Genomic DNA, 505,946 nt, shown 5'->3' on the forward strand with positions numbered 1-505,946 from the left:
TATAATTTGGGGGGTCAAAGAGTCTTTCAAGTCTATCTGAAAAGAAATTTTCCAAATTTTCCAATTTAGTGCCAAAAGTTGATTATTCAACTCTAACATTGGGTGTCTGGTTAATTCAGTTCCAGTGTGTCAAGATCTTACATAATAGAAAATGTTACAGTATCTATCTAAAATGAAGAAGAACTGAAATTATCTCAAAAAGTTAGTAGCCATGGAGGAATAGGAATCATTTAGGATCATGTAAGTGCATTCAGTTAAAAGTAAAAGAAGATGAATAAAACAGAAAAATATATTCTTGAATGCTAAAAGCATTTTCTTATAGTGAGAGCTCTATAATTTATTAATCTTATTTGTCTGTCTGTTTGTCCATCTAATCAGTTGGCAGTCACAGCTGTTAATCTATAAAACTGTCTTTCAGAGCAGAAGTGGGAGATGCTTCATGTTTTCCAGATATAAAAAAACTGGACAAAGCAACAGAGAATATATTAGGAACAATTTGGCACCAGGCTGGGAGGACAGAAAGAGAAAAAGTGATGGAGAAGGAAATCACAAGAAGGATTGTCTAGTCAATTTTATCAGGGGAGACAAGTGGATGGTGCAGATAAAACACTCCCCTGAAACTTTAATAGTTAACCAGTTCTATAGTTTTGTGAAAACAGGTTCTGTGGAGAAGAGAAGGCAGACCGGACAGGTCTCACTATTTGGTGAGCTCCTCTTTTCTGTTTATTGCATCCATCTGTAGTTTCTCACCATAGACATTGGACATAGTGTTTGGGTGCAGGACCTTGCTTGGAGTATGAGTTTGTGCAGAGTGGGAAAGAGTGAGTCAGAACCTCAAGGATGCTCCTAAACTACAAGTAAACAATACATCTTTCCCGTTTCCAGTTCCCACCATTCCCTCTGTTGCCCTGACAATGTGTGCACCTTCTAGTCCTCTGGCAGACAGGCTTGGGCTTGAGTGGAGATAGGGGACAGAAGCAATGGCGAAAGGAGAGAAATGGAGTATATTAAAAAAGAGGGTCCTCTCCTCTAGTCAGTTCTGCCATTATTATGACCTAAGCAGCTCATACTTTTGTGTGATATATTAAGTGGCAAGACAAGCAAAGTATGTGTTAATTTTATTTACTGTAGCACAGCAAGCATGTGCTTTCATGTGGACACACATGTGCTCATGTGTAACCCATACGTAAGGGCTGTCACCAGCGTGAATCGCATAGACACCAGGGCAGGAGCTCCTGCCACAGCAGGGGCAGGGGCTGAAGGGTTTGTTGCTCTCCTGCCCATGCCCCCAGAACATGAGGTCTCTGTTGAAACAACCCACAGTGAGACAGGCAGAAATGTGCACATGTTAATTGCCATATGTAGGCAATTAATCACCACTGACCTGAGTGTGAGAAATTGTGTAGTAGAGCTAGTGATTCTGCCAGCCTGCTGGCTTACAAAGTCACATCTGCTCTGAGTTATTTGGAAGGTAGAAATTTCATTTTATGTAAGTCGAGTTATTAAATTTGGGTTTTATCTCTGTGTACAAGAGTGGTTGTGGCACCTCTATGGACAGGTATCCAAACTCTCTGTGCCTCAGTTCTGGCGAAAAGGGAGGCTGGCAATCTTAGCCATCTTGGTAAAGCACTTTGAGCCCTTGTCAGCTGCATGTAAGTGCTGAGTACCACCACTCACGACAGTACTGCAAACCCAGGTCAGAGCGGAGGAGGGAGAACAAGTTCTCCCATGCTGTTCTCTGCCCTGTTTGTTTCTGCCAGCTGCAGGCTTGAGACACTGCTCTGGGAGATGGGACTAGGTGACATGTCAGGAGCTGGATGCCAAAGGCCCAAGACCCTGCAGAGGAAATGAAAAGCTTTTGTTATTCCCTGTGTTTCCTTCTCTGGTCAAAGAGGGCAGGAGCTGGGACTGGCAGGCAGCCAAATCTGTTTTCAGTAGTGAAATAATTACTAATAGTGACCTCCAGGCCTGGCAGTAGCTAAATGACTTTTCAGGATGGGTACCAACCCCGGTCTGGTTTACATAAGATAAACTCAGTCTTGTCAGAGGGAAAGGAAGAGGAGGAGGGCTCTGTGGTCTGAAGGGAAGCGATTTATAACAGTAGTTTCCCAACCTGCTCCCCATCACCTTACTGTGGCAGTGCGTGCTCAGGCAGCCTCCTCTCTGTCAGCGTGGGTGCCACTGTTTAGGGCTAGATTGTGATATCCTTGCGTTGGCTGTGGAGCAGTTTTGATGAGATAGTCCTGGTGCTGTCCCAGCCCTGTCCCCCGAGTGTGGTGCCCACGGTGCCAGTTGGGGCGGCAGCATCCCTGGGGCATAGCCAAGGGCAAGAGTGACTGAAGCTGCCACGTGGTGTCTTCAACCCATGGAGGAGCATGTTCCCTCTGAAGCAGCTGATCTGGCAAGATGTGAGAGCGCAATTTGGCCATCCTGATGGCCAAGTTTTAGAGTCGGGTAGAGGGGAACTGCATTACCATCCTGTCTCTCCAGCTATATCGCTGGTGAGTTTGGCAAGACCCAACACCACTGTGCAGTGATGTGCTTAAGTGAGAGTGCGTGGGAAAGGTTACTAGTAACAATCACTTCTGGCGGGCAGGGGAGGGAGGATGTATGCTTTTAGGGTGTACCCCTTTATTTCATAATGTCGATGAGACTGCCAGGTGTTTTGCACCTGGAGAATCAAGCCACTAGCTTATTAATGTGCGTAATGTGTTTCTGCCAGGTTGGATGAAAATGTAAGGTATTGTTACAGTATTCGCCTGTGCATTTAAAATATACATTGTTACTATTATTTTGAAATAGGAAACCTACTATTTCCAGATTAACTTACCTGCCCGTGCATGCAAAAACTTAACAATAAAACACTTCATTCTGGAAAATTGCAGATTTTTCAAGTATTGATATTTCCTTTGAGACTTCTGCCTGTCCATTCACCAGTCTGGTTCAGTTCATTGTAACAAATTATAGGTTTCACCTCCCCAGTGGATTGGCAAATGTTCCCTCTCTCCCTACTTTTCAGAAGCCAAGGCGAGAGAAGTGCCGTTTTTATTCTTCTCCATATTTTAAGTGAGTGATAAAGAATGACAATTCCATTTCATGCTCATCTTTCCATGTCTTGAATGAATGAATTGGCTGGCTTGGAGAAAGTTCCTTTTTGTGGCACTTGTAGGGTCTTTGTTAGTATCTGTCTCACTTGTGCATGAGATAATAATCTGGAGTTTTGTCCCTTTGGAAAGAACTCTTCCTGCTCTTGCCATATAAGACTTTGAAACTGCTAATTTTCAGCAAGGAATCATGTTGTGCCTGGAGTCCTGAAAATCAAGATAAGGATTTTCCTTAAATTTCTCAAGATTTTAAATGAATGCGTGTCAAGAAGGCAGAAAAGCCCCTAAGCCCATGGACTGTGCTGGAACACATGGCTCTATTACCATCCCACACAGCGGCAGGTGCTACAATCTCAAGACTGCATTTTCATGTCCTCTCTGTGCTGCTGATGTGGACTTTGCCAGCAGCATTAAAAGAAAAGTAGCTGTTCAAAATCAAAGGAAGAGACGTGAATGTTATACCTAACATACTCTTCCTTCATAGCTCTCCTACGAGTGCTATGGAGGAGATTTGTCTTGTGCCCCTGCATCCTTATGGAAGGCAACAGCAAGTGTGTGAGGGCTTTCCAAGCGTTATCTCCTTTGAGCTTCATTGAGGATTGTCTTGTATTGTTACAACTCATTTTTTCTTCTCTTAAAATAATTTTTTGGATTTCAGAGAAAGCGCATGCCAAAGCCGATTTAAAGGGTCTAGAGCAGTTCAGAAAAAGAGAGAGGTCCAAACCAAACCATCAGCTCTCACCTCCCCCTAACTTAGAGATGTTCAACAAACCCTTGATCATTGCAGGGAATCAAATTCTCAAGCTGACTTAATCCCAGCACAGCATTAAGGTCACACAATAGTTCATATAGACTCTCCCATACTTGTAAAATGCTCTTCAAAAAATGCAGGGAGAAAAGTTTCCTCTGTACGCTGAGAGCATTTCATTATTTTGTGCTGCAGCAGAGAGCAACACCCCTTCTGTTTACTCTTTCTTACAGCATCATAGCCAGGTTCAGCAGTGATGGGGCAGGCCTGTAAAAAAATTTGTTTTGATGACTTGCAGATGCAATGAGAGGTTCAAGAGCATTCAAGTAAATGGTCACCTATGATAGACAGTCAAATCTCCTAAGAATCAGAAGGTTGTGTGTATACTAAATTATTACTTCACCTTTTCCTCATCTGCCGTTTCAGACTGTGCGTGCCATTGGTATGTACATGTTTTTTCTCTACAAATGGTTGTAAAGAAAAACACCAACAATTGAAATAGGGATTGGGGGAGGACTGAGTTAGAATCTTTGCTCTTGATCCTTTGTTTGATAATGAGACAAATTTTCCCAATTACCCAGAAGGGGGAAAAGAAGGAGAATAAATCTGTGACATCATAGTACATCTTTGAGATATAAACTGTGATGTCATCAGCTTTTAAATGCACTTTTAAAATGCTCAAGTAGTGATCCCAAAATAATGACATCCCCATTAATACATTGGTAGAGGCCATTACTGTGTGATGCTGTAGTATTTAATTTTAATTAGGAGACTGAAAGTTATATATATAAATATATATATATGTACCATATTAATGTTATTTACTGTAAATGTGGCTCACCTATCAGAAATAGGTCTAGAGTCCTATATGAGAGTTAATCACCTTGAAGGAGAAGAAGGAGCAGGTAGAAAACCTTATTTGGCTTGCCAAAGGTGTGTCAGCATTCTTAAAAAAAAAAAAAGGGGGGGGGGAGGGCGGGCAAAACTTTGCCCCTTACAACATAGCCGCAATCATATTTGGAGCATGATTTATGGACACATGGAAGAGTAAATGACAAATAGAGTAATAGAGCAAAAGACAGGCAAGATCCTCAGCTGCTCTAAATCAACATTCCTCCATTGACTTTAATGGGGCCAAGAGGCTGGCCTGGTATCTTAAAGAGACCTAGAACTAAATAGTCTTGGTCTTTAGTCTTCATTCAAAAATTTCCGTTTCTTAATAGTCAATCACACCCAGCATATATAAGAAAATAGACATTTTTATCCCTGATCAGTCTGATCTGTTTACTCTCAGTTCTAGTTCAGTCTGACTCTGACAATACCACTGTCATAGCTTCAAAGGAAAGTGAGAAATCTCAGCAGAAGATAACTGTGGAGTAATCGGCAGCTAGATAATATTTCTCCCCAACTCCAAGGAGTTTGGACTTGGTTGATCAGCTTTCAGTAGATTGCCTTTCATTTTCTGCAAATAACTCCTTATTGTTATATTAGGAAATAAAAGGAACAGAAGTGCATGATCTTCCTCTTTTTTATCAGATTTTATTTTGCCAACTCTAACCTCCCCTCTCTTACCCCTTTCTAAACTGTGCCAGTCTTTTTGATCTGTCTATCTCCTCAAATGGAAATCTTTTTCCAGCCCCTATCATTTTTAGCATCTGTCCCTGGAATCAGTCCTCTTCAATTCTATTTGTTTTGAGACAGGATGAAGTAAAAGTTTTCATGGCCAGGACATGGCATAGGTTTACCCAATGGTATTTGAATCTTCTAAGCATTATTTTTCTCCCAACTGTGCTTCCTGACACAGTGTTTGCTTTTTAGCCACCCCTGAATGGGGCCATAGTCACTGCTGGGGTATTTTTCATCCCTGGTTACAGCTCATCTAGAGCCAACCTGTTTTACAATCCATGAAACCGCACAGCTTCTCCCTGGGCATAGCTGCCAGCACACTCGCACTCATTTCCCTGGTGCTGCAGCTGGGGAAGTGGTCAAGCTGACGGCGTATGAGAACACATCCAGCACGGCTACTCCCTGGAAGCCAAAGTGTTGCTTAGTAACCCACTCATGGAAGTACCAGAAGCATTTTTCAATCTGTCATGTTGGCGAAAAACACTGACTTCTTGATTTAGAGACATTCTGCTGTGCTTAGCAGAGCTGTGCTCCATTACCTTGCATCCGTTGCTATCTGCAAGTGAGGAAATGTACCTCCCGTTTTATGGAGGGGTTGGGGAGAAACGCTGCATAGAAAGTATTTGCCCACGATTGCAAGTGAAGCCTTTAGCCATTTCTTCTGACTTCTAGTCCTCACTGTAACTTTCTTCCCATGGGAGAGCTTCCCTCCTTATGAAGGTGCACTCCAAGGTCCTATAGCAATTGACCAAACAGGACCCTGCAGCACCTTCATCTATTATGAGACACTACTGCAATAAAACATGGCTGTGTCATACAGAAAGTGGATGAGGTATTGCAATATTTATGTTGTAAGCCTCAGTGTCATGGACAATTGCTACAGAATAATGCACATCTTTTTTAATGCAGTGGAGTCATAGCAGCTTCACAAGAGCACACAGAACACAAACCATCAGGAATTACATGGTTTCCTCAGTTATGTTCAAATTATTGTGTTACTGAGAGTTAAATGAAAAACATCCTCCCATTTAAAAATAGACTATAAAGGCTTTTCAGTTATTTCCCTTTCTCTTTTAAAAATAATTCAATTAGGGAGCAAAACATCCAAGAACTGCATTCTGACTTAAGAGGCTTGCTCCTTTATCTGGCACTGGTTTATCTTTAAAAACAGCTCTAAAAAGTGTCTTGTGGGTTTTTATTTGTGGTACATCATTGATTTTGCTATCAAACCTTCTCAGTTTGGAGGTGGAAGGGTATTCTAAGCAAGGTCTAGTTTTGAGCCCCGGGGTCCAGCTGGGCCCTTCTCATCCCTTCCCACCATCAGACAGAGCAGAGCCATAGGCTGTGTTAGGCCACAGTATCACCCATTACCATGGCTTGCCTTTCGTTGTCCGATTGTGTCCCTGGAAGCCCTCTGCAAGAAACTGAAGGGTTTCATAAGGGTTGTGGAAGGTCCGGAGTGATGTGAAGACAACGTCATTTGTTAGACAAATGTTCTTGAGAGTCTCTGCTGGTCTTCAGAGACGCTCTGACTTGTGACAATTCTCAATACTGCGGTGAGGAAGTTAGTAAGAAGGTTTGTTTCTTATGAAAATCTCTTTCAGTACAAGGTCAATAACACACATGACAACTGCAGGCTAAAAATTAGTGCATCATAAGGATGGAAAACCATCCCACAACATGAGAGGTTTTGGATTTGATTTCTGAGGGATTTCTGAGGAAGTGAGTACATTCCTGTATTCCTTTCTAGCCTAATAGATAAGATTGGGTACGGGATACACTGTCTTTCAATTTCAGTTTGCATGTAGTTTAAAAATTACAGAAAACGACCGAAAAATGTTCCTGATGGCTGCTGTGTGGCCGGTGTGAGAACAATTGATGATCCCCTTGTGGGGCCAAGAGTAGAAGTGTCTATCTCACACAGTTATTTAGAATGAACTGGCTTCTGTAGGGGGCAGGGATTATTTTTGGCAAGGGAGCCAAAAAGACTGTGGAGGCCTAATCTACATTTTTGTTCCTAGAACTGGCTGTGCCAGCTCAGGATTGATGGAAATCTTGTCCTTATGATGCTTTGCTCTGTGGAAAGAGGATTCAGAGAAGCATTAAATGTACAATACACTGTTTGTTTTAAAAGTAGCAGAATATCTATTTCCAGTCTTCTAATACTTTGACCCTGAAATTTGTTTGTAATTAAATAGTCTTGTGTTACCAGGTAGCCACTGAAGCAAAAGAACTGTTGTTATAAAGACAGTGGGGTAGGGAAAAACAGCCTGACCGGATACCTTCTGGCAATACCTGGAAAGCACATCTGTTCCATGAAGTCACAAGGGAAAAGCACCTCTTTCTTCTGCACATTCTGCAAGACAAAAATGAATTGAGCTGAGAGAGATTTCAGAGAAACTGAGGTAGCTACAAAGCAGGGGGTAGTTTCTAAATGTTCATTCTTGCTGTTAGTTTTTGATGTTTCTATCTGTTCACAGACTCACAGCCTTCTTTTCAATACTGGGGATGCTTCAGGTTATCTCTATCTCGTCCAGCTGGGATCTGCTTCCCATTATAGAAAGAATGAAATGGGGGTTGGAACCTTCCCCACTTCCTTGTTGTAGATAAACCCACCTACACATGATAGATGTGTATGTTAAGTGACTGCATTGCAGTGACTTGTAATGCATTAACTGTTGTGTCAAGATAAGATGGCTGGAGAAAACTAGGAATCCATAAAATGTAGTATCAACAGAAAATCAGTCACCAAAAAGGCAATACAGCTGAAGGTTTCTTACTCTTAGCAATCATCACGTTTTCTACAACATGCCAAACTCTGTATCCCCTAAAGAGCTTTTTATCCTCTTTGCAGCAGAAGAGAACTTGACTTTTGTGGCTTTATTCCAAAATGGAGCCATTGGTGTTCGGTCATTTCATAATGTGCTGATGAATTGAAAAGCCAGCCTTGACATGGGTGTGCCAACTGCCATAGCTTCCCACCAGAATAATCATGTATCAGTCAATGAATAGATGGGAGGAATTCTGGGCTGCTGGTGATTAGGCATGCCATTGAAATTTTGGTCTTCAAGGCAATAGATGTAAGGAGATTTTTGTACTGGGAGGAAAATCCTACAGTCTCAAATGAAACCAGTTGTCCTGTAAGTCACAAGGTAGGTACAGAATGCCGCCCAGAATGACTGTGTGACTGAAAAAATAAGGCTTCTGGCATAATACCCCAGACATCTCTCTTATGTCAGAGAAAAAAACCCTTCCATGATTGATCCAGGGGTCGCAGTGTAGATGGGCTCATGAGGCTGGAGAGACACGTCACTGAGCCCTTGGGGGCTCAACGCTTCAGATTTCTCCCCTTGTCACAGTGTTTCCAGTCATGTAAACATACCTGAATAGGAGAAAAATGTACTTTCAGATTCCTTTCCTTTTCAGCTGTATACACTACCTCCAGGTTGCCTGTTGCTACCCCATGTGAGGCCTAATTGAAGTTTACACTATGCTGCTTGGTATTCATTTACTTCTGGTGGCCACAGACTAAGATTACAGGTTTGGGAACCAGTGCATAATTGTATGGGCAGCTTCTTGTATTATTTTTCTCTACCTTCCTCTGTAAAGTGTGAACCTTTCTTTTGAACTCTGAAGTGATCGTATTGTTACAATGTGTGTATGTAGAGATTTGTTTTGATATGACTTGTGTGGACGACCTTTGCTCCTTTTATCTCACACTCAGTTTTCTTAAGTGCTTGATATCTTTGCCAGCCTTTTGTTGGGGAGAAGCGGTGGTAGGGTGGGTTCTTACACTTCAAAATTTGGCATTTTTGAGGGAAATATGCACAGCTTTAAGTAGAGCAGCATGAGAATTTAGGGTGCTTCCAACTGTTTTTTAGTCCTGATCTGATTTCTTCCAAGAGAATTAGATTGGTTTTGAAACCCTCAGAAAAAATGTTGCTTGAAGCTACAAGCCAGCACTGATCAAGAAGGCCCATCAGTTTGTCATGCATGGAAATGTGCATTATGTTTCTCCCCAGTTTGAAGGTATCTTAATACAGAGTGAATCACATCCTCTGCTCGTGAAAACTGACATTGCTTCATTGAAGCTAATGGAGCTACCACAGTCTGCACCAAACAAGGATCAGGCCTTCTATGTTTTGGTGGTCAGGAAAACCATGAGCGAAATCCTACAAGGGTTTGAGAGAAGAGGGCCATATGTGCTGAAACCTCTCAACTTTGCAGGATTTCTTTGGTATTCATACACATTTGCAAGAATGTATTCCAAGCATCTTGTACTGTTATTAGTAACTTGTACTGTAGTTTGTTAGCAGTGTTGACTACCTACGTAGCTAATATTCTGTTGCAACTTAGAAAAAAGTGTTAACAATTACAGAAAATGAGTTTAGAACTCGTATGTACTTTTTTTTATATATTAAAGCACTTCAATTAAAAATACAAGGAAAAATGTGCCTGTATCCTTTGTTGTATGTCTAAACATCTGTGTGGAAAGAGATGTAAGAGCTCTCTCCAGGAGTTTGCTTTGATACTACCAGAAAGAGATGGTCAAAATCTGGTGCAGGACTCTCGATGTTGAAGTTTATTCAACAAACAGAAGATGTCAGTAACCTACTCCAATACTCCAAGTAAAGCAACTAAAGCTTTCCTTGAGACTGAAGCTTAGGCCAGACAAACCCCGGGTGTTTGTGGGAACACTGAGCCATTGCTAAGTGATGATTCACGCAGACCTGAGATGTTACAGCAGAGGTGGTAACTGAGGAGGAGTTAATGAATGAATCTATCTCTGTGTTGGAGTTCCTTTATTTTTAATCACAAAATTCCTTAGAAGTCATTGGGAGTCTGTCGATGCAAAAGTGGAGGAAAAGCTTCCACATTCCAGAATTATTTCAAGACTACTGGAAATTTGTGGGTTTGGGTAATGGAAGAATGGCATTAGAAACTGCATGCTACAGACACAGGCAACACATGGCCCTTGCCACACATCTCAGGAACTGTTTTCCTTTCACTGGCCCATGCATGAAATGTGCATATCCAAACACTTTTCTGGATCACATCACTGTGGGATAAGAGCGCGTAAACAGACATCTCTAAAGCAGCTTGTGATTTGGTGATCTCAGCCCAGTTCTTAGTAGCCAGATGCCCATAATATGAAAACAACCATCAGAACTGTCTCTTTTGCTGGCACTGTTAAATCAAAGGGACAATGGGGGAGAATGGCAGTCTTATTTCTACAAAGAGCCCTTCAATGTCAAATTTGCCATACAGTAGAGTAGCATTCACCTCTGTGGTGCAGAGGTGGCACAGAGACCACAGCCACTCCAGAGAGGAACAAAAGCCCTCAGACAGCACACAATTAATCCAGCATCTATTAAACCAAGCACGGGTAATTTTGAAGGAACGTAACAGATTTCTGCTTTAAATTATTCTGAGCACTATTTTTTTAACTCTACACGGTATGCACAGCTCAAAGTGAAAAACAGAAACCTGTGTTTCTAGCAGCTGTTATCTTCCCGGTAGCTGCTTTGCCTCCCCAGCTTCTCATAATCCTGAGAGAAAAACCAAGTAAAGCTGAGCAGAGGAACGACACTAAACCATCACTGACTTTCCTACTGCCCACAGCCATGTTCAGGTGCCCCATGTAGGAGCAATTAGCTCCATGAACAAGGGACCTGGCTTCCTATGGATTTATGACAGTATGTTGCCTTGGTGCCAGAGACTTGGGGAGTTAGTCTCTCTTGAATCCAGATGAGGATTTTATCAGCAATAGACTCTAGAATGGCTTAACGAACTTTGAAGTTGCAATACAGAAAAAAGATGTATTGCACACTAAATACAGTGACCAAATGTAGTGGTGGGGGTGTAAAAGATAATATAGAAACAGATCATACACAGGTCCTTCCTTAGCAGTAAGGAATGTATCCAAAAATGGGATTGCTGCTGTTTTTATTTCCATAAGGTCTGTATACATGTAAAACTTTTTCTGGTACAACTGTATTGATTTGGAGTGTGATTGCAAATGTGGTGGTGCCAATAAAAGCGGTAGAGTAGTTGCAGCTGTATAGTGTAAAGGTATAAATAAATGGTATGTTTTCATAGAAGGGGAAAATTACCCAGAGATCTAAGCTGGACATGTGTTTTTTAACCTATTTACAAATGCTTTGGAAAAGAGGATGAAAAGTGAGGTGAAAAGTTTACTGAGACTGAAAAATTGTTCTGGGTAGTCAAACAAAAGTTGACTGTGAAGAGTTGCAGAAATTTCTCACGATAATAAGTGACTGGGTAGTAAAATGACACATGAAATTTACTGTAGATAAATGCAAAGTAATGCTTCTGGGGAAAAAAACCCTAATTATACATGCATAATGAGGGGCTCTAAATTAGCCATCACTGCACAGGAAAATGAGCTCAGCATTGTTGTTGCTAATTCTGAGGAAATGACAGGTCAAGGCTGAGCAGGTGTCAAAAAGGCAAGTAAAATGTTAGGAATTATTAGGAGGAGATAAAAAGAGGAGGAAACAGAAAACATCATTAGGCCCCTGCATAAATCTACTTTGTGTCTATCCTGTGCTGGATACAGCTTGCAGCACTGGCCTCTTCTCCAACTCCCATCTATCCCTGCACCTTCACCTCCACCCCAGCACACATCCAAAAGCATACAGGAGAGCTAGGAAAGGCACAAGAAGGAAAGACAGGGATCACCAGAGCTATTGGACCACTTCCATGTGAGGAGAGAATAAATACAGTAGGACTCTTTGGCTGGGAACAGAGATGGCAAAGGATGATTTGATGGAAGCCTAAAAAATCATGAATGACATAGGAGTTAGGGGGCACTAAATGAAATTATCTGGCAGTGAGCTTAAAGCGAAAATAACTATGCCCTTTTTCATATGATGTGTAATTACATTGTGGAGCTCTGCCCCAAGATGTTACAGGGACCAAGAGTACAAATGCGCTTGAAAAGACATTGACAAAAGCACTATAGACAGGTCTGCAGGTTTGTCAGGAACCAGCCACCCTACGAACTAGCTGCATCTCCAGCCCCAGAAGTCCCCAAGCATCAGGCTTCCAGTAGGTGAGCAGATGCAACTAAACTGGGGTGGGTGCTTGATACTTGCCCTAAGTTAATTTCCCAACCAGATGTCTGACCTGGCACCCTACAGCATCCTTTGGTTCTTACATTGGTAGAGCCTATTTCTATTTCTGGGTATGTTTTACTACCACTTGAGCTTATGCCCATACTGGGAGATGAAAATCTATTTGACACTTTAACTACACTCCTTCTTGATCAAGTTATGCTGTCCCCTCTTATTTAATTTTGCAGAGTTGATAAAATGTTATCCAACATCTTGTGGTGGAAGCTTTAGGTTTTTTTCTGGCCCCAAAATGGTATGAAACAATAAGACCAAACTCAGCAAGCCACAGCTAAATCCAGGGGGTGTAAACCTAGCACCACAAAAGCAAATGGCAAAACTCCCATCCACTTCTGTGGGTCTAGTATTTCATCCCTAAGTACACGAGCTTCCCGGGGAGCTGTGACAGTGATTCCAAAGATTGAAGGAAGCCTTTTGCAACAGTGGAAATTGATTTAATGGCATTTATCATGAGCTCCCAAAAGGGCCTAGTGCAAATGGCTGTTTTGATACCACACTAGCTCACTGCTTTGCAGTTTCTGTTTCAATTATTTTTTTAAATGACCACTTTTTTCCTGGGAAACGTGAATCTGTAGGAACTGAGAGAGCCTCCTCCCCAAGGCAGCCTGCCTGGTGCTGAAGGGAAGAAAGGGCTGTCAGTCTTGAAGAGAAGCTACAGAGAGCAAAAGTACCTCCCCGGCAGCCTGACCTTGGCAAGGAGACAGGAGACTCAACATTCACGACAGCGGCAGCTCCCTTTAATAAATATTTCACGGCAGAGAACCGCAGACTTGGGGAGAAGATGGAGGGCAGGGTTCAGCCTGTGACGCAAGGTGATGTGACCGGACCTTGTCTAGAGAGGCTGGAGGCCACCTAATTGGCATTCCCGCTCCATGCTTACGAAGAGCATTCTGCAGTCCTCTGGGAACAAAAAAATAATTAAAAGGCCCCTCAGCACACAGTGTTGCTAATGGGCTATTGCCTGAGATGTGATGTTTTTGTGCTCAATTAGAGCTAACCAACACAGCCTGCTAAAAATTCATGTCTCCCTCTGAGAGACACCTGGACGGACCAAACCTCCTCTTCTGCTGCATGATGGCCCTTGTCACACAGTGCCCTGCAGTGTTTGTGATAAGGAGATAAAGGCAGAGGCGATAGCTAAGCTTCATGCAGCAAAGTACACAGCACTTTATTTACTGTGTTGCACACTAAGCTCCAACGTTGTGAATGCCTGAGTGAGTGAGCCTGGTACAGGAGGCAAAGCTGTTCTGTTCAGAGAAGTAATCCTAGCACACCCGGACACCTCAGCGGTGACCTTGAGCTGCAGAATGACTGTGCATATGGTGTGAAGCAAAGGCCTTGGATCTCTTCCAGGCAAGAGCTTGTTCCCGCATTTCATGTCTGTGTGGACTTCTGGCTTCTCCTGGCATATCCAAAGCTTAGCTGGTGCCAGCTGCGGCTGCCTAGCATAAGAATTTCTCCAGTAACACCCCCCCCCTTATCTCCCTCTCACCCCCAACTTTACGCTCTGCACAGATCTTATGTGATGATGCTAAGGGACCTATCAACACCTTTTGCATTTTCTCAGGAGGGATTTGGCCACCTCAAGGCAATTTATTTCTGCAATTTCAGATTTGCCTTCTGTCCGGGCACCTCTTTTATTTAACAGCTCTGCTGTGGAGGGTCCCTTGCCAGGTTTGTGTGCCTAATGCCTTGTGTCTGATGCTCTCACAAGCCTCGATTCTCTTTGTGAGCCATCAGTGCTTCGTTTGGGCCAAAACAACAAATCGTCTCCACGGTATGGTCGGTTGAGTATTCATGGACTAAACTTTAGGTAATTAGCATTGTTAATGTTCTCTGTGTGATATTACAGCTGTGGGCCTCATTAAAATGTTCTCCTGGGAGAAGTCAGGCGAAGAGTCAGGTGTCAGCTTTGCTTCATGTGGAAAAGCCTGCCTGTTATTCTGAAAGAATTATTTGCTTAAATGCTGGGCTTCTTTATGATGGTTTATTTAATTCCTAATGCTTTTGACAGTCTGAGGTGTGGGCTGAGCTTCTGGGCAGCATCTGGCATGGCTTAGGTAGCCAGCCCCTAGCAGTGTCGTCTCCAAAAGGATACCTGGCTGGAAGGGAGGAATTCAGCAACAAGGATCTTCTGCCTAGCAAATCCCCTGGCCTGCGGGCTCCTCCCCAAAATGTGGGCCAGGGGTTGCAGGCCAGCCTTGCTCAGTGCCCCACTCTCTCACCCCCTGAGTGCATCAGAAAAATGCTCTGAGGCCCTACTTGCTGCCTGACCTGCTGCAGCAGCAGCTTCCCTGAGCAGCAGGGAGGCTAATGAGTGCTTTTAAAAGAAAGAAGAAAGAAAAAAGGCCACAGAGGAGATCAAGCTGGTCTGGACTGAGGGAAGTTGACTGGTGAGGAGAAAAGTAGATGCTGAATTTCATTTTTTGGCAGAGATTTTCTGTTCTTGCTACTGGGTTGCTCAGGCAGGGAGGAAAGAGAAGGGAGCAGTTCTTCCCACCGCAGACCAACCTCCCTCAGCGTCGGCTGCCGCACGAGCCACCCCTCATGGGCGTGCCAAGCTGTCCTGGTGCGTGTTTCTGGGGCTCCACTGCTGCTGCTCCCCGCAGAGAGGTAGGCATGGCCCAGGGCCATGCTAGGAGGCTCATCTCCTGTGCGGCAGAGCCCCGAGGCCACCTTCTTGTGCCACCACCTGCAATGCTGATTGTGCCACTCAAATGAGGAATAGGAGAGCTGAGCACATGGCTGCCCAGTTACCACCCTGGGCAGCTGGTTTTCCCCCCAGTAAGAGGCCTGGAGGGGTCCGTATGCCTCAGGTACTTGGCCAGACTCTGCAGGCGTCTCTCTATGTGCTCTGTTTGTGACCTTTCTCAGTCCTTTTCCCTGTGCCTGCCAACAGCTAATCAGGCAATTATTTATAAATGAGAGCTGAGATTCTTGAGCCAAAGGTAGTAGCCATGGAAAGATGTCAATGCAACACATGAGCATGTACGAGCTGCTTGCAGGCTCCGAGCACAGGCAGATAGAGGTGTATGTAAATAGAGATGGAGATTGAGAGATGCATATAGGCTCCATATCTAATCTGCCAGTAAACTGCATAGACTTTAAAGCATAAATGTTGGTGCTATTGTTATTTCTTAGAAAAATTTCACCCAACAAGTACTGCCTGGACCACTGTATCTTGACTGTGGTTGGAATTAGGGTGTTTTTTTGTAGTCCAGACTCCTAACTGTTCCTCAAATCTTTCTGCTATTGCCTTGACACTGCTTCCTTTCCCAGTCTGCTGCCAGTTCCTACTGCTTCCTGTTTCCTCAGGCTAGTGCACACACCATTTACTGTGGTGCCTTCAGGGAAGCGTGATGGCCTGCCTCAGTGTGCTGTGCTTGTGCCTGGGGACAGTAGCCTCTTCTGTGGCTAGCTGGAGTGCTCAGTCCTAGTCAAGGTCTTTTGTTTTGAGATGCCACATGTGATCGGCATCTTGGGCTGCTCAGTGGCTTCAGCTTCCAGGTGAGTTTCTCTGGCAACTGATTTACCTGCTTTTTCACTTGGGGTTTGTGGCAGGCTGCTTGGGTGGATAATGATTGTGGCTGAAAGTTTCCCTCCTCCTTTCTGTTTTAGCCAGTTAAGTGTCCTTCCTTCCCACAGATTTTCTTCTCTCTACAGGTGGGAGTGGTGGGTGACTGGAAGAACAAAGAAATGGAGAGATGCCATGGAGGCACCAGGTTCTTGGTGGGAAGAGAAGCTGAGGGATGGGTGGGAGTGAGGGATGGGAACAGAAGAGTAGGAGGAAGGCTAACAGGCTGGAAAATGGGAGAGATGGGACTGCATGATGGGGATAGGGAGGGAAGATTAACCGACTGCAGGGAAAGGGGGATGTATAGTGGGATGTTGCTTGCATCAATTATGCAAATCACATATATGCATTATGCAATGTTTTCTTGGTTTTGCTGTGTTGGTAGAGGAAGGCTGGCTGCTCCCCATGCTGCTCCTGCAGCCGCAGTTGGAGGAAACAATGCCTTTCCCTGGGCTCTGCTGACAGTGTCTGCTGCTGGCACCCAAACTCAGATGCAAATGAACAGAGCCATCTTGATGTTTGCTGAGTCAAAAACAAAAAGTGAAGGGGGAAGGGGAAATTAGGCTTTGTCAGATGAAGAATTCTAGTTCAAAATTTTTCCCCAGCAGCCCAGAGACTTGCCCTCCCTCATCATTTTCAGGTTGCTCTAGCAGGGCAGAGTAAAATGGAGGGTCCCTGTCTCTCTGGAAGCAAATGTGATGATGGGGGTGTTTATGACCATCTGCCTGTCTTATCGATATTATGTTAATAACTTCTGTTTTATTTTCTGTCTGTTTTTAGCCCAGCTTCTGAACGAAAGAACACTAGTGCAGTCGTGTTATCACCTGCCTCCAACTAATGCTCTCTAAGCTCCTTGGTCATTTCAGCCAAGTATGATAAAACCATATAGTTACTAGGTTTTTATAAACTCTATGAAAACATGCAGATGAGCATGCAGAAAAAGAGTGAGAAACATCTTTTTAGTCCCTCCTGAGGGACAAGACACAGCTTGATGTTACACCATATTAAACACTAGGGAATGTAAGAGAAAGACTATGAATGTCCCAGCTGAATGGAAATTTGCAATTGGCACCTGAAAGACACTGGAGAATCCCACTAAGTGAAACAAAGCTGTAGAAAATAATGGCTCGTTTCTTCTGCTGCTCATGGAACATCATCCCTCATATTATTATTGAAAGATAAAAATGGCTTTTGGAAATTTTCTGGAGGGCAGCATCAGGCCAAGAGCACAGGAGGGTATAAGTAATTGCCTTGGTCAGTTCTTCCATTAAGGTTCTCAGCTGGTTTATATTGGAGTACTGCCATTGACTCTGCGATGCTGTTTTACACCTGCCAAAAATCTGACCCATCAAATTTTGTGCTAAGAGAAATGCTTAGTTCATTTTTCACTGTTCCACTCTCCAAAGAGGGTGGGAGGCTGATTAGAGATTTCTTTTCCTGCTGAAGTGTTGTTACTAAAAGTATAATACATCAGTAAAATTACCTGTTATACCTGGTCCTACCTGTGCTTTTAGGAACGTTTCTCCAGAACTAAATCAGTTAACATCTCTGTTGTTCTGGACCTTCTCAGAGCTGGGAGGAGATGAGGGCAGGGGAATGACACTGAGTAAAGCTTAGCTGAATCCAGTTTTCTCTTGTGCCAGTACAAATACTCCTAGCTGCACAAACATCCATAGTCCACCCATGCCCAAACCTTCAGTGTTTCCAGAGGTGGTCTGCATTTCAGCAGCAGGACTTCTGAAAGAGGCGTTCCTCCTCAGGAAGAGACCAGCATACGTTGCTGCCTGCCCTTGTAGGTGCACACCTGGGTCTTGGAAAGTTTGACTCTTGCTATATCCATATCCAGAGAATGCAAAATCTGGGCCCATGTTTTGGTGGGTGCCTGACTCTTTATGAGTTGGGGGCAAATAACAGAATTCAGAGGCAGCACTTGCTGTAAAGTCAGTGTCATACCTCGACCTTCCTATACCTGGAGCAAAAACCATGGACAGAAACTCCAAGTAAGAACGAAAATCACATAAGAAAAACAATTTTGTTTCAGGAGGATTCAGAGCAGGTTTCTATATGATGGTAGAGGCTAGAACAGTGTGATATCGGCAGCTAACATCTTTACTAATAGCACTAACTTTGGAGAATCGCTGGGCACAGGGATTTTATCCAATTTAGATGTAGCTCTCCTGCGTTTCCTTTGCTGTGAACTTGTGTAGATGAAAGGAAGAATAATAACTATCTCACAGACAAGCAGTCCCATGTACCAGAGATTAGCACACGCACAGGCGACGTGCGCGGCTCCTGCCGGGCACTGACATTCCTGCGGTGCTACGCAGAGCCTGAATTCAAATTATCCTGAGGAAAACCAGCTTGTATAAAAGGGCAGCGCTACAAATGCGTCAGGGACCAGTCAAAGGGGTGCTTGTTACTCATGGCTCGCTGAGTGCAGTAGTGTCCTCATACTTATTATCTGCCCAATGGACTTGTGTGTGTATCCTTTCCTGATGGTATGGTCTGTGTGCTTAGACAGCATGTGTGTGTTTGTGTGTGGATCTATGTATCTGTTCCAGTGCTGACATGTTCATCTGATGATACATATTTAAATAATGTAAATAATTGACATGCAATAAAGAAATGTGCTTTATCAAACGAAGCGAGACCAGGCTAGGCCCAGCATCAATTCATATTCGTATGCTGTGCATCTCCTCCCTGTTTAATCTGTGTTTTAAAGGAACCTGTCCCTACTGGGAATTCCATTGCCAGCCCTCACCGGCCTCATTTTGTGCATTGTATGCCTTCAAAACTAATCCATCCTCAAAGCCAGAGGCTCATGTCAGCCTCATTTTAAGAGTGAGCATTTAATTTCTGCTTGCTCCCGTCCTTTAAAAAAACCCTAGTATTTAAGATAACAAAGGGGAAAGAGCAGAGAGGGAGTAAAGAAATAGAAACCTGACTCTCCATCCATCCATCACAGCTAAATCCAGCATTTTATTTTGAAGATGGATTTTTTTCCTTGCCCTCTTTCCACTCTACACTGACATTAGGACTTTGTGTAAGGCTCTTGAGACTTGTTTCTCCTGGGTTTAAATGCAAGTCCCATGCACTTCTTTCTCCTGCCTTTAAAAGTTTATTCTCCTCTCTGCTTATTTTATACTGGTAGCGTAATTTTTGAATGGCAGAACAAGGACTCAGATTTGTAGTGCCCAATGATCCTGACTGCAAGAGCCAAGTGACTGGTACAAATCTTCCCTAAATCCAGTTTGTGTTTGATCCAGACATGTGTGTACCCTTTTCAGGCTTTGTGCCTCTGAATGTTTGTGGCGTTAGTTCTTTGTTTTCAGGAATGCGTGGAGTGGTGCTTTTATTAATTGTGCTCTACAATCTGCGAACAAATTAGCATGTCTGCACAAAGGTGCTTTCCTGGCCACCCTGTCAGTGCAGCTACAGCTAATTGGTGTGAACATGGTGAGGGAGAAGCCATCAGACAGACGGGGCATTTAGCTGTGCTCTTTCTTCCCCTCTCACTCAGGAATTCATCTACATTATTTTTGAATTGGCGTCTCCAGGCTTCTTCCTTAATTTATGCTGCAACTTTCTTATTGTCCCCGGAAATGCAATTGGAAAGAAAAAATCCATGCAGCCGATCTTTAGGAGAGGGCTAGGAAAGCTGCCAGCTGTGATTAGCAATGAGAATGAAGAGCAGCTAGTGTCTCTGAACCAGCAAGTTATCATGAGAAATGGCAGCTTTGATCAGTCTCTGGTTTTATATGCCCCTATGTGAAGCTGTAACCCCTCTGAAGACAGGAAGAAGTCATATCAGACCCTTTAACTTCAAGTCCATCCGTTAAACTGAGACTACTGTTTCTTGAAAAAGGGGTATGCAGCAAAAAGTCTCTTCCCCTCCACCTCACCGTTTCAGGCATATAGAATTAGCACAGCATCTCTGAGCTTATGTCTGGTGATTTCATTGTTTCTTCACATCCTGCTGAGCCTGCGCTTTTGTCTCTGGGCTGTGTTGCTTTCCTGTGCTGCGTGCTGCTTTCTCTTACATACAGAATATGAAAAGTGTCCACATGTCTTCAGTGTATTTGGGGGAGGCTTATGAATGCAGTATTGGTCAGGCAATGCCTTGATGAAAACAGCTGGAGCAGGGCTTGCAACTTTTGGAAATATTGTGAGGGAGAGTTTTTGTGCTTTTGCCTTGGGTGTTTGCAAAGCTGGCACGACTGGAGAGAGAGCTTCTGCAGTCTCCAGCAAATGCCCCTGGTGCTTGCCTCCGGGCCTGCTGCCTGGCATGGGGAAGTCTGCAGCTCCCCCGCAGCCAGCGCAGCCCACCAAGGCTCCCCTGGCGTGTCCCACAGCTGGAAATCCTGCTACAGCAGCCAGTCTTGGCATTACACCCCCACAAGGGGCAGCTGGCGATAACAGCATCACCTTTTCCAAGGAGCACTGCTTTTATGGAGTTGATGGCCCAGCTGTATTAGATGATCCCTGAGGCTGCAGTGGAAAGAAGAAATTAGCATGTGTGTCCCCATGCCTCTTAGGCCCGCAGCATCCCAGTCTCCTCACTCTCCTTTTCTCTGAGCTGTCCTCATATCTCTATTGTTTCTCACCAGCTCTCATTATGTTGATTTAACATTTTCTGTGTTTCTGGGGCAGAAATAGCACTTGTCCTTTCCTCGCACCTTCAAGGCAGTGCTGTGCAGCTGTGGGAAGTCCTTGAGAGCACATTAGTACCAGCTCTGACCCACAACCATCTCGTGCTCCTCTGCTTCAGACAAGACACTGAACTCCGTAGTCCTACAGACTGCAATGAAAAGACGACAGGGCGATGAGGGTTGTGTTCTCGTGTTGCGTGGGTACAGCAGAGCTGGCACACTTGCCGCAGAGGCGGCGATTCAGCTCCCCCTTGCAGCTTGCTCTCAGGTATGCTGATGCCAATTGTGTGGCCTGTTTGTACCATGTATAAACGAGCACGATACTCCACTGGGCACAAAATCCCTGGGAGGTGCAAGGCTCTCCTCTCCTCCATGCCACCTGCTTTTGCAGTGCTGAGCATGTGCAAAACCGAGTGTATTCCCCAGGCCATTGGTGGAGAGAGAAACTGAGGCTTGCTATAGGTACAAGTATGGTGCAAGAACAGGACGTTTAGTTTGTGCTGAAATGATAGAAGCATACAAGTGTCCCAAGACTTTGATGTACTGCCACACACCGGGGCAGAGGATTCATTCAATGCAAGGCTTCGGTTCCCTTGAAATGCAGTGCTTATCTTGCTGAAGCAAACTGGTCCCAAAGTCACTCAGAGATATCGCTGGACTCAACAGCTCAGCACCTCCCCTAGTTTTGTTGCAGAAGTAACAACAAGCTCAACTGAAACATGGCCTGAGGCTTGCTTGAAAGGTAGCTCCCAGCTGAGAGTCTGCTTCACCCACCGAAACTTTGGCCCAGTGCCCACTGCAACCTGACTCTGCCTGAGCTGCCTTGCTTGAGGGGGCAGCCCCAGGCTCCCTGCAAACCCAGGACCCCTGTGAAACATTCATCAGCCCTAGAGAGTCTGCAGCTGAACCTGAGCTCAGCTTTGTGTCTTGCATGAACTGAAAAGCCAAATACACTTTCCTTGGTTTCACTGTGCCTCCTGTGCTAGTCCTTGGCTCTCATTTGCAACATCATTGCTATTTGTTTTCTCCTTGGGACAAGCCAGACAGACAATGCCATCTTGTCCTGCTGTTTCTGAACCCACAGAAGTTGTCAGTAGTCTCTTACAGAGATGGTTCCAGCTCCTCTAGTTTGCAATTTTGTGCATTAGCTTCCCATTCCCCCTCCCACCTCTTTCAGCTGCAGCAGTCGATTGCCCAGACGTCTGTTCCCACCATGACTGACTGACGCTGTGAACATGAGCTCTCTTCATGGTCCGGCTGCTATGCAAGCTGGGATTGAGACAATTTTATTTTTATATTTAATATATTTATATATTTTATAAAATAATTTCATTGTTTTATAAACAGGGCCACACAGCCAGAGAAGGCTGTAGCAGTAAGGCAGGTACCACAACTCTGATTCAGTGCAGCTCTCTCCAGGAGGCACTATTTCATGTTGGTATTTGGAAGTTGCTGGGAAACCCAGTGTACCTGCTGGAAGGTGGCTGTTTCCTGGGCTTTCCAAAACAGGCACCACTGGGAATTTTGTGAACAGGGAAGGTAAGCAGCCTGGGACTCTGGACTTAGAGAAGAGCTTCCCTATCTCCCTGCCAGGAGACCTCCTTCATCCCTCCCCATTTGGCCGCTGCCTGCTCAAGGAGGCAGGTGAGTCATGACCTAGGGAACTGGCATGAAGACAGAGCCGGGGGAGACTAAAAGGGCAGACAGATGACGATGGGAGGCATCATGGGAATATGTCAAAGGAAGGAGGAGAGGGTAAAGAGGGAGGAAAACTTGTATTTAGCCTTCTGCTGCAGTTTCCAGGAAAGGCAACCTTATTCTCAGCAGTGAAAAGGTTAATTCCCTTGACAAACTCTCCCCCTCCCTCCCAAAGTCTATCTCAGAAATAATCAAAGTATTTAATTAATATTGCACTAGTCCAAATAAGTACAATCATCTTCCAGAAGTATTTACATGTTGGGCTATAATTAGAAGCCTCCTTGGCACCAACCCACATAAGTTGACAGGTCACACTTTCCATTACATACTACATTTTTCCATATCATTGCTAAGTCATGAGTGACTATGAAATGAGTTAACTAAACTCAGCAGAGACAAGGGAGTGAGCAAGCCATGGTGGGGACTGGAAGAGGAGTAAGTAATTTTTCCTGTCAGAAACTTGCTGAGAATCGTCAACACCTTAGTTAAATGAATACTTCATAAACTTTTTTTTCCTTTTAAATATTTTCAAGTAACCTGAGAAGTGGAATTTCAAGATCTCTGTGTTTTCTAGTGATGATGAACCATCTCTTCCCTGGCTGAACTCCTTTCTCCTACTGAGGTGGAGGGTAGTGCTTTGGACAACCTACAGGACGATCTCTGTTGTTGCAGCAGAGGCAGGTAGGTGAAGGAGAGATGGCACTTTCAAAAAACAAAATGTTCTTAGAAAGAAGCCTTTTCCTCCTGGACCTCACTGTTACCTGCTCAGACATGATGGGCTGCGTAAGGAAGCACAAGGAGAGTGCTTCAGACCAGAAACGAGCTTCTCCTGCCTGTGGAGGACTGTTACCTCGTTGAGATCAGAGCTTTTGGGAGGCGTTTTGGACCCTGGTCCCCAAGCTTTTCCAGCGCTCGTAGCCAGCAGAGGAGCTGCAGACCCGCGCAGCGCCCCGAGCGAGCCGTGCCCTCGGAGCTGGGTGCACTGCCCTGCTGCCGGGGCTCCCCAGACGCCTGCCTGCTGCAGGCCGGCTCTGCGGTACCACCGGGCACCTGCTGCCACCCTGCTCAGGGATGGCAGAGCTGGCCAGGAGCCTGCAGCCGCCACGGAGCTGGTGAACCGGGGCCGCGTCTCGCAGAGCCGCCCTGGAGCACCATCTTCCACCTGTGCCCTTGATTCCCCAGTTCGATTCCCTCTGGGGGGCTTGAATACGTCCTCCTTTTTCATCCTCCTCATTATTTCACATTTATTTTTCTCAGAACCTGGTATCTATGCCCAGTGAATCCAACTTCTGCTGTAGAACCAGATTTTCTGATTTTCCCCTTTTTTCATTGATATATATATATATATATATATTTTTTTTTTTTTTTTTGAAAAATCTGCGTACTACCTTCTCAGCAAGATGTAGATCCAGGATGAAGCCACATGAACTTGCTGCTTTTCCTACTGTAAAGGTGGCTCTTACATTACCTCGTTGGGACTTCTCTGGTCATGCACAGCTGGCTGAGTTTCCACCTCAGAGAAAACATGTTTTCCACACACACTAGGCCAACAAGCATCCTCCCAGCTTGCCGTGGCCCATGCATTGCAGCCGTGGCCCATGCATTGCAGCCAGCCGATTGCTAGCTTATGCTACTGCTGCAGCTGAGAAGCAAAGCGCGGCTTAAGTACCAACATTCTCCTTCTTGGTTTGACCCCATAAAATGGCCCTTAATTAACATATATATTTTAGAACTGTAGTGGAGCCTAGCTTCTTTTTAATAATCCATTGCATTTTTTTGGTAATACTTCTATTTTTTTTTCTTATTTCAAGAAATGGTTTTTACAGGTAATCTATATACATGCAAAGAAGTAACAGCTTCTAGGGAATTGCCTAGTTACAAGTTAAAAAGTAGTGCAGACCTTTTTCATTAGAACAAATAAAGATAAAATTTTCAGTGAGCAAGAGAGATAATTGGACATTTTCATACAGGAAGGGAATTTTTCCACCAGAAAATGTTAACTCATCAAAACCAAAAATTTTCACAGAAAAAAATGACAATAAATTTGTTAACAAATTGTTGTGAAACAAACAAAAAAAACTGATGGGAAAAGTATTTCAAGTGGAAATGTTCCATTTTGATCATTTTTAGTGTCACATTTTAAATGACTTTCTTTTATTTATGTTAATTTAATGTAAAATAGTAATATAATAAAAAGCAAAGGTAGAATGAAAAAAAATTCCTCTTACCTAAGCCCAACATTTGGGTCAAAATGAATGTCAGTGTTTTTCCTAACTTGATACAGAATTACTTGACATTTTTTGTTTCATTCTATTCTAAAAGAAAAAAATGAAACTCCCTCCCTCAAGTGGAAAAAATCATTTGCTACACAGCTCTAGGGAGCTGCATTAGCACTGAAACTATGAGATCTTTGCCCTGTCCCTGGAGACACCCAATTGGCATTTGTTAGATTTGTGATGCTCCAGTAGAAGGTACAGGAAACCTGCTGAAGCCTGCAAGGTTTGACTCTGGAAAAACATAGAGTATAGAAACAGAGACTTTATTATATTACTTTTTTTCCTCCATAAGAAAGTTATTCATAAACATTCAAATTAGAAACATGCATAAAATCAGAAAAAAAATAGCAATGAGCAAATTCTTACCTGCTGCCTTTGCTAGTACAAAAATATTAGCATCCTTATTTTGTATGTGCCAAAGCCTGCACTCTGATATGCATGTTGCCTATTTGCAAGAGCAGCCAGGTGGGCAGAGACACAATGCAATGGGCACCTACACAGAAGACAGTCCTGCAGATTCCCTGGGTGCATTTTGACATTCTCGCTGGAAATCTGGCCCTAAATAATGTAAAACGAATGTGCAGAAATGATAGCTCTTGATTTGGGCCATGTTGCTGGTTTAGTTTGTTTTTTCCATCATTGCCTTTTGCCAGCATGTGAGAGGCCACTTTTTCCCCTTCTATCAAATTTCTGCCAATACAAATCTTCCCTCTGAAGTGCTGATGCCAAGCCAAAGGCCAAATTTGGGTTAGGAAGTCCGGGTGGTTGACACCTGGTTTCTCAACTAACGTGAATTGCTCCATTGTTGCCACCGTGAGTGACAGGTGAGTTAGACAAGACCTGACCTGGCTGCCTCTGAAAGGCTTCCTTTTCCCTGCTCAGTTTTGAAAGTGGGACCAATCTGTGTTTTCAAACTAAAGCTTTCACTTGGTACCAGCAGTAGGCCACCATACTAACCAGAAATGCTTTGCTAAGAAGGCACTGAAAAATGTCACAGGAGGTAAGCATGAAAAGTAGCATATGCCAAATTCACTCCTAGTGCAAACTGAATAACTTTGATGATGTCTACTACAAGAATAGATTTTGCTCTGTAAGTCTAGCTTTTTTAATCCAATGTGAAACCAGCAAGTCTACACAACTGAAGTGGATGAAGTGATCAGATTCATTTACTCTTGACATTACATCAATCTGGACCAAACCTCTGGAAAGAAAAATGATTAAACCTTTCTGGGAAGCTGTGTGAGAATAGGAAGGCCACAAAACTTTAACAGTGGTATTACTCAACAGCCTCTTGTTTTTCATGATATGAAGTGGATGTCCTTCAGTAAAGCCTGTGCAGACAGATCCCCAGCCATGCATTAGCCATGAGCTCAGTCAGGAGTTGCTGATCCAATACTGGCATTACGGAACCAACCGCTACAGGCTCTGCTACATTGAAGGAGAAGAAACATAGTCATAGTCCATAGTCCCCTCTGAAAAATCGGCCTCAGCAAAGTGATAGGACTTTTCCTCCACCCATATGACTGTACCATGTTGACTCCTCAGATTTAACTGGGTTTCTGCTTGGAAGGAGAGGACTGTAAATCCTCCTGACATGAGCCACAAAGATTCCTCCAGTGTATTTCTCCTCACCCATGCAGAAGAGGGTCCCTGCCACAATTTGGATGGTAATGCAGAAACAATATATCTCAAGAGAGAGGAGTGAAAAGGAGGAGGAAGCATTTGTGATGCATGCTGAATTCAAGCTGATGCCCTGCCTGACTCCGAAGAGCAGATAGGCACTTGACTACAGACCCTCATCTATGGGCTCTTTTGCAGCTGAAGTAGGACAAAGATGCTAATAACTAAAAGTGTCTCCTTAGGTGAGAGGAAGCCAGTGAAAACCAGCTTCTGTGACAGGTGAGGAGACATAAATGGAAGCTTTTTAAAATTAAGTTTTCCACTGAACCTCTCTCCTGGGCTGTGCGGTGCCCCCCGCCCGTGCTAAACACCTGGCAGTGGCCTGTCCCCACCTGCGCCCGTGGCAGGCTGTCACCTTGGCCACTCTGCGAGGCAGCGGGAGGGTTGCCCTTCACAGCCCACAGCGCCCCAGTCTCTATTATGCACTTGCATGTCTCCCTCAAAATTGGCACCATCTGGACCATCACCTGAATGTCATTTTTTTCCTGCACAGCTTCTCACATGATTTGCCAGCTTGTGTTTGTGATTTGGAGAGGGGGTGTGAAAGGTGATGAGATTTGGCACAATTTTTTGCATAAGCAGTGCCGCTGACAGGGCTTTTGTTTGGGCTTTAATTGATCTCTGCACCTCTTTGGAAATCTGCATCACTTATTCAGAGAAGCTCACTGAATCTGTGTCCCTCGAACTCCAATCACGTCAAAGTAAGAGGAGCTCTGTGGTCCCTCTAAAAGAATAACCACAGCAACGAGGCTAAAGACTACCTAAAAAAACAGTAAGCAGCATTTGCTACAGTGTTTCTACAGAGAAGAGTGTGTGTGTCAGGACAGGACCTGGAGAGTCTGGCCTCTCCTGGGCCACTGGCTATTCATATAGTTTAGGCACCCACCTACCATCCTCAGGGATTCGGTCTCGTTAGTAACCCGATTGTGCTCCATTATGCTAAGATAAAACAAATATTACTCCATCATCTATAATGGAATTAAAGCTCGATTTATACCAAAGTAGCCAAGATCACAGCCTTCCCTTTAGGAGCTTGCTGCATTCCAGGGCACAGGATGCGATTTTTTTTGCTGATTCATAAATCCGAGAAATCCAGGCTGTTTGCCTGTTACTGCAGGGTACATACTTGTATCAGTGAAACCCCTCCTACAAGCAAATTGCTATATAGATGGCACAGGAAAGTCATGCAGAGGCTGCTATTCATATAGGCCACACTCAGATGCTATCTACACATACTGTCTAGCTATACAAGAGCCAGTTACTACAAGCCAGCCAACCCATCCCACAGGCATGCAGCCTGGTGGCTGTCCTGCCAGTGGAAGCTTTGCTAGTTTACATCCAGCATATATATTTTATAGACAAAGACAAAGAACATATCCATTCTTAACCGCAGGGAGGAGACAGGGGTAAACTGGGCTGTTCACAGCTGACTACAGGTAATTGGAGTATGTCTGTAGGCATGCACTAACCAAAGGATTTGCCATGTCCTTCTGTGCACCAAGCAGGGCTAGGTTAGCCAGCAGAAGCTCTGCTGAGGAAGGGCCGCAGGTCTCAGCCTTCCTTTTGAAATTTAATCTCATCTCAATGTCAAGAACTCAGCTGCTGGTTCAGTACAACCCTAATTAAAACTGTATCTTGCAGCACTTTAATGAATGGTGTAACAAATGGGACGAGACACTGATCACATACCAAAAGCAAGTTCTTTCTGACTGCTCTGGTATAATGTGAGCAGTTCTTGCACACAGCTTCAAACAGACTCTTAGCCTGGCTCACAAATGGACTAAGACACAGACACAGAGGCTGCAAAGGACCTGAAGGAAAAAATGCTTTTGATCAAGACATTGGGAGAAGAGGCACTTTCTCTCCCAAGGTGCCCGTCCTAAGTTTGAGTGTAGAAGACGGATGGATGGAGTAAGACAAAAAAAAATCATTGAAATCACTGGCAGGTTGTTTGTTTGTTTGTTTGTTTTCAACAGAAGGAACTGTTTTTCAAAGATACTCAACCACATCTCCCATGAAGTTCAGGGGACCAACAATTGCTCTTTGCATCCTAAAAGCTGAGTCTTGGAGTGGTGCCAACTGTCAAAGAAATAAAATGCTAGCCAGTAGCAAGAAAATGTGGTTTGAGTTACTGTATACCTTTAAAGTGAGTGGTAGGCCTTTTCTATGTACATTAAGAACAGCAGCTTTTTAATTATGAATTGGTTATTTTCAGTAGCCTTGGGATACAATTATTTTCTGTCTGAGTGAAAAACCACCTGGGTGGTGAAGCTAGAATATAAGCTTGCTGGTTTTGCCCAGACAAAGAAATTCTAACAACTTTCATGGAGTTTTAGCTGCATAAATACTGTAGGCATGCACTCTGCAGCTGGATACAACCCTGTGTCCAGAGCATAGTGAATGACACTACAGTTCTGCTGCAAATAAAAAATACTGATTTAGCTTTGGCTGTGTTCAAATCCCTTTTCTTTCCAGGAATATTTTGAGTTTGAATTTGACTTAGAGGAATGTTTATGGACACAGTCAAATTAAAACAAATATTGGAAAACATTTGAGTAAACCCAACTGTAACAATTGTATCTGTCTTTTTGGGTGGCAGGGACAATACCAGGTGACTTGCATGTCCAAGCAAAACTAAACAAAGCACCTTGTATTTCAGCTCTCCGATGCCAGTAGCAACTGCTTTGTAAGTGAGCTGCGGATCAAGAATTTTTTCAGGAATAACTCTCTGGCAAGTAAATATTTGGTGAGTGCATTTCAAATAGTGAATAAATCTTGGAGAAACTGCAATCTATTTTCAGGCAATTTGTTAACAGAAGAAGAGATGGAATTCAGCAAAGACGTCTTTGCCCAGGAACGACAGTCTCATAGGCTAATAGAAATTAATTTTCTGTCTCTTGTACTGGGCACTACTTCTGCCTGGTATCACAGACCTTGACACCTTCCTGGCATGCAAGGTTAAAAACAAATGGTTGCAATCTGCGTTCACTTTTAAACTTTCAGCTTAACCAATGGGGTAGAAAAGGCTTCATGTATGGAGCGACTCGCCCCTCTGCTGGGCCCACACAGCCTGCACAACGCTTTGAAGCTCCCTGTAAAACCTCAAAGCAGCCTGGGTGTGAGGTGTGAGCAGTGTGCAGCCCCGGCCGGCCCTGCGGGGAGGTGAATCACCCCATATGTGACCGCTCCGGATGTGACATGGGGCTGGGTGCCTTCAGCATCTCTGAGTTAACACCTTGTGGTCTGCCTGCACATCTGAGTCCCCCATGCATTGATATTTTGTGGAGGTAAGAAGCCTAGTGTGGATGATGGCATCCCCCTCCATGACAGTCATAAATTGCAAGTGAAATGATCTTGTAATCCAGACTGTTACCCCAGTGCACAGAGAAGCAGGAGGTGATAGCCAAGGCTTACACGTCTCATGCTTGGCCGTAGCGCTAGTGGAGCACATATTATTTCTGGATAAGAGCACTGGAAGGGGCTTACTATAGAAAGTACCACCTGGTGTATTTGCCTTATTTTATGGGGAACCTGTAGCATATAAATCCCTACTCGGCTTTGGAAATATCTGCTTGAACATATGCACATATTGTCCAAGCATAATGGTAGGGCGTTGTATAAAGTTTTCACTAACATGCACTTGTGTATATTATGTGAGTCCTTTGGTGGAAAAACAATTCCAGGAATAATCTAGATAGTTTTAACACATTTTATTGGGACTGTTTTCAAAAAGCCCTTCACTCGTTGGAGCCAGGGGCATTGTTTTCCATAAGGACAAATGTACAGGGTGTTGAGGATGTCATGCAAGTCATATAAAAAAAAAATAATTTTTTCTGAGCCTACAGAGATTACAGTTTTAAAGTCTTTGACTCCCTGCTCTTCCTGGACTGGGCACAACTGCTGATTTCTCTTGCAGTGCTGGGCACGGCCTTTTTCTAATGGGAGTCAGCCCCCCTTTTCAGCTACTGTGACAGAATTGAAAACATGCCTGACAGGAAAGCTGGAGCTGGCTTGGCATTGACTCCGTCTCCCCTTGGCACTCTTGCTAGGGTAAATTTGCAACTTAAATTCCAAATTTGGCAAGGAAAGAAGGAACCATGTCCCTGGCAGCCTGCCATAGGTACTCAGGAGATTGGACTGGGGGAGGTAGCCCCAGAGCAGATGGTAATGTGGGATGAAGGTAGGTAAAGTGGTCAAAGATGCACAATAAATAGATTTGGCAAATGTGTTACACTACAACATGTGTGACATGCATGTAGTTTGCCGTGAAGAGCATGATGCCAGGGTGATACCTCTCTCAGCAAATGACTGGATACTTGTGCCGTATGGATTACCACAGTCCTTCTGTCCTCACGTTATTATATTTTTCTTGAGTGATCATTAAAGAAAGAGAAAACCAGCAAATTTGACAGCAGTCTTCGAGAAACTGGCATATGAAGGGACTATGCTTTAAACCAGCTTTCATAGTTTGGGGAGGAGAGAGATAGAAAAGAGACATGATGGTCCACAAATTTCTAGACTGTGTCATGATAGAGGGTGGGAGGAGATGTTCATGCAAAGTGCAATAAGCTCAAGACAGTCCATGAAAATGCATTAAGGGACTAGTTGGAGGGAAAAAAAAATCTAATGTGCTGAACACTTTTACAACTCTGTTGCCTACAGATGGCTCTCACTGTGTTTAAACTTACTCAGAGATGGTTCTTTATGTTTTACATCAGAGGTTTGTTTTTTTTTCCTTGCAGTAGGAATGCTTCAAGTATGGAAAAATGTGTTCTGAGGGCACCTGCTAAAGCTCCATTCCTGGAGGTTTTCAGAGGCACGCTAGGTAAAGCAACCTTGGTGAATATTCAGCAGGGAGAATCTTGATGATTACAAGGAGCCATGCAAGATGAGCTGTCAGGTCTTTTATTATCTATGACTCTGTGACTATTGGGAATGAAGGGAGTTCTTGCACAACAGCCTTTACTGGCTCTATTTATGCCAAGGCTGCTTCCAGGAAGGGGAAATCCATCATGTCAGGGATGAATGCAGACATGGAGCTCACTTGCTCTCACCCTCTCTTTCCTTTTGGATTGTCCTTTCTTCTGAGGTGGAGACTGTGGTGCTCTGCCTATACTCTGCAACTTGATTTGCTTAAGATTCCCCAGAAACAAAGAAACGCCGAGGGCAGGATCACCTTAATATAGTAACACAGCTGCTTTCTGGGAACTCTTTGCCTGGTCAGAAGAGCACGTGGGGGAGGGAAGGGTAAGTCACACAAGAGTGGGCTGTGGCAATGCTCTGGCTGACAGTCTGGCAGGAATCCATGAAAAAGACATTAATCCAGTTCCCTCTACCTGGAGCCAGGATGCACCATTTCTATGACCCATAAGAGACCGCAAAGCCCTGGCAGGGGAGTCAAAAGGTCATTCCCAAACCACTTTCACACTCATGCAAAATTCTCTGCCCTGTATTCATTAGCTGCATAATACGAATGGTGAGAAAGAAAAACCCATGCAAGCAATTTCATTTCCTATTTGATGTCGGTAGCTCTAGCACTGCTCATGCTGTCACTTCCATATATGAGTCATTCAGTCAGCAGCCTGTGGTTTGCTGTGCTGCTTTTCATAGACTGTGTTAACTCTCTGAGTTAAAGGATGACAGAAGGCTGTGAGGCTCTGCCCGGCTTGGCCAGAAGGGCTGCTCTGCGGAGGACTTCATGGCAGAGTGGTTATATGTCCAGAGGCAGGTCAGCACAGGACAGGCATTTTGGGTAGGGTAGCTCAGCTGCTGCAAGGAAAGGGACATGGGGAAGGTCAGGAGTTTGGGCACAGAAAAGGGTTTGCGGTTTGCAGATGGCCTGCAGCAGATGATCTATCACACTGTGCACAGGAAGAGTTTTTCTTTTGTGTTAGACGTGTGTGTACAAGCAGGGCTGGCTGAGGGGCCTTTCTGGTGCTGGCAGGACAAGCTTTGTCTAGACTGCAGAAAGCTCTAGTTTGAATTGGACAGACCATGCCCCAAACCAGTCTGTGCTCCAGCATGGAGGATCTAACATCTGATATCAGACACCAGCTGCTCCTGGAAGACTGAGGGAAGGACTGGATGCCTTCCCTGCTGTTGTATGTATAAACAAATATGCAGCTGTACGGACAAACACCCATATAGAAAATCAGTGATGTCGGCTGTCCCAAAGATGACAGAATGGCAGACCTGAATAGAGCATGTAGGCAAATGCTGCAAACATGGTTTTGCCAAGGTGCTATCACTGTCTGAGCTCAGGATGTGCCAGTCCTGCTAGCAGGCTGAACCGTGCTGTGCTTTTGATGTTCAGAAAAAGAGAGCTGAGTCCAAACCCCCATCTGCATCCCCCTCCTGTGGTTCTTAATTGCAGAGCAGCTGTAGACCTCAGTAGCCCTTTACATGGCAGCACCTGAGGAGCAATTCTTTTGGTGCAGATTCTTCATCCAGCTTCAGCAAGCCAATCATCTCAGTTTCCCTTTACGAGCTGCACAGAGCAGCCTGACTAAGAGAAGGTTGGAAGAAGCAAAAATGAAGGGTGAGGAGGGGAAAAGGCAGCTGAGACTCTCAGGAGCGGAGGCAGTGAGATGTGGAAGAGAACTGCTGCTGAAGATGAGGCAGTGGGCTGAGAGCATGACACACAGGGCGGCATCTGGGCTTTGATGAAGAAATCTGCAGGATTGCTTGAAGGTAAATAAACTAAGCAATTAAGTTGGTCCTGCAGGATAAAGAACTCGCACAGCAACTCTGCTCAGTTTGATTCCCAAGATATTAAAAGTGGACTCAGGTGTGAGCTAAGCAGGAGGTCTGGTTGATGAGGGTATTTTCTGGCTTTTTCTGGTCCCTTGTTTCAAGATCAGCAAAAGTTATGAGTCCTACAGAGACGCCAGCAGGCAGAAAAGAGAGAGACGCTCTGAAGGACAAAAGCAACGACTCCAGTCTAGTGACCCCGAGTTGCAGCTGCTGGGCATGGCGGGAGGATCAGAGGCGGATCCGGGAGGTGGCACAACGCTCGGAGCGGGATCTCTGCCTGTCACGGCTCATAGTTCTGTGAGTTCATTTGCACACGTGTCCACAGGATAATCGTGCAAACAAGGAAACATTAGAACACAGATGCCTCTCAGCTCTGGGACCTTTCAAACCAGGGAACTGTGGTTACCAGAGGTCTGGCTCTTTGGCGAGGTGGCTCATCCCAGCTTGCTCATGGGCCACTTCCCAGTTCGTTAGGGAGAGCAGAGCCTTTTGCAGGGCACTGGAGTGGGAGGAAGGGATGAGGGTTTAAGAGAAGAGTGTAGCTGACAGCAGCATGGACATGTGCTGAGGGGAACCAGGTGGATTCAACCCCCTCCCCCCTTCCTCCCTCGCCCACATTTAACAGAGCTTTCAGGCTCGGAGCAAAGCCTTTGTCTTCTGTGCTTGCAAAAGCTAGAAGTCGCCTCAGGAAGGGTTAAACAACCTCGCAGACGTGGGGAGGCCTGAGCTGTGCTATCACAGTGCATGCTCTGTGCTCCCCGCAGCCTGAGCAGCCAGCACGACCCGGGCACTCCTAGCAGCAGGCGCAGCTGCACTCTGGCACGGTCCAGCTGGCTTCCAGCCCTGCCGAGAAATGTTCAAAGTCTAAATCCTGAGCAGGACTCCGTGCCTGTTTAAGGCCAAAAATACTCAGTGGCAGTGACACATTCCCACTGTGCTGGAGGGCCAGGCAACAGCAAGTTCATGCAAGGTTTTTCCCACTTCCCCTGCCCTGGCTGTTTTACCAGTACACTGCAGGGCACTAGAGAATGATGCTTCATGTTCCCATCACAGCGATTCATGGACCCCATCTACCCTTTGGGATCTAACCTCCCCCCTGCTTCTTGAGCCGAGTGCAAGAGCCGCCACAGCTCCCCACTGCACACCTCTCCCCAGGGCTTGCCCTCTGCCGGTGCACCAAACTGGAGAGGACCTCCTCAGGATGGGGGTCCTGGCACTGAAGGGAAGGGGTGAGGCGCTGATGTTGAGCAAGTCCCTGAGGCCCCATCACTGCACTGGAAAGGAGCCGCAGGTGCTGCGCGGACCACCAACTAGCCTGGAAATTGCTGCATGGGCCTGGCTGCCTTCAATCACCTTTGGGGAGTGGGAGGCCTTTCAGCAGATTTCTTTTGCCTTTAGAGAAAAATCCCACAGTGCCACATTTTTCCATGCGTGGCCCCAAGTGACCTCAGAACAGCACAGGGAGGTGTTTCAGAATCGCAGTCACTTCCAAGGGAAATGATGTGTTGTATAAAGCATTGTTTGAATTTTTTTATCTGGCATGCCTTAATCTGTGTGGCATCAGATTCATGCTGAATTATGACAGGAATCAGATACCAACAGTGCAGGGCCTATGAAACTATATGTCATGTAAGAATAACCTGCCTGCAGAAGGTTGTGAGAAATCTTGACAAGGATCCAAAAGGGAATGATCATTCCTGAAATCCCAATAAGGATTTCCTAGTCCAGCCATAAAAGGTGCTGATCAGGCCTGCCCCCCACTGTTTATGGAAAGCATAAAGTTGTTTGAGTCCCCAAAGATGAGAGATGAAAGCTCAGTTTAACATCTGTACTGAAGGATAGCAACTTTCAGGGATCAATGTGATTGCCCACAGAAAGTTGTCCTGTGCTACTTGAGATGCTCCAGGATATCTTTCCGAGCCTCCAGATGGGAATGCACTGATAAATCCAGTCATCACTGTCAACCTTGTGTGAATGACCTAGGCACTTTTGACCATGTCAAATGCCATTTGACTCCTATGTGTACAGCTCAATTTTACTCAATTGCCTGCAAATTGCTCCCTTAAATTCTGCCCACCAACATCCTGCCTCTGCGTGGGGTGAATCCTCAGTTTTCTATTACAAAGGCAAGAGGGCAACTGCACTCACACTTATGGCAATAGCCATAAATTCATGTTAAAAGCATCCAAGTAATAGGATCATTGTGTAAAGACTGCCTTTTGAAAAGCTTGTTTTCAAACACTTAGCAGCAGGATTAGAGGGTTGCTGGCTCTTAGCTGTGAGCTTTGCAGATGTTAGAGGTTGGCAAAGCAAAATCTATATCACATGAAAAAGTTGATCGGGTTTGACTCTCTCCTGCTGTGAGATTACTTTTCTCACTACAAAGCATTTCTCCTCACCAGTAAGTTCAAAGTACGTATGGGCATGAAGATAGTGTATTGTTCAACAACTCACTGTTCTGCTGAGCAGCCTCCTTGACTTGTTCTCTGTCTCAGGTTATAAATAGTGTTGAGAAGCTGCAAAATAGCTCACAGCTTAAACTACAAAATCATGATAACTTAGCCTATCTTACCTTACTGTGAGCTCTACTTTAATAATCCTGCTTAATAATTAAACCACAATAAGAGCAAGCCAAGGAGTCTGAGGACAGAGCCAAGCCAAGGCATATCGGAGCCCTGCTCAAAACCTGAACGGAGCATAGTCAGCTATTGATAGAGGAAGCTCTATCCCATAAAGTGATAGGAAAGCTGTTAAGCCGAGAGTCAGAAAGATGGGGCAGAACATTAATATCTGAAGGGACTGGTTCATGGAGCCAGAACCAGCTGTGATCTGCTCCTGTTATTCAGGAGTTTGCAGTGGTGCCCTATTTACATCCTTCTCCCAGGACACCATCTTGTTATCTAATATACACACTCTGTACAAGCCTTGCTGTTGACATGGATGCTTTGACTAAACCATTATGTCTGATTAATATTGAACATAGTGGCTGTAGTTTTACTGAAGGGTACAAAGACAGCAAATGGACACTGCTATTCTTTGCCCACCGTGCTATATGTTGTCTTAGGGCAAACCAATTTCTTCTAAGGACATTTCATACAAAGGTGATATTAAATTAAAAAAAAAAAAAGAAAAGGGGGAACAGTAGGAAAGGAGATAAGATAAAGAAATCAGACTTGAAAGGACACACTGCCTCTGTCACTCAGTTGGAGACATCTGAAACAGGTCCCTGTTTTAGGCCAGACTTTGCCCTTGGATGTGTAGGGGACCTGCATGGATTCCAGTGGGATTATTCATGTCCGTATGTGTGCATGACAGAGAGAAAAGATTTGGTCCTTATTGCTTTGACTTTTCCAGGATGCTCAATTTATTTGTGCATTTCAGGAAACAGACCAGTACAGTCAGAGGTTCTGTGTCTGGGTTCCCCTTCCCCCACCCCAAAACATAAATAGTTGTAGCCTAAAAGCACTACCCATGCCGGAAGATGATAAAGCCGAATCCTTTCCAAGGCAAAGGTCCCACTGAAATTAATGGGGTTTTACCTGAGTAAGGACTAACTGAAGAACTTCATCATAGTCTGTAACAATTTGGCTGAATAGTCAATGAGCCAATTTCTTATTTTCAGAACAAAGCAGTGGATGGGATGGTGGAATGTTCTTGCCTCAGCTTCCTCAAAAACAGAGAGTGATAGGATTAGTATTGCAGAGATCATTATAAAATTTTTGGTTACTATGCAGAAAACTGACTTTTTTCGTGGTCCAAAGTGGAGCATATTTTGTCTTCATTGTCTCACTTCAATATCTTGTAGGATTTGACTGCAGCATTGAAGCATCCTGATATAACTTTACAGTGCATTATCTTGTTGTTACTGTAGTAACTTATTACAAGAACACCTTGTGTTATCTTTATTGCTGCAGTACCCGGTACAAATGTACCACAGTTTGTCCGTGCACACAGTTATTACTGCCTCGTTCCCCAAACTAGTTTACTGCAGCATCCTGTTGTGTCTTATTGCTGCATTATCAAAATGCTACTTTACTGCAGTGGCCTGTGTTACCTTATTGCTACATTTATCCTGGTATTATTATGTCAGCTTACTGTGACTTTTTATGGCTGCCCTGGTACCACTTTATTACAGTACTCTATGGGATCTTAGCACTGAGTTATACTGAGAGTATATTAATCCATTTGCCTTAGCCTAATGCTGGCTGCACTGACCTGTGTAATGTTTCTAGTGGTGTGTCTTGGTGCTACTTCACCACAACAGCCACGAAAGCCTTGGGTGTGCTATTATCCAGATAACAGTGTACAGCCATATTTCACAGCCATAGCCCTGTACGTGTGGGAAGCTCTATAGCTAGCTTTTGCAGCATGGTGTTTGTAAAAGCTTTCCAGTCTGCCTTTCCTTGAAACAATGCCATTTAGAACATGAATTGAGGTGGAAAGCTGATTTCCTAACTCATCTTCAGGATGATGAGGTAGTTGGAAGACATGGGACTCTTATAAAGCAGCAAATTACTGCCTGCAACACTCAATGGGATACTGGTGAGTATACAAAAGTAGCATCACTTGGAATGAGCAATGTCATTAAAAAGCAATAATTCAAGGATGCAGTTCATGTGGAAGTAGTTACGTGTAAGTATCCTTATATATAAAGTAAGAGAGACATGAGGAGCACTTCATATGTGTTCCCAGAAGGAGGCCTTGTCTGCTCTCATGATGTTTATTTTTAGAGAAATTTTGTCAGGAAACTAGGAGCAGAGCTCTCTTATCTCCAGAGAGTATGCAGCTCTGTGCGCTCAGCTAGCCGTTACTGAGCAGATTAGCTTGCACGTGTGTGCATTTAAATGGCAAGCTGTTCAACATCCAGGCCCCCTGATGCATGCCCATATGCATGCTCTCTGTGAGTGTAAAAATCCCCTCCCACACACACTTCGACTGTTCAAATACAGCACATTCCCTACAGGAAAAACATTGTGGCAGGTTATATGAATGTCCTGCAGAAAAGGAGCGGGTCAGGCAGCGCAGGGCGTTCCATCCACAGGGCATCTGCACATCTCCAAGTAAAATACTGACACTAAAGCTCCCTGCTCAGACCATGATCCAGTTTCTGCCTGTCCTGCACGTCTGCCAGCATCCAATGCTGTAAAGAATGTGGGCAGCAAACCTGGGGCCATCAGTCCTTCCTGCATATGCCCAGGTGCTGGAGGAAACTGAGGAACACCTCCGCTAAGCTAGACCTCCTTTTCCTGAACCTCCCCAGCTTCTGAGAGGGCCTGTCCAGTGTCGGAAATTCTCTGTAAAGCAGAGCCCCAGTAACACAGCTTACCTTCTCTGCCCTGGGCTACACACCACTGAGCTTAATGCTTTATGTGCGCATCCTACTTTCCCTGCATCCTACTTGGGAATGCTCTGCAGACCAATTTGAGGGGGTCATTAAGACAGACCTCCCATGCTAGTGCAAGGAAATGGGGGAAATGTCTCAGCCCAGGGACTGTGCAGTGCTGGCATGAAGACTAGTTTGGGATGTAAGCAGTTGTTGGTTTACAGACTTCCAGTGACACATGGCAATGATGGTTTTGGCACAGCTAAGAAAACTGTAAATAAGGCTCTGAGAAGAGCAGCCTTTCCATTTTCCTAGGGGTGACAGAAAGGGCCATGTATGAAGGTGCATGATTGGACAACTGGGCCTTTCTGCAAAGACCCACTATTACCAGAGGGAACCCTTTGGCTGGGTGGGCAACAGAGAAGAGAGATGAGCCCAGCAAAGACAGCTATGTGACAATTTGGAGGTGTCCAAATGTCCCTTTCAGAGGCAGCACAACACCCAAATGTATGTGCACATCTGTGATGTCTTGGAACTTGCTTGTTTTTCATGTACATGTAGGAAGAATTTGGTCTGAAGACCTCAGATAGTCTTTTTTATGGGAACTAGGCAAGTGTAAAGAACAAATATCAGTCTCAAAATTCTACTGCGTATTCATGCAGGTGTAGTGAGTCCTACAGACCTCCTCACTTAGGCAAAATCAGGATAACAGGAGTTTTCTGGGCAAAAAATAAGATTTCAAAGTGAGAAATTTCATGGATAAAGAGGGAAGATCCTTCTTCTGTCAGAAACTATGCTGGCCTGATTTTATGCATACAAAGGTCTCAAATATTAGGATAATATTTGCCTCCAAAGTGAATATTGTGGATAGCCAGCTGTCTACTTAGCTAGATAGTTTTGCCTAGGTAGGAATGTAGACTTGCAGCCATATAGCAATTTCTACCACCTGCACAAAAAGCCAGCTTGCCTTGGCATGAGTGAAGGAGATTAGCAAGTGTCTATTTTCATGGATGTTTCAGATCTACATTGCTGCAAAATATATAGGTACTCATTAGGAGGTTTTGTGGCAGTAAGTCAACTGAATCTTGGAATTTTTTTATATAGACAATATACTATATGTGAATGCAGTCCATTTTCCGTATCTGCAGCTAGTATATGCAGTTTTTTATCATTAAACAAGTTATTTGAGTTCTTTCCTCATCCTGAAACTCCACAGCCCCAACATTTTAAAACAACCTATTGGGTCACTCCTGCAGTTGTATTCACAGGTAAATGTCAAATGAGGTTTTAGTGAAAGCTCTTTTCCTCAAATGGTACAATTTAATTTTTACAAATGGTGTTTCTCAACTGAGTCAGGTGTCTGAGCATTATATTAAAGGCCTGTTTGGATGTGCTATTGTTCAGAAAGGGTTATCTGGTACTCAAAACCCTGCCTATGCACAAACTGCTTCCACCAATCTCATCTCCATGAATTCACTCCTCACTGTAGACTGAATTTTGCTCTTGGTTATACCTGTCCACATCCTGAGTAATCAAACAGGATCATCAGAGTTAGCTTTTCCTCCATAAAACACAAGCAGATTTTGGCCCTCTGTGATTGCAGGGACTTAGAGTTTCCTCTAAGTAGTTCAGTTCTATCTACTTGGAGTAAAACTTGAACATCCATCATTGAATAAATATGTAAAATTTTAAATAAATAGAAAACCAAGTACAATATAAAACATCTCACTTTTAAATACTGTGTGTGTGTGTGTGTGTGTGTGCGCGCATATTTGCATTATACATCTAAAACATTACTTATTGAGCATCAAGCAGAGTCTGATCACATTTGCACTAAATGTACATGCAGAGTAATTCCACCAACACCAGAGGATTTACACCAAGATCAGAGTCTGACTCAATGAGACAGATCCTCAGGTGATGTAAACCACTCATGCTCTGCTGACTTCAGCTGAGGATCTGGCTGTCTTTGGACATGCTACATGCTGTTGGAAGGACAGCAAATGAAGAACTTAAATAGTGCCTTTTTTCTTTTTCTAACCATTATTTTAAAGGAGGAGAGACAGAGGAAAGAAAAATGAAGCAGAAGTCAATGAATCTGCAGGAGAAATGAATTTGCTATTTTGTGAAAAGGAGAAGCAGCTTCCAGTAGATATTTTATTGGATTCAGATGGCCCCAAGAAAGGGAGCAAATGGGATTGTGGTGGCATCTATTACAGCCATGTTTGCACCAGGGAGAGAAGAGATGAAGGAATAATACTGATCTCTCTCAGCTCTTCTTTCTCTAAGTTGTGGTTGGGTCTGTTTCCTTAAATAATAAGATACCAAGCCCTTGCCTTGGTGACCTTCTGTATGCAGTGAAGTGTGCTCCTCCAAAACCAAGTAGGAAACAAAGTACCTTTACAGAACTCAGTGTCCTTACAAAGCTGTACAAGTAAGGAAGTGTTGATGTAAACTACGAAGAGAGGCGTCTCCGGTGCGTCGCTCTCCCCTTGCTCTCACTCCCTCTCTCTCACAGTGACCCATTCTCCCCAAAACGAAACGTCCTCCGCGGAGGTCCCGCGCGGCTCTTCCCTGGCGCTGTTGGCAGCGGCTCGCTCAGCTGAAGCTGTCAGGAGGACTGCATCAGGCCTGTGAGGCGCTTGCCCGCCAGAGACTTTCCCTAGAGGGACGAACAAACAGAGAGAAGAAGAGAGCCGAACACGTGAGCCAGGCTGCCATGCAGGACCTGGGCACTGTGCCCCGCCAGCTGCCGGCGGGAGTGGGCTCGCTGAGCCAGTGCGGCGCAGAGCAGCCCCAGAGCCCGCAGACCCGTCTGGCTGCCAGGGCCGCGCACCTTCCCCCACGGCAGCGGAGGGAGCCCGTGGCTGCCCACCCCAGCCCTGCTGACAGGGGTGGGAAACATGACATCAGCCTGCTCTCGGCCTTGCGGACACCTGCGTTTTTGCCCCAGGTGCATGGTTTTGCAAAGGAGGCTCCACCTATGATGTCCAGGGAGCTACTTCTCAAAATGGTCAGATGTGTCCCTGGACATGGTCTTGTGAAGATGCTGTCACGTGGGAATCAGTCAAAGCAACATCCTATCCTATGCTCACTGCTTGCACTGACCAAAGCAGTCCTGCTGATAACAGGACCACTGCTCGTGTGCAAAGTGCTACTCCAGGCCTACAAAATTGAGGATATAATGGAACTTCTGATGTCTTTCCCACAGTGCCTGAATTTTAAATCAATATCATCTGTGCATATCCATCAGAACCAGAAAATGATTTTAGAGATAGCCTAGTCTGCCTCTGGACTGCTGCCACACCACATTGCGCACTCCTCCGTCATCCGCCTCCTTGCTCCTGGCTGCCCACTTGGGTCGGGCTCCCTGCCTTCCCCTTGCTCTCCTCCAAAAGCCAACAGAGACACATGGCCATGGAAGGCTTGTTCATGCTGCTGGCATCCACAAGAACTTTCCCACTGACTCCAGGGAGTGAGGGACCAAGGGCCAGGTGCAGAGAGAAGGTCACCTGCATATTTGAATCCCTTCATTGGCTTATTCCATCCAGCCACTGCTTTCACTCAGGTAAAAGGGAGGTTCTACAGCAGGTCTTCTCCATTCACACACAGTAGGAGGGGATGCAATACCTTTGCAATTGCAGTAATAACAATGTAAATTTGTTTAATGCACAGCATCAGTTGCTGAGTTTCTTTGGGCAGCTTTCTTCTTGAAAAATTATTTTTTTTCTTAAGAAAAAGTCTTGGCTGAAATAAACATCCAGGGAATATTAGAGAATACTGGAATACTTAGTAGATCTTAAACAACCTCCTTCACCTTCAGCCAAAAAAATCCTTCCTAATAGAAAGTCTTACTCATTGCTGTTTGAAAGGAAGAGCCACACTAAGAGAAACAGATTATACAGTGAAACTGAGTATACACAAAATGTAGGAAAATTTGAAATGTAAAACTTAGCAGATTGTCTGAAATAAGCCTTGTTTAACAAGCTAACACCTTAAGAAAAAATGAAGCTCTTTTCTTTGATTTCTCATCTCTTCCTGTTGAGGGATACACCAGGAGGTTATAACAGTTCTACCCAGAAGCCTAATTTCTTTACTCAGATGTGTGGATTTTACCACATAATTTGCTTGTCTGCACACACAAACTCAGCCTAATTTTACCACTTTTGGTATATTGGCAGACTGCTGTTAAAAACACTTGTCATTTGAAATGTACTGCCTAGGAAGAGAGAGCCGTTGTCAAAGCGCTGTAGTTCTTTCAGTCTTCATCAATTTAGAAGAGAGTTCCCAACAAATGCCACATCGCATGAAGGACCACCTTGCCCAGATTTCAGCTCACAGCAGATACTTCAGCAACACTGCTGTTTAAAGCAAACTTTCCTTTTTCCACTGTAAATCAAATTCTTGATTATTATTACTATTATTTCTGAATGCACATCCGGGAAGCTTGGCCCGGTGCAACCCCAGAAGGCAAAAAAGGTGCTCTGAAGGGCAGTGTGGCAGTGCTTCCAGCACTGCCTCTGCGACTGCCACTGCTTGCCATTGAGGAATACCAGAGAAAGACTGCTAAGGAATTATTAGTTCTTAAATTCAATTTAAAGAAAAAACAAAGCAAACCATTGTGCACAGAATGTGCGCATGTGGGTGTTAATTGCTGGAAGAATAGCATGGTTAGTTTTAGAAAAAAATGTTAGTTTCAATCTATATTTGGATAGTTCCTTAGAAAAACCTCAAATAAGCCTTGGGTATAATAACTATTCAGTCAGACTTTAAATAACCTGAGACAGGCATCTTCTCGTGTTATCTTCTTACAGGCAGATGGCTTGGGGGAATGTCAACTCCCCATATCAGGGTCCAGTTCAGATGGATGAGTAAATGCTGTTCCACATCAAATTCTGATTTTAACATGCACATGCTCAAACCGGGAAGAGGAAATGCGAGTCAGTGCCATGCTGGGCAGAGGGCAGGAGGCAGCTGACATCAGATCCAGGGCAGGAAGGCTGCCCTTGGGGAAGGTGGATCTGAAAATGGGGCTGCCGTTAGATCAGAGTGGCAAAGTGCCCACAGGCAGGGCAGATACTGGGGGGAAGTTGGTGGGCTGCATGGAAGTCACGCCACGGGAAATCGCTCCGGACATCTTGCATCTTTCCCATCATTGGTTCCAGTGGCAACTGTTACCCTTCATGGTCAAAGGCAGTGGGCCCCATCTGCAGCTCTCCTGATCTCGGGGTAAAGGTGTTAGCCTGGGAACCTCTATCCAGTTTCTGGCTCTGCAGCAAACTTCCTGCGTGCAAGCTCAGATGAGTCACCTAATATGTAACCAAGGTTGCTGGGAAGATAAGTGCATCAATAAAATGTGAGGTGCTGAACAGCATTGTGTTCAGGGACATGCAAGCAGATGGATGCAAGTTCTGCTTCAAGCCAATAAGAAACAGCCAGAGATGTTGTCTAATCGCCTGTCGTATCTACCTCTTTGATATGACAGATGGTGAAAGAGTCCCTGGAATTATGTACATAGATTAATACTGTGAATTTTTTAGCTACAAATAAGAGCATGGGGACTGTAAGTGTAATGGTCAGCTTGGATACCAAAGTGGCCTCCAACTAAAGGCATATTTAAGTATGGGATTTTGTTTCAACCCAATGCAGAGAGTATTGGTTTGAATTATATGAACATCTGCAGTCAGGAGGTTGTTAAGATACAGGTGTTTGGTTTGAGCTTCTCTCATCTTAGACATCGTCATTAAAAAAAGAAAAAAATAAGGAATGGAAAAAACTGCACTTCTTTAGGAAAACTGGTCTCAGTTTCCTGTTATTAAAATGAACAATGGGGAATAAAATATGTCACAGGGGAAAATACTGGATGGGATCCACTTGCTGAGGTAAACTGACATAAGTCAGTTGTTTTCAGAGAATTGCTGCTGATTTACAGCAGTTGAAGGGCTTGTCTGTGATATTTACGTTTCCTTTTTTAGCCCTTCACTGCTTCATGGGCTCGAAGTCCACCAGCAGACAAAAAAGTGCAAACATACAAAACATTCCTTAGTGCCTCATTTTGCATTTAGTTAGCTGGCAGATATAAAATAAAGCATAGATCATGCGACGGCTCCTTTGTGACAGTGCACCCGGTCATTCCCCAGCCAGCAAGCTCTCTCTTCGTTATGCCCAAGCTTTCCTGTCAAACCCACCCTCCTCTGCTTGTGGGAGAGGGTTGATGGCCAAATGGTGTAACACAGCATCAGTGTGCCTTAGTGTAACCACTTTTGTGTGGCTGTAAGAGAAACGTGCACCCCTCAAAGGCAGCAGGAGTGCCGCAGAACGGGTGAGGGTAGGCTGTGTCCCCGGAGGTGTGACCTGCTCCTCTTTTTGCAAAGGATGGCGCCCACCTTTAAGGATCAGCTTCAAAACATTGCTCCGAGGTGCTGCCAACCTGGCCCGGCTGAGGTTTATTTGCAGCCCTGGCTGCCCATGCAGGTCATGGTGCTGCGTGTGCAGCGTGGTTGTGCTGCAGCATTACATGCGCAGAGCTAGCGAGGAGGTGTCCGTGTCCACCGCCTGCACCAAGGACTGGCTCTGACACCGTCACCCGGCCCTGAGCACAGACGCAGGAGTCAGTTGGGTGAAAGGCTGCTGTGAGAAGCTGGAAGCAATTGCAGCAGTTCATAGCCAGGTGCAATACATGCCAAAAAAGTTTAGGCCCAAGAGGTCATGTTGGGCCTGACCCCAGGCTTAGTCGGCATTCCCTCAGTGATGTCTTTGACAGAATGAGGAATGTTTCGGATTATTATGATGTGAAAGCTTGGAACAAAAAGCTCGTAATTTCTTAATAAAGTTTCAACCAAAATACATGATTTTTTTCCTTCCAGATGTCTTTGTTTAGCATGAAATCAGCCCCTTCCCCTAGTTTTCTACCTTTCCTTTTCCCACTGAAAGAAAATGTCAGCAATTCATGCCTTATTTCCAGGAGAAATTTCACCAAAGCTGTGCTGGCAAGGGATTTGGAAAGCATATGATTTTAAGTTCAGCACACTACAGAGCTTCTTATCCTCTGTCATACACATAAATTGAATAATTTAAGGCAAGGTTAGAGTGGACATAAGGAGTAAACTTTTTATATCTAATTTTCCAGTTGCAAAATATTTGTCACTGGTAATTAGGGTTACAACAACTAAAAATCCAGATTGCTGTCGTTCAAACAGCATAGCGCAAGCAGTAGGGCATATGTTGTGTGTCCTGTTGAACTGAGGAACATTTTCTTTTCTGTTGTTCCCTGCAAACAGCTGAGCTGTAATACAGCTTTCAGGCAAGATCACATGTAGATTCATTGCGACTAGGTAAAGGTAACTTCCAGTTCTGTCTGTGCAGCTGAATGAATCTGCTGCCCCCTGAACACTGCCATGACAGCAGTCCCCATTTTAAAGGCAGTGGAAAGTCTGAATTTGGAATAACCAAAGAAAATTTCAGGGAATTCTTAATAAATCTTCTGCAATTTCCCATCAGAATTAGACTTCCACATATGCAGCCCATCCTATTGCTTGGCTAACTGTAGGTCAGTGGCCCAGATCTTGCCATTTGCTGACCGTCAGGGGTCTCACTGTGGCATGGGGAAGTGAAGATTAACATGTAGGTCACAGGAGGTACTTAGCATCTATGATACCTGAGCATTTGCTGAGTGGCTACTAAATTAAAATGTAAAATGCAGTTAACTATTATTTTAATGAAGCAAAATGCAGCAACTAAACATAGGCAAGAAGTCAAACGAGAAAAAAATAATGTTCCACACAAAAAGGAGGCAGCACTCCAGCTAGAAGTCCTGAATGAGCCACTAGAGTTTCCATCTTGTTCTTTGCTAACTGTTCAGCTAACAAAGCCAGCACTTTGCACAGGTGGGAGAGAAGGCAAAGGCTGTGAACTACTCTTTTTAAAACTTTTAAATAGAAAATTTCGTTTTGTCCTGTACCTGTGGTTTCGCAAACTGTTAATGTGCTCTGCCCAGCACAGAGTGCGGTTCATTTATCTAACATGCAGACGTTAACCACCACCAGCATGCACTAGTCAGCACTCACCATGCACTTTGGCAGCGACTTACCTGAACGCCCAGGCAGTAGCTCTCCCATAGGGAGGTTTGTGGCTGCAGGAACGGGGGAGAAAGCATGTGGGAAGCTTCTGGTATTTCAGCGCAGGCTCCTTTTTCCCCATATCAACACAGACCAAAGCGCTCTCATGCTGACTGTTTCCCTCCATGCTCTCCACCCACCAGCTTTGTATTTTGCCTGCTATAGCTGACTCCACTTCTTGTTTTTCACCCCTCCTTACTGCCGAGGTGCTGCCCTTTTCCCAGCCCAATGCCCAGTCTGCTCTGGTCAGAGCACCACCTTCCCAGAGGAGAAGCCATCTCCTCTGGAGCAGCCTTGCCCCTTCCCTTCGTTCCTCCTCCAGCAGAGGATAGCTGGTCTGCATCTCTGCCGCAGACAAACAAATTTCACTTCCATCAGTGTGAATTTGAGTTTTTTCACATGGTGACAGACATGGCTGGTACTTTGTACCTGTTAGCTAATGCACTACAAGCAGTGGGGCAAGCAAGTGGGGCCAGGTCCTGCCACCAAATTTTCCTCCTAAAGAAAGAGATTTCCAGGCTCCTAGCCCTTCCATCACTGTTTTTTTCAATGTTACATTACACTGCAGATACTAGGGAGGTTTTATTTCTGTGCCATTTTAAAATATTTTTTTATTAGATTTTTTTTCTTGAAAGATACATTGCAAACAAAGGATAAGTAACATAAATTAATGAAGTTAAATATGAAACAGATAAAAACATAAACAATAAAGAAAAATAACTTAGTTCAACACAAAATAAACACAGACACAGAAATTAATAACTGACTTAAATTTCACTTAAATTAGCACACAAAATGCAGTGGAGAATACCATCAATTCCATGCTGACACAGACTGAAAACCAGAGGTACAACTGGCTGTTGTGGTAACTATGCAGACGGCTACTCACTTGCAGCAGAGTGCTCACCCACTCTAACCAGCACAGCCTCAAGAGTTACCTCCAAAATACTGCACAGTGGGCCCCACTCCTCTTGTAAGGCTTGACTAGCAAGTCAAACTCAGCTACTGCCCGTTACTGCTGATCACAGTTAAGCAGGCTGTTTAAACCATGGATTAGGTTTCTACATTTGCTATTCCTTCTCTTTTTCTCTTTCAAGTTATATCACTATGGGAACAGATTAGAGCTGTAGCCCAATTAAAATCAACATTATCTGTACCCACTTTATTTTCTGAGAATTTCCTATGCTTCCTAAGTAAGGCATTGTGTTTTACTATGAGAAATACTAGTGCAATAGCGACTGCATGTGAACCAAGGAACTTCATGGAGCTCAGCACTCACCTACTCCTAGAGCACCTTCATCAGTGTTGGAGCTCTCTGCTACCATCCCACCAGTAATGAGAGAAAGGTCCTCTTCTGGTGTGGAGCAGTCTGGGCCCCTTGAAACTGAGAATGTGTTCGAGCCAACTTTGGCATTAGTTAAAGCAGCCTGGGAACTGCTTAAACTTATCACACTGAAGGACGGTCCTGAGAAACCATAGAGTAGTAGAGGTTAGTCCTTACCACAGTGCTGGGTTAGGGCAGATAGTCCAGAATCCGTCTCATCAGAGAGCTTCCCCAGCAAGAGTAGCTTAGTTTGAAAGTTAAATGATGTTTGCAACTATGGTTTGCAATGTGTACCATCTCTAGTTATTTTATTGGGGCCCTTCTAAATGTTAACTCCTCCCTTCTGCAACCCACTTGGTCATGCCAGCTTGGAAAGACACTGTCTGTTAATGCACGTGTCCTGTAGGGGAAGGCAGGTTTCAGAAGAGAGCTCTTCTGAGAAAGACACTGAAGCCAATATGTAAAATATCTCGCAGGAACTGCTATTCCAGAACAGCCAGAAGCTCAGGGCCTCTGCAGGGATACTAATCTGTCCGTTCAGCTCAAATCTGTCAGGTGACTCCTACAATATATTCACAGGTCACTTAACTGTTGTGAAGGTCTTGCACACAGGTGCACGCTGCAATGTGCCGGTGCGGCTGGACTTCAGCCCCACCAGATGGACTGCCTTGGGCTAAGAATCAAGGGTCTCTCCCTCTCTCTGACAAAAAAACAGGACCAGGGAGGTGTAGAGAGCTCTGGCTCTATTCCCAGCTTTGGTCTTGGTTCCTTGATGGGGAGGCTGCGGCCCCGGGGAAGAAAAACACAAGCCCTGTTTCTCCGGGTCTCCATGTGAAGCCCCAGGCCCCAGCTTTCAGTGTATCCTTTTATCCTCTCTCCTTATTCCCAGCACTGAATAGCCACAATGCTGGGGACGCCTGGGCATCCAAACTTTAGGGTCAGCAGCCCAGGTCTTGGAAGAGGCAGACTCCCTGCTGCTACTTAGTCACAAGCAGCTGTGAAGCTGAGAAGAATTATAACAATTTCACTTAGCAACTGCCAAGTCCCAGCAGCACGCTCGATCTCAGAAACATGATATGTCAATGTTTCTAAAATAGTTTTTGGAATTTTCATTCATGGAAAAAAACCTGGAAAATGGTAAATTTTCACATAAAGCAGAAATTCCTTATATCCCTCCCTGTTCCAAGTAATCAGCTGTTAAATCACTGTAACCAGTGTGCACCAGTGTAGTAAAGGTTTTTTTCATGCCACTTTGAAAAATGCCCTTACTGTATGTTGCCAGTTTAGCTCTCAGGCAGAGTGGGCTTCTGTTGTTCTCTTTGTGTGCAATGAACTCAATGAACTTTGTTTAACTTCCTTCAGTGGTACTGGGAACCAGATGTGTAAATACCTTTTGCAGGCAGAGGAAAGGAGAAACACCACTGAAATATCATACCCCTCTGGAATATTAGAATCAGCTTGGCTGAAATCACAGTAGGGTCTAAACAACCCCACTGAACACCCTGCTAGAGCAGCGGATTCTGCATCTGAATTTGGCAGCTACAACTCTCTGTAGTGGGAAGGTACAAAGCTTTATCTTTCAGAGTTTGGAATAAAAGACAGTAAATGAATGGTAAGTATATCCTGAACTTCATATAGCGCCTTTCATCCAGAAGGATCCCAAAGCACTTTACAAACTTTATATATAGGGGTCACTCACCCACCGCTGGAATGTAGCGACCTCTGGGGCGTAATGCAGCTGCCATTCTGCGCCAGCAACACTACACAACAGTGTTTTTAGGAAGGGAAGTGAAGAATAACTTATCCACCAGTAACGATGAATACGTATCTTTTAAAGGAGCCCCTGTATATAGAATAGACTATGCAGCATACATGCAGTACATGCAACCCACCATTTACTGAGCAGAACAGCATGCAGTGTAAACCCACACATCACAGACTTTTACAGATAAGGTACTATGCAGATACCAGGAAGAGATGCTGTGTGTTCAAGCATGCAGTGAATAGTCAATACATGCACTGTACACACCGTGCACATGGTCCTCCACAGTGTTATGTACTGACTAATTATCATGTACAAGAGAATGAATAGACGAGAAGTTGTGAATGTTGACTGGATCCCCTCATGCTTTGGGTGCATTCTGATGCTTTCCACCATCTACATAATACAAGTACCTTTGCCCAGGCAAAAGCCAGTATTTGTTAATGACTAAAGTACTGAGCAAGCAAATTTTCTTTTTAAGTAAAATATCTTTCAAAGAACAATACAGATAGCTTTCCTTGGGGCAGATTCTAAGGAACTTTGTTATCCGTTCCTAAATCCTTTCTTTCTAGTTTTCTGTTCTTGATACCCACTTCATCAGAATCTCAGTGTATCACTTTTTTATACTTGCCACAGTTTATATACCTTTATTCTCTTGTCATAATGGCTTAAACTTTTGGCTTTATTATATCACAGGTCATGAATAGTTTCCATGCCCTCATAGGCTGTTACCTATTTATGCAGTCGTGTAGAGTTGGGAAAGTGATGGGTAAGTACAGGTGTACTGCCAGCTTTAAGAAATTGCCAAGGAACCAGTTAAAAAGAGAATCCTGATGACACAAGGTATCGATTCCTTCTGCAGTCTGATGCCTTCTGCACTGTGTTTATGGTTAGTATTTGTAATACATCACAGTGACAGTTGTGCAAAATATCACAAAATTCACCTGAGAAAGGTAAGATCCCATCAATACTTTTCACATGTGTGACACCATACTCATGAATTAAGAATAGGAACAGGACTAGTAGAGCATGCCTTGGACTTTGATCCAATGGCAGACAAAAAGAGAGGACATAACCAGAACAGCATGAGGCAGTAGCAGTAGCCAAGAATTAGGGATGAAGTTGAGGCTCAGGAAGATGGGAAAGAGGTAGCAGGGAAGAATAAGGATAACAACATGGAGTGGGAACAGAAGACTGCTGAGAGCAGCTAGGACAGGACAGCCATGCAGGTAGGATAGAGACTAAGGTTATCGGAGCTGTATAATGTAAACGTAGAGAGCCACAGGTAAACATGGGACTGAATCATCTTTGGGTTTCACTGACTCCTGTGGGTTCAATATGTTGCATCTTCATGCACGTACAGCCACAGAGTTCAGCTCCATCTACTCAGTGGCGATGCTCTCAGGGGAGCAGTGCTCCTCCTCTTTGGAAGAGACATTCTATCCTTGCTTCTCTGCTGGCCACCAAAACCTGACTCCAGGTTTGCCTTACACACAAAATTTGACTACTTAGTTTTAGCTGGCCTCTGCTATCACCTGGGAAGTCCAGCAGCCTAAGTGTTCAGTGAGTGTAATACAAAATACTATAGGCAGTTAGTATATAAAGACAGCTCAGAAGATACAAATCATTAATGCAAATATGTATATCAGCTTTCATTGTCTTTTTCACCAGTGGGATTTTAGATTATTTGATAATCTTAAAATGGCATCCCACAGTTTTTGATCAAAGTATGTCTCACATAAAGACACACACAAAAGCTCTTTGTCAATCAATTTTGGTGGCAAGTCCAGTTCTGGGAGTAAGTTACAGCAGTTTCAGAGCCATTCAAAATTGTTCCCAGTAGCCAGATTTAAGCAGAGTTGAGCAACGTGCTGGCTATTTCTTCAATCTCTGTTTGCACTGATAGCAGTGAGGCTTAGGGTCAAGATGACACAGACATCAGCGTGGGGACCTCTCAAAGGAGAAGCTGCATCACAGACTTTAGGGATGCTTTTCATTGCCACCCTATGTTAAAGATACAGGTGTCTATCCCTACCCTGGTCGCTATGTTTCTGTTCTGCAGAAACTTAGAACCAACTCAAAAATAAAAATCCTAGAGGGTTCTTGAGATTTTTCCTTAGAGGCATTAGACTTACTCCAACCTAGCCTACACTTTGTTAGAACTGCAGTTCAGACTTGTGGACTGAAGGACAAAAAGCCAGTTTCCTCCTCCTGCCTCAGATATGCACTAATTCTAGTATTTAACGACCTTCCTGAGTCAAGGACAGTTCAATATGAAACAGCTGGAAGATACCGCAAAACTAAAGCAGATGAAGTACTACCATGAAAATTCCAGTTACCGTTACTGCAAGGAAGAGAGCATTTTAGATTCCAAACAGAAAGCATGCTGGCCACGGATCATGAACTATATCCAATACAACATCTTAAATCATATCTTTGTTCCTGGAAAAGCCATCCCTGCATGAGAAACCAAGGTGGGACACTGACTCCACAGCTGTTGAGATGTATGTCTGGGACTTTGCCCACAATGCTCCTGCATGGATGGGAATAGAAAATGGCCCAGCTGCTATTAATGCAAGGACTACAGACATTCCTGCTTACCAGTTTTTGCATTCTCACTGTTGCAGTTCTGTCTCTTATGGTCAATGAAACTGCACCAGTCTGTCGATTCAGTTATTCTCTTCTACCTAGGAACAATCTTCAGTCTTCATTGACTTGCTGCCCCATACAAAATGCTTTGTCCATAATGCCCAAGATTCTTTAAAGGAAAGTCCATTAAAGAACTTTTATTCTCCTGTTCTTAATCTACAATGTACTTCCTATGCAGCTCAAACAGTGCCCACCTTCCCCTTCACCTTATTCTCCTTCTCTATCAAGTTGAATTTTCTGTCTGGAAAAGCTCCCTGCTTCTTCATACCTGATTTCTTGATTCAGTCCACACACATCTCTTTTCTGTATCTATCTGGTGTCTTCTACCATTCTAGCTTTAAAATAAATGTCCTGAGTCTTTCAGTCTCACTGTATACTCACATTTCCCCTGGGACTTAACAGGAGAGCTCCTTTTCCTGTTAAGTATTGCACACTTTACAGACTATAATGATGGAAGATAAAATGCAACCTGTAGTTCACCTGTAAGCAGCTATGATAGGCCTGTACAAATCAAACATAAGCATATACTGCACTGGACTACCGTTGCCTGAGGAAGGAGGTAGGGAGAAGAAAATGCGAATGAAGGGATTTCCCATAGACTCCAATACTTTTCCCCTTTACTCATCCTAGACAAAAGTCTGGCATTTGCAACCTCAGACACCCACAATATGCAGCCAGTTATTACATTACTTTACAGCACTTTCTGGCTGAGGTTGTTGGTTTGGTATGGGAATTGACAGGCCCTGCCATTGCTTTGGTTGAGTTTCATAAGTGGACTCTGCCATCAAACACCTCTAACTTCTCCAAGGTTGCGCAGCTCTCATTCCCATAGTCAATCAAAGGAAGAGACACAGGAGCTTTTTTACTTTATTCAGGTAAAGGGCTTATTCAGTTCAGGAGCATAATGCCTAACAGTGTGTAATGACAATCAGTTCAGAAAAAGTTGTAAAAATTCCAAATAAAGACTATACCACTGATCTGGTGACTCTCTTGTTCTTTAAGGCTTGGAGACTGAGAACCCTGGTCTTAGAAGCTTTAAGTGTATGTGCTTTTTGTTCACAAATAAATGTCAATGGGGAATAAGATGCAGGGGTTTTCTTCTCGGTACTGGTTCACTGTCTCAATATTGAGTCAGAAACTTTAACATCAGTCTTCTTATGAAGGAAATGCCTTCCTTGGAATACAGCAATTTTAGGAAAGTTTGAATCAAAGTCTTAACGTCATGGTCCAGGTTTATCTCTTGAAGTCACCTGCTGAGGCTGCTATCCATAGGTTTAATCCCTGTTATTGCTGGGGTAACTATCGCTGCTTTTAGACATAATACTCAGGATGCTGCAAGATGCAACAATGGAACTCCCAGCTGTTTCCCTTTTTATTAAATGTAAATGGCCACCAGCACAAGTTAGACAGAGACTTGGTGGCTTCCTTTGCAACATAAAAGCAGCAGTGGTTTCTCTAAACGTACTCATTAAAATATATTTTCCTTCTGCTCTTGGCCCTGAAGGATCATCTCAGCTTATGAGAACTAAGCTTCTGTCTATCTGATTATTAAATCATTTCTAAAGCAGATGGGAAACTACAGTGGTTTAAACAGCTAGGCTGAGACTGCATGGCTAAAAATAATATAGCAGGCTCCTTTTAATTAGTAAGATGATCAAATACGACAGAAGAGAGAGATGTAGATATATGGGTTGGTGTGTATGTGTGTCTTTAAAATTAAGTTATTACCTCAATACCAGGTATTATTTATAACATATATGATACATGATGTCTGATTTTTATGATGCCATTTATCTTCACTTGGGAGGCAAGACAAGCTAACTCTGCTTTCATAATGTCAAGCCTTGCTATATTCAAAAGGAAAACTGTAATAAGATAAACCTGCCACCATGTGCAGTGCCATCATTTTTTAAATGAGGTGGATTAGTAAGTGCTCTGATGCAATAGACCTGTCAGATCTGCAGGGTGCTGCTCGCAGCCAGTGCAACGCCTGAAGATCGACCTTTCCCCGGGGCCCCCTTAGAAAGCACCGAAGAGCCAATCTAGTTTTATACCTGCAAATTCAAAGCATGGGAGTCAGGCACAGGGCTGATGGGGTCAGGAACTGAGATGTCTGCCACTCCACAGTGCTGTTCACGTATTTTTGACGACTCTTTAAGCAACCAAACAGATAAGAAGAGACATTTGCCACATCTCTCTGCTCCTGTGGTGCTGGGTGATGTGTACTACACAGAGATCTGCTCTGTGGCCCTTTGGTGTTCAGCAGACGACGGAGGACGGTGACGTCTGGTGGCAGGACTGCACAGCCAACACCCTGGTTGTGGTGCAGTTGGGGAGCAGGGAGCTGGCTGGGGGCTGCGCTGCTCGTGTGGGGGTCGCCACCAGCTACGCCAGTGCTGCAGTTGCCCATATGTTATTTCCTGGCTGCCTGCGGGAGGACTGAGGCTCAGAGGCAGGGTGGGAAACAACAACAAAAATGTGAGCTACAGACGTGGTAGCAGATAAGTGGAGGAGCCTGAGGATGTTGGTGCATTGTATGCTGGGTCGGACAGACCCCCCCTTGCCTCCTGGGGAAACATGACAGGGGGAGGTCGCAGGATATCCCCGTCGCTAGAGGAGGGACTGGCTCAGGACGGACGTATCTCCCCTCCCTGGCCACTGCACACAGGTCTGAGCTGATCCTCTGAAAGGATCTGGAAGCAAAAGGCGAGCCACCACCACGGTGAAAATCCTCCTGACACAAACTTGCTGTCCTGTTCAATGCGGACCAGATAGTATCTGGCTTCCAGGAAGATCTGGTGCACTTCACAAAGGCAAAAACTTGGTGCATTCATTAGTTGTGAGCTGCCTTCTCCTGGCCAAAAGTACCAAAAAAAGGAAGATGAGGAATTCTAATTCTGGTAGGAATTAGGCAATAATATGAAAAAAAATCTATAAAACCCTGTTCTTTCTTATTCCCCTTTGATCCCCTTGAAAGTGTGAAGCCTCTGGCTGGCTAGCATGGCTCCACAGCACCTTTCTAAAGGACGTCAAAAAGTATGGGGTTAAACACTGTCTCCTGGGTTGTGACTCAGAGATGAGCAAGAGTTGGACAGGATCACTGCCATTTGCTCCGAGTCTGTGCTCTCAAAGTTGAGCTACAAAGCTTTCCACCCAACAGGGACAGCAATCTCGAAGTATCAAATGATTCACCTGAGGAGGGGTTTACCCAAAATGAGAAATGAAAAGCCTGCAACATTGTCTGCAGTTTGAAGCACACTTGCTTAAGTGCTGAGCAACGCGAGCTACGTGGTCTACAGCATGTACTAGTGTGATAAGATGACCCCAATTCAGTCATCTCCCAAACTGTTGGGTCACAGGCCACAGACAATTTTGAAAATTTCTCAGGGGTTTATTATGTTCTCTTGTCACCAGCCAGAGCACAGCAAGGAGGTGGCTCACTCCTACAGACAATTTATAGTACAGCCAATCTGGGAGCCACTCCATCTCTTGATGTCTTGAGACAAATAAACTTCCAGTCCTAACTATTTTGGATGGTCCTCATATACCTGTTATTGGAAAGCTGACCTCTTATTTTTCTATTTGAGAAACAGGCTTAGGGCTCCCCTCCAAAGAGAGCTGAGCACGCTGGCTCTCATCCAGCAAAGCCTATAAGCATATGCTTAACTTCAGTGTGCCTACGCAGGGTCAGCTTGAATATGTGAGCCTTTAAAGAGCAATCACTAAAGTGTAGTGGAGCTCTGGGAATGAGGGCCACTGAATTTCTTCACTCCTACACACTCAGGGAACTACAGCACATTTTGGAGAACTACAGCATGTAGAATTAACTTTGTCTTCATTGAGTCCCCTGAGTACGACATAAGGTTATTGCTTTGGTAGCTTTGCCCTTTGAGGATATTATGACATGCCAACATAGTGACTTTTTTCTTAACTGATGGTAGTGACAAACTGCCGTAATGTGAAGTATAAAAAATCTAGACCCTTCTTAGTTCTTGTGGCTACCATGCCATCATAGGATGATATTTCATATCTGTATTAAGGAAGTGAAAGAAAATGTTTACAGTATGCTAGCTGATACGACAGAAATGAATTAAAGTGCAGACCAATCTATAATGATTATCTTTACAGGCACTTAGGTTGTAATTCCACCTTCCCAAATTGAACTTGTCATGTTACCCTTCAAATCAAATGTAAGAGAAAAATCTGTTCTCAGCTGTGTTACTATAAACCTACCCAGTCTAATAAGGTGAGAGTTACTCTTCTATATATTTGGTGAATCTGGATGTAGAATTTACCACTCAGTGTAAATATTTCTGTATAATATTTATAAAAAAAATTCTTGCCTTTTTCTCTTTCTGGCAGACTCTTAGAAAGTAGCAAATATGCAGATGGGCATAGCACTACATTTGGTAGCAACATATTTTAAATGTGTGTATATGCATTAGCTATTTAAATACATTCCCCAGGAAGTGTGCCAGTGGATGTATTATGAAGCTCTGGATGCTACATTCAGGTTTGCTTGTGTAGTTAGCATGACAGCATCAGAAAGAACCCCCCCTAGGCTTATTTGTTATACGATAGCTCACACTTACCTGTGCAGTCTCCCCTTTTCTATCTGTATGTACAAATATTTTATATTTATATGCTGTGTGTACATATATAGTGTATATATAAATATACATACATACATACACACACACAAATGCAAGCATATGTACTGTATATACACATAGTCCAATAACTTTGTTTTAAAGCTGTTATAAAGCCATAACAACGTTCATGAACTTTCTTTGAAATCTTTTCCTGTACAGTAGCTTCTGTGGGCACCACCCGCTTGACGGCCATCTCTGCTCTCCTGGTATCACCCTACAGCTAATGATGGGCGATACACAAAGACCGTAGCAGCATGTGGAAATCGTAGATTTGCATGAAGTCAAAATGTGCTTGACCCTGAGCAATACCTGCATAACTCCCTGCTGATGCTGTGCCGCTGGTGCTGGTCAGATGCTGGCCCAGGGTCACCCCACAGCACAGACCGGTGCCACCCTGTGCCGCCCCAGGACCCCGCACCTTGGCTCCCCCTTCCTGCGCCCGCAGCGCCTGGCCCTGGCCCTGCGCCCGCTCCCTGCCTCCCACCCCACTTCCCAATAAGTCAGCTGCGGATATGTATGTGTATATACATACGGTATCAGCACCATGCATGGAGGTCAATATGGATACTGTATACTGCCACGGCACTGCTAGAACCATGCTCTTCTACGTCATTGTGCAAGGAAAAGCCACAAAAATACTGTAGTGGGAACACAGCAAAAAGACAACCTTCCACTGAATACTGAACAAAAATCAATTTCCTTATGCAGTGATTATTAGCTAGAATGAGCATTATGGAATTCTGCTTTTTTTCCCCCTTTTTTAGAGTTACTATTTAGATGAGCTACAGTATTAAAAGAGAAGCTGCAAAGATGCTATCTGCAAAAATAAAAGATGAAATAAAAAGTTAAGCATCCACATTGCCCCCAACTGAAAATAAAATTCTGAGGAAAGGGAGGAGGGAAAAAAAAGGAACTTACCACACTGCGAGTGAACTTTTCTAGAGAAGTTCTACGACCTTGCTCATTCTCTGGCTTAACAGGGAAAAAAAGTGGGGAGAAAAAAATACAGAAAAAAACCCTTCAGCTTAAATGCAGTTTTTCAAACCAGCAGCAAAATATAAGGAAGCAGCAAGAGAAAAAAATTGTAAAAAAATGTAAAAAGCAGAAATCAATGTTTGCAACAGCAAACATAAGAAACCAAAACCCCTTAAAGAATGAGATACATCGCTACTTTTACTCTTGGAGAATGTCATCTTTTCTCCTGCAAGTTTTTTGAACGGTTCAAACAGGGTCTGTGCATTGTTGTGTCTCACAGCTATTGGTATTGATTTCTTGTTCATTGAATTTTTCTTCTGTAGCTGTTTGAGCTGAGACCTCTGATTCTGGTTAACATCTGCCAAACAGCTGATTGGAGGTTCCCATCTACTTTCTTAGAAAGATGAAAAAAACACAATAACTTTTACAATATTAAAAAAAAAAAGTGTGTGAGTGAACACAGTGCTGGAGAAAAAAACCACTACTGAACTGATTGCCAGGAAACCTGCACTCCTCTATTTATCCAGAGGGTAGAAGCAGATCTCCAATAAGCTTGGCTCAATCAGGACATAAGACAGAGTATGTGTATCTGTGCAAGGCCATGGAAGATACAGGCAGATATGGGGCACTGATATTTTTGTATCCAGTGTACAGGGCTATTCATATATGAGAAGTTCAACTTCACTATGAGAAGATAAGCATGTGCATCATGGCTTTATTAACATATCCGTGAGAAGATTGCTCGCTGCAGCACTTCATTCATTCGGCGCAAGAGAGGCCTAATTGTCACTTACAAGGAATAACTAAATAATTTATTGGCATGTTTGTCAGAACATCTAATGGAAAAAAAATGTTATGGAGAATACAAGAAACTCAATAATATGAAGGAAAGCTCATTGCAGTTGGAAATCTGTGAGCATTGTTGGTTTCCTGGAGAGAAACTTGTGGTGAGCCAGGGAAATGGAGATGATAAGATGAAAGTAAAAATGCAGTGAAGGGGCTAAGGAGCTACATATAAGGGAAAGCCACAGTGCGAATTGTGCATGAGGGTGCTCTGGAACTCAGCATCACACGGGAATTCCTTATCGGTCAGTGGTGCCTGCTTGCTATCCCTAGCTGCCACAAATTCAGCTGCAATAACAACCCCCAGGAGAAAGCACAAGTGCAAAAACAGGTAGAGAAGATGTAAGGAACCAAAGCATGTCAGATAAACTGGATGAAAACTTGTGTAAATGAATCTAGGCAAAGCCTTTTGATTTTTCTTCAAGTTGATTACGGCTGTCATAAACTGCAGCACTCTGATGTCTGAGATTAATCTGAAGTGTCCCAGCCAGAGACTGAGCTGATTCTCCTTGATGAGTCACCTGAGATAGGACCAGAACATAGGGCTATTTTAAGACAAGCAACACTCTTTGTCCAGAAGAAAGAGTCAAGCAACCTCCCCACTTAACACCATTTGAGAAAGCCACACCGCCAGCTCTGATGTGCCCGAAGTGGCATCAAACGTGAAAGCTAGAGGCACCAAGAGGAAAGAATTTTAGAGCTGTTCAGTAACTTGATGAGATTGCTTAAAGTATGCTGAGTTGAATAATATTTTTAATGTTTAGGACAACATTTCTGCAAGGAGAGAAATGATCTGAGCTTCTGAAGAGATGAGACTGTTTTCAATACCAAAGTTTGTATGTGTGGCTTGCAGCACCACTTCCAGAAATATATTTAAAACCCATCACACTGAGGGCTTGCAACGAGGAAGGTGCATTTTAATACACCTGAACAACAGCTGTTGTTTCAAAGGAGGGGGTGCTGCTCATTGCAGCCTCTCTCTGAGTAGCAAACTAGCTGTGTAAGGGACAAGTGGGAAGCAAGTAAAAAGGGAATGACTACCTTGGAGCAAAACAGGGGAATGGGTAACAGGGCCCTGCCCCAGGCTTAGGGTGTGCGTTTCTATTTGATCATACACACTGCCCAACAGCCAGTGAAACTCAACTGAACTAAAGCAGAACAAGGCAATGAAATTCACCTGGGAAAAGCCCCATGCAGAGAGAAGACCTCTGCAAGGGAGCTAAAGGAAACACTGAGAGAAATTACTTTTAACACCGCTGTTGTGATAAAGCCCAGCTTGTCTGGTGAATGCTCCTGTGCTGCTGAATTCCTCCAAGCTCTCCCTTTACCCCCTCGCAAGTGCTCGGAGCGCAGCACAGGGATCCCTTCCTTGAAGGAAGTTGCAGAGGTGCCCCCACAGCCCGGGAAAGCAGAGGTGATGGCACGGTCCTGCCACCTTGGCTGGGCGCTTAGTGAGGAGCGGGCTTGAAAAGAGAAGTTAACACCTGAGCACCAGGCCTCTCGCTCTCCTCTTGGGGCAGCAAGGCCCCCCAACAGGCAGGGTACAAAGGCACAATTTCACCCAGGAAAAGAAATCCCTAGGCCAAGAGCCAGAGTACTTTGCTAGGCCTCCCTAATGGAGCAAGGCACTTGGAGTCTCCAGCATCACATTGTTGCAGGCTGGAAAACCAGTGTCTGGCCCAAACACATTTTAAAATGGAGCGTCAGAATGCACTGGGGCAAAGAAGGGCTGATGAACACAGTCCACACTATGTCCCTGCACTTGCTGTCAAAATTCAATGCTTTGCTTTTGCTACAAGCAAGGTGATGCAGCTCCCTACCCAGCAGGAAAGCAGGACAGTGGCATCCAAAGATGATGAGAGCCTCGCTGGGTGTGGAGAGCTTGCCCAGCACAGGTGGCCACGTACAAGGCTGTTTCCCTACCATAGCTGAAGATGTGCACAGGAATGCAGGCACGGAGGGCCCCGAAGTGCTGAGGTGTCCTGTGGAAACGCCCTGCAAGCACAGGCTGCAGGAGCCCTGCACGTTTGGCACGGGGCTGGCAAGCTGAGACCAGCTGAACACGCAGAAAGCCGATCCCCATAGCATCCAGCTCTGAGTCAAAGCATGACATTTTCCAGGAAAATAAAAAGCAGCTGAGGCAGGCTGGCTGCAGAGTGATGAGCTGGCACAAGCAGTTTTAAGGGCAGTGTGTGTGGGTGCCAGGCGCGTGGCTCCCCAGCTTTTCCTGCCTGCGTGCCGGCAGAGTGTGTGCCTGGCGGCCCGCTGCCGAGCTAACCGCTCGCCCGCATCCCTCCACCTCAGTGTGGAGGTGCTGGGGCTGCCTCACAGAGCAGAGGAAGGAAATTTAAAAATAACAAAGTTAAAAAGAAAAAAAAAAGAGAGGCCTAATCAGACCTTTCTGAGTTCTGCGAACATCTCTCAGGTCCAGCGCAGGAAGTGTCTGACCAGACTGCGGACCCCTGAGCTGTGCATGTTGCAGCACGACAACCACAGTTGTACAAGCCACACGCTGCATTTGCAAAGTGTGCATGCAGAGAAACACACTCACAGGCCAGGTCAAGCAGTCCTCCTGGGTGCAAAAGGGAAATGGGCCTTCTTTGCCAGTAAACACACCAACAGACTGTACCAGCTAATGGCAAAGGACATGTTAATTTAGATAAAATATGAAACAACCACCCCCACTGTAAATGAAAACACCTCAGCCCAGGTAGGTGCAGAAAACTAAATCTCATCACTTTGGAGCAGTCTACTAATCACTGACTGTCTCCTCCAAGCCTTCCTTTTCCTCCTGAATATTATTTACCCAGATATCCCAATTTTAAGTTCCTTTGTGTAAATTATACTGGCACCAGGCAGTGTAAGTAGAAAAACTTAAGAAAAACAGCTGACAGATTATTAACAACAATAGTGAGAAAACTGATGAGCATCCTTCAACACTCAAGTCAAGTCCTACCACCGAAATGAACCAGTCACGTTTCTGCTGATGGGACTGAGAAGGGGGCAGAATATGCAGTAGCTGGCTTACTGGACAGTACAGAGCACTAGGGGCAGAGGGTATGAATAAAAGCAATGCTTCAAAAAGTGTGTGTTGAAAATGGAGCCTGCCTGACATGGACATAAACCTCCTAGCTGTTACCTTGTTAACATTTTCTGCTAGTGATTTGAAAAGAGGTAAGAAAATATTCCAAAAGCTTGGTCTTCTGAACCACTGCTCTACAAAATCCTTCTCTCCCAGGATTCATTTTGTTGGCTGTTGGATCCTTCTTCTGGTGTGAAGTTGTTTTTTTTTTTAAACTTTGGTTGGATGAAAACCATGCGTTTCAGAGGGAATGATACTGCACTAGGATAAAGGCAAACCACTTCCCTGACACTGGCTCAGGAAAAGGCCAAGAGCAGGTCCTCAGCTTCCCAGACAGCCATTTACACCTGTCCCAAGTTAGAAAGCAGAGGGCACATACAATGGCTGGAATAGTGTTTTGCAGCTGCTCTGCATTAATTTGTGCAGGGCCACAGAGAACTCGCCCTTTTCTGAGCCAGCTGAAGAGAAAAACAGTGCTCTCCTCCTCCTAAACCATGCAAATACTGATCTGCTCTTCCTCCAGTGTGATAGGGCTCGCTGCTGTGGCGTCGCAGCCCTTCTCCACTGCAGCTCTGGTTGCCCTGCCTCAGCTGCTCTGTGGGCATGGCTGGATGGTGGAAAGCCACCCCTGCGCCAGGCTAACATGAGCACTGGAGCTGTGAGAGCACACTGAGCTAGCAATCTCCTAACACAGAGATGCCCACCAATGTCACAGTTACACCTTCCTTTTACAGACAGCAATGGAAAGCGCCTCGAGGGCTTTTCTGCTCCTCTCTCTCCCTTCTCCTCAAAAATAAATACCAGAGCATTTGTCTAACTGGTCCTGTGCCATTAATGTAGCTTCCTGTGATGCCCTCCCCTCCACAGTGTTCTAAGTAATATAGTCTGTTCTTTCCCCAGGGAACAAATCCCTGCTCTGCAGCCAAATCACCCAGCCAAATTTCCTACTTGCCTTGAGTAGGTTTGTCAAGGCACTCATTCTTACATAAAGCTCACTGCCATCTAAGGACATCCAGCCACCTTTTTGGCTATGGTGGAGTACGGCTGGGGGATGGTGGTTGTTACTTGCTGTAAAGTAGTCTGAAGTAATGTGTGTATCAGCAGAAATATGTGCAGGTTGATGCTTGACTCTGCACAGCACAAGTGGGGCGTGTTGCACAGATACACAAATAAAAAGCGATGAGTTGGCCGGGGATCTCAGCACCATCCAGCCCTTCGTCGCTGAGCCTGCTGCTCTCAGCAGCCCAGTGACTTCCACCTAGCTGCAGGGGTAAGGCCAGACAGGAAAGCTCAGAGCTAAAATCAGGCCAGGCTTACAGCCATTTCTCCTGAGGACGGAGCTCTGCCCTCGTCCTTCCTCTACTTCAGCCCGGCAGGGGAGGAAGACTTCTGTGTGAACAACACAGAGAATTACACCCAGCTTTTCTCTTCTCTAGAACATTGCTTCCAATCACACCCATGCTGGAGGCCAACCTCATGTTCCCTGCTGAGCACCATGAATCTGCAGGATCGAGGCCAATAATACTGTGGTTATTTGTAATAACGACACTGTGAGGAAAGGAGAAAAAAATCTAAAATGGATTAACACAGTATGTATGCGTGGTCTGTACACAGCCTATGTCCACTGTCTTGCATCAGTTAGTGGTGTGAACAATACATTCCTTTTATCTTCCCTGGTCTTTCTCGTAAGTCCGTCATCGTATGTCAGGCCTGACCCATAACTTTCCCTCCCTCCCCTTCAGTGCTCCACTCCCAGAGCAGGGAGTGGAAGCTCGCACATGTGCGGTCATTGTACAATGTAGAAGAAAAGTAACTCTTTAAACTTACGGTGTTTTCGGAATTCCAGATCTCAAAAATGTCAAGCATGTTTGAGGCACTAATCATGCCTTGCAATATCTCCACTAAGCAGGTAACTATTATTATTCCCATTTGACAGAGAAGAGAATATGAGCCAGAGCAAATTTGAACTTTTTTTTCCGCCAAGATCACACAAGAAAACAAGTGGTGGAACCAGGGGAAGAGCAAGGACTTTGTGGCTCCCAGTCCTGTGCTTTAGCCACACAACCAATCTTCTCCCTCTCTCTGCTCTCTCGGCCTGCCACAGCTCAGCACTGGAGGGAGTGCAGGGCAAAGGACACTGACAGACATAAACTTACGAAATATTAACATACGAATCTCAAGTCACAGAAATGCTCATTTGTTCTGTGTAAACAACTCATTTATACCAAATCCATTATGTTGTTCTTCTGATATTACTTATTTTAAATAATAAAAGTAAGGCTATGTCATATTGGCATTGTATACAGGCAATGTTAAGATAATGTCTTTGGGGCAAGACACCCTCATGCCCCAAAGAGACATACTCATCAAGCCTTAAACAACTGGACTGAATATCCACTCACATCAGTGAATCCAGGATTTTGCCTGTAGGCTCTAAACCAAGTCCTCCATCCGTGCAGTCTCTGATATTCCACTGTTTCCCTTTTCCTTCCCTCTGCTTTCCAGCTATCTGAAGGAATATTAAAGGGATGCCTCTCAAAGTTGCGCCAACGTTACTGAAGATCTTACCACGCAGCTCAGCGTACAGGAACTTCATGTTCTTCCTGTCAGCATACCTACACTGCTTCAAAAGTGCTCACTTGCCCAGCACAACGTGATTGCAAAGAGCTTTACAGATCCTGGAGTAGCATTAATTCCCCTGCTGCACCATGTGAAGCTGGTGAACCACTCATCTACACAGCTCTACTACTGCCTTTCTGTGCCTAACTATGTTTATTCAAGCACCCACACCTCTTTCTAAAAGAAACTTGATTCTTACTTTCACGGCTGTGTTAACATGACACTAAAACCTGCTCTGCAGGCAGTCTGTGGGGGGATGAGGACGTCATGCTGACAGGTCCAGGGCTTGATCTGACAGCAAACAATGAGTGCAAAAAAATCTCTGTTTTGAACAGGCTCAGCTGGGAAAAATCTCCTGGGCTGAAGCACACGAGTCCTCATGTGTTCAAGGGAGACTTTGTGGGGGGGCAACGCACAGCAGGCTGATAGGGGTTGGAAGATGGCAAAAGGTTTTAACTTCCATATCATCAGAAGGTTTTTCCTTGCACCTCCTTCTTTCCCTTTGAACTCTGAGTCATGTCCAACCTTTTCAAGTGCAAGCAACACCATCATATTTTCTCTTCCGGTCTATGCTGTCTCAAACTAGAAGTTTTGAAACATAGGGTCAATTTATGCCCTCTATTACCTTCCTCTAATCCACCTGCCAGTTGTTCCAGGCATAGCAGACAGAGGGGTTTGTCTCCTTCTGTCACCATATGCAGGCTTTTAGGACACACAATGACAATCAGGACAAAAATACCACTGGGATTTCATTGTGTTGTGCCAATGCAAAGTAATCTGGCAGCACACAGAGAATGCAGCAGAAAAACAGCAGGGAACATGGTGATGCGAAACCACATGCTCAGGCAGCAGCAGTCAGTAGTCATTTTATCTGCTGTCCTGGAAGTCAAACGTAAGGGGAACACACACGTGTGTACACGCATGCATATGCACACACACGGACACACAGACTTACGGGAATAAGTCAAGATGTGCAGAAAGCATGTGAACACAGCCACAAATGCAGAGATAAGTAGCTTACCTCCCAGCCCCCTCAGAATGAGCGACCTGAGCCAGTTGGATAGGAGCTGCCTTAATTCTACGTAACCGTTCCTTTGCTACCCTGAATTGGGGATTCCTGGCAGAAATATAGTGTTGGCAGAGGACATACGGACACCAAAAAGGCTGAAAAGAGCTCAAACCCAGTTCTCCTGTGAAAGATGTGGCTGAAATTCTTGATTACTGTATGGGTTGCATGGGTTGCAATTATTTCTTTCCTCAAAGGAAAAAAAAAAACCATCTCTGGGGAGCCAAGAGCAAGGGAAAGAGGGAGAAAAGCAGAACAGAAATCACCAAAGGGAGGCTTATAGGTACGGCATCCAAAGGTAAGATCACATGGTGAGACTAAGGAGGCAAAAACCAGAATGGGTGAAATTTGCACCAGCAACAAATAGATTGATGGGTTCTACTTCTCATACCAGATATCATCTTTGTCATGCGGAAGAGGCAATGCATTTTTAACTGTCTGCACTGAGTTTGGAAGACAGTTGTGCAAGACAAACATTTTTCCATACTTTGTACCTTGGGTTGCTAACTATTCCATGTTTTGCCCAAAACATATGTTGAGGCTGTGCATACGGATGCTGTACCCTGTGCCCTTCATGAAGAAAACAAAAGTTCTCATTCCTCTCTTAAAAAAAAAATTAAAAAAAGGAAACAATATTCTCATTTTCACACTAGCGGCAAGCAGCAGGCGAGAATCAAGAGGTGCTAAAAGATGCAAGCATGTCCTTTCCAACAGATACCTTCTTCTTCGCCAGCAATAAGTCCTGGTAAGCATTAGATCGGAGGAAGCGCGCATAGCTGTCACTCTTCATCAGCTTGTAAATGTGCTCCTGTGGGATGGGAGGAAATGAGAGACAGAATTCTTATCAAAACTCATTTAGACATCACAGGGATTTAAAACACAGGCAATTAGAGGGAGAGAGACTGATCAAAGTTCTAATTAAGTCTGCTATTATTGATTATCTGTACTGTGGTAGTGTGCAGAAGGTCCATCTGGGGGCAGGACCCCGCTGTGCTAGGGGCTGTATAAACACAAAACAAAAAGACGGCTCTCATCCCAAAGGTGGGCATGCATTATTCTGTGGTCAGTGTTATTCTGCAAAGACTGTAAGTCTCAGAAATCCCCAGATCATAAGCAGGTGTCAAGCCAGGCTGAAACTAGTGGTATGTCACAAGAATGAAGAAATAAATGCCAGAATTTGTACCTATGATTAGGTTTCATTTTGGATACTTGCATCTTGGTTACTTGAACTGTCACCCAGCACTCCCCTTACAGTTCATGGAAGGGAAATGATGCTAGGACACATTTCATCTCCACTTAAGACAGAAACTTAAAATAAGCCAAACTGATCACGTCCTGCAAAAGCCTGTATCTCTGGCTGACTGACTATACAGGGAGTTCATACAACTAGCTCAGATGTGGATGTCTATATCATACATACAAAGCTATGTCAATGAGTCCCTCCCATAGGGTCTTTTTTTTTCCTTGAGTCAAACAACCATTACGAATTTGCTCTGAGAATACAGCACTTCCTATGTGAATTTTCAGACTCACAAAGTGGTATTTCATTGCAATGGAACTTCTTGCCTACCCTTTCTCCAATTTGCTGGCTCAGTTTTATTTTCCTGCTGAAAATCCCTTAATACAGTCAGTGCTTCTTCTCCTAATTCCTCCTGAATTTGTAATAAATATTTTCCCGAACACCAAGAAAATAAAATCAAAATACTTTGGACAAATAAGGACTGAGAATACACTAAAGGAACTCAAGGGGAAAAAGAGGCACCCTGGACATTTCTCAGACTTTGCCCAAGGACGCACTTTTATAGAGTTAATGAGGAATTTTATCTACACTGATTTATACAATGTGAAATATTTTCTCCTGCCCTACAGCCATGGTGCATGAAACTTCAGAAGAGCCAAAATAGACTTAAGTTGCATAGCTTATTTTACAGTGTTAACAAGCCAAGCAGAATTCCCTTACCTTCACCATTATGGGTAATCTCTGATGACTTGTTTATGCACAGAAGAACTGCTTAATTCAGCTTTCTTGCACTATTTGGTGTATAGTCCTACCATGGGCATAACTGCCACTGGTTTTACTAGGACACAGTATAAAACGTATCCCTTGAGATATAACCTGGTGTGGAACAATTTTTATCGGTTAATTTCCATATTTGCTTTTAGACATGACAAATCCTCATGTCTGTAGCATTATGTATCCAAAGGACAGCACAAGAGTTTACAATAGAAATGTCTGTACAGAGTCATTTAGTGAATGTGAGACCCTTTCCCACTGTCGAAAAACACAAGTGAGGACACAGCTTCATGTTATCACCTACAGCACTGCCACGAGATTTCACATCCAGCAGTGGGATATTGTTTATATTCATTCACGACAGAATGAGTCAAGCATGCACAGAAGCAAGAACAGGGAAAATAATGCATATATCATGGATATGGTCATCAAAATATTTATATTTCTCTGGTTGAATAAGGATTTTCATCATCAGCTCTCTCTCTCTCAAATACTTCAACTAGCAGGAATTTGGGATTCAGTTGACTTAAACTTGAACTATTGCAACTGGCTCAGCTGTATTTTTAACCTCTCAAACTGTGTCCTCTTACAGAGTGTTTCATACCCAACTGGTACAAAAGCTAGCTGCATACCTGCAAGTCTTTTTCCTTCCTCCTCCAGGACCATGAAGAGGCTGATCATCCCAGAAAAAGTGGGATGGTTTGAGGACCCTATGAAAATTACCTTTATGGTCCCTAAAGACAGTCCATCTACAGTGTCTCAATCTGTAGATGAGGCAGAGCTGCACATTCAGAGAGGGTGAATAACTGGGGCAGCTGCCTTGCAGCCCATCAACCCTAAAGTGCTGGAGGGGTCTCTGGAGCCTTCCCCCTCGTAGGGATCCTCCCCCACAGCACCACCCCAGGAGTGCAGGGTGCTGGTGACCATGCTGGGATGGGTACCTCAGCTGAGGTGAGGTCATGGGCGACAAGGGATCTTTTGTTTTACATTTTGATAGCTAGGTGATCAAATATTTTGACTGCCTGCGGATCCCAAACGGTTTCTTTATCTGTTGTCAGATAACTGGGCCTTCTGTGAAAGGTGATGATAATAATTTTGGAAAATAACATTCAGTTTTTGTTGCTGCATAGACAGACCGCACTAGCTGTTTGCACATAAAAAGGAACACACCAGAGCAGAGACTGGCTGGCCATGCAACCCGCCCGCCTGCCAGTAAGAACAATCATTCTTGCTCATGTCAAGATGACTTCATGTATTTGACCTTAAAAACAGTGTAAACTCAAGATCTGACTGTGCGAAGCACGAAAAACTACTTCGATCTTGAGATGAAATAAACCACAAACCAACCTCTTAACTGAATCCATTACATGAAAAACATGACTATTTCACACCCCCAGCCCAACTGCCGCCATAGCTGGGTTGTCGGTATTTGCTCTGGTTTTCACATCTCGGAATCACTGAACAGCACCACTGCTACCTTTCAACTGTTCGCCAATGACATACTCAAATTATGAAAACTATTCCTCGGCTTTGACTGTTAATGAAGAAAGAAGGCTGGGCATAAGGAAAGGGAGGGACATGCACAGCTCCAGTCTAATTGCAAAAATTCAAAGGGCTTTCTTTGAGAAGCTCTGGACCGGAGGCCCAAATGATGCACCAATCGTTTATTTTACAGCACTGCATTTCTGAAGCACCTGCTGGAAATCTAAGCCAGCTGTTCAGCAAAGATTGTCTTCCAATTTACAACACTACAGGACAGCTTACATTGCTGCAGCCAAAATCCTCGCTGAGACTGCACCATGAGGGCTCCTGCTAAAATTGTGGCTGCAATATGTGCTCAGCTCAGTTACACAACAAATCTAGTTGCAGGACAGGAAACGCTGGTGACTGGGACATTTCTTTTGATCTTCAGCCTGCCTATTCCTTGCCACCAAGCTATTTTCTGTTATAATTTCAAGAATCTGCAACTTCCTAGGGAGAATTTATAGCTACCACTTAGCAGCTCCCTGCTTCTTAAATGCATTAAAAAGGTACTGGAGCTCCAACAATTGAGCACATTCTTCCAATAAAGCTTGAGCAATGGGCATATTAGCAGAGGTGTGTGCATGTCCCAATGCATCACAGACTCTTAACTCACTGTGGATTATCATGGCAATCCATTGGTCTCTCGCTTCCTAATTTACCGAGCAGCTGCTTTTGTTTCTCTTTATCCCATGATTGAGAAGAAGCAAAACCTCACAAAAGACTGCAATCGCCAACTACAGTCAGCACCTCTAGTGGTACAATTTATACACTTGCAGGCTCCATGACATACCTGAGACTGCTGACAAGAAATCTAAGCCTTCCCATTCCTCTTCTGAGAGAACTCTGCATTTTATAAACCTACTTATTTTAACGGAATGAGCTCATTATTATTGGCTCCCTGAATAGGCAAAGCAAATTCACCATTTATGCAATTTTTCAGCAACTCGGTTGCAGCTCTGGGCATTGCAGACTGTTGCACTGAGAGCAGCCTGCCCCGAATTATCACTGCAACATTTCTTTGCAAGTGCCATGGAAAGTTCCTGGGCCACATGTGCACAACAGCAGAAGAAACATTTCCTCTAGGAAGGCAGTTTCTTCTAGCCATTGCTGGTTACTGCTCCCCAGCTAGGGCTCAGAGTCCCAGCTCTCTGCTCTATTCGTAAGACAGTACTCCTTTAGGGAGTCACATTGCCAAAAACCAACCAAGTAACCAGCCAAACTAATGAAAGTTTCCCAAGTGATCTATTAAATCATTACCCAAGGTAGCAGCCTGCTTTTAAAAACAGAGAAAAAGTGGGACAAATATGTCCCTGGCACAGCATGCTGCTGAGGAGTGCTGGCTGTATCGATGCTGCCCTGCAAGGGTGGATTCATTTGGATACACGTGTCTAACGCGGAGGTTGACATAATAACCTGCTTACGCACTTATGGGGCTCTACTGGTAGTATTGGTGTGTCTTTCAAATGTCAAAAGAGCCACACAGGGCTTCTCCTCCCTCTTTTGCATCTGTAGGAGTAAATTTGACAATTTAAATGGACACATTTGACACGTTAAATACATGTAGCTCTGGAGAGCTAACGGAGAGAGACACACCACCTCCTTCTGAACATGGCAAGCTCTGTGGCCACGTGCGTCCCTGCAAGCAGCACACACGCCTCGATAGGCAAGTGACTGGCAACACCCTCTTGTTCCCTCTGGTGAGCTCCTGAGAATCCACCTTTTCATCGCTCTTTGGCCATGCAGCTGTTGCAGGACATCAGGGTTGGGGACAAGAAGTCACCTCTTGCTAGCAGCGCAGGCCAATTTCAAAGCAAAGACCTTGCACTAGACTCTGTGTTTACCAGAAGGCTCATCAGAAGGTGCAACACAGGAGCAACAAGCTCACAGCAACCTGAATTACAGTTTCTTTATGGCATATTCCTTGCATCGTAACTATAGCCAGGGATGAATGGCATATCCAATTAATAATTTGTTTTGAATAATAACCAAAGGAAAAACACTCGATTTGATATGATCTTCTGGGACCTTTTGCCCCCCTGAATTTGTGGGCTGGAGATGGTGGGTTTCCTCTCCAATAAATGAACAATTCTCTTAAAAGTTTCCTAAAAGTAGAGCAGATTTGCTATTACACACCTTCCAAAATGTTGTTCCCCAGATACTGAACTGAGGCACCGGGGAGCAATGGGGTCTGCAAGCACCTCATCTTTAGAAAAAGGTATATCCCTTTTGTGTTTAGTGCACCTGAACCACATCTCTTCTGTGGTGGGAAGAACAACGCACTGCGCCTGAGGGCTACAGGAGCTATACTAAGCATGTTCTCTATGCTTAGGTTTCTATAATGAGAGTTACACTTCAGAAATGGCCGGTTGCCATTCCATGATATACAGGAGAACAAACAGTAAATTTTAAAGGGGAAAATGTTGTCACTTCAGTGAACTAAAACACAAAGGAATCAGCCAGGTAAATCACAGAAAATTTCTTTTCTACAGTTATGTGAAACCAAGAGGAAATCCCGCCCAGCTACAGCTGACAGCTGAAGTGCAGGGAAAAAAACCCTGATAAGATTCAGCATCTCTCTGCTTTTTCCTTTCACATGCCCTATCTTTGGAAGGAGATTAAGGACAAGCTCTGCAAATTTTCTTGACAGGAGGGGAAAGGGAAAAAAAATCAAAGTTTGCAATCCAGATGGGAATGTGGGAGGTGGATGAGACAGCAGAAAATGTCTCAAAGTTGCACCTGCTTCAAATCAATGTGCTGCAATGCGATCTCAGGTCTCTCTCCCCCTCAGCAGTCAAAGCGCAGTGACCCTGAGGAGGGCAGGGGGTGGCAGCCAAGCCAGCCAAGCAGGGCCTTGGAAACACCTGACACATATGTGGGAAAAAACTGAACGATTAAAAAAATAAGAACAAAAACCAACTTGCACAAAGCACCTGGTAGACCTCAGGAAATGTGTTGCCTATTAAGAACATTTCTTTTTGGCAGAAAATCTTGGCTCTTTCCTCTGAAATGTGCATATGAGACAAGAGCAGTGCTAAACAAATCCGTTTCTAAACCCACCTGTACCTTACCCACTGTGACATTTTGCGACAGGCCTGAGACATTTGGGGGTTTGTGAAGACCAAGCGCAATGGTCTCGTGACCATTGAACATCTGTAGGTTTCTAGCAAGCCCTTAAATTTTAACTTGCTGATAGAAAGTTTCCCCTCTTTGTATCTAAACACAGTTGTAAGCTGTAGCTGTTGGGGGGGAATAGGGGAAAATCTCAGATTCTTTGCTTGTTTCAATTAAAGGTTTTCCCATTTAGCACATTTTTCAGCCTATTACAGGGGGGTTACAGAAAGACTAAGATACCTGTTAAGATTCACTTCAGCTCCAAGGTCCCACTTTGCCCTGCCTAAACTGATCACAAACCTCCTCACTGTAGCTATCCCACTCCTGCCTTTTAGATTGTTTTGGGGCCTCCCTTGACCCTGTCACTGAGACTTGGCATAAAACTAGTAAGAATGTATTTGGAGATCCCTCTGTATTGCAAGCATGTGAGCCCTAGCAGCTACCCTTCTAGCCAACTGAAAGGGAGATTTGCAGAATGTCAGACAAAACCATTAGAAGAGAAGGCCACAAGCAATATAAAGCAGTAGATTAAATAACTAAATAAATAATGGCAAACCACAATGAATGCTAATGTTTGTTCTACCTGCATGCTGGGCACTGGGGATGAATATACCGCACATTTCAGTGCTTCAGTGAATGCCTTGTGGCCTTCACTATTAGGATGAGAACTGATGCCAGCTGGGGACCTGCCTGAGGTTGGCTTTTCAAAGGGCTGTCTCCACTGAAAAAAGAGGGGATAGGAAGGAGGGAGATGCTTTTCTGAGCACCCAGCGTGGGACTGCTGCACCTTCCCAAGAGACTTGGCTGCTGCCTAATGCCCCTCTGCCAGGGCCTCTGCTCTGCACAGACACCTCTGCGGCAGAGGAGGCAAGATTAATCCGTGAGCCCCAGTGCCAGAAAGCACATGTACTGCAGGCAACAAAAAGCGCCACCCAGGGGCTATTCTCAATGTATCATATTGGCTCCACTGTACTTCTCCCAGCCCATCCGCAGGTATCCCGCCTGACCAGCAGAACACTGTAGCACACCACCACCAGGATCTTCCTAAAGGTCTATGCCAAAGAAAAGAAAGCAAACCTATTCCTCAGGAACAGAGGTAGTCACCTGTGCCACTACTGAGTACAATGGTCTTTAGGAGCACTAATTATCAATTGCCATTCAGTCTAACTGACTGTGCTGAAATGTGCTCCAGACAAGACAGGAAAAATGCCACGTTGGCCCTGGAAGCAGAAATAGCCGGTAGCAGATACAGTCAAGACAACGCATGCAGTACACAGTAGAAGAAAAGACCTTCAAACTTGTCCCGACTGAATCTAACAGGGAGGGTGTGTGCATGTGTGTGTGTGTGTGTGTGTGTGAACTGTGGGGGTTTTATTCCAATCCCCCTTAATGTCTCCAAATCCTCACTAAGAACTCTGCATCTGCTTATTCTAGTCTCTGCATTTAGCATTTTACTCTTCTCAGCAATGCTGTATTGCCGTTTTTGAGCTGTCCGAATGCATTAACCTGTAAGGGATCCTGTTTATCAAGCCTCACTGGTGCCTAGCAGTACTGCCACCTAGCATGGCTAGCAGTAAATGAGTGCTCTTGTTGCTGCCGGAGTGTAAGACTTCCTGTGATTTATATTTTAGAAAAGAAATGTTTCAGGTTGGTAAATGACACATAAGGGTCTTGGCCTGAGTGTGAATTGCTCTGGAAAATTTGAGCTATATCTTTCTGGCCACAGGTTATTTAAGTGACACAATAATTTACACCCACAGTTTTAGCTGGTGCATTTTCTTCACACTCAACCAAGTTGTTTTTATTACCAAGAAAAAAAAAGATGAATAATTATACCGTAATATAGACCAACCTCCTTGGTAAACTAAAAAGCATAAAACCTCTTTTCAGACCACAAATGAAATTACACTGGGCTGAAGGCACAGTAATGTAAGAAGGAGCTTTAGCAGAAGAAATAACTGTAAGCAACGAGAGCTCATTTTGAGTAATACACAGAAATCCTTTGTTTAGCCCTGTAGATACATAGTTGGAAACACAATGTAAATCTTTTGCGTGAAAGTGCATTGATAAAAGTAACACATAAATTTAGCTTTGGCTCCCCTGTAAATCGATGAGATAACTGGTTTACTTCATACCTTCAACCATACAAATGTGCACGCAGAGCTGCCGGGGAGCCGGGGGCAGACGCAATGCGGAAGCCAACAGAGACGAAGAGCTCTGGCAAGCAGCACAGTTAAGGGGTCAGCTTGGTACTGCAGGAGGATTTAGTCCTAAATATAGCAAGAGCTATCCTGGGAGACAGGAGTGGGCTGTCGGGAGTCCAGCATCATATGAGCAGCTTTAGGTTTTGAGAACAATGATCGTGGCTAAGAGGCTGATTCTCTCAATATGGGCCAAATCCTCACTGATGGCAAAAAGCCCAAGTGAACAGGTTTTGCCTGGGAGGAAGAGAGAAACTTGTATAGGATTTGGGATCCTGGAATCCCTTTTCCAAACAGGATACAATATCTAGGAGATGCAGCAATGAAGATGGCTCTCTGCGCTCCTATACATGCTGTGGTATAGCCATGGGATGGAAACTATTCAACTCTTTGGCCAAAACCATTTGCAAGGCCATCTGCAGCTTCCTCCTTCCATTTCCTGTGGCGAAAACCCTGCCAAAAAGCTGGGCTCTGCCATGGATGGGAAGAGGCAGAAACCCCCACATAGCAGAAATGAAATTCTGTAGCACTGGGGCATTCTCTGTCCCACGGGAGATGGTGACAGATCAGGATTCAGCCTTATAGAAGCAACCTACAATAGAAAGCAACATATGGCTTCTCAGTGATGGAGGCTATGCTGAGATAGGTATGATCAGCCCTTCTTGGATGCCTACATGGAGAATATATGTTGGATATATAAACAGATCTGCAGCCTTCCAAATTTCATAAACGTTTTGGCTGTAGCATATCTATTGGCATATCATCTTGTACGTGCCTTTAGGTGACTGAGCTCAAGTCTTGGAGTTCACACCACACCACACCACAAATGCATGCCAAAATCTTAGATCTGCTTGCAAATGAACCCATCGAGACAGCAAGTGACATTCACACCGTAAGTGGACTCATCAAGTTCTGGCTTCTCAGGTGCAAAGGGGCTTATTTGCAAGCACTTTCTCTTGCTGCTTGGGAGAAACAGGATAGTGTCAGCTACTACCTGACTCTCACATGAACAAGAAATACTCTTGCTCAGGATTTGAGATACAGCTACTTTTTGCATCCAAGTAGCACAACGCACAGTACCAGCACAAAAGTCCCAGAACCTGAGAGCTGAATTCAATTTTTAAGCAAGCCAGAGACTTTTTGGAGTTTGGAAGTGTTTGGCACATGAAACACTGCTACTGTTCATGCATGGTCCTAGTCAGCCTGGCATGATCTATATACCAATGAACAGGTAGACTATTCTGCTGTGCGAATATGTTGACCGTTCTTTTCACATCACTCTCATGATCCTTCATCTGGAGAGATCTTCTGTCACTGTATGTGCAAGGTGAGAGCTCAGTCGTGGCTCTTTCCTAGCCCTTTCTCTGCCTGTGTAGTACAGAGAGGAGTTAGTGTAGAGAGTAGTTCAATCCCTGATGCCTTAACAGACAGAAAAGCAACAGCTAGACAAAAGCTGGATGTTAGATATTTGTCATAAAACATAACCACCACAAATTAAAACGAAAGGCACTGGACAAAAGTAGTACTTTACGATTTGTGGTGTGTATAAACCTTTAAAAAAAAATCTCAGGAAAGAAGCAACACTAAATATCTGTTATGATGTAGACCTCTGCTTCAAGGCTTTCACTTTCTGCTTTTGTGCAGTAACAAGCATGCTAGCATAACCCTTTGTATGTTCACTTTCCTATTTTTGTTCCATCCACCTAATTGCTCTGCTGGGTATACTTAGGGGCTCTAGTATTTAGATTCTGTTTGGTTGAAGGTTGCTTTGTGAAATCCAGAAGGGAAGGAAATTGCTTCTTTTTTTTTTTTTATATATGTCTAACAGATAAACAGGAACAGTGATGCTTCTGGTGAAGGCTGCTTCTACAGTCACAAAAACCCACATATAGGGAAGGCAACTAGAGTGCAGTGTAAGGAAAGATCTTCCCTTCCAGCCCCACAGTGTCAAAGCCAAAGGAGGAGAAGAGAATAATGTCCAAGTCCTTCTGTAGTCACTGACCCCCATAAGAAGGTTCAGGCTGTCAAAAGACTTCAGGCGGTCCCATCACCATTTGTGTATACATACATCTACAGAGGCTCTGACTTTTAAACACACAAGAAGAGGGGTGGAACTAGGCTATATATTGCCTGTTATTTAGAGCTCTCTGTGCACTTGCAGCGAGTCCAACTTAATGTGAATTGCAGGTCTAATGCCCCTGGGTGCAACCTAAAGCACACTGTCTGCGGGGGCCTCATCCAAACCAAGCACCAATGGCCTGGGCACTGGAACAGCACAGAGGAGGGAAAAGGACAAATTGAGGCAACAAAGTGGTCTGCTGTGAAGATTAGAGGACTAGTGCACAGTAACACAACCCAAATGAGACGCACGTTAGTGGGATATACGAGTCAGCACAGTGCAAAGATACTAGATCAAAGGTGGACATACTGCAGCCAGCTGGCCCACTGTCAGGATGCAACTTGGTGAAGAGCTTTGGGCTGACTCAGCTACAACATTTTCAAAACCATGTAATGCAAGCGCTAGGCCTCTGAGCAGTGCTGGCTCAGGTGGAGGCGAGCAGCCCTTCGAGGAACTCCTGGGTCTGTTTCATGCTTTCTTACTGACTGTCTGTCCCACCAAAGAGAACTGTTATGTGCTGCCTCAGTTTCCCCATCCTTATTCACCTTCCTTTATAGATGCGTGTGTAAGTGGTGTGACTGGCTGAAGGGGAGTAAAAAGATTTAAGAAAGTAGCAACAAAGTTTCTTTAGTTTCTTACATAAAAGGTGATACAGGCCCACAATGAATGATTATTTTCACGTTTTTCTTTTATGCTGGGATTTTGCTCCAGACCTACAAAAGGAGTTCTGTATGCTCACTCAATAGCTACCATGCATACACAGCTCTATAGGCTTGCTTTCACATCCTGTGCCTGCTTGAAAAAACAAAGTCAGTGGGAAAAAGGGTATCCCTTCTTTTCCTTTCTTGGTAGAAAACATTCCACTTCCAGGAGATCTTAGCTCACACCTGCAGATAGCTTTTCAATTCAATAGGATCCTGTCACAATTGTGTCAACACTCACAGCTCCTTTATGGGACCAGAATGAAAACTGAACAAACCAAACCGAGACTTGGGGCAGCTGAGAGTGTGACTTGGGCCCAAATCTGGGCCAGGTGTATTTCTAGTTTGATCAGCTCCAAGTTTGGCATTACGATCTAAATCTGCTCTGGAGTTAGCCAAGAATATGCACAGTATTGTTAAAATCCCTAACTGAGCTGGGATTAGAACTGAATTCCCCTGAATCATCTTCACAGAAAACAATAGCTGATTCGTTCAGACAAGGGAAAGTCAATCTAAAATTCTGTTTTACTCGTTAAAGAAGAAAAATAAACAAAGCAACAATAAAAAACTCCACTAAGCAAACAGAAAAGTAATTGAAAGAACAACTATGTGGCTCATCTTATTCTAGTAATTCCTGGCTCTGAACCCTGGCAGTAAATGCCCCTACAACCAAACATTAATATCAGGAAACACGACGCATTCTTGTGATAGCTGCTTACAATGCCAAGGCCTATGGGACTGAGAGAGGGATTAAAGACTTTCCGAAAGCAGAAAAACATTACAGGGGAGGGAAGGAGGTACCTGAAGGTGGGAAAAAAGTGTTAAAAACCTCATAAAGTGTTGTACACATAAACCATAATTTTCATATTCACAACTTGGTTACCTATTAAAGATGGGGTTCCCCTATTAAAGATGAATTGCTCTGGCTGTCAGCAGCTTCATTAGCCAAAAGAGGCCATTTGGATGGACTGGAACATATTTACTTTCTAGAGCTGGCCGTGGCTGCTTCATATTGTGGGGCCTCACACTGGTTGATCAATGATGCTAATAACTCCTATGGAAATTTAGATCCTGCAAAATAGTTCAACTGAACTGATTGACTGAGCTGACCTTTCCCCATGGTGACCCTGTCTTCAAAGCTGCTTTGGTCCCCAGTGAAAATGGTTTGATAACTATTTTGTTTAGTGGACAGTTGTTTAAGAGAAGAAAATAACCAGTTAAACTGTTAGGCTCCCCTCTGGAGGGGCCCAGCTCTAAAATAACAAAATGTACTGTGGGTCAGGATAGCTGGCAATACTGCTGGAAGATGAGGACAGAGCTAGCAGCAGGAGTTGTCCTGGTCGAGGATGAAGTATGGGGCAAAGCGGGGGGCGAGGGGCGCAGGACCAGCCCCACACACTGCTCCCCACCAAAGAGCGCAGGCGGGGCAACCAGCACAAGCAGGAGCGCCAGCACATGGGGCGAATCTCACAGGCTCACATGGGGAAATGGCAAAACATGGGCTTCTCCAATGCAGGAAACCAGCTCAGCGAGAGCATTGTCTGAAACAATAAGTGCACCCCCAAATCAGGTTTGGATTAGGAGCTCCTGTAGGGTGCTAAGATTTTCAGTGTCACTTTTCCTAGATATAGGGGCCATTTGTCTTCAGACCATGAGTGGCCTCAAGAGCCAAAGGTGTTAACTGAGAGGTACATTTGTCAGGAGCCGCTTTTCTCCCTGTGTTCTTCTATGCCCATTTTCTCACCAAAACTCCCTCCACTGCCTCCTTCAGTTGGCCTTCATGGCCGTACAGAGTCTGTGAGTGCTGTGTGGGGCTGGGAGCCAAGACAGCGCACAGAAGCACGTCCATTTAGTGTTAAATACCTGAAAACAGCTTTGGTTATAGCACATTCACTAGCCTGAAGTGTGCTTTGCTGTGCTCCACCTTCCCCTTCCCAAGTGTAGTGACTGAGTTCATTTCCAATGCTTTTTACACAGAATTGGCATTTTGTGGGTCTCCCAGGTCAGCATAAGGGCTACAGTGCCACATCACCTTCTTCTATTTTCCCACTGCAGGAGCAGCATTTTTTTCCTTCTCCTCTGTTCAGCCAACCCTTTTCTCTCCTCTTAGTCTTAGTGTCTCTGAGTTGCAGGCATTCAAAGAATGTACTGTTCTGTAAACTAATTTTTTTTCTTGTTCTTTATTCACAAGGACATTTAAGTTGTTTTCTTCTTTGTGCTAAAGCTACACAGGACGGGACAACACTCATATTTTCCCTCCCACGGTGGGGTGTTTTGACTGGTTGTGTCTGGTTTAATCCATAGGAATGTGGGATGTGTGGGAGCTCCCCTGGGCCCCCGGTGCCAGTGTGCCACGATAACAGAGCTGGGCCTAAACCTGCCACAGCTTTATGAGACAACAGAGCCGGCGAGGAGGGCAGTGCTGACCTGGAGAGGACATGGGAAGGGCCCGCGTGAGGCTCAGAGTGCCCTGGGGAAACCTGCGTTGGTTCCTGGGAAGAGCAGACGTGCAAACAGAAACGGCCCTTCTCCAGGAGGAATCAGTAACCAGCCGGCATTGCGTTAGCTCCCGCTAGGGCGTGAGGCGTTTTGGTTACGTCCTGTTTCTGTCTGCTTTTGTTAGGCAGCCTTGGTAGCTATCTGGTGAAGCAGTCAGAAACAGCTTGCTTAGCTTTTGGAGAACTACCAGAAGTCCTCTGCGATGTGCAAGAAGGCAAGCTGGCTTCACCTTCCACATCGCCGCATCCTCTCTTGGCACAGACTCAGTCTCCAAGAGGATTATAGCTGGGCCTGAAGCTCTGCTTTTGCCTCATACTTCTATTTCAGTGAATCAAAACAGATGAGCTGAGGACATCAGTCAGTATAAAAATCCTCTGAAACAAAATTAACCTAAGGAGCTAAAATTGCAGTCTAACTTAAGAGATCCAGCTTGATTTCATCAACCCCCCTTTGAATTGCAATTACATTTTTGAACCGATCAGTTCAAGCCTAGATTTCCATTGTCTTCCTCTGATTAAATACTCATTGTCAAAACATCCATCTTAATCTCAGTACTTCAACTTATCAATTTAATCACTCTCTTCTTAATTCATCTATCTGCTTTAGCCTGCATTTTGCCATTATTTTTTTTTCAGGTAATGCAAATTTACAGAAGTTCTTGCTCACTACAGCTGCAAAACAAAAAACACACCATAGCCAGAACATCTTCACACTCCTGTGTTCCTCAGCTTTAAAAAGAACATTTAAAGTGTTTGACATTCACAGGGGACTGGCTTGAAACTTTGTGTACATCCCTTCTATGCTGGCACCAAGGAGCAGGACTGCATTCAGGAAAATACAATATTTGATGCAAGTTTGAAAAATCCATTGCCTAACCTTGTATAAGTGGTCCACAACCACCTCCCCTGAGACAGCAGTATTTTGTTACTGGAGTATTTTGAAGAACTGCCTTTGAACGTCAATTTAAAGAAAAAATAAGAACAAGGATTCTTTTCATTTGCTGTAGGTTTTACTTCATGCTTTTGATAAAAAATGATTATGAGAATATCTTTTAATTGTGTCCCTGACAATATTTGCCAAATGATCCCTTCTTCCTTTTTCTTTCTTAGCCTTTATATAATGACATTTCCACTTTTTCAGAAGGTTATGCAGTCTTAATTCTTCCTTGTAGCAGTTTTTCATAGATTATCTGTATTCCTAAAGGCATTTTCTGTGTACAATTTATCTGTAAAATTTCTTTGATAAATCTGGGGCCCTTAGGAGGGAAGGATTAAGCACACTGCATTGCATCTGTCCTATCATTATTCGAAGGTATTGTCTGGTAGACAAATTTCTAGTTGTGTTGGAGGGAGTTGCTGCATTCGGACTTTTTTGGGGTGTGTGTGTGGGGATTTAATTAGTTAAAATAAATAAATGATAAAAGAAGTTATCAACCAGAATTTAGATATGCTATCAGCCGCCCTGTAAACATGACAGACTTTAGTGACAGGGAATACAGAAAGCCAAACTGAACTTTACAGTATTCTTTCATCTTTGCTTTCTTTGAGACATTGCTCCAGCTCACTGCACCTTGCAGACTTGTAAATTTTGGAACATTTGTTCCCAGAGGAGCATTAGCCTACTATAACTGATAGATTCAAAGAAAATATCATTTGCCCAGCTTGAGTAGATATCCTCAAAGTCACTTCCAACTGTGCCTCTCCTTTTTCTTACAGGTGAACAGTAACAATGTGATAGGGGAATATTGCGGTAAAACAGAGAGCTGTATTAGCAGTAGTTCCATAAAATCAAAAACAAACCTGTGCATCTTCATATGTGTATCTCCCTGGGTCTTTGACATTTTGGCTTGTTTTCTCATAGCTGTGGGAATCCAGGTTGATAGCACTTTGGGCCCCAGGGGCTAGAAACTCTTGCCAGATTTCCTCCGCTCTTGTGGTTACGTCCTGTAAAGGTTGTTTTTTGAGATCTTGGACGGCTAGCCAAAACCTAATAGTGGGGAAAAATGAAAAGGGGAGGGAAAGAAGGAAGAGAGAGGAGGACAGAGACATTCAGATACGACTTTGTGGAGAAGCCTGGGTAGAGCACCAAACCACAGCTGTAGACTCTAATCCTATATTTAGCTGAATTAATGGAAGACTCTCCATGTAGCATGATTGCAGGGGAAGGTGTGATATACTTTACACTAAACCACTGCAATGTGGCCAAGATCAGAAAAGTGACTTAAAAAAGTGATACATTCTTATTCAAACCATACCATTCCTATTCAAACTATCTCTGCAGAAGTGTGGCATTAGATATGCAAACAGGAAACTTCCAGAGTCAATGCAGCTGGAGGAGGGGGAGCGGATTCTGCTTCCTACAGCCCTGGTGGAATTTGCTTATAATTTCTGCCTGCAGGATCTGTTGCTGGAAGGTGATGCAAAATGCAGAACAAACTTAATATTCATATCATTTCCAGGGTGAAGCTGTAGCACTAGCACTTAGAGAAACCTTTTTTTTTTTGACTTGTAAACTGACCGGCATTCAGATGGATGCCACAGAAAGATGAATACAGAGCCCTGTTATGCCTATACACCCCTTTTACAGGGATATTTTCTTGACTAGATCCACACTGAGGGACTAAAATAAGTCCATGAACATGGAGGACATGATTCCTTTGAGGGGTAAAGGCATAATCCACATCTTGATCTGTGAAACGAAAGGCCATAGAATATTTCTGAAAGAGTGAGAAACACTGGCTTTTGACTGAGAAATAAAAGGTATTTTGTTGGTGGTGCTGGTTTATTTACTTTTGCTTGAAATGTGCGCTTTCAGGTGACAGCCCAGAAGAAGGTTGGCCCCTTGTGGCCTTTTGCTTTGTTCAGCTCTACCTTTGGGTAAGAACATATTCCTGGGCCTCTCCCCTGGTACCCAGTCCTGCGACCCAGCAGAACAGGTACGATTCTCCTCTGCAGGCACGGCAAAGGGTTACATTGCAAATAGGGTTAGAAGGGACCTGAGGAGCCCTCTACAATAACCAGTTCTTTGCCACCCCATGGCAAAGGAGCACAGATGCCCTGACCGCTTGGAGAGGACAAGGGCAGGGCTTGCCTTGTGGTCCCTTGGCAGCCTGGTGGCGAAGGCCCTGCAGAGCTCGCATGCACCCACATCTGCTCCCCAGACCATGCTGTGGGGACAAGATTTGTCTGGGTCACTAGCTGTTCAGGGCATCGGAAAGAGCTGCTCAACTTAGAAAACCCATTTCTCTCTCCTCACCTTGTCATTATGGGAGACTACTAAGTAAAGCAGCTGAACTTCACCTGAAAGTCTAATTTCCCATCCCAAATTACTCAATGATGCCTGCTTGCTACCAGTTAGGCAAACACTCCTCCATGGTGGAAGAAGAAAGATACAGTCTCTTCTAAAGGAAAAACCCCTTTGATAGAGGGACAGATGGAGGAGCCAGACCCTGGTAATTAATGTTCTGCTTCAGACCTCCACCTCCTACTAGCTCTAGTCAGGATTTCCTGGCGCAATATGTAAATGTCACAAAAACACTGGGGTTACCATAATCAAATGAGGCTGCTAATCCATCTAGCCTGGTCCCCTACCTGTAATAGAGGGAAACTGCCAGTTTGAAAGACAGTCATCTGTTTTGCGTGCAAGGGCAGGATAAATCATCCTTGTGCATCCCCCACTCCCCTTCCTGCCAGCCGGTATCTCTGGGAGAGGACACTCCTGCACCCGCGCCTCGCACGTGCGATGGCTGTTTGCAAGTATGCAGCATTTTGTCTCTTGCTCCAGGCACTGCCGCCAGACCAGCCTCATCTTGTGCTCTTTCCTGTTGTTACAGTCTCTCTTGCTGTCACCCGAATATGGTACTTAACCCGTCTGCGAAGTCTGCGAGAGCTAGCAGTGGGCTGCACTACTCTGACCTTTAAAAGCCTCCTGCAGCTTGACTGACTGGCGTTCGTTCTCTCCTCCGCTTGAGCCCTCGCAATGGTGAGCAGGAGGAGGACCTGCGCGCCACGGGGCACGCGTTGCGCTGCAGGGCTCGACGCAGCCCAGCCCATGCCACCGTGAACCGCCTGCCCCCGGCGCTGCCCCCAGCCTGTCCCAGCCCCGGGGCGAGCTGCAGCGCCCTGTCGCCAAACCTGGGGTCCCATCCCCATCGCACGTGGCAGCGCAGACATCGTATGAGGCAGGTGGTTTGAAGAGTGTCCCTTGAAAACTGCGCTGCCCGGCCTCTCTGAAGTCCTGCCTGCCTGGCGCGGTGTGTACGAAGCCTTGGGGAAGGGCGGCTGGCGGCGGGGCTGCTGCGCGAGGGGCCACGGCAAGGCCAAGCCATCTCTGGAGCGGGGATATAACTGGGGCGAGGAGAGAAGGAATGTGTCTTCCCCAAAGCGGCGCTTTTGCCACGGGCCTGGGGGAGCAGCCCCCGCTGATGGAGGAAGGGCACCAGGGAGGGGAGGATGGAGGACGCAGCCAGCCAGGAGACACATGTATGGATCGGCACGGCACATGAGAGACGGACAAAAGGAGCAAACCAACAGCAGTGCCAGCCTCCTTGTCCTGCTTGCCGTCCTGGCGGCTCCGGGGGGTTGGTGTCCTGCCCCAGCACGACTTATTGCCCAAGACTGCTGGTAATTCATGTGAAGTGACTGTCTGCCCTTCGTGGCTCTGCTCCAGCATTTGCAGAACCGCTGTATGCATGCGGCTAATGCTGCAGCCCTGACTCCCCCCAGGTCGTCTGAACACTCTCCTTCATGTTTATCCCTCCAGCATGCATTCGGTGAAACAAACCCGGGACAGTGCTTAGACCACTACATCAGTACCTTCAGGGTCAGATACTGGCAATGAAGTTTAGCTTTATAAACTGAAATAAAGTATTTCGGGCTGGGGGAAGTGTGTGTGCATGTGTGCGTGTGTGTGTGATTGGCCTTTTTCAGTCTTCAAGATGTTATGCTAAGGTTGTCTGATGTCCTGCCTTGTTATATCTTATTATTTGAATAAGTGACACCCCCATTTATCCCATGTACACAGAGAAGAGGGTGGCACTCACAGTGATACACTCTGATGCCAAACATTACTTTCTTCACATAGAAATTATTTTATCATTACATTTCAGATGTGAGCTTAATATGTAAATACAAAAAAGGTGGAAAGAGAAAAGATGCTCATCATTCCAGAGTAGCTGGGACACTAAAGACAAACACATGGCTAGATAGGGAATTTTCTGCTGGCTTATCTACTGGTGGGCTGGGAAAGCATGGTTGTGGGGAGAACTGGGAACATTATAAAGTGACATCTTGCCATCCATTTTAATAACCATTTGGCTTAATCTGAAAATCAACCAACCAAACCAACCTGACGCTAACAAGCTCTTTTTACCGCAAGTGATTGCAAATTCATGCCCAAGGCTGGATGTCCTCTTCAAGGCAAAATGGAGTTTTGTCTTGGTAAAAATTTCAAAGCTATTCACTATGACTGGTATTTGAAAATCATGAAACATCAAAGAGGGATTCCCAGCCCTGCAGCCTTGACTTCCAGGCAAATTCTCTGCCAAGAGGAAGCCACTGGAAGCATCTCAGGACGCACCTCAGTATCCAGTGCATAAGCAGGGTTCACATGGGATCCCTACAGCACTCACCCGAGCAAGGCAGGTATTTCTGCCCAGGAACGGAGCAGGCACAGGAGGGCTGCATGGGAATTTGTGCTCAATTATAAAGTGCAAATGCGCTCTCTGACTCAGTCCTGCAATTTCTGAACTGGAAATCAAGCCCCATCCTAACAAGGGACCAGGTGGAGACTCTGCATTGCCTCCCAGCACTTCTGTGGGAGGTGCTGGGAGCAGCTCTTGCACAGGGCAGGGGAGGAGCGAGGCATCAGTCTGTTCCCACTCTGTGGGCGCCCTAAGGAGAACAGGACAGCCATGGGACCAAGGCTGTCTGCATGGAGGAAAAAGCAGCATTGATTACGGGTTCTTTGTCCTTTATAAAATAGCACGTTGATCTGGAGAAGACTGATAAGATAGACACCAGTGTCCTAAAATGTTGTTAGAGGGATAAACCACTCCATCCTCACGCAGTGTGTAACTAAGCTGCTGTCACTTGCAGGAGCCATCTCATAATGTTGCTAGTCCCACACAGACCCCCTCAAGGCACAGGGCGCCTCCTGGGCGTCCGTGTATCTGCTCTGCCTCTCTGCAAGGCTACCATGGAGGCTCCCAGACGCTGCGGGCTGTTTGCAGCTGCCCCTCAGTGAAAAGACAGCTGAGAAAGCACAGGGAATTTTTAAGTTGCTTCTGAGGTACACTGTAAAACAAAGCTGGATTTTTAAACCTGATCAAAGGCAAAATATGGATGGCTCCAGAGACTGAGAAGAGACTGTCCACAGAGAATAGTATTATATCCCCATCCCGGAGGAGGACATGACACCCCTGGCTTGGCAGTGAAATCACCGAATGGCTATCAGAGTTTGAAATATGCTCCATACTTCTCTCTTTCCTCAGGTGCGCCACCTTACTAGCCTGTTACACCTCCCATCTCACATCTCTCACCGTTCACAATCTTGCTCTCACTTCCTGTCACCGAGAAAGAGAGAGAAAAAAGAAACATTTTAACATCAGAGTCAAGAGGGGAAATGAATGAAAGTAATAGGTACAACTCAACACGAGGTTCAGCCATCATTGCACAATGTGACGGCCAGATCCTTGCGGTGGTCAGCCTGGTGTGGCCGAGAGCAGCAGAAACCCGTCCCAGGTGGCGCGCGTAGGGGCAGATAGCTGCAGGGAGGAGGTGTGCCAAGGGCACGGCAGAGCGCTGGTCCTTCACTAACGCGGCATTTCCACGGAGACCGCGGCACTCGGTGCGATCGGGAGCGTGCTTCACACTGCTCCCCCTCGCCTCCCCCCGCAACCAGCCTTCCTCCTCTCTCCTTCCCCAGACTATGCACCCAGCTTTTAAACCGAAAGTTCCTCTTTCTTCTGCCTCTTAGTTTTCTGGGGCAGGAAACGGCTGAGGGCGATTAGGCAGCACCCAGCGCGCTTCGGGACATCCGCCAAATAAAGCCACCAGCGCACAGGACCCAGGGACGACGCGAGCCGGCACGGGCGACGCGGGCCGCTCACTCGGGTCTCCCCAAGGGCGACCCGCAGTTTCCCGGCCGGGCGAGGGCAGCGCAGCCCCGCTCCGCGCAGCCCCGCTCCGCGCCGCCGCGGGCGCCGCCGTGGAGCTGCCCTGCCGCCTGCCGGCCGACCGCCGCGCCGCGCCGCGCAGGAGCCGCGCAGGAGCCGCGCAGGAGCCGCGCAACCCCCCCGCGGCGGCCGCCACGGCGCCCTTTCGGCAAAGGCTACGACCACCCCGGCAGCGAACCTTGCACAGCAACAGCTAAGAAACGAGTGCAGCCCCGTGTAAATGTACAACACAGTAATTGCGTTTTAACGGCCTTTAGACTATATCTGGTTAGAAGCTTTCTATGGAAATGTTTTTATTTAGAAAAGTAGAGGCTTGCAGAGGTGGGGGAGTTGCTTAATATGCCTGCTCTCCTCAACATCTGTAAACTCTATTTTCTGATGAAAATTAAAGAAAAAGTAAAGAAAAATAATTTTGGCAGCAGATTTCAGCCATTAGGGGTCATATAAGATATAAATGCTTTCTGCAGATAAAATTCTTTCCCAGATAACTCAGGTTTTCCAAATACATTCACAGTAACACACAAAATGCTTCCATTAGTGTATTGCAAGCTTCACAGTACACTCCTGCAAAGCATCATGTGTTCTCTATTTAGGTCTATAAACAGGTGTGCAGTCTCCTTTCCCTTTGGGTGAAATTAGTGTGTCCCATATTCCCACTTAGTAGTTTCTCTTTCCAGCTGACACACTTTGAAGCTGGGAAAAATCAATCCACCAGTTAGATGAACATCTCAGCAATCTTAAGATGTCTCAAGAGATTTCCAGGTCTTAAAAAATTTATACAGCTCTCTGTTGGCCTTTTTTTTTAATTGAAGCTTGGCATTTTGTCTGCTGTATTTTTGCGCACTTCAAAAATCAACAGAGGCAAAACAAATTGTAGATGAAAGATAGTGACAGGGGAAAGAAAAGAGAGCAAGAAAAAGAGTTAAAATAAAAATAGAAAAAAAACCCCAACTGACTGGCTTTCCTGCTCTCACATAAATAATGGACAGCCAGCAAATAAATAAGCCACAGGGCTCAGCCAAACCCAGGAGACCAGTGGACATGATCCTGCAAGTTTATTAGCACATGGGAACACACTGGAAAGAGACCTGGGAGGTCAGCGAGGCTTGGCTGCTGCTGTCTCGGGCAGTGCCTCACAGGCCACCCCCACCAGGACCAATTTGCTCAGCTAGAAAGATACAGAAATATCCCACTGCAATCAACCCAATGATCTGGGATTTGCACTGCTGGGCGTAAAAGCAGAACTGGTCCACTTGTTACACCATTGAATTACTTACTTTCATTTCAAGCCACTCACAATTGCACACTTCATGAAATCTCTTTGCTAGCACCACCAGGAATTGCTAGGCTTTCCAGCACTCTCTTTCTTGGCTCTGCCTTGAGGACAGCACAGTGGTGTACAGGACTCCTGCCAGCATTAATGAGGATCCCACTGACACTCCCAAGAGAGGCTGTGTCCCCACTGTGACAGTTCCCATGTCTTTGCATAGCTACTGTGAGAAGAGTCCTTACAAGATACCTGCAAATGTAATTTTTCTAACAAGATGCTAGATGCTGTGCCCTCAGAAAGTTCCTCACAGCTTCCCAGGCCTTGGGTGGGATGCATCTCACTTAACTGTAGACATCTACAGTGCAGACACTGTCATTTGAATTAGTCTCTCCAGGCTTATAGATGCTGGAGAGAGATAGGCACTTTACAGTGTAATTTCCCTGCTTTTAGATGTTCACTTAAGGCTGAAAGAAATCCTCCCCTAGCGCAGGGTGATTCACTGACTCCTCTTCAGCTTCTGTTCTCTGACTGTAAAGGGAGCCTTGATACTGGTATTTTCAAGCCGTCTACTTAGCTGAGGCAGATCCCAACCTTGCTGTTAGGTGTAACTTAAATTTTGCTTGCTTGTTTAAGCATCCAGCAGTTGCCTTCCTTTCTACCACACATTCTTAAATGAGAATTCAAGAGCTTTCTCTGCCACACCTGAACCCTAGAAAGCCACCTGCTGCTTCGCAGCACTGTTAACAGTCCATCCTGTTCTAGCTCTCCTTATGAATACTTCTGCCTTTATGTCCTGTTAAGTGTTATTTATAGCCCTAAGCAGGTTTGCTAATATTGATCCAATATCAGGTAATAATCATACCACATTTGCCAATTCCATGATAATGATACTGTAAGAATGACAATAATGGTACCATATTAACTAATAATGATACCACAGTCTTCCAAAAAGGACGTGGGATTTAACCTCTCCTACCACAGTCCCCTGGTCTGCAGCCTCCTTTTAGTACAACCTATTTCAAAATTGAAGGCACATCAGCAGGAGGAGCAGCTGGGACTGACCGAGAAAAATAAATACTTGCTTTCTAACAATGAAACTTCCTCTATTTGTTTGAGTAGGATGAGTGTGGGGACACCCACTAGTGTAAAACCTGCTGGGTTTCAATAGTGCAACCCCAGGTTATTTCAGAAAAGCCATTTGAGGAGTATTTCAATACAGATTATTAATCCTGTGCATCATCACTACATTTTAATTGCTAATGGGCGCCACTGTGCATAACTGCAGTAAACATATACAAGTTCAATAACTGTTCAGCAATACAATGCCAAGTTCATATGTAATTTAACAACATCCCTTTTTTATCTTACAAGTAACTTCCAGATTTTTAAAAATGAGAAACATGAAAGCACATTGATTTTTCACCGTTTTGCTGCTGGCATGCTTTCTCTATTTGTTGCTGGGCAAGGAAATGCAATAACCAGTTCCCATGTAGTTTAAAGTCACTTTCCAGGGAATCTCACTTTCAGATCTCACAGGCTAGCAGATTGCAATGAAGTGGCAATTGTCCTCGTACTTTATTAATGCATTTGATTCTCTAAGTAAAAAAATAAAGAAAACACAAACTTAAAGCCAGTGCAACCAAGTTCCTAGCTGGTGTAAACTGAGAACAACATCATACTCACTCACTACCAGCAAAGGCACAAAACCAAAGACACAGCCAAATTACATTGCTGCTGGATCCTTCTGTGTCTCCAGGACTAGGTGGGGGGAAGGGGCAGGTGAAGACCATCGCAGATGCCTGTGAAGTGCCTGTAACCTCCTGGACTTCAGTCAAGGAGCAAGGGTAAGGATCCTACATGCAAGAGTCTTGGAGCCCAGGAGCCACCCTTGCTGGTCAGCCCCTGTACACTGGCACCCTAACACAGACCCAGGCCCTCACCTCCAGCACAGACTGGGGACTGCAGCTTGCCCTGGCACTAATCACAAGTCATGTGCCCTGATGCTAACAACCGTCTTCCTACTTCTGCAGAAATGGTTGAACATAGCAGTAAATCTAGCTCTTTGTCACAAGAAGGTGAGAATCTGAACCATAACCTCAGTCAGGGATTATCAACCTCTACCTGTCCCAGGCTGCCTCTCTGGTTGGCACGAGCCCTCTCCCATCTTCTTTGGACTTTGCAGAACAGAGCAACAAAGCTAGCATTTAAAAGCCTGCAATTCTGAATGCTAGTCCTAATGTTAGCCCCAGCCCTGTTTCAAGCATAATCCTGCAAACCCTAACTTCTCAGAGCTCACACCAGTATATTTGCTTCTGTTGTTACCCATCCTATTTTAATTTTGCAGGATACCTGTTTTCCTGTACCTGCAGGATACAGCAATAAACTAGCTCTTCTACTGACCTCACTCTCTCCACAGCAGGGGAGATCTTTCCCCTAAGTTGAAGTTAGGGTTCAGGTTGGAGTTAGAGACAACGGATGATGAAACTGCAGATGAGTCTGCAGTGGGACTATATCTTAGGACAATGTGTTAAGGTTAGAAATTGGGTTTACATTAGCGCTACAGAAAAGCATGGAGGGGTTGGATCTTACAGCAATCATTTTCATGTTGGTTCTCGAAAAAAGGCAACTTACTGCTGCTACCCATTACTGTTATAGCTGAAGTAGCAGAATTGTGCACAGTGGCTTTAGAGACTTTAAACCTGATGTAGAATCATGTGAGTGTCTACATTGTGTTTCATAATGGAAGTTTTGTTTTCTTCAGAATATAAGGATATTAGTTACCCAGAATACCTGCATAAAAAGACTACTATTATGGTGGGAAGGCCAAACTCTCAAATAGTCAGGAGGTGTCAGAATTTAAAGAAGCTGGTGCAAATCTAATTTGCTGAGTACCAGTACTACAACAGTCTTTGGGCACATGATCACCAAACCATGTTTCACTCACAGGACCCCTGCTACAAACACACGCACAAATCTTATATATTTATATTGTGTATAAGCATACGTTAGAGGACTTAGGAGCTATATGCCACGTTTCACCACACACACAAACACATTGGCACACATTTGCAGACTTTTGCATGTGACACTTGACAACACTGGCACTGCTAAACCCTGTTCCTGTGATTACTTACATTATTCTAGTATAGACATCTGTAGCAGTACTATGGGCCACATCCAGCAGTTTTCAACTTGGTGTTTTTAGCAGTTCATCAGAGACCAAGTACTGCATTTCACCTATGCATGAGAGTATGATTAGCCCCATTTATCTAGTTCAAGTCGAAAAAGATTTTACCTGAGGTTTTCTGAGCTGAATTCTGATTCCAGGAAACGAAGGAACTGGTCTCGTCCTACTGGGTCCTTCAGCACTTCATCCATAGAGAAACCCCATCTTTTCACACGCTGCTGGCTAGGTTCTTTGCTGTTTAGAGAGAGAAGACAAAAACAGATGGAATGTGCATTTCTGCCTGCTGTCCGAGCAGCTGCCACTGCTGCTACTACGCAGCAAAGGGAGGAAGATTATCAGAGCAGGAGATGCTGTCTTCTCAAGATTTTGCAGAAATACAAGCTAGCAAATAACATACAAAAAGAAGCTATGAAGACCAGTGTCACTGTTAATGCAATCGTATTATCTGGGTGCTGCTTATATAGCGAGATGAGAGAGACAGCACATGATATGATTTTCAAAGAGTAATTTCTTGTGCGTTTCATGTTAAGAACAACATACTTTATGTTCCTGAATGATTATTCATTATGCATTTCTTATGCAGCTTCTTGAATGCACCTTGGTAATTTCTTACATGCCAAGGCAGAGATTTGTCAGCAACATTCGTTGGGCCCCTGGTGAGCTCCAAAGCATCTTTCTCGCATCTTAGATGGCGCTGGCTGGTCACTTGGAGCTGACTTTGGATTTTCAGTTGCAGATTTGCACTAAAAAGGGAGCTTCATGAAGAAGCAGTGAGGCCAAGACTTCTAAAAATGATTACTGGTTTGTGGGCTTTTATTTTTCAGTGCCTCTGATTTTTGGATGTCTAACTCTTGGACGATTAGCAAGCACTCCCTGAGCCATGATAATCGGGCTCTCATTTTGTGTCTCAGCTGGGAAACTGAGATGCAGAGGCATCCAAAATCACTAATGACCTCGCTCCTAAATCATTTCTTAATAAAGCCCTGCTTACATAAGCTATTGTTTAAATTGCCAGACATGTTGCAGAGATGCCTACAGGGAGAGGCAGTGCCTGGGAATCACAGTGAAGAGTCTTCAAGACAGTCTCTGCATCAGAACATAAGCTGGGCGCACAGAGCGTTTGAAAGCTTCTGGTGTGGTGGCGTCATACTATGAGACAACCATTAAAATACTGCTCAGCTGCTCACATTTGTGACAGTACAGCCATTGTTAACAGTGCATATCTATTAAACTGCATGTCTCATCACGTCCACAGTGATTCCTAATCCTAGAGCCTTAAGGGGCAGTGGCGATCTGTGCTGAAGACAAACCAGCTGAAGGGGTAAATAAAATGCCTACTTTGATCTCCCCTTGGTGTAAAGACAAAGCAAAACTGATGGGCATGTCCTTACTCGAAGTGCAGAGAGCTCAGGCGGGCTCCTCCTGCGTCTGCCCGGGAACCGCAGCGCTGAGGGCAGCAGTGCTGAGGTACCTGCCTCGTCGTTAAGCGAGCCAGCCCAGACACAGGGACAGCAGAGCCCTGCTCATGCAGTGCTATACACGAGCTAGGTTCAGGGAATTTCCTGTCTAATTCAGAGATCAGTGGCTGTTCTACTGCACAGGGTGCACTGCCATTGTGTAACGTTCTCGCGTGAACTGAAAAGGCCAAAGTGCTGTCCAAAATGGAAGGTTTTTAGTGGCAGTTCCCAAGTCCTGAAGTGCCATGAAGGATTAACTGCAGTGGCACAGTGCTTTCCATACTCAGATAGATAGGATTTTACCAGTAGAAGTGTAAGCAGCTTGCTTTTCCTGAATGAGGGCTCTGCTTTCCTAACTGAGAAACAGCTTTGCAGGCAACACAAGGGGCTACTGCAGCTCTTGGGGAACATTTAATTATTCATGCAAGTTGCAACTAGATGCAGATGCAGTGAGTTCTCCTATAAGAGAGAATAAAATGGAAATACAGAGCTGTCTTTTCTTCTGTCTCTCAACAATACTGCTTTCTCTTTTTCATCAGCAAGAAAATCACCTTCCTTAACTTAACGCAGAGATCATAGCAAGAGCCAAGCATTTATTTTAAATTTATATAAAAGCCATGACATCTGGTTAAATTGTATTGCTAAGGGACACGGAAATCTTTTTTGGGATTTCCAGCTACCTCAGCAGATGCAGAATTAATGGATGCCTGGATACCCTGTGGATGGGGGCTCATCCAGAGAAGTATTCTGCAGAGGTTGCAGGGAGGGAGGGAGGGAGAAGATGAGAGAAACTGACTAAAAAGAAACCTGAAATATCCAAATTATGTGAAGAGGGGCAAAGATTAAGTAACAGATTTACAGATTTCTATGACTTCCAGAGATGCTGATGAAAAATACCTTTCATGTCCCAGATCACATTGGTTTTAAACAGGGAAATAATTTGCTCTTTTCCTGGGACACTGTTTTCTATGGACTGGCTTTCTTGGGCTGACAGCATCTTAGACTTTACATTATTATGTAAATACAGATACGATTAGCTTTGGCACGCTCTTCTCAAAGATTTGCTTAAGTGAACTCCCAGTTCAGATTTGATGCTGAAGAACAACAACAGCTAAACGGAAGAAGCTGCTGAGCACTAGCAGTAGTTGGCCAATGGATGTGTGCGAGTGAGTTGTGAAGGTCATACATTGCACAGTGAAACACAGCATCTTGCTACAAATCCAGAGCTCAAGTCTTGCTCTGGACTTACACTAAAGGCTAACCAAGCTATAAACGAGCCCTCAGTCTCACAGGCTGGGAAGCAAAGGAAACCACTTGTGTGCCACTGGGCATTGAAGCAGCTACACCTTAACCATGCTAGCTCAGTGGATTAATTAGACTTAGGCAAACCCTATATTTCATTCAAACCTTCTCCTATAGCTGTTAGACCTATAGGCAGGCAGGATAATGCTAGTCCTGCTACTAGGCCTGCTGATAGCCTGTGACTGCAACAGATGAAGATACTGGCCAGACTTCCCTTGCAACTGCCTCTTAATGGGCTGTTCACACTCATGTCCCATGGGCAAAAGACAGTCTAAACTGCAGCATGATACACATTTTTTGGAGGAGCTCTCTGAGGTGTAAGGCACTGGAGGTCCTGCACTCCTTCCTCTCCCTTTTCATCTCTTTATTACACACCATCACAGAGACAAGCCAGCTTGTTCACTAATAGGTGAGGCCCAGACTCACTTTGTCCATCTACCATACTTCAGACTTGCCAGGTGTCACACATGGCATGTGAACTACACTCAGCTGGCCCCATGCCATAGCACACCTCTGCTACACAGTGACTCTGCAGGCAGGTACGGCTGGCACCAGCGTCTGCCCAGTTGTGGCCAGCTGCGCCTTGCACAGGGATCCCAGTACAGGGATCCCAGGACAGTTAGCAGGCTCTCAAGGGCCAAAGGAGGTGTGCTGCAACAAATGTCCCTTAGCAGCATCCAGCATTTGTGAACTCTTAGACCTGACTCTGCATGTGCTTGACGAGACCTGACTTACAGAGCACCAGACATCAAGAGATACAGATGTGGAAGGGCTGTATAACTCACAGAAGAAGAAATAAAACATCAGCTCCTTTTTTAACTTGTAGCTATGTGTTTGTATCTTGTAAATTTACAGACATCCAACTTCCTATCCAAGCAGGGAGGTGGGAGGAGCATACAGACAAAATAGCAAGACTACCCTAAGATTACTTAAATTTACCAAGTAAAAGCCGCTTCTTACCTCATTTCTATGTCCCACAAAGCCACATCATCACTTATCCAGGGATTGGAAGGCTCAGCAGAAGTTATAAAGGGGTCATATTCCATGTATTGCTCCGAGTAGGCTATTAAACTATGACAGATAAAAATGAACATAGAAAAAAGAAAAAGAATCAGGACCTGAATGCTTGGTTGCATATCAGAAGCTATAGCTTTCAGCAATTCTTTTTCTTTTTTGTGTGTTGCTTTTTTCTTTACATACAGAAGGGTCAATTCCTCAGTGACCATAGGAGTTCCTTTCCCCAGGGAGTCTGCATGGAAGGATTTCTCTGCAAACACCCACCAACTCACCGCAATATTTTCCTCAAGTTTGGCTCTGTCAGGATGCCTACAAAAAGCCTGAAGAGGCAGCAGCTGGACTGATATGGTAGGACTTCTCCCAGAGAGCAATGGGATGACTATGAACCTTGTGTTCCCTTCTTCATTCGTTCCATGCTGCTGTAGCCTCTTGTTCTCTGCACCCATTTAACTTCACGCATTTTGAGTAACTCATCTAAGGAGGGTCATGCACTGTAACTAAGCATATGCTTAAATCTTCGCAGTATCACAGCTCTGAGTGTCAGATCGTCAGACTATGGATCATGTTTTTGTTATATCGGTACACTGCCTAGAACAATGTCAGTATCCTGATACATTTTAACAGTAGTTTATAATAATTAACTTAAAATAGAATAAATGACATGCATGTTGGAAAACCGTGTGGCATTTATGCCAGTTTGTTTCATGACTAGTCAGCTAAGACCACATACAGCAGTCTCTAATCCTTACTAGGAGGAGTTTCAGAGCACTCCCTGGGGAAATAACTGTCTGTTTGCAGAAACAGTTCAGGAATTCCTCAATTGGGGCAGGGGTTAGGGGGGACATTTTTACAAAAGGGAGACAGCATATATGAAAAGAAATCAAAAGAAATTTGTCTTAGTTTATACATTAAACACTCTAAGGTACACTTTACATTTTTTGCCTAGCTCTGTCAACTAATTAAATAAGTTAATTGAGTCTCATCATACTGAACAACTAATTTACTTTCACTCTGCCTGCCCATGCTAAACTTTATCTCGGTCTTCCACCCCTCAACAAGGCAGGAGAATTAAAAGATCCTGTGAAATAAAGGGTCACAAAAGGCAAAAAGTTTCCCTGACCTGCTCTACAGTAATTATTCTTTTTGTTTGTCCTAGCTCTTATCATGAGGCATTAAAATCATACACTTCTGTAACCACAGCAGGTTCCCATTGCCCCTCGGGGCACTCAGGCCTGTCTCGTCTCATTTCATTAATTACATTTCATGACTGCTGTGGGTCAAGGGTTGGAGGAGGGAGCAGCATCCAATTTCAGAGAGCAGCAGCAACCCCTGAGATATCAATGAGAGAGAGGGTTGATCAAAACACATCCAACAAAAAAGAATCAATCAGAAGTTATCTGCTGTGAAACACAAATTGCTTCTAACAAAATAATAAGGCATCAGAGGTGCCACAAGTACTAGCAACCCCCCCCCCCAATTAAATGAAACAAGGGGAGATTTGCTAAATGCATCTTGCTGATTCAGCATAATTACAGCAGCTGAATCACTGCCTGATTGTAAACCAGAGGTTATAGGCAGGATGCACCCTATGGGAAAGCATTTCTGTCCAAATGCAAACCTGGACTTTTGGCCTCTCAGGTGATGCAATGTAATTCTGGTAGGAGAGGCAGTGGTAATGGTTCACTGAAGGGTGCAGAGCTCAAATTGAGCACCTGCCTGTCTTGCATTCAGGAGGCCTGCTGAGCCTTCACAATAACTTTGAGAAACTGAAAGGCTAACACAGATTTGTTACAGATTTTCATCTAGCGAGCTGAGATTGCTGCTGGTAGGAAGACACTCAGGTTTTCCTCAGCCTTTTCTATAATGCCACGTATGATGGGCTTGCGTCAGTACTGAACGATGCAATCAGGGAAAGCAGGAGGTAGAATTTACCGACAGTTTTGTTCAACAGTTCTCAAATCTCCGTGACAAATCCTAAAGCCAACAGTGTGCAGGTCCCAAATGGGGAGAAAGGATGTGGAAGAAAGAAGGGGAAAACAGTCTCCAAGGTGCATGCAGCAGCTGAGGGATGTCTGCTCCCTCAATTGGTGCAGAAAGGTGCAGAAATTAGTGCAAAAAAGAATTGGTGCAGATCTGCTCCCAGAAGAGGAACAGGAAGGATGGGGAGGAAAACCTTCAGTAGTGAGCATTTATTTAACAGGAGCTGAGGATAACTTTTTGAATGCCTTTCTGTTCCTCTTCTACAGTTGGACAAGGACTATCCAATAGAATATCACACATTTATGGAAAATTATGCACTCGGTCAATCACTATTAAAGTAATTTCTATTATATCCCTTATTTACTTTCTTAACTGTCTGAAAATTGAGACATTTAATGACTAACTGTTTTGTGCAGTGACAAATCCACTCCCAGCACTTGCTGTGGGTTTGTTTTACCTCTGGCTCAAACTCCGGAGTGGAGCAACAGGCCCGTAACTCCCACCGCCGTCAGCAGGAACCACAAGACCCTGATCTCTTTCTATTAACTGTTATCCCCCTAACTCAGTTCGGACTGGGGTGCTCAGCTTGGAAGTGGCTGACTGCTGGCTTTCCCCCTGCAGCCCCGGTGACGTTACCTTAGAAGGCACAGGGGACGTGAGTAGCTGGACTATGTTCTGGTCTGTATTTTCTCATAAAGACAGCAGCTTGCTTCCCTCACCACTCCCTACCTTATTTCTTTCTCGTGATTTCCCTCATCCTGTCCCGAAGTGCCTTCTCGCTGCACTGAAGACACGCCAGGAGGCGTTGGTGTGGTGGTCCGGCTGGGGAAAGCAGGGCGCCGAGACGCCGCCCCTGCTGTGCTCCAGCGGCCCCATGCTGCGCTGGCACTTCAGTTAATCCCAGCAGTGCAGGGCCAGCCTGAGGAGTGACTTGCTCATAGTGGCACCTCCTTACTCAACAGATTTGCTCCTGGTATGTGCGTGTGTGTTCAGCGTTTTACATGCTGCTTCCAGGCCATACAGGTTTTATTTTAAGCAACAGTTCAGTTTAGGTCATCTAAATTCATTCGCCCTCACCCATCCCTCCTCTCAAGCCACTTGACTTATCAAGCTCTTCATTTCTCTTCCTGCAGTTGCCTTTGGCAGTGCTGTTTAGAGCCCTCCACATTTGGGCAACTTTTGCTGCTGCTCTTGACCCCGAGCCCCACAACAGAAGAGCCCGTGACCCTTCCACAAGGCAAGTGCATCATGTAACTGCACCCTTCTTCACAAGCAGAAAATTACTCAGAGAGGAAGGGGGGAAGCATGGGCACAGGTTGTGGAATCTCCAAATTTGGGGATTTTCAAAACTTGCTGGACAAAGTGCTTATCAGCCTCATCTAACTTTGAAGTTGGCCTTGCTTTGAGCAGGGGTTTGGACCAGGTGGCAGGAAAAGGCCCCTTTTGCCTTGAATTTTTCCATGACTCTCACATGTAACCTTTTCTTTCCAGCTAGCCTTCTTGTCATGCCATGCTTCTACTTATGCTAAATAATAATATATACACTGACATAAAATCAGATGAGAGGGCTTTTCCCTTCAGAACAAGAGCTTTAGCTATCTACTTGTCTGCAAGTAATCAGGAAACTTTGTGCTATCGCATCATTAGGCCAAAATCTTCAAAAGCAGGTAATGACTTTGACGACCTGGCCTGAGGCACCATAAAGGAGCTGATTTTTCAAAACATGCTCTTTAGCACCTCCTGGAAATCAAACCCACAGAAGACATCACAGCTGCAGATTCAACAACAGAGGCTCCCCAGCCCAGAGCTGGTGAGGAATTTTCCAGATAAACTTTTTCCTGTTGGAACAGGAGAGCTAAAAAAATTGCAGTAAAAGATGGGTTCTGATAAATATCCCAATTACATTTTTTTTTATTTCAAATTTGTCAGTTAGCCTCTGTACATTTTCAAAATTACAAACTTCCGTTTGTTGCTTTAAAAATTTCTTCCTCCCACATCTTAGTGAATTTAAACTAAAATATATCTATATTAAAGAAATTTAAAATCAGAATGAATCTTTTCAAAACAAGTGAAAAGTTTTTGATTGTCCTGATCTAATTTACTTTTCTCCAGATTACCAGTTTGCCTAAGTTTTGATAGCTATTTTCTCCCCCAGTTTGGGACCAATTGAAAAAAAATGCCAAAGTCCTTCCAGATCAGGAAAATTGTTTCCTACCTAGCTGTGCCCAAAACTAATAGATCAGTGTTTTCAAACTTGGGCATTGACGGTATGTATTTACACTATCAGTAGCTCCTTATGAACTTGAACAACAGGGTGTTATGTGGATAGGAACAAACGTCCACAGTGGATGATTTTTAATGAGTCCATCTTATTGAATAAATACAAATCTAGCAAAAATTCAAGAAAGACAGATCTGCTTGCCTGTAAATTACCAGCCTGAAAATGATTACTGCCTTAGGATATGAAAGTCATTGTAAGTAATCTCAGTACAAAATAACACTTTTTTTTGTAAAGCACAACCTTTTCTTCTTAATAAAAAAGAACAGAACCAGAAAGCCCAAAACATAAATATGGATGTGGTAATTTCACAGCACAAAATAGCACATGCAGGATTTCAGGAATCCTCTGAATATTTTCTTTTTAATTAGATAAATTTTCATTTAAATTTTACTTAAGTTTTCATTAAACTTTATGAGCTGATAGGAACTCAATTTTGAGCTCTTGTCATGTAAATTGCCTAGTTTATTATACACATGCTAATTAGCAGAGCAGGCACTGCAAAGCACAAAATTTCAGAGAGTAATATTTTTAAATTTGTTTAAATAAAAATTCCTTTATTATTTGTCTACAAGGCACCTGCCCTTATAAAGTACATCATGTTCAACAGAGTTTTGCTCTAAAAGGTGATGTTGCAGAAGAGTGTGCTGATCCCTACGTTTGTCTGAGCGATTTCATTGCAAATGTCCATAATTTAGAAGTATGAGTAAAGGAGTTGTCATTCACAAGAAGTTAAACCTGAGTTTGTTCTTTTCTTGTTCATACTTTCCTACCAGGAATAAATATTCTGCAAGTCAAATTGTGCCTTGACTTGCCTCTGTGAGACATTCATCTCTTAAAACACTGCTTTGGGTAGCACAGACACAAACCTAGTACTTCCCACAGGGTTCTATATATGTAAGTGGGAGCAGAAACTTGCCCTAAAACCCAAATATGAACATGGATGTGATCAACACATGCAGCAAGAAGCAAACACAACTCCCTCCCCAGAGCTATGCTAGCTGTGCCAGACTAACAGGAGAGATGAGCACTCTGAGAGTTCACCCACAAAAGTAAAATGGTTATTTTTAAACTGAAACATGAATACCTTTTCTGTAAATAAACTCTAGGCTTGTGAAGGAGAGGGAAACAGAACCCCTGAAAGGATTCGTCCTTTTGTGAATCACATTTCTTCTACTTTTACAATACAGTGACATCCTCATCTTTTACCTACTTTTTCTCAGTGGCAGAAGAGCGAGTGCAGAAGTGTCAGTGGTGAGCAGACAGGCAGCACAGCCAGTCAAGGAGGGAGAAGGATCCGCTGCACAGAAACGGCACCAGCCTTTGTGTGCTGCTGTGCGCTCTCCGTTTCTGGAAACACCGCATTTGAGATGAGGAAATATGGGAAGCCATGCAGATGGAGACACTCACCTTTCTGCTACCTTGGACATCTTTAAACAATGTCTGTCTATCTGCATGTTCAGAAAATTTATCTGAGGAGAGAGATGACAAGGACATTAGCAATCCAGGAGCTCTTGAGCATGCACTGATCATATCCCAGCATACCATTGATTTCTTATTCCAAACAGCGTGCAAGTAACTCAGAAGGAAATGGGACCCTTCCCTAGGTATTAGAAGAAGCTTATTAATTGCTTCCAACAGGAGTTTCCATTTCATTTGGCAAAGCCCTGGAGGAAGCTTCAGAAGAAATAATTAAAAGTAGAAAAGGAAACACGCATGTATTGGGGGCTGAGGTTCCTAGACTACTCAGGGCACAATGTGATCTCCTTTTTGCTCCATGCTCCCCTCCTCCATTTCTGACTGTAACTCTGACTGCCATCACAAGATGAATAATGGCTTTAGAGCCCATTTATACTGTGCTATGGTAGTTCTCAACAGTACTCTGCAGCCTGTGTTGCCTACGATGGAAAAAGCTCAAGAAATTCAGTGTTCAGAATTAGTTCAAAAGTTCACCCTAAAACTGGCTGCCTAAGAAACAGGTGCAAAAGCTGCCTTTACTTAAATGCTAACCTAGTGATTCCTTCCTGCACTTCGCTGTGTGCTGCTTGTTGCAGGAAACATAATTGGGAGCCAGAGACCCCTGGGCTGAAGCAAGGATGTGTGAGTTGGTGGCCATTCCTTGAAAGTACTGTGCAAATGATTTTTTCCCAGTTCCCTGAAAGCCCACGCCCTGGTATGCTGCCTATTTCCCTAGCCTTTGTCAATGTCCACTTTTGAGACATCCTGGAAAATAATCTGTCTACCAGCCCACAGGCAGAGTAATACTAGATTAGAAGGTCAGTATTACCAGTAATACATATCGCTGCACAGCTCAATTAATATTTATCTGTAAATACTGACTACTTTACAAAAAGCATGCAAGGATCAAGCACAGCTAAAGCATACAATTGGTTTTGCTGATAACTCAATAACTTTATATGCTTTTTTTTTCAGATAACAATAGTCTGACTTTTACAGATGGACTTAGTTCTCAGAAAAGATGCTGTATAGCTGTCTACTTACTTGTTTTCGGAAATCCTCTTTTGTAGTTTTGCGTACAGGTTGGGAGGGCACGTGTACAGGGCTTTGGGGCTGAGACTCCTCAGTAACCCCATATACTGACTGTAATGAACCAATACACAAATAGAAGGGATTACTATCTTTTTCTCTGTTATGCAATGAGGAAAAGTGCAATACATAAAACAGTAAGGTAACAAGTCAGCAATTTCCTACTGTTTCTTTCCAAGCATGTGAATAATTATTTAGCCTGGAGCAAAATTTACAAATCAGACTGCATTTGCAAATGCCTGGACTTGGAAAGTCTGCAGACATGTTAACCAAAACCTGGGGGTTTCAAGCATGACCTTGCTTCCAATAAAACTCTCATACCTGAAACTTCCCCATTAGATATGAGGTGACCACTCTGTGCTGCTGCAACCTACAGGCTTGTTTCACAGTAAGTAAAAAGGGGGGTTGTTTTGAATGTTAGAATGCAGCTGATAATTCTCAGGAGCTCTGAGCACTGTGGGTGTTGATGTTTGCAGGATGAGCACTGGGAAAGGTCACTGTGGTGAACCAAGCAGAGAGAGAAAAAAAAGACAGGAGTCTAACCCTATGTCATTTTCTTCCACTGAGTTAAATTTCTTGTCATAAAACTACACATTAAGGAACAAGCTTAACCAGGTGTCAGTGGGTCAAGTTCACACAAAGCTCTCTAAATGAAAACCTGCAGATTGACTTGCAGTCATTTATTTTCAGGACACAGACCTGCACTGAAAGTAATATCAGTTATCCTTTCCTTTAGTATATTTGCTTTTTATTTAATATTTGTAAGGGACATGTGTATGGCTCTGCTGCAATTAACTGCTGATGGAAATTAGGAGTCTACTGCAACCTCCAAAACTGACATATACACATAGGAGCTAAAACTTGCTGGAAGTCAAAGGCACCCAAGTTGCTAATGACCCAGCCTCTGAAATGATTAAGTCGGGTAAATAGCTTTGAAAAATCTGTCCCCCCAAAATTTCCGAAAATGGGACCTAGCTACTTTTGCCAATCGATTTTAATTTTAGGAGTGCTTAGCCAGCAGATGTCTGGGGCACTGAGCTCCCTAATGTTGTTCTCAGGTCTACCAGTGACTCAGTCTGGTCCCTGTCCACCTGGAAAATGGGCATAGTAAATTTACTGATTAGAACAAAGTTGAACTGCTATTTGTAAAACCTTTTTTTTGATCCCTATAGGGAAAGTCTGATATATTGTAGGTGTCAAGTGTGATTCATATTAAAAAACAAAACAAAAACAGACCTTTTTGACCTTCTGTGGGTTTTTCATACGACGACACTTTCTAATGTCCATTTCTGTGGTGTTCACACAGCCTGGCTGAAAAGAGATAGCAATAATATTAATCTTTTCTGTTTACAATCTACATGCTACCTTACCTTTCTAAAATACATAATTAGAACTTCTTCAGAATTCTTTCCTTAAGTTTGCATCCCATAAATTATGCTTACTAAACAAGAGAGTGCATATAGCTAAAGCTGGCATCTCAGCATCAAGTCTATTTACTTATAACTTTGGCATCAAAAGGAAATGTCTCAGCTAAGAAGAAAGTCTTTTTTTTAGAAAGTCTGAGTCAAACTAGTTGAACTGTTTTTCTTTATACATACAACAAAAAATCCCCCAGATTTCACATTTATGCTATACTTTCAAGCAGTAGTTCCATGCATGCACAGATCTAGAATGTCTAAAATAGTCTTGTAGAAACGTGACTTTTTTGAAACACAGGGAAAATGCACATGGTGACTTTAAAAGCAATGTCTTTATGCAGCTCACGGCACAGTGTTTACTAGCATTAAAACCTTGTCAGAACATGGACAGTCTCATCTTTTAAAAATAACTTTACCACAGGCCTGTGCACGTCCCAGAATGCTCTTTCCTGGCTGTCCAAAATTTTTCTTTCTGTTTTATCCTTTTTCCTGTCAATTCTGAAAACAGAAGCATAAATATATGAGTCAGCATACAACTAATGCTTTCATCTTTGCTACAGTTCCTCACTGGGGTTTTTAACCCCATGACAAAAATGTTCAGCATATTAACCCATTTTTCAAACAGAGATGTCACACTCCTGCTTGCAAGGCCATGAACAAAGTATCACTGACGTTTATCCCAAAATGTGTCAAAAGGGATTTTCCTGTTCCCAGACCTTGATTTGGCAGAATGGCGAAGTTCATGTTTGGCTTTGGCTATGTCAGGGGACCCACCAGGGATGTGTTTGCTTCAAGTTAAGCTCATGGCCTGCGCTGGCTGGAGGTCCAAGCTGGGCAGCTCCCAACTCCACCCGTGTGCCCCAGCAGTGCCGGCGCTGTGACTGCAATTTCCCCAGGTACAGCTGCCCGAGGAATTACTGGCTGCAACAGCAAGGGCGGCATTTGCAGCCACCCTCCTTAAGCACTGCAAGGACAAGGTCTGGCTATACGGTGTCAGCATGGAGTTAGCAGAGTGAGGAGGCAGCGCAAGCACCGGCCCATGGAGCAAGACTCGAGCTCGCTGTCCCAGCCGCGTGCAAGCCAGCACTCATCCGAAAAACACCTGACTCCCTTGGCACAGCTGCAGCTCAATAAATTCAGCCTTGATACAGCTGTAAATCAGCTCTCTCGAAACATACACATCGAAGGCCACTGGAGGTTGTTCAAAGCAACTGTTCCCCTACCTCTTGGCAGCATCCAGCAATTCATGTCTGGTGCCTCAGCGGTGTGCTCAGCTCAATACATGAGCACAGCAAAAGGACCATCAGCTTGCAGGATCTGCCTACAGAGAGACCAGATGAGGCGAGGAGGAGGAGGAACCACCTTCGCCTCCAGAGCAGGCTTGAAAAGCTGACAGTCTCTCTGAATTTTTTAGCATTTGATGCTAAAAGTGCAAATTCTTTCTAGTGATACAGAATACTGGTATTCTTACGCATCATCTTTGCCAGCTTTCAATTTTTATAGGTGACAATTAGATCCATTAAATGGACATGTAGGCTTTTAAGTACACTAGTCTACAAACACTGGACCATACCTATTTTGCAGCAATAATGACAACATGCTCAATACACTAAGAAGGGGCTTCAAACTGCTTTCACAGAGAAAGAAGTGAAAAATTGTAGATTTCAATTGCAAGCAGAAGACAGGAAAAAAACAAATATTAAGTTTGGGTAAGTTTCATGTAAGTGGCACCCAGTTCTCCACACTAATTTAGCAGCACAAACAGGACTGCAGAGAGTTCAGGTACAACTGAGTTGACTGGGAATTGGTAAATGCCACCATTCTAGGTACTCTGAAATGACAATATTTTTAATCTTTGAAATATTTTACAAACATAGAGTAACACACACAGAGGACAAAGCTTTTTTCTTTCCACCTATACGAAACAAATACTATACAAAGGCAGAAGCAGAATGGGCAAGTGAATTGCCCAAGCTCACATGATGAATCAATATGATATTAAGAAATCAAGCTCAGGAATTCCTGACTCACCAAGTTATGTACAGATAATTAAACCCATCTTTCAGTCTCTGCCGCAAACCTTGAGAATTAGCTCTCTATTGTTACTAGCCTGCCAGTGACTAAAACCTACCAATACCTTCTGAGTTTAGTTGCAGTAAAGACCTTGACAGAGAAATTTTATCTTCAGAGAATCCCCTTTCCTGCACAGCTTTAAATATTGGTGCAGTTCAGTGCTCTAGGACTACTTACTTCACTTGGGCCTCAGCTTGCATGAAGATAAATTCCCACTTTCTTGCAAATGCCCTCTGAAGTCTTGCTAAGTTTTCCTGACAAGAGATGAAAACAGTGAGAACAATTACTCCTGGCAATTACAATGAGAGCTTAGGAACACAGTTACCATGTGGGGTGTCTATTTTATTCCCCCTTTTTTTTTTAACCTAGAAAACTCAAGACATGGAGGTTAGTGTTGGTTTCAGTGAATTCCCCTGTCCGCAAAGCAAGGTTGTGACACGTCCTCTCAGGCCCCCCCCCCATAGCTGCAGCCAAGAGGACCCTGTCAGGGAGAAGTAATGGAGTGAGATGAAGACAGCCAGAGCTCTAGCAATAAAATAGTGATGGACTTGTTCCCAAAAGATAATACTGAGCAGCTTTGTGAAACTGATGACTTTCATTTCTGCTAGCAGATGGCTGTCACCTGCACGTTTCCTGCTCTCCCCCCCACTTTCCCTTCCTCCCCCGCCCCAGCTCTCTCCTCTCTGGGCTTTTGCTAAGGTGTAAGGCCTGAGCATCCCTCGCCGTGGGCAGGGCTGCTTGCCACCGAGAGCATCGCCCAGCTGCACAGCACTCACCTCTGGGAACGGCCGGGATGATTCACAAAAGGAAACAGCTTATTTGTCTGAACAATGGAAATAACCAACTGCAACGACTAGGTCCAGATGCAGCCTTGCTCTAAACCTGAGGTAAGAGCTCTTGCCCAGATCCACTACAGAGAGTGTTGTGATCTGGACATTTGGAGGTGGATCTGACTTCTTCATAGCTCAAGGCTGAACTCGTGGCATGGCCTGAATTTCAGGCTCAAGGCCATCTTCAGACTTAACTCCTAGATGGCACCCCGAAGTCACATATGCACGCACACTCTGATAAGAGGCATTTGAAACTATTAACTTGATTCTCTTGCCCATTATAGCTGGCTCAAGTGTTGCAAGTTTTTTTAAGGGATAAGACACTATTAGTTCTACTGCCATTCCTTTTATACTTACTCCCTTCATTTCAAGAAAGTGCTTAAGCACATGCATTTCAAGACCAGAAGCAATCTTTGTATTATTTACTCTGACCTCTTGTAAAACACAAGGCTTAAAGCTTGAGCCTGTTACCACCAAGTCCACATGGGATTTTCAGTCCATATACATGAAGAAAAACAGTTAAGCAAATGATTTATAGCTCTCCTGAACAGCGATGATTTCCTTAACTGTAGCCACAGGGAAAAACTACTTGCAATATCTGCAAAAGCAATTTTCTGCGGGTTTGATTTTTTTATTTTAAATTATGTTCACATGTGCCCTCTAGAGTAAATATGCTGAAACCGATGAAACATCACCAACTGAAGCAGTATTGGAATCAGGCTTATGTTTGGCCAATAAGAAACAAAATTAAATGCAATCATACAAGCTCAATCATATAACCAAGACTACTGTTTTACCAGGAGATACCTAGCAGGTCTATGAATGACACAAGCAGAATCTAAAATGAGAAGATGTGCCCTGTGCTGTTTTGTACAGATCCTTTTGGGAAAGTCCAGGTCAGTGCTGGTACTTGGGGAGAAGCATCCTCATGCTACGTCCGCAAAAACGTGTACTAAATGTATGGGACTCCTTCCTACTCATGTAAGCCTGTTTCTCTTACTTGTGCTCGGCTTACATCTCCATTGCTGTGCCCACTTCAGCTCTCATAACGAGTAGGAAGAGTCGGTGCCATTCTTATCTCATTGTCTCTAATTAAGAGAGCAAAATTTGAATGCAGAAGCCATCTCTAGCTGTGCAATGTAATCTTCACAAGAAAAATGGGAGACTGCCAAGATCTAATTATTGCCATCACTGGAGCATTGCTACTCTCAGTAGACAACGATGCGCAAAAGTACTTAGCCATAGCCTCATTGCATGTGTGTGGGTGTTTGTGTGCTGCTGAACAGCCTTTTGTTGCTTTCTGATAGATCTTTAGAGTACTTACAGTTAATTGGTTTGCTGTGAGCAATTTTAATTGTTTTAATAATGAAATAAAAAATATGCAGAAGGAACAACTCAGCAAAAGAATGTATAAATGCATGAGGGTTTTTATATTCCTTACTTTATGTCTGTATACTTCAAGACTGGAAGTCTTGGGAACCATGCATACATTTCAAGGATGGACTAGATAAGTGGCAATTTTTGCATGCTCTTCACTGAAAGCACCAAAAGATGTATATTTGTCCATGTGTCCAAAAGCCCCAAAATGTAGAAGATAAGAAAAAAGGAAAAAAGTTCATTCTTGGAAAGACCCATAAAATATATGCAATATAAAAGTTTTCATCATAATAAACATGAACACACACGGACACTAGAACCAGCTTCATAAACTAACACTCCACTGAAAAACTCTGCATTTGAAATTCAGCTGTTAGGCTATTGAGCTAGTAAACAAGACATAGACAATATGAAAGAAACAGAAGTTCAGCTGGACAGTCTGTTACGCTGCCTGAATTTAAAGAAACTCACACCAACCTTGCCTCTCCTACTTCCATCTTCCCATCCCTCTCCACCTGAACTCTGTGCAACTTAAGTCGAGGCTGGGGATAGTTTTAAGAGCAATAACTTCGTAACAGAAAACTCTCCCTGAATAAGCCTAATGAATAACTTTTATATGGTATATTGAAAGCATAGGCCAAGTTTAATTTCTGAAAACTTTCCTTCTAAGGTCTGAAGCGATAAGTCACGGGTCATCAGGATTTAATTGTTCAATAATGCACTGAAAATCCATCATCTCAGTGTGTTAGTATTGGCTATAAAACAGGAACTGTTAACTGGAAACAGGAAACCGATGTAAACTTCTATGTAATTTGCCTGTCTTGGTGGGCTATATGGCAGATACTCTGAGACACTGCAAAGTCTATGCTAGGGACATTCCCCCTTCATGTACCTGACTTTCTCTCCAGATCAACTTTCACACAATTCTGACAACTAAAGAAGAAACAGTAAAAGCTGACCCCAAAGCACAAGGTGGCAGCATCCCGTCAGTGAACAAAGCATTCTTGCCCCCCTTGAAACTCGAGCAGCAGTGTACCTACGGCTTCATAATCCGCCAGCTCCAGCCTAGCTTTGTTCTGCATGGTCCGTTTGCAAAGATAGATGGCTAAAAGGAGAAACAGAAAGGAAAACAATTACAGAACAGATTATTAGTACAAGATCTTAAGAAAAGAATGGTGCATGCACTGTTCATCTTCATCAGAAAGCAACATGAGCCAAGGAATGAAAGGGCTGAATACCCACCTGACATTGCATGCTAGCATTCTCAGAGGCCTTAAACTTCTGGGACACCTCATTTAAAAGTGCTGAGAGTAGCTGTGAGGACCTAACGAGGAGTCTCAGAAATGCACAGTTGCATCTGGGGTTGGTAGAAGATTTAGCATGAGCAACCTGTTCCCCTCAGCACTTTGGGAATATGCCTGCTGATGTGAGCAGCTCTCCATATCTCTGTATTTCTTCTCCCCTTTTATTAAAAAATAATTTCAGGATATTGAAATGAAAGCAGAAATACAGGCCAGATCTTAAAGGTTTGATACCAGCATTCCTTCATATGCTCCACTCATTTATTCTATACATTTTAAATGGTTAAAAAAAGCCCTCGCATGTATCACCGTAGCTAGATATTGGAGAAACTGATGTGCTTTTGGATTCTGAGGGTCCAGATGAGCCCAGCTCAGGACGGCACATCAGGCAGTGTTCTGGGAAAGCCTCTACTGAACTGCTAGCTCACCCCATTTCTGTTATGTGCTGAAACACAAGGATCCCTAGCACACTCTGGGTACAGATTCAGATCGGAACTACATAGTAGAGATCATTTTGGGATGAATCTGGGTGTGAATTTTAAAAACTCCTTGTCTTTTGCCCTTTCTCTTGTGCTGCAGGGCCAGGTATAATTTGTCCAACCATGTAAAATATTGGAGCTAGGCAGAAAGCAGAGTATCATCTACAGAAAACTTCTTCTATTACAAACCTTTTTCAGAAAATTTCAGCTTTTCTCTGCAAACCATGGGGTTTCAGTTTGGTGGCAAATGCAATTTGTTGACCCTTTCATGAACATTTTTCATTGGAAACCTAGCCTTCTATTTAAAATATCTGAAAAAAACAGTGTTGTATAAAACATTCATATAATGAGCCAACATAATGCATGGTGACCAGGGTTGATCAGTTCACGTATTTCCTTTGCGTTTATACTTTTCAAGAGCAGTTTCATCTGTAAGCCATTTACAACACCAAATTAAGTGATAGTCAGTCATCTCACAGTATTTCTTCATACTAGGCAGTAACCTGTCATTAGCAAGTCAGTTCCTGTCCTGTAAATGGATCCATGCAAATAAAAAAAGTATGAAAAGCTGCTAGGATTTCAGTTTTATTCGGGTCTACTGCTAGTTTGGGATTAATTCCTGGGAAGAGCCCGTCTTCACAGACCCAGCTGATATACAAACACTGATTATAAACATATGTTAGAGATTTCTAGGATAGGTGAAAATCTGTCACTACATGGCTCAGAGCGAATGCAGCTGCAGCTCTTTCAGCTGTGGGTCAGTTCATATAGGGCTTTATTTTGAGGTGTGCTGTTCCACTCACTGCCTTTGGAGCACAACAACCTAACTGTGAAACTCAGTTATTTACCAAACACTACAGGAAACAACAGAACTTCCATCTTCAGATCGCTATTCTTCTGGCATGGTTCAGACTGTATGGTTATATATGGGGGCTGTTTGTAAAATCTCTGGAAATTATTTTCCATATAATGAATATTTCCATGTTTTCTCCTAGTCTCCCAGTCCCTCATTGGGATGAACATGTAAGACTGCACTAGCTTCCACTGCAGATGAGGACTGTGAATGAACTATCACATGACAGACACCATTGTGAGCAGCTCCTCCACCCCAGCAAATAATTTCCAAAATCCATAATGACAAGTAATTATTGTCTGGGAAAGAAAAAAAAAAGATATTTGGGGAGGGGTTATAAACTGATCTTAGATTGTGAGATATTTTAAAGGAAGCACTTCCAAAAGTTCCTGTTTTATGAGCAAACACATGGATTCACTTCCTCTTCCAGTGCCGCACCAGGATAAAACAATTGATTTTATCATTTAACTAAGAAAGAAGGGTAGTTCTGGAAGAAACAGCAATACCGCACGGAGACAGCTAAAGATAACACCACTGACATATTTTCTTTATGTATTATCACTGTCTGCAGCCACTCAGATGTTTAATACAGCATGTTGCAGTTTATTAATTCAGGAACCACGCTCAGTCTTCTCTTTTTACCAATTTTTAGCTGGCAATCTTAAAAAATGGGAAAAATATGCCTGATATCATATATCAGAGAAGCTTAACTATGGGTTGCCATCAGTTAGATACTGGTTTATTGATCAGCCTGATGAGTGCCCAGATAACTTCTTATAGATGAACACATCAAATTCAGCTACAGATCAGAGTATGTTCCCCCACAGAAGCAATATCGGTATTATTTAAAATTCCCAAGGAGCAATATTCTGCTTCCCATAAATCCTGCTGTCCGAGAACTCAGGTAACAGTACGTAAAATCCTGGCCCCATTGAACTCAATGGCTTAAACTCCACAGGCTTCAGTGAATCTGGGATTTCATTTCTTGTAAGTGAGGCTAGCACAAATCTGCCCCTGAGGTTGCAGTCTTACAAGAAACAAGAGCTGCTGAAGGGTTTAGATGACCAATAAATAATTATTTCAAGGACAACATTTTCCATCACACACTTTCTGCACTAACTTTCTACAATGAAATAATTATATTCTCACCATAATCTGTGTTTTCTGGTTCCCAGCAGTTTGAAGGCCAGAAGTATGGTGCCTGAAGAAACAGCACATGTATTTTAATATAATAATTTGAGAAAGGAAAAGCAATTCAGATGCAGAATAACACTACAAGTACAAAAAGAAGAATCACAAAGTCTAAGGCCAAGTCTCTGCCCAGATATTGCTACAGATTTCAATAAAAATGAGGATGGCTTCCCAAGAAGGTATCATTTTTAGCATTCACCATTGCAGGTAAATAGAGATACTGAAGCACAGATTCAGGATATACAGTATCCTGATGATATTTTAGGTACTGTTGCCACCTCATCTGAATATAGGCTGCTTATCTTCTATCCCCAGAACCTCCTCTTTCCCCAGGAATTCACACGCACTCTGAATCTTTTTTTAGGAGCATGAGAACAAGCCTTGTGGCCTTTTGTACACACTACATACCATTTGGTTTTTTGGAGCAACTACCAGTGTGGTTGGCAGCCTACAAAACAATTTACTTCTTAAATAAACCAGATGGCAGAGTTCAGAACTCAGCTGATTAGAGTTGTTTTGAAAGCAGAAGTCCTGCTAAGCTTACTGTTTTTGTTTTTTATCCAGGTCTGCATATTGTGGTTGCCACAATTAATTATAAGATGTTATTACATGGCGGCTGTATTTCAGCTTTAACATGAATGAAAAATAATGTCCTTGTGATTACACAAATTGCAGAACACTGTTTTGCATTAGTGATGTAATGCCACAAATGGGCATACGACATTACACACATATACAAAGACCATTTCTTGCACCAAAGTACAGTGAGAAAAAATGGAAAGATCAAATAATATGTGGTTCAATGCTTCTCACTGATATGTATCTCACGAACTTCAGGAGACGATGAGCTACTGTTAAAGGAGGGATGGATGTCGAGGTAGAAAGTGGAAAGAACAGGGTAACGGAATAGAAAAATGATTTTATCAGGTTGCTTTTGTACATAATGCCTGAGGAGAATTGTTGCAGGAAGCGACAGTAGGCAAGGAGTAAGCAAAAGTTGTAGGAAACGATAAGAGGAGGAAAAAGAAAGTCAATGAGCAGTCAAGACAATTGGATGATGTGGTTTACATGGGCTTAAAATTAGAAAAAAGAATTCAATTATACCATACATTTGAAATAGGGCTTCTAAGAGCTGCAGAGGACAACTTGATGATGATCCTTCCTATGGGGTCTTTCTTTTAAAATGGAGAAGAATACAGCTAGATAGGCAATTGGTATTACCCCTGCTTCTGCTGAGTCCTGCATGAAAGGAGAAGGGCTTTCTGAAAAGCAGGGGATCTGTCATGAAAAATCTTAGTTTGAGGGATGGCAGGTAACCAGAGGGTGAGGAGAGATAAGGGGAGCTCTGTGATCTTCTCTTTTTTCCCCACTGTGTCACAGGTCTCATATGGTAACAATACCATATTAGCAGCAAGACAGTGGGTGTGAGTGGCAGCAACATCAGATGCAAAGATGTCAAGATAAAAACAGGCTTTTCAAATAAAAACTAAAAAAGAGAAAAACAAAGAAAAAGGAGGAATGGGAGAGTGAACAGAAGAAAGGTCACAAGAAAGATAAGGGAGCTCACATGGATCATGTAAGAGGAAAACACAAATTCAGCTAGGAACATTATGCAATAGGACTCTAGGTTTGAAGTTACTGCTGCTTTTAAAGTTAAACAATCTATCTAATATGAGTTGTTGCAGCACAAGCACTCAGTTAGCTAGGAACACCATAGCAGCAGATTTTGGAAAGGGCATGGAACCCAAGCAGAGGATGCTTTAAAAATTCAACACATTTGGGAACACAAGGACACTGAGGCATAGCGGTGTCCCAGTTTAGACGACTTTGCCAAGGCTACACACCCTCAGTAGAAGAGCCAAAGCTAGTAACTTGTGCCTTCCCAAACGAATCTGCAGCCAAGAGAGGATAAAAATGTGAATTTTTCTGTTGTGCCAGAGTTTCAATGCTCAATTCCAAAGTTTGTCCTGGTCCATTTTGCACAGGAAAATGGCCACTCAATTCTCTACCAGGGTTAGAAGCTGAAAACCATTTTCTTCAAGATACAGGATGATGTTCCACTACTGGTTTAGTTTGACTTTGAACGCAACAGGCTTGAAATCACACATCAAAAATAATCACAGGACATATTTGTTCATTTATGTAAGAACTGTGGGCCTGAAAGCAGAAGAGGGTGCTTTGGGATTCTAAAGCAGACCTTTTTGACGGGACTTCAGAACTTCCTGAGACCTCTACCAAGACAGCTGAAATCCCTAAAAAAAATCTGCTGGCTTTATGAACCTAACCACTGCTTAGGAATAAAGATTGTGTGGATTTCAGCAGTATTACTGCAGGAATAGTAAAAGGGGCCACATGGAGGGCAAAGGACTCACCAACCTGAAAACGATAGAATGTCCCATCATCTTTCAGGGTAAGGACATGGTCTGAGATCGGAAAGATATAGCCCTGTGCAGCGATAAGACTTCCCAAGTGTATTGCTTCCACTGTGAAAGAGTGAGGAAAAAACGAAAACAGCAGGGATGCGTCAGAAATATGTGCGTTACGCACTCCTCTGCTTTCAGCTGCAGGTCTGGTGACAACTCACAGTGAGACCTAGCACGTACACGCCGCTTTGTAACCACACTGCATCTTTGTACCTTCCAGCCAAATCATGCAAAACAGGAGAGCAGAAATCAGCCTTACAATATAGATGCAACACAGCACAAATGCTTAACCTGATGCTTTTATGTTTACAGAATGTCCCACACCTATTCAGCTCTAGAGTCTGAAATTCAATTCAAAGCACATTATCTGCCACAGGTGACAGCTGACATGAAGCCTGTTCCATCAGTGAACCCCACTTTCCCCCTCCAAATTAGACATACATCTGCAACACCAGGTCATTAGCAGCATCTTTATTCATAAAGACACTGAAGAATTGCCAGTTATTAAAATAAAAAGACACTGAGGTAAGTGGGAGTGCATATTCTAGCACAGCCAGGACAACCTTGCCTCTTTCCTTTCACCACACCAGAGGGACATCTGCACAGATTTTCATCTGATGTCAACTGTCAAAGCTGCTTCGACTTTCTCAGAGTTGTGCAATGCACATTAGCTGATCGTGTGCCCCCAGGCTAACAATACAGCTATTGTCTGCAGCTGAAATTCAGGCTTGGGGCTTGCCTGGACTCATGTGAAGGGATGTGTGTATAGGGATGTTCTGGGTGAGACCATGCTGCCTCTCTCTCCACTTTTAAGTGGTGAAAGACACACTGGGAGCAGCAAAAGGCTTTATAGGCCTGAATTTAGGTAGAACTTGCCAGTTTTATCTGGATGAAGAGAGACATAACCTGGCAGATTGTCACAGCCTTGACAAATGCTTTGTGCAGCCACGTGGTATGGATCATGCCTTGTGGGATCCGGTGTGATCAAATAGTCACAGGCCAATTCTTAGATGTTAGAGATCTGATAGGAGGTTAGTGAGCCTTCAGAAATGGTCAAAGGCCAGCGTGCATCAGGAAAACACTTGGAAGTAAGATGTTGGGCTTTCTCCCTTTCTAGGAAGGGAAAAGAAATTTCTGGACCTGCAAAAACATCTTTTCTTCCTCTTTTCTCAACAGTTCTTAACTGTGCCAAAGTGATTTTTGTGGCTCTGAATACTGAAAAGCTTGGTGATGGACTGTGCCCAGTCCATCACAGTTTATTATCTATGTATCTATCTGCCATGATAAATTAGCAGCCATCATCTGATCCTGTGTCTATGTCATCTTTGACCAGTATGTCTTGTCAGTCATGGCTACCTTTCTCCACACTATGAACCCTGTCACTTTCCCTACTTAACCATGCACCTTGGTTTCTAAGTCCATGAACAGCCTTAAAATAAACCAGGCTTTCTTAGGCAGCAACGATTTCACAGACAGGCTAGGATTCCTACAAAGGGCTTTTTATGTGTTGTAGTGCAAGGTATTAGACTTAACTAAGATGCTGATTCTTATCTCTTTCCCTCCTCCTTCCTGCCAAATGCTTAAAACAACCTTGCTGTTTTACGGGTGTTTTAGATTCTGCAGCAAAATAGTATCTACTGTCTAATGGCACACAGAATACAGATGGAGTATCTTTTCCTCCCAAGCCATGGTCACCTTACCTGGATCCTCAATGCTGAGGTTCTTCATCAGCCACTGTACAATGTCAGCACCTGCAATAAAAATGGAAAAAACATTAAACATTGAAGATCACAGAGTGTCTGAAAGCCCTGGGGAGACATCACATTGAAATGAGATACAAAAGAAATGACATGAATTTTAATTCATTTTCTTTTTTTATCTCCACTGGAGGAGATGTTCAAAATGTTTTTCCTTCTTGTGCCACACTGTAATTATATACTTAGTTATAGGTACTAAGTCCCAAGAAGTATTCTGTGTGATAGGAGACTTGATATACTTTAAGTCAAATATTATCCTAATGGTTCCATGTAAGCTGTTCTCTCCCAGTTGTTCTTCTCTCAAATCAGTATACAGGGAGTTACGTTTCTGAAAGCACTATCTACCAAAGAGACAAAGGAGCCCTTTACTGGCATCTTTCACCTTTAAAGTCAGAGGCAATAATTTAAAAGTGCAGAATAGAGTTATCAGTCAAAAAAAGACAGAGAAAAGCCTATGCCAATGACACAAGCAATGTCTTGGGGAAGAAAGTGGGATTAAGTGTGCCTGAAACCAACCCATTGTTGAGCTGTCATTTGCTAGTGATCTCATCAGCAATATGGTGGCCAGGAGCAGAAAAGTGGATTGTTAGGGCCCATCAGGTAATTTTTATAGCTTTTCAGGCCCCATCAGGTAGTTCAAAGGCTGTCACTATCTTTTAAACAGTGTAAAGATCTCTAGGCTTGATCCTCTGCATGTGTACAACCTCTCTGTTGCTTGCATGAAACTCATTGAAGTAGAAAACTTGTTCATTAGAAGCTATAGCTTTTTAGCAAAATACAACATGATGGGGACAACAAAATTTGGTTAAGCCTCATACTCAGAAAGTTAAGCTTAAAATCAAACATAATGGTGACTGAGCATCCAGTGTGTAAAAGCCAGTCAGCATGACTTGCCCAGCGTCAAACAGTCAGAGGCAATTCAGCAAGTAAGTGTCTAAGTTACAGTAGCTTGCGGCACAACGTAACGATGCTATGTCTGGATGCAGACCTAACACCAAGCCCTTCTCAGCATACCTTCATTTGTTGAGAAGTAGTTGCATTCACTCACAGGAGGCTACTAGCCTCAACAATATTTAGCGCGGTGTTTTGTGATGTATCAGTTGAAGATAGCATATGACAGGAAGTGATCACCACATGGCTGGGTCTGACTAAACGAACCCTGGAGGATTATATTTGCATGGAGCACTTCTGAGTTCGGACATGGAAGGTACTTCAAGAAACAGTATAACCAACATGATTGTTTATTCCAGAAACGTCTAAAGAACGCTTTGCTCCATATGCCCCCACTTACCACAGGCCCAGAACATTCCCATCCCTTCAGCAAACTTTCAATACAACAAAGGCCAAAAGTCACAATTACGATGTGCCACAGAGAGAGATACCGGCACTGCCAGGGTCCTAGCTCCCTGCAATATCTGCAGGTCTGGGTGACTCTCCCATAGAGGTGAAATTCCCACTGGAAAAGCAGGCCATACCCTATACAGAAGTGAAAGGCAGCCCTCGCTCCCCACCTGACAATCTAAGCTGTCCCCCGGCTCCACGAGGAGCACCAGTAAACCCCACCCAACACTCTCTCTTCTCACTGTCAGCCTTCAGAGGCAAGGGGGAATATGGACCCCCATCCCCACAAGACAAGTCAAACAACTTTCCTGTGCCCCTGAAGATCAGGGTGCCATCTGCTTTAGCTTAGATAATGGACAAACAGACAAGACCAAGAAGCAGCAGCTGGACTTCGTCTCAATCTGCCTAGTAGGTATCAGCAAATCAGAGCCTAAGGGGCCTATCTCACAAGCCTGTATTCTCAGCTAGGATCACTCTGATCCTCTCATACAATCCTTTTTACAAACTCCACTTACAGGCAATTTTAATTGCCACTATCCTATCTGGAAGGTTATTCCAGAACGTTGTTTTTGGTTTTTTTGGATAGACCTCTTCTTGCAATTTCTAGTCTAATATGCATTTTATAATTAATGAATATAAATAATGCATTTGATATCATACCCATTTTATCATTTAACATAAAGAATTATCTTTCTTCCTTGATCATTGCTCCTGAATATTTCTAGAAAGGTTGACACATTGCCTCCCTACCTCCCTTTCATTAAACAAACCAAACTCTTCTCATCTCTGTGTAAGATGGACTCTCCATTTACTTTACCATCCTTCTCAGTGCCTTTTCAAATTTAAGTCACATTTCTTTGAACTGCAGTCACCAGAACTGCACACGCTACCCTGTAGAAGGTCTAATCAATGCCTCTGGCAATGATACTAACACTTTCCTGTCTCTACTGAAAAACAGCTTGCCAGGCACATCCTAAAATCACCTTAGTTTTTTCATAGCTGAGTAACATTAATGGTTCATAGTTATCCTATCATTGACCAATATGCACAGTCCTCTTTGCTCTTGCCTCCAACTGAAGATTATTTGCTTTATGAAAAGTTTTTTGATAATGGTCCCTAAGGGTTTACTTTTCATATGGGCTGTTAAATTTCTCCCTAGTTCTATTTCTCCAGTTAACAAATTTTATCTCGCTATTCCTATATGACGATCTACCCTCCTTGGGATTGATGAGGCAGGGAGGAGTCCAAGAGAAGACAAGCTCAGGGTTGGTGAAAGTAAGTCTTAATTTGGAGCTAGGGTGTGGATTGTGTATGCACAATGCTGTACACACTCTCTATGTGAACACACAGTGCTTAGCACACTGAGTGTGGATACGAAAGCTACGATCAAGAGCCACATGACAAAAACCACGTACTTTGGAAAACAGGAGTTCTGAGATTAGTCCATAGGTGGGAGTGGATGCATTGCTCCATAGTTAGGCTGGGGGTACATCTCTCTCTCCGTGACCCCTTCCAGTCCCGGCAGGAGAGCATGTTTGAATTGCTTTAGAGCTATACATGTCTCAAGAGTCCTAGCTGACAACTGCTTTAGCGTATTTTCTCATACCCTGCACAAGCCACAACTGCACAAACAATACGTAGCCAAGAAATCAGATGTCTTTCCATTAAAATAATATTACTTTACACAGTTGAGCTACAGACTCTACTGGTTCTCACCATAAATTGTGGCACTTTGCTATCTAGTGCAATAAGCCAAATTTTTAGTGTCTTGACTTATTGATGCCCAGCATTCTGTGCTTTCAATATATGGGATATCTTCTTGATATTATTTTGGCAGACACAAGCTTGTTTAGTCATGCTTTGAGCCAGCCAGATATGAACCACCTCTGCCCCAGAAGAGATGTACTCTAGAGCTGAAGCCAGGCCCAGGACTAGGCAGGTTGGAGCACAGGTTCAGAGAGCTTATGTCTACCTCTGAAACACCATGTAGACATACCATTACACTGGCTACGTAGCTAAGATTCGAGTAGAGCTAAGCAAAACATTTGGAGTTAGAAAACCATTTCAAGAAGATTCAAATTAAAGTGCTTCTGTGCTGTTATACATAAAACAAAAACAAAATGCTCTTTTGGTTCAGGCTAAACCAGAATCTTTCTTGTGTTTTCTGTTCATCTTCCAAACTGAAAAATCCACTATTTGTCCAGATTTTGATCTCAGATTACAGTCCTTGGGCTTGCAGTTATCTTTTAGTCATCTTATTGGTAAGTGGCATGGCAGCTCAGCTCTGACAGTCTTCTAGAACAGGAGCTCCTTGCCCCGCTCAAGAGTAAGGCGGGGAAGTGCATTCCAAACGATCCCTTTCCAAAGACACACAAATACTCACTGTAGGATTAAGTCTCACTCCATTTTTACAAAGAACAGTCATGTCCCCAACTCCACTCTCCTTTTGAGGAATCTATTCAATTTTCATCAAACTACAATGAAAAATTCAAGTAATGCTGAAAGCTGATTCAGCGGTCTTTTTTCCCCATGTTATTAAGATTAAAAAAAGAGAGGTTTAAAGCAGCAAGTAAACTGAAAACGTTGACTCAACCAGAAATACTGTGATCAGTCACTCCAAAGTATAAGGAACACTTGAGATCGTGGATTTTAATTTGTCTCTGTTAAAAATATGAAGTCATTCCTGAATGTTGCCACGAGCCTGGAAGATTTTATAGCTGCTCTCCAGTTGTCCTGAGGCAGGCAGATCATCTTTCTGCTGAGTTTGCTGAACCATTATTTATCACCTGCCAAGACTGACTACTCACCCTCGGGACAATGACAAGGCTTTCCTTCCCCTGTTAATTACTGTCATCATTAATAGCCATGTCACTAATTAATATTCAATCATAATGAAAACTCCTCACTGCCATCTACCATAACACCTTCAATTTTTAGGGTTACCCTCATGCTGGCTTTGCCTTTGCTTGCGGCTGTTTCTCTCACTGCAACCTACTTTTGCCCACCTACAAAACACTGTGTAAGCCCTTTCTTAAATCAGCAAATTCAGATTTATCCTTATATCAAACAGCAAAGATGTGAGTGAATCCTTTACAAGAGCATCTTTTGTCAGACCAAGATACAGATTCCTTTATCTATAAGTTTTTCAGAAAATCTCATCTTAATCCTCTCGTGTAGGCCAGGCACTACTGATGGTCCCCACATAATTCACCTTCCTCAAAAGATCTTTTCTGATGTTTCACAAGCTCTTTCAGAGGACAACAGAGGGAAACCCTTGAACCTGCCACATTCTTACTAAACATTAAGGGGGCATTTGATATCTTCCAAAAACAAATAGTTGGATGTGTTTTCATGACATTGGGTATTGCTGGATCTAGGTAGAGGAATGGCTCCCTTCTCCTCTATACTCGTCTCGATACATCTACATTTCCTCTAAGTATGTTCAGTTCAAGGATAGTCAACAGCCTGTGAACACCTATTTCCTCCTCAGCTATAATGAAATATATCTTGTTGCTTTAGGCTGTTCTTTGAAGCTGCAGTTGATGAACTTGCTTAATACCAACAAAATAGTTATATCTTTATGCTCAGATGGAATCACAATTGACCATTTTATCTACCTACCTGGTTTAGAGACAGACTAGCAGTTTTCTGTTTCTTGTCATTTTCTCCATTTTCCGTTAGGCCTCAGTGATCTGATAATAGTACCTTGTGTTTTCAAAAGGCCAGTGCCTGTCAACATGACAAATGACCAGCCAGCCATGAAAAGATAAATTAAGAAAAAAAGTTCATATGGTGTGAGGCCACAGGCAAGATACATTTAATGAGGTGAGTCACTACCACTGTACCTGATACTTTTTTTACCCAACCTAAGTTGTTCTTCCTCTTCCAGAAAAACAGGAACTTGGAAAATCTAGGGCTACCTGTAATGGGATTCACCCATCTTCTACCCACTATGTGAAATGGCAAAGGAACATAGGATGGTGCACCTTTCTCCAGCAAATTCTAAAGATTTACTACCTGGAGTAGAGAATATTCTGAGAATATGCTGAATAGAAAATATGCTGCTGATTCTGGGCAGTGGAATTGGGACCACTGGGGTCTGCTTATTAATCAGTGGACTAGGTCCATCCCTAACAAGTTATCTAGCTATCTATATGTATATGTGTGTGTGTGTGTGTGTGTGTGTGTGTGTAAACATACGTATATACATATATATAAAAAAACCAAGAGTATGTCTAAGACATCAGCACACACACGTGCCTCTTTGCATTTCTTTTTAAGCCTGATAGAAAAACTGCCTTTATTTATAAGAATATTTATAAGAATATAAGAAATTTAAATGGAGAGACTAGCAAGAGCCTGAAAAGACAGGCAAGGACTTAAAACCTTTATTTTTGCTGAGTGTCCTGAGTTGGGAGAGCTGGTAAACACTGCGGAGAGTAGCTCCATGGTGATTTGATACGTAACGCCTCATATTACTCAGATGCGGCGTCAGTGATGAAGGACTAAAGTTTGCCCTTTCTCACGGGAGCTGCTGAGCTGAGCCTGGTTCACTGGATGCCATCCAGCCACTGTAGCTGATGAGGTGAGACGCTCTGGATCCCAGACTGCTACACAGCCTCACTTCACACTGACCAATATTAACACTGAGCAAAGCAGGGTCTTAAGAAAAAGTGCTGTCTGGTCATGTTATGAAAGAATTTGTCTTATGCACATATCTACAGGAACAGATGTAAAACGTTACGGTTATTTCCTGGCTTTTACCAGTGTAACCTTAATATTCTCCAAACATACTTTAATGACATTTTAAAGTGTTTTTTTTCATAGACTTTTCAAAAGAAATATGAAAAATCTGAAATGTTCAGTTTTTTCCTGGGCAGTATCCACATACTCTATGACACACTATATGAACAAACAAGCTACATACCTAGCCTCTGTGGTCAGTCATCTCCAAACTCAAGGTTCAGTCAATATTTTTGATGCAAAGGTGAAAACGTGTTCTCCTTCCTGTCACTTCATTCTTGAAAACAGATGAACCCATTTTAGCACCAGATTTTCCAAACAATTTGCTCCTGAACTCGGACCAATCTTAAAATACTTATATCAGAAAAGCAAGACTGAAAAAAATCACAAGCAGTCAAAATGACTTATAAGAATATGCACACATGTGCATAAGCAGCCACTCAGGCTGCTTCTCTCTGCCAATCAGGGCAATCACACTAATATATGGAAATAAAGTTTTTTGGTTTTTTTTTTCCAGACAGCATTGGGTCCTTGGTAAATCTAGGAACAACAGGCTAATTACCTACCAATGCTGTTACCACCAGACTTGCAAATATAAACAAATGAACATCACCCATGATAAAGGGGAAAACTATTTCATATAAAATTTCTCAAGGCCTTTAGCATTCCCTGCTGCTATTTTTCTTACTCAGAGCCCACACTGACTCCCACAGTGACTTCATCTAGGATGGAAGTGTAGAATCATGCTCACAGTAGGGATTTAATGTAAAGCTCCAATTTTTATGGTAGGGGAAAAAAAGAAATAAAAAGAGATCTCTAGGTTTCTCACTACTGTTGTGTTACAAATATAGGGAAGCACTTTACAGAATTTGCCTACAATAAGCACATAAATAAATGCCAATGCCAACTAAAAAATTCTCAGCAGTTGACTCTGAAAATGTGGTAATTGTAGCTCTCCTCCATCAGCATGTGGTAATTGCACCACTCAGCGTCAGCAAGGAGCATCATCAAAGCTGCAACAGCTTAGAGCTTCTAGCAGTACCAGTATTCCTTTACATAACATTCACTTTAAATCTTGTTCATGAATTATTAACGATTGTTAGCAGCAGAACTGTTACCCCTTTCTGATCAAAGCAAACAAAGTTTCTTTCTAAGGAGTCTTCATTTTTGTTCCTCATAATTTTTCAGTACTTGAATGTACTTTTCTTGTAATAAAAAATGTGAAAATGTGAAGCAAGAGAACAGCTTGTTTACAAGATGGAAAGCAGCACATGGAGCTGTTCCAGGATGGTAAAACAACAAAATGGACAGGTGATTTGTAAACTCCCTGGGACAAAAGCAGCCAGACCTGCTGCATTTTCTGGACATCAGTGTGGGTTATTTATCACAGAGTTTGGACTGATATGCCATTCCAATAACTTATTTGTCCCTCCTCTGCCTTCTTATACTCTTTGTTGTCTACAGAAAACTGTTCAGTATCCCTGTCCACTTATACCAAACATCAGTATGTCAGAGAGGAGTCCCCTACCAAATGCTAATCATAGGTTTTCCTGTGATGCTTTTGAACTTAGGCAGCATACTATCTCTGTTGCATGAGTGCCCATATCTGTATAAGCAAAATGATATGCCAATCAGACCACAGATCTATCGAAAGCCTATTAAAATGAGTAACTCTGACTTTTGACTCTCTCCTGCTTGTTCTTGTCCCTGACACCAGGCCCTGGAGCAAAATTAACAGCATGTCTATTAATGTAGGAAAAATTCTCTCACAAAAAGGGGGTGATAGCCCAGACCTCTGCTGTACTGCAAGGTGTTGATGGACATTTGTGTTGTAGGAAAAGCAACAGGAGATAACCTTCCAAGGAGAAAGAAAATGCCACAGACTCCTGTAATCATGTGGGGGAAAAGAAGATGAGCGGCTGAATTAGCTCAGCGAATGAGACCAGGTGAAGGTCAACACCCTGGAGTCACAGAGCTGCCTGTGTGCTATAACTAGGAATTGAACAGTAATTTCAAGCAACCCAACGCTGACATATTTTCAAATAGCCTATGAAGTAACAGGTTGCAACTTTACAATTTAAACCATCAACACTGCAGTGTAACTTTGATCTTCCTTTCCAACATGTAGTTTACATATAAGAAACACATAATCTCTCCTGAATGCGTTTTAAACATAGATCAACAACACAGGGGCCCCAAATCCAAATTCTTGGTTTACTTTCCCCCAATTAATATCTCCTTCTTCTGAACTGCTGTTTGGAGGGACTTGTACCTTCTCGCCAAAGGGGTGAGACTACTAAAGTGCATGTACTCTCTATGATGCTGACCAGCAGAGACAGATTTTAGCTAGTCGGGAATCAATAAACGACCTAGAGATGATAGCGCAGAATTCTGCATGGGCTAGTTTACCCAGTTAACAGTGATAAATTAGAGCATAAGATCTCGGTGGTTACAATCCTGCCTCTTCCAAAACAGGTCACATAGCTTTATGACACAAGAATGTGAGCAGCGTAAGACATATCAAAAGACAGACTTCTTGCTTTCAATACCGTCACACCAACAACACTTAAAAGCAGACAACAAGCAGTGAAGAACAGAAAGATGCCACTAGCTGAGAGCAACGGACTTAAAACGACTGCCACTACAGCTGTATAAGCAAGGCTGTGGTAGCAACTCTCTTAATGGACACACAGTTAATCCTAGTGAAAGAGGGCTGCCAGCACAGCTTTAACCAGTGGTACCAACAAAACATCTTTTTCCAGTTGAACTGCACCGACAGAAAGCGCCAATGTCAGGCTCGTTCTCCCTCCCCTTCGACACAGCGTGGGGTGGGTGCAGGGCCAGCCCTTGCGCCCCGCTCGGTACCCCTGACTGTGCCGACGCTGGCCTTCACCCACGCAAAGGGACGCCAAGCACTGGCCTTAACACTGGTGCAATTACGCTGGGCTGTGCGAAGCTCTCCTGCCCTACCTTGGAGAACTGAGTTGCTGCCAGGTCAGTGGTCTGGCAGAATAAACATGCTGATAAACCCAGACATACATAGATGCACCGCAGAATGTAACGAAAGCCCGGTGCAAACCTCCCTGCCCTTGCATCGCTTGACTACTGTTTGAACTCTCTCTAAACTAGGGATGTATTTTGTGACCTATGCCCAAATCTTGTTCTTTCCTCAAATGCAACAGTGAACAAACTGCTGCATTACTATAGGAGGAAATCGGAAAACAAAAAAATTCCATACTTTGTATCACACAGACATCTACCCGTTCCCTGCTATAAAACCCACAGAAGACAAGCACACAGCCTGAAAGCCATTGTAAGTACACAAGAGGCAGGAACTCTGTATTCATGATCTCCCAACAGCAATAGTTGCAACATTTAATAGTAATATCAGAAGTTACCTCCATCTACAAATTGTTAAGAATTACAGATGTCTCAAGACATACCTTCGCACCTACAATTTATAATAAATTTACAGTTGTTTTTCAGGCTGTTCTGCCATTACATTACACAAACTACTGGAAGTGGCTTGTATAATTTAACAGTCTGGCCTTTTGCCATACAGTACTGTTTAGACACTGTTTCTCATGCTGTCAGAATAATTCAGTGACAAAACAGCAAGGCAAACAACTACCTCTGCTGCGGGAATCAGGGGGTTGAAGATTCCAGTGTCAGATCTTGTTAGGGCTGAGACATTTTTACTGCCATGCATTTCATGCACACAGTCATTAAATAAAAGGCCATTTTTTTGTCATTTCAATCATATGTTAATATTTTTTAATAGGACATTTTCTTCTCAAGGAAATGGGAAGATCAATAAAGTATAGAACTTACTGGTATTCTTCAGCATGCAATTATTAGGTTCTTTTTTCCTGTGCCCTCATTTACAAAGTGGTTTTCAAACACTATCAAATCAAGATACTCCTTGCCCTCACCAGTGCTGCACAGTTTCTTTGCAAAGGTGTAAATGACACGGACCGGTGCAAGATAGTAAAGCCCTCCAAGAGCTACAGCATTTTAATGATTTTGGTATTAAATTTATTTAGTAGGAGATCTGACCCTGCAGTCTTCTCATAAGCCAGATACTTATTGATTTCAACAGGAATTCTGTTTGCAGAAGCACTCAATTTTTAAACCTCCTAAGGAGCTCTGGCCGTGACAGATCTCTCTTTCATAAGATCACATACTTTCATGTTAACTGCAACAACATTATTGTCTGTTCTCTCTATTTCTGATAAAGATGAATAGCATCATCAAATTCTCTAAGAAACCTACTTCATCCTGACATTTCGCTACACTTTTCCCTCTGGTTCTTTGGGAAAGGTTGAGAACCACATGCGGTGTTTGCAGTGATGCAGTATCAGTTACGTTGCCCGGAAAATGAAATAACCTAACATCTCTAGTTTTCTTCCCTCCAGGATTTTGTTGTCTTGAAATGAAACAACCAATATTGTATAGCTTTTTTTCCCTGTTCCCTCCTAGGCCTTTTAATCATATACAAAGCAAGGGGCACTGGAGTCCAGTTAGCCTCACTGGATCTCTACACTGGTGCAGCAGTCCATCAGAGGGACAATTCTCCAGCAGGGCTGAGGTTGCACACATAATTTCTTTTAGCCAAGGGTAACTCCATATGAATTATGATCATTTAGCAAGTGCTGACAATTTACTTCACGCCGTGCTAAACAAAGAGGAAATTGGCACTAACATTAAAGGCCATATTTTAAACAGCATTCCTAAAATGGTGAGTTAGAAGTGTTTATACTGGCAAGAAGCAGCTAGTTTATTTTGCTGGCAACAGCTGAGTTCCTGCATTTCAAATTTGGGCAGAGAGCTATATCAGTGTGAGTTTTAAATATGCAAGACAACTTAATGATAACACTGAAACAATCAACAAGCACAAATCTGTTAGTATTCATAAACAAGTAACAAATTCAAAGCAGGTAAATTATTTGTTCCTTCTTATGTCTGATGGATTTCACAAGACCTCATAAAAATAAAAGCAGTAAAAACAACAATCAGCTTTTCTTAAATACTTACGTAGTAAAATTGCTTTTCCTGCCTGATAACCCCCCAAGTTTATTTTACTGAGTAACCTCTGAAGTTAAGAAGTATTTGAAAAAACTGAAAGCGAATACTTTTCAGTTAAGTAATTGAATCTAGCATCAAAACATTATGCAGCTTAGAACTTCAGAATATCTGTACCTATATGTCTTTTAAAAGACATTTTTGTTTCCATACTAAGACAGAGTGAATCTAACTAGTAAAATATATTCCTTTTTTTTGTTTTTCTTTTTTCTCTCTGAAAAGTTTAAGAACTGCATTTTATCAAGTCCCTTTCCAGGTAAATATGGATTTGGACTTGGAAAAGCTTATTGGCTGCTCAAAGCAAACACTGAAGATTTCCTACAGTACCAGTCCCTGAATCTGGGATGGGCTCAGCAAGAGACAGGGATTTGTATCAGGAACCTAATGTCCTTGCTCTCTCTTTGGTAGCACACGAGCACAGAGCAGAGCCTTCACAAAGCTGTTCGTTATGCAGTAAAGTATCAGTCTAGTTCAAAATAGATCCTCAGAGAGCTTTGTGGTGAAACATCCAACAATATTTTAGCAACCTAGACTATATTGCCACTTTCCTACTCCATCCAACAAAGCCTCGGTTCAAGGTCCAGCAGCTTCACCCAGTGCTTTCTCGATATCTCATGAGGATAAGTCATCGGCTGTCACCGTTGATTGTCTGCTGACAAAACGCAGCTTGCTAGTGCTCTCTGAAAATAGTGATGCCAGGCACATCGGCAGCTTTGTACTCTGTGAACTCATCTGTGTCCTGGCTAGCAAGGCAGCAACAGGCTCCAACCTGACGGCGTTTCTCAGCAGACACCGTATGCCTGCACAAATTTGCACAAAATATCCTTTTAATGGAACAGAACACATTCTGTCATTCTTAGTTTTCAGTTATGTGAAAAATCAAAATCCTCTTTATCTAAAGCAAAGGTTTTTTGAAGCCAGCAATACTGTTTTTTAGAATGTTTTGGAAATTATTTCTACTCATCAGAAGTTTTGACATTTTAAGGGAGAGAAGTGTTAAAAGACCTTCAGTGGACAAAGCTTTGCAGATGATTGGAGAAACTAGAACTGGGTAAATACTTTAACAAAAACCTTCCTGTAAATATTAAAATGAAAAAAAAAAGCAAATACTTCTCACCTGTGCTCACATCACTTTTGTGATGTTTTGTTTTCTGCTAATAACAACCATTTCATATTTGTATTGTAATATCCCCAAGATCCCTCCAGTAAGCACTGTGCAAATACAAACAGAGTTAATCCTGTCTCTGAATTTCATTACAGCAGTAAGTTGGCTGACAGGAACGTCAGAGCAACAGTTAAATTTCCATGAGCAGTGACGGAAAGCAAACGGTTTTGTAAACAAGAGCTGGAAAACCACCTTTAAAAGTTACGCGCTGACCACAGAATAGAGAAAATGCCACGCGAACTTTATGGCAAATCAATGCTTATTAAAATGAAAACAAACGCGCGGCTTGCTGCACAGAGCACCAGCTTCCACAGGAACTCGGACGCAGAGCACCGCAGCCAGGGCCACGCCGGCGCCCCGGGCGAGGCCTCCGGGGCCCCCGCGCCGCCCCCCGCGGGCCCCGCGCCGCGCTCAGCGCCGGCCGGGCCGGGCCGGGCCCCCGCGCCACCGCTCGCGGCCGCCAGGTGGCGGCGTTGAGCCGCGCACAGAGGCGCGGACGGTCCCGAGAGCCCGACAGGGAGAATTACAGCGGCACCGCAAAACACAACAGGTCGCGCCATCAGGTCTGAGAGCAGGCATGGAAATGAGGAGTGAGGAAGGGCCTTGTTTGTCCCCTGTTTGTTTTCACTTGCACCTCAGGCTCACACATCCGCAAGGCACACGCTTAGATGTGGGATGCTCCTGTTTTTTCTGAATGAGTCATCAGGCGCTTGTGCGAGAAGTGCCCCGGAAAGCTGGTGACACGGCGGATGCTGGCGAGAGTGGCAAAGCGCGGTCTGCCAGGGCCCTGCCCTGCTCAGCGCAGGCAGCTCGCAGGCTTGCCTATTCTCAGAATAAAGTTAGGCACACATATAAATATTTGTAAGGTCTAGCGGGGATGCCAAGGTTTTTATGATGATACAGATTCCCTTTTTTTAAAAAGTATCCACTTACATCTTATTGGAGGAGGTAAAGGAAATTTTTTGTTTCTGTGGATCTCAGAGATGCAAAAGTCCAGACTCAAGAGGAAGACTCATATAGCTGAAGTTTTGAAACCTGAATTTCTTCCACCCTCCCAGAGGAAAACAACCCCCCTCCCAGCACAGAAGGGGTTAAAGTAGTGACCTTACAAATGAAACTGAATCATGTAGGAGAGGGGAAATGAAAGCAGTGAAAGATACAAAATGTACTGAGATGAATGAAAGTTTTAAAGAAAAAATATTTTGAAAACACTACAGTAAATTTATCTGAAGAACAGACTAATAGAAACAAGTAAAGAAGTCAGTTCCAAAAGAAAACATTAAATCCAGGACAGAGGGGAAAAAAATGAGACTAAAGTCACTTCTGTCTTACAAAATGTTCTCTCACACAGACAGAAAGGCAGGCAATAAAAATGAGATGAAAATACAGAAATCTATGGCTATGTTTCTTTATACCCATACAATCCTGCCTGAGGAGCACAGGTCAGTGAGTAATTTGCAGGATTCCTCACCGTACGGGCTCTGCTGCAAGAACAAGCACCAACTTAATGTGTGGGAGAAATGGGACCAGAAATCCTGCTGTACAAATGCAAGGTAACTCGGTAACAGTTAATGATGAAAGATGATTAAGCATAACAACAGTGAATAGATGTATTGATGTTATAAATATTATATAGATCTCCATATAAAATATGCTTCCAAAGGCAATATAAAAATCACAAATCCAATCAACTCTGATATAGCAAAGGCCTCCCAAGTGGCCTTGCATGTTCTATAAAAAGGTACAATTACCGAGTCCCAAAACAGCAGTCATATTGGAAAAGAACTGTCTTCTGTGTGCTGTTGGGAAGCCTTTACTGGATCTCTTCTCTCAGTACTGCCAGGCTAGAAATCTAGAAATGTCAAAATGTCAAAACTAAGCATAAGCAAGGAAAAATGCAGGCTTTTATGCTACTTGTGAAACTCAGCTAGCATTGGCTGTTCTTCCTTTGCTGTCCTTCCCATCAGCTGCATATTTTATTATCAGCATTTATCAACAAAAAAGGGTAAGAGAGACAGAACTTCTATGCTCCAACTAGAATCAAAGTACAGATAGCAAGTTGTAAGCTTCTCCCACACTATCCCTATGCCAAAACTGCCCTGGAGGGACCATGTGGAGATTGGGAGGGAATTCAGTTTTCCAGGTCACTTATTCTTCCCCTTGTTCACTTGGCTTTACCAAAGAGGGTGCCAACAACAATTGTGATTTCTTGTGATGTAAAAGTTTCTCCACACGGAGTCAAACTGCAATCCACAGATCATCACACACAGGCAATCGTCATCATCATGAAATGCTTTTGAGAGAAAATATTCTAGAAAGGCCAGTTTCTTTCATTCTTTTTTCTTCCTCCCTCCCCCCAGTGATTTACGTAGACTAACCATATTTATGGTTAGTTACGTAGAATAACCAGAGGCTGTACCTCATATTCCTCGGCCAAAAATTGCAAACAAAGTTTCTTCAGCCAAATGCAAATACAATCCAGCCAGTGCTGGCTGTGCCTTCTCCTCCCTTGCTATGGCCAGCATTCTGTATTTTGTATCAACTGCACTGCTCCTGTCACTGTCACTAGTCTCCTGAAGCCAGTCTAAAGTGTGACTGCTCAGTATTTAGGACTGCAGGATCTCACAAGCTGAGCAGATTCTGTGCAACATAGTGATTTATTCCAAAATAACCTTTTTAGCCAGTTCACTCTCTGATCAGCAGTAGCTTAAGTTGCATGCATTGAGGCAAGTGTAGCTGTCCTGGAAAGCATAGGGCTGCAGCCCCTCAATTAGGAAGCGTATGATTCACAGCTGCACACTGTCCACAGTCAGTTCAGGTTTCTTCCTCCCTTGCAGTAAGAAGAGAAAGAGAGTAGTAGCAAATGGAGAAGGAGCAGAAGGAGTGAGAGGACATGCATGTAAAAACCAGTCCCAAGGAACAAGAACATGGATGTCAAAAGCAATGACATGTATAGCTTTGTTGGTCTCAGCTCAAACAGCTCATCTCTGCTGCTGATCCTATGTCATTATTAAAAGTTAGTTCTTTCATCAACCCTGTTATTTTAGTAGCATCAGCCTGGAAAGTACGCATATGTTCTTTCTCCTCTGGACCAGACTTCTGCCAAGCCTTTTGTGTCATACAAGGAGAATCCTGCAATTTGTAGCCTTCGTCTTAATTCCAGGGATGCACTCTCAAATGTTGCTTAGATATGCAAAAATGAATTACATTTTTAAAACCTAAAGGGTCTAAATGCTACTCTGGAATATGTGAACACACCTTCCCCGAAGTCTAGGAGAGTCCACCGCATACAGTCTCAGTTTAAAAATGCATGAACTTCATTTTCTCTGCTTTTGTGATCAGCAAGGTATGTAGAACTACCCCAAATGAATCTATGCTAATAGACTAATCACTGGGCTCATTATTGATTCATTATTGGGGTTAGTGATACATTGCTTGGCCTTCAGTCTCCTGAATCATGTGTCACACTGCTTACTTGTGTAACAAAAACTTTTCCACAGTAAGCCCTGGTGTTGGTGATACCTCCGTAAGACACCTATTTTAGCCACCTACTTTGAATAAACTTCTACAGAAGCCTCTTTCCTTCCCTCTATTATACAGGAACTCTGAGGAGTCCACAGTTACGCGGTGCATCCATTACACAGGACTCACTCTGACAGCCTGGTTCCCAGCCACCTGCAGGCATTCCCATTTAAGGCTAATGTTTTCAAGGCAAATTTTCTCAGAGCAAAGCCCTGAAAATGAGAGTCAGAAATATCCAAGATGAGCAAGGCCTGTTCTGCTACTGATTGTATCTAGACTTTTTCATCTAGCACACTGCAGTTTGGCATCATGGACTTCCAAGTTTGACCAGCTCTTGACTTCTAATATGTTGCTGCACAGCTTTGAAAGATCATATAATGTACCTGAAGGTCAGTTCTCTGGCTGAAAAAATGTAATAACGATATTCAGGTGTTTCTCAGCAGGGTTGTAAAGATTAATGAAGTTTACATAGCACTTCGAAAACATAACACACCATACAACTCATTAATACTAATTCCTGCCAAAGGAATTCCCCAGTTCTACTCTCTCTTGTGAAGAATTTCTCCTTTGTAAATGTTCATTTTTGGTTTTATTTCCACCAACTGAAACCTGTCAGCGCTCTGCAAATAATGCTTGCATTGTGCCAAGAGCAAACCACAGGAGGTCTTGAGGCAGGTAACATAGAATATTGCTTCCAGGCTGCAAAAACTAATTTAAAAGACTGTAATTAGGTTCTCTTGCCAACTTACTCATAAACAGCCCTATGCAAATAAGACCAGTCTAAGACAAGACCCAGCAAATTTGAAACCCAGATCCCAATCAAGTAACTTCGAAATGACAAGGTATTATTCTGCATTTGTTGTGTACTGCCTTGTACTGAGCAAGTCTCTTTTGTAGGACCCACAGATACTAAGCTTACTCAGCCAAAGCTCATGTCCTCTGTTTGACCCATTCTCCTCATAACATTATAATGCTTCAAGGCTGCAGTCTGAGGTAATTAGCTAACACAGCTTCACTCTATCACTGTCATTACCTGTGTTGCAAACTGGAGGCAAAGGCTGCTAGATCATGGCTAAACCAGAAAGGTGCTGCCAGGAGCTGGTCTTGTAAGAAGAGAAGAGATTAAAACAAGAGTTTGTATTTGCTTCTGAGAGTCATGTATGTGGAGGTGATATCTTTATGATAAATCAGTACAGCATAACAAACTACTGACCCACTTCTTAAAAAACATTTCTCATACCAATAACATCTCATCTTCTTTCAGCACATCTTTCTGGTATCTAACATTGCAAGCCACAATCAGCATTTCACACTGTCTCTCTCTGTTGCATTGAAAATAAAAACCTTTCTACAAATTATACCTACTAAACCCCAGAATGCTGTTCTAGCCAGATGACTGTTTCTGTGCACAGTTGCTTTTGATATGGTGACTTTTACTCTCTTTATCTGTTTTACCTATTATTTTGCAGAGGTAGAAACAGACAGCTAAAGCCATTGGAAGGAAAGATTCTTACCTTTATAACAGAGGATAGTCATTCCTCTTATTTTTGGGAGTCCTTAACACAGTAAACCTAGGAATCAGAATTTCTTCATATACAGAAAATCTATCTTTTGATTATTATTAAATGCATTACAAACATGGGGTTTGGGGGGGGGTGGTATCTAGTCCCTTGGCTCTTGTACACGTGACTGTTCGGTAAAAGAGGATGATGCTTTGGCAGGGAGAGAAATACAAAATTGTAACAGTGTACAAAGTGTATTTTGGATGAGCTGGGCAGTGGTGTGATATAAAGCTTTTATCAGAACTCCTTTGGGATGACATGCGCAACTCACAACTTCGCCACTCAGGAGCATGTTTTCCATCCCAAACTTGTGCTGATAAAGCCTTTGAAGCATGTCATTGCATGTCCCACGTGCGTGGTCCAAGCAAACAGAGCTTGCCTGTACTTGGAAAGCTCCCAGGTGCTTTTATAGTGCACACTCATTTGTACTTTTATACATTTTTAGAGTATTCTGAAGATGGAGAGTAGTAAGGAACAAGCAATCAAAAGATTACAAACAGATTACTTACAAAAATGGATGTCATTGTAGCTTATCACTTTCACAGCTTCATCATCCATAGGAAGGGGCTGTTACACATGATCTCAGGAAGAAAGAGACCATTGATGTTTAAGATGGTGAGGGTACTCTCCCTTCGCTGGTGAAATAGCTTGTGTGGGATGGTCAATGGAAAATATACTAGTGCTCCATGGATTTACATCAAGAATGAATTTGGCCATTTTGTTGATTTTTACTTTTCTAGTGAAGCCAGCTATAGCTGCAACTTGTAGCACAGCAAAGCAGCAGAAAAATTAGGAAGAGTTTTAGAAGGAAAAAAATCAGGTTGAAAGAGATCAATGATTCTTACAAATGGTCTGTTTGCATCAACCCTCCTGTAACCCACAATCAGCAATGACTTTATTTCTTGCTCTGTTGCATCAAGTTTCATCAGCACCTAGAGCTGCCTGAGGACAAAGGCAATGTAAAGTCTTTGCCTGCCTGAATGAACATTTCGTTTTGAACTTTAAATATAAACCCTACAAAAATCTCAATTCTGTGCCTCTTTTTCGAAACCTTACAGGCTCTAACAGACATGGCTGCCCAGGTAGATCTAGACCTCACAAATACCTGGCTTCACAGAAGCAGCTGGTCTTGTGAGGATCCCATGAGGACATCGGTTCCTGGTAAAGAACAAATGCTTAGATATATCAATCAAGATGGATAGCATAGAAGCCTACAAAAAAATACAAAAAATGCCTACAGACTTGAGGCCTCTCTCTAGTGACTGTGCATTTCATGAGCAGGCCATAAACAGATCAAAATAGCAAAAACACAATTTAAAAAATACAATATATTTATTTTAACACAGTTAAACTGTTTTCTTGCTCTTCCTCCAGTGCAGAACTTTCCCCCCCAATCTACATAGGTATGTCAAGGAAGAACAGATTTTTCCACTGTTTGAAACATAAACACAAAATGGTAAAGCCAACATATTTATTTCATTATCATTTGAAATCTAAATTTGCAGAAAACTGGCTGGTTTTAGTATACGCAATCAAGTCCAGGAAGCAGAGCAGTGACATCAAAGCATAAAGACACATGGCATACCCCTGAAGCACTACTGCAGTGATGACCAGCTTACAGCTTTTGGGCCACATGGTATTCATGAGCGGTTCAAGTGAGGTTCGCATCCCGGGAGACTCATGCTTCATGACTACCTGTGCTTGCATGGGGGCTTCTAGGTAATCTAAATCCCTGACTGCAGGAGAGGGGGTGCATGTGTTGCTGGATTACCATCGGAGCTGGCTGCAAGCCATTCTGCACGAGGGAGGTGAGTACCATGGGGAGCCATATGCACCTCCACTTGCAAATTGTTCTTCCAGTTTTCACATTTCTGAGGCTTATAAAGTGTGGCTTCAGAGGTGAGAAAGTTGGACTCTAGTCTTTTGGCACGATCCTATTATCCACTCCATAGCACAAGTTACCTAATTAGCCCAGCGAACATTCTGACCCATCACCATATCAAGTTGTTCTGGCTGGGCAATAGCTGGTTGGGTTAAGTTCTGGTACTAGGGAAGAATATAACCACCTGTAAAGCAGACCAGTTTGACCACTATTGAATTCCTCCCCGAGGAGCCTGACACTACATACAAATCCACAACACCTCCTGCCAAAGTACATGCTAATGAAAGCAGCCACATTGTTGATGGGACTTAATTGCTTCATTAGTATTAAAAGGATGTAAGAAAAGTTGATCTACAGCAGCAGCAAATAGGGGCTTTTATCATCTTGCTTTTATCCTTTCTGCAGGAGGAATAATCAGTGGCTATCAGGAAAGGAGATGAAAAGATCTCTGTAATTTTATCATCTAGCATTAAGTGCACATTTTTGTCTTAAACCTATTTCAGAGTGATTATATGGTTTATGCTGGTTTAGATTGCTCCCTTTTATGAAACTCAGTTTTTGGGTATTTGTATGTTGTCTGTAATTTGGCTAAAGTAATAATTCTGAGAGTGAAACAATGTACCTCGTTGCCTGCTTCTCCTCTCCTTCTCCATAGTTGTTTGTGCCCCTCTGCTTCCCTCAACACACACAAAGACATGGACATTTTCCTTTGACTGTTACTGGGCTATGGCAGAGTGACAGCTGTTCATGCTTTTGAAAATTTCTCCTAGACGGATTTGCTACATTGTTTGACTGTAAAGCACGTCAACAGCTGACAAAATATCAGTGCAATGAAAAGGTGTACTATAGAGAGCCTTTCCATATTCTTAAAAGAAGATGCTGGATACAACTTTCAAAAATGCCAAAATGATGTAGGATCCTTTGTTCCATTTTCAAAACTGAAAGGCCCTTAGGAGTCTGCATCCTATTGGCTTTCAACAAAGATGTATGGACATTTTCTAACGTCAGATTTACCTTTTCAAAGGTACTTCAAATGTTTCTGCACCTAGCCATGTAGATACTCTAGAGGAGCTTACCCTTGGTAACAAGCATTCAGCTTTCTTGAGTTGGCATGTAGTCTCAAATTAAGTTTCATAATTCATTGGGTTATTTCTTTTCCCTTTGCGATTCAGCAGCCAGCATTTTGTAAAACAGATGAAGATTTCTGGGAAAACCAGAACAATTTTTTCTCCAGTCATACTTTCACTGGTAATTATACATTAAAAAAAACCACCCAAAATATGTGCATATTTTAGCTCACATACAGCAAAACAAACAGCATTGTAATTCACATCAGCCTTCCAGTACTGCAAAAATTTCTTCTAGAATAACCAATGATATGTATCTAAATTGTTCGTTAATGGTAACTGGATAATTTCTTGCATGAATGTACTCACCGTGCAACATTAAAGGGGCAAAGCACTCCACAGTTCACATATTTGACTAACGTTAAGCTATATATTTTAGAACCTGGAAGGCATTTGTGTTTTTTTGTACATTTCAGGTATATCTATAAATCCATATTTAAATCTAAAAACCAAATTAACAAGCATTGTATCAAAATGCTACCATTCAGCATGATCCCAATCAAGCATAAGGGGGTCAAACTGTTTGCATGACACAAGCACAGCCCAGAGATGAGAAGAGCAAGCAGGGGTGGACAGCCAGTCACAAACAAGGTAGCCATAGCAGAACAGGTCAAGTGGGTCCAGATGGGACGTGTTGGAACAGGAAAGGGAAAACACTTCCTTAAATTACAGGAAAAGATGAAACCTTAGTGTACATTTACACACCGAGGGTTAGATGTTCTGACTGTTCAGCATAATAAGCCCAGAATCTTCCAGCACGGAGCAGGTCGTACTCCACGGCACTGGCGTTACCTCCAGGTATAAAAACACTTTCTCAGCCAGCCTCTTCATCTTCAAACACATGACTGAGTTGGTTACCTGACCATCACTTATTATATTAGTCAGGTTGTTGGTGAGGCTAAAAACAAGGGGCTATTTTGAATACCTACATGTTAATCTGAATATCCTTTGGATCAAACACTTGAATCCAGCTCTATGAGAGTCGACTTTTGTATATGTCATATATACAAAGTAGAATGAATATTAGGTGTACATTTATAAAATGTACATTTCACATATGCCAATGTAAAATGCTGCAAAAATGGTAATCATATTCCAAACTATTTCCTAGAAGGCTTTTTATCTTTACTGTGAAGTAAAAACATTTGTTCTGCATATCTGAAAACGAATATATAATCAAATTTAAACACAGAGACAAAAAAATTTGACTGTGCCCCCACCAAAACCCTCAGCAGCAAACTGGTGGAGGCTGGAGAATATATCAGCACAACATTGCTATATGTTGCTGCTTTTCTTATATGCTACCCCAGGTATCCACTACCAGTCACTGTTAGAGAGAAGGTAGGTGGGCACTGGTTTGGCTCAGAATGGCCATTCTTCTGTATGTCCTTTAGAGCTTACCTTTTGCAGATAATACTTGCTAACTTGCTCCACACTAGTTAGAGTTTCACCTCAAAGAAATCTTCTGTATGCTCATTTATCATTAAGTGAGATCAGGCCCTTCAGGATCTGTAGATTATGAGGAAGCAGGCAGAAGCAGGAGAGGAGGGACACAGTTGAAAAGGATATGTTTTATCTTCTGCCCCATCCAAGGCCTACAGGGAGCTTGCAAAGGTATCATCTTCACCATAATTCTTCAAAGGGCAGCTATATGCATGGATATCCACAGCAGCCTGGCTTCATTTGAAGCTGCCCTTTGAGAAAACTAGTGTCCCAAAGTCAGCAGAGGTCCTGGATAGTCTCTCTCCTGCAACCCTCCTGCAGAAACCCACCTCAGAACATTTACAGGGATTTCCCTAGACAAATGTGGTAAAGCCTCTCTAGACTCCAAACCTTCTTCAGCAAGTTCTTCGCAAAAATATGGTATTGCACATTATCATCACTAATACAGCCCCACCCCTCAGTTTTAATTATTTGCAGAGAGTAGGTTGTATATTATCCTGTGCCCCCATAACATACCATGAAATTGCCTTCTTCAACACTGTATACATGAAACTTAACAGCAAAAAAGATAAGTTTATATGACCAAACAAAATGCAGCTGTCCTTCATGCTAACCTGCAAGTCTATATAGATTTTCATTAGTGTTTTAGAGAGATAGGACAGTGGAATTCAGTAATACCTTTAAAGAAATCAAATTCGCTTTACTTTGGGACAAAACAAGATGGACTTTGCTGGTGACTCCCTCTGTTGGCAAAGAGAGACAGAACTGAGCTCAGACTCACTCAAGCTGATTAGGCACTGCTGAACCGCCAAGCAACGCAGCTAAAGAGCAGATGCTACTTTCCTCTAATTTAGCAATGCCAGCAAGGTGGCTCAACAGACCAATGCAGACATGACACAGAGCCAACTGTGTGTTTCAGCTCATGCTGTGGCAGCATATTAACATACCTCTCTCAGTAACACCTGCTAAGGAAGCCCCTTCTCCGATCTGCAGTGCAAACCTCCTGGTCCATATTAATAATCACTGTTACACAGGGGTAGCCCAAAATGAGAATATGTAACCACAGGTGACCATAACAGTCAAGATGTGATTGCTTTTCAAACTCTCCTCACATGCCCTTCAAGTTCCCATTCCTATGTGCATCTTGCCACATGTATCTGCCCTGGGACCACCCTGACAAATGCGGACTACTTTAATCGGTCTCTGCCCAGGATCCTGCTTGCCATGTTTCCATCTTTCCATACCTCTAGGATTGAGTTCAGAAGTGTCCTCTAATAACTTCTTTACTGTGAGGGTGACAGAGCACTGGAACAGGTTGCCCAGAGAGCTTGTGGAGTCTCCTTCTCTGGAGATATTCAAAACCTGCCTGGATGCGATCCTGTGCAACGTGCTCTAGGTGACCCTGCTTGAGCAGGGGGGTTGGACTAGATGATCTCCAGAGGTCCCTTCCAACCTCAACCATTCTGTGATAAGTCTGTTACAGTGAACCTCCTGCCGCTGGTTTAGTTCAGCAGGTATAGCCTACCACACCCCACTGGAGACCCAGTTTGTATCAACAAGCTTTCTAAGCACAAGTTTAATTCTAATCATACATGCACTTTGATGAACTAGTTAAGGTAATGCACAGATTGGAAGAGAAGCCAGCAGTAAGCCACTGGGTTTATGTGAAATCTATCATTCCTCCTTCTCTTCAGCCCCATGCAGTAGTGGTAATGGAGATTATGACTACCTCCATGCAGATAGCAGGGAGGAGTGAGAAGCTATAGCAAGGAAAGAACAGTTTTGTGTCTAAGTCTCCATGTTCGCTTGCACTGCAGCCTTCTTGTCTAACACTAAGTCACTTTTTCATTAGCTTCACCATCTGTGTGAACAGATACAATAAAACCTTAGAAGGGCACAGTCAACCTGCACAGTTTAGCAGCTTATATAGACAGAAAAGCCCATATGAAACCACAGACAAGGAGCTCAGCTGTTGATGTCTGACCTGTCTTAACTTCTTCACTGGTAAGTTAGGATGGTCAATGTAGGATTTCATCTCTGGATAACGGGCCCTAAAGACACGTAAAGGCTTTTTGAAAGCACCATTTTCCATATTCCTCTAAGCTTGTAAGTAAAGCACAACCTACAATGAGTTTTCTTTAAAGGTATGTCAGCAGCGTCTTCAACCCTGATACCTATATTATGGCTCTCATGTACATTTTGCACCATGAATATAAGTACACTGTAACATCACACATCAGAAGAGAAGGCCCCCATCCTGCTGAGACTTTAGCATGTAACCCAGACAAAGTGTTAGAAGTGGAGATCTCACTGGTGCGTTTGGCACAGGAAAAGGTTCACAGAAAGAGGTTTGAAGAGAGATGCAAAAGGGGAGGCATCAAGGTGCCCGGCATTCAAGTTCTGAGAGGCTGCTCCAACCATAACAAGTGGCATTGAAGAAAGCGTGAATCTGGGAGGAGAAAGAGGACACCAAACAGGGACGGAGATTAATTTTAACGAGTGCTGGGGCAGTGCAGAATGAAATGAATGAAGGGCTGTGGGCTCGTAGTGAACTGCCGTGGAAGAGACTGTGCTGAATGTTCACGACCGGCGGGAGGAACTTTGCATGAGTGCAGAAACAGTAGAGAGGGACTGAAGAGCTAATCAGGAGGAGAAGCAGTATTTCTTCATTTTAAAAAGAAGTGCTCTTTAAAGGTGCTAGTAAGGCATCTACTGTGGTACAGATGCAAATCTCTAACATACTCTGTCCCTAGAAAGTTTTAACCATGAAAAGACTAGCCCAGGAATCCCAGGGAAGAGGAGTGGGTGGTCACAAAAACCGAAGGCTATTTTCAGATAATCTCTTTCAACAGCATGGGCACAAGCAGAATGAACCCTACTTTAATAACAATAGTCACAAACTGACAAACTCTCAGCCTGACACAGCACATTCAAAGCTCTTTTTTTGTTTTGTTTTGTTTTAGTCTAGTACTCTACACGTTAGCCTGACTTCTCCAGAGCTAAGGCAGTTTGCTTTTATAGTGTTGGTACTATTTTGATTTGCATACCATACATCTCTGTTTTTGGAAAATGCTTCATGGCCTGAGACTATTTTGAGGGAAATCCATGCAAACCATTCCTGAATCTATCCCAAGGGTTAACAACTTCTGACTGCTGAAAAGAGGTTATGAAAGGGAACTTAATTTTAGCACTTCTGGATTAAACAGTTGAAAGGCAAAGATGAGAGGAATCAGCACTGCAAAGGACAGCTGTTTCCAGAGCTGTGGCTGAGCTGATAGGGAGTCTAGACATTATAAATGAGAGCTCAGTAGCGCTAAAGAAGCTTTTCATGACAGAGGTGGGAATCCAACTTTTAATATTTCAATTAAAGAATGCAATGGCTGGTGGAAAATACTGTGCTATTTCTATCTCCTTGTCCCTACAAATGCCCTCACACTGCTGTGGGTGTAATTACATAAGACACAGCATCCTTTAATGGAAGGGTGGAATTATTTAAAGAAAACAGCTGGCAAATTTAGAGCTAAGTAGGAGCACAGAAACGTCAGTGCCGAACTGAGACCGTGTCAAACATGACCCAGATACCTAATTAGAAGTTATACTCAAATCTAACTTGCACACGGCTCAGGAAACAGGCTGATTTGATACAGCAAAGAGACTGCAAGAGATACATTCTAGCGCTTTATTGCCCTGATTATATTAGATAGTTTTCTGATCTCCTCCCCAGCTTTAATTACATAATGCTAACAAGCTTGCCAGGAAAGGGGAGGGGAGAATGGCATTACAGTATAATTATGTAAATAGCCTCATCTGTGAACTTTGAGGGAATGTCAAAGCAGCCACAAAGCTCCCCTATACATTAGAAAGGTGAGAGTTCAGGCTGTGCCTTGGGTTCAAGTCTGTCCCCTGCTGACCTGCTTTCAGCGAGTACTCAGTCATTCGGACTAAGCAGCCAGGAGGAGGTTGCTCTTATGTGTGTTGTTGGCTATGGTAACCCTTCTGCCTTGATCGTACATGCCTAACAGGCCATCTCATTTCCAAAAAGTACCTGAGGAAAGAAAAACGGAAAATGTGGAGAAATGTACAAAATCTGAATGTCACTCTGTCTTGAGTTTATTTATGCTCACACACAGAAAAAGCTACTGTAGCTGAGTCCCAAGCTAGCAAAGAGATTAATAATAGAAATGCATATAACACATTAATTAAGAATGACTCTGTCAAAGCTAACTATAATCAGTAAAAATATTACTTTCTATTAAGAACAGAGGTTTTAGAAAAAAACAAAATATAGCACTTTCTAAGAGCAAAGCTCTGGCTGCATTTAACTTCTCCTTATGCTGTTCTCCACAGGGGCAGACTGTATTCAGCAGAGAAGTAAGTTCCTTTGTCTTTTTAAATAAAAGCACCCAAATACAGGGGGATACACTCACAGAGGTCCGCTTAGCTGATCCTGTACAAAAATCAGGTGTACCCACAAACAGGTCTTCAGTCATCCGAGAATGAGTGAGATGGTCCCCATGGGAAAGCCCATACAAGTTAAGAACAGGGAAGAATGGTCTGCAAAGAAAGATTATAACATGCTGACATGTTGTCTTCTTGAAGCCAAGATATGAAATAATGCTCAAAGACTGGATACATTTCTGAACTTGATGCTCAAGGGCCATTGCTGACAACAAAAGCAAAGAGCTGAATAGTGAACAAGCAAACAGTAAGTCATTGACACAAATGGTGCTGAAATATGCTGACATACTACATGAAAAGTGGAAATTCATTCATTTGTACATCATGGATAAGAACAAAGGTAACAGAATGCTTTCAGACCCCTTCTTGATAGACCTCTTCCTATTCTTGTGAATTTTCACCCAGTAAGCAAGTGGTAACATGAGCTGTCAGTGTGGTGTGCCACCTTTAAGGGCGAATGTGGTTGTGGAGCAGGATCAGGGAGGGAGGTTATATTACTGCTGCACTTGGCTCTAATGCAGCAGTTAATGGAATACTTTAGCCAGTTCTGGTGCTTGCTATTCAAAAAGGTTGTTACAAAATTGGAATGGTTCTAGAGGAGAAACACAACAGGAATCAAAGGCCTGGAACCAGCAGTGAGGAACTTCTTTTGGGCTATTACCTTTTTTTTTTTTTTTTTTTTTTAAGGGTGACAGTAACTTCTTTAAAGGTTACTGAAGATTCTTCACCCCAGCCATTTTTAAAATTGGATACCTTCCTAGAAGATCTAAAGATTTAAAGAGGACTTGAGGCAGGGAGGCTGTATGCAAGGCAGATCAAACTGATGGATCACCACAACCTCTTCTAGCCTTACTCTCTAAGATACCGTGTGGATCAGCATGATGGGCAACGATCTCTGTCCCTCCTCCGCCTATCCACCATCAGCATTCTCCTCCAATACGAATGTGCACCATGCTTACAAAATTTTAAGGACGTGCAACTAGAACTGTGAGCCTTTTCATCTGTATTATTTATTACCAGGCACATCAATGCACTGTCCAACCTGACCACTCTCAGCTCCCACTGGGCACAACACAGTGTCCAGGCACACCAAACTGTTGTGGCAAAATGAATTTCCGAAATCAGTAAACAAAGGCCATACTGACAAATTAATTTTGAAACTATTTACAGGTTCAAGTTTTTGGACCTTTTCAACTTCCACGCATGTGACTTCTCCGAGTGCATCTTACAGCAATCCAAGAAAGCAAGGTACCAGCTTGTGTCGAGCACCTGATACTCTTTGGGGGTCTAAAGTCAAATCAACTCTTCCTGCTTAAAGAAAAAGATCCCTAAGGTAAGATTCATGTAGAAATGAAGTAAATAATAAGTGATGCTCCAATGCAAAACTATATAAATCACATTTTAAAAGATCTAGTTTCTTGACTATATTGTTGCTATTTGACAGAAGAAATAAACTTTGATTAATGTGCTACTGTCCAATTCATTCATTTCAGCAACTGCAGTCTTAAATAGCCTTGTGATTGAAATTTTATCGGAACACAATAACCTTTATATTTCTTTCACAGCTACTACTGTTCCCTTAGAAAGCTCACCCTTCACAGTCTCTCTGCTGGGAGGAAAATGTAGAGAGTGTTCAACAAAATAACACTGGACTTTTTTTTGTATGGCCAAATAGCTTATTTGCTAAAAAGTGTGGTTTTCAGTTAATCTAATGCATTCAGAAAGTCGTGATGAAATTTACTGAATACTTTGGACAAAATTAAAGCAACAAAAAAGAAAAACCCTTCATAAATTATTCACTTAGTTGAATTTGCAAATGATTTTGGCATCATCCAGAAAACAGTCAAGATTTTCAGAAAAGAAATATGTGAAGCAATCCTGTCCACAATAAAAACAGGAGCAAAAATATCTGAATAAGGCTTTCCATGAAACATAAAGCAAAAAAACATAAAAACCTAGAATAATTGGATATAAGGCTTTCCACTGTCATGCTACTTCTCTTGTGAGTCCATGTATACTATGTTTATTTTTTTAAGTGACTTTAATTAGGATTTTACAAAAACAATCTTTTCAAAGTTGCTTACATGTTTTTCTTCTTCTTTCTGGTTAAGAGTTAACCCAGTGTGATCATGGCCATATTGTGGAGGGATCTGCATGGAAAAATTTCGTATTTTGGAACAGACCTAGTAACAGAATAGAATCCTCAGATTCTCTTCTAGCAATGCAAGCAGCCAGCAAATAGGAATTAACTGAATGAAGACCTAATTACTTACTTTTATTTCTCTGCAGGACAAAAATATAATTTTCCTCCCTGCATGTGGTAGTGAATCATACATCAAAAATATCCAAGCTCATCAATTCACACCACACTCATAACAAATCCAGGGGAAACCAGCACAGTTTTGAGAGATTTATCTGCACAGGAAAAGTTAAAGAAAAAATGTAGATGTGTAAAAAAAAAGAAAAAATATAGATGTGTAAAAAAAAGAAAAAAAAGGCTGGTTATTTATAATGATGCATATATAGAAAGCCTGAAAGGGGTTTTTTTGTTTGTTTGTTTGCCATTTATATTGGAAGATTCTATGCCCAAATCTATAGAATTCTCAGATGTTATGCAAATAAATAACAGAGTTATTTATTGAGTATTTCTATTTGAACAGGCAGGATGAAACAAGTTACTCACCAACCATTCAGTGTATCCACATAAACTAAGTAATGCAGCGTGTCCACACTAGCACTATTCTAACCCCCTTCAGCTATGACATTTTCTGGAGACATATTCTAACTGTTCCCAGTACAGCTTTTAGCAACAGTGATTTCTGGCTGATTTGAAAAAAGCTTGTGCACTATGTAATTCTTTGTACTTTTTAAAGAAAAAAAAACAAAAACAACCTTTCCTTTTCACTTTATGCCCAAGAGTTACATTAATGACAACTTCATTGCTGTAAATGAGGCATATCATACATAGAAGAATCACTCATCTATCAAAACTAATGTATATAAAAAAGAATGGAAAATATGATTCATGAGACTAGATTTAGAGGTACTGAGGTTAACTTTAAGTTTCCTGACTTTAATCAATGTGTTGTTCTAATGAAATGCAAAAATCCAGAAAGAACTATTGTGTTTTGCAATTCAAGCCCTTTAATTAAAAAGCAAGTAAGAGCCTGCTCAATAAATACCCTGAAAATTACTTTGACTAAAGCAGCCAAAGAATGGTAGATAAGAATGAGCAGAATATAGGCATGGAATATTGAGGGAGATGTATTCATGGGAATGAGTGGTTTATTTTTTAAATGGCTAGAATGCCATCAAATTACAGCAATAGATTCAAAGTAATGATTGTCAAACTACACTCATTAAAGGTTTGCTCATTCAAATTGCTATTGACTACCACCGGGCACTTAGATACCATTGCTTTTGCAGTATCTCAAGTTAAAAGTGGTTTGTCTAAGGGTCAGCTCTCCACATACGCCTCGGTGGGTATGCAGCTTCTCAGGCACAGCTGGAGCAACGTTGCTCTGTTGTATATTTGATGCTTGGCAGCCCAGAGCAGTGGTGGAGGCAGGGCAGAAACAAAGCAAGAGGTGTGAAAAAACAAAACTCTCTTGGCGCATCCTTCACCACACAACTCCCAGGTTGCTGTGAAGTGAAGACAGGAGAGATGAAGTATTACAGCTTGAGTTCAATCTGCTCAACAGTCACATACAAAAATCAAAGCTGCACAGTACTCATAATTAATCTCTGCTCTTTTGCTGTGTCATTCAGATCTGGAAACAAACTTTTGTAATAACGCTGTGCTTTTGAAGATAGCAGGATGAATGTAGAAAAGCATTAATCATTCATTCCTATGAATTTCTACAGGCATTGAAATACTGTTGACTTTCCTTTTTAATGCTTTATTCATTAGCCACAATATTCCATCAGCTAAATGCTGTGTGTTTCAGAATAAAACTGCAGTCAGCAACAAGAACACTCTTAATATGTAACATTCTTTGTTATTATGGTTGAATTACCAATTCATCTAAACACTGGAGTTCTGCAGGTAATTTATTATCAAGTCTGTCTCACTCTAGACCAGCTTTTAGTCTGTACCTAAACACTGAAAGGCCTAAAAGCAATTCTTGAAAAAAAGCTAAACCATTTTTAATAGACTTGCTTTTTCCATGCTCATAGTTCTCATTAATGCCTTCCAGCCCACTAATTTTTATGCTGATATTCTTCGGCAAGAGACATTATATTTTTGTGGTGTTCTGCCTCGGTGGCTTGAAGGGTTTTTTGTTTCTATTTTCCCTTCTGACAATATCTCTGGTGACTAGAAAGAGCAGACAAGTCATTGCAGAAAGCTAAAGCTGTGCTGACTGGTGATTTTTCATTGTATTTTTACTGCTCACAGGAATTTCCATGTAGCATGATCATTTAAGCTTCCGGTTTGTCATATCTTAACTTGAGGGAAGCAAAGGCTCAGATCCAGCAAGGACAGGTTCAGGCCTTTGGAATTCTAATGAAAACAAATTAAGTGATCCATAATATTCAGTATCAGGGTCTTTTGGATAACACTTTAGATGCCTGTTTACTGAGCAAATACTAAAATCTAAGGATGTGGTACATAAGCTTTCTGCAGTGGCCTTAAGCCAAATTTTAATGCCTCTACTGTTGTATGACGTGCTTTTCCTCCAGTGTTGTGTTCTGCACCTCAGGTATGATTACTTTCAAGTGCTATCATATGAAAGTGCATGGCTAAGTAAAATATTTAATTTTGCTATTTTAAAAAGTGATACTTAATTTTATTAAATTATTTAGGATTAAACCCATAATCTATGCACACATTTTCAAGGGATGTGTAAGCTTCACGTGACTCACAAGCAAGCTTTGTGTGGAGCTGAACAATCCGGAAGGCAAGGGAGAACTACGAAGGAGACACTGAGAAGTGGCATCAATAGCCAGCTATGGAAACAATCTGTCCTCTCAAAGCTCGGAGTGGCTGTCGAGTCATGCATACTGCAGTCTTTGGGCTGGCTTTGTGCCATGCAGCTAAGGAGAACCACTACCATGGAAAGAGCTACACCCAAATACACCAAAGAAATCCTGCTTGAGCTAGGAAAGCACAACAGGAGAAACTGTGGGGCTTGTGATAAAGGTGAAGCTGCATGAACTGGAATCCGGGATGTGCAGCTGGGTTGCAGCAGAGGGCAGTGGTACACAAACACTCATCTTTCCGTACAGCACCTACGACTAATGCAAAAGCTTGTCCTTATTTATTTCTAGCACACAACACTATTACTACTCCTATGTTTATTTTCATGCAAAATCACATGTTCTTTATGTGTATGTAAGTGCACACACACACTAATGTGTGTGTATACACTTATTCACAGACAGATGCATTGAATATTCACTTTTTTAACGGTAATTCTGAAGGTTTGATTGCTTTCTCTTATTTCTTTGACAATCATATCCCATTCAATTAATTTACAATCCCCCTTGTCCTCTGAAAATCAAATCCTTTCAACTTTTACAAGGCATTGACTTAAATGTTAACAATAGGCAAAGAATTACTGTATTCCACAGAACTGATTTCAGTCTTTCCCTCCCCCATTTCTTTCCCCCATTGAAAGCTAGGAAGCTTGGAGGCACTTGAAGAGAAAAAGGGAGGGTGGAGGGAGCTGTAGATGAAGTCAGCATAACTCTTCTGCTCCTTAACTGGGTTAATTTGTCTCCTGGCATGGGAACAGAGAGCTTAAGAGAAAGCTACAGAAAAAAAATGTAAGGCATGTGCTACTTGTGTAGTAACTGACTTGTCTAATGATATGTGATTCACAACAGCTTTGAAATATGAGATTAAAAGGCATAACATCCTTCTCATTGAGGGAAGGATGGATTGCATTTCCACTGGGTCCAATCTGCAGAAGAGATGCATAAGGGAAGAAAATATAAGTTGTGACGAAGAAACCCAGTCTTGGGTTGAATTAGTTTAAACATAACCTGCTCAGAGCAATTGATTACCAGTGAGAAGCAAATGGATTTGTATGCTCGACCAGTCCTTGCAAGTCAGTTTTCATCAGGCTATTGCACAGCACTGTTGAATTTAGTGTAGCATCTGTTGCACATAAACGTGGAAAATCTTCAGAAATGATGTAGTATTATATATACATGTAGAAATATGTCAATTTTAATCCAAGAGTATGTTTTTTGCATTATTTATAAACAAGTGACACCCCAAAATTACTTTAGACATTGATTTAAGTTTTGGCAAAGGTTTTTCTTGTTTTTTGCTTGTTTGATTGTTTGTTAACTAAATGGGCTCATTCATGTTTACCAAAGGATCATACTTGGTTCAGATTTGGGGCTATACCCCAAGTTAAAGAGCAGTAGGAGAGCAATTGTACCTATTACCTACACCTTACACATGAGCATCACGGCAAACCACTCAGCCTTTCAGGCTGCTTTATTGGCCTACTAAGTGAGGGGCTGCGGCATCTTGTCAGCATTGCCAATCCTGGTCCTGCTTCCCTCGCCACCTAGCTCTTTCTTTGAACAGTTCCTCCGAACAAAGGCCTTTCAGTCCCTGGAGAGGAGGACCCTGCTCTTCCCCACTTACCCCTCTGGCAGCTACATTGGGATGAGAGCTACGATTGTGCTCCTCTGAAGAGAAAAGCCTATGAGTGCACCCAGGTCTGTGTCTCAGGAGCTCGCAATGGGTGTATGTAGTCCTCCTGCAGAACTTGCCTGTCCTGAACTACACCAGCAGGGAACACTATCAATAATAATCCTCTCTTTCACAACACTATGGGACTTCCATACTCCAGCCAAATGCAGTTTCTTTGAGCGAGTGACATTGTGATGTGTTCCGGGACAAACCCGCATGCACTTGTCAAGATACATGCTGGCGTGTTCAGACAAAGACACACGGCAGTTTAAACTTGGTTTACATCACAAGTCTCAAGCGAATGTTTGTGCACATCAAGGAAACAACAGGCTATCTGGCACATTTCAGTAATATTGGCGCTTTCTGCTCAGAGAGGCCCAGGACTTAAAAAAAAGAGATACCACAGGTCAAGGATGAAATGCATTGGCAGGGCTGTGTGCATGCAGCTTGTATAGCATCTGCCTGGGGCTTAGCCCCCTCCTGAATAGCAAAATGGCAGAGAAGAGCTGAAGGTCAGGGTGGCAACATCCGACCTGCAAGGTGGGGTTGGAGGTCAAGCTGGAGGGGAATTTGCAGGACCAGAATCAGTCCCGCAGGGCATCACCATTCAGCGCCACATAGGCAGATCTGGGAGCACAGCAAGGGAGACAAGGCCAGCGTTAGGGTGAGGGTCAGGAGTAGAGTGCAAGTGAAGTGCCAGCTAGGGGACAGCTGCTTGGAGAAAGAGTATCACTGAAAATGGGGCTGTGTGGAAAAGATTGCTTGAAGTTGGTGGGTTATGGGCCAGGATGATGTCGTATCAAAACTTTTTGGGAGGACAACAGAATAGTCAATTGGAGAAATCTGGAATAACCTGGGGTGGAAGACTGAGAAGCATGAAGGTTTTTTCACTGGAAAGCTCAGCTGTTGTAGGTCAGCACTGACTTACTCTGACTTGTTTTGACAATATTGTATTTGGCCAAGTCTGAATCGGTGGGAGAAGAAAGTATATGCATTTGGTCCTTCTACCAAACAGAAGGTTAGTTTTAAGATTCAACTGTACAGAAATCAGAAAGAAGATTGGAAAAAAGTTTTGGTTCTGGTTAGTATAACGAGATGCACTATCCCATTCTGATGACTGGGATAGTAGAGAATTGCAGGTTTATTTACTGAAACAAATCATTACTGAGGAACTTCCCTCCCCCCCCCCCCCCACACACACACTGAAAGAGAAATGTGTAAGTTCTTTATTGCAGCAACTGCCATTGCGGGCATTGGCTGAGAAGCCAGTCCTGTCCTGGGTCACAGCATGACATTTGATACCTGCCCTCGGTCAATGGACGAATGAAAGGAAAAACTATGTCAGTGCTCCACTCTAAGCTTTCCGTCCAGCAATCTCTGTCTATCAGATACATGCACACAACTGCCTCCTCTCTCCACACAGAGTGATTTCATGCTACTCACATTCTCTACAGTTTGCCCGTAAAACTGAAGACTAAACCAAGAAGGTAATGGTGTCATGTGTCCTCCTTTGACTGACCTACTTCAAGACAGAGCCAGGGAAGAGGATACACAAATCTCCTTCTCACGCAGATTAAAAACGTGCCTTTGACACTGCCTCCCCACACAGACTCATCATACATTCAAAAGAGTTTTTTCGTCCTTTTCCAGATTCCCCTGGTCTAGAGAGGACCACTAATGATAACTCTCTGAAGCTCCTATCCCTTGTGTTACACAAGGCCTCATTCACAACTTAGACATCAGGACAGATGAAAGCAAAACAGAGATGAGTGGTTCTTTCCCTGTATTCAAATTTCAAATCAAACACCCACTTTGCTGTACTGTAAACAGAGCTGCATGTTTAGAGCATCAAGGCACTGCTGTAATGTGTTTCTTTAAGATTTTACATTTCTCCTGTGAGAAGCAATTACAATAAAAGTGTCAAGCAAAAGTAAATCCCTGTTAATCACTAAGTCTGCCAGTAAGTCACATCTCAGTGCTGCTGTTACATTTTTCAGGTATAAATAAAAAGCGTGTGAGAATGCCAGACTAAAAATTAAGATATTCCCAAGAGGAGGGCTATAAAGTTTTTGAAAATATAAGTTCTTCTCTAATGTTCACGACATTGAATGGAATTAGAAAACTACCAAAACTGAGTATATTTACATAGAATAATTCAAGTTGGGAGGATTCTCTGGAGGTCATCAAGTCCAACCTTATTCAAAGCAAGGCCAAATGCAAACTTAGGTCAGATTGCTCGGTTCAGTTGTGCTCATTTTTGAATACCTCCAAAATGAAGGTATCACAACCACTCCCAGTGACCTGTTTAGTGCTCAGCCACTCTAACAGCAAAGTACTTTGTTCTTATATCTGGTTGGAATTTCCTTTGCTGCAACTTGTGCATGTTGTCTTTTGTGCTTCTGCCACGCGCTTCTGAGAAGGGTCTCCATCTTCTCTATAACCCCTCATTGCCTTTAACCTTCCCTTCCCCAGCTTGAACAAACCCAGCATACTCAGCATGTATGTGCTCCAGCTCCTTCTCATACGTCATGTGCTCTAGCTCTAACCATCTATCACAAATACTGAAAGATTTCTTTTGTTTTTGGTCTATACGTAGACAGGTATATGCACCCACAAGGGGAAAGGAGACATGGAGAAAACTTTGGGTTCTCAGCTGAGCCATTATTTCCCTGTACTTTTCAAACTCAGAGGCTTCATGCACTACCCACTTCCTTCAAATCAGCTGAAGGGAATGCTGCTGAGCGGTTTGTTCCCTTCTAAATTTGACAAGTTTCTGTGAGCTTTGGAGGGAGGTTTTCTTCTTATTCTATGTTCATCTTTTCACTCCAGCCTGGACACTATTGCCCCGCTGTGAAAAAGAGCCAAGTCAGGGTGATGCAGTTGCAGCTGCTGTTCCAGAGTAACAGCATGCAAAGGGGCAGTTTCCATTGTGCCAGGAAGCTGCCAGTCAGGCTGGTATTTAAAGATAAGTATACTCAGCTTAGAGATGCTGTGATGTCTTCCGTTTCCTTTTTCCTTCTAAGTAGCAGTGACAGCTTCACAACTAGATCAATTGCTTAATCAATGCTATGAATATTAACAAGAATATCAGCAACCTCTTTTAGTTGAGTATATCTTTGTGTATGCTGGACTAGAACTTATGAAATGTTCAAACTAGATAAATGGTTATTTTCCCCACCAGGAACTTGTTTTAGACATATAAGCTGCAATTTAATAACACAATTTCCACATTTCATTCTAGATTCATGTTTCTTTTCCACAGTAAAGCCCTGACCCTGCAAATGGCTAGTTACACTGAGTCATCATCCTGAAACCAATTGCAGACAGAACAGACTGTTGCTCAGTAAAAAAGGATTTACTGGACTGAGCATTTTTTAAGTAACAACATCATTCCAATTTCCATATTCCCTCCCTATTACCCAAAGTCCTGCAGATTTGTATTCCATTCCTGTAGCTTAAGTCGAACATTTTTTCTGATACAAGGATATCAAATCACACTCCTTATCCCTCTGAATAAATCAACATAAACTCAAACTCTGCTCAACCCAACCATTTTGAAAGTAAAGATATTTTCAAAAGGCTTCAGCTCAGATAAGCTGTAGCACAGGGAATCACCTTCACAAAGTTTTGACACCACCAGCTGTATTTGTCACTATCCTTGTTAACTACAGATATTTCCCCCTTATTTTACAACAATATAAAGTTTCTAAGAGCAAGAACTGCCACTCTTCTCTCAGTTATTGGTGTGCTGCCTATATGCAACAACATGACAATAAGACTTTTGCATTTTTTGTGATCATTTGGATTTCATTGCAGTGAAGATGCCACAGTAACAGCTACAGAGAGTAAAAAGCCCTTCACTCTTCAGGAGAAAGAAGGGGAAGTTTCCCTGAACAGACCTGTCAATATGTGTACCTGGTCTGATTTGCGAAGAGACTCTCTGAGGACTGAAAAAAATGTATTTTCTTCACAGAGCTAAACAAAGTCATAAATTTTAAGTCACAGGATTAGTTGGATATCACCTACTGGACAACAGTCTAGTGGGGGACTAAGGTGAAACAGTAGTTCTATGCCGCTATAAGCAAGTACCATAGTGTTGGTGAAAGCAGGTACCAGAAACACAACCACAACTCCTCAATGCCATTTACATCATGCTGAGTAAACTTCTCATACAATAACGGCAAAGGTCTTTGTGGCACTGAAAAATATCCTGTCTGGAAGTATGGAAAGGAATGGCTTTGTATGCTGATACCCTGTTTCTGCACCATCCAGCATCACGCTTTTATACATATAATTTTAGTAAGATGGAACAGCGGCACAACAGATATTGCACATTCCTCTACCTGTGACAGAAGTCTGATAAAAGTTTTTGGGTAAGAGAGAGAAAACAATATTTCACCCCATAAGGAAAAGATGTGCAGAACATAAGCAGAATTTAGGAAGTTTTTCTTTTCATTCTCCCTTTCTCATGGCTTTAGCAATGTATTGCCTCAGACACAGCTAGTACCAGTTCACATTCTCTTCAGTTCTAACCAAGGTCCTTACCTGTGACGACACTGGGGATTTTAGACAGAAAGCTCTTCACAGTTCGGATGGGAACTCCACCTGTTTTGTCATCTTGCATTCTTGTAATGATGTCTTCAATCTGTCAAAAGGAAGGAAAGACTTAGTGGTTTATGCAAAATGGTGACTATTTATATAACTTGAGTGCTTTGGAGCCCTGCAGACAGAATAGGACTCAGGTGTACTGCGTGTGTCACTGCACTAACACAGACCTAGAAAAATGGCTATCACCTCCCAAACTTAAACCATGAGACCGTATAGACCAGCTGGAAGAATGGTGGTCTGACTATACTGGCAATCCTATCGTAATCGTCTGTTTTGCTGATCAGTGGAGACAGAGACAGAAACATGTTGCTAGGTTAGTGTGTGAATTAGGTTAGATTCTGTACTGCAACCAGCTTAAGGAGCTTTAAATACCAGGGAAGCTTATAGCAGGAAAAGAGAGAAGATTCCTCTGTCAGAACGTGGAACGTCATGTGCAGCAAATAATTCAGTAGAAAGGTATTTTTTTCCTGTAAGAATATAAGAAGAGCCATATTGGTTAACCAAAGAGCCCTCAGACCACAGGACCAACATCTGATAGTGACCATACCCATCAGAAGCAGTGACTATGCTCTGGCTATGGTCAGTGCTTCCCCTTTTTGTTTTCTTTTTGGTTTTGAATCATGACCTTCCCTTCCAGTCCAGTTTCCCACTTTTTCCTACATTCATTTGAATCCTTAATACTATGTCCTTGGGAAGGCTCTCATTTTCCAGAAGATCCCAGTAAGGATAGATGTCACTACCTATGGCTTGAGAGGACAAACACAGGGTGATTTTTTTCCCAGTCTAACACTGTAAACTGGGATGGTATGTGGCCATGGTCACCATATGAAGCAAAGAACCAAAAGTAAAATGATCGTATAGGAAAAACTGTTTGGACTTTCATAACAAAGTTAACTTACACTTCACAGGCACATACGTAATCAATCATATACAACCATCTTCAAAAGCTATGGCAATCAGAGAATCTGATTACTGGGGAAAGCTCTTCCCATTTACTCTAAAATAGGAAGGGATTTTTGCTTGTTTTGGGGATATTTCCTGCCTTTATTTGAAGGCAGCAATAGGGAGAACAGAATACTAAACACAAGCACAATGCAGAAATCTGGTATCTTCAAGCACTCCCTTCTTTCAAGTTAAAAAGGTCTCAGAAGCCCAATAAAGACAGAAGCCCAGGGCTCCCCTCCTGGTAGCTAAGGTGGTTCAAAGCAGAGTCATCGTGGCCCTGCAGCAACAAGAGTTCCCATCCATTTGGAGTAAAGGTCTGGGAGCAGCAAGCCAGAGAGAAATCCCTTCCCAAGGATCATTGTTCTGCATTTTTTCTGAAGCTTGCCTCTTCCCAGATGATATGAAATGTAACCTCAGCAGGGAGACCCTCTCCATGAGAACGAGACACGGCGGGAGCACAGCAGCTCTCTCACCTAAATGCAAGCAGTCTGAGAGCTTGAACAGGTCTCTAACTCTAAAAAGTATGTTTGATTTAGATGTGAAAGTAAATTTGATTGACATACTTAACACCTACATTTCAAAATACGTTTAATTTCAAGTCTTCCTGCAGCACTAAGACAATCTCCCTGCCAAATTCAGACACTGAATTTTATCACTGTGTTTGCAACCTCAGGCCATCACATAACTGAACTGTTCACACCTTGTTTAGATATTATTTTTAAATTAACACATGCACTGAACAGACTCTCAGCAGAAACCAAGTCACAAAGATGAAAATATCACCAGAGATTCACTAGATTGCTGGAGGGTCAGTTATCTAAAGTTAATTTGTAATTCAGTAATGCTACTTTTCTCCCAATCCAAACACTAGGAAAATAAGTACAATCATTTCCCCTTTACCTGAACTTTATGCAAAGTTACTTGTTGATCAAAATAATTTCTTCCACTCCAGGAGTAACTGGAGGAGTAAGTGCTCCTCTCAGACTTGACAATAAGCATTTCACAAGTGCTCCACGATCTTGAGAAAGGCTTAACAGCATAGCAAACCTGAGAAGTGCTTTCAGAATTGCTTGTAACAAGCAAGAAGGCTTGTATGAGGCTACAACGCTCCTTCTGAGCTCGCTGACAGGAGACCCCTTGTGTGCACGCTGGCCAGGAGGATGTGCCATCTCAGTGTCCCATTAAGGACGGGCCGAGAGGGTCAGACAGACTGAGAGCCGCTCAGATGGCAACCTAGCAATGAACAAGCCTCTCTGTGTCCAGCTGGTTACATGCCTTCTTCCTGATGCACTTGGAACTGGAATCAGAGATAGATTTTCTATGTATATTAGAAGAGGAAAACAATCTGAAACACATTAGGGTTCCATCTTTCCAGGAGCACTTAAGAACTTTGAAAATACAAGCATAATTTTGCTAAAAATGTTGCTTTTTTTGAAATAAAAGAGTTTAGAATGAAAAAATGTGAGCTAAAATAATTGTTTCAATGCAGAAAAGAAACTTCTTACTCTTTTGCTCACTGTAAAACAAAAAAAACCCAAACATGGTTTATATAATTACCAATAAAACCACCCAATAAAAAAAATCAATTCCAAGCAAAATAAAACTTATATTAAAAGCAAAATACACTGTTTTTTCCCCAAACCATCCTCATTCAAAACAATCAAGTTTTCACTGATGTTTTGTGTTTCAATTGCACTTATAAAGCTCTATTGCAATTATAAATCAAAATGAACAAGATTGCTCTAGACATCATTCCTTCCCGAAAGACTCCAAACAATTCTTCTTCCTCTTGTCTTCCAGCTGGACTACTGGCAGTTTTTGCTCTCCTTATTACCCAGCACTGGACATTATGTCTCTCCTTCCCTTTCTGCTCAGATCTCCCACATCTCCTTTCTTCCCTTCCTCTCATCTGATCCAGAGACTACTATAGCATCTTCCTACAATACGCCAGCACTTGCAATCTGGTGCCTGAAAGCACATAGTGTTACAGCCTCTGATTGTATGTAATCTTTCTATTCACAACATGCTTTCTTGTGCTCTCCAGCAGTTTTCCAAGCTATTTATGGCTTAGCAATCTAAGTCAAGTTTTTGTTTGATCTGTTACAAAGAGAGGATCTATATGCAACATTTTGACCTGTACCTGGCTTTGTATTTTGAGTCCATCTGAAGTTTGCAGAAATTATCACTTCGGGTCCAAAATCCTGATTAGGTATAGAAATGCTTCATGAAGTAAGTGACACGGTGGTAAGAAAAAGTAGTGGTTGTTGCAGCTTCAAGTGTGGAGAAAAGTAGAAAGGGATCATCAAGTGTGAAGGTCACTTTTGTTGAAGCATTTTGTCTTAACTTTTAAAATAGTTACTTAGTCACATCACTGCTAATGATCCTCCCTTCAGTTGCCCATTTCGTTGAAGTTCCCCTTATGCTTCTTTATCTGGCAGACAGCGAATATGAGTCCTTGAATAGTTCATTTCAGCAGGCAAGAATCCAGACATTAAGAAGTGTTCCTCATATTTCTCACTCCTAAATGAGTGATCTGCAGTGAACTAACTTCTGCCCAACGAAAGTCATGGTAAAAACAGGCAATATTTATCTTCTGTTATGGGGGTCACTGCTATTTCAAGCTGGTCTTATTTTGCATCAGTAAAGGGAATTGTTACTCTTCTATCTGAGTGGATCCTGGATCAATATCTCCCTGAGAAAGCCAGAGCAATTTATTTAACTGCTGTCGCTGCTAGGTACACACTGTAATGTATTCATAATATTAGACCTGCCTTTCCTAGTGAAGAGATGCTAACCACTCCACTGCCCCTTCCTTTGTCCACAGTGATTTCATTTCACTTCACCTCAGTTTCACTGTATTTATAAAGGACTTTTGGTTTCAGGAGCACGTTATCAGCAGGGACAGGATTCTACAGTGGTAGCTGGAAGGAGTTTACCAACCTATTTTCTGCACTAAATCCCCCAAACGTACTATATGTGTGGGAACTTCCCGGTCTTTATTAGACCTTCTTTTCCACTGTCAGCACTTTTATTGGCCTAAGACAGGGAGGGGGAGACCACCTTGAGTTTCTGTCCCAGCTGAGATGTCTATCACTTGAGGATGGAAAGTTCCCTTTCTGAAGCAGGGGAAACCACAATATTACATTTGTTGATGTGTTATAATAAATAAATCATAATTATAACACAACAACAAATGTAATACTATTGTGGTTTCATTTATTTCGGAAAAGGTTTACTGAGGATGAAAAGCAGTTCCCCTGAACATTAGCGTGCCAATACACAGAAATGATAAGCTATTTCTGTATTTCTTGCTCATGTGTGAAACACATTTCTGTACTAAAAGGAATCCCATGTTTTTGATAAACAGACCAACTGAAGAAGAATGAAGCCAGAGCTATTTAAGAAATAATAATACTGGGGATTATTGTGGATTTTTTTAAAGATCTTTCAGGAGCTTCCAGAATGCAAGAATGGCTTCTGTATTGACAAACTCAGATCACTGATCATAACCAGGTAATTTTGGCGCAGTGCCGCACAACATTCCTAGTATTACCATTATAAGGGGGAAAATGATTCTTGACTTTGCAGTAACTTTTCTTTCTCCCAACACCAAATTAAAGCAGGCACCAGAAGGCAGAGTGTCAGCATGCACAGTCTTGCTGAGCTGTGGAAGCACCCTGCTCAGCGTCAAGACTGGCCTTGTAGGTGACAAGCTGAGGGAATGGCAAGTAAGGCAGAAAAAAAGACCCTATAGCTGGATACCAGTAACAGCCTACCAAGGCTACCTTCCTGAGCATTTTTACTGTTACCAAGTGATTAGCACCTACTGATGTCAGTGATCCCCACAGTCCAATTTTGCCAGCTCATTTTTGTAAGCTAATAATGGAAACAGTGCCCTTTTTGTAGTCTAGCCTGTGAGTCAGCCCCACACACTCCCTGGGAACTTGCAGAAAAGGATAGCTGCCCATTTCTGAATATTTCAGCGTGCCCCATATTCCCGTCCGACTACCTGGAACAGGCACCCTGCTCATGGGAATTCCCATCACTAGCTAACCGGTGACAGAATGGTCTGCGAGCATCACTCATCAGCACTAACACTAAGCTTACTGGGTTGGACAGACAGCTCTGTACACCCATGAATATTGGTGGAGCTGGATGATATATGGAGGACAGGATCAATCTCTTGTGAGCTAGCATGATGATAACAGAATTATAAATATATTTGGTCTTTTTTTCTTGACTGAAGTATAAATTTAAAATAAATAGACAGCGTTTCTCACATTGCCAATCCCTACTTGTCCCATAAGCATCTCTGACCGGCCATCTGACAATACATGTTCCCATGCCTTTTACACCTGCTGATTCCTGCCATGCAGCCCCATGCCTGCACGGACAAGAAAAGTTAATTTGACAAGATTTCTGAAACCTACTTGTTTCACCAGTCTAGACAATTTCACTCTCCTCAAACACAGGAAGAGAAGGCTGAAAAAAGTGGTGAAATACCTCCCTTTGGCACCCTCCAGGGAGAAAGGACAACCTTGCCTTCAAAACATGGTGTTGGGAAGCAGCAGAGCAGCACTGCCAGAGAATTGCTTTGTGATCTTCAGCAAACAGCTTCATCTGTCTTTGTCTTAAGTCTCTCCTTCTGTACAATGGAGATAATACTGAATCACAAAGGGGCAGTGAAACTTAATTCAGAAGATGCCAGCAAAGGACTGGGAGTTCCTCAGATAGTGAATGCTACATGACTATGAAAGATGCAATCCCCACCTCTGACAACCTTTAAAAATCCTGACAACTGAAACAAGAAAGAAAATGCGGCGAGGTGCTGACGTGTCAGCTGGCGGGACCCTTTGCCTGTAACCCACGAGACCAATTTCCAACGACTGCTGAGGGCAGCGGCACTGATGGAACTTGTCCTGTTCCTGACGGAACTATTACCTCTGCTTCTTTCCAAATTTCAGGGCTAATTTTCAGATAAAGGCAGAGTGTTACATATAGCACTTTCCCCATGCTTAAGTCTGTTTCAGGAAGGACAGAAAAGAACAACTCTGTTCTTCAGACATCTATTGGAAGGATGAAAAAAAGCTAATAATGTCACCTTGAGACTGGTAACATGATTTAGAATTTACATATATCTATTCTGATAGAATGACAGGGTGCTGGTGAAGGAATATTTACAAAAGCACTTGTCATTATTATTTGTCTAGTGCTGCTAATATACCTATAGCTTCACAAAGCATATTTACTCACCAAATCATCACATGAAGGGACAGCTGTTACCATATCAATAGAACTGTCTAAAATGATACCTGAGAAATATCTAAAAGAAACCAACTGTTCTAATAGTTTTTTTCTCTTCCTTTTTTTTTTTTTTTGGTGAGGATGCTTTTGTCTATTTAGTACTTGGAAAAACAGGAAGAGTGGGATAGAGATAGGAAAATTAAGAGCTAGTCCCAGTTCCACACTGAACTTTCAGGTGACTCTAGTCAAGTCTCCTGCAATGTTCATGCCTCTCTTTTCCCATTCCTATGAAATACTAGGCAACTGTAATCTTTTTACTCAGCTGCTGAGGTGCAACAAGGGAGTCCAGGGAATACCCCGACAACAACTTTTTGATCAGACTACATCTCTCGTAATAAAGCCTGCTACATAAGCTGCATACTGCACCACCAGCTTGATTCTTGGTTGCATTATTAAAGTCACAGAAGGTGGGAGCTGGAGCAATTTCCATCAGGTAGTGTATGCTCAGTGAGGAAATATGATTTAACAGGTGAATAAAACCAAAGGATAGCAGATTAATTCAGCAAACTGAAATTTTCTAATTGAGTTAAATTAATGTAATTTTCTCCCCTCTGCCCTGAAAATTAAGATTTTCACCCCATCAATATTAACACTTCCATGCAAAAGACATCAATTTTATGGAAACTCCATTTTCCATTAAAAACATTTTGACAGAAAACACCTGATGAGCTCAAACTCTACATGAGCTATAATCATCTGAAAGACAGAAGGTTATTTTTGTCATGTTAGAAAACTGTGTAAAAATACTAAAAGTAGACTCTCGTTTACTGACTATACAACTTATTTTAATTATGGTAGAAAACATTTGGTTCTCCTTCTGTTGCATTTTACAGTGTAATGCAAGTTTCTTGTGAAGACAGTGGTGCATTCTCTTTTTTACATGCTTTCCACAGTTACAGTAGAGATGTCATAGACATGCACATAATCAGCTTGGAAGATCTTACACCATTTGGAGCATGGCTGCTCTGATCAGAAAACTTTTCAGTTTTTCTGCAGAGTAAACAAAATACGTATTTTGCTATGGAAGCAGAAGTGTTAAGCTTTTTATGACTGTAGGAAAGTATCATATATATCCATGGAAGATGTCATGCATTTAAATAAAGCACTCCAATGAAAGCCACATGGTTGTAGAATTATCACTGAGGTGTGATGCAAGTCACATTTCAGTGAGATAAATTTATAGCATGGTTACTGCCATACAGTATGCATTGAATAGGGGTGGCTTTTGTGTAACTTGTGAACTACGTACATGCATATGTGGACCTATGTGTACACATGCATAAATGCACAGAATTTTTCAGCCAGGAAAACTGTAATGTGCAACACTGCACTGTATTATTCCAGCTTGGACTTCAGTGGGAATATGTGTATTTTGTTATTGTCATTGCTGATACTATTTTTCTCCAGTTCACTTTTTTCTTATTTTTATGTTAGTCTCCCCCCACCCCTTTTTTTAAGTATAAACTCAGAGAAAGACACTAGAATTAAGAGTCCTCCCTCCATGCAGTGATCAGCTACAAACCGTTTCTCAGTGTACCTCAGTCTGAACTGAAGGAAGCCTTGGGAAAAACAGAAGAAATTCAGTCTCCCTGATCCCTAAAAGAGTGCTGCTAACGAAGCCTTATCTGGGCTCCTGGTATCTGTCAGCTAGTAATAGCATTAAGCCTCCCAGACCATTTTACACAGGCCACAGTCACCTAATACTACCTACTTTTGACCTCTCCATCCTCAACTAGATTTGAATGGATAATCCTGAAAGACTCCTCAACAACTTTCTGCAGATGGAGAATTGAAGAACTGAAACAAAGCAACAGAACGGGCTGAAATACGAAGGAAAAAGAAGTTTGAGCTGGAAGTCCATAGCTGTGCTTACGTCGATATAGTCACCACAGGTCCCGTATGCCAGTAATCCAAGGGGCTGCAGGAGGGAGGTGGGGGTGGAGGCTGAGAGAGATGAGTGTGCACACTTTCTTTTGATGAGCTTTTGATCAAGTAAACTACGGCAGGGATCGGCAGCAGCCTGCTGCCTCACTACAGAAACGGTTGGATGCAGAAGTTGCTTTGAAAATGGTAGAGATTTTCTTTTCTGTCACATCATTGTGCCTAATGTAAAAGCATGTAGGTCTCCAGACAGCTTGTGCAGAGACGAGCCACATGCCCTGCAGACCCCACCGTCGCTGCCTGCGAGGCCAGGCGCTGGTGTGACTCCCATTAACCTGGCGCTCAGGGGCGTGAGGAGTGGAGCTGCAACCCCGGGAAGCAGCTCTGTGCCACTCTGCCATTTAAAACGACGCTGCACAAACCCCTTCACCTGGTAAACATCAGAAGCAAGACACAGCAGAGCGGTTTCAGTTCACCAGCTTTGTTTGTGAGGGTTTAGCTCCCACACCTGGGATCTCACTTGGAGTTCTGCCCATCAACTAATAACTTTAACTATAACTAACTAACAACATGAACTTCACAATGCAAATAGAAATTATGCTAAAACCTGGTTTTGTGCTGGAACTGTTGAGAAAGCTCCAGGAATCTTAAATCCTCCAAGAGCACTGGGCTGAATCTCAGATTTGTAACATGACTCGGGGCCTGTTTTTCATGCCTTTTTTGGAAGACATAAGACTAAGTTTTAGTGTCACACTAGGTTACATGAAATAATGAATGGATAAGTGAGCACAGTAGCCAAACAGCTACAGGTAGATGCCAGTTCCTGGATTCATTGTCAAGACTCACTTTGGATCAAAGAAACCATCTCCTTCCCTACCTCCGTTAACAGGCAACAGCAAACAAGTTGCATTAACGAACTCTGCAGAACTTGAGATGAGACTGTTAAGAGAATAAATCTGATAAATTTTCACCCAGCAAAGACTACTCACTTCCAGTCAGCCCCAGACTACAGATAAAATTGCACTAGGCCTTCTACTGCCACTACATCTTTGATATTATTCTAGTCACTGGTGTCTCGCACATGTGCATTTGTGTGTTTTTGTTTGTTTGTTTTTTTTAATCTGAGTCTGTGCATGTCCTGGGTGAGAGCACAGTGTCTCTCTCTCTCTCTCTCCCATGATGTTGAACTATAGTTTGATAAACACAGTACATGTAGAGGAAGTTCACTTTTCTCTGGAGCACCAAATATAAGGCATTTCAGGACAGAAACATGCTGGACTTTGATGGGTCACTGATCTGCTCTGGTAGAGGAATTTGTAACTCCCGAATCTTGAGAAAAATGAAGAGTCGATTATGAACTGCACCCAAAACATTTTAAACCAAACCCACAAACCCAGACAGACTTCTACTCACATCTTCCCAAAGCCAAGAGGTCAAGCAATGCTCTAAAGGCCTCTGCCCATCATCTCTCTCCAGGGCTGGAAATACGGAATTGCCACACTTCCCTTGGCCTGCCTTGAGCGAGAGGCTGGCAGGAAAAGGGATTTCCAGCCATCGCCTTTACAGCTCCAGTATCATGTGAAAATGAGCCTTCTCACAGAATAGGTTAGAAGAGGCCATTTCCAGGTCTGGCAGAAAATAAATGATTTCAAACAATAATGAGCAGGTGTAAAAATGCAAGTTGTCCCTCATGTGTCACTGCTTTCCTCCTTGCTAGAAAATGCAGCAATTGCTAACCAGTTTACACAAAGTAAATGAATTTAAAATACCTTAATTTTTTTGTTAACAAAAAATACAAGTAAACAATACATAACCATTAGGCAGAGAAGGAGGGGGGACAGAGTTGGTGGATGCCTGATCAGCCTTTTGTCATTCCTACTGTTGTCTTTAAAAACCCGAGTAAATATAAACAGGAAATTTTATTGTATAACCTGAAACACCCCCTGAAAACCACGTCATTCTCCAATTATCACTTTTTTTTAAAAGACACAGATTTTTTTACCCTACTGATAGATCTTTAACAGAGAGCAAACCCTGCAGTCAGGTCAGAAAATCTGCTGTATTCAGGAGCAATTTCTGAACACAGACAGAGAAAACTGAAAGGAAGTAGCTCTCATTTAAAAGTGACTATTTTCTACTTTCAAATCTGTAAGGCCTATATTTGCACTTTGATTTAGGCTCCATGCCTGAGGGGAGATTTGGGCCCATACCTTCACAGAAGGACCGATCTGTGGTGAAATCAAGGACACTATGAAGACAGGACTCTTTACGTGGCAGATTTTTTGTTTTGATCTGAGTGTTGACAAAGCATTATGAAATGCAGGCAAAATTTCATGAAATGGTATAGTAAGAGCTTGAAAACATTACGACTAAATAAGAAAAGCAGTATACAATCATTTTCTATTTAAATGGAAAATAGTTCATATTCCGTTTCCAGTATGAAATGCAAAACTTGGTTATGTTGTTCCTTAAAGGAATGTCTTATCAAAGACATACAATCTCCACTGTTAGCTTCCCTAAAAAAAGTGATGTAGAAACTATCCACAATATCTCCTCTTTCTCTTTTGGTGGTTGTTGGGCTCTTGCTGCTTAGCTAAAATATATTATGCAGAAATATATATATATATAATATATATATGTATGTATGCATGTATATAAACCAAATGTTTTTCTTCAAAACAAAAAACATGGGGCTTAGGGAATTGTTTTTTTTTTCCTTTTTGTTTTTTTTAAGCATTCCTCGGTGTGCGTAATACTGTGGCACATAACACAGTGTGACAGGACATTTTATGCATCATTTAACTCTTTGCCTTGCAAAGTGCTGTACCACAGTAAAGATTAGATTCCTTTCCCTCCCCAAATGCTGTGAAGTAGATGCAAAGCAAAGCAGTTTATAAATTACAGGAAAAAGAGGCAACCCCATTTACCACTGTCAAGAAGTCATATTTTCAGTCTCTCTCCCTCTCTACTGTGTCATGTGTCTCCTTATAATTTTTATGCACAAAACTAGGAGATGACTTTTCAAAAAATAAAAATAAAATAAAGGCAGACATACACACAGAAAAACAAATCTGACATCCAGTATCTAAAGGTAACCACTGCAAAAGGAAATGTTATTTTCATTTGAATTTCAGAACAGAGGGAAGAAAGATGCTTTGTGAAGATTTCAGTTTGTTGGAGAGTGTGAAATCATGTGGATTTGGATATCTTTTCTCCATATATCTGTATCTTTTTTCCATATTGCTTTTTTAGTACATTGAAAAATAGATATCAAAAAGACTTGACAATTTTATGACCACAAAAATATGCAAGATTAACAGTCTTGGAAAAGGAAAGCCTTAGTTTAGTCCCTGAAGAGGTTCAGCCAAAGTATTAAGCTCTCAAAGCCCTTCTGCACTAGCAGCAGGAGAGACTTTTGGGCAGAAGGCAGGGGCAGGGCTGGCCTGTGGGGCAGCGTTTAGAAACTCAATCCACATCTCTAGAGGAGAAAAGCTAATAGAACAATTACTAAATGCTTAGTACTCACCATAAAAAGTAGTCAGTAACTTGGTAATCTTTCGGCTGTTCTAGAGCATTTGTAGTTTCACTCCAATAGTTTCTTACACAGCTATGTGCAAAGCTAGTCTAGAAAACTAGACTAAAACCAAAACACCATATCTAAACACTCTGCAAAGTACAGATGCCATTTCTACAGTAAGGTAATAAGGTTTGGCATCCAGCAAGGATTAAAAAAATGCTTTAAAAATGCTCTGCTTCAGTCTCCTTTGTTGTAATGTAATCCGAGGTACTGATATGCTAGTGAGCATTAGTAGAAATGAAGAGTCATAACTATGGAAGTATTAAGAGAGAAGCTTTAAAATAAACCTGAGCATTAGCAAAACCAGATCTGACTGTGTCTGACCATCATTATCTTAATTTAGGAATTAAATCATTAAAGTATGGCCACTCAATTGCTCTGGCCCTTGGCTTTGACAGTACCTATAGTTAGAATGAAACCCCCCTCCCAACCCCAAATCCCCCAAACCTCATAGATCACTAAATGGAAGACACAAGACACAAGAATAAAAAATTCTCATGACATGATCATCTTGATTGGATTCATCAACATTTTAATGTGCTGCTACCATCATTTATTATTCTAAAAGTGATTGGTGCTCTCCCTTTGGCAAAAAATGTTCCAGGTAAAGCAGTAGTTACCATTTCTGCCGCCCCTCAATTACATCACCATGGGTAAAGTTATTTACTTCACCACTGATTTTATGATTTATTCAGTGGTTCTGCTACTGTTAGCTCAGTCCTTTGGTAGCAATTATACTGTCAAGTTGCTAAGAGGAATACTTAAACAAAACAATTTATAAAACTACTTTGGAAAAAGGATAATTTTCAGTGTTCATGTAGAAAAAACGGTAGATTCTCTTCCCTAACATAATTATCTTTCTGTTGCTTATAATGAATCAAAGAACACATCACTTTAGGCAAACTTGTGGCAACTACAGAAGATGATGCCACACCTGCTTTTGCTTCAGATCTCAGAGTCAAACTGCTATTTGAATTAAATACTGGCTTTTCTCCTTTTTTTTTTTTTTTTTAGAAAGGAAGTATGAACTAAACACCAATGTATTCTGTCATCTTATTTTTGTATCTAAAAAGCTTTTCCAGAAGACAAGCACATTATTGAGAAAAACTAGAGAAGGTCTCTTTTCCAGAAGCACTACTTGTAATACTGGCATTAAATGCCTCTAATCCCTCACTCAGGCAGGGTCTGCTATCCTTTTTAACCCTACATATTATAAAATACCTAGAAACCTGTCTAGAAAGAGTTAGAGGTACCTCAGCTTCCCAGAACTCACATGTGTACATCAGTCAGGCAGAAAAGTTTACAGCTTCCATGAATCTGGCCAGAAATACCAATTTTAAAGACTTCCACCTCTTGGCATCTGATACTTTTCTTATTCAAGGAAAAGGAGTCAGTCTATAGAACAAAAGTTAGAAATCCTGAAGAGAAAGGTATCTTTTACTTTTGGCAACTTAGTGCTGTCTTTGCCCCATTTTACACCCTAACACATCTCTCGATAAGGGCACACATGACAAACAACTGAACACATCCTCCACAGCAAGGAATTACCCAGCAACATGAGGCACACTCTTCAGCTTCCGCTACCAGTAGACAACATAAAAGACTATTTCTGGGCTCTATAACGCTTACTTGCTGTTTTATTCACAGAGAAAGAACAGAATGGAATAAAAGGAACAGATTCTGTGTCCCCTGTGGCTACAACATGATGGCTGTTTTGACATGAATATACCAAAGGAGAGCAAGCTACCTCCAGAGCACAAAATATCCACTGTTATAAGTTTTTATATCACTATCATGAGATTGATATATGTATATTTTTTTTCTTTTAAATGCAAAAAAAATTAGCTCCAAAACATGAATGGTACATAATCCTTTCGCATGACACAGGTAATTTTTCCTGTGGATTTTGTGTTCAATTAACTAGGTTTTCATGGTGTGGCAAGAGACTATCCAGTATGGAGAACACCACCATAAACTTATTAAATCTTATTAAATGTAAACAACTGGTTCTACAATATGGTCTTCACTTCTATTATACCCTACTTAGCATAGCAATGATTCCACTGTAGTATACTTCTGCTTGTAGAATATTGTTTGATACATACATGCATATATATGATTTAAATGCCCGTACCTCTTACTTGTGCAAGTCTACAAGAATGGTTAGTCAAAACATCTATTCCACCACATTTTTTATTACTCGATGCTAAAAGATGGAATTGTTAAGTACACAACTATGTTGCAAGAGTGTGTTTTCTAATCATTAAGTGTCAGGTATGAGACTGATGGGGGTATTTGATAATAGGCCATACCTAAAGTACTAAAACCCATTAACACACTAAATAAGATACATAAATGACATGAGTTTTAAACACAGAAGTTGTAATAACTATATATATATATATATATCACAAACCATGTTAAAATGATTTACCTTATTCCTTCCAAGACATAACTGAAGTAGCTCTACACATGGATGGGGGATACATTTTATGGTGGTAGAAGTACACTGGGATCACTGTTTATGATGTTTTAAATTGTTTTCCTGTTCCAACTTTTTATAATGACACTTATGACCTCCAGAAATACAGTTTTGACTTTAAGATACAAAGGAGTTACATATTAGCAAGCCTAACATACCTCTATGCTGTCACATCCTATCAGTGTTCAAATCTGACATCAGTACTTAATAGTGAATTATTATCAAAAGACTATAAGGGGTTTTCACTTTGTAATAAAATTATCTTCTATCAAGTACTATAAGTCATTACTGAAGTCACTGAAGTATTGAAATATTCACTACTGAGGCAGATTAAAAATCCTCCGGTTCCACTATTTTCTTGTTCTAAGAAATTATCTTCTAAGTTTCTTTTCTATCTTGCTGCAAAGCAATATAACCACCTTCAAAACAGAATTAAAAGGGATCCAACACACATTCTGGCAACTCATATTTCAGTGAACTAATTTGTGGAAGCAAATAAGCATGTAGCATGCAACATGTGGTTCACACATCGTTCTTTTGTCATATATCACTTTCCTCCCACTGGTAAGCTACGCAGGACTGGTAATTAAAGGTAGCCTCAAAGTGAAACCTGGGCATTGTCAGCAACTCTTGTATTGCATTATTTAGATAAAGGTAGGAGGAAAAAAGAAAACATGGGATCACAGTAATCTGTTTAATAATCCTCAAGTTCTTTTTAACAGAAATATCCTTCTCAATCACATTTAAGAGATGAAAAAAAGCAAGCTATAGGCCAATCTATAAATGGACAGAAACAAAGTACAATAGCCTGTTGGTAAGAACCAACCTTGCACAAAGCAAAAAAAAAAAAAAAAAAAAAAAAAAAAAAAATTCCGTAGAGTTTCCTTGCTTCACCAAGAATAATGTATTTTTACCCATAAATTCAATCTTAAAACAAAGCCGTGTGATTCTGCAGCAGTAGGATTTTACCGGTGTAGGAAGGAGGAACTGACTGCAGAGTCCCTTGCCCTGCGGCCTCCCCTTTCCCAGCAGTTCCCTCTGCTTCCTCCACTCCAGTCACCAGTTCCCGGCCTCCGAGTCCTCACTCCCTGCTCTGTGCAGGTTATCTGAAGACTTGGGCACGACTGCTACATGCACTGAAACATGGTGCCCCATTTAAGCCTTACTGTCTTCATCTTTTTGTGCATCAGAATCAGGCAAGTGGCTTAATCTTTGATCTGAAACCTTTCCTAGAGGAGTGGAGTGAGTTAACCATAAGCCCTTTCAGATCAAAATCCAAACACAGCAGCTTACATCAGTCCCCAAATTCATCCACAATTTACGGTTGCTTTCTCTTAGATTGCTAATGCTCAGGTTGAGGATGGCGCTTTGCCAGTAAATGGCAGCTGACATGTTCCTGCAGAACCCGAACACGGCAAGAGCACAGGCTCAGGCTGCCGGAGTCCAAGACCGTATAGTTGAGATAAAGAAATGGTCAGGCTCTGAGCCCTGAGCTTGCTGTTGTACAAAGGCTCATCATTGATGTTTGGGGAGCTTATGATGATATTAGTCTTTGCATGGTATTACTATTATCCCTACTCTGCATTAGCAGAGTAGATTGGCACAGATAAATAATCACATCAACTTCTCTGAGGGTTTGTCCCCTACACTACTTGAACTTCATAAATAGACATTTAGTGTTAACTAATGCTAATGATAAACTTCTTTAGCATTTTGTTTTTTTAACCTACTGGCAGAGAACAGATAAAGATGCTTAAGCTAAAACCTAGATTTGATAAACATTTTTCATTGTGACCAGGTCCTGAGTCTATAAATGTATTCATATTTGTCAGAGAGTCTGGATAAGAAGCTTTGCAGCACACCAGTTATTCAGTAACTCTTTTCTTCTCCCACTTGCTTTCTACAATCTAAGAGTGGTCACCTATGCAATACAATATGTTTCTTGCTTTCTGATGCAATACCACTTTTTCTATAGGACACCGAAACATCAGATATGAATCCTTTTATTAATACATGAATACTGCAACTTGCAAGAAGCTATAAATATTCATTTGAAGCAAAATTTTTCTCTAAACATAGATGCAGCTAACTCATCTGTGTGAACATTCTGAACTAACAAAAAACTGTATGTATCTGTGCGCATGCACACACAGAGAATCAAACTAGACAACAACTTCCAATATGAATGAATGTGGGTGAATTAAAATTTTCAAAGACTCAGTCATCTCTGAATGCTGTGTCTATCCACATACATATTTCCATGAACATGATTAGATGTAAAGGGCATACAGTGAGCTTCCACTTCCCCTCTTCAGAATATTTTATCTGAAGTGTTCCTTTAAAAGTCATGTTTTATGGCCTGTATAAATGTGCCTAAATCAGAAACCTAAGAAATCTCTAAAGTAAGCATCACTGACAGATTTTTCTCCTATTTGACTTCCTTGAATCCACAGTTGCACTTAACTAAATGAGACTATTTTTCTGGGTAAAATGAGCAGGATTTGGTGAAACCAAACTGCTGATACTTCAGCAGTTACTGCTAACTTCAACAAAATACAACATCTGTGTGAAAAATCAACAGAAGTTAGACTCTTAAACCACTATCTACACATATCTTATTATGCCAGTTGTCTGAAGGGCAAAGGCAGGAAATAAAACTGTGTAAAACTGTTACTTTAACTGGAGGGAAAAACACCTTTTACTTGCAGTCAACCCAGCTAGATACAGCTCTGCATTCCTTACCAAGGAGACTAGGAAGATAATAAAAAGAAAAAAAAAAGAAGAAGAAAAAAACCCTACTGACTAACTGGATAGAGAAGAAAAAAAAACTCCGTAATTCCTTCCTCATTTTCTGTACTAGTATCATGTGGTCCCTATTAGCGCTAGGAAGCAGGCATGAAAAGAAACAAGGCCTGACAGGCTGGAGATCAGCAGCCCAGCTCCATGCTGATCCCTGCAGCTGCTTCTGCACAGCGGTGCACAAGGGCCAGGCAGGAACCAGTGGGCAGGGGATGGTGAAAGGCCATCAATAATAAATGTGTGAGCAGGCAGAGGGAAAAAGAAGGGAACGGCATGCTGCATGCAGATTTCAAAGCTGGTGCTCTTGAGAGCATTCAAGGTTAATCTCTGCAACTGTGGCCACCCTGTATTTATTGGACTTCTCCAGTCTGTATACAGGCCGCTGGAGGAGGCTTACTGAAAGCTGTGCCATGGACCTCAGTAGCTCTTCAACACGCTTGCAGAAAGATGGAACAGTGTTTACTAGAAATTCAACATCAGTTTCCATGTTTCAGGACTCAAATTCAGCCACAAGGAGAGCTGAACACTTTCTCACATGTAACATGGCTGTCAGAATTTGGCTGCTGAAACATACCTTAGTAACAGGTTTGCAGAACAAGCGGGATCTTTCCAAACTAAAACCTCAACCAAACCTCTAAACAAGCCAAACAATCAGTGGGTCTCTCTCTTCTCTGTCACTCACAATCCTTATTCAGATAAAAGCTTCACCACCAGCTTTCACATAGCATTTTCCTGGCCATTTCTGTGGCCATTCTGCATCCTGATTCATTGCTCCCTGGGGTTAGTGACAGCCTTTTCTTTGATTTTCCTGGGACTAAGAACTAACACACTTCGTACCTGAGCAAAAAAACAGAGTTTTGTAGTACACAATAACAGTATCGCCAATCTCTGAAGTCCAAATTATCCTGAGGGGTTTAACGCTTGTTTTTCTAGTATTTGTATTTGCTGTCATTTGGACTGTTCAATGAAAATTTGGCAATGAAGCTTTTCTGTATAAAACCCTAAAAACCTATTTTAAGAGATGCTTCCTCTATATAGTTTTCAACTTCTCATTTTTCTGCTACTTTAAGCAAATTTTTAACTAGATTGATGACAGCCTCAAATTTTCCATATATTTTATATTAATAGCTGCAAAAAATATTTTTTGATCATTTTTCTTGAGAAATTTCTGTTAAAGTTTGTGAACATTTTTATTACAGCGTAAACATTCATACCACTGAAGTTGCATGTAGGGAGTTTGTTAGTTCCTTCTAGCTCTGTCCCAAAAGAGCCTATCATACTTTGATCTGTGTATAATTGATTATGCATATACTTTGATTATGCATATAATAAAAACTGCAGAACATTTTCATATAGCTGACCCTACTAGAGCAGGGCAGTTGGACTTGACAATCTCCAGAGGTCCCTTCCAAACAACTGCTTTGTGATTCTTCTTGATAACATAGCAACAAACTAGAAAGTAAATATTTAGAGCATGTTGAGTATTGCCCAGCTGAATGTAACAGTTTAAAGGGTCTTTGAGGAGTACTAAGCAGGGATACATTCATGCAAAAAGCCAAACTAGATTGGTTGCCACTGCTGATAGCGACAGTTTGACTGATGAAAGTCTTCGAACCATCAACTAATGCTATACACCCTGCATATGAAAATACAGAAATGGAATTATCTACAATTAGTATCAATTTGAATTGCTTTTGGCTTTTTGTTTACTACAGCTTTCCTCAGTTCTCGTGAGTTATTTAAACCTATTTTAATGACTTTTTACTCGCTTAAAAATGTTATGTGTAACCTGGTGCGTTTGCCTCATCTGAATGGTGCTAAAGGCAAATCTTGGCATGCCCTAGTTGCTGAGCTCAAAACAAATGAGTCTTTTAGTGATGTGCGCATGGAGGCTCATTGCCATATAGCTCTGTCCAAAGCCTAAGTGGCAATATTAAAAAATAAAAATCCCAGAACAAAAATCTGCCTTTTCAGACTGAGCCCTCTGTTTTTCCTCTAGGAACTCTAAATTAAACTAGCATAAAATATTGCTCTCTCCCCTCATTTGAGGTTACAGCAAGACACCTGCACACTGGCTGCAGATGTATGCATAGATGAGCCTGCTGCCTCAGGGGAATGCTGCCTGTGCTTCAGAGAAATCCGGGCCAATATTTTTACAAGCCTGCACTTAGTCTCCGATATCTGTATTCCTACCCTTGTTGTTGTTGTTGTTGCTCTGTTTATTAATTCTTTAACAGAATTCCCTTCTGTGCAGAGCAAAATGAGAAATCTCTCTATTTCCTGCAGTTTATTCAGTCAACCAGCCACACTGGCTGAGGTCAAGCAGGGAGGGAGCCGCAGCTCCTCCATCAGCCCTCTCTCCCTGTGGCCTCCTTTGCCCTCTGAAGCAGGGCAAAGGGGCTGCCCAAGCAACATCTGGACTTGTGATGCTGCGTGCCGTGCAGAATCAATCTTATGCTCTGTTTTTCTGCACAGGGTCAGGTCACAGTCTGATCTTTTAAGCCAGCAGCAGCCCTTCTAAGGGTGTTTTTTGTTTGTTTGTTTATTTGTTCATTTGTTGAGATGAGGATCTCAAAGAATTGTAAAAAAAAAAAAAGTGACTTTTAAATCTGAAGAGAAAATATTAACTGTTCCTTTTTTTTTTTTTTTTTAAAGAAAAACCTCAGTCTGGACAATTTTTAAAATAACTTTGAATCACAAGTTACAGGATGATGTTTTGTACAAACATCTGCTGCCTGCATTGCACTAAATTGCATTTATGAAAAGACTCTATCATCACTTGAAGGCCTAAGCTATAAATACAAAGGCAACAGCTATTAGTATTATCTCTGAGGGTCCAAAACTTAGTTCAGCAATATTTTAAATTGCACCTAACCTTGGATTTGTGCTCTTAATTAATCAAATGTAAAATGAGTCTAAAATTGTACTCTAGGAGAGAAGATTTGCCATATAAACCTGTTGCCAGCTGGATAAGAAATTGTCAATGACTTTTTCACAACTGGTTGATCAATCATGGAAAAGCAAACCCTAATTATTTGCTCCAAATCACAGATGGCATCAGAGATGAAGAAGGGAATTGCTTGTTTATCCTCCCTTGGATTTTAAAGGCACATTACATAACTTAAAACACAATAAATTTAATGCCCTAACATCACTAAAGTGAATATTAAAAAAAAAAAAAAAAAGAAGAAAGAAGTAGAACTCAGTACCAGATAATTAGGCAAGTCAAATTATCTTCATGTTTAAGGACTCTGAAGTAAGCTAAAACATTCGTGTAGTCAAAGCTATACCAAAGCCATTTAGAAAGCTTCAGGTGTGTCCTGGCAATGCACAGTCAGATTGCAATTCTTATTTAACAAGACAAAACATCCCACGTTCAGATATGCAAGCCAAGGGATGATCATGACATACTATGATCGCATCCTAGTCTTGAAGCAAGAACCATCAGGTAAAAAAAAGTAGCCTTGAACCCCTAGTGGATATTGCACACCCACCCCTTAAAGCTCAGGGCTGCAGTGGCTCCCGTTGAGGCTGCTCGTGGGCCGGTGCAGCCCCACGGGGCCGCACCATCCCCTCTCCCATGGCCCAACCTGCCTCCCGCTCTGGATGCTGGGAGCAGGACTGGCTGCTGCCATTCCAGTGCCTCCCTTCTCCTGGCCACGCTTCCAGGGAGCACTTCCATCCTCCTTACGCTAACAAAGAAATACAAAGATGTTGCTGGGTGATGGTAAGGCAGCTGCCCATTCTAACCCAACACAGCCTGGAAATCTAACCAACGGGTCATGACTCCTCTCTGCTCCTCTCCCCCGTTCAAACCGGGTGAATCAGGTCTATGGGGTAACACAGAAAAATGCAAAGACTCATATCATCATGTGGGACAGCTAATAAAAAAGGACACTGCTTCATGCATGGAAATACAAAGGAAAATGATTCTTACCTCGTCAAGCAAGGTATCTTTAATTAGAAACAGACCTTCATTAGTGTCTTTAAAAGAAGAATTCAATTTGCACCTAACCTGAAGGCTTTTTACACTTCTTAATTAGTAGCAACTATCCTGGCTAATGAAACCTAAATACTTCCTTCACGTGCTCTTGCTTGGGAGGTCATGATGTGCAGCTGCCAAGGAAACATAATAAGGCTTTCACAAGACTACTCTTGAGACAGAAATAGAGAGGAAACCTAGAGTTTACAGAAGGCTAATGGTATGACTGTGGCAGTTTTTTGCAGGATGCCGAACCAAGCTCTGTCCAGCTCCTCTCTTTGGAGGATTAAGCTCTCTGAAGCTCCAAGCAGACTCTTTCAAGAAAGGAAGAAATGGGATTTCTTTTGTGAGAAATGTCCCAGCTGAAGGAGAAGGGTGGCAGGCTGCCCTAAGCAGAACCTCGTGCTGCATGAATGGGAAGCTGTCCTGTTCCCTTGCCCCGTCTCCATCCTGCCATTAATTGGGTAGCAGTGAGATATTTCCAAGCTCCTGCTCTTTACTGAGCGCAGGAGAATATTCACAGATAGCACAAGGTTGCCACTATAGTCACTGTGGCCTCGCACTTGAAAAGTCACACTCGTTTCTAGTAGTTGTAACTCCCTTTAGAAATGCTGATGGGCACAATGTCATGTTTCAAGGATTGTAAATTCACAGGAAGATTTATACAGGCTGGCTGCTGTAAACACAGAGTGCTTTGACTCACACATGAACTGCTGCAGCAGCTTTAGGATATTACTGCCTCCACCTGTGTGAATGATGGGAGTTGCAAGCTCCCCCAAGCAAAGCCCGCAGAAGCAAATCTGTACTTACATTGCAGTTCGCACTCTGGTGTCTTAATGAAAACTTCATTTCTCAGTGTTTTTAAGCCAATATGCTGGCCTGAAGGGGAGGAGCTAAGGCTTACAGCATATATTCTTTGCCCTAATATCTTAAGCCACTCTAGCAAAGTTCCACTTGAACTCATCTGTAGCACCCTCCCTTGCCACAGTTTGCAGTGAGCCCTTGTGAGCACAGGCATTTTCATTTATTTATCTTCTATTCCTCCTCCAAACCTGACCTGCAAGGATGCACTGATAAGTGCTTCTGAAGGGAGTATCAGTTTACCAGCTAAACCATTAGCTCTTATCTTTTCAGGCTGTTAACTACATGCAATCAGATGGTAACAGGTATCGCTGTCAGTATTTCTCATTGTACAGAAATGAGAAACGCCAGTCTGTATGCAGTGAGTCACTGGCAGTCAGTTAACTTTAGCTCCCAAGTGGCGTAATCCCCAAATTTAGTAACTCAACAGCCTCAGAAGGCTGGGTAGATCAACACCAAGCAAATTTGTCTGCAGCATGGGACCTTTCACCACCTCTCTTCTCCCTCAGGAAAAAGCTCACCAGCTGAGAGCAGAATCACACCAAGGGCTAAAGAAATCATACTGAAAGCCCTGGCTCTTCCTCCTTTTCTAAAATATCTTTCCAGTCTGCTTTGTTTTTCTGTTTGCATGTTGTTTCTTACATGCTCTTGCTGTTGCTAACCTGAAGTAATGTGAAGTTGTTAGCCAGTCCCCAGCACCATGAAAAATGATTACAAATGATTGACTTAAAAGTGATCCAAAAATTTTTCTTAAATACACCATGGATGCATCTGTTGCCCGTAAAGAAACACATAACTACGAAAGCAGTTATATGCGGTGCTTTATTCAGGGCCTGGGGTCTCAGGGACTCATGTCCAAAGCTGAGAATCCCAACCCCCGTTTACCTTGGTTACATATTTATAGTGTTTGGTTATATAACTTCATTTCCATACAATCAACAGAGTTGCTATAGTATTTTGGTTATATAACTTCATTTCCATACAATCAACAGAGTTGCTAAGTTACATGTTTGTTTCCCATTTACGGTTTCTTCAGTTACTGTTGCCAAGATTCGTTTATCATTTACCTAGTTCATCAGACCATACAGTTACCCACCACCTGTGATTATACTTTAATGCGAGAATACCAAGTATAGCCTATTTTAATCAATATAATGTAACAATTCCCCCCTTTGAAAATACTTCAAGTCTTCCAGACTGCAAGGATTTTCATCTTCGGTTCCCCACGTTTCTTCGTTCCAGGGGCGATTATCTTGAGCTGGTGATTATAACTGGTTCAAGATCTTCATATCGCGGCCTGGCTCTGTTTCTTTTCTGCATAGGCTCTGATTTTGCAGTAACCTCTAATGCCCTTTTTCCATAATCAAAACTCTCTTTAATCCAAACAATACAGGTGTAGTTTCCTACATCTGTCTTACTTGCATTTCGCAATGATAAAATCATAGTACCCCTTCGTGTATCACTATCCCATCGAATTGTAAACCCAGTTGACAATTTGGACTCATTCTTCTGCCAATAGCAACTAACGTCTTGGATTGAACTTCCCGTATCCCCAATAAAATCACAAGTCAAATTTACATCCATTCGTTCTTCTATATGTTCAGTAGCATATGTATGTACTATTTGAGTGAAACCATTACTTAATCCTACCCAGCATAGTATTACCAAGATGTAAATCTCAGTTTTGTAGGAGTGATCATTTTTACCCCCCATTGTGATGGTACCTTCTTCACTCTGGTATAATGAATCCAATTATCAATTCCTGCTACTTTCACAGCGGTAAATGTTATCAATAGTACCAAATAAGGTCCATGCCACTGTTCCTTTAAAGGCTCCGTTTGCCAATTTCGAACATACACTTGGTCTCCTGGTTGAATATCATGCACCGGATTCTCCAATGGCAAAGGGCGATTCCAGATGATTGCGGCACGTAAGGCTGTGAGTAATCTGCTTAAAGAAATTATATAACTATAAACATCTTGATCTCCTTGGAGGTGTAAATCTGCACTTCCCATTCCCTTCGTTGGTGCAGTATATGGCTTACCATACAGAATTTCATATGGACTTACGGACAACCCTTCCCTAGGTTTTATGCGAATTCTCAATAAAGCAAGAGGCAATGCCTGTGGCCATTGGATTTTAGCTTCCTGGCATATCTTTTTAATTTGCCCTTTTAATGTTTGATTCATCCTTTCTACCTTTCCACTAGACTGTGGCCTCCACGGTGTATGTAAATCCCAGCTAATTCCAAGCATTTTACTAATTTCCTGTACTATTTTAGCTACAAAATGTGGGCCTCGATCTGAAGAAATTCCTAAAGGTACCCCAAATCTAGGTATGATCTCTTTTAATAAAGTTTTTACTACTTCTCTAGCTTGATTCGTTAAAATGCTTCTGGTCATCCTGAAAAGGTACATACATATACCAGTAAATACTTAAACCCTTTTGATTTAGGTAACTCTGCAAAATCCACTTGCCAATAGTCACCTGGTTCTATTCCCACTTTCAAAGTTCCCATTTGAATTTGTTTTCGTATTACCGGATTATTCTTTAAACATACTGAACACTTCGCATTAACCCCTTTTGCTATTGTTAACATTTGTGCAGATATAATGCTCCGCTTTAAAAACTGCACCAATGCTTCTGCTCCCCAATGGCATTTATTATTTTCAGCTTGTATTATTCTTTTCATAATTGTAGCAGGCACTACTACTTGTCCATTACCTGTTACATACCATCCATGTGAATTCTTCTGTGCCTTTACCAAATCGGCTAATTTTTCATCTTCTCGGGTATAAAAGGGATTTACAGAGAGATGAGCAGTAATCGGGCTTACCTTAGTAGGTATTAGAGCTAATTCAGTCCATACTTGCCGTGCAGCAATTTTGGCTGCTTGGTCTGCCTTCATGTTTCCTTGTGCCACATCGCTGTCATCCCTCTGATGTCCTCGACAATGCATTACGGCCACTTGTTGAGGTAGTAACACAGCCTCTAATAACTGTAAGATCTCGGTTCGATATTTAATAATACTACCTTGAGCCGTCAACAATCCTCTTTCCTTCCACAAAGCTCCATGTATATGTATTATTCCAAAAGCATATTTAGAATCTGTCCAAATATTCACTCTCTTATCCGTACTCAGTATTAAAGCCCGAATTAGAGCAACCAGTTCTGCTTTTTGCGCTGACGTCCCTGGCATTAATGCCTTTGCTTCAATTACTTCAAGCTTAGTAACCACAGCATATCCAGAATATCGCGTTCCATTCTCAACAAAGCTGCTACCGTCAGTGAATAATGTCCAATCAGGATTTACAAGGGGTGTATCCTTCAGGTCTACTCTACTGGCATAAGTCTGTTCAATCACCTCGATACAATCATGTTCCAGTTCACCTTCCTCTATTTTGCTACCTAAAAATTCAGCGGGATTCAAACATGTTGTTATCTTTAAAAATATATCATCCTGTTCTCTCAATATTGCTTGATATTTCAACATTCTACTGGATGACAACCAATGATCCCCCTTTTGTTCCAAAACTGCAATCACCATGTGGGGCACAAATACTTCCATTTTTGTTCCCAATGTCAATTTTCTAGCTTCTTGGACTAACATTACAGTAGCAGCCACTGCTCGGAGGCAAGAAGGCCATCCGGCACTTACCATATCCAACTGCTTGGAAAAATAGCCCACCGGTCTCTTCCATGATCCAATTCGTTGAGTTAAAACTCCAAGCGCTAGTCGTTGCCGCTCATGTACAAAGAGTTGAAATGTTTTTGTCAAATCAGGCAATCCTAATGCTGGGGCTTCTTGCAGAGCCTGTTTTAAGTCTTGAAAAGCCCTTTTACACTCTAAACTCCAAACTAATTGTGGCTCTTTTAAAGCTTCATAGTGGTTTGGCTAACAGTCCATAATTCAAAATCCAGAGTCTGCACCACCCTGTCATTCCTAGAAAAGTTCGTAACTCGTGCAAATTTCTAGGTTCAAGGGTGGCACAAATCGCTTGTATTCTGTTCACCCCCAACCGTCTTTGTCCTTGGGAAATTTCACATCCCAGATATATTACTTTTTCCTGGGCAATTTGGGCTTTTTCCTTAGAAACTCGATAACCGTTCTGGCCCAGTAAATTTAATAGCGCGACTGTAACAGTAATGCAGTTTTCATACCTTTCTGTCGCCACGAAAATGTCATATGCTTCTGATGGTAATTGAAAATATCCTTGCTCCTTCCAATTCTCCAATTCTCGTGCCAGTTGATTCCCAAATATCGTAGGACTATTTTTGAAGCCTTGTGGTAACCTGGTCCAGGTCAGCTGTCGTTTTCTTCCTGTATCCGGATTTTCCCATTCAAACGCAAATAATTTCCTACTTTGTAATGCCAATGGGATGCAGAAGAAAGCATCTTTTAAATCAATTACAGAAAAGTATCTAAATTGTTCTGCCACAGATGTTAACAATGTATAAGGATTTGCTACTACTGGATGTATATCTTTAACTATTTCATTTACAGCTCTTAAATCTTTAACTAACCTATAATCTCTGTTAGGTTTTCTTATAGGAAATATTGGTGTATTATATTCAGATTCACATTCTTCTAACACATTGTGCATCAAAAATTTTGCAATTAATGGTGCTACCCCTTTCCTAGCTTTTAACTGTATAGGATATTGTCTAACTCTTACCGGTTGGACACCTTCTTTCAATTCTGACAGGTTTTGCTGCTTTCGCTAATCCCGGTATTTGTGTCTCCCATACCCATGGTACTACAGCGTTTTCTACCTCTATTGGTATTGTTGTATTAGCTATTTCTTTTACTATAAATATTCTAGCTATTTCTTCCTCAGGTATCTGCAACTTAGCTTTTCCATTTTCAAATATTATTTTAGCATTAAATCTTGACAATAAATCTCGTCCTAACAAAGATGTAGGACAATCCGGTACATAGAGAAATTCATGATCTAATTCTTTACCCCTAAAATTTAGATGCAATGGCCGCAGAAAGGGCCGTTGCTCTGTTTTTCCTGTAGCTCCTACCACAGTTATCATCGTATCTCCTATCTTTCCTAAACAAGTATTTAAAACAGAATAAGTTGCCCCAGTATCTACCAATAATTGTTTCTCTTCCCCATCAATTTCTATTGTCACTTTTAATCCATCACTTAGTCAGCTACTATGTTGCCCCAAATGTCCTAACATCATTGTTTCTGCCATTGGTGTTCCTCCTACTGAAGTCTGCTGGGCCAAATTCATTTTCACTGGGCACTCATTTTTCCAATGTCCCTGTTGTCTGCAAAACGCACGCTGATTTATCCCTAGCTGATTTTGAGGTATTCCCCGCACGCCTCCTACCCTGTATCCTCCTCGACCTCGTCCTCTACTTCTGCCTCTTATTCCTTGATTTACTCGTTGTAACATTGCTAATAATCCTGCCTGATTTCTCTTTGTGGTTTCTTTTTTTCCCTATTATTGTACACTTTCCAGCTGATTGCTTCCAAATTACTAAATCTCCTGGGGAAAAAGGAACTTTCACATATACTTTATCAGTCCCCGAAATTGCCTCTCGTAAAGGGGCTAATAATACTTTACTGTTTTGCTCTTGTTCCTTCCTCCCTTGTCTTGTTCTCTGTGCAATTGGGGTTCGTTGCGCTTGTCTTGGGCATGATGAATGCCCTGGCGAACCCTTCGGTGTTAACTTAATTTGGATCGCTCTAGTATTAATTGATTCTGACGGTTTTGCCGCCTTAATACTATCAGTATCACTATCATCCCCTGCATCTGTATCAGACATCACAGGGGCCGTTGGTGATACTAAAAATGATACATCCTCTGGCTCTCTTATTGAATTCCGTATTGCCAAACAAGTCATACATTTCTTATTACCTACACACCCTTCACATTTTGTTTTACCTTCTTCAGGATGTACCAACAACATTCCACATTCTCTCTGCATATCTGGATGATTACTTAAATCATAAAACAAATCAACATACGGTACTTCATCCCATTTTTTCAAGTTCTTGACAATATCTCATTAATGGACCTATAACACCCGGATCTAAACTTCCGTGTTCAGGCCACCGGGGTCCATCATACTCATATTGTGGCCACCAATTCGTACAATAATCTATAAATCGACTTTTACTCATACTCTGAAAATATCCCGCACTTTTCCAATGCTTTAATAAACATCCTAACAGAGAATTATCCGGTATTACCATGGTCTTACACATTCACTCCACACACACACACTAAATCTACGGGGTAGAAAACGGAAAGATAGCCTCTGCTGGGAAATAAAAGACCAAACCGAACTCACGAGACAGCCACGTATGTCCGTGAGTGCTGGACCTGCGGGGCTTTCGCTCCGTCTGACGGCCAGCGCCTAGGCTTCAACAGACCAGACCTCGAGCTCGTTAGCCCAACCTTGCGTGAATCGCCGTCACGTCTTATTAGGCAGGCACCCAACCAAAATATTACAATAAAGCACCTTCGGGCTTACCACTTTGGGACGTCAGGAGCAGCGCAGAGCGGACGCAGCCGATGGCTCCCCGAGAATTCCTCGGTGCCGGCACGGAGCAAAATCAGGAAGCGAACCGTCAACACTACTCCCGATGTCCCATCTGGGTCGCCAGAAAACTGCTGCCCGTAAAGAAACACATAACTACGAAAGCAGTTATATGCGGTGCTTTATTCAGGGCCCGGGGTCTCAGGGACTCATGTCCAAAGCTGAGAATCCCAACCCCCGTTTACCTTGGTTACATATTTATAGTGTTTGGTTATATAACTTCATTTCCATACAATCAACAGAGTTGCTATAGTATTTTGGTTATATAACTTCATTTCCATACAATCAACAGAGTTGCTAAGTTACATGTTTGTTTCCCATTTACGGTTTCTTCAGTTACTGTTGCCAAGATTCGTTTATCATTTACCTAGTTCATCAGACCATACAGTTACCCACCACCTGTGATTATATTTTAATGCGAGAATACCAAGTATAGCCTATTTTAATCAATATAATGTAACACATCCAGTTTGTATGACAACAGGGTGAACTCAGACACTTCTTCACAATCACAAAACCTGGAAATTTACTTTCCTCTCTCACTGGAAGCTGAGATATTTTCACTGAATGATTTGTCTCTGATAGCTGGAGATTCAAGATGAATATCAAATTTCATGGGACTTGCGATAAAACAGAGAGATGCAAACAGTTATCTTCACCCAGGGAAGAAGAGGAGCAAAAGGCTAGAAGGTCAAAGCTTCTAATATGCAAATACTTTGTGCTGCCACATAGGCCTTTGTGCACTTTTTTAACCCCAAACCATGGCATGTGTCTAGGACCTTGTTGTCTCATACATGTCACATCCTTTCTGCACAGTGATCTGTGAAAAAAATGCCTCACTGCTCTCAGTGCCTCAGCCTGCTTTAGAGCTTTCAGGCACTTGAACTTCCTTTTATTTACTCAGCTTCGGTAATCTTCTTTGAGTACAAGTCTTTTATTGACAGATAATACTTCCAGTTTATCAAAAAAATCCATACTGGCAAAAATCAAGCATTTCACTTAGAGACCCCATTTTAAAGGATTTACTAGTATTCTTTAGCTGTACATCTTCCTTGGCCTATGGCAGATGTACTTATCAGCTACAGCAAAGGCTTAGCAGTGCTGGAGAATCTTTGACAGTGTTTCGAGAAGTGACTGATTAACTGATTACAAGAAAACTGCAATGTGCTGGTCACATCACTTCCCTGACAGCCCAGATAATGAAAAGACACTATATTTGTTTCTGCTACATTTTGTTTTCCCCTTGTTTTACCTTCATTGCGATTACTCCACACCCATCAGATTCTTCCCACTCAAAACAGATCTTTACTTTAAGTACCCATTTACCACAGTGAGAATATAGGATGCAATTAATATGCATATGTATTACATTACTGTGAACACTTTTCATCTATTCAACACCTAGATAACAGGCATTTCCTCATTGGAAGCAGTGTCTGAAAAACCATATATTTATTTTAAATGAGACCTCAAACCACTTAAATATACTACAGAACATCAAAGACTACTATCAAACTATGTTTCACCTGAATATAGCATGTGTTTAAGCTATTTAAAAGCCTGATGTAAAATTGTATAGGTAAAAAAGTACCTAAGTGCAACATACATTTCTATAAAATTTAACAATTAAAAAATCTTACCTTCCTGTGGCAACAATGACCTAAGCAAGTATGTTCATTAGGTCTGTTATTACTGACAATTTTCACTATATCAGAGCAGAGCAAAGAAAATCAAAATCTTGCCCTCCACTGGAACTTCACCCAGCATTGCTCAGTGAGACTTGGAAAGCGCAAAACAAGCCAAGGCTTTTGCTGGCTGGCGAAAACCAGCTTGGTCTACCAGGATTGCTCCTGCTCTACAGTCACAGCAACTGAACTGTGAGGACATAACAGTAATTTCTCAAAGATTCAGAGTGCAAGACAAAAATCAACCCAAATTTACTCTAGACTTAAATGGTGCCTTTTCCTTCCTGGGGGTTATTTTCCCTGTAAATGGTCAATATTTTACCCATATCCATTTTCAGTGCCACAGCCACTGCTCATAAATAACACAAAAAACATGTGAGTACACAGTTCGAGGGGTGTTACATTGCTCCATTTTGTTATTAGCATACTGCAGCATAAAGCACTGCATTTCTCCTGGACACCTCTGTTATCACAAGGACACTGCCCTGACATTCCTGGTTGTAATTCTACAACAACATTAAAAGATATATGTACGTTTAAGCTAATCAGCTAATAAGACTTGGCTATATCCCTTTCTCCCCTCCACATTAATCTACATTGCATCCTCTGCCACAGTACTGCAGAACCAGACGTCAGCAGACTGATTTATGACCAACGATAAGCTGTGCTGCAGATCAGATCTGAGTTATGTTGGCAGATAAGTTTGGGAGCCTGGACTGCCATGAAAGTGTGGCAGAAGGACTGAGGCACACTGCCAGAGCTGGGCTGTGCATGTGTGTATTTACGTGCCTGGTGATGGTCGTGGTGGGAAGGAGGTCCACGACTGAAATAGCACTGGGAATAGCTAAAAATCAGGATTAAGATGCACTGGCAGAGCTGTGAAGGAAACTTTGCACATTGGCTGCCTACACTAGGTCTGACTCAGAGCTCTTAGTCACATTTGTATGAAAAACATAATTCATCACAAACTCAAATGCAACTGTTCGGGGAACAATATCTGTGTGACTAGACCAACTGAAACAATGCAAATGACTCTCCTCTCTCCACGTAATTTCAGGATGAATGTACTGTTTGCAAAAACTGCAATGTTCTAGAATTTCTGATATTACAGGAGACACCCAGAGAGGTATTAGAAAATCCATTATTATGGTTCTTTTTATTCTGTAACTGTTGTACCTAAATAAAAGTGAAACAACAGAGGGAAGTACAGTGAGTGCTGCAGCGTAAGCCCAAGCTGTTCTGCACAGCATGCTTCTCCCTGATCTGTTATTCTCCGCGATCACTCTGAGCACCTTTTCTACTGATCAGTAAAATTTACATTTAATTGTCAGCCCTAGACACACATCAGCAGCAAGCAGAAAAAAGACACCCCTGGGAGTGGCCAAATTAAAAGGGAATGGGGAGAGGAAGGCACATACCGGTAATGGCAAGGACGATAAAGGCTATCCCTGCAAGCGCAGCTACACACACCATCACCCCTCCGCTGCAGACAAGGCCACAGTCAGCTAGAAAGCAGTTGTGCAGGTTTTTCTGAAAATCCTGGTTTTGGACACAATCTCCGTGAACACACCCTGGTGAGCTTCTGAAGCCTGCAGGTAAACCTTGGATGTGAGATAACGGATCAGGTATCCAGCTCATCCACGAAGTCCTGGACAGACAGCTCACTTTGGGGTTGGCGCCTGCCCGGCCTTTCGTGATCCTCGCCCCAGTGTCTCCAATGCTTTGTGAGAAGATAAATAACTCAAATTCATACCAAAGGGACTGCTCTGAGACTTCTTTCGTTCCCACATGGCCCTTCAGAGGAAAAGCTCTCCGTAAATGCAAAGACTTAAATTTTTTGACTGGGGATCCATCCCTTCAGGCAAATACTGCTCAGCCCTGGTGATTTATCATGTGCTACCTCTTCTACCTTAGCTCCTCCAAATTTCTACCTCTGACAAAATCTTACCTTCTTTACTCTGAAAGGTAACTTTATGGCAGGAAACTCTTCATCACCTTTAAAATAAATAGCTTGTCAAATCACTGAGTCCTGCAATTACTCTGTGTGCTATGAATCTTTACAGCTTTACTCTGCTCCATGTGTGAATATGAATAACTGACACAGGATTTTGTATAATTTTGAACCACAGAACAAGATTCAGATTGGCTATACAAGATTTTAGAAGGAGGATAACAGGAGGACAAGCAAATGTCTGAAAACTTATACTTGCATTCTTTTAGTTATGACAGCAGTCATCCACGCAGGCTCTTTAAATAATAACAACTAAGATATTTCATAGCTACTGTACGAGATGACTCCACGGGATATGGCTACTACAGAGCAACCAAACCGATGGGATTATAAGTAGTCAGCTGAGCCTAATGCCTTAACATCCTAGAATTATTTATTATCTTACGATAACCATATTTTCTCTAATGTATTATTACTTACATGTTAATGGAACCCTTATAGCATTTAAAAGCCTGTCAAGCCCAGCACCACACTGCAGTTTATTTCCTGTCTATATACCACTTGCTGTCATCAATGTCTTTCTCAAGCCTTGTGGGGGGATGCTCCCAGCTTCCACCCCCCCCCACACACACATTTGGTGCCAGTTACAAGTAGCCTGAATTCCTGTGTTTTACACTCCAAAGGGGAGGATGTCAAGACTTTGAGATAAGGCCTGCTTGGGCCCCAGGACCTTGAGAAACAAAAGCCTCCTCTCATTGCTGGGGCAGTGTTAATTGCGGCCTGGACTATCTCCACCTGGACCTTGAGAAACAGAAGCCTCCTCTCACCGCTGGGGCAGTGTTAATTGCTGTGGTCAGGACTGTCTCCTCCTCATCAGGACCCTGAGAGATAACACCTGCTTCCACTGCTGGGGCCACATTGTGGACTGGAATTAACTCCTTCTTAGCCCAGCTGTGGGATCTCTTCTTGGGACCCCCACTGCAAGAGTCAAGCAGTCGTTCGCAGTCACTCAAACGCCTTTCTTCAGCGCTGAAGAGTGCGTGAGGCAGCTAGCCTGCCCTTGAGGGTGTTCGGCCACCCCCCACCCCATGACCGTGGGTGCGATGGTCATAACAAGGATGGAGGAGAGTTGAACCCTGCAGCAGCCAAGAGCCAGGAACTGCGCCCGCATGAAGGGAACTGCAACTGGCCTAGCGACTCCACCTCCACCTTCCCCTGAAGGGTATAAATAGGTTGGCCTCAGAGCTGTCTTTGGCTCTTTGCAGGTGACAGCGGGTCTGCCAGCTTGCAGAGCCCCTTGGGATGGGGATGCCCTCCCGCACTTACTTCCCTGGGATTGAGTGTATGTTGGCTGCTGAGGCAACGTGTGGGTAAGATTGATCAGAATTGGTTTGCCTAGTTCATTCATTTGGGTATTTACAGTTAGTATAAATTAGCTATCCTTTTCTGTTTACTAAGTAGTTACTGTTAGCATAACTTTTAGTGTAATTAGAAATAACTGTTCTAGTTGAGCTGAGTTTCTGTTAACAAGAATTCTTGCTTTGTACCACTGCAGCTTCTGTAGTAAATTTTGGTCTTTGAAACAAGTTGTGGAGTCATGCAGTAAATCTCCTCTCCCCTTCCTCCCCTCCCTTGCGCCACATGAAACCCACACGGTCTGGGACTGTAAGATAGTTGGTCATCCCACGACAAGCCTTTTTAGCTGTTGACCCAATTTAATGCCTTGCTGAAGATTGTCTTCCTAGCTGTAATTAAAGTAAAAAAGGACTTTACAAAAAATGTATTCCTCCAAAGCCCATAGCATCTGTTAATTCTTCTCTCAGTGTATGTGCTTGCCTGCTAGACACATTCCAAGAAGATATATATTTGATAGCATAAATTCCATATCTTCCCAGTAAAAATCACCTCAGAACAAACACAAAGATTCTCATAATGAAAACCCGGCTTTAGCTGACGTTCTGCAGTGCAATACATGCTTAGAAAAGAATTTGGACCTTACAGCAATTTGCAGCATGTTACCCATAATACTTTGCAATCCAATTTTACCTCAGTGGCAATTGTAGCATGACAGCAGCCAGTCACTTTAACCTAATTTGGCTGCTCTCTCTCTCCGAGAGGCTGACATTTAATATTTGAGACTGAAACAATCCCTATCTGCAATATGAGAATTAATAACACACACCAAAATAAAACAGTTCCTATGCTACACTCATCATCAGCAATCTCTGAGATGACTTGAGCTGAATGACCTTCAGGTATAAGCCTTTTCTAACTATAAAAAGTAATAGATGTGGGTCTGGGGGTTTTTTGGAATCACCTGGTTGAATCTTTCAGTGATTTCCCAGGGTTCTTCCCCTTTGGCAACTCAGATTTACATTAGAGATAGATAATAGTGCTGAGAATTTGCTGGATGATCTTGATAAGTGATAACTGATAGCATTAGATCAGGCATCCCCAAGTATTCAAAATCAAATAAACAGACCATTACTCCCACTTCAGTAATGTCCACCACTCCCTACAGAAGAAACAAGTATTGAGAGGAAAGGAAACTGCATGAGTAGCACTCATGAATCCTCTCTTCCTGCATCCTGTTCAGATACAGGAGGGACACCATCTGCTCTTTGCCCCCCTTCAAGAAAAAGGGTTTCACTGTCCATACCAACCTCCTAGATCTTAGAAAACCCACAATTTGCCATCACAGTCAGCCTGAGGATTTCAAAAGCCAGGCACAGTGCTGATGGGGACTCTGCTGTCCCCAGCAGGTAACTGACACCAGTTTTGAACACGCTGTGAGCATGTCCAGCCAGGCTCGCTCATCACACACACGACGCAGATACATTTCATGCCTGAGCAGGCAACTGATAGACACGTGTGGAAATCCCAATACTAGATGAAAGGGTTTTCCTTTTCTCCCTTATTCTTCCATACAAAGAGACCTGGGATAGAAGGATACAAAGCTTCCTATGTGCTGGATAATCAGATCTGGGTATGTAACACTCCAGGGAAGTCTGGTGCTTCACAACTTGAGAGAGATGGAGGAAAGGAAAGAGGAAGCAGGGCTGGATGCTAGGAGGGAGGGAAGAAAACAAATCAGCCATGTCACTCCCTGCAATAAGTATGATGCTAGAGATCAAAGTTTAGCCTGAAGTATCCTCTGCAGTTTATTAACTAACACTTTTTTTTAGGACAGGAATCCAAAGTGATGAAACACTATCAGATGAGCATTGTTATAAAATATAAATCACAGTTTCTTGAAGCTGGTGAATTCAATATAGCAGGTTGTTCCTGAATCTGTTTGTTACATCTGGAAATGTAATAATTCTAAACGACAGAGATGAGCAATCATAGTGTCTCTCAAAGTCTACACATTTGGCAGGTGATCCTCTCTGTTTATGTCACGCTGTCATGCTATGAAGGTTCGATAGCAACGACTGAGACAGTAATGTAATAATAATAAAAAAGATGTTTATTTCCTCACACAAGTTCTTGGATTAGTAACATCCATTAGAATAATGTGATTACTAATTTAGGAAGGATAACACAAAACCATCAGTTACTAATTTAGAAAGGATAACCTGAAACCATCGATTACTGCGTTATTAATTGGAAGGACTGCTTATCCCTACTTGAAAGCTAGCTTGTTCACTCTCCTAGCGAGAGGGCTCTCAACCTCGAGGAGTTACCTTAACCCAGCGTCCCAGGAAAAGGGGAGGGGGGGGATACTCACGGTCCAGCCGGAGAGGATGATCAGGTCACGTTCCCGTCCCTGCCCAAACTCTCCTAGCTCCCAAGTCTCTTTTTATACGGCTGGGGCTCTGGGCAAACACTGCTTTTGCTGACTTTTGCGAGTTTCACAATCCCAGGACTGTCTGTTTGTCTGCTTGGGGGGACCCTGCTAGCGAGGCAAGACCACAACACCTCCGTATTGCTTCTTCCCTCCCCGGGGGTCCGTGCAGATTCCAGGTGGCAGACTTCTCCAGTCTTGTTAATCATTCCGCAGCCTTGCGCATATCGGTTGGTAGACTTCTTTAGTCCTGTTAAGTCCTCTGTTCAGCAGCTTTGTGCACGTCAGCTCTTGTGCTATCAGTTCTTCTGCATATCAATTGACAAACTTCAGTCCTGTTAACTCTTCACTCGCCCGTCAGTTTAAATGTTAGACATAATACAAAGAGGACTGATCGAAAGAGCACTCTGTGGTAAATTCAAGACTGCACGGGAAGCACCTTCTTAGACAAGAGCTACAAGGATCCCTGTTGCTCCTCCAGAAGAAGTAAAGACATGAGAGGGAAGAGGGAACGAGAGGAGAAACCCTTCAGTATTCAGGAAAGGACAGGTAGAAACCAGAGACAATCTCCACTCAGTAGCTTGTGGAAACAGGGAGAAGAGGTGTGTTGTGATCCCTCTTTGCCATGCAGTATCACAAAGAAGTCACAGCTTTGTCTTGCTCTGTGACTCAAGTCCTGCTGCGCATTGTCAAAACATGGTGGCCGCATGTCACAACAATTCAATGTCACAGTACATCGTGACACCAGGACGTAGCAATTCTCCAAATCACTAGTTAGAGCTACTAAGCTGCTTTCAAGCACTGCAGAAAGTAAGTACCACTGTTTAATAAAATTCACATCTATGCAATCTCAGACAATGGGAGAGGTAATCAAATCCCATGCTTCAAGTCATAAGATGATTACCTACAGGATGAACAAAGCACTTTTTACTCATTGTAGTATTTTATAAACAGTTGTTCTTGCACTTCTCCAAAATAGGAGAAAGTTATGCATTACAAATTTGGGCAAATATTATGAATTATGACAAATCATATTTAGGAGACTAATTTGCACATAAGAATTGTCAGAATCTTTTTTTTCTATCATTTCTTCTTGCTTCTTCTTTAGTAACAAGAGAGAGTTGGGAGAGACTGAAGTTCCACCAATTATTAACAGAAAATTAGTAGAAAAATGTGATAGTCAGTCTGTGCCTTCTCTATTTTTAACATATCCTTAAACTTAGTTTGTCTCTAGCCTGCTGATTGAAACTATTTATATGCAGTTTTTGTTTTATCTCACATTAAAAAAAGATTATTTGTAGTTACAACACAGCTATAAAATATCCTTCTCTGGTAAATGAATAACCATGAAATAAACCCCTTTAAAATCAAGTGATTTCTTGAACTGAGGCAATATAAGCTAACTTTCATCTATGATTTTTTCCCCTACTGTTTGGGCTAGAAATTTTCTTCTCTCTTAATCTATACTTTCTGCAATAGGCCTGGGTGGCCTTCCTTTTAGGTATGTCACATGCAGAGGGTGAAAAAAGTTAAAGTAACATTCAGGTTGTAAAGCCAACCTCTTGGAAATTAAGAAATCCCAGAAAACAAGGAACATACAATTAATAACTTTGTTTCATGCAATTTGCTCACTACCATGCAGGAATTATGTGCAGGGACAGAAACCAATTATGTAGGCTATCATTCAGCTGCTGTCACCTTGAAGCTGTGTCCCCTCTTTCTGCAGTTAACCTCATCTACTACACATCTTCTGCCTTCTGCAACAGAGACAGGGTCTTACAGATTCAGGCTTTCTTTCCTCTGTAATTCCAAATTATTCACAGAGGCACTGGCCATCATATATCCTAAATGAGCAGGAATACTGTGAGAAGTGCTATGTGATGAAAGTGAAGGTGACTGAGCACTGGAACAGGTTGCCCAGACAGGCTACGGAGTCTCCATCCTTGGAGATATCCAAAAGCCATCTGGACAGGGTCCTGTGCAACATCCTCTAGGTGACCCTGCTTGAGCAGGGAAATTGGACTAGATGATCTCCAGAGGTGCCTTCCAACCTCAACTGTTCTGTGATTCTGTGAAAGTCTGTATCTTAATGCATATGCTCAAGTAAGACAGTGTTGGAAGGTGAATTGGAGGTACCTGGCATGTATTGGTTTCCTTTGCCTCTGTAACCCTGGACTGGAGTAGGCTTAATATAAAAAATGAATTTCAGAAAACAGGGCTAGCAGATGCTAAAGAGTTTTTAGCTGAGTGTATGTGGGCTGAGATTTCTTTTGTCTGATGTTTCAAAATTGACAAAATGTGTACAGATTCTGTGAAAACAGAGTAAGATGTGCCAGGCCTGAGTATATCCCGCCTACAAGGTCAAGATAAGTCTTCAAAACAGGACTTTAGAGCTTCTTAACAAACTGGTTTCTAGTACGTTTTAATGCGGATAGAATAACATCTTTCCCTCTTTCCTTGTTCTTGGAAATAATGCTTCTGCTTAAATTCGTCAGAAACCGAACCTCCCTCCTAGAAGTTCAGCTGTCTGTGCCAAGGCCCAGCGCCAACAAGACCCAGCTGCGTAACCCTGGCTCAAACTTCGGAGGAAACCACTAAGTTGTGAGAAAATCCACAGATGGGACAAGAAGATAAGAAAGGCGTAACTGCAAGCAGAGGTGAGATTGTGGAGACGGGGATATTTGACATCCAAGGATACAGGAGGAAGAGCACTAAGATGAAAAGATATAAAGTCCTTAAGGAAAAAACAAAGCCAGAAGACAGCACCTCAGCAACACCGAGGATCAGCCCCTTCCAGGAAGCTGAGGAGCCCAGCTCTTGCCCGCTGTGCCCACTGTGCACGGCCTGGCCAGCAAACCTGCCTCATGTGCCTTACTGGGGTGGTGAGCATACCACCGCCTCGCCTGGGAGCTTCTTAGTCCTACCTATCTACCATATGTATTGACCAATAAATAACTATTCTGTGCCTCCAAGTTGTGAATATCCTGCTTGCAGAGTTTTTTGTGTATGGCTAGAGGTGCCCAAACAAACTGACCCAGAGAGGGACAGTTACAAAACTGCAATAAAAAATTTATGGAAGAAAAGTTTGGCAGTGCTATAAATAATAACACATATGATATTATAGCAGGAACTGCTCCCACAATAGTATCTCCATGTGCAACAATATGTGACTAAGTATCTATTTTTTCCAAATCTATTTGTAGAGGATGGAGAGGAAGAATGTAAATTAACAAGGAACCTGAAGATTTACCCAATTTCCTTAATGGTTAAAAACTTAAATCCATATGGAGAACATCTCCTGAAGAATTAATTTTACCTTTCAAACATAATATGAATAATATATGACAAGAAAATGGGGCAGAAAAATATACCCTTTTTTCATTTATGGCAATATCACTACACATACTACAGGTGGCTACAGGAGCTACTGCAGGAGCTCTTATTAAGCACAGTAATGATATTTGATCATTTGCACAAATTGTAAGAGCAAATTTTTAATGTTGACTTTGTGTAATGACAGAGCTATTGCATAAATTGCCAACCAAACTGTAAAGTGATTATTTTAGTCTTGCAGAAAAAAACGGACACAGTAGAGAATAGATACTGGATAGAGTTGTTCCAGGCTGTTTACCAGCACCACACATCATACAAACCATCTAAAGGTTTGCATGGGTACCTCAAAGTAGTAACTAGTGATGACATTCCTAAAATAACCACGAACAACTTGCCAAATTAGCTTTGAGGAATTTCATGGTAAGATGCTACAGCAGGATTACAATCCTCTCCAGGTTTAGAGACAGTTTCTTCAAGCTGGTATCTGACAAGTGAGTGACTTAAATTAGAAAACTTGAAAAATAGTTCTTATGAATACCCGACTTTTGTTCATATCCTGACCAAAACTGGAAAAAAGGTCCTTTGCTAGATACAAGGAGCTGATGTAATGCAAGCTAACAAGATATTTTGCGACTCAAAATTTTGTAGGAAATTCCTCTGGTTATGATAAATAAAAAAATTTCAATTTTTTACAACTGGAAGACTTAATTATTCTGCTGGGTAAATTCAAAATACATATTGGTTCTGCTCCTGCATAATCCCTTCAAAGAAAGAACTCCATAAAATATTTTGTAGTCCTTCAAAATAAGGAAGAAATTTTGAAATGTCAAGTTTAATTTGGCATGAGAATAAAATTAAGAAATTGCCTTTTATTTTCATAAAATTATTGTAGCAAGGATGCACATTCCAAGTATTTTTCCCTACACAGCAGCAACAACAAAAGCAGTGCAAAAGTAACTGGCAATTTTTTCCTTCTGTGTAACTGTAGCCACCCAGCTAATAATTCTCTGGTGGGCAAGTACTCCGTTCATACCATTTTCTTCCCATTAGTCCTGGTTTAAGCTTGGAGAAAGTCATGGAGAAATGCAAGGTTTTTGCACTCTGTGTCTCTCCAGGGAGAACAGATTTCAAAACTAAGTATTTCATCTCTGAATTGTCTGCTATTCACATTCATCAGTTATTTGGTAGTGTAAATGAAATAACTGCATAGTTTCTGCTCCAGCTTTACGGGGATAGGAAGAGGAATAAATTAGAGCATTAGGATAGAGGACTGACTTTACAGTAAGAGGTGGATGTATCTATAGGCTATATGAATTCAGAGACTTTCCAATGGAACTATGATCCCCACTGTATCTTGCACATGGTGGGCTGAGCTGTGGAAAATGTCTACTGCTATGCCATGAGAAATTAACACAGTTATTTTTATTTGAGTTGTGACATTTGCCAGCACTTAACTGAAGAGCAGGAACCTTTCGATCGCGCTGGTGCCTGTTTTAGGAGAGTGCAGCAAAGCAGGGCTTGGAAGTGATGTCAGCCTGTTCCAGGTGCACTCTAAAAAAGAACTGGAAGTTTTCAAAACTGGAGCTCAGGCCATAAATATACCTCCACGTTATTCAGCCTAACTATTTTAGAACAAAAGCAAGTGACAGCTGAAACCAGATTACACTGTCCACCTCACAGTTTCCTGTGGAGAAGGACAGAGAAGCGAGCACAGAGACCAGAGGCGAGACTGACTGGATTAAACGCTGCTGTGCAACCTAAGGCTGTGGAAGCTCTCACTTGCCTCCCTTGAAAGGAGGTGAATTAAGAACAAAGTTTGTATCTGATTGTGAGCTGAATGTAGGTTGTATGATTTTAAAACTTTCCTTGCATGACAAGGAAAGGAGGGTCTCTCTCCTTAAGTGTATTTCCCCAGCTGAGTTGAAGCAGGAATGCCCTGAGCAGCTGCTGCCCCTTCCCTGTCTCAGCTAATCAGAAGCTTCTCCGACTACCGCCGTATCCCATGTCAGACAGAAAAGAAAGTAACTTGGGAAGGTAATTGCAAAAAATGCTTCCTTGCCTTCTGGGAGAGGGGTGCACTCAGGGATGAGAGAGGAATTCAGTCAACTTCACCTGAGCCACTGGGGAGGTGGAAAGGAACTGGATCGGCTTAGTCTGAACCCAAAGGAATGCACAGGGACAGATGCTTCCCTCTCCCAGCAGCTGCCCCTACGCAGAGCAGAGGAAAGGTACAGGGGGACAAGCTAACACCCACAGCCATGTCCAGCTCCTTGATTCTGTGCCCCAGCTCCCAGCACATTAAAGCAGCCAGGGAGCTAATATCAGCATGACCTGCATCATGTAGGGCAGTGTGAGCGAGCGCTGCCTCCTTGCTCCCAGGGAGGGCAGAGGACAGGGAGGTACAGGATACAGCCACACTGCCATAGCCCCACCAGGTTTTCTTCGTTTCAGACTAATGTGAAGAAGGGGGACTCATGGATGACTTCTCTTCCTTTTGAAGCAATATAACACAAAATGCAAGACCACAACAGTGGCAGTCAGACCAAAAATCTATCTAGCCCAGTATCCTGTCTACAACAGTGGTTGACAGCATGTGTCTTAGAAAAGAGCATGAGGACTAGGCAATTACACAGAATCACAGAACAGCTGAGATTGGAAGGGACCTCTGGAGATCATCTAGTCCAACCTCCCTGCTCATGCAGGGTCACCTAGAACATGTTGCACAGGACTCTATTCAGACGGTTTTTGGGTATCTCCAAGGATGGAGACTCTGTAGCCTCTCTGGGCAACCTGTTCCAGTGCTCTGTCACCCTCACAGTAAAAAAAGTTTTTTCTTATGTTCAGATGGGACTTTCTGTGTTTCAGTTTGTGCTCATTGCCACTTGTCTTGTCACTGGGCATCACTGAAAAGAGTCTGGTCATATCCTCTTTACATCCTCACTTCAGATATTTAAATGCATTTATAAGATCCCCCCTCAGTCTTCTCTCCTCCAGGCTGAACAGGCCCAGCTGTCTCAGTCTTTCCTCATATGACAGATCCGCTAGTCCCTTAATCATCTTAGTAGCCCTTTGCTGGACTAGCTCCAGTAGCGCTGTATCTCTTCTATTGGGGAGCTCAGAACTGGATAGAGTACTCCAGGTGACACTTGTACTGATACTTCCTCCGAATCTGCTCCTGTGTTCTGATTGTGCCTCCAGGACATTTTTTTTGGTTCTCAGTTTGGAAGAAAAAGGTGTGTGTGTGTGGGGGGGACCTTCATTCCACTGATTGTGGAAGAACATCTTTACAAGTATGTATTTGATGGAGCAAGTACCATCCTTGTTCCAACTGCCCCTTATAATGCAATAATGCTACAGCTGATAATTTCATGCCACTTCAAAATTAATGTATGCCTTCCAGCACACTGATGAGTCCATAAAGCTACTTTGACAGATGAAAAAAACAAGCTGAGAGTGAATTGTTTGCCCACAGCTATCAGAAAAGTTAGAAAGTTAAAAGCAAGCCCATGGCTTCCAAGTTTTCATTCTGCTTTATAACTACAGTCTATCCTTACTCCCCCTTCGCTACTGAATGACAAAGCCTTTAAAGAAAGTCAGAGAAACTAAAGACTGCTATTACCTTAATATTATGCATGAAAGTCATCTGCATGGTTGTAGAGACAATGACATTACAGGTGGTGACAAGAATTAAGATTATGGTTTGTAAAGTATTGTAAGGACAGCCTATTTAACTGTCCATTGAAAAAGTTATCATTAAGGTCTTCATTCAAAACAGCATGTAAGCATATGCTCAAACCATTCCTATTAGGTAGAGTATTTAAGCATATATTTAAGCACATGCTTAAATTCTGAATTACTTAGTTGGGAATCAGGCATTTATTTAATTGCTCCTTCAAACAGGGATGGTTCCCTGATGTGCTAACTACAAACAATCGCAAAATGTAACCGCAAAGAATATAATTCAGGGTCTTTGTGAAATAGTATCATCACATCATACAAGCTAACCAGGCAGGGCCTTAAGCTGAGCCAGTAGAGCGAACCCAAATGCTTCATGCTTAGGCTGCACCCAGTAGAAGAAATGTTATTTATATGCAAAAACAGTGGTTAGAACTCCCTGCTTTTAACTTTCAGTGCCATCCATTAAGACTACAGCATGCTTACTTCTGCTAGAACAAACTAAAAGATATACCATGAATTCTTAGTTGTATCATGATCTGTCTACCCACGATATAAGGCCATCTCAATCTACATATATTTCTTAAATTCCTCTTTTAAAGCTTAATCTACCTGATTTTTATTTTCTGTTTTTACTAAATCATTCACATTATGTCTCTGTTCTATTACTCCACATAATCTAATGCTGACAGTATGTAAAATGATGAAGCAGAACTGACACAAAAGAAGGCATGCAAGGACCAAGTCCGCAAGTGTGTGGTCTTAACAAATTCTATATATGTCCGTGTGTGTATGTGCATATACACACACAACCACACATATACATACATACATATATATACACACACACACACACACACACACACACACACAAACAGTATTCCTTCCCAATATCAGGGACCAGTAACTATCCCCATAGTATTTGGGAAGACTTATGGTCAATGAATATAGCTGTTTGTTAACACATTTGTACTGTTTTTGCACTATTCATACATATACTTTTTTTTTTTCCTGCCAATGAAACAAGTTTTTCTGGCACAAAAAGTTACAAGCAGTACTTTTTCCCTCACTGCCTCAGAATTTCTTCTGCTTAACTGTGATGTTTTGGAAAAGCTACAGTGGGTTTCCCATGAGTTTTCTGGCAGTCTGCATGAATCCCTTTTCAGCATCTTGAACTGAATTTGCATATGAAAACAGATTACTCTCAGACAACTTCAATGTCAACTGATTGAGAATCTATTCCACTATGTAGGGTTGTGGAATTTATTTAAGGAGAACAAAGAGAACTTTATGGACAAATGAATGCATCTGAAAGACTTTAGAAAGCTTGCAGATTATATATTCTTTTCTTGTATCATCACACTCTGTCAGAGAGCTATCCATAAGTTAAATTCACTCTACCACATTACAAAAAACACTCTCTGTTTTCTTTTGGACTGTCCACACTAAAGTTTCACACCCACTCTCAATAAGAGTGCACCTGCATCAGTTCCTCCAAGGATGCAAGCACTTGATAGATGCTCAATAGAAACTTGATAGATACTCCACAGAGTGATAAAACCAGCAGAGCCATGTGAAAACAGTATAAGAACTTACAGGAATACTCTTTTGGGTCAGACCAATGGTCAGACCTTTGTACGTTCTCAGACTCCACCACGTCATTCTTGAGATGCAGACACCAGACACACATGCTGTACTCAATGTGTGTCTATACCAAGGTTTTGCATAGCAACAAAATACTATCATCTGTCTTTGTTCCTAGTATCTTTCCTGACGATACCCTTTCTCTTTACAAAAGCTATGATGACTATTTCTCAACAGAAGATGTTCATTCATGTGCTCAGCAGGATCAATGGTCTGTACTTCCCAAACGGTAGACCACCTCTAGAGCCCTTTCTGTAGATGAGTTACAGAGGCAAATCACCTCTCTGTCAATGTTACTACTTCATCTTTTGCTAGCCTTAGCTTATCTGAGTTGCATTAATAATGAGAAATGCATTTTCTTGCTTAGGTAATGCCTATAAAGAATATGCAAAAGAAAGTCTTTACTGCCTAGTTTGTGTAAGTCAAATATTACTAGAAACATATATTGTTTCCAAAGCCACACTGAAAGTGACAATTGGTCTGTAAGGAAAAAGGAGAAACTGCACAGGAAAGTGTGTGGCCTGCTTTGAGGCAGGAGGGGTCTGCCTCTGATACCAGTCATTATCTTGAGAGAGCTTTTCCTCGCAGGCTGGGCCAGGACAGAAAGCTACCATCTTAAATACAAGCCTTTGTCAGTGCTAATTCTCTTTTCTTGTGCAGGGGAGAATTACTAACAATCCTTTGCTCAGGGCCTGGTTCCGATTAACATCTCTCCCTCCCCATAAACGCACTGTGTAGAGCAATGCCTACAGGTTTATGTGCTACGTTACTCTGTAGTCACAGGGTATGTCCTAATGAGACGCACTGGGGGTCTTGCCTTCCCCGCTTAACTAGCTCTAGTCTGAAGGAAACGGGAATACACAACACTAGCTTATCAGCTTAGATTTCACATGCATGGCAAAAATATTTGCTGGATTCCCTGATGCCCTCTCTGTCAGGAAACTGTAATTCCCCTTAGTCTTGTTTGCTCTACGAAGATAATCTGCTGCTGAAAACAAGCGTCAGCAGTGACTGTAACTAAAAAGGTGGTGAACATGATTTAGTGAAAACGCTCTCCAGGACAAACTGTACAGCTTGATTTCAGAAACTGCACATAGGTTATATCCTCCCAAACTGCCAGAAAAATAAAAGAAAAAGTAAAAAAAAAAAAAAAAAGTTTTTTGCATAGACGCAAAACTAGTAAATTCGTCACAGACATTCACCCAACTTCCTGGTTTGTCTAGCAAGAGGGGAGGAATGCAACGGGTTGGGGATTGTAAAATGGGAAGATCATCCTGCTAGTGTTTACACAGGCAAAAAAATTACAACCCTCTTGTATTTTTAGATCAGAAACATAAGACCATAATTCATTATGTCAAGAACTCATGTAGGTTTGGGGAGAGAAAAAAGTATGTTCTGGCTTAATTTGGAAGTACATCCGACGAGTCCAAAAGCAGGTCTGTGCTTCTGTGATTTATAATAGGATATCGTAATAGCCAGATAGAAGCAGATTTATATGGCCTGTATGTAATTTAGATCCAAAATGAGAGGCAGTGTCACTTATAATGAGCCTTAGCTGTGAGGTATGTCCCCCATTCTCTTGCTTGTCAGGCATTTCAATTATCTCTCTTGCACTTCGTTATAAATAAAGCTGCAAGGAGATGTTCTAATCCAGGCTCTCTGAAAAAGCCAAGGGCTCGAAGGAGCCAAGTTTCACTTGTATAATAACTGTTCTTAAACTCAGGACTGCTAAAATCAGTGATGACGTCCATATGCAGAGGAAACCAGAGTGTTTTAGTACCACAAAAGTTCAGATGTATTTATCCAGACCACGATACTTAACACTCACTATCAGATCTTCGTCTGAAAGGCAAAAATTCTACATGTGCAATGCATAATTCTGAAATCTCCAACTTTTAGTAGCTGGTTTTCTGGCTGAAGAAGGTTCAGCATTACCCTCAAAAGCATCTAATTTCACATACTGACCATGGTGCTACTTTCTCAATTATTGCACAGTGGTACTAAGATTGACTAACTTGGTTCTACAACCTTTCTCTCTTCCTTCCCTTCATAGTTCATCCTGCACTTTGTCACACATGACATCCCTCTTATTCCATTATTATATGAGGAAAAAAATTTATAGCTTTAGTTCACAATGTAGCTTATATTTATTTTATATTTCAAATAATATTGTACACATATATGATAGTAGCACTTGTATATTGCCAAATTAAATGGATTGTAATTTGCTGCTTTGCTAATGTATTTCCTGGCATGGACTTTTTACTGAAGAGATGACTTTCTTGAATATTAAATTCAACTTAAACTAAAGTGAACATTCTCCAGTCCTTTCTCATGCACTTACTTAGGGCAGCCTTTGCTCAGGCATCTGTTTAGGTTGGATCAGCTATGACTTTAAAATACTAGCTTCAGTTATAAAAGATTGAATGTTGACTCTTGAAATGAGAAGATTATATTATCCTCTCACCAGCATATCCGTCCCAGCCTCTTAGATTTTAGGAAAACCAAACCAGAGCAATAACTTGTTCACAGAGCATACCAAAGAAAGGTAAGGGAAATCAGCAGATGGTGTTAAGCACCCAAACTAAACCACTCCCAGTCTAATTTATGTGCATTGATTTCATCCGAGCAATTGATTTCCATTCACTTTCTAGAGATAATGTGTCTGTAAGTAGCCAACCAAGAACCATGAAGTACAGATAATTTTAGCCTGGGCAGAGAGCCACCTCTGCTTTTAAAATGTCTAAACTGAAATATTAAAATGTACTATATAATTTTACATTATCTGAGGACACCTACTGTTTTCACTTTTTAAAATTCAAAGTGCTACTTATCAATGTTTTGTTTTTCCATAACTGGAAAGTAGGTTATTTAACTTAATTCTTCTGCACAGAAGGTGACTCAGCATTTAAAGTTAACAGTACCAGCATTTTCTTACTCTTAGTCCCTCAGACTTCTGGATTTACAATTTATTGGTAGTATGAAGTACTAGCCACCTTATTATCAATGTGTTACAAATTTAAAGTAGGTATTAAATCCCTCATAGTAACCTTGAACCTCATGTAGAATCTTACTAAATATTTATCTTCCCAACAAGGAGAATGTACTTGGATTTGCGGGAGAGTTTTCATCTACCATTAAATTGTATTTACAAAATTTAATTATTGCTCTGTGACAATCTGGGAACTGCTGTTTAATAACCTATACCACTCTAGTATAAGGCCTTTACGATTACTGTAATGGTTTGGTCAGTTACTGTATTTTTTCCACCATCAGGGTGGGTAAGCCCTGGAAGAGGTTGCTGAGGGAGGTCGTGTAGTCTCTGTCCTTGGTGCTACTCCAAGCTCTCCCAAGCAAGGCCCTGCCGGGGTGGGGGGTATTGGCTTAGACAACCTCTCGTCCCTTCCTCATAGAACTATTCTTTGATTCTATAATTACAAGTTACCATAATTTCCTGGGAAACCTGTATTGTTTCAGTTTATACTGGGGGAAAAGGAATGGTTTTAGGTACATATCTGTAAGGCCAGACTTAACTGAAAAGGTGGGAATCAAAGGGACTTTTTGGATAGGAAAATCTAGGCACATACCTGAAAGACAACAAGGGGGACTATTTGCTCTGTAACACCAGCAAATTGCTAGCCTTGGTTCTTTCTGGCAAAGCTGCGAATGATCTGGGCAAAGGCTGTCCTGAACTGGCAAGCAGCCAAGGTAAGGCCAAGACAGGCTTGGCATAGGGACTTTTTGGAAAACTGACTCTTTAGAACCACTATGCAAAAGTCAGTAGATATCTCATAAAAAGGGTGTAATCTGTTTTATCATTGTAAAAATATTTTTCAAGAGTATTATTGTTCTCAGAAATTGTACTTTGCTTTAAAAGGCTATTTAATCATTTTTTATTATTAGCACTTGATAAATAATATAAATAATAACTACAGTGGAGTGGACCCAAACTTCCCAGTTCATTAGTTAGGCTGGTAACCTGTCTCCTGAACTGGTTGCTAAGAGAGAAAATGTAACTTCAGTCCATTATAGTATTTACGCATGTACATAATGTTGCTAACTGTGTGATTACACTGCTAGAAAAGAGAAGAAAATGGAGCTCCCTTGCAATTTTTGAGCGCTCTGTCTTTGGAGTTGTACTGAATTATGAGACAATAGGGACAATGAAGGAATATAATTACACCTTCTCCAAGTGGTTACACTTGAAAGGAATCCCCTCAAATTTATCATTTCCTTCCCAATGTAGCAGGGAGATTAGCCAGCTTCTGTGACTAAGATATATACATGTACACACGTACACCCCTCTCCTGCCAAAGGGATATATATACAGTTGATGAAGAGGAAGGGGTGTTCCCCTTTAACCAACACTTTGCAAAGAGGGCAGGAAGGAAAGAGGTTTTGCTATTATTCTCTTCTAAAGCGTCTGCCTAAAATCATTTTAACTGTTCACCAGCTACAAATAAATACATTGCAAACCGACATAAATACAGATTCATTTAGAGGCGATTGGTGTGATTACTTTCATTAAGTGATGAAAATTACTATCTAAGCCACAGTCATAAACTGAATGAAATGTAGTAAGTTAGCGAAAAAAATGTAATAAAATGATTAACTCTCAAACCACCATCCAAGCATTAAAATCTCTGAATTGCTAGTTAAATACTGAGGTAGACTGAATATTTCTTCCTTCTGTTGATACTTAAACATAGGAATTCTCTGTGGAAACTGTTAACACTGCAAGTTTATATCAACATAATTAATAATGAAAACAACAGCAAAGACAACTGCTAATGATTATGTTATAAATTTAATTAACAGCAATGAGAAAAAGTGACATTGTAATTGACTTGAGTGTCACTTGAAAGCACTGCAGATGCAAGTAGCCACAGCAGTCTCTGCCATTGGGAATCCCATTCCAGTAAACACTACTCTAAAAAGCTGTTGCTCCCAACAAAACCTTTTGTTGGTGTTCGGATTAGTTCAACTTTATAATCTTTGGAGGTGAGGAGAGATCTTTTTTAATGCTTACTGAAGACCTCACCTGCAAAGACATAAATGCATTTTAAGTTTTGGAACTTTGAGAATGTGTGCTCCCACAAGTAGTCATTCTGGCGCACACGATAAACTGCAGGAGAAGAAGGTCACCGGTACCGTTTCAGATGCAGAAGAGACATGCAAGGTAACAGAAGACAGTCATACTATCACAGGACTGTCTTAGTCCCTACGATAATAGAAAACACGAGTGGGAAGGCATATTTTGTGCAAAACACTTAAATATCAAGTACGTTATCTATATTGTTACTATTTTTTGCATGGTTACAGTGAAGAGCTGAAGGCAAATTAAAGATTGATTAGGTGCTGGGGAAACTTATATACAGTAAAGGAAGTTAGTGCTACTAAAATTGCATTTATGTATTTTAAAAGGTTTAGAAAATTAGCCCAGAAGAAATACAGGTGTGAGTGGGGAAAGGGAAATTTCTATCTTTAATAAAGGTCAGGAGGAAAAAGCAGCCCTGGAGTAGAGAGCAGGAGTTTGCCAATCTCCAGCCAACTTAGCTAGGGGAGAATGTCTTTCAGACATCTCCTTTCATTGTTTTAGATTTCCCTTTTGTAGCACTGACTATAGCTCTGCACTCAAGAATAGAAAATGCTTTGCTAGATTTAATCTCTTTTTCTTTAAGCTTTGTTTGATGATATTGTTGCTCTCAGGTAACTTACAATACTCTGGGAGTAACGTATCTCCATAATAAAGGCTAAAGAATTCCCCGTGATGTCGTATGCTGCAGTTTGATTTTACATAGCACTTTACCATGGTATGGAATTGCTGATGTCATTTTACAAGTGTTCTTTACATAAAGTAAACTTTAAAATGGTGTAGTATATTGCCATGCTTCATGGTTTGCGTGGAGCTGAGAGGGATCCTTTTCCTAGATGCACCAAACTGGAGGGGTAGGCTCAAGCTTGTACTCACTGGGAGTACAATCCCAAAAGTACTTCCTAGCACCTGGAACCACAGAGAGCCCCCCCTCCACTCCAGCTACCTTGCAGAGAGGCAGGAAAAACTCCCAGACCCTTTGGGTTGCCTAACACATCCGCAAAGCACCCTGCAGCCGGTGCTGCCTCCTTCTCATCACAACTCCACTGTTGTGCAAACACTGCGCCCTCAGTTTTCTGGTTTCGCCTACTTTCACCTTTCTTTTTAAGACTTGCCAAGCTTCACAGCAGAACAACGCAGAGACTAATTCAGATCAGATTTCTAGATATGAGTTTGAAAAAACAAGTTATGAGGAAAAAATACAAAATACAAGCCTAGCATCCACTTGGCAAGAGGTCACCTGCCCAGCTGATTTTGCCACCTATTACCAGGAACTCTTTCTGTACATCCAAGCTTCACAAACCTGCATTTGGAGAGCAACCTCACCTTTCACAAATTTTGCCTGCACCTCTGCCTCGCTTTATTCCTTTGGAGTCAAGATTTGGATACAAACACTAGTGCCCATAACTGCTCTGTCTGCAACTTCACAGCCTGGGTATTTATCTGTAATTTCCCCTCTCTGCACTGAACTAGCCAGGGACACACACACTGTGTAACGGCCAGGGATAACCACTTACCCTCGGTCCTTGCTCAGGTGGCTGGCAGCCTGCTTTTTCACTGAATGTGAAGTGTTCATTTTGTTGAGGACTATTAATACATTTATAGTAAATACTGTACAACACTTGGATATGCAAACATTTTGTGAAATTCATGATTTAGGATTTGTTACCAGATTTCTGGAGTGCTTGTGTACTGATGAAGGGCTTGTTAAAAAGTCACTCCAGATGGAAAGGCTTTAAGAGGAAAGTCCTGCTTTCTTCTGCTTTGTCACTCTAATTTTTGCTTAGGTTCCTCTGTCATGAACATCATCTGGGTTTCTATTTTGTTAATCTTAAACTGGTTAATTAAAAGGAAGCTGGTAATTATAGAATTGAAGCTTTGAATTATTTCTTGACAGTAGTTTATTTATGTATTTTAATGAGGTACCTGGTATGTGCCTTCCAGCTATCAAGTATAAAGGTGTGGATGAATATAAAAACAATCTTGTATTGCGGTGCTTAAGAAAGGGACCCTTTTTGAATTTTCTGCTCTGTGATATTTTAAATCAGTGTGACACCAATTTTTGACTAACACATAGCTATTTACCTCCTTGACACAAAACTGAGACTATTAGTATGTCTGTATGAAGCAGACTCTGATAAGAGGCTTTCTCTGGGTTCCCTTTCTCTAGTGACTGACACCTTACAAAAAACATCCTATACCCACAATAATCTGTTACACAGAGTTAAGTGAGCTGCTATGAACACTGAACAAGGATTTGTCAATTTTATACTTCCAGGATTAGGAAAAGTAAATTCTGATATTTTGATACAAAGAACCGGTGTGTGACTGAAAAATAACCAATCTCCCAACAGTTTAACTTCTTATACACTCTTAGTTGCTAAAATATTATAGCTTTTGACACAATATTACATTTTAGTGTATTTGGTTGAAGATCACGCTACTTCACTGAATGCAGGCAGTTCATCAGAGAGAGAAGTTATTAGACCTTCATTTACATCTCTTAATGCAACTATGGACACCAAGACACTTGAGGCAAAATCCTAAGGGGGCAAAGAAATCTCAAAACAAAAATGACTGAAGCATAACTAGGTATATATAACACAGAGAAAATATTCTCATTTTAAAATTATATGCGTGGATGTTTGGTGCTTTCTTGTGTAGGTTTACTTGAACAATTTGTGTGATCTTTGTAAGGATGCAAGCTGAGCATCCTTAAATGAAGATGAGCAAGCTCCTCAGATACAGTTTCTGTGTTATAACTTAATAATTTTAGTGTGAAGCCACTTAAAAAAAATAACATAAATAAAAAAATGAAATGTTGTTCCCAGCCATTTCTTAAGTTAGTGTTTCCCAAATATAAGATAGAGTTAGTGGGGACAGCTTTATAGTCCTGTTATTTAGAATTTCACAGGACTCAGTGAACTTGCTTCCACAAGATTTGTATAAACACTTCCCAGTACTCTCCTCAGCTTTGCTCTGTATTCCTCATTTCCTTTCATCCACATTTTCTTTGAATCTTGGGATTAAAAAAATTCCAAATCTGAACACAACACTCTGTCATTGACTTGGTCATTGTCAGTCATTTCTCAATGCCATTAACTGATCACACCAATGCTTCGCGAGTTTGGTGCAAAACAAGACAAGTCCAGATAGTTTTAAAGAGGTTCACTGTATAGATGTCCACTTTGGGTGGAGAAGGTCTGAGTTAAGAAGTCCATGATGTCCCCAGCTTGATAACTAGATAATGAGTGGTCATGATGACATGGCCCTCCAACCCTCAAACCCTGAAAAAATTCAGTTGCTTTCAGGTTTCAGTTCAAACGTCTAAATTTGTACATTCCACCCGACTGTGACTCAGCTTCCTTACATAAAGATAAATGAGAATTCAAAATATAGATATATATATCAAACTCCAGACCTCAGGACCTGGATTCTGTATGTACTTTTAAAAGCAGTAAGTGAGAGAGAGACAATATCAATCAATGTGGCTTCCTTCAGTATGCAGGAAATTTGTTTAATGAGGAATAAATCTGCTTTTCAAACAAAATGATTTAGTTGATGCACCCTTCTGACCCAGTCTGAGTAAAGAAACTGGCGTATAGATTAGAGGCTCATCCATAATAACAGACCTGCACATTGGCTTTGCAGGTGTTCTGGTACCTATCCCACCAGGCACAGCAGCTATTTTTCTTTGGCCAGCATGCTCATATATATAATTTATTCCTATATGTTTACATGTATATCTACATGTATGTGGACAAAAACATGACTGTGTGCTTGTGAGACAGAAATAGTGAGAAGAGTTCAAGTATGTTGTAGGAACACTAACAGTAATAATACTAATCACCCATAACACCATCCTGGCTCAAGTCAGCACCCCTCCTCTTGCTCCCCCAGACTGAACATAAACCACTGCCATATTCTGCACTCTTTGCAACAGCAGATTGTATGCAGGTGGCACCACCTGCTGTAAGAGGTTTATTTTTTGTCAACCTACCCCTGCAGATCTTGGACTTTGTATTTTAGAAGGCTGTTCTGAGCAAGAAGGAACAAGGGACAGTGGTTGGGGTTTTGAGAGGTTTTGTTACAACCAACCTCAGAAAAAGAGTGTGAACATGCCAAGCAGCTGAATACAGACTTGCCACTGTGGGCTTTGTGCCTGTTATTTCTGTTATGGTGATCTCCTATGAGAAGGTAGGGGAAATACTTTGAAGTAGTTCACTTCCTCCCATGTTGCTGGGGTATTTCTGTTGCTTAGACAGTAAGAAAACAGGTAGTAGCAGCTCAGAGTCAAGCACTAATCACCTATCACTCCCATGTGGGACTCCCTAGGACTAAAGGCCCAGGCAGCATGAGGCTGGCATAGCACCCTTTGTTTTCCTGTACTACCAGTATTACCACTTATTTTTGGTGATCAGATGTGGCGCATGAACTTGGAAGACCCAAAGAGATGGTGAGCTCCAGTGCTTGAGGCATTTGCGAACGGCCAGGCAGAGCCCAGCAGCTGGGCTGGAGTGCACTGCACGCCAGCAGTCCCAGAGCTGGAGCTGCCCTGGTGTTAGCCAGAGTCTTACCTGCTGCCAGCTGGCAGGGAGACTGAGAAAGGGAATTTGGGTTAAAAACATCCTGCCAGCTTCATCTGCATCAACTGTTGCCTCAGTATGGCTGAGGCTCTGACTCTCCTCCTTTTGCATGTCTGTAAGAGGACAGTGCTCATGTTCATGCCAGTAAGAAACAATTACAGCTGCTTACTTCTGGCCACCATCATGCTCTACTATTTTTTACTAAAAATAATAACATACCTGGAAAATACAGAGGCTCCTGCTCTTCCTACCTGCAATGTAAAGATATATATCAGGCCTTATCTTGGTAGCACTGCCACACACAGATTGATGGAGAGATCCCAAAGAGCGGCTGACAACCCGCCTTATGGTGTGAGTGCTTCCTGTCCTTTGGTCTCTCTGCAATAACTGCAGATGGGCTGATTCAGCCAGCTAAAAGAATGTTCAAGAGCATGACTCCTAAGCTCATAGCCATCACCGGCCCTTCCTCAGGAAAAGTTTGATGGGCAACATCTCAAGGATATTCTTATGAACAGAGCAAACTGAAGTGACTGGTGGCGCACACGCATGCATGGAGACTCCCCTCCCACTCTAAACTCTAGAGCAAGAAGAGCTACCCAAATCACTTCCTACTGTTGGCTGCATTATGAAATCGGCCTTTTAATTGCATCTGTGCCTTTGGCACAGGATGGAAAAATAAAAAGAGCTTCTGCTTACAAAGTGAACAATGTCTCCAGAGTAACAGGAGCTGGCTTGCACTAATTTGGATTACCTTATTTCCCAAACCGAGGTCTGACACCACCAAAGGATGCGGTCAGATCTCAGTTCAAAAGCACCTGCTCTCAGTGAGTACTCTCAAGTGATTCAATCCAGTCAGATTTACTCTACAACTGATCATAAAAGAAGCCTTCTATACAACAGGAATATCACCACTCTGAGTAGTACTGTTTGTTTTCAGCAAGTCCCTTCTTATTGATCTTAGTTTGCAATTAAAGCAAATACGGCAAATACTTCTTGCTTTAAGAATGTGCTGCCCTGACTGAGCTTTCCTTTCATTCCAGTGAGCGGGCTGGGTATTCCCTTCAAGTAAGTAAGAGCATTATGGTTTGATACACAACACAAGGATGTCTGAATAGAATTTTTCAAAAATCACCATTGCTCAAGCTTTCTGCTAGCTTGGGCCTGTCCCCCACCTGCATCCCTCTTTTCTATGCCACCCGCCATGGGAACCAGAAAAAGCAGCAGAAACTTCCATACCATCCTGAAAAAATGAGCCCTACCTACACTGACAGCACAGTCCTAACACAGTAATTAGCATAACGTTTTTCTAGCCAAAAGCAAACCTTACGGCCAGCAGCAGTTTCCGGAGTTGGCAGCTCAGGAAAAAAACCATCACAATACCCCATCTCCCCTTCGGAGCTAGGGAAAAATACACATTATTTAGAAAAATGTACATGGAAATAGTTGGGAAACAACCTACTAAACTATTCTAGCTCTCCTGCCTTCTTTTTCTCAAAAATAAACCATACTACACACATATATTTATTGGTCAGGTGTGGGTTTGGAAGACTCAAGGAGAAAGGTTACAGAATATCTGTGGACATGAACCTATATCACAAAAGAACATACTCAGTGGAATTTGCTTACAATTAATGTCACTTACTACTTACAGCAACAATTCAACTTACACACCAAAAATTCAACTCTAGAGGTTATATCTGAGCTGCAGTTACAACCTCAATTGAAAGCTCAGAGCTTTGCCTAGCAGATAACCAGAGGCAAGGGGTCCAACAAATCCATGTAACTTGTGTACTGTCAAAATGTGAGACATGATATTTTATTTCTGTTCATACTTCTTATTTAGGGCTTTGGTTTTTCTATAGCTCTAGAATCAGTGATTTTTTAGACATAACAATTCAGATGAGATTTTTCTAAGTTGACCCTTATAACAGAAGTTTAGCAAGACTTTTATTATTTTAAATGTTGTTCTTTAAATGTGGCTTTCAGGGAGCATCTGCCCTCCAAAAGGTTTTGTAGATAACAAGCTATAGGAAATGTTATCTCTCATTCAGTTTCTTCTTTGATATATTAAAATAAAAAACCAAAAACTACGTGTAAAGATAAAGAAGCAAATTTAAAGCATGGGAAGAATTTAAATAAACTCATTACACACAAATCATTGTATTAGGCTTACAGAGGCCAATCTTTTGTTTAAAAGAAAGGAGATTTATATTTAGCTAATGGTGAAGATTGGGAAGCGGAAGATTTGCCTGTTACGCACAACATACAGAGTTATTAGACAAATCGTAACTGTGCAAAAAGCTACAATTAAAGCCCTCAGCTTTCAACTCCAGAGATACAGGAACGCAACACTAGCTAAAAACTTCTGCAACCATAAGCAATAGAAATTCCCTCATTCTCTCTGTGGCCTCTCTTTAGCTGGGGAGGCACCTTCCACATAAAGCTGATCCTCAGTGTATTTCCCAGGGAAGCCAGTGATTCTCTCCAGCACCTGAAGGGACAAGGAAGACAACTGCTGAATCGATTTCTCTCCTTTCTGCCCTCTCATTTACATGCCAACATTTGCCTGCTCACACACAGCCAGCTATATGCACATGGACGCAATGGCAACTAGCACTTTTACTGTGAAAGCCAACTTTAGGCTCCTAGGGTAATCAGGCTGAATTTATGAACCAATAGCTGAAATAGGGACACAAGGTTTCTATGAACTGGGGTAAATAACAATAGTATTTTTATTCATGTACATCTAAAAGTTATCATTAACATGGGATTCTGAGAACTGTTAGATGTCAGACTTTCCCACAGATGGACCTTTCCCTCTTCCCTCCTCCAGTGTCACAAGAACAAGGGAGAGAAAGCACCCACACACCAAACCCTCTGAATTTGACAGTCGGCTCAGCACTGTGTCTTCAAGCTTATAATTTCTTGCAATCTCCTGCAACCAAATGTTCTTATTTATAGCACACTTTAATTATTGTTTCCTTATAGTCAGGGTTACATATAATCTGATTTATGTGTCTGTAAGCTTCATGTTGGTATTTTTTTCTTCATTTGATACTGACTAATTTAAAATGTTTCATTAAGCCTCACATAAAAGAACTGAGGAAGGAGGTTAAAACATCACCGTGGGATTCCATTGTTCTTTGACTGCACTGGAGTTTAAAGAGGACAGAAAATTCTTTGGATGCTATATATTTAATCAGAAAGCCCACCCTCTCCCTCCACACTGAATTTACAAATCCTAATTCTAGCCTTTAGAGCTTGACATCTCTGTAATCCTTTTGAGTACTGGAATCATCATGTATGGCTCAGGTCACACTCTTTAAAAGCAAGTCATATATTCCCATTCAGTCTAACAGAATATATTACATTATCTACTGTCTGAGAAGGGTCACACAGTGGCTTTAGAGGCAGACTGCTCTCTCCATTAAAACCAAAACTGAAGTGAGATAGAATTTGTCTACAAGGAACAGTAGGACTTATGCCTCTTATACCCTTCAAGAAACTACATGATTTCATAGGCACCATCTCCCAGGCACCCTTGAGCCATGGCTCTTAAGCTGCCAATCCGAGCTGCTTCAACTTCATTCTCTACTAGGAAGAATTGTTCTATAGCTTTAATTTTATACATTTTATTTCATATATACATTTTATTTTGCAAAACCGCATCTTCTGTACAAGGGAATTTTTGTCTAGGAGCACGGAAAGACAGCAGGAGATCCTCTCTATCTGTTGCTGAATGACCTGTTGTTTACTGAGCAAACTTCGCTTTTTGGGTAGGAGGAAGGGGACAAGGAAAGTGGGAGACAGACCACTCTCTCCTCATTATCATTTTGTTTCTGGGGTATGGCTAGGGAAAGGTTTGACCTGATAAAGTCCTGTCTGCTGCTTGTTAGAGTGCTAAAGACATGACCTGAAACCACACAGTCTTTTTAAAAAGTCCTTGTGTGAGTCTTTTACAGTGGTATCTGGCACCTACTGCAGGCTGTCAAAAGAGTATCTCCCATGGCATTATTGCAATGACTGGTGCTGTGGGCCCAGCACAGAGTGCACAACTGAGGGCACAATTAGCTATGTGTGGAAATGCACTAGTTTGAGTGTCTTTGTATTTGCTGTGGCACTGGTCATTTCTTTCTCTCTCTTTTATTTTTAAGGTAATATCTCTTCTCTCCTCCTAGAATAGGTGTCAACTTCTACAGCTGTGCATGTGGAATGTGAATATTTAATGAAACTTAATGAAAAATTCCTGCTCTAAAAAGCATTTCCAAACCCAACAAACTATCAAACAATAATTTTCAGTTCAGGAATATGTCCAAGTAATCAGTCAAGGTGTACAGTATTCATATTACAGTGGTATAAAATGTTGATATCAAATGAGTCACAATTGCTTTTCATCTACAATGAGCTCTACAAGTTATATGCTTTCTTTAACTTATCTAGTTAAAGCAGTGAAATGCAACCAGATCTAGCAGATCAGAATCTGTTTGTAAATTCAGTATTGGCATTAGAATTTCAGATTAATCTGTCAATAGCACACTTGCCCTGTAAAGATGAGTTTTTTCCCATCTCCAGATAGATTCCTAGCTAGGGGGAAACACTTAGATATCTCAAAGGCCTACAGCTTCTTAGATGCAGACAATGTACTACTCTTTGAAAAGAAAGAGGGACTATAAATGTATACGTATTGGTATCTTCTACCTAAATGCACATTTAAATTCAAAAAAACCTGTAACTAACACAAATCCTGACTATAATAGAACCACCTATTGAAAGTGGTTAGGATCTTCCTGTTGTCTTCTTTTGCCTGTTTCTGCTCTACTTAAAAGTCAACAAAATAACCATATTACAACAGTGTGATTTGTAACTTTCTAATTAAAAAAAGATTAAAATCTGAAGAATAACTGTAGATGTTCTTTTCTGAAATTGGCTGCCACGCTTATGTTCCACTATCAGCACAATTATTCGTCAATACCTTCCCTAGCTCATCAGAACAATAATAGAAAAAAAGGTTTATAATTAGGTAGGCACAGTGTTAGAACAAGATTTGTCTGCCTTTACTAACATTAATATGCCTTTTTCCTAGGCTCTGCATAAGATCTTCCATGGAGCTGGAGCCTTCACCGATTGAATGACAGAGGTTGAGTTGGTGGGGCCAGGTGAACACAAGTTATAAATGCAACCTGGGGTTGGCTTGTTAGTCGCAAAAGCATCTCTATACACCTACTTCTTGGGTTTCCAGGTGACACCTCAGCAAAGAGAGCAACAAGAGGTCAAAGTCAATGAAGATCTCAGGAAGTAAGTACCTTCCCTTTCCCTTCCCTCTGCAGATGGGAGGGATGGGATGAGAGATGAAACTTCCACAGGAGAATGCTCCTAGAGATTTCTTCCAAGACAAAGGACTGCTTGGATTCAAGACATTGTATTTAAGTGTGGTTACACAGCATACATTTGACACTGATGTGCTCTCCTTTCCAGCCTTCTTTCATAAAATACAATAAAACAGAAACAACAAAAGAATAAAATATTTATAAAACAGTGTTGAATTAGTGATTCTTCAAAGGAAACAAAGTAAAAATTCTTGTGCTAAATTAGCATTTTGTTGGCTTGCTCACAACATTGAACTTGATCTCACTTACAGATGTTTTACACCCTGGTTAATACCTGTTTTAATTAGAGTAACTGCTGATTTGTACCAGTAGGACAGTGGAACCAGTTCAAAGACCTTGATCTGTTACTGACCTTGACTCTTGAGCTTGGAGAGGTGCATTGCAGCTGAGGAAATCAAAGTGCTTCATTTATCTTCCGCCCCAGTCAATTTTAAGAGAACAGAGGAAAAGAATTTATGATTCTGCTACAGGCCAAGCGATGCAGTTCTACCAGTGTCAGGGTTATTTTTTATTAATCAGATTCCAATATATTTTCTACCTAACAAGAAATTGAATATTCAGAATTTAATAACTGGAAGTTGAAGAAAGGAGAGTGCATGCTCTGAAAGCCTTCCAAGGAAGCCTTTTATAACTCATTGAAACCAGTTTCCCTAAAAAATACTTCCTTGCTATGCCTAGAATTGGTATGCCATGATAACTGCAATTGGATCCATGTTTCTACAGGGCTGCTATGTCCCTCACCTCTACATGATGCTTCTTTCTTACCCAGAAGTAAGATTTACTGTGCAGCCATGAATTCCCTGTACAATATTGCTTGCAGGTGACTGAAGAAAACTCTGGTAGGCCTTATAAGGTACAAGATTTATTTAAAGATGAAAGTCTTTCACTCAATTGGAGAGGAAAGCATGTTAATAACAAGCTCTTCTAAGTCAGGTTATCAAGCACATCAGTATGTTTTCTCTTAGGAAGCCAAGGACATAGGTTTTCATTCCAAAATGACTTTTGTCTCAAATTGAATCTGCTGTTGTCTGTAATTTGTGTATGGAGATAAACACAAAGCCTGGCCCAGAGAGGAGCTAGTGCTTCAATTCTTTTCTTCTGGACTCCAAACTGGTTGCTCATATACAAATCTTCCCACTTTTTCTTAGCTTAAGTGGGAGATCCCTGAGTGCCAGGCACAGACAAACACACTGGCTCATGCGAGGGATGTGGCATAACCTGTCTATTGGGAAAAACAAATCAAAGTAGGACTTCTCTGAGAGCCCAGATCTACCAGGAAGTGCACCTGCTGCTCCTCTCCTCCCTTCACCTCTGTTCCAGCACAGCACTGTGAAGCACCTTGTGATGACACCCACCAAATGCACCATCTGCATATCACGCATCAGGTCAACCAGTTTGCATCTCCTTTTGTTTGGCCCATGGCCCGAGTACCTGTCACGACTCTGCCTTGAGAACACATGACAGAGGCAGAATTTCAAGGAAGCAGAACGGGGGCTTCGAATGTGCAAGCCTCATGCTAATGATGAGATCTGGCAAGTATGCACACAGCCAGAGTGCCCACAAGTACAAGCTCTCACCTCCCACTGGCTTAAAGCTCACACTGCCTAGTGGTTCAACAATTCCCTAATTCATGATACCCATATGCAAGTTATTGTAGCCAGAAATGCATCTGCTCACCTTGAAGAAAAATGTGACCAACACAACACAATCCCAAACATGCCTAGCACCACAGATTAATAAAAGCTTTGCCGTCTGCTGTGGTAAATGAAAACCAGTTAAAGACCTGGAACTGGCACAAATTTTCTCTGCCATCAGTCTCTCTCCCATAGAGCTAAGTCCTTGCAAAGCAACACGCCCTCCTAATGAATGGCAGAAGGGGAGGCAATGGCAGACAAAACAGTCTCAGGCAGGCCCCTGTGGGATTTGCTCTTAGGATCTGTACGCATGACTGGGGACTTTTCCATTCTCAGGACAAAATGTAAAAGTCATTTCTTTGAGTTACCTACATCTGAAGTCACAGTTTAACACACATGCAAAGTCATAGAAACACACACCATTAAGGATTTTTTTTCCACCTAAAGCAGAGAAAAACAAAGATTGAAGTCTACAGATAATGTTATGACTAGCAAGAGCAATATCATAGTAATAATGTGTGTAGTCTCCACTCCTCCCTTTTTTCTGTCTTTAGAAGAAAGAACATGAAGATTAACAGCTGCTTTTTAAGTATTTGGGAGATAATTCAGCCACTATCATGGTAAATGTCGTATGTAGAGACACAGTTGTTTGCATCCCTGCAGTCCCTGCATTTTACTATCAGAGTGGGGCACAAGGGGTTAAGCGGTTTGCCCAGAATTTCAAAGGAATTCAATGTCACAGGTAAGAGTAAAGAATAAGGAATCCTGGCCTGTACTTATTAGCACTGACAGTATTTCCATTTCTTCATTCCCTGCATCTCCAATGTCCTTTAATCTCTAACACTTCAGAAGTCCTTTCATTTCATCACTAACAGCTACCTCTACTGACAGTGGCACCTCTTACATCAATAGCAAATGATTAAAAAATATCCTCACTGACTCATTTTCCTTAATGAGATATTCAGTTTTATTCAGAGCAGTATGCTGGAGTTAAATAAACACAGTTATTGACTGCAACCAAATCACAGCACACATTGTAAACAGATTTATTTTCTTCCAGATTCTTCTTATAAGCAAGCAGTTGTTACTTTTCTTGATAATGCATAACTGTCTCTGTCACTGCATTATGCTGCATGACGTGCACAGAGATATTGTTTTCATTGCCCTCATTAAAATGCTTGCAGGTAAGCCTGGTTGGTAATCCCATCAGCCATTATTGAGACTGCAGGGCAAAACAGGCTGTTGTGAGCAGCTTTTCAACATTCTGGAAAGGTTTCTTAATCTATGTGACCCACTACACAATGGAAACTGCAATTATGCAGAACAAAAATATTACTCTCCATCTTGAGAAGCAATTTCATGACAGCAAAGAGACAGTCCTTAGAGAGCAGAAAATTCATTAAGTAGCTCAGATTCAAAAAAAAGATTAGAACTCATCATGGCAAGTTTTCTTGGGGGTGATGTCCTCTGACAGGGAAGAGAGAAGGAGCTGGGAGGTCACATAAGACAATATATTGTTGGCTAAAGCAAGGAACACAATCTACTGGATGACCTATTATCCCTGTTCAGATTAACACTAATTAGACACAGTATCATACTGTGATACTACAGTGTCATAGGGGTTATGAGGGGAAAAAAATAGTTGTCACAACAGATAAAAGGCAAATGGGAAAAATGGAAAATAAAGTAACAGTGACTTGAGAAAGAGACTGCATGCAGATAGAAAACATAGCTGTAAACGTACTTTGATCTTTCTTCCATTGCAGGATCATTCTTTGCAGTTCATTTAGTTCATTTTTTGATTCAGTTTAGATGAAAGTGTCCAAGCAACAAACCTTTTTTCCCCAGTGTAACAGGAGCATATGGACAGAAGTGTTTTTCTCTTTTAATTCCCCAGCATTTCATTTCAGCACATCTTTCCCTAACAAGTGTTTCTCCTCTTTAGATACCTCTGTGTCTTCATACCTGCAGGACTGTTCTGCCCCTCATATTTTTAGATAAATGTAAATTAAGTCTAACTGATACTTCATGCTCTGAGGTAGATAGCACACGAGCAGTAGCTGCATATTAAATAAAGCCAGCACTGTCAATGAACTATAGTCCTATGGGCCAATTTATTCAAGTTTATGAAGGCTTCCATAGAGAAAAGGGAAGGAACAGCACACAGTGAATAAAGAGGCAAGACCATAGCCAGTCACATATTAAAGTCACTGAAAAGACTACCATCAACTCTGAGAGGAGTGGGATCAGGTCTCCAAATGGGACCTTTCCTGAGAGTGTACGAGCAGGACAGAACAATTCTGTTTTCTACCTTCTTCATTAATCTTTCAATAGGTGTTACTATGACAGCTCGTCAGCTTATCTCCAAATGTAGTAGGTGTGCAGGGAAATGGAGTAAAACTCTTATCTAATAGAGTCTGTGGTTTTCTGTCTATCTAGAGGTAGGCCAAATAATAGGGGAGCCACCTTCTATCTGAGCCCTGTAATAAGACAGGAAAGACGACCCTGGATGGAGGCATTCGTGAGTCAGCACCTTCGTAAGGGCTGATTACAGCCTGCTCTGAGCAAATTTGCTACACAGGAATCAGGAAATGACAATGAATTTTTTTTTAAAGGAAAGAGCATGAGGGAAATATGAAATCTGCTTCGCAAATTAAGCACCTACCCTGATATATCTGGGTTCAATAGACTCAATTAAGAACATAAGCTATTTTGAGCAGTACCCTTTTATAACCTTTGATAATGATAAAGTTTGTCCAGCAAAATAAAGCGGCTAGATGAGAGAGATATGTTTAAGTTTCATCCTGATGACAATTCTGAGAGCCAAGATAGATAACAAAATAAGTGCTAGTGTACTTGCAGACAATACAAAAAAGATAAATATAGCCCTTGGAGTTCAGAAACTGGAGTGCATGTGAACTGAGAGAATGGATATCACTGTGTTGTGATCTTTGGTGCCATGAACAGTTAGACTGAAGTAACTCACAGAGCTAAAGATGATTTATGCTCGCGCTTCTTTTGGTAGGAAGCATTTGTTTAACGTCAGGCTGACCAGCTTGTTCTGCAAGCTGCACCATGAAAGAGGAAATTCTTGACTAACTGATTATCAGTTTTTCACTGCCTGAATACAGGCTTTCTTCGTTACGATGAAGGTTCTGAATTCCTGCTACAGATAGGGAAAAGCTGTATGATCCATTCTGCTTTCAGTGAGCCAAGTATATCAAATTGCCTAATTTAATTAGTACTAACAATACAGTAACACTTTCCACTTCCAGATCACCTTACTGCTGCAGAAATCAAAACACTTCACAAAGATGCAGGTTATAAAATTCCTAGCACTGTATAACTCTGGGAATAAATTAGCATATTTCTGATCAAACGCTCTTGTATTTTTAGGCTGACTTCCATGTGTCAGCACAATTTGAAAGACTGCAGCTCACAGCTGCAACTTCTATGAGAACACCTTATTTTTGCTTTCCTGACCTCTGGGTAAAAGAGGTCTTCGTTTCTTTGTTTTATAGATCATTTTATTTCACTAATGGGAATGCAGCATGCAAGTAGTGTATTAGTGGAGCATGATTTACCTAATGATCTCTTGGTGCGATAATTAACTCCGTAACCTCTGATGTCCCTAGTGTTGCTTCTTAGCAACATGCTGAGTTATTCCCAAACTGCTGTCACAAGAAAGACACGTTGGCTCATCAGAAGGAGGAGAAGAGTGGCAAGAACAACACTGAAGGTATGGATTACGTGTTTTGAAGGTTTTAAAGGACAATTTAGACAAGTTTCTGTCAAAATTTGTTGAGCTGATTTAATTTTGGAGTTTGGTATGTCTTGGCAGCCTTCCTCTTCCTCAATTTCATAAACTTCAGGAAAAAGAGAAGTGAAGCACTGCAGCAGTAACAAAAAGGTGTAAAAAGGGAGATGCTCCTGCAACAACTAACAGGCGGAGAACAGCATCAATGGTCAAATTTCTCTTCCTTGCTGCTTGGGTCAAGGACTATCTTTTGCTCCATGCTTGGCTGCGCTTAGCACACTGGGCTCCTAGTTCACTACCACACTCCTCAGGGGTACAAGGATTCCAAATTCAAGCAGAGAACACACTGTTCTGATTTTCCCTTTTCTCTGCTCCCACAGCCTCTACCTCTATCTCCTTCTCTGACACATAACAGAGCTGTCCTGCTACCTTACCACATTTATTTGTTTGTGTGCAGTATCCATGTCCCCCAACCCTTCAGATGTTTGTACCTTTGAATCATAAAGTCTTCAACTCATGGACTTGTGCAAAGTTCTCAGTACAGTCAAGCCACAGTTTCAATTAATTTTTTTAAAGGCTGCCATAACAAATTTTTTACCCTTATTATTACTGCTAAAATTAAATTTAATGGATTCTTTTCTCAATTGTCCCACTGACAAATCATTTAATTACATGTACATTGCTTCTGCCAATTATAAAATAAGGAAAATAATTCTGCCTTATCATTATAAAGCACTTCTTTTATATCAAAATCTCAGTAGTGGAAAATAGTTGGTTTACAACTCAGTAGTACTTCTTTCCAAAAAAGAATAAGGACTATGAAGAGAAAAGAAAACTGTTCTCCCTCATTGGACACTACAAGATAATGTTTCAAGATCCGGTCTTAAGAGTGTGCCTGCAAAACATGTGCATGCTTGAACAAAGAAGTTACCTGCACAAAGAGTTACTTAAATAGGGGCTCTTCAAAATCCCCCATTCTTTACACATACCTATGGTAAAAATAAAATTATGATGCTGATAGTTTTGAGTGATGATGACAAGCACAACAGAATACTAATTGTATAAGGAAATTTAAAAGTTGCCAATTACGGTATACTGGAACTTCACCTTTAAAAACCAAAACGCACTGAATGCGTAGCATCCATAATTTGAGCTGGTTCCTCCCCAGCGTATTTTAAACAAGGGACTCGGTTGGTAGATCAGCAAGTCCTGCAGTTATGTTTTGAAATGAGCAGGCAGTGTTCACTTCAGAGAAGGAGCATAACAGCTAGGGAGACTGTGCAGTTTTCAGAAGGTATTGTCGCAAGAGCTCTAATGCCCAGACCCACGAGGCTCTGCCGCGCCGTCCCAAGGGGAACAGCAGAAGCCCATCATTTGATGCGTTTAGGATGAGACTACGGAAAATACAGGGAAACAGGACTTCAGGGAACAAAACACATGGGCTTGAGGAGACTTGATAAGACGGCTTAGTGGATTTTTCTCGTTTCTAATTTCTGGAATTCAGAGCTATTGAGTGACTGTACAGAGAAGCATTTCTTTTTCCTTCGTGTCCTGAAGCACTGTGTACGATACATAAAATCATAGCACGGCTGATTAGAGTGGCTCATGGCTTACATTAATAATTCCAAGGCAGACCAATATTTCTTTTCACATCTACCTATCACCATAAAAGTGATCTGGGAAAGATCTGGAACAGTCTGAAGGACTGCTGAGCAGTTTTTATTCTAGGCAAATGGAGGATGTTAAAACAATAGCAATATAATTTTAAAGAGAGACAGGGAACACAGAATACACAAATAAAAGGTCATTCACTTGGCAGATGGTAGTAATGAACAGTGAGGCACTGGATTTTATAATTTCCCTTTCAAACAGAAAAAGAAAAATATGCCATCATAAGCAGCTCTGTGTTCCCACCTCCATTTCCAGTGGCTTGGGTTGTAGGATGTTCAATTGAACAACCTAACATCTCTATATAAATAAAGTATCTGGATGCATAGTCAGGGGATGGCTTTGCATTGTGTAAAACAAAAACCTACCTTCCTCCTCAGGGCTGCCTTTGACAGTCAGAAGGCCTGAGTACGGACAACTATCACAGTGTTCTTCCCTCTGACTGGGTGCATATTTTTGAAGAGTCATACCGATTATCTTTGATATTTTTTGATATTTTTATATTTCCCACTGTTTATTAATTTAAAAGTTACTTCTGAAACAGTAACTATTTCTGCTGTGGCCTCCACCAAGCTTGGATCCATAGCAATAATAAAGATTCCTTCGCCTTACCAAAAAAAATGAGGAAAAAGATTCAAAAATAACAATGGAACTAAGATTCTTAACTCATACCAGAAAGAAACTGAAGATACATTAATCTAAGAGCATGAAGAAAGAGGCAACCAGTTAAGTAAGTTACTCCATTCATTTCACATTCACATCACTCTATTTTTCACTTTCACAGTTTAAAAAAACAAATAGATCTAGAACGGTGTAGCAGACCCTACAGCGGACTGACTGCTTTTGCCTGACACATTCTTGTGAAACAAAGAATATACAGTACCACCCAGAACTGATGTCATGTTTAGCTTCCTTTCTCTGACTCTCTAAAACTCTATTTTTTCCGCTGTTTTTACTAAGCATGGTCATTTTTTTTAATATATAAAAGGCTGAAAAATAAAGGCATTGGGCCTAATTCATCTTTCTACTGCACCGGTTCCAGCAGTGTGATTGCACTGATTTTGAACAGACATCCCACCTTACCAATACAGTCGTTAAATCAAATCCATAAGTTCTGCTGTTATCTTACTGTTACATAAAGTTATTTGATTCAAAACAGGGAATTGGTATGAGCAGTACTGCAGACAGAATAGAATGGAGCACAGAAGAGCGATAGTAATAGACAGTAATAGTTTAGGCATTTCTAACATTAACAGCAGCCAACTAATGCGCAAGAGTAAGTGTGATAAAAGTCTGTTTGATTTATGTTCTGCTGTTAGGAAGCAATGAATGAGAAGTTCCTGCAGAACAGTGAGCTTGTAACTCCTGTTGCTGAGGTCAAATTTCCAATCTAGAACTTGTTTAAAAATGTGTACACACACATACACACACACACACAGAGAAACTGATAATTTTCATTCTTTCTTTCTACATTTCCAGTTATTTTAGAATATCTCTTCTGCTGTGTTTGCTTATGGAGCAGTGACAAAAATACTGTATTTCTACTCCACACATTTCTCCTCCACTCTGTTTCTCCAAGTGATAGCTATTACTTAAGTAACATAGTTTTTACTTTTATCACCCCAGGGAATCCCAAGGGTTCAGTTGTTGGCTTGTTGTATAAAGCACCAATCATTTGCAACTTGGGCAAGTGAGATATCTTGTTTCCAAATCCTGAACATACAGGGAGTCCCAGAACACTTAACATTTTGCATAAAGAACAGGATGAGCCCACGGTAGCTTCATTTTCAACATTTGAAGAAACAAGTGGTACTTGGATTAAGTGAGCACTCCTAGTCCTGTATACGAGTGATGCTGATGGCCAGTGGCCATGAAAATCCATGAGCACTGCATCATTTGTAAGTAAGGCCATAAATATTATGGAATTAATTTTATTACTGTCAATAATATGAGCATTAAAAAAACCCCTCAGTTTCATTTCTGGATCCCAGGCTGAACATGCAAATTTGACAAGTAAAAACATTATCCGGTGGTTGGGCATACTGATAATAAAATATTGAGAAAGAACAAAGATAAAATTATGCTGTGTCATTTTTAATGTTCAGTTCAACATATTGAAGGAACACATCTGAAGGCGCTTATGCAAAATGTTGCTTAAGGAAAATATACAGGCTACAAGATCTACCCCCACTCCCCAACTTGAGAATAAACATAATCGAGGGTTTGCCCCTTGCGCTAGAACTTCCTTTGCCTTCATTAATACTGCATTGTGCTGCCTCTCAGCTAAAAGAGACTCCAGGCCAAACGTTTCGATCTGCTGCTTAACCAAGCTATACACGCGTCCTTGTTTTCTTGGGATTGCTCCTTGGTCTCCCATAGGGCTGCTGGCTGGGATGCTTTGTGCCTCTCCGCAGCCCCTGCTAGTAAGCGACCAGCTGAGATAAGGGGTTTCTGCCAGCCAGGCTCGGAAGGACGAGCTACTGCAGTGCCTCCCTGAGGCACAGTTGAGGCGTACGCCTGGCACGGTGGAGAGCAGCAAACAAAAGATGCGGGGTCGGGACAAATACCTCTTGGCTTTGCCACGGCAGCCTGCACACGAGCCCCTGCCCATGACACATAAAAGGGACACCAAGAGACAGGCCAGCTGGCACCCGGTCAAAAGCAGTGACACGAGACTACACTGCTGGATAATAACATGGCATCGGTAATTCAGCACTAACCAAAACACGGCAAAGGCATGCATGCCAATGTACACAATTTAAGAGGTATGTATTTAATGAAACCAGAAGGAATCCTTGATCTTACTTTTGAAGCCCTGCTACCTCTCTCTCTGTCTAGTCCCTGTCCTTTATCTGGTGTTTTGTCTAAATACTGCAATAAGCATGGGATTTACCTGTGGGGAGACCATGGTAGGAACAGAATCTTAATTTGAAATATGCTGTCTTTCCATTGGATCTGCAGACTTCTTTGGAATAATTTTCAAGACACGAAGGGTTAAAATAGGCCCTTAATATTTTGATATTTAGTATCTTTCCATCTACTGGCAAAGTGACAGCTACCTGCATGATTCTGGATCAATAGCAATGGTTCACCTCCAATCCCACATCTCCGGTGGAGGTAAGCAATTGTGCTCGTTCTTTCCCCATTCATTCAGAAGAAAACCTCAGGGAAATGGGAAGATGTGTCACTGCCATTTTTATTTGAATCTCAGAATCAAGAACTAGTACATGGAGCAATACTGGATGTGTCTTGTTCTATGGTCTGGATTAGAGAACATTGGATTTAAGGTGAGATATAGCTGTTCTATTCTTGGAAAAAGGGGTTATCAGCTCTTCCAATGACTGCTGGTGCCATTAAGAGGAAAAACTTTGCTGCTTACTAACTGCCAGGTAGCTGTATAGACTAAATAAACATTGACACTACTACAGAATTCCCTGAGTAACACTGACAAATGCATGAATTGACATCCATATTTAAACCTGAGTGCAAACTGAAACCTGCTATTACCAGGGAAATAAAAAGCCCAAATGTGATAATAATACCCTACACTTGGCAAACAGAAACAGTGGCAGATGGATTTGTCTATTTACTTGGCAAGTGGACATTATACTTTTTGACACTGGCTGTAAACCAAGTGGAAAAAATAATAATTGGATAAGTAGTTATATTAGGCAAGACTGCTGCATTAAAGGACACATGCTGAGCAAGTGATGGATTTCATTGCTAAAAAGATTGGAGGCTCTTAATGGATTGTTAAAATGCTATTACGAAAATGGCTTAGAGGCCCACCCTCTAGAGAGATGTAAGGGCATTACTTTCTACACACCAATTTGATCCTCAAGAGTATACACACACGTGTATATAGTACTTCTCTATGGCAGCAATTTGCTGTGATGAGCACAGAGTGTGCATCCATTAAAAAGCAAAACCTGCCTGTTCAGTGGCTCGTGTGAAATGAGTTGATACTCTCAGACCTCTTTATAATTGTTATGTCTACTCGGATATGACTTTAAATAATTGAGTTTTCGCTCAGTGTTGGAATGGGATCCCACACCACAAAACTACATCCAAACCTGGTATCCTGCTTTGCACAAAGCCATGAGGCGTTTTAATATTAACAATCCACTTTCTTTTCCATTTTTCATCTCTGCAGTAAAGTACTGACAAGCTTTGCTGATGGACCTTGCTGATGAAACAGAAAAAATTAAATAGACGTATAAAATTTAAAGATAAGAAGCCTCTAAAAAAAAAAAAAAATCAGCCTGCATCACAGTTGCAAAACCTGAAGTCCACAGCTGGGAAACTGTACTATCTGCAAGTGCACTGGCTCATTTGAGAAATGGATCAGCCACACATATTTACTATCTGCGTGACTGGGAGAAGTTGCCACTAAGCGTCAGGCACCTGGCTTTAGTGGCTGGCCCACCAGTCCTGCAGGGCTAAATGGCAAGTGCCAGGTTCAAAACGTCGTTAACCTTCTTCTGGAGGTATGTAATCTGAGAGTACACAATTTCTGGAAAGAGTTATTTTCAGACCTAATTCTTTCTGAGGAAGCAAGGCTCATGCAATAGTACGGCCTGTGCATAAACCTGTCTGTCTGTCTGTCTGTCTGTCTATCTTCCAGGCCTCCTACTCTTCAACCAATTGGCCAATTTCAACCAAATTAAGCAGATGGGTAAGGATCTGAAAGTACTAAGTTTATAGATGTGCTCTGAAAACACAAGTGAGCAGGTACAGGAGCTTGGAACCCCCCTTAGCGCCCCACTGAGGAAAAAGCAGTGAGAGGAATGCAAAGCTTAGCAGCATCAGACAATTATCACCAAAAAGAATGCACAGGAGAGCAAGAGGAATCCAGGTGCTGTCGGCTTTGTCACACACAACTATTTCTTATTTGTTCTCTTTAAAGAAGGCTCTTAACTTCAGACACCGCAGCATTACACAGGACAAGCTGGCAGAATCCAACCACAGGTGTCCTAAGAATCTCGATGGACAAGAATATTTTACACTACAGTTATTCAACCCAAATAATAAGCAACTGTTGCCTCTTTCTCCCACCGCAGCAAGGTGATGTTTCCCTACTGCTCGCACAGCATTCCACCTCCTTCTCAGTCTCAACAGCTCCATCTCACCAATGACACAGGAATTAAATCCGTATAAGAATAAAACTAGATCATACCTGTTCAACATAAGACATACGAAAACCAACATTTTGGGGTGGGAAAAAAATCAGGAAAATATTCTAGCAACAGAAACTTGTAATATCAGTGACGACACGAGTAAACCATGCTGTGTTTATTTTTTCCTCTGTCCGAAAGGTGGAAGGTAAAAAAAAAACTAGTGTCATCTGCCAAAGCTACTCTTAACTTTCCAAGGCCACCTAAGGATTACTGATGTGGTCACTAGCTTGTCAGCAAACAGTAAGCAAGCAAATTATTTGCAACAACAATCAGTATCAGGAGGCTCTCCATGGGGCAAAACATATTACCGAGGCAAAGACCAGCAGTGGTAGCTGTCTGCAGACAGGGATTACAGGAAGCATAGATTGCTCTGCCTGCTTGGCAGCTTTACATAACACTTTCTGACAACAGATTTATTCCTCTGCCAAGATCTGCAGAAATAGGATAGCAGGAGTTTGCAAAGCAAGGTTACAAAATAAAAGTGCAAAACAAAAACACCCGTCTTCAGTTGCTGCTCTGGTTCTTTGTGGTTTCGGCCTCCCACGACATTGTTTCGGCAAGTCTCCATCTCCAACAACATAAACTTCAAAACAACTATTTAAAGTGCAACCTTTTTTATTAATATAGCAATTATAATTATACTCGATTTAAAGATCACAAATTCAAAATTCAAAGGAATGTAGACACCTAACTTCTTTATACAATAGGGCGTTATCACAAGCTGGGAATACTAAGTTGCTGTTCAAGAGCCAAACTTAAAATTTCATGGAACAGTTTTCTTTCAAAAAACGCCCGTCAAAATAAAAAGGGGTTGCCAAAAACATAGTTAATTCAATGAAACTGGCAGATACAATTTCAAACTAAATGAAAGAGCATTTTTTTCCTATTTTATCATTTTTCTTCATCTCTCAGTTCTAATTTTTGTAGCAGTTTAGTTTTGCACTTGTTTGAAATTTATTATAAGTGTTTCAAAACCTGTTTTGCAGCAGATATTTCATACAGCAATAGCAGACATTAGGAGAGACAAGCTCTTCCCTTCTCCGAGATGTACAAAAACATAATAAATTAGCTCCATTAGTTTCTTTCTGATATTTTACTAAACTGCATCACTATGCTGAGAATACAGTTTAACCTCTGGCACTGGCATAATATAATAGGCCAAATCAAAAGAGTTTATGTATTTACATGCAAAATGACTTTAACAATGACATGTAGAATGACTCTACCAGTTAAAAATGAATGCTAATGATTTAGATAGCTGAAGTACCCACATGATATGTGATTTTTCTGGACTGCAACTGGAAGTTACAAATTCTTACTAGTACCTTGCATATTTTTATATTTCTCATATTTCTTGCAGGTAATTTCTCAGCAAGTATCCATCACTCAAAGCCTCTTCAATTTTTATTTGATTTCAAAAAAAATCTGTTTCTCTGACAAAAGTTAATTTTAGATAACTCAGAAAAAATTTTACTACACAAGGACAGGTTACCTGAAATGATTTGTAAAATGATGATGTTAAATTTAAGCTCCTAAACTGAGCTCCAAAATTTCATTTTAAGCCAGTGTGGTAGCCTAATTCTCAAAGGTATGTGCAGCTCTTACAGACATCAGTCGGATTTGCACCAATTAATGTTACTTGAAAGCTCGCTACTTTTATTTAAGAACCTCTTTGAAGAGCAGGCATCATAATCAATACTCACTAAGTAGAACTATTTTTTTCTCCTACAGATGTTTAAAAACAGCTTTGACAAAATTGCTTGAGACATGCTGGATCAAATTCTCCATGTGCATTAAACGTGTGCCAATCCAAAGTGCAAAGATCCCTCACTACAGAAATGTCCTTTCAAAATGGAAGTGCTCATCTGATCTTACTCTTGCCTCCCACGTATGGGTTTGTAGAAAACATAATCTGTATCCAAATCTCTTTTGTTTGCAAAGTTGATACCACTCGTTCTTATCTGCATTCTGATACCGTACACCTACACCTCACTGAGCTGTCTGAGCACTTTCAAAGGAGAAAAATGATGGATTTTGGTCGTTTTCTTACTAGTGAGTATGATTATATTTTCCACAGAGTAAGCATGCAAGATTTTGACTTGCTTCAGAATGAAAAGGGATCTGGAAGTTAAAAACTTAAAAAAAATTCCCCCTATTCTAACTCTAATTCAAGGCAAGTAAACACAGTAACCTGGACCTAACACTCCAATTCTCTGGCTTTCATGTATTGATTTTGCATTACTGACCTGCATATTCATTTTGCATTGCAGGGCATGAATTTTGCAAGTGGCATGTGCTCTTTCTTTTTTCCTTCCCACACTTAGAATTTTCTTCTTTACTTAATGGCAAGGCATTTATTTATTCTGAGAGAGCAGCTTGCAAAGTCCCATGTTCCATCTTAGTTTGATCTTGTATAACAAAATAGGAAATGTATCTGAACCAGCCATCTCATATTTTAAGGAGCATTTATTATGCACTGTGTCTGCCTATTTTGGTTAACATCTGAGAGTATTAAAATTTAAATGTTTAAAGTAAATTAAAAATACTCACTAGCTTAGTGTGTGCAAGCCCATAACAGCATAAGCATTCTGCAAAGAACAAGCTTAAAGAGTATACTTGCGCACTTGAAAAGATGAATTTCTGAGAACAGAAGCATGTAAATTGAGCACAGGAGATGAACACATGTATGGTGTCGTCTTTACACAGATCATGGATTTGGGAATGAGTGGCTTGTGACAGTGACCTGGGATGAAATTGTAGCTACAATTAGTGGGAGATTTACTGCTGAATTTTAGGGGCTAATGTTAGTCCCTGCAGTATGAGAAATATTTCAGAGAAACACGAAAAATAGCGCTGCAGGCATAGAAAATAGCCAATGAGGAGCAGAACGCATGCTGAAAAAATAGAGCTGATCTCATGTTGAAAAGTGGGATCCCCTTTGGGGACTTGTGGTGGTTGGCAAAGATTACAGTCATGCTTAGGACACCTTTATTAGGAGTAATTTTGATAAACTGGCAGCGTTCTTGGTGTATGAGGCAACGAAACATGAAAAAATAAAAAGTGGGCACAAAATTCCCACAAGGATCTAGTCTAACATCAAATGCACAGTATTACCTCTAAACTACCTTGCTTTCATGGGTTTTAGTCCAGCTACCAATATAAATGTAATATCATTTTGTGGGTTTAATTTAAGGAAAATATTTTGTACGTTTCAATGCACTGTCGACATACTGAATTTTAGTTCTACATTATACAATATTTCTATGTCTTTTTTTTTCTCCAAACAAATACATGACTCATTTTATATTCCATGGACACACAAATGGAAATGCATTCTCTCATAACAGCTAGTAGACTTTTGTAAAGGAAATAATAGAACATGTTTTCAAATGACTGCATCCACAGGATGTATCCTTCCCACTCCAGCCACGCTCTTACATTAGCTCCTTGATAATGCTCCGTGTTCAGATCTGTTTAAGTTCTTCAGAAATACCTGTTAGAAATACATGTGTTCAGATGGGCACAGAACACGTGCTCAGAAATACATCCAAAGCTGAGGTGGGAATGGCATGGGGGGGAAAGGGGTGTCTCCCGCTCCCTTCTCCTGTTAACTGTCGTGCTCCTAGTGCTGGAAATGCACGTGTTCCCAGTGAAGCACCTCACTGGGCACCCCGTGGGCCAGGGCGCATGCCGGAGGGAGTCCGGGGTGTCGTGCCCGGAGGTGGGCAGGAGCGTGACTTGTGCTCCCCCCTCCAGGCCAACCCAGGGCCGGGCACAAGTACAGCCCCAGCACTGCAACTGCTCCCAAACACTGCCCAAATGCTGGTCTAATTCCGAAACAAGGCACCTAACAATCGTATATTGGGTGACACCAACACTTTCTCTTGCCCATTAAAGCTTTCTGACTCTGGTCATCACCAAATACTTTGGCAGAAAGAGCTAAACTCCCCCAAATGGAAGTTTTACCTAGAAGTTTAAAACAAACAGGGCAGGAAGTTTCACTGCATGTTTAGTAAAGAGCTTAGCCTCGGAAATAAGAAACAGACCTTCCTCTTTCTAGCCAGATTTCTTCTACTGTATAGCACAGCACAATGGCCACCAAGACTACTCTAAAAAAATTTCTAACTGAAGTTTTAAATGTAAACTCCATCACTCTCTGCTATCACCTCAAATAAATTTCACTTTATGTATCTTCAGATGAGCATGCATATGTATACATATGAATATTATGTATGCACTTGTATGTGTATACATGTATATATAAAAACACAGACAGACACATGCAAAGGTTTTAATCAGAGTTAGGTTTGGAATATTGTTTTAAAGTATTTTATGCCAGAAAAGTCTCTGGATGCTTATCATCCATAACGTGTGAGTGTTTTGGTCAGTCACAACAGTTAGCAGGATTAAAAGAATCATCTGATCAGGCCAATTTTGTTGACAGGCAAGTGAATTTCCCCAGCTATTTGTGCAGTTAAATTTATGTCATGCCTTACATCTACTGGCAAAAGAGAATACTTAAAGCAAAGATCCTGGGCAGGATTTGAAATTGTCCCAGGATGCAAAAGCCTTCTACAGCACAACTGTGCGTTTAATTGCCAGGAGCTTTTCTCAGATAGTCACTTGTTAGCACTTCTTTGAGAAACATTTTGCTGATATGCACTTAAAGCATATAGGGAAAGAGAGCCCCATAAGGATTCACACAGCTTCCCAAAGGGATCATAATGATGAAATGGAAATCTGTACTTATCCACAGGTAGAAGAGAGGATAAACGCTTTGTGAGACATTACAGAAAGTGGTAAGGCTTCATTTTTAAGCTGGGCGAAAATGGATAGCAGTGATTTCATTAATGTCTTATTCATGCAAAGCTTCTTATAGCATATACAGGACACCGTATGTAGTATTGGCTTCATTTTGAGACCTATGTTACACAAGATTATCTCCTCATGTCCCTTCACTGTGATATGAACTGTCTGCAAACTTGCAATGAACTTTTGCTGGTATCTCAAAATAAGCCAGAGTCTCTCTTCTTTTATCTCTTAAAACACATTTTGGTTTACTAATTGCTTTTCAAAAGGCCAGTTTGCTCCTGAATGAAGTTGCTAGTGGAAGAGAACATAATCCTGAACTAGTACCATCACAATCATCTCATTTTTATCAGGTGCCACAAATATGAAACACAAGAGTTTTATGTATGTATGCAAGCTGCACTTAAAACACCATCTAAATTTGATTTTGTGTAAAAAAAGTGCCAGTCTGACTCCATGATCAAAAATTTATATTTTGGAGATTTCTAAGCTGCCTTGTTCAGTTTTATCACTTGCTTTTATAAAGGGCAGCTGCTTCATGTACAAGCTTTGAGCTTTCAGTGATTTCAAGATAATTCTGAAAGAACAAAAATTATTAAAAGCACAAGAGGGATCAGCTGGCAAGGACAGATTAACAAGTAACACAGAAAGTTTGAACGAACACGTCTCTGAAAACAAGGGTCACATAATAAACTATTTACCTGATTCCAGAGAATACACAGCACTGAGGATGAAGACAAATGATTTATAAATGCTGAACTAAAAACAAAGAACTAGAATTGAAGAAATGAAAGAATTAGCCAGGACAATTTAGAAAATCTTCCTAATGGTGGAATCCGTAAGCCCCCAAAGCTGTGAGGGTGACAGAGCACTGGAACAGGTTGCCCAGAGAGGTTGTGGAGTCTCCTTCTCTGGAGATATTCAAAACGCGCCTGGATGCGATCCTGTGCAACGTGCTCTAGGTGACCCTGCTTGAGCAGGGGGGTTGGACTAGATGATCTCCAGAGGTCCCTTCCAACCTCAACCATTCTGTGATTCTGTGAAAGCTGTTCCAACTGTGTGCTGTTTGTAGGTAGCAAGGACATGAACTACATGCTTTTTCCCCTTAGTCTGTTTTAAACACAAAACCCCAAGCCCACCTTCACTCAAAATGCTTTCCTGGAAATCCTCACTACAGGATTAACTCCAGCTACTACATAGTAACTTCCCTTGCTTGGCTTTCGGAAGTCACCACAGACCAAATCTCCACATCCTGCCAACTAGACAGTATAAATCAGGAGAGTTTTGAACGTGTAAACTACTCCAACTGTTAAAAACCAATACTAAGCTCTCCTCCTCCTTTCATGTTGAGTACTATGCTGTTCCACAAACCAGCTCACTGGTTTGCGCAGGGATGATACAAAGCGAATTGCTATTCATATAACTGGAGATCACTTTTGCAAGTGCTCATGTCTATAGCATATTTGGAAACCTTGGAACTGGAATTACAGGATATGAAAGTCACTTTGTTAAGCTCATTTTGAATGCAGTTGCAATACAATTTTACTGAAGCTGCACTGTGTTTTGTGCCATTGTGTGAGTTACTGAGAAAGTTTGTTGTTTGTAAACATTAAGTGCATATACATCTTCCCAAATCACCACTCTTATTTTGTTCTAATTTAATTTGGAGAATTTAATAAGATTACAGGAAATTCAGGTTGGAAGGGACATCAGGTCTCCAGTGCAGCCTCTTGCTCAAACCAGGGTGAGCTGTGAGGTCAGACGAGGTTGCTCCGGGCTTTATCCAGTGGGGTCTTGGAAACCTCCAGAGATGGAGAGATTGCACAGCCTCGCTAGGCAACCTGCTCCACTGCCTTGCTGTGCTCAAGGGCAAAATGTTTACAGCAAAACCTCTGAGAGATACCATTTCCTGCATATGACTTGTATCGTAAGGCTTTTGTGGAGGTTTGTTTCTTGATAATGGGTTTCTCTTCATTTATTTACCAGTTAGCTGCTCTCCACAGTGCAGTTTTACTGCTAAGTAGATCTGCCAGGTTAAAATGAGGTCTGGCTCTGCTGACGAACACATGGCTGAAATGGTCCTGCATTCCAGCCAGAAATAGGTCATCTCAGCACACCTCCTCATTTTTAGCTCAGCTAAAACGAAACAACAGTTTTTCCATGTTTCAAAGGATGAATTTTACTTAGCACACTGTAAAAAACAGTAATGTAAGTTGGCAGAGCAGGGCAGGAAAGAGGCAGTTACATGAAAATTGAGCCAAGCTTTTCCCAGTGAAAGGTGGGCTTGTGCTGGCCTTGAAATCTGTCTTCTTCCTAGAAGCAGAGAAATGGGAACCCAGTGGATCAGGAGTACCTACATGTTCAATCACCAAACAAAAGCTTAACGCCACACAGTTGTTTTATGTTCGCATGTTATAATGACTGTAGTTCATTGCTGTTTTTCTTTTTTTTTCCACCCAGCAGATATTAGAGCATAGACCCTGTGCCAAGAGGACTGAATGTTTTGCAGTGAACAGAGCTACTGAAAAGCCTAACTGATGACAATGACTTCAGTCATTTCTACTATGATGGGCTTAACATTCCCATTCTGTCCCCCTTCCTGGACAACCCAGAATAGGAGAACTTTACCCCAAATACTTGATGAGTACAGTTGCTAATTTCATACTCTGCAGTTTATGCAAATGTTATCCTACTTGCAATCCAGAATGATATAACCTGGCATTGTTCTTTTAATGTATTTTCATAAAAACATGGCTAAAAAATATCTGGACTTAAGCTGGGTGCATTGCTGAAAACCTCAACATTCAAAAGATTCAACAGTTCAAAGAAAGGCCTTTTTCAGCAATGAATATTATCCTTGACTATTATGAGTATCAGCATATCCTCTCAAACATCAGACTGGCACCAACTATGTTGTCTGCTGAAATATTTCCACACTAGGGCATCACTATCACTCAACCATACAATATAAAGCCTTAGGTAACCAGGTTTCTGGTCTTCATGCAGGTACTTGTTTAGAAGCAAAAGGTGCCCAGAACAGCACCTGCTATTTGTTGCCTCTCATCCTGGCTATGGTTAGGGGAAAGTGTTTCACTGGAAAAAACAAAAGGAAATGAATGAGCCTTTAGATTGTCCCCTCTGTAACCACTTATATCATGGATACTGGGGATTTATCAGAGACAAAAGCCTGGGTCCAGCCAACATCTCTTTCTTCCCCCGAGAGAGCATGCATTTTCATCTACAGCATATACAACTTTGGCAGGTCGCGGTGTGGATAAGCCAAGGCTTCCCCCCAAAAGAAAAGGCGGCAGGAATTTGTTGCGGGAGTTACTTGCTGCGCTACTGGTACCAAGCATTTGCCCCACGAATAACTAAAAAGGGGACTAGGAGGGAACTGAACAGATGCCTTACAGCACATTAAAAAAAGCAGAGAGCAATGTTTCATTAATAACATCTTAGGTAAAATACATCCATTACTCTGGTTCTTGCTACTGACACCGTACTTACGCATGCAGCAAACTCAAAGTCCACAGATTCAGAGATGTGTAACCTGCCCATAAAAATAGGCTTCCAGCCTCTGTTTTTGCAGATAGGCCATTAACTTGATAACAATTTAAAACATTTTTCTTTTTAAATTTGATCATGTTTTGGCAAAATGTACTAATATCATGGGCTCTTTTGTTCTGCACAACATAAAAGCATATATAAAAGCCTTTTTTTAAGCCTATAATCAACTTTTGTCAGCCATTATTCTGTAATGCAGTGAGCACTTTTTGTGGGGGGATTGGGATTCTTTTCAGGGCCTGTAGCGAAAATTCCTGCCATCTACTCCAAAGCTTCTAGTTTTCTTTGTTGTGTCTCTCAGAAATCATTTTATACTTTAGAAAAGCAGAGAGAACTGGAACACACAGAGCTTACACTTAGGCAGAGTGGAGGTAAAGGAGAAATAAGCACACTTTGAATAAATGCAGATCATAGTTTTCAGATTTGTTGCTGTTGTTGTGTTCTGGTTTTATTTTTAATTGTTTTACTCTTTCCTTTATATCTGGTAGATTATTCATGTCCTTTAAACTACTTTTTCCCCTACAATATTATAAACTTATGTACTACTTATATGTGTCAAAAGTGAATTGCATACTATGCCTTTGGCACGGAACTTAGTCATTTTTCTCAATAAATGAGAGATAAAACATTGCTGTTACTGAATAATATAAAAATGCGGCCTTGCTGCCTACAATTATTCCTGTTATTATTGTAATGGTAATCCACAGACCTATGCTGCTAGGTATAGGCCATATCACTGGTCTACTAATAAACCAAATTATACAAGAAAGTACACACTTAATTGTGACTTCACACTTTGATCTAAGCTGGCCATGGATGCAAAGTTCAGACCATGCAAGAGGAGACGTTTTTGAGGACAGAAGCTATTTGAATGGATCCAGACACCAAAAAATAAATGCACAGAAGGAAACATCAGGGATAGTGGAAACACTGTCATACCACAACATTCTCCTCTTCACATTTCATCTCTAATAGTATTAAAATAATAACTTCCCATTTCAAATGCTTAACCCTTTCTCATATATAAGTTTTCTTCTGTGTAGATATATGTGCATACATAAATGTGGGAGGATGGATGGGGGGTTCATTCATCTTCATTTCCCCCATCTAGTCTAACACAACTGCAAAAAATAGAGCCATTGTCTTGGCTCTTACATTCCTGCACAGACATTTTCAAAGAGATCTGCAGATGTTAAATGGTAACTTCCATTAGACTGGTATGACATTTGGTTGCTTGGCACAAGACTTATTTCTTTCAAAACTCCAGCTCTTCTGACCAAGAGGAGACATCTCAAACGGAGCAGAAAGGGCCAAGACCGCTGCTCTGTTCAGTGGCTACATCAGTCAGCAGAACAGGTCCACCAATGGAAAACATCACAAACTTGCGGTATGTTCATGACTGTACTTACAGCCTCCCTTGTGGCTTTGGAAGACAAAGGGATATAGTTTATTTTGAAGTTAAACAGGCAAAATTCCCAAAGGTCCTGCAGCACAAAAGGACACTATTTTTTCTTCTCTTTTATGCTTGCAACTCTGTGCATCAGCATCTAATCTGCTGCTGACGAGAATGTCAGTCGAATTCAACTTGGAATTCACCTTTACCAAAACGCTCCTCTCCTCTCATTATTATAATTCCCCCTCAGATTTCAGTCTGCTGTATGCATACACAGCTATTACTTTCATTCTTTCTTTTGCACAGAAGCAGAACCATGTTACACAATTCCCAAACAACTTCCATGTCAAGCACTGATTTCAAGCTATAGTTTATGACAATTTGTACATTCAGCATCTCCAGTGTCTCTGCTCTCCATTTTGATGCAACATTTGCTCCTAGTTGGCCCATTCAATTAATCCTGTTGCTGTTAAATACAGCAGCCTTTTTATTTGCAAATCCTGCCATCTAGAACAGTCTTTACTTATGTTTCATCAAATCACTTGCCTTTAAAAACCTGGATGTCTATCTTGCCTCTTCTTGCTAGAAACTAAATTTCTTTTTCTGTCAACGACCACAGTAGCTAGGAATGTTTGCCCCTCGCACCCAAATGAACTCCTGAACCGCCATCATGGACCAAACCCCCTCTTCAGGATTACAGACATTTAGAGGAAGACCCAGATCTTTCAGACTGGGTTCACCTCTTCTTTTAACAGACCATATGACAAAACCATGAGGCATCTGGGGATACAGTTTGCCTGAAAGCTTTTACACAAAATAAAGCTGTCTTACTGTCTTAACTGGCCGGTATGGTGTGTTCTTGGAATTACTTGTGATGAAACAAGCAGCCTCCAAATAAACAGCAAAAGTCAGTTATTTGTGTTGTCTACCCTGAAAACATTTGCTTGAAACAGAGCAATTAGTAATTTGTCAAACAAATGGTGACAGCTGATAACTGCTGCTGATATACTGCCTGGCATTACTCTCACATTTTAGAATCAAAAAACAGACAGTAACATACATATATTTCAACACTTTGTTCATTACCAGCTATCTCTTTCAAGACTCTGTATGCCTTCAGAATTTTAACTGAACAGTCCTCAATTTTTTATGTCATCACTGTATAAACATCCTATTACAACAATTCAGAACATATTGTTAACATTGACTGTTGAATAGTTAACCGCATAACCTCAGCATTGCAGTGAAAGATATAGACAAAAGTGTATGGTCAAGACACTCAAATGGAGGAGTCTGTGTGCATTGGGTCAAGGATTTTTACTCAGAGTCATAAGCTGAAGAGCTAATTTCAAAGAGGGAGTATCAGCTGCCCTGCCAAGTTAGGAATTGAGAGCTATGAAACAGGTTTGATACCAGCTGTTAAAGAAAAAACAGAGCAGCTTTAAGCATCTGATGGAAAAGTGAGGCGTACCAAGCCCTTCTGTTAGCCCACAGAGAAAGCACTTAGATCGCATGCAGCTGTTCTCCACTTGAGCTGCCTTTGAACTGGGGTATGATTTCAAATCAGTGTCATGGAGATAGGTCCATGCGTGTGTCATCACACTGCATAGTTCCTAGTAGGGCAAAAAGAAACAACTGTAATAGGAAAAACTCATTCTAACATCTCCTGGCCGAGCTGCAGGGGTGCACAACACAGTCAAACTTTTTATGCTCCACCCTGGCTGGCCTTACTTGGTCACCTCATCAAGGGAGAGCTCCTTAAACAAGTGTGTTTGGCTCTGTCTGAGATTTGATCCAGAAGGACTTCAGAAGCCTTCCAGCTCTTTGCACAGGGTCCTTTGGGCAGGCTGAGCATGTTTTTATCTTCCGCACTTTTAAAAGCTGCATTCTTTTTATGAAGTTAAAATAATAATTCTGTTTCCCTTACAGTTATTAGAATGACCGTGGCTAAGACACCATGTTAAGAGATGCCCAGCTTTAAAGATCTGATACATTTTCTACTTTATTTCTGCATATTTTTAGTTTATCTCTGTAAATCAGAATACTTTTGAATGACTTGGCAGAATATGACAACCTTCAGTAGGTAGTCAGCAGCACAGCAACTAGGAGCTGGAAAAAAGTGTGACATTAAAACTCAAAGTTTCTTTGGTGCTAAAGGTATGAGAATAACTTAGGAGAATGCCAATGGAATAAAGCTACTGCTTTTACCCTCCAAGGCACACAAAATCCATCATTAAAACTCACAGTTAGAGAAGGGACCTGAAAGGAACATAAGTTTTAAGATGGAAAACTCCACATGGGACAAACATAGAAAAAATATATACAGCATCAGTTTAAAGCTAATTATAGCTTGCGATATGGAAATAACCCTGACAGAGAGAGAACAATACACAGGAGGGCAGGCAAAGTAGACATAGAGGCATGGTAAATTACAGAAAAACACAATAAGTTTTATTAACATCTGACTTTGAGCACTCGCTATGGGATATGTGAACATCTATACTGCAGTGGATATGTTTTGCCTAGGCACTTAACTCTTAGTGAAATGACCTTTGAAAATCTCAGCCTGTAATAGGTACAAAATGCAAACATTAAAGTTTTTTTATTACATCATCACAAACAGTTTTTGCAAACAGTATTATACATATATTGCATTGACTCTAAATTTCTTTGACATCACAAGAAGATCCGTTCCCATAAGGATCTGGGGATTATACCTGTATGTTTGCTAAGCTTGTAGTTTTTAAAATTACCCTGAAAAATAGATGCAATGTCCTTTTCCTCTGTACCAAAAAAAGTAACTTTTATACTGCTGTTTACAGATAACATCATGCCACTAGCCAAGACTCAGAAATGTAATACCAACTTTCACCTGCTTGCAAGTACTATCTTGACCCATTACAAGGCTATTCTTCATAAGGAAGGAAATACCAGCTCTTCAGCCTCCACCTCTCCATTGGAAGAGGTAGTCCATAATTAGAAATGGGCAAAGAAATGAATGAATAATGTCACTAGAACTGCACAGAACAAAATAAATGAATTAACATGATGTGTACTTGCTGCACTCAAGGAAGATAATTGCAGACTGCCTGAATACAAATAGAGACAAAGTATTACAAGAGATGGCTGATTGAATGTTCTTGACTGCCAAAGAGCTGTTCAGAATGCACTGGGAGAAAATTCCTACACCCAGAAAAAAAGACTTCTGATGCTGATAAGAATAGATAAAAGGAACCGCTCCCTAGTGATTCTTAAAATTCTCAGAAGATTCTGATGTTAAAAACGAAGAAGAAATCACACTGAACCTGATGAAAGACAGATTAAATTAGTCAGTTGTGTATATTTATTAATGAAACAGATGCTGTTTGGTGACTTGGGAATTACTTTAAAATGTGTATTTTGAAATACTTAGTTGGACTTTCTGGTATTCTTGCTTATGGATCTTCCCAAAGAGCAGATGAATGTAGCCTATGTTTGGTTCTTGTCCATGTGCTGCATATAAAAAGTTATTCTAATAACCTCATTGAAAAGAACTAGCAGCCTTTCTGTTAGGAACACATCTGAGAAAGAAATATTTTTTTATTTTAGCCAAAGATCATGTTTTAAGTCATTCTCTCTTTATATATTTAAAAAGAAAAATTAACTTTACTGAGATCTTCTGAGAGCTGTTTTACATACATCTGTAGTGCAATATTAGAAGCTGCCTGATGGTGGCTCTACACTGGATTTTGGAAACCTACGAAGGGAAGGAGACAAGAAGAAAATGGGAAGAATACTGCCTCCCCAGAAACAGCTAGAAACTCTGGGCTTAAACTTTGCATCCGTTTCTACCAGAGACTGAAAAAAAAACATAAATACCTACTTTAAGACTCATTATTTGCAGGCTTCTTTGTACAAAGTGAAGTGGAAATATTTAAACAATTATATAACTTTATGACACCAACATACCTTATGCAGTGCACTGCCACTGCATAAAGCATGCACTTGGCAAGTTCAGCAGTGATGGTATACTTAGCAATTAAATTCAGTTGGCCAGTGGTATTCCAACCAGTGCCAACCCACTTGGGCTAAGTGCAGCATGATGGTACCCTGAGACTTCGTTATTCCAGGCAGAGCAGTGAACTCAGCCTTGCAACAATCTGATTCTGACAAACAATTTCTTTAAAGCATATAAATAAACTGTGCTAATAATAATACATGTATTTATAATGCATCCTTCCTCCAGGAATCAAAAAGCACTTTATGAATATTAATGCAGTCTCTCAAAAACACTTCTAGTTCAGCTATCGCAGGGCTTAGATCCTAGTACAATCAGTAAACAACATTTCACTCAAATAAGAGGTACTTTAGTGGCATCACCAGTTACCAGCTTAACAAAACTGCTCTGTCCTCCTTCAAACTAGGATTTAGATATGATCCCTGTGTTTCTTTAAAGTCCAAACCAGCATAGGTCTCATCTCTGGCTTAAAGGCTGCTGGCTGGGTTGAATAAAAAGGCTATTTCACTGGAATTCAAAACAACAGTTGGGAATAAGAGTTGTCTTACAGTAACATTTGGGAATACATGAATAGCTTGGATTTCATTCTGTTCTTTCAACACCAGAATTCAACTGAAGCTACAAGGGTATAAAAACAAGTAAGATAATCAGACTGTATTTCCAAACATGCTTATTCTCATAAGGCTACCTAAGCTTTAAGTCTAAAAGGACATTTGCTTCATGATTTCCAGAAAGCATACTTTATTTCAGTGCAGTGATTAAGACTCCAGAAACTATCTGGACACTAGCTTTGTTGCTACTGCCCATTTTTATATCCAGAAGATTCAATTTGTCCTCAATTATTTTTCCTTGTGTCCAAAGAGCATATGACCTCATCAAAGGATTTTTTTCCCATCATCTTATAGACTACTATGTTTTCTAGTCAGCCACAGGCACAGAAATCAGCATTTTCTTGATGACCTTGAAAAAAACTGCAACGGCCTGGGGGAAGTTAGGGGAGATCCAAGAAACAATTTAAGTTTGTATTTATCTGAGTGCCATCCTATGTCAGGCACTGTCAGGAGTGATTATACAAGAGCTGAATCTTAGTGTTATACTCAGTAAGCTCAGAAACGGACCTGCGGAGTCCAGCAAGCAAAAAGTATTACATTTTACTGTCTGAGTGCTATTATCTATGTTGGTAAATTGCCAGAAATCCCTGGAGTATAATAATTGTATTTTGTACATCTAGATAATTTTCCATCCACAACCTCAAATGATCTAAAGACATTATATCAATACATATTTGAGATAGGAAAGGGCTGTGTAGGTACCACTGCACCTATCAATAAAATTAAATTACTTTGAGGTGAAACTACATGCAGTGTTGCTATGCAACAGATTAGCTTAAGATTTGGTGAACACCTTTAACTCATTTAAAGTGCCAGAAGATTTTAGAAAAGTAAGGTGAAACTGAAGTCAGGGACATCTGTAGATTTAAAACCTATTTATTTACAAAGCTTCTTTAATGAGAGCTGGCATCAAAGACCTCACCTTTATGTTTCAGGCAGGAGATGCTGTCTTTTGCAACAAAATTCTCTTAAAATTATGATGCTGGGAAACTGGTCAGTAGAGAATGCAAAGATAAGTGATCTTCCTACAAATCACCAAATACACTTTTTACAACGCCCCAGTTTCCCTTTCAGCCCCACTTGCTTGAAAGAGATACCACCAACCTGTGACATGACAGAAACATCACTATAAAATGATTTTGAATTTTTGTGTTGGAAATCAAAGTGTGACTGTGTGCTGTGGCATGTTCTGTTGTAAAGAGTGTGGAGCACTCTGTGTACCATATGATGAGTACGTGGTACAAGCAAGAGGTTTTGAAAATCCATAGTGAGGGAGAGCTGTGGGCAGCAGCAGTGAGAAGCAGGACCCGTGAAACCAGCACGCTGCGTATTACAGGGCAGGGGAGAAGGGAAAGTGCTGTTCTGCAGCCCAAGCCTATGCAGAAATAGCAGGGCCACTTAGTACATCAGGTTTGCTGCAGCCATGGCTGCTTATAATTATACTGTTGCACATTAAAGTGGCACGATTTGGGGGTCTCATAACACCTTGTCTGCAGTCCTGTACTCAATTCTGGTCAGTTACATTCAAGAAAGATGAATGCAAAGTGGAGAAGAGGCGTAGAGGGGAACACAAGACAAGGAAAGGGGTCTGGCCTGTGCAAAGAAGAGAAGAGAACCCAGCCTAATCAAAGAAAGTTGAGGGGAAATTGCATTGCTGTCCCTAAATGCACTGTAGGAATAAATATAAGACAACAACAAGCTATTTAAAACTGAAGGACAATGGTTAGGACTTGAACAAAGGCCAGGAGAAAAGCTAGATAGAAAATTCAAAGGTGAGCTCTACCAATTAGCAAGGAAGTGTCTGGAAGAGCCTTTCTTTCAGAGGCTGGAAGCCACCCTCGCCGCAATGCTGGGACGCAACGTGGCCAGTCGGTAAAAAGAATTGAACGACAGGACTGTCTGCAACAGTAATAGCCTGGACTCAGCAGTCCTAGAGGCCCTCGACAACCCGTGGTCCCATCTTCTTTCTAAATACAGATGTTTCTGACAAGAGCCGATTAAATATGCCCAGAAGCTGATTTCAACGTTCAGTGAAATGTCCAAGGGCTGTGGCCCAGCCAGGCTACTCTGTGGATAGATGAGGAAAGGGAAGCCACTGCAAATTCATGCAACTCAACAGTGGTCCCTTTAGAAAGCTAGAAATAATGAATAAATATCCAGCATTCATATCTCCCAGGAGATTTTACAAAGTTTGTCTTCTTCCACCTCCTCACACAGAAGGACAACAGACAAGAACCAAGGCAAAAAGAAGGGAGCTGGGGAGGAACACTGGGATGTAACTCAGTGTTACCTGGGTCCTCTAATAGAAAATAACTAAAATCCTTGAGCAGGGATCAGAAAATCCAGTAAGTAGTGTGCATTCACCAGTGCAGGGGCAGAAAGAAGAACTTTGCTTAGTGCAACCATTTCTTGTAGCAGTAGAGCAGTGTTTCAGAAGTATATCTGGAAAGGTTCCCAGTTCGTACATTTGATCCTTTAATTTAAACCTCAGAGAGTGGGGTTGGCCACAGAAGCGATGAGAAAGATTAAAGGACTAGTTTCTCTCTCTCTCTCTCGTACAGTCAGAACAGGGTGAGTCACTTAAATCTCTTCTTAATCACTCATCTACAATCCCCCTCCTCCTTTTCCTTCTCCCACTTCCCAAGGCCTCCCCTCCCAAATCTGTCTGCTCTTAGCTGGCAAATACAAGATGAATCACTCCCATAATAGATGTATATAGCTGTTAGCACACAGCAGTAAACTAAGCTACAGTTTCCATTTTTCATGACTGATCCTAGGGCTCTTTCTGTGCTAGAAAGTAACACAATTCAATACCCTTTCTGGAAAGGAAATTAATTCACCCAATTAAAACAAGAGGTGAACCAACAATGCCATCAGCACAACTGAAATGTGGCCAAGATACTGAAATGAACACCCTTAATGTCACACAGAAGGAATGACTATGCTAGTCATGTTCAGGCCAGAGAGGGAGGCATTCACAACGGCAAGCTTCGGTTAATTTGGCTGCTCGCTCTCTTGTCAGTGGAGAGAGAAGCTGCTCCAAGGGGAAATTCAGAACAATGACAGTTCATCTCCAGCTCTGAATTACCCTTTTCAGGAACCCTATGTATGCTTGCTGATGGGTCAAGATCCGTCTCCCCAGGTTCAAGTTTTCCCTTGTAAATATTCCTTGGAGAAAGACCATAGTTGTATTTGCCACATTTGTGATTGTCCACATAACTTACAGAGGGGCTTGCTTTGCCCTGTTTCAGACCTCTCAAAATATTAAAGGGACTAATTTTAACCCTTGGAATCTTGGAAATTATTCCAAAATATTCTGCAGATCCGCCTGACATTTTTTAGGAGTAAAAACATCAAAAAGACTACTGTAGCTAAAAAATTATAGTGTTATAAAATAATCAAGCCTTGGAAAAAGGAATGCATAAGACAGGTTAAAAAGTTCCCAGTCAAACTTTCTTTACAAAAGTAAGCGTATCTTGTATCTAATATAGGTGATATGGTTGTTTAGAAGGTGACTTTCTGGGGTCACTAGGAGTAGAATGCACCTTCTCCAGCCCCCAAAGCTTCTTCCTACTAAAATGAAACCAGTGATCCCATTATCAGACGAGATAAGTGGTTTGGTACATGCCATCTAGCAGAAGGCAGGTTATATGCGTCATAAGAGCTTATTAAAGTTACTTGAAGATGTTCTGATGTCTCCGTAAACAAGTGTCCCAGCACAACAGCGGCACATTTCCTAATGCACCGGACGCACAGCACAGATGTACAGAACCTCCAAGCAAGATTATCCTGATGTATTTAGAACAGGCCCACATACAGATATGTCAGCAAATCTGGACTCCTTAGCCTCCTCATTTTCAGCACCATGTCAACTTTAAATGATTCTGGCTGAGTGAGATGGCAGGTTGCTGAAAACACTGTCAGCAACTGGCAGGCTGACTCCATTAAAGTGCTCGATATTGCTAACATGGGTTCAACAGGACTTAAAAATGCCTCCCTCGTGAAACCAAATTCATAAAGTTCTCCCTCACACTGCCTACAGTGTGAATAGCTCACAGATTTCAGTCCACAAGAGTGTAGCACATATGTGCTCCACTGGCCAAGGGTCATTTTGCATTCTGGCTTCAAACAAAAATAAAATTACAATCAGAAGAATGACTGGAACTGCAGAGGATATCGTTTTGATGATTAGTCAAAAATCTGATTAAGTTTCTACAGAACATGAACTCCATTGCATTTTTTCACAAGGTGATTCAAATACTGAGTTTGCAATGATACCCACAGCAAAGCAGCAAGTGGGGAGGGTGGAAAGGAGGGTCCTAGTTTTTAATGGTCTTTGGTTTAAAGGTCTTTGCTGAGCTATGGCAATATCAGAATTTCTTGCATAAAAAGCAGTTTTAATGCTCAGAACTGTGCTGCCAGTTCCACAGACTGCTGAAGGAGATTATGCTACACAGAGACAGAGGTCTGTGTTCAAATGCATTTAATCACTGAATTTCATTTGGCTTCAAAGTACAAAAACATTTTCCTGATGCTGGTTAAAAAAACCACTATATTTTGTAAAAACAGTAATTCTTAATTTAACAGCTCCAAGCATTCAAGAACATCTTGTCCCATCTCCAAAGCAAGAAGAGCTACACTCTATGTGGCCTTGTAAGAGTATATGAAAGTGCAAAAGTGGACCACTGAACTGCTCCTGCCTCAATCTCTATTTCATAATTCTTTCCAAGACCAAATAAATCCCCAAATCCTCTACTCAGTTCCACTATATGAAGCTTTATGGCCTGTGACATGTATAAATTGGAATAGACAATGTTAACAGCCCGTTCTTTAAATCTACTTACTTGAGCTTGAAAACTGCAAGCATCTCCCATCATGTCATAGGGAGTGGGACTACAATGCCTAATTTTATCTATCATTAGATTAATAACGATGGCAATCTGCTTCAAACAAGCCTGACTGCAGCTTGGTAAGAGTTCAAGCTTACATTACCTTTCTTCTTCCAAAACATTTTGCATTCTACTGGCGTTTAGGCTAGACTAAAATACTTAGCTATTCATTTGTATTGCTCAATTTCTGCATGATAAGAGCTCCACGAAGAAGGAAAGCAATTAACCTCCATGGAATCCATGGAACATATAAATCTCCCACAACTTTCTTTTGAATTTATATACAAGTTGTAAATGGCCAAGTCACAATAAGAACCTAATGAAGAAGGTGACATTATTAATCTTTTTTTTTTTTCAAGTTAACCTGTTGAACATTTATGTGAATGTCTGAGCAGGCTCGCATCAGACAGCAAAGAGAACAAACATGGTATACATCATTTAGTATCAATAGATTCTACGGATACAGAATAAAATTAGCCTACCAAATGAGGATTGCACAGTGCAGAACCATGCACATAGTACCTCACCTGAAAAATTTCTTGCTTTAGGAGGTTGGAACTTTTTTCCCTCCCTTACTTTTTAAAGATTTTCATGGCATGGCCACTTCCGCAGTGAATGAACTGTTCTGTACACATTCCATGCTAATTTGCTTGCTGAAGGATGGATCCAGTTGTGCAAAAAGTAATCCCATTCTCTTGGTAATCTATTTTTTTGAGCAAGTATTCAAGGAAGGTTGGTGAGGACTTCACAAAATGCAACCAAAAAAGTTTGGTTTGTAATTTTTGTGCAAAAGTAATTTTGGTTTGTAATTTTTCCTCTTTCTGTAAATATTTTATATCCTTTTAGGCAGAATCACATTGACACTACAAGACGTATAGATTGGCTGGTTTAAGTCAAGCCTTATCTGAAATACTAATAAAAACAAGCTGTACAGCAGCTTCCTACTACATCCCCAGCCACTTTAATGATGGTGACCAAGCAAATCTGGGCTGGAAGTGCCTGGGTAAGCACGAAGGGTGTGAGACCAGGCTTCCAACATTGCAGGACATCAGTGTTTCATTTCCTTTTCCCTTGTTAAAAACAATTCAGCTAAATAAGCTAATGTCTTGAAAAAGTATCTATTCTCATCTTTGGAACTGAGGTGCCTTTTATCCAATAATTCTTATTTAAATTAGTAAACACAAGTCCAAGCTCCACATTAAAAGGTGGTAAATAACTCAAAATCATGCAAATTTGAAATTTAGACTTAAACATTTGACACTAATCTTTCAAATATCACATATGTGAGCATCCACTCAGCAGTAAGTCGGCTAATGATTGTTATCGTCAAGTTTTCTTCATAACAGAGTCAGAAACAGATTTTTAACTAGAGTCATAGGTCTATCTGGTTCCCAGGTCTACAAGAGAAGTGTAATTTGAGATACCAAATTATAATAGACATTGTAAAATAGTAGGGTTCTCTCTTCAACAGCTGACAACTTTGATCAGAAATGCAACACCTACCTCATTGGGCCTCCTGGATAGTTAAGTCTGTACACTTGTTTGCACTAAAACTTCAGTAAGTTACTCTTTTCTACAGGGGAAATTGAAAAATTAGCTGTAGCCCAAAACAAGTATCACAGTATATGACAGGCACTGTTGACCAGTCATGCCAGCAGGGATTTAAAAAAAAAAAAAATTCTCATCTTCTGCTCCGAGAAGAGTTGTCACAATGCGAACAGCTTGAAACCAAATACTCAGAGGAGTTGCAGTATTTTAACCGACCCAATTCTCTAATGTCCCATACTTTCTCCATTTTGTAAGATGTGACCTGCATATCTGTGCATTTGGAATGTGAAATGCTACTCACTTCCTCACATATAAATAATTTTTCTTGGGCAATACAGCAGTAGAGGTTTGGATGCAGAACGTTTACCATGCAAGGAAAAGTAATTCTACCAAATACCTCCTCCTAATGTTTGTAGACATTTTTCGTAGCTATAGTCAGCACTGCTAAACATCAGGCAAAAATTTCAGATAATAATTGAGTTTAGGGCTCCAGTTTCACATCAACATACATTCAGTTGTTGATCATTGTCTTCCCAGAGCAACCAATCAATCACATGATGCTCTCATCAGGAGAAGCTGGTTCAACAACTTGAAGTCTTAGTGAAGAGAAATTTTCCTGACCATCAGTAAGTGCTGTCATTTTCCATACGTTGCGCTGCTCCACTCTTATTATGGTCCTGTTGTGCAACAGACCTGGCTGAATTCTTTGGAACAGACAAAAACAAAAAATCAAGCAAGCAGTGTTTACTAATATTTACCCAGAGTTAACTATAAATTCTCTTCAGTAGCATTCACTTTCCAGCAAGCACATTTTGCACATAGCAATTTCAGAACTAAACTTGCAGAAACACTCTTCCAAATGCAAGCAAATCAGATCGATCAGAATCCGACTGCGTGACACACAGCTAGAATCCCACAGGCGTATTTTGTACCACCAACCCCAAGCCCTGCCCATTTCACAAGGCAGAATGCCTTTTATCTCACTGGAGTGAGAAATAAAAAGAACATACAATACGTTCCAAAATCTTTCACCAGTGCCAGCGTGTTGAAGCTGCTGCACCAGCCAGACAAGGATCAGATAGCTTGTTCCCAGGTTACTGTGGTGAGCTAAGTTTATATGTCAGAAAAAGATCTTACACTGTAAACGGCCCGTTTTCAGTTTGTACTCTTTTATTTTTCTGTGTTTATGTTTTTTAGATCCAGATTTTCTGTCATAGCTTTAATTAGGTCAGTGGACCTGCCCCAGCTTTAAACTAAGCATGTACTTAGCATGTCTTCGGCAGGAACTTCCAAAAGCTTCCCTGCTATCACATCAGTACTTATTTAGTACCTTGACCAAAGGCTATACTATTCATCTCAACTATTACTCAGAATCAGCGAAATTTTTCTATTTGAGATTCAAACACAATTTTACCAGGGATAACCTGTAATTTTTACAGCAAAGTAATCGGGTATGCAAGTTGCAGGGTCTTTGCCATCATCCTCCTGACTTGTTTGGGCTGCATTTCGCATGGTCACCTCACAGCCGTGCTGCCTGCTGCGCACATGCAACAACAGAAGCTGGCGACCAGGAGTCTGCAGGTGGCCTTTCTTGTGAAGGACGAATGCTTCAAGGCTCATTTGCTTTCTCTGTATGAACAATTCACAAAACAGAGACAGCTAAACAGCCATGTTTTTCTTGCAGAAATTCGTACCCAGTCTCAATGCTTAGTTCTCAGGGAGCAATCTTACTTTACCAGTTGAATCTATCTACAGACCATGGCTGGCCCCAAGCCTTCCCCCAAATCCGCTTGTCACAAGGTGCACATTTTAAGTAGCAACAAGTTAAGACTGCTTTTCCCAAACCGCAACTTCCTCCAAGCTCAGGAGGAGAATTTGTCACGCCACACTGGTACAGCTGGGTGATTCTTCCCCTCGCAGCCCCAAATGCCCCAGAGCGGGTTCAGTACTGGCAGACGCATGCAGAAGGCCGCCTGCGTCCACGAATTCACATTCCCAAATCCAAATGAGTGTGAGAGTCCAGAGAATGGAAGGAACCAGATTAACAAGACATCTGGGTCTTGACACCAAAGTTTCTAACCTAACGAAAGGGACAAAGCAAGATAAAACGAAGAGCCTAGACAGCCCTTGATTAATTTTTAGACACTCTTTTGACTCGCATCTGTTTATCAGGCTTCTTCTAGGGCTGTAGCTTTTTTTCTTTAAAAGAAAATGGAATGATCCGATCCCAAGCTGCCAATCTAATACATTCAATAATCTAAAACTGATTAATGGTATGAACTGCTTTTCATCTGAACATCTCAAAAACTTTTCAAAACAGGGCAAGGTAAGTAATATCATTGCTACTTTATAAACGGGAAACAGATACAGGAACCATGGGAGCCAAGATGGGGAGAGCACTGTTTGCACCGTTTAAGTCTCCATTTCTAAGCAGTAGATAACAATGCATAATATACAAGGGCTTTTCACCTTCCTCTAGATAATGAGCTTCCAACAGCATTCCAAGCACAAGCTAAAATTTGTCCCAAATAAGTTTTTAAATAAAATTTAGAGACAAAGGCAATGAAATGAATCTGCAAAGGAAGCTTGTTTGCTAACTATTCTAAAATAAAAAACAGAACCTGTCTCCTATTACACCAAGTCTGACATTTCACAAACCTCCAACAATGTTTGATGGAGCACCTGGTAAAGCATCATTTATTTACTGTGGTAGGGAGGCATAAACAGACTCTGACTGTAAATTGTTTTCAGCAAATGACGTGTTCTGTTGTAAAATGTGGAGCTTGATTCCCTGCGGCCTTGTATCTTCTGCAGCCATTTACGTCAGCATGAAGCATATCAATGGTATAAAGAACCACTACTTTGATGTGGCAGCATTTTACCTATATGACACATTCATTTTGTACTGCTGTAAATGCCTCAAAAGTTGCAAGCCTCCTGTATCTTGGAAGAAACAGTACAGTCAATCTGCTGAGACACTGCATAGGCATACATTTTTTAAAAATCAAAAAAAACCCATTTACACTAAAAATCTGCCTTATACTAAAAAGGATGGGAAGAAGACAGCTAGAGTGTACAGAGTCAGGCTTTATATACAACAGATATATAGATTTATATTTTTAAACAAAGTTCATGAATCTATATTACACATGGAAAAACTACTAAAAGAACCTTTTATGACCATGCAATTTTCATGCTAAGAGATCCTAGAATTAAGGTTCCTTCAGCAGCCTTAAATGAGGTATCAAGCATACTTTGAAATACAAACTTCAAATGATCATATGATTGTTTTCTACATGGTCTTTCCCTCAATCGGTGCATAGAAACTATAGTTTCTATAGTTACTAGACAGCTATTAAAAACTACTGCTTTTTCATATTCTACGTTTAGCCTCAGGTCTTAAATACTGCACACTACTCAAATTCTGCTCAGAAACCAGAAGTATTAATTTCCTCCCAACTCTGTCTGCATCACCATTACAATGGCACCCAACTGATTCAGAAATATTAATTATTTTTCACACTGTAAAACATCATCCATGTTTTACATATTTGTAACTGATGTACAGAGACATCAAAGTCAAAAATATATCTACTGAATTTCAGGAACTCCAGTTGAGAAGCATATGACGTGATCTTTCAAAGGACTCCCTGGTTTATATATTGACTTTATTTGCAGTTGCAGTACTTGATCTTTTTGCAAATCAGGGCCCAGAGTCTCATCCAGTAAAACAGGACCTTGTAATTAGTGACTTGTGAGAAGTCTGGCTTAAGTAGCTTCAGAAAAATGACACAACAGGCAGAAATATAAACCATTTCTCCAGAGCTCTCACCTGCCTTAACCACATCATTTCTTCCTGCAATCTTTTGCTTCAATCACTGCTTCAGCTGCTGCAGCAAATAAGGCTGCAGCAAGGTCTCTCTCCTTACTTACACAGCTCTGATTTGTCTCCAGGCTGGACCAGTCTGTGCAATAAATGAGACTGAAGTATTGTGGAAAACAGAATGTAATCACCCAGCCAGAAAGACTATATCAGTTTAGAAACAAGAGGGGAAATTAGGTCATGGAGATACCCTTCATTCTGTCATTTCATAGTCTTTTGAGTACTGGCCTTTACAGCATTAATAATATTCTTTGGAGCTGTATTGTTCCGCACATAACAATCTAAGAAGTTCTATGTTTTTGTTAACACGTCAATTTAACAAAACCCAAAGATTCCATCATGTGGCATAAAATCAATACCCAATTCTGTTTTAAATCCTGTAGCATGTGCATCGGAGTTCGAGAGTCTTTTCCTAGAGGCTACCTAGGATCGCAGAGAGCTTAGCAGTGAAGCCAACTTCATTCTCAGTGCTGGATTTAGAGCTAGACTCAGCAGAGCAGCCCAGGGCGGCAGACGTAGGGACAGTAATGCTCAGTCTTGTGAAATCTTAGCTTGTAAATTCAAACAATTTAAAGCATATTTGGTGGATTTCCACCTGGATGACACAGAGAGGCACTAAGACAGAACTAAAAGTCATGTTCTTGCCCCAAAGCATAGGATTGCTAGAGCTTTTTAAAGGAAAGGTCCTGAAAATATTTGCATGGGAGAGAAAAGATACTCTCTAGTTCAGTGCTCAGAAATGAGCAATCCATTCGGACCCATAGCTAGCATGGAAAACTTCAGCTTAAACAGTTAAAGTGTGGAAAAAATTACGAGCACCTCAAAACAGGTCTTAATAATTAGGTAACACAGATAGGTAGTATATTAATGTTGTTCAGACCATAATGTATTTATATACAGACTTTTTTTTCTGTCTTGTCTGAAATATCTGATCTAACTAGAAAATTAGTCCTGATTTGAGTAGGAAATTGGTCTAGATGACCTCTGGATGTCCCTTCCAACATAAATCATTCTGTGATTTTATGAAATACAGCCTGCTGATTGACACAAGAAGAGTAGTACATCTCTCTGACCTCTTTTACGTCACACTAGACACTAATCCAACCCTGACTCCACAATGAGAGTTCCCTACACATAGCTCTTTTCAAGTACAGACCAATCCTGTTTTTTTCTTATGAGATCAAACATCAGCACAACTTGAAGTATTACAGACATGACTCCAAATCTCAGCATAGGAAATCACCAAAAATGTTAACACACTTGGGTTCATCGATGGCATCATTTTCCCAAAACTCGCTTTGTCATTGTGTGCAATTCTTAGACAGGGAACTGTGTGCTTATTCTTCAGTATTACCTTGCTAGCCAGTATCTATAGATAAAAGTAATTGATTAAGCTTTTATGTTCATTCTGTGCCCTAAATTACTGAGGAAAACAGAACTGTCCAGGAACTCAATCAGCTTACCAAAATGAAAAAACAATCCAGAAGATACCAGATTTACAATGTCAGTGCTGTTTCCCTAAATCCACTTCAGCTGCAATGAGGTTTTACAATTTGGCATTTGGTTCCCTGTGTATCTGGGAGCAAAGTGCACTTGTTCTGTATGTAACTGCATCCTTGAGCTTGACTGAAATGTGTTTTTCATCAAACATCCTGCAGAGAATTTAGACTTAGCTGCTTTCATTAATACAAGCATCTATGCAGCTAGAATTTCAGATCAAGCCCTCAAGGCAATGGGAATCATTATTATTTCCTCAGGTTTGCTATAAAAAAGCAGATCAAGAGGAGAAGGAGGGGGGAAGGGAGAGAGAAGAAAAAGGAGGGGAGGAAGAGGTCATTTAGATAAGCATTCCTCCTATAAAAAGGTCTTTCTGAGCTTCAAAGTTTGTTGCCAGATCTAGAGTTGACCTACACTGTGAGCTGGATTCTTAAAGTTACTTGCAGGAGATTAAATATATTAAAAGCTCCCAACCTTTAGCTTTGAGTATACAATACATTCGCTGTAAGTCAATAAGATAGCAGAATGAGGGAGGCAGTGCTCTTCCAATTGACAATAACACTCTTCAGGCAGAAGATGTATTGATGAGGGGAACTTAGTCCTAAATTTTGGTAACTGCTCCAATTCATATGAAAGAAACAGGAAGCATTTAGGGTGATAAGTGAGACAATGCTATAGGAAAAACTTTCTTAAAATGGAAAACAAAGGGAAAAGTCAGGAGCCTTTAATGATATCTGTAAAATTGTCTCGGATAAAAAACAAAAGGAGGCAACAATAAAATGGCAAAAAGTTTACATTTGGGTTTCTATTGAAGAAAAAAAAATCTGTGCCTGGTCAGAAACAAACACATATATCTTGCCATTCTGAGACAGCAGTCATAGTCTTTAGGATGTTTTTGTCTAGACTATCTTTCAACAAATTTTAGTTTCCACACTCTTAAGTTAACTTGCCAGTAGTTATGATTTGTATCCTGGATATTTCATCAGATAATTGCAGCACATTTTCATCGGATTTTGCAGCACATTGATGTTGGCATCCATTCCTTCAGATGTGAACAATGGTTAGGAGAAACCCACGGTCACAGGATTGGGGAGGTGGAGCACAGGATAGGAAGGCATGGTGGAAGTATAAAGACAGGATGATAGTGAAGAACAAGATGCGTTTTGAAACAGGAGTATTGCTCACCTCTCTCACCTCACATTACCACCAGGATCTTAAACTTTGCCCCATTACTGTAGTTCTGTTTTCTTAATTTTTCTACATACTGGCAACAAGCGAAATGGACTGCAGTTCTAATATTCAGAATACCATGACATAGACCCTTCTCCAATAGTATAAACTTTTTCCAAACAGAGAGATATGTTGGTAGAGCAACACAAGTGAGAAGATAGGAGAGAGAAGAGAATACCCCTTAAAGAAAAATCTGAGGATGATGCATGAAGAGGAAAATGACACTGAGGAATTTCTGAAGAAAGGATGGACATACCAAGGGCAGAATGTTCTTAAGAGAAGTTCAAATGAAGAAAATAGATCTGAAATGAGGGACTGAGAAGCATGATGGGATATGAAAGCAATACTGCTTACCACAAAAATGATGGGTCCTGATCACCATTACTCATTATGTGTAACTGTAGAAGAAGGAAACCATAGTCACTGCAAGACAAAGGAGAAGTGGCGAAGGAAAGGTGAAGGATGGTTTGACAGATATACCACCAAGAGGGTGGAGGATGGTGACATGCTAAACAGCAGCCCTTAGTAATCTAGCTTGGCTTTTTCAGGGTTGGGTAAGAAGAGGAAAAATGAACATCCTGAAATTACATGTATTTCAAAACAAAAGAGCAGAGAAGCCATGCAGAAACAGGAGTGGGAAAAATTCCACCCCTAATCTCTACCGGGAAGCAGAGAGAGGATCTTGCCTTAGGAATAACGCTCTTGGCCTTATTATAATGAATTTCTCATTGGAAGCATTGGAAGCAAGCTTGTCTTTCTGTGATTCTTTACCACTGTTGCATGACTAATGCTTTCGAGCACTGTTAAAGAGAGTTACAGGGTATGCAGCATATGATCCTTTCCACTGCTTCTTCATATTCATCATGTAACATGTACTGCTCTCATTGGGAGCTCAGGTTTCCAGAAGACATTTTAACTGATGCTAAGTGTCCAGTGTGCAGTATATGCAGTATGCAGGATTCACACAAAACATCTACATCATGATGTTTCTCTGTTTGCACAACAGAAATGCCAACTACTGTTCTCCTCCATCACTTCCTTTACTTATTCTTAATTCTTCTTTACTATACTTATAATTCTACATCTTCTCTTTGCCTCATACCAGCTGCACAGAAAGTATCATTACAATAAATAATTTCCAACTAGAAAGTAACAAATAAACTAGAAAGAAAAGAAAAACACAGTTCTCAAGAATGGATGCAGCCATAGTAAATGCCATGTACCACATACAGCCTTACTGTATTAACTGCTTTAATTACTACATTTTTGTTAATAGATACATAAAAACCACTGTATTCAGTGTCCCACCACTTGTCAAACACTGTTATACAGCAAGGTCTCTAACTGTGGTCTCTGCAGATCTATCAAATCCCATACATCTGACATCAGACTCAGACAGTTGGCTCCCCTCACACCTGTCTGCAGCTTGGCCTGGACCTCGTGCAGTTACATCCTCTCTCCTGTTCCAAAGCCCCATGCCACAGTCAAACACCCAGGCTCATGGGTCAATGCATTACTGTGGAAGAAAGGTAACAGGTTCTCATTTGCACAGCACCTTATACAATGGCCTTCTGGGCCAGGACTAGGGAAGGCTCCCAAGGATGAAAAAACAATCAGACATTAGCATTTGAGGGAGATGTTCCTGCAGTTCCAGTTCAGAGGGAGCGCTGACATGGGCACCGCTCTGCGCTGTCACTGGTGCTTCCAGCACCAGGGAAAGTCAGGGAAGGTAAGAAAGCAAAATTGCTGCAGCTGCTGCATGCCAGCGTCCACTCTGTCCCTTCTTCCAGCAAGCCCCTTCCAGCAAATACCTACCAGAAATGGCAATGATGGGAAAGCTAACAGAAGAAGGCTTGTTTTAGACATGGTGCTCAAGTTTTTGCACCGCTAGCTCAACAGATTTCCAACTGTGACTTTGTTTCTCTCTAAGCAAGATTCACACAGCTGATCACTTGAAAGCAATTAACCAGTGTCCTAAATTCCACCCACCAATGAGCCCTTGCACATAATTTTCTTAAGAGAAAAAATTAAACTTTTTAATTAAGTTTTTTCATCAAAAACCTAGTCCTGCTGATAATGGTCAGGAAGGTATGCAAAAGTAATTACTCACACAATCTGTTTTTCACACACTTGTCACTCTCTTCTGGGGCATCTAGTCTTTCTCTTCCAATTCATTAGCACCCCTGCCCTTCCCACAGTGCCTCAGGAACAGTGTGTCACTGTTTTCCTGCTCTCAGATTAAATGCTTCAGTACTTTCACAGGTCAGGAATTTGGATGTCTTCCCCCTTGCCACAACTGCATAAATGCATCTACATTTGTTGCCTGTTTGCAGGAGTCTGAGACCAGAGGAGGAATCCAAGCCATGCACTTCCCCAGTGAGCTTAATTAGCATGTCAGACAAAAACCAAGGGGAAGAAATTTTATTAAGAAGCGATTTTCAAAATTGCAGCCACCTGCTAGACAGTGAAACTCTTTAACCTTTCTTAAAACTTGGAAGGACTGCAAGGCTCAGACAGACGTTCACCTTGCTACTTCTGTCAATGGTACAGCACCAGTCAGTTAGCACTAACTCAAGTTTGAGTTTTTGTGACTTAAGGGAGGAAAAAAAACAAAAAAAATCAAACCCAATGTGACTTCCTACATCAAAGCCACAGCTACACTAGACTCTTCAGCGGAGACAAGAAAGATCAATAACAACCCTCACATTTTTATGATGACCATTTAACTTTCAATATTTCCTACAGCAGATGACAGGCATCTTAGTTTATTGTCAGAAGATGCGATACTGTATGCTTTACTGTATAACTTGTGTTGGTCACCACTGTCAAGACGAAAGCAAGTTAAATCAACAGGGCAGGTTATTTTCATCTCAGCTGGTTTGATTTCATTGTTTGTTATGAAACCACTTCCCCATCAGAGAAATGGTAAGCATGGTGTTCAATAGCTCACAATACTGCTCAGTATGGAGATTTTTACAAGGAGAGGTGATATTGCTTCAGCCCATTTGTGGAATGAAAAACTATTCCCCTCTCTTGGAAGGAGGGGCCACTGTAGATCTTACTTATCAGTCACTTGGCCAATCTCTGTTCTCTTTTATATGGAAAAGACTGTGTCAAGTGGGAAAAAAAAATCATTCTCCAAGTAAGAGCTGCAGTTACACAGCAGGGTATGAATTCTCACTAATAAATCAAAGTTGTACTAATGCTTTGGTTATCAATACCTGAACTGAAGCAATCCTTCACCAACTGAAGACTATCAGCTGAAGAGCCCCATCTGTCAGTCTGAATTTGCTTCTCTTTCTTAGTCCACAGATAACCCACAGGATCAGACTTTTGTTACTGCCAGCTTGCTTCTGCACATAGCTGTCATGCAAAGTAATTCAGAGAACAGCAGCAGATACTGCTTATGAGATTGCAGCTGAAGATCTCCAACAACATTCCTACCCAGTTCCTTAAAAAAAAAAAAAAAAACAGTCAGAAAGAGCAATATTTTCACATAAGGAAACAAATCCCCAATCCTAGAATATTTCAAAAGAGAGATTGCAAAGTGACTTTGGACCTCTTAAATGTGTAAGGAAATATGCAAGTTATAATAAGAGGGATGGGAGCCAATTCTATTCTTTCCTAAAATCCTTCCTGTCCCTTCCTGAACAATATCTAAACACTGCTTCACTGGACCTATACAAAGCACCTGCCAAAAGCCCAGAAATCCTGCCACCATGTGTTTAGCACTGAGCTTGCAAGAAAGCTTCTGGACAGAGACATGCCAAAAGCCTTCATTCTGGACATGCCAAAAGCCTCCATTCCCCCAGCTTTTGCATCTCCTCTAAATTGCCCAGCTGATGTTTTTGCTGACAAATCAGGCTGGCCAATGGAAATGGGACAGGGACGAAGCATCATACTCAGAGGCGCTGTTTGCAGAAATTTACCTTAAAAGCCAGGAAATTGGCCAAAATTGTGATAGCTGGTCCTGTGTTACACCTCAGCAGTGTAAGAGGAGGCAACAGGAGGCAATGTAACCTACTAACATCCAGAGTAGACTCCATAAATCCTCCTGTTTTCAGAGTCTGGAATCTAGATTCCTGCAATGAAACCCATTTCTTGAAACCTACACAAGTGGTCCCATCTGAGGGGAAAAACAAGTGTTTCCTCTTTCTCAACAGTCCAAAGCCAAGAACAGTAGCAAGTCTTAAAATATCTCTAAGAAAGTCAGGCTACTAATTCAATGGTCTGATTTTAAGCACTTACATTTGAAAGTTTGGTTTTAGCTATTATACAATATGATCTTTATAGTCAAGATAAAAAAAAAAACATGATAAAGCAGCTAGAATCAGGGTTGCCAACCCTCAGTTTCCACCCCCCCCCCCCCAGTTGTCTATCTTTCATGCAGTGAAAACATTCTGTCTTTTACTTTAATCCCATTTTCAGAAATCCTGTTTAAGACAGTTTGGGAGTGTGGTATTCCTTGCTTGTTTTGTTTAATTTTTCAGACTTGTTGTGGAGGATAATCTGCAAACTTGAGGGCCATGAGGTGGCAATTAATATATTATTAATGCTGAGTTCAGGACATCTGATGATCTCAAACCCAAAGTGTTCTGTTTCTCTGTTGTATGAGTGGGGAATGGTCAAGATGGACAATGTTGCACCAGAGAAGCAACTGCTGCATATATTTCCCAAATCACAAAGACTGAGATTAAGTGATGACTGTGCAAGTGCTACAGTTTCTTATGTAAAATATTCTCAAGATTATGGGTCTGTACGCATTGATAGATTTGAAATAAGATTAATCTGCTTAGAGTAAAAGTAAAGGAGGGATGAGAATCTCCCTCCTACTTTTTTCCTTCTAAACTTGAAAGCAGTATTTTTACAGTACTCTTATGTTCTTCCTCTTCCCAAAATACACAGCAAATATTCTATCCTTGACAGTGTCACCTAATTTTTAAAAATACAGCAGACTTTGCGCTTTTGGCAAGAGTTACTTTCAGGAAAGTCTGGTTTACTGATTCTGATTATTTTTATAGACTCCTGCTATGCTCCCTGACCCTTTAAGCCCCTAACATCTTAATGGCTCTCCAAGGAGGCTTATTCCACAATCACAGAAACTGATCCACACACAGACAGTTTCAGTGTCATCTACTGTTTGGCTTCTGCCATGTCATTTTCTACTTTCTGTGTAATTCGAATTAAACAGTTTCCTAAACGTTTCTCTTTTGCATGGCTTCACCATTGTTTGCTACCTGTTACTTTCTCTATGTTGATAAAGTCTTCTTATCTAAACTTTCAGAAGCAGTTTATCCAAGATCGTAATAAGTTTTCAAATTCCCAGTTTAAACAATTAAGGATACCTAAAAGCTCGGCAGTCTCCTAAGCACAATTCTGCCACAAGCTGTTGCGATTTAATGAACTGCTGATTACACAGAGTGCTCGTTCCCTCTGCCTCTCTCTTTAATAGTTCCTGGATGGCCTTTACGTACAATTTCTCTTCCAGTAATTCAAAGCAGATGGTCAGCCGCCACTACACTGTGAGTGTGTGTGTGTGTGCGCACGTGTGTGGGCACACATGTACTCGTGTGGAGAGAGATCAGAGACAAACGTAAATAAAAATTAATGTAGATCAAAGATAGGAAATACAAGCCTATACAGGCCATTAATGAAGCAAGCTGATTGTTTGTATCTATTGCTGGATCCATAGAGCAAAAAATGAATGAAAGCACTGTTGGACATGAGAAATAGCATCTTAGGGCTGTATCATCTGTTCATAGTAAAAGATACTCTATATTGATCATCAGTGCTTTAGTTTTCCCCAGATGTAAGCTCCATCTCTGAAAATGAGCAGTTAAACACAATAACATCACTTGAGAGGGAGAACCACCAGCACCACGTCACCAGTCCATGTCAGGATCACTATTATTATTATATATTACAATTTCTTACACCTTTAGGCATTTCTTATCAATTACAGTGGGGCTCTCCCACCCAGCAGGCATTTCTGCAGGAGGCTGGGGTCCCTGCGAGCGAGGGCGGGCGCGTGGCTACGCCACAGCTGCTCATTTAGGCCCCTCCGTGGGGAAGGGAAATGGGGTCAGGTGGAGCATTCCTTAAACGGCTCCATTTCTCTCCACTGACTATACAGGAATGTAAGATGAACATAATAAAATTATTAAATAAAGTGTGAATGTTCAAACACTTGCCATGTAGATGCTTTAAAAGTCAGACGAAATGAATTTGCCCTGTGTGTCTGGGTTCCCTCTCTCTGTAAAACAGCCCTTATTTGTACATTAGGGAAATCTGACAGGTCCTTTGAAGTCCTCTGCTGAGTCGTTGCGCTGCAAAACAGCTTGTTTAGGGCATCAACTTTTCTGCTGCATGCTGTGTAGTGGGTGTTGCATTAAAGCCATTTGCCTTCAATCTTTCCTAGGAACGGGATAATCATGACATCTCAACTAAATATGTGCAATTCTGGACCTACTTCTGCACCACTTCCAGTAAGTGCCTGTCCAGATAACCAGCCCTGTTTGCATTCCCCAGTCACCTGAATCATTTTATGACCAGGCTGGATGTATACAATTTGCTTTATTTTACAGACATATAAAAACTTGTACTTTTATTCAAGACCTTTCATCTGCCAAACTCAAGAATGTTTAATTAGTGTCTCCAGTGGATGAGGGAAACAGGAGTAGAAAATTTAAAACACTAAGTGTAAATAAAGACTTTCATCTTTGCCATTCACTAGGAAAACAGAATTCTCTTGTTGTGACCTGCTTCAAGGGATTAAATTCATTAGGAAATATTTTATCTCCTCCACAGAACAGCAGGAGCCTGAGTGACAGCTCTGTGCAGTTGTGCAGACATTATACCCACCCACTCTACCTGCTGGCAAATGCAAGCCTGCTTTCTTAGGCAAGGATATTTCTCATCAAGTGGTAAATAAAATACTAACTCTACAGAGAACTGTAAAATGAGGTCACCGACAAAACTGAAAGGCAGCAACTTTGAAAACAGATAAAACATGATACTTGTTAGGAGAGCAGACAGTTAACCAGGGGAATTCACTGCCAGAGGAAATCGCTCAGGCAAATAGATTAGAGGTATTAAAACGGTTTGAACAGTTATATGAACAAGACTAATATTTGCATTTGAATTACAGTGGACTCCATTTAAAAGAATCAACTTTCAAATCAGTGAAACTTTAAATTGTATCCACAGTTGCTTTATTCAAAAGTTGAAAATGACTGGGAAAGCACAGTAAGCAACCATGGGGAAAGGACTGACTTCACGGAACACGAGAAAAAGCCCAGCACAATCACTGGGCTACGCGGTGAGGTTCCCTCATGCCAAAACAGCAGGCATTTAGCTACTGTGCTGGCAGCAAAATAGTAAAGATGTAAACACCATTAGATATACTACAGTCTGCTCCAGTACTGCAAAACATATAGAGTATTTCTGTTTCAAAAACTTAATTGTTTTTATTAATTAGCCTAATAAGTGTGCTATGTATGCTTATTGCACATTCAGCCTCACAGTTTTGAGAACACGCAAAATAGGAATTCAGAATAGAAGTTGTTTTTATTTTTGATTTCCCCATCTGTATAGTACAGAGAGCAATCTCCTGTCCAATGGCATATTATGTGGACTTATTAATATTTATAAATTGGTTTAAGAATTCATCTGTGAAAGAGAAGGAGGTGAGAGGGCATTCAACTCCTCTGAGCAAAACAAGAATGAGAAGGTTTAAAATTTGCAAAAATAACTCACACAGAGAAACCAATTGTAGCAATATCGTACACCCTGATGACCCCTCAGGAGAAACCAAAGCTACAAGCAGGGAACTGAAACGACTGGCACCTCCTAACAACAGCTCTGAAGACAGCTTGGAGAAACTGCGCAAGGACTGCATTCTCATGCTGCAGAGCACCAATATGCAAGTTGGTTCAACAAGAAAGGAGCATTGAACTTTTTAAGATTATTGATATTAATCATAGGTTTTAGAGAGTTTTATGAAAGCGGAGAGATTTAATTGAGCATATTTTTGCAGTATTTAGCAGCTGTACCTGAAACCATTGTGAGTATCCTTCTAGTCACAAAAAATATTCACAAAGTCAGAATTCACTGTTGAGGAGCACAGATATTAAGAGTGGCACTACTGTGCTGCTGTATTGTAATAATGCAGAGCAACAGCAGACCTACAGGTCATCATTAGTACTGCCATTTAGGACCTCTTATTCTGGTCAGCTGTTTGGCTGTCCCACTGCCAGAAATATCCACTCATGATGAACCTGTGCAGACGAATGATACTCTTTGAATCCTTCACAACACCAAGTGCTGTGAAACCATTAATTTATTCTGAGAGTGAAGGAACTAGCACTACATAACATAACTACGTGCTATTTACTTTAACCTGTAGCTTAGCGACCTCAGCATAGCTCTTCTATAAACCTCTGATTATGCAAAATTCTTTTGTACCCATATAGTAAGAACAACTGTGGAAAGAGGCTCTTTCTTGCTGGTTTAACTGCAATTATTGTTCTGCCTGTGTGAACTCGTATGTGACTTAAGAGTACACAGAAGAGACAGAACAAATATTAGAACTAGCAAGCCTATGTAGAGAGCTTTTCTTTGATTGTTTTTTCCTTTATAAAAAAGAAATGCACATTTATGCATACAGTTTCTTTTTATAGGCCTGAATGATTAAGAGACTAACACTGGGAAAACAGACAAACCAGACCAGCACAGGGAATTCGGAAGTGATCTTTGGCACAGAAGTTTCAACCGGCAAGTAGAAATCTTGTATGCCTGGGAGCGGCATTTCTTAAACAGAAGTTATAATGTCCCAGGGGCTAACTCCCTTTTTGAGCTCCCATCCCAGGCAGCAGGGGTCAAGGTCCCGAGCACATCACGGCGCAGTCACATGCTGCAGTGGAAGCTGCGCTACCTCGATGGCACCAGTGTGAAGCCAGAGCTTCACTGCTACGTACAAGATATCAAGTTAGACACATGGCTACCTACAGCTTAACCAGCTTGAAACAGACACTGCAAAACCATTTCAACAAGTGACAACAAGCTCATGAAATTTAGAAAGGATCTAGTCAATTAGCTAGAATGATTTGGGATGATCCAGGTGTCCCAGAGTCCGTCAGTGCCAAACCCTTCCACTTCCTCCTCTACTGTGTAAGCATAAAAAGAGATTGAAGTGCAGCGTTCTTGTTTCTGTATGGAAGTCTGACACAAGCAATAGAAGAAACAAATCAGAATACAAAGAGAAACTGATCAAACATTAAACAATTTAGAAACAACCTAAATATGCTTCCTTTAATCCTTTACAGTGGTCCTAGAGTTAGCTTCAATAATGTAATTTAGAAAAATTTCAGGTGAAATTTAAAAATGACGGTATCATTTTATTAGAATTTATTTTTATTGCCCTTATTTATTCTCCTCTTATCTTTTTTTTTTTTCCTTTTTCAAAGCAAGCCTGAAAGTCCCTCAGGTACAAAGATAGGTTAGATCTTTCTTTTTTTGACCCAGATATTCATCAAAATTATGAGTTTTTTCTTTATAAAAAAAAGTATGCTTTCTTGCTAATCAGTGGGAATTGAATTTTCTTCCTTCTTTTAAAGTTCTAAGCAAAAAATAAGTCAGTGTAACACTGTAAAAGTTTGCTTAAAGCTGAGAGCAGCTTTATAATAGGAAAGTCTTTTAAGGCTCAGCAGGAAAGCAAATATATATTGATCTGAAAATCATCCCCTCAGCACAATGATATATACATATCATTAAGAAGTGAAATCATATTCCCCCTATCCATATTCAAGCCAGTCATAATAATTTGCCTAAAATTCAGAAACACAAAATATAAACAACTAAAATTAAATCTCAGGAAATCTCTTGATCAGCCAGCATCTTTTCAGTGGGTGAGAGGAAAGTTTATATAACAACACTGGAATACAGGAGTGGTCATACAAGGTCAAAGCAAAAGTCTGAGGAGCCCAATATTGATTCTCAGGCACAAGCCAAGAGTAGATGCCTGAGGAAGAGTAAAAAGGCCAGGACTAGCATACCAGCACACTTTGCCAAAACACTTCCCCAGTCTCAAAGAATTTGCTGTTAAATTTGCTTTATGTTTGACTGGGGTGGAAATAAAACGAGATCAGGATTCATAGAAAATATCTCTTTCAATAATGGGGTAATTGGGGAGGCGCGGGGGCAGGGGGACGGACAGATGTGTTTTCTAAGAAAATACATTTCCTAAATCAGAACAACTAAGAGGCAGCACAAGTCATAAAACACCTAGAGTAGTGCCCCTAGGTGAGAGAATAGCATGTGTGCGCTTTTTGGATTAGTATAGGAACTATACGTAGAAAGGAGTGGGATTATTAAGATACAGTAACACTAAGAGATATTACAGCCAAAAAATGGACCCCTTCTCCCAAATAATACAACTGAATAGGTGTCAATTATAATTGTGTCTGAATGCTGAGTAGCCACTGATGTAATGTTATTATGATATATTGCTAGATGGAAGAAAGAGGAGAAAGAACAAAAAAATTTGACTCCTAAGATCAAAGTGCTCAGATCAGGCTATAAAAACTGTGCCATTGGCACTGGATTGTTAAAGAAAGATGCTATGGCATTTCCTTACACAATGTACAGAAGAAAAACTTCCTTGGCAGGCAGAATTTCCCTATCTTCCCCCTATCAAAAAAAACCAAACACCTGCAAATGCTGATAGGTGTTACGCAAGAGGATTTCATTTAAACTGTCATACCACTAAAACAAAACCTTTCTGAAAGTATACTGTCTTGGGAAGAGCTACCCAACATCAGTGAAAACATGATGTGGTTCACATCAAGTACCTCAGAGGGACTACTCCTTGAGGATATCTGCAGTTCACTCCTCTACTACGGATAAAAATAAAGCGTTCCAGAGCACAGTGCCTGCTGCAGCTGAAGGTGGAAATGGAGTGAAACTAACCCCAAACTTCGACACTGTGACTGCCAAAAAGAGGCAACAGAAGAAATTCATTAAACCCGCTTACAATTGCATGGACGCAGTGGACTATCCCGTCACGGCGACTTGTCAACTTCAGACGCGCCCCACCTGGCTAGAAAAGCAGCCACCTCACAGGGCCTGGCAAGAGTGCGCTAAAGGTGGAAGCAAAATGCTTTATTTAAAGTACCAGTATATACCCATACTTTCAAGTGCATGAAAACAGTACTGCTCAATTTTAATTACTTAAATATTTCTATTTATAATGAGAAAGTATTTTTCCACCGCCCATTTAAGCCAGAAGATACAAGAATAAACAGTTACCAGAAGAGATAATACACACTAATCATTGCAAACCTGTATTTAAAAAATCAAACACAAAGAAATTAACATGCAATTTAGTTTCAGATACCAGAAAGGTATAATTAACCCAGAAAGACTTGTGCATGATAGTAAAATTAACCACACAAATACTTTTGAGAAGTGCAAGATGCGTCCTACTAGACAGAACAGCTTCTGCTGTACCGAATACAGCGCAGCCACTACTCCCTTCTAGGAATTTCAATGGCCTGCCGGCAGATCACGTTCACAGCAACGGATGTAAAAAACTCCAGAGCCAGGCAGCCTCAGAGTGATAAAAGCTTCACTGCTGACAGATGTGCAAATGCCCAAGACAGGGAATGTCCCATCCCCCATTCTCAGTTCTGAATTTGAATTCTTACTGATGTGATAGAAACCACAAATGCCACTGTAATGCTCTTTCTTTTGTTTGCCTGGGGGAGAAGCAGAGAAGAAGACAAAGAAACAAAGCACTTTTATGAACTGCTAAGTTGACCTTGATTCAAATATTCCTTTCTGGTTATGCAGGCTAAGTCTGTCTTGCGACCCCCTTCTCACGGTACGTATCTACATACCGTCTGCATCAAGGCTGAAATGCAGAGAAGACTGATACAGCCTGAATCAAAACAAAATCTCCGAAACATGAGGAATGTAGTAAAGCACATCAGAAAAATCTTGCGAGAACTCTTAAGAGAATGCGGTTTGGAAGTGAAAGCTGTTGTGAAAAATGTTACTTTTCAAACAGACAAAAGAAGTCCTGGCAATGTTAAAATGTTCAGTGTCCGTATAGCATTAACCATGCCTCAAGAATTATTCCTAAATAAAATAGCATCATTTTTAAGTTCAAATACGTGATCATTTTAAAGATTTTTAATTTTTTTCTTGGAAACATTGTGACTTCCAAAATACAGCTAAAATATGAAAAAATAAAGAAACAAAGAGTAAAGGCTGTTATCTCTTTCACTGTCATTAGTATTCCCCTAGAGAAACTTCTCAAAAGATAAAAATAATCGCTAGGATTATTTTTCAAGAGATGTGAACTGCAATCTTCACTGTATTTCTTAATGTTAGGAGACAAGAAGCAACAGAAGCATACATGAGATACCTCATCTCTGTACGATGACCATGCTGAATTCCACCTCAGGTATTACTGAGACACTTTTGTAAAAAAGCAATGTGAGAAAAAAAAAGCAATTTCTTCCTGCACTGCCTTTCTATTTTCACTAGAGGTTTGCATGCATGAAAACACATTTATAATTGTAAACATAATCTTGTATTCTCACATTTCATTCTAATATACAGCAATATAACACAAAACTTTGCACCTTTATTGAGTGAGAGTGAAGATAAGAACCACCTGGATTAAAAAAAAATCATTTTTTATGACACTGTAAAAATTACTTGCCAGGGTAAACTTTAAATATCATACTATAGTGCTTCTTTTGCTGTTCTAACCTTCCTGCTCACAAACGGAAAATATTTTTCTGTTGTATAAATTGTAGCAGAGACAGATATCTGATTTGTTATTTTATTTGATTTACCAAAACTGAGCATTATTTATTCAGGCCATATAATTAACTCCCAGCAGAGACACTATTCTAGATGCAGGGAGAATCTGCCTGGGGCAACCAAATGGAGTCGAGCAATTCCACATGAGAGACTTATAAAATACTTCAAGCTGGGGGTGGATGTAAGAAAGCATACGTGATGCAGAAGCCTTCTTTCATTACAGTATCTTGCCTTGTTGGTGCTCAGGACCCTCCACTGTTTTATCTCATCTCCTGCCCGCCCTCATCTTATTTCCGCTTACTCTGCACTTGGCAGACATCCTCCTCCGTTGCTCCCCTCCCTTCGTGCCTGCTTCCATGCGGCCCCTGATGCTTTGGGCTCTGTCCACAGCTGCATCCTGCACGGCCCTGGAGCCGGGCGGAGGGAGCAGGCTCGCAGCAAGGCACCTGAGCCCCGCAGCCCTGCTCCCGACACAGCGCCGATGCAACACCCAGGAGGGGCGAGCGTGCAGAAGGGCACTAACGGGCCTGTGTGAGCGCAAGGAAACCAACAGCTACTTTCACCAGCTTCTTCCCTTTGCTTTTGGGTCAGGCGGGCACCTTAGGGCCAGGGTCCTGTTCATCTCCTTTCGTTGCAAAGTGCTTATCACACCACCAATCCCGTACGTGCTATAAATAAAAGACAGCAAAGTGTTATACTGTTAAAATGCACGCTTTGGGGCGGGGATAAAGATGGCCTTACATTTTTGGGGACAGGAATGAAAGCTGCTCTTTCCTGACCTCCTGGGTCTCCATATTCCTGTCACAGCTAATTCAACAGGATGCCCAGACTCTTCCCAATTTCCTCACGTGGCATTGCTGACTTCTAAGCAGAACACCAAAACGAATGAAAAACCTGACCTTAAAACCTCCAAACAAGAACAGATGCTGTTCAGGCAGAAGTGGGTGAGAGGCGCCCTGTGTGGGCACACACAAGCTCGGCCTCCCTCCCTGTCCTTCAGCAGTCCCAGCTGGAACAGTCCCCCCAAGCCGTCTGCCTTCCTGCACCTGCCTGCTGGCCCCCTAGGCAGGAAACAGGAGTGAAGGGCTTTGCGAAGGTCCCTCTGACTCCTCTGGCCAGTAGGAAAAGCCTTCTTCCTCTCCAGCTCCTAGACTCTGCAAGGCACAAGAAAGCTGCAGGTGCCCGGTGCAGCAGCAAGAGCAATTCCAGTATAAACAGTTCCACACACAATGAGTTCCAGAAAAAGAGTAACTGCATCTTGAAAGCTTCCCCCATCTAGCATGCTCCAGAAAGCCACGAATGATGCTTAGATCTACTCAGCTGAAACAGTAACCTATTTTGGGTCCATGGTTTTCTTGCCAGACAGGAAAACGAGCTCCCCTTTCTGACAACCTTGCAAAGGAGCTCTTCAGGTTGTGAGCAAGCTTCATATTCTCCGTCTTCCTCCATTTCATATTCCCAACATCATGTAAGTCACCAAAACTTCTACGCCTTTATGGCTAGAAGTTATGCTACCTCGTATGTGCTTCACGTACAAACAAGGAATAAGCTATTTTTAACTGCCTTGTGGGCTGCTAGTATAGGCATTACTTTAAAAGTCAGAAATTTTAAATTTTATTATTGAGGTCAGTGGCAAAGTCAGTATTAGCAAATGTCTTTGCACCTTTCATCGCAGTCATCCATCTGCACAGTATCAACAGTGATACTTTTCAATACTTATAAACCATTCTCTCATCTTTTATGAAAAGAGCCACTTCGCAATTGGGATGATTATGTAAGAGGTCTGCTGGCATCATCTGTCATCAGCACTGTGAAGAAACCCATCCTTTCTCATTGCAACTGCAGAAGGGATTTCTCCAGACCACCCTTTAAGCCCTTCACCTCACCCGCAAGCAAGTAATGCAAAAAAGGTGCAAAGATTCCAGTTTGTTGCTTTAGGCTGATACTAGTTTCACAATTACTTAATTTAATCTGAAGCCTGTTCAGATCACTGGATAAACCAAGATCACAGTAAGCTTTCAAAGAGATAAGGAAGGAATTCAAACTATCATTTGAGCATACGTATAACGTAGCATATCTACACATGTACTTCATCTAAGGTATCACTGCTTGCCCAAATATAGGCCAGCTGTCTCACTCAGCATGTTTAGCAAGTCCTTGGCATTATTTCATTAGACCACTTTCCATGCAGCTTTTGGAGAGTTTCAGACAGTATGTACAATTGAAACTACTAAACTGAGGATCTCCATATCTTGCATTTACTGGTGCAGACAGAAATGATAGCATGAACAGAAAAAATATGAGTGGTTTCAGAAATAAATCAATCTTTAATGTTTTGCCTAGAAAATTGTCACTTATCAGTCATGTTTCCTGATGTTATTTACCCATCTGCTCTGAGACTTTGCACTCTTGTGCAAAGGCTTAGATAAAAATCTGCAGTCTCTCAATAAAACAGAAAAACATCTCTATATCTGTATTTACATGGAAACACGGTCTGAGGCCAAGACAACAATGTTTCCAGGACAGCCTACATGAATGAGGAGCACAACTGCCATTTTTTAGAAAAGATTATAAATCTCTGAGACTTTGGCTCCTAACAATGTAAACCCCTTGAGAAGTGGGGACTTCTAAATCCCTTTGCTGATTTAGAAGAGTTTATTAAAGAAAATAATTTAATGACCCCCAAAAACCTCACATATAGTATATGATTATGACCTCTTAATAATTTGTTAGTTTAATTTAAAATTTGAACAAAAAAGTCTGACATTGTATTACAAAGTTCTTGTCATTATATTTGAAGAAATATTTATTATATTGCTACCTTAGAGAAAACACAATCTGCATGTATGCATACAAGGATGAATGGGAAACAGGAAAATTAAATCATGAGGCTGGCTGACTCTGCTCTTCCCTCCACTATCTTATTTAGGTCCTATATGGTGAAGTGTATCCACAAATCCTTTTGAGTCTAGCTATGCTTTATTTTTCCTGACTTAAACAGGTAATCTTTCTTCTGCAATCTGAATTAAGAGCAGTAAAAGCTCACTTTGCAACAGTGAAGAGTGACACTGAATTTGGAAGTTTGCAGAATGCCTAATGCCTTTGGCTGAACTTTTTTAAAGATTCTGTGAACAGCCATTAAGTTTCATCATGTATTCGAGAAATACTATCCCTTAATCTGGAGATAAGCAAACTGAAGGATATAGCAGAAACAACTTTTCCAAAGTTAGTACCCATGGTAGTAAAAATTCAGGAATACTCACTTCCATTTCCAATCTCTAGCCCACTTGTAGCTATCTTATGTTATCTTCAAGGAACGAAGGCAGCTGTGATTTTATTCATGTTTTTTAAAATTTACCAATCCTTGATTTAAATCCACTGGTTGAAGATGCCTTTGTCTATCGTGACATTCACTTTTCTCACTTGTCCTGTGAGCATATTCTGCAAGTACATCTGTATTAATGATGCAGAGCACACATACACTAAGTCTTAAAAAAAGCTAAAACACAGGATTAGAGAATTTTGAATATATACAGATGAAGAGATGGTAAAGCATAGAGGATTTATGCAATTCATCGTATGGATCAGGTTCAAATTCAGATGTAGGTCACAACTGAAAATAAATGTGAATAACAATATTGTGAGCTCAGTCTATGTGGCACTAAGATGAGAAAATCAATTCGGCACAATAGGTCATCTCTTAGTGGACTGAAATAACAACTTATGTTACAGTTCACCACAGAAACAAGCTACAGGGTGGAGGCTCAGACAGATTCTGCTAGTAGATAGCTTGCATGCACTGGGCAATAAAAAAAAACTTCTCACTTTCAACACAGCAACACAGTTTATTCACAAAAGCTTTTGAGGAACATATGCAGCCACACAGTGAATCCAGCCATCTCACGTCTGCAGAAACTATGCTAAGGAGGCTGCTCTGTGCTTCACCTGCCATTTCCACACACAACCAAGGCAGTGTATGTGTAAAGTAAGTGATGCAGAAGAATAAGAGGCTTTTGGGGTGTAAAAAGGAGAAAAGTACAGTAGCAGCAAGCTACAGAACAGATCCCATGAAGAATATTATCTTTGCTGTTCAGGAAAATCAGGGAACACCTCATAATCTCCTGCTGTCTTATCTCATTTCCCTTCTGCTGTTGATCCTTTCTAAAGCAGTTGCCAAACTGCTGGTGTAATTCACTAGCCTGTGTCAACAATACCTTCAATGAGCTTTACTTGAATATAATTATTTCAGTATTAATAGTGAGCAAGCATGACACTCTTCTGTACTCTCAGCCAGAGTGATGCCAGCATGGAAAAGCTCGCTCTTTAGCACCTGGACAGACAGAAAAACCTCCTCTGATGTTTTTCTTTGATGTCAAGGCAGACTCAGCTAGCTTTCAGTAGCATTAGGAGCGACTTGCTCATGTTGGGGGCCAACTAGGGCTTCTCTCATGCTTTTATTTTTTAATCTATATGCTGTCAGGGGAGAGACAGGTCTTCTGCTAACTACTCTAGAAGTAATGAATATTATCTTAAGGACTCCACATCCATCTCACACTTGCTGATCCTTCTTAGAACAGGTTAAAGAATTCCCTTGTACGTGGATGTCAGATTGCACTCTGCTAAGTCCGAACACAGAGCGATCAGAATATTTGCAGAAGTCAGTCTCTAACAGCATGAAAAGAGGTCACCAAACTGCAGGGCACCTCCAAATACCTTTTGGTTAAGGAGGCTGGTTAAGGGTTAACCCTTCCCTTTGTTTAATAAATGCCTGGTTAAACAGCACCTCCAAAAACTCCATGCTTTGGCAGTCCACTTCAGAAATCCAAACAGTAAAAGAAGGAGGCAGGTGCAAAGAAATGTCACCAGAGAAGTTCTATATTTCACAGGCCAAATTTTATCTATACCTGCTATTCTGGTACAGGTAAAGAGGGATTTAAGTTCATATATCACTGTCTGGTTAGCAGGTTCAAAGATGACTCAGCATTTTTTCAGGGGTGACCACCCATATGACATGTGCAGGTGTCAAGTCAACGTTTGCACATATCAAGTTAAAACACCACCAGTTATCAAGACTAATGTTTTTGTAAGAAAACTGATCACTGCAGAGGTTAAAAAAAAAAAATCCCTCCGATCCAAACAGGTATACACTCACACATACACACAGATGCACTGTACTATACAAATAGAGCCATTAACGGTGTTGGTGCAGGCTTAAACGGTGGGCAAGGGGAAATGGCTGCTCCTTGAAGCAGATGGCCAAGGGGTCCCATCCAGAGCGAAGCCTCCGACCTGATCGTTGCAGTAATTGCTGTGTTCAGCTTCCCCTGAAAAATTCGTTCAAAGACTGGCATTTCTTCAGCTGCAGAAGAACTGAAAACCCCTGCCTCTCTTTTATTCTCACAATAGCTGATAATGAACTAGATTAGAGAACAGCAATAATCCCAGGAAACATAGGATTTCTCACCCATGAAGGGCAAGTATTATGGCTTCTTTCATAAAGCACTTATGAGCCACTGTAGCAAATGCCTCCTGAACAAAATAATTGTCTCTCTACAATGAAGAAATATTATTACCCTTTCTGGGTGAGATATTTTTTCCTGCTCCATGGAATTAATTTCAATTTATTTCAAATGAAGATTCCTAACTTTAAACATTGCTGGCACTTGCAGAAAATGAAACATGGTGGAAAAGTTTATTGATTTTCCTAGTAAAGAAGGAGGACATTCCAAACCACTGCTTTGCTCTTGACTTTTTTTTTTTTTTTTTTTTTAAACTTATTAACATTTGGGTCTGCGGGGCTGTTTTTGGGTGGCAAGTTGTGGGGGAGTTTTGTTAGGTTGCTTGGATTTTACTTGAAAAGAAAGATCCAACAGTACAGCTCATTGAACTTAAAGAAACAACAAACAAGACTTCCACAGTACCAATCTACAAATGTACTTGCTTTGCAACTTGCACTTCCGAGCCTGTCCTAATGGAAGATGTTAGCTATGCCACAAGTTCTACTTTTTTTTGTCAGGTGAGTATATAAGGTCAGTTCCTCTCCTGGCATACACTTCCACATGCTTTACTGATGTCAGAAGAGTTGCATATTGTGTAATAACATTGTGTGATGCTGATAAGTGCCAAGTAAATAGCAGAAGACCAGGCCCAACTCATTTTATTTGTAGTCAAGGAAAAAGTTGGAAGCTTAGACCTTTACCAGTCACATGGCATGACATTAAATTTAAAAGAAAGAAACATCAGTATAAATATATCACTGTAAATATATCTCTGGATTCTAAAATAAGTAGGCAAACAACAGGGCCAAAATATTGAGTCTAACTTATTCACATCCTTTAATAAAAGCTGAGGATGATCTAATTAGAGATGTCACTCAAACAAGAAATACAGCTTCAGAGACTATAGAAAAGTATATGCAGAGCTGTACAGCATTTGCATGTACAATGAATGCAAAGAAAGAACTGATAAGTGCCCCCACTGGGTAGAAATCGGAGAAAATAAAACATACTGGGCAGACTTCTCCACAATGCCTAAAAATAACCCACACAGACAGCACATTAGAACAACCATCTCGCCTGTGTAGAATGGTGATATTTAAACCCTGAGAGAATTTGGTTTTCACCGTTCAAGATAAAAGACATTCACAAAACAGCCATCTCCAGTAAGCACCTTGTTTATTCTTTGCACACCTGAAAATCAAAGTGCTCCTGACATAGAACTGGTTTGTGCAGTACCTCCAAGGCAGGCACAGGGTTTAGTCGCTCACTGATCGTACATGCCTGAGGAATCACTGCTGCTGTTAAATCCTGCAGAACAAGCAGCAGATGGGATGGTAAGAAAGACCATCCATGAGGGGAGAGGAAAGTCCAGTTTTCAGTTTCTGAGCCACAGTAACTTTAGGGTCTGGCAGCAAGGTTTGACTCTTACAAGCAGCCACTTCTACTTCAGCAGCACTGTATTACCAAGCTGCTCTTTTCGGCAAGCCTAGGTAATGACTCATACAGTTGGTAGGAAATCAGCACTGGACAGAACACTAATTACAGACATTTCTCAAGAGACAAAAATATATTCTTCCATCTTGCATACAGTTCAGAGACCAGCTCCAAACAGTACCTTTTAGAGTACAACATCTGAAAGGCTTCCAAATGTCAATGAGAAGAATGGTAGACACTCAGGACCTAACTTCTAGGGAGCTCTGGATTCCTTTGTTTCAGAATTAAATAGCACACATATCTCATGTCAACTTGGATGTACCCTGAACCACAGAGCTACAAGGGCTTTCAGAGGAAAGAACCTCACACGATCATCTACGGTCATCCAAAACCTACCATTTTCCTCCTCTCCCCTCTCATGATAATAGGAAATACAGTTGCAAGTGTAGTTTAGGACAAACCACTGGAGAACTTGGTGTACGGAAGAGCGAGGTCTAGGGCCATGAGCTGCCCAGAGCAGAACGTGCATTTGGACAGGAATCTACCACATCCTGGCAGACTCCTAATTATCAGGTTATTCTGCAATTAAAGTATTTTTACAGAAGGTCACAGGTTTGTCCCTACTCTGTGCCCAATCAGATATTTCATTCTGGTCCTCAAAACCCTAAGCAAAAAACTGTCAGAAGTAATGTATTGTCACGAAAAGTCTCAGTTTGGATGAACTAGCATTTTCAACAAAACTCTTCCCCCACCTGTAAATTAGACCTTTGTATAAATGCTCATGATTTCTGGCAGACCTCAGATCCTTTACTGTATAAGCCAGATTCAGAATTCATCACTAAATCATTTGCTTAAGTTGGTAAAACGTTTTTTGACTGCAGTGGAACAGGATCTTTGCAAACAATGAAAATCATACTGCTAATAGAGAGGAAGAAGCAACAATGTATTATATTTAGCTTCTTAGTTGATCCTTAATAATAAAATGAAACAAAGATTGCCCTGGAAGTAATACATACATAGAGAGAGGGAGGGAGGGAGGCAAAAGAAAAATGTGGACACACACGTGCAATTAAATGATCGCTAGTGCAATTAGCCATAAGATTGCTGGCAAGACAATGTTGTTCTTGTCTCCTGCTAAATGTAGTTTTATTTTAACTACTGACTGCAAGTTTCAGAGGAGTGCTGAAGTCAAAGTTTTGTTTGTTCCCTTGATAAACACAATATGTCTGACAAAAGCCTTCATGAAAAATTTCCCTCATCTTGTTCAAGTGTATATACATTCAACTGCAGCTGAATTCTCTTTCTACTTCTGGAGGGGAGGGGGGGGGAGAAAAACCAACTATAATTATAAATACTCAGGCCAGAAGTTGTAACTTTATATCCTTGGCCTCTCTTCCTCTGTTTTTTTTTTTTTCAGAGTTGCTTCCCACCAAAGGCAGGGCAGGAATTATTTTACTGAATATATGCTGGAGTTCAAGAGGGGAGATGTAGGGCTTTCCTACTTTCTTTCAAATTTCTAGCCCAAATTTACTCATGCCCATCTGTTTCCAGATAGTTCTTGAGCTGAGCTACACTTTCCTCCAGATTGGAAAATTCTTCTCTCTGTGTTAACCAGCTCTTGTCAGATGTCCAGTTCTCTGATCTCCGAAATAGCCTTTCCTGTGAGCCCTCTTCTGCAACCCAGCTTTAGTGCATTTTTCTTGAAAAGCATAAGCAAAAGTGTATGACATATTAAAGATGAGGCCTTAATGGAGAACTATGTCCAGGGGCAGCAATCTTCTCTTACATCTTCAGTCCCTTAACTAGAACACTGTATGGTGTGTTATCTGTTTCATTTAGTCATATTGCTCATTCATGGCTCCTCTTACGGAGCCTCCTCTTGTATTAATATGCACTCGGATCCTTTTCAAAGGATGTGCTTACAGATGAAGGAAGAAATTCATCTTTTTTCTTCAAAATGTACAGGCTTGCACCCTGGACTAGTCTGTTCCATAACAATTTTACTACTCTAATCCTCCAGCTCACCCAGTTGTTTCTAGAGCATATGTCAGTCCTTTCCTATACTGATTATAACTGCTAATATTGCATCAGTAGCAAATACCAGCATTTTGTACCCAGGTCATCAGTGAAAACATTGAACAAAACTTATTCTTTAGAAAGTCTACCTATAGCCTTTTACTTAGCAACTCACTTCCCCCCCCCCCCCAATTTATCTACTTGCTAACAATATTGTATTTGGGAAGTAGTGTACCCAAAGGAAAAAGTATGCAGTTCTGCAGTCATACCCAAAACAGAACAGTGTCAGACTACTAATACTTAGGGAGTTCTTTCCTGGACCAGACTTGCAGAGACACAGAACAGAGGATAACAAGAAGGGGAAAGACAGGCTGGAGTGCACAGATTTCATCTTTAAGCTAAAAAAGCAGCTGGAAGTATAAATTAACTTTCACTGATCAATATTTATTATTGTTTTATCTGCCTTGAAACAGGAACTGCAGGGATTTAGATAAAGAGATTGAAAGGTCATCTAGTTTCACTGCAATTTCTGTAAGTACTCTCAGTAAGCTCTCCTGGGAATGCTATTTTGAAACTCCATATAATAATTGCAACAGATTTATCTCCCTATTTAGTCTATATCAGAATTTGCTCTGCAAGGTCCTGCCATGAAATGTAAAATGCATGCCTTTAATTTCCAAAATGTACTCCATGATCTCTCAAGCTTTTGTTTCATTTTAATGCACAATGTGATGACCAAGAGCAAACTGAGGTAGCAAAAGAGACCAAAGCAATTCCTTAACTTTATATAATCAGGCAAGAGAAAGTAGCTGGATCCAGGAATGGAAATGAGGAGTTGTGATTCTAAGTATTACAGTGTGCGTGATATTAATTGCTAATATGTTACTAATAATGTTGCAGGCCTCAAGGGAGTTTCTACTACAGATAATGCAGTTTTGGTAAAGCAAATTTACTACTGATTTGTCAGACCTGGAACATACTGGTCTACAGCAAAAGTTTCAAGGCAGATTGGTCATGCAGCATTCTCTATGTGTGGCTCTCACTCCTGAAAATAAAATCCTTTTCTAGTCTAGAATAGGTTATTTATTAACTTTCAGAAGATGCTATAAGATATTTTTGTGGATTGCTGCTGCAGTTGGGTAGTGATAAGAGTCTGTAGGAGAAAGAAAAAGTATTTACAGATTTTAGGGGGATTCCTGTGTATGCTGCTGGGGATTTTTTTGGTAACATCCAACCTACTGGTCCAACTGTTTTTAATAATGGTGAAGAAGTCCAAAATAAAATGTTGTCTTCCAATATCACAGTGTGTTTTATATGTTCTGCCCAACAGCCTCACTACATCTACTGATGATTTCATCAGGTCAAACCTGGTCATCCAAGTGGATGAAGAGCTAAACACACTTGGACAATCACGTGCATCACACCACTATATTTTGGTGTAGAGATCCTGGTTGGAGGACTGAACATCAGGACTTGCAGGTTCTTTTCTAACTCTGCCACTGTCAGGCTACTTGACCACTGGTCAGTCACTTTTCCAAGGTTTCATCACTTTACAGAGTGCTTCTTCGGAGCACTGCACATTGCTTAACATTTCTTAACCAGAGTATGGATACACAAACAAGTTGTGGTGAGACATAAAGCAAGTGTATTTACTTTCTGTTATTTTATGCATGAAGTAACACTGTGGAGGACCTTACCCTTCTATAAACGCAAAGCAGTCAAAGTGTTATGAGCTACCTCGTATTTGCCATGCAATGAGTGTATACAGGTAGCAATTGTGGTGCATGCAATCAATGAGCTGTGAATCTATGTCCTAGCTTGCTTATCAGTTGTTTGTAAAGCCATACTTCAGGCAACATCCCATGCCTAGAATATTATTTTAAATAACTAATACTATTCTAAATAGTGGCAGATACACTGTTTCTTTTGTCTGAGGAGTTTGCCATCTAACCAAGTCTAGCAATGAGCATGAACAGAATCATACGAATGTCAACTAATAAAGTTTGGTCTTTGGTTTCAAAGACCAAACCAGCACAAAAGCATTAAACGTGGCAAACAGTAGAGTGGCAAACAATGAGTTAGAAGCAAGAAACAAAGTCTTCAAAACAGGCATTGTTCCTCTTATATGTACCTTTTTCTTATAGTGGAATCACAAACAGGGTGAAAAGAACCCTGCAGGATTCAAGTCATGGGGAGCTTGCAAATTGCACCCTAAGGATTCAGCCTGCAAAGTCTGTAGAAGAAAGGTTCCTTGGAAGCTCAGTTCTGTACTCCTATACTCATACAAACTTATTGCCTCCCGTGACAGATCCCCAACTTGGCCAGAGCTCTGAGGTGGAAATGTTTAGACCTTCTCCAGCATGAACTTTCCACAGGAGGCCAGAACTTGAAATGAGAACATTTAGGTTTTAATATGATTAAAATCTGGAAACATAACTTTTAAGTCAACTGAATGCAACTGAGGAAAATGGATAAGAAATGCAAATGTTTGCATAAAACTTCTCTCTAGACCACAGTACCCTGGAAGACAAGTTTTTGCTTCTACATTTAGCTGCAGTTAACTCAGCGACAGTTGATATAAATTCTGTGTAGTCAAACTAAGCATTTGTCTTTTTGAAAACAAAAAGATGATGTTTATGCCTTTTTCTTTATTCACTGTTACTTATTCTTAGCAATACAGTACTCATCCTGTTCTTACACATCCTTGAGAAAGCACAAGTATGAAGTGATTTGAACATATGCTGGAGTTCAAGAGAGGAGATGTAGGGCTTTCCTTCTTTCCTGGTCTAGTTTTCTACTGCAACTCCCACTGTAGAAAATTATGCTTTCCCTACAACCCTACCTTGTGGCCTTTGAATAAGCATACATCCTGCTCTCAGATTTGACAACTCAGGGAAGCACAAGTGTGACAGCAGTGTTTGTACAGTCCTACAAACTGTTCCACAGCTTCAAAAACTAGCACTGGTTAGAGTGGCAGAATAAAAACCAACTGTTACTAGACAATAGAGGAACATATTTCTCAAACTGGAAACAAACAAAAATGTTAGAATAAAATTCACCACACAACAAATGACCCAGAGCACAAAGTAGAGGTCATTCTGCCTCCAAACCATCCTAAAAATAAGAAAACACTGCAGAATTAGGAAGCTCTAAAAGGATTAAATAAAAGACCTCTGTGAAACTTCCTTTGAAAGGCAAACGCAACAACTCTCCCACAGAAGCAATGAACCTCTGCATAAAATCTCAGTAAAAACAGGAAACGGACATTAGAAAATAATGGAAACAAAGGTACCAGAGTGCACAAACTGGTGTGATCAGGATGAACAAACACACACCAGCTACAGACCAAAGCCTGATATCCTCTGCCACATGACAACTGCGATAGCTGCTGGGAGCTCATTACCTTCCAATAATAGTGAGTTCATGCCCACAGTGGAAGGAAATGAGCTTTAAAATGAAAAATGAAATGTTTCAGAGCAGATCTGTCATTCCATAGCAAACTATTCCCTGCCTAAAGTCGCAAGCCCACATTCATTTTACAGCGCAGTTAAGAAAAGGTGTCTGGATTGACTGCAAGTGCTTCACAGGAACACAGGCAGATCCTTTGAGGAAGCCACAGTGCAGATCCTACAGTTTTCATCAGCATGGCATAACTGTAAGTGGATGTTTCAATCCACCCTTACGCTTCTGTAATAACAACCTTGACTTTCCACAGAGATGTTAAACTTGAATGCCCATATTTTTAAAGCTTTCCAAGCACATAAAATACAAAGAGACATCCCTCAAGAAGGTTTTAAAAATGCTAGAGAGGACAGACACTAATTCCCCCAAAGAAACAGATGCTTAACTGACTTACAGGTTTAGGAATACCTCCGCATATGTATCTCATCTTCAGGTTTCTAAGTTATTCTTAAAATCTAGCCCCAACATGCAAATCTCTTGATTTTTTTTTTTTTTTTAATGCACTGGTATGCTTGATTTTGTAAGGCCAGAACTACTCAAGGCTTATCTACACTTGAAAGTTATTTTGGGTTATTTTTCCATTTAAATAATTAAGAACAACTGTTGCAAAAGCAGTGCATCTGGTCTACATCGCTAGTGCCAGATAAACCACTGGCTTATGATGCATCCACACAGTGTTGCACTGGTCTCAAATAAGCCTACACCACTCCAGGCCAAAATCTGGCAGTGATGTGTCCCCCCCGCTACACTTTGTGTGTCCTAGCATTTTCTTCTGCTGAGCACTGGAAGCCCTGGACAGAGAGCACTGGAATTCCTTCATAAAACATACGTTGCTAAAGGTTCTCCCCCGGGGATCTAGCAAGTCCTGTAAGCATTGCAAAGTATCGCCATTTCAAAGTCACCTCAAGGAAGATGAAGGAGATGCTGCCAATCGCTGCAACTGCAGTAGTCACAAATGCAAACAGGCACCGGTGCTGGCAGTGGTTCAAAGATGGCCAGGGTGATGGAAAGAGGAAGATGTCACTTCTGCATGGACTTTTCTTAGAGTAGTGTCATTGAAGGAGCTGTCAATCCCAGATTCAGCCAAATGGCACTGATGGGAAGCACTGCAGATCTAGCAAGATCAGAGCTGGCAGATAAGCTATGTTCCTGGACATTTTTGTGTTCAGAAGGAGCTGCTGAGACAGCTCCGGTTTTATCAATCTATAGGCAGTATCAGAATGCCAGAGCTCCTCCAGAAATATCTCCTTTCAATGTGATGTGATTTTGCTGCTGTTCTATGAATGAATTATCTGAGCAACTTGGAGATAATAAATTCACAGTGACAATTTTAGATTTCTTAATAAAACCCTTTCAAGGTTTCATAAATAGCCTAATTAACAGGTGGGAAGAAATGATTACCTAAGAAATGTTATCCTCCAAAACACTATTTGAAGAGGCTCATTTATTAATGAGATCTAGGCGGTATCATTTCTCCTGTCCTGTTCCTGTGCTTAATCTCCCAAGGATGGAATGATTTAGTCTAATTTAGGGATTAATATAAGAAAGTATTTTCATAAAATGCATTTGCCTGTCATACACAGGAGGTCAGATCAGCTGACCACACAGCCCTTTCTAGCCTTAAGTCTATGAAATTATCTATTTACTGAAATTGCCATTAAAAATATGCTGAATTTTGGAACAAGTGATAGCAGGTGGCAAAAAACAGAGAAAGTCTCAAGGGACACAGTTATTTTCTGCTCAACACACTTTGTTCTTTTGAGGATTTTCCACTTGGCATCACAATATTTAAAAATACAGTGTGTAATCTACTGTAAAATGTAAGCCATTTAAAGCTATTTTACATAACATCGGTATAGTTTTAGGGATAACCTTAAATTTAACACAGGAGGTCAATCTCCTCCTTGGTTAGGGCACAAGGGATGGGTATACTCTTATTCTGCATAGGAAAAGATCTCACTTTTCAGGCAACTCTACAATACTAATTATTTGCCTATGTCTTGGTAGAAATTTTATTCTAACTGAGCTACTAGTGTAAAAAGGGAGGATGAAGTTTTACTTTAAGGAGATAAAACTGGGCAAAAGCCTTCTCAGTGGCCTAGCAGGTTTCATTCCACTAAGTCACATTAAAAAAAAAAGAAAAAAAAAGAAAAAGCTGCTAAGCAACCCTACGGAGTGCTTGGGGTTGGGTAGGGATAAAATGTCAGAAAGGAAAGAGAAGCCCCTGCAACTGTCTGAATGGTTCTTATCTGGTGCTATTATTCAATACAAAGAAAAAGTACCCAGCATTTAATAAAGAGCATTACAAGCTTCCAAATAGCTTTGGGATATCCAAGACTGAGATGAAGTAGCTACAAGTCTGCTTAATTCAGAAAAGCTCATCAGGGCCCAAAAGTAGGCACCAGTTTGTGAAGCTGCTGAAATTCCACTAAAAGCCCTAGGAAGGAAAATGAAGCCCACAAGAAGTGGAATGAATGAAAGCATTATGCAAAAGTCCCCAGTAGACAAAACTTCAAAACAGGGAATTCTGGAACCTCTGTTAAAAAAATAAAAGGGGGGGGGAATCAAAAGCCCCCAAACCTGGGGGGGTGGGGGGGAGGAAGGGGTGGGTTTTTTTGTTTTACCTCTTAGGATGAGAAGAGAACCTAAAAAAATAGTTTTTTAATACCAATCTATTCTATAGATAGTGTCTGCATACTTTAACAGGAAGATTAATTTGTTTCCATATACCTTGGGTAAATTGGAATCAGTTAATGACCAGTTCTATCCTTTAATGCTCCTTGATCCAAGATATTTGCTATTTTGATACAAACTACGGTACCATCTAAGTAGGTAATTACACATTTCTCGCTCCTTACAAAAAAAGTGAAGTTGCAGGGCTGAATTCTTAAATAGCTACTGCTCTGGGTAATGAAGACCTCTCATCCCACTTGCTGCATCAATCCATCTCTAACTATTCTCCAGTATTTGGAACAGCTACCGGATGCCTGTTTCATTTATCAGAGCAAGAGCATGATAAATGGAGATGTATATGACTGGATGGTGAGAAGGGTTTGTCCAGGTCAGTTGAAATGCAGTTTTAATTAAAAAAAAGGTATCATTTTTTTAAAACTGGGTGAAGCATAATGAATTGCTGTTTTTACAAGTGAAAATGCTTTTAAAATAAATTACAAGAGTAGCAAGGCTACTCGGGTAGTCTAGTTAAAAAATGTCTTAGTTTAAGTTGTATGCCCACTTGTAACTTCCCCCTTTTTAGTGTCATACTATACCTAATCATTTGGTCATATGCTGTATCTGAAATAGTACCACACATCCACTCCTTTTTGCCAGTTATCTTTGATAAGTATACCATACTGTTAGTACTGTGAGCATGGAACTGTGTAAAACATTGCAGAAGTTTTAAAGTGGGGGAGTTGGGCATTTTCCTAGTTTTACTAGGAAATTTAATGATTAATTTGATGTACTGTATCATATTAAGAATTAATATTAAGCATTTTTCCCAGCTTAAGAATCAGTTTCACATTCAAGCAAAGATCAAAACTTAAAAGATTCAACCTAAAAGTTTTTGAAATTTTAAATGTACGTTTGATTAATAATCCCTAACGTTTGCCCTCATAGTAGTACTCAAAGCAAATGCCAAAAAACAGCAACACAAGCCCTTGAAAAGAGAAAGAAAAAAAAAAGTTGTTAAGCTTTACCTTTTTTCCCCTTTCCATAATAATGTTTACAGAGCTGGAATACAACCCTAACCAACAGGTTTTGTAGTTATGAAGTGTCTTAGCTTCACTGTACCATTTAATCACCTGCAAACATCATTTATTGCCTCACATACTCCTCCACTGTGAACATTATCCTATAATTAAGCAAGATGAAAGTCACAAAAACTTTAATCTTCTTTTATGGAGTACAATCTTAAAAAGAAATTAAAAAACAAAACACATCATCCCACACATTCAAAGATGGCAATAGGACCAAGTGAGGTATTCAGAGACAAGATTGGGCATTTTCACCTTTTTTTTCCCCTTCAGCTTAAAAAGATATATATATATATATATATATATATATATATATATATATATATATAAAAATAAAATGCCAACACCACCAAACTGAGAATATTCAAACCACAAGTTGGATTACAGGCTTAAAACAAACAAACAAAAAAAACCCCCAACCAGATTATCTAATATATATCTGATATAGGCATAGCTACAGGTCTCTCCAAACCAAACCAATGCAATAATCTTCCCCGTATAATTATTTGGGTTAAAGATGCAGAAAGGCAATGCTCAATCTTTGTTCACTTTGAATTCTGAGTCTGCCATTACTTATTTATTAATCCTCTATGTTGCTTTTATGAAGTGCTTTTGTTAATGATTCTTTGCTATATTAGGTATGAGAGTGCACAGGAAAAGCCAAATAAGACATAAAAGTGTACTAATGGAAGTCAAAATTTTTCAGAGGAAAGTATCTGCCTGTTTATAGACCTTCACAAAGGAACTTAAAGGCAATTGTATAGAGCTATAAATATACCCAGTAGCTCTCAGCGTATAATATGAACATATATTTTTCCATCAGAGGTTTCATTATCTGAAGCAATAGAGTGACTTGGACTGCTTCTCTCAAGGACTCTGTGTATTTAATAATTCTAATATTTGACTTTCAAATCTACAGTTGATGATATATTTGTTAAGAGCAGCACACCAAAAATACATGAGAAACAACTAGGTGACTAGCTGATCATAAAGATGACCACTAGCTAACCTTATGACCAGCTAGCCACCTTGATTGTTCCTCTGCAGTTTTGGCACAGAGGAATTGACAGTCAATTCCATAACTTAGATTCCGCAGGCCGAGCAGTCATTTCTGCATCTTTAACCCATGCAATAGCACAGAGCGGATAATGCGCTTGTTAAATGTGAAAAGAACACACACTGTGTCTATAACCTGATGGGATCTTCCGATGTACCAAAAACACTTTAACATACAGGACTTTGGTGAGGCCCCATCTGAAATACTTTGTAATTCAGGTCACTCATGTTCAGGAAAGATGTATCCAAACTGGAACAGATGCAAAGAGGGGATTTGAGGATAATCAGGGAAGTGAAGAGAACATTTTTCCTAGAGATTACAAGCTTGACCTGTTTAGTCCTGCACAGTGAAAGCTGAGAAAAGCTAGGATTGCTCTTCCAACATAACCACCAGGGAGGGAGGAAGCACGATTAAGTCAAAGAACAATGACAGCAGTGGAGCAAATGGGTATAAACTTGCCCTTTAAGAAGCTTAGCCTGGAAATGTGAAGAGGATTTCTAAACAGGCTTAAACTTGAGATTGATTACTTTATGAAAGGAATTATATGAGACTGCAATAGCAGGGACTGGAGTCAGAAGCCCTCTCACATTCTCATATTCTGCAGATTTTAAGCAGTTCAAATTAGAACTTCTTCCTCTCTTGCCACTTGGGCACGAAAGGGGCAAATGGGCATCCTCTGGGCTCCTGTTTCCTCTAGGCTGTTTCAGCTCATCCTGCAGTCCTGGCTGCTCATGGGCCCTGGCTGCTATCTGAATTCCAGTTTCCTGACTTGTGCCTTCTGCCCAGTTCCTTATGAAGCATGAGTGGAGCCTGTGCTACAATCCAATTAGAGACCCCTAAGAAGAAAAGGGCAGAGCAAGCAGCAGCTGAAGATAAGTAAGCATGTGCACGCGAGAGAGGGAGCGGACGTGTGCACCCCGGCAAGACTTCTGAGTTCCACAGTACCTTGGAGAAATGCTCAATATCTGTGCAGCATGTCTACAAAGTCTAGAGCAAAACTGGAGAAGCTTACACTTTTATACTTTGCTTCAGTCTTCTTGCAGACTGAATGTGCCACAGCATTTTCCAGACTGCTCATGTTTTCAAGGTTTTCCTTCAAGAGCATAAGGAACAATTGAAAAACGTCTGAAAATTCAGAGCACAATTCTGCAACAGGATATAAATTTTGCATCGCAGAAGTCAGTCCTAGAACACAGGATGAATTGGATCCTGCTTCCTCCTTCATGTAAAAATCACATGGCTTGGGTAATGCAACTTCATTAATTGGGAAGCTACGCAAAAACAGGCAATCTTTGTCGTCTTTCTACATCAGAGACCGCCAAGGAAATAGCACCAGGTGCTGTGATCAGAATGTTATTTCACTGTGGCTGTTTTTAATCTTCCAAGAGGGAATAAAAGTTGATCTCATTAACAAACAAACAGGACTATTTGACTACTTGAGCTAAAGAAAGAAAAATTAAAGAAAATGAAGACCACAAATGTTTCTGGTAAAACATCCCTGCTCTTCACAGTCAGAACTTGTGCACTGGACACTGTTCAAACAAATTTAATTTAATGTATAACAACCTAATGTCTTCACTTGTTTGTTCAGACCCAAGGGAGCTGGGATTGCTAAGTAATGTAGCTAAGTCACTCTTGCTGCTTGTTAGCAAGCAGCTTAATAAACTCCAAAAGGAGAGTCAGTTTTCTGGTCACAAGGAGGAATTTCACAGGTGCTTCATGAGAGTCAGCTGTGCCAGCAGCATTGCAGGCAGACCTGGGGCAACAGTCTCTCTCTGTCCTCATTTCAGCTGCTACAGATAAAATACGAAACTGTGGACTAGCACATTAGTAAAGGCAGGGACAGCATCACAAGAGAGGTGGAGAGGGGTAAGAGTCTAGCCCAAGATCTTCATACATCCTTAGCACAAATAAATGCAAGTCCTGGGCTATGGCCAGTCCAGGAGCTGCTCCCCATCCGTCACACTGGAACAATATTGTTGCTTGGTCCTGAGAAGTCAAAGTTATCATTAATGAAGCTCACTTGAGAGATTTTGCACTGCACAGTACTAAGCTCAAATTTCTGAGCTGAGAAGCCTATCAATTCTAACACTGTAACCTTCCTCAGCCCTTTACCCAAGCCCAAAACCAATGAACCACATTGAACCACCTTTCTCTAGAAGCTGATCTACTGCCTATAATTCTCAAAGAGCTACTCAGGAAAGTACACTCAAACAAGGGATCCAGCTGGCTGGAGATCTGCACTGTGGATGCTCTGTAATGAAGGCAGTTTGTCACTGTGTGACAGTGAGAGAACAACTGTGACTCATTTCATAGTCTACTGAACATGAAATGAGTTTGTTTCCATCTGTGATGAACTGTGCCGCCTCTTGCGATACATATTAGGAATTGCTGCTATCCTATCTTCTATTACAATGGTAAAAATTAAAGACTAAGCAGCACTGAGTTCTTACATTTCTACTGCGTGAGACAATCACTGCCAAAGTTTTGGATCCCACTGAACTGACTTTTAGATCTGAAGATCAACCCTGTGAAAACAAGAGATAGAAAGTGTTGGTCCACTGCCAAAATGCCACATTCATGTTGACTCTGAAGTTTTGTTCACCGCTCACTAAGAATCCCCAGCAAAGACACAGAGGGCTGCATACTTCCAATGATTAGGAAAAAAAAAAAATAGAAGAAAAAAATATCGTAACGGTTTCTTATAACCTGCATTGTCATCATTGTTCTAGCACCCAGTCATCAGCCACCTTAGCTTTCCAGACCACAGATATCTAATACGGTGGTATTATCCATACCCAGCCTTCTTTCCAAGAAGGACTTTTGAAGAGACTAGTAAATCCTTCAGTCCCTGCAGCGGAAATACAAGAATCCCAAGAGCATTTCAAAGTCAAATGCAGCTCTCTTGGTATACCTCACTGCTCACTCCATCACAGGGGGAGAATGATATGTCATTACAAGAGGTTGAAGTTCTTTTAACCATCCTTCCACAATACAAACCCAGGGCAGCAACTGGAAACATGCAGATGAAAGCTGCCTGAACCTGCATTAGTGTTAAATGGCTGGTGACCAAAGAGACCATTATATATTCATCTGGTTAAAATTTTCCAAAGGCTTTGATCTGCCATTTGAAAGTGAAAATGGAATGACATTTAAAAGTCTAATGAAAACACATGGATTTCAACAAATATTTAACATATATCATTCAAGTTAAGCATGGATTGATATAATGAAACTCAATATTTTATTTTCACACAGTCAAACAGTTGGTTTCATTACCACTGTCATCTTTCTTGCAACATATTCAATTATTATGTCATTTCACGCCATGACAGTCAAAATATGTTTGTGTGTTAGGGCACAAAAAGATGGCAGAGGCTAAAGAAAGCATTCCAGTCTCACTATTCAAGAAAATTAGAAATTTCAGCTTTACAGAAGTGAAAAAGCCCTCACTTTTCCCAAGACAGAATTTCAGAACAGTGTTCTACGAAAATGTCAGTATTCTGATTTTCTTTCCAATTCTGAATGAAAAATCAGAAATATTGCTATTTCTAGTACAGTGCAAATTTCAGTTTCTGACTAACTCAGATTATCAAACCTTAGCAGATCAGTACATTCTCTGCAACAGGTATTTTGTTAGCAGTAAGTATATATGTTCTAATGAAGAGGTAAAGCTTCAACAGAAATACTCAGCAAAGTTTTAGAGTTGTGTGAATTTGTGCTACTGTCATCACTAGCATCATGCCATTAGCGTACTTCGTAAAATAAGATGTTTCACTTACATTGCGATAGAAGGGGATCAAAATCAAAGAAAGAAAAAAAAATTACAACTGGAAAACTTTTCCAGATCAGTACATTTAATGAGCACCACCGAAAAATGGGACCCTTTTTGTCCCCTCACTCTTTCATCGAATGCAAAAGATGTGACAGTTGCAGTCTAGCCGTAGGAGTTCCCAAACTGGCATGTGACTATTAATGATACAGTTGTACCACGATCTACCTCCGAGTGGTATCCAAAGACTGCCTGAACAGCCCAACATCTATTCCTGAGTGCAAGCATGGCTAGGCACAGAGCCAGGAACTGCTGTTGCTGACAACAGTAGTATCTTTGTAAATTTAATTCAGGAAAACTAATTTTTCTTGTGTAGGATTGGAACTCACAGGATTCTGAAGTTTAATCGCAGTCTAAAAACGATTCCCTGAGCATCTTGGCTACATTGCTTTCCTTCACCTGTCTCATTCACTCCCTTACTTTTCTCACAATTTCATTTTAATGCTATTTACAGCTATCTGTAAAATCAAATTTCATATAATAAAATCCAAACATCCTGACAATAAAGAGCATTGTGCCCCACAGGCCTTTTTAAAAAGGTGAACTGACATTAGATCAAGCATGTGTCCTGTTTTTGTATTATACCACACTAGTTTCAAAAGAATCGGAAGGCTGAATTTCAAGGAGTGCTGGTAAAAGTCTTTTAAAACTAAAAACAAACTACAGGGGTCAAATCTTGTGGAAGTTTACAGACGTTTAAGAAGAAAACTGACACTCTTTGGGGGCAGAACAAAAAAGCAAGGTGCTGCCCAAACACAAAACCAGAGCCCCCTGAAAGTATGACACTTCCGCCTGGGCACAGTCCCACGCCAGAGGCCGAGGCCAAAGGAGAGCTCGCAGAGCACACAAACGAAAGCCTGGGGAACCCGTCGGTCTGTTTTCTCGCTGAAACAGGCTAAAGCCTAACAACCAGGGACAGAATGATGAAGGGACACCTTGAACTTGGTGGCACTTTACTAGGAACTTTTTTTCCTCTGAAACCTTAGATATGTAGGCAAATAACGAGCATTCAGGCTTGGGTAATTTGAAGTGGGGGTGCAGATTCTGCGCTGAGGAAGAGCACCGTCCCTCAGGGACACTGTGGTGCAACTCTCTATTTCAGAAGCCAGACATCTTCTCTGGAGAAATTATTTTTATGAGCGCCCGATAATTCATTCTTGGCAGAGTGATTTAACTCCAGTCAGCAAAGCTGAACTCCAGCAAGAGGAGGAACAGTGCCCTGGTCTTTCTGTCATTTTAATGGGAGAACTGAATAGCTTCTTGTTAGCAACTCCACTCCAGAGCATCATTGGATTCAAGGAATGTTACAAATACGATTTACCAAGGACACACCAACACTGGCAGCAAGAAGCTCATTAAGGGGAGTAGCTATCTTCATTAGACAGGTAGTCCTACCTCTAGGATTTTTTGAGGCACAAAGCTCCTGCTAGTTCAGCTCACTCTCCAAGGGTATAATTACCTCCTGAAAACTAAATGTGATTGTGTAGGGGAAACTTCATGGAAACGCTCAGTTTCATACAAATCAGTTAAATGCTGAAGGTTTTACCTACGTAAAAAGGCTTTTAAAGACCATGTTATTTTGTCAGTGGGCTGTTTAGCAGCGAATGTCTGCTGTGTAAGAATCATCATCTGATTCAGTCTTTTATTGGCCTGCTGGTACTTTGTCACTACTCCAGAGAAGTGAGATGAAATGAAGTAATACCACCATATTTGACATTTTGCAAATGTACAATATATCACTGAAATTAACAAACAATGTTTCAGAAGACTAGGTCTACCCTGATTCTGGCAAAAAACATTAGAACAGAAGAAATCCAAGGGAATGTAATCACACAATTTTTCTTCAAATAAAATTATTTAAATATAGAAAAGATCCTTTGCTGAGAAGAACTAGCAGCACTAAAGACAGCCTGTCAAAAATAATGACTTGCACAGCTAATCCCTGTGTATCACACTGCATGTTTACCCCTTGATATAATAAGATTTGCATTTCTCTAAATAAGAATTCATCAACACTAATATCTTTGGCAGAAAGAGAATAGAGAATATGAATTCTGTAAAGAAGGTTTTTAAGTAATGTCAAGGTTATGGTTCATTTTTTCTTCCATCTAGCTTCCATTCCAAAATATATCGACCACAATTCAAGACTACCATAATGCTAGCAATCTGCAACACTGGAAAAATTTAAAAACACCACATCCAACTAGAAAATCGATGCTTGAGGGAGTACATTCATCACAGCAACATCCTTCTTAATCTCAGAATCTTCTGAGGATCCTTAATATCACCAGGCGAGGCATGGGAAAACTTTTCCTTCTCAAAGGCCACACAGGACTTCCAATTTTCTTTGGTGGGCACGCAGTTAGGGTGAGTTTACAGAGATCCTGATCTGCAGCTTCCAGATCCAAGCTGGTGTAGTGGTGGTCCAGAGGAGGTGTGCATTCATGTCGGCACACACTACCACATAGCCTGCCTCCCAGATAAATCACTCTCAACACTTCATTCTTCCTAGCACATTCCCCTGCTACAATCCGGTTGCAGGGGATGAGCCAGAAGACTCCCCCCCAAATGAGGAATTAACCTCAAATGTTCGGTAGTGAAAACAGGACCTATAACTTACTTCCTCCTTCCCAGTCATCTTTGGTTGGGCTTGCAAAACCCTCTCTTCTCCTGAGGGGAGGGGAGGATGACATCCCTACCAAAGTCCTTCTAGCATGGTGGCATCCACACCTGCTGTCCTGAGGGACAAGGCCACATCTGCGCACATGCCTGAGGAGCACCTTGCATGGCGAGTCCAACACAGCCCACATGCATCAGTGTCCATGTGCCCTCCAGCCACCCATGCAGCATCCAGGGCGAATACCTGGCCTGTGCATTCACGCAGCTTCACTGCACTGGACAGGTGGACAGAGACTCCAGACAAAGTTCTGAAACTCTCAAATTCTACCTGAACTTCTGGTCCAAGAAAGAGAACGCTTTTGGGGAAACCTGGACATACATTATTCTCCCTAGCCTTTTTCTATCTCTGTGGGCAGAGATGAAGGACTGTGTGAATTAAGGAGGAGCAGCAGGGACACTGGAGAACGTCACTCTGCAGAAAACATATTGGCACATGCCAGAGTTATCAGGTAGCAGCAGTGCGATGCGGACTGAACATAAGGTTTGCCTTCCCTGTAGAGGCTGCAGAAGAACTGCCTGTCAGACAGACCTCAGCGGCAACACAGGGGTTATGTTGAAACTCCTACATAAAACAGAGCAGAAGACAGTTCTTGACCTGGGGGCCAAGTGGCATCTATCTGCTGCGTTCACACTGGATAGCGCTTGGCCCAAGCACTGCTATGGAGCTAACGTACAATCATACATTTGTGTGCATTTTTTAATCTCAGAGTGTTGGAAGTAATACAGAGCTGTGTTGCAGCCCATCAGAGTGGTGTTTTCATAACACGAAATTGGGGTTGTCTGACATGCCTCAGGATGACAAGCCATATTATTTGCAAGTGCATTGCCTGTATGAGGACTGTGCACAGTGGAAGGCACCAGATTCATTGCAGCCCTCCTCACACAACTCTTGAGAACGGCCCCCTGTAAGTTCTGTTCCCAAAACAGTTGCCCTGGAGAATGCTAACGGCACGGCCCAAAAACGAGTTCCAGAGCATGCTAATAATTAAACAACACTGACAGTGGTCATTCATGTTTACTTCCTGGCTTTGTTTTTAGAAGCTTAGATGTAACCAGACTACATAAAAAGAGGAAAGGGCTTTCAGAAAGGCCTGACAGGTTTCTGTCAGAAGTTCCTTGTCCTGGCTCTAGAGCTTTATGTTACAGCACTGTACTTCCATGCACTGCAAGAATTGCAACACATTTATTTTTTTTCCTAATGAAAGTTACAGGCCTGTTCCATCAATAACGGGAAAGAAAATGTTTGCTGAGTTTCACATGGTGCAGCAGTCAGGGGAGCAGTGCAGAACCCCATCATTTAGAGTAATTTGAAGTAAACTGAAAAAGTTTCAAGTATAACATAAACACAAGGTTATTATCAGAGCAGCACAAATCTTAGAAATCGTGCCTCACAGACTATCACTGATGAGCGAGTGAAGAGTTAACAGGACTGAAAAAGTCTGCCAACTGATATGCACAAGAGCTGATACGTTCAAGGCTGCAGACTAGAAGAGCTAACAGGACTAAAGAACTCTGCCACCTGACAAGGCTGAGGAATCCGCATGGACCCGCAGGGAGGGGAGAAGCGATACGGAGGTGTTGTGGTCTTGCCTCGCTAGCAGGGTCCTTCCAAGCAGACAAACAGTCCTGTGATTGTGAAACTCAGAGGTCAGCAAAAGCAGTGTTTGCCCAGAGCCCCAGCCGTATAAAAAGAGACTTGGCAGCTAAGAGAGTTTGAGCAGGGACAGGAACGTGACCTGACCATCCTCTCCGGCTGGACCGTGAGTATCCCCCCCCTCCCCTTTTCCTGGGATGCTGGGTTAAGGTAACTCCTCGAGGTTGAGAGTCCTCTCACTAGGAGAGTGAACAAGAAAGCTTTCAAGCAGGGATAAGCAGTGCTTCCAATTACTAGCGCAGTAATCGATGATTTCGGGTTATCCTTTCTAAATTAGTAATCAATGATTTCAGGTTATCCTTTCTAAATTAGTAATCGCATTATTTTAATGGATGTTACTAATCCAAGAGCTTGTGTGAGGAAGTAAACATAATTTTTTTTTATTACTTACTGTCTCAGTTGTTACTATCAAACCTTCATAGCGTGACAATCACATAAGCCCATTCTACAGTTTCATTTAATGTGGTTATGCAATTCCTTAAACCCAGACTAATTCAAAATTATCTAATTTTGTAAGCCTTCTGGAAAACAGAAAAGATGCATTTTGAAACAGCAAGAAAATCCAAACCAAGTGACTTGTAGATATATTTCTCTGTGATTCATTATGATTTTGTCTAACTCAGCTTTCATTTCATTTTTTAATCATTTTAAATTAAGGACTGTACCTCTTCTGAAAATCTACCTGGTGGGTCTCTTATAAAATATTAGTATACTAACTTTACAGGAAAGGTGGGGATTTTTAACCCATTATATGTTCCACAGAAATTGTATTGCCAATTTATAGTCTAATTCCTTTGCTTCAGCACCACCTCGTAAGAGGAACAGCTACCCGATCACTTTGTCATACCATGGACCAGTGAATGGAAACTACAACAAGGGATCCATGATCACCTCAGTGCAACCACTATCGAGTCAAGAACTGCTCTGCCAGTTTAAAGTCCCAAAGGATCTGGTCCCAAACACATGATAAGTAGTTAAAAGACACCATAAACCCAAAATTTAGAAGTGGTGAATACTATATGAAGCTCATGTAGTTGTCCCAGTTTAAAAAAAATGGGGGGGGGGAAGGAAGGGAATAGTGTTCTTCTTGGTATAAATTATCAGAGAACTGGTATATCCTGGTAAAACATCTTTCAATATAAACTGAATTGAAACTATTGTATTTTCAGAAGTAGACTGTTCCACATCCTGCCCCAAAACAAATAGAAACATCAGAAGAAACGTACCAGACTTACTAAATTTAAGAAGTTAAATATCTCCGTATTTCCCTTGAGCTTTTACTTATAACTTTTATTTCTATTTTAAGAGCCATTGCAAAAAGAGCATTAAAACATGACCTTTAAGTTGCATTTCATTATGGTTTGGTTTTTGCTAGGAACAGAATTACTACTTCCACTATATCCAGAACTCAATTGTTCACAACTTCTTTTCAACATGCTCTCAGATTTACTGCTAATGCTGACATAGTAGGTGAGACTCAGCTTCTAAACACTGGCTAAATAATCAGCAGCACAGCTTCATTCAAAACATCAGACCCTGGTCACTGCATAAATTGAAACAGCAACCAAAAAATAAAATAAAATAAAAACCTCACTCCTTCCTCAAGTTTCTTCCCACCCTTGCTGCATTCAGCACAGCAAATAACAGCACATTAAAGCCTCTGTGAAATCATCCTTCAGGACAGTAACAGACAAAGCTATTATGCATTCTAAATATAGCCTTCTATATATTAAAAAAATAAACAAGTTATAATAGAATTATTATTAGCATGCACGTTCTTACAAATCGATATTTACTTTTAACCAGAAAAACATTGTAAAATTACATAGTTAATGAGAGAACTTCTGGTAAGTGGATATATTTTATACATGTCAGGACAGCTGGAAAAAATACCTTTTGCAAGGTGAGATAGCTCACAATAATGAAACAGAGCTGACCTGCTCACATTTAGAAGACCTGCTGAAAGAATAAACACTTGTCATTTATTAGCCCACACTTACCACACATCCCTTCTACTCTACAGCTAAATTGAAACCACATTGTTATTATGCAACAGCTATTATTGTCTACATTTCAAATTAGATTTAAAAGGTAATTACAGTATAGAGGTTATCCAACAATCCTGGGCAAATACTAAGCTATGGACCAGCAAGTGACTTGGACTTCTTCATAATTATTTCCTGTAAATAAAGGTTGCTCAAATGAACAAACTACCAAGAATCCACCAAAGCCATCAGAGGCCTTAGGGTGAACTGCAAGATGGATCTTTACCTTCAAGAAAAGAGGAATGATGGGATTTTCTTCCTAGCTACTTCACTATTTACATAGCATTGCATGTCCCTCAATTTAACTAAATGAATAATAGGGTTTTAACACGCGTATGGGAGAACTGAACGCTTTTAGGTTGGCACTGGTTGACTAAAGATATTCACACAGAGTTATGTTTCTGTGATAACAACCTGTTTACTGTAACCCTGATGGAGGAACATGGGGCAAGTGAAGACAGAGAAAAATGCCCTCTTGCTGACTGAGCCTTAAACTGGGCTACAGTGCAGTGACCCTGTGAATCAGCCACGCTCCTGCAGGTAGCCCTGCTCCTGGAGCCCCAGCAGTCACCAGTCTTTGTGACCAGAAAGGTCACCAAGGGGCTCCCTGCCCCATATGGCACTAAATGGTTCCTTCATTCTTCATGTTGAGGAAGGGGGGATAGGGAGGCAAGGGAAACACAGAAACCCCGATCCACTGCCAGGACCACCCCTTTCTGAACAGTATTGGTGGTAAGTGCTAGCAGTGACAGGCATCTAGACAGCCATGTGTGAAACTTGGTTTTGAGCTGGCCAGTGGCAAAGTCTGCCAAACCAAGTCTGGCCCAGTATGTATGAAACGGAAAAGTCTGAGGATTTTTCTTTCTAGCTGCCTGCCCCAGGCTGCCTCCTTGACTACTTTTGGCTGAATCAGCTAAGAGAAAGCTCTGAAAACCCCTGTTCTAGCTTCTAGTCCAACAGAGATTTGGCCACCTGTGAACAGCACATACCTACTGGTTCAGCAACAGCAGGCTAAAAATAAACAAATAAATAAAGGCTTTTAACTGAGTCTGCACCAAACCTTTTCAAGAAGCTTCTTTCATGAAGGGTTTAAAATCAATAGAGCAGAGCTCTTGCTGTAATTACTCACTGATAGCACAAGACAGAAGTATGGACTGCAATAGGAAGAGAGGCAGAAGGCCAAACTCATTCCTGATGCAAGCAAAGAGGCTGCACAGAGGACAGCAAGAACCACAGCCTCTCTTTACATGTCTGAATTTGATCCACAGAGCTCGAAGATCATTGTTGTTGATCACTCAGATGAGACAGGAATCTAAATTAACCAATAAAGATGAAGAAAACCTGAAATGTACCATTTATTCATTTTGCAGTTCCTTTTTTTTAAAGAAGAGTTTCAGCCTTAATGGGATATTTTCAATTAATCCAAATGGTTTCTGAAGTGATTGCACATGCTCAATTTTTCTGAAAGAACCGATTTACAACTGAAGGAAGTCTCCACTTACAAGGCTACACCTCTCCTCTTCGTTACAGTTAATAGCAATTCCTACAGTCGACATTCAAGCTGTCAGACAGACATTTACTATAAACATCTTCATTTTCTTTTATTTCTGCAGACACCTTTAAACAGCACTGCCTCTCAATTCATAAGCCATATTAGTGCTTTTCTTGGTGTAACATGCTCTACGTAGTCTGGCACAAAATTAAATGCCTGTTCCGCAGTTTGCAAACCTTATAGCACTTAGTCTAATTTTCCGCTTTATTATAACATAGCAAGCAAGAACTGCAGAATATTGCAGCATCAGTCTTCAGTTTAACATGGCTTCACTATCAACAGTGGCATAAAATTAAATGACTATCTGAAAGATGAAGCAGAACTCAAATTTATCTGCCACTTTTGTGAAGCTACTAGACAGATAACTGCTGTGTTCACAGTTTTCTAAAATCAGGACAGCTCAACTTGCCAGGGGTTAACCTGTTCATGCACCAGCGCCCAAGCCTTTCTCTTGCTTAAGGACTGCTTAATTATGTATACCAAGCTGACTAGCTCCAGCAGGAAAGATTAAAACAGACTCTTACAGCCTAAAGGCAAGGGCATTTAACCAGGATGTAGTGAGGCTACGGACCAATGTCTCCTACATTCAGGTGGATATCGTAAGAATTGGGGTAGGAATTTCACTCCCTTAGAAAATCAAAAGACTCTGCGGGGTCACAGTTATGCACCAAAGCGGGATTTGAAAACAGCTTTCAAATGAAACAGAATTATCTGTTCCCGAATGTCTTATGCTGTGCTTAAAAAGTGCTCAGATGCTTTTCTAGTACCAAAGATAGCATGTGGCATGCACACAGAGTGGTATTTTTCACTCACAGGGAAAAAATAAGGCCCCTTAACTTAGCATTGATTTTCATGGGGAACAAAAGCTCTCAGAGCCTATAGTTTAGGGTGTTTCATACCACTGCTCATCATTTACTCTCTCAGCTGTTTCTCCTCAATACATAATGATTGAGAATACTTTTTGAAACACCCTCAACATATCCTCAATGATAGTGGATATCCTTATATTACCTATTTTTATTTCTACTATATAATCTCCATTTATCACGTTCCTCTGACCAAACCATCTGAATCCTGTCCACTTTTTCCAGGCCAACAAGGCTGGTCTCAACAGTCAAAGTTTTTGAGCAGTTTAATAGCTACTATTTATGGAAGTGAGGAGAAAAGCCCTCCACACACAATAATAACAAAACCCAAACCCACCACCTTCTGTAAGAAAATGTAAACGCCTCTCCTCAGCCCCAAATTGTATTGTTTCAAGTTTCAGAACCAACTGTAACACTTTCAGCAGAAAACCAAAACCACTTTGTTCCTTTCAGTAAATACACAGATATACTACAGGGGAAATTCCAGTCAAGCTGCGAAAAAATGAAAGCGATTCATAAATGCACGAACACACACGCATTTACGCATCAGATCCTTTACTTAGAAAGGGACTCGAGAGATTCTGCAGAAATTTGCTGACGCAAAAGGCACTTGTTAGATCCAGTGAAGACTTTGCCAGGTCTAAAGGAGAATGTAAGAAAGCTGCAGGCTTGAAGGCAGCCTATGGAAGGAGCCCTCTCCCTCGCCCTTCCCGCAGGGGACCGAGGCCGTGTGGGGCCGTTGGAGAGCTCTGGAGGACAACCCCAGGGTGCTGGCGTGCTGGCCGGCCGCACCGACAGCCATGGGGAAGCTGTGACCCCAGGACAGCAGAGGTGCGCCACGGCACAGTGCTACCACAACATCCATTCTGGTGCGTGCTGCAAAGCCCGGAAGATGCAGGGAAAACAGCAATAATGTGGCACAGCTTCTCACTTTCGCTGCTCTTTCTGAATCTGACCACGACAGCATTTTCTTTTACAAGTACTATAGCAACACATTTATGCTAAAGCTGAAACAGTCGCACATCTGAATGTATGGTTCTCTGCAAAACGTACCAAAATGATCTCTGGACTGCTTTCAGACAAAATTTTGTTAAATCAGAAACTGAAAATTTTCTATAAATGAATGGAAAGCAGAGCAAATGATATGGTGGTGCATACTGATAAAAGGGAAAAGAAGCCCCAAACTATGGCAAACCAAAATAGGTGTCTAGAAAAAGTCATTCCTCCTGTGTCACTTTTGCCACCTACACTTGTAGAAAAGTCTATCAGCCCTAGATAAAGGCTTCTTTTTCCACACTTTCTACCCATCGCATTAAATTTCATAGGGAGATGAAGCTTCTACAATTTTATTTTACAAGCCCTCTGGAAAAATAAGATAGATTTCTCCAGCAATAGAAACTCTGCGAGTGTCTTTCATATCTTTTCTCTCTCAAATATATGCCTTCAGGGAGTTCCCCTCCCTTCCCCCTGCCCCTTCAAAATCCAAGTTCTGGTTTAAAATCAGGAACAGGGTTGACAAGCAGCAGATTCCCAGAAGCACAGGGTTTAACGTGAAATTCTCCAGTAAGGTCTTAGAACTTTCTAGTGTTTTCATTTTCTGTAATTTATGATAAAATAATTCCAGCTCAAACACATTCATTAAGTGGACAGCACCATGCATTCTGTGCTTAGCACAGCCTCCTGCTAGACTTTATTAAGTCGGCATCAAGAGCTTCATTTTCCAAACTCTGTTCACTATGGGGTTTCTACTAAAAATTAAAAACTCCAAAATATCAAAGGCTGCACAAAACTAGTATAAAAAATCATGGTAATGGAGCAAGTATACATTTAGTGCAACTTTTTGATTAATAGATTAACTAAACTCTAAAAAGAAAACTATTAGCAAAGCTGCAAAACAGAGCCATGACTCTCTCCATACTGCATTACACTTTTTACTCCTCTCTGGTCTGTTCTTTTTAGAAGCCTGTTTTAAGGGGTGCCCCTTCTAATGGCAACATGGAGCTGATCAGCCACTTCAGACATGCATCCATTTTGGCTGCACAAACTGTTTTCTACTTCTGAACATTCAAGTAACGTAGGTTGCTGGCATGTATATTCAGAGAAAGCAAAAGTCAGAGCTATCTACATGAAGAGTTATTGAAATTACAGTTGAGCTACATTCGTGGCTACCCCTAGAATGGAAATAATGTCACTGGATCCCACTGGCCCATCCCAACTAGGCATTCGATCCCATCTCTCTGTCTACTAAAAAAAACCCTGACTGCTATGTGCATGCAGTGAGCCCATACAGTAGAATATATTCACATCAGTGAATGTGATATCACTGTGAACTGCTTGCTGATCCCTAGCTAGCAAATATTCAGAGCGCTTTGGGGAACCAAGTTTTCTGTCAAGCAATTATCGCCTGCAGAAATGAGGTACTGCAGAGAAACACCTGCCAAGCTTAGCCGGTGTCGCTGCTTCTCTCAGAGGTATACCTCACTTGAGAGGTTCAGATGTGCTAACTTCTGCCACCCAAAAAATAACAGTCATCTGTTCTGAGTATAGTACACTTCTGAACATATTATTACATGCTAGCAAGTTTCCTTTTCATCTGATACATAAGTATCCAACTGGATTGTCAAAAATGCAGGTTTGTATTGTTTCATAAGAACATAACTATGTTTCTTACAACATAAATCCCTTTCTACACTTGCTTCATCTTTTTGTGCTTAGATAGGTATTTGAATTCAATATACCAGCTCTGAAAAGCACTGATGAACTGTTATCCATCCTTATTCCTATTCATATTGTAGCATGCCTAAGCGTCCCCTTCTAAGGGCCTGGCTCTCACAGTGATGAACGCTGTGGCAATTCAGTAAAAGAGCAAATGGGAAGATGAATAATACATAAAAGCAGTTCTCAGTAGTGAGTATCTCATTGAATTTTACACTTACTCTATGGGTTGCAGAAGCAGAGAGAAAACAGGCGAAGTAACTCTCTGCAGATGTCTCAGCTGGTCAGTGGCAGGGCCAGGAATAATAAAATTTAATTCTGCTGACTCTCCTTCCAGTATTCATTTCAAGCAACCATGTTTGTGCATAAAAAGCATGACTCTGAGCTCTCTCTTCTTTATCCCTTTCTTCACAGCCATCAGTAAACCAAACCAACCTGAAAAGCTCAGGTTAAAGGATAACAGTAAGTCAAGAGTAAAGTGCATTTGTACAGGAGAAAGATTCTTTTTTTCCAATACAGAGGAGCACTTAACTTCATCAGCTCATAAAAGATTTCTCCAAGAGCAAGTACTTCACAACTTCCGTAAGAGATGTGAACACAGTGAACACAAGAAGGAAAAGAGATGGAAAACTGAAAGGTTTTGACTAGCATCTTGAGGGGGGTTTTTTGTTTTTGTTTTTTTAAGAGAGATCTTTCTCTTTGCAAGAGCCCTTCAAAGTGAGAAAGCTCCAACAGTCTCATGTCTTTTCTCTGCATTGGCTTACAGGACAAAACATTTAAACTGTGAAAAATGTATTTTTGTAACCTTGAGTTGGTGTCAGTTGTTTCCATCAGTTGCATCCATGTCACTTCCGTAAATCCTTCTCACCTAACTCTATCCACCATATGAGCTCCAAAGAATTTCAGCTCATCGCAGCAAGGACGCTTCCAATATACAAGCGGGCCCTGCTGCAGTTTTCTGACTTAGCTCTCCTGATGAGGAGCAACAGTCCAGACAAAAGGATCTTAAAGGATACTAAGTAGAGACTAATCAGTCCCGTTCTCATAGATGTTCACCATTTCTAGACAAGGACTAAGCATAGAGAAGACAAATTAAATGTAGGCTAGCAGATTAGCAGATTCTGCAGAGTCACAGACACTTTCTTCCACTTAAAAAAAATTTTTTTCATCACCAAAGGATGACTAGCAGGCCATATTAAACACTGAGGAAAGCATAAAAGGCATCTCACCTTAAAATTTGCAATTATTGCATTCTTATTAGGACATGAGTGCTCTTAACATGTTGTATGGAAGGCTGAAGATAAGCATAATTATGCTGAAGTTTGGTGTAATGCACTGCTATTATTACAAAAGCATTCACTTTCCCAGACAAGTAACAGAAAAAAATGGGGAGGTTTTTAGCTAAATTTTGGAACTCAAATATTGAATTAGAGACAGTGAACATGCCCAAATGCTTGCCTGCTTTTTCAGTGATTTGCGGTCTGCAAGAGCTGTTTTGTTTACTCAGTTACAATATACACTAGGAAGGCACATTGAAAAGACTGACTCCAATGTGACTGAGCTGTAGCAATTCTTCCATCAATATGGATAGGACTAAACCAAATATTATCTGTTCAGGGCTTCATGCATCAGGAAGTGCTCTTCACTCCTTTTATTTGCTCTTATTTAGCACCAGATGTGTTTATCTTAGTGTGGAATTTTCCCCACTGATGGAAGCACTTTGTCACGCGCACCATTTTATTTCCTTTAACATAACTTCTGAATTTGCATCCAAACTTGTGGAGTAATAACAACAGATGGAATGAAAATTTAATCTTGGCACTATGATGAAATCTTAGCTCTCTTGACTTCTGTTCACCCTTAGCTTCTATATCTGAGGGCACTTCCACGTAGATGTGCCATGAATTGAATGAAGATCATTTTATACTTGTGGTTACACTTATGAATCCTAGCATTCCCCCACAAAGAAAGGAAAGGATGTAGCCTTGTTACAACACAAAAATAACAATCTATTTTCTATCTGGTCAAATCAGAGACTGGACACAGACACTGCCTGTAAAGGACAGGGTCATAATTTCAGCATATATTGACCTGACTCCTGCTTTTGTCACAACATTGAGCTATCAAATGCAGAACTGAATTTCAAATTTTTTTTTTTCTGCATTCATGGCTATGAAGATGACTTGGAAAACATGAAGCATGCATGAAGCTAAAGTAGTGTCATGCTTAACAACAGTCCCAAGTCAAACCTGTGACAAGTATGAATGATGCAATTCATGCTGACAAAGCACTGAAACCTAAAGATAATTTAAAATTTCCTAGCACTTTATTGCTGTTTTACTGAACTTTTAGCAGGCACATCAGGCAGTACATTTATCGAGTCATCCTCACAGACCAGCTGACCCTTAGGTGTATTCTCCAAGCCAGAAGCAACAGTGCCCCTATATCAGGGGAAATCCAACTTCCCTTTGAGGCAAGTTTAAATTGTAAACACAATAAATTGCAGCTGACAACAAGTAAGAATATGAAAAGAGCACAGTATAAAGTTTTGCACTCAGCAGCATGAGGGGGGGATTGTCCCGACTAATCATTTTGATATTCATTTCATTACAGATTTCCAGTATACCAGTAACAGAACTTCCGATTTGCTGCACCTGAGTGCTACTGCATCTAGCTCCCATTTGATGCATAATAAAGAAGGGCTTTGTTTGCAGCTAGAATCAATCAAACCACAGCATTTTAGATGCATATACCTTAACCCTGTGAAAGCCTATTTGAAGCTTTCAACATAGATCCATTACTAATTAAAATACACTACAGTTCATTTTATTTTTCATTTCTGAATACAATTTTAGGCTATAAACACATTTTTATTCATATTCATCATTCATCAACCGTAACACGAATTGTTACTGCAACTTAAAAGAACTATTAAGTCAGACCTTAAAACATAAAACCACCAGATGGCCAAAATGTGAAATTAAACATCTTAGTGTTGTTAAACATTTCAACATTATTAAAAGATGACATTTGGGTAGACTAAAGCAACACTTTCTGGAGAACCAATGTGAAAGAAAAAAAAAACCCAAACCTTTCCTTTTTTATGTGAAACATCATCATCATTCTCCAGCCTTCATGGCTGGCCACCAACATGTGTCTCCACAGAGTAAAAAAGATACTTGTACCATCTATGAACACAGAAGCAATGTAGTAGCATAGCTCTGCACAAAGGAGTTTATTATGTCCTACATTCAACTTCAGCACAGTCTTGCAAGATTCTGGCTATTTTGCTTCTGAAATGTAACAGCACTGTCCTAGGTCATCTAGATAGATCATCTTGGTCATAACCTGAACATCTCTGTAGCTCACTGAGTGCCTTTCATCAATCTGTTGATTGTGCAAGTCCTACTGGGCCCACGAGAAAGTACAGTCACATAACATCACAAACAGCTTGCACACATCTCCATGATTCATACAGAAGCCTGTGAACAACAGGGTTTTTTCATAAAACTTCCTTTCATCTTTTCAATATAATGATCAGGAAATAAAGATAACCATAAAGATCAGTTATTTCTAATGAATAAGTACTCCAAATCTATAAAGCATAGGAATTTATATTGTTCAAAATAACTGAAATCTTTAAAAGCCTCATGCAAACAATAGCTGGAAAGGGAAGCTTTCAGAAACAGTATTTCAGGCAAAACATTCCTGGATGCCTTGAAGTTGAGGTGTTCTGTACCCAGTCAATTAAACACAGCATCAAAGCGAATAAGAACAAAGAATAAGTTGGACCAAATGGTTCAAAGGTGGTTGATCGAATCTGTAGTTGATGAAATTTTCCTTTAAAGAAAGTTCCCCAAGTTTAAGAAACTGCATTCAGAGGCAAATTAGGATTCATAAAAGTATTTGAGCACCCAATTGACATCAATAGCTTCATCAACAACTTTGAATGATGTAATTGCTGTAAACAGAGCACTTCACTGATCTGTTCTTGAGAAATGCTTCTCATTTTGTAGGCACTTCTTAAATAATCTTTTTTGGCCTTGGTCTCATCCAAAAAAAAAAAAAGTGACTGACCTTCAGCCAACTTGAAAAAAATAAAAATAAACTTTAAAAAAGACTTCAACTAACTCTAATAGGTGAGTGGCTTAGATAAACTCAGGCTCAGTGCAGAAGGTAACTGAAAAACAACTTCGTCCAGTATATAACAGAAATACGAGAGCTTTCAAATCTTCACATTGAAGAGAGTGGGAAGGGCTACAGGTAAGCAGGGTGATAGCAGCTGGCTCACCTCTGCCACATGGGACAACACTGCACTCCATACGGCGCTCCATACTGCTTGGAGAGCTACGCTCTGCTCAACAGAAATAAAAAGTGCAAAAAAATGATTAAGCAGAATGAGGAAGGAAAAAACCCCCACCCCTGTGGGCCGACAGTAACTGATCAGAGTCAATGGTTCTGACCTCTAGGAGAGAGCAGAGCAATGCCTGCCACGCGCCTTCCTTTCCGAGTGATGCACTTGCACCTGATGGGGCGTGAACACCCCGGGGGGCCACTGAACAGCCAGCTGAGGAGGGACTTTACAGCTCGCTGCCTTTTCTTCATTGATCCCCAAGGATACTCCCATAGCCCATGCTTTCAAAGCGAGGTGAATTACCATGTTTATAAAGGCTCTTCTAGGTCGTGCATGGAAAGTTAGCTAATATTTTGTAAAATCACAATTTATGACAGCACATTGGGCATTAACTTCCCTGGGTAGACAAGCCCAAAGAACTGAAATCAAAAACAACACACATCACAGCATACAGGAGAGGAGGAGCTTTTAAATTGGAGTGCGTCATCTTTTCTTCTAGAAGCTTATGTGCATGATAAGGTCATTCTTGTGTCAGCTGTCATATGAAAATGTAGATTCAGATCAGCCGGATACAAGTGCCACCACCCAGAAACAGCCCCTCTGACTTTCACCCTAACTAACTCAGCTCCAGAGTAAGCAGAGATTCAAAAAGCTTCCAGAAGACCTGGGCAGTCAGTGGTGATAAAACATGATACTTCCCAGGCACTCAGTTTCAGGCGTTTTGGTAGTCTCCAGTGTAAGGAGGAGGGAGCAACATGGGACCAGTATTTTTTTTTTCCCCTCCACTTCAAAAGGAATGAAAAGTTCTTCACAGTGATCTCAGCAGATCTCTGGTGTTAACAGTGAGCAACAGTTCATAGTCACAGAGCGACCATAAGATATTAGTATGCAATATACAATACTTCTGGATTATACTATCACTAAAATAGGAAAACCTTCACAGTTCTCAATGATCTCTTTAAAACAAAACAAAAGCAATAATAATCATAGGACAAGGCCAACTCCTTTAGGTCAGAGTAAAAATCAGTGCACTTAGCTGTGTAGGAAGTGATGCCTCTTACAGCCATTCCTCTGGCCAGGGCAACGAAGGAGAGAGTGCAATGATTACCGTCTGCCCAACCAACCCACAAATGTGATCTATGAGGAAGTGCCACAATGACAGACAAAACAGCTACAAACATCTTTTCAAGAAACCGTGGATAACCCCTGCAGTGGTCAATAAACACAAGCCACATAAACAAACTGCATCTCATATATGCACATAAGCCTGATTGTATTTAGGGACACATACACGTTAGTACTTAGTCAGACCAAAGACAAAACTGTTTCCATTCTTGCTAGGCTCACCCATAGGCATACGCTGGGGAAAGGGAGGAAAGGAAATGTAAGATAGTTAGGCTTCTCCATTGGCTAGATTTCATCTCTACAAAACATTCTTCAAAAAGCCACTGAATAACAACACAAAAACACTGCCAAATAAAATAAGAAGCATTAACACTGCTCAACAGCCAAAAAGCATCCAAACCTGAATCTTGCTTACAGATTTCACAGGGAAATTACCCTACATTTGAAGCATAAGTAATAAGGTAAATCTTTCAGCTAACTAAGCATGACTGCCCCGTCCTCAGGAGGTTATACAGAGGTCAATGGACACAGACAAAGCAACTCCGTTTGAGTTTGAAGAAAATCATCAGTCACTTCTCTCTGAATGAACAGCAGCTTCTCAGCAGTCCTCAGTCACCAAAGAAGTCACCCGTGAGGCTCGGCTGTCCATAGGCAGAGCCCAGCACTTGATGAATGCAGTGCCAGATAAACTCGAGTACCACATCTGACAGGGAAGGTCAGATTTCTACAGTCAGTCTCCTCGTATCATTTGGGAAAGCACCCCATCCCCAGACTGTTTTCTGGAAAAATACACACTTCTGGTAAACATACCAATGTCCATAATATAACAGACAACATCCAAGGTTGTTAGGATAGCAACACACAAAAGAAAATACTAACACACAATTGCTGAAGTAAAAATAGATAGGTAAGATAGGTCTTGTCCCAAAACACAATCTGAAATATGTCATTTTTATTTTGGTAAAAGCAATTAAGATGCCCCTCAAGACAAGTATACTGACACAACACAAGATGAACAAAGCCACTGGCAATGATGAACAGACCGCTGTTTGCTGGATAGTCAGGCTTAGTTTCTTGGATGCTTCCACTGAAAATTAATGTCTGCTGAGCACTAATGGCTCCACTTGGTCATTTCCATATGTCTACTGAGGTCAGAAGAGGAGAACCATGAGCAACACATCGGAGGTGGACAGAAGAACTTAATCATAGCCTTTTGTTAGAAAACTGCATCTCAAAAGCTAAAAATCTTATTTCTGTGGTTAATATAATTTCTAACCCAAGATAAAAAGAAGCTTGCTCTTCTAACCTATTAAGTCACACAAACCAATAAATGCATTTTCTCCTCAGTTCAGTCAAAGAACATCAGTTTATTCCAATGAACAAAACTGTGCAAATGTAAAAAATATTTGCAGCTTCACAGAATTTCATCTATGGAAAATTCATACTTTGAGATTATTATGTTTCTGTTTCCATATATCATACATGCATTTTGCATGTAGTAGAAACAAGGTTTCAAGAAGAGTCTAAGAACTTATCTACCTAGGAAAAATTCAAAAAAGAAAAGAAGAAAAAAAAAAAGCTTTTCAAACAGCCATCCTTTTCCATATTGGCACTCTTGTTCTACACTCCTTTGCCTAAGGTAGGTTTATCCAATTTTCAATTGGATTATGTGAAAATTACACAAAGGGAGCATGATATCCAGGTTGGGAATAACTGCAAAATAGCTACTGCACTTTAAATTCTCAATACTGATATTTCTTAATATCTTTGCTACACCTTCACTGTGAAGACAAGTCTTTAGATTTGCCTATGAGGTCCTCTGGTTTTAGCAGTCTTGCTATTGTGAAAAATGAAAAGATTTTCTTTGGAATCATTTTATTGCAGTTGAGAGAAAACTAATAGGAGCAATTTTTGTAACGATAATGAGTTGCAAAACATTCTCTGGAAATATACAGGGAGAGTGATAAACCTACACTTGCCCTAACATCAGCTTTTACACACACACACACGCACAGAGCAAACTAGACAGAATGAGAACAGGGATGCTTCTGATTTTGTTCTAACTGAACTTTAGAAAGGCTGGGGTCATGCAGAATTTGTTGTGTGGGGCTCTCTAACTGGTATGCCTGCTTTACATAGTTTTACCATCCTGAAAATCACGAGTACAACAATATACATCCCTACCGCCACGCTGTTCAAAGTGGCAAGTAGTGATCAGATTCCTTACTGAGAGTATCCACATTTTAGATAATCACTCAACTAGCAGCATCTTGCTAATGCAACGCAAGGCACCTGAACAAATATTTTAGGTCCCAAGACACACATTCATTTATGGTGCCACTTTCTAAGGGCACCACCAACAAGGAAACAAGCATAAAGGAAGAGGAAGTTCACAAATGAACAAACAGCATAGGTTAAAATTAACATTAGACATCGTACTGAGCCATGACCCTGAATCTTTTTCAGATTCTCCATGTTCATGCTGTATTTCCACTATAAGGGCTTTAATTATTATAAGTTAATCACATCCCCGAGGCATTAAAAGGCAGCAGGCAATGGCGGATATCTCTAATCCCTCTGGGGTATAATTATTTCATAACCACTACACTTTAGGGTTACCTGATTGCCGTTATGGAAAATTTTATTCTCTCTCTCTTTTCCAACCAAAGCCTTTTAAAATTAAATACATCTCTGACCTACTTTATACAATCCCAATTCTTTGCCTTAAAGTGTAGTGTCAGACTGTTCTTTTCTTTAGACAGTAGAGGAAGGCTAATCTCTGTTACTGCATGGCATACCCAGTACAGCAGAGATTACCCGGAGGCAGTATTTTCAAAGGTGACAGATTGGATTTGAACAGAGATTCATTCATTGCTTGATTTAGGAAGGATTGGCTTCACAATGAGAAGTTTATAAAAGACCTGTTGTTGTATGAACCTGGAGTTAAATATACACAAACTCATTTTCAACTGCGGTTTACCACCTTTCCGGGGGAATGGATTTTTGACATGATGACATTCCTCTCAAGTTGATTCCATGTGATAAGATAAAACAGGAGGCAAACCAACTTTTTTTTTTTTTTTTTTTTTTTTTAAATGAAGCCCTCTGTTTTTTCCATCTGCAGTCTCAAAATCCTGAGAGAAGTCACCAAAAGAAACATGAACAAAACAAATCTCTCTTGGGGAACAGATCCTCCTATTTTTAGAAACTTCTAGTGGCAGACTAAAATGCCATTTTCCTCACCATGAAAGACCAGGGTGGGTATAAGGAATTTAGAGAATACAAGGGAAATGAATCCTCCTTTCCTCACCCAACCCTTTGACAGAGTACTGAAACAGCTCCCCAGATTATACCCAGGACTCTGTATGGGAACAACCAGGTCAAATGCAGGGCATTTATAGCACAGTGCCTTGCTGCCTCCTGTTCCAGATCCTGTGAGTATCCCTCTGTGCAGCCGTGGCAACATCTGCAAGCCAAAAATCCCAGCTACACAGTTCCCACACTGACACGCTTGAGCAATAACTGGGAGCGTTCTCGTGGCCTTGTACTTAGCGGGCTTGACATCAGACGTTTAGACGCCAACAAAGAACGAACTAGACTGCCTTTCCTCTGATGATGGAAATCTTGGAACATGCTAAAAATATCATTCTTCCTCTTAAAGTTTAGAGAGTCCAAAAACTGCTATTAGTTCAGACTTGTGAAGCAGTTAAATATATTTCCCTCCCTGTTTAACACATTTGAGGTACTTATGCATTTCTTCTTTGCTGGGTTCCCACAGGAGAGAAGGGCAATGAATTAGTAATGAAAACAAGAGGGTAAAATAAAAGAGAAAAGAAAAGTCTGAATTTCTAAGTGAATCTGCTTGGTCAGCAAGAACCCTTGGCAAGACCATTGCTGTTCTTTGGCAGAGGCAATCAAATAATCAATATGATTTTAAGATATCATTCGTTGTCAAGTATCTCAGCCAAATCCTATGGTATTCATCATCAGATCTTGCAGCCTGACATTTCTGTCTCTTTCAGAGTGCATCTCCAAGCAGATCCTCGCGCTCTGTTCAGCAATGCTGTGTGCACACCAGCAGGGCTGCGTGCACACACAGGAGCCCAAACAGCTGACAGCAACTGCCTCCTGCTAGCGCTGCACCTAGTCAGCATGGTAGCGCCAGCATATTTTATTTATGCAATATGCCAACTGGATGTTACAAATATTGCCTTCATTTGAATTTTCTGATTTTCAGTTATTTATTCAGACACTAAGGAACTCTAAATATTTAGGACTATAAGAGCTCTAATTTTCAAAAATGACATTTAAGAGTTTATCTTTTAAACTCATTGAGGGCTCCAAGGCATCAGATCTTTTGAATACCTGGATATCTAACTGTAAACTTAGGGGCCTAGATTTTAAGAGTAGTGTTTTAAAATTCTGGCTACAGGATGACCTTTCTGAAAGTCCAGAAGGTCTCCGATTCTCCACCGCTGCTTTATGTTGCCACACGAAGCATCTAGAGTAAGCACTGCAGTTCGAATGCCAAGTTCTCTTCTGAAGAGAACCGAAGCAAGATGACAGGGAAACTGTTGCCAGGAAGTTAATTTGCCTGCATTGATTCTCAGGGGGGCAAACTCAAAATCATTAGGTAGAAACAAACAAACAAACAAAAAATACTGTGTGCAGTTCATTTCTGTAAGATTTTAATTAATAAGTCTCCTATAGATAGCCTAGAATTGGATTTCAGATAAAATAGGACCAAAGAAGGCAAAGACTTTATTATTCCAAAAAGAACGATTGTATCTAAGTAATGCAGACTATGAAGCAGGAATCTTTAGTAAGCTGCGGTAAAGTTTGAAAAGTGATCTATCAACTCCTTCTAAAAATCCTTCAGTTTTCTGTTTCTCCAGTGATTTCTCAATGCATTTCTAAACACTAAAATGAAACAGTCATCTTATGAGAATGGAAACATTTTAAGATTAATAACCAAATCACAGGGAAGTGCTGGAGTTCACTGACTCATAAGTCCACACCAAAGTAATGATAATGTTGTTCTCAGTTTATCGACTAAAATACTTTCAGCTACCTAAATATACACCAATTCAGTATTCCAGGAAAACAGCAGCAGTGATAGTCTTCCAAATCATGAAAACTGGAAGCTCTCTCTTTCAAATGGCTTCAGCTCACACAGACTTCTGAACACCTCCCTACAAGTTTGAAAATAGCACTTCCTCACATATTTTCCTTGTCTGATTTAGTTATACTCTGTTTCCCTCTCCATCAAATGAAGACAGACAATTTGGACAGAAACAACTCAACACACTGGTAAAACTAAACAACTCAACACACAACTGTACTTATATATACAGCCCTCAACCTCCATATGGTTGCTTTGAATCTTGCACTGAGAGGATGGATAACAAAGTGTTTGACTCACATTAAGCAAGTGCTAATCTGAACAGCCTGATTTGGTGGGGCTCTCATCCTGTAAGAGAGAGTCATAACACAGTACCCATCATCAGAACTGGTGTTTTACTGTCAGCCTTGGGGAGAGCCATGGACTGGAAGGAAATGGAGATTTTAACCATCTGCCTTAAACTACATACATGCAAACCTGGAGGGAAGCTTGCAAAAATTTACTTTGTGGATTCTTGCAGGACTTTGAACTCAAACACTGTCATAGTTGAAACTTCCACCAATACTTTGTTAAAAAAAAAAAAAAAGTAAGAAGCTGTTGGTGTTGTTTTCTTCTTCCATTCAGGTCCAGCCGCATGGGAAACATTTATTGATTTCTGCTGGAGCACAAGCACTAGTTTAGGAATACAAAGAGTTGCTCATTTCATACTATTTCCCAGTGAAGAACAAGGACTCAGCACTTAAGGACATTTAAGACTTGGTGGAGGATATCACACCTGCTACAACTAAGCACTAGGGAGTGTGATAAAGAGGAGATAACTGGTAGAGGTCAGCTCCCCAAGCCAAAAGACTGGTTCAAAAATACAGTTAATCAATCTCAGTAAGCTGCAAGCATTTGTTCCACTGGCTTTAAACCGCAATTCTATAAGCTTTAGTGTATTCAAACCACAAAGTCACTTAAATATTCAGATTTATGTCTGCACTACAAAGCAGATAGGCAGGCAAATTAGCTATGTTTTAAGTTTGTGTAGCAGAAAGAAGCAGCTTTTTCAATTAATCAGGAGCTCAGTTACACTTTCATATGATTTCTAGTTTTAAAAGAATGAAAGAACATTTTGTTTTGCTTTAAAATCATATCTGCATGATGATCCATATTTGCATCTCAAGAAATCCAAAATATTACCATCCATCAGGAGAAGAGCACCACTACGATTTTACAAGACAGCACTGTAATTAAAATGTTAGAAGCATTTCCCCTTGGAATGGGGCTCCTTCTCTGCCCAATTTGGAACCGACCGGAGCTTGGGTTACGGGCCCTGGTTCCATTAGGCTAAGTGCTGTGCGTGCAGAGAGAAAAAGCACTGCTCCTCTTCTAAAGAGTAAGTAGAAAACACACACACACACACAGACTGCTAGAGGGGATGCAGTAATGCTAATAGTTTATTGCAGAGCTTTTTTTGCTTTGTTTCAATGCTTTAGAAGTTAAGGCTTTTAGCCTAAGCCAGGGTAAAAAAAACTACATGGGAAGGAGAATAAAGGGACGTGATCAGAGACAACAGGCTGTGGAAGGAGAAAGCTGCTGGTGTGCACAGCAGGAACTGACCCTAGAACAAGATCAGACTAGTTCAGCTAACCACAGAGTGAAACATTAAGTTAAAGGTTAGATGCTGTCTCCCTAAAAACAGGAGGATAAAGTCACCCACTTACCATATTTTTATTAATACAGATTTATCCTAGTGGTTAAAGTATAAAGACAGAGGCGGAGTTCCTCCAGTACTGAGCTCATGTTCCTGCTGAGGTTCCTACCTGCAGTGGCAGTGGACCAGTGGTGGAAACATAGTGCAAGATTTAGCCGTAACAGGATAGTCATCTACTAAGGTCTTTGATACCTTAAAGTTTATTAGAATTTTAGTATTAAGATTAAGTTCTTAAGTTTATAAAATAATACTAAGTGCAGTGCTGCTTTCATGCAATATTATTATGACTCTATTTTAATTCTAGGATAGGGACTTTAGAGTATCACCTTCATTTCATTTTGTTATTTTTATGTCTTGGTTTTACTTGGCATCAGAATGGAAAGAAATGTCAAAGCCCTCTAAAAACAAAACAAAACAAAATGGAATTGTTTTCTTCCAGCAAACTGTCCTAGCAAGAAAGAGCCACTGACAGAGAAAGGGAACAATACAGGGGGGAAAAAAAGTGCTCTTGACATTTTGCACTGAAGGGACTAAGGCAGAGTGAAGTCAACAGAATTGTTCAAAGTTATACAAGTGTGTAAGAAAGCAAAAACCTGAATCCCAGATCTGTGAAATTTTACTCCAGTACCTACATCATAGGATAATCCCCCCCCTTTCCAAATGAGAAACCCTACACGCATGCACATGTAATATCCATATATCTATGCAAAAACCAAACACATACACATGCGTATGTATGCACACACCTTTATGTTATACATTCAGAAACATGAATATTGTACATATATACACATATACTTCTAGAATGACGCCCAGAATGATACCAGCAGCTGTCAGCCCCTTCCCACAAGCCCAGATAGGGCAGGCAAAAGGGAGTTTTACATATATTCAGAAGTGCTAGAGGCTTTATTTTCACCAGTCTCACATCCATGTTCAGAACTGCACCGACAGCCTCAGAGATGCAGTGCTCAGGAGGCAGCGTGGGAGTCGTTTCGACCCGAACAGGACTACTATAGAACAGCCTGAAAACTGCCATCAAGAGTGGCTCCAGGCCCTCCGGGCAACCCGTTCAGTGCAGCCTTACCCTCCCAGTGACATTTTTTCTCCCTAACATCCAATCCAAACTTCCCAAGTCATAATTCGCAGCCAGTACCCTTTGTCATATCAGCTGGCACTGCTCAAAAGTGTTTGGCTCCATCAGCTTTGCAATTACTCTTCAAACCTCTACAGGCTGTTATTAGGTTTCCTCTTGGCCTCCTCTTTGCCAGACGGAGCGAGCCCAGCTCCCTCAGCCTGCCTTCACAAGACACATGCTCCAGGGCACCAATCAGCTTGGTAATCCGCGCTGTCTGGGCTTGAAGCTCTCCCCTCTACGGGCTTTGCCTTTCCCTCCACCTAGAGAAGCGCTGCCAGATCTAAGGTTTTATCAATCATATTGCCCTAACTTTAACAATAAAGAAAAATATTCTGGCTCTTACAGAAGACAGCTGACAATCAAGGATAAACATAGCTAAGCAAAATAAAAAAAAAACCGTGTATTTCACAAGCACATATATACACACACACATAAACTATTTTTTTTCCCCCTCTGTTTACAAGAAAATCTAGTTAGGGCAAAATCCATCAAGTCCTTTCATTTGTACTAGCACAAGTCCTAATCAAAAGCTTTCTAAACGCAAGGGGAGCATATCCACTGATTTCAATGGGCTTTGGATTAAGCCAACAACCTTTTGGACAGCCAAATCTGAACTAGCATTTTTGCAAGGAATAGACTAACTGGTAGCTGGGAGAACTCCACAGCAAATAAAGTGTGCTTCAGAAGTTGTGCTGGTAATACACTGGGTAAGATCAAATCCTTTGCTCAGTGTGGCAGTACGGCTGCTTTCAGACTTTAAAGTCAGCTACTGACTGAATACTCATTTTTGTTAACAATAGTAAGAGGTATCAGTCCCAGCATCCAGACCAAATTCCCACTGGAGTTATTACGTTTGGATCCAGCCAAGTGTTTCTATAGCATCTTCTCACATAGAAGAAGCTTTTCAGCTCTCATATAATTACCGAGCAGCTTTCAGCTCTGAACTCTCTGCTTATTTAACCAGGAAGTGGCTGCATTTCAGTAATCTATGAAATTATGTATAGTAAGATTGCTAGAAACATTATGGGTATTTATTTCATTTTAATTTGAACCCATTAGTTAGAAAGAAGCCCCATTCTACAGAACCATATCCAATTCAACAAATTTAGCTTTGATTTTTTTAACATTATTACCACTAAATTACTTTCTTCCAGTACGCTGAAGCAAGATATTAATTTTGTCTGGGACTAAACTACATATTGAAAGCTACTGGTTACTTTAATTAGTTCAGTGCTCCGAAAATCATTAAAGTGAAAAGGTAGAGAGAACTAAGTATAAGTTACATACTAAGCAATTATTTTATTTCCTGTGTAATTTTATATTGCAAGTTTTGTTAGTAGCTTTAGTTCAATCAGCAGGAATAAGGTATCCAAACATGCTGCTTTTGCACAAATGGACAATCTGAAACCTTGAATAAAGATACAGCAACTTAAAGGCCAGGTAACAGAACAAAGAAAGTAATGTGGCCTATAGAAAGAAAAAGTACAGACAATATGGAAGGCAGCAGAACAATTTACTCTGCGCAGCTCAAAATATCAGACCTCCCTCCCCATTTCCAACCCTACTCACCTCCTCCATCTTATTTTCTCTGCAGCTGTTACCAGTATTACAAAGCCACTATTTGGCCCCAACATCACTGTGATGTCAACCGCCTCAACTGACCTCCAAAGCTTTCCCAATCAGAGATTGTAATGCAAGCCTTTTACATGTATTTATTTGAAATTTTGCTCTGAAAGGCTCTGTTGATACAGCCAGACAGACTACCTGGACCACTGATGCTATTAGTATTATTGATGCTTCAGTTGCCTTGAACACAAATAAGTAGTGTCAGCTTCTTCTTCCTGAGGACAGCTTAACTTTGGACATTTTCACTGGTAGATAGGCACGGAGCAAACTTCTGTATTGGCTAAAAGTCCTGTTAGCTTTAAAATCAGACCCCAGCTTCCCCGCACAGCACCCAGTAACAGAGGCAGGCACTGAGGTAGGCAACCAATGCTCAGATGTAGCCTCCTGGATCCTCGGATACTTGCTTGTTATGCCACATTACTTAGGAACTTTCTTGTACAGATGAGCTGGAGGAGGCAGGGACAGCATGTGCATGCACAAAGGTGACACTCCCTACACCATCTTGGAGCAGGAAAGGCTACCAACCTTAGTTTCCCCCCAAGCGTTACATAAGGTGTCAAGATGACAACTTCGAAGGCCCAGCTGGGAACAGCAACACAAGCTCCAGCTTGTGTGTCATACACACCTCCTTCAGCTGCCAGCCTTGGGAGAGCACTTGCTACTGCATTTTAGCACAGGGGTAACCTGAGAAGCGAAGCAAGCTGCCCTTCCATACCTCCTGCAGTCCTTCTTAATGTGCTTCCCTCCTTCTCTTTCCCTCCACCGATGCCCTTTCTGTTCATCTACAAAGAGTGTTGCACTGTGATTTCTCAGGCTGCAGAGCACTGTGACCCACAGGAAGGGGGATGGCTCTGTTCTCACATGCTCATACGCTGCCTTATAGCATATGCACACTTTGTATATCATCACTCAACTACATGAGCCACTGGCTGTAAATTTATGGTCTTTACTTCATACCTCCATCCTGCAGCATGGAGCTCAGTACATGGGATCTGACAAACAGATATGAACTATTCCAAGATGTAAATATCTATTTTTTTTCTTCACCTATTTAAATCTGTATTGGCCTCTCAAAGAGAAGAAATAATTACATTACACAATGTTCAGATGCCATAAACTTAGGACAGCTTCTCCTTCAGTTATTCCACTCAAAGGAGGCAGTAAGGTAGCTGACTCAAAGAGCTGCTAAACAACCAAGAAACTGAGAAGTGACAAGCACAACACATTACTGGTAAACTCTGGAAAACCAAACAGAAATACTGAAAAACAACTTAGGAACAAGAAGCTGAACTGACTAGCTCTACAGCAGCACCAGAGAATTGCATCAATTCACCGCTGTCACTCCAACACAGCCAACAAAGAATGAAAATATTCTGACCCACTTTATTGGAGAGCCCCTCCTTTACATAATAGATTTGATGCTGGTAACTACTTTCCCTTTATGAACAAGCAACTCTAGGATGCTGTTAATCAGGCCACCATCTATCCTGTGCATTCCCAAATGGAGCAAAACTAGTAAATTAGTCTTTTCTCTGCATTTGAAAGGCAGAGAAAAAGAACACAAATGAAATTACTACAAAAAGCAACTAAAGTAAAAGAGAGAACTTATTTTGTCATCAACTTCTTTGCACGTAAGACATAGACCTTGGACAACAGTACAACTGCAGTATCCATTTGGGATTTCTAATGCCTTTGAGAACCTTAGATTTAACAATTTGAGTTGTATTTTAGCAACCACATCAACAACAAAACCCCTAAAATATTAGATGCATAAATTGAGGTCACTGTATCCCAAATGATTAAACCAGAGTGATCTAATATTCATACTTTCCCTGGAGTATGTTTCTTTGTTTTAGAGTGCCGTCTTGAGACTCCTTGGCAGAGAGGAAGACTACGAAGTACAGCTGAGCAGTTCTCTCGCCTGAACTACTCTCAAGACAGCACTTTGATACAGGAAGAGACAGGACTCAGGAGAACATATAAATATCTTATAAGGTGCTGGAACACTCAGTAATTAATTTTTCAGCAAGAAGAAGCTTTTATTTCAACAATGTGTAAAAAATAAATTTTGCATTTCATATCCACTGCCTTGCTACCCATGCTCTGACCCCAAAGTAATAGCAGAAATGGAAGAACTGCAATTGAGGAACCTATAGAAAACAGGCCTAGAAGCCACTGCTTTTAGTTAACCTGATTTCCACAGCACGAGAGCTATATTTCAACTACAGAACTAGGCAGAAGGTTCCGTTTTCTTTCTGTATGAAAGAAAGATAAAGAGCACTCTGGCTTCAATTAGGACAATAGAGGGGAAAAGATCCTGAAAGCTTTACCTACTTCAGTGCAGAAATGTTTTTATCACTCTGGATAGTGATAGGTAGGTTGCACAAAGCACAAAAGCATTAGCCACACTAAATGGGTGAGACCAATCTATATGGGAAGTGCTATCATAAAAGTTACAGATTCAATACATGATCTGAGGGGGCAAGAGTGCTGCTGTTCCACCCTTCCTCTCCTTCCTGAGCACCAGTTCTGCCAGGGGTGCTTCCTGCATGATTTTAACCCCAATCACTCCTCAGTATATTGCTTTTTCACCATGTGGGACCATTTGTCCTGCTTCAAGCTGTTCTCTGCCATCCTCAGCGTAAACAATTAGCGACACACTTGATTAGCTCCCTGATAAAGGATCTGTGATGTTTGCCAAGATCCAGTGGACAGCTTCAGACATACACCTAAATGGTTTGTTACACATTTCCATTTTCAGACAGGAAGCCACAGAGAAGAGAATCTGTTTCTTGTGATGTTTCTGGAAAGTTTTCCTAAATCAAGAAGTGAGACCAGAATATGAATTCTAAAAACACTGAAGCTCCCCAGTCCTTTAATCTAATGTAGGTTAGGAAGAAATTAAGTCTCTACACCACTGTTGCAGCCCATTGTTGATGCAATGGCCTGCAGAACCCTACACCCCACAGCAAGGATGGTAAGCTAGATTGTCATCCCCCCCCCCAAAAAAAAGTAAAGGTTTGATCAGTTCTTTTCATTCCAAAAAACAAAAAAAAAGCATTTGAAAAATAAAAAGTGTCATAGGAAGAAGGAGAAAAAAAGCCAACAAAGTAGTTGGGACTCCAGCTCTGACAGCATTCACCTAGAGATGTCCTTCCTAGGTTTGGACTCAAATACCTGTCCTCAGTGAGGTAAAGAACTTAAACCAGGGAATTTAAATGGGTGAGTGTATTGCAGTACTTGAGCTACTCTAGGTCTCCTTCTCTGGTTTTGATGAAAAACACCAGGAACCCAATAAAAGTCCATAGTGAAAACTTGACAAAAAAGTTTCATGAAAGTTTATTTAAATAAAATTTCTCATCCAGATATCCCCAAACAAATGTATCACACAGCAAGTAGCTCCTCTGAACTATAGAGCCATTTTGTAACAATCTAATTCTGTTTACCTGTTTGCAAACTTTCTGAAACAACAGTAGACAACTCCTCTTATTAAATATTTCAGCCATTTCTTTCAAAGACCTCATCCTGAGGAATCCAGGAAGACAGTATTTATTGATTTCCATTTGGTAAGCATTTTGTCAGCAGTAATTCAAGTTCTGTACATTAAGCATTGCATAGAGACAAAGGGACATTTCTTGGATCAGATTCCAGCATTAGTAAAGAATGCTTAAAATCTAAGGCAGAGATGTTTAAGGAAAAAAACAAACAAAAAAACCCCATAACATAAGGACTCAGACAATAAGGTTGTTGGCTTACCAAAGGCAGATTAAAAAAAAAAAAAAAGTATTCAGTGCTCCAGGTAAGAGTGACCATTGATACTTTGAGTATCAGCTTACTTGTTGGTCTTTGCAGTTACAAACCATTTGCCATTGGCAAAGAAGTCCTTTTTCAGCAGTCACCAACCACTTAACCCAGGCACTTGTTACTCACCACCAGCTTGACTTTTTCTAGCCTACTCAGCTCTGTAATGATCAAATCCTCAAAAAGGGCATTCAACACACTGTCGAGGGAGAGGGTTCTTTCCCAATTGATCAAATATCAACCAGATGCAAATGCATTTTAAAAATATTACTCCCAAAAGATGATTCAGATACACTCCTGAGGCAGCTTGGGAGTATCACAATGCCATCTATTGCCTCCATAACATCAAGGTGACTCCGTACAAAAATAATTCTCATTGCTCAAACTGTTATGCCTCAAACAGTGAAGGAAAATGGTGGTGCCTTGCGTGGCCTGAAGATGTTCAAAGGAGGTAAACACTGGAAGATAACTCAGATCTGGGCATGATTTTTATCCAGACCGTTGAGCACTAGGGGGAAATTTCCTGAGACCTCCTCCTTCAGGACAAACCCTGGTTCTAGAGGTGGTGAAGAACCAGGGAGGGATGGTCGCTTTTTGCAGGGGTGGATGAAGCTACTGCCTTCCACTTCCATTCTAAGCTGATAATTTCCCCCAGGATAAAGCTATCAGGTCCTATGGCTACAAAATCCACAACTGTCAGAACCAAGACAGATGCACTGATATTTCTTGGATGTCTCAATTCATACTACTGCAGTGACTTAGCTCTCTTGTTTCAAAGTTACAAAGAAAAAGAAAGTACCAAAATAAAACTGTGCAATAGCTCACTGCTAAAACCAGTTATATATATAAAACAAAACACCGCACTCACACTTAAATTTAAGTATTTACCAGGCATTTTTTTCCTGAGGAGTTCTCTAGAGGTTCTCTAAAAAGCCAGCTGAAACATTCCTGGGTCCCTGACCTCTCCTTCTTAACAGTGCTGACCAGGATCATTGCTTTTGGAAGGGGTATCTGTCCCCTACAAAATTACCTGGCACAAAACTATTTCCAACAGCACCGCAAACAGATGATGAATTGTAATCACAGAATCACAGAATCACAGAATCACTGAGGTTGGAAGGGACCTCTGGAGATCATCTAGTCCAACCCCCCTGCTCCACCAGGGTCACCTAGAGCACATTGCACAGGATTGCATCCAGGCGGCTTTTGAATATCTCCAGAGAAGGAGACTCCACCACCTCTCTGGGCAACCTGTTCCAGCGCTCTGTCACCCTCACAGTGAAAAAGTTTTTCCTCATGTTAAGATGGAAGTGTCTGTGTTTCAGTTTGTGCCCATTGCCTCGCGTCCTGTCGCTCGGCACCACTGAAAAGAGTCTGGCCCCATCCTCTCGACACCCTCCCTTCAGATACTTATACACATTGATAAGATCTCCTCTCAGCCTTCTCTTCTCCAAGCTAAACAGGCCAAGCTCTCTCAGCCTTTCCTCATAAGAGAGATGCTCCAGTCCCCTAATCATCTTTGTGGCCCTTCGCTGGACTTGCTCCAGTAGTGCCACATCCCTCTTGTACTGGGGAGCCCAGAACTGGACGCAGTACTCCAGATGTGGCCTCACCAGGGCTGAGTAGAGGGGGAGAATCACTTCCCTCGACCTGCTGGCAACACTCTTTCTGATGCAGCCCAGGATACCATTGGCCTTCTTGGCCACAAGTGCACATTGCTGCCTCATACTTAACTTGGTGTCCACCAGCACTCCCAGGTCCTTCTCAGCAGAGCTGCTTTCCAGCAGGTCAACCCCCAACCTGTACTGCTGCATGGGGTTATTCCTCCCCAGGTGCAGGACCCTGCACTTCCCTTTGTTGAATTTCATGAGGTTCCTCTCTGCCCACCTCTCCAGCCTGTCCAAGTCTCTTTGAATGGCAGCACAGCCCTCTGGCGTATCGGCCACTCCTCCCAGTTTTGTATCGTCAGCAAACTTGCTGAGGGTGCACTCTGTGCCTTCATCCAGGTCATTGATGAAGAAGTTGAACAAGACTGGACCCAGTACTGACCCCTGGGGGACACCGCTAGCTACAGGCCTCCAACTAGACTCTGTACCACTGATCACAACTCTCTGAGCTCTGCCATTCAGCCAGGTCTCAATCCACCTCACTGTCCACTCATCTAACCCACACTTCCTGAGCTTGTCTATGAGGATGCTATGGGAGACAGTGTCAAAAGCCTTGCTGAAGTCTAGGTAGACAACATCCACTGCTCTCCCCTCATCTACCCAGCCAGTCATTCCATCATAGAAGGCTATCAGATTGGTTAGGCATGATTTCCCCTTGGTGAAGCCATGCTGACTACTCCTGATCACCTTCTTTTCCTCCACATGCATGGAGATGGCTTCCAGGATGAGCTGCTCCATCACCTTTCCAGGGATGGAGGTGAGGCTGACTGGCCTGTAGTTCCCTGGGTCCTCCTTCTTGCCCTTTTTAAAGACTGGGGTGACATTGGCTTTCTTCCAGTCCTCGGGCACCTCTCCTGTTCTCCATGACCTTTCAAAGATGATGGAGAGTGGCTTAGCAATAACATCCGCCAGCTCCCTCAGCACTCGTGGGTGCATCCCATCAGGGCCCATGGATTTGTGGGTGTCAAGTTTGCTTAAATGATCTCTAACCCACTCCTCCTCGACCAAGGGAAAGTCTTCCTTTCTCCAGACTTTCTCTCTTGCCTCCAGGGTCTGGGGCTCCTGAGGGCTGGCCTGACCAGTAAAGACTGAAGCAAAGAAGGCATTCAGTAACTCTGCCTTCTCTGCATCCTTCGTCACCAGGGCACCCACTCCATTCAGCAAAGGGCCCACATTTTCCCTAGTCTTCCTCTTGCTGCTGATGTATTTGAAGAAGCCCTTCTTGTTGTCCTTGACATCTCTAGCCAGATTTAATTCCAAACGGGCCTTAGCCTTCCTCGTCGCATCCCTGCATACTCTGACAACATTCCTATATTCCTCCCAAGTGGCCTGTCCCCCTTTCCACTTTCTGTATACTTCCTTCTTCTGGTTGAGTTTTGCCAGGAGCTCCTTGCTCATCCAATCTTTTTCTTACATTTTGGATTCAAGTTTGGGTGTGAGATGTAAGCCTAGAAGTTGAAACAACCTCTTTCTCTCTCTTTACAATTTCCCTGCGTTAACCAGTTTTCCCAGTCTAAGGGCTTTGCTTGCCCTGTCCCTTGACTGCCACAGAGAAAGCTGGTCAACTGCCATAATAAGCATGCAAAAGACCAGAAAAAATTTAAGACATTAGGGAGAAAACAATTAAAATAAGAGAAACAATTTATCCATTCCTGCACATTGTTGTAATTCATTTAGAATGAAGCATCTCAGTTGCTTGTCCTTAAACACCCCTGGGGAAATCTCAGCAGCCTGACATATTTAAATGTTTTTTTCTGGTCATTGAGTCTTTTTTTCAGTACTTTAACTGAATGCATCCAAATCAGTGAAGTAAAGCAGTGTCCACCGGAGACTATATCCCCCAGCATATGACTGCATCTCCCTTTCCTTTCTTTCCCTCAGTTTAGCAGCTGAACCCAGTGCTATTGAAACAGCAGCGACATAAATGGCACCCAGCCTTCATTTAATCTCCACCAACTTAGAACAGTCACATTGTGAGAACTGTCAAGTGAAATGTTTGGTGTGTGTGTGGGGGGGGGGGAGATCAAGAAGCTTCAAAATTGATCATCATCAGCACACAGCTTCAGTTTGCCTGCTTTTGCAACTAAGTGGTGATTCAGCGCTTCATTCTATGGCCAAATGTTTCTCAAATAAATCAAGGTTATGCAATTAAAAAAAGATGACAGCAGCAGACTAGAATTAGAGTTTGCATGCAGCCCATCAGTGGAGTCAGATACTTTTAGACTGCTGAAGAATTATTTTAAGTACTTCTAAATATCTCCTTGCAATTCTCTATCAGCAAATGCTGGTTTTAAAGTCATACCGAGTATTAACCCTGCCCCCAAAACGCATCACTCTTCCACTACATTTATCAACTATCTGCAACTATCAGTCTTTCCACCTACTTTTGGTGCATCTCCTTCAATCCTCTATTTTCTTTCAAACACTATTACCTGTGAACATTAGACACACACACACACACACACCTGAAATGATCAGTTTAGCAAAGACAGAACCAGAACACTGGCCACAGCCACAAAATTTTTAGTCTCTCATAACTTCATGCAAATTTGAGTCGAGGTCTTTTTTTTTTTAATGTCTCAAACATGTTTTAAGTGGTAGGAAGAGATCACGGTCTTAAAGACAAGATCAACAATTTGAACATCCTATTTATTGTTGAAAAAGAAAAAGGGAGGTCTCTTTCATAAAGAAAGAAAGGAAACATTTTTTAAACTCAATGTGTTAAGTCTTTCCAAGCAAAAATAGCTTTTTAAAAAAATCACTACTAAAGTAGGTCATCTTTCCTTGTGACAGGACAGAGGAAAAAGCACTTAGGCTTCTTGTTTCCGAATAACAGAAGCTTTTACATTATAAAAAAAGTGCAGGTTTAGCCACAGCTTTTGCACTGATAACCTTCCAGATACAAGCTCATTGCTGGACTATCTTCAGTCCACAAGCAGACAACAGTAGTGCCATTACTTTAGCATGAAAAAAATATAATTAGCACAGCTCCAGTTAATTTTACTATTAAGAGCCCAGGGGGGAACAGTAAAAAAGACAAGAATCCACTGCTGCCAAGTTATAGGTGACATTTTGGGAGAGTTACTGAATGAGCCAATTTGTACATTGCTACAAGCCCGTGTTCAACAAAATTCTGTGGCTTTAGTGATGGGGAAAGGTGGTGGATAAGCCTCCATTGCCCTATAGCTCCAGGTCTTCTTGCTAAAATGGCCAATTAATGCAAGACATAATGGAAAAATGTGCAAAATGGTAACAGAACCAGAGAGCAGAATTCTTAATATGCAATGGCCACAATACCACCCATATTTATCAAATTGGAAAAAAAAAATCTAACTGAACAGCTTGGACAGCAGAAGAATAAAAGTGGTATCTGCAGCACTATACACTCAGAAGACTGGTAAACAAAACCATTTCCATCAAGAGTTTAAAAACATAACCCATTTCTATTTGACTTCAATCTCACAGAGCCCTACTTTACAAAATCTAAATGTGAAAAAAAATAGGAGTTGATCTGCTTTCTCTCTCATCCAGGGAACAGGTCTGAGGACTTTATTAATGCGTTTCTTAATGAAATTCTTCTTCCTGCCTTTTCCATCCATTCTACTCTCACTTAAAACATTAGAAACATATGTAAATATTTTATCATTTCTTCCTGTGTTTATCACAGATATGTATAACTTGACAGTCAGAGGCACTGAATTATTGATCCAAAATATAATTTCTAGACACTTCATTGCAAGGCAATATTAATGAGCTCTGCTAATGCCAAAGAAGAGAAAAGTAGGGAGACATCTTATTTAAATGAATAGCTTTGCACAGATTTTATTGCTTCAATGATATGTGGAGCCTTTGAGTTAAAATAGCCAAAATATTCAAGAATGAGAATATGATTCTTTGTAAAGCAGACCCATGCACTTCAGCATCTGGTTAACTGTTTAATTTTCATTTCCTTCAGTTCACTTAACTTTGGAAAGAGAGAGACAAGGAGAAAAGAGATACATGACAACAACAGCAGCAATAAAGCAAAAAAATAAAGTAACTGCTTCTCTTTGAACATGGTATGACAGCTTCTCATGAAAAAAGCAAGAGTGCTTCAAAATGTCTTGGGATGCAAAACATGAGTTTTTAAATGGCACTTCATTTGCATATTTTCATGGTCCCGCACATGTAATTCTATTTATTGAAATCAATCCTCCCACTCAAACTTTATCTCAGAGCCTTATGAAAGAAGTTCATAATCCTCTGAAGAGATATTTTATTAATCGGGAATGAAGAAGGGTTTAGCTGAAGTTATATTACAAAAAATTAGTGGTTTTGCGTGCATTTCATCCACTCTCATTTAAAATTCTTTTCTCTTCCATCTTAATATTATGGTTCAAGACTGCCTGTGAAATCAGCAGAAGCTGCCTGCCGCAACGAGTCGGGCTGGCAGCTCTCCCTAGCCGGATACGGCCCGAGAAGGAACAGCAGGGCGTTTTGCAAGCGGCAGGTGACAGCATCACCAGCAAAGGATGAGTCCACAGCGGGAGAGTGCTGGGATTCCTGCAGCTGAATAAAACGCTGCACCGAGCCCCAGCACAGGTTACTGCTTCCCCGACTATGATGGTATCACATGTCACAGCTTTCCTCCCAGAGTCCAGTTCTCCAGATGCATTGAAATATTCTGCATTGACCTGATCTGAGCAGATTAATTCATGACCTTAAGACTACAATCAGATTTCATCACTGACGTTTCTCTGATCCTTTCCAGCATTTAATCAGATGCTGCAAGCATTTATTTCAGGTTAGTTACCCTATAAGAAATAATCACTTAATAATGCAACATGCAGTTGGCCAGCAGAAACATCATTTTAAACCCTATAGCAAGCACCAGCATTTCTCACAGAGAAGAAAGTACTACCAGTTTTTTTGCATTCTAGAAAAGAATGACTCTGTCTCTGCAGTGACAAGAATAAAACAACATAAAGGACAATGATGGTTAAGTATTCTCAGAAAAAGCAATTATTTATTTTTTTGTACGTTTTCAACTTTTAACTGCATATGCTATGCACCTACAGTTCATACCTGTTGCAACGTAGAAAGGGTAGATGCTGGAGATGGAAAAAGACTGACTTCCACCCTGTTCTGTTATTTAATTTGGAAGTAGTCTAAGTTTTTTTTCATGTATTTCTTACTATGTTGAGAAAAGAGATATTAACAGAGAAAAGTACTGGCAATTGAAGCCATTCAGAACAACATGTGAAATAAACAGCGGTATTTAAGAACAATACTGCTTTGTTTGGAGGTGCAGGATTCTGCCTTCCTGTTTCCAAAATTCTGTGGGAACATTTGCTTGAAATTTGCCTTCAAACTGTAATATAATAATAATATATAAATAATACATATATATTGTATTTACATATATATACATGCATGTATATATGTTCGTATTTTACAAACAGCTGTGGAAGTCTCCTGCTGCGCTAGTTTTCCCTTTTAGACACATGCCATAAAACTGATAATATAGTTGCTTCCTGAACTATTATTTCATATTTAATTTTTCTACAGAGATCATTCAAAATAATTGACAAGAATTCAGTTACAATTTACACTGCAGCAAATTAACAGAAACTATTTTGCATTCTATCACACTTTCCAGTGCTCAGCATAGCAAAGAAGAAATGCTTTTCAGAGGGATTAATAGGTCAAGTCTGCAAGGAAGAGAAAAGCTGTCAACTAACTCCTAAAAACAGCTGAAATTGTTCAATGCAATACACATCCTTCCGTTCCTACCCTGTCCCAGCAGGTTAGGGCAAAGCTCAGCGCCGGTGACGCCCCAGAGCCAACAGCGGCAGCTGGTGCAGCGACCCACCTTGGAGCGCGCCCGCGACCCAGCGGGGGCTTTCCGGGGGCGCACAGGTGCAGGTGGCAGCGCAGGTGCCCGTGCGGCTGGGGTATTCGGCGAGCATGCAAGTGGGGAGCCCGTGCCCTGGGAGAGGCGGCTGTGTCTGTCACCCACACAGCCCGGGGCACCAACTGCACATAACTGTCTATGTTATCGCAGGTTTTTGGGATTAGTTACAAAAGCGTACTTATAAAATTGTATTTGTATACTAACATTCTGTTAGTGTCTAGTAGTGCGTGTTTTATCCATTGTATTGCTCATATTGATCCTGCTTATATAGTTCACTGATTGCTGGTTAATTATGTGCCATTAATAAACCAATAAACCACTTCAATCCTGATTTGATTCAAAGTATGTGAACTGAGAAGTTTTTCCCTGCAAGAATAGCAATGGAAGAAGTAAGGACTTAGAATGACACAGGAGAAGGGGAAACGGAAAGAATGAACTGTGGGTAGAAAAGAGGAATAAGAGACTTGAGAGACTGAGAAAACTGGAAAAGGAAAAAAAACAAGGTAGATATGTGCCTACCTGGCATAGTTACAACCATCATAACCTGGAACGTTCAGGCTGCAGCACGTCACTAGCACAACCATCGCCTTGACCTATTGGTTAACCCATGCTCCATCCAGCACTGCGAAAAATCTAAGCAGTTGCTCCAAACCATGGCACACAGCACTGTCAGGTACGTACAGGGTACTTTAAGATATCACCTGATACAAAAACTTGGAATCGAGAAGGAAGATGGGCTAAATTAGTTATAAAAGTACAGGTACGTAGTCCCACCACAACAAATTTAAAAAGAGGTTTCAGATTTGGTGACCACCTGACAGCCATTCTCAAACAGCCTTGCTGTTGCAGATCTCAAATACGCCCATCCTACACCAGCAGGAAAACGTAGTGTTGAACATGTGCACATGCCATACATGTCATGGGAGCCACCCATTTTGCATCCTGGTCACAAACAAGACAACAATCTAGTCTACTGCAGACCTACTTTCATTTCTAGAAACTGCTGCTGCAAAACAGGAGACAGTAACAAGCTTTAACTCTGCCTTTTGAACTCTATGGTTTCTCCAATGCTATTTTCTCTAGGGCTTTTTTTTTTTTTTCTTTAACTGAACAATCCCATGGTTAAAAACGCTTTAGGCAGAAAGAGAGCACTCATATTTAATGTTTGGTCCAAAATAACATGCAAGAGTAAGTCAACAAACACACTGAAAATACTCCAAGACCATAACTTGAAATGCTGATAACAACAAATACACAAAGAATGACATGAGAAAGACATAGGGGTGGGAGGGGACTTTTTAATCAAAATGTGAGATGCTATATAAGTGCTACTGCTAGAAGAGCATAATCTTACCCTCTAGCTGAACTCTCCCTTTTTATCTCTCTGTTCTAAAATTGCACTGGCTGCTTTGCTAAAAATATACTTTGAAGTCGTCATAGTTGTTGGTCCTGGCTCGTCTTTTTTCTGCCTCTGAGAACAGCTACAGGAATGGATCACTGCAATTAGACTCTGGTGGCTCCATAAGACAGTTTATTCTTTTAGTTGCAGAAAGGAATGTACAAAAAATGAGCCAGAGAGGAAAGAAAACAAAACAGGACAACTGACTCTGAATATGGAGAAAACTACAAAAAAAACATAAAAAGATGGCTATAGGCTCACTGCTGAAATCTCTAACTACAAAGAGGTGCAATACACTGGAGCTAAGATCAGTTTTTCCAAGAACAGAAAGAGATTTCTGTGTGCAAAATGCAAGCAAGAATTATGCTTTGCATGCACTATTTGAATGGGAAGATTTAAGGCAGGCAATATCCTGTATTAAACCAACCAATACAGCTAGGAAAAACACAGAGTATTATTTGTTCATCCTAGTTATCTCAAAGGCATGTATATATTAGAGAAACAAACAAACAGTTATTTGAGGGTCTACCTACCATGTTATACACATTTCCCTATTTGTAACCTTGTATACCACCTACTAAGCTGAATCTTTAACCTCAGCTGAAGTCTTAACTTTTACTAGAAGACAAATATTGAAAAGAAACAACAAACTACAAAGTGTCCAAGAGCCCTCCCTGCAGGTGAATCACCTCCACCTGATTCTGAAAACAGGTTTCTGCCACTTGTATCTCAGCTTTACTCATGTGCAGAGTGTGACAGAAATCAACCTGGGAAGTCCTCTGAGCATTAACTTTATGAGATTTTACACAAATGTCCTAGATCATTAATCATTCATATACATCTAACAGCTGCAGAAGTTGAACTCACAGTCCTCAGCTTTACCCCAAAATTCACTTAACAACTACAGCAAAGGTCAGTGGTACTAGCTCTGCTTAAGAGCACCTATGTACGTCACACTTCAGCAGTGCAACTTGCATGCTATTGCATGAAAAGGTGTTTGCAGGTATTTTAGACAGTACCCATTCAAGGGAACCTGACAAAAGTACAAACATAAAACTAGGAAGACCTCCTGGCTCACTGCATCTAGCTTCTACTTTTGCAAGAAGTATGTCATACAGTACTGTTCAGAAACTTACCTACATCTATCCTAAAACCAGTCAGTTTTCTTGGCAATACTACTCGATTCTCCCATTTCTCCCTCCATCACCAACTTGGACCCATTTTCACAGCAACACTCTAGGTATCTGCTAGGAGTGGAAGCCTGTGGAGTTTTGCCTAGAGCAAAAGCTCCTAATGTAAGGTTTGGGGCTTTTTAATGATTCTAATGATGGCCATAAGCCAGTAGCATTTAAAAAGAGAACAAGGCTGCTAAACACCGGAGCTAGCAGACAATTCAAATTTTTCTGAAAGCATCTTGTGGCAGCTGCAGGTTCATATTATATTTACTTACAACAGTAATTGACTTTTGAAATTAGATTTTCTTGCTTGCTTATAGGATTTATGATGAATAACCATAAAAATTCAGAATTTAACTAACTGCTGACCAAAATAGCAGATCAGGCTGGTAAAATTAAGCTGCAGCGATGAAAAGGTACCATCAGGTAATCCAGGTCATTTCCTTGACAATACGGGACTGCTGCCTGAGGAACAGCCCTCAGAGTATGGCTCAGACTGGTTCTAAACACCTCAAACAGTAAAGTTTGTCAACTCTTCTCCATCCTAAGAGATCTCCCTCAGGAACAAACATTTCTTGTTCTTCAGTCTAGATTCTCACCTTTGTGTTTTCATACTAAAACTCCTTGTTATAGTCCCCAGATACTCCTAAACAATTCTTCCTTATTGGTATTTTCAGCCTTTATTTAGTCAAACCCTAAAATATTAGCTTTTTTTTCCATTTCAATGACATGACAGTTTTCCACAGTCTTCTCTGCAGGAAGATTTGATTTGCCAGTTTGTTTTGGTAATAAGTCACATAAGTTTGTATTACTTTCTGGTGCCAGAAGGTATCAACAAACAGTTCCTCTTTTGATACAGCCTGCAGAAGGTGAACTTTCAGGCCCTGGATTATCAGGACAATGAGCCAAAGGGCCCCTGGGACACAGTAAACAGCACATGGAAGCTAGAAAGGCAATCAACAGTGGCTGGATTTCAAGGGAAAGTGACAGGCATTTAAAATCAATTGATATTTTCTGTTACTGTTTGCTTGGAATGCATTTTTCTCCTCTCGCTGTCACTTTTTTTTTGCATTTTTTTTCCCTCATGCTGCAGCACCCCCACAATGCTCACAGACAGAAGGGAGGACTGGGATGCTGCTCACTTCCGCAGCAGCCCCTGTGTATTGATAACATCTGCCCCCATGAAAAGGGGGCTAGGGGATCCAACTGCATTGCAAACAGTCTTGTAAGTATTCTGCATACCACTCTACCAGCAATAATCCCAACAAAAACAAAACCAGCATCTTCCCCACATGTGCCCAGACCAATTAAAGAAAACAAGGTTCCTACTTACTACTCACAGTGTGGTACTTGAATGGCAATGCATTTTCCAGAGTGTGATTAAATTTTTCATTGGATATCAATATGCCACGCAACAAGGTAAGTGGCAGCAGGCCCTTACTGCAGTGCTGCCCGTAACCGTCTCACCAGCTTAGAACTCAGCGCTACATACAGAGACATATGCAGAGATGAAAGAAAGCACAAACACTCCGAGTGCGATGCAGCTTACTTAATAATAGGTTTCCACCATAGGATGTGACTACCTGATAGCTAGATGTCAAGGGATCCATTACAGTCAATGGAAGCCTTAGTCAATATAGTTCATGTAGATTAGGGCACAACGCACCTGACCAAGTGCAAGGTTAGGCAAATCACACCCTTAACACTACGGACCCTAATGAGTGCATCTGCACTAACTAATTCACATATAGACACCTGAAGTCAGGTGACTCCAATCATGTCTTAGCAAACAAAAATCTTTTCTGTTTGACTGAAATTGCTTTTCCAAATGGGTAATCAAAGCCACCTTATCTAGTCAAAAATGTGTTTTTAAGCTGTTTGTCTTCCAGAACAGTAGGGCAATATTGGACCCCAAAATAACATGCCTCACAATTTGATAAATGCCCCCAAATGGTTAACCCTGCAGGTAGAAGAACCTAAGGCATGTCTCATTGAGACCATCTGGTGTAACAGTCAAAGCAATTAGGATAAGTTAGCTTGCAGGAGTCCACAGAGAACATCACAAACTAATTGGAGTCAAAGTAAATTAATGTATTTTGTCCTGCATGGCCAAAATTCATTCCACGTAACTGTAAGTACCCAAGTTAAGAGACTAGCCCCTTGTAGGCTTTTCTCCATAAACAATGGAGAAAGGCAGCTCCAAAAGGAGATTTGGCCCCACCTAAGATTTCATTTGTTCTTTAGATGTGCCTGCCTCTCACCAGAGATTATAAAGAAAACCAAGGTACCACAACTACCTTCTTGGCTCACAAACTTCAGTTAGACCTCAATAAGTCTCAGTGAACAAAGTATGCACAATTTGAGGTTGTATTTATAGAGCCTTCCCCTGCCACCCTCCACCACAACCCCCCCCCCACACACACAGAACACCCACAAACATGACAGCTATGAAACAACAGAATGGTTGACACTTATAGCAGGAGTTACTGTGGTTCTGCTATTGAAGCTGGTCCATTTTTTTTTCCTACCTTGGGGACCAAGAATTGCATCTCACAGTTTTTACTGTAAAGACTGAGAAACCAACCTTTTCTTTTACTATGAAACAGCTAACACCAACTAAAACCGTATGATATGCTGGCAGATTGTGTGTTTTGTATTTCAGGGAGTCCAGTGCAGCATTTTCCTCATTCGTTACTGGTAATCAAGCCATTTGAAAGAAAATGAGAGGAGATGCAGAGCTAAATACTGATTTGGAGAGAAGACATGCAATCAAAAGAATAAAATTCTTGTCTCAGATTTTACATACAATTTCTCAGCTCTGAGGAACATCATAATTGATGCATAATACATATAACTAATATTAAACGGTAAAGGAGGCTCAGAAAGTCAATCACTAACGGAAATAAACTGACAGAAGAAGAGCTAATATTAAGCCTTCATTAAAGCAACAAAAACACTCAACAACAACTGACAGACATGCATTAACTTAATACGTAAATTCCAGTATCACTGAACGATGCATTGGGCATGCTATTCTAAAAGGTAACTGTATTCTTACAGATGACTATATTATTAAGGACTGATAATACTGACATTTGAGGAAAACCAGTAAGGAGAGATGAATCAAATGGCTTGAGTATGTTCCCCATTAATCCTGCAAAACTCCCAAGGCTTATTCTAAAGTGATAATAACGAAACAGCAACAGGCAAAGTAATGAAAAAATCCTTAAGTACAAATGCCATGAGATGAACAAAAAACAAGGCATATTCAAATAAGGTTTTAAATTCTAGATGGCGCAACCAGAATTTTAGGTCCCAAATCAGCTTCAATCTGCTGGTATTGTACCTGTCAGTGCACAGGGTCTAAAAAGCTAAGTCTGACTAACCTACTACTAAATTAGCAGCCAAAGTGTGTTCATAACACATTCAAAACAAACAAGCCTACACATTACCCAGAAAGTTTTATCATGTTAACAATTCCAGGTTCTAAATCAAATATGCAACAACTAAACTGAAATCACATTATCAAAAAGTAACACTTTAAGGAACTCATGCTCTATATGACACCTAAATTATTTTCTCAGCATATGAAAGTCATCAGGATTGCAATCATGCAAGCAGAAAATGGTATCATGTTTTACATTTTAACACATTTTAGTTATTTATAGCTATTTTGTAAGGTTTAAAAATGACTAAAAATATAAATTTTAGCCAGGATTTTACTACATAAGGAAACCTGATTTGAGCTAGCATTATATTTGTCATAGAAGAGTTAAAAGAATGGTAGCTTATTTGAGCTATGCAAAAAATTTTTTTTCTTGTCAGAGCTATACAGCACTTTTGCATCCTACATAAGAAATGTTTCACCGGACAAGTAAAAAATATTCACATGATTTTATTAAACTACAAAGAGACCCAATTTCATAGATAACAGAATTACCTACCACAGAGTAAAACAATGCCTTAGCAAATGGGTTAAAAGATTCCAATACTACTGCCAAAGTACTTTAGAATGAGACTTTTTATCATGGTGTAAGGTTCTGTTAATTAATTAGAACAATACAATGGCAAATAATAACAACTACCTGCAAAAAAACAATGCTTTACGCTTAGTGTGATAAAGCCTGGAAAGTATGTACAATTATTTTAGTCAGTCTTAGTAAACTTGAAAGGTAACTAAGAAAAAGTTGCATTACAACTGTCCGCAATAATTTATAAATTTCAAGTTATACCATTCTTAGTCTGACATCAAATATTTTATATTAACAGGCTTAAATGCTTCCACTGAACAGAAAAATACTTGCAAACCCTCAAATGTTACAGAGTAAAATTTCTACTTTCCTGAAAAATATTTTAACTGCACATTCAAGCAGACTAAAAGATACCTTTGACTTCCACAGGGGCAAGGGATCCTTTTACAAGCTGAAGACAAAATAACAGATCTTCATAAACAGATCCAAATCCTTACCTTTCTGTAGACAATCATATTTGGAGAACTCTCCTCTGGGTCAGCAGTTTCCACGTTACTTTGATCACCAGATGCCTGGGCCATGTTCACCTCTTGCTGCTCAGCCTGCAAGGATGGGAGTAGAAATCAGTGTCACTCCAGGCTGCAGAGGAGTGTGGCAAGGCACAACTAATGCAGACAAACAGAAGAGGAAGATACGGAGGAAACCACACTCTGGACTTTATCTGATGCGGGATTTTATTACATACATTCAAAGGATACCTCAATTTTTGTCTGACAGTAAAATACTTTGATCTTACTTGTCTAAAGTATGATGCCCAAAGAGTGAGAAACACTTAGTTGCACATGACTGTGGTTTGTGTACACACACACACACACATTTCTCCTCCCCTTTTAAATGAAAGGCAGATTAATACTTTGCACACTTTCTTTCCTCATTATAAGGCACAAATGGCTCAGGCCTTTATGGAAGCTTTTTATGTGCTAGACACAGATCAGAAGCTAAACAGAAGCAAAAGCTTGCTTTAATACTGAGTTAAATCTCAATGAAACCAGTAGGTGCAACAGGTTGTCATGCACATTGCTATTGGCACCAAACGTATATGGAAGCCTACTCTGAATTATGAACGTGGATGCAGGTTCACACTGGGCACCGTTTTGAACACAGGGTAAGCTGAGACTATCTGAGGGAGGAGGAGATGAGCAGAGAGCAAGACAGGTGAGGAAGGTCCACGAACAGTCAGGGAAGAAGGAATTTGGGAGGGAGATTTTCGGGGTCCTGAAGGCCAGTGCAGAGCTGGCACAGCTGCTTCTTACAGCTGCTTCTCCATAGCTGCTGGCACAGGGTAGAGGATGGGAACAGGCTTTGCCCTTGCCTCCCCCAGCAGCAGCCCAGTCCCGGGAGAACTGGGGTCACCTGCTGACACTTGGAGCAGCCTCCCGGCTCTCTCTAACCTCTGGGGCACAGTTGGGAACCAGGAGGCATAACTCATCGCTGGTTCTCCTCTGCTCTTAATTAGGTGCTTTCACTAAGCAAGTGAAAGAGTCTAGTGAGCACCTTTCCTGCCATCCCTCAGACCTCTGTAATCCAGCGGGGAAAAAAGCAGACAGAGGAAGCAGCACTGCTCACCTCTTCTCATGATGCAGCCAGGAGGAAACAGCCAAGCAACTGTTCATAATACTCCTTAACCTAAACTGTCTTCTGAAGGCATGGGAGAAGTAGTGCCTTATAGTAGTGGGTCACACCACTGGGTGGGCCAGGCACAGGAGAAGTAGTGCCCTAGTAGCAGGTCATGCCAGGTTTGAGTCCAAAGCATTAGTTAAAAAAAAAATAATAATAATAATAATAATAATGTCATGTCTCAGTGAGGACACTTTAAATTCTAAGTCAAGTGCTACTTTGTAAAATTGTCTGCCCAGGGCATATGTTTAACAAGTTATACCTCAGATTAGATGTTGTGGAGTCATGTCATAACCTTTAATAGCCTAAGAAGTGACATTGACTCTTACAGACCCTAGTATTAGAGCTATTTGAGAAGCAGAATTTCTTCTACATTGAAAGTATTACAAATTCCCATCTCAAAATATTTTATTAAAATTTGGGACCAAAAAAAAAAAAAGTCAAAATATGTTCACACATAGAGATGCATTATCTACAGATATGTTCCTAAAAACCAGTTGACCTCCAACCACCTCCCTTATTCAAGGAAGAAAGAAGAGGCTTTTCTTTTCCTTTCTGCATTCACTTTTCACATTCTTGCAGGAGACCAAGTGACCTAGTGTAATATACATATATTGTTTATATATATAATATAGCCCCTAATCATTCTAGCTGTCAGTTATCATCTCCCAAGGACCAGAAAAGAACCAGAACCAGACAAGGGTATCACATCCCAGCTCTGTCTTCTCCCAACAGTGAAAACGCCACTGTGACATTGCATCCTCCAAAGAGGCCAGAAGCAGCTGAGATACCTCTTTATGCAAAATCAAAACGTAACAAAGGGACCAAGGATGAATAACTGATGTCAATCCAGATTCCTCCATTTCTCTTTTATAAAGCACATATGCACACACATGAATATGTGCACAAATACATACACACACAGATTTTGTAATTCAATAATACAACTCCAGCTCAAATCTAACATTACCTAGACCATCTTTCAAAGGGATGTTCAGACCAATTTAGACACAAGATTTTATATTGAAAGGTCATCAACTAATTTTAATTTCAATTAAAGTTCTTCTAAATTGTTCTCTACTCCCATGTCTTTCTGGAAGCCCAAACATTGCACTGTTGTGCAAAGTCATGAGCTAAAAAGGAAATGGACTAATTTCTTTAAGCAAAAGGATTAGACACAAAAATTTTAAATAGCACAAATGGTGAAGGGTAAAGCACTTTACAGTTATAGAATCTTGAATGATTTAAGCTAATGTGCATTTTCACAGCACTTCTGAGTATAACTTTCTGAAGTCAATACAAGTCAAAGCAGAGCTGAGAGTGTATTTCAAGTCACCTGACTTTCAGCTTTACCTGTAGTATATAAGATCATGTTTAGCCCTAACATATTACATCTCAGATTTTGTTTTCCTTCAACATATACATACATAGTTAACGTTTAATTGAGCAATGGCCCTTTAAAGAAGAAATTTCCAATTTCTAGTCAAAAAGCCTTCTGCAGCATTGCTCAGCTGTGCTTCACACTCATTTCATTATTTGCTTTGAATGTTCATATTTACAACTTGTTCTGTTGTTGTTACGCTCTGTAAACTCACTTGATCTTTCCTGATACTTCAGGATTTCTTCCATAGCATATCCTGAAGCTTTTCATCTACTCCAGTGTGTCAAGAAAAAAACATCTTGTACCATATACAAGAGCAGTTTTCACACAGCTTACAGTGACATCAGGGGAACCACAGACTACCTCCAAAGATTTACAAAAAGTAATTAATAAAAATGAACCTGTTGTCAGAAGACAGAAATTTGGGAAAGCACCTTCAGCCCGGGCTGGAGACAAGGCCTGGGCATAGGCCCAAGGTCCACCCAGGAGAAGGGCTGGGCACAGACCTCCCTGGGCAGAGCTGGGCTTTAGTGGGGCCTGGGTGACCCTCAGGGAATTGTCAGGGCTCTGACAGTTTCCAAAGTTGCTTTCATTTCTTCTAGACTGCTTGTTTTATGCACAAAATCCTTTATTAGATTTTTTTTTTCCTGCTAGAATATGAAAAAGACCACACGAGAAAATGAGAGCAAAAACCTGGGCATGCTCTTGGTTCTTCAAGATGAAAAGCACAGCAATGCTGGGTCTGTGTGAAGTCCCATTACATCTGTGCTTTTTAGCATACTCAGAAACTGCAAATTGAATGAAGCTAGGCGCCCGGTGATGCTGGATTGTCTCTCTGCACTCCTGCTGTGCTAAAGACTGGGTTCAAGCCAATTCTCAGATATTCTCACTACTAGCCTGAGGACTGCAGCATTGACTTAACACTCAATGAATGCAGACTAAATGCCATTCAGGCAGCAGCAACGCTTCTAATTTAACAGCAATATCAACATACTCTCAAGGAAGTATCACTTCATCTTTGACTGGGAGACAGATCATCAGGGAAAGGAAAGGAGAGCACAGACCCCAGGTGGCAAAGATACAGGCTACCCGGTGTGAATAGAAAAACAAGACTGCTCACACATAAATCTTTCACCATATTACATTAATGTCCTGCACTTGCAACTATGCAGGTCAGATGGGGACTTTCAGATACTGCTTTATTAGTTAAAGGATTCCGATATTATTTTGTGGCCAACATAGAACTGACAACAAAAAGTGGGGGGTATCTCCAAGTAAATTCATACTTTTCATTTTACGTCACAGTGTTATTCAATTATTTCTTTCAGGACAATTAGCATCCTCCTTCCCTCATGCTAGCAACACAGTTTGAACAAAGAAATCTGTTCTTTTGTATGATGTTCTGTTCAGTTCTTCCTATGTAACCCAAACATAACTTCTGTGAACGCATCTGAAAAATTACAGGGTGTGCTTTCTAGGTTGTCATGCCCACTTGAGTAGCAACTATGATGTTATTACAGAAGATCTCAACTGACTTGCAGACTGGAATGGTTGATATACAACTGCTTTATTCAAAAGAACTCTAAACTTATTTACGTATAAGATACAGAAGCCCAACTGATAGTAATTTGGGGGGCATCATAAAGCCCATGCTTCATAATTCACCATGTTTTGACAAAGTACACTGCCAAATAAACAAATAACACACTTGGATATTATATGTGACCATTTTCAATATCTACCAACTGCAGTGGTTGTGTTCTTTAAACACAACTGTTTTCCTTGTCTTCTGTGCAACGAGAAAAAAAATCTGATGTTCAAATGCCCAGTGCTCAAGTGGTAGCAGAATACAGTGATATATCTGACATCCAGGTTCAATAAAGATCAGGCGTTAATTAATTACACCAAGTACTGGAGAGGCAACAACAGGAAAGGAAATAAAGCCTTGGCAAATATCGAACTTGGCATTCGTTGTACTGTTTTGGTGGATAGAGTGTTTATTTTTCCCATCCATATATTTTCCCATCCCCTACTATATATTTTAAAAGAGCAAAATTAAAGACAGGATGACCAAAGGAACAGATAACAGCACATGAGCTGTTCACTTCTACCTTGCCTGTCTTCCTCCAGCCAACATAGGTGATGACTCTACCAGAAATATCTTAAGCCATATGATGGTTTATGAGTAGCCAGTTAGTGGTTTCATTAGAGTCCCAAGTGAACATCTATCCTTAATTCAAATACCAACATCAAATCTGGCAACCTTCTAGACAGTCTGTTCAAGAGAGTCCCTATAGACTAAATCAGCCAGGAAGAACAGAACACTTGCTCAGGCTTAACAACTAGCCCAGTCACAGTAAGAATCCACTCCCCTTTCTTCCAGGCAGAATTTTAAAATATTATTTGGTCTACTACATAGTGAAAGTGTAGGGGAAACAAACAAACAAAAAACCCCAAAGCCCCACACCACACACTGCACTGCTAAGGGCAATTTTACAATATCACTCCAAAAAAAAAAAAAAAAGTAGCCTGGCATTTAAGAATCCCATAATTAATTGTTTTGAGGAATCCTATTGAAATCTATTCTTTCTATACATTTTTTTTCCCCTCACTGTCAGACCCATTTACTCAAGATGCAAGCAGAAAGTCAACCTTGGACATCACTGCACAGGTAAAAAAAGTCTCTGCCCTTTGATCCTTTCTAAATAAACATCTTGTGACACATTGACCAGAAAAGAACCCAGCTCATTTGTACGCAGCCTCTTCAGTTCTGGGGGCTGAGAAGGGTGAAAACAAACATTTTATTTAGACTTTAAACTTTTAAAATTTTAAAGTATTCATGCACAGGCTCCAGTTAAGAGCCTGACTAATTATTACCTAAACAGTCCTGTCAGCTCCTTACTCTTACAGGCAGTTTACCACATTATCAGTGGCTAACACAAACCAGCATGCATCCACACATCAGCAATCAAAATACAAATGTATAACTTTAAAAAATAAATGAAACAAATGGTCCTTGAATTCCACTCTTAGGTTAAAAAGATGCTGTTTTCCCATGGCTACTTTTCTGACAACAGCCATGCTTGCAGTAAATCAAACCCCTCTGCAGCAAAAACGATAAAAATTTAAAACTACTTGCTCTAACTGTTCTCTCTTACTCTCTGTCACACACATGGAGCAAAGCATCAGTCTTCAACATTTTATGGATAAGACAGCCTATGAAGCCTTAAACTAAAACCTCCAGAAAATTACTGAGACACAGATGCTAAAAAGAGAGGGTACATTTGACACTTGCTTACAAGTCATTCCACTCTTTCCTGAGAAATATATTCACACTAGACTAGATAGGCAGCAGTTGACAAAACACACTGAATCATAGCAAGTTTTATTTCCCGCCAGTCTGATCAGGGCTCCTCAAACTCCTCCCCCCAAAAAAAGAAGCTGCAAAGAGATAAAGCTCCCAAATGTTACAAAAGGATCAGTAAACTCCTTTAAACTGGAATGGCCAGTTCACTCACAGTTCACCTCTTTATAATTCCTCATACTGGAGTTTAATAACAAAAGTTCAAAGACAACATCCTTGACATTATCTCGCATAAATACTTATGCATTTTCATGCATAAATACATATTTATGTATATGCAAATTCAGTCATAACAGCTAAGCAGTATATTAATAGCGTTCCACTAATGTTCTAAAACACCTTGACTACTGTAAGAAAAGCCTACTGTAAGCAAGACTACTGCAAGAAAGCTATTTCAAAGGCACAAAACTCCATGTGCTTCATCGAAATCATCTTACCTAAGACTCCCTAGGCTTTGCAGGTAATAGACTAGGAAAAAAAATGCAAAGTTAGGAAAAATTCTGCAAAACAAACTTTTTTTTTTTGAAAATACCACTTAGGTTTAACAAATGAATGCAGGGTAATATTTGGATTCTTATCTTGCATTTTAATAAGTAATTTGTAAAATTAATACACAAAATTGAAAGCACTGAGCATTTTTAGCATGTTTGAGTTAAAAGGAGAAAGTTTGCCCGAGTAATAAGCACAAATTTAAACCCAGAAAACAAAATCTACTCCACGAATCCCCACGTAAGCATCAGTCGGCATTGCTCAGTTGAAATACAATTTGGGGTGCCAATAAATGGAAGTGACCTTTGTCCTATATAATTAATATATTTCAAGAATAGCTTAGCATTGACATGTAGCACCAAGGTCAAAACACAGGAGACTTAGAGCCTTAGCACACAACCTTAGAGTGAAAAAATAGTTTAATGGCATTAATATCTAGCTAGCTTCATTCTAATTAGTAAAACACATCTAGACTACATGACTTTTCACATGCCTGAGAAATCACAGAACTGCATGCCTTGCTGAACTGATAATTTTCTAGTAGGAAAAATCCCTACCTCATTTGCTAGAATATTTAGATCCCATATATCATGTTATTAAAGTGACAGGTGGGAAGAGACAGGAAGAAATAATCAGTTAAGTTTAATTCAATTAGTCTCTACTAATATTAAATTGATAGTTCACACACCCACTACCAAACTTTCTCTAGAATTGCAGTGGGAAGAAAGAAACTTATACCTTTCCACATTCTTCTTCTGGGTAACTATTACGTTATTAAACTAGGACCTAGGCATGCCAAGCAAGATGTGTATCCTAGAGTTCAACATACAGCATATTGTAACAATCATCCCTTGTACCAAAGCAAATATGTCAATCAGAGGATGCTCAGGCCCGACCTGGGCTACACAGTCTGGTTTTCACTGGTGTGACTTAGACAGAACATTGCGGAATTCCCCTCTACTCTGCTTTCAAAAGCAATTCTCTAAACCCATATGACTACTGAAAAGACTTCCCAAACAGGAACCAAATATGAATGATACAACATCTGCCTGAATCAGACAGGAGCCTGAAACACTGGCGCGGAGGTAGGAACTCAGACATCTCATCCAGTACCCTCACGGGCAAGGAAAGGAAAATGCTGGGTATTACATCCTGCACTGCCGACCACCGCACTCTGCAAAACAGGATCCTGCAAGAGCATTCCCCTCCTGAAACATATAAAAGCATATAAAAAGCACATAAAAGCATATGAAGCATATAAAAATCCTTCCAATGACTATTTTGGTCATCAAGTTACAACTGAAGGAAGTTACTCTGAAAATATTTTCCCAGTGGAAAATTATCCCTGGACCTTCTGCCCCTCCTTGCAAGTTGCATGTGCTGAACATTGCTGTACTATCAACATACTCAGTCTGCTGCTGTTTATAAGGAATAAAGTATAAACATTTCCCGCAAGTGCACTTAATATTAGATTTTTTGCCAAATGACTTCCCCTTTGTTTATGAGAAAGCAGTTTCATTTTATACTAGGAAAATTCATTGATTCTCAAGGAATCCATTCCTTCTCTTTCTGATGTACCAGCTCACAGGGAGGTCCGTGATAAAGTACTGGCAGTTCACCGCTTTTCTAACTGTGCAATGGGGCAGGAAGAAAGAAGAGTGCACATCTAGGCACAGAAATGGCAGAGACTCTTTTGCATCATCATGCCAGAGTGGGAAGAAAGGACTCAGTTCTGGGCCACTCCCTTTTTGGTCTCTTTTAAGGATATTGAGATCCTGATGGAGCGTGGCATGTTCAATTTCCACTACCCTTACACACTTCTCTTCAAGGCACAGTTTCCTTACATACATGTAACTTTTATGTGCTTCCTGTGAAAAGCTTGCCTCAAGACATCTTGCTGTGTTCCTAAGGGTATGTCCACATTTCCATGCAGCATTGGGCAGGGGGCAAGCTCTGAGCTCCTGATCGTCCACACTGCTTAGTTGTTAGCTGACTCCCTGGCTCTCCTCTGGAGAGCTCCAGCTGTCCGTCTCCAAACAGGTATCTGGGCAAAGGTCTGGTGACACAGTTCTATCCTACAATTACTCCCAAGAGTCAGTATGAATAAGCTTACACAAGATTTGGCTCCCTGTATCTTATCCATTTGTCCAATAGTCTCCCAATAGGTTCTGCAACCTCAAACAGCCTCACACTGTGTCCCAGGTCATGCAATGCATAACCTCACCATTTGGGTGGGTTGCAAGACAATCTCACATTTTTTAAACACTGTAATTGGAAAAACATGCCTAATGATCATTATATCTCCAGGCCACAGAGATACCACGTGGTACCCAGAGGAAATCCCCAGTCAAGTATATGCAGCGTGGACACAGACATCTATTTCAGATGGAGCAAGAGGATTAGAAATCTCATGTCCCTCATGTCCCTCTCTGGGACATGAGACCATCCAGGTCACACGACCACATGACCTCCCACATATAGACATAGCCTGTAAGTTTAAATCCAGTCCTCTGTGTAATGTAATGTGCACAGCAGGTTTCTAAACATTCTCTTCTCCAAACACCAGCTGTTCCCAATTACGTATGTGCTTCATTAAAAGAAGGAAACATTCAATGTGTGGTGGTCTAAACAGAACATTGCTAACCATAAAGCCCCAAGGCCTCATACCACCTCCAAAAGGGATCCGCTCTGTAGTCTAGAGCTCTTTTCTCTACATCTGTGATAAATGCAGTGGTACTCACCTTGTCACACAACTGTATAATGAATGACACTAGCAGTAGGTTTTGAGGATGTCAGAACTGGAAAAACAGTTCCAGTAATGTTATCCACAGGTGACCTGTCTCAGTTACCTGTGAGAAGATCATGCTGCTCCTTGATTAGTCACCGGAGATGATGGACTTTCCCCAGGAAGCTACACCCAATTTGATTCTACATCTATACAGCATTTTGAAATCTACAATTATTTTTCAGAATGCTAAAAACACTCTCTACAGCCAAATATTACATTCAATAAATCAAGGGGTTGAAAACAAGTTAAAGGAACTTTCCCAGCATCTTACACTGACGAGATCCCAAGACCCCTGACAACTAATTAGTATGTCTTACATTCAAAAAAAAAAAAAAAAATTTCTTTCTCTGCCAAATTTTTTTTTGAATGTAAGAGAAGTATGCACTACCTGCTTTCTCTTCTGTCCACCCAAGGTGTGCTAAAAGTATTGCTGACTTAAAAAGAAGACTTTCCCCATTTTCAGAGTTTTCAATCTATTATTTGACAGCAGGTAAACAAGGACAGCAAGCCAACCAAAAGAAAAAAGGAATGGGGATGGATGGTAGTGAATATTGATACATGAATTGCTTATTAACAAAGCAGATTTTTCCCTTTACGAAGTCAATTTTTAGAATGGGCATTTATGTACCAAATTTACTTTTGGTGTAATGGGCCAGAATGATGGTATACCAAGGAAGAAATTGGCTGTAACATATCCAGCCATCTTCCCAAGAATTCAGAACAAACAGCAAGAACACTCAGCAAGACTCTGTGCCAACAGACTATTACCAGGAATAACTAAAGAGAAAGTAATAGCAATGATATGCTGAATTTTTGACTGAAATAAATGTCAGTACTACATGAATTTAGAAATGCAAAGAGACAGATATAACCCTACCTTAAACTTCATCTGAACTGATAATCCCAAATTATTGCTGCATTTGTGAAGTGCTATCTGCCTGCAAGGAGCAGCTGCAAAGGAGAGAGCTGAAGTTGTATTTTATTGTTTTGCAACAATGCCAACTTACTGGCCAAAATCATTCCCTGTGGAAATGAGATGAGTAACTGCGCTGATGATATACAGCCTGAGGGTTGATTTCTAATCCTTTCTCAAATATAAAACCCTCTTTGAAAAGCCATCTTCCCTGGATCAGTCAAGGTATTCTAAGAGCATCCTGCTCAGGAAGTTGTCCATCAAATATATTGATAAAAAAAAAAAAAAAACAGATTTCCTTATCTGTGAGTGTGCCTTGTACTTTGTGCACCATAAAAAATATTAATTGCAAATGTAGCAAGCTACTTTTGATGGATGGACTACATTTTCTATTTTACACTATAACTAGTACCTTAAGAACAGCTGAAGAAAATTGATTAAAAAAAAAAAAACTGAATGAGAAAAGGCACAAACTAATGGATGCTCTATATGAGCTGAGAAGATCAAAATATTAAAATAAGAAAATATAGGTCCCAGTACCTGTTAGTTTCAAAATTTAGAATTACTCTGCATAAAATCTCTGTGGCAAACGGAGCTTACTAAATTTCCTTCAGGTAGTCTAATACAAGTTGATATAACAACCAACCCACCACTGCATTGATCAGTGACTGCACAGTCACATTTAAAACACCCCAAAGCGCTTAGAGTTCTTGCTGCTTGTTCATTCTCAAAAGGATGGAGAACTGCAAGTACCTTGCAATCAAATAAAATGAGAAATTTACTACCCAAAAGCACAGATGCTTTTGAAGATTTGGGACCATGCAATACCCCTGGTACAAATGAACACAACTGGTAGCATTCCACCTACTTCAAGGACATCATACAATAAACTATGATTTTACTGACCTCCTGTTTATTTCGGCAACTTAAAGCCTTTACAGATGTAAATTAAGGGCAAATCACTCCAGTGATTACAATTTAAAAAGGAACTAAGCCACTTCTGAATTAGCTAGCTCAAGTTCACGCACACGCACAGTTCAGCACACTCCACAAAACCCACTGCAGTGGTTAGGCTATCCTGAACTCTACAACACCATAGCTGGACTACTTTAAATAGCAATATATACTATGCACATTATAAATACTACTTTATTTTACTACTACTGTTATTATACTAGAAATACTCCTATAAAGACAAGTCCTTTATTCAAGCTAATATGTGTCTATGCCAGACTGTGGTTACACTAGTGAAGGCATAATCTATAACTAGTTGCTCATCTGTGGCGGAGGCAAATATTATTTTCTTTTACAAAACATTAAACTAAATCACAAGGAAATTAAGTGACTTCCCCACACTTACATAATGGATGACAGAACAATAAATTGAATGTATAAAGCCTGACTGTCAAACCATTAGTTACTATTTGCTCAACACACGTATCCCCATAGCATAGTAAGTCTGTATTAATCAATCTGAGGAGCTTTTAACTACCCTGTGAACCTCTCATCACTGATGCCAGGCTCTTAATAAATAATCCTTGCCAGGATTATTTCAGTTCCGAAAACTAGATGGACTGTTTGTACTCCAGAACAGTCCAGAGCTGCTCAGTGAAGTGGATCTGTTTGTTCACTTGATTCCCCCCCTCCTCAAAGTCTAGATATGTTTGCAGAAATGCAACTGAAGAGTCTTGGGTGATGAGCACACAGAATCAGATCACTGATCGCTCAGGAGAAACTGCATATTTGTAACATCGGGCATGGGAGGAACAGCTCACCTCACTCTGCTGCCACTGACAGCTCACTGGTCTGTAAGTGCTATTTTTGTTGCATATACAAGTGTAGGGTTTGATGTTGATTTCTGAGTTTAGCTATCAAGGCTGTCCCAAGACAGAGCCTCCAGGTTAGTTAGCCCTCATTCCTGAAAAGCCAGAGACTCACATTGTTACACATTGTATCAGGGACAGCAAAAAAAAAAAAAAAAAAAGTGATATTACACCTTTGTACGCCATTATGAAGACCGAGCCATGACACTGCAAGATTCAGAAGTTTCACCGCAGACGAACACTGCATCCTTACATACAGTGTTGGGATGACACACTGCAGCTATTTTGCCTTCTTGCTACTCCATTTACAGCAGCATCTTTTCTTTCTCTGCCATCTGCTAGCTTGCTGCATCCTGCTAGGACAGTACTGCCCTCTCCTTTTCTCCCCTTCTTGGCTGCTGGAAGGGATAGTGACAGATCCTGGCATTTCCAACCCATTCACTCAGTTTTCCTCCCAGCTGCCTCACAAACATTAAGCAGTGCAGAGAGTTACTCCTGGGAATGAACAGTACTCTGCTCACCTTTGTCGTACCTGTGGGATCCACCAGAAATATAGGCTAGAAGCATCTTGTAAGGAACTAGCAAGAAGATAATTGCTGCTTTAGGAGGACATACATTTTCCCCCTTTCCTCAGGTGTTACTTTGATTAAAGCAGATATCTGCACTACCACCATCACAGGAATGATCAGACAGAAACTAAGAACAAGCAGTGTCAACAATGATTATAGGCAACTTCTTATTATGCCTCTTATGGTAGTAAGAGGAAGCCAGAAAAATTTGTCAGGTGGGCTAAACAGCTCCTATTTAAGCTCCTATTATTGATAGATCTCAGTGTGAGATGTGTAGCAAATAACTGTTTCTTTCAGTTGTTTCTGACCACCAGTACAGTTCAAAATGGAAAAACAAGGACTATTTAAATTCCACCATGCTTGTAGCCAGTAAGGAAAGAAACTGGAATGTTTGCCGTTAATTATTCTATTAGTCAGGTCATCAGAAAAAACAACAGCTCATCTAAAAATAAAGTCAATATTGGCAGAGTCTAAATAGTTTCTTCAACATTTAACACAGACATTCAAGCAATGAACACTATTATTCTGTGCTTGTAACCATATGCCCCCGAGTCAATAACTGCTCTTCAACATCTGACCTCTTTTTAAAGCAGATTTACAAGGAAGTATAGTGAAAGTGTTCAGTCTGCTGGTGAGAAAGTATCATGAATCATAGCTACACAGCAAATAATTGCTAGTTCTTTAGATCTGCAAGATTAGGATAAATCTGACATCCAATAAAAATATGAAAGAAATGGATGAAGGAAAATATACACAGCCTTTCGCTTCAAAATGAAACCAAACCAACCTTAGAGAATATTTAAGATGGTATCAGATGCATTAAACCTCCAAAGCTTTGAATTACCTCTTTTGCTCTGTTGTTTAATGAGCGATCACAAATAACACTCTACTTTTGCAAAGTGCTTTTCACACTCACAGCTCCCAAAGCACTCCCCACAGAAGCACACAAACAAGCAAAACGCAGCTTCTTTTGGGGTGGTAAGCCACCAATACATATCATAACCTGCCACCACGAAGGGGAATTTTACAATACGGTTTTATTTACAAAAGACAGATTTCCCTGCTCTCTCATCCCTACACACTGGCAGCTAGCATAATAAATAAAAGCAACCAAGAGCAATTATGCATATCCATAACCTTTAATTTCAGGAAAGCATTGGGAAATGTTACACAGCTCTGTAGTATGTGGGCTGTAAGTGGGACGCAACTCTGGCAAGCCCCTTTGGGCTCACATCATGCAAGCCCTGACTTACCAGGCTGTTCTGGTCCCAGTGGCCCTCAGCAAGCGCTGCTTCGAGTGGGGAGATCAGCACCTGTGCTGAGACCGGCAAGCTCAGAGCCACACACCATACTGAGCTCTTTGGAGCAGCAGCCCTGACTACTACTGTGTCGGCACAGCACGAGAAGCAGCATATTAGCTATATGAAGTTCTGCATTTTCCTCAGAGAAAATACTTGAAGCTTTTTGCTGGCCCTGCAACCTATTCCTCTATTTATGCTATCACAATGAGTTACTAAGGTGATGCTTTTAGTGTCACAGGAGATTAAGGCTCTGGGAGGAAAGTGCCTAGCAGCTTCCCTCTTAAACACTGATCTGTCTTCACACAAATGCACTTTGTAGGAGAATGAGTGTATTATTTGCCATATGCTACCTGAGCAAAACAGTTTCCAAGAAGTTTTCCCACAAGACAGCAGCTCCCTTTCCAAAACCTTACCCCAGTGCTTGTTCCCAACTCCCCGGGCACCCCCGGCCCTCCTCAGAAAGGCCTGGCCCCAAGAGCTCTGCACTTGGCCGACGTGACACCTTGCACCGGCTCCCCAGGCACCCCGCTTTCTACACACCGCAGCCACAGGATCCCTGCACCAGGCCCCCGGAGCAGAGGGCATCCCACCCCGCGGGGCCTTGCCAGAGCCCGGGCACCTCCGCGCCCCCCCGCCTCGGCTCCCCCTCGCCCCGGGACCACTCGGCCCCTTGCAAGAAAGCAAAGTCCAGCCGCGCTGCAAGGCAAGGGCAGCGCCCCGCCACACAACTCCACACACGCACACCCCGCCTGCACCTGTGGGCCGCCTGCACCTCGCAGCAAACTCCTCCTCAGGGCCCCGCAGCGAACCCCCGCCCGGGCCGGGGCGCAGCCCGCCGCCGCCGCCGGGGCCGCCGCTGCCGCCGGGCGCAGCGCGCCGCCCTCCGCCGCCGCCGCCGCTGCGCGGGGCTCCGCGCGCGCCACCGCCGCGGGGCAGCGGGCCGGGGCCAGGGCAGCGGCCCCTGCGGGCCCCGGGCGGCCCCCGCGGGGTGCTGGGCGCCGCCCCGCCCGTGCGGCAGAGCCGAGCGGCGGGGCTCGCGGCAACCGCTTCACAGTAGAAAATAAAATAAATGGGGGGGGGGGGGGAGAAAAAAAAAGGCGATTTAAAACAACACCTGCCCGTGAGCTCCCCGAAAAACCTGCGTGCAGCCAACTCCAATTACCTTAGCAACCACAGGACTGCTGAATCCCCCCTCCTGCCTCTTAATTTCTCCTAAAGCCAGGGAAGAGCCTGGATCATGGTACAGCGGGAGGGGGGAAACGCGTGCGAGGGACTCGCAGTTTCCTGAGGGCTCTTCCTCCGCGCCGCTTCCGAAATTTCTTGTTCTCCTCAGAGTCCCCCAGGCTGCAGCAGGGACGGAGGCGCAGTCAGGGAAGACGGAAAGGACGAAGCCGCTGCCAGAGAGCCGCGGGCAACATCGCTCTCCCTCCTCGCTCTCCTTTCCCCCTCGCTCCCCGCCCGCTCCCCGCCCGGACGGGGGAGCCCCGCGGCGGCCGGGCGGAGCCGGGGCGGAGCGGGGCGGGCGGTGGCTCCGGCCCGGCGAGCGTGCCTCGCCTTCCCCCCGACCCCGGGGAAGGCGCTTCATCCCGGTCGCTGAAGCCTCCCAGATTAGCCCTTGCCGCTTATACGGGGAAATGCCCTTCCCCCGGCAGCTGCGGGGTCTCCGGGCAATTTCGTGCACCTCTAAGGAGAGGCAAGGAGCCTCACTGGCCTGCCGTGGGCCAAATATTGGAAGAAACATCTCGAGTGCCGTGTAGCTTTACGTAGATCAAGCGAAAATAACTGATTTTCTCTAGTTATTTTGGGTAATCTAAGGCAGAATGTGTTAAGGCAATAAAAGAGAAGCTCTGTACCCAGTTTTGCCCCTCTGCTTTGAACCTGCTCACCCATAGACACCCAAGCCCCAGTGAAATTCAGTCACCGATGTAAATTAGGGAAGATTGCTACCTAATAGGTAATCTTTGTGTTGGTGTGTCTCTAATATGATCTTTACTCTTGATTGTACGTGCCTACTTGATTGGAAGTATCTATCTTCTTTTATGTTTATTTTTATTTTCCTGCTGTATTAGCACAACCATTCTTTGCTACCTTCCATGACACCATAGTGTATGATTTTGCCTTATCATATCTATCTTGGACTATTATTTATTTACATGTTGTATTGCATGTTTAAAATATTAGATAAAATTCATCCACCAGTAACCATCAAAGCCTTATCTGTCTGGGTCATGTTCCTTGAACCCTCACAATTTCCCAGCTAAAGCCCAGGGTCCAGGAGACCAGGATTCTGCACACCATTATCAGTCACAGTGGGCAGAACAGCTTAAACAAAAGCACTTAGAGATGCACCTCTCTTAAGTGCATCTGCCACATGGGCAAAAGGCATTGCTGTTGGCTAGAATGAGTTTCCATACATTAAGTGTGCAAAATAGATACATCTTACCGATTTTCTCCAGCAATTTCTCTATTAGATAGGATAGGTTTTTATTCCCTTCCTTTTCTTCTAGAAGGAAAGTCAAACCCACCTAGCTCAAAATGACCCTAGTGTCTGTGAAAATTCCAGATACCTATACTGGAAAGCACTGGACATGAAGTCCCTTGGCAGCATGACTCTATGCCAGTCCCTGCACCAAAAGTTGCTGAGTTTCCGAGGTTGGGTTTCCACACATTGGACTTATTTCACAGTTGAAACTCTTCACAGTAAGGCTGTTCCTCAGCTCCACAGAGGAAAAGCTACATATCTAGTACATCTTAAAAGGCCTTGTGTGGTATCTTTCCTCCTTTCCTAACATCCTGGAGACTCGCTTCATTTTGATGTTGTTGAAAACAGACTTATATCTGATGAGCCTGCGGATTGCCATGAAAAGTCATCTTGTGCAGGGACTGTCCTATTATCTTATGGTTGCGGTGTGCCTAGCACATTGACTTTCTGATGATGACTGGTACCTGAAAGAGCTGCAATAATTCAAATGATAAATTCTGAAGAAAAATATTGATTTGGAGGGGCAACTCTGCATCATTTCCACTTCTACTGAACCTACATCTTCATCTTTTCCTGCCTTGGCCACTCCTTCCATAGTCTTCCTTAATTCCAGGTTCCAGCAAGCACGGTTTGTCCATGCTTACACAAAGGTTCCTCATCTTCAGAGTCTTCACGTTCATTTCACTGTCGTAGTCAAAACTGAATCTTAGTGGCAAAATTCTGCAGCTGTGCCTCTCATGAGCTCATTGACCCTTGTAGGACTTCACAGGGTGTTGATTCAATTGAGATTTCAGCCTTGGGCATTTAAAATCTTCTGTGGCAGGCTAAAAACTTACAGTCTTGGTAGACCCTCTCTGTTTTCAAACTCTTCGCATTCATCAACCAGGTCTTTTTTAAAGAAACTTTGAATTGGAAAGATAGAGTTTTCTTCTATTTGACTCCTGCTTATGGGACAGTTTTTCAATATGTGCTCTTCAGTCCTCAAAAACTCAGCACAAGCCTCTTTTTTTCCTCTTTTCCATCCTATCATCATTTGATACTGCCTTTTAATGCAGCAATTGTTACTTAAATCTGTGAACAGTTAGCTAATTCAGTCTTTACTATGCTATGTAAAAAAGGCTAATGGGCAGTATTTCTTTTAGTTGTTCACATATATATTTGTTCACATATTTAAAGAGATTGCACTTCTGAAACATCACAGAATTTTTTACTTTTTTGGAATAGAATGCATCTAAAAATACTTCCATATATATTTCCAAACTACACTGATTTTAAATATTTCCTTCAAATAAACTGGAGCGTGACACATTACTTGCCATATGAGGTTTTCTGGCGAAGGGGGGAAGGAGAGGGTGGTTAACTATGAAATACAGATTTTTTTTTCCCTGAAATTTTCTCAGGAAAGTATTTCAAATCACTAGTTAAACTGAGTTATTCTGGGGCATGGGACATAACTTCATGAAACATCAAGGATTTCAGTGTCTTATGTCATCTCTATTCAGCTTGTATTCTATTTCACCTCTGTTCTACATTTTCTTTATTTTCCCGGTTTTCTTGAAGAAGTACACGTGCAGTACTTAACAGGTCTAAGTACTTAAATTTATCAAATTAACTCAGACCAAAATGTAAATTCTGTAGAAATACCATTTTCAAAATACAATATTTATGGGAAAAAATCACCTGTGTCTTAAAATTTCAATTCAAAGAAATTATAAACACATTTCTTGGCAGTGTTTCCAGTCCTAGTATTACCATATTATGATAACATGACAAAGAGAAATGAAGCTGACTGGAAACATTAAAGCAAAAGTGACCAGTGTGCTTTTTAAATCATGCTCAATAGAGAAACAGTAACCAAAGATGACAAATTATACAAGGAAAGGCAAGTGGTAAATAAAAAATTAGTTTGAACAGTGTTTCAGTTTTGGATAGTATTTCTTGTTTTATTGAACATTTTATGCCATAATCAAATGAATCCTTGTCTTGTGGGTCCTCTTGTGTAACAACTATTCTTTGGTCCCTCAAAGTAAGTAACTGCTATAAATAAAAACTGCATAACAACATTTTAAAATCTCATGCATTAACTACTAAAATAAATGATATATTATTAAAGCCAAAAGAAACCAAACTTTATTTTCATTTTCCTCAATCTTTATGCTGCAAGCAATTTAGTCAGTTTTCCTTCATCACTGAGATTATTTCTCAGGTTAACCTCTTTCCCAGTGGGAGAGTCCAGGAGTTTGATGACTATGGTTAGAAATTTTAGGAATAGTTCCATTTAAATCAGTGGGAAATCTCTAACTGATATAGAATTAAGCACATACGGAAATATTTGCAGGAAAAGACTTTCCATCCGAAATGCAGTGAGTACTGAGAAAGAGTGAACAGCATGGGACTAGTATGCACTTTTCTGGCCTGGAGGCCAGAGTTTTGCAGTCCCCTCTCCATTATACTTTATGGTGTGATCTTAAAGCCAGAAGAGACCACTGTGGTCAACACTAGATATCGAACTTCACCTGTCAATAATGATAAATTATTAAACCAAAAGCAACTGAACTAGATTTTCCTTTACTCTAATGTTTAACCTGAAAAAAATTTAGTCAATTTTGCTTTATCATAGAGACGGGTCCCAATGATCAAAACATACATTTTATAAAGTTATGCTTTCTTTCACTGAAGACTGCAGCAGAAGAAAACTTTCCCCACACCTAGGCACACTCTTCTAAAGATTTATTATTCTCAGTGCTGTTAAAGGGTCATTTTATTACTACTTTGAAGGGCACAACTTTCAGCCACTGGCTACAGTGGATCTGCGACTAGAGTTACATATAGTCACAGGGCCTGCACTAGCTGTTTTAGCCTCAACTCAGCCATGGGAGTCACCAGGGTTTTTTAGAGCTTCTTCACAAGGTGGAGAGAGACACAGTGCAGCATGTTCTCCTGTGTTTGTCTGAAAAACAGGAGGAATAGATATGGCATGCTACCTCTGCTGGTAGCATCCCCCTTTCCTGGTGTAAGCCTTGCTCTCGCTTGAAGAGAACACAGAAATGCAAGATCCAGCATGGCTGTTGTGATTTAAAAGCCCTGAGCAGGGCCAATGCCTTCCTTTCAGTTTCCTTCAGACCAAGAGGAATGTTCATCTGACAGCTAAGTGTTATCCTATGGTACATACTTACTTCATAAATATTCAATAGTCATTAATTACGAGAATGAATGGAGCTGCTGGCTTAGGGAAGGGTGCTGAAACTTCCCTGAACTGGTGCTTTTCCCCATGAACATGGTTAAGCGGAGCAAGTGCCTCTTTCTGGCTCAGTGCATGCAAAAAGCAAAGAGGTTTTCTGAGTTGTTCAAGGTAGGTTCTGTTTTTCATGAAATGTTTAATTTAACAGTGGCCTAGTTTTACAACAGCTTTCAGTGTCTTGGCTTTTCTTATCTCCTGTGTCTTAGCATACATCATTAGAACAACAGAGCAATAGGCTTTATAGACATTGCTAAAGCAAACTAAATAAGGCCTTAGCTGGTGGATTAATTCTTCTCTCCTGTTTTTTTTTCAGGCAGTCTCTAAGGAGTGGTTTCTTTGTACTTTTATGGAGTTTTTAGCACATCTTTTATGTTGCATTTTGTAGATTTTTTTTAAATGTCAGCTCAAAGCCCTTTGCTTATTTCGCAGTGCATTTCTGAATATCAGACTGTAGCAGCAGTCTTGAATTCCTCAGCCTTTTTGCAGAAGGATCCTTTGCTTTGTAAACATTCAATTAACCTTCTGAAATCAGTGGCTAGATTGACTAGCACGTCCAAAAGTTTACAAGCAGTACAAACTCACACTGGTATTCAGCAGGAGCAGATATGGGGTACAGTTGATTTTGTCTACGTTACTTCAACTGCCTGGAGTTTCAGAAGGAAGAAACGTATTCTACGTCTTGTCATTGCATCCGATAACATGCTGGTCAAGTGATGTTCACTCTTTTATTTGCTGTGTGCTCCATATGGTATCTTCAACTACTGTTTCATGGTACCCCTCTGCAAAATTTATGTTGTCTTTACAGAGTGGACATTAAATATTCTTAATACTCCATTGTTGTGTGTGCTGAGTTCTGTATGAGTTCAGGAGCAGGAGGTAGCAATTAGATAAATGATTGATTTCAGCAATTCAGCCTCCTCCCTCCCCCACCCCCCCCCAAAAAAAAAAAAGATCTGCAGAAAGACAGCTCTTCCTTACACGTCCAACACAGGTAATCTCAGGAATTTTTATCAGCATAGGGAGCTTCCCTCCACTGAGTCCTTCCTACATACCCTGCTATAGGGGGAAAGCCAGTATAGGAGATACTGCCACATCAGCCAAACTTATGAGAGTGGGAATGGTTTCTCTACAGGGAGAATCCTCCCGTGGGGCTCTCTGTCCACTAGAGCTTGGCTTTGATCCACGTTAATGACTTCTGCAGAAACTGAACACGGCAGACTGGAAAATCCAGCTCACAGTGTATACAGACAGTTTCTGAGCCATGAGTTAACAGCACCAAGCCAAATGTATACTTCCAAATCCACAAGGATCACACAAGCTAGAAGAGCAAAGAAAACTTAATAGGAACCATTCTGAGCCAAGCAGAGTCAGCATTTGCCAGCCTTGTTGTTGAGCTTCATTGAACTCCTTTGCGCAAAGCGTTTTCAGCCATCTTCGCAAACCTGATGTTTGTGTCAGCTTTAATGCCTCTTAAATTTTGGATGACTTTTGAAAAACTTCTCAGGGACCTGTTATAATCAGGAAAAAAAAATGGTGGTGAATTTCAAGCATGGAAGAACTGATGCCTTAAATCAGGGGAAATCATGAAATCAAAATTATTAAGAGCAAACTTTTTGTACAAAACTAAAAGTATCAGAACACCATTAGTAATGGTCCCTCTGTTCATGTAGGTATTTTTTATCAATGAAGAACACTGGAAAAGCAAAACAGGTTCAGTCTTTGCAAATACACCTGGGACAGTCCAGAAGACTTTGTCTGCTGGAAGTATTAAATACAGGTTTGTGTAAGAAGCCTTGTCTCCTACTGCCTTACCTGGAGTCCCAAATTGGGCTAAGAGCAATACAGCTAATCGGAAGGGAAGAGATTCAGTTTCCTCAGCATTCTAGCTCGTTCTCTGGCATAATAGAGGCATCCTTTTCTCTCCTGCCTTGGAAACCACACATCTGAACAAATCAGAGTACTGGCTGAATGAGAAGGTGCTGTCCAGAGGAGGATTCGCATAGTCTCATTCTTCTCTGTGCTAAAGGCAAGTATTTAGAGGGAATTCTAGGTTTTTCTACTTTTAACAGCTAGGAATCTGCTAAGATCTCTCCATCAGTTCTTCCTGATCACCAGGAGATCACTTCCTTGATGTCTAACAATGTTTCTTCTCTTCTATAAAAACATACTTTTGCCCAGATTCCATCAATCTGAACTGAACTGGGAAATTTTTAGAGGACCAGGTAAAGCCTCCAGTTCTGTCCTATTAAGTGTCAAAGTATTATGAAAGCTCACTGTGCTAAATGGCAAAAATGGGTGAATTCCCATAGAATTTAGGCTTTCTCCAATCAGTCTGTACCAGTGGACAGGAAAATGATGCACAAGGATTGCTTTGAATGGATCACAAAATCCACAAATGTGTTTGCTATTCAGCATCATCCTGGAATTTCTTCTTTCACTGTTTTCTTCTGCAATACTGCAAAAGTTTCCTGTATACTTTTTCTATTTGAAATAGGTTTTTTGATGATTAATTACATAAGCTGTGATGGGAGCTGGTGCGCAGTTGGAAAGAGGAGCCTGAAGTGTGGAGGAAGGCATGAAAAGTGTTTAAAAAAACCCTTGAAAATAGCAAGTTACAGTATGTGCCTTTCATAGCCCTGATCATGCTGTTTGTATGCTGTATCCCTTTCTCACCACTATTTATCTGTGTCTTAATAAACTGTGCGTTTCTCTCAGCAGAAACTATATCATCTCCTGCTTTTGGAAAAGCATTTAACATATGGAAGAAATTGCAGGCATCACCATAAAACAAGTTGCTTTTCTGTACTTGGATGATTTATAGTCCCCACCAGCACAGCTCAAGTGTTCAAATGCCTGTCTGTGTGTTTGTGTATCTATATATATTCACTTTGTGTACTCACACATATTTTTTATATATAAAATCTATGCACTAATAGTTATATAAATTTACAGTGTGTTGATGATTTATCTTAATCACATGGTGCCACCTCTCCCTCTTTGGATAATTTATGTAGCTGAACATCATCACAGTGCGTTTTCTGATCTTGGCAAGGGAATTTAACGTTTGACATTTGCTTTTGGTGAACATTCAGCTACTTAATTTTGTTTCTGTTTCTTTCTATTGACAGCTGTAAAGTCTGAGCTGTCAAACATTTCTACAATTTGAATAAGAAAAACTCATAAAACTCACTTTCAAATTCAAGTGAACATTAATGGACTACTTTTCAATTATTGTTCCAGCCTGTCTTGCTGCTGCAAAAGAACTGCACATGGAAGTGATCTGGCTGAGTAGGGGGTCAGCTGTGCAGCTCTCACTAAAAAAAGTGAGAAGTGGGAGGCAGAGGGACTCAAAAAAACAGATATTAGGATGACAGGTTTCTCTAGGCTCCGGCTAGAGTCAGTGGGCAGAGACAGCTGAGATTCAAAGCAGAGGGTAACCTCAGACGCTCAGAGCTTCCCTAGAAAGAACCTCTCTTTCCCTCCTTTGAGTGCAGGAAGACTGCAAGGAGTTTAGCCTAACTGGACTAAAGTTAACCTTTGCTAGCTTTTTGAATCCTCCTTGCCTGCACATCCAGGTATCCAGATGCCTCAGGCAGTTTGCAAATCTCAGCAGTCTCTTCCGGGAGCGTGAGATGTGAGCTGGATCACTGGGCTCAGTTCTAGTCTTGTCCACCTCTCTGACCAGACAAACTCTACTAGAAGTGCTCTCTTTGAAACACATCCCTTACTTCAATACTCGGCCTGCAAAGCTATGACAGTAAGGAGACTGATAGACTTTGATTCAATTAAAACGTATTTCGAACCGTTCTGCTCTGTTAAACTGGAACGTGAGAACAACACACTTGCACAATGCATACTTCAAAACAATGCAGAGAGCCTATTTTTAAAAACATGGGTTTGATTATTTTTTCTAATTATCAAAGAAACTACTTCAAATTTTCATCACCATTAACAACTTCACAAACCTTTAAAGATATAATACATTTCATGTCAGGATTTCAAAAAGCATTACAAATGCTCATGAAATGGTAAGTCCTCAAACCCACGTGAAGGTAAATAACTGTGGTAGGCATGGTTGAAAATAGTGCCATTAGCTGAAGTTCTATTTTGCTTTTGATGTACCAGACCCTGTGTTCAGATTGTTGATACCCTTATCAAACTTCAACCGTTTGGGATTAAATTTTCCATTTTACAGATCAGCACAAGGCTAGCTTTTTCTTTGCTATCTTTTTTTAGTGTTTCAGCAAAAACATCTCAACTCTCTCCGAGATTTGGTTAAAAAAAGGCTTTCACCCATGTTAAATATATTCTTGTAGCTAAATATTTCCATGCTTTGAAGCTTTCTTTAAAAATGCATTGGGCAGGTGGGCCTTGGTGACAAGGACAGGGCTTTGTGATTTCTGTGAAAATCTGCCCAAATTTGGACAAGCTACAAATTCTGAATCTTTCTTGTTCCTACTCCTGTTTTCTTGACTTGTTCCTGCTCTGTTTCTTAGAGTTTGAAGGCTAAATTTCTCACAAGCTGATTTCAGTGGTGCATGTTCAGAACAGGTTAGTTAATTTTATCTAAGCATGTAAATTACCCAGTTATTGGGTTTTTTTTTCCTTCTTCCTCATTATCAAATTGTTGCATGGAAGGGGATTGAAAATTATTTAGTCTATCCCACTGCCTAATGTAGGATCAACTATGTCTATGTTACTCCCAGGAAGTCCTTAAAGACAATTAGTGCTGAAGATGCCATAGCCAGACCAGGAAATCTATTCTTATTTGTACAAAGTTTCATCCTAATTTTGAAGGTGAATCTTACTTGTTACAATTTAAGTCCACTATTTCTTGCCCTTCATCTTGCATACAGAAAGCAGATTATCCCTCTTCCCTATGGAGGAGACTTTCACATTTTTAAAGACTTTTACACACGCGTATACCAATTTTTCTCCTTCAGATTAGACAATGCCAGTTCTCTTTCCTTACAGTTTATGTTTTTTCAATGCCTTACCATTCTGATTGCCCTCCTCTGGACTATCTCCAGCTGGTTCACATTTTTCTTGTAGTTCAGTGTCCAAAACTGGACACTGTGCTCTAGCTGAGGCCTTACCAGAGCTGAACAGAGCAGAAAGATCACTTAGATCACTGTATCCTGAGGCCTCTATGCCTGTGCAGACAGCCCAGGAAGCCATTCCTATTTTTGCACTAGCCCAGCATTATCGACGCACGTTCAGTTTGTGATCTGTGATGCTGCTATATCTTTTTCTGCAGGATTGCTATCAAGACAGTTCTTTGCTGTCCTGCATTTCTGCAGTTCCTCGTTCCTGTCTAAATGTAGCTCTTATTCATATTGAATGCTACCACATTTTTTAGATCATATCTGCAATTTATCAAGATCATTGAATTTTAATCCTGACTTCTAACATACTTGCAGTCTCTTGGTGCTTGAAATTATCTGAAAATTTAATAAGGATTCTCTTTGTGTCATCATCCAGCTCATTAATGAATTTAATGAATACTACCCGACCTAGAACAATCCTCTGTGGATCTTCATGCAACTCATCCTTACATTTTGACAATGAAATATCAATAACTACTGTCTGAGTAGATTCTCTTAATGCAACTCAGCATCAGGTTTCCAGTACAAATATTTGCAAGTTCACAGTCTGCCTTGTGCAAAGTAGTTGCTTAAAACTCATTCTTTCTGTCCATTTTTATCCAGGGAATTCTTTTACTAAAATATTAATGGGACTCAGACGTCAAAGGGGATTGAGCAGAGGTGAAGCAAATTCAATCTTTCATTCAAATATTAATTGTGGGTAATATCCTGAGGTGCAGTATTATTATCATCCATAAAAGGTAGTCACTCTTTTAAAATATGACTGTCTCTCTTTCCTTCCTTCTTAAAAGGTTTCTCAGGTTTTAGCTCAGCAGCTGATGGCAACAACACACAGAAAAGCAGGAATATTGAAACATGGAGAAAGAAAGTCTTTAACACTGCAATAGTCCATTGGACCACCTCACTCCAAGTAAAATTTCTGTATCTGCAGTAATTTAGAGACCTTATGCTGACAGTGAAAATGGAGACTTTGGGGGAGATGGGATATTTGGGCTCTTCTCATGAATCCTTTAGACTTTAGAATCCTTTAGATCAGGGGAATCCAATTTTCTCTCCTTGATATTCTCTCCAAGATTTTCATCGATTCTACTTCTAAAATCCAATTTTCTTTTAAATTTCTTTGCTACATTTTTCCTCCTTTGAACCCCATATTGTGCAAAGGAATAATACCCTCCCTGATAGTTGCACTGTATTTAGAAAAGGCCCACAACTCAGCTCATGTGGCTGTGACATATAACCTACCCACACATGCTAAAAAAATGGAGCTCTTTTCCCTGTGTTATAATCAGCTGATCCTCCTCGTCCCTTTGGAATATGAAAGAAATTCTCTTTTCCTAGATGCACAACTATTTAGTTTTTGGAATGATCAGGTGAGCACAAAAGTAATTCCAATGTCTCTCCCTCTCAAACAGGCTAAGTCTTCTTTGCTTCTGTGTATGTTTGACATGTGGGCTTTCCAAATTGAATAGTTCTAAGTAAAACATCAATAATCGAAAGTATATTTCAGAGCAACCAACTTTCCAGATTTAGCCTAGCCAGGAACTGAAATGTGACCCTGAAATGACAGCCAAGCTTCTGTTCTCTATTAGATCTCACGCTTTTGTTTTGCTTTATAGCTCTAAAAGCTCTGAAGAAGATGAAACTGTTACTGCCCTGTCCACATGTCCAGGGGCTGCATGTTCATCCAGGGCCACCACCATGGAGGTACTCTCCAGGCCCACCAGACCAGCACATTGGTCCCCTGGGCTCCTAGAGGAGTACAATTTCAGGATACAATTGATCTGACAGGTATCTGCTACCAAAGCCCCTCTCTCCCCACCCAGGCCTTGGCCACACATTCCCTCCACTTCCATCACCTGGATCTAGTGGCCATGTGGCCACAGGACAAGTTGATTCAGCTGGCAGAACTGGTGGAAAACAAAGCCTACAACAAATAAAGACCACTCTGCAGCTGAAACAGCCAGCTGAATCAAGGCCCCTTGCAGCTGAACATCTCTACAGCTGACACAAGGAGAAAGTAGGACCATGCAGGTGGATGGCAAGGGAAGGAGGGGTGCAAAGACTGCTTTTTTCAAAGGCAACTAGGTTTTAGCTCATTTTAGATGTAAGGCAAAGCATTTCATCTGCCTACTCTCTGCATGTTTATCTCCTTCCCTACCCTCCGGCCTCCACAGATCGGCCCATGCCCACATGTTTTTAGTCCTCTGTTTTTAATTATTTTAAACAGTTTTTATTTTTAATCTGCAGTTTCAAATCCTGTGCTCCATGACAAAAGAGCCTTGGTTCTTCCCTTACTTTCTTTTTAAAAACAAATGCAGTGGTTTGGACTTTATTAGGCCAGTTTGTACATTAACCTGCCAGTCAATTTCATGGTAATTTAGATCATCAGAAATGAATTCCACACAAAGCTAAAAATACTCCATTCATTCTCCAGCTCAGCCTCTAAGGACTATGTTATCTGATGGGGATGGTGCACAGATCCAAGTGATAGGAATGCTCTCCTACACTAAATGGCCAATTCATTTTCCTGAATGAACTCTGCCAGGCTAAAAACTAGGTCCTCATCTAAGACAATGTCCTAGGCTTCCTCTGTAGTCACTGAAGGGCTAATTAATTCACTTAGTTTAGATACTGATTTGACAATGGAATATGTTGCCTTCTGGAGATGACACCATCTCTTCCTTCTTTTGGGGAAAGCCTGGACAACCAGCTCAGACTAGCTGTTAAAGGTCTGAACTTGGAGGAGAAGAAACTCAGCTAAAGGATTTTAATCAGAAGGGACTTGGTTCTACAAAGCTCTCTGAACTCTCAGAGAAGTTTTGGACAAACCGTTAGCCTGCAGGATTGTTTCCTGAACCTGAGGAGGAAGCAAGAATAAAAAGAGCAAGCTGGACCATGACACAATTCTTGGGGCTTAATACTTCCTCTCGACATTGAATGGCCAATCCTGTTACATATTTTTAAAGGAAAGTGGCAAAAATGGCAAAGGAAAATGCAAAAATATCCTAGTATTTCAACATCATGCCAGATATCATTTACGAGTTCCCAGGAAATCCAAGGTTCCTAGCTTTGCAGTCACCATTAAAAGGAGAGCGTGAGACCAGCAGTCCAATGAGTACCAGTTTTCATACACAACAATGTGAATTACTACACTAGGAAAAAACAGTATCAGCTTCATAGAAACTTTTTACACAAGGCATTGGCTGCAGGGATAGTGAGCACAGTCCATCAGTAATATCAAACAATTTTTCTCTGTGAGTGATCAGGTAGATAAAAATTTTCAGTGCCCATGTACTGTGTTTCCAGCCACAACAGCTGGACTTTCAGGAAAAACTCCTAAGAAGGAAAGTGACAACACTGAAAAAAAATGAGAGATGAAAGAAGAAATGAGACTAATCAAAACCCCAGTTTTTATATTCCTGTCCCCTTCACTTGCTGCCCTAGGTCATCCTATCGTGATCATGATACAACCCGCTGCAGGGAGACATGTTCTCAGTTTTCAGCTGATGGTCTTAAAGCTGTTCTTTCCACCCAGACATTAAAGTACTACAACAGTGGATACGTACCAGCATTTAAAAAAAAAGTTTCCTATGAAGCTACTCAAGTTTTAGCCATTGCAGTTTAAGAAGAATCGCTTTGGCAAAAATTTGAGACTGTCTCATCAGGGAGTTTCAAGTAACTGGAAATTATCTGTTTGTAATATGACAGCTAGACCCATTTCCACATTTTAAGCATTTTTGGTCCAAGCCAGATTAAAGTTCTAAGTAGTTTTTCCGTAAGTTTTTTCCCTGAGGCAGGGAAAAATACCCTTTGTGGGTTTATAGGCCATGGGAATGTCCTTTAGTTTTAAACTGCTCATTGTCTATCCCACAGCTTTATTTACACAGGGAACACTTATATGGCAACTGGTGTAAAATGCCCAGAGGGAGCAAAAAAGAATGGAGAGTAAAATCTTCTTGTGCCATCTGGCTGTTACTATACATGTAAATACTATCCCTCTACAAAAGTCCCTAGCACATCACCAATTTTGCTCAGTCTCTTCATTCATTCTTCTTTTAATGCTACTGCCTTGGTTTAGTAGGTACTGTAGTAGGATCTGAGAATATAAATATGTAGGCTGTCAGTACCTTGCATTTTGTCCAACCTCATTACTGAAAAGAAAACTTCAATGTGCCCTTAGTAAGAAATGTACTTCTCTACTTAAACTTGTGCTTCCACAGACTTAGGACATTGCATGTGGGCTGCTGTTTACTTCAATTAAATAAACAGTGTAGGGAAATAAAGGCCATGACTAATTTGGGGTTCCAACAGGATTCCTACTTCTCATTCTCTATTTGGGAAGCAGAGGAAATGCAGTTTGCAATACATTTTTCCTACCCTTTATTTTTGGAAAACAGGAATGTTTGTACTTGATTTATTTTCTTAGTTAAAGCCCAGTCTCAAGGGCACCATTGATTCATTCTCTGCTGCTATGATATTCTTGCTGTCCTCAGATGTTACTTGTCCGCCTGTCCCCTCTCCATTATTCTGCATCTCCGAGCGCTGATGCTGACCCTTCATACCTGTATAAAGGCATCACCTCCCATCTTGTTGCCTACATGGCATGTCAGGACTTCAGATACTCCCCAGGAGGGTGGCCCAGCCCTGCCCTGCCCTTCACTTTCTCTTCATCACAGAACACAGTGAATCTGGAAAAGTTAAGATAAAAAGGGAATCCTAAACACTTTTGTTGTTTTCAATCAGCTGTCTTACTTGCCATGGCTATGGAGGGGCACCCTTGTCCTCCAAGCTATTTCTTCCATGACATCAACATGGAATTACGCATTTCTCTTAAAAAAAAAAAATGGTGAGACTTGCATCACATTTACAGAAAAACTGCTAACTCTCCTGATGCTGCAGTAACAGAACAGCCCATGTCTCAAGTCTGGCTTACACATTCATTTATTTTACAACACAGAAGTTATGATAGTGTTTCTAAATATGGACATGTGTCTAGCTTTACAGAACTTCCCTCCACCACACTATTACCTTTTGTTCGCAATGTTCAGTTGTACAGAACAATCCTCGTTATTCTTGCCATTGCATCGGTGCCATCATTTCCTCAGGATGCTGAGAACATAAAATAATACTAGGATGTATAAGGGACAAAAAATGGAGAGTTAGAAGCTCTCATTAAACATTTATGTTATTGGGCATAGGCCATGACCAGGAACGGTTATGACAGGCATTTTATAAACGAAGGTGAACAGCTCTCGCTCCAGATGGGTTACAGTCTGTGTCCTAAGACAGGCTCTCCGTATCTCCCAGGTGCAAAAGTCTTGACTGTACCTGGTACAACCAATCTGTGTACCCCAAGCAGTGAGGGTAAACATGGGCTAAACACCAAGCACTTACCCGGCTCTTTAGACAAACTTTGTAACTCACATTGAACTCTTTGGTGTTCTGGCTACGCTGCTACAAACAGTGAGATGAATGAACAGGACAACATAAGCATTTCCAGAACGTATACAGATAAATCTAAAATTCTTACCTTACCAGAATATCAGTTAAACCCTTACAGCCTATATATCCCTCTTTAGGATATAAACAAGTCCATATATCATCTCCTACCACCAGCTCCTCTGGTTTGTGACAGAAAAATCTGTATTGTAAATTGAGATGGCATGTTGTTACATAGGAGGGTTATGAGGGAATTCAGCCAAAAAATAAAGTCAAAAACTCCATTCCTGTATTAAGAATGGAAGAAAAGGGGTAGTAACATCCAAACGTGTCCCTTTTCTCATCCTCTCCCCTCCCATATGCTGGAAATGGGCTTCTGTCTGTCAGTAGACCAGAAATGGGTATGAGAGAAAACTCTATACCCTGTGATGCAGGAAGGCTTTCTGTGAACCACGGTGAATTTTATACTCTGTAGCATAGAGTAAAAGTCAGCAAAAAGTACCTAAAATTCTCTAGACTACAAACATGGAGTTTGGACACCTCCAGTTTGGCTCAGTTCAATGACACTTCTGGTCCAGAGTCCCTTGTTACGTATGGCAGGTTGTTGATGGGATAGTCACTGAGAATTGTCAAGGTGATAAAATGTCAGGTGCAAATCTTCCCCTGGAGAGCTGCAGCCGCTCAGCTTCTTTGGAAGGCAAGTACAGCCATGGGCAGCATCTGCCGAGCTGTTCCTCCTTTTCTTTCCTTGTCTGTCACCAAGCCACTCCCCAAAGTAGAAAATCACTAATTAAAAAAAAAAAAAACAAAAAAACTCCTGTGCATTGCTACAGCTAAGATGGAACTAGGACTTGTCCTAGCCACTCAAATCCTTGACATCCTGTGAATAACAAGACAAGGGAAAATCTTTCAGCAGCCCTTGTATCACCCAGCACACTGTTTAGTAACACTTCCCAAGGCTTTCAAGAAAGCAGGGGGTCCCTGATACAACCTCACTTGCCACCCAGCATCGTTTGTGGTTATATAGTTAATTACCCTGAGGATAGCAACTGACTGTGTAAGTGACTGCTGGTCTTGAATTCCATAAACTTTTTAACCTCAAAAACATCTCATTACAAGAATTTCCACAGGATAATTATGAAATGGACAAAAATACTCCTTTTACCTTTTTTTTTTTTTCATTTGTTGTCCTCCATTTTCTTTCAGCACTCCCATGTTACTGTACTCAGAAAGCCTGCAAAGGACTCAAATGTGCTTTTACTTTATTAATTAGTATTTTGTAAAAAATATACACTGTAACTCATCTCCTCAGTTAAATATGCAGACTTCACCTTTTCCATCTGTTCTCATGAGGAAATCTTGCTATTCTCCAAATTATTTTATTACCTGTTTCCAGGCCCATTCTACGTTTGCATGGATTTTTTCTGATGACTAGCCAGAACTGACGGCTGTATCCTGGAAGAAGAAGAAATATTTTTTCAGAGGCAGCTGTACTTGCTACTCTTCGCTCTCCCAGGATGAGCGGCTGTATATTTGCTGCCAGTGCATATTCCACAACTCTTTCAGAACATGATTTTCTCTCTGGTTCTTAACTCTAGCTTCTCAGTGTCAGCGGGAGCTTTCTCTACCACATAAGGGAAGGAGCCCAGGAGCAGCTAAGATGGGGGCACCGGAGAGAGGGACCTCAGAGCTGGGAGCAGCACTGCCACGTCACGGCCAAGCTGCGCTGCAGCTCCTCCAGCGGTGCCACAACCCTGGGACATTGGCCAAAACAGCACTTACCTTGCAGGGACTGGCAAACCCCACACATTTCCTGACCTAATAGGGAACATCAGCAGCTGCACCTGCCAAAATGCAAACGTGTGTTTTTGTGGCTGGTGTTACCAGCTTGCATCACCGAGGAAGGTGAATCTGTAGAGCCCAAACACAGTCATTGCACGGTTCTTGCCATCTACAGGGCTTCTGAAGGGTTTTGAATGATTGTCTCTGCTAATCGCAGAAATACGCTGATTGTCTCCCCAGTAACCTTTCTGGGGATGGGAGAATGCAGTCACTCCCAGAAAAAAAATTATAGTTAACTATTTCTGAGACTGATTCCCTGCTTTGTATTTCAATAGAAAAAGAAGTCTTCTATCCTTGATACGATTTTGCGAGCATCCAGTTTGTAATGTCACGGAAAGATGTGTCTTAGGATAAAACTTATTGCCCAGGCTGTGCCTGAGGATTTCATAGGCTTGTGGGGGAATAAATTTTTAAAAGAACTCTTCACACTTACTTCCAATTGCCCCGTAACGGATGGAAATATTTCTTTAGTACTTCAGCGACTGGTGAGGAAAAACTCCTCTATCCCTCTTTTCCTCCCAACACCTCCCCAAAATCTCCCCAGATAAGGATAAATATAAAGCCATCAGAAATGATACATTTTCTAACATCCTTATATTACTTACGTAGACAGACTCAGTTCACTTTCCTTTGGACATATTTGAAGATTAATTAAACATAACCTCCATTAGACATGATAATGAGTCATGTCTCTGAGGGTCTTTCCCTTCATTCTTTGAGAAGGGCTAAAAATAGGTTAGACAATGCACGTATTATTGTTCCACTCTTTCTATGACAACATATCATAAAATATGGTCTCAGTGAAGTCAGTAGGACCTGAAGGACTGGACAATCTTTCTCCAAAGATCAGGTTTCTTGCAGGAGCTTGCAAAAGCTCTTCTGTCTTGCTCCTACCTACCTTGCAGACAGGCTGGGAATCTGTCATCAGTCTTACTCTTTCAGCAATGATCTAGACTCAGCACCTCTTTGACATTTTGCAAAAGTCTGAGTTGCAATAAACTAAAACTGCATTTTTGCTTGCTAAAGGAGACGTACTAGGAGTACATTGTCATAGTAAACTAGTGATAAGAAAGGGCTGTATTCTTTTTACTTTGCAGACATTATTCATCCATTCATATTTTCTATCTTCCTAAAGTGCAAGGATGCTTTAAAACACAGGCCAAGAGACAAAAGTAAACAACCAGAAGCACCATAAAATGATTAAGAAATTAGAGTCTTAACACAGCTTCAGTCAAAGCAGAGATCAGCCCCATGGTCCTAAGAAATGCAGTATCAGCTGAGAGGCAATTGTGGCACTTGGATGAAGCAGCCTGTGACTGCTGGATGAGGAAATAAAAGTTGATGACTTTCCTAGTATGCTCCACCTTACCCAAGTAAATTACTAATTAACCTCAACGGGAGACAACTGCATCTTTTTAATTTACTCAACATGAGCTTGTCAGATGTATGTTTGGGGGGGGGGGAGGGGGTGTTTGTTTTTTACCGAGTTGTCAAGGAAGACACAAGTTGAGGCTGTTGTTATGGTTGGTAACTACTCATTTTAATTTGTGCAAAGATGTAAAAATTTGTACGCTAGAGAAATGTCCCTGCCCTTACTGGTTCCTAGTGATTAGATGTGGCAGCCAAGCCTCAGCTCAGGAGCTGCAGGTCTCTCTTCAGCCGATTAGCCTGATTCTGGACCCCTGAAAACCATGGTCAGAGCACCAAGGCTCAGGTCACTGGGCACTGCATGGGCTCAGCAATTACACCTCATGCAATAGGTTTCCAAAGCCTGTGTCTGTTCTTCCTGACGTGTATGTATATATATACATATATATACACACACACACATGCTCTCTATTCACACTCTGTTTGCTGTATTGTCCTATTCAAAATTTAAATTCTTTGTGGCAGGGGCTGTGTCTTACTCTGCTTTGTGATGTATCAGCCATGATGAGTATGCTCAGTAAATAATAATAGTAATAAAACTCCTTTATCAGGAGAAATACTGAACCACAAGTCCGAACCTGAACTGTAGAGACAAGAGCAGCACAAGTATCACTGACCAAAGGGTTCTGCACCCTGGTGACATGGATTCACAAGGAATGTGGTGGGCAACTTTTTAAATGTCAGCCTTCTTGCCATTATAGCTATGCAATGTGTTTGGTGTCAAACAGTGCTGTGTGTAGAAGGGAGCACCAAGATCACAAATGTTTTGGACCATCCCTGTTAAAAGCAGAACAGAGCTGGTAAGTTAGAAGTGGACTTACTTCTCCTCTGATTTTGTTATCAACTGAAAAAAAAAATTGAGAAAGATCATCATGAAACACAAAAGATCCCATACTAGATTAATCTCTCTTTTGAAGAGAGAGTATGTGTCCTTAGGTATACAGGTCAGCACCAGACCAAATATATCCTGAAAAGAAAACAGAAATTGAATATAAGGGTCAGGGCATTCCTACCCTTATGTGTGTGGAAAAGTAAAGAAAAAAGTCCTGTATTTCTTCCCAGCTTAGTTTTAAAAGCTGAAACCTTTCAGAACATAATTAATGTTTATATATCCACTTATGAGAGCAAATTAGTCAATTCATCAGGAAGACCATTAACTTGATTTTTTTTGCCTCTGTGCACTGTAAGCAAAATATGAATGCAATATTTGCAGCTATTAGATTCCCCTAGAATCTAGCTGCCAAGGGGTGAATTGTAATTTAATAAACAAATAACAAAAGATGGACCAATTAATTCAAATAGAACAAGAAATGACCCAATTCTTTGCTGAATGTTTTAAAATAACCCAAATAGAAGTTTAAAAAGAAGACTGAGTCCGTCTCTTTTTTAAATAGTTTCACCCCATTCAGTCTAACTTGATACACCCACCCTTTTCCCTGGAAAAATCTCCCTGACTCCTAAGGGCAGATGGTTTGTGTTTTTAACTGTACCCTGCACACGTCAGACTTTAAAGATGGCTTAAATAAGGGCAGCTCTGGCTCTCTGCTTGGGGTTCTTGTTGTTTCCAGGAACAGAAATTACTAATAGTATTGTAAAGTAAATTGAAGCATTGACTCTCCCACCTGGATCACAAAGCATGTGCAGGAAATATCATCAAATCTTGGAGTGTCTGTCCTGAATAAGAGATGGGTATGTGCATAAGAACAAGAAGAATGTGCATGGAGCTATCTTTTTTTTTTTTTTAACTGAAGTTGCTATCTACATCGTGTGATTTTAGAAAATGCTCTACCTCTGCTAATATTTGTTTCTGTGTTAAGATTCCATGGTAATATATGATAACAGCAACACTACAGGCCAGATCCTCTGTTCCTATATACTAGCTTTATATATATATGTATGTATGTATGTATGTATGTATACACTTAACTTTGCAATGAGTCTATGCCTGCTTCCCTGTTCGGAATCATGCTTCACGTTTTTATGAAGCAACTGCCAATAGAAGTAATATGGTATAAATTGTGTTTTTGTGGGATATAGCTGACTCTGGTCAGTGCTTATTGGAGACAGTTCTGTTTGCTTACCAAGGTGCATTCTTTGCTTTTTTCCATAATATCATTTGACAGCTCAGTATTGTTTCCAGTTGTTTTCACTGTGCTGAACATAAGGAATTCTGGATGATTTCAAGTCTTCTGTTCCTGGTCACAATGAATAGTCTCCTCCAGAAGCTGCAGAACATGGATATGTAGGGATAGGTTTTGACAGTTTGGACAGATGTTTATAAAAGTTTGTGCCATGAACCTGACTCATTTTCCTTACACATTTTTCTGCAGGTGTCTTTTTGTATTTCTTTTTCCCAGGTCACTTATGATGGCCATTTAAAAGCAAATCATGAGTAAGATATTTGATGGTGAGGGGAAAAGTGTATCCACTCCATCTGTCTCACAGTCCTGGAGAGCCAGAAATTGGCTGGACTAGTGGTGGGACCAAATGGGACCAGGGTACCCATGACTGCAATGGGCCAATTCTAAAAGGTCACTATAAAAGTGATATCATGATGTTTCAAGATCAGAGTCCCCATGGTGCCATATCCCATTTGCATGGTACCATGAGATTCTTTCTCTCTGCAATATTCCAGATCCATGCATCAAAGCTGTTTATTCTCTTTACCTCACAACCCCTCTAAATTAATAAAGAAGGAGGAGAGGAGAAGGGAGGGGAGGGGAGGAGAGGAGAGGAGAGGGGAGGGGAGGGGAGGAGAGGAGAGGAGAGGGGAGGAGAGGGGAGGAGAGGGGAGGAGAGGGGAGGAGAGGGGAGGAGAGGGGAGGAGAGGGGAGGAGAGGGGAGGAGAGGGGAGGAGAGGGGAGGGGAGGGGAGGAGAGGGGAGGAGAGGGGAGGGGAGGGGAGGGGAGGAGAAGGGAGGAGAAGGGAGGAGAAGGGAGGAGAAGGGAGGAGAAGGGAGGAGAAGGGAGGAGAAGGGAGGAGAAGGGAGGAGAAGGGAGGAGAAGGGAGGAGAAGGGAGAGGAGGGGAGGAGAGGGGAGGGGAGGGGAGGGGAGGAAGGTTCCCCCATATCTGCCCCACCTCACTGTCTCCTTTGGGACTTGAAGCTTTTCAGCACTTCAGATGGTCATGAACACCCTGAGGATTGTTTTCAGCCACCTTTCACATCCTGCACCTGGCATGGTGCACGCTGCCATGAGTGCAGTACCCCACATAACCATTTAATATGGCCAGGACAGACTGTGGCCAGTGTCTGGGGGGCCACAGACACTGGGCGTGCACCTGCTGCTGGCTGAGGACATCAGGCCTGTTGGCTCCCTTCCCTAGAGCCTGGGAGTCTCTCCCGAGGGTGTCTCCATTTTGGGTGCTCAGCTGTTCCCCCTCCTCTGCCTCAAACTGATGCTGCTTTATCAAGAAGTGAGGGCGACCAATGGTTACGCTTTTGGACTCCTCTGTAGTTTCAAACACAACTGTCTAATTTGTTGCACTGTAATAAAAAACTAAATTCTTTTCCTATAAAAAATGAGCCAGAGAGTGGGAGGTGGGGGCTTGGAGAGAGAAGGAGAGTGGGAGAGAGATTAAACAGCCTCTGGTGTTCAATGCCTGCAGATGACAGTTTCAAAAATATTTCTGGGGATATACTTGGCAGGCATTGCCTACAATTTCCTTCTAGACACGTATAAACAGCAAAAGCACACAAATGGCCACTTACCAAAAGAGATATAATTATGTTAATTTTATACATACACAACAATGGTTCAAAAACTGGCTAAGGCACCTTCCCATCACCACCCCCTTCTTCACCCCAGCACAACCTGCCATTTCAGCAGCTTGTACTCACCAAGTGGAAATGCAGGACTTGAACCCAGGCCTTCAGTACGGCAAAAGAAAGTGTTTGGTGATCCCCTGGTCCTTTCACAGTGCCTTCAGCTGGGGGGTCTCAGGCAGATCCTGGAGTCCCAGGAGGTTTAGAGACTGAGTTCCCAGTGAGAGCCTTACACTCACATCACAGGCCTGCAAAGAAACATCTACCAAGTGACAATTGCCTCTAATGTCCAGAGACAGTTTATCTCTGGGATAGAAGACATTCCCTAGAAGCAAAATATTAGGGTATAAAGAAGAGGATACATAGATGAACAGAAGACTGGGAAGTGGGAAGAGAAAATGAGAGAAAAGGATGGAAAGAACAGAAACAGGGAGACAAGGAGGAATTAGGGGGAGATGTAAAGAAAAAGGGGCTGAGTAGGAATACAATTTGGAAAGGAGTCATTCACTGTCTTTCTGTTGGTTTCTACTCAGCTTCTACACCTTTTTCTCTCTCTTCCCCCCCGCCCCCAAAATTAGTAAAACAAATGTAGAAGCTGAGGGAGGTGGAAGGGAGAGGTCTGAGGCAGACCTGGTGCAACCTACTTCTGCCATCTCTATGAGCCCATGCAAGTTGTGCAGGAATTGTGCAATGTTCACCCCTTCCTTCCCGATTTGTGCTTGACACCGAGAATAAGCTCAGGATGCTGAGGGAAGCAGAAAGTCATGTCTCAAGAAGGGTAAGGAAAGAGAAAGAGGAGAAATAAAGAACGGGTAGGTAGAAAGGGGAGAGCGAAGTGTGCAAGGCTTTGGAAGGAGGTCCTGGGATGGAGGGAGGTAGTCAGGCAGATGGAAATTTCACATGGAGGAAGAGACCTGTTGGCCTGGCCGCAGGCTGGCTAAGGAAGCACTTCAGCAACTATGCCAGATGGACACTGCTGGCCGAACTGCTGCTGCTGCTGCCTGCCAGCAACTCTGTCTGGGGCTAAAGAACAAAGGCAGGAGAGAAGGGGAAGGAAGGAAGCAGGGAGCTGCCTCCTGCCACCTTATAGCATCAAAGGACCACAGGACTTCAACCTGAGACCCTTTGAAGTGTTACTGATCCTTGTAAGCCACTGAAGTGGGGGAAAAAAAATATTTAAAAGAAAAAAGTTAATCAAACTAATGGTGCCATTGGGTATGCAAAGTCATAATTCCTGAGTGGAATCCAAGGCCTGCTGAATCTGGCAGTAGGACACCCACGGCTTCATGGAAGGGCCGGGAAGGAGGAAAACTTCACCCTTCATGACTTTTCTCCTGATCCCAAGGATTTGCCATGCTTTGCAAGCCTTGCCAGTCGTTTGAACTGCAGACAGCTCTAGATCTCCTCTAAGATAGTGCACTTAAAAGGCTAGTAAAAACAAAAGTCAACCCCACTACTCCTCTTAAACTCTGTGGAATACAGCAGGGTGGGGATTTTCTGTAGGACTTGTAGGTGTGCATCATTAGTGTTGATATTGATTTAACTTTTTGAATTTACCTGACATACTACTGCCATGCAAACAAACATCATACACTTGTAAACACGCTGGGAACTCAATCATAAGCTTAGAAAAACATAAATGACTGTCACACAGTAAACCCTTTGATATACATGCAAAGTATCATCACAATTACAATGTGAGATAGTAACTCAGAGAGTAGACTGATAATAAGTAATTCATTCATTGAATTAACTAACCTCCCAGCTACATGAATGAATGGTAATTACAGGTATCATGAAACATAGTCGCACTGTGTAACTGCACTGTAATTATATTTGCTGTGTTAAAGTGTGATCCTGGTATTACAATGAGAAATGAGATGAAAAGCAGGAGAAAGTAATCCCAGCTCAGAATTCAGGCAGGTGAAACAAAGTCACAATGATATGCATTTTACTGACTTACCATCTCCATGCCACAGATATGTTCCACAAATGTCTCTGGAGTGGCAGTACTAAGGGATATATTTGTATGGGCATTACACACACATCGCTCCAGCTTAAAGTATTATTTCTCAAATCGCTGCTCTGTGCCATTACCAATGACAGACAAACTCCCTAACAGGAGTAAACTGTCGGTCGCACAGATTCTGCATTTTCCCTGCAGTCTATTTGGTTTTGGCAAGCTTATAGTTAAATGCACATATACTGTGCTGCTGCCAATGCACTCTCCTCCTCTTAGTCCTTTCTGCCTAAAGCTAAAGAATTGGAAGGAGGAGACACTGTTTCTGGTGGGGTTTGTTGGTTTTTTATATATTGCTTTTTTGAGAGGCAAAGCTTGCTGATTAGCTCAGTGACCTCTCCAGTGCTGAGTCAACTCAGAAGAGGCCTGGGAAACACTGTAGTACACACCAAAAGAAACAGAGAGCTGGGGGGCTCTCTGGGGGGCTCCAGAAAGCATGGAAAAGCAGGCAGAGAAAAGACAGAAGAGACAGAATGGGAGGAGGAAACGAAGTGAATCTGGTCAGAAGAGGGACCGGTACATTACAATGCTGCTTACAAATGCCCTCTCTGAAAAGTACACAATTGCATTCACACGCGTGATATGTTTTACCATTATTCCCAAACCTGGAAGAAAGAAAACCTGATTGAACTTATGTAACACTGCCATCCAGTGCTGCGTGTGTGTCCCAGGCTGCAGCCTCACATCCACATCCCGACTCAGAGCAAGGGACGCTGGAAGCATCATGGCAGCTGCACCCAGCAGGTCCTCCTTTCCCTTCCTCAGACACTTTCTGCCCTAGTTAACATTTATCCCAGTGCTGAGTGATAATAGCTCCTGCATGAAGGGCAGGCCTCACACCCATATTCCAGCCACAAGGAATTGAGGCTAACGGACTAAAGGAACTATTTCAAGAATTGGCCAATATAGTTGCCCTCCTCCTTAGGGTAATCTCCCTTACTGCAGTCCGCATGGAAGCTAAGAGCACTATAACCTACAGGGTGGGAGAAGGCTGGAAGACAGCTGTCCTCTGTCACTGTGACCCCTGAAGCATTGTCTATCACATCATCGAACCCACCTGCCAAGCCACTAGACTAACCTCCCACCTCTCTAATGACTTTGTGCCTTCCTTTCAAACCAAGATGCTAAAATCACCTATGTTAGATCAGATCAAAAGTCTGGAGATTTAAGACTCCACTAACTGTGTTGGCAGGAGAAGTCAGGAAGAGCAGTTTGTCACTCTACTCTTCTTTGGCATCAGATCACCCAACAGAGTAAGAACAGGAAATTGTCCATCCCATCCCACACTCGTAACTGAAGAGGGAGAGTTTTTCAGCACTTAACTGGATTAGGACTTACTCTTTACAGAGTCGGCAGCCAGTCCAACTCTTATCTGGGTGTCCTGCTAAGGATCTGCCTAGAACCTCAACAGAAAAGCATCTGCCAGGCCCACACTGCATCCTGTAGGCATTAGCCACACCAGCACTGTTTGGTTCTTAGAAGGTGAACCCACCCACATATTTCCTTCCCTGTTCTTCAGTTCTTTAACAGCTTTAGAAGGAAGATCTCTCACATGCCAAATACACTGGCAACTACTTACAAGCCCCTTGGCTTGAGAAGTGATGCTGTGGTGTTGCCAGGGATAGCTGGTGTTGTTGTTCCTGGAAGTGGGACACTGGTGTTCAGCCCACAGCGGGCATGGAGTCACAGACTGGTCAGGAGGATGCCGGCTGGATTTGGCTCTGGCAGTCACCACAGTTAAATTCGATGAGAAGCAAATGTCCTATATTTTAGAAAAAAGAAACCTTTCATCTCTTGCAAGCAACCAGAAAGGGTATTCTTAGACATTTTTCACTCTTTCCCTGATTTTTTTCTTTGAGCTGACTTTTTAAACAGCAGACCAGTGTTTTGAGACTTTTTATTTCAAGACCTCTCTCCTGTTCAATATGATAGGGTGATTAATGCAGTCCTAGAAAACTTACATACAAAAGCCTCAACATATGCAAAAGACAGTCTTTGTCTTTCTCTTGTTCCAAAGTAGAGCTTTTTCTTTTGTCATGCTAGTTCAGCATTCTGTTCAAGCCTTCCCTGTGTCAGCTCAGTCTCTTTTATAGAGGAACAGTTTTCTTCGGGATCTATTTATCACCCTTCATCAGAGAGATGCCTGGAACTTTTTCACTACTAACTAAATTGATAAATTTGTTACTGAATAATTACAAAAATAGCTTCCTCCAACTGAGCAGCAGTGGAATGGACCGCAATGATTCACAAAAATAGATCTGTTGGCTTTTGAACATGCTTTAGCAGGAAAAGTGCAGTTGAATTTGATAAAATACAGGCACTTTCTCTGCTTACTTGCATAGTCAGGAGAAACTGCCTTTCAAAGCAGGTGAATTTGAAAGGAAATCTTTGATGTAACACAGAATAATTCCTGCATAGCTGAGGGAGTATAAACAAATGAATGTTTCTTCTTTATTTTACTGTGGCTATATTTAGTTAGTATTGAATGGATGGTTTGAAAATTTAATGCAAGGATTGATAGTGGGGATTGTATTTTTATTCTTGACTTGCAGAGATACATCATTATTAATTAAAGCAGATAGTGTACCTGCTGAAGCCAAGTAGACAGCACAACGTGTTTTCCAGTTCTTTATGCTTAAAGTTTCCAAATTAAATTTCTGAAATATGCACAGTAATAACATGGCTTTTGCAAAAATGTATTTAACTATTAATTGACATGGATGGAAAAATACAATAGTTCTTTCTCCTAGAAAGCAAACACCAAAGTGTTGGTCTTTGTTGTATCCTGGTTTGGAGCATGATTTTTGGCTTACTCCTTGAAAGGGTGCTAAACTCCAGAATTCTAATAGGTGATCTTTCCATTAAAAAACAAACTCTATCAATCAATCAGGAAGGGATCCTCCAGTTCAGTTTTCAGTCTTCCCTCAGCCTCCAGGTTTATCCTGATCTACTCATCTTGCTTCCATTTGCTCTGATGATCCTCAGCCATCATTTCACAGTTCTGGTAGTTAGATGCACCTCCTCTGGTGTTCATTAACAAGGGAGCACAGCACTGATCATCACCTGTGTTGTCAGTTCAGCACCAGCCTTCATCTTGAACACATGGACTAAGCTTTCAGTGCTTCACTAACCTTAGCTACTTTCAGGTGAGAATAATAAATACCAGATTCAAAAGGCTGTTACGAGAATCATGTGTATTCCACTAGCAAAACCATTATGTTTTTCAAATGTAATTCATTACTAGCAGAGGGTCATTATCCTAGTTTTCCAACTTGGAAAAACATTTCTTCTTGGCCAGCACAGCTGCATAACATTGAGGAATGACCAGCCAGGTAGAGTGACCACCAACACTTCATAATTAAAAAAAAGCATGAAACAACTGCAGATCTTCAACACAAATGTGAATCGTGCTAAATACAGTAATGACAAGATGAAAAGCCTCCCTCACAGAGAGCTCACCTTGAAGGACTAAAAAGGAATCTCTGTGCATTTGTATAAGACAGGATTGCTGGTCCCTGTTAATATCAGCCTATCATGGCACTGCTGTCAGTGTGGGCAGTGAAACTTGCTGGCTAGATTTCTGTCATCACTAGCTTCTTTATCCCTGCTGGGAAAGCTGCAGGAGAAATATTCTGTTTTTAGGTTCTCAACATTAGCACCTTGGCAGGACGTGCTTAACAGAAGCAGTATTTCTCCGGAAATCTGATGCATGAAACACATCTCGGCTGAGCAACAAGCAGTGAAAGAGCTCAGCAACTGATCTTAGATAAAGGTCAAGCCAGGTATTTGCCTAGGGTGATGCTGATGGGGAAGGGAAGAGACACAGCTCAGCTGAGAGCAGCCTCAATGCTCTGGTCCAGTGGCAGGACCGCTTCCCCAGGCACCAGGACACCAAGACCAAACAAGCTCCCTGGCCCCAGCAGACAGAAGCCTTGACCTCTCTGACTGCTCATCCTGCTGTGCCCCTCTTCACCCCTCTGCCGGGTAGGTCAACCTGCTACCACAGCAAAGCTGAGCTCTGTCTGAATCACCAAGAAACACTGAACCAGCCCTAGGTACATCTAATAGTACTAATAGGTATTTTACCTGCTTTAGCCCCATTTTGATGCAAATTTTCCTAAAATCAAAATTTTGGACCTCAGCTAACTAGAAGTCCTTCTAAATGTAGGGCTCACCTTTATCCAGACCCAGGTCAGGATAGAAAAGACCTACTCATTTCCATCAGTCAGTTTTTGAGGCCCAGGGCAGGACTGCTACCCACGGTGTGTCTTTGAGGCCTTTGTCCCATGCATTTCTAAATTAAACAATCTTCAACTATCCAACAAGAACAACACAGACAGAAGATGAGGACTGAGGGGAACTTTAGCCTTCATTTTGCTCAGCCAATTAATATCATACAGGGCTAGCTCTCCACTGTCTCCCATCCTGTGTAGTTACACAGGCTAGGTCTACAGAGAGGTTTTTCCTTCATTCAGAATGAAAATCCTCAGAGCCTTTTCTCAGCTGTTGCCTAACGTTGGAGCTGTCTAAATGCCCATGACACCTAAGATCCCATTAGTAAAGCTCTCTGGTTGCTTATGTTTCTGCCTCTGGGCCTGCACAAATATATCCAAGTCCTGGCAGCATTGAATAACTCAATATTTCAGTCCTATTGGGATTCACATATAAGGTGTTCTTCTAGCTGCTGTATCTGCTAAGTTGGATCTGGCAGGAATTTCTACAATCCAGAGCTAGCACAGACCATAGCTGAGGGAAGGGGATAGCGGTGTGATATATATATACACTGCCACTGCTACAATAGGGAAGAGAGGCAAACTGTTTCAGAGGATCTGGTCATGGTGTGTTTAATGTCACTCCTGGAGGTACTGGCAGTTCAAAATCCTAGGCTAAATTTTGCAGGAGGAGGATATCACTTACTAAGAGAATGTTATGGATATGAGCGGGACAAGCCGCTTAGCTACTTAATGCCTTAGATGAGCAGCTTGAGTGAAAGGAAGTCTCCCCATCACTCAAAATTAAGCACATGGCCCCTGCTCCTCTCTTAGCATTTGCTGCTGTCTGTCTTAGAGAGTCTCTGACTCTGCATGGCAGCTTTTATAGTTCTTATTAGGCACCTAAATGTCCACATACCCAGGCTGTTGATTTCACTGGGCATCAAGGTACCTAAGAATTAAGTACTGAAACCTCCAAATTAAGTTCCCTGCATAACTTAGCCTCTACTTTGCAAGTGAGTTGCCTGAGAATCACGTTTTATTCCCCAGATGATAATAAGCTTGCAAAGCAGCAAATCAGCTCTCGGGATTTAGTTATGAATAAGCATTAGTAATGGGATTAATTGCACTATCTCAGTCACATTGTGCAGAGTATTTACCTGAAACCAAGCTGAAGCAATAACATTGGCAGCTACAGGAAGACAGATAAGATAAGAGGACATGTGTTTCAATGAGGCTACAATGTTATCATCTCACCTACTCTGGTAATTACTGGCCATAATTCACACAGTGCAAATCACAATTCTCTCCATCACTCACTTCTAAGGAAGGGTTACGATTAGATCTTAGATCGTCATCCCCTTGCAAAAGGTCCGCTTGTCAGAAAGCTAAAGAGCTGCCACAGGATGAAGCTTCTCTCCTTGCTGTATGTTCACGAAGAAGTGCCTCAAAAAATTACCTAACACCTTCCCTGAAGGGCTGCCTATAGAATAGAGACATGCACTGGATACTTGCTGTGGTACCTGGAGACAGCTTAGGCCTTGTTTCTGCGCTCGTAGTCCTGGGCTGCTGTTCAAAAGGTAAAACAAATGTACAGGGGAAAAAAATCTTTCTCAGCCACCAAGGAGTCCCAGAACACAACCCTCATCCTGCATTAAGCCCAGGAACGTGTTAATGGGAGCAATACAGAGTCCTGGATGTCTGCTCAGGTCAGGCCTTCTCCTCACTCAACAAATTACATAAATTGAACTAAACATGGAAAACAAACCAGAAGTGTTCTCCGCAGGCATTGTGCAATGTTATGAAATGGTTTTGTTCAGTACTGGACATGTTTTGTGTGTGTGACTAGCACAGGCTTAGGAAAGGAAGCTCACTTAGTCTTAACTTGTGGAGAATAATTTTTGCTTTCCTTGGAAATCTGGCAATCATGGTTCTAGTTGAGGCCTCTCAGAGATTTTAGCTGAACAGTTTGACCATTTAATGCCCAGATGGTTCTGAGTTAGGCTGGCAATTTTCCTCAAATGTAGGACTATTATCTTCAAGGTTCCCTAGAATCTGCTGTTCTCAGATTGCACCTGGTATTCAAGGAGCACAAGGCAGCCCTCCTGTAATGTATAGTTTTCTTACTGGGGTAAATACCTGCTGACACAAAGCCCTCTCTGTTGAATGCAGTCCCCCAAAGATTTATGCCTTGCCTGATTTGCCAGCAAAGTCTTCTGATATTTAGTGGTCAACACTCAGCAGAACCATGGTGATTCAGAAAAACACTTGCCTCCCACTTTTTTCTGCTTTCTGAAGGCCTGTAGGTGTTTTCATCTTCCTTTGACACCATGCCAGTTTTAATTCCATGATCCCAGCAGTAGCCCTGGAGCTCTCCAAATGCACCCACTGTTCTCCAAGCTTACCCTCCTCTATCTATAATTTTACTATTCGCAACTCAGAAAATAGTAAATAATAGAAATTTGGCACAGCTATCCCGTCATTTGCCTTCACCAGATAGGGTCAGTTTTAAAGATCCAAAAGAAATTACTAAAGAAACATTTTTTTCAGATGATACAAAAAATAAACATTGAGAGAGGGATGTGTAGTGGCATGTGGGAAAGAAATAAGCAGACCCTATGCACCTGAAATGATGCTGTCACTGTCAGCAAGAGGTTTTATTTAAAATTATAAGCAAAATAGCAAAATTTTAGGAGTTGAATTTCATGCACTATTGACAACATAGGACAGAAATCCTTGGATAGGTATGCCAACATGATACAAAGTTAGCCATTTTTCAAAAAAGGAAAGTGCGGTTTTGGAGTGTGTATGGCTATCTGGAAGAGGCACCAACCCTTTTGGCAAAAATGGCATTGCTGCCACAAAGTATAGCTAGGTCTTACTGAGATGCAGTACTGATGATAAGGAATGACTGATCCATGAAGCTGAAAGCACGTGGGGAAAATTGTGTCTATTGGAACGACAGTAAGAAAATCACATGCCTCAGCTGCATTTTGTTGTGTATGGGAGCAGAGTAATAAATAGACCAGACAGAAGCTGTTTACTGCAAAAAGTTTGTTACTATCTGATTCTCCATCATTTTTCATGTTATGCTGACATTTGTCTCAGCAAGCAGTGCTCAAAACAAATGCATAACACTATCTCCAGCCTAAGTCAGTGGAAAACTGAATAGCTATGTGCTTAAAAGCTATTCTCCATAGGTGTAAATAAATACAGAAATTACAAGAAAAAGAAAATTCAAGTCACTCTTGTTTGGAGTTCAAGTGAGTGACACCAATCCAAGAACAAAGAAAGATCAAAGTGCCGCTCTGCATACACACATGCTAACAATGAAAAACGTGACATTTATATACAACAAATCTTATAGTGCTGTGTATGTCAAGTAAAGTGGTACATTACTGAATAAAAGATGCTCCTGTCACTTTTTCCATCTATTAGTCCTGTAAATCCAGACAGTCACGGGATGGTTCATCTGTATCATTAACTTAAACCCCTTTGGCCAAGATGCTGGAACTTACCAAGGACATTTTGGAAGAATGCAAAATCTATTTTCCATTTACCTAAAACACATTCTTATAGCCATAATCATGGAACGAGATAACATTGTTTGGCAAACAAATTTACACTACCATGAAGACATCTGCATTTCATTCGTTAAAAATGCACAATATTGATAATATATAACAAAGTGTTCCTTGATCATTTACATGCAATAGGAATGCCTAATGGCTAAGGTGGCACAGAGGTTTTATCATTCCAAAATTTGGAAGTGTACTCTGCAGAGATGTGGCAAAACCATCAGGTTGCATGCTCTGAGCAAGTATTGATGAAATCTTTGTACGCAGTGCAGTGCACAGTGTTATTTTACAGAGTCCACTGCAGGAAAACAATTTTAGAGAGTTTGTAAATGTTTTCATGCTCTTTTTTTTTTTTCTTCACAGAAAGGCAAGTGATTTCATCAACTTTATTACAATAATGTACATAAGATTTTTTAAGGCTTCTTCAAAATGTCCTTTAAAACACTCACTTTGCTACAAAATTGAAGTCCGATATCTTGATGTCTTCAGAAACTAGAAGCAAGTGCTGAGTCTCAGTAAGAAACCAGTTATATTTTTCTTTTCAGAAGCATAAATCTCTTATTCTTAGTCCTACAGAGTCAGCAACTTTGAAACCTATAATTTAGCCATTCTTTAGACCCTGAAAAGCTGTTAGTTGTATAGGATTACCTCCAATCTATTGTGCTACCAAACTAAGTCAAGCCTCAATATGCCTCTAAGGAGTGAGAAGTGGCAGAAAATTCAGGGTTAAATAATCATGTTTGCAGAAAATGAACATTTCTTTGCTGAAACGAACAGCACCTTTGTTGCTGTTCAGAGTGGCAGAATGCAAGAATAACCCTCAGAGAGCTGGCTTAAAAGGCAGAACACAGATAAAAGTGTTAAAGAAAGATGTGTGTTCTCACAGTTTGTCACACAGGTCATCCATACATAAAAAACAGGCAAGTTTGTGCTTTTGCACATGCACTGCTGAACACAGACATCACTGTGTACAGCATATTGCATTGCAAGAAACGACTTATTGCACAGACAGTTGAATATACAGAGAGTTCTTCGGATACTCATAGTGAAGTTAAATAAACATTAGCCACTCTTCTCACAGCATTTGTGTATGTGTAGAGCACCTTTCCCTCTGCATTCCCAGAAGGCAGGTTGGGCCCTCCAGCCATGGATAAGCTATATGCAGCTTGTCCTCAAACTGAGACAGTTGCATGATACATCCAGACATTGTTCCAGCTTTTTGCATGGAAACTCCCGAGGTCAACCCCAGCCACAGCAAATGAATCAGAAGTTTTCAAAAACTCTTTTTGCAAAGGATGGTATTTATGTTTCACTGAAGAAAAGAAAGATTCTTCTGTCTCTGACAACTAACTTTTTTTCCAGATATAATTTCTATAAGACATAATCTTTACTTTATTACAGCTCCTTGTTGACTGAGTACAAACATGATCCATATACAGAGGACTAGTACAAGGCACATGTTATTTTGAAGCCATATTTTCAGATATTATGCAGAACTCAGTATAAAAACTTTGCTCTAACCCTCTGAATTTCATCCTCTAAGCAGGTTTGTCTGTGAGCAGAATATGTCCCTAAGTCTTACTCATTGGTGAGTGGCACTGGTGAGACTAGAGACCAGACTGCACAGCGCGGGCAACATACCAAAGCCATGGTGTAAGCTGGTGGATTGTAGGATCCTGTGCCATCTTTCTCTTACCCTCAGGTTTGGAAATAATTTCTGGGCTTTAAGGCAGAGACCAAAAATTCTTGCACAGCCAAAGATCTAAATAATGGGAGGGACTTACAGCACAGTTAATTAAAGCATTGAGGTCATTATCTGCCAGTGTCAGACAATCATCCTTAAATAGCCTTCTTTAAGGTCCCAAATTATATATAATGAAAGGACATTCATTCCTCCTCCTTCCTTCTCCCATCTTCTACCTTTTTCTGCAAAGATTTGTCTTTCCTCTGAGAAAAACAACATATATTTTACCATCCACTTTTAAATATTTATTGGCAAGTTTAGTGTTCTTCAGTATTCTTTAATGTTGAGGCTTCCCACATCACTTTACTACTACACATTAATCCTGATTGGTGGAGACTGGCAAATTGTTTTGGTTTTTTTCACACTTGCTTAAATCAGTGTGATATAGACAGAGTTTGTAGCCAGTGAAGCCTATGGTTCTTCATTAGCACAAGGAACAAACACAGCCAGGACTTGTGACTTGAATTCTGTGAAGTTCCAGATGAAACAGTGTGGAATTTTTGCTACTGCCCTTGACAGTGGTCCTTAGAGAGGGTAAATACATATATATATATACACAAATATATACATATATATATATATACACACATATACATACACACACACACACACACACACACACAGAGTAAAAGAAGGAGAGAGAGAGAGAGAGAGAGAGAGAGAGAGAGAGAGAGAGAGACACAAATCTGTAACAGGATGGCTCTCCTTTCAGAGAACTATCTGAGTAGCAAAAACACGATGTGTTGGGCTAACTCTGTCCATCCCTATAGATCAATGCTGGAGCACTGCCTCCTCTGCACTGTCTGTCTGTTTCTACTATCTTTACACCAAAAAAACTTGGAGTAGTTTTGGTCCTAGAAAGAATCTACATCATCTTCTGTCTCAGGAAAGGCCGTCAGAGGGTTGATGACAGAAGGATAGGAAGGAATCCATTACGGATTCAGCTTCCTTTCATCTGTGGTTTAACATGCAGAATAATGATGAGTATTCAGCTTTCAGTCTCTTCACTGAGTTTGCATTAATCCATGTATCTATCTCCAGTGCATTACCTAAGCGTAAGCTAAGTGTACCACCAGAAGTATATTTAGATAGGATAGAAAAGAACTAGTGAGCTTTAATTAAATGGTGACTCAGCCTGTGAATGGTCACTTTTAAAAAAACATTTAGCTCCTGTCACAAAAATTAATGATAGTGGTTGTCACTACTTTAGATGCCTAGGCAGATTTTGAAGGTGAGGACCTCAGGAGGGAAAGAAATGGCTCATGATGGGAGTCTATGGGGTCTCAGGTTTTCTTTCTCCTTCACTGTGCTACTGCACTAAATTGTGCACTCACTAGGAGTGTCAGAAACAATTAAATGGGTGTCAGTGGCACAGAGACTTATTTAAATTTCTTGCTGCTAGAAGAGTTCTGCCAAGGACTGGGTGAGTCAGGGGAATAGGAAGGAAAACTAGATCAGGACAAGAAGCAATACTGTTCTTACAATCATTTTAACTAATTCTTAATTTCTGCAAAAATAGTCCCAATTCATAAGAAAGGCTATTTTCATGACTTGCCAAACAGACACCAAGGTATCTCTGGTGTTATCCTTTCTCACTCTGCTGTTTTTAAATATACCTGTAGAGAGAAAAATTACATGTGTTTGAAGAGAATGAAGGTTTGGGTTTTTTTTTTTTACCCCAGTCTTCTTTGTTCGTGTGACTCCTATTAAATTGGTGGCTCATTCTAATGGGAACCCAAGTCATTTTTCAAGTGGTAAGCCATTAGCTGCACTTCCTCAGCATGTTGTCTACTCAAGTCCTATAACATGGTGAGATTATACCTCAAGCATGGACCAGGTTGCTAAGAAACTGACAGTCTCCTTTCAAGAGCTTGGAGCTTTCTGGTTTTTGTTTTAAAAAAGAAGTTGTTATTTTCTCTGGGCCAATTTGTCCTTCACTGTGTCGATAGCACAAAAGACAAGCATCTCAGAAAGTCTGCCTGTGAACTTACTGTTGAAGAAAACCATAAAGATTGTTAGAAACTTCAGAGAAGTAAAAATTAATGCTCTAAAATCATAGAAATTATAGAAGGAAGGTAGCCAGTAGCATGTCCTCCTATTCCTCAAAATGATTAACAATATTCAAGATGTTTTTAATAATTTTTATCTAAGTTCTTTATGTCCTCACAGACATTCAGTGAGAGGCATGCCATAAGCTCCCTTGGCAACAGACTCCAACAGCATATCACTAGGTACGTTCTTCTGTTTTGTGAAAGAGTAACTTTTTCCTGTGTGTTTTAGACCCTTGTTATACTAATTTAATTTAGATCATAACATGTGCAAGGATTGCTTTACAAAACCAGGGCAGATGATATCTGCTTCCACTACCTTGACACAGAAGAATATTTGGTGGGTTTTACATCATTTGTTATTAACAACTTCATCTTAACTTTTTCTCATTTCCTTGTCTTTGTCTAGGTGCTTACAAGCAGTTTGTTTTGTTACTTGTTTACTGAATATACTGAAAACTCTAGGACAAACTTTGCTATTATAGTGGAAGCAAACTGGTCTGAACGTACAGTGGTGGAAAAAAGAACAACTACTGATCAGGATCCTAAGAAATGTGTTACCTGGTGGAGATTTTCTGAGAAGGAAGGAGGGAAAAACAGGACTGTAGTGTGAGAGAGAGAGAAGCTATAAAGAAAGAAAGATTTCAGTGATGTGATAGAGGAATGGTCCAGATCCAAGTGGCAGAGGTGGAAAATAAATGAAAAAAAATAAAAGAATTTTTCTGTATCTGTATGAAATGTTTAGTAGGCTGCACATGGCGGGTATGCCTACTTCCATCTATTAAATGTTACGTTGTGAACTCTCAGGAGTCTTTGTTCCCTGACAAGTGTTAGCAGCCAACAGTGCCACAAGTGCTCCTTGTGCCTCCAGGAAGAAAAGTTCTCCTCAGGTTGCCCCTGTAGCTGCATCTGGGTATGCATTTCCCCAGAGCTTCATGTTGACATCTGTGACTAACAAAAGAAGATTTAATAGCTGACATCATTTCAGAATGGCTAGGAAAAACTGTGACATTTGGGATAAAAGAAAGAAAATGAAGGCTGTGAAGCACGTATAGGACAGAGTCTGTGACAGATAGGTATGACCAAGGAGTAATCATCACAGGAATTAATGTTTATTTCCATTTATTATTGGGACTAATACATCATTGCATTTCTGTCCTTCATGCTTGCTGGAGGCTTACTGCAAGACTAATGTTTACTCTTGATTATACTTTTATAAGAAGCAGCTCTTCTTGTGTAACCCCTAAGTTAATTCATGTAGTTCCTCCCAAGTGGAAGCTCATGACAGTCTGGGTCTGACCTGCCTGAAGGTAGTGATGATTAAAGGAAAAGTCAAGTGTCAATCACTCAACAGGGTGAGTATTGCTATAGACCATGTCATAAAAATCAACAAATCTCAGGGAATAGATCATCATTGTCACAGCAACCTGAGTTTCTCAGTTTTTTATTTGTCTCTATTAGCAATGGACCTTCACTGTAAGTAGCACAGAAGTACACTTGTGCTTATCAGCTGCTTAAATTCATACATGTGGATAGGGTTACAGACCCATGTATCTCTTGCACCTGTAAACCATCACTAGATCACAAAAGTAGCACGTAGGTCTTGTTTTGATCCTTTCTCCACCTCTTACATACGTAAATATAATATATAATACAATCACAAATATGACCTCCGATCAAAAGCTGCCCCAAAGCTATCAGTTGCCCTGGTCAGATTTCCATTGTTCATTTGCATCAGATTTCAGGTATCTATATAAGAATCACAGAATCACAGGCATATTGACTGGAAGAGACCTCTGGAGACTGTCTAGTCCAAGCTCCCGCTTGGAGCAGGACTGTTGCCAGCACTGCATTAGGTCAGCCATGGCTTTGCCGAAGCAAATCCACAGCTTTTCTGGGTAACGAGCCCCAGTGCTACATTGCTAGTGAAACAATTTTTCCTAACGTCCAATACACAATCTGAGGCCATTGCACTAATGTTGTCTGGGAATAGCAAGAAGAGTTGGGCACTATTGTGTTTGTAACTATGCTTCAACCAACTGTAATCTGCTATTAGATTGCACCTTAGCCTCTGCCTCCTCACCAGATAAAACAAGCCCAGCTCCCTCAAAGTCTCTTCATCGGCTAGGTAATCTGAGCTCCTGATGACCTTGGTAGCCTTCTCTGGATCTTCCCCATTTCTCCACATAACTCTTCAACCTGGTGGGGAGAATTGGGCCGCTGATTTCCAAAAGCTCTATTGCAATGTTTTGTGTGAGGTAATAAATTCAGAGACATCATGCTCACCCTACTCTACCTACCTTTACATTATTTAAAAGAGGGTTTAAAATACCCAAAACACAGAAAACAAAATCTCAAAGTAAGCTCACCGTAAAGGTGATGATCAGCATTTATAAATTTTAGTGTTACATGTGGTCTCTTTTTTTTTTTTTTTTAATTTTTGGTAAATATCTGGATACCAATGATCAATCTAGTCACTCAGACTCTCTTGAAAATTCCACCAGGTCTTACTGTACCTGTAGGTGTTTCTACAGATGTAGCCCTTTATTGAGTGAAATTTGTCTTAAGCAAACTCAATATCCAGTCTCCCACTGATTTAAATTTTCACCAGTATGTTTGCTAATGCAGAGCTAAGCTGCATTATGTATATTATCCTCACAAAGAGGAATCTTGAGTTGATATTAGTGCTCTGAATCAGCTTCTGATTGAAACTGAAAGGAGTTTTCACATTATTTTTAAGTAGCATCAGGCTAGGTCTTCATTGGCACAGAGGTGGAAAAGCTCCTCCCCTGTCCCAGGCAGTTTGTACATGGCACCAAGAAAAGCTCTACCGCAACAGAGACTTGTACAATTTTTCATTAGCACTAGATAGCCTTGTTGAATAGGTAGAGATGTATATTTGATGGCTCATAATGCAATGGTTAAACATATGGTCATTTTCCTTCTTCTGTTTTTGCCTCAGACACAAATTCCTAATTGTGGTAGGATACCACTCTTATGGCATGGTGTCACCAGGAGACTAGAAAATGACATATCTACTGGTTTTTTGCTGAAATGGGTAGGCCAAAATGTCTTCTTTTCTTGAGTGCAAACTTCTCTCACTGATTAATTTAATTAAACTAAATGAGGCCTGTCCTAGAAAGCTGAGCTTTGCTACCAATGAACACGGCAATGCAGCACAAACATTGGCAGCCTAGTCTGTCCATCCAAACTGCAATCTCTTATTTTACTGGAACGTATTAGCTAATTATTCACTATCAAACATGTCTTTCTTTGACACGCAGGCAAGTGCAGAGCTCCTTAGAGCCAAGGGCAGCGCTAGCCTTGGTTCCTTTCTGAGGAATGTTACCTGCAGACATTAGAAGCCACTATTTAAGAGTGAGACAACATATAAGATGAAATAGCAATGAACCTACATGAAACGACAGGTTTCCATGAGTACCAGCTGTAATCGCAGAGGTACTGGGGCATTAGATGGTAGTAGGTGTCCCACCTCTGTGGAAGCGAGAAGGAAACAGAAGCAAGACCCGAATGTGGTCCAGTGACAAGGGAAGATAGAGCTCATGGGCCTGGGCCTGGCTTGAAAGGCAGGCTTGAAAACTGAGGAAAAGAAAGTGACTGCTGCTGCAGGCTACTCCTGTGTGACTGAGCAGAACTGCACCAAAAGAAAAAACTAACTCACAACAAGTAATTTCTCCTCTCTAGAGAAACAACTCAGCAAGCTGCCTATTTGTTTGGGCAGTCTAATGTGCATGCCTCTGTTTGGACTGGCCTTGCTGGCTTGGATATTGCAAATTCTTCAGCATGCTCAAAGATGCAGGTATAACACCAGTCCTCTACTGCAGCCCCTGCAGCTTCCTTCTGGCTCAGGCTCTTTTGCCCTGGGCAGGGCTGGGGGAAACCACTGCTGAGATGGGCTTCAAAGCAACACACTGGCACATGCTTCCCCAAAACTGGCTTCCTGTCTCATTTCTGGCATTTAAGAACTGCCTCTGCTGCTGCCAGTGCTGAAAGGAGGACAGAGTTTACTTTTTATTTACTAGAGATTTGGGGGAAGATAACTACCCTTTGGGACTACAGGGCTAAGCAGTCAACATGAGAAAAAAATGGTTCAGTCATCGTTTTCCAGTTCAGGGAACACTTGTGAGCTCTCCTAAGATGTGAGCTAGAGACCATTATTTTGTATTACACTTTTATTAAGCATTATTGCCCTAATTAAGGTGATTCACAGTCCTTTTCTTATTTTGCTTCTGTGTTATCCAGCTGGTGGTGGCAGATGAGATGAAGGAGGGATTTTTATGCAGCTTTATATGTTTGATGAGAGACAGCCTATCTGTCCTAGTCTATCCCAAGGGTTTTGTCCATCTTTTAGTTATTTTGCCACTGTTAGTGGCAATGCTCAGCTTTTAGGGTCAGATTTCCTTTGCAGGGTGGAAAAGAAGATAAAGGACAAGGGAAACTTTTCCTGTATCAGTCACACAGTCAGGCAGCTCCAGCCCAGGGCTGTGTTCGCACACCTGAGTCGCAGCATTGGTACAGCCTCTGTGCACTCTCTGTTGTGATGGCCTTATTTTCATGAGTAACAAATTCCCTCCATTTATTTTTTTAGGAGAGAGAGACAAATAGGTTATTTAACTTTTACACACACACAGTAGAAAAATAGGCACCTTGTAATTGTGCAAATGAAAAATTTGGTTTACATTCCTCCTTCAGGGGAAAACATGACAATTTCTGAAATTCTAAGAGTGGGACACCCAATTTTAAAAGCTGAAAGAAGATGGCTGTGGTAGCCACCTCTGGAGAACTAAAATAAGGCCATTGAAAGCATCTGGCATGCCCCATAGAGTCCTTAGTCCTGGTCTTCTTGACCTTTCCTCACTCTGCAAGCTATGTTTTGTTTGATGTTTCATTTGCTGGATCTGCTCGCCCAAACACCATCAAATGGGGCATGATGAAGAAGGCATGGCTGTTCCTCCTTGGGCAGGCTGGGCCTCTCTCTTTTCTGGCAGCTGCACTCCCTGACTTTGGATGCACAGCGACCTTTCCTGTGGGATGAAGGACTCAGACTCCACAGAGGCTGCTGAAAGAAGAGTAGCTGATTTGAGGGGGGCATCATGCCGTCTCCAGGAGCAGGAGCTGCAAAGTTGACAGCCCAGCAACACGACAGTTCCCAGTTCTCTGGGCTATTTTAGGCCGCCTAGAGAACCAGTAGAATGTCTCTGAGTTGGATAAAATTCAGAACAGATCATCTCACTCCCAGAACAGGGGGTACGGTCACAAGGGTACAAGGTCTGTGCCCTAATCCCTCCCACCCCATTTGAGGGGGGGGGGGGACATGCAAAAGCAAAATGATTCCCTGGTTTAGCTAGTGGTAAGTAAAAACCCTCTAAAGCTACTCACCAAGCTCAGTCCTGCCAGGAGCATGTGTTAGCCACTGGCTCTGGCAAATTCTTTAGTTCACCACCCAGTTTGGGGGAAGATAATTCTACCAGATTTTTTGGGGAAATCTTTGTGGTTTCCAAAGTTATTGGATCTTGTCATGAAGAGATCTTGATTCATTGTCAGGCTTGTGACGCTTTCAGCCCTCTCCCTGAACAGAAGGCTTTTTGTTGCCTTTCCACACAGTACAGTTCTTAAGCAAGGCAATAACTGGGAAAGCTTCCATATGTACTTCCATTTCCAGGGAAATCATACCGATCAGCCCAATAAAGAGATTTAACAGAAACCCTCTGGTAACTTTGTCACAGTAACTGGCACATTACTGAGGTTATTCACTGTAATTCTACCATGCTATAAGTCTTATTAGCTGATACTTGCTATTCTGTCTTCATCCCACTTATTATAGTGTTCTGGAGGTGAAGAGTGGAAACAGCAGAGAGAGGGAGGATATTAACAATGCCAAAGTCTTAGAGAAAACAGACTGGAAGCTACATTTATTCATTTCTCTGCTATGGTAATACATACAAATTGTGGCTTGTTGTCAATGGGCAAATGCTGCATTCCAAGTTTGCAGGCAACGCATCAAATCCCCTCAATAGGCGAGACTGGGAAAAGGAGCTCTGGACCTGCACGTGGGCAGAATGAATAAGCTGTAAACCAGCACAACCTCTTCAAAAGGGAAGCTGCCAGTCTGTCAGTTCAAGATCAGAATGGAGGAAGGTAGGCTGATGAAGCAGCACCGAATTTAGCCCATAAAATGCAAGATAATGGAAAGAGATTGAAACAATACGAAAATCCTACACATATAAAAATGTTAATGAAATGCAATTTGCTTTTGGAAAGAAATCTGAGACCCTGGAGAATTACATTAATTCCCTTAAAGTTCACTTAATGGGTTAGGGAAAGAGGCACTTACTATTAAGTACAAGGTATTTACTAAATATTTCTTAGGTTATTTTTATTCCCTGGTTTTAATGGTTTGTTTTATTGTAAAACTTTCCTATTAAAGTTGATTGTCATAAGTTATCCTTCTCATGTAGAAAAATGTTAACATAGTTGAGCATGTCAGGTGAAAGGATAACTTAACGCCCCTAAACTAAACACATGCTTTAAGTGCTTTTTTGGTGAGAAGCTAAAGTGTTAAGCAATTAATTGAGACTGTGCCTTCAGCACAGGAAAACTTCCCGTTCATCTTTAAGAGTAGCTCAGCCATGCATTTCTGTGAAGGTTTCTGCAATGCAGTTCAAAAGTCTGAACAGCAGGTAGTGCCAAGGTTTAGATTATATCATCAATTCAGTGCTTAGGTCCTTAGGAAACTCACAAAACATACCACCAATAAAAGCTTTGGTTTTGTGCAATGGATATTTTAGGCTTTGCTGCCTGTATAGGAGTATGGTATAGTAGTTACCCCATTGACGCTCTCAGTCAAAGTGGAAGATGGTGATGCAGGAATCAGGTCCCGAGAGCTGAGGTCATCTTGTGGCTTTATTGATCTTCCAACTCACTAGCACCACGTGCTTCCTTACTACACGTTGCTCTCATTGCTTAGACATGGTGGATGCAATCAGGAACGAATCTGCTGAAACAGCTATCAAAGATTGGCAGCAATACCCACTGTGACCATATTGGGGCCTGCTCACAGGGCAAACAGATGGGGAAAACAGCAACAGAGACCCAAATAGCCACATAAACCATCACACCTTTTTCCTGTTCAAGCAGTAAAGTACAGCGCAAGCTAATAGACTGGACAATTGCTGCAACACTATAGTTTTGCTCTATCATGCCATTAAGGCTGAATTCAAGAGCAGAGTGATAAAAACTTCCAGTCTGTATTTGTAAACTCTGAGTTGGTCTCCTGGAATATAGCAACTCTTTCGCACATACATAAGCATATGGCTTTCTAGAAATAGGTACAAAATTAAGCCAATACAATTACAAAGCAGTTAAAACCAGTATTTGTTTGGATGCATTTGGCACTGCTCCCCTGCTGATTTCAGGGGTCCAAGCAGGGAGGTGGGATAGATTCTGTGCTGCTGACCTCTACGCATGGTTACTAATCCCATTCCAAACTGCTTAATGACAACAGCTTTATCTGGAATACTGCACAAAAGAAAATAAAAACACTAAATGTGATCACACCATTCCAGTGAGCCTAATTAGCTAATAAAGGTCAGTGTCATTAGAAGCTCTTCAGGGAAGGATCCACTGAACAAAATTAAATAGTAAAAAAATTTTAACAAGGTGTCTTCCCTCGCCTGCACCAGGCATTTCAAGGACGACTGAGTGAGAAACCAAATTTCTAGATCTATTTCAGCTGAAAGGTCGGCAAGAAGAGACGACCAGTGCAATAAAGCTATACAAAATAGATGCATAGCTGCAATCTGGACAACGAAGGGAGTAAGTCATATCCTCAACACCACTGTAGATGAACTTCCTTACCACTGATGCTGCATTGTTCAGCAGGCCCTGGGGGTCCTGAGATGTGCTTTTGTGTTTCTCTGCTTGGTGCTTCCCCTGTGGGGTGGAGCTGGAGGCAGCTGCGGTATCATCTGCAAGAACAGAACAGAACAGAGGACAGGGGAGGAGAGGGGAGGGGAGGGGAGAGGGGAGAGAAGAGAGAGAAGAGGGGAGAGGGGAGACGAGAGACCAGGAGACTGGAAAAACTTCCCAAGCGCCCTTTAAAGGGGAGAGGGGAGAGGGGAGGAGAGGGGAGGAGAGGGGAGGGGAGGGGAGGAGAGGGGAGGGGAGGGGAGGAGAGGGGAGGAGAGGGGAGGAGAGGGGAGAGAGGAGAGGGGAGAGAAGAGAAAGAAGAGGGGAGAGAAGAGAGAGAAGAGGGGAGAGGGGAGAGAGAAGAGGGGAGAGGGGAGAGAGAAGAGGGGAGAGGGGAGAGGAGAGACCAGGAGACTGGAAAAACTTCCCAAGCACCCTTTAAATGGTGCTGTCAGTGACAGGATGCATGTAGGGGTGTCTTCCTTTCCCTGCTGTGGAAAGAAGAAATATGTTTTATACATGTTGATTCTTTTGCAATAACTATAACAAAGATTAAAAAAAATTGTACAAGTTGATTTTCCTAGGGATCCCACATTTTAAAAAATACACTACAATCTTTTGCCTGGAGGGGGCTATAGGGGAAGAAAGACAGGGATATCAAATAAATAAATAAATAAACATAGCAAAACCCCTAACTTCAATTTTTTTAGCTATTTCCTGTCATATGATTTTGTTTGCTTTGTTTTAGTTACTTTTTAGTTTGTCACTAAAATCAAAATTTAAAAATCCAAAATATATTCATGTTAATAACTAAAGTTTACTGAGAAATCTTTGGATTAAACCATCTCAACTAGCTCTTTCCACAGTCATGCAGCCCTTTCCGACTGATATCCTGCCTTAGCGTTGGAGCGAGGGTTTTTTTTGTTTGTTTGTTTGAGAGAGAGAGAGAGTCTGAAGGGCTTTGAGGCACTGAAGTGGCCCTTCCCCAGGGCCACCTTGCTCCCAACTGACTGACACTTGTCCATTGAGACTGTTTTTCCCAATTTGATTTTACACAGACACATTTACTAGTCCTTTTTCTGGCAAAATTCAGCTTTCTCACTTAAGGCTTGCTACAGCTGGATTCCTGCTCCACTGTTTCCTAGAAGCAGCAGCTTTTCCTCATTGTTGCCTTGCCCCTTCCCTGTCACTGCTTTCTCTGTGCAAGCTTGACTTTTGGACCCCAATCTTTTTGGAATAGCAGAGTGAAAGGGAAAACAGTACCAGCATGTAAGAAGCAGGGAGGTGCTCCACCCAGTGGGTGTAAGCAGCAGGCACCAGAAAGGCTTCTTTAGCAAAGTTGTACAAAACCAAAGGAGTGGATAGGTTTGAGTAAGGATGAAGCCCTCTCTACCCTCAAGGTGCAATCACACCCCACCTCAGATCATCTTTCATCTGCTCCAGCTATAACCAGCACGAGGTAGTCGGGAAATTAGCTCCGAAGCCCACAGAAGAGCTGTACCCAATACAGTTCATTACTTGTAATGCCAAAGGAGGACTTTGGTTCATTGCCCTGGGCCTATTTACAAAGGCTGGCCTCTGGCGCAGATGGTGCGTGAGAAGGCTGAGGAAAACACGGGGTTGCAGGGGCTGACACCAGCAGGGTGAGGGTCCCCGGCCAGCCAGGCTGGGAGCACATGGTGCACGTAGCACCGGTGGGGAGAATGGTGGTGCCAGCACAGCCTAGGGCACACAGAGCTTATTAGACCAAGTGTAGCACAGTGCAAACATCTCTCTGATGGGCTGACCCCACAAAACCCGGCTGTGAATAAAATTAGTCCTTACTTCTAGTAGTCCAGTATATCAAAGCTTGTTATCCTCAGCATACGTATGAGGTGACATTGGACAGGATAAAATACTGCTTGTGTATTGAGCATACATCTACATACAGCATAACTAAACTACACTAATAAATGGGAGCGAGGAAAAACATCCTAGTAAGCTGGTTATGCTTATACCTTGGCACTGCTCTCTTATGCCCTCTTATGCATTTAGCACTAGCCACAGTCAGACAGGCCTTTGTATCAGTCAATATAAGAGGCTCTGTGGACAGATTATGTGAAGCCTGGGCAGAAGTCCTCTTGCTCTGCTGACTCACCCAGGCAGGCAGTCCAGGTCAGCCTCATTAATTTCAGCTCTGAAATATTAACAACTGAGTCCCTTGGGAAGGAAGATAATAACTCAAAGTAGAGACAAGGCCAGAGGATATCCAGTTTAGAGAAATACTTTAAGTTTTTTTTAGTACAGCACAACTTTGGAAGGAGGTGAACACGTACTATAACCCACTGAATGCTAGCGGCTAGTGAAAAATACTGGTGGAGCTGGATTTCTGGCTATTGCTTCATGCAAAGGGCTAAATGAATGGGAGTTTAAAAAGCCTGTTGCAACACAAGCAGCCCTGGGTGAAAAAAGAAAACCTTTGTGCTCCTTACATAAACCAGTCAGGTAAGACTTGACCTTCAGATGTACTTTGCAGGAGGCTAGAATGACTCTAGGCCATCCAGGACAAAAATGCCTCTTAGCTCACAATCTAATATTAGTATTTTTTGGCAAGACTCTGCATCATTACTCTGTTTCCTGTGATACAGCAAAGTGCTGTTACTATCATTATTTTTTAATAGTTTTATATGGCAACAGCTGCAAGAGCATCTGGAAAGTTCATTCCAATTGTTCAGGTTGCTGCAGAAATTTATAATTGATTGTCCCCCATTTAAAGCATCTCTAACATGCTACAGCAGGTAGATAGAGTAAATAAAGGCAGCAGGATGGTTCAGTTTGTTGGGTAACAAAACACGCAAAAGATTACCCTCTGCTCATCAGAAGTGGAGATCAGAGCTCTTCCTTAGGTTTTGGTGCATGGAGAACCTTGCAAAAAACAGGCAAGTTTTCTGCTTTTGCTGTTGCTCCCGCTCACCACTCCAGTCACTTCCTCTGTCTCTTCCAAGATGCTGGGAACATGCTGAAAACGTCACTGCAGAGGTGTGGGGAAATATTGGAATCTGGGATCAATCTGTGTTATTCCTTCACTAAATGCAGTCTTCACATTCCTGAGAAGCCCTTGGCCACGAGATGAGGGTAAAAATTCAGGGCAACGCATACCTAGTATGCCTTGAATACAGCATTAAAAATGAAGCTTTTAAGCAGAAGCTCCCTCCCTCCCCTTCTCTTCTCCACAACAGACGTGCAACAGGTTTTAACAGTGCTTTCAACCTGGGCTAGCTGGCCTGGTATGGATCACATGCTCAAGATAACTGCTGTTTTTGCACAATTAGTAATCTACTCACCTTAGCAATGAGGACGCAGGCAAAACACATTTATCTTAAATGCAAGATTAAGCAGAATTTCAGACCTACAATGCTAGGTTTTTAAAAAACTACTCCACAGCCACTGACTAGATGAACAAAATGGTTGTAGGAAGGTGTGAAACTTCCCAGTTATAGTTATGCATACACTTGTTCTCTGCTTCATAATATTGTGCAGTGATGGCTATGCATTGACTAGAAACTATTTGCAGGGAATGATGAGTCTTTTCTACTTTGCTTCATATGCTGAGTGCTCTGCGGGGAAGAGGAATGCGATCTGTCAGAGGTGGCCAAAGAGGTCATTTTGATCTTGAGGATGAGCCCAGCAGGAAGATGGGTGATGCATGTGTCAAGCTGTCCCCTTTAGTGTCACTCTGATCCCTGGACAAGCCTTGCTGACAGCATCACCTTTGGCTTCCTGACAGACCCTTTGGTTCCTCGTGTTTTGAAGTGAGGCTGATGGGCTACTCCCTGAAAGAACAGCTAGGGAGCCTGAAATAACCTAATTTGGTTGAGCAGAGAGAAGGGCCTTCAGTGTTTAATCAGCCTGTGTCCCCCTTGTTGGGCTGCAGCCTTTGCAAATGTTATGTAGGATAAGAAACACCCACCTGTCAGCATGGTGGTAGTGATGGTGCAGAGGGCTGCAGCTGGCAGGACACTGCATGAATTGCTAGTGTGAGTCATTACACTTTCTCCTTTCCCCCGTGACATTAGCAAGGCTTCAGGGAATTGTATTTACTCACTGGGCATTGAGTGCAAGAATTAGATTCTTAAAACATGTGCCTTACGCACAGAAAGATGGACAATAAGAAAGACAGAAGCAAAGTGTGTCAGAGAAAGACACTAGTTTGGCAGTCTCTCTGATGGTATCATCTACCTTCATTCTGAAGGTAGGAGTGGAGTCAGTTTTTGGTGGTATCTCCAACTTTGTTGGTCCACATTTCCTTTTTAACACAAGCAAGACAGATGCGCGCAAAGAGGAGAGAGATGAGCTAGCAGCAGCAGAGAAATGCAGTTTTGTCTCTGATGCTCACTGCTGGGAGACCTGAACATACCATACACAATCCCCTTCATGACTCCTGGATCTTGGTTTTACTCTACTTGCCCTATGGGAAATGTTGAGTTAGACCATTCTTCAGCCAGACCTGCAAGGGCAGATTTTTCACTACGGATCAAGCAGCCTGTTCTTCAACTTGCCAAACCAAACACAGCTGAATGTTTTTGCTCTAAGTCTGCTGTAGCCAGCTAGGAAAATAGCAGGAAAAAATTGGTAGGGATGGAAATGGACATACACAGGAGGAAAAAGAGGCTGACCTTTCGGGACTTTTTTGGGGTGCGGGCCCCAAGGAAAAGATACATCACCTCCTGTTGGCAGGATTTTCTTAATTAACATGCCCAATGTGACTGTGAATTCGTGGTCCCACATAGTGGTAGTAGCCCTATACCGTGCTTTGCTGCAGTTCTTGCCTCGACTCCAAGTGAGCTGCCAGCTGCCCCCGAGGAAAGAAGCATCCTACAAGCAGAAAAAGCTTTGATTTTTAAACCCTACAAGTAAAACCAAGCTACCCACTGCTCATATACAGACAATGCATTTCTCTTAAGGAGAGTTCCAGCCTATTGTTTTCATGCTTATGTTACTTCACTGAAAGCTTCAAAAAACAGTATTTTTCTCCTCTCTGAAGAGCACTTGCAACAGCAATTTTATAAGAGATGCTTATAAGTTGAACTGACCCCAGTGCCCTCTTACGCCCATCTGAACATTTGAAAACTTCATCCCAAGAAACAGTACAGCACAGTCAGGGTATGTTCTGCATATGCTGCTGCTTTAAGATTAGCAGTCATGTCCATTAGCCCACAACTGTGGATCTAAAAAGCAGGAACCGCGCATTTCTTATCACTTGACAGCTGATTCTACCCACTTAGAAGGAGCTCGGCTGTCTACAGCCTTGAGTCAGCACAGCGGGAGGAAAATGGCCTATGACAACCACACTACACATCTAAAACATTTTACAATCATAAAAAGGTAGGAGGAGAGACAGAGTAAATGAACAGAGCTGCCACTTACAAAAAGTTAAAGGAGTGTTCCTGAGAAGAGAATGGTTTTTATAAGTAAATCAAGATGTGCAATTCTTTTCAACTCCAGCCTGTGCTTGTGGAAGATATGAAGCAATAGGAGAATAAGGAAATCATGCAATAAGAATATTACATGTTTTCTTTTACTAGCAAACTCCTGCCAAACTACCAGCAAGCTTTTTTCATAGTGACAGCTATATACTACTAATGAGCATTTATTAACTGAGAAATACCCAGTTACCCCTCAGGAAAACAGTTTCAAAAACAAAGAGAAATTAAAGAAAGAAATTGCAACTTTTATGCTTGATGTAACATGCGAACATATAAGTTAAAAAACACAATTGTAAGCCACAGGATCTTTTTCCCAACAGACAGCATTCAAGCCCTCAAAAGAGAACAGTTTGTTACAAGAACTTGGGTTTCAGTGCAGCCCCTGTGTGTGGAGCTGTTCCCTTCTCTTTCCATGTCACACAGTTCCTATATAGTATTTTTCTTTAGCAGATAGCACACTTAGTGTATAATATTTTTCGTTAGCAGATCTCAAAACACTTGACAAAGCAAGTGAAGCTCCTGTGCCCATTCTACTCACTGGGAACCTGAGACAGAGAGGCAAAATGAGTTTCACAAGATTATTCAGAAAAACAGGGACACTGCAGGGAAAAAAAGCACAGACCCCCAGAAGCCCTGTCTATCCTTCTGTGCGAGAGGCCAAGCTTCTCACCCAGCTGCAACATAGCAGGGGACATGGTAGTATTTTCTTTCACGTTAGAAATAAACACAGCCTCCTGAATGCTGGAACTGGGTGGTATCTTTTGGGGGATTATTGGAAACCACTAAGAACAACAATAGCACAATCACTGCAGCGAGCCCAGGATTCTGGGCTTGTTTTTTGCCCTTTGTTATTAGTATGCATTCAGATGCGATTGCCACAAATGACAAGACAGGTTTTTAACTAGTGGTCATTCTTTATACACAGACTGAGAAGAAAAGGAATAACACTAGCAGAGGGGAAAAAGGATATAAAGGAAACAACCCATGGGAAAGAGCTGTATGTTAAGAGAATGGAGCAATAGGCAATGAAGGAACTGCAGAATAAGAAGAGAAAGATGCTCAGTCTGGAGCAGTTGTTCTGCCCCAGATCTGTCAGCACCTCATGTCTCAACCATGCCTGACCGGCAATAGAAAAAGCAGATCAGGAATCAGGAGATAAGGTGTATCCTTAAGGAAATATTTCCATAGATAGAACCAACTAAACTGCAGTAGCAAACATTACCTGAAAGGCAGGCATCTAGCTGAACTCCCAGTATTTACTTTAAATCTCTGTGATCATTTCTGGGGCAAACCCTCACTGGCAGGGAAGAACGGGACTTGGCTCAAAGTCCTGCAGCCAAAAGTGAGCCAGCTCTTGGGCTCATTCCCGAAGGTGCCGAGCACCCAGGACTTCATCCAGCTTGGGAGAAGCTGCCCCTCTGCAAATCAGGCCAAATCTATAGTGCAGGGCTGATGATGACGTGCATTCGGGGTGCTTTTTAAACCTGCCATCTGGATTTGTATTCCCTTGGCTCGTTTTTGCGAAACTGCCTTTTCCAGTTAAAGGCCCTCTGCCCCCACGGTGGGCATTTGCAGGCCCGTTTTTTCCTGTTTGCCAGTTTTTGACCCTGCTTTGGAGGCCAAGCCAGGCCCATCGCTGAGCCTGGAGAGCGTGGGGTGACGGGTCAGGGCAGCCGGCCCCCCGGCACCTGCCCTGCGCCGCGGCGGCCCCACCGCCCCTCGGGCCGGCACCCCTCTGCCTGCCCCTCGCCCGCCTCTGCCACCAGGAAACCAGCCCCGGCTTTCACAGCCCTTTTCTCCGGGAGGAAGAGCTGGGCCGGTTTGTCAAAGGCAACACAAGAGGGAGCCAAGAGGCGCCTTTTCGGTTTTTTTCAGGTTTCCCGCACTGATCCCTTCACCTCGTTCTGGGAGGCTTTTCTGGGGCGACGAGGGTACGTAACGGATACGTCCAGTCATGAAGAGCCCCTTGCTTGGAGGTTCAGACAAACCTTGGTGAAAGCCCTGTCTGCCCTGTCTTTTATCTATTTGGCAGCGCTGCTGCACAGTCTATACCGCCTTACGGGGGGGAGGGGGGGTACTCGGGGGTTACTGTTCCCAACTAGTCCGTTAACCAGTGAACAGTCGTTAATGATGTGACCCAAGAGTCAAGAGAGTGGTGCAAACTTAACCCGTCTGTCTGTAAGGAGCACAGATCTATGTTATTTTCTCTCTGTGATCTGAAGAGCTCTTAAAAGCAGAAGTGTAATTTTTCCATTGCCACATATCTGATTAGGAGGAGGATTACTGTGCAGGCTTCAAAGTGTCATAGATGAAAAAGGAGCTTTTCTTCAATCCTGAAATGAAACAATTTAGTGGAGGTGACAGATTCTTTTGTGCCTGAAGTAAAAAATGTGTCACTCACCATAGAAATGACTCCTTTCACGCTTGCAGACATGCCAAATTCTTCTGGGCGCGTGGTGAATGGAAAAAGCAAGGGGACTGCACCACACTCAGCAGAGCAGCTGACTCCACAGGACAGCATGTGCTATTATCAACATACCAAGAAGGATTATTTCTTCCCATAGTTTTTTTAAATGCCCCCCAGAAGGCACTGGTTAGCGCGTTACCTGGGATCGTACAGTGGCGGTTCTGGCACTGCTTTTATGACATGAGAACATGCAGCTGGTGCTTACCTCTAGACTAGTCCTACATAACCTTGGATCTCATGGCTTTACTCTCTCTAGTCCAAAGCACTTTCCAGGGAAAACAGACCATCCTGTAGGTAAAGAAACTCTCAGACTAAGTCCTACAGATCTGTTGATTGTGATCAAACTGATCACAACAGAGTTAATCACCTCTAGAAACATAAGGCCAGTGTAGGAGCCTCCCTTCCTCCCTCCCTCCTCATATTTTACTGCACGGAAAAAAAAAATCCCTGCATGGTTCACCAGGGCATTTCTCCTCTGTAGCTAACCAGCCCCACGTGACTTCCCCACCAGGCCTCTCCCCTCTGCTCTGCTCAAGTTGCTCTCCAACCCACAGGGAGAGGAGCCCCTCTGTCCAAAAAAGGTTGTCACGTGCAAGGCCGAAAGGGCTGCTCGGCGGGACTGGCAGGGAGTCTGATTCCCAATAAAGTGCTGTCTTTCATAGACAAGTTTAGATGTGGATACAGACCCAGGCTTTCAATTACCTGTGACAGACAAAAGGATAGAGAGCCTTGCAAGTCCTTCCAAGTTGCCTGATGCATTAGGGAGGCTGAATCATCATCAGCCCTTTCCTTCCCTTCATAATGGAGCCACTGACCTCCCCTGGCCTCCTGGCGTGGTTTCAGAGCCATCCTATTTGAAAACACACATCTATGAGTAAATTGCTATGTATTTCATGCAATTTCACAAAACATTTATATATTTTTCAGCATGCCATTCCTTCCTTGCAAGAGTAATGCATGTAGGCCTCCCACCTTCCTTCACCTTCCTCTTGCTTTTAAGATTATTGTTTTTGTGTGCAATCAATCACTTGAGGCTGCTCTCTGCTAGGTTTGGAAAGTCAATTTTTGTATATGGGATGAAAAGAGCTAGGTCAAGATCAACAAATTGGGGAATTTGGGGCTATACATCTAAAGCCTGCTTTTTTGATGCAACCACTTCCAAATGAGGCTCACAGTGGTTATAAAGGGGGCAGGGAGCCCTAAAGAAATGCAGCCTTTCACCCTATCTTTTGGGTTTTGCAACTAAAAGTAGCCTGCTTTAGAGCATCAGTTCTACTTAAAACAACACCTGTGAGCTACAGCAGATGTGTTACAGGCAAACTATGGGAAATATCATTACATAGGAGACCTGTAGATGGATCTGGACTGATTTCTTGTGGTCAAGGTCAAAGATTCCCTGTTCAGTGAACCCATGGATTTTAAATAGCAAAAGCCCTAACAGAGCTGCCATGGGAATGGAGAGCATGTGATATCTTGTGTGTTGGTCCAGAGCAGCTGTTGCTACTCTCCAATTTGGGGCAAACACTTATGGAAAAGCTAGTATTTCTAACAGTGTCTCTAATACTTCCTAAACCCTAGATGTGCAAGTGCTGTAGGGCAAAGTTCAGACGTTTCTTGGGAGATAACTCCTCATCTTTCCAATGGATTTTTTTTTTCAGACCATGATCAGGCTAGTATTTCATGGCTCCTACCCACCTCCCCCTTCAACATTATAAGCTGGTGTTCTCAACCATGTCTGATCCCTCCTACTACCTCCTGCATCAGGCTACCTCTCAGCTGCCTGACAGTCCACAATCTGCTCTTGTTCTCCTAGTTCCTGTCTGCTGCTAAAGACACATAATGCCACAATCTGACAGCCACACAAGCTGCCAAAATCCTATCCAGTGTGAGCCAGCCCATCCTGAAGTCAACACTAATCTTTCCATTAACTGCAGCAGGCATGGACCAGAAACCCTCTCCACTGCTGGAAGTCTAGGGCATGAGGCCGAAGGGAATAAAAGAGTGCTGTGGGTCTCATCTCCAGAAGCCAAGGCCCTTGCTCTGTCTTGGCAGTAGCCTTCTGCTCCCTTCTGCATTCTTGAAAAGAGGGAAGCTGCTGCACACATACATCTTTATCATTGTCTCTCAATGTCCAAAGCACCTGACACAGCAAAAAGAAATCTCTCCAAGGAGACTGTGCAGTCTTGAAGCACATTTTGGGACCAGCTGTCAGGCCTCATGAATAAAAAGTGAATTACAAAGTACATTAGAGTATCACTGTATCAGCTAATCTGCTACTAAGGGTTTATGGCTTTATCACAAATATCAGATATGGAAAAGACCTCATTAGGCCTAGCTCATCCTTAGGGAAAAGAGCAGTTTTATTTTCTGTGGGATATGTGCAAGTGCTTTGTTTTACCCAGGAAAGAGAGATCAGTGATTAATTTCCCATTTGTAAGATGCTAAGGACAGCAGAGCTGAAAAGATGAGCTGGGCAAGTGCTTCTCTCTGCTCCTGTCTCACAGACAGAGGGTGCCAACTCCATGTCAAACTCCAGCTCATAAAAATTCCAGGACCTGGAGGAGAAAAACTGCTGTGGAGACAAGGTGGTTGCTATATTTGCCTCAGAACATGATCTCTAGGCGGTAGCAAGAGTCTTTGCACTCTAGATCTACACCATTACTGCAAGACCAAAGGGAAAATAGTTTCAGGCTTCCTCACTGATCAACTTTCATTTGATTTAATTATAATCCTCCAATACCTGCCTGGTTTCAGTCACATCCTTTTTTCCCCTGTCAGTTGGCAACATTCATCTCTGCTTCCCCAATCTCTGCCAGAGAAGCTGTTAACACACGTGTGGATCTGGCTAGGTTAAGAGGTCATGAATATTCACCATGTGCTTGCCCAGAGCAACAATGTCCACAGGAAAGGGAAATGCTCTGAGGAGCTAACCCAGACACTGACCTCTTCTCCTAGCCAAAACTGGGGCTGAAAACTGGCTTGCAGCTTGTCAGGGTCCAGAGCCCCAAGAAAGAGGCTTCAAAGAAGGCAAGGTAAATTCTGTGAAAATTGTTAACAGAGGGCTCCCAGACTCCCCGCTTCCATTGACATTGCATCAAGTAGGGGGACTTCATGTCCCTCAACACCTCTCTCCCCATTCCCTACTCTTCTGCCTCCTGTCCTGCCCTTTATTCCAGGGATTACTTGCAGGTCCTTCTGCCATGACAGTTGTGTGTACCCCAAATCTGCCTTTTCCCCCTCCTATTTCCCTTCATTGGGTTTCCTCTCCAATTGCAGTGCTGTGTATCTTGCTAATCCTCCCCATTTCTGGGGTGTTCCCTTCCTACTTCCCCACTAGATGTTCTGCATGCAGGGTCCTCAGTCTTTTCCCCACCGTAGGAGCTCTGGGCATGCACATCCCTGTAGTGTTCCCACCTCCAGTAGTCCTGTGTCCTGCCTTTCCTCATACACATAATCCCCAAAGTGTCTGAAAACACAGCAAGTCTGTTCAATAGTTTAGGCTAAGATGATCCATGGGAGAAATAGAAATAGGTGGATGGTAGAGGTTGGACTTGATGAAGAAGGTGGTTGAGGTCTCTACCTATATTTGACAGCACTGCAAAAGCCAGCAGTAGCTTTTTCAGATACACATCTTTCTTAAGAAAGTGCCCTCACCTGTGGGGTATAAGCAATTCTGCTCTCTTTCATTGATACTAGTTCTACTTTTGACTTGAGGAATCAAATATTCACCCTAACAGGAACTAATGAAGAGGCACCTAAAAGACAATCCCTAGGCTAGAAATCCCCATCCCCTCAGTCAATTCATATTTTAAATTAAAAAAAAAAAAAGACCTCCAATAAACCAGAAGTTAAAGTTATAGTCTGCTGGTTAGGATGCTTCCCTGGAAGATGCAATATCAAATCCCCTTAGACAAAGGAGGCAATGAAGCAGAGACTTTCAGTATTCTGGACAAACCCTATGCCCACTGGGCTGTTCAGTATAAGGGAGATAATACTGCCACTTTCTCCTGCTCTCTGCCTTTCTACCTCCCATGTTGTCTTGCTGGAACTCTAATAGAGGTCCTTGAAGGCTTCTAATCATCAAGCATGTGGACAAGAAAGATCCAGTGCAAAGAGGCATCTGCTTGTACTGCCAAAAGGTGTTGAAGCAAGCTTCTTCCCCAAAGGTTCTTCAAGGAAGATAAGCTCTCATAGGATAAGGAGGAAGGATTTCAAGTGGAAGAATGATTAAAAGATAGGAAATAAAAGGTGGAAATAAACAGCAAGTTTTCACAATGGAGGGAGTACACCAGGGCAGTGTCAGAGGGATCAGTCTTGGAGGCTGTGATGTTCAATGTACTTAGTAAATTACCTGGAAAATTAGTGGGTAGTGAGGTGACAAAGCTTCCTGGTGGCATGAGAGTATGCTGGGAAAGAAGACAATGGATGTCTGTGAGGAGCTGCAAAACAACTATATGCTGCTGAGTGACAAGGTGGAAAAACAGCAGAAAAACTTCAACCTAGGAATACAAAATAATGGACCTAGGAAAAGCAGTGCTGACCTCACATTACAGAGCCTGAGACAGGCTCTGGATTTACTTTTAAGAATAAGGCCAGCTTAGTTTACGTTCGGGAGCAGTTAGAAAACAAAGCGCTGGGAATGCTTTGGAAGGGGACAGAGAGCAGAATGGGCAACATCAGGACAGCACCACAGCGCAGCAGCATCCCAAACACCTGGTGCAGCTGGGGTCCCTCCATCCTCAAAAGGACTTAGTGGAACATAAACGGCTCAGAGAAGAGCAACAGGAAAGATCTGAAAGTGCTTCCATGCAAAGAATGACTAACAATAGGGCTTTCAAACTGGAAGACATAATAAAGATTTTTAATACCATGAGTGGCATGGAGACAGTAAATAGGAAGTGATAATTTACTGTCCCTGCCTTGCATATCATGAGGAGAGTCAGAGGGAACTACTGAGTGGAAGTTGAAAATAAGCTAAAGAGAGTAATTTGATAGGTACAGAGTTTCTCTGGGACAAATATGACAGCTTGGGTTCAGAAGGCAAAAAAACAAATTCATGGAAGAAAATCCACTGAGGACTATTATGTGTAATCATAATCCCTCTGGTCAGGAAATCCCTAAACCACAAATTGCTGCAGGCTACAGGCATATTCTGGGAAAATAACCCTATACACCCGCCCTATTCTTGTATTTGCACCTAGACATCCAGTGCTGGATATTGAGCTAGAGACACTTTGGTCTGATCCAATACTCCCATTCTGCTGCTCTAGCATGTGCCCCAGAGGAGAAGTGTTATTTCAGATAAGGTAGAATACTTCTTTTATGTCAAAAAAATTCTTATTTTATTGGTATCAATGTATGTCCAAATGAGATGTATGTCCAACTAAAAAAAAAATTTTTTTAATTCACTAAGAACCCCTGTATTAATTTATCTGGTCTCAGAAATTAAACCAGCAAAACCAGCTCATGGCACAGATAGGGCAGCAGAAGAAACTTTCAGGTGTCATCAGCCAGGCATTATGTTTACAGACGGCTACAGACAGGCCAGAAGCCATTCTTTGACCATGGGTTTGTTTTTTTTTAATTTCTAAATCAGCCAGTTTCTGCCTGTGAGGCCTAGATCATTCTTTGAAAATGTAAAAACAAATTTATTTGGCATTCAAGCATTTTTTCATGGCAGGCAAATGCAAACATGCCGTCAGAATTTAAGGAACCTCTGCAAGGCTGACTGATACTCTATCATGACAAAGTACTGAATAGTTTGATTAGCAAAGCAAGTAATTAATGGATTACTGTACATCTCAAAACTCACCTGACAGGTAGTTCCTGATACATATTATCAGACCAAGATTGCAGAGATCACGGGAAGCGGAGAGCACTGAGAGATTAGGACATCTTCAAAAGCTGCTGCTAATTTTAAGTGCCTTCGTTTGTAAATACTCATTCTAAGAAAAGTTTTTTGTTACGCCCTACATGCAAGACTTGGTCTCACGGGTGCACAACAGTAGTCAAGCAATGAGTGCTGGTATTTTGACGATTGGGTGCGCAGCATTTCTGTGTACTTTTGACAGCAGGAATCTTTGCAACTTCCCCTCTGGTCCCACGGCAGAAGCAGGGACAGATCTGGGAGCAGAATCCCGGGACCCAAGTCCCAAGACTGTGCTCTAGGCACCCTTCACACGTGTAAATTCAGCTTCCTGATCCTGTGTTTTTAAAAGAATGCCAGCATAGACCAGTATACATGAGACACATTATAATCTGCTAGTATTATTGAAATTATACGAAAATGACTCCAGCAGACCTTTTTTCTAGCATGTAAAAAACCAGGAAATCCAATGAATTGATGGAAATCAGTGACTAAGAACCTGGAATCAAAGTTTGCTAAAGCTCTAAAACAGTCTTTCAGTAACAGGTACTCCTTGTGCAGGTGCAGGCTATTTTTTTCATTTTAGTTTTCCAATTAGTATAATTGACCAGCTCATTCAAAACTGAGAAGCAAATGGGACACTGAAGGCGATTATTTTTTTTCTTCTTCTAATCTTGGTAAAAACAGAGATTTAGTAATTCCAAAAGTTATGGGACAGGGGCACCTGGACCAATCAGTTAGATTAACTAACCAAAGATAACAGCTTTTAGTTTGAAACAGAAAATGAGTTCTAATGAACTTGTTTCCCTATTATATCTTTCTTAATATCATTTTTAACTGATAATTTCAAAACTTGCTTTTTTTGTACTAAATATCAGTTTCTGTCTGAACTGATGCAAGTCAGGAGTTGAAATTAATTGAATAAAAAAAGGAATGCATTATCCATCATTTTCTGACATAATAAGAACATGAACATTAGAAATATAAATGACATGTTAAACTATGTGCAATTTGTATGTAGGGTTCATATGGCATGGTTTTTATGGTTTATGTTATAGCTTGTATAGTATGTTTTAAAGTAATTAATGTATCCCCTGATAAAGAAAACATACTGTAATTACAATAAAGGGTCATGTTTTTTTGCAAATCAACATGTTTCAGGTATGAGAAACAGTGAGAATTAATACATCTTTCTTCGGCAAAATATCTGAAAAGTATAAATACACAACAGAATTAAAACCCCTTCTATATAGATTCCTGTGCATTCAACAATAATTAATTTCAATTGTTTAAATAATTTTGATTTAAATCACCCATTCTGGTTTATTGCTTACTACAATATAGAAACACCAGAAGCATTTATCCAAACCCATCAGGATAAGGTACAGATAAAATATAAGCTAGATCCAAACCACAGCCACTGCTGGATTTGCAATAAACAAAATTCTGCTGATGAGAATTTGCCAAATTCAAGTTGAAGGTAAAGCAAATGAAAACTCACCTTCCCGGCTCATCTCTGCTCATAAACAAGTGGTCACTTGCTTTTCCCAGAGCACACCACACACACAGGAGTGCAACACACTGGGATGTACATAGCAAGGACCTGGAACACAGGATTTGTCATCCTGGCTCAGGCCACTGCATGAAGGCTATATCCTGCCTTTGGCAAAGTCCACAAAAGCTCTCACTGTGCCTAACTCAGTGTACGCAGGGAAAGCTCATTAGTAGTTACAGAGGTGATCAGCTTACTCCCCCAAGCATGAAGGCTGGCTATGCTTAGCTTAACAACTGTAACTTCAAATGCAATAGTCCAGAAAACAGGTCAGCCAGCCTCTTCCAGGCTCAGTGGTGTCAACAGCCTTGACCAAGGATCCAAAGGCAGGCTGACATCTGGAGGTGGGCAGAGGGGTCTGATGGTATTTGCAGGAGTACCTCAGGCTTACAGTGGGTTTGGCACCTCAGCTGTTGAGGCACTTTTGAAAACCCCACTCAGACGCCACAAGCCCTGTTGTGCCTTTGAAAAATCTGGGCCCCTTTCTGGAGTTCAGGAGCCAGCAGGATTTCACCCTTTCCAGTGCTTTGTGAAACCAATAAAGCTCTTATCTGCATATTTAGATTGTGCTAATTGATCTTTGCAAATCTACCCTGTATAAAACTAATAAAGTCTACTCTAAAGCAGGCTAGACTGCAAGTGGATAGCATCCCTTAAGGAGGGAGAGAGAGAAAAAAAAAAGATAATTTCATGAAGGTAAAGCAAAATTTTCCTCCTTGTTCTCAAAGGCATTTTTTGAGACTGCTCTGTTACTTCTGGTTCAGGAAACTTCAGTAATAAAGATGGAATGGTGTGTTCCTACATGCAGAGTTTCAGTTTGCCTCTCCGTTTTCTCTTTTCATGAAATGATCAGCGTCTCTCAGACAGAAGTCCTGGTTTTTCCTGTTCTGCTGGCCACTAGGTTTCTGGGAAAATACTTCAAGGGCTCTTGTCCAGGCCAGCTGTGGCTGCTCTATTGATGTTGTGTGGGGAACTTGTCTCTCTTTTCTTGACCTCAGGTGGGGACATTTGTGCCTACCAGCGACTTTTGGTGAGGCACTTCCTACTCTGTCCCTTCACTTTTGTCCAGTCCAGCCACAAAGACATTTTACAAGTAGCTCTCCCAAGAAAGCAGGAACAGCAGGACTTGGAGAGGACATCTTACAGCAGATGGGACACCCACAATACATACTGTAATTCTGATGCATCTCCTCTATGTAGACTGATATGTGTTCCATATTTTGGCTGCCTGGTTGCTCATTAGAAAACAAACCTGCCTAAAAGTTACAGGTTTAAATCAGTTTTTAAGTAGAGAACTTAACCAGCTGAAAACTAACTGGAAATCAGAGCAAACAAACCAAAGTCCCTGACTAATGCTAGTTTCAACACAGCTTTTAGGCCAAGGAAGCCTTAAAAGAGAAACCACAGACAAGGAGGAGACTGTTTTCCATGCTATAGGTGTAACCTCATCAAACTGCGAAAGACTTCTTACTTGGTGCTTGAACAGTTACCAAGAAATGGAGAGGACAAGTGACTTACAGAGCAGCTCTTAGAAGTTTGCCCTCCATGACAGACTTCTAGATCATCTTGAAAATTTCATGCATGAAAAATTGTCCAGTTTCAATAGTCCTAAGAATGGCAAAACAGGCAAACATCAACATTAAGTAAGAGGCAAACACTTGGTAAGAAAGAAGCTGGCTCTACAGCTCTACTCTACATCTCTGTCTCTCTCTACTCCTATTTCCCCAGTCCAGGCTGCACGTTGAACAGGAACAGAAGAGTATAAAATGAGGAAGGCCACAAAGCTGTTTGCCAATCAATAATTCTAGTAGGACTCATAGGTTGTGGTGCCAGAGATAATGCTTAAATGCTGCTTAAAGGCTGTCACTAGTCTACCAATGTTAAGCAGTGACAAGGAAAACATCATTTTTCAAAGGTATTCATTTGCACACAGTCAGCTTGGAACAGCCTCCTTTAAAAAATAAATTGCAAAGAATGTTAAAGATGAACACGCACATATTTATATTGTCCTCCCATTAGGATTACATGTGATGGCTCAGGGAAGAAATGGAGAGACTATGAAATCTCCCCAAACTGTGATCCACGCTATGCTTGTAGTGGAAGTTAGCACAGTAGAGCTCTGGGACAATCCTCCATGCACAGCTGGGCTGGGCTATCCAGACACTGCAGAAAAAAGCAATGAAGTGCCAAGCAGGTGCCTATTAGCTGTTTCTGGTGTATGTGGGCAGGCATGTCCCAGGCTTTATCTCCAGTACACAGTTCTTTGGGCATGACATAATTTGTTCCTTCCATACAGATAAATTATCAGCTGAGCTTCCCAGCTCCAGTTAAGCAAACTCAACTTTGGACGTGAGATGCAATGATGATGCAAATTTGCCTTGACCCCTTTCACAAAAACAAAGTGAGCAGTCAAGTTGTTTTGTTCAATGAAGTGCTCCAATTGCTTGAATCACTTCTCACCTTTCAGCTCAGTGATATACAGCCAGTTTTGCTGCCAGAATGAGCAGCAGTCATTCTCATTGCACCAGATACTGGGAGGCAGAACAGCAGTCCCAAACAATCAGACAAAATGAACAAGCTCTCATGGAAGAAAGGTGCAGGAGCAGGTGAGAGGAAGCAAGAGGAAAGAATAAGCATGAAGTTTAATATGGCAGCAGGACAATTCCCTGTTTTCCTGCCCCTGAGACATGAAACCTCTTCTTAGTTACTAGTTGGTGACATTGGCCACCAAATATCACAACACGAGGTCCAGTTCCAGTCCTTGGACACACGCTAGCTTCAGCCCCTGACTTCTTTGTGTGCTGAAAGCTGATGGGCCTCCTTTGGCTGGTAAGAGTGTCTTCTGCCCAGCAGCTGTGGTGCCCGACCTGGCAGCACACACAGACTTCTCACAAGCAGTGCAATATGCAGCAGGCTCAGATGGCTCAATCCAGACCTTTGTTAGAATATGAATAAATGTAACTGGGTACAGAAATGAGAAATCTCTAGAAAAAATCAGAACTGTAATGTAGGGAATTCACTAGTGCTAGCACACACAAAGAGATATGGAGAAATAGATACACATCTACACTTTAGAAGTAGCCAAGATAGTTCGATACTTAATGCCAATGACCAAACGCTTTGTATCCTGCAAGAACGTACAAAGGAAGGAGTGCATCCAGGCTCCAGTTCTGATCCATTGCATGGGGGAAGTTCAGCAAGCTCTAAATTTGGAGGGCCTCTTGCCTGCCAGGCTTGTCAAAAGGAAAGCCAAAGCCCAGGTTCTGCTCCCTGCCCCAGGCTAGCATTACTGTGGTAAGCACCAGGCAGGAAACAGCACTTCAGTTTTTCAAGGAGAAGGGTACCAAATCCTGTTTCAGGAGCTCCTGGAGGTGTCTAGGTATAATGCAGTCTACAGTTGCTGCTAAGATTATGCATTTTACCAAGTACCTTGATAAACAGAGAAACTTTTTCATAATGAGGACAGCCATGCTTGGAATAGGGGCCCAGAGAGGTTGTACCATCTCCATCCTTGGAGGTTTTCAAGACCCAACTAGATAAAGTCCTAGGTAACCTGGTCCCACCTCATAGCTGTCCCCCCTTTGAGCAGAAATTTGGAATAGACACCTCTGGAGGTCCCTTCCAGCCTGGATTATCCTACATTGCTATAATCCTGTGAATCCTGCGGCCCCTACCGCTCTGGTTTTGGGAGGCTTTGCAGACAACTGCAACACCTTGGTTTTATTCCCTGTTAGTGTTCCCAGCACTTTGCACTGCCACAAACAACCCAGCCAACTTTAATTAGTTATTCAGACACCAGACTTCTGGGGAGAAACATAACCTGGTTGTGACATGCAGAAATCACCTTCTGGAAGGAGACAGGCCCATACAAGTTCAGGAGAAGCTGGAGAGAGGGAGTTACCTGCTCATGCCTCGTGTACTGAGCTGGGCAATCCCCCCGACTGCCCAGCACCAGTGAGGCCCGCCTGGCACCAGCTGCCTGCTCCCCATGGCTGAGCACCGCTGACACCAAGTGCCAGGCTGCTGCAGAAGGTGGCAGAGGGCCCATCTCCCCCTGGACAGCTGCCACAGCCCCTGTCTCCAGGTGGAAAGGGGGTGTAGGCGGCTGCCATCAGCCACTGGTTGCCAGGGGGAAATAGGGAGCTCCAAATCCAGATCTCTGTCTCAGAGGTCTGTGAGCTGACAAATCCGGCACACAAACTCCTCTGCCTCACTCCCTTGTGCGCAGCATAAGTGGAAACCTGTTAGGGAAAGAGGCGCTTATTGCACGACTTGGGAGTAAATATTTCTATGAGCTTTTTTTTCTCCTCTAGCTTCACCTCAGCACGAACAACACAGCCAGGATTTCCTCACCACAGCTAAAAACAGGAAGAGATGAAGGGATCTTTACAAGCTTTACCGTCTTGCTGCCCAGCTCCCGTCCGTTAGTAACCACCTCAGCAAGCCCAGGTCTCTGTTCCCACTGCAGTGGTGGAGGAGGGCTGATGTCGCCTCTCCCCCAGAGAATCCAATTTTGGATGCCACAGGAGCTGGTAAACAGCAACCGCCTCTGTTCCCCTGCTGTCTCGCTGCTCACATACAGGACTGACACTGTACTGAATTGTCTGCTAGGAGACAGCAGAATGCTTTAAAAGAGGATTTGTTAACAACCCAAAAGATGACACCATGAGATGAGAGAAGGGCTTTATGCAAAGGTTTTAAAAACAACCCTCCCCCACCCCCCAAATTATGCTGGTTTATGAGGAACATTTGCTGGTCCCTTTCCTGCACAAGGAAAAGCTAAGGGGAAAAAAATGCTTTCTCTCTCAATACCTATTCATCCAGGTCTGGAACACATCACAGCTTTCTACGAAAACAATAGGCTATAATACAGTAACCACACTTTTAGAGAAGCAAAACTTGGATGTGTTACATTTCATCCCCACAACATACCTCCCCTAACCCCATAGTTGGCTCCCCAGCCTCCTTCCCATCAACCTCTCATCTCACAGTCCCATTGCTTCCCACGTGCCTCACAGCTCACCTCCCTCCTGTTACCTATGCTCTGCTTCACTTTCTAAGAGTATTATTTTCATCATGCAACCAGCAGTTTCAGGCCCCTCTTTGAGTGTGGGAGCTAGAGAAAGGGCAGCTTTCTGCTGCTCTACCAGCTGCCCTTGGCTTTCCAAAACACTGAATCACAGGGAGAACAGCAACTCAGTACTGGAATGTAGACTAGGAATATAGAACTGGGCATTTTCATAATCCATTTTTTGGGGGAAAAAAGGAATGAAATAGGAAGATAACTCCTTCTACCCAAACCCCTCACACAGCCAACCGGCCTTCTACTTAGGCCAGTGGGTAACTACTCAAGGCTGTAAGGAAAAGCCTGCAAGTTAGATCTTGCTCTTGTCTAGGCCAACTTGCCAATGCGTATAGTGAAGCATGGGAACCTGCTGTGTGAATTAATTATGAATGTGGGTAGGGCAACTCCTTGACCTGCAGGAAACTCTCCAATTCAATTACCAGTAACCTATTACAAATGGTAAGATGGCATCCACTTTTCTTTCCAAGACTCAACACTTCTTTTTTCAATCAGATGCTTGTAATTGTTGCTGCTGCCTAAGAGGTCTCTTGGTCAAGTATTTCACTGCTAGAAAGAGACAGATTTTCTTTCCCCATGTGCCTTTAAAGGATCCATTCAATGAACCAGGAAGATGCTTTCCTGGAGAGCTAGTTCCACATTTTCCAGCAGTGCAGAATACCGATCCCCTGGGCCTGGAAAGGTCTGTTCAAAACAGCTCCAAGGTCATTTCCTGTGTCCAAGGAGGAGATCCGGAAAACAAAACAGAGCATCTACCGCCACCCCTCCCACCCACCCCCCTCCACTGCCTGAACACCCAATGCAGCATGCTTGCAGGTTGGCTCCGGGATGCTGAAAGCTGTGTGCGCCCTTGGGTGGAAACACCAGACAAGCTGGGTTTTGATTTATATCAGCTTTAATTTCCAAATAAATTCTAGAATAATGAGGAAATGATACAAAAATGCTACCCCTCCTTTACTGTATCAGCCTAGTGAAGCTCAGAGAGCCACTAAAGGTAAAAAAAACACTTGACAATAAAGAAAAAAGACTACTATAAATGGGGGAAGAACAGATCTGTGCACTAACTCAAGCAAAAAAGTCAAGGGATGTAGTGTGCGTGTAAACACCAAATGATGGCCTTCAAAGGGATAAAAAGAAGAAAACTAATAGAGAATTAAGCTCTTCAATCTCAAAGCAAAGAAAAGTGATACAGGGAGAAAGTGAGAAGAAATGGGAACAATGGAAAGTTTTAAACAACAAACCCAATAAAATCACATGAAAATGGTTTAGAAGAGCCTTTAAAATGAGTTTTATTGTCAGAATTTTACAAGTAGCCTTGAGTGGCATCATACAAGAAGAACTCTGTTGCAAAACTCTAATAAATAGTCTGCCCCAAGTCCCAAAATACTTTTTTGAAATAAAATAAAAACCAAAACAAACTTAAAAATAAAAGAGAATAAGCAAGACTTCAGGATGCTCAGAGATGTTAGCAATATTTCCCATTTACAAATAATATCAGGCATTATATAAATCTCCTTCATACAAGTCATTAAAAAACCCAGAACATTCTAAACCTTTACAAAAGCACTCCAGAAATAATTCCAAAGAGATCCATTTCCATGACAAAACATTAGAGAAGAACTCCATGGGGATTTGCATCACAAATTAAGTTTGAGGTTGAAGTGTAGTGTGTACTTGTGTGGAGCACGATTAAAAAGCATGAAAAAGGGATCTGAAGAGATCGATTTGAAGTTTCTGTGGCAAGACCATGCCTGATGATTTTGTTTATTTGAGAGCATGGCAAAGGGGAGGGAGAGGATGTTCTTGAAATTAACCCCCAAATATACTGCACTTTATGCAAGGCAATGTTTATTAAGGTAGTGACTGCATACTAAGAAGGCAGCAGGAAAGGTTTCTCAGCATGCTGCATGGTTCAATGCCTATGCAGGCTGCAGTGCCTAAAAGTTGTATTCTGACACCTAAGAGGTGTTCTGGAAAGGTGATATGTTGCGGCAAGTTAGTTCTTCTTTCAAAGAAGAAGAAATTAACTTTCCTGGTACCTGGCAGGTTGGGAAATCTCATGCTAGACAGTGTCACTGGGAATTTGGGATTTCAGAGCTCCAATCCTAGCCCATTACTTTGAAAAAAAAAAAAATTTCTCTAGTCTCACCTTTATTTATTCCTCTGTTTGTGACACTAAAGGATAAGACCTCTCACATAGTAAAACACAAGATTAATAAACATTTCTCAAATCTGTTATGATCTGAGAAGTCCAGAGAAATGGAATGCAAAGGCAGGTGCACTGAGATGATTTATGTGGATTTTTGGGGAAACACAGAGTTCAAGGGAAAAAAATAATCTTTATCTCTTTACAACTTCAGCCAAAGTCTTCTGCACATATGCAAGTAACAGATTCCCCTGGAAGGGTAGGGGACTATACTGAAGCAGTACAGCAACAGTACTCAGTATCTCTCAGCCAGCCTGATACGGTATGAACTGCAGCATGCCTAGTTTTGTTGTTCGTAAACTTACTTGCAGCCGTTGTTTCCACAGGAAACAAAGGCAACCAGAAATGCTAATGCAATACATGTGTAATAATATGCCTCACTCACGGCTCAAGTTTCTAGTCTCTCTCCAAATATTATGATGCTGGTTGTACTGTACCACACACTATGGACACATGTTCTCTGTAACGTATGGGAGGGGAGCACTAGCAATCAAGCGCAAATTGCTAAAGAGACACCTAAAAACATTGCATTACATCCCCTTGTCTGTGGCATACTTCAGAAAACAATGTAAGAAAAGCAGTAAAATAAACATTTCTTTCTAATTTTCTAGATGTCATAATTTTTGCCAAAGCTGCAAGGAAAAGCAGATTACCTGAAAAAGAGAGAAAAGAGTTAATGGAAATAGAGGCAGATGGAACAGCAAACCTGATCCAGCCTCCAAATCATTTTGTACATAACAGATAAAGAGACAATGTGCAAAAAATAGACATTCACATTTTAGCAGTTAAACTTTTATTTTACCTTTTTAAAATTATTTACTTTTTGTTTTTCTACAAAAGGCAGACATTGATTGTTGATCTGCAATTGTTCTGAGTGCACGCAGAGATGCAAAAAAGGGTTATTGGAGGATGAAGGACAGGGAAGTGCTCTGACTATACTTTCACATGTCATGATTAAGGTGGCATTAAAGCTTAAGTCCCACTAATAATATTCATAACGGATAGTTTGCTTCCCCATACACTGTTCTCAGTTCATATCAATTGTGTTGAAAACCCATTCGGTGAATTTCTTCAGTTTCTCAGTTGCATTCTGGGATTCCTCCTGTAACCGCAAGTTGTCTTCCCGCAAATGTTGTACTTCAGCCTGAAGACTGGCTTTGTCCTCCTTTTCCTTAGGCACGAAGAAAAAATACAAATCTTGGTTATAATTCTAAGTCACGCATTCTACCTATACCAATAGGCAAGAATCTCTTACAGACCATGACCCTCATCCTTTATCAGAATTTTACATGCATTAACACACATTTTATACTATTGGGACATTTGTGACATTTCATCCCTCACTTTTGGCTTGAATGAAAGGGATTCCTCTACATTAAATTCTCTTACAGAAACTGGCTCCCCAAGTGATGAAATAGAACTATTCATGCTGTCTTCTGTATGTTCAATGGCTGATGGTTAGCTAGAGATAGGAAACTTTTCTGTAAATGCTTTGCCACACAAGACTTCATTTGACCACAGCAGATCTTCCCTACATCAAGCAGACATCAGCCTAATAGAGAAAGTTTCCATAGTAGAAATTGTACGTTTAGATGATACTTCAGACCTTTTGACATCAGCAGGAAATATTCACATGCAACTTCAGGCTTCTCACACAGTCACCTGAATTAGGAGTGGAAGTGCTCTGAATCACCCTCCTAATTTAAGTAGGAGTCAGACGCCTAAAATTTAGACACTCCACCCTAGCCCTGCATATTTGGAACTACGGTGTGATAAAAGTAGTAAAGAAATGTTTTTTCTTCACAGAAGGATGAGACTGTTATAGGCTCAGGCACGGCAAAGCAGGATTACACAATTAGTATCACATGCCAGCACTAAAAGCATATGCCTTACAGATTTTCTGTAGATTGAATGTTTACCTTCCTTAAATCCTCTTGCAGCATCTTCAGTAAGCCTTCCAGCTGGTCCACTTTAGAGGCGAGAGTTGGAGGAGATTCTTTACTGTTGAGAGCAGGAAACAAAAGTAGGTATTGACAGGATTTGCTATCTTCAAATAGTGTATCTAACAGCCTTATCTATACCAAATGGCTTTGTATATGTGCGCACTAAGGAACATTATGAATTCACAACACTAACAAAAAATACCTAACAAAAAGAGAACATGTAACATGTGCAGCAGATTAATCAAAGTAATAAATTTAACACGTAAGTAATTGGGGTCATCCCATCACTTGGTTTCTCTCTACTTCTGCTTATTATATGTGCCTGTAATACCATAGCCTTGGACACATTCAAACATCTCTGACAAACAAACAAACTTGCACAGAGGTTAAACAGTACCTATGACTTCTGTTTTCATTTCCCAGCTTCTTCAAGAGAATTTGTGAAAAGAGGTCTTCTGTGAGGGCTAGGGATGGCTTCCAAAGATGTCTCCGCTCTTTTCCCCAATTTCTAGTTGAGAAAACCTACCTATCTGATATATTTACTTACCCTGTATAAGTCTTTATCTGTGCAGTAAGCTGTTCCTCAGCCTGATCGCTACAGGAGGCAGCGCTCACAGGTCTGTGGTTTTCATCAGTAGCAGCAAAGAATGAAGCTCGCTGAACTGAAGAGACACATATACAGAGAAAAGCAATAAAACTGTAATGATGATTTGTTCGTGGACAGCGTAATAACCACACTGCAGGATCTCAAAACAATCTAAGCATTCTCTCTCAAGATAAGATTATGACATTTGACAGAAGTAAACTGGCGTACAAAGTGTTTGTATCAGGTTGCCCATTGTATTGGGTTCAATGTGTATGCACTAGCTCTGGTAGAGCACTGCATGATCACGCAGATCCTGTGTCACCCACAGGCTAACAAGCTCTCCTGGAAGATGCTAGAGCATGCAAAGCAGAGACACAGCAGCAGTGCCAGCAGTGTCCACCCAAGGACGGTTCCAAGACAGGCAAGAAACTGAGCTGGATCAACAAGCGCTGTGCAGAACTCCCTGGGTACCACTGCATGACACTACCCAATACTTCAATATCTGTATTTAGCTTCCTTCACTCCATAAAGCATCTCTTTATCTTGAAGAAAGAAAAGTTTACTGTGCACAATTTATATGTGGAAAGTAAACTGACCAGTGTCATTTTTCAGAACCAGAAATTTTTCCTTATGCATTTATATAACATGTTTTCAGATTGAGATGTGAAATTTCTTCCCTGCCTTGCGTCTATACTTTTTTTTTTTTGGTCTTACAACTGCTCATTTATGCATTAACACATCTCTAAATCACTATTACATGTAGAGTGACTGTAGCCGACCCCCACGACTGCCACCTCTGGAGTTTCATAGGGCAAACAGTAACGTAAACATTTTTACATTAATAAATTAGCATCTCTCTTCCTCAGCAGCTGCTGGCCTCTCAAAGGAAATAGAACAATATTGTCTTTTTCTGCTTGGCAAATGTTTTATTCTGTGCTTTCACTACAGCTAAAATTAACATGCCTTAGTTGTGATGGAACTTTTCCTGCTCCTCTCTTTCTTTGAAACAGAATACCAGAGGTTGGAGTAGCTCAGAAATCCAGGCAGGTTTTGTTCCAGCCATTTGCATTTATCACTGGTTATAACTCCAGAGGCTTCTGCTGAAGACACCAACCAACTGTGTAGAGGAGAGGTCTCCAGAATCACAAGCCAGAATTATTTAGAATTATTTAGACTGCTTGGTAGTTGTCTGCCCCTGCTGGCACCCAGGCAGAGGCTACAGACTGAAATTACACTGATATCATATAGCTGTTCTCTTCTGAGGCAAATTTGAACATATTTTTGCAGCGGTGAGATGAAGCTGCCAACACATTGCCCCAGCTTTTCTTGATCCGAGCTGTCAGTTTGTTACCTTCAATACACTGACTTTGTTCAAACTTTTGAAGAAAAACACAAGTGAGTTAGGGGCCTGCAAAAGTGAGGAATTCAGGTTGATGAGGAGAGTCAAATAAATGCAGCAAAAAAGGGGAGATCTTTGAAACAGAAATGCTGTTCATGCTGACCCTACAAACTCCTACAGCAATAGAGCAGAGTATACACATACGTCTTGAACATTAGCTTAGACATGCACTGTCTTAATGACTCATATAGCTACTACCAGAGAACAGCCAAGGAAGCAACAGACAGAAAGTTACTTCACAGCCTTCTTGTACCATGTAGAATAAATGTCCAAAAGAGCAAGGATCAGTGGTAACAACTTCATGAAGGTAGGACTACACTTACGAAGATATTAGGAAAAGGCACTTCTGTTTAATGCACCTAGAAGAATTTTCCATCAGATTATAATAACTGTAAGGTAAGCTCCCTTTGGGCTGAAGAGTATTTTATTTTAAATTCAAATACATCGAAGTGGTTTACAGTTCTCTTCAGTTCATTAAGTGTCAAAGAGATGGAAAGCGCCATAGGATGAAATGACACTTATGTGCAAGCCTATGTATTTGGATATGCAGGGGGAAGGAATGGCAATGGAAAAGTATGTGCCAACAAGGCATATTTCCCAAATTACCTTGGCAGTGCACTTCAGCTGCAGCACAGAAACTTCTTGCTAGTGCAATAAGCAGTCATTAGTGTGTTCATATGCTTTTCCCTGCTACTTGGCTTCGCTTTGCACTTTTGTGCCAGATGTTTTTCCATGCTAGCTGTGATCTCTGTGACTGATTTACATTAAATGAAAGTAGCCAGTTTCACAGAGATTTGGCCAAAACATAGCACAGACGGATTCTAGTATGAAGAAATGGCATCTGAATATTAAATGCAAACAAAGTACTAGGCTGCTGAGACTTGAGTTGCTGCTTTAAAATAGCTTAAGCTTCACACCAAGTAAAAAAAATAACAGTAAAAACAAAGGCAAGAGATAGAATTAAAAAACAATTCTTAGCGAAAGACCATACAGAAAGACTTGGAAAGCCTTCCAAGTATTATTTGCTGAAAACTCACCTTCAAAGGCTTTGGCAGCATCCACCAAGTTTGACCAGTCCAGATCAGAGGCAGAATCAGGCAAGGGCATAAGACCAGGGTCTGGCATGGGCTGCCGTCTTTGCTCCTGGATATCTGTGAGGGAGCTGTCTGAGGCAGAGAACTCTCCTAGAATAATGCAGAACAAATAATAAGCTGCAAAGAAAATGTTCCTTTCCTAATACTAAAGCATTCCTATTTTTAATTTTTCTAGGATAGGATTTTTGGAAGCAGAACAACTCAGTGAGATGTCTGATCAGCTGGAGTTGACCAGATACAAGATGTTACAAGCCAGTTTTCCAATATAGTGCATCTTACCGGGACATTCAGGTCCTTCCTAATCTGCCTGAATCTTTGCAGCTTAACACTACAAAAACCAACCTCTGCCGCTCCACAGTACTGGGTAAGCTCTTATATCCAATGACTCTGGCCCTTTCACAAGGTGAAAGGGCTTTGGAGTACTCTGCATAGTATGTACTTGCCTGTGCGGAAAATTCAAGATCATGGTTCTTTCTCTCTTTACAGTCTCCTAAACCAATGGGAGCAGATTTAGGCCTACCAAGATAAACTAGAACAAGATGATTCTTCTCAAACTCCTTCCAACACCATTGCATATCCCCCAGCAGTTTAGCCAAGCATCTTAACCTTTACTGAAAAATACCACACCCATTCATAAACTCGTACATGGCATGCTATGGAAAAACCATTGGCAAACCTGAGAGAAGAGTATAAAAATATAAAGTTCCTTTAATTTTTGAAAAAAATGGCTCTTAGGAAAGTGAAATGTTTAAATACTACTACTGAAAGGGATGGGGAAGGGCAAACTGAGCACCACAGTTAACTACTTTATTCAGTTTACTGGCTGGACAATCAACAAACATGTAATGTCTGGTCAGTCAGCACATGTGAAAGCTCAGCAGCAGCAACAACCTGCTTCCTCCTGCCTTCTAGTGGTCAGGGGATAAAGAAATAGTGAAAAATTTGTAGTTAGAAGAACTACAGATGTAAGAGTGAGAAGATGGGCTGGGCACATGGGAGGAAGCTGCACAGAGGAAGGGTACAGTGAAGAATACAAGTGGGCAAGAGGGAAAGAATTAGGTTATGGTGAATGGGAAGAGAGCATGGGGGGCAGGAGAAGCCCACTGTAAGACAAATGTCACTACTTACATTGCTTGTTTTTACTTCTCTTTTGCTAGTCTGTTCCACTTAACAATACTTTTTGTGCATTTCTTAGAACTACCATTTTGAATGTCCTTTTCCTAAATATTCAATTTTTGATAAAAGCCCTGCAAGAGTACTGGAGCTGACATTAAAGTCATTGATAATTTCTTTCTAATAACTCTAGCTAAATAATATTTCTGCCTGGGAAGCAAACATTTGAAAACCTACGCTATATTCACTTGCTTTGCTCAAAAGGATTTATTATTTTTTTTATTTTCTGAGTCTGGCTCTTCTAAACCTAAGTCTAGCCAAATATGAAGCACTGAGGATTCCTGTATTATGGAAAGCATAGGCCTTCCCCTCTCCCAAACAGGTATTTGGGAAGGTCTTAATATACAGATACTTACGATTATTGAAGTTATACACAGAACTAAAATAAAAAGAACCAACCATTTGAAAAGTTATCTGTTTGAGAAGTATGAGTTGGACTGTTAATGAAGACAGATTAGCAAATAAGAATGTTTTTAGCTCAATGTTCTCCTTGCTCACACCAAATGAAGGTGCTATGGAAGGGCAGTTCTTTAAGATCTTTGTATTCAAAGAATTCTGAATAGCTGGAAGTCAACAGATACTTGTGGTATTAAATACCTGGTTCTACTTAAACCTCCTCTCAGCAAAGGCAAGTAGGTGGCAGATAATTCACGTGTCACTCAAATAGTTGGTCCTTTTATCATGGAGGCCTACATTTTACAGAAAATTGAAAACCCTATTTTGTTGACAAATGTATAAAGCTTATGCGCTAGAAAGAGTAATCGGTTTGGTGTGGAAGAGAATATGACAGAAGCAAGCAAGCTTTTTTTTTTTTTTTGGGGGGGGGGGGAATACAGGCTTCTAAACGAAGAGACCAAGTGACGTTTTCCTCCTTTCTACTCGGAAGGCATCATTAGTCTTCTGACCCAAAACCCAAGTCAAATCCACCAGTCAGTTACAAGTGTAACCAAGTCTGCAAAATTATTTTTGTACCTATGGAGAGAAGGATTGACATGATCTTGGTTTTCTAACTCTTAGCAGAAGACATTTTACACAGAAACAACTGCTCGTGACAATGTCAAGTTCAACACTGAAAACTGATGTCTAGTAATCACAGGCAGAGGAAAAGAATCTAAAATAGATTTCTTCAGCATCCTTCAGCGTGGGAAGACGTGTCCTACATATTTAAGTACAGACAATGCTTAGGTCCTACCACAATGAGTTGAACCTACTGATAGTATTGCATTTCCTTCTTAAAACATGAATGGACCAGAGCAGATAGGTACTCCTTCAGAAAGCATTACAAATCAGTCTCACACTGTGACATCTAGTTCCATTTTTGGAAAACATACAGTATGCATTTAGTTTTGAGGTACAGTGGGAAACTGTGAAACTTCCCATTCTTACCAACTGAGAAACTCACATGCAGTAATACACAACCTATCAGATATTCTTACTGAGATTTTTCAGTAAATTAATGGGGGCAATCTGAGTGCCTTCCTGACAAATTTACCATGTAATTTTTCCTTGTAGAGCTGCATGTGATTAAATTATTTAAAAAAACTCAAGTACTGTGATGGATAAGGTAAGGAACTGAATTTAAAAACTGTTGGTGCAACAGAAGCTGTATCTAGCACAGTGGTACATCCAAATGTCCGCTTGCATTTATCCACTTTTATATCATTCTTTTTTTAATAGTATTTTGTTCCCATAAACCCACATTAAAGCAACTGACACCTGAAGTAGTCAGTGGTTCATGACCAGGCATACATTATTTTTCCTTTGGTCCACTAGTCCTGATGACTCCTGGAGACGGTGGCGAAAACTGACAGCTAAAGAGGCAAATTTTTGTTCTCCCTCCATAAGGTAACTGCATGATCAGTCATGCTATCTTATACCCACTGAAGCAAGGGGGAAAGAAAAAAAGTCCTTTTTTTATTTTATATTTTCAGGCACGTGACTTGACTCCCCTTATTTTAGCAAAATCAAGATGGAAGTACTAATTGCTGTAACAAACATTTTCCCTTAAAATAATCACTCTGGATTCCTCTGAAAATGGGAATTACACTGGAAATACACTTACCATGTAGTGATTTCATTCCTAATGTATACGATGGTCTCCGTAAGGGCAGCGACTTTGGGAGAGAAGGGTACGTGCTGGTGAATAGGACATCATTTGGCATGGCTTGGTCCAAGAGCGAGGCTCGTGAGGTGAAGAAGTGGTCCCTTTGACCACTGTAAATACTCTCATCTGACAAAGTCCTTTGCAAGGCACGCCTTGTGGTAGGAGTGCTAGGAAATGGAGACTGACAGGACAGAGTGTGTGACTACACATTCGAGAGAAAAAAAAAAAAAAATCAATACAGATACTTTTGAAGTCTGTTGAATTGGTTTCTTAAAACCATTTTTTCATAAGAAAGCAGGTGTTAACATTATATTTCTTTCAGAAAAGAGAAAGAAACTAAAAAAAGACATTAGAACTAGATAACAGATACAGTTGTCAAAAACAAACTGAACGGTACTTAAAGTGGAGGTCTCCTTCTTGCCTGGGGAGACTGCCTTCCTGCAGGCAGAGCACCAGCAAATGCCAACTAAGAGTCTCCTATCACTGAACCACTAGGAACCGCCACTACCCCTTGAATTCTTCAGAATGTTCTGAATAAAAATTAAACAACTTGTCCCATGACTAAGAGAACTTGCATTCTATACACATCATAATCCCAGCTTCCTCCATGACCCAGACAAGAGAAAGCAATGCTGTGTTTAATCCAGAGCTATGCACACACTGTCCTGTGCCACTGAGTTGCTACCAAGAATGCATACCAGCTGGGACAGTCCCATCAGCTGAGACACTAATTCTTTCCTCTACCAGCCACTAACTTTCATGAAACCTGTAGCAATATTACCATCTTTGAGACACCTACCTTTCCAGTTTGGTTGAAATCCGGTCTCAAAGCTTCTACTGAATATTGGTCAACTGAAAGAAAGACCTCGTCAACCTTATTTGCTCCATCAGCAAACTTAAAGAGATAATTCAATTTCCAGAGGAAGAGTGATTAAGCATCATAAAGAGTTGCTCATTTGCACAGAAAAATACTTATCTCTTCTCAGAAAAAGGGAAGAAAAAGTTTAAACAGACGGTATTCTATTCCTGTGATCAAAAACCCACACAACAAGGTGGGAGAAGAGTGTGGAGGAGGGACTATTGGTACCGTACAGTAGAAGACAATCTGCCAGAATTTTTTTTTTGCCAAAACCATTAAAAACCTTTAATAAAATTTGCTACAGGTTTTGCTTTTATGGATCAACAATCAGAAACAATTAAGATTATTCAAAAAAAACCCTGCTATCACCAAAAGACAAGGAAGGAAAGAGAAGCCATGTTCCACGTCAACTTGCTATTATGTCAACTACTTCCTCATGATAGAACTTATGCCTATCACAATATGAACCTTGCATACACATCCAGCACTAGAAAAACGACAACTTGCAGAACACAGCTGTCACTATGTTACACTGTGAATCAAGCTACCTTTTTCTTATGAAATTTAAAAGCTTAGCCAGCAGGTTCACATCATGATCCACTAGAAACTCACAGTATTTGTCCTGACACAGGAGAAGGAAAAGAAAGAGCTACCAAGCCACACATTGTTTACTTGAGGACCCTATAGTTTACTTAAAGAATTCAAAGTCTATCCAAGAATTAAGAATTGAAACCACCAATTAATACCAGACCTTTAAACTAAAACGCAGCACAGATATGAACATCTGACAGAGGAGAGGCAATATGGGTAGGAACTGCTTTCTGATACAGAGCAATCGGAGAGGAGAGAACAAAAAGAGTGACTTATCTGATAAGATATAATGCATTAGAAGTAGGTAAAGAGATAGGAAGACAGAAAAGATGATAAAAAGGCACATAAAACTGCAGCCTAGAACATTAGAACAATATTTGATTTATCAGTGTGACAGGATGTTAGTAACTTTATCAGAGCATAGTCTGAGCCAACATATTTGTTAGAGTCACTAGATAAAGATTAGGGTAAGAAATGATTCACACTGACCCCAAAGCGGAAAAACAACAAACTTGGGTGAATACACACTGTTCATGGTCTTTAGGTCACCTCTTTAAATGGGACAGAATATGGGGCAGAGTTTTTTGGAATGAGAACAATTCCCTTGCTTGAAATAACCCACAGGAGATGTTCCCATCACCTATGTCTCACTCTCTTCACAGAACTACTACAAGTAAAAAAACCCCAACCAACCAAAATCCCCCAAAACCCAACCCTCAGTCCCCCAAACAAAAACAACCCCCAGAGAACCCACTGCCACGGGCAATATTTTTTTTCTTCCAGCCTCAACAGTAATATCTAAAATAATCTGTATATGGAACCTAGCACTTACAAGTTTTAACAAGCCTCTTTGGATTTTTACAAGCAGAGAAACAAGTTGCAAGCTCTCTCTCCTGCATGGTTGCTGTGGAAACTGTTTGGGCTCTAGGTGACGAGTCTGAGCTGTTAAGCACCGACTTGGTACATAGTGACTACAGAAATGAAGACATTCTCTTGAAAATGATGGGGTTTTAAAAATTTGTATATAAACTTTTATGTTTTTATACACATGATGAAACCTTAGGAAACGCTTTTAAACTGATATTTATACAGAAAAAATATCTGTTTAAGTTTAGGAAGCATTCTTGGTCCTTGTGCAGTAACATGATCAGAGAGGCATGAAGGCAGGCTTATTGCAAGGAGGTTCAATACTGTCAACACATCACTGTTTAGTGTTGTAATCAGAGAGGAAGAACAATTCAAATGCATAAGAAAACCTCATTTTTTTTTCCACAAGCCAGCAGTCCTAAATGTTCTTTGCAATTAGGTATGTTAGTCTCTACAAATTTGCACACAAAACTGCCATAAATATTGCAGTGACTGGAACAACGAAATTGCTCCCTAAATATTTTCCTCCAGCAGATATAACTATGGCAAACACATGACTTTTTGTCCATGATGAGCATTCAGGAAACTCATGTCTTGCATTTTATCTTCCTATTATGTATGAGAATGGAAAAAATACACTCCGAGAAACTTTGTCCAACAATGTAAAGTACTGAGAAAGCTGCTTAAGAAAGAACACTTCAGCTTTGACTGCTTTGAAAAAACTCAATATTTTCTACAGAGAAATCTTAAAGCTTCACAGCTTTCACCCTTTTCCAAACTGTGAAGCCCTCTGCTGTATTAGCGATATGCCTGGGCAGCAACAAAATCAGAGGAATCAAATTCTTGTAAAGTATAGGTTTACACAAATCTACTTTGTACCAACGGAAGTGTGACTTATATCAGAGCATGGTTCTGTCCATTGCTCTTTAGGTGTTCTCAGTTCTCACTGTGACAAGAGCTACCCAGATGACAGACTTTCTCTTCAACATACCTTAAAATTCTTTTGGGATTCAGGTGTTGGGCTATCAAGATCTATCAATTTCTTCAGCTCCTCTTCAACAGTGGGCTTGGATGCTCGTTTTGGTGATGCTCGTAGATCTCTTGCTGATGCACGCAGCCGAGGGTGGGCCATTTCATTGCCATCGCTCTGGTGACGTCTTAAATGAAATGGAACAGACACATTCAGGTCTCAAAGCCCTGGGGCATGAAACAAGAGTATTGGCATCCTCAAGATTTTCATAGAGGAAACTGAGGTGGGGGCATAGAGAAGAGAAGGAGTCTTGAATAATACAGCAGAGCCTCATGTTAACGAATACTTGTTGAAGGAATAAATTTATTAAAAGCATCTGCTTGCAATACATGTAAAGGCTGTTATAATACGTTTTCCTAATAAAACACTGAATCTATTAATGTAATGCATGTTCTGTACAAAACCAAAAAACAAACGTCTTAAATGAACCCCAAAGTAACAAATCACCAAGTTTCCTAATTCTTTTAGCTGGCTTTTTTTAAATGCAGCTTTCACAAATTTTCACCACCTCCTTTTGACGGCCAGTTATTGGCATCATCTAGGAAAACCGTATTTAACCCAATAAAAGCCATGAATTGTTGAATAAATTATTTCAAAATGGACTCTCCCAATCACCTCCTTTCCAAAGTCATGCTAGACTTAAAGGCACAATAGTTTCACTACAAAGTTGTTTCTCTATTTCTGTTCCAGAAGAGATGGTTACACAGTGTAATGCAGAGATACCTTAGCTTGCTTTAATTTGGTTTGGCTGGATACTGGCAGCAATCTAGCTGAGGCAACACCGTGACACAGAGCTAATTTATAGCATGCACAAGATCAACACGTAGATAAGAGGCCTAAGGAAGAACTTGCCCTCTGTGTTAAGGAGTTTCTTTATGTTTGCTCAAATAACATTTTGAGTCACCTTTAAGAATTCCCAAAGAAAGATTCTATAAAATTTAATAGGGTTGAAATCCATACGGCTCTCTGGAAACGACTAAAAAAAAGACTTTTAAAAATTAATGGAGAATAAGATTAGTCAACTATCAAATATTTAAGCCTAACTATAGAATTCTAGATGAGGGATTAAGTCCTACAGAAGAATAAGCATTCTATTAAAGGCTAGAGCTTTTCTATACCAGGAAGCATCACAAATTTCAATGTTTCTTTACATGTAAAGTTAATAACCAAACAAGAAAACCAAAATGCATTCTTACTTTCTCGTATCCATAAACCCCACTGAGTTTATTGTCCCTTCAGGTTTTTTCCATCCAATCAGATACTTGCTGGTAGCACCCTGGCGAGGGTAGAAAGTCCTAGGACCAGATGAGGAAGAGGAGGAGGAGGAGAAAGAAGGTGCGAGCTGTGAAGAAGTAGCAGAATGAAGCTCTTCTTTAGGTGAACTTCTGGCACTGGTGAAAACAACAGGGCTCGCAGAGTGTCGTGAGCTCATGGTACTGCAAAAGAAGCATAGAGACAAAGCTTGCCTTAAATGTGTATGCAGGCATCTTGTGTAATCATTTTTAAAGCAGAACTCTGGAACACAAAATGTTACTCTTATCAATAGCACAGAGTAGAAAACCACTTTGCTCTTAATGGTCTTCCACCAGTGTTTTATTAAAAATATCTCACATAATAATGAAAACCTTCATAAGCAACCTCTAAGGACTGAACATATCACCCTCTTCCTTTGTAGACAGGAAATCCCAGGTATATGGCGGTTAGGCAGCTTAAAAGAAATACAAGAGATTATAGCTGAATTAACAGAAGAACTCAAGCCCAGTATCTCGTTGGAATTCCTGGCTGTAGAACACACAATATATTTTGAAGGAAGTTAAGCAACAGAGAACATCTCTTCAAGATGTCACAACAAATCAAAGAAGAAACGCATATATCTTTGGGAAGAGGACTTCTTGGACTTTGTCTGAAAGGCAGCTGCCATTGGCAAAATGGGCTCTTACAGAAATTGAGATGTTTTTGAGTGGGTTTCTAATTTGTACCACAATTTGCCTGGACAGAAAATGCTAAGGGTCAGGGTGACTAACTGCAGCTTATTGCATGGAAGAAGGAGGGGGGCTTTAGAAGGGAGCTAGTTTTTATTTATGCTGATATCAAAATCTCTGTGACTTGCATAATACCAGGAGCATTAGGGTTTAAGACAATATCTACTGTCACACCTTAAAAGGTCAGGCTTCTCTAACTATAGTTACAGCAAAACTTCATGCACAGACTTAGTACTGAAATATCATATCTTTTGAGACTAGTTTTCTATCAGTTCTCTATAGAACTTATGCACATTTTTCCCTATATCCAACGCTGCAAGGAAAGCATTTGAAACAGATGGTTTCAAGATGGTCTTGTGGTAAAGAGTAGTTTCTGACAGAGAAATAAAAATTAGCTGGAAGGCTGAATAAATTCATTGAATGATCTCTTCATTCTTAGCTTAATAACAAACTCTTCAATCCTCTTTTCATATTTTGATAAAATAATGCATTTTCATGTCTCTTTCTGTTACTGAAATAATTACAGAAAGTATTTAAGGTTAAATGTATGCCACCACCTGTGAAAATAATCTCATCTACATTTAGTTTTATAGAAGGCAGTTATCTAATCTATGCCACTTGTCTAGCTCTTGCTGTAGTCAATGGGGAGAAAAATATCACTAGGAGATGATTCTCCTCATCCTAAATTAGATGTCCCAGATAGACAGGGAGAATTATGATCTGCTCTCCACTGACAACAGATGGAGTCTAAAAAATTATCTTCAACTATACATTTCATTTTCAGATGGCTAAAGTTAAGCACCATGAATCCCAACAACGAAGTGTTAGAAGAATTTAATGAGGAGCTGAAGTGGATGGTAGTTTTCCCACCTCAAGTAGCACCAGCTCCTGCAGGCCATGCTTCCATGTAACGTACATGGGAATGGCTGTGCAGTCCCTCACATTAGAGGAAAGATGCATCTCCCCAGATGTATACAACTCAAATCACAATAATACAGATTTTAAAGATTTTTTTAAATATGTAAATTTGAAACGCCTTACAAAAAAAGGCAGAATTATTCCTACTCTGCAAATAATGAAACTGTATTTTCCCAATCTGGCCCCTACAGTTTGTTCCATCAGTCCCATATATCTGATGCTGCACATTATAACCTTTATATTTGTGATAGATGCAAGCAAACACATTTTATACCAAGGAAGCAGAGAAAAATAAGGTCTAGGGGGACCCCCCCCTTCTTTTTAAATGCAGAAAGAAAACTCCTACACATGTTGAGTAAACCCGTCCACCTGTGAGGCATCATCACTGCAAAGTTAAAACACCAAGATCTGCAGAAGATGTACATCTTAACAAGAACAGAACCCCATACATTTTCTTCAATTATTCCTCCCCCCCAAATACATGCCAGAACTGGAGAGGTCTTTTGTTTTTGTGTATATTCTAAAATTCTTTAATACCATCAGGTAGTTCTCAAGGAATTACTATTTGTGAGGAATAATTTCTTGATAGAAACTAATAATTCCTAGATAGGTTGAAAGTGTTTGATCCTCAATATTACTATACAGGTGTTGTAGCAAAGAGGGCAAAAAACAATGTTCAGAGTGCTCCAGATAAAATGAACACATAAAATGAATCTCTCTCTCTCCATTATTATTATATGTATTATAATAATATAAATGATAGGTAACATTTTATTGTAATATTTATTGTATCACATATTATATATTGCATATTATACATATTCTATTATATGAACATTACATATTATGCTATTTATTGTAATATATATTATGTATAATATATGCCAAGGGCAGCCAGGGCAGATGAGCAAGAAAATTAGCACACAGTTTTTAATATGCTTTTATTAAAGCATATTGGGTATTTTGAGCTGTAGTTTTCCAACACAGTATTTTGGGAGGATATTCTGCTGCTCCAGGAACTATGTGCTGAACTGTGGATATGACTGAAGCTTTTTTATCCTACAAGTTAACGCAAGCAAGTCAATACCATACTGACAGATAAAGAGATACTCTTGTTAACTGGGAGTATTTTTGGAGAGCAAAAGACTTTGGATAAATGCTATGTAAACTAAGCAGGAGCTGCAGCACTATGGTAGCAATGGCAAGTTACTGCAGGATTCAACCCCAGGAAGGAGGGAGAGGATTCCTACTACTGCAACAGACTCATGGACTAGCTTGATGGTATCTGAAAGGAATTCAGTACTCATTTTCTCAGGATAGAGAGGTAGCTTTTTGCCACTGTTGGTCCCCCACCTCCCAGTTTGATTATGGAGACAGCAAAGAATAAATTAAAAAACAAAACAAAACAATCTCAAAAAAACCCAACCCACCCTAAAACCTACAGGAACAAAGAACCCCCCCCCAGACACATGACAATCTGCAAAAAGAATTTCATATGAGCCATTCATAAAAGTATTTCACAATCATTAAGTATATTAAAAATATTATAAGTAATTAAAAATACATTGGATTGGAAGTATCAGTGCTTTTCCTTTAGGTTTTGATAAGAGAGAACCATAAGAAACCATATTGTTAAGGTCGAAATGAAAGTTTGATTTTTTTTTTTTTCCCTAGGAAATTCATGCCGTCAGTGCATATGGCTTCATTTAATGATATTCAGCTATAATGATTCTGTATAATTACTGCCCTACATAATGCAATTCTCTTCGGATGCTATGAGAAATCTGCACAATCATCAGGAAGGACTTTGGGAATGGGGGTGGAGAAGGAAAATAAAACTGAGCCAGAAGCATTGCTGTAAAAGTTAATCACTATAATTTACATTTTGCCACCAGTTCTCAGGTACAAGTTCTTTTATGCACCATCAAATGATCTGAACACTAATTATTGCTCCTGTCTTCTAAAGACACAAACACTCTAATTTGTGGTTATTTTCTTTTCTTTTGTCACTAAGTTATTTTTAGGGCTAAACTGCTTTTCTTCTTGCTTAAAATCCCAACTCCAGAGATGTTACAGACATTCTGGCATCCACAGGCAAAAGGTAAAAAGTGAGAAGTGATGAAGGATAACAATTTAGAAACTGATAGAGAAACACAACAATTAAGCTGTTCATTTCTCACTAAAAGCAGCTTGTTCAGAGTCATCTTTTATTCTCCCCTCTGCCACTTTTTTGAAGCATAAAGCTGTGGTTACATTTTTGAAGTGCCAGGTTAACCTGCCCTTGCCTCCTTCCCATGCCCTTGCTGTCCCTCTTATTGGGTCAGCCTAACTATTTGGGAGGCTGCAAAGTCAATGGGACGGGGGGACTGGTTGGACTGGAGGAAAAAAGCAAAAACAACACCACCAACAAAACACCAACAACTTTGTTTTAAGCTTCATTTTCCAGCTTAATCAGCTCGCTGAACCAGCTGTTGTGCCTGCACAACAGAGAGAGCGATGGAGAGCTGGGAGCAAATGGCTGGAGCTAGGCTCTCCTTGGGTCAGCCTGGCTGTTGAGTGTGTAACCACCAATTGAGAATGCCATGAGAAACAGTGAAAGCTTTTTCGCCTCGGCTGTGCCTTTGCATTATTCTGAGGTATCAAACACGTCTTCTAGTATCCACAAATTATAAAAGAATAGAGAAGGAATACAATTCGGTCTGTCTTTTCTCCTCCAGAATAAATGATGTGGGTGCAAGGATTGCAGTTTTCCCCAAGTGCCATGCCCCATGTGTTCTACAGATTGCTACTACTGCTCTTCTTTGCAAAGAGCTGCATTTTTTAAATCTATTTTTAAATGAAACAGAACAAAACTGTTGTATTTAGCAGAAAACCTAAAGAACCTTTATCTGGAAAATTCAACAACAGTCTGAAAAAACATGTAGAGAAACAAACCATTCCAGTATCATTAGAGAAATAACTTAGGGTAAGCCAAATAAACCAGAGAACATCCCATGTTTGGAGACATAATGTTATCATATAATAAATTATTAATGAGACAACATCTTAGACTAAGCCTGTAATCAAGTTGCAAAGAACATCCATGGAGGATAAAGATGAAAGGTGTCAGAGTATGTCTGCCCTGTGAAGATACAACGTTCTTTTTACCAAGTTTTCCTGGCCTTTTTACTCTTGCAAATGAATTAATCCTAATTTGGTGACCAGAGAAGTGGAAACCAGAACCTCAGATGTACAAACATATCATTCCCATTAGGCACACCTTTGAAATAAAGCTTCCAATAGTTATACACAAATTTTTCAAGCGTCTTTTAATCCTTTCCAAAAAATTCCTTCCAAATTGAAATGCTACTGGCTTCATCACAATCAGCATTTTGTGTAAGATTCTCACATTTACAACAGCTGCCAGTTACATGAAACAACATTTCATTCAGACAAGTACTGCAGGGCACTTGGTGAATTCTAATGAATACCAAGAAGAAATGCATATAAACATGCCTGTCTTAAAATAAAAGGTATAGCACTGTAGATAATCACCACATGGATTTTTACCTCCAAGAAAGGGGCATATGTTAAGGTAGCCTAAATTCTAACCAAATTCTTGTGCATAGAGTTTTCTGTCGACTTGCTCAAGTCCTTCACATATCCATACCTGCTACAAACACCAGACTCAAAGCATCGGATAGAATTTACACCAACTGAACACTAACTTTAGTGCCTAAAATGGCCTAAAGAGGCAGAAAATCAGAACTAGACCACCAATAACAGAATCTTTAGTCAAAATTATCATGAGAAAGCACAAGGAGACAGTTCACTACATTACAGTCTCTATGACAACCTCTATTTGCAGCTACTCTATCAGGAGCTGTTAAACTGACTGATAAACATCTAGCCTTGCCTAAATGTAGCCCTGCTCAAAAAGTTGAGCAAAAAATGTTTTAGACTTTCAGCCTATAGGTATTATAGCTACACACTCAAAACAGATGTCTTAGCAATAAAAATGCAAAAGTCAGCCTCTGCAAAGCCAATAATTTAAGATGATCACGTAGCTTCCTGAAAGAGTTTTCTTCTTTTTTTTTTTTTTGCTATGATATGGTATACTTTTTGGAAAACGGTAAGGAAAATGGTCTAAAATATCTTCTGCATCTAACAACTCTGCTTAACTTGTAAAGTAAGTGAGTATCTTTTGTCTAATGTGTTCAAGTACTTTAGTACTTTATATCTGTACTTGCTATCTGCATTTTTACAAATGGCAAAATTGAGGGAAAGAGGGAAGGTGACTGTAATATGTCTTATCCACAGACTGCAGGAGAATACATATTGAAATGCATATGCCAGCACTCCCAGCGACTTCTACTCCCAGCAGTTTGCTCTCAGTATTTGATCTTACAGATTCCTAGCAGATTTCCAGACAAAAAGATGGGGCGGGAAGAAGGGGAATGCAAAACATCTTAAACACCTACTTCTAAGATTAATAAAGAATCTTGCATCAAACAGTATTATTAAAATGGTCTGATCTCCCTTCTGATAAGCCTATGAACAGCAGCACTTGCAAGTTATTCCTTATAAACACATCATACAAAAGACTTATGTTAGTTTAATAGTAGTAGAAAGAAATGTTCTCCTTGATGCTCTTTAGCATTATATGCAGCAGCAGATGGAAAGACCAAAGGTAGTCTTAATTTTCAAGCATGCTACACACAGATCTTTCAAACCACTAGTTAAAACATGTATAAACCCTTCCTCAACACCCACTTGTCACTTTTGATAGGCTAGAGAGCGAAAAAGGGAAAATCAGTACAGAGGGGTCATCAATCTCATAACAGGTGAAAATTACCTTGTGTGTGAGACAGCATCACTAAGGCTATAAGCACTGTTCTCTCTTGTTAGAGGATTGGAGGCTGGTTGACTCTTGCTGTGAATATCCAGACTCAGTGAAGACTCAGCCTTTCGATCTATGTGGCTCTCTTTCTCTAATGTTCTGTCTGCAATGGAGACCACTTCACTGGAGCTGTGCCACAGTGGTGCCACTTTCTCCTTCGTTAGTCCTGTCCGGGGAGATGTTGCTGTTCCCAGAGAGGCAGTGCTGCCATGGCTAGGTCCATAGGAAGTGGTATCTATGCCACTGTCTGCAGAAGTCCCTTGAAGGTAGTTGTAGCTGTTCAGCTCTGATTCAGTGCGCTCTCCACTGTCATACCATTTCTCATCACTGTGAGCACTGGAGGCATTGCTGGAAAGCGTATTGCTGCTGGAATGGCTGGAGTAGTGGCTGTCAGACTACAGAAGAAACAATCCAAAAACACACCTGTAGGTTTATTTCAGAATTATGGCAACGCAGGTGGGAAGAAGAGGAGAAAAGGGTGACAAAAGTCACCACTGCACAATAGGATCGCTACTTTGAGGTATAGGATAGATACTTTGAGGAGACTACCTTAAACTCCAAAAATTTCATCCCAATTCACTGCACTGTTCTGGGTCTACATAAAAAGCTTTCATAAGGATTTGGAAGCCATGTCTTAACTATTCAGAGAAAGCCAGAGTTATTTACATTTTGTCCCCAAATATTTTACATAGTTTGCTTTCAAGTACAGTTCTGCTCAGCACAGCTCAAGGAAATCAGCTGTTTCTATTTCAACACGAGTTGTGCAGGCTTCAACTTGGTTTATAACTAGTATACTTGATATATTCCAATTTTTAAGAGACCAATGTTTAGAACATGAAACTCAGCTAATTCACAAAAAGTGTACATTATTTTAAGAATCCAATCACCTCTCAAAAGTTTAAAGCAGGATAAAACATCCACTGCTCTTCTTACCCTTTTGTATTATGTGTGTTTCCTCCTCAATAGAAGTGTCCTTTGCAAATGACCACTGAAATATCATTTAACTGTCTGAAATCATCTTCCAAGAAGACAGAATTGCAAGAAAAGAAGCTTTAATGCAATGCTCTGAAATTGTCCCTTCAGGGTATCCCAGTGTCTGGCTGACCTATGCATTCTGTCATTGGTGAGAGCCAGCCGCTATGAAGAAACTGAAAAAATTGAAAGTCTTCAATTCTAAAGTGGGCATTTGTGGAATAACTCATTATAGAGAGAAATTCTTGCCGTTCACTCATCATTATTTAGTGATCTACCTTTGAAGTATTTTTATCTCTCTGAATTTCTTAACTTTAGTTCCCATCTGAACAATTTATTGATGTTCTGATCATCTATATAATCTATAATGTCTGCACATGGAGGTTTAGCAAACACAACTCAGACAGGGGCAGAGATCCAGGCCAAATATCAAAGATGAGGTATTCTGTCTGATAGGTTCTGTTTTCATTGGAAAAGTGGGAAAGTAGAGAGTGGATATAGCCAGAGTAAGAAACCTTGTCATCCTCGGTTTCTCAATATACTAGAGCAAGAATTGACAGAAAAACAGGAGGAATATTAAGAAAGAAGATCTGGACTCCTAGATACCTCCAGTCAAAGAGCTACTGTTCTTCACTAGGGACTGTATCACTCTCCCTATCCATCTGTCTACATAATGAACATTAACAATGACTAAGTGAGAAGAATGCAAGCATGAGTATTTCCAGTGCTACTTTCTGAATGCAAGTTAATGACATATATTACACTGCTATATGTTCAAATATATCATATGCAAAACAGGTCAAGCCAAATAAAAATAGTTTGTGCTCCCAAGAGTATGAACATAGCTTTTTATTATTATTTTTTTTAATAAAAAAGGTGTGTTGTCATGAACTAACAACCTAAAAGCAAGAGGGCCAATTGTTTTGAAAAAAGAAAGCTGGTAAGCAGGAGCAAAGAACAAATAGCAACCAATGAAAGACTATTTCTTGCACCTAAATAAATGCAATTGATACTTTCAGCATAATCACGCAACACAATTCTATTTTAGCTAATTGTATAATTTAATAAAGAAACAAATGATTTGGTATAGTGGACAACAGTCTGAGTTTTTCTTTTTTTTTTTTTAATTCTAGTGACTTAAATGGTTTTCAAGACGTTTCTAACTTAATGAACATTACTGCATGAATCAGGAACTGGCAGTCACCAAAAAGGTGTGCATATCTAACTCTGTGGAAACAGATAGACAGTTTTCCATGTAGAAATTAAATGTACAAATAAAGCAAGAATGACTCTCTTCAGCAGGATTCCTGTGGACCTTTCAGAAAAACTCTTCCAAAAGGGTGCAAGATAGGTTATACTTAAAGGAAATGAGAGTTACACTAGATGAGCAAAGTTGAGAAAATACAAAAATGAAAGTAAAAGCAAGATGACCACTATCCTATTTCAACGCAGCAACTTTCTGAGTCTTGCCATATATAGTATATTTGTAAACTTCAAGTTTCACACATGAGATCTAGGAATAGCTATGGATTTGCAAAGGAAATTTACTGTAGGGGTAACCAAAACTCCTACAAACCCTCTACTTATGACAAGATCTGTTGATGAAAGATTGCTGTTCAACTGGCAACAAAAATTTGTTAACTAAAAATACTTTAAAAGGCTGTGGTTAGCTTCTGTAAGATGCAGAAAGTAACAGATCTGCTCTGCTGCTTCCTCCGTATTCTAAATAGGGAAGGTTTGAGTTTTCAGGGTTTGTTTGGTTTTGTTGTTGTTGTTGTAACTGACACTCCAAATATAACTTTGAACAACACTTTCTGTATCAAGAGCTGACAGGCTTATTTTGCAGGAGCAGGAGTAAAACATTAAATAATTTCTTTTTTTTGAAAAGTAACTTACATGACCCTGCTTATTTGGAGACAAATGAACCACAGGATCCTGTCTCATCAGTCTTCCACTGGGACTTTCTCTGAAGGCTGGCAGTACTTTTGATACTGCTGGGAGATGACACGTTGGTTCTGCAATATAGCATACAATGATGTACTGAAGCGTGTATGCAGTGTAACAAACTAAGAAACTGTGTAAACTAACTTTACACTAAAATTTGTCCCCACTACTACTATAAGCCAAAAACTTTGACTACCTAACAAGAAATTCATTCCAAATGAAAAATGTTTATCACGACAACACACAGGTGAGTAAGCAAGGGCTCATTCCTGCCTGGCATAAATCAGTAAGACTTCATGAAAAATCAGCAGGCACCACCCTGGCTTTTATCAGAACCACCTGAAAAGCATCATGCCCCAATTGTCTAAAAGGGCTGGATCACAACATTAAAACATAGGAATAATCATTTTCACAGTGTACAGACATTGTATCTCTACATGCACAGTGTCTGAGGACAAGTGATTTAAAAAATTCTTAAGATCCAGCTTTCCTTAAGTAGTATTCTACACAAGGCAGGACATTAACATCAAAAGTCTACAGTGATCACTTAAATGCATACATTTTTCTCCAATACAAGTACCACACATTTCTTGAGGTAAGCTAAGGTAAGCTAAGTATATACTTTTTAATTGAAGAAATATCTGTAGAAGACACAATATTCCCTTATAAATTGACAGCTGTGAATGTGGAAACTGTATAGATCTACAAAAGAAAGGAGTACTTATTAAACTAAACCAGGTACTGGTGGACTGAGTTCAAACCAGTCAGTCATCTTACGTGGGCACCCCTAAGAGGGCTCTATGCCAATTATGCTCATTTTTTCCCAGGACATAACTATGGGGGTTTAGAGGATGTTCAGGCCCAGCCTCTCAAGTAGTTATTTGACTTCTCAGAGCCAAAAGTCAGAATCTTTCTTAGTTGTATTTCTTTACATGGATCTTCTCTCCTAAGCTTATGGAATATTCTGCATTTATAAAATGCAGATTTTAAATAGTATATGCGCTTATGAACATCGAATACTTAACAATACCCATGGTAGCCAGCCATTCTGTAAAAACTTTCCCCAACACAGCTATGGTTTGTTAATCTTGATCTGCAGCATAACTTGCTTCTTAACCAAACTCACTTGATTCCCCTTGGCAAGTGATAACAAGCAGTGTTGGTGCACAAACAACACAAGTCTTCTGTAGCTAAGGCTGGGCCAGGAAGGAGTGTGTGTGCATGAACTGACTGCACCTCATGCCCTACTTACTTATTTACCTTGAGACAGAATATCTCAAGTGGAAATGTACTTATCTGGCAGTGAACCAAACTTTTACCTAGTTTCACCAGACTGGCAATAAAGTCTCCAGTCAGAGATGTGGCTTTCAATTGGGACTTTCTGAATGCAGGACAATATACAAGAGATAAAATACAGGATTATATGTCAGTATGCATTTCTCCACCTTTGACAAATGTTGGAGCCATCTTTTCTGCCACACAATTTTTCCTGCTCTTTTTAGGCTTATTTATTTATTTTGCTAATACAGTGAAATCTGACATTCCAGAACAGAATTTGCTGGCAGGTCTGTTCAGTGCCAGCACCAAAACACAACTGTTGGTCTGCAAAAGTAATGCTGAGCAAAAGATCAGTTTTACATGTGTCGTTACCATCACAACAGTATCAAAACATATGCGATTAAAAATCATTCTGTCAAAATGAGAACTGCAGATCAGTATAATCACAGCTTTTTATGTGAGAAGTAGTGCAGGGGGAGTTGTGAGGGAGGGACTGACAGATAGCTTCGATAAGCAGGCACAGCTCAGTGAGCTTCTGACAGTCCTGGAGCAAAGTATATCTCCAGAATCTGAACATCCCATTTTCTCTTACCGAACTCTTGCTGAACTCACTGAATGCTATTCTGCATTCAGTACTAGTCCATTTACATAGAAAAAGCAAAGAGCTGTGATGCAGTAAAACCATCATGTATACAGGCAAGGATGGAAAAAGCACAGTACTGTTTAACTTACAGTAATAAAGTTTGGGGGAAAAAAATCTAGCAATCTTGACCATGCTTATCATGTTGGATCAGCACTGTTTGTGGATAGGACAAAATTTCTGTTGGTGTCTATTGAGTGATATACGCTTAAGTCAGGCATGGTTGTAGGGAAAAGGTCTATGTGCAGAAACTCCAGATGAAGGCTTAACAATGCAAATCCTCAGTACCCAGCTGTTTTATGTAGTGAATACATTCTCTCAGCTGACAACTTAATTGCCAAGTGCAATGAAAATGTATACACTGGTGGAAAGCGATTCTACCAAGCTATAGATTTATTTCGCTATTTAAACTTTAATTGCATTTTTTCCATTTTGTACATGGTATTTTTACAGCTTCAACAATCAAACAATCAATTTGCATTTATATAGCATCTTTTGAAAGGGAGCATTGCAGGCACTTCAGACAAACTAAGGAAAAAATTAAACTAAGCCAAGCCACTGGGGAGTGCAGGTGAGGTCAAACAAGTCCTCAATAGCAAGACAAATTAATAAGTGTGTCTAACCAACCGCTTCTAAAAAGGACATAGTGTGCCAGAGTAAGAGCATTAAGGTAGATTTAGTCCCACAATCATGTCAGTTCTTCCATAGGTGATATTCACAGGTCTCAAGGACACAGAAGCTAGTATTTACTCAGAATCTAATTATTCATCCCGATGAACAAGGTTAACTTTCAAAGACATTGAAAACAGTGCTTAAGAGCATTCTCCCTCTCCATAGAAAAATGTATTGCCAAAGTCACCTTGCGGTTAGCACCACTTGCTCATTGTAAAAAAATTAATTACCTACCCATCTGGTCAGCGATACTATCCTCACTTCTTTGCCAGCTGGGTGTGGATTTGCCGCTACCACCTATATCTGTTTGCGTGCTCTGCCTGTCAATGGAAGCGGGGGATCTACGGCTCATTCCAAACCTGTTGTAACACCCCAAGAACAAAGCAGATAATGGTTTTAAATATGCAAAAATCTCACATAAGGGGAAAAGAGCACTTTTAAGAAAGCTGCCTGTGTCAAATAATATGGCACAGTAACGCATAGCACAACTGCTTGAGGGATTTCTAATGCTTTTCCTTTCAATATTTGTGATAGTTCTCAGGACCAATTTTGTAACTTTAATGCAGAAGATGCACAGCACAATTACAATTACTTTGTTCAGGAACATCTGGTTACAGTACACAACTCAGAAAGCAGACCGAACCATCCAGATATAAAGTTTTTAGTTTTCATTTACATAGATGTTTAAATAGAAAGGTGATCAGAGAGTTAAATGGTTACAGAAAATTGACCCAAAAGAACAAAACTTAAAAGTTTGGATAAAAGCCACAGAGGGGAATGAGGCATATTTACAGGGAGAGGATTTCAAGGATGGATCTTTTTTACTATCCCAATCTAGTCAAAGCGAGCATCAGGTTGGCGAGGACGATCCATGGCTCCCAATCACTTTCCTGGGGTTCTAAACAAAAGACTGCTCCTATCAGATCCTATCTAGGTGATGCAGACACACAGGTAAACACCACAAAAATGCATTTGGGGAAATATTACATTGCCAGATACTATAATTAAGACTTTATAAAGTTGACTGTATTGGCTAAGGATTCCCAAAATCTGGGAGGTATAAATTCTGTAAATTTTGAAGGTATGGGATCAGAAAATAATTTGAGTAGAATTGACTAATGCAAACTAAATACAGTCATAGGAAAGCAGTGAGACATGTACACTTGTTGCTGTAGAAAAAAAAGCATACAGAGCAAAAGAAAACGAGGCTGGATGGACTGTGGTTGTAAATCTTATTCTGTCCTCAGATGTATTTTGGAAAGCTCAATAAAGGTAAAGTAAACTCAAGGAGAACAATATAATTACAAAGGAGAGGCACAATGTCGCTGTGCCACTCTGAAGTCTACCTGAATTATATGCCTAAATTTGTAAGAATTACATCTATAATTCTGTATTGCATATGAATGCCTCATAAGTCTGTAAGAATTTTAGCTGGGTCCAGAATTAAGACACTAAACATTAAGAATCCTTAAAGGACAATGCATTTCTGACTATATTTATCCGATATGTCCTGAGGAAAGAAAAAAAACAACCCCCCCCCCCACATGCACAGAGCAATCCCCAAAAGAATTCCAACAAGCTAATATGTTCTGTATATCTCAAGGAGTTTCTCTAGCTCTAAGTACCTAACATAATAATTGCGGGGTGGGAGGGGTGGGGGAATAAAACCCAAACCATGCTTTCTGCTCACTCTAACTACAGGCCTCCCTCCTGTGCTCTAATGTGAAACGGACACCTGCCAAACCATCAGAACTAGCTCAATATGGTCACCCCATTTGAAAGTTCACATGCTTATTAACTGAAATGAAACCACCAAAGATCCAGAAGAACAAAATTACTCTCCCAGCTTTAAAGACAAGCAGCTGGAATATGTGTGTACAGGCAGCACAGATCCAAAATAACAAAATTTTGAACTCTGGCCTTCTAAATTTCACACAAATATGACCCTACTTTCCCTTTGCACATTGCTCCCTGGTATCAATCCAATACCAATTCAATAGGAGCATAAAAAAGAATAAGCATATAAAATTTTAAAAGCTGACTGATTCCTTAAACACTGATTTGAGGCAGTTTTCAAGCTTTAACCACTTGTAAAGTATATTGGAAAGAGTATCTTTCCATGATAAAATAATTAGAAGTTGGTATTTCAAAGAAAAAAGGCAAAAATCAAGGAAACCTTGGTGTGATTAAATTGTGCTGCATGAATATTTTACTTTCTATGCATTATCTTTTTACCTAAATCCATAATGTTCATATTTATGAAAAAAACAATTTTTCATATGAGGCTCATTTTATAGTGTGGAGGGATTTTTGTTTGGTAGCTGTTTTTTCAAGGCTGTGTGTTGTGAATGTTGTTTCATTCTAATTACTGCTCTACTAATTGAGAAACATGAAATTTCTTTGGTTTTTCTTTTTTACATTAAGTAGGCTATTTAAAAGTGTGAATAATCAGTAGGTGTGGTGCTATATTCTATGCTGCTTAAATATAGAGGCCTTCGGGGAGTGTGGGGAGGAACCCAGCAAATTTGAAGAGGAGATCAGTCTAACTTAAAAAAAAATTAATGATGTTTTAGGTATATGACCATAGGAAGAAACTATTTCAATGTTTTCTAATTTCACTTCTACTTTCTATTAACACTTATTACATATACATACCTTTAGGTAAACACAGGATGAGTATACGAAATACACATATATACATCAAGACCAATGTGGATACTCTTGAAGTCAGTGAAGTTTTTGCCTATGCCCAGCTCAGGATATGGACCAATAATCTAGAAGAAGCAGCAGTAACTGCTCTTATTGATGTCTGATAAAGGTCGGACTCACAGCCATGCTTCCAGTCATTTAAGTTTCACAAACCTTCCAGATCTGTCACATCATGCAACAAGAAAGAAATGTACACACAAATTATGCAGTTGAGTTTCCTGCATTTGGGAAATCTCAGGGATCGGCATACCCAGAGCACACTGGAGCCTCACCCCAGGAAGATTACCTTCAGGACCATGGTGCCCCCTTGGCCAGGTACCGACTCCAGCCACATCCTTCACTGCAGCTAGGGCTGCATCTCAGCAATTGAATGCTACAATCTTTCCCCTATTTTAACAATATGCACGGGTTAATCATTGACCAGCTCTATCTGGTACATCAGACACCACAAGAGGTGCTACACAGAGCTGCCCTGAACTTGGTCTCTCAGATGAATCCCAAGATGCACATGCCAACTGTAATGATTTTCTTAGTCATGTGACACTTCTGTGCATACTAAGGCAAGGGAAAGTTTCTTTCATAATTACATTTTTCATGCTTTCCCTCTAGCTTGGTAGAAAATGTTTGGAAAGTTTTAATAAAATATGATTCATGTGTATGAGAACAGTATGGGAGGCAAAGCATTCTTCCTATTTGAATAGAATGTTACAGCTGTATAACTGGAATTTAATAGGTGTTTTTTAAAAAAATCAGTGAGGATCAAACAAGATCAGGTATTAATTTTTTCATTATTCCACTAAAACAGCCTTTTACTGGACTGAATTACTAATCTTCAAAAACAGAAACTGTGTATGAAAGTTTTCTAGGACATTCTTTGCTGAACTTGCAAAATGCTCAGTGAAAAATGCTATATTGAACATATGTGCATAATTAACTTTAAAGATGGAAAAGGGCCGGGGAAGGGTGCTGGCATGCTCTGGGGCCAATTCAAAACGAAAACCCCAACGTGCATGAAAACCCCTTCCTAGCCAAGCAGTTATTGTTGTGAAGGTCTAAGGACATATGGTGGCAATATCTTTTTTAAACCAAATGACATAGTTGGAGAAGAGCAGACAAGATTTGTGGGAACACAAGCTGCTCTTCAGAATTCAAAACAACACATAAATGCTCCTGGCATGAATGAGCCTGAGAAGTGTGCAGTCTATAATGAGGTTAAGTGCTTTTTCCCAGATGCAGAGCTCTGGACACTCTTCCGTTTAGTTTCCTTACAGCACAGTTTAACAGGTTTAGAGCAAATCTCTTAGCATCAGTAGGACTTAAGCAGAAGCTTAACAATGGCCTGAACAGGGACAGTCTCATGAATCAAGGCCTTCATGAAGGTGTGCAGCAGGGAAGACAGTCTCTTCAGCAAACCTTAAACTCAGTGAAGGAGGACACAGGGAGGACAAATCTTCAGTGCCCTGGAGCAAGGAAAAACTCTCAGCAAAGCATTGTCTGGACTTGACACAGGGCAGTGTCCCTTTGCTGGAAACTAAACAGGCAAAAACAGTGTTTTGTACTAAGTAGTTCCTGACAACGATATTTACACTTGCTAATGATTTTTTTTAATAAAGAAAAGATGTTTCAACTTTATAGAATACTGAAAATGGAGTGGATTACACACAATGACCTGCAAAGTACTCAAGAAGGCTTCAAAGGGAAGCTTTGCAATGTGAACTATCAGCAGCTTTCCTCCCTTTCCTTTCTCTGTAGGGAGTATTTTGGACTGTGGTAGATGGCTCTCTTGCTGCCAATTATTTTTCTTTTCCTACTTAAAGATGTTTGATTTATTGCTGCTTTCAGTGTTCTCTGAAAATGATACAGATTTAATTTCCTTCCCTGTAAGTTGCCCCTTACGTTGAACAGCGGATCATTTCAGAGAGTTTACAGATTTCTGGAAAGTTGGAATACAGAGCTTAAATTAGGGTGACGTGTGATAGAGATGCTAGCTGAGTAATCTGTGGATTACTTAACACAATTGTGCCTACACATTTCAAGTCTTAGATGCACTCACCACTTTTTTACTTCAACTACCAGCACAGACTGCAAAGCCCCAAACCTATTACTGATTTTATTTTAGAATCCAAACCTGTGAAATGAAGCAATTTGCAACGTGAAACTGATACCTTTAATGAAGGTTTTCAAATACATCAAGATCCCTTTGCATAGTAACCTGAGCTCTGTCATAGACTAGGATCAGAGAGAGAGGTTAGGGTGCAAAGGGAGAAGGTGAAAGCAAGGGATTTTTCAGTCTGATTTTTTCAAGAAGCATGACAGTGAGATTTGAAAACAAACATTTTTTAATGCACATAAAGAACAGTTGGCAAGAGGCTGTGAGCACTCTTTGTAGTTTAACATACATTACAACAAATAGAACAGAGAACATACACACTGCCTAAAAAGAATATGAAAAAAATCTAGTGCCTACCCTTCTGGCATAGATTTTTGTCTGTATGTGCCCCCACCAGAGCCAGTCTCACTTGAGGATGATAAGTTGCTTGGAGAATTACGGCACTGTTGCGACCTCGCTAAGGCAATGGATGAAACTGTGACGTAGACATCAGAACCAGGAGACAACCTGTTTAGAGCAAAAAAAGCAGTCAAAGTCAGGGAGTTTGAACAGCAATATAGTGCAAAGCACGATGGACTATGTAAGGCACATCACCACATCAGCAGTCAACATGGCATCATGAAGACAGCAGAAAGTCAGTTGAAAGATCAGACATTTTCCCCCCTATTAATCTATTCCCCATGAAAACTGTCGAAAATCAGCTATACAAAGGTGGGGGGTAGGGGAGTAAATGGAGAGGGGCAAGTGGGGAGGGGGGATGGGAACAGCACACAGTAGGAGAACATACCATTTTCTAAGGTCTTCATTTGTTCTTATAGATCGATTGTGAGGAATATTGAATTATGACATTCTTTACCTACATACCAGAGTGATCTATTTCTACTTCTCAAAACAAATTCTTCCCTGGGTTTTAAATGAACTGCAGTGACCGGTCTATGCAAACTCTTCCAAGAGCATCAAGCTTACTCTATGCCAGGAAATTTGTCTTCATTAAAGCACAAGAACTAAAAATTTAATGCTATTTATAAATATCTTAAAAAAACCCACAACATTTCTAATTGTATAAAATTATTTCAGCAGATCAGAACTCTGCTTGAAAATACAGACCTGAGTCATATGGAGTCTTCTCCTGTCAAAATAACTGTACAGCAGATAAATGGGATAAAATTCCAACACAAACATCTGGGCAGAATGTTGGGAAGCAGCATGCTTATATTGTATATCCTGTTGAAGGGTTTTTTTAGATCATTTTCTGCTTTGTGCATTTTGTTTCCCAAACACCAACTGAATTCAATACTGCTAGCTTTTCGTTCTACTCAGCAATGACTGGAGCCATTGGAGAACTTCTGCAGTGATTTAAATGGACTTTGATTTATGATCCATGAATAAAAGAATTCTACTCTGAATGCATGTTTTTACTCATTTTAACTAGGAAAAATAAGACAGAACACTAAAACTTACAACCTTAATTATTTAATTTTTAACATCTAAAAACAGCATATCAACTTTGATGGTTGGCTAAGTACAGGATTTGGGTCCAGGGATTTACAAAATCTTAACCTAGCCACTTAATCTGTATGCTTCAGTTTTCCCTGTAAAGCAGTGACAGATTTAAATCAGCTCTCACCACAGTAGTGTGAGACCTATTAAAGTTCAAAAACTCTCCTGAAAATGAAAAAATCATTGCACTGATTACTGTGAGAAAAGATTTTCAAAATGTTATATACCCGAGTATACTCTTTTATAACAAATGTGCATTTTGCCAAAAAGCTGTATAATAAATAAATAAATCTCAAAAGGGGAAAGAGAGAAAATAGGACTTAACCATCTTGGTCATCTGGAATGTCAGTGTAAGTAATAACTCTTTCCCAGACAGGAATGAAATGATCCAACTCCTGACCTTCTGAAGTACAACATCAAACCCAATAATTCCTTTTTTGTCTACTGAACTGAATTTAACTTATCTTACATTTATCTATGCATATCTATCTATATTTATCTAAAATATTTGATTGCAAAGAAAACAGTTGAAGAGTTGGAAATTTTGGGAGCAGTGAGTCAAGCCATTCCTCATTTTGCCACCGGCATTCTTAAAAAAACAAAAACAAAACCAACCAACCAACCACAGTCCAGCCAACAAAAATGTGTGCTTTCAATAGGATTCACACATCTATATAAACACACACATTTAAACTAATTTATGCTTGCTGAGCAATACAGTTTAGAAGTATGACCTTTTTCCTAGTAGTAAATTATGGCAATGGAACCAATTACTTCTTGAACAATTTGTGTAAAATGATTTTCTGTTGGAAAATGCTTACATTTTCACTTCAGACTCAGCTATGCCTTTTATTTACTTCCTATGCCTTACCAAAAAGTGACAGCACTGTTCAGATGGAATGTCAAGATTTCAGAACTATATCATGGAGTTATAACTCTTTTACTAAAATGGAAGACCTCAGGGGCAAACAAAATATTATTATAAATCTGGTCTGAGCAGCAGCACTGTACAAACCAGTTAGGTAGGATATCCTATTATGCAAAGCAGCAACACACATTACTGGTACAGTTGACATTAGCACTGAAGAACCCATTAATAAGGAAAGATGCTTCATTTTACGCTGAACATATAAATAAGACAAAAGAACTTTAGAATAAATTAGTTGGAGCTGACTTTTTAAAGACGCTTTGAAACCTATTGATGAAAAGCACTGCCCGAGACAGAAGGAGTATTGTTAGCAGTATGCCCCTATAGTTAAGATACTCTGTGCTTGACTTTTATTTATAATGAAAACCCAAACTGAAGCAAGCTATTACCTATTTCAAAAGACTGCTTTGAGAAGAAATTCCAAAACCCTTAAGTGCATGAGTTCCATAACTGAATTTAAAAATAGGCCAAGCATCCATTGCATTAAACAGACACAATTACATTGCAGTCAACTGAACTGGGATTATACCACGCATGATTTAGTCCTAACAGATCTAGACCATCCAGAAAGGACGGGTTTGAAGCAAAGTATAGGAAGAAAACTGTCTTTTGTGAAAACTAACAAAAAGGGGGAAGGGGAGGATGAGCATATGCTTATTTTATTAGGAAAACATAGACATTGAAAGCATCCCATCTTGCTCTTAGTAAATTAATTTCTATGTCATTTGCTGTAATTTTCTCCATGTTTTTGTATGCACTCGTATGCAATATATACATCATATGAAAAATGTCAGTCTACCATGCTTTGTCTAGCATACAGTCTAAGACAGTCCTTAATTATATGATCACATGCTGGTTCCTTCTCCCTTAGGACCTCTTTGCCATTTGCAGTCCTATTTTGTCCTAGAACTTCTCCTGCACAAGTTGCACAGTTCAGAAGCAAATGAGGAACAGACTGACAGGAGAGAACGGGTGGCCTTACAGTTAAGGCAGCTGTATGCTGACTTTACAAACTGAATTCCAATTTTGCACTTGCTGCAGCATTCCAATATGATCACTGGCAAATTTGTTAAAGAAATTTTTTCATTCATTGTCACTAATTACAAGTTTCTCAAAGGCCTAATTTGATTCCAAGGCCTGATTTACTTATATGCTGAAAACTTACCACAGCAGCTGAAGTCAATAGAAGCTGTAATTTGAATAAATAAAATATTAACAATGCTGGGCACACTTCCAAATTTGAGATGCCCAAAATAAGAAACAGCAAGTGATAACATAATTTCTCTCTCTACTCTTGTTCTTAATCTGAAAAAGTCCAAAGACATCTCTTCCCACAGAAGAGTTTTGAAAATTAGATTTGATATCTATGAAGCACTGAGAAAGTATAGTAACGGGCACCTCTGTAAAGCTTAGAAGAGAATTAATAAATGCACCTTTACAGCAGGATTTGAATACCATCCAGTATATAAGGGATAGACCTGCACATTGAGTAAATGAAGAGAAAACTAAAATATTCAATAGCTGTTCTTTAATGAGCTGCATCCACTGTGTGCACTGAATGAGACAGATGTCCTCTGTTAAAAGAAATTCTCATAATTTAATTAAAGGAAATATCAGAAGATATGGTTACACAAAGGGCCTAAATAAAATTGCAAAGCAAACCTTCAGTTCTGGCATGCTGGCCCTTGAAGTGTTTGATTTTGCAATCCTAATAAATCTGAAAGCTGTGACAGTTCTCTGAAAACACTGACCCAATGCTCTCATGTCAAAAGAGGAAAACAAACCATTCAAAAAGGAAAAAAGAACATCAGTAATTTTCGGGAAGGGGATAGAGAACGAAACAAATTATGGCATCATGTTGTACCTTCTCACATCACACTGTGTACCTTCTTGGACATTTTTCTTCAATTTGATCAACAAATTTCAGAAAGGATGTAGCAGAACAATAAAAGATACAGAGACAGGCAACAAGGATGACCAGAGGCATGGAATGGCTTTCATATTAAGAGACACTAAACAGGCTACGGCTCCACAGATTATAGAGATTTTTATCATATCTGCTTTCAATCTGTCCAACCATGAATTATATTGCAGCAGGCAAATGGAAGGATTATTCATTATTCTTCACAAAAAAGAACTATCAGGAGACCTGTAACTATCAGGAGACCAGCTAGCACACACCTGGATGGATAGTTACCATCCAGAGCTTTTAAACACACTGCTGCAGATGCAATCTCCAACTCCAAATGTTCTTGACCAGAAGATTGTCAGAGCAGGTAAGGAATCGGTCTTTGTACTAGTGATATCAGTATACTTGTAAATATGTCCTATCTCTTATGCTTTTCTCTGGTCCCTGCAGATGGTCACTGTCAAATGAAACCAATTCTTGATCCATCTGACAGAGTGTGGCTGTTCTCAGATGTTTTTGGACCATGAGAATTTGGCCATAGGGCCAGTTGTAACAACAAACCTGATTTGCCACAGGTCCACATCCTGGCGCCAGTAGAAAATGCATAACATATAACCTTATATTCATATATGAAGAATATTATAAAAACTTTAAAACAACAAATCACCAAACCCCGTGAGGTAGGTACTGCAAGTGCAATAATGATCATTTGACAGGTGGTGAGATGATCACAGAGGCCTGCTTATTTATACTGGGAAAAAATGTTACCAACTCAAGCTAATCAGCAGCAAATAAGGATTTTTATATAATATAGAAAAAATTTAAGCTAAAATTACTGCTGCTGACTACATGCAGCATCACTCACAGGAGTATGAGATTTTAGGGCAAGACTCTGCTCTGCAGTCCTCAGGGAGACTTAAAGCCAGTTTTAATAAAGATTGCTCTAGTACTTTTATATTGTGGAATTTTATAGCCAGTGCTTGACTGTAGTTAAACCATCATTTTATTTTTTCATTCAGTTTAAAAAATTGACCATGCTCAGAAATGCTTTAGCTAGAGTCTTAGACTTACATTCAGCAAAGTACTTAACTACATAATCAAGTACACAAGTACAACAGGATGCTTTGCTCACTTGTTTTCACACTTTTCAAATGTTTGTTGACTCAAGTTTTAGTTAATACTGATTCAAGTTTACTATAAATGAATAAAGAACAGATTATGATCTAACACTATCTCACCTTCTTCCCCACGCATTTTTCTTTCTTAAAAATGAAGTCTGGAAATCAAGTGTACAAAACTAAAATTCATAAAAATAGGCCAAAAAAATCAAGAAGTTCCAAAATTACATCTTCTCTAGTAACACTAATTCTGGCATACTTCACATACATATTTTTTATTTTTTCCTTCATGTACTACTGCCTGATATTTAGTTTGGGCTATAAAATATATAGGGTTCCATGTGGACTAATTAATGTTGTGAAAGAAGCCATAACTTGGAATTTATTGCATTTAGATTATTAGATTTTTCAATCTTAATGCTGTAGTCACATTAGAGATTTATTTTTAGATATATAAAGTTTTTGATTATTTTTCCCCGCTTCTACAAGCATGTAAATCATGAATATATTCAATTACCCAGGATACTATGAGGAACAGAGAGAATTAGAGTATAAGCTACTGAGCGGGATGTATGGAGATAATTCAACAAAGGCAAATTTAAAGTGCTCTGCTGGTCAGGCATAGGAACTGGCATCCTCAGAATCAGGAATTCTCAGCAAGCTACTCTCCTACATATAGTAACATGCAATACCTCTTTAGGAAGGTAAGATGTTTTTATTTATATGATACAAAAATGAAATACTTCAGTTCCCAGGACTGGTAATGTAGCTTTTATTTTATTTTTTTAGTATAGTTAAAAGAACTAAAGTGAAAACACCAACAGGGCAAAAATCTAACTTTAAATTTATTTGACTCAGTATCCATATTTAGAAACTTGAGCATTACAGAGAGATTATTGGTCAAATAGCACTAGTAGGTAATCCAAAAGAGTTAGAGAAACACTTTTCTGTTAAGCTGTCAGAAATATTTATAATGCCCCTGTTTCATTCTTAAAAGTTCTACCTGCTTGAGTTGCAGCTAACGATGGTATTACCTTTCTCCGATTCCATTTAACAGATATTAGTGCTAGTTCCACAAATCTTCTCAGATTCAAAGCTCAAGGGGCCACCGGGATCAACTTACTATGTGCAAGTTTCTCAGCTGCCATGTCCTTTAAAATATATATCATGAACTATCCTGCTACTTGTTCCTTAGTGGTGGGTGATATCAGTTATCACTATCACTGCTTCTTGCTAAATTAACAAAAAACATGCAGTCAGAAGGCAAAAGTATAGAATGACAAAAGTCAGCTTCAATCTCAAAGCAATAAAGTATTAAAATCAGTCAATTAATCAGCAGGTCTTAACTGGGGCTAAGCACTGAGGAAACACAAATGAAAGGTAATGATGGCTAGACCATGACCAAACATTAAAATGCAAATTACAGCTATACTATAGTACTGAAATTAATTATTGATGCTGATTTTCATAGGTAAATTTCCAGCCCCACTGACAAGTTAGGCAGTGCCTTCATTTTGAAAGAGAAGGATAAATAGCGGTAAGCAAATATAGGTTCTCTATCCAGCTTTCCTAAAGAGCCATAATTACAGCCTGTAACATTCCTGCGATTCTTCTCCTGGTTTCTCTTGACAGTTGACAAAAATAAGTCAAAACCAGTAGAATGATATGCTGTTTTCTATGAAAACAAAACTATTGCTTGTTAAGCTTGTGAGAATTTGGATTCTTATTAGTAAGGCATTACTACACTGGTTAAGAAAAACGAACCAGCTCTGGTGTTGGAGCTAGGTAGGGCTGGACATCACTGCAAATGGGGATGGCAAGAGGAGGGATGCAGAGCTGCTCTCCTGTCAGAGGACACAGCACACCCCACAGAGGAGTGCTAGGGAAGGAGCTTATGGGGGGGTCCCCCACATCCTGACAAGTCACTGATCCTCTTGATACTCTGTTCCCTCCTCTCATACCTTCACCATCACTAGAAGATTCAAAGCAAATCACAAACTCCACTAGAAAAATTCTTGATCAATCTTTTTCAATTATGTTTTTTTTTCCTAAAGCCCTTCAAAATTGCACTACAGAACATAGCCATTTCAGATACAGCAGGGTCATGAATACAATTCTGTTAACTAATGAGCCTTTACTGGATCACAGGGACCACCAGGAGAGATCCTGGTACCTGTATTATCGGGGCATCCCGGGGCATCATTTCTCCAAATAACTGAGTTGACCAAAGAGCAAATCATAGGGAATGAAATAAAATTGAGTACTGTCTCTGCTACTTAAACTAGAAAAAATACAAGGAACGTGCAAATGTTCCAGTGTCTCTGATACGTGATCTTTACTCTTTGGAAAGTAAGAAAATCAGTGGTGAAAAATTAAACCAGACAGTTGTTAAAGAGCTATAAAAATCTCAGCTTTGTTGACTTCAGAACTCTTGCACAATAAGAATGGAAGTATCTGAGCTTCCTAAAATGCAAATCTTTCCTTTATCATGCAGAGAAAAGACAAATTATAGCCTTGGAGTGAGTTTATTGCCTTTTAAAATATTTCTTTAAAATGAAAAAAAAATGTATTTTTCTTCATTGTAACTGGAAAAAAAGTTAACCTTCTGCAGCTGCTGTTAAGTTAGTCTTGGCTGGATCAAGTTTAAATATGTTTAGCAGACTAAAAAGATAAGACAGACAACAGACATTTTTCAAGCATCCAAAAAAAAAATTCCCCAACAAACTGAAAATGATACTATGATAATACACAGTTGAGAATGAAAAGACTCAATAGAAATCTTCTTCAATAAAAAAATATTTAAAAGACTGTCTAGAGGAAAAGAACAGCTAAATGCTTTGAAAATGAAAGAAATGGAAAGTCAAAGTTTCACTTTTCAAAAACAAACATTGAGTATATAGAAATGTAATTTTCACTTTGCAAAACATTTGTCATGCCATAACCTCCCTCCAGAAGCATCCAGTGACTGGATAAATCTTGGATGCTTTAGTTGTGTTATGTTGCCCACATGGATTTTTATGCACAAGGAAAACACAGTGAAGAATTTCACATCCCACAGTAGAGTCTAAGGCTCAGTCTCCACAGCACGAACAATGGGATGACGACAACCCAGGACTCTAGACAAAGCTGCTTTGTTCATACGATGGAGAGAGAGAAGCATACGGAAAATGCAGCAACTGAATTGAATCCGATTTTCCGCCTCTCCCCGAAGCTTTGCCCAGGTACTGCTAGGCTTTCTATAATTGCAGAGTGAGATTCTACAGCACTGCAGAGAGCAAAAATCAACTCCTATTCCTTCAAACTCAGCACCCGCCCCTCTTCAATTGTAACAGGCAGACATGGCCTATAAGCCAGGCAATTTTTATTTTGGTCGAAATATACCATTAGAATTGGTCCAAACCATTAGAGTTTGGTCCAAATATACCATTAGAGAGCTAACCATGTCCCATGTCTCACTGCCTTCTGCAGTCTTCTTCCCTGAAGGCCTTGGTGGAAAAAGAACCTTACCAGCACTTTCAGTGTTGCAAATTTTCTGCTAATGGGAGCTTTAACTGCACAGCACTTGAGCTAACACAGTGATACAAACTCGGAGAGGGGAGGCAGAGGTGTGGCACCGAATCTATTGCAATCCCCCAGAGTTGCTGGTGTGAGTGAATTTCAAGAGAAACTGCATGCTCTGAGCCAAAGCACGGCTCTGATCAGTCTAAGTGCAGAAGTAAGATACTGTCCAATGGCCACGGAAAAGAAGAAAGAAAATGGGGTCATTATCATCTAATTAGTATTTGTTAACAAGGTGGCCTACACAGAATTTTCAATTTCACCTTGGTAGTTTTGTGGTCTTGGCTGTACCATCTTTTACATACCCACTCACCCCACCCCACAGTTCTCTGGAATATGAAAAATGCTTTGACTTAATTCATTATGACTCTAAATTTTCTACAGTATGCATATCTTATTTCCACTGCCTTGTATTTTTCAGGAACGTAAAGCATGCTCAGAATCTGTCTACAGGTTTTTTTTGTTTGTTTGTTTTTTAAGAAATTATCCAAAATGAGCTATTGTCCTAGCTTGTTTCCCTAAACACATCTCTTTGTAAACCTAGAGACACTGACAGATTTGTATAGATAGTCAAAACAATGATAATGCACTTCAGCACACATCTTTTTCAATAAAGAATGAAAATATTGTGACAAGATATGCCTGATACCTTTATTTTAATAACAACTACTCTTTCATAAAAAAAAAAAAAAAAAGGCAAGCTTTAAGCTATCTGTTCTCTAGCCTGAAGACTTCAAAAGAACAAGTCTGCTTTCTGTGCTGGTCAGAATCCTTTGCTTAACCACACTTATACACTACTTCTGCCTCAGGAGCCTTTAATTTAAACTAATTTAAAACTTCAATAACAATACAGTGATTTTAGAATATCACCCAACACAGTGAAAGATATCCTAACAATCCAATACTACTTCATTTTGTGGTTAATCATGCCAGGCAAGTTATTTCCTTTTGGCTTATGTTTCACTTATATTCATAGCACCTTTTGCCTAATTAAAAACAAGATAAAAAGCAGTCTTCGGATGCCTAAATCTGCTGTGCTTTGTTCTAGAGAAGATTCTGAGAAGCAATGAAAAGTGATTTGTGAAGAACATACAAACCTCCGGCTCTCCAATGGGCGCCCGTCACTAGAGATGCTTCGAGGGATGTTGGCTGCTCGTTCTGGTGGGGGCATTTTCCCTTCTCCTTTCCCCGAGCCAATCCTAGACGTAACTGGACTCTGTATCTGGGATGGTACCTGTGCCACATGAGGTCCCTGTCCTTTATTTGCATTTCGCTGCCATTTGTTATTATTTCTGAAGGGAAATTTGAATTCATACGGCACTCCTTCATTTACTTTGTATTCCATCACTGGCATGCGGTAGTTTTCTGAAGAACTTCTGGAAAGGAAAAAATTAACGTGTTGCTACACAGAGCAAAATATACTGAAAGGCACTGGTAAGCAGTGCTCTAGGATATAGCTAAACAGGAGTTTCTAATCCCATTTAACACATCCTGCTGCCTCCATTTTGTGGCAAAGAATGTATAAACAGTAACAAAGTCAATCAAGTCGTCTTACGAGGCTACAGTAGACTAGATGAGCTACCTTCTACAATTTTATTTTAAGAAGAAAACAAAATGCCCCCAAAAACCCAATCTGAAGACTACTTTATTTATTCAAAAGCAGTAAAAATTACAGTGATCTCAAGGAATTCAAACATAGGGCATCCTGTGATTCTGTGCTAGACAGTATATTCAATGAAGGCTGGAGTGAATCAGCTCCAAAATGGCTATTCCTGTACTATTGTGTGAATCAAAAACAGAAGCAAAATGCTACAAAATTTAACAAAATAGATGAAAATCTGAACTAATATAGGACTTGAACAAGTTCAAATTAACTGAAAATTTTATCATCATGCTTCATTTTCAAACATCTTAGACTTTTGGAGCATCTTGGTTGATAAATCCTTACTTTATGAAAATTAAAGACTGGCTAGAAATTGCAAATGCCAAACCCAAGAGTTGCCTTCTACTTCCTGAAGATGTGCAGGAATAGGTCAGCATAAAAACTGGCCAGTTTAAACTGGACATAAGCTAATGCAGTCCAGGTAAGATGCACGGAGAACTTCCACAAACATTTCAAGTTACATCATTTTAAAAGTAGATGTGACCTTCAGCTGTGGCAATGACAATTTTGGTATTTCTCTCGGAAAACGCAGATACTTTTTTTGAATGAAATTTCTATTGTGGTTACTTTGTTCACCCACACGCATCATTATCTAAGAGGAAGGGAAAGAATGCCATGCCCTGTAAACAATCAGTGCAAAATTTTCTACTTTCAACTCTTTTTCTAAGCAATTGCACAATTAGTGTTGAGAACTATCAATATCTTTTTCCAGTTAAAATACAAAACAAAACATTGTTATCTGGCTATGTTGACGTTAGCAAGTTGTGAAGTCTAACAGGAAACAGTTGGTAAAGAGGTTTTGCTGTCTGCACCATACACATTTGGGAGTTTAACTGTGGCCCAACTCTAGTCTTGTCCTGTGGATTAAATTAGCAGCTGGAATGGATTAGGTGTGCTTTTGAGACGCATCTTCTGGGTTAGCTTCATCTGAAAGGAAATAATTTTGTGCATCCCAAACTCTGTTACGTGAACCACTGCATGGTAAATGTGGATGATCAGATTTTTTTGAAGTCCTCTTGTGATCTAAAATGTTGATACAGATGCAACATCTTTTCTCTCTTCTCTCCTTATTTTAGGTCTCTACTATTCTTTCCCCAGCCATTAGATATTTAGTAGTTTGGGTTTCCCTTTTTTTTGTAGATGTAGTTACACTTTAAGAATCAAGAATACACAATTCCCTCTTTTTTTCTGTGTCCTAAGTTTCAAGGTCAGCAATCAGTCCACTGAATGAGTTCAGTAACAATGCTTTAATGACTATCTTTTAAAAAGAGATAGCACCTTAAGGAGGCCTGTCTCTGCATAGGGCACTAGACTGTGATTCAGGGTATTTGGATTTTTTGTATCTGCTACTGACCTTGTATATGACTGTTTGCACATCATTTTATCTAAATGCACCTCTAATTTTCTCCTACTTTATGTCAATCAGTTTATTAGGATAGGAACCGCTTCTCATGAGTGCACTACACTGAACAGAATAGATCTTCATCTTAGTCAGAGCCTCCAGAAGTTGATGTAACAAACGCTAAACGACCTCCTGAGAACACAGTTAAAAGACTTCAATTTTGGAAAATTAATTGCCAAAACAGAAATTGTTTTGTACAAAGAGAAATTGCTTTGTGCAAAGATTTAAGCCAAGTCTTTAGTAATATACATAGGACAGCTACAAATTCAAGACACAGTTTCTAAACCTTAATGATTTTGGATACAGCATACAGGATAAACTATTGCTTTAAGAAATTTTATAATTGGGAAATAAACTACTACGAGCATTAGCTCACTACAGGACAACAACAAAACCCGCTGATGCCGAGTACTGTATTTCAAAAAAATGTAGTGATTTCTCTTCCTGCTGTGAATATGGATAAGACTAAAGCTAAGCCTGCCTTTGGCTGTACTTAATTTAGCTCAGAAATTATAGGATCTGTGCTTTCCACACAGATTTCTGTGTTCTAATCCTTTTGCTATGATTGCAGTTGAACTTTCCATTTGCTTAGGCTGCTAAATACTGCACAAAAGCTTTCCAAATACCTCATGGATGACCTTATGCCACCGCTCATTTTAATCCCTGACATATATTCAATTTTCCACTGACAACTGAGGGACAATTGAAACTCCTTTTCTCTCTGCTCCTACGTCTTGCTGCCAGTTATAAAATGGGTTAATATAACAGTAAAAACAAGTAGAAGTAAAAATAAACAGATTTCTTTAAGTTTTATGCAAGTAAAAGGTTTTTGCTTGGAGACAATTTCATATCAACATGATAAATATGCATTTGAGTTTAACTCCAGCCTTAACTATATGAAGAGTTATCTTCTATCCCTATGAAGATAATGCATGATTGGAAAACAGCAGTGCAAAACCCTCTCTCAGTCTCCCATTGCAAAGAACATATTGAACTTTGATAACTGTACTTGCTTCTTCTTGGCAAATCTAGTATAAACCTTGAGCTAGCCCCTAGGCAAATTTATTCTATTAAAGATCATTCCATTTTATTCACATGCCATTTTTGAGAAATTTATAGAAGATGTTGGGGATACAGGAATCAGATTCAGTGATGTGGCTTAATGCTACAGACAAATGCAGAGAGTTCAGAGGGGAGTAGTAAAAACTGTAAAAAGCTTTAGATAGTATGAGCTCAGGAAAAATGCAGGGGCTTAATGTTCAATTTAGAAAAAAAAAAAGGCACGTTAATGTTTAGTTGTGATCAAGCCACATTAAAAAAGTTATAAAAGCAATCATACAGTTGACACAAGCCTCAGGCTTAAAGTGATAGGGAGGCAATGAAATCTTCTACTGAGCAAAGAAGAATTGTAGTTTGCAGCAGTTTTCCTGGACAGATACATACCATTGATAGAGTCTATTCTTTTACAAAAAGGGAAGAGCATGTGTCTACTCATAGCTTTCAGGAATTAACATCTACAGACATTACGAATTAACAACAAGTGAGAAAGCAGGGAGGAAAATGTACAATTATTTTTGATGCATCATAAATGCACACTTTTCAAATAAAAGTTGTTCAGTTTCCACTTGGAGTTTAAATGATACCTGAGGTTCTTTGTACATTTTACTGAACTGCTGTATTCACTGAATATTTTGTGAAGCCTGACATGTGAATATTGGCAGTTTGTGCTGCCCTCTCTTTTTACTAACAATACTGGATGCTATATTGTAATTATGCCATGCTTTTTGGGGAAGTCAACATTCAGTCTGGTGGGGGGAGTTTTGTTTGTTTTTGTTTTTTAAATCAAGATATAATTTCTGACCAAAGGTAACTACTATATAATACCTGCGTGGTGTGCAGTCCTCATATGGAGGGACGATGACAACCTTCACTGTTACTGATGTTCTCAGGAGGTCAATCATTTGTTCATGGCTCAGAGTGGCTACAGCCACCTTGCAGATTTCCACCAGCCGGCTACCTTGTCGTAGTCCTGCCTGCCACGCATAGCCGTAGGGTTCAACATCTGCCACAATGCCTTCATAGTTTACGTGGAAACCAAGCTGACCCAGTCCATTCCTACGCAGAGTCATCTCCACTGTTTCACAGCCTTTAGTCACAAGCTGAGAATTGAAATGAAGAGAGAGTTTAACACACTGAGACACATATAGTGGCAAAAAAGGTTTGAAGACTACATGCTTGTACAAAAAAACAGCCCCCAAGACAAGGGTGGGACAAGATCAAGGAAAATATATCCCAGTCCTGGGTACACAATCAGCTGAAATGAATCCCTTCACTCAAACTAGAATTTTGAGTTAGCATCTGGTTACACAAGTTTTGCCTTAAACTTTATACTGAATCCACAGGAATTTTAAGAAGAAACATGTCAGCACACAACAGATAAGCACATGGGAGTTGCACAAACATATCTATTTAATCTTCAGTTTACACTTTAGTAACAAAACAACTACACTAGATTTCTACTCGTTTCAGTAAACTGCAACATTACTTCCAGTCAGAAGGATAATCTGGTGGCATGCAGGTACTAAACTCAGGAGACTGGAGTCTATGCCAACTCTTCTGTGTACCATGAGCATGAATAGAGTCAAAAGTGGCTTAACGGAATATATTTTACCCCTTTTCCTGGTCATTCATTATACATCTACCATTGTGAAATTAGAGGAAAGGCAGTGAGACATAACACATTCTTTCATGATTAACTGGATAAAAAACGAACACAGGCAGATGTTTTATAGACAGATATTATGACTCACTGCACTTTTAGTTCTTTTCATCATACACAGTGAGAAAATATCTGAAGGCTGCAATAGGGATTGCAATTGCACCCTGCTGACAAAATGATAAGTCGGTCTCAAAGATATTACAGCCTCATTTGAAATAAGACAGAACAAGCATACACACTGTAAATACAACAAAACAAGTAAGGTGATACTTCAGTATTTATTGTGGGAGCAATTTATGCATTTGAAGGCACTGCATTGTCTTTATCATTAGGACATCTTTGATGCATGCATGACCAGCTGAGGTTGGCTGATATCTGATAAACATCAAAGCAATACTGACTTTTGAGAAGTAAGGGCAGGAAAGTCCTTACGGATTTAATGATACATAATTAGAACAGTTGTAGGCACCCCGAGCTCTACTGAAGCCTTAATTGGGGATGGGGTGGGAGAAGAAAGCAAAGAAGGGGACCCAAACAAGAGAACACATTCTAACCTCCAGCCTTTTGACGATCTCTTTGATATCGTCGATGTTGCTGATGAAGCCCTCCAAAGAAACACATTCACCCCTCTCATAGAATATTTTGATATTTGTATCCGTTGAAGTCCACCCTATCACATCTCGGCAGGAGCAATTGAACACCACGCTTTTTGTGTCCTGCTCAATGAGGACTATAAACTCATTAGAGATGCCAAGGAGACAGTCTATTTCCATACCCTTGCTGTAGTCTTTTGCGTGAACACTCCATACAATAGCACCAGAACTATAGATCTCTGCTCCCGGATAAGGCTTGGACTTTTCTTTCTTTTTTGAAGCAAGGGAGATGAAGGGGAACTTGCCAGAAGGGTCAATCGGTGTGTTGGTGACATTCTTCTCTGCCAAGTCTTTTAAATACTCTTGACGGGTCCTGGTGGCCATCGCACGGAACTTTTCTGATTTATGAGCAGCATTCTCTGCATTAATGACTTTGGCTAATAAAAAGTCCCTGAACACATTTGATTTGGGAAAGGTGACACCTTTTGGGATAGGTGGTCCAAAGGATGGTACATCTCTGGATCTTGTCACAGCAACACTAAAAGAAATACAGGAGTAAGGAAAAAGCAGTGTGTTTCACTGTATGTGAATAAAACAGTTTTTGAATAAAAATATATTTCCTTTTCCCTTATCCCCCTCAATTTTTCTTCTCCTTTTCTAAGCAATATGCCTTTTTAATCTTGCCAGGGTGGAGACTGTGTCCCCCGTACTGTATGAAGAGAAGGCCTATTACTTATGCATCTGAGAATTTTCTGAACCATCCTCATTAGCACAGCTTAAAGATAACTTCAAATGCAAAATCCTGATTTTTGGTAATTGTTCACATAGGGTAGTTCTGATTTTTTTTTTTTTTTTTGGGGGGGGGTGGTTATTATAACCAGAACATTTCTGATGCATTCCATTACACAAAGGCTAGCATATGAGTTAGCTACCTAAAGCTGAAAGGCTCATCTGAAAGCAATGGCAAGTATATGAAATGAAAAATACAAGAGATGCAGATAAAATGGACGCATTAAAAAGATAAAGACATTAAAGTCATCTCATTGTGAGTTCACTCACTCTGGTGACTGAACGCATAAATATGTCACACTACTCATCACATTTTAAATTTTTGGATCAAAAACTGCACTACCTGGCACTAGTAGAAGCAGTACAAGGAATGCTTCCTTGCTGGGCAAAATTAGGTACCAGAAGCTGCTCCAAAAATGTTAGAAATAAGAAATTTCTTAGAAGTTTGGAGATGTATATTAGAAATGGATGCTTTTTCAACTCTTTCTTTCGGTTTTCATACAAAGTGAAGGACTGACCATATATTGTCCTTAGGCATTGCTGACAAGCTTAGCTGTTCTCCCCGGCCAATTCCTGTTTGAATCAGAGCAGCAGAGAACTGCTTGGCATCACTGAAAATCTAGCACACCAGTCCTCGACTATTCACTCTGTAGTCTGTCATAAGCTGATATCACCAACTGTACTACAACAGTTTTGTGACACGAACTGCCCCGATATTGTTCAAATTTGGATTTACCACATATCTATAACTAGATCTTGTAAAAAGGTCAGAAAAAGCATTTTTTTTTTGGACAAAACTTCACAGCAATGGAGTTTTATAAAGAAAAATAAGATGGAAACACTTCAATACACTGGAAATGTATGTGGTGGTTCAACCGGAATGTTAGTTGGTATTATTTTTATATTTTATTCTAACCTATCTGACTCCTTAACCCTAATTAGAGAAATCCCCTAAAATCATTAACTGATATTGCAGAAACACTAGTGAAGCTCTGGGGGGAAAAAACAAAAATAAAGCCACACAAATCCTTAACCATCTCTTCTTTTTTTTTTTAAATCTTATTTTCTAGCAACTGATTTCAAAGATAGAGTGTCATGTTTTCCTCAAATGTATGCCAATATAGGTCTAATTTTGCAACAGGGGTGCCCATGATGAAACCACCCATCTCTTGATCATCTTTAGTGGCCTGGAGAGTCTCTTTATTAAGAGATAGAAGCGTCAGAGTTGAACACAATTACAATGAAAAAAAAACTGGTGAAATTTTGTTTGATTAGGTTTTCGATATCATGAACCATGGAGACAAGAATTTAATCTTTAACATATGCTACAGAAGTTTAAAAGTGAATGATGCTGACAGAGAAGCCAGACATTTGAAAGATTGTTTATCTTAGATGGGAGGGAGAATCACTGGCCAAGACAGTGCTCGATTTTCTTCCTTTTATGTAGCTTTCAATATAAATTCCAGTATAATTTTATGCTATATGGCTTCCTGTTTTGTCTAGAATTATAAATCTACGAAACTGTTCCAAATAATCCAGTGAAGAAAAGAGGTCAAACTTACTTTGAAAAGTCTCCTAGAAAAACTTTTCAAAATGGAATTCTATAAATTTAAAGCAAGTGTTTGTACTGAGAGGAAGGGGGAAAAGAGGGAGAGGAGGATTTTAAGCTTAAAGACAGTACACAGAGCACACAATGTTCTGGCAGACTCCAGAGGCCAATCTGCATGGATACAGCTGCAAGATTGGGACCTAGCACCTAGCCAATTCTGACGCAAATATTTCCACTTCTGCAATTCTTTTTTTTCCTTCCTGCTCCCCCTTCCCTTAAAATCTAAGCCTGTAGGGTCAAAGCTCAAATTCTCAAATATTTTTTTTCACAAATAAAAATCAGTAAGGCTCATACTTGTGACAGAAATCTTGAAAGATAACAACAAAAGACTCAGAAACCTGAAGGCAAGAAGTAGAACTCTGAGATATTGCATTTGTTTAAATTTATTTTAGTAATGAGTATAAACCTCTACCATGCTTTTTAAAAGGAAGAGATTTAATAGGGAGTCAAATAATTTAAAGTAATAACTGAAAACACATCTTTCTCTGTGTTAAAAATATACAAATCCAAATGGTAAATGCATTTGTAGTCCTGGTGGAGTATTTCCTACTTTCCTTTCTCTTCAAATTCAGTTTCTCTACAGAGTAAGAGCTGAAACATATGCCTAAAAGTTTAAGTATAAGCTGTGTCCAGATAAACTAAGCAGTAGCAGAGTTTGTTTTTAAAAGTACAACACAAAATGAGATATATAAGCAAACTTAAGAAACCTTAAACAATCTCTCAAATATTGAAACTGTTTATGGCTCCCCATTTCTGTATTTTTAGTACAAAGGGTGCAGAAGCACACTCTGAAGGTAAAAAACCCTAGTTAGGTTATATAATGTCAAGAAGCCCTTAAAGTGAACAGCAACATAAACACTGCCTGCTCCAGGAAATTTTAATGCAGGTAAAGTTTAACATTGACTGGTACAGAACGCACAGTGTGAGGGAGTTTTACCAGGACAAAAAGGCACACCTTACCTACTTACTGGAAAAACAAGGATATATCGTCCTAAGGAGGCTGGAACAACAGCCTTAGCGCTTCTAAGTAAGTGCTGAATTAAACACTACGGGGAACATTTGTATTTCGGTCAGGACAATTTAACTACTTCAATTTAAGATAACTACTGTAAATCCATTATACTGTCCTTTCATATACTAAATTAAAAAGAACTTTTTAAAAGTTTAAGTGATCAGTAAATATTTTAAAATAAAAATACAGTAAAAGTTCAGGATATAACTAAGGTAAAAAGTTTTCATTATCTTAGTAACTCACCAAAACGCTAATCCCCCACACTTTCAATTTATTATAAAATTTACGTTAAGTACGAATCTCATTTTGCAGTTCTGTAATTCTTCATTGTATCTGACTATCAGTTAGCATTTTCTATTATTAGCTCATTAACTTTGAGGTCACACTAAGATTTTTTGCTGTATGGTGCTCTGCAATATTCATTTTTTATAGAAATAAAATAAGAAATAAAGATATTTCAGACAAAATATTTCAAGGAACTTTTCAGGAAAGTTTCTTCTTTCTAAAGAGTTAGTCATACTTATTCCCTGTCTTCATTTCAAAAAGTGTCTTCACTTCATAAACGTAGATTCCCAAATTATTTGAACAAAAAATGAATTCATAAAAATCAAAATACAAACACTTTTATAGAATATTGCTATGAAGAGAATAAAAAGGAAAGTGAGAATGGAATTTTAAAGTCATTCCAGAATGCTTGATCATAGATACTAAAAGCATTAACTTCATCACTTCTGTGTTTACTTTACATGCTTACGTGCCTTTTATTTTTTTTTTAAAAGAACATTCTAAATTCACATGTCCCAAGATCCCCTCCACCACAGTCTTTCATCATGTTTCCCTACTGAGAATTGAAAAAAGGGATTACATCCGCATTTGTGTGCCACTCCATGCTTTCTGTTAAACTGGTGATAGCTACCTGTAGCAGACGCTGTCAGTACAGGGGTTGTGCACTCTTACAATGACAAAGACATGCTGGAAGTGGGATCGAATGTTCTTTGGGCTGAATGGTTGTGCTCCAGGCTCCTGGAAAACTATCGTCACAATATCGTTTCCAATATGTCGTTTCCTCAGAAGCTTTAACAGAAAAAGAACAAAAAAAAAGAAAAAGAAAAAGAAAAAGAAGGAGGAGGATGCATAGGTTAAAATACAATCTTTTACAATCGTTTCATAATTTTTCACTTTTCTTTCAATTATTTTTCTCTCATTATTATCAAATTCTATTGTTCAATCTCTTATTTAAATGATAATTCGAAGCGGAAAGCCAAAACAGATGAGGATTTATATAAGTAGCAGAATGTTAGTTATCTAATGAATTTGTTAGGAAAAGATTTTATCTCAAAAACAACAACAAAAACACCCCAAACCCTGCTAGTATGTAATCAGTCATCAATCGGTGACACACAAAGCTGGAAAACATTTACCATTTTGCACATTTTTACAAGCCAGATGCAAGTTTTATTTCAAGTTGAAACTAGTCGCCATTGTCCTATAATAAATTTCTTATAGCTTTCTTTCAGTAAATCCAAGACTACAGTAGAAGAGAAAGGTAAACTAAAAAATACTGTAAGATTTAGGTTACCAAAGCAAGCTAAAAAGCATGCTATGCTTTTATTGCTATAGGAATTTCAATTTTGTTTGTAGAAACACAAACTAGCATCATTTCTAGAGTAAAATGGATATATACCATACACAACAACATGACATAGTATTTCACAAGAAAAATGTAACGAATTTTATTCAAATGTATCAGAGGGGGGATTAATGTAGGTAGAACATAATTATCTGAGTTGGAAATTGGTCAGGACACATGGATTAACATCTCTATTCTTATAAAGACATCACGAGATCTTTACTGATCATCATTTTATATCTCGGGCAAAAGGGCAATATCTCTCGTGCTCTTCATAAATAACATTACAGTCTCAGATTAAACTCTGCAGTAGTCCAAGTAAAGCACAGATGACTACCCCCCCCCGCCCCCAACACTTAGTTGTTTAGTTTCTCCCTCCTTTTAAAGGATGCGTTCTTCAGCAGTTCAGTCTACACAGTTCTTCAGTTTTCAAAAAAAGGATTTTTTCTAATGCCTTCTTGTAAATGGCTGTCTACTGTGCTGGACCGTCCACTCATCACCTCTGATTCTGTGCACATTACAGATTGCTGAATGTGATGCTTAAAGTATCATGGACTTTACTGCAGAAGTTTGAAAACAATGTCATGTACATTAAAGTCCTTTTCATGTAAGGTATGATCTCTCAGATACATACATATATAATAATTTCAGCAGCACATGTATGTAATATTTTTAATGAAAGCTTCAGTAAATAATTCATAATTAAATAGAAAACAGTTCTAAAGGAAAAAAAAAAATCTGGCTATGATGTTCTTACAACAGCCTGCTTAGCTCATCTTCCTGGCACAGAGATGGCTGCAGTTTTAGTTTTGATTCTTTGTTTTCTTTGCTAGTGACAAATGAAAGTTGTAGAAATTATTCAATAGTTTAACTACTTGTGAGATGAAGAAAAAAATAATTCTGAACAGATATGGTCCATCTTACCTGTTGCTTGTTGTTTGGAGTATATGGCAGCATAGTAGAAACATGGAACATGATTTCATAGTCTTTGTATGTTGTATATAGAGAGTGAGTACCAGTTGAATCAGCTTCAGTTAGAGGGGGGGAAAAAAAGATGTAAACATTGTTATTTTTTAAATACTTTAAAAAACAATGTTTCATTATTATCAAAGACAAACATTAGGTAAGATGATAATTCCTACTACTCATTGATCCTAGCTTAAATGACAGTAAGTAAAGACTTACCCAGAGTTTATTCACCTGCAAAAACAAATGACTCACACAGAGGGCATGTATAATTTTGTAAAGATACTTTTGTCAATGATGAACTTGTTAGTGATACAGAATTTCTACTAGAACATCGTGAGGAAAGCCTACCTGAGCATGAAAAGTGTCAAACACAGCAAAGCAGCACAAATTTACACACACAAACATATATATATATACACATACACACATATATATAAAGTGTAAAAATATATACATATACACAAACACACACACACACATACATCTGCATGTACATAATACTGAGATCTACAGTAACGTAATAAAATAGAAAAAAGTACTCCACACAGTAGACGTATTAATTTACATGACACAGTTAAGTAAAGGTTTCCTAATGGTATGTTGCTGCTTTGTGTTAAAGCAATAGAACAGCCTGACTTCACTTTGCTCACCAGTGTGGGCTTGCATGGTTAGAAGTCCCACGCCCATCAGTTCATCTCTACTTTTATAACACTTGCTGCTTAATTTCTACTGCTAAAAATGTTTCTTTGTTCTTTTTTATTGGGGGGAGGGGGAAATCAAACCCAGCTCTGACAAAATCTATCACGAAAAAGATATTAGAATTCAAAGAAGTCACAGGAATGGAAAAGTAAGTTCACAGAGCAGAAAGCTTCAACAAAGGGAAGGAATCAACTGTCAACTTGCAACATAACTCAAAATATAATACACAGTGCACTCAAAAGGATTCTTTCTTTGGAAAAAGTATTTAATAGACTTATTGATATTCTGGGAAAAATGGGTGAGTAGCAAGATGGCATAGTTTTCAGGCACCATCCAGTATCTTAGGCTAATCAGAATGAAACTGAAGTGTAAGGAATGTGGAAAGGAGTTCGAAAAGGAGGGCAGACAGATACTGCGAACGAGTATCATGATTTCATGCATAATTAAATACTGATGCACATATACACAATACATGAAAGAACAGAATGGGTTCCTTTAAACATAAATACCAGGACTCTAAATTAACTGTAATGAAGTCAGACAAAACCTTCACTAAAACTGGTGCTTAATGGAAAGGAGCAATCAAAAACCCGAAGAGGATGTTAGCATGCTGACAGATTACGATGGAAAAACCCCCACAACAATGACATTACAGTGCTGGTATATTAATCAAAGGTACTCTCACCTGTTTTGGGTTCTGGTCACCCTATTTTAAAAGTTACAGAAGAAATAGAAGGGATCCAGAAACAGGCCACAAAAATAATTATACGTGGATGGAGAGACTTCCAAGTGGAGAGAAAATGATAAAAACTAGGATTATGAAGTTTAGAAAGAAAAAAAAAGAAGAGGGGATATTATTAAAGTTTACGAAGTGTTGGTTGAAGACAACACTCGATTACAGACAAATTGGGAACTTGTTCTTACTCTGTCTCAAAAAAGACCTTGAAAAATGTTCCACTAAATTAAGAAGCAACATGTTTAGAGTTGAAATAATAAATATATTCTATTAAACTTAACTGTTGTCCTCAATTCAAAAAAAACAGTTTCAAACAGAACTGAAAAAGTAACTAGATCTGTATATGGCAAAAAGCATTCTGGTTATTTACAGTTATATAAACATGATACTTTATTATATAATCCCAAATATTTTTAGCAATGTTCTTTAAAGATCTGTTAAATATTATACCTCAGCATAATTTATCAGCAGAGATACCAAGTTACAAATAAGATAACGGCCCTGAAATTTGTGAGGCATTCACAGTACCATAAATGTACAATGTTTATTTACCTAAAATTTAGGTATAGCTATGACAAAAGATTTTAGTTCTCTGTCAGACTTGGAACAATAAAATAAGGCTAACACTGCAATCGATGGGAACTGCAACATCATCCATAAAATGAAACAGTAGCTTCTACATTGTAACTGCAAAGAGATGTTGCATTTTCAAATCACCTGTATCTAATAAAAAGGGAAGGGGGGGGAAAGCTTTCCTAGAATTTTATGAAAAAAATCTCTGTAAATATTTCAAAAGAGATTAGGTTCTCTTTTCCAATGCTCAGCATCTCCATTATGAAAAACTAGCTAAACACTGAATACATTCTTTTTAATGCTAATTACAACAGCACAAAAGCTGAAGTGGAATCATTTTATTTTGCACTCAGTTCACAGAAGCTCGTATCATCTGCCTGATCATTATAATGAATGCTGAAGGAGGCAGAGGCACTTGGAAGTCACCTAAACATCAACATAACTCCTTACTGGCTTTTTTTGTCCAGCTGCAAACATGCTAATTTGTACATCATCCTTGACAAATAGAGTGCACAAATATTATAGGAAATTAGAAAAGGGGGATGTGGGAAGAAGGTGGGGCCCCCAAAAAGAGAGGGGAAGGGAGAGGAAAAGAGTAACAAAACAGATTCATGACAAATAGCGCTACCAGGAAAACAGCTATGCATTCAAGTTAAACTTTCAACTTTCCTGGAGGGACTTGCTTTCAGGCTGTAAAAGTGTTTTTTTTTTCCTCCTCCTCCCCACTTAAGGCACACGCAATTCCCATAACAGTAATAGTTCTGCAAATTAAGTAAGAAGGCTACATTCCTAATGACATGTTAAATTATTTCAATTATTTAACAAGGTTTTGACAGCTTAAATCCCTGCTATTCAGATCTAGATACAAATAGAAGCCCATGTCCAATACAAACTATGCATCTTTTTCACCATTCAGATTTCTTCTTACAAGTCCAGAATACTTTTACTGAAGTCAAATAACTATAGATGCTTGCTGCTGTAAATCAAATCACTGCCATTCCAGCAAAATCCAAGACTGTGTATTGGAACAGTATCCGTCATTACAAGGTCAGAACCAGCACTGCAGTTTGATTTGGTCTCCTTGTATTTAACAGAGGCCTGAGGGCTCTACAAATTCATTAGTACCTTTTTACACTGAAGACATCCCTTGCTACCATCAATTCATTGCCTACCTGTTGTTGCTGTCTTCTCAGTCTTGTCCAATTATTGGATTTGTTTATTTAGCTGAAGGCTATAATCTGATTATTTTTTCCTTCTATCGTTATTCACCTTTAAAAATCCATCGAATTCTTCTGTCCTTCTAACATGTTCTCAGCTACTGTCATAAAGACCGTCTTAGCAGACTCCCATTTAAACCTTCTTTCACCATCAGCTCAAAATTGTTACTGACATAAACGAAATACTGTTGATAAATTAAAGCAGAACCTTACTGAAGCCAAGTAACTTTGCAAGCATGTACCTATAGCAGCTTTTAACTGTGAAATAGAAAATTATGCCAAAAATTGTAAGAGTAGAAAATCCAACTCAAGCAGTGTTTATAAAGAAAGCATGTTGCAAGGAACTGTAGGAAAACAAAAATAAATGACACTGGGTGGGAGAAAGGCTAGCCACTAGTACAAATTGAAGTAGTGCTCACAGCTAAAAGGTGCAACAACAAAGAGCCTAATGTTTCAATTTACCTTCCCTGTTTAAAAAAAGTGGCTGATTTCTAGCTTCTCCTAGTTATTTGTCCAACTTCAGCATCTGTCAAACCCGCTTCCTTTTTCTGTTACACACTAGATATTTAATCTATTTAATATATTGTGTTGTTTTTATATTCTTCTAATGTCTTAACCAAAAAGTCATGCAGTATAAAAATCTTATCCAGAAACCTACCATTACTACCTAGGCTTATAATTTCAAATAGATTCTCCAAAAAACCTCCTATGTTTAACATTATTTTATCTCCTTCATTTCCAGCCCCAACCATTCTATCACAGTGCTGGACATCTATGTCAGCCTACTAGGCTTAGCATTATGAAACTGATCTCATTTACAAATTTAAAATACCAAGAAATAAGACTGAGGGGAACAAAAATAAAGCCAGTGGTACAACTGAAAAATAAAGGAAAATGACTGAAGTTACAATTTTAGAGATAACTGTGATGTTTATTTCTTTAAAGTGATGCCCATAGAATTCCTAGCAACCGTGGGATAGGTGACATTTTCAAGCTCCATTCCTATCCAAAGACTGCAGGCTGCCAGGAGATAGACTGCTTCCCCTGTGGTAATTCTATAAATACACAAACAAAGCTTAAAAAGTAGCAGTTCTTTTCAATAGTTGCACTGGCAGAGATCCAAAGCTAAAGTCCTTGAAGGATTACCATTCCAAAGTATTTAAATAGGCTTTCAGTTAATAAGATGCATAAGATTTCCTTTTCTAAAAATTGGCTCTGTTATGGATACTTCCCAATTAGGCCTCTAATTCTGATAATTCCTAGGAAAAGTAACTGTTCTGAAACACCCCTTTGCTATAATAATTTTACTTTTCCAAGTTTGCATAAAATACAAACATCTAATTTTGTGAAAATCTGCACAGAGTATATACAAATCAGCTTCCTTCTACATTGAGAAAATCTTTCATCCTGTCTTACCTCACACATCTGCTCTTGGTTGCCTGTAAAATATTGTCAAAGGTATGGAAAACTAGCAAATTAGCCTACATCATAGCTCTGGGCTTTCTTGCAAGTTAATGAACAGACGTTTGTTTTAAGAGCATCTTTGCATTCAACTGTGCTGACATTAAACAATTTTCAGTCAGGAAACAGTTTCCTGAGTAATGAGACCAAAAAAAGCTATTTCATGATGGTGATCTCTAGCAACTGAAGAGCACACAGCTGCAAAAGGGAGAAGACAGTTTCCTAGCTATAGACCTGTACATACCTTGGCTACCTAAACAAAATCCAGTAAACCTGAATCTTGATGAAAACCACAACTTCCCCACAGCCTGGGCCTTTCTGTGTGAGGACTGGGGCAGAAAAGACTGGTTACTTACTCAGTGTAACTACTGAAGATGTATTGCCTGTATGTATTCTGCTACTCATGTATTCCCCATAGCTGAGACCCAGATTTTGTAGTCATCTCTGGTCTTTTGTATTTTGCCTCCCAAAATGTGGCTTTATTTTTTTATTTTCAAGATCAAGAAGTACAGCAGGAACAACCACTCTTCAGTCTCTTCCTCAGTACAGAATGCAATGTCCTGAGACACAACAGCAGTAGGAAAAAAGGAAGAGGTTTGGAACAAATATGGGCTAAATGTTTCTCAACGCACCGCTATTCATGAGCACCGTGGCAAAACACATCTCTTCAGTCGCATGTGAGCTGTCCGCACTTGCATACAGCACCTGCGCTGAGGCTCCGGCTGCCCCATGGTGAGGAGTAGGCTGTGCTTGCTCAGGATTGCAGGATAATAAGGCCCCAGCTGGTACGTGAACCAGCAAAGGGCTCACACACCTGCTATTTACATTTCACCATAAACTTCTGCAATACACCCAAATAAAGATTTTTTACCTAGTAAAACATCGCTCCATGATAAACCTAATTTTATGTACATTCCTGCATATTTCATAGGTGTCCTTATGCTGCCTGGTATGCCTCGCATAGCTTTCTGTACCATTCTCAGAGACAGGTTTCTGAGGCTGTCATTTAGCGAACACTATAGCCAAAGAAAGAGTTTTGCTTTTGTTTCCTCCTTCCTTGTGCTGTTTCTTCTGAACAGCAATGTCAGCTTAAAATATTCATTCAATCATGGCAACACCAAATTCACCGTGCTAAGTTTCTAGTAAAGGCTAGACACAGCCAAGTTGAAGTTTCTTATTTCTAATCTGTATCTATGCAGAATATGCAATAATGTTTTCTGAATGTAGCTATCCAAAGTTTAGTGTTGTGCCCCCAAAATATATATATATCTTCTCTTTTACTACTACCAATTCATGCTTCACATACTGGAAAGGAAAACAGCACCATCAAGATCGATTACAGAAGTTGTTTTCCATTGTTCAGATTTGGTGCTATCTAAACATGCTCCTTAAGAACTCATGTTTGCTGTGTGCTCTGCATGCTTCCTCAATGATCCTTGCAGACAACACATCCCTAGAGATCTCAGGCAACCTAGGTGTTCCTGCAGTTCTACCTGATGGGTTCCTATAGATATGAGTTTGTAAACCTTGACTGAACAAAATTCAGGAAGCACTTCGTGATAACAAGCAGCTCCTGCCTAGAGCATCCCCCTTTCTTTCTGACCACAATAAACACCTCATGTCAAGCCTCTCTTGATTTCGTATTCTTTTAGATATACAATGGAGCTGGTAGGTGTACTGGGCGCATACCCAGCTTGAAGTAAAAAAAAGACATGCCAGCTCTCAACACAGTTTCATCACAAGACGACAGACCTTGGAACCAGGAGAGATTGGTTCAGATAAAAGTTTACATACATGTCCATTCAACAGGCATTAGATTTTAGTACATGAGAACACCAAAACCTGAAAAAATTCTTTCCTGAAGTCAGAAGCAACATGAAGGAACTAAAAATTACCAGACAATTCTCCTGTTTAGGAGAAAATTTCAAACAAATACCTATGACAGTTACAATTTTCATAAGCTTATCTGATCAGTTGTATCAAATCTCAAGCACAAGGAATTACATGTACTAGAAACCAAGTGTGCATGGACTGTCACAAAGAAAAGGTTTCTTTTCAGATGTTTTACATAACTAAAACCAGAAGAAAGGGAATATCTTGCCGTAACTACTGAAAGCAACAGGGAGGCCGTAAGTATCAAACCAGAAGCTACGAAAAGAAGTAGTAATATTTTCTATTTTTCATATCCTTTGATTTTTGACATAGCTTATTTTTGTAACTGATAAAACAATGCATTGGAGGTGCAAAAAAGGAAAATTCAACCCTGGAATATACTGCATAATGTATTTGCAGTAAAGACAAGAATGTGTTACAGAGAGGAACTGTCTGGATCCCATCTGGAACAGTGTATACAATTCCAGCCATGAGTATTAGAGAGACTGAACTCAAACTGGGACTGGTGCAGAGGACAGTTACCAGGTAATACTGCACATCTGGGGGAGAAATAGGGAATTCCACACCCCTCTCAGTCAAAGAGACTGGGCTTAAGGTTAACATCACAAAAGCATACAGGGGTCACAACTGCAATGTGTAAATGCACTCAAGCAAGTAAATACAACGGAGGGAATATAATTACTGAAACTAAAAGACAAAGTTGACTCAACAGTAAATACGTGTGAAATAATCAGGTATATATTTAGGTTTCTAACTGAAGCAAGTTTTTTTATCCTTCAGAAGAGTGATGATTAGAAGCGTGATGATAGGAATGATGACCAGGCTGATCAAAAACAGCTTGAGGAGATGGCAATTTGATTCCTGGAAGAATCAAGGACAGAAGGTGAACTATTGGGGTAGTAAAGCAAAGTATGTTACTACATTTGTGATGGGAGAACACTCACAAGAGGACAGTTTTTGCTGCACTGAAGTTGATGAATGCTTTTCTGCTTTCATGACTCAACTCTGTTTTATTTCCTTTGCTGCAAGTGAGCAAAATAACAAAAGATTTCTATAGGAATAGGTTAGTTCCAATACTCAAAGAAAAGGAAGATGGGCCAAAATTGTCTCCTGAGAATTTTTGAAGACATCTACAAATTGAATATACATAAAGCATACACAAGCTGATAAACTGGTATTTCACAAGCTTGACTCCCAAAACAGAATACTTTTTATAGATACTGCCATCTAAGATCATCTTTTCACTGTATTTTTTTTTTTGTTACAGTATGTTTTATGGTCAAAACTGATAATACAACTGTCAAAAACAGTTTAATTTCCATAACTCTAAAGAAAAATCAGACAGGGAGGAATACATTTGATAGCAGGAGTAATATAAAACTGCCTAGAAGGAAAAACTACATGTATCAGCCACAGCATAAAAGCAACAGATCAACTTGCCGAGGTGGACTTATAAAGATGGGTTCTCAGAATTCTTTTTTTTTCTTTGACAGTCCATTAACATATCAACTCTACTGATTATTTATTACACAATTAACTGATGATGATTTTGCAATGCTGACAATGATTGCATAGTCTACTAGTTTCTTGTTTGAGCTTTGGTGAAAGTTTCATACCAAATTAGCATTAAAATGCAATCATCATCAAAATTAGGAAAGACCATATGGTATGGGTCAAATTACATATTTGCTCTGCTTTAACTTCTAATATTGAGCAATTTTATATAGCAAAGAGGTTATTTTTTTAGAACTCTGAGCAAAAAGTCAATTAGCAACCATGTGATACATTTTGCTCTTTTTCCCTAAAAGATGAAAATGCCTTACTCTTTGTATCCAGCTGAGCACGATACTTTTCAAATCCCTTGAGTCGAACTCGTTCTCCCAGGAGCTGAAGAAACTCTTCAAAAGCTGGACCTGCTGATTCATTATTATACATTTCCTCTTCTGTGCTTTGTCCAGCTTTGCAATACATGATACCCACCTTAAGTTGGTAACTTAACTGCAAAGGGAAAGATGAAAAATCTTATATGTACATCAAGTGACAGAGCAACCTCTTTATTGAATTCACTTCATATTTTTACTAAATCCTTAATCCACAAATGAAAAATACCTAAGTATCAGTGTAATTAACTGTTCCAAATACACCCATTGTGTTCCACCATAATTGCTATGGCATATTTCATCTGAAGATATCAAATCGTTTTCCAAAGTGAAACAAACATTCATGTTCCTTATTTTCTGGAAGAAGACACTGCAGCATGGAAATGGTGAGTGTCTTGCAGTGAATCACACTGCAAGTGTAGGCTGAGAAAATTTAGGAACTTGACACTCTCACTCTTAAATCGGTACCATGGTTACCATACTATGCTAAACCTTTCCACACAGAATGGTAGGGCACAGCATTCACTCATTTCTATAATTATTCACAAAATTAACATTTCCTCATTTTGAAAAGAGAGAAGTTATTCACCTACTAATAATGCATTCAACTATTAGCAGTGCTGAAAGAGTCAATGACATTCAGTTTGCCTTCTCTGACTTAAAAAATGCAGCAGCAAAGAAAACAGTTTTAAAGATATGATTTATTAACACAGAAATTCAAATATACTCGTGGGTTTTACTTCTGTTTTTGCTTTAATTTGATACATGCTTTTATGTTCCTAATACAGCAGAAGTGAAAGACAAAAAATCCTTTTTTACCTGACCTTAATTGTGATTCTTCAAAACAAACTGTTTCCACAGATTCCAAATTGATGCACCTGCAAAAGTGGCTCTATCTGCACCCTGTATGCCACACTACAGAAATTGAAGACATAAAAGGGAGGAAAGCAGCACCCAACAGCCATTTACTACCATTTCCAAAAACAGTTTCACAAGTAGAAACTCTGACTGGTAGGGTGCAAAGGAGCCTTGGGGTTTTGTATAGGTAACTCATCTAGAAAAAAGCATACTAATTGCAGGGTAAATAATCTCTCCTCCTCCATGTGATTTTCTGCATAGGCTCCATTTTAAGTAAATGCCATTTTGCAGTGGATAATAATGAAAAAGTCTATCAAAACTGGCATGAGATTTAAAAGTTTGGGCTTAAGATTAGTAGGAAGTGGAAACAGATATTTGCAAGGGTACTGAAAGCAAAGTCATCCGACTACACTGTGACCAGTCTTGAAAGGACAATACTTCATACATAGGTCATGATACAAAAAGTTTTAGCATCTGCTGGGATGATGTGGGCAGACATAATTAAAATGAAATTTGTAATAAGCTAAAATTAGTATTTACAATGGGCTATTTGAAAGGTCTCAGAAATGGTTCTACTTTGTCTCCCAGTGAAATCTTGGACCCAGGTTAAAAAAATTTCAGAGATTACAATTTTATTGCATTCTTCTTTTAATATATGGTAAGATGGATGCTGAAAGGGATAAGTTATTAGGAGTAAAGAAAATAAGGATGGAAAAAGGAAAGGAAAGGATCAGTCTGGCTTAATTACTCCTGTTCATGGAGTTAAGCATATGCAATGATTCGCAGTTCTATAGGCTGTTTCTTCCCCCCACCCCACCCCAAAATATTTTACTTTTATCCTCTGATACAATGACTACCTGACTTGTATCTTGTGAATCTGACCAAGTTTCTTATGTAAAATATGAGTACAGCATTTAAGTCTACTTCTTATGAACGAAAAATCTAGGCCTACTTCCAAAACTGCAACTGAACAGAGGAAAAAAAAAACAAAAAGAACCCCAAAACAACAACAATAAAAATCTATTTTGTGCCTTGAAGTAATGCTATTTCCTTTTCTATCTCTCATTTGTCATTATTGGTTATTTAAAATGCTTTCCACGTTAAACTATAAAGAAAACATGCTCTTTAAACATCAGAGAGCCAACCAACAGTGTTCACCTTTAAGCACAGTTACAGCATTCTTTGGACACCAAAGTAGTTGGACTTGAGACAACAAAGAGATTAACTGACAAACGAATATGATGCTCAAAACACTCCAGATACACTCAGGTAGCACACTTTTTGTTTTTGTTTTGGGTTCCCCCCCCCCCCCAAAAGACAAGCTGCATGAAGAATTTTGATTAAGATTTAAGTTTTCTCAGGAATCATAGGAGCCAGATATGGGTCTGCAGGTACATTTCTGTGATCTCAGCTTAACCACTGAACTGTGTGATCCCATTCACTGCAAGCTATCACCTCCCAGCAACCAAAGAGGCCACCTTCACCAACAGAGCTATCTGCGCCTGCAGAGAACCTGGATCAGCTACTACTGGTATATGGGAAGACCGAAAAGAGAGGAGGGAAGAGAGGAAGGGTGGTGAGAGGCAGCATTGCTGCTGCTGTTTCTTTCCAGGCCTGCTACCATCACTTTCCATATTATCAGTTGCAGGTCTCATCTTGGACTGTTCAGGCAACTCTGCCTAGATATGCTCTTTACTTACTCCAAAAGAAATATGACGGATGAAAGTGTCTTGTGGAACCACAGTGCCTTAACTGCACTGCTAATTACAACAATTTCTAGTAACTTCACTTAAACAAGTATTACCTCCGATATCTGAGGACAAGAAAACCATTCTCACCAAGCACACCTACACACTATTTAGATTTCCATTTCAGGTGAAGGAAAGATTTTTCCAAGGCATAAACAGGCATGTGAGTTGCAACTTCCATGAGTAACCACCTGACTCTTCCTTATATCTTTGAAAATGTCAGCCTGAGGAACTAGCAAAGACTATGCAAAGAAATGATGTCTTCTACCTATGTTCTTACTTTTGCTGAACTTCAGGGGGAAAAAAGTTTGAGGACAATGACCTGTTACTTCTGAATTAAGGAAGCAGATTCAAGGGGAGAAAGGCATGCAATTCCAATTCACTTCCTTCTGCTAAACCTAAGGTCCTTAAAAGTGTACAATTCGAAGGAAGAGAGAAAGAAGGGGTTGAAGGATGAATTCTGCTGAGATAAAATTCTTACCAAAGTAGCCTCATTTTAATGATAAAAAAGTCTTTACATAATTATAGATGTGGGAGAAGTGTACTGCAAGTATTTGCCTAGCACTCAGTGAAAGACCATGCAAAGCATATCTTGGACTTAACTAGTCAGCAATTTTACATTAAAAATACAGAGCTATATTAAAAGTTGGCTGACATTCCACAGTATTTCTGTGAATGAGGAATCACCATAAAGATAAACTTCTACTGTGATAAATCAGTGATTGTCCTATGATATTCAAATTTTAAAATCGCATATGGAAGTAAACCTAAAATAAGTTATCAATGAACTCTGCATTCAAGGCGAAGACTAGTAGATGGTAATTAGCTACAAAGCTAGCACAGCTTTACAGAAGGCTGGATTGCTTTTTGAACATAGAACCATTCACGTGAAGGCATTTTAATAAAGCCAATAAAAAGTACAGCTAGGCACAAGCCATGTTGGCCATACGTACAGAACAGCAGATGCTGGCAACCATGACTTTAACAAGAAGCCGCCACCTCCTTCTGCACTGCTGATATTAGAATATCATAGGCAGTTCAGGTTGTCTACGTTCTGAAGATATTGAAAAATTAGAATAAACAAAGCTTGACTATAAAAATGATACAAAATTCAGAAAATATGTTGCAGTGAGAGACTTGAAAAGTACAATCTGTTTAATTTATCATAAACAAGACCGACAGATGATTTAGTCACAGCATACAAAAACCTTTACAGGAAATGAGTTTCATAAAAGGACTCTAAAGATGTAGCAGAGAAAGAGAATAAAAGAAAAAGTCTGAAAGGTGTAACCAGATAAATTGAAATAAGTGCAATTTTTTTAAACATGAAAACAATCAACTGCTTTAAAAATCTCACTTAATAATTAAAAAATAAATAAATCTAACTTAGTTGAAACTGGTGCCTTCCTGGAAAATAAGTTTTATAAAAGCATGTGTATTTGGCTCAATGAAGGTGTTATGGGGTGAAATATAACAGTCTGTGATAGACAGAAGTCAGGCTACGGTCACCGTATATTCATAAAATCTCAAATTTACAAAACATCCTATTTGCTATATCAAACCGGCACCTGTTCCTGCTGTAATGAAACAGTGTGACACTCGAAAAGAAAAAGTGATAAACATTCTGTGTACCTAATTAGAGGAGCAGCTGTTATCCAAATTTTTGTGCTATCTTGGAACTGATAAAGAATGCAGCTTCTAATTAGTACAGAGTGTGCTTATTTTTTTCTGTTTAAAGTGTCAAACTGTTTCATTACCACAAAAACAGAAAAATACTTTGATATAGAAAATACATTTTAACTATCTATTTCCCTTAATGATTTTCAAAAGTACCATGTAAGTAGCAGTGAAAAAACATACAATACCGTATTGTGGGATATTAATGACATATAGGATACAAAATAACAGTAATTTCATGTTTTTTCAGACATTAATAAGTTCTTATGAAAATTATGCTAAATCACTTTTCCAACTATATATTTAACTGAAATAAATCCAGAAAAAATATTTAAATAGAATTTTCTGATAGATTTTTTTCCCCTGGGAAATTTTTTCAAGCTACACTATTCAGACTCCAAGTTCTTGATGGGCATATCCAGAACGTACTGTCCTTTGAATGTGAGGGCTCATTTATGGAGCCATGCTAGATTAAATTCCATTTTCTCCATTACTGAAACAGAGAACTATGGGAAGAGACTGATAGCCAAGTCAAGATATCCTTGACTGTTACAGTGGCTGACAGAAACTTGATTCTGGATGAAGGGCAGGTTAGATTTAGGCTCAGATAACAGATCATAAATACTATATACATATTTTCAAACACTGCTATCGTTTAAGGAGAACAACATTCAGGTCTCCAACCTATAAGGTGATCACATGAAAGAAAAAAGTTATACTGAAGTGCACAAATGTCTAAAAATCTCTTCTCTCTTTTAGCAGGCTATAATGTAACCACACCTCCCCTCACCCTATCTTATGTGTTTGTTGACTCATATCAGTGTTTTCTGAAAAAGCTGATAAACACCTATGAGAGATGCAACTAATACAGAACGTACTTGAATTTCCAAAAGACATTTAAGCAAACCCTTCTTCAAACAGTCCTAAAAATCCTAAATAGCCAGGCTACAGAAACACAAAGGCTCTCACTTTGACAAATAACTGGCTACAAGACAGAAAACAATGGAGTAAAATGATCAGCAGAGTGAGGCAGGGATCTGAGCATTGACATACAGTATTCAAAGCAAACCTTAGCAAACTGATACAGGTGAGGAATAGAGAGGTGACTAAGTTTGCGGATGTCGCTAAGTTATTAGAGATATAGAGTCCAGTTAGAGGAACTTATGACAGTGAATAACTGGACAAAAGAATGGTAGTTGAAACTCAGTGCAAGTAAGTTCGATGCCTATGGTACTAAAGAACCCAACTTTGTATCTACAGCAGTGACCTTTAAGGAACAGGATCTTAGGCTTCCATGAAAAGATGGCTTCAACGCTCAGTAACAACTATAAAGCAAACAAAACATAGGAATTATTAAGAAGGGAAGAGAGAACAACAACAAAAAAATACTACAGTGAGTTTTTCTCCATTTTCAAAACAGTGTGCTGTTTTAAGATAGATGCTGAAGAGGAAGAGGAGAAGGAGACTGGAAGAGAACTGGAAAAAGAAAGGGAAAAGAGTAATCAGAAGTATAGAACAACTTAACTTCTACATGAAGACTAAGTAAACAAGGACTCATCAAGCTCATAAAGCAGAGGGAAAGGGCAAAGAGTCCTGTAAAAGCTTAAGTGAGAGTGTGACTATGGAATGACTGTTCACAGTCTGACAATAGAAAAACTGAAGGGTTATTAAGTAACTTAGCTCATGGCAGGAACAAAACAGAAGACAGTGGTTCCCCACACAGTGGTATACTAAACTACTAACAAGAAGACTGACAATACCATCATGAAAGACATTCACCGATAAATTTGTTTAGAGTATCTATGCTTTCTCCCTTTTTGGATGGATAATGATTAGATCATTTCAATTTTATGATGTCTATATTTCAGTGTTAGACAGCTAGAATAAACAACAACAAGGATTTTAGTTCTGCACAGGAAAAGCTGATCATGAGCAGCAAAAAGACTAGAAGAAAGAGATAGTTCCAGCACTCAAAATAGAGCTGTTATATGTCATTGTCAAAGTTGTTAATCATAAAATTCACTTTACTCATGATCTTTCATTTTGCTAAGTCTGAGCTATGGAATTCTTCTTTTTCCCAGCAACCCCCTAATATTGCTAACAAACCTTGGTCCCATTTTTAAAAGATCGATAACTACGACGTAATTGAAAATTACTTGTAGGCAGGCTTGTAGGCTTAGAATATTTTGCAATGTATCTTGTTTCAGAGAAAGTGGGGGGATGGACGGGAAGAAAAAAAAAGACAAGACAGGCAGCACCCCAGTATCTGTTGTGCCAAATACAAATACTCAGTATGGCTTAACTATTACAGCAAAACATACAGAAACTTGGGATATTTCTATATATAATAGATATATTTTATATAATATAATGGTATAATAGTAATAAGAAAACCAGAACAATCCAAAAAACACCACAGCCTTAAAAACAATCACTTAATCTCTTTTAAAGTAAATTAAAATGGACAATTGCCATAACATTAATCTGAGCACTTAATGCTCTTTTGTTGACAATATTTTCCACAATGGACGGACAATTAAAAGTATTTATACAATGTCCTTATTATCAAACTACACACGGTTTATATTCATGAAGGGAACCCTTCCCATCAGCAATAAGATGGTTGAAATTAAGATTTTATATAACTATGATTTTAAAAAGCTGCAAGCAAGATCTATTTCAATCACTGTTTAGACTACTCAGTGCAGTGAGCTTGATCTTACTAAATAATCTGCAAAATTTGGGGGAAAGACATGCAACATAAATCTCCCTGCAGAAGACGAGCTTTAGTTTAAATGGGGCATTTTACTAGACTGACTCAAATCACATAAAATTAAAGGATAATTTTGTATGACAGGCAGTAACCTGCCAGTTTAAGACAATTTGTCTTATTCTATGACTTTGCACTTACCCCTTGTTCATCCAACTTCATAAGCTGTTCTGTAACTTTAGGAGCATTGAAGGCCAGTCTGAGGCAATGGATATTCAGCTCAGGAACCACGTACTCGAGCACTTCTTTTAGGGGAAGCCCTCTGGCTGTGCAATGCTTTGCAGTTGAAGGGATAGCATCTTCCAGCACAGAGCCTCTTAACGTCATAAGCTAAAGGAACAAAAATACTTTATATTTTGACATATACACAGAGAAAGAAGAGAAGGCTCAGGGAGATCTTATCAATGTTTATTAATATCTGATGGGAGGATGTAAAGAGAGGCAGGCTCATCACAGTGGTCCCCAGTGACAGGACAACAGGCAACAGGCACTAACTGAAAAACAGGAAATTCCATCTGAACATCAGAAAACACTTCCTTATTGTGAGGGTGGTTGAGCACTGGAGCAGCAGGTTGCCCAGAGAGGCTGTGCAGTCTCCATCCTCAGAGATATTCAAAACTGGACATTGTCCTAGGCAACCTGCTGTAGCTGACCTTGCTGGAGCAGTCAGGATGCACCAGATGATTTCTAGAGGTCCCTCCCAAACCCAACTATTCTGGATTCTGTGAAAAGGTTGTTTAGCAATAGTTGTGGAGCAAAATATACTATCTTTCCAATTCTCTGTAGAGTCTGAGGATGTTAAGTAACTCACGCTGTGTGAAACAGATATTGACATGCAAAATGTCACTCATCCTGAGAGCTAACAGTAGTCAGAACACTTCAAAAGAGTCAAATGACTTCATAGATTTAGGTTTTATAGGAAACTAATACTTGAAGAAGATTAAGAGGAGTTTTCAACTGTCTTACATGATTCCATGTAGCAGGTGAAAGCAGAATTAATGACGGAACTATGAACAAAACATACTGCATGTACTTAACAATGGTATTTGAGCTATATTTGAAAGGCGAAGCATTCAGTGAAAAGTCCCAAGTGGGCTGGTAGCTGTGAGGAGTTGGAATAGGCATTTCTTTAGGCTACAAGACTTCAACTGTGAGATCAAAGGTTCTTGTAACATGGGTGAGAATGAGCCTTTGAGGGCAAACTGATTTGAATTTACCATTAATAGTTTTTCTTCTATGGAAATAGACTAATTTCTATCTTTTAAATGACACTTTCCTCAAGTATTTTAACATAAAAACAAAAAAGAACAATGACAGAGAATTTTACCAAAGGTTAATTCACAAGCAAAATCCTTTTTTTTTTTTTTTTTTTACTATGAAATTACAACAATAGCAATTAGGAATAGTTACAACTGAGAATATTTTTAAATTTTACACCTGAGAGCAACACACATTTCCCCCCTCCCAACTTCTTAGTTTCCCACAACTCCCTCAGTTCAACAAAAGTCTAAGTACAAGCAAAGGCAGAAAGAGTTTGTGTGTTTAATGACCAGCAAGTAGAACTTTATGCAACCAAACGTGATACTCTCCCTCCTACCAAATTTTAAATACCAGAAGCATCATTCATTGGGAATACTGCTACTGTAAACAGTATCTTGGGTATAGAAAATCAAATCATATAAGTATCTTTTTAGAATTTGCTATTCCTCCTCTATAGTATTGTGTGTCACTATATATGAGTAGGCTCCAATATGGCATTCACTGGACACTGCAAACTCAATCTTTAGCATATGGCAATATTTATGTTTATACATAAATCATACAAAAAACTATCAAATATGTTCAACTTCAGTGTCAGTATCACCATACACAAAGAAAAAAATCTTTTAAAGGAGGCCAATAAAGGAATATATTCACTGTCTCTACAACACCAGTATTTGTTCCTTTCTCCTAAGGAATATTAGCTAATAGCTGTATTACAAATGATAAACAGTAAACAGAACAAGAAATGAATTATTGTATTTCTCAATTTACTCAAACCTCAAATGAGTACTTTGAATGTATAGATTGGTTAGCAAATATTCTTATCTAAGCAACTCAATTTAGGTTTCAATGAACCAAGAATAACAGAATAAAAAACACCTAGTAGGGCTACTTCCACCAAACACAGCATGCAAAAACAAAGCCAGCAAATAGACATTTTTACATTTTAAAGTTCTTGTCAGCTCCTGCACTATTTTCTTTCAGGAAAGACAAAACACAAAATCAGCAAGCTAGACACTCCCTAAGGCAGATAAATATCACAAACAACTGGTGTTTCACTTCTAGGTCAATATAGACAGCATATACTTCCAGAAACATCCTCTAAGAGTTGCTAAAATCTTGGATTTTATTTTTAATTGAATCTAAGCGAAAACGTGACAAGAAAGTGCTAGGCTTATTGCAATGGAGACTAAACTTTATATCTATTCATAGAAAGGATTTGTAATTCACACTTTTTCACATTTCATAGCTAACATACTTCAGTTCTAGCCTAGACATAACACAATGAGGAAAAAAGAAAGAATTTATTCTGCCTTCCCCTTCTGAATTTGATTTGGTGATTTGGACATTCTTTGCTAGAAACTGGACAGTAGCCAAACAAAGCCAGTTTGCATATGGGAGGTAACAGAACAGCTTTAGCAATAGTAACTGGCTAGATTTAAATTAGCAATAATGTTCAAAAGCTCATCTGTCCAATTTTTTTTTCCCCAAGAAGTCTATGCAACTGACACATATCAATGCAAAAACTTTTTCAAAAAGACATTTTTCCAAAAACAGATAAGCTACATTCTTTGTAGTGATCAAAACTAAACTATGACATGAGATTTTTGCTCACAATAAAAAAAAACCAGACATGTTAGAATGGAAAAAAAAAATCAGAAGTAGGCTTCTACTTTACTAGACATAAAAAGTGCCTACTTTTCATTAAAGTTCAAGGTAGTCTGTAAACTTAATTTTGATTTTTGTTTAGCAGATTTTTTGTTTAAGCAGAGCCCAGTTGTCCACTGAACTGCATTTAACTCGAATACTTATATAAAAAATTTAGCTCAGTATCCATCTGAATATCCTTAAGAAAAAAAAACTTGTTAGCCTCTTAAATAATTATACCAGAAGGTCATGGTGAGAAGAAAAATTTCAATGGGTTTTCAGGTTGTGTGTAAAAATGCCAACTAAGCAAGCTGCTGAAAGAAACAGCAGGAAAAATATTTTTGAATTTTTTTTTTTTAACTTTTTCTAATGATTTCTTTATTCCCGTGTTTCTAATAAAACTCTATATTCCCCCACATTACTAGAGATAACACCACCAGAAGATGTTATCTTCATTTATATGGGCTTACCACTCTGGAGAACAAAGATTTGTATTTACTCCCAAAATAAGTTTGTGGTTAAATCATTGCTATATATTCTAGCAAACGCACATCTCAGTTCCAATCTGGAGGTACGATTTCTAGCAATACAAGAAGAGTTTATTCTCCTTTCCCTTTCCGATGATTATTTTGTGACTGAGACATACTGTTCGTTACAGCCTGGACAGAAGTCAACCGAACCACTTTGCGCATGGGAGGTAGCAGAACAGCTCTCACCTTCTAACTTATACTTACTACACATTGGCTAAATCCCAACCAGAAACAGTTTAAACTATATCTGAAGGGATGGATAAATGCACTTTACAAATATTACCCTCTGTTTGTAACTGATGAAACTCTTTGAAAAGCCATTTATTTGAGAAAGAAATATTTAGAGGAGATCAGTATTGCTTCACTGACATATGTGAAGCCAGTCACTTGTTTCAGGTTGTATCTTTGCTTTTACCAGTAAGAGAAGTTTACAAACAGCAGGAAGACAGCAGCACCCACATGAACACAGGTACAGACAATATTCTTAACAGCTGTTGAATATCACTACTTTCTGATGCTTAGATTTGCAAACCAACAGTCTTAATTTTACAAGAGTCTGGACATTTTCACTATAGTGGCTGTAAAGTTATTCTCAGCAGAAATGAAAATAAGCAGAAATAAAGTAACTTTGCTAAAAGCAGCACTAATATTTTGGATAGCATCTTGAATAGGATAAGAAAAAAAGTGGATATGAAAATTTCCCAGCCTGAAGGTAGAAAGTACACTTCCGTTTTATTTCATTCTTAAAAACAAAGACAGATATGATCCCTCTAGTACCTGAAGAGAAAAAAAAAAGAACAGCAAAAATTAAAGCTGGATGAAAAGGCTGCACTTGCAATTTCTCACACATCTACGGCTTGGAGGAAACCATAAAGCGCAGACTCTGCCTGTGACTGGAGGCCCTACTTTCTGCAATTCTCCTATTTATTTCTAGTGGAGTACTCCAAAGCACTTCTCTCCAGTCTACCCACTGCCACACATGAAACTGGGTGAAGTAATTTTCCACCTCTTTTGGTTGCCTCTAGTTAATAAAGCTTCAGTAAATTTCTCAAACTTTAACCAAAACAATCCTCACAAACACTTTCCTTCTGTGCTGGATGTTATGGAATAACTCAATTACTGATACGCTTGCTTGTATTATGTTTAATGTAAATATATTGCATTTCTCGGTCAGGAGATTCCCGGATAGTATTTACATAGAGGAGATGGGAATCGACATTGAAAAGCCCACAAACTCCACACATAGCACTTGACTTTCCCTACTCACTACTAGTTTCTTTTACCATCTTTCCCGCACTGCTTACCTCGCTGGTTCTGAATATGATCCGGTAGTTGTACTGCGGTCCATTTTCTTTGATTTCTTCTGGTTTTTCTCTTCTTATGCTCACTGCTACTGGACCCAGGTTCTCATCTGCCCCAAAATAGTTCCAGTGTTCTTGTACAGAAAAACAAAAACAAAAAAGTCCCTCTTACTCTCTGCACAGCAACTATATTTTCATGCTTAATTGTTATATTGGAAATGAATTGCTGGCTCCACTAGAGTCAATAGGAGTACGTCTTCAGTGGTACCAAATTTTGTTTTTGTTCTTCAGTTCTCTAATGAGATCAACTTCTACAAGAAGGCTGAAATTCAACATTGCACCTCTGCTTTTATAGGACAAAAATAGGATACACCTCTTACCTTGCCTCTTACAAAGAAATCAATTTCACTTATGTTGAGCTAAATACAGCCAATTTCCCCTTAAAAATAAAAAACACACCTAAGTAAGAAATTCAGCAACCTGGATATTAAAATGTGAACAACAGACAACTGTATTAAACAAAGGATGTAAATTAATTTTGTTATGGAAAAAAGCAAAGAAATGTACCGACAAGTCAGACGTTTGTCACTGAATTATAAAAGGTAGAAAAAAAATCAGGAAGTTGAAAAAGAAGATGAAAACTTGTTTATAGCAAACCTGAAATTATAACTACCATGGGGGGTGGGGGGGGGACAAAAAGCAAGAAACAGACTGAATTGCTTAATTATTTAACAGTGAAGTGCTGAACAATAATGCTAAGACTAAATTTAAAATGATAAGCGTTGAGTTTAAAACTAGCTAAGTTGTGGAGGTGGTAGAGAGACAGAGGGCTGGAGAAATTGCTCACTATTTGAACAGAAGATTATTTGTGATAAAGCTTATATTTGTTTAACTACACATACACGCACACACGTAAAGCCAAATTTTATATCAAAAAATTATGTTAGACAAGCGCATACAAAAATTAAAGGTCAACTATTTAAGAGATTGGTGTTAAAGACTGCTTCTGAATCATCTGGCTGGATGATTTTGTCTGATGATAGAAGTAGAGCACCCACAAATGCAGCAACATATAAACAAAGTTGTACATATCTTGTGACAATAACTGAATTCAAGTATGCAATACCTGAAAGGAAAATCTAAGAGAAACTGTCAATAAATAAAAGTCAAGTATCTTACAAGGGAAGTAAGTCCTTCCACAGCATCACTTTCCAGACACTGCATGTCTGGCTATTTCCCTTAAGCCAGTCCCCATGGCACCAGCACAGGCTAAAATGACTGCAGCCATCTCAGTGTAGGTCACCCAGGAACTTCAACTCTACTGAAAGCAATGAAAGCAGGTGGCCTCTGTGAATAAGTACAATTCAGAAGACTACTTCCAGACACGAAAGATCAGATTTCTTTGATCTATGTACTCTAAAAAATCACCTCTGAGCTACTCCCTTTTAGCTTCCTTTACAGTCAGCAGAGATCAACTCAACAGTCACTGAACTCTAGGATGAGATGAACTGTGCCCTGAAGTAAGAGCCATCAGCCCTTGGGCAGATGAGTTGAACCCTAAAAGCACTTTGTGCTTCCTGAGTATAAATGCAGCCTAAGGTGATGAGTAATGAGGTAAAGAATACAGCACAAACATCTAAAGTTAGAGGAGATGAATCCTACTGAAGGAGATTATGAGAAGCTACCAATAGCTACTTTAAAATTGAGAAACTCATTAGCCCAACACAAGAATTCATCTCTCTAATGATGAGCACTGCATGAGAACGATAACTTCAGCGTAACGTCATTGGATCCTGCTTTGTTTGTGGTTTTCATTCTCAGTTTGAACTTTGTCCTGTTACTTGCATCTTTACCAGCTGCTGATAATGAATTTTGAAGCAATTTAACAGCACTTTCTACAATGTTGTCCTTAATCGTCTAAGCTAATTCTCAGTATCACTACCCCTGCACCCCATCTCCAAGCAATATAACAGACATTTCAAGGGAAGGTAGAGAAACCGCATATTCATGAATTAAATGCAGAAAGTTCAAAAGATACAGCAATTCTTCCTTAAAAAAATGCTGCTTTTCAAAAAACATCTATGAAAATGTAAGTAGTGAAAGTAGTTTTAGTACCAATTGACAATTTTTGTGCCCACGTTTTGCAGGCAAAGTGATTTATAGGTATTTGCAAAGAATATACGCACAAGTTATGAATAATACCTCTTGGCTCAGGTAGCAAGAGAAGTTGGAAATTAAGGTGCACAAAACTTAATATCCATACTAAGGTAATAAATTAGTTGTTTTATTTAAAAAACAAGGGCTGTTTCACAACTGCAATTCAAGAATTTTATTTCAAAAATGAAGCACAAAGAAAACTTTTTCTTTTACCTCACAAAAAAAAAAGAAAAGCCTCATTAAAGGCAACACTTCCAAGGCTTGAGATTATTTCATTTAAACTACTGTTGAAAAAAACCTATGTAATTCAAAGATATTCAGGAGATAACTGACAATAGTTATAAATTAATTTATAATTCTAAACTAAAATGCAACATTTCATTGCTTGCATCTTGTACGGACTATGATAATGCTTCCACTCATTCCAGTGGTTGCTGCATAACGCCATTGATGATCTCCCACTAAGAAAAGTGCAAAGCCTGCTTTCCTAGTTTGACTGAGCTCACTGGTCATTAAAACAGATTATACATACTTCTTTAAAAAGTGAAATATTTACTGCAAAATTAAAATGACAATTCCAATGAAAAAGCCTAAGTGAAAATACTTATTTTTCTGGCAGAAATTTATAAGTTTCCCTTGTAGAGAAATCCAATTAAATATATTCAATTTTTAGCAAGGAAGATTTTATGCTTTTCAGATACCTTATTTACCTATGGATACCTTTTCCTGTTGAGGTATTTTATGCAGTTGAACTAGAAGTAAAAATCCAAAACATTTAGTCTCAATAAAATCATGAAAACATTTTCTTCAAATCCTACCACAGTATTTACTTTTTGCATTTAAAAGACTCAAATTTCCAGGCATTTCAACTAGGGTTTTTTTTATTATTATATTTAAAATAAAAGAAAAAAAAATGTCTACTGCATAAATGTAGGCACACAAATTAGAAAATTTTGTCCTGGATATTAAATTTATAAGCACAATAAGGAAAAACTCAGCAGTTCTCAGGAAGCAAGAGGACAGCAGATTTAGAGCTCAGTCCCATAATGTCTTCACCAGTCTAATCTTGAACAAGAAAAGCACTAAAGCATGCTTCTGAGGGAATTTTATATTAGTCACATACTTAAAAGGTACTGATTTGGGGATAGAATATGCAGCTATTTAAAGGACTAAAGCATAATATATTGCATTATCTGCCAACAGTTAAAGCAAAGCTAACGTGCAACTCATTTTCATTATAAAAGCAGCTCGGGAAAGTATTTACTTCTTAGTGAAGTCATTCATTCTAGACCACCAATTCAGATTTGTCCTAAAGGGTAACAAAGCTAGTGACTACTGCTTGATGATGACCTAAACTAAACTGATACTCTTGGTTCTATCCATGCAAACCATAATTCTCAAACCCTTAAAAAACTGGATGGGCAAAGAGAACAGTCTGTTCTTCTGGATTTATAAGCAGTCTTTTCCAAGAAACATTTAGACAAGTTGATAGAAAAGAATTTTTCCATCCATATGGTTTTATTATTGATAAATTGTCTTTCATCTGAATTTATAAATAGGCTAATAAATATGGCTCTCCTTGAAAATTGCTTAATATATTATTAATAATTAATTCATTATCCAGCAAGAATGTTTTTGAAGGGAAATGCATCCACTACTAGGAAAATACACGCCTTAAGTCAGTCCACCTTTACAATACGGATGCAGCATAAGATAGGTTTCTTAATGCATTTCATATAATTTAATTCACAAATACTGGGTATGTGCTTGGCACCTCCAACAAAAAACAAAACAAACACCCACCCCACCCCCAACTCCCCCAAACCCCCAGGAAAGGCTGGTGTGGGGTTAACAGAGGTGAGGATATGGACACAGAAATGTCCACAAGGGATCTGGAAGTGCAGCTGGAGAAGTTAAGGCAATCTAAAAGAGAGAGGAGACATATTTAGGTAGGAAAGAATAAAATGCAATGTGGGGTAACAAAGGATAGCTAGGTCATGCCTGAATTACCCTGTGTCAGTCTTAGATTAAGCCTACTGTACTTCCTGATTTAAAAGTCAGTCAATTATGGTATCAATCTGGACTCCCAAAAATCAGAGTATCTTATGCAACTTATGTATCAATTAAAGTGGAGAAAGATGATGATTAAAATGAGTACTACAAGGGAAGTTAAGGAACTGGCTAACAGGAAAAGCTTTAGGTACAGAAAAAATGTTGATGGAGATCAGGGCCTTGTCTTGGAAGTGATCTTGCTTAATACCTTTTTTGATAACCTTAGCACGAAAATGAAGAACGTGCTGATGCCAAAGCCAGGAGGCACTGGCAACATGGGATGACAGGCATATCATACAAGAACAACTGGATGGCCAAGGACAACAAGAGTGAAGGAAACATACAATCACATCATGTACTTACAGACTAACATAAAGAAATTCTTCAATAGACAGAGATGGGATATGGATATACTAGTTAGCCCTAGGATGACTAGGAGAAAATAATGTAATGCAGACTTAAAAAACAGAAAAATGATTCCCTGATCAACCAGCTGAAGGTTCTGAGCAGGTGGTACTAATGCAATTGTACAAACATTTACAAGACTTCATCCAGAATATATGTACAAATCTGGTGCCCACGTTGAGGAAAGAAATTCAACCCGAAAGCTGCTTCAGGGAAAGCCTGCAAAGATCACATAAGAAAAAGCCTGCAAAGATCACATAAGAAACGAAAAGATCATAATATAAGAAGAGACTCAAGGGAGCTTGCCTTGTCTAGCCAAGCAAAATGAAGGTTTAGAGAAATATGACTGCTCTGGAGACAGATGGATAAAGCAGGAAGAAATTTATTCAGATTTAAGAACAGCATTGTCAGAGAACAAACAGATAAATCAGCCATGAATACATCTAGGCTGGAAACAAGACAGTATCTAATTATCAAAGAAAATTAAGCTCTGAAATAGCTTTACAGTAGTAGCACTGAGAAGTGACTCAAGTGCTTTTAAAAATGCATCTTGATCAGTTTATGAAGGGGATCATATGATGAAGCTTCCTGTGACAGCACAGATTGGGAAGGACTTCCTTGAACACCTTGTCTAGGCTCCTGCACCTCTAGATAGCTTGATAAGACTTATGAACCAAACCTTAAGTGGTCAAGACCATGCAAAACTGCATTGTGAAATACAAAGTCATATCAAAATACATGGATACCTCTTTGAATATCAATTATTACCATTTGAAGCAAGTCACTAGTGAAACCTCCAGAAAATTAAACTGAAATATTCTTAATACCAGCAAAAAAATATATTTGTGCAAAGAGACTGAAAGGAACCTATCCCGTCAAACACCTCAGTGATGTCCCACTTCTGCTATACCAAAACTACACTTCAGCCTTAATTTCCCCTTTTTTTTGGAAGTGTTATGGTAGCCATACATCTGTTCCCTTCCATAAAGCAAAAACTAGTTGTTACAGATGAATGCATAGCTTTTTCTGTACACACATTTGCATATACTCATGCAAACTGGAGTGCTGAAGCAAGCTATTTTCAGTGTAGTTAACTGTACAGATTCTTCTTTTATACATGATGTGCCATTTGGATGATTAGGTTAAAAGTTATTCGGGCAGCAGCTACTGGTCACATACCAATGTAACAACCTGAAGGTCAAATAATAACCATATGTATCAGGACTTGAACACTTTCCAGAGACAGTAAATAGCTACTGCAGAAGAAAAATAATTCCATTATGTGAAGTAAAAGAAAAGGCTGCCCGATTTCCAAAGCATAAGCAGAACAGAACTGAATAGATGAACAACTCAAGATGATTTTAAAAAAACCACGTAATTTGTATGCACTTTTTAATGACTGCTGCATCTAACTGCAATGTTGATATCTTAAAAGGATACAGCTTCTATAAAAATAAATAAAAACATGCATAAAAAATCAATAAATAATTTAAAAAGAGGCTTTCTACACACTGAAGATAGTTTTCTTGTTGTTGATAGGCATGCATTGCTAGGTCTTTTCTACTGCAAAAATCCTATAGAAAAAAACTTCTCATGTTTTAATGAAACATCCTGTCAGTTACAGAAAAATCCAGCCCTGAAAAAATATTAGATATTTCTAATAGCAGATCTGCTGCAGAAAATAATAATAAATTTTTAAAAATCAAGAATTTTTCATTTGAAAATTGAGCCCCTTCTCTGGGGCTTTTCTTCATCTTGGAAGCAAAGACCTGAGGAAATGGGATTCATTTTTAAGTTCCTGTAGAACTTTTGGCCTAAAAAATTTGTCTTTACTGTGACACATTGTCAAGACTCTGTCAAAAGTTGCATTAAAAAACATGCCAGGTATAAACATTTAACTCAAGTGGTCAGCCAAGAAAAAACTAAAACAATTTTTTTTTTAATCCATGTGCTCTGGACACATTCATTCCTATTCTCCTTTTCCAAAGCATTTTTAACTTTACATCATAGCTCATATTTTCTTTTTATCTTCATATGCTTCTTTTCTCTGCATTCTTTATAACTGGGGAAGCAACTAGGCCAACAACCAAATGCAGAGGAGTAAAAAATAGTCCCTGATCTCAGGCTCTCTCCTCCAAACGTACCTCACCTTATACTGTGCAGAAGAATTCAATTTTTTCCCTGCACTTTCCTCTCTAAACTATATGGATCAACCACTCAAAAGCCCTGCAGCACAGGCTACCTCTCAGCCCTAAAAGGTCTCAAAAGAGAAGATTATGGGAGGTGTGACAAGAGCCACCCAACCAAGGGACGATGCAGGAAGAGGAAAGAGAGACATGTTTCAAGAGAAGACATTGTAGGGAAAACCATGAGATGAGGGTCTGAGCTGTAACCCACAGCTCATGAACTGAAGTTTTTCCTGGCCAGACCATCCATTCATTTTAGCTAGGCAGCCCTATTACTTTAAGCCCTTATTATTTTATTAAGGGAAACAAGCTCTTTTGAGTTGCTTTCACTAAGTAGACAAAACACAGTCCTGATCACTGGTACCCAAGGAACAAACATTCTTCAGGCCAGTCATTAAACCAGCTCCATCTATCAGGAGACAGAATAGCAAGTGGCATGATGCTGCACACACAACTTTTTTTTTTTTTTTTTTAACTTTACAGAATTCTGGATCGCAATTCTTTTTGCTTCCTTTCAGGATCATGAAAAGTCAGTGAGATTTGCATCTCATGTTGCTAGAATGACTTTGATGGGATGCATATCTGAATAATGTTTGGGTTTTGGTCATTTCTGTAGATCAGAAATCTTTGATCTGAAATTTTTTTTCCCCATATATATCCAATAAAAATGGCATTCCTTGGTTTCAGTAAAACCAGGTGATAAGAGAAGTGTGCTCTATTTTCAGATACACTGTTGTCATTATAACACAGACAGATATGGTAGTGGTTATGGGTTTTCTTTCTTTTCCTTCCTCCCTTCCTTTTTTTCATTCCAATTTATACTGATTGAAATAATTTGTGTTTTCCTTTAAATTCTAATGAAAACTCTAAATCTAAAGTTAAGGTTCCTGCAGTTGTTTTCAACAGAGATCCACAGATCTTCATGCACAAGCCTAATTTTTCTTGGGCATTCTGTTCAGGGCCAGGTACAGATGATAGATTGTAGAAGTACTACTAAGTTTTAGAGAAGTATATACAAACTCATTGTAAATACAATTTTATATTCAACTTCCCACTTAAATGCCTGAAATATATTGCTTATTTAAAATACTAAAACTCCCTGAAGAAACACGTGAAACTGATTTTTTTTTTCCCCCTTTCTTATAGGTTCTATAGAAATTTCATTCTGCATATCTAAAACAGCCTTTTAGGTTAACAAGCAGTCCTAAAACCAGTTGCAACATCTCATTTTTAACCTATTCATGCTCTTTAAAACTACCAATATAAAAAACTACCTATATCAATAAGAAACCACCAATATGAAAACTACCTGTATATAAAATTTTTCAGGATCTGACAAATTAGAATTTTCTTTCTAGAATGATGACTGTAATGAAAGATGTAAGTCAGGAAAAGAGTCTTATATATTAAAAATAAACATGGGTAGTTTATTTCTAAGATATTAAAAAGTTTGAAGAATATTGCAAATGACATCTAAGTTTCCAAGCTGCACATTCCCACTAAATCCTTAGTGCATCAGCTTTTTATGTAGAGGGAAGAAAGTTGTCACATTTTAGTTTTACTTTAATGTTTAACAAACAAACAAAAAAAACCCCACAAAACTTTCAAGTACCAAAAACTCCCCCTTTCCCCAAAATGGATACCAAAGCTGCACTTCAAGACGTATATAATTTGTAGCCATTGCTAACCATCTGTGACATAATGATACCACAAAAACTTTTTCCTCCTCCCTAAGGCAGTGACAAGGTCTACTAAACATAGCATGTATTGGTTAAAGAAGCAAATGGGTAAAACAATGTGGTTAAGCACTGATGGTAAGAAACATATAATTCATGCAAATATTACTATTATATGTCAGCTAAATTTATATTTTGATTAAACAAAAGATCGGTAACATTGGGAGAAACAGATGTACTTACCTTTCTGATAGAAGAATTTTCGATAATAATATGCACCAAGGTCTACATGTTCAACAATGTATCTTTTCACTCTCTCTAGATGTAAAATCAGATTCTCCTTGGGAACTTCTAGAACTGCTACTCCTGCATTTGTGCAATGAGAACTCAGAGTTGACTCAAATGAGGCACTTTCACATCCACTGAAGGAACCTGAATTAGATTTGGAAAGGCTGATCTTCCTCTCCCCTTCCCCACCAATCTCATTACGAAAATAAGGACAACTCATCACAAGTTCATTGCTTTTATCATCCCCCTGGTCCATATTGAGACTTCCTTTTGAATTCAGATCTTCAGTGCTCCCCATTGGAGAATTGAAACTTGCAGAATGGGACAAGGGTCCAGACACAAGTGACGCTACAGCAGCAGCAGATGCTCCTGTTGTTGTGTTCCTTCTTTTAATAACATTATGCCTGTTGATTGCTGCTTCATTTAAATCAAATAATATGCTCTGTACATCATAGTGAGCAAAACACTTTGGGCAAATCCAAGGCTTGACACTATCTTCTGACCTGTTATCGTCAAGATCTGAAGACTTCCCAAGCTCTCCTTCACCTTTGGCATTGCGCAACTTACGAAAAATGGATGAATCTCCTGTCTCAGATTTTGAGCGTCTCTTGAGTGGTTTCTCCCTTTCCTTAAAGAGTCTCAGGTTCTCCCTTTGAGTAATAGGCCCATCTATCACATCTAGAGAGAATCCCGAACCCTTGCTTCCACTGGCAATCAGGAGTTCACTGAGCTTAGTTGTGGCTGGGCTTCTCTGATCAGACTTTTCATCTTTATAGCCCTTCAGTAAGTCAAAAAAACTTTCCCCTGAAGTTCCCTGCTTATCTATTGAAGATGTGCTGCCATATTCCCTGTGCAGGGATGGTCCAGATTTAAAAGTAGGTGAGATGCATTCATCAAAACTATCCACATCAAGCTCACTTATGGTAATGTCACTGTTACTGCGCTGTCTTATTCTGCGAAGAGCTTTCCTAGGTGAACTGGGGTAGCCATCAGGTGTAAGAAACCTAGAATCGAGATTCTCAGATTGTCTGGTCTTGCTTTTAAGTGTGTTCTGGATGCTCTTTAACATGACAGAATCACTAGCATTCAGGTTAACAGAGCTTCCCTGACTCCCAGGACTGCTTTTAGAAGACATGCTGTCAAGGCAACTTGATGCATCAATATCTTGACTAGATCTGCTTGTTTCCTTGATGTTGTCCTTCCTTGGGGGCCAATCAGCAATCCTTGCCCTGACCCCCATTTTAGGGACTCCAGGAGTAGAGGTAAGGTGATGGGAACTTTCATTGCGAGGAGGTCCAACCGGAGCCATGACTGCAGATCCTAAGCTACCATTCTGTGACCTAAAGCGCCTCATATAAAAGTCATCCGAGTGGACTTTTGAGGTGCCATCTGTTCCAACTGATACCCCAGTGGCAACAGTCCTTTCAGTCTGGGACCGCTTCAAGCTGGTCATGATCTTTCAGTGTGTTCAGCCTTAGTAAGTTCCAAAAGAAGATACAGTCATTTCTGCTTTTTAAATGCACAGTTCTCTTTTGGAGAATAGTCTTCAAAATATGCAATGGTTGCATGAGATCTTAATCGTGGACATTTAAGGACACAGTTAAATGCAAGGTATCTAGAGAATTCAGTAGGATTTGATAAGCAGTAATTTCCTTTAACTTTCGCATTTTAAGAAGTGGCCATGCTCCAGTATCTTCAAACTGTTTAAGCATCACTTGCACTCCAAAACATCAGTTATAATCCAATCATTTCTGCTTCTTTTAAACCTAGAATAGAGGAAAAGGGAGATAAAAGCATTAATCATTTTATACAACTTTTCTTCATAACTGATGCTATCAAAGTAACTAAGATTTCTAACAAACATGCTTTTAAATCTCATTGACCACTATCTCAAAAATGCAGTGTAATGGTGGTGAAGAAACTTCTAGATATTGTTTGTTGATTTGCCTTCTGAAAGAATACTTTTACATTTGGATTCCGCATCTACATACAAACTTTTCCTTATGAACTGACTCATGAGAGTTTTTAGTTTGGTTAATGGAGAGCTTTACAAATCAGAAGGACAGAGCACATTTCCTCAACTGAAGGACACATGTAAGTAATTTACTATAACATCAACAGATGAGCCAAATCAGGAGCCCAAAATTCTTTAAAGGGTTTAAAAGCAATACCAGCATGCACCCTTGGTTGCAATTGGGTATTAACAATGCCTATTCAAATATTCCATTAATTTAAATAACTGAAATGCTAACCAAAAAGGGAAGGAAGCCAACTGGCAGAAAGATTATGAAATGATAGTAGAGATCATGGCTGTTGATAGCATCTATTCTACATTTTGCACAGCCTTATTTGCAGATCAACTGAATACTCCAGAAAACAACCTCAGCACAGATTTCACACTGTAAATAAACACAAACTAAATAGAATCACGCACTTTTAAATAACTTGATATGAAATGTTCCATTTATTTCCCTTGTTAAGAAAACACAGCTTCTCTGTAATTCATCTTCACAAAGCCATGGAAATTAAATGCTTTGCCATACCTCATCAGTACCAAAGCCTTACAATATCCTTTGAGGAGCTAAAAATAAAAAATAATAATAATAAAAAAAATCTACAGATATACTCTGGCTGGTAGAAGACAAAAAACATGAGACTGTCAAGATAAAATCTTGCATTGCTGTGTACAACCTTTAACACAAAGGAGTTAACAATTTTCAAAGGCTGAACTGATTACACCAAACATGGCCTTTAAATACTTGCCAAACACTTGCGGAGAGATGCTGCTGAACCAGCACCACATTGAGAGTTCACTATTGTCTACGAAACAAGGCTTTCTAATGCTTATAGGAAAACCATTACTTTCTGCAATCTCTTCTCAAAACTAGAGAGTACTTTCCTCCACAGTAATTAAATAACAAGCCAGAATACTTTCTGCCTCCAAAGGCAGCAACTTTAACTTCACTTGCCATAGACAGTACTGCTTTGAAATAGTGGCTGCTATTTATATAAAGCTGAACACTTAAGGAATACTTAAAATGCAAGCTGAGTGCATTATAGATGACAAAAACAGTACAAATGATCTATGGTTACTGTATTTGTACAGCTGTTTACATAAATGTAGTTATTTTCCTCATAAGTCTGCTACAACAATACTGTTGAAACAATAAATATTTTTTTCTACCTAAAGAGAATAACTTTAAAAGGCTGTCCAACTATTTAACTGTTGCAAAACTCCTGAATTTTAAGCTGCATCAATTATTTTTAACTTTTATACATTTCAAACACTATTCTGGTTAATAACTAATCAAACTGATGAACTTTTGTGTACAAATCAAATCAGGGAGGGAAAAATACAAACACTACACACCTTCACATAACCTAAAGTTTTATCTGCACTTTTCAGTCATGGCATAGCAAACAACATTTATGTAGTAAGCTCTACGAGATGGGAACACCATGTAGTCATTTTCAAAGAATTATATAGATTTATTTTTAGAGAGAGAATGGAACAAAAAAAAAGAGAGAAAAAAACTCAAAGATATAGGGCAGGAGAAAAACAGGCCAAAAGAAATAGGAAAGAAAGAGTCAAGCTTTGGGTGGAATACAAAACAGGCAGAAGTACAAATGCCCACTACCACACACTCCTCTTTATAGCCTGTAACGAAACCCAAGATTTCTGTTCATCACCGTTCCTCTTCCATCATCAATATCTGTGAAAGTAAAGCATGTATCTATTCTTTCAGAAGGCAAATCAACAAACATCTGCTCCCCCTCAAGTGCTAGTCCTTACAGAAACTGATAACCTACTACTGCTAGTTACTCAGTAACTCAAGGGCAGAAGTTCATGTGGTTCTTTTAAAGATTCCCAAACCCGGAGTTAAGCATATAAACATCCAAACGATACCTTTTTTTTTTTTAAGTTTACTTTTTTTTTTTTTAATTCCTTTAAATTTTGGTGACAACTCCCCTAAATAACTAACAATATATGTAAGTGCTCTGCAGAACTTATTCCTGACCTGTTGTATATATGGTACAGTATACAGCACAGTACATTTTCCAAAGGAAATATTTTTCCTGTTCCTCAGCATCAAGGATGTACTACTCTGAGGACCAGCTGTTTCATGTTCTGCAGTTTTCTACAAGAATCCTTCTTCATCTACTGTAGCAGCTGTAATACAGATACTAAATGATTAAAATAATAGCTAATATTTTACTCCAAAGAACTGAATTCTTCCCTTGCCTGTGCCTAGTTTATATGAATCAAATCACCTAAACCAAGTTTTTTCTTGAGACAGTAACTAGCTGTCTGCTGTTGTTCCTCTACAGCCGCGTCTGCCCCAGCGTCTAATTTGAGACCCAAGTGTCTCACCTGCATAAATATTGAGAAGCTCCACCCAAAATAAAGGGAAACTTTGCTAATAAAACATTATTTTCTATAATATGAAACACTCTGAAAGTATAGGTACTGGATATACTGGGCACCAGGTTTAATGGAAAAGGAACAATAATAGCAATCTATACTTGGATAGTTTCTCATACTCACTACTTGCAAAACATGATAGCATCAAACACAGGGTGAACCAAGCTGGACTTAAATGACAATCAGTTACCAATGACCAGATGATATTAAGCACTGGAAAAGCTGAAGAAAAATAAGCAGTAAAACCGACAACAAAAAATATGTAGGCAATTATTAAAATTAGTGACAACTGGAAGATAGGCAGTATTGTATCTACTTCTAAAGATCACAGCAGTAATTCTGAAAAGTAACAATTCCTGTTTTGTTACTATTTCAATCTGCAAAAAATGTAATTTGAGGTAGAGCTATAAATATTTATATGAACATAATATGGCAAGGACAAAATAACACTAGGACTAGGGACCATTTAGGTCAAACTTAAAAAGTCTTTGGAGAGGAACCCCAAGACAGTTTGCAGTCCTACATCATTCTTTGGAAAAGGCAGATAAGTCAAGAGTTCTTGATTCATTATTCTTTATGATTGAAATTAGTCATCAGGAAAAAGATGACGACCTACCATTCAAGATTTCATCCAGAGGCCTTTGAATAAAAAGGAACCTTCCAAGACTTTGAGAAAACTATATAAATATTTCATGACAAAAAAGCAAATGCAAGTACTTCAATAAGAAGTGTCTGTCTTAAATTAGCTCTTGATAGTCAAAAAAGCCCCCACTATAATTAGTCTTTATCTTGAATTCAGGTAGCCAAATAAGATAATTAAAAATCTACTTTTCAGATGAATGGAAAAACAGATCAATTTTTGATTTCAACAAGGAAAACTGGGTGCATCAATCCACACACCTTCATTCACTATATCTGATTTATGTGAGATCATTACTTGCTTAACAAGCAAGTAGTGACTTTACCCACAACCAAGTTTTCTGGTCTTCCTAACACAAAAGAACTTAAATGATGCTTGTAACGACTTTTACAGTATGGAGGGGAGTCATAAACAAAATGACCCTCTGTCTCCCATACTTGGGCAAATGGTTGCACCTCTAATACACTGCGGTGATCCAAAGCTTCTGGAGCGTTTGTATGGTGGGACAGAACACGCTCTTAGCAAGTTCGCTGATGATGCCAAACTGGGGGGAGTGGTTGATACCCTAGAGAACAGGACTGCCACTCAGCGAGACCTCAGCAGACTAGAGAAATGCCTGACAGCAAGCTCCTGAGGTACAGAAAAGGCAAATGCGAAGTTCTGCACCTGGGATGTATATGCAACAGCAGAAGCTGCGAACTAACTAGTTAAAGAAACACTGCAGAAAAGGACGAGAGCGTCCTGGTATCAGCAGAGCACCCTTGCACTAGCAGTAGCGTAGCCAGCAGCTCAGGAGAAGTCATTATTCCTCTCTATTCCTCACTTGTGAGGCTGAATGTGAAACCATGCTCAGTTTTGGGTCCCCCCGTACACACACACACAAAAAAAAAGACATTGACATCCTGAAGCAGCCAAGCGGAGGGCCGCTAAGATGGGTAGGGGGCTGGAGTGCACACTCCAAGAAACATCTTCAAGGGAGATTATACACAGTGAGAAGATGAGGGCCAACTGGCACAAGTTAAAATGAGGGAAATCCCAATTAGAAATTAAGAAAAAAAAAATCACAATGATAGTGGTCAAACACTGGTACAAGTCAGCCAGAGAGACTGAAATCTCCATCACTGGAGATATTCAAAATTCAGCTGCACAAGGCCCTGAGCAGTCTTACCTAACTTCAAAGTACAATCTAAGTTTAAGGTTGGCACTGCTTTGGGCAGAGGTTAGACCACACTGAAATTATTCTATGATTCTACACACCAGACTAACCACAAATGGGCAAAAAGAAATACAGTTCACACATGCGTGTTATTTGCTGCACATGTAACAGTTACTATGCATTTTTGACAGTTCTGTGTAAGTGTACAAATTACATTTGCAAACTAAAGTGGCTCTGGAGGTCATGCACACACAGCAGGCTGCTTTACATAGTACCAAGTATGTCTGTATAACAACAAACCCTGAAATCTATTAAAATAAAATAAAAATAAAATAAATGAACCTAGTTGCCTGTTCTCCTTTCCATTCTTTTCCTCCAAACTCTTATCACAGTTGGACCCTGAAAGCTTCATATATAAAGGTATACCATTTTTGGAAGCCTACTGTTCCAATAAAAATTCTGAATGGTCTGTTTTCTAATTTGGTATTTCTATTTTCTCTTTAATAACTGTTTTTAAATCTGGTTTAAACTTTGCTACTTCAATTCTACCCTGCTTAGATATTTCCCATACAACCTTCAATGAGGTTTTTGTTTAGTTTCAAATCCAAGTCTTACCTGCAAAGATTTACTAGGTACTTCGTTACCTGCTGGGGACATGCTGGGATTTTAGATTGTCGGATCATGAACCCTAATGACTCTAATTTTCTGCTGTTGGCAGAGATTTATTTTTGAGCACCAAATTATTTATGGTTCATAATGTTCCAGAGGAAAGACTTTATATTTCATCATCAGTCCTCATTAACAAATGTCATTTTATAATTAGAAATTTGGGAATAAGGGAATCTGTTTTTAAATTCTAGAAAAGTCTCACTTTTGTCGAAGATCCACAACTCTCCTTCTCCCCCCCTAAAACCAAACAGTAAAATATAGTAATGACAGTAAATACAACATTATCAGGTTTATTTTAAATTATTTGTTATTTTAGGATAGGAGGTCCAGAAGAGCATTTTATATAAAGTAATTTTTAAGCATTAAGTAAAATCACCTCTATTCCATAGTGTTTACTGAAATTTAGTCAACCTGGGAAACTCAGTGCAACACGCACAAGTTACATCAATAATCCTTGTTAACTTTTCCTAGTAGAAGAATTTGCACAACCATAAAAGCTCTCTGACAACAGAAAAACAAATGAGAAGAATGAAAAATATTGCATATATGAAAGCTTCAGCTATTTGTATCACAAATTCTTACCTGAATTATAACACAGAACAAAATCCTAGGAGGAAAATATTCATTTATCAGCCAATTAAGTCATTATATGTTGAAAATAATGTCTAATTTCATAAAATGAATTTCTCAGAGGAGAAAAATTCAATTTAATCATTAGAACTACTTGGCTTTATACAGTTAACTATTATTAACTTGATCTTTTTCTTTCTTAGATTAACTTGCCTTCAATTATAATGATGAAGTTAAAAGGTTCATCATTCAGAGGAAGTTTTCATGAACTGAAAGGCTATCTGAAGAATAATGTTTGATATTTTTCTAGCTTCTCAGCTTTACTTTTGTTATACTTTGAAGAATTGTTGTTTTTTTGTTTATGTTAATGGAATTTGTGAAAATTGTCAGAGCTGCATAGAGTGCAAGATGGATTCCCCTGAGTGTTTTACCAAGGTAACTTTGTCTCCTTCCACCCAGATTTATGCTGTTCTGTGAAATTTGCCACCGACTTAGGTATAACTCTGCATTTCTACCTTTTTCTCTGAATGATTCATTGCTCCCTAATCCTAGGAAGAAAACATTTGTACTCAGGAGATACATTGCTATCTGTTGCCACATATAGAATGATTACCCGTGCTGATCTGTGGAGCTTTACCAGCACTTTATTTTTAAGTTTATTCCCTGCTGTGGTTCACTTTAAAACATATGAATGTTTTATTTAACCTATGCAAGGTTAAATTGATTTTAAGACATAATAGTAATTAATTTGAAATCACCAAAAATTAATTTGAAATCACTAGTCACTAGTTTAGTGATTTGAATCACTAAGCTAATTATTTTGAAATCACTAAACTAAACACTGATCACTACTGTCAGTTTTGGCAGCCTTGCAACATGCCTTCTGCAGGCAAACAAGCTTGCTCTGCCCATGCTATGAAACAACTGGAAAGCGTGTGGTCACCGTAACAGTGATCTCTAACAGTGCCTAGGCTGAGCCAATGCACAGTGGCACTCAGCAGAATTTGCTAGCTCAGATTTTGGGCCATACTAGCCATGGTCAGAGACCATTGGTCAGCTCAGAGCACACTAAGCCAGCTCACGTCTGTCCAAAAAGCCAATGTAGTCACAACCGTATAAGTCATATTCACTGTCAGTCAGTGGTAGTGTTCATGACATAACAGGATGGTAAATAAGACATTGCAAAAGGTGTGTAATTGAGACACACATAAGAAGGCAGAGATGGCAATCCCGTACCTGGGCATTTGAGCACATTTTGCTCAGTTATGATCTTCCACTCGTAATTCCATTATTCTTGACTTAAACACTAGAATATCTCAAGCGAGAATTATGTCCCATGTTTTTACATCAATTTTGTAATCTAATAATTCAGAGGAGGCTATCACAATACTCAAGGCACAAATAACTGTTGCTGAAGCACACCCTGTTAAGGTATCCTTCTAATCGAGTCAGAAAGAGAGAAAACACACTATGTGGTTATTCCAACTTCAACACTCATTTTCCATTTTGGTAGCAGTGTCACTCCTTAGTTAAGTAAAAGCAGAATTCCTTTATTAGAAGCTAATTTACAGGACCAGAAAAAAAGATGCTGAGAGACCTTACTGTATTCTGTGCATAATACATTCTTTCTTACCAGGAATACACCAGTCCTGGAATAAGACAGTTAACAGCAGTAGTTTATTTTTATGAACTAGCATTGACACTAGTGCTTGGTCTCTAGGATGCAACTTTAAAACAGAGCTAAAATGTGATAGCAAAATATTTCAACTCTCAGAAGCCATCTCTTAAGAAAGTAAAGTTTCTCCAGCAACTACAAAGGAGAGTTCCACTTTCTCTTCCCACCACCTTTTTATAAAGATGTTTCTCTTATGCATTTCTCTTCCAATTTCTTGATTTGTTTTCTTGTTGACAATGATATCTTGCATTCCTCAGTAATGGGTCCAGAAACAGACTTCTCTGCTGTGTGCACTCTTTTAAGAGTCACCTATCTGTAAAGTGTCTCCATTAATCATCGACAATAACTTCTGATACCACAAGACTGACTTATGAATAGTCCCAAGCCGAAACCACATAAAATAACCCCCACCTCCCACCCCGAAAAAAGGAAATAGGCTGATACCTGGTGGTACGGGTACTGTGTTTCATAAGGGCAGCTCAACGTAATTGCCATATACGACAGTAAGTACTATGGGAGTACTTCCCTGAAGTTTCTATCCTTGCTCATACACTGCATACTACAAAGCCACCAGCGACTTCCCCACCCACAACCTGGACTCAAGTTTACTTCCAGCATACCTTTGCTATCAATATGAAGATACAGCTTAGCCTGTGGGCTCTGTGCTGCCCCAGTGGCTACATTCCTGGGGGTCAAACTTGGTTTTCCAGTGCTGAAAGTCACCTCCATGTAACGTTTATATGACATACCACATAAACATCAGAGTTAACTGAAAGACCTCAGTTTGGAATAGGGGGACAGAGGTGCTAACCTGCTACCTTAAAACTTTCAGTTGCTTCTAAGTATCACAGAGTGTAACCCTTAAAGTTTGATTTTTCTATGAGAGGTGTTTGCCTGAGCCTTTCTAACTTGGATAATAGGATTACTAAAAGAATAAAAACATTGTTCTAGTATTTAGAAAATTTTCCCCAAACCATTTTATTCCTTTCATCTATCACTGCAGTTGCTTCTCCTTAAACTCAAGATTTGCCAAAAGAATTGCAAATAGTTTTTTTTGCTGTCTTCATGAAAAATCATTTAACTTCCAAATTTTTGTAGACTAATGTTTCTCTATAGGTTGATTGATTATAGAGTCATGCGTCTAGGGGAAAACCAAGAGCAGCTTTTTAGAAGTCGAAGTTAAATCTTACCTAAAATTAACAGGCTTTATTTCAAACCACCTTTGTAATAACCATCTGGAGAGTGTTCCATATTCACACACATTCCTGAACATGCTCCTGCAACTATTGCTCCTGATTTAATGAAAGAGACTGTTGCAGCACAGGAGATCAGAAATCAGGAGCAGGGAGACTGATCCTAAGGGCCCCCAACCCCAGTTAGTGCAGAGGGAGAAGGAAGCAGTGCAATTTAAATGCAGGAATGTAAACAGCAGGATTGAAGCATATTGGGAACAGGGTAAGAGAAGGCTATGGAAGTGAAATAAAGAGGAACGCTGACTAATTTTTTTAAACAACACTATCTCATTTATTGATTCATTCAAGTCTACATTCAACTCAGCATTGTTAATTCCATCAAAGGCTTTATTTTGGGGGTGGAGAGGCAAGAAGAGAGGGGAGATTGTTTTTTGGTGCCAACACATGATTTTGACAAAGAAGAAAATAAGGCAGAGAGATTAAAATGTAATGAATTCCAGAATACTGGTGTCCCATTTAAGATACCTGGAGCCTGATGCTTTCATGTACTTAGCAAGATAAATATACTTCACAGGCTTTTCAAGTATGGCTTTTGATTCTTTGATTCACAGCTGAGAAACAGAATAATTTAAGCTGGAAGGTATGTCTGGAAGTTTAATCCCTCTGTGCAAAGCAAGGCCAAGCTCCAAGTTAGACCAAGTTGCTCATGGCGTCTTTTAGTAGAGATTCCACATATCTTAAAGTAGCTTGTTGCATTATTTGTTCATGGTGAAAATTTTCTATGTTCAGTATTAAATTCATACTTACATTTAATGATTTTTTCCAAGTTTCTAAAAAGCTGGATTTGGGACTGTAAACAAAGAAGGATTAGAGTTTCCAGTGTTTATTATAACAGCACTGACGAAGTAATCTTGTGCATCCCAGCCTGCCCCACTGGATGACAATCTATTGGCTTTACGCTCTGAAGCCTTCTCAAGCCACAACAGATTCTGTCCCGTACCTGGCTGTCATGTCCAGACATATGTTCATCAGCATGGGGGTAAGAGCCTTTCACTTCAAAATTACAAAGACCCTGCCACCTCAGAAATAAACCTCCTCTCTTCTTTCTGCCACCTGCTTCAACACTTCTTCCAAGGCTTTTTGATTTAACTTACCTACCTTGAAGCCTTAAAAATTGCAATTGCTAGCATCAGAACCTCTATTATTTGGACTTCAACCTCCAAATCTGGGAATCTTACACTTTTCAACTCCAGCTGTAGGTAAAGTTTTGCATAAAAAATGCTGGCTGACAAGGAAGTCACTGTCCTAGGCATTTTTGGCTGAACAGGACAGAGTTAAAGCTGAGCAATTCAGATGTTATTCCTGACATAACAAAGCCTTGTTACAATACTGTTAGAAAACAGGTAATTCCACATCCTGAGCAGAACATAATATACAATTTGGGAATAATTTCCAAACTTCAACTATCATTTTAGCTTATATGAGGAAAGTCTCCAAAACCTTACACTCAGCAAATACAGTACTTTATTTTGTACAACAATGCTTCAATGTTTCATTTTATAAACATTTATAGTTTTGGACAGCATTTTTCATAACCTGCTGGTTGAAAAATTTTCTTTTAAAGATAAGGTAGAAAAAAATGCCATCCCTTGTCATGACTAGCAGGTCATTTATCTTCAAGGAACTCAACTCTTCTTACTTATCTCCTTCAATGTAAAACATTTCACTCTATTTACAAAGCACTAAAGCCATGAACAATGGAGAGAAGAGCAAATTATTCAAAAGAAGAGAGGTTCTATGATCCAAGTATATTGTACCTAGGTTAGATGAGAGGGACTTCTTCATTCCCCCCAAATTATCTCAGCATCTTTTTCTCCTTTCTTCTAATACAGCTTCATGAGATGGATAAATTTCACATTCCTTTCACCCAGAGCACTCTTTCCGAATGATCCCCGCACCAAGTTCTTTGCGTTTGAACACAGCTTCTTATCCCATATAAAGCTCTCCTGTCACTCCTCATTCTTTCTTTCTGGTCCCATCAGTGATTCTTCATCTCTGTTCAACCCACCCACCCAGAACCTGCTCTCTCATCTACACCCTTAGATCCCCACGTGATGTGTTCCCAACTCCTGCATTGCCATCATTCCATATCCCTCACTTCCCTGAAGTGCCCATGTTTGCCCACAAACACCAAGACCCTTGGCGGTTCTCCAAGCCCCCACTTCACCTTCTCCTTCCTCCAGGTCTCCTGAGCACCCCAGCACACATCACCAGTTCATTCTGACCCCAGCTGCTTGCTCTCTCCACTACCGCCCTCTCCCAGCCTTCCTTCGACATCGACAGATAATTTTGCCATGAGGCGAATCAGGCTGTGGCCCCCGACAGAGCAGGACAAATGCCATCAACCTGAGTCACAGACCGCACTTTGCTCACTCAGCAAAAGCTACTCGAAAGACAACTGAGCAACTTATCAGTCAAAATATTTGGAGCTTTCAGTTAACTACTACACATTCAATACATCCCTACAGTTTTGAAAAAACAAATTACATTATTACTTCAGTCTACATACAGTCCTTGCACATTAGAAAAAGCCACAGAAAGCAATTGGAAGTTATACAGGTAAAAATCAAGTACTATTTAAAAAGTGAAAAACAAGGTCAAGTTCTTCTTAAAATTTAATATTTTGAAGGCAGACAACTAAAATAAAGTTTTTTCCTGCTAGAATGCTCACTGGGAAATAAGTGATCACCAATGATTTGGAGAGAGAGATCTCTGCTGATGCTTAACACCAAACTC

General features: G+C 40.7%; 2 protein-coding genes across 4 annotated transcripts; both read right to left on the reverse strand.

Moving 5' to 3' along the window:
* Positions 1 to 41,083: 41,083 nt before the first annotated feature.
* On the reverse strand, positions 41,084 to 331,464 carry RGS6 (regulator of G protein signaling 6). Its single transcript, XM_013959531.2, has 18 exons — positions 331,381 to 331,464; positions 153,277 to 153,376; positions 115,701 to 115,751; positions 113,954 to 114,060; positions 111,536 to 111,587; positions 108,794 to 108,858; positions 105,724 to 105,800; positions 103,890 to 103,971; positions 103,292 to 103,366; positions 102,011 to 102,109; positions 100,919 to 100,980; positions 95,194 to 95,304; positions 91,583 to 91,708; positions 81,643 to 81,829; positions 66,393 to 66,482; positions 58,008 to 58,061; positions 49,726 to 49,786; positions 41,084 to 41,247 (listed from the first exon to the last, which is right to left on the reverse strand). Exons 1-18 carry the CDS (start codon positions 331,462 to 331,464, stop codon positions 41,084 to 41,086), a joined length of 1,647 nt encoding a protein of 548 aa, XP_013814985.2.
* An 80,252-nt stretch (positions 331,465 to 411,716) lies between these two features.
* Positions 411,717 to 494,446, reverse strand: SIPA1L1 (signal induced proliferation associated 1 like 1). Of its 3 annotated transcripts, XR_001294930.2 has the most exons (21): positions 492,780 to 494,446; positions 484,064 to 484,194; positions 479,461 to 479,649; positions 472,210 to 472,384; positions 463,763 to 463,866; positions 462,125 to 462,282; positions 457,760 to 458,336; positions 456,371 to 456,645; positions 452,519 to 452,797; positions 442,766 to 442,915; positions 437,824 to 437,948; positions 434,952 to 435,070; positions 432,039 to 432,478; positions 425,501 to 425,740; positions 424,266 to 424,431; positions 420,916 to 421,159; positions 417,624 to 417,770; positions 415,149 to 415,263; positions 414,578 to 414,659; positions 413,461 to 413,829; positions 411,717 to 413,311 (listed from the first exon to the last, which is right to left on the reverse strand). XR_001294930.2 is itself a non-coding variant. In XM_013959429.2 (20 exons), exons 1-20 carry the CDS (start codon positions 494,275 to 494,277, stop codon positions 413,686 to 413,688), a joined length of 5,337 nt encoding a protein of 1,778 aa, XP_013814883.1. In that variant the 5' UTR covers positions 494,278 to 494,446; the 3' UTR covers positions 411,717 to 413,685. The 3 variants fall into 3 exon arrangements, 2 of the variants coding, with proteins under 2 accessions (XP_013814883.1, XP_013814882.1); XM_013959429.2 differs by having other exon boundaries at positions 411,717 to 413,829; positions 420,916 to 421,138; XM_013959428.2 differs by having other exon boundaries at positions 411,717 to 413,829.
* Between the last annotated feature and the right edge of the window lie 11,500 nt (positions 494,447 to 505,946).

Source organism: Apteryx mantelli, chromosome 4 (genome assembly GCF_036417845.1).
Source record: "Apteryx mantelli isolate bAptMan1 chromosome 4, bAptMan1.hap1, whole genome shotgun sequence".
In the NCBI taxonomy this organism is placed as follows: Eukaryota; Metazoa; Chordata; class Aves; order Apterygiformes; family Apterygidae; genus Apteryx; species Apteryx mantelli.

Excerpts from the sequence above, each read along its gene's own strand:
- RGS6 (XM_013959531.2), bottom strand. The coding sequence starts at position 331,464 with ATGGCCCAGGCATCTGGTGATCAAAGTAACGTGGAAACTGCTGACCCA. Across the intron at positions 103,972-105,723 it reads CAAGCTGAGGCCCAAGTGAA|AATTGACAGGAAAAAGGATA; the intron begins GTAAGTAGTCCT and ends TTCTGTTTTCAG. Across the intron at positions 100,981-102,010 it reads AAGAGGATTTCCGAAAACAA|ATAAATTTTCTGAACATGCA; the intron begins GTAAGTAGACAG and ends CTCTCTCCTCAG.
- SIPA1L1 (XM_013959428.2), bottom strand. The coding sequence starts at position 494,277 with ATGACCAGCTTGAAGCGGTCCCAGACTGAAAGGACTGTTGCCACTGGG. Across the intron at positions 432,479-434,951 it reads CTCCAAATAAGCAGGGTCAT|TCTGACAGCCACTACTCCAG; the intron begins GTAAGTTACTTT and ends TTTCTTCTGTAG. Across the intron at positions 425,741-432,038 it reads GATGCTGTCTCACACACAAG|TACCATGAGCTCACGACACT; the intron begins GTAATTTTCACC and ends CTTCTTTTGCAG.